This window comes from Daphnia pulex, chromosome 1 (assembly GCF_021134715.1).
Source record: "Daphnia pulex isolate KAP4 chromosome 1, ASM2113471v1".
In the NCBI taxonomy this organism is placed as follows: Eukaryota; Metazoa; Arthropoda; class Branchiopoda; order Diplostraca; family Daphniidae; genus Daphnia; species Daphnia pulex.
Genome location: NC_060017.1, coordinates 5318546 through 5799002, shown reverse-complemented (window position 1 = coordinate 5799002; position 480457 = coordinate 5318546). Strand labels below are relative to the sequence as shown.

General features: G+C 41.7%; 65 protein-coding genes, 16 long non-coding RNA genes and 2 other non-coding genes across 165 annotated transcripts; 43 read left to right on the top strand and 40 right to left on the bottom strand.

Annotated features, from left to right (window-relative positions):
• The first annotated feature begins 529 nt into the window (after positions 1-529).
• LOC124190537 (transforming growth factor beta receptor type 3-like) lies at positions 530-21260 on the top strand. Its single transcript, XM_046583252.1, has 15 exons — positions 530-1420; positions 3852-4126; positions 9764-9894; positions 11608-11787; positions 11875-12191; positions 12286-12737; positions 13132-13278; positions 13577-13824; positions 13897-14076; positions 14147-14312; positions 14417-14580; positions 14714-14812; positions 14938-15076; positions 15155-15340; positions 15565-21260. The coding sequence occupies exons 2-15, from the start codon at positions 3997-3999 to the stop codon at positions 15933-15935; spliced, it is 2910 nt and encodes a 969-aa protein (XP_046439208.1). The 5' UTR covers positions 530-1420; positions 3852-3996; the 3' UTR covers positions 15936-21260.
• A 3493-nt stretch (positions 21261-24753) lies between these two features.
• On the top strand, positions 24754-85378 carry LOC124190454 (nephrin-like). Of its 6 annotated transcripts, XM_046583108.1 has the most exons (15): positions 38106-38546; positions 38610-38755; positions 44568-45092; positions 64007-64142; positions 71689-71900; positions 74971-75084; positions 76882-77085; positions 77840-77994; positions 78202-78349; positions 81600-81730; positions 81811-81970; positions 82041-82343; positions 82521-82847; positions 83596-84192; positions 84269-85378. In XM_046583108.1, exons 3-15 carry the CDS (start codon positions 44966-44968, stop codon positions 84490-84492), a joined length of 2838 nt encoding a protein of 945 aa, XP_046439064.1. In that variant the 5' UTR covers positions 38106-38546; positions 38610-38755; positions 44568-44965; the 3' UTR covers positions 84493-85378. The 6 variants fall into 6 exon arrangements, with proteins under 6 accessions (XP_046439072.1, XP_046439055.1, XP_046439050.1 ...); XM_046583116.1 differs by lacking the exons at positions 38106-38546; positions 38610-38755 and adding an exon at positions 24754-25126 and having other exon boundaries at positions 44573-45092; XM_046583099.1 differs by lacking the exons at positions 38106-38546; positions 38610-38755 and adding an exon at positions 24754-25126.
• Positions 82376-90173, bottom strand: LOC124190528. Of its 3 annotated transcripts, XR_006872993.1 has the most exons (5): positions 89921-90173; positions 84666-84865; positions 84208-84494; positions 83549-84149; positions 82376-83480 (listed from the first exon to the last, which is right to left on the bottom strand). It is a non-coding gene; the product is annotated as an uncharacterized LOC124190528 (long non-coding RNA). The 3 variants fall into 3 exon arrangements; XR_006872992.1 differs by having other exon boundaries at positions 84208-84865; XR_006872990.1 differs by having other exon boundaries at positions 82376-84149; positions 84208-84865.
• A 306-nt stretch (positions 90174-90479) lies between these two features.
• LOC124190417 (membrane-bound transcription factor site-1 protease-like) lies at positions 90480-97699 on the bottom strand. 6 transcript variants are annotated; one of them, XM_046583066.1, is made up of 19 exons: positions 97577-97699; positions 97076-97505; positions 96765-96900; positions 95031-95249; positions 94644-94966; positions 94456-94573; positions 94148-94368; positions 93902-94086; positions 93720-93836; positions 93609-93644; positions 93439-93540; positions 93194-93370; positions 92888-93126; positions 92613-92809; positions 92441-92524; positions 91920-92367; positions 91627-91854; positions 91353-91555; positions 90480-91268 (listed from the first exon to the last, which is right to left on the bottom strand). In XM_046583066.1, exons 4-19 carry the CDS (start codon positions 95182-95184, stop codon positions 90852-90854), a joined length of 3249 nt encoding a protein of 1082 aa, XP_046439022.1. In that variant the 5' UTR covers positions 95185-95249; positions 96765-96900; positions 97076-97505; positions 97577-97699; the 3' UTR covers positions 90480-90851. The 6 variants fall into 6 exon arrangements, with proteins under 6 accessions (XP_046439022.1, XP_046439016.1, XP_046439030.1 ...); XM_046583060.1 differs by having other exon boundaries at positions 97076-97660; XM_046583074.1 differs by lacking the exon at positions 96765-96900 and having other exon boundaries at positions 97076-97660.
• A 133-nt stretch (positions 97700-97832) lies between these two features.
• On the bottom strand, positions 97833-100364 carry LOC124190509 (acyl-coenzyme A diphosphatase NUDT19-like). 3 transcript variants are annotated; one of them, XM_046583224.1, is made up of 5 exons: positions 100217-100364; positions 99525-100157; positions 99245-99455; positions 98556-98784; positions 97833-98312 (listed from the first exon to the last, which is right to left on the bottom strand). In XM_046583224.1, exons 1-4 carry the CDS (start codon positions 100250-100252, stop codon positions 98573-98575), a joined length of 1092 nt encoding a protein of 363 aa, XP_046439180.1. In that variant the 5' UTR covers positions 100253-100364; the 3' UTR covers positions 97833-98312; positions 98556-98572. The 3 variants fall into 3 exon arrangements, with proteins under 3 accessions (XP_046439180.1, XP_046439172.1, XP_046439163.1); XM_046583216.1 differs by having other exon boundaries at positions 97833-98003; XM_046583207.1 differs by having other exon boundaries at positions 97833-98784.
• Positions 100365-101058: 694 nt separating this feature from the next.
• On the top strand, positions 101059-104202 carry LOC124190485 (homocysteine-responsive endoplasmic reticulum-resident ubiquitin-like domain member 2 protein). Of its 5 annotated transcripts, none has more exons than XM_046583170.1 (5): positions 101368-101561; positions 101634-101814; positions 102170-102334; positions 102397-102567; positions 102900-104202. In XM_046583170.1, the coding sequence occupies exons 3-5, from the start codon at positions 102206-102208 to the stop codon at positions 103770-103772; spliced, it is 1173 nt and encodes a 390-aa protein (XP_046439126.1). In that variant the 5' UTR covers positions 101368-101561; positions 101634-101814; positions 102170-102205; the 3' UTR covers positions 103773-104202. The 5 variants fall into 5 exon arrangements, with proteins under 5 accessions (XP_046439117.1, XP_046439126.1, XP_046439134.1 ...); XM_046583178.1 differs by having other exon boundaries at positions 101527-101553; XM_046583161.1 differs by having other exon boundaries at positions 101059-101814.
• A 55-nt stretch (positions 104203-104257) lies between these two features.
• Positions 104258-108800, bottom strand: LOC124190402 (ATP-dependent RNA helicase DHX30-like). The gene is made up of 16 exons (XM_046583040.1): positions 108650-108800; positions 108413-108584; positions 108161-108351; positions 107878-108100; positions 107729-107816; positions 107025-107666; positions 106729-106959; positions 106371-106673; positions 106145-106291; positions 106033-106082; positions 105765-105969; positions 105244-105700; positions 104957-105176; positions 104777-104892; positions 104556-104703; positions 104258-104490 (listed from the first exon to the last, which is right to left on the bottom strand). The coding sequence occupies exons 1-16, from the start codon at positions 108798-108800 to the stop codon at positions 104316-104318; spliced, it is 3519 nt and encodes a 1172-aa protein (XP_046438996.1). The 3' UTR covers positions 104258-104315.
• A 71-nt stretch (positions 108801-108871) lies between these two features.
• LOC124190479 lies at positions 108872-110869 on the top strand. The gene is made up of 5 exons (XM_046583148.1): positions 108872-109035; positions 109218-109428; positions 109523-109613; positions 109689-110044; positions 110107-110869. The coding sequence occupies exons 1-5, from the start codon at positions 108872-108874 to the stop codon at positions 110725-110727; spliced, it is 1443 nt and encodes a 480-aa protein (XP_046439104.1). The 3' UTR covers positions 110728-110869.
• Positions 110870-111177: 308 nt separating this feature from the next.
• On the top strand, positions 111178-112220 carry LOC124190390 (geminin-like). Its single transcript, XM_046583035.1, has 4 exons — positions 111178-111357; positions 111431-111686; positions 111751-111947; positions 112011-112220. Exons 1-4 carry the CDS (start codon positions 111262-111264, stop codon positions 112077-112079), a joined length of 618 nt encoding a protein of 205 aa, XP_046438991.1. The 5' UTR covers positions 111178-111261; the 3' UTR covers positions 112080-112220.
• A 2238-nt stretch (positions 112221-114458) lies between these two features.
• On the top strand, positions 114459-123764 carry LOC124190382. Its single transcript, XM_046583025.1, has 5 exons — positions 114459-114719; positions 115715-116361; positions 120678-122101; positions 122169-122586; positions 122673-123764. Exons 2-5 carry the CDS (start codon positions 116106-116108, stop codon positions 122954-122956), a joined length of 2382 nt encoding a protein of 793 aa, XP_046438981.1. The 5' UTR covers positions 114459-114719; positions 115715-116105; the 3' UTR covers positions 122957-123764.
• Positions 123765-126004: 2240 nt separating this feature from the next.
• LOC124190365 (mitogen-activated protein kinase 15-like) lies at positions 126005-131842 on the top strand. 3 transcript variants are annotated; one of them, XM_046582996.1, is made up of 10 exons: positions 126005-126222; positions 126329-126692; positions 127236-127305; positions 127503-127652; positions 127741-127871; positions 128485-128654; positions 128856-128995; positions 129066-129854; positions 129925-130196; positions 130352-131842. In XM_046582996.1, exons 2-10 carry the CDS (start codon positions 126621-126623, stop codon positions 130619-130621), a joined length of 2064 nt encoding a protein of 687 aa, XP_046438952.1. In that variant the 5' UTR covers positions 126005-126222; positions 126329-126620; the 3' UTR covers positions 130622-131842. The 3 variants fall into 3 exon arrangements, with proteins under 3 accessions (XP_046438952.1, XP_046438961.1, XP_046438971.1); XM_046583005.1 differs by having other exon boundaries at positions 126297-126692; XM_046583015.1 differs by having other exon boundaries at positions 126279-126692.
• Positions 131843-132132: 290 nt separating this feature from the next.
• On the top strand, positions 132133-134986 carry LOC124190361. Its single transcript, XR_006872947.1, has 5 exons — positions 132133-133570; positions 133660-134094; positions 134156-134424; positions 134584-134725; positions 134798-134986. It is a non-coding gene; the product is annotated as an uncharacterized LOC124190361 (long non-coding RNA).
• A 794-nt stretch (positions 134987-135780) lies between these two features.
• LOC124190347 lies at positions 135781-143792 on the bottom strand. 3 transcript variants are annotated; one of them, XR_006872945.1, is made up of 8 exons: positions 143619-143792; positions 143427-143549; positions 138544-138625; positions 137797-138431; positions 137600-137730; positions 136919-137011; positions 136736-136856; positions 135781-136341 (listed from the first exon to the last, which is right to left on the bottom strand). It is a non-coding gene; the product is annotated as an uncharacterized LOC124190347 (long non-coding RNA). The 3 variants fall into 3 exon arrangements; XR_006872943.1 differs by having other exon boundaries at positions 143427-143491; XR_006872942.1 differs by lacking the exons at positions 137600-137730; positions 137797-138431; positions 138544-138625; positions 143427-143549; positions 143619-143792 and adding an exon at positions 137102-137296.
• On the top strand, positions 141796-142618 carry LOC124190318 (keratin-associated protein 19-2-like). The gene is made up of 4 exons (XM_046582946.1): positions 141796-141945; positions 142073-142157; positions 142229-142311; positions 142380-142618. The coding sequence occupies exons 1-4, from the start codon at positions 141931-141933 to the stop codon at positions 142506-142508; spliced, it is 312 nt and encodes a 103-aa protein (XP_046438902.1). The 5' UTR covers positions 141796-141930; the 3' UTR covers positions 142509-142618.
• Positions 143793-144003: 211 nt separating the features above from the next.
• Positions 144004-144802, top strand: LOC124190329 (cystatin-B-like). Its single transcript, XM_046582957.1, has 3 exons — positions 144004-144251; positions 144352-144531; positions 144612-144802. The coding sequence occupies exons 2-3, from the start codon at positions 144355-144357 to the stop codon at positions 144729-144731; spliced, it is 297 nt and encodes a 98-aa protein (XP_046438913.1). The 5' UTR covers positions 144004-144251; positions 144352-144354; the 3' UTR covers positions 144732-144802.
• A 1-nt stretch (position 144803) lies between these two features.
• LOC124190305 lies at positions 144804-145606 on the bottom strand. 2 transcript variants are annotated; one of them, XM_046582936.1, is made up of 4 exons: positions 145418-145606; positions 145290-145360; positions 145122-145230; positions 144804-145049 (listed from the first exon to the last, which is right to left on the bottom strand). In XM_046582936.1, exons 1-4 carry the CDS (start codon positions 145511-145513, stop codon positions 144942-144944), a joined length of 384 nt encoding a protein of 127 aa, XP_046438892.1. In that variant the 5' UTR covers positions 145514-145606; the 3' UTR covers positions 144804-144941. The 2 variants fall into 2 exon arrangements, with proteins under 2 accessions (XP_046438892.1, XP_046438888.1); XM_046582932.1 differs by having other exon boundaries at positions 144804-145053; positions 145418-145598.
• Positions 145607-147146: 1540 nt separating this feature from the next.
• LOC124190300 lies at positions 147147-147943 on the top strand. Its single transcript, XR_006872939.1, has 2 exons — positions 147147-147396; positions 147466-147943. It is a non-coding gene; the product is annotated as an uncharacterized LOC124190300 (long non-coding RNA).
• A 1014-nt stretch (positions 147944-148957) lies between these two features.
• Positions 148958-149756, top strand: LOC124190287 (keratin-associated protein 19-2-like). Its single transcript, XM_046582916.1, has 4 exons — positions 148958-149082; positions 149171-149255; positions 149327-149403; positions 149469-149756. The coding sequence occupies exons 1-4, from the start codon at positions 149068-149070 to the stop codon at positions 149580-149582; spliced, it is 291 nt and encodes a 96-aa protein (XP_046438872.1). The 5' UTR covers positions 148958-149067; the 3' UTR covers positions 149583-149756.
• Positions 149171-152296, bottom strand: LOC124190296. The gene is made up of 2 exons (XR_006872938.1): positions 150124-152296; positions 149171-150059 (listed from the first exon to the last, which is right to left on the bottom strand). It is a non-coding gene; the product is annotated as an uncharacterized LOC124190296 (long non-coding RNA).
• Positions 152297-153560: 1264 nt separating this feature from the next.
• On the top strand, positions 153561-164228 carry LOC124190267 (spectrin alpha chain-like). Of its 4 annotated transcripts, XM_046582884.1 has the most exons (32): positions 153561-153709; positions 154095-154626; positions 154687-154875; positions 154943-155302; positions 155371-155538; positions 155607-155806; positions 155868-156052; positions 156116-156786; positions 156863-157456; positions 157528-157659; positions 157731-157991; positions 158062-158490; positions 158559-158840; positions 158932-158973; positions 159237-159385; positions 159464-159675; positions 159742-159920; positions 159986-160120; positions 160185-160487; positions 160556-160639; positions 160706-161047; positions 161145-161459; positions 161529-161733; positions 161805-162145; positions 162219-162481; positions 162582-162605; positions 162837-162891; positions 162953-163062; positions 163123-163263; positions 163325-163452; positions 163536-163702; positions 163770-164228. In XM_046582884.1, the coding sequence occupies exons 2-32, from the start codon at positions 154111-154113 to the stop codon at positions 163896-163898; spliced, it is 7311 nt and encodes a 2436-aa protein (XP_046438840.1). In that variant the 5' UTR covers positions 153561-153709; positions 154095-154110; the 3' UTR covers positions 163899-164228. The 4 variants fall into 4 exon arrangements, with proteins under 4 accessions (XP_046438840.1, XP_046438856.1, XP_046438851.1 ...); XM_046582900.1 differs by lacking the exon at positions 158932-158973; XM_046582895.1 differs by lacking the exon at positions 162582-162605.
• A 5268-nt stretch (positions 164229-169496) lies between these two features.
• LOC124190249 lies at positions 169497-173330 on the bottom strand. Of its 8 annotated transcripts, none has more exons than XR_006872927.1 (14): positions 173084-173330; positions 172848-172903; positions 172632-172675; positions 172391-172452; positions 172186-172219; positions 171924-172001; positions 171726-171837; positions 171467-171516; positions 171248-171299; positions 170698-170757; positions 170428-170514; positions 170094-170269; positions 169871-169930; positions 169497-169665 (listed from the first exon to the last, which is right to left on the bottom strand). It is a non-coding gene; the product is annotated as an uncharacterized LOC124190249 (long non-coding RNA). The 8 variants fall into 8 exon arrangements; XR_006872933.1 differs by having other exon boundaries at positions 170094-170371; positions 170698-170942; positions 173093-173330; XR_006872929.1 differs by having other exon boundaries at positions 170094-170371; positions 170698-170942; positions 171467-171837; positions 173093-173330.
• An 863-nt stretch (positions 173331-174193) lies between these two features.
• Positions 174194-176960, top strand: LOC124190152 (cell division cycle protein 16 homolog). The gene is made up of 10 exons (XM_046582721.1): positions 174194-174378; positions 174474-174626; positions 174681-174851; positions 174911-175070; positions 175128-175362; positions 175425-175504; positions 175569-175815; positions 175878-176410; positions 176467-176655; positions 176721-176960. The coding sequence occupies exons 1-10, from the start codon at positions 174319-174321 to the stop codon at positions 176915-176917; spliced, it is 2025 nt and encodes a 674-aa protein (XP_046438677.1). The 5' UTR covers positions 174194-174318; the 3' UTR covers positions 176918-176960.
• Positions 176961-176987: 27 nt separating this feature from the next.
• On the bottom strand, positions 176988-180667 carry LOC124190166 (C-terminal-binding protein-like). 11 transcript variants are annotated; one of them, XM_046582787.1, is made up of 10 exons: positions 180475-180638; positions 180156-180352; positions 179850-180033; positions 179334-179464; positions 178903-179254; positions 178704-178828; positions 178403-178634; positions 178169-178323; positions 177895-178108; positions 176988-177818 (listed from the first exon to the last, which is right to left on the bottom strand). In XM_046582787.1, exons 3-10 carry the CDS (start codon positions 179917-179919, stop codon positions 177670-177672), a joined length of 1428 nt encoding a protein of 475 aa, XP_046438743.1. In that variant the 5' UTR covers positions 179920-180033; positions 180156-180352; positions 180475-180638; the 3' UTR covers positions 176988-177669. The 11 variants fall into 11 exon arrangements, with proteins under 11 accessions (XP_046438743.1, XP_046438693.1, XP_046438714.1 ...); XM_046582737.1 differs by having other exon boundaries at positions 176988-177824; positions 178169-178326; positions 180475-180634; XM_046582758.1 differs by having other exon boundaries at positions 176988-177824; positions 180475-180634.
• Positions 180668-182391: 1724 nt separating this feature from the next.
• On the top strand, positions 182392-184149 carry LOC124190228 (E3 ubiquitin-protein transferase MAEA-like). The gene is made up of 7 exons (XM_046582810.1): positions 182392-182550; positions 182641-182826; positions 182912-183101; positions 183157-183483; positions 183546-183696; positions 183751-183943; positions 184004-184149. The coding sequence occupies exons 1-7, from the start codon at positions 182512-182514 to the stop codon at positions 184103-184105; spliced, it is 1188 nt and encodes a 395-aa protein (XP_046438766.1). The 5' UTR covers positions 182392-182511; the 3' UTR covers positions 184106-184149.
• On the bottom strand, positions 184150-187831 carry LOC124190143 (protein TRC8 homolog). Its single transcript, XM_046582707.1, has 8 exons — positions 186854-187831; positions 186365-186795; positions 185953-186249; positions 185650-185879; positions 185331-185582; positions 184618-184900; positions 184487-184551; positions 184150-184427 (listed from the first exon to the last, which is right to left on the bottom strand). The coding sequence occupies exons 1-8, from the start codon at positions 187209-187211 to the stop codon at positions 184301-184303; spliced, it is 2043 nt and encodes a 680-aa protein (XP_046438663.1). The 5' UTR covers positions 187212-187831; the 3' UTR covers positions 184150-184300.
• Positions 187832-187995: 164 nt separating this feature from the next.
• Positions 187996-190921, bottom strand: LOC124190236 (myosin regulatory light chain 2-like). 2 transcript variants are annotated; one of them, XM_046582823.1, is made up of 7 exons: positions 190677-190921; positions 190411-190542; positions 190151-190308; positions 189893-190081; positions 189348-189699; positions 188895-188990; positions 187996-188822 (listed from the first exon to the last, which is right to left on the bottom strand). In XM_046582823.1, the coding sequence occupies exons 5-7, from the start codon at positions 189348-189350 to the stop codon at positions 188292-188294; spliced, it is 630 nt and encodes a 209-aa protein (XP_046438779.1). In that variant the 5' UTR covers positions 189351-189699; positions 189893-190081; positions 190151-190308; positions 190411-190542; positions 190677-190921; the 3' UTR covers positions 187996-188291. The 2 variants fall into 2 exon arrangements, with proteins under 2 accessions (XP_046438779.1, XP_046438789.1); XM_046582833.1 differs by lacking the exons at positions 189893-190081; positions 190151-190308; positions 190411-190542; positions 190677-190921 and having other exon boundaries at positions 189348-189846.
• Positions 190701-191401, top strand: LOC124190243. The gene is made up of 2 exons (XR_006872925.1): positions 190701-190801; positions 190895-191401. It is a non-coding gene; the product is annotated as an uncharacterized LOC124190243 (long non-coding RNA).
• LOC124190158 (signal recognition particle subunit SRP68-like) lies at positions 191340-193682 on the bottom strand. The gene is made up of 6 exons (XM_046582734.1): positions 193494-193682; positions 193288-193420; positions 193169-193223; positions 192241-193110; positions 191749-192177; positions 191340-191680 (listed from the first exon to the last, which is right to left on the bottom strand). Exons 1-6 carry the CDS (start codon positions 193570-193572, stop codon positions 191441-191443), a joined length of 1806 nt encoding a protein of 601 aa, XP_046438690.1. The 5' UTR covers positions 193573-193682; the 3' UTR covers positions 191340-191440.
• A 720-nt stretch (positions 193683-194402) lies between these two features.
• On the top strand, positions 194403-197437 carry LOC124190040 (endoplasmic reticulum chaperone BiP). 2 transcript variants are annotated; one of them, XM_046582571.1, is made up of 7 exons: positions 194403-194608; positions 194855-195026; positions 195087-195318; positions 195378-195594; positions 195655-195992; positions 196059-196584; positions 196649-197437. In XM_046582571.1, exons 2-7 carry the CDS (start codon positions 194896-194898, stop codon positions 197182-197184), a joined length of 1980 nt encoding a protein of 659 aa, XP_046438527.1. In that variant the 5' UTR covers positions 194403-194608; positions 194855-194895; the 3' UTR covers positions 197185-197437. The 2 variants fall into 2 exon arrangements, with proteins under 2 accessions (XP_046438527.1, XP_046438519.1); XM_046582563.1 differs by having other exon boundaries at positions 194403-194676.
• A 276-nt stretch (positions 197438-197713) lies between these two features.
• Positions 197714-202424, top strand: LOC124190031 (protein TRC8 homolog). The gene is made up of 8 exons (XM_046582551.1): positions 197714-198754; positions 198815-199254; positions 199321-199614; positions 199688-199917; positions 199980-200231; positions 200297-200588; positions 200657-200715; positions 200776-202424. Exons 1-8 carry the CDS (start codon positions 198385-198387, stop codon positions 200879-200881), a joined length of 2043 nt encoding a protein of 680 aa, XP_046438507.1. The 5' UTR covers positions 197714-198384; the 3' UTR covers positions 200882-202424.
• Positions 201262-204015, bottom strand: LOC124190076 (tubulin alpha-1 chain). Its single transcript, XM_046582624.1, has 6 exons — positions 203382-204015; positions 202955-203015; positions 202784-202888; positions 201836-202722; positions 201494-201761; positions 201262-201429 (listed from the first exon to the last, which is right to left on the bottom strand). Exons 1-6 carry the CDS (start codon positions 203382-203384, stop codon positions 201401-201403), a joined length of 1353 nt encoding a protein of 450 aa, XP_046438580.1. The 5' UTR covers positions 203385-204015; the 3' UTR covers positions 201262-201400.
• A 183-nt stretch (positions 204016-204198) lies between these two features.
• On the top strand, positions 204199-206399 carry LOC124190094 (tRNA N(3)-methylcytidine methyltransferase METTL6-like). Of its 3 annotated transcripts, XM_046582657.1 has the most exons (8): positions 204240-204336; positions 204459-204912; positions 205089-205316; positions 205378-205535; positions 205706-205754; positions 205915-205939; positions 206116-206151; positions 206330-206399. In XM_046582657.1, exons 1-4 carry the CDS (start codon positions 204324-204326, stop codon positions 205532-205534), a joined length of 852 nt encoding a protein of 283 aa, XP_046438613.1. In that variant the 5' UTR covers positions 204240-204323; the 3' UTR covers position 205535; positions 205706-205754; positions 205915-205939; positions 206116-206151; positions 206330-206399. The 3 variants fall into 3 exon arrangements, with proteins under 3 accessions (XP_046438626.1, XP_046438613.1, XP_046438622.1); XM_046582670.1 differs by having other exon boundaries at positions 204199-204336; positions 204451-204912; positions 205915-206151; XM_046582666.1 differs by having other exon boundaries at positions 205915-206399.
• On the bottom strand, positions 206394-211467 carry LOC124190012 (roquin-1-like). 4 transcript variants are annotated; one of them, XM_046582533.1, is made up of 4 exons: positions 211334-211467; positions 209841-210277; positions 209086-209779; positions 206394-209025 (listed from the first exon to the last, which is right to left on the bottom strand). In XM_046582533.1, the coding sequence occupies exons 2-4, from the start codon at positions 209955-209957 to the stop codon at positions 207170-207172; spliced, it is 2667 nt and encodes an 888-aa protein (XP_046438489.1). In that variant the 5' UTR covers positions 209958-210277; positions 211334-211467; the 3' UTR covers positions 206394-207169. The 4 variants fall into 4 exon arrangements, with proteins under 4 accessions (XP_046438489.1, XP_046438484.1, XP_046438485.1 ...); XM_046582528.1 differs by lacking the exon at positions 211334-211467 and adding an exon at positions 210845-210991; XM_046582529.1 differs by lacking the exon at positions 211334-211467 and adding an exon at positions 210554-210912.
• A 335-nt stretch (positions 211468-211802) lies between these two features.
• Positions 211803-219134, top strand: LOC124190067 (protein FAM102A-like). Of its 2 annotated transcripts, XM_046582605.1 has the most exons (8): positions 211803-212630; positions 215594-215714; positions 215784-215974; positions 216189-216343; positions 216420-216750; positions 216931-217356; positions 217622-217929; positions 218035-219134. In XM_046582605.1, the coding sequence occupies exons 1-8, from the start codon at positions 212485-212487 to the stop codon at positions 218121-218123; spliced, it is 1767 nt and encodes a 588-aa protein (XP_046438561.1). In that variant the 5' UTR covers positions 211803-212484; the 3' UTR covers positions 218124-219134. The 2 variants fall into 2 exon arrangements, with proteins under 2 accessions (XP_046438561.1, XP_046438571.1); XM_046582615.1 differs by lacking the exon at positions 216931-217356.
• A 934-nt stretch (positions 219135-220068) lies between these two features.
• LOC124190082 (adenosine receptor A2b-like) lies at positions 220069-224146 on the top strand. The gene is made up of 3 exons (XM_046582635.1): positions 220069-221948; positions 222314-222427; positions 223175-224146. The coding sequence occupies exons 1-3, from the start codon at positions 221235-221237 to the stop codon at positions 223505-223507; spliced, it is 1161 nt and encodes a 386-aa protein (XP_046438591.1). The 5' UTR covers positions 220069-221234; the 3' UTR covers positions 223508-224146.
• Positions 224147-224378: 232 nt separating this feature from the next.
• On the top strand, positions 224379-225900 carry LOC124190090 (cyclin-C-like). The gene is made up of 7 exons (XM_046582642.1): positions 224379-224538; positions 224597-224703; positions 224772-224978; positions 225039-225162; positions 225232-225356; positions 225431-225629; positions 225734-225900. Exons 1-7 carry the CDS (start codon positions 224507-224509, stop codon positions 225804-225806), a joined length of 867 nt encoding a protein of 288 aa, XP_046438598.1. The 5' UTR covers positions 224379-224506; the 3' UTR covers positions 225807-225900.
• On the bottom strand, positions 225858-227226 carry LOC124190119 (folate receptor alpha-like). The gene is made up of 4 exons (XM_046582691.1): positions 226931-227226; positions 226677-226865; positions 226170-226385; positions 225858-226113 (listed from the first exon to the last, which is right to left on the bottom strand). The coding sequence occupies exons 1-4, from the start codon at positions 227117-227119 to the stop codon at positions 225922-225924; spliced, it is 786 nt and encodes a 261-aa protein (XP_046438647.1). The 5' UTR covers positions 227120-227226; the 3' UTR covers positions 225858-225921.
• Positions 227227-227620: 394 nt separating this feature from the next.
• LOC124190057 (E3 ubiquitin-protein ligase KCMF1-like) lies at positions 227621-232064 on the top strand. Of its 2 annotated transcripts, none has more exons than XM_046582591.1 (12): positions 227621-228152; positions 228309-228476; positions 228535-228674; positions 228740-228827; positions 228895-229027; positions 229098-229321; positions 229387-229485; positions 229566-229633; positions 229717-229886; positions 229953-230170; positions 230236-230454; positions 230557-232064. In XM_046582591.1, exons 1-12 carry the CDS (start codon positions 228137-228139, stop codon positions 230835-230837), a joined length of 1824 nt encoding a protein of 607 aa, XP_046438547.1. In that variant the 5' UTR covers positions 227621-228136; the 3' UTR covers positions 230838-232064. The 2 variants fall into 2 exon arrangements, with proteins under 2 accessions (XP_046438547.1, XP_046438538.1); XM_046582582.1 differs by having other exon boundaries at positions 227792-228152; positions 230527-232064.
• A 78-nt stretch (positions 232065-232142) lies between these two features.
• On the bottom strand, positions 232143-233351 carry LOC124190111 (bridging integrator 3-like). The gene is made up of 3 exons (XM_046582683.1): positions 233224-233351; positions 233059-233166; positions 232143-233002 (listed from the first exon to the last, which is right to left on the bottom strand). Exons 1-3 carry the CDS (start codon positions 233229-233231, stop codon positions 232306-232308), a joined length of 813 nt encoding a protein of 270 aa, XP_046438639.1. The 5' UTR covers positions 233232-233351; the 3' UTR covers positions 232143-232305.
• A 299-nt stretch (positions 233352-233650) lies between these two features.
• Positions 233651-236262, top strand: LOC124190129. Of its 3 annotated transcripts, XR_006872854.1 has the most exons (6): positions 233651-233859; positions 233983-234232; positions 234323-234573; positions 235009-235097; positions 235164-235284; positions 235712-236262. It is a non-coding gene; the product is annotated as an uncharacterized LOC124190129 (long non-coding RNA). The 3 variants fall into 3 exon arrangements; XR_006872855.1 differs by lacking the exons at positions 233651-233859; positions 233983-234232; positions 234323-234573; positions 235712-236262 and adding exons at positions 234625-234924; positions 235351-235472; XR_006872852.1 differs by lacking the exons at positions 233651-233859; positions 233983-234232; positions 234323-234573 and adding an exon at positions 234632-234924.
• Positions 236263-237087: 825 nt separating this feature from the next.
• Positions 237088-238356, bottom strand: LOC124189998. The gene is made up of 4 exons (XR_006872760.1): positions 238230-238356; positions 238013-238130; positions 237866-237942; positions 237088-237255 (listed from the first exon to the last, which is right to left on the bottom strand). It is a non-coding gene; the product is annotated as an uncharacterized LOC124189998 (long non-coding RNA).
• A 220-nt stretch (positions 238357-238576) lies between these two features.
• On the bottom strand, positions 238577-239416 carry LOC124190006. Its single transcript, XR_006872763.1, has 2 exons — positions 239020-239416; positions 238577-238910 (listed from the first exon to the last, which is right to left on the bottom strand). It is a non-coding gene; the product is annotated as an uncharacterized LOC124190006 (long non-coding RNA).
• A 20-nt stretch (positions 239417-239436) lies between these two features.
• Positions 239437-242339, top strand: LOC124189966 (RNA polymerase II degradation factor 1-like). Of its 3 annotated transcripts, XM_046582493.1 has the most exons (9): positions 239437-239570; positions 239652-239833; positions 239912-240184; positions 240257-240689; positions 240755-240847; positions 240936-241178; positions 241238-241508; positions 241584-241635; positions 241701-242339. In XM_046582493.1, exons 2-9 carry the CDS (start codon positions 239741-239743, stop codon positions 241905-241907), a joined length of 1665 nt encoding a protein of 554 aa, XP_046438449.1. In that variant the 5' UTR covers positions 239437-239570; positions 239652-239740; the 3' UTR covers positions 241908-242339. The 3 variants fall into 3 exon arrangements, with proteins under 3 accessions (XP_046438449.1, XP_046438445.1, XP_046438436.1); XM_046582489.1 differs by having other exon boundaries at positions 239912-240689; XM_046582480.1 differs by having other exon boundaries at positions 239912-240689; positions 241238-241635.
• A 25-nt stretch (positions 242340-242364) lies between these two features.
• Positions 242365-247462, bottom strand: LOC124189987 (iroquois-class homeodomain protein IRX-5-like). 2 transcript variants are annotated; one of them, XM_046582508.1, is made up of 5 exons: positions 247185-247462; positions 245014-245339; positions 244535-244949; positions 244330-244466; positions 242365-244253 (listed from the first exon to the last, which is right to left on the bottom strand). In XM_046582508.1, the coding sequence occupies exons 1-5, from the start codon at positions 247198-247200 to the stop codon at positions 243885-243887; spliced, it is 1263 nt and encodes a 420-aa protein (XP_046438464.1). In that variant the 5' UTR covers positions 247201-247462; the 3' UTR covers positions 242365-243884. The 2 variants fall into 2 exon arrangements, with proteins under 2 accessions (XP_046438464.1, XP_046438456.1); XM_046582500.1 differs by lacking the exon at positions 247185-247462 and adding an exon at positions 245824-246119.
• Positions 247463-247595: 133 nt separating this feature from the next.
• On the bottom strand, positions 247596-255454 carry LOC124189934 (solute carrier family 2, facilitated glucose transporter member 10-like). Of its 5 annotated transcripts, none has more exons than XR_006872725.1 (4): positions 253390-255451; positions 252602-253305; positions 251724-252504; positions 247596-251563 (listed from the first exon to the last, which is right to left on the bottom strand). XR_006872725.1 is itself a non-coding variant. In XM_046582462.1 (4 exons), exons 2-4 carry the CDS (start codon positions 253721-253723, stop codon positions 251797-251799), a joined length of 1746 nt encoding a protein of 581 aa, XP_046438418.1. In that variant the 5' UTR covers positions 253724-253726; positions 253832-255451; the 3' UTR covers positions 247596-251796. The 5 variants fall into 5 exon arrangements, 3 of the variants coding, with proteins under 3 accessions (XP_046438418.1, XP_046438426.1, XP_046438405.1); XM_046582462.1 differs by having other exon boundaries at positions 247596-252504; positions 253390-253726; positions 253832-255451; XR_006872726.1 differs by having other exon boundaries at positions 249198-250273; positions 250347-252504.
• Positions 255455-265446: 9992 nt separating this feature from the next.
• Positions 265447-278583, bottom strand: LOC124189958. Its single transcript, XR_006872734.1, has 4 exons — positions 278431-278583; positions 278020-278236; positions 265853-265954; positions 265447-265654 (listed from the first exon to the last, which is right to left on the bottom strand). It is a non-coding gene; the product is annotated as an uncharacterized LOC124189958 (long non-coding RNA).
• Positions 267659-271450, top strand: LOC124189923. Its single transcript, XM_046582442.1, has one exon. The coding sequence runs from the start codon at positions 268251-268253 to the stop codon at positions 270789-270791; it is 2541 nt and encodes an 846-aa protein (XP_046438398.1). The 5' UTR covers positions 267659-268250; the 3' UTR covers positions 270792-271450.
• Positions 278584-297649: 19066 nt separating the features above from the next.
• Positions 297650-299092, bottom strand: LOC124189914 (ras-related protein Rab-2). Its single transcript, XM_046582429.1, has 5 exons — positions 298922-299092; positions 298771-298842; positions 298643-298710; positions 298406-298581; positions 297650-298343 (listed from the first exon to the last, which is right to left on the bottom strand). The coding sequence occupies exons 1-5, from the start codon at positions 298965-298967 to the stop codon at positions 298067-298069; spliced, it is 639 nt and encodes a 212-aa protein (XP_046438385.1). The 5' UTR covers positions 298968-299092; the 3' UTR covers positions 297650-298066.
• Positions 299093-300200: 1108 nt separating this feature from the next.
• LOC124189905 (RING finger protein B-like) lies at positions 300201-303385 on the bottom strand. Its single transcript, XM_046582419.1, has 8 exons — positions 303283-303385; positions 303060-303209; positions 302896-302959; positions 302662-302810; positions 302435-302588; positions 302191-302358; positions 301979-302128; positions 300201-301901 (listed from the first exon to the last, which is right to left on the bottom strand). The coding sequence occupies exons 2-8, from the start codon at positions 303156-303158 to the stop codon at positions 300883-300885; spliced, it is 1803 nt and encodes a 600-aa protein (XP_046438375.1). The 5' UTR covers positions 303159-303209; positions 303283-303385; the 3' UTR covers positions 300201-300882.
• Positions 303386-305382: 1997 nt separating this feature from the next.
• On the top strand, positions 305383-308595 carry LOC124189899 (actin-related protein 3). The gene is made up of 7 exons (XM_046582407.1): positions 305383-305589; positions 305698-305884; positions 306073-306387; positions 306459-306776; positions 306858-307076; positions 307202-307285; positions 307375-308595. Exons 1-7 carry the CDS (start codon positions 305546-305548, stop codon positions 307468-307470), a joined length of 1263 nt encoding a protein of 420 aa, XP_046438363.1. The 5' UTR covers positions 305383-305545; the 3' UTR covers positions 307471-308595.
• Positions 308596-311310: 2715 nt separating this feature from the next.
• On the top strand, positions 311311-326589 carry LOC124189889 (Krueppel-like factor luna). Its single transcript, XM_046582396.1, has 4 exons — positions 311311-312285; positions 317019-317302; positions 317457-318172; positions 324666-326589. Exons 1-4 carry the CDS (start codon positions 312184-312186, stop codon positions 324839-324841), a joined length of 1278 nt encoding a protein of 425 aa, XP_046438352.1. The 5' UTR covers positions 311311-312183; the 3' UTR covers positions 324842-326589.
• A 1183-nt stretch (positions 326590-327772) lies between these two features.
• Positions 327773-329311, top strand: LOC124189885. Its single transcript, XR_006872706.1, has 3 exons — positions 327773-328554; positions 328725-328820; positions 329036-329311. It is a non-coding gene; the product is annotated as an uncharacterized LOC124189885 (long non-coding RNA).
• Positions 329312-339236: 9925 nt separating this feature from the next.
• Positions 339237-340742, bottom strand: LOC124189871 (protein psiA-like). 2 transcript variants are annotated; one of them, XM_046582369.1, is made up of 7 exons: positions 340585-340742; positions 340264-340418; positions 340044-340113; positions 339921-339965; positions 339802-339854; positions 339662-339731; positions 339237-339567 (listed from the first exon to the last, which is right to left on the bottom strand). In XM_046582369.1, exons 1-7 carry the CDS (start codon positions 340634-340636, stop codon positions 339383-339385), a joined length of 630 nt encoding a protein of 209 aa, XP_046438325.1. In that variant the 5' UTR covers positions 340637-340742; the 3' UTR covers positions 339237-339382. The 2 variants fall into 2 exon arrangements, with proteins under 2 accessions (XP_046438325.1, XP_046438317.1); XM_046582361.1 differs by having other exon boundaries at positions 339237-339588; positions 339659-339731; positions 340585-340741.
• Positions 340743-342447: 1705 nt separating this feature from the next.
• LOC124189864 (protein obstructor-E-like) lies at positions 342448-344121 on the bottom strand. Its single transcript, XM_046582347.1, has 8 exons — positions 343971-344121; positions 343671-343855; positions 343527-343602; positions 343309-343433; positions 343142-343211; positions 342987-343081; positions 342661-342906; positions 342448-342590 (listed from the first exon to the last, which is right to left on the bottom strand). Exons 1-8 carry the CDS (start codon positions 344119-344121, stop codon positions 342513-342515), a joined length of 1026 nt encoding a protein of 341 aa, XP_046438303.1. The 3' UTR covers positions 342448-342512.
• A 1430-nt stretch (positions 344122-345551) lies between these two features.
• On the top strand, positions 345552-346800 carry LOC124189881. The gene is made up of 4 exons (XR_006872704.1): positions 345552-345685; positions 345785-345902; positions 345982-346069; positions 346631-346800. It is a non-coding gene; the product is annotated as an uncharacterized LOC124189881 (long non-coding RNA).
• Positions 346801-348127: 1327 nt separating this feature from the next.
• LOC124189844 lies at positions 348128-355089 on the bottom strand. Of its 7 annotated transcripts, XR_006872686.1 has the most exons (12): positions 354206-355088; positions 353858-354111; positions 353655-353776; positions 353182-353577; positions 352771-352855; positions 352257-352342; positions 350307-350529; positions 350126-350213; positions 349835-350019; positions 348745-348842; positions 348558-348678; positions 348128-348188 (listed from the first exon to the last, which is right to left on the bottom strand). It is a non-coding gene; the product is annotated as an uncharacterized LOC124189844 (long non-coding RNA). The 7 variants fall into 7 exon arrangements; XR_006872683.1 differs by having other exon boundaries at positions 352712-353577; positions 354206-355089; XR_006872679.1 differs by having other exon boundaries at positions 350274-350529; positions 352771-353577; positions 354206-355089.
• Positions 355090-360046: 4957 nt separating this feature from the next.
• Positions 360047-371501, top strand: LOC124189816. 4 transcript variants are annotated; one of them, XM_046582306.1, is made up of 8 exons: positions 360047-360338; positions 362283-362637; positions 362759-362942; positions 363049-363108; positions 364420-364805; positions 366863-367131; positions 369697-369732; positions 370070-371501. In XM_046582306.1, exons 2-8 carry the CDS (start codon positions 362553-362555, stop codon positions 370532-370534), a joined length of 1485 nt encoding a protein of 494 aa, XP_046438262.1. In that variant the 5' UTR covers positions 360047-360338; positions 362283-362552; the 3' UTR covers positions 370535-371501. The 4 variants fall into 4 exon arrangements, with proteins under 4 accessions (XP_046438262.1, XP_046438255.1, XP_046438248.1 ...); XM_046582299.1 differs by having other exon boundaries at positions 360055-360338; positions 362375-362637; positions 362732-362942; XM_046582292.1 differs by having other exon boundaries at positions 360055-360338; positions 362732-362942.
• A 738-nt stretch (positions 371502-372239) lies between these two features.
• LOC124189798 (D-3-phosphoglycerate dehydrogenase-like) lies at positions 372240-374832 on the top strand. Its single transcript, XM_046582271.1, has 9 exons — positions 372240-372345; positions 372452-372634; positions 372711-372862; positions 372994-373059; positions 373143-373296; positions 373358-373490; positions 373552-374022; positions 374094-374327; positions 374410-374832. The coding sequence occupies exons 2-9, from the start codon at positions 372500-372502 to the stop codon at positions 374694-374696; spliced, it is 1632 nt and encodes a 543-aa protein (XP_046438227.1). The 5' UTR covers positions 372240-372345; positions 372452-372499; the 3' UTR covers positions 374697-374832.
• A 557-nt stretch (positions 374833-375389) lies between these two features.
• LOC124189807 (calcyphosin-like protein) lies at positions 375390-377150 on the bottom strand. Its single transcript, XM_046582283.1, has 5 exons — positions 376821-377150; positions 376531-376708; positions 376343-376455; positions 376180-376273; positions 375390-376108 (listed from the first exon to the last, which is right to left on the bottom strand). Exons 1-5 carry the CDS (start codon positions 376955-376957, stop codon positions 376007-376009), a joined length of 624 nt encoding a protein of 207 aa, XP_046438239.1. The 5' UTR covers positions 376958-377150; the 3' UTR covers positions 375390-376006.
• Positions 377151-377802: 652 nt separating this feature from the next.
• Positions 377803-377876, bottom strand: Trnav-uac. Its single transcript has one exon. It is a non-coding gene; the product is annotated as a tRNA-Val (tRNA).
• Positions 377877-378245: 369 nt separating this feature from the next.
• On the bottom strand, positions 378246-378319 carry Trnav-uac. The gene has a single exon. It is a non-coding gene; the product is annotated as a tRNA-Val (tRNA).
• Positions 378320-378596: 277 nt separating this feature from the next.
• Positions 378597-383196, bottom strand: LOC124189781 (RB1-inducible coiled-coil protein 1-like). 2 transcript variants are annotated; one of them, XM_046582262.1, is made up of 14 exons: positions 382747-383196; positions 382447-382684; positions 382330-382380; positions 381842-382265; positions 381478-381778; positions 381165-381409; positions 380889-381098; positions 380226-380828; positions 379887-380143; positions 379686-379815; positions 379343-379614; positions 379181-379283; positions 378882-379118; positions 378597-378819 (listed from the first exon to the last, which is right to left on the bottom strand). In XM_046582262.1, the coding sequence occupies exons 1-14, from the start codon at positions 383021-383023 to the stop codon at positions 378742-378744; spliced, it is 3426 nt and encodes a 1141-aa protein (XP_046438218.1). In that variant the 5' UTR covers positions 383024-383196; the 3' UTR covers positions 378597-378741. The 2 variants fall into 2 exon arrangements, with proteins under 2 accessions (XP_046438218.1, XP_046438210.1); XM_046582254.1 differs by having other exon boundaries at positions 380889-381409; positions 382747-383166.
• Positions 383197-383902: 706 nt separating this feature from the next.
• On the bottom strand, positions 383903-386336 carry LOC124189760. 3 transcript variants are annotated; one of them, XM_046582239.1, is made up of 2 exons: positions 385922-386336; positions 383903-384310 (listed from the first exon to the last, which is right to left on the bottom strand). In XM_046582239.1, the coding sequence occupies exons 1-2, from the start codon at positions 386239-386241 to the stop codon at positions 384004-384006; spliced, it is 627 nt and encodes a 208-aa protein (XP_046438195.1). In that variant the 5' UTR covers positions 386242-386336; the 3' UTR covers positions 383903-384003. The 3 variants fall into 3 exon arrangements, with proteins under 3 accessions (XP_046438195.1, XP_046438201.1, XP_046438189.1); XM_046582245.1 differs by lacking the exon at positions 385922-386336 and adding an exon at positions 384383-384781; XM_046582233.1 differs by lacking the exon at positions 383903-384310 and adding an exon at positions 385449-385864 and having other exon boundaries at positions 385922-386334.
• Positions 386337-386805: 469 nt separating this feature from the next.
• On the bottom strand, positions 386806-387662 carry LOC124189754. The gene is made up of 2 exons (XM_046582221.1): positions 387284-387662; positions 386806-387214 (listed from the first exon to the last, which is right to left on the bottom strand). Exons 1-2 carry the CDS (start codon positions 387571-387573, stop codon positions 386911-386913), a joined length of 594 nt encoding a protein of 197 aa, XP_046438177.1. The 5' UTR covers positions 387574-387662; the 3' UTR covers positions 386806-386910.
• Positions 387663-388548: 886 nt separating this feature from the next.
• LOC124189749 lies at positions 388549-389816 on the top strand. Its single transcript, XR_006872646.1, has 3 exons — positions 388549-388646; positions 388816-388913; positions 389131-389816. It is a non-coding gene; the product is annotated as an uncharacterized LOC124189749 (long non-coding RNA).
• On the bottom strand, positions 389664-390830 carry LOC124189733. Its single transcript, XM_046582191.1, has 2 exons — positions 390273-390830; positions 389664-390197 (listed from the first exon to the last, which is right to left on the bottom strand). Exons 1-2 carry the CDS (start codon positions 390749-390751, stop codon positions 389828-389830), a joined length of 849 nt encoding a protein of 282 aa, XP_046438147.1. The 5' UTR covers positions 390752-390830; the 3' UTR covers positions 389664-389827.
• A 1282-nt stretch (positions 390831-392112) lies between these two features.
• On the bottom strand, positions 392113-393192 carry LOC124189742. The gene is made up of 3 exons (XM_046582202.1): positions 392777-393192; positions 392639-392698; positions 392113-392573 (listed from the first exon to the last, which is right to left on the bottom strand). Exons 1-3 carry the CDS (start codon positions 393097-393099, stop codon positions 392267-392269), a joined length of 690 nt encoding a protein of 229 aa, XP_046438158.1. The 5' UTR covers positions 393100-393192; the 3' UTR covers positions 392113-392266.
• A 1117-nt stretch (positions 393193-394309) lies between these two features.
• LOC124189709 lies at positions 394310-395361 on the bottom strand. The gene is made up of 3 exons (XM_046582155.1): positions 394944-395361; positions 394807-394866; positions 394310-394732 (listed from the first exon to the last, which is right to left on the bottom strand). Exons 1-3 carry the CDS (start codon positions 395357-395359, stop codon positions 394426-394428), a joined length of 783 nt encoding a protein of 260 aa, XP_046438111.1. The 5' UTR covers positions 395360-395361; the 3' UTR covers positions 394310-394425.
• A 437-nt stretch (positions 395362-395798) lies between these two features.
• LOC124189725 lies at positions 395799-398587 on the top strand. The gene is made up of 2 exons (XM_046582179.1): positions 395799-398017; positions 398104-398587. The coding sequence occupies exons 1-2, from the start codon at positions 397701-397703 to the stop codon at positions 398396-398398; spliced, it is 612 nt and encodes a 203-aa protein (XP_046438135.1). The 5' UTR covers positions 395799-397700; the 3' UTR covers positions 398399-398587.
• Positions 398588-399221: 634 nt separating this feature from the next.
• LOC124189717 lies at positions 399222-400188 on the top strand. The gene is made up of 2 exons (XM_046582167.1): positions 399222-399628; positions 399709-400188. The coding sequence occupies exons 1-2, from the start codon at positions 399309-399311 to the stop codon at positions 399998-400000; spliced, it is 612 nt and encodes a 203-aa protein (XP_046438123.1). The 5' UTR covers positions 399222-399308; the 3' UTR covers positions 400001-400188.
• Positions 400189-400687: 499 nt separating this feature from the next.
• Positions 400688-401648, top strand: LOC124200663. The gene is made up of 2 exons (XM_046596936.1): positions 400688-401027; positions 401138-401648. Exons 1-2 carry the CDS (start codon positions 400741-400743, stop codon positions 401445-401447), a joined length of 597 nt encoding a protein of 198 aa, XP_046452892.1. The 5' UTR covers positions 400688-400740; the 3' UTR covers positions 401448-401648.
• Positions 401649-402190: 542 nt separating this feature from the next.
• Positions 402191-403119, top strand: LOC124207905. Its single transcript, XM_046605582.1, has 2 exons — positions 402191-402572; positions 402654-403119. The coding sequence occupies exons 1-2, from the start codon at positions 402277-402279 to the stop codon at positions 402949-402951; spliced, it is 594 nt and encodes a 197-aa protein (XP_046461538.1). The 5' UTR covers positions 402191-402276; the 3' UTR covers positions 402952-403119.
• A 496-nt stretch (positions 403120-403615) lies between these two features.
• Positions 403616-404493, top strand: LOC124207815. The gene is made up of 2 exons (XM_046605475.1): positions 403616-403978; positions 404053-404493. Exons 1-2 carry the CDS (start codon positions 403686-403688, stop codon positions 404330-404332), a joined length of 573 nt encoding a protein of 190 aa, XP_046461431.1. The 5' UTR covers positions 403616-403685; the 3' UTR covers positions 404333-404493.
• A 1189-nt stretch (positions 404494-405682) lies between these two features.
• On the top strand, positions 405683-407718 carry LOC124208935. Its single transcript, XM_046606834.1, has 4 exons — positions 405683-405867; positions 406494-406567; positions 406647-407172; positions 407243-407718. Exons 3-4 carry the CDS (start codon positions 406859-406861, stop codon positions 407538-407540), a joined length of 612 nt encoding a protein of 203 aa, XP_046462790.1. The 5' UTR covers positions 405683-405867; positions 406494-406567; positions 406647-406858; the 3' UTR covers positions 407541-407718.
• A 645-nt stretch (positions 407719-408363) lies between these two features.
• On the top strand, positions 408364-409431 carry LOC124210470. The gene is made up of 2 exons (XM_046608555.1): positions 408364-408789; positions 408854-409431. Exons 1-2 carry the CDS (start codon positions 408461-408463, stop codon positions 409086-409088), a joined length of 564 nt encoding a protein of 187 aa, XP_046464511.1. The 5' UTR covers positions 408364-408460; the 3' UTR covers positions 409089-409431.
• Positions 409432-409744: 313 nt separating this feature from the next.
• On the top strand, positions 409745-413717 carry LOC124210475. Of its 7 annotated transcripts, XR_006881208.1 has the most exons (9): positions 409745-409940; positions 410007-410101; positions 410787-410932; positions 411030-411109; positions 411442-411552; positions 411912-412104; positions 412531-412619; positions 412686-412806; positions 413176-413717. It is a non-coding gene; the product is annotated as an uncharacterized LOC124210475 (long non-coding RNA). The 7 variants fall into 7 exon arrangements; XR_006881214.1 differs by lacking the exon at positions 411912-412104 and having other exon boundaries at positions 409747-409940; positions 411442-411544; XR_006881211.1 differs by lacking the exon at positions 411912-412104 and having other exon boundaries at positions 409747-409940; positions 411442-411558.
• A 2944-nt stretch (positions 413718-416661) lies between these two features.
• Positions 416662-440729, bottom strand: LOC124189366 (junctophilin-2-like). Of its 3 annotated transcripts, XM_046582035.1 has the most exons (12): positions 438675-439405; positions 437254-438585; positions 433756-434033; positions 431985-432196; positions 425914-426269; positions 425632-425802; positions 424854-425012; positions 422560-422851; positions 420627-421828; positions 420335-420517; positions 418857-419048; positions 416662-418610 (listed from the first exon to the last, which is right to left on the bottom strand). In XM_046582035.1, the coding sequence occupies exons 3-12, from the start codon at positions 434007-434009 to the stop codon at positions 418524-418526; spliced, it is 3108 nt and encodes a 1035-aa protein (XP_046437991.1). In that variant the 5' UTR covers positions 434010-434033; positions 437254-438585; positions 438675-439405; the 3' UTR covers positions 416662-418523. The 3 variants fall into 3 exon arrangements, with proteins under 3 accessions (XP_046437991.1, XP_046437994.1, XP_046437992.1); XM_046582038.1 differs by lacking the exons at positions 437254-438585; positions 438675-439405 and adding an exon at positions 440598-440729; XM_046582036.1 differs by lacking the exon at positions 437254-438585 and having other exon boundaries at positions 438675-439408.
• On the bottom strand, positions 440435-444820 carry LOC124189350 (mediator of DNA damage checkpoint protein 1-like). The gene is made up of 6 exons (XM_046582034.1): positions 443719-444820; positions 441571-443645; positions 441442-441505; positions 441215-441367; positions 440968-441123; positions 440435-440904 (listed from the first exon to the last, which is right to left on the bottom strand). The coding sequence occupies exons 1-6, from the start codon at positions 444818-444820 to the stop codon at positions 440699-440701; spliced, it is 3756 nt and encodes a 1251-aa protein (XP_046437990.1). The 3' UTR covers positions 440435-440698.
• A 257-nt stretch (positions 444821-445077) lies between these two features.
• On the top strand, positions 445078-446449 carry LOC124189434. Its single transcript, XM_046582042.1, has 4 exons — positions 445078-445219; positions 445296-445495; positions 445574-445943; positions 446014-446449. Exons 1-4 carry the CDS (start codon positions 445118-445120, stop codon positions 446374-446376), a joined length of 1035 nt encoding a protein of 344 aa, XP_046437998.1. The 5' UTR covers positions 445078-445117; the 3' UTR covers positions 446377-446449.
• Positions 446436-448746, bottom strand: LOC124189418. The gene is made up of 8 exons (XM_046582040.1): positions 448507-448746; positions 447890-448249; positions 447667-447827; positions 447368-447594; positions 447188-447299; positions 447066-447128; positions 446870-447003; positions 446436-446796 (listed from the first exon to the last, which is right to left on the bottom strand). The coding sequence occupies exons 1-8, from the start codon at positions 448631-448633 to the stop codon at positions 446694-446696; spliced, it is 1287 nt and encodes a 428-aa protein (XP_046437996.1). The 5' UTR covers positions 448634-448746; the 3' UTR covers positions 446436-446693.
• Positions 448747-448803: 57 nt separating this feature from the next.
• On the top strand, positions 448804-449573 carry LOC124189450 (respirasome Complex Assembly Factor 1-like). The gene is made up of 4 exons (XM_046582043.1): positions 448804-448977; positions 449089-449192; positions 449261-449390; positions 449468-449573. The coding sequence occupies exons 1-4, from the start codon at positions 448897-448899 to the stop codon at positions 449504-449506; spliced, it is 354 nt and encodes a 117-aa protein (XP_046437999.1). The 5' UTR covers positions 448804-448896; the 3' UTR covers positions 449507-449573.
• LOC124189334 lies at positions 449468-455881 on the bottom strand. Its single transcript, XM_046582033.1, has 11 exons — positions 455333-455881; positions 455139-455247; positions 454896-455078; positions 454559-454755; positions 454232-454480; positions 454040-454171; positions 453655-453975; positions 453297-453588; positions 451737-453235; positions 451379-451660; positions 449468-451310 (listed from the first exon to the last, which is right to left on the bottom strand). The coding sequence occupies exons 1-11, from the start codon at positions 455597-455599 to the stop codon at positions 449706-449708; spliced, it is 5136 nt and encodes a 1711-aa protein (XP_046437989.1). The 5' UTR covers positions 455600-455881; the 3' UTR covers positions 449468-449705.
• A 195-nt stretch (positions 455882-456076) lies between these two features.
• On the bottom strand, positions 456077-458153 carry LOC124189402. The gene is made up of 5 exons (XM_046582039.1): positions 457900-458153; positions 457661-457833; positions 457409-457599; positions 456969-457348; positions 456077-456904 (listed from the first exon to the last, which is right to left on the bottom strand). The coding sequence occupies exons 1-5, from the start codon at positions 458024-458026 to the stop codon at positions 456243-456245; spliced, it is 1533 nt and encodes a 510-aa protein (XP_046437995.1). The 5' UTR covers positions 458027-458153; the 3' UTR covers positions 456077-456242.
• Positions 458154-480457: the final 22304 nt, after the last annotated feature.

Sequence of the window (480457 nt, the reverse complement as noted above, 5' to 3'; positions counted from 1 at the left end):
TCCAACTATTTCCGGTCCACATGGCCCCCCTCCTCTTCTTACGTATCTTTTTACAAGAAGAGAGAGAAAATGTAAAATTGTATTTCTCAGTCATCTCTCAAAAACGATCGCCTGGAGGCTCAAGAGAGAGAGAAAAAAAAGATGGCCGTTCCATCTTCTCGTCGTAGGCACCTCATTCCTATCTCATGTTTTAATGGCTTTTGGGGGACGACTCCACCTCCCCTCCTTCTCAAAAGTGAGGAGGAAGATTCCCAGTTGATCATACACACGTAACACTGGGGCATTGAAAAGGAGTCGTACTGATTCGTAAAAGGAGAAAGAAAAAAAACAAAAAATTCCCGAAACGAAATGGTTAGACGAGGCTTCGTTTTCTGATAGCTGCATTCCGGGACCGATGGAGCTGGCACAACTGGTGATGAATACAAGGAGAAAGAGGGGAGAGATGGAAACGACGCCGATTGGTCGAGGGGACGACGCTTTTCTTCATTCCTACCACAAGGTGGCGGGTCGATCGTTGGCTTCTTTTTGCGTTTCCACCTCCATAACAGAAAAGAGTACATCGCCCATTTAGTTGGTTGCTACGTTTCGAGTCTCTTCCAAGGGCTTTTTTTTACGTGTGTATGTGTGTGTGTGTCTTTTGAGTTTCGATCGTTCGAAAGACATTCACACGCAGATTCGCCATTCTCGTGCATTTTCTCTCAAGTGTTTTGATGATTGTGCAACCTGGTAACGCAGAAACCAGCCTAGCATCCAGCAGTCACCAACATTTTTTGGCTTTCTCTTTTTGTTCCATCGAAATATTCAAAAAAAACCTAAAAGGGCCATACAACAGCCGTACAGTTCTCAGTGATTAGACAATTATTAACCATCTACCTAACGAACTCGTGTAAAACTCGTGTGTGTTGTATTTGGTGTCGAGTGTGACGTCAGAATTTTGTTTCCAGTGCAGGAAAGTTCTCTTTGACGATCGACAACAGTGTTTTTCGAAGTGAGAAAAAAGAACCCATCACTTTGTTTATTGTGGCACTTGTGAAGCTTCTTGGCCGTGTGTAATTCTTTTTGTTTCGCATTCGAAAAAGAAGTAAAAACAGCCGAGTGAGGCAGCAAAACCTTGACGTCGTGTTTTGTTGTTTGGCATCCGCGCGCGCGCGCCATTTTCCTTTTTGACAACAACAACGCAGTGAGAGAGAGAACATCCCTCCCCGACAACAACAACAACCCCTCCGTACAACAACCCACCCTTTATACAGCAGTGTGTGTGTGTTTTACCATTTGATTTATCCCCCAGTCCGAAATGGGTGCTTTATGGCCTCACGGTAGAGCCGCCATTGTCCACTCGTTTGGATTCCAACGCGCCATAGGATACAGAATTAGATAATTTCAAGCCATCGACTGGAAGGAAAAAGAAACAACACACAAGGTACATATAGAGTGTGTGTCCATTTTGTTGTTTCCCCTTTTTTTTTTCCTTCTGTGTGTGTGTGTGTGAACCTGACGAGAAAATTGAATCGTTTTCTCTCGATGCAATTTCCTGCCTTGAAATTGGCCCGATGGACAATGTGTGTGGTCTTTTTATTTCGGTTTGGTCGTATAGTACAAGACCTCGATGATGAATGGGTTCTCCTTTCTTTTACACACACACACACAAATGAAGATATGCCTTTATCACATTCTTCCTTGTGCTCTGAACGAGGAATTTTTTTCAAACCGCAATGACGTACGGCGTTTGTTGAATCGAGACACTATTGCGTTGTTCTCCCGAGCATTGTGGCCAGAATAGCTCGTTAACTGTGTGCACTGGAACTCGATTCAATCATTTCCCAATCTAAGAGTCGTTGCCAGTCGATTGAAATCCCCAAATGCAATGGCGGGAAAGAAAGGGGGGAGTGATGGGCGTCGGGATAATCTCGTGATACAAGTCCTTCGTGTGTGTGTGTGTGTCTACGTTAGAGGACAGTGAATTATTTCATTGATAACTAGAACAGCGAGTCTGCTGCATGTGTGAAACTTTTTTAAGTATGTTTGGCATTTTGTTTTTTCCAAAGGGGAATTTTAGGAGGTTGTGACGTCAGAACGTTGGCCATCCGCGGTCACGTGATCGACAAGAGTTCGAATGTCGGTCATGGAATGCATCGCAGATGAGTTGTTAGGTGGGGACCCAGCAAGGAGGTTCAATCTAAAAAAGAGGGGAGCTAATAACTAATAATAACTATAAATTGGATTAAATGTTTCAGGGGGGAAAATAGGAAGCAACATCCGTTGGCCTACCTAATTGATTGACTTGCTTGTAATTTGAATTCCTTCCATTTTTCCCCCTATCTTAATATTAATTTAGAAAAAAGAGTGGACGACTTCATTTTTTTGCGTGAAAATCACATATCAACAAACTGGAAAGGCTGTTTATATATACACCTCCTCTGGTGGTGGGAATGTAGCTAGAACTTCACCTCTTTTTTTTTCGTGCGGTCCGAAAACGGCAATCCAGTCCGCCGGCCATCTGTTAGTTAATCTTTTTATTTATTTATTATTATTTTTTTTTTGTTTTTAATTCTTTTTTATTTGAATTTTGTTTTTTATTTTCTCGAAATTTTTTTTTTGTCCGTGTTTAATTTTCACACACACACACCGGCGTGTCTCATCAAAGAGTGTAGTAGTAGTTAATAACGGTGTGCGCAGAAAAAAAATAGAAACTCGGGTTTTTTAAATCAACTGAAATTGCCAACGTCTTGATGAAAAATGAATCGTTAAAAAAATGAAGGTTTTGACACTGACTCGTCAAAAATGTGCATTTCAGCTCCCAATAAACAAGAAATAAAGGAAAGGATTTCCGGTCCCGCGTCTAAATATGTTTAAAGAGCATTTTTCGTGAATGTAACGGTGGGAATTTCGGTGGGCGAAGCGTTTAGTTTCTCGGGAGCGAATCAATCGCTCTGGCTTGGGAATTCGCATATACGTACACCTGTAAATTTGGACAGGAACACAAGTCCACCGAGATGGTTCCAAAATAGGGGGGAACCAGTCGGAGATTTCGCTGCGATAGAAATCAATCGATCGAGCCAAAGTAACCCGACTAGTTTTTGTTTTTTATAAAGCTCTTCATTGATTATTTGGTGGTTGCTAAGACTTTTAGCCGTGTGTCATTTATTCATGAACCACCGCACAGGTTGATGTGTGTTGCGTCATTGGGTGTGGGTGGGAGGAGAGAGAGAGAGAGAGAGTTGTGCCCGAACTAATCGTTGCCCGATTCCTTGGCTGGGTTTTCATTCAGGTAGGCGGTAGCAGGGGGGCTCCTCCCCGAAAGCCAGTCCACCAAGAGTGTTTTATGTTTCCTTTTGACGTGGGAAATTGTTTCACATTAGAAAATCTACCAGCTCAAGAAAAGTGTATCCGAAACAACCTACCCTTTTTTAAATGGAGACTAATGAGTCTTCTTCTCCTAGCTACGAGTAAACAGGTGGATGTTCAAGAGAGATAGGACCCGACTAATAGAAGCAGATACACAGCCGTAATGGTCGGCCGAGTACTTGGATGAAGAGGGGGGAGAATCTTCTTGAAAGAAGAGAATTACGCAGAGAGAGAGAGGAGAGAGTCTTGTCTGTTAACCAACACGATAGGTTGTTTGTTGTTGTTGTTTTTTTGAGGGGGGGGGATAACAGTCGAGGCCAACAACATTTCCCGTCGTCGTCATTTGATGGATGCCAGCCGAGTTCTCACCTGGAATTTTTTCGTGTGTTGCATGCGTGGCGTCACAGCTGCCTTTTTGCTGTTTAAATTGGATTCTCAATTTCTTTTTTTTTTTCTTTCAAAAATTTTTAATTTCTCCTTTTTTTTTTTTCTCTCGTTTACAACAGGTTTTTTTTTCTCGTTTTGTTTGCGCGGTTGAAGATTCCAGTAGGGGAGAAGAAGGAGGCAAACAAAACGTAAAGGAACGAAAAGGAGTTACAGGAACGAAGAAGAAGAAGAAGAAAATTCAAAACATCCAAAAAGAAGAAGAAGATGAAAATAGTGATGGCCGCACGGATATTCCGCTGCTGCTGCCTTTTGGCGTTGGTAACCGCCATGATGATAAGTTGCTGGACGACATCCATGGCAACGGCCAGTCCCGCCGCCCGCAACGAAGCCTTTGGTAAAAAGTTTTCTTTTTTCTTCTTCTTTTTCAACTCTTAAAAGTCGTAAACGAGTCCATTTTCAAGAGTGTTTTACGGCCACTTTTCCCCGTCTTCTTCTCCTTTTCATTCCACCCCTTTTATTTGGCCGTGAGTCGTCTTCGTCCCAAATCTGCCATGTTTTAAAACATTACGCAGCCCAAAGAGAGTGGCCGGTCTTATCTGCATAAATACCCGACTCTGATGGACGAATATGCGTCGTGCACTTAGCGACGGTGTGTGTGTGTTTTTCCTTTTTTTTTGTTGTTTGCACAGGCCATGGTAACAACTACACACTTCTCTTTGGCCTAGGTTATGTGTTGTTGTTAACACATTTCCACCCACACGTAGATTCTTCTTCTTGTCGTGTCTATTTGACTAGAAGAAGAAGAAAAGGTTTGGCAAACATTTGCCATCCTCGAGTTTGAGGCTGCAGGAGAAGCAGCTAAAGGGTTTCCATTCCCAGGTGTTTGTTAGTTGGTTAGTTACCTGGGCAGAGGGAAAAAAGGTGGTGTGTGTTTGTCCATCTGAGTGAATCGCTTGTTGTTTCAAGCTTTTTTTCTGTTGAAACAAAAGCTGGCGGTAAAAAAACAAAACCACGGGAAGGAAAAACGAGACCTGATGGTGTGTGTGTGTGTGGTCGCTTGTCCAATTGTCATCATTCTTTTTATTTTTGCGATATTTTTTTAATTTTTCGGCAAACAGAAGAAGAGATTTGTTGTTTCACCGACGGGGTATACGCACACACACAACGGCCAACGGATATTCTATACCTTTTTCTGTAATGGGATAGGATTGAGTGCCGCCCCCGTGACCCATTACATGACGTCAGAACTGTGATCTTTATGTGCGTACCGTTTCGTCGTCGTCTTGTATTTTTCTTCTTTTTTTTAAAGATTTTTTGAAAGGAAAAATCAACAACGATTCACTCCGATGTACATACACACAGAGAAACATGGCGAAACGTTTTGACTTGCAGCCCGAAAAGTATTTTGCTTTGTAATATAACGTGTGTGGGTAAAAGGGACGGGTATGTCGATTCCGTGTGTTGTTGTTATTGTTAATGGCCTGGATACTCGACGTTCTCGTGCTCGCATCGATTCATCATGAAGTAGGCGGAGTGCGACGGAGAGTCTAAAAATAAAGTTAAAAAACAAAAAAAATGGGAAAGCCAAGTTAAAAGGGACGCCTTTATTTATAATTGACACGTCGAGTGAGTTCAGTTGTACGTTGACGTACGAGGAAATGCGACTCCTTCCTACATAAATCCCTCGGGGGAGACTTTTCGCGCCCTTCACTTCCAAGAGAGAAATGCGATAGGCAAATGACGATCGAAAAAATTAATAAGCTTTTCATGAATTATATCCAGTTGCCTACTCCCGAAGAAAAACTTCCGGGTCTCTTCCGTGGTGACATCCGTCCCGGTGTTACTTTTTTTGGGAGTGAAACATTTTTGTGTCATCAAATTGGTTAGGGGGTTGGAATGTGATTTGTATGTAATGCGACGTTGGGGAAAAAAATAGGAAGAAATGTGTGTAACCCACATATCTTTCGATGCAAAGTTTTGTGAAAGGTTTCGTCAGTTTGCGCTGTTGTTTTTGTTTGCTGCTACATCCGCATGGAAGCCAAATAAGGAAGAGTGAAGCACCGAAAAGTCGTCTCCCTTTCTGCCTGTGTGTCTCTCTCCTGGATAGAAAAAAAAGAGTCAACAGAAAACAGAAAAATAGCTCAGCGTTCTTCTGGCGAATTGCTAACATTTTTTCCATTTGTTTCCAAACTCTATTTAGGAGGGGAGGGATATTGTTATTATTTCAAATGGAAAATAAGGAGTTACAAACAAATGCCACGGGCGTTTCTATCCGCCTCTTCTTTCTGTCTCTTTGAAGAAGAAAATGACAAGAAAAACAAATTCCAAAGATGCGCTTGCGCCACTTGGGTTATTATATGACGACTGTAGTCACCGACTGCTGCTGCTGCTGCTCGTGTTTGATATGGTCATCAACCAAAAAAATAGCAACAGCAGGAGAGAAGGAATGCGCCTGAAAAGAAACATTCTTGTCCGTTCCACTTTTTTACTCCAGTTGTTTGCCACACTGCGCAGAGAAAGAAAACAACAACAACGAAGGAATAAATGTTGTTGTTGCATTTCGACGCTAGCGGGCGCATTTGAGTTTCTCTCTCTCCTCATTCACGCCCGAACGAATTACGTGGCGTGCTTTTGACGGCCAGGAATATTTTGCTCCTCTCGGTCCCGCGCTAGCTCTTTGCGAACGTACCAAATATCAACGGAAGAAAGGAATTAACAACAAACCCAAAAACTTAAAAAAAAAAACGAGTCGATTGGTTGGAGTCGAGCTGGTTGCGGTGCGTTTTATTTCATGCCGGACCCGGTGACTCATATCAAATGATGGAATGAACCTAAGAGAAAAGACGACAGCCAAAGCGATAAGAAAAGAAGAAGAAGTGGGGGGGGGGGGAACTGAATGAATACCAAAGAAGGTGGCAATCGCTAGCCTTTTTGTTGTTGTAAACATAACTGGAAAAAAAGAAAAATGTGACAAGTTTTTTATTTTTATTTTTTTTTAAATTATTAAAAGAAAAGAGAGTTGAACGAGTCCGTTTTAAAAGGAGAAAAGAAACATTCCTCTTGTGTTTTTTAGATACGTCGGGATTTTTGTTTTCTGGTTGTGGGACCGGTTCATTTACACAGGTGATTACCTATTTTGAAAAATGCGTATTTGGCAGGCGACCCCAAAAACCAACACTTTTGAAAATTTTTTTAATACGTTCCTTTTTGCAGCCGGCCAAAAAGGTGGCTAGAGTCGATTTTTGCGTCGTATTTTTTGGGGGGGTTTTGCTGGCTGTGTGTGTGATGAACTACGGGCTTGCGGATTGGGCCACGCCTCTTCGGTGAAGCGGATCGATCGGCCCGCTCGACCGTAAAAAAAAAGAAAAATACAAGTGCGGAATCTGCCTAGCGGTCGGTTGGCCGTCTAACCTCGTTCCACCCACTCTGCCCGCCCGTAACATAACAACATTCATAAGGTGGATGACCAGTTGACCACCACGCACGTATAACCACCGCCGGATCAACAGCCCCCAAGTTTGTTCTCCACCTCCTTCGCCAACCGTCAGTTGTTGTTGTTGAAACAGTCAAAAATGGGAAATGAAGCCCAAAATGACAAGTGCGTAGCGGGAAAGTCGCGACCTTGCTGTGACGCAAAAACTAGCCGATGGAAGAAGAAGGACTGGATGAGGAATCGTGAAGGAGGTGGGGGAATAGGCGGAGCTTGGAAAGTATTGAAACATGTGTGAACGTGCCGATAGCGATGGCCACGTCCGCATTTACAACTCTGAGACGGGAGAAAGCTCCAACATCAAAAGCCTCAAGTTTTGCCTTTTTTCTTTTTTTCTTTTCCTCATCTTGTGTGCACCAATCATCGGAGAAGTGCCATTCACTGGAAACTCTCCAATGTCCCTCGACTCTCTTTTTTCCCTCTCCCAAGAAAAGGAAGAGGGGGGGGGGAACTCGTAGGAGGGGGGTTTTCGCTCGAATAGCTGGCGCCCGGAAGTGATGGAAGAAACAAGGCCCTCACCACCACCGCCGCCGCCGCCGCTATTGCCGATAGATGTGTAATAGTAGACGCATCCGGTCGCCACTACACACACACACACACACCAATTTTTCACTTATCTCTTTTCTCTCTAGCTCTACTCTCGTCTGTCATTGCCCCGTTGAATGTGCCGGACGAAGGAGGAAAGTAATCGATCCGTCTCATTTATTTGTAAACGGATGAGCCAACCAAATATTTTGGTTTCCTTGAATGCGCGTGTAATCTTTTTTCTCTCTCTCTCTTTGACTTTCGGTGACTTTCGATTCAAATGAGAAAATCTAAATTTAAAATAGAAAAAAAGGGAATCTAGAGGAGAAATAATCTGAATCCAAAGGGTAAATGCAGATGTTGTTGTTGTTGTTGTTCGGTTATTCACGCCCGAAGGGCACCCGCACCACGGGTCCCGTTAGCCAACCAACTTACACATACAGAGCTTTTCGTTGTATGACGCAATGTTTCAATTTGTATCTGACAAGAAACTTACCGAGCGGTCGGTTAGTTTTATTTGACGCAAAAAATAATCTCATCAATCCAAGTGGTCAAAACTCGCAAACGACTAACCCGACCAACACCGGAAAAAAAAGTCAAATTCCAACCGAAATAAAAAAGAGAGGGGAGCTGTTAATCAATTGTAATTTGGTTCGTGACTTAACAGTCGTTTCTCTCCAATCCCACCACCTCGGGAGAGAAATTGAAAATAGAAAGAAGAAGAGGAAAACCGGTTCGATTGAGAATGTTTGGTATTTCGTGATTGTTTTTTCTTTTTCTTTACTTATTCCGAGGAATCGCTAATGACGTAATAACAATTCCACACATTTTTTTCCTCTTTTTTCCAATTTTCCTGTCGAATTGAAGAGACTTAAAACTGGAATCGCCTAGATTCATTTCATATTATTCAAATTTTGTTTTCCCAGGCAAATGCCAAATGGGGAGGAAAACCCAAATAACTTGGCCCCGGACTTGGCTTCAATTTTGAAGGGGCCAACCCTTCGGAAAATGTCACCTATTTTTCCCCCCTCCTTTGCGAGTTTTTATTCGGGACCGCAGAGAATGAAGAAGCCAGATAATGAGGAGAAGGCGGAGACGCTTGATTTATTTGCATTTCCTTTCCCTTTTTTCTCTTTTTCCTGGGGAGTTCAATGTTTATGCATACGCATCATTACGGTTATTTACTCGGGAGCAGGAAGAACTAGTCGGATAAAATGTACCAGGAGCAAACACCAGGAACGGAAAGAAATGAAGAAATAGGAAGCTGTCAGATATTTACGCATTTCTTCTTTTTTCTCTACACTATTCGCCCATTGGTCTGAAATGAATACCATGATTACATCATGTGTGTGTGTGTGTATTTTTCGACGATATTTTTCTTATTTTTCTTTTTTCTCCCGGTCGGAGCTCGCTCTCGCCACCGCACACCGGGTCCCACCTATGATTATGGTTATTACCGTTGCGCAGTACACACACACATACACACTCGGTCGTCATTAAACGTGGAAGGAGATGATTCCAACCAAAACCAAACCGTCTTTTTTTTTTCTTTCTCTTCCGCCCATGGACTTTTTTCTCCATCGGTTCTCACATGGCGCTCGCTTGGCTCCCTCCTCTCCCAACCGAGTTGCCTACGTGTGTTTACCCTGTTTGGAGTTGTTGTTGTTGTTTTTCTTGCTTCTTTTTTATTGGCCGCGACAACCCAAAAGAAGAAGAAGAATAAGAAAAAAACTGACTACCAGTTTGAAATTCATTTTCCACTACATTTACCCCGTCCCGGGCATAAACACCGAAATTATGGACGAGCCAGCGCGCCACTCACTTCTCACGCTCTTTTCTTTCTTTTTTCTTTCCTTCTTCTCTTCATTGAATTCAATTGAATTTGTTTATGTTACATTCAATTGCACCGAGTTGAGAAGATGGAGGCCGTTGGTCGACGGGGGCTATTGGCAAACAGTGGCACAGAGTTGTAACTAACGCAATCTTGTTTGTTTTTGTTTGTTTCGTTACACACAGGAGCCGGACCGGATCTTTGCGTCGTGCAGACGCCTCTGGTGACCCGTCATTTTCAGGCCTGGCGCCAGGCCGAGGAGGCCGTACCGACCCGAGGCTGTTCAAACCGGTCCGGTGTAGTTGCCACTCACGAGGTAAAGAAAAATTCATTCTCAGAAAATCACCAGCAAAAATCCCTTTTTTATTTTCTTTTTTTCTCTCTCCTCTCTTTGATTGACGTTGGTTGTTTATCATTTTCTTCATGATGTGTCTTTTTTTTTTTTTTGTTATTATTATTTTCCGTGTGGTCTTGTTGGATTTTTCTGAGAAATTGGGTTTTGATAGAAGCGGCGGTTCTCGGTAGAAAAAAAAAAAACCTTAAGAGATAAGGAGTCCGAGCAGATCTGGTTTTTGTTATACCCCCCGACATTTTCTAGTCTTTTCTTTCTCTTTGCTCGACATTCATTCCGAATGCGCGCCATGCCTGGACACGAGACGACGACATGTCTTGTTGTTTCTCTGGCTGTGTGCTGCTTGTTTGATTGCTTCATTCCTGATGGTCTTTCTCTCTCTCTCTCTCTGCCGACGAGCTGCTGTGCAAGCCGTATGGCGTCAGCTGTTTGAATTCTGGGAGGTCGCGCCACTTTCGGTCGTTTGAAAATTTTTGGGTTTTTTTTTTCCTCCCTCTTTCCGCGAACGTGTGCCAGCTTCCCGTTAACAGATTAACACGGCCTCGTCTTTTCTTCTTCTTCTTTTCTACAGTTGAAATTTATTTCAACTTTCCACGAGAAAAGAGGATTGCCCAACTCTGAAACGAACCATCTGGAAAAACAAAAAGGGATTGGCTCTCTCTCTCTCGCTTTTGTCATATTGATTATATGTGTATCACCCTAGTAGTGCTAGTATATAGTATAGTGTGTTGGGTTGTATAACCTAAACAATGTTTTCTTTCTCTTTTATATATTTTTCTTCACGCTGAAGGGGTGTGGGTGGGGTTGACACGAAGTCTTAAGACACAGGAGAAGAAGATAGAGCTGAGGGTGTTGAAGAAGCACCATGGAAACCTTGCCCCGTTGCCGATAATTATGACTTGGGCGTTGAGGAGGGAGACAAATCTCGTTCTCTGGGAATGTCGCCGCGCGATGTGTGTGTGTGTGTGTGCGTCTTTGCGTTTGTTTGAGGAAGCCAAATGAGGTTGCCATGACTTTTTGTTTCTCTCCGGGAGGAAATAATGAGATTGGCGAGTAGTATTTGTAGTAGTTCTAAGACGTAGAATCGTAGTAAGAGGACTTGGAGTAGTAGTAGTAGTAGTAGTACGTAGTATTCCTAGTAGTAGTGCGTAGTAGTAATATATACGGACTCTCGTCACCTTTTACTGTAATGATGTGGTTTGGGAAAGACGCCATAATCGCCGAGTAGAACTAGGGAAGAAAAAAAAAAGAGAGAGAGAGAAGAAGGGGGGCATCAATGTAATTAGATTTTTTTTTCCCTTTTTCCAGGCCATGGTTGTAATACTAGCGGTCGTAGTAGTAGTAGAAGAGTAATAATAGTCGTATATAAGTAGTAGTAATAGCAAATGGTAGTAATTCCTTCCGTTATAGTGAATTATGGAAGCCAAAACTCTAAACGCCATCTAGTTTCTAGTAGCGGCACTTTGCGTGATTGAAAGTTTGCTTTGGCGTACCGCCCTACCACTCCCCCAACTACACGTAGTAAGATCGGAAGTTAACTTGTAACGACCAACAACTTTTCGACCCCGAGTTAATTGGCTTCTCGAATCAATCAGTAATGTGTCGCAATTGGGTCAGCGTCTAATCGAATCGATGATTCAATAATCAATGCTTGTTTCGATTTGATTTGGTTTGAAGGTCCATCTCATCCGCCTGACGAATGCCGCCAGTTCGGTGATGCTGGAAGTGGACGGGTCGGACAAGCCGGCCAACACGCGCTTAGCTCTCATTCTCGATGCTGCTGACGCAAATGTCAAATGGACTGTCCGGCTATTGGGAAGCGGATTGGACCCGAGTTCGCAACAACACGCGATTATTGTAAGTATTCTTTTCATTTTTTAATTTGGTTCCCGGCTTGACTGTCGATAATAGTTAACCGATTTCTTTTGCTTTAATATATTTAAGGTGACTGGCAATTCCGTGCTGGATCTGTCGGATTTGAAGGCCGGCGTCATCAACCGTCCCAAGGAGGGCCGGAATGCGTTGCTGCGCTTCGTCGAGCGCCGATTCAAAACTCTTCACACGTTCAGTCAAGTGGACGCCGGCGGTGCCCAGCTTCGACTTCGTCTGACTCTGTCCGGCGCCGCCAACGGAACCAGCGCTTCTCCTCCGCCTTGCGACTACGATACGGCCAACCCGAGTCCCGTCCTCCAGGCCAGGAGAATGGAGCCGCAACCGGTCGAAGGCTGTTTTCACACGGAGCAGGCCGGCATCTATCCAAAGTACGGCGACTCGTCGAAGAAGAAGATTTTTATGTTTTAACTAAAACTTGCTGATTTTACAATTTCGTTTTGTTTTTACCCCCCGTCGGAACAGGGACGTTCACGTGATAGATTTGGATAACGGCCAGGCCGAAGACTCTAAGAATAAGAAGAATAACAACAACAACATCAACGGGAGCAGCAGCGTCCACATTCACTTAGCGGCCGGTGGATGGGCGGACGAGGAGATGAGTCAGCCGCGTGATGTGGCCCTGGTTCTCAAATCGTCCCAACCTGTCGTGTGGATCGTCTCTTCCGCCCCCGTCCTGACGGGCTCGCTCCTGATCCTGGCAGAGCACCAGGTGGAGATTGGCGGACTTTCGGCCCGGCAACAGGCCGACGTGCGCAGCAACTGGAATCTACCGTCAGAGTTCGCTCTTTTGATCTTGACGGTGACGGCCGATCTCAATCCGCCCGTCTCCTATGTCAAAGCGCCGCCGGCCACCAACAGCATCGAGATAGTCATCGGCAAGAAGCAGCAGCAGCAACTCCGCCTTCTATCGTCGAGTAAGAGAGAATGTGGGGTCCATTTGAGAGTTGTCGCTCGTCTCATCCGTCCTCTTCTTCTTCCTCCTTCGTCTATCGTCTCCCTCCCACCACCACCCCTATCCGCTCAATTCACTGGAAAACAGCTGTGTCTCGTCCATCACGGCGGCTGACAAGTCGGAGCTAATTAGAACGTCTTCATTCTTTTTTTTTGGGTCTTGCGTGAGCGCTGGGGGCGCACACAGTCATGGGAGGGAGGGGAGAGAATGTTTCCGAGTGACTCACAAACTTAATGAATTTTTTTGTTTGTCCTATAATTATTAATTGTATTTTTTCTTTTTTCTTTGGGTATCCGCCCTCGTCGTTTTCCTTTTTGCTCTCCCCCCCTCCATCTCGGTCGACGTGCTTATTGAAGATGCGGGCAAACCACCGCCACAACAACAAGTCGAGAGCCTCAGCGGAGCTGCCAGCCACAGTTCACCTTCTATGGAGTTGGGCGTCCGCAGTTTGGAGCGCAGTGGCGGAGGCGGTGGCTACGGCCAGCAGCACACGCCCAATCGAGGTATGATGATGAGCAATTCACGGCCGGCAGTGAGTGAGATAAATGGCCATTGGACACGAGCACATTAACATCCCCCCCCCCTCCCAAATTTCATTTTGTTGTTGGTGTAATGTCAAAAATGCTTCAATCCTTTGATGTCGTTATCTTGTGTCTAGTTTTTTGTTGTTGTTGTCGGGAGGGCGGATGGGCGTTTATAAACTTACACAAGTGCCAAGTGCTTTCCATTATGCTAATGAACCCTGTGTGAATTGCGTGAGGGTTTTCATTTTATCTTTTTTCTCTTTTAATAAAATAAAAGGAACCGGATCGCAACGGAGTGTGGCCTGGACTCTGCAGCAGTCGGTACGCGTTCAATGCGGATCGAATTATTTGACGGCCGCTCTGCCCAGGAACATGGCCGAAGCGTTGGGCGTCATCGGACTCTTTCTCAACGACCGCGGCTGTGCCGGCAAACGCAATGCCACTCACTGGACGGTCAGGACCCACGTCACCTCCTGTGGCAGCACGTCGCGCATCGACGGAAAACTGACCACCTACTCGAATGCGGTACATTTGAAGAAACTTTTAAATTTCCATTTTGCCCACTCGATTATCATCGTTGACGCTCTTGTATCGCAGGTTCATATCCAGTTGGGAGCCGCCCAGGCCCCACAGAACGACGACGAAGACTTTGAGGGCTCGGGACTGGACGGCTATCCGTCGAGTGTTGCCCGACAGGTGGCCATCCCCATCCAGTGCCACTCTGAGCCCAATTTCCCGATTGGTTTTGGCGACAAGTTGGATGACGACAACGTCATGGTATGTGGGAATTTGTTTGGAAGGCAGTTTCGACATTCATTGGAATTTTATGGTTTTTATTTTTTGACAGGACACCGATGTCGATTTGCCAGTGGGTCAGACGGAGCTTTACCATATGGAGATCCATCGCAACAAGGAGTGGACTATTCCGGTTGTCACCGGCGCCATGAATGAGGCCAGCAAGGCCGAAGTGGTTTTTGACGAAACCCTGCACGTCCGCACTTGGATCGACGGAGGTAAAATAACTGGAACAACATTTTCTCTCTCTTTTTCATTTTTTAAATATTTTCCCATTGAAATAAGTTTGACTAATCGATTGATTGCATGCGCCTCTCTCCAGTGTCTTACATCCAGATCGTGACGGAAAAGTGCTGGGTGTCGAACAGCTCGGACAGCGAGAGACCACCGCGATTGATTCTCATCCGCAACACTTGTCCCGCCGACCTGTCCGTCCAAATGCGGCAGGTCGATCGCGCCGACTCGGACGGAGGTTTCAGTTTCCACGTAAGCCGCTTATAAAAGACGGAAGACAAGCTTATTTTTGTTTATTTAAATCTGTGCGTGCCGGTTGCGCAATGTCCTGTACAACATCAAAACACATTCCTATCATCTACTCTCTACTCTCTGCCCTACTCAGGTTTCCAAGGACTACGCCGATTTGGGCCAACTCTACATTCACTGCAAATTGGGTCTGTGCTCGAACCAGCCCAGCAAAGTTCAAGGCAACTTGAAAATGGTAATTGAACTCTTCCTTTTTTAATCTCTCTTGTGGCCCGCCTCACTCGCCTGACATTGCAGTTGTGCAACGGAAATCCTTAATCAGCTCGTTTCATCGTTTCTCTTCTCTCCCATCTTTTATAGTGCATAGATCCCTCTCAATACTGCAGCGGCCGGCACGTACTCAAGCCTTTCCTTGACGAATCGGTTTCGACGGCGCAGCAAATTCTGGTTCGAGGACCTCTGCGGATGGTGGCCAAGGCCACTTTTTCCCTACAGAACAGTACGGCATTTGTTTCTCTTTTTCTTGAAGAAGAAGAAGAAGAAAAGATGATAAATAATCGAGAAATTGTTTGAACAGAAATCAACACGGCTGGAGAGACGACGACATCACCCGGTTCCCTCCTGACTGGCAACGGGCAGCCCGGCAGCCAGCAAGTCATTCTCGTTGGTGTTTCCACCGAGGTAACGGTGGGAATCGCCCTGGCCTCGTTTGTCATCGGAGTCGCACTGACTGCCATTCTCTGGTGCATCCACATGAGGACAGGTACGATACAGACGACGACTAAGAATAAACTATTCCAGCTCAAACAATAGCCTTAAATAATAAATAACGTGATAAGTCATAATACAGGAGCAACTGAGAAAATTGGAAAGTCAATACGAGTCATCGTCTATTTTTGTTGCTTTTTCTCTTCTTTTCTTTTTGTCCAGCGTGATGAAGCGAAGCTTCAAATTGCCATTTACTTATTGCTTTTTCTTGAACAACAGATCCGTATAGGCGAGTCATGAACCGGAAGACTCGGTCGAGCCGAAGTAACAACCGTTGCCAGGCGATTGGAGTCAAGTGTTCGCCCATGATTCGCCCGCGCTCCGGCGTTGACCACCACCGGACGTCGATGCAGCAGGTTTCGGGAGCCGTCCAACAGCAGCAGCAGCAGTTGGTTGCGACGTCGGCGGCGGCCCAGCCGCCCGATCAGACGGCCATGCAGACGGGGGACAAGGAGCCTCAGCACCAGTTCACTTACGACTATGACGTTTCGTCGTCCCAGTCCAACAGCAGCGGCAGTCAGTGCAGTCGCGAGGATTCGTCGCCGACGCCCAACTCGCAGACGCCCATGAACGTGACGTCGGTCCGTTGAGTTCGTCGTTGACTGTCCCGGGACATTTGGATTCATCCGCATCCCAGCACCAGCGTTTGCGGAGGACGAGGAAATCTTTTTTGGTTTGCAGTTAGGAGAAAAGATTTCCCTTTCTCACCGGGTTCAACTCTGCCACACACACATACACACACACCGTTCTCAGGGCCTGTTTCCTCCATCCTTTTTATGCAGCCGTTTCTCTCTCTGTCTCTCTCTCGAAATACCTCTCCTACCGCTCCTCCGATCCCTATGAACTCGCTAGTTTACAAAGGTACATATTATTATTATATAATCATTCATTCATTATATCTGAAATATTTCGTGACGTTTGCTCGGCTCTTTGCGTGCGCGCCCTCCGATCCCGTCTACCTCCGATTGCACTCCATCGTCGACTGGTGTCAAACAAACTGAAATTTCACACACACACCTTCCTCCACATCCACCACCACCACCTTCTCTCTTAAGCTATAGATACTCCTCTCGCTCAGCACCTCATCCGTTAATTATTTACCATTTTCCCTGATTATTCATTAATGCCGTTACATTTGATTGAGAGGATCTTAAGTCTGTAGTTACTAAATGATCACCGCAGCTCGTAACTACCTCTCTGCCCCCCCACTACGGTCAAGCGCATCAAAACTCGTGACCTTCCCATCATTCCGGTCAGACGTTTTATTTATTTAAAATATTTTTTTCCGCCCCTCCCAACATGCTCGACCGATTTTGGCCTATCAAACAAACAACCTCGCAAACAACAAAAAAGAAGATTATTAATAACAAACGAAAAGCGACAGACAAAATATTTGAAATCAAATCCTCATGCTGGACTCTTTCATCTCAGGAAGAACAGGAATCCCTTCATAATTTACAAAATTGTCGGTGTTCAAGCTCTTAAATTAGACCCAGCTCTCCTCTCCATGTTCCCCCATCACCACCCATTTTTTTTCTACATTCAACCCCTTTATTCATTACGGGTGAAATCATCAACTCATAGAATAGGACCCACACCATCAAATGGAAACGACGATCTTTAAAAAAACAAAATTATTTTCATGCCGTTTAAATTGTTGATCTCTCCTCACAGAGTGGCAGATCGATCAAATCTAGGTTAAAACTTTTTCTCTTTTCTTCTTCTCAATCAAGTTCCTGTTTTCTCTGTCGCCTTTTTTGGCTTTTTTTCCCCTCATCATCGTCGCGTTGAATGAGCGAATCCCTTTTTTTTGTGAGAAATCATTTCGAAGATGTTGTAGTTGGCGACAAGCGGCGCTTTTGGGTTTTGTGCCTCTTGTAGAGAAAATTCGTCGTGTGGCTTTGACATTTTTGTTTATTTTTTTTTCTCCTGCGCGTGTGCGGATGCCATTTTTTGATTTCGTATTTTTAAGAGAGACGGGTTTGAATCAGTACAAAAAAAACAGACATGCAAACAAAATATTCGATGACAAGCGCGTACAAAAATATTTTGCAAAGATGAAGAAGAAGAAAAAATGTGAGAAACATTTGTTTTTTGTTACGTCTTGTTTGTCGGGTTCTGTTGTTTGTTGTTTGTCGTTGAGTACCTGTACAGTTTATATTCGTCGAGTTTGCTTGTGTGAAATCGCTGGGAGGTGAACGAGTTTGATTGCGATGGATGAATGACGATTGCTGGTTTGTTTGTTCTTTTCCTTTTTTTTTCCACCCATCTTTCGATTTGCCTCGCTTAATTCGTCGACGATGCCATTCGCTCGTGTAAACAGGGTAGAAAGACTCTACAAATTTCGTTGCGTGTGTGTCTCTGCGTGTGTGTTTGGATTGGGATTCTCATTCGGGGTCCGCCTGGCGGAAATCCCCCGCCGATGGAATGAATCAACAAGGAACGACTTTATTCTATTGTATTCCGGCCCCAGCTGTAAATCATATTCGCTTCTCTCCATCCTCTTTTTTCTTTTTCTTTGAATTCTATTCAGGATCGAAGGCAACAACAAAAACAAACTTTTGGAAGAGTGGCGTCATTCACGTAAAATGAATGACAATCTCTAGAGAAATGCGACCGTTTTTTTTTGTCTTTTTCTCTTTGTCCGTGAACGTATTTATCCGTTAAATATTCTGATTAATTATCGTTCGTTTCTTTCAATTTCTTTTCCCCGCTGGGAGGGAGAATAATACCGCCCCTCGTTTTCGATGACCAGAAAAATCAAACATTGCGCTACGAATCATTTTGACATAAAACTAAAAGTACAACACAAGGATGCATATATTATATATAGATTTATGTCTTTTTAGAGATGAATGGCAGACACAAATTTTTTGGTAAAACTATTGTAAATTTTTTTTCTTAAAAAAAGAAGAAAATGAAGAAAATTTCTTTTATTCTTTTTTTGGAAAAAGATTTACTGCCGTCCAGGCCTCTGTCCAGCTCAATTGGAAACGTTCTCGGGCCTATTTTATACATGAAGAATATATACATATACACATCCTGCTACTTCTAGAAAGTACCTTATAAAAAAGAAAACTACTTTTTTTTCTCTCTCTCTTCTCTTTTTTCTCTGTCACACAATCTCCCTCTCAGCTTCGCTTGCCCATCGACTCCATTCATATAATATATACTACTATATACTGTAAGTAAAGTACATAGACACATCCATCAATAGATTAGAATTCTTGTGTGTATACTGTCACAAGAAGAAGAATAAGGAGAACCGTCGCCGTTCTTCCTCCTGAATGTTCCTTGCTCCGTAGCTCTTTTTTTCTCTCGGATGACCGCCGTTTCGTCTGTTTTTTCTCATTTTTCAACCCCCGTGGCCGAGTGAGCCACTCCCTTTTCCATCCGCCACGTACTACTGCTCCCCAACGTTATGGCAACTTTTTTTTTTTTTTTTTAATATTTAGTTATTTAGTTTTTCTTTTATCTTTTCTGGGGACCCTTCCAATTTTGACAAATAGATTTTTTTTTCCCTTTTTTTCTGGGCTTTCCCTCACTGGCAAGTCCCGAAGGAAAAGACAGAAAAGTTGCACGGAGGATACGAACGACGTCAAATGTCTCCTCCACCGACGCTTCGCTCTCGACGTCGATGATGATGGCCCTAGAGAATTTTTCACCAGCCCGTGCCAGACACACATTCACTCTCTCTCTGTGGGTGTGTGGGGGTCTAAAAAAAAGGAAAACTATTCAATCCCGTCTCTGTCTCTCAACTTTTTTCTTTTTTTTTTCTCCCCGTTATCTCTCCCTGCCCATGCAGCCCGAGACTCTTCAATATTTTTTTCTTCTTCTTCTTTCCCCTATTGTCTATTTCATCAAAATAAATTCTTCCCAATTGGATGGAGAAGCGGACAAGGGCCTCTCCCATGAGTTTTCGCGTTTCTTTCTTTTTTTATTATTATTATTATTACCGTTGTGGGTTGATTGAAATATGGGAATGAAACTGTGTCTACCTCAATAACGTCGCATTGATCATATTTGTTTAAAAAATTTCAAAAAGACAAAAAAAAAAAAAAGTACCCATTTTTTTTCCTTCTTCATTAGCTTAAACTGTGGGTTAAGTTCGAGACATAACAAAAGAGGAGGACAAATAAAAGTTCACTCGAAGATTTCGCAAAGTCTTTAAAGGGAACTGTTTTTTCTTTGATTTATTTCTCGGATCTTTTAGTGGTTGGCAAAGTTTCTTTTTTCTACCGTCTTCTCCTTTTTCTCACGTTGATTTCTTCAATGTAAACTCTTTTCTCTCTTTATCTTTTCTCGTGAAATAAGAACGAAAAACAAACAAAACAAAACAAATCTAACCCATATGCTTAAAGTACCTCAACGTTCGTTTGGTCTTATATATTCCCTCTCGGCATGAAATAATAATACCGCGTAGTACAATAAGATTGTTTCTTTCTTTCTTTTTGTTTTTTTGTTTTCGCGTTTCAGTCGATCGTTTATATATTTTCGCATCGTCTTACATGAGAGATAAAGATAAGAAGATTTATTGCACCGTCGTAAAATATCGTCGCGTATCGGAGTAGAAATAGAAGCGATTAGTTTAGATGATTAGGAATTTCGCGGAGCGTCCGATTACAGAACCCTCATCTGTTTAACCTGTTTTTTCGTTTATATATCTCGGTCGATTGTCTTTTTTTTTTAAAATTCGCCTCGGAGCGGAAATCCATCTCATTTATCGTTTCCTCTTCTTAAATGGCGTAAAAAGAAAAAGAAAAACAACAGAAATCCGCATCGCCGTATATTAAAAAAGCGTCTATATATGAAATATTATTATTATTACACAACACAGAAACCAATCTACCTTACCTACCCTCCTCTCTCATCCTATTTTTCTATACTAATTGATTGCAACGCATCACATACGGGTCCTTTTTCGAAAACAAAAATAGTAACAGCAATCAAGACGTGAAACTTTTTTTCTTTTCTATTATTATTATTTTTGGTCCAGTCTCTGGATGAACGTATTACAAACAAAATATTTATCACATCCCTTCTCCCGCAAATGAAGTTTGCATTTTTTTTAGAACGTATAGAGCTCCTTAATCACTTATCTGTTTGGGGAAACGAAATTTTTTTTTTACTTCAAAAATTTACAATCCGAGTTCAGCATCACCCCGCCAAAACAATTTGAAAAATCTCTCTCTACTCTCCGCCACCCTTCGAGTCCACAACTCTCTCCTTCCATTGAGCGCGCGCGCATCTCCCACACACACATTTCACACGTACTACGCAAAACAAATGAAAAAGCAAGCAAAGGAAATTCATTTTCGATCCCCACACCCCCCGCCCCCCAACGTGTCGAGTTTCTTTCAAAAATCTTCTAACCGTATGTCATAGTAATAAAATAATAAGTGTTTGTGTGCGTCTCTGTGTGGTCCTCAAATTGTGTCGTTTCTTTTCCATCCCCATTCTCCCCCGATAAAACAAACAAATCCTATCGAGAAACAAAAACAAAAAAAAACTGAAAAACCACACCCACTTGGAAAGTTAAAAAGAAAAAAAAAAAGAAAATTTTGTATTGATGTCATGCCTCTCTTTTTCTCCGGAACCTGAAATTCGAAATGGATTAAAAAAAAAAAACAAAAATTCAAATATTTTTTGCTTAGATATCGTAGAGCCTATGCTCCACCAATCCCAATACATGTATATTATCTCTGGCATCAGTCATCAACCGCAAAAAAAATCTCTTTCAAGAAAACAAAAAGAAAATCATTACTACAAATTCGCAAACGAAATTTAAAAAAAAAAAAACATAAAATAATTAAAGAGATGATGACGATGATTTCGATCTTTATACATTTTTGCAGTCGGTGAGGCCTATATACATGCAGTACAAATAAAAATACACTATATCTTCGTATTCGGAATCACGTTCCTATTTATTGATTTGACTTATCGCGAGCTGAGATATCATCAGCGATCTAACATCCCCGTTTGGTTTAGCTGATTCCAGGAAGAAGCTGTTAAGATTGCTCTCGACTCGAAATGATTTTTATATTTTTCAAAAATCTCCTTTTCAGCAGTTAAAGATGTCATGCAAGATCCGCGGAATGGGAAAACGTCAAAATGTCAAGTGCCATTAATCAATCCTCGTACAAATTCAAAACGCTATAAGAAGGTAAAAATGGGGAACAAAAGATTTCGACTATTTTTAGACGGTGGAGGACGAGAGATAAGAATGGGTGGTTAGCCTCGATGAGCCGAAAATGACATCATCATCTTTTCACGAGAAAAGAATAATTTAAAAAGAAAAAAATGTATTATTTGGCGTCGCAAGGACTTGTTCAATGGGTTTGACGTTCCCTCGTTAAATCGTAAATTATTCAGTCTCGCTCCAATTCCCTTAAGTGGTCTTGCAAACTGCCGAGAACCGCCTGCAGACACACGTCCTACAACCGACTACACAGAAGCAGCAGCAGCAGCAGCAGTAGTCGAAAGACGCCCCAAAAAGTTCAGTTTGGTTGTCGTGATGAATTCTTGACGATATACTCCACTGTCGGCGATGTGTTGGCTGCGATTCCAGGAGCTTCCGCAACTCGCAGGTTTTCCACCCAAAAACCACCAAAGTCAAGTCTGCGGTCTTTTGCGTAATATACCTGAAAAATAAAATTCAGTTGCCATCGATTCTTTTTATTAGGGGGAACAAAAATTCGCATGAAACCTTTTTTTGTGATGTTGAAAAATGATATGATAAGCAGATTTGCATTTTTCTTTTTTGACAGTAGAAAAATCGACTGATTGGACGGTGGCAGAAAGATTTGAAACTGATTCCTTTTTTCTTCTTTTTTGTCCTCTTTCCTGCACGTTCCAGTTGCGCGTGTAGAAAATGTGTCTTTTTATTGCACTTGATTGCCTATTTTCGGCTGATTGGCTATTGGGTGGGGGGACCCTGACTGGCGTCATCCGCCCTTTAGTGACGTGGGGGGGGCCTTGCGTATATATTGAGGAACCTTATCAAGTCTTGTGATCCTAGGCGGACTTCCCTTTTTTTTTTTTCCTTGTGTTCCTCCCGTGCACGTAAATCCCTCTCTGTCCCTTTTTTCTTTTTTTATTTCCACTTGATCGAGCGAAAGGGAAACAAAAAAGTAGACGAAAATAAAAGAAGAAAAGGACATAAACACAGGAGGGCCCCAGAAAAGATGTTCGCTGGATGTTCGCTGGCCTCTTTCGCACTTCTTTCTTTTTTCTTCCCTTTCGTGTGTGATGGCCCAAACTACCCGAACGTGCAGGTCCCGCGCTCCTCCTGCCTCGTTATGGTCCTTATGGCCGGGGGAAAACTCTTCCAAGTGTGGAGCGCCAGTCGAGCGCCACACGCAACTATAGACGGCGCTTATATATGGAACGAAAATGATGCGCTGCTGCTAGTATCTGCTGGATGGCTGTCTGAAATGCTGGATCATCGCGGATTATATGTCCCGCCCATTTATATTTGAACTGTAGGATATCCTTTGCGGCTCGGCTAAATGAAGGACGGACGGAAGAAGAAAAAAGTTGCGCTGGATGGATTTTTTGGTCGAGAGAAAAAAGAAATAAATAACGCGACGTGGTTATAAGATTTGGCGAACGTTGAACGAATAAACCCCCGGAAGAGAAAACACTCGAAATTTCAACCGTGAATGCGACTAAATATCGTTGGGCGAAATTATTTCCCAGAAAGACAAGAAGACTCAAACGAGACGGGTTGTCGGCTTCCGCGATCCATTCCGATTAAATCTTGCCCGGTTTAATTCGTGTGGGTTTAATCACCAAACGGGCATGCGCACTAACATTAATACACCTGAACTATTCAGTCGAAAAGCCTATTCTTTTTAGTTTATCTTTTTTGTTTTCTATTACGATCTTGATTGTGCGTGTGTAACGCGCGCCAGAGTATAGAAATGATTGCATCAGACACGGTTGCCAAACGCTCCCAAGATAGTTGACATGCAAATATCTATCTTTCTCATCCTCTTGTTTCCGTGCTTTTTCGCCCACATCAGTCACGTTGATTTTTGTTTGAATATCTTATACCCTTAGTGAAAATAATCTTCTGCCATTCTTCGATTTCCTTCCGACTACTTATATTTCTGCCGAGCTCTGTTAATTGGCCGATTTCGTTTGAATGCCGTCACGGACCTTGTGAACTTTTCAACCAGCATTTTACAGACGCAACCCCAAAGTTTTCCTTAGCCGCCAATTATTTGAAAGACCCAAGCAAACTGACAATAGACTCCGATAAGTAGGTATATATCCAACCGAAATTAGCATACTATTGTGGCGTCGCGAGACTACATTTGCATTGCTCACAACGACGCAATTGGGAAATTTCTAAAAATACTCGAGCAAAAAAAAAGGAGAGGATGAAAGGCTAATAATAAACGAAAGTTGCAGTTGAGAGAGTGTACTTAAAAAAATACTGAATTTTGTATTATTGTACTGTCGACGGGAGGAAAGAGCATGTCTCGAATGCAAGTCGCATTGCTTTCAAAGGATTTGCGAGACTTTAGCAACGAACAAATTGTAAATTTAATAATATGCATCAACGGGCTGTACCATACTGCAAACCCGTACGGCTGGCCGGAATTTAATTATTGACGAAATTTGTTTATAATTCTTAGAGATGTACGCAAAATCCAGCCAGATCAAGTCTAGTGCGTGCACGTAATAAGAAAAGCAAAAAAAAAGATTTCCAGACGGTCTACTAAGTGCAGCCTAAATAAGTATATAGAGGGACTGTATCTGATTGGTGGAAGAAGAAGTGATATATATATTTATGTAATAGTTACGGTATGCCGCCAGAGCCTTGCAGACAACACTACACACGTTAGAGTGCCGCCCAATTGAAGTGTCAGAAAATCGGAAATAAATTCGGCGACTTTTCTTTTTTCCCGAAGCAGCCGATAACATTATACGTCTGCTTGGCCTATATCTAATCCGGATGCAAAACTCTATCAATGTGCGCTGGCGTTATTCTCCGCCGGTGACCTTTTTATATATATAACGTTTTGCTGATTTGAATTTCATGATATCGGAGACTTGATCCCGCCACCTCACGGCAAAAAAAAGGGAGGAGATGAATGAACGAAAGAAAGAATAGAAGAAGCTTTATACATCTGTTGGGAACAATCGTGAGTCAAGATGATGATTCTCTTTTTCCCATTTTTCATCTTTTCTGGCTGTTGAAATCCATTTGAAAGTAACCCGAGCTGTACAGTACACGTGAGGATAAGTTTAAAGACATCAAAAGTCAGTGGTATCGAATTATTTTAAAATTTATTTTCATGCATTTCTTTCGTGCAGGGGGTTGATAGATATTTAAATAAAGGGGGGAGGGCCACGTGGCTTTTGGGTGGTGTGGGGGTGATTACTATTTTCTGACCCTTCCCCCGGTTATTTTTCATTTAGTCGACCCATCCTCCTCTATCCCATCATTCAATTTGCATCGATGGTGATGGTGGTCAGTTGAAATTGTCTCGCAGTGGAGTGTGGAGGTCCTTTTCTCTGTGGTCTAAACATTTGATATTTTGTGAATTTTTAACCAACGCCAACTGTGTGACTTTGATCGTGTGCACAGACCGTACATTCCGTGTTATTAAAAAGGCGTTTACTGAAACAACTGAATTCTACGCTGGCTGCTGTGGCTGTTCCTGACAATGGACCGCCTGCTGAAAACGTGCTGGTCATCCGCCATTACCCGCCATCATCCGTCATCATCCGTTTGCAGATTTCTGGGCCTGTATCGATTCGATTTTCGGTAAGTCGTGAATCGTTTAATTATTCAGTGGAACTGCGATCGATATTGGCAAATTTTTTTCGTGCCAAACCCTCCAAAATGGAAATGTTTGTTTGTTTTCGCTGTGTCGATGTCCTTCGATAAAGATTTAACTTTTTCCCACCCAAAAACCCACGTTTCCCATGATCGCCATGGCCCTAGTAACAAGGTAATTTAACGAAAAATCGGTACCCCAGAATCAGGCATTTTCCGTCCCCCCCAGTGCTCACAAATGCTCGATTTATTATTTTTTTTATTTTCCAACTTTGACCGGCTGTTTATTGAAATGATTTTACATTTGTTACTCCGTCATCTGTGGATGGTAACAAGATGGTCGTCCAAGAGTTCCACCGAGTTGAATGTTGCTATGCGTTGGTCAAATGCTTGAATTCTCCATGCCAACATAATGTTTCACTAGGGCAAACGAGAAGAGAGAATAATCAACTGTGAAATCAGGTCCTCCGTTCCATATAGTCGCAGGTTTTCTTTTTTGTTGTTGTTTGTTTTCGATCTTAACCCCACTTGAATTGATGGAGGACGTGTTGAATATGTTGGTTCGCTTGCAGCCTATGGATGGGATGTAATCTTTCATTTTCTCTCCCCCGCGTTACTGAAGGAGTTGCTCTTTTCTTTCTGGCACTGATAATGATGAATGTTTTCTTTAGATATATCCTTGTCGTTGATCCTTCTAAACTATACATAGAGACCACGTTCGGGAGTGAAATCGATAGTTCTTGGAAAGCTGTAGGGGGTGGAATAAAAGGAAAACGGTTGTATTGACGTGTGTGCTCTTATGGTCTCCAGGTGGATTGATATCGTAGATGTACCAACAATCGAAATCAGCAATAATTAAAAAAAAAGACATTCTGGGAAGTTTTTACAGCTGGGAGCTCGGAAATTGTTGGTATGTGTAATTCGGTGGATATATTGATGTCGATCACGAACGCTTTGGATTTGTTTTGTTTCGTAGCCAAAGGTAACAACAAATGAAAAAGTTTATTTTGTTTCTTGTTGCTGTGTCGAGTCTATTCACCTCTCGGACGCTGTCTTTATGAAACCTATACGGTGCATATTGATCGCTTCCATCCTTGCAATACCAGGAAAGGTTACACAATAGAGTCCCTTTTTTTCATTATTTTCTCCCAAGTTTTCCTAGGTTGACTGAATTCGGGCTAATAATGCACGTCAAATGTTCAAAATTTACTAAAGAAATCGCTTTTGCTTTGTAACTGTAATCTGGGAGCGAAATTGTTTCACTTTTCTTGATCGGACTTTCGCAGGGCAACAGTTTCGTCGTTCATAAAAACAAAACACGGTTCGACGGGACTGTTTGGCATACTCCGGTAATTTCCACGTTATTTTGGACGTGTTTTGCTTCGTTTTCTTTGACGTAATCATCTTCCTCTAGTGTCATGGGTAAGTTGGCGCTTGTTTGTTGCGCTGCGCTTTTTTTCTGTCGTTCATTTGTTGTAAACGACTTGCATAAACTTTGGAGGATCGAGTCGCTTGTTGTATCTTGGCTGGGGAAATTCACGATTATTCGAAGGGCGCAGTTGCTTGATAATTCCTTGGTTTTATCATAGATAACTCGATTACTGCTACTGCCGTCTCCCATTCATGGGCGACATTTCCCTAATTCGTTGCCGAGCGTCGCCTGTGTTGGCCACACTGGGCATAGTTGCTTGGCCCTATTTATATTCATGCTTAAATAAAAAAGGAAGAAAATTTAGACTGCACACACCCAAGTATAGATGATTCCATGCTACGCCATCTTCGTATAAATAAAACACCCACTCTCTTTGCCTGGTCGATTTTCCGACAGGAATCCATTGCGGACATTTGCGCCACCCATCCATGCGTCGTTGCTTTTGAATTCTCAAAATGTTGGCCAATAAATAACCGCGATGTCTAACTCCATTTTCAGTGGATAGACCAGGAGTGCAATGCGTATTACATACCAAGGTGTAGGTGTTTGCTGCTGACGTTTTTTTATTTTATGTTATTTTGCGTTTGTCGCCAAAGCGCTCTGTCTGTTACAGCGTGAGAAAAATCTATGGTTTAGCTATGTGCACTAGACTTGTGTATAAACCCGGGGTAGCGCTGCTGCTGCTGCTCTATTTCGTCGACAGATACTAACGTCCATGCATTTTATATCTACCTCCGAAACTCTAGAAGAATATATTCTCAGGGACGCTCAGCTGGATGCAGAGTAGAAGGGAAAAGGGCGTGCACCTCAGATCAATACCATTGAAAGTGGCTGAATTCAAAATATCTCTAGTTCAGTTCTTTGCTCTAGTCGTCGTGAAAGCATTGGGTGGGGGAAAGAAAACAAGTAGAAGAAGAAGAGTAGAGATCAGTGGAGAAGAAAAAAAAAACGGAAGAAGCTTGCTTCTATGGAAAGTGGGCGTCGTATTATTCAACTGCTGGCCCACCTGGATCTTTCTTTGAATGTAAAATAGCTCTGCACAGAAATTTTTGGGTGACAGACAGCAGGAACTCCAGTGGAAGAATATCGCTCTCTACCCCGCTGGTTTCTAGATTATTATATTTGCTATTATATGTTTATGTATGTTAGGTACTGACAACTTTTTCTTCTCGAGTCTCCGTTTTTCCCTCTGCTTTATCCATCACAAACCAAGGCAAGTCTTCACCTCTTTGTTAGCACTGTCGCTGCAGCCGTGATTGAATCTTCGTCTTCCTGGAATATTCGTTTGTATACTGCCTGATGTGTGTGTGTGTGTGTTGTGCCCGCGTCACGTGCCGTATTTTGATGTACTTGCTTCTAGGTTCTGGTGGATAGTCTGCCACGCAGCTGTCGTTAGCATCGCCTGGCTAAATTCCGCATCCGAGTTTTTTTTTTATGTGTCGTAGACTCGATAACATCCATTCGTGCGATTCACGGGAAAGAAAAAAACATTGTGTTGTGGCAGGGAAAATGAGGAGCGAAACACACACAAATTCCTTTTGATTTTTTGTTCTTTTATCAGAATTGTTTTAGTTTTGTGTCGTGATGCACGAAACTAGACCAACTCTGTGCGCTCCGGGCCGTGTGCACCCTCTTGGCTCGGCCTCTTTTTCTTTGGGGGCTAACATGTTAACAGGTTGTTTCCCCTTTTTTTATCGCTTATTATAAAAATGGGCGTGTGTCGTGTATTCATTTTTTTTTATTATTATTATCTTTTGCCACCCACGTATGATTAAAATTTTCGTTCATCGTCAAAGACTAGAACATTGCTGATGGTTGTCGCACACCTTTCTTTTCACGGGTGTTATTCCGATTTTGCAGCTGGAGAGGTAGACAAGGTGAATCGATACACTACTGCGCTGTTTCCATCATTCTATTCAGATGGAGAATGGGAGAGTGCTTTCCTTTGAACTGAAAGGGAAAAAAAAAAAACATTTGTTGCCTTTGTCTCCCCATCGCAGAGTTGTCTCGTGTAGTAACATTTGGCTTTCAGACTTCTATTTTGAACGCTGCAGATTCCGTGAAAGCCTTTCGATTTCTGTCAGATAGAAATGGAGTGGAGTGCTATTGCTAGCGTGCCTGTACATGTGATGTTGGGACCTGTCATTTCCCGATAAGACAGAAGGAAAAAACCTGAAAAAAAATTTCTTATTTTTCTTATTTCTCTTTTTCCTTCATTCGCATACAACTCTTCATTTGATCCGAGTGGTTATTCTTTTTATCTTATTTTTTCGCACAACGGCAACTGAGTGATTATGTGGTAGTTGTCGATTTTTGTGAAATATTCCTTGCCGGCGAGGTCCATCACTCAGTTGATGGCGTCAGGGACAATTCAATTATTAAAAGAAAAGAGGTGATTTTTTTTTCTTACCCCTTTTCTTTTATTAAGCGCCGGCTCTTCTTCCGGCCATCGTCGCTATTGTTTGTCACACTGTGTACATATATGTACAAGAGTAATCGGTGCGCGTTGTGTGTTTGTCGTTTCTCACTGTGTCAACAAAACCACGCCATCTATATCTATCCTTTAACCTTTAAAATAATTCGATATCTTCTGCTGCCCGCCGCCCACCGTCCGCGTTGATGTTGACTTTATTACGGAATTGTCCAGACGCTTTGATCTTGCGGTTCACCCGCTGGCCAGTCCCTTCATTTTCACTTGTGATCTGGGCGGCGGCATCCGTTTGCTCACGTTGGTCAACACTCGTGACGTCTTTCGCAATTGACGCTTGGAGCCATCGGCTGCAAACTAAAAGATGGACGGGTGCTAAACCCTACAAAGAAAAAGAAACCTGTTTGATCGATGGCAAATGAGATTTTTCTTTTTTTTTTCTTCTTCCGTCAGATGTGTGCAATTGTAGTAGTACGACTATGATGTAGATAACTTGTACAGCTGAAAATTGGAGAAACTAAAGTGGGAAGAAAAAGGACAGGGAGGCCCAGCTGGGTTGTAATTGCAAGACGTGAGTCACGATTTTAGGTCGACAGTCTGTTGTATCTTCTCCTTTCCGTCTGCCGTCACGTAGATATAGGCGCACAAGTGGAGACGGACAGTGAGTTTCTGGTGGCATATTTATGTTGAGTCTAGTCAGAGTTATTTGGACGTCAAAAGACGACGCAAGAGTTATTCTTTTCTTGTCCGATCCGTGCGTCTCTCGGCAGGAGCTGAGGATAAATGAACTGAGCGTGTAATATGGGCGGTGGCTCAGTAACCCGAGGAAAGGCAATTATTATATAACCGCTGCGCCCTACACACAGACAGTGTCCTATACTTCTAACGTCTATAAAATTGCCAATAGAGTGGTTGTGCGCCACTGTATGGAGACGGACGGGAGTCACGCTGTTCTCCCTTTATTTTCTTGTCCTTGCCCTAATTCGACGTAGGCGGGCAGACCGTACATGTACGCGCAGAGAGAGTTCTTTACTCTCTACTCGAACTGAATTGACAAAATAGAGAAGGGGTTGATAGCCACGGTAGAAGGCTACGACTGCTACTATTCTCTTTTCTCTATACACACTGGATCGCTGTCTGAGGGTTGACTCTCTCTCTTACCCGCTGGGACGACGACGACGACGTGCTGGAGACGTGCAAAGGCCACAGTGGCACACAGAATCTCACCGTCTTTTTTTCTTTTTTTTTTATTATTTCGACATAATATTTGTTGGCGTCAGCCAGCATGCTGCCCTTCTTTAGGGATTTCACGTTTTTTTCCTTCCTTCCCAGAACGATGGGGGAGAATCATATGAGACGTGAATATCGCGCGATTGTGACAATCGAAAACCAATTTTTCCTCCCCTCTGTCGTTCATCTAAGGATCCCAACTCGTACGCGGTTACAAGTTTACTTCTCTTTTCACCGCGTGCGAGCTACCACCAATCACATCTGCTAACAGTGTCAAAATGCATGGAGTCATTGTAGTATTCTTGCAAAAAAACGGAATGGAAGATGTCGGTCTTGGTCTCCCCCCACCTCGTGTGGATGACGGTAATGCGACAATGTCGTTGATGGGGAGAAAAGAAAAAAAGAAAGCTTTATTATAGCCTAGGCACATCCAACAACCTATTGGACTCCCACACCTTTTTCTCCTGGTCTTTTGATGATGTTTCTTTTGATGTCTTTGACTCTTTTGTTCTGCTGCGCTTTAGTTCTCTTTGATGGGCCCCCTAGTATTTTCTTTGCTATAGACAAACGGACGTATCGGTCACGAAGACGTGATGTGACTCGGTCATTGACACACCGTGTTTTTTTTTCTTCTTCTTCCTTGTGTCGCCGGCCGAAAGTGACGGGTGGCTTGAAAAAAATCCGGACACGGCTGGACTTTTTTATTTTTTGTTCTTTACCCGGGAAGGAATCTGCGATCGACAGCCGAGCCACGACCAGAGAACGTGCCGCCGCCTCGAGTTTATGATAGGTTTTGGCCAATTGTAGAAAAGAAAAGACTAGGCGGCACGAGCGAAGGAAGGAAGGAAGGAAGGAATGTAGGGATATACACACAAAGAAATGGAAAAGAAGGAACTAGAGGAAATCCCATCAAGTTGGAGGGGGGCGCACGACCCGTAGAAACGGTTCAATAGAGACGAATGAGACGTCAAATTCAGGGCGGCCCAGGAAGAATGAAACCACAAGATGTGGGAGGGATTGCAAAGAAGAATATAAATGACGGCAGGCGAAATCCACGATAAGGCATCGGACTGTAGACTAGTGCCTACGAAAAATCGACAATCGGTTGCCCAACAGTTTGTCCGTGTTTGGAAAAATTGTTCTCCTTTTACTTTTTTTCTAAGACAAAATCCGCTGCTCAGATTTTTTTCCACCCTTCATGGCGAAAAGGATTTTTGTTGGAAGTAAAGAAAATAAAAATAAATTTCAAGGGTAATATCGCTCTGAAAAAGAAGAGAAAAAAAAATAAAGTGGAGAAGCATTGGTGCGTTGCTTTCATCGTCGTGACTGGTCCATCCATCTTTTTCGTATTTCCCCCCCCCCAAAACTTTTCTTTAGTCTGAGTTGAGTTAGTTCATCCTCGTCTACTCGAGCGAACTTCTTCTTCTTCTTCGGGGATCTCTCAACTTGCTTCTTTTTTTTTAGAGAGAGTGCTCTCGTTGGTGTTAGTGCAGGGAATAGAAGGGGGGGGGGGTCAGGAGGCGGGAAAAATGCTGGATCGGCGACAATTTGGCAACGACGCTGGTGCATAACTCAATCCTTTTGCTCCTCGCGCTCCTGCGATCAAAAGACGATGCGTCGAGCTCTTCGCTTTTATTTTTTTATTTTTTTGTGCCGCTACTGCTGCTGCTACTACTGGAAGCCGTAAGAGTATAAATCTCTATCACCCCCCTATAGGTCTATGGGGAAAAACTTGTCTGTCGGAATCGTGGCCAGCAGTTTGCATTAGGGATATTCTTCTTATACACACACACACCATCCCCATTAATTTATATTCGCTCGGCCGCTTTCAGTTTTTCTTTTTGTAATTTTGACGTTTGCTAGCCCGCAGAACCCTCTGGCATTTATATTCGCAAAAGCATTACAGTTTTTTTTTCTATTTTTTTCCTCATATCCTCCCCGAACTTGAAATGATTGGCGTGTTCATCATTCCAACTTTTTACGCTTTGATACAGACTTTTTGACGTGCGGAGCGCCAGGCACCGCACGTCAATCGATCTCAGTCACGACGGTGTGTTTATAAGCTCGACGCTGTCCTCTAGTACAGAGCCAAGATCTTGTTTGTTTATTTTTAGTTTTTAAGTGAAATTGGATTTTTTTTCTTCTTCTTCCCTCTGCTTAAATAACCCTTCTCTCTCTCTTTGCCCAGGAGTGATGGCCAAGTTGTGAAGAAATGACGGCCTATCACATTCTGGGCATTAGCAAGTTCAATGTCTCTTTGTTCAGGGCCTGCTGCTGCTTGTAGTATGTGTATGTGTGTACACAAGCAGAGGATGTATAGTACTGGGGTGGTGCTTGTGTGTCTTAATCTATAATCATTAAACAAAAAAAGAGGGAAGAAGAGGAGGAAGAAGAAGCGATGGTTGCTGCCTTTTTTGTTGTTGTTTTTTGTGTAATCTAGACTCGGGCGAAATAACGATCGTGAGACTCTAAGGCCCCCCCCCCCCATATTATTACATGGTAAAGGGGCTTCAGCTATATAGCCGCTAGCAAACTGTATGAGGGCTCAATGACTTGCAGTCAAGCCAGTGGAAGTTGCTGGCCGGGGAGAGAGCCGAGCGGGAGCGGGGGGGTTAAAGCTTGATTTCTCGGTAGATGCTGGCGATTCACCACTCAAGTCTCCGAGGCTGAGCCAATGGCGCTGTATTAGAGACGTTCATGTGTCATTCTGCCTAATTAACTTGAAACGGGCTTATTTCTTCTTTGGCTGCGGCCTATCTCTACTCTCTTCTCTCTACCCTATATAGCCAAATTACACGCGAGAGCGTTGCTTATTTATTGATCTGTTTTTGGGGGTGGTGGTGGTGGTGTTTGTTTTTTCTTTTCTCTTTTTTCTTTTCTGGCCTTTCGTTTCTCTAATTTCACCAATGTTCAATTGGGAAACATTCCAAGAAATGCGACAAGGAAAGGCCTCCGGAGCAAGGAATATCTGAGCATATAGAAAATGCTTAAGAAACGACGAGGAACGTTTCAATCTCATTAGTGCCTTCAAACGAAACTTTCCTCCTCCTCCTGTGTCTTGGAGCTATCTCGTCTTTATTCTCGCCAGTTTCCCTCCAGGCCCAGTTCCACCCCAAGCGTCGTAGACGTCGTCGTCCTAGTCCTAGTCCTACGCTTGCTCAATGATCATTCTTCTTTCCTTGCTTCCTATTGTCTTTTATTGTATTACGTGCGTATGTCTAGTCGGTACGTAAACGCGTGCATAGTTGTGCGCTCGAAATGATGAAACAGATCGACATTCCTTTTTGCCGGAAAGCTACTGTGACAGATATGTGTGCACATGAGGGAGATTGTCGATACTGAGAAAGAACGACAAAGCTCACAGGAACAAGATGCTTCTCAGTCACCTGATTGCTGCCAAGTTGTCTGCACTTCGTATTCAGGGAAAAATAAGTGTTGAAAACACAAGTGCGTGATTCACGTTTCGTCCGGATTTATTGTTGACTTTCGTTTTTTCATCGATCTGAATTTTCCTTTTTCTTTTTATATTCCGTGGGTGTTTGCGTAGTTTAGCAAACTTTTTTTTTGGTCTCTTCTGTCTACGATTACTCGGGAATGGCGGGGGGTTCGCGAGTAGTATTGCACGTCCCACAGCGCCGTCTGCTGTACATCAACAATTTCCAACATCCTCGACGCTCCTAAACAGAGACAAGCCCCACAAGTGTGTGTATAGGATAGGAGATGAGAAATAAATATAAAAGAAAAGGCTTAGAAGTGTAATTTTTTTTGCGTAGTTCGTGGGGTTCAATGTGCTCTTCTGCCCAACACTTTTTTTTTTGGTTCTTAGTAGATGTGCGCACTCTACTTAATTTATGATTATTAGTTTTTGTTGCCATGCTGTGTGTTTTTGTTTGTTTGTTTCCCTCCGTCCGTCCAGCAGTGCCTACCTTCCTGCATTCATTTGGGCTGCTGACAGTTTGAATGAGAAGTGATGGTCTTTGTTTGTTTTTTTCTGTTCATTTTCTATGGCATGCAAGAGTCTTCAATCCTTTTTGGCTTTTGTTTTGATCAACCCCTTTTGGTGCCTATAGAAGAGTAGTACGTGGCACTACATTCAGTAAGTGGACACACTGCAATAAGTTGCTCTACACTCTGTTCGCGTGCGTTCGCTCACTTTTAGCCCTCCTCCCCTCCTCCGTTGGCCTGATATAAGGTAGGAGGGATTGGGGCGGAGCTTTATCTCTTTGCACGCTTGTCTTACACGCGCGCTCTCCTGGATAACGTAGACAAATGGGTTTTCATTAATGCCATTTTCGTGAAAAAAAGGGAAGAGGAATTGGGGCGTCCAGCGGTGGGCGAAATACTCGGCGTTCGTCGGGAGACTGAAGAGAGTTTGGACACGGGTCAGCGCGAGTATACGCATATAGCTGCTGTACGGCGTTGTGTAGAGGATCACCCCGGTGATCCCTTTGGCTGTATAAGTCGTCGCTCTTGATTGTCGGCAAAGTGGCGTCGGCAGCGGTGTCGGTCTAATCGGTCAGATTGATGTCGGCAGCCGGAGGCTTTCCCCGCTCTCTCCGGATGGTTCCGGCGTCGTCTCAATTTCTCTTTCGCTTGTGTGATGTATCAATGAGGGTCTAATTTGTCGGACTTGTTTGCGACGCCCTCCTCACCCATCCTGCCCGCTCGCACCCATGAGTATTAGCTTTTATTCCATTGGGCTTCGTTCCTTCATTCCTCGAAATGAACTTGCGTTTAATTGTATAGATTCCCTCGGCTTTTCCGGGTTTAAATAAATGTTGATGGCGGAACGCTGCCAGTCCCAGTAGCTTGTTCCGGATTTTATACCCGCCGACCTTGCCGGAAAACAATAAGAAGCAACTTGAAGCGAAAAGTTATGCTGATTGTTGACTAGTTAATTGATTTTTCCTGGAATACGTGATTTTTTGGTTTTGATTCCGAGTATCATGCTCCTAATGTGTGAACAGAAGAAGGTTTTTTTTTAAATTTCTTTCTTTTTTTTTAATTTTAATTTTTTTATGTAGATTTTTTATTCATTATTTGCGCCAGTGCTGCGCGCATTTGCACTTATGGTCTATGAATTTTTTAAATGAAAGGAAAATTGGGTAACATGCGTCAATAAGTTTGGCTATCACGTCCCACCCCTCGGCTGTCAAATAAAGAATTAATGAAGCCTCTTCTATTTCGCTACGTTTTTGATTTCACGTTTTTAGTCTTTTCCTTACTTGTCATCCGGCATGCGTATTTCTAAATCTCGCATCATTCTAAATGTCGACTTTCCATAAGACCAAAGTCTGGGGGGAAACGATCGAGATTTTTCTTCATTTTCTTTTCCCCAGGCGAATCATCGTCAATTCCATGTGAGCGTAATCTTTTCTGTCTCTTGCCTCCTTTTTTGAATTGTTTCCCGCTTTGACATCAGCAAGGCCGGTTCCCATCCCTGATATACCCACTGCCGAAAGTATCTAATGATTTATTCTGCCGGCTGCTATGCACACGCACGAGAGAGAAAATGTCCGCGGACGTGAGCTCCAATTACTTATTGAGAAGAGTTGTAGAATGATTGAATTCACTTTTTCATGGTTCCCCTTTTATTGCTAGAAGGATCGGTCTCTCTTTCTCGCTGGCTGGCTCTCAATATCTCGACAGACATCATCATATTCAGTTAGCTTCTGCTCTAACTGAAGAGTAGTCCCCTGCAGCGAGTGCAGAGAAATAACCAGCACTTGACAGAGTGTGTAGACCCATCAGGAGGTTGGAATCACTGATTATTCTTGTCTGATGGTAGAATCAAATTCCTCGTCCCAATTATTTACACTAAAAAAATCGACAATTTCTTCTTTCTCTTAATCGTTTGACTTCAAAGCCGAGAGACTAGTCAAGACTACTGAAGCATTTTGTTAGTTAGTGGAAGGTGTGCTTATATAGGAAAATAGTTTATCCTAATGTGCATATTGCTACGAATGGCTCGGTTTTCTTGGAATTATTTGTCGGGTTAGATTCTGGAATGAAGAACTAAATATGGAAACGAAGATTGTGCTGATGCTCTGGAGAAAATGTCAACTATTTCATTGCGAGATAGCGGATACAAGTTTTTCGAGTGTTACAAGTTTGTCATTAGTCTGTTCGGGCTGCCCGTTCCCCTTTCATACATGCCCGTGCGTTTGTAACAAAGAGCTAAGAAGATTGTGAGACTTGTGTGTAGTAGAAGTCGTAGAAAGGATCCTTTGGCGGTGGCTTGTGTTGGTAACCAATTAAGAGTTGGCGACTCAGGTAAAGCCGGGGACGGGTCGCTAGGAAAGTGCTGAGAAAAAGGGGAGTTGGGCTTGCAGCTTCTGCATTCGACGTCGTCTTTGAAGTCGGTTGACGCGCCAGTGCACGACGCCATCCAACTCTCTTTGGCTGTTCCGCATAGAATATACAACCCCGCGGCCGCCAACTTTGGGAATCCATTTCTCCCGTGTCCCTTACATTGCCGTTGATGAATTTCCCGTGTTTTCATCTTTCCCTCGCAGAAAGAAAGCAAAAACTCTTTTCATCTTTTCCAAAAGTTGATGAATTTCCTCTTTTTTCTCCAAAGATCTATACATCTTTATTTCAAACCATTGCATTTATGTTATTGTTTTGGTTGACTTTCAAGAATTGCTTGATTAATTTCATGTATCTCAGACGTTGGCGAGGTAGATTCAACAAGTTGATCAGTTTATAATCTTCTAGGATATTTTCCCAGCTGTAGGCAGATAGGCGGAAGATTTGAAAATGCAAGTCGTTTAAGTTAGAAGTCAGTTTCTCTGATGCATTTCCTCTCTCGTTTTGTTGTTGTTGTTTTTCTCTTATGTTGTTTTATCTTACGTGCGTATCTTTCCCTCCCATCTCTATATCTCTTTTCTTCTCTTTATATTATCTGGCTTCCTCTTATTTCATTTTTTTTTCTCTCTCTCCCCCTTGGCCTACCCACACGGTCGACTTCTTTCTTATTTTTACTTTCTTGGCTGTTTATTTTATTTTATTTTTATTTTTTCCTTAAAAAAATAAATAATAATAATATATATTTTTGTGTATGTGGGGGTATATATATTCTCTTTTTGGCTATGGCCTTCAAGTAGCCAGCGCTGGCCACGTCCCGAGCATCCGCTATCGATTGGCGACTGTATCATGGCATCTTCTCCAGTCTCTCTCTCTTGCTCTCTCATTCAGTTCTGCTCTCACTTTCATTCTCGCTTTCCGCATTAAGCTCCATTCTGCGTCTTCTCTCTCTCTCTATCTTGCGACTATCTCTCTTCTAGTCTCGTCCCCTTTAGCGGAGAATTCGGCGCGAATGAGATCAATCGCGTTTTCGGCCAGTGCATTGACGCCAAATTCAGTTCCGAACTGCTCGATGGTCAGAAGATTCTGTCAACTGTGAATCGATCAAATGTACGTACGCACCGGTAGTCTCTTGTGCTGCTACCCGTCCAAAGGGAGAAGAAGAGATGCTCCCAACGACTTTTGAACGCACTCGGAATAAATGGACACACGATTGTTTACGGTCCCCCGTCGTATTCCACATGCTCGAATTTGAATCACGGCACAATATCGTCAACTGTGTCGCCCGGTCTTATTTGATCATTGAAATGTACCTATAGACGTTTTTATACCGAGGTAATTATTTTGAAATGATTGGATTTCTTTCTGGCCGTCCATCTCTGTGGCCTGGGTCTGCCGTACTCCCGGGGTTGGGTCGAAACTGCGCATGCGGAGTTGCTGGCGATGAACATGGGGTGTCGGTTCCGGAGGACGCGGTGAACAACCCGACGATGACGAACTGGCCATGCCCAGAAGAAGTTGCCGACACCCACCCCCTTTTCGGTCGCATACACAGTGGCGTGTGCGTCGTCGTCGGTTCGGTTGTGAACTCTTTTCTCTCTCCTCTCTCCCTCGCACAGCCGCCGCGTAGAGACGGGAAAGCGCCGGTCGACGGGCGACGAAGAAGCGAACGTCGGAAGTGCACGGGACCGATCCAGCGGCACAGCAGTTGCCTCGGTGAAGTCGGGCCGTTCAGACGCTCGTCCATTACAGCGAAACTTGAGATATCTTTTTCTTTTTTTTTGATTATTTTCCTTGGCTTACTCGTTTACCTGACTTGTTTGATCAAGAAAAACAAAAGAGCTGGGGAGTCGAGTGACGCAGAAAAGAGTTTGCCTCTCTCTCTCTTTCTCTCTCTCCTTCTTCAATGCCAATCGCAAACAGTTGGGAAATACGCGTGAAAAGAACTCTGCCCGCGCTCGCTCACGCAGTGCCGAGATGTGCAAGTGACAGTTTGATTTTCGTCAGTGGTGGTGGGTAGCAGCAGTGGGTGCTGGTCTTTTTTTTTTTTATTTCTTATTATTTACTTCATCCAGCGCGTGCCACGGTGATTTTATACACGGGAACCGGGGGAGAAAAGTCAGTTCTCTCGCCTCTGTGGTTCAGACAGTCCGTCGTGGAAAGCCGCGGTGCTTTTGATTAAAAAGGAGAACATGATCCGCCGATGGTGTTTTTGATTCAGGTATTGACTCTCTTCGCCTTTCCCTTTTTTACTTCCTCACCGACTTTCCAATCATTGCTACCGTTAGCTTATTCCGTTCGGTTGCTTTTTTGCTTTAACCTATCTTTAGCAGTCGATCCTGCTATTTTATTTTTTCCCTTTTTTTTCTTCCTGTTATTTATGTTATTCGGGTTTGTTTCGTAACGCAGTTCTACACAGTATAGACACAAGGCGGGGTAGTAGGGAGAAAGAAAAAAGAGGCTATTTCCAGTGTGTCCCCGAGTCAGTTTTCTGCCAGACTGACCGGCGGCAATAACGGTTCGTTAGTCCAGGCCGAGACTTTTCCTTCCGCGTCATCCTTTTATTATATAGTCTTGTATGTGTGTGTGTGTGTGTGTGTTATCTCTCGTTTCCTCTCGGCCTTTGTGCTCGTTACACTGATGTTGCAGCACGAGGCGCAACTCGGAGCATCCAGCAAAGGTTTCGTTGGGCGCTCGAGTGCCCCCATCCATCGTCGAAATGAAAAGCCGGACCGAGACGGACGGACGGGACGGGACGAGATGGAAGACGAGTGAAATGCGCCTCGTCAATTCAGCGTTGCATGCGTATCGATCGGCAAATCTTCTTCTCTTACCTTTTGACGACACAAAAAGAGACGAACGACGAGGAGAGAAAGTGTGAGTGATTCGAGCAGAAACGACCACGACGACAGAATCGAACGGACCCGATTGAAAAGCTACGCGCATCACAGTCTAATCGTAATGATGCCAGACTATGTGTGGGGGGCTCCGTTGAAAAGAGAGAGGGGCACTGAGGACGAAAAGTACGGCTATAGAATTCTGCGCGTGTTTTTTTTTTTTTGCTTTTGTCGTTCACACTTTTTTTTGGCGATAGAATAATTGACGAGTCAAGGAAGAAAACGGGATTGAAATATTTAAAACTCCCGGCAAAAGTCAGGACGCACACACCCCCCATTTCCTTTCAAGCTTGTATCGTGTCTAATGCACGAAAGTGTTTTCTATCTTATTATTGAACATTTAAAAAACACGCAAAGGGAGGAGAGAGAGAGAGAGATTTGCCTTAACATTTTCACCCCTTTTTTTCTGGTGAAAATTCGACGGTTTTCATGCCCAGCGGAGCTTCTTGCGGGTCGTATCCTGTGGGAGAACCTGTGACAGGCCCTTATTCTCCCGCTGAAGGCGACGTAAGCACGCCACTCTGTGCCCGTTCGCTCGCCCATAACATTTTCCGAGGGATTCCATTTTCATTCCTGCCCGATGGACTTTTTCTCCCGAAATGTCTCGGACTTTTTATATTTTTTTTTTCTCCCTCCACTTTGTGCCCGTCGAGTTGCAGACCAGGCCATTGTAATTTCACGAGTGATGTCTAGCATATGTAATTAGATGATATTTGCTTGGCCCGCGCCTTGCGATGCCATTTAAATGTAGAAGTACTCTAATGACGCTTTATCGTGTGTGCAGACCAATACGGTCGTAATAACTCGCTATTGAATTATTTATTATGAAAACCGTCTGATTGCAAATGGGTTGCCGTAGTCAGTGCGAGCAGCAGTCATGTAATATGAATCAGCAGCCGAGAGATGGAGAAACGGAGATTGCACTCGCGCTGGCCCATATATGTGGGCTCTCACTACGTCGTCATCTCGTCGTTTCGCGTGGGATCCTTTACTTTGCCGCTGCTGCTCCTTGAAGGAGCCTAATTGGGCGACACTTGCAACCAGCGCGCCAACGTAATTCGAGTGTGTGTGTGCGTGTGGCGACGTGCGTGCGTTCGTGCATTCTGTCTGGCGATCGACGAAGGGAAATCAAAAGACAAAAGGAGGAAAAAATTGAACCAACCAGACTCCGTCCCTCCTTGGTCTGATTTAGGAGCGGCTCTGTGAAGAACAGTAGCAAAAGAAAAAAAAAAGAAAATATTTTTCTCTTCGCTCCCCATGAAAGTGATCAACTATTCAAGTGGAAACGCATTCAGCATTAGCTCACACAAGGCCCCGGGTCGCCAACAGCAGCCAAGTTGTGCTTCGCCCAATAGGATTACGTAGTCGTCGAGATGATTGGCGCAACGACGTCTATTCCGACTTGTCCTTTGACGTGGATCAAATAGCCAATCGTTTTCTTTAGATCGAGGAAAAGGCAACGTTTTACACTCTGCGCCCATCGCGTCAAAGGACTCTCCGTTTGATAGTTAGTCGATTGTTAACTCAATCAACGATCTGTGAATCTCCATTTCTATGGCGCCTTCCGACTTGAACAGTTTCCACCATCTATTGGCGGGAGGAGAGTCGGCATTCAGAAAAATAGAAAACTATAAAGACCTTCTATTATTTATTCTCTTAAATGTTTTTCGATTGGCCGTAGAGGCCACCATCGCCAATGCTCCGTGTGTGGGCACACACACACACACACACACACACACACACTCTCCACTTATTTCCCAGTGGATATCAGATTTGTCCCTCCTAATACATTTTCTTATCTAGACTCGACATTCTAGCGTAGTACACGTCTGCATAGACTCGCTGGCGAGTGTTCCATTCGGTCATACAATTCGTTTCTCATTCCCCCAGTGACGTATTTGCACTTAAAGCCATTGGCATTGCCATGGTGATGAGTCGAGAAATCAAGTTTCTATTTGTTTGACTTATATTTTCGATATTGACTTTCCCGAGGAGGTGGGCACAACTTTCCGCCTTTGCCCGACTCTCGGCTTTGCGACATCTCTCAACTTGTGTAATTCATCACGCTGCTATGGCGTACTCTAAGATCTCGATGACGATGTCGTCTAGCTACTTCATCTTTTTTTTTTGGTTGTATCACAGAAAATTGCGTGCAATCAGATATGTAGGGAGTGGCTGGAGAACAAGAGGTTGGTACCTAGTGCTTCAACTGCGCTTCCTTTGTCTACTTTTTGTTTTCTTTTTTCTATTTGGAAGACGGGAGGTGCCCAGCTCAATATGAAATCGTTTACGCATTCTTGACTTCTCCTACTCGATGTTATTAAATATTGCTGGAGATGACAATATTTTGCATTCAATATGAAAAGTATCTTGCGTATCCATCTGATATTTATTACGTGGGTCGGCTGGTACAGTGTCTTGATAGACAATCGAATTTGTCTCGTAATCAATGGCAACGCTATAAAGGCTATCTTTAGATCTTGATGCTCTGCTTGAAATACATTTTCGGCGCTAGTTCGACTATAATGGCTGACGCGGGAAGATGGACTGTGTTGGACGAGGGGAAGATTACATGAATCAATCAAAAGGAATAATAAGGTCATGGAGGAGCAAGGGCCAATGGGTGCTAATTACAAATACTCTTCTATTGTGGGGTGGTGCCAGATGCCGAACTCGGAGGGGAAGTGCGATCTCGTATAGAGATGGCCATCCGCCAGACTGTAAAACTGATGGGATGTCGTACACACACACACACACACACACACAAAAATCTGTTTGCCTAGATTTTTTGAGCGCTAAAAATCTTGAAAGACTTAATATTTAACGTCGTAGACGATTGTAAACGAATTAACATTTAATCGAAACTATAGCCATGGTGACTCATTTCATCCTTGCACAAACTTATTTTGAGCGCTTCTGTAACCCATCTATTAGCGGGGTTTTGATCTTTTGGGAAAAGGATTTTTCCTAGCTGATGTTTATAATTTCCTTTTTGAATCCATGAGAAAACCATTGAACAAGTAAATTGTCTAAAGATCGCGGTTTTATGTTTCTACAAATGGGCTCTTTTGCCCATCCTTTTTTTTAACGTTCCCCTTGACATTTTGATCTTCCATTACTAAATGGAAACAGAAAACTTTAATTGGATGCCCGATTGATGGAAATTGGGCGCACTCGACTGCAGAAAACTCTCGGTTGAATCTCCCTTTTTTCGAAATGTAAATCATTTTCAAAAGTTGGGATTCGTTTATGAGTTACACTGTATACTTCCGTCGAGATAACACACACAAAAAGTTGATTAAGCACCGGCAGGAGGGGCGGTAAAAAAAAAAAAGAAAGAAAAGTTGAGTAGCAAAGAGATAGAAACCAAAAAGGGCAACTCGAAAGAGATTGTTTGACGTCGTTGATCGATGTCTGAAATAGTGATTCACCAGCAGCAGAAAATCCCCTATTTTTTTGGCACGAGAGATGAAAATAGGGCGAAAGACAGTGCCGTGTCTCATCCATCACGGCCGGCGACTTGATGACCGTCGTTGCCATCACCGCCAACAGAAAGACGCCGGCGAAAAAAAAAAGGCGGAAGAAGCCAATACAGGAAAAATACTGTGTGCGTGGTCTGTTCTGCTTTGACTGTTATTGCGCGGATTCGGGCAACAATGACCGCACAAGCTGCAACACTATTTCCACCAACTTTCTCTTTCATGTCTTCTTTTTCTCTTGACGCTGTATCAAAGCGGAACAAGAAGCGATGGAACTGCCCCGAGAAGCACACACATAGAAGAAAAAGAAGAACAGTCTGTGTGTGTTGTCTTATGTATAAGCCAGGGCCTGCTGAGCGCCATTTCAGACTTCTGTGTAGAAGATAGCAGCAGCCTATATAGTGTGGTATCATAGTCTAGTAGTTGCTTCCAACTTTCAGGCAGGATCGATGCCACGATGAGCACGGGGGAAAGTGCGGCTGCTGCTGGACCGCTAGCAAGTTCTTCCACAAGGAAAACCAGCGTTCTGCCGCATCTCCGCAGTTTCGCTGGCTACAAAAAAAGGCCCAGTTTACACAGACAGAGTACAGAAACTGTGTGTATACGCTGGTAGACAATATGCGCGCGTGTGCACTCGTGTGCGAGGACTGTACGCTCATGATATTAGGCCAATGTAAAATAACTAAATAGAAAAATAGATTATTAGACTATGTCTATGTTTACGCGCATCCTCTATTTTTATTAAGAGTGAATAACAGCAGGTTTCGTCAGAGTTTGCCGTTGGCCCTGCTGGCCGTTTGTGTGTTGTTGCTCTCTGCTTTTTTCAACATTCAGGCAGGCTGTGCACGTTCCGTCTGTTGCGAAGCTCACTGACTCGATTTCCAACAGCCGTTTGGACTTTTTTCTTTTTTTTACCCCCCGTCGTCTCGACGTCTCGTCCCTTGTTTCATCTTTTCTCTTTCGTGACGTTCGGTCGTTCCTTCAAGTCTTAGGACGCCCACATCATCATAACGATATACAGCTTAGACGAACAGTATACACAGTACATAATGCGCTGGACGTGTCCATCGACTTCTCCGCCTTTTTTTTCCAGCAACTGGAGCAGTCGGGATTTCACTCTTAATTCTCCGTATTAGCTCTGAATAAATATTTTTTTTTTTCCCTTTTCTTTTCGGGGGAGGGGCGTTCTCGTGGGCTGTGCAAAGTGCATAAATGTATACCGAGACGCAGCAGCTATGGGTAATCTATTATTCGTGTCACGGTCGGACCAGCCGGCCAGCAGCACGACAACACAGTTTGACTCTTTACACTCGCGTGCCTTGCTGATGTTGAACACGCTTCTCTCTCTCTCGTATATCCACTGGCACCTTATTATTATATTGTTGTTGCCAAGTGCAAAAGCTCAAAGTCTCTGCACAAAACTGGTTTTGCGCTGGACCAACAAGGAATAAGAGGGAGGGAAGGTTCTCTCTTATCTTTTGGCCTGGAAAGAGGTCCTCTTGTTGACTCTTCAGTCTCCCCGAGTGTGTTTGACCATCTTTTGTTGTAACACGCTTCATCACATCTTTTGTTTGTTTGTTTTCTTAACTGTGGATGACTGCTGTTGTAACGTTTGTCATTACATGTTTGATTTGCTTTTGTCTCTCTTTGTGTCCAGAACAGACGGCGGCGGAGATGATGATGATGATGACGATGATGATGATGATGAAACTTTGCAACGCCAGCAGTTGCGACCGTCACGGGTTGATGTCGGATTAGTGGGTCCGCCTTCATCATCGACCAGCATCCGGCACCTCAAGAGACCCCTCGGTCGTACTTTTCCGGGCAGCCAACACGACGATAACTCAACTAGCGGAGTTTTTGACTTGGCAGTGCGACGTCAGCTGAGGCAAACAAAACGATATAGATATTGCCGCCGCTCTTGTGTGTGCGACTCGTGCGGGATCCCGTTGTGCACACAATCGCAGAGACAACAATCAAAGGGCTGCGGCTGCTCACGTCGCCAGCCCCCCTCCTTTTCCCCTCTTCCACGAATATCTGGCTGTATAGATAATAATGACCTGTTCGCACAACAAGCTCCTATTGATGGAGCTGCTCTTTTTCTCCGTGTTGTGGCCCATCCTGCTGGTAATGCTGTTCGCCAGCCGCCCGTCTGCAGCTCAAGGACTGGCCAGCAAATCAAGTGAGTACTATACGTCTTCTTTCTCCTTCATCTCATTCATCTTTCTTCTATTTATATTCTTTCTCTGCGTCTGCCATCTTTTCTTTTTCCCTCGATGTTTTTGTTGTTGTTGTTGTTGTTATTGCCGTCGGAGGGAAACCGGACGCTTCGTCATTCGCTAGACACAGCAGCTCTCGGCTCGCACATCCAACCGTTCCGTCTTTTGCGCTGATTAATGGTCGCACATCTCTTAAGGAAGCCACGAGTCGCGTCTTTTGTTTGCATTCTTGCTGTATTAGCGGGTCGATAGTATCAAGCAGCGTGATCGGAAAGAAGTGGGGGGGTTGGCAAAGGCGTCAACCGAACAACGACAGGTCGATAGAGAGAGAGAGAGTGGTGGCGAGGTTATTGATTTGTTTTTGTATTCCCGCAGACCCAACTGTTAACCTCTTATGCGGTTGGCTCATGTTTCTCCTTGTGTTTCGATCGGGTGGTGTGCACTATATAAAAAGAAGAAAAGAAAAAAGAAAAAGAAAAAAGGCATCCGGATGGAAGCGAGGAAAAACATGTTTACTATTACCACCGACGCTGCTGCGTGCCGAATCGGCTCGGCTTTCTTTCCCTTAACGTACTACACAGATGCTTTTAGACTTTGGCTCAAATGTGAGGCCCTGATCTATACTTGATGCCGAGGGAGACATTTCTATCTGCCGAGCGAGCGACGGTGACATTGTCGCTGGCCGATAAAACTGCCGCAAACTCTGGAGGTAATCCGAAACTCTGCCATTAGTCTCTGATGCTGTTTTGACTGGGTAACGAGCCCAAAAGTTGTGTGGGCTGGCCAGTTAACGCGGGGAACGACACGTTTTATCTATTTACTCTGCCAATTGAGAATCAATTACAAGGGACGCATCAAACTCGAAAGTTACAAAGAGCAAAGACAGCCCCAAGCGGGCGGGAGCGGGGGGTCACCGTAGTTGTCCCTCTACGGTGCATTATTACGATTGCGCGTGTATGGATCAACCGAAACGAGTTTTGATTCTCTGCACGTCGTTGACGAGAGCGGCACTGTTATAACACGACGAGTTATTATCCCTTCATTACAAACTTTGATATCAGTAACTCTATTGAAAATCAAAGTTATAGCCGCATTTCCTTTTTTCCTGCGCACCGTTTGTACAAGCCTACAGTGAATTATTGTGTAACTCCCCCTACGTTATATTGAACCCCTTGAATTCATTACCAGCCACAATTCGGTCTCCCGTTTTTGGGTTACGTGACACTGTCACTTGTGGCGGGCCAAAAGTGTGAAGAGTTGTCTTCCGGTGGCGATATAGTAGCACAGATAGAATTTATACAGGCGTTGGATGAAAAAGAGTGGATTAGGCACGTTTCGTACTCTGCAATCGAGAAGGACGGAGGGTTCGATGTGAATGAAAAATTGAATAGTTTTAACTGGCTTGCTCTATTACCAATGTGACGTCATTTGGCTTCGCACTCGCGCTTTCAGAGGATTTGAGCCTTGATCTCACCAGCTCTAGGTCTGTGGCGGGGGGGGGGGAGGAGTACAATTGAAAGACGCAATCAATGAGAATTTTGAGTGAACCTCGGAAGGATTATTTTTTTGAAGCGATGAAAAAATGAAAACAATATGGCAAATCCCGGCTAGGGGGGGTGGGTGCATCGAAATATATTGAATATACCGAAATCAGATTATATACGGAACTTGAGCTTATTTCCAATTCGTCCTGCTCCTTTTGCACTTTGATGTTTGATCCCATACTTAACAATTTTTTGAATTTGACACAAATGTTGGGCTCGTAGTTGCTTGGTAGGAAAAAGTAAATAGCCTTAAATCCTCCAGGGTGGTTCTTGTCTGTCCGCCTATAATGGAAGTTATTCAACTTCCACAAATAACGCAATAGTATAGGGGTTTGTAATCTATAGGGTCGACTCGAGATGCAGTCAATCGTGCACTGTACACGATTCTTATTTTCAACCGATTGTGTGTGTTGTGCACGATAACACGACGAAAATGTGGGGGAAATGAAAGGCTAATGATGTTACGTAACAATTTCATCGGAAATCAGTTGCGTCTTTCACCTTTTCAGCTTAAAACGAAATTTTGAGTCGCTGCTTTTCATTCTTTCCTCCGTTTCCGAAGTTTACTTCGGACGTCCAACTATACTCGTCTATTGCACGCTTATCGGAAGCCTTGACATTTGCTATCCCTTGTTGTGTTGCGAATAAAACTAGCTGCTCATTATTTACTTTATAATTGCCGCCTTTGCTATGCCAGATGTTGCGCTTGCACGCAGCCCGAGTCTCACTCTACTTTTGTCGATTTTTGTTCAGTTCCAAGCTTAAAGATTATAACTTGTGTGGTCTAAACAACAGCAGGGAGATGCTACTGGGGGGTGGGGGGATGTAGATTTAATTTGAGTAAACAAGGGCCTTGTGTGCTGGAATGGAATATAGGAAGAAAAGCTTTCAGAATTTGAGTACAGTTTGGCAGCAGACGAAGGCAACGTAATGGCGTGTTGGAGGTTGCCATCAAGTCCTCAATTCTCATTAAGCCTCAGCTGTCACTCTCCCTTTCGTTGTCATTCTTTCCTTTCTACGGTCATCCCGGGCAGTGGCCGCATTCTCTTGTTATCCATCTCTTGATTTGGCGACGCACACACAAGGAAAGAGCAACTGGCACGGCCTCCTGACCTTTTAGATTAAAAGTCTTTTTCAGTTTCTGGCTTTATAGTAGTTGTTGTTTTCTCACTTTGATCCTTCTCCGCCTTTATCTATCGACTGCACTTTGAAGATTTAAACTTGGTCTTCGCGGCCGTCGCCATTGATTTTCGTTTGATTCTGCGAATCGAAGAGGAGACATCCATTCAAATCCATCAGTTGGTTTTTGCCGCCTTATTCTATTGGAACGAAAGTGCATATACATTTCAAAATGACTTTCTCCTCCATCTCTTATATGCCCCCGACAAAAATTGAATTTTCAAGTACTCGCCAAGCCATAACCAGGATCGTTTCTAGTTTTTCCTGGTGCATGCTTTTTTTGTTATCATGCGAATTGCGGTCAAAGGAAGTGGATTAGGGAACCCGGTGTGCCCCATTCTCCATCTTCCATCTGGGCTGGCACATCCGCACGTAGTCCCTGGTGCCATATATACGTCTCGAAGGAACGATTTATTCCCGCAGACCTGACATGGAACCGCGAGCAAAAGGCACCACACCTCCCGCCATCAGAGGCCTCAATACACACACACACACACTCTACTCGACCACATTATAGTTAGACATATATACACACACACAAATGCCAGACGTCTAAAACGACACAATATCGAGCGCCTTTGCGCTACCGCGACACTATGTCTACAGCAAAGAGTCAGAGAGAAGTACAGGGTAAAGAAAAACTAACTAGGTTACTTTTGGTCGCTATACGAGAGCCACTTTTTCGCTTGCTTGTCACTTGTGTGTATGGGTTGTGTATTTGCGGGAGTCAGAATCAATTGTATAGGAGGGGGGGGGGGTAAAAATTTTATTAAAAGCATTTTTTTTTTTTTTGTTAACGTCAGGATAGTCTTATCACCTTTAAAATACAACCTGCTATATAAGGAACCTTGCGAACATGAATCGAGGCTATCCAAGCGAAATAACGACGCCTGTTCATTCTGTTTGGCCGTATACGCTGTCGCCTGGAGCTTTTGGTAACGCTGATACACAGCCGCCTTGTCATGTTCAGTATTACCAGGCTACATGCGTATAGTGGTATATGCTAGACTGTATTATACTATATGTATATAAATAAATATATAGTCTAGTGTGTGCTGCACACGAGGCCAACAGTCTAATAACACGCAGTCGACTAGAAGGAATAAAAACTATTTAATGTCAGGCAGGCTTTGACTGCGAGTGAACTTTTGTGATTCTTGTATATTGTAGTTGGGAGGGAATATAAAATTGGATTATCCTTCTCTCTTTTTCTTTAACCTAAATTTGATAAAACGGCAAAAGTTGTTATTAAATTAAGGCAAAGGATTACAGAAGGAGTTAAAAAGCCAAGAGCTTTCAGGTCCGCCAGCAGCAGAAGCAGTAGAAGATGAGTGTTGTTGGTGTTGAAACTTGAACTTTTACTTTGAAACGTGAAATGTCAAACTCTTCCATTCTCTCATTTTCTATGCATTTTGCGTTGAGGGGCAGGCAGTGGGGTTGAGCCGGATTTTACGTTGTGCAAATTTACGGAGTGCCATAGTTGAGAGTGGGAAACGGTGCAAGTTGAGTTTCATATAAATAGATGAAAAGATGAAGCAGAGAGAGAGACAGAGAAAGGGGGGGCAGATGTATACTATACCCGTACTGGAAGGGATGAATATTGTCGTAGCACATTATATGTACAAGAGTTTGAGAATGGCCTGCTGGCATTTCTTTGTTTGACGACCGTCCCAAGAGGTCTAGAAAGACTAGAAATGGTTAGCTTTCTATTAGGTCATTAAGAGTTGGAAGTTGGCTTTGATGGGTCTAGTACATCGTCGTCTCTTGTTTTGAGGTTCCAGACTTCTCTGATGGCGCGTCTTTGTCGATTTGAAAAGAGTGCTCGCGAAAGTCTAATTAGTGCGCGCTAATTTGCAGACTCTCGAAATGTTGGCCTTAGTCTATACTCGTGCCCTCATTATCAAGGCTGTAGAGTCCAACCCAATTTTTTTTTCTCGTTTTTTTTCTTCATTTAAACAAAGCGTTTCAATTCTAGAAACTGAAGAAAGGCAATTGAAAAGCCAGGCTTTTGTATTAATTTTTAGCCCTTACCAACCGTACCACAATTGCCTATTGTTTGCTATGCTTTTAGCGGGGGGTAACGTGGCTGAGCTCGTTAATATTTGACTCGTAGAAGGCAACAAGAGTGGGGGGGATACGATTTTACTAGTCATAAAATCAAGGGTTGACCGTAGTTTTGGAATGTGGGCTGTTGATTGCCGTTCGTGTCAAAGCGATCCCCCGACGCCAGTTATTGTATATCTACTGACGACTGGCGGGAATGGAATGACGTGGTCAAGTAGTAAACGCGCCGTTCGAAGGCTGACCGTCAATGAATCGCATTGAGTGCGTTCTTATGTCTTTCCGAGGGGGGGATGGAGCAGATCTTATTACCAATATACTGTCGGCCTGGAATGTTTGAGTAGAGCCATGGTAAAAAAAAAAAAACGAAAGAGATGTGATTGTTCTCTCTCCCGGTCTCCCTCCCTATACCCAGCACTCACCCCATGTGTTTATGTAAGACCTATGCAATCGCCAACGTAAACAAACCTAATTTAAACCAGCCGCCAAGGATTGTGTGCCCTTTTAAGCCTTCCATTCCAAACATCTCTCCCAGTTGCGTATAGTGTTTTCCGGAAGATACTTGGCGTCAATTTGAGGCTTCTTCTTTGGGATCTACCAATATGGGACCTCAGACTTACAAAATTACTAAGCTGTATTAACCAGTCACTCTCTATATTGTCCCTCTGGACGAGACGTCCAGTAAATTGTACGCACAGGGTCTTCAATAGGGAAATTCGAATCACGCCACAGAGAAGACGGACAGGGGGGAGGGGGTGGAGGCGAGTCGTGTTGTGCATGCAAAGTTCTTGCGCCAGCCTTAACCAAACTTCATTGAATGCAACACAATAGATAAGATAAATGTGCCGTAGAGATTCAAGGAAGACGGCCGGCAGTAAGCCCGTGCACACGCAACTGCAACGCCGCCTATCCTTGGTAAAGGTCAGCATTCAAATGGTTATTTATTCCTCGACGAACTTACAAAGTTGTAAGTTATTTTCCCTTTACACATTTTCCCCGTCCCGGAAGATTTCAAAAAGTTTCAATGATCGTTGGCGGTATAGTGTTTGTTTTATGTTGGGAGGTTTTATGAAATTACTACTTGTGTTGCGCGTCTCTTCGAGATTGAATTAGACAACACGCTTTGCTTGTATATGCTCTGTCGAAAGCTAATTAAAATTGTTGGAAAGCCTTCCGCTGTTTACGAGGCTGTTGGATATTTTTCTTTTTTTTTTCGGGCTGCTCTTGCGCTAGTGGTGGCTGTGCCTTTACGACGGAGCAGCAGCAGCAGCAGCAGCGATTCGTAATTCGTTGCTATCGTTTTCCTTTGCTTTATGATCTACACAGGCCACGATAAGACAGGCGAAAAGCTATAGGAGAATAACGAGTTTCTCTGCGACTGAAAGTCGTTATTCTTTTCTTTTCGCTCTGCTATATATGAAACGAAAAAGACCTTGCTTTTTGGTGTTTTCTTTTTACGTTTCTTATCGCCTTTTTTCCTGTCTGGATTTTTAACACTGTTTTGTTGGAGGAGCAGTTTTTGTTTTTGTTTTAACTACAGTAAAAGGTTTATTACTCTTGCGCGACGTTACTGATACAACGCCGAGTTTATCCTCTTTCCTTGCATACTAAAAAGCAAGAAATTGTATTCTGACAAAAATGGATCATCTCTCGAATCCGTTTGTAACGAGTTAGTTTCGAGTTGTCGTTTTTCCTCCCTTGTTCTTTGATTATCAACACTAATTACTTATCAAATTCCCGGACATTATTTTGGTGCAAAATCATGGTTGCATAGATTACTCGTCGATTATTAGGGTATGAATGAATTACTTTTTTATTAAACGCCAAGGGGAAAAAACTTGAAAGGAAAAACCCCGAATAAAAAAATGAAAAGTAATTCCGTAGCTAGTATACCTATTATACTCAGCAAGAAAAAAAGAGCTGAAGAGAACAAAAATGAGGGCTTGTTTAGACTTTTTTTGCCGGAGCAGCACCAACGAGCTGGAAAACATCCACTCTCGTGATCCGCCGTTGCTTGAAATGTCCAACCTTGACTCGTCGAGTCGTCGCAAAAGAGAAACGATTGGAAAACAAATCAAAAATAAAAGATTCGATTGCATAGAAAAATTTTTTTGGCGGAGACTGTGACAGACTGGAGTGATTTTGCATTGCAATGGCGGAACGTCTTTTTAGATGTAGCGACGTAGAAAAGATTGGCATTAACATTTCCTCTTTGATTCTTTTGCCGTCTTTTTTTCCCCCTCTTTTTTAATGCCCAGTGATACTTTGGTTGAATCCGACAGAATTTACGATGCTGGCGAATGTTTATGAATATTGGATGTCTCCATACATTGCGAGCCATTTTCCTAATTATATTCGGCTGATTGGATGTTGTGATTAAGCAACTGGTTTTTCTTTCTGCCTTTCGCTGGAAGTCGGCTCGACGGGGAAAGCCATGTAAAGTTTGCTGAAATTCAATTGCAGGAAAAAGTCACAGATTTTGATTTTTTATTTTTATTTATTTATTTATTTTTTTTTGGTTTACGATTCTCCCTACCTATCTCTCATCTGCTTTTTTGACATTATGCATTTCAGTTTCATTTGAATAATGTCAAATTTACTCGACGCAGCAAACTGTGCATTGGGGTTCGACTTCCAAGGATGAGATGGAGTGTTCCGTCGTGATGCTCACGCTCGGTTGATATTACGTTCCTGGCAGGATATAGTTTGCAAGGTCAATTTCTTGTGTCAACACGAAAGGGAAAGGCAAGACTCTATCATTTCTATCAACCTCTCCTATTTCGTCTGTTTCTTCTTCCTCTTCTGTATACTATATCCGTGGCTGTGAAGTGGGTAGGACGGGACAGGGCAGCCAGGAATTGATCCTAATCTCGCAGTTGGGGCCCAGCTCTTGTATATAGCGTGCGAAGCCAAACAGATAGGCTACACAGACACTTATACTTCTCGAGCCAGTGGCTCTCTTTCCCAAGAGGAGACGAGCTAGAGGCAAACTTGTTCTGTTATTTCGACATCCCACCAATACTATTCTTCGGTTTCTTTGACGTCATCCTTTATCTATAGCTGCGATAAGGGCGGGATGTAACAGGGTGGGGTCGGTACGGTCCTGGGTCCACGCAGCCGTTCCGCTCGATCTTGAAATTCTGCTCCTATTTATTCTTCATGGATTTTGGCGGAGCAAATCAGATTAGCGAAAAGATCTTTACTGGGTCGCTCGCCTCTTAATCGTTTTCAAGCAACACAGCGACCACCGCTGCCGTCGATTGTTATTTTTCTTTATATACTACCATACTCACTGTAGAGGCGTATAGGAATAACTTGTAGGCCTATGATTGACGTTCGATACGAAACGGCCAGAAGCAATCTCATTCCCAGAAGAATTACCAAACACCACCAATAAAAATAAGGATGAAAAATACGTCGGGAAATGTAATGTAGGACATCCGGGCCAGGGGGGGGGGGAGATGGTGTACTACGTATACCTATACACAATTTGGTCTCTTTCTCTCAAGGCGCGCTGCTGTTAGAATATGGCATACTGCTGCTGCTTCTAGGATGGCTGATATATTTTCGTAATCTTTCCTTTTCCGTTTTTTTTTGCCCTTTCTCTCGCGGCCTATAATCAACTTAGCGTTGATCAATCACCTGTCCGGCACGGGACTTTACCATTAAGCTCGAGAAGAAGATGTCTTGGAGCGACGGCCAATTAAGGAAGTGGCTGCCGCTGTTGGCTGATTCGGTTGCACACGGGAGATCGAGTTAGGGTCTGTTAACATATACTCTGGGTGTTTGATGTTATGTAACTACTTACACACTTAGATGCAGCAGCTCGCCCGTAAGTTATATATCTCCCAATCCGTCGAATGTGCGCTCCCCGTTTATGTCCCAACTTGAAAATGGTCATTTGCAGCTCGCTCTAGGTGAACATTTTTCCCAATTGTGGGTTTCAAACATCGAAGAGTAAGTGACCTAATAACCCCCCATCACCTCGTTCCACCGAGCCTCCGCGCTCCTGCATTGCGGGGGGGAAATTTCGCTAGCAACTGGATCGTTCACTATAAACGATGGGAAAATGTCGGCTGTTGGCACACTTGTCTTTCTATTACCTCGGCAACTTAAGTCTAAAGAGCTAAAAGCTATCGTAACTCGCTTTTTTTTTCTTCCTCTTCCCTCGCCTGCGCTCTTTTGCCTCAACCGTTTATGTATGGATCCATTACTGTACATTGTAACATTTTGTCTGGTAGAGAACTCGACACATTTCCATCTCTTTTGTTCGTTTAACAATTTGCTCCGACTAAGCATTAAGCAAAAGGGTGGAAAAAATTGTCTTCCATTTTCCCGGTGTAACCTTTGATGGTTGGTGTAACACTATTCGTCGAAAAGTGCTGAAATAGGAGAACGGCGGTGGCAATTCGCTTCGGTTGCCATGGAAATGGCAGGAGGAAAAAAAAAGTTGATAATTGAAGCAAATGTCTATAAGGAACGACGACAAATGGAAATGAATGAATGATTCTTTTATCCGGCACGACCTGAAACGGTTTCTTTCACTTGACTATTTCATATTCTTCCCACTCTGCCTAGTGTATTTTTGGGGAAGAAGAAGAAAAAAAAAAACAATATTTTTACGTCGTAAGAAGCCGGGCGACCAAAAGACGGAAATCCCCGAGGGATAGAACGCCGAAGAAATAACGACGAGAGTGAGAAAAGTGCGCAATAAAAAAGTTAACGTTTTGATGCATAAGTTCCGCGAATCGATTTGGAAAATTCACGGTTATGACGGAGCCAAGGCCTTGAAGAAGATGATACTTTACCCAGGGCGACATTTATTACTGATCTAATGGATGTTCAATTTTCAGTCGAATACTTTGAAAAGACTCAACATAGCAGCAGCACTCTTGTTTTCCCTAATGACGCGGATTGAAATAATTCAGAATCCTTATTTATTGAACTTGCATTATTTTGAAGTGTATGGAATTTTGAGAAAAGCACTTTGGTTTGCGAAGGAGTCTGAGCGAGTAGTAGCGCACCAGTGTGAGAAATCGTCCACCTTGCTCATAATTTCTGTATTATTACCGGGCGGCATGAGAGACGAGAACAAGGCGACGACAGGCAACGGAAGATGGCGGCGGCACAAAACCCGTTCGTATTACACGCCAGCATCACTCATTTTGAAATGCAAATGTTATACGCTCGTCCGAAAGAGCCTTGCAGCCCGTAGTTTTGTGGAAGCGTCGGGCGGGTGGGCGGCCTCAAACGTGAGTGACGGGAGCAGTTTTCACATTCTCTTCACTGGGGGGAAACGACGGCGAGCGTCCAGTGCCCGTGCGTGTTGCTTGTGCAGCTCGTGCAAATTTTCGGGGCTGTTGGCAGTTGATGTTTCTTTCTCCGAGGGTCATAGAAAAGAGCATGAATAAAATATGTGTGCACATCAACGGAACGGGGGCGAGAGACTGCTGGGAGAGAGGGAGAGGATGATGATGGGTAAATAGGAAATCCACTGCAACGACCAGATCTCATGCATGACAAGAACTGATATGATAGAGACGACGACCTTTGAATCGAGCGTCAGGGGGAAAAAAAAGAAACTTGGTCGAATTGCCGTCGCTCTTTCAACTTAACTTGAAACTTATTGAATTTGATTATCGTGATGCTGTACAAAAGAAAGCAATCCGTGTGAAAGCGTTTGCAATTGATTGGATGTTGTCGTAACTGAGCTATTTTTCTATACACGGTCGTCAGACGGTGAACGCTTTTTATTGACGGGGGGAAAAAAAGTAGAGCATATATATCTATCTACGTATAAATAACTTTTTTTTTTTTGCCCCCGTCGTTCTTTTACCCCGTTTCTTTTTCTTTTGTGTTGGGTGTGTCGAGTCTGTGCGTCTGTTTCTCTATCTGTCTCTTTCTCCGTCCAGTCCTCGCGGTCCACGGATTACCCACAGCGCCATGCTCCGTTTAATCTCCGGGAAGCGAAGAGCCGAGCACTGTCTCTCCATCCTCTCTCTCTCTCTCTCTCTTTCGCTCTTGTTGGCTCTCTGCGGATTGGTCCATGGGAACTGGACAATAAAAGGATCAAGTGACCCGTTAGATGCTTTAACTCGAGTGCCGTTATACGGGCTTTGAATGATTAAATGGAAACACACACACACACACCACTATCAACTTTTTCGAAGCAAATACGTAGAGAGTTGGAGAAAAGATGCAGCTCCTTTTTTTTTTCTTTTCTTATATAATACTGGTATGTGGTATTAATGATTGATTGTAAATCTTTATTGTCCGTACGTGATCGGCTATTTTTTTTTCTTTTTTTATAATGGAAAAGCCTCTTTTTTTCCCACCCCCGATATGGCTAATGTTTCTGGTGTTATTTATCAACTCCCGCGGGAGATAGGGAGAGAAGTGTGTGTGTGTGGTCGGTGGGTCAGGACCGGGAGGAAAACTGTGGGTATCTCATATGCAGTGCACGGATTGGGGCGATCGGATCATTAATCAAACACAAGAGAGGAACTCTGAAAGGTCGATATCTATTTTTTTTTTCTCGTTGGAGACGGTGGTCCCTCCAGCCGAAAACGACTCGTATTGCCCGTCCAATAAATTGATGCTCTTAGCCCGCATCTAGGCGCTGATCATTTGGGCGTGCTTGAATCGCTCTCGGAAATTTCTGATGAGGGTAGATCTATTGTTTCCCGAATAACTAGCGCAAATAATATAGAGTCGTTGAGGCAGAGTCTCGTTTCTAAGAGCCCAACAGCTTTTGTCAATTTTGCTTTGCCACGGTTACATTCTTCTTCTTCTTTTCTTATTACCTCGTCGTCGTCGTCGGCTTGCTATTGATTTTTCATCAGACGACACCACGGCGTCATCTAGTGTGTGTGTACTGCTTTTTTCCGGTCTCGAGCCGTTATGGTGATGATGATGATGATGATACGAACGATTATTTTCCTCTCTTATTAATTTTATTCTTTATTTGTTCCGCTTGCTGGACGAAAAAAAAGGCTAGTTGCAGCTGACTCGGCGTCTGTCCGAGCGACCTCGTCATTATTCAACAAGTCGTTGAATTATGACACAGAATGCGTAAGACTGGCATTATACAGCTAGTCTCCAAGGCTACGGTTATTTCATCGCCGTCCTTTTTTTTTGTTTTTTGTTCTTTGCTTTGTCGACACATTAAGCTATCCTAAGTGTAACTGGCGACTTTTATGATTTGAAAAAGATGTATATCACGCCATGTCGTTGGGAGTGTAAAAGAGACTATAGTACGTTGGTGGTCTTTATCTGAAAGTATGCATGTTTAATGTTTGATGCGGCCTATCGTTCTCTTCTTGAAAAAAAAAAAATATCTATTCACGGGTACGCGTCCCGTAAATCACGTCTCGGGGAGGGGGTGGGGAATAACGCTAAAGAAATTGCGTGATTGACTCTCTTGGCCGTTATTCTTGTGGAAGCGGGCATCTCAATCTTTTCTAAGGCAAAATTCTGACTGCGCGATGTCTCGTTACGATGATTTGTCGCCTCTGTTTAATTCAACGTTCCCGCTCTGCTGTTCACACGCTCCGGACGAAAACTGATGTTCACTTTTGAGCCAAACTTGGTGCTCGGTGGAAAAATGTTTAAAGCATTCCGGAGCTCTCTTCCAGTCAGAGTCTAACGTGGCGGCAAATTCCCGAAATTCAAAATGCATAAAACTGAAATGGGAATGCAGATGCGTTTGGGCCTTTGTCGTTTGTGTGCTGGTCAGTGAGTTTCGCCATATTCCGGCTGCTCTTAACTTTTGATCATAAAACTTAGCTCTCGACTTCAACTTCACTCGACTATTCCTTCGTTTGCGTTGGCGGCAAGTAAATTTCGTTTGATTTGATTAACTTTACGGTTGTTAAATTTGAATTTTATGATTTATTTGAGGGTTTGGGAATCTGTTTGCACGCGAAGGATTCACATCGAATTTCCGCTTCATTTTTTTCTGGATAGAGTTTGTAACATAAAAGTCAGTCGATCGAATCTCCTCGAGCCCAAATCATTCCTTTAGCTTAGGCATTTGTTTTCCTTGGAAGATCTAAACTGAATGTGAACGTGTTACTGTTCCTCCATACACTTTGAATCTATTTGTTACGTTAACGCGTCCGGCCCTTGTTTGTCTCCATCGCTTGAGTGGACAAGAGCTGGCAGTTAGGCTCATTCCTATGTGGGCATAGTCTAGACGGCCTCCTCTCGTCAAGGCAGTCAGCACATAGCCTACCAGGGGAATGGAATTTTCCGGAATGCAATAAAACCGTTGTCGATATCTCGATCTCTCGTGCCATTCCATCAGAGAAACATCATTCGATAGCTGCATTCTTTGTTTCTGTTGGAACCACCTTCTTTGCTGCTGTGTATAAAGGGCGTGGAATCCCCGGCAAATCTTTTTCACGCTAGATTAGCTCAGAGACTCTGGTCGATCTGCCCGCTGACTAGAAACCAATTTGATTGTGCTACGCGGACACGTCTAAAAGGCGAAAGAGAGAAAGGTTCAATCAAACTCAATGATTCTATTTGTTGCAGTCCGAGTTTGTAGTTGCTAAGCCTTTTTAAGTAACCAGATGGCCCTTCCCGTATAGCACAACATCCGCATTTCACATTCTCTCTCTCTCTCTGTGCTCCGCCGTGAGCTGTGTTTTATTGATCGCTGGTTGCTGGACTGCGATGGTGTGTCATGGAGACATACAAAATATTTTACACTAGTTCAAGAATGAATCACGATATAATTTAGTCCTGACGTGTAGGATAGGCTCTGAGTAAACAGAGCCGATACTCGAAAACTGGGCCTTCTCAAATACGGTGATCTTGGATGTGTGTATAGCGCACAGGCTCTTGCATCAGTCAGAGATTCAGAGATTAAGGGAAGAACATGACAGATGAGAAGGATTTGTCATATTCTGATACGAAAGCGACCCAGTAGCCCGAGAATTTTAATGACATCCTATTTGGACCTTGAATAGTGGGAATGTGAGATTTGATATGCTGTCTTCTCAGGTGGCCCTTTGTAATCTCAAGACGCTTTTGGAGATTGAGAATGTGGGATCGTGCATGTAATGCCAACTGACCGGTCGACTGTGCAAACCTGAATGTTATGTTGAGCGAGAGAGATAAAAATTCCCCCTGCTTTTCTATTGTTGAATCTTAATAGCGATCGTTACAGCATTTGATCTTTGAAAAGTGTTACCGTCGACATAGCCAGTCCACAGCAAAGAAAAAATGTATTCTACCGATTTCCCTCTGTCGTTTCTCCTCTGATTCCTTTTGATTCTATTTTGAGTACGTAAATAACAGGAGCGATACGGATTTTTTCAAACGAATGAATGAATGGTACCGGTAGAGTGTGATGTATTTTCTTTCTTTAACAGCGAGAGATAGAACTGAATCGTGGCTGCAAATGAGAAAGGAATATTGGCGATAGGGCTTCAGTCGTTCTGAAAATGGCGGAGGAAATGAAATTGTTGATTGGCTGGCCTAAGTGGAACCATCTAGCACGATAAGGGTCACATCCGTTGTGTCATCATCGTCATCAATCACTTTGGTATTTTTCCACTGCCCCATGTACACATTCGACCCCCTGCCTGCCATTTTCTCCATAGCTGGCGTGCTTTTATCGGAAAATAAGTGGTTAGCTTTTATCACTATATGCTAGCTGCCATAGGGGTTGTACTTGTTTCTGATTTTTTAAGTGAAAGCTTTAACATATACGAAAGATATGTGCTTTTGCCTTTGTGGTTCATTGATTAGTGCAACAATGCACCACATCCACAAGTTATATATTCTACAGCTAGTCCAGCATATTACATGAACGAGAATCTTCGACTGAAACAGAATGAGGCGATCGTTGCATTTTTACGATTGATTTGATCGCCAAAGAATTGTAAAATTGCGGATCTTATTTTTCTTTAAACGACACGAGCGGAAAATTTCTTAGAAGACGAGCTCACCAGCAGGTCTGGTCTGAATATGCTCATCTAATCATTGGTCTGTCTGAATATGCAAAGCATTAAATATAAGACCATTGGAGGAGAAATATAAACGAACATTACGGTCGAGTTCTTTTTCTTGTACGTTTTGAGCTCACAAGCGTCACTAACACGGGAGGTTTTATTCCTCTCATACCCCGCCCCATCCACGTCTTCAACACCAAAAGACGAAAAAAAATCGTGATTAATGAAGACTCGGTGTGTGTACCAGTGTACCACTTGTGATGGCGCTCATGTTGAATCGATTCTTGGCGGATTTGTCTTCTTTTCTTGTTGCGAATTAATTTCAAGAGAGTAGCCAAATTTATTTAACACTGAGAAGAAAAAGCGAGGCTACGGTACAAACTCTGAATCTTCTTTGGTCACATCGTAATTGGTGTAATTAAGAGCTTTATCATTATATTATATTCGTCTGTGGAGAATGTTCTTCCTTCAAACGGGCGAAGTAGTGTAACGATGACTTGATTGCTACTCTACTTTTTCTCTTACTTATTTTCCTTTTCCTATTGCACTTGGCTCGAGTCGATGAAGATAATGACGGGCCCTTAGAACTACGATGAAGATAATGCTCGAAAGATGGGTGTGAGTCAACCCAGCAAAGCTCTAGCGTCCAGTGTGCTGTAAATTTTAATTGACCGTGCTTTATGCTAATTTCTAGAACACTAACAAATTAGTGGACCTTGCAATTTGTCTCAGTTTGTTGTAGCAGAGCTATTTCGAGGCACCAAGAAGGTGCAAGTACTAACAGGAAACGCATAACTCAAGTCTGCAGGGGAACGTGCGAGAATGTCTATCTATTAACAGTATAGAGCAATGAACCGGATTAACGATTCAAAGGAGGCATAATGAGGCATTCTAGCAGCAAAGTGGCTCCTGCACAGTCGATACAATGTTAACGCCGGCCAAAGACGTGAGCGAAAACGCGTTCGTGTTTGATTAGTCGACCCCTCATCATCTTTCGTTTTCAAGTTGCGAAGTAAAGCACTCTACACATCCGAAAGATTGCAAACTTCCTAATCTCTCCTACTTTATTCTTAAACCAAATTCTTATTGCGAGTATGGGTATCACTTGTTCATTTGCCTTTTTTTTTTGTTGTTGTTGTTGTTTTTTTTTGTTTGTTTTTTTTTTTTTTTTTAATTTGCGCTACATTTCTGGAAAGTCTGAGTGTTATTGTCTGTTTTATTAATCCCGTCTCGCCCTGACAGAGAGATGGAAGAGTTTCGTAATTAATTTCCAACCGCGTCTCAACTAAGAGCACTCATTGAGAAGATTTGATGCGCGGTACACGGTACAGTTTTCGCTTAATTCATCGCACGAGAAAAGCTCTTAAGAGCACAAACTTTGCTTCTAAAAAGATAATACAAGAAAAAATATAGGAGTTCGATAAGTGAGTGATCACTGAGGGAGCTACGCGAGAACAAACGGTCTCTTTCGTTTAAACTAAGTCGTTGAGAGATTCTCTGACGTCTGAGATTCAAAAGTTGCCTTGAAACAATTACATTGAATGCACCATCAACACAGTTAGCTTATAACATGCGACACTATTCTCTACGCTTGCATAATCTGCTCTCCCACACACCTTTTTAAGTTCGATTTATCCCGTAATGTCCTTGTATTGTAAATGGGATTGAAAGGGTTTGCTGTCGCGGCTCATGACAGGACGTCAAAATTGAGTTGATAACGCTAAAATAGCTCCACAAGCCAATCTATTTTCCTTGGACCATATCGGTATTTTCCTCTTTGCGCTGCCTGTATGGAATTCTATTGGGCTGAACAGGTTGCCACTTAAAAGTAGTGCTATTGTTGCTGTTAGGTAAACGGGAGGTAAGACGGGCTTTCAACAAAATGTGCCAAATTGAAATGGGATTCAAAATACTGCTGTTAGAGAGAATTGAGTAATCCTCTGTCGCAATCGTCTTGTTTGTTTTTTGTTTTAGTCGCCGGTTAAAAATAGAGGAAATAACAAACGGGAAAGTTTTGTCGTTTGTGTGTGTGAAGTAACATAAGGAAAATAGAAAGGGTAATGCGTGGTGCATTTCCTGGGTGAATGCGACAAACTTTTGTTTTCTTTTTCTCAAACAAGTTATTTTATTTTTGGTGACAGCAACTATATACGGCTAACTAAATTTAGGAAAGGCGTGTTTTCCACTCTCCCTTCTGTCCAATATGTATAGCTTGGATCCGTGGGGACGGACAACTTTTCACTTTTTGGGAATCTGTCAATAATGAAACACAATTTCTACCTGGTGAAAATAATTTGAAGTTTCTCATTACGAGTGTTTTCAGTCCGATTCACGATGCATTTTTCTTCAAAATCAAATATGATTTAATGTGTTTCCGTACCTAGGCTGATCTATTAACTAACAACAAAACGCTTCATTTCGAACACCAGTCTCGCTTTTACCAACGAATAGAAGTGTCGTGTTAAAAACTGACTTGTGTTAAGATGAGTTTGATTGTTTATCGAGGATGTATGCAAACTATGTAGGTTATTAAGTAACTATAGAATGCGTATATTATAGATGAATGCAATATCGCAATGGCAAATTTTTACGGTCCGAATTAAATTAGTTCGATTTAGAACGGCCATTATCTATTCCCCAAGATCTATTTGGAGAATACGTTGGTCTCTCTCGCTGTTTGTTTTGCACTAGACTGGATGTACGTAAGCTTAGTAAAAAATGAGTCTCTTCCTAATTTTAAAACTTTCTAATCAAAAGTTGCTGACAGTTATTTAATTTCGCTGCAATTAAATATCGGACAATACTTGTATTGTTCAAGCGTGGAAATTAAAAACATAGAAGTGTGTAGCATCTCTGTCAATAAGTCAAAATAAGGCAATAATGGGCAGTAAGTCAATAAAAGACGCAATCCACAATCAGCGTTCATTGTCCCAAGACGCTATCATTGAATAGAAAAGGAAGTCTTGTTCGAGAGCCACGTTTCTGATTTTCTTTCTGCATTCCCGCAGCCCGCCGAGTTGACTGACCGATCGATAAAGACAGTCGGATGGCTTCCATCAGCTTATAGGCTCTAGGATCGCTTGCACTTTTTGACTTTTGGCCCAGTCTCTGCGTTGTCTATCGCTAGGCCGCAGTGCAGCGCGATGAGAGAGTTACTCTCTGCAATCTTATTTGCAGTTTTCCAACGTTTTGTGCTGTGCGTCTTTCTCTTTCTCATCGTACGGATTAATCCAAAGATGCCGAAGGTTTGCGATATTAGGTTTCTAATAGGCAACGCGTCCAGCCTAAAGGAGGATGAGACGGCTTCAACTTTTCTGGATGATGTGCTTCCAAATAATATACGACAGTCTACACTTTTGATGTATGTTAATAAAAGCGCCGCCGCCGCTCCTCGAGGAATCGTAGAACAGTAGAATGCAAAGGCTCCCTTTTTCAACATGGGAAGAGTAAATTGGACCATCATTTCCAAAGAGTGAGTGTGGGATGGATGTCGGATGCTTCCATCCTTTTTTGCGAGTTGGCAATAGTGGTAAGGCAAGTACAACCGAGTCAGTCTAGTTTTGAGTTTCTCGCATGCCGCTTTGACATGTTGTGCATGCAGATTCGATTAAAGAGAAGGGACGACAAGGGTGCCCTCTGACAGAGGAGCGTGAAAGCCTGGCGTCAGCCCTTTTGTGTCGTGTGGCAGCTGTCACTATCGCAGACAGAGAAATAGGAGAAGAGAAAGAAGAAGAAGAAAATGGTGAAAAAGGGAAAAATTTCTTCGTCTTGGGCGAAGGATCAGAGCCAGCAGAGAAAACATTCTTTGTAAAGAAGCGATAATTGTTGGCTTGTTTTTCTTTGGCATAATCCTCGCCACTTTCCCATCTTGAATGCCCGTTTTTTTTTTCTTCGTTTGTTTGATTTTGTTGCGAAAAAAAAAGGAGTGAGCCACTCTTACGTCCCTCATTCTCCGAACGATCCTGTTTACCCTCTCTGACTCCTAAGAGGGAGATGAGGAGGACATTGCGGATGTCGGCCGCTAATGTGACACTCATTGAACGATTGCTGGACAGGCGTGCGCCTGAGTGGAATATTGAGCGAAACACTACATTATTCAATTGACTCTACATTCTTCTTTCTTTCTTTTTGCAGATGTTCCTCTGCGGAATCTGGTCGTGCTAGCCAACAGTACGGCAGAGCTGCCCTGTGACACGGCTCCTCCTGACCGGCACGACGAGGTCATCTTGGTTCTCTGGTTCCGAGAAAATGTCGGGACACCCATTTTCAGGTTGGTCCATCAATTAATCACGTTCTAGTTTGTATTCGAGTGCCACTTGAAGCACTGGACATGCTAGTGCTGTATGTTGCTATGAGCTGGCTCGAAGATAGTGTTTCAAAGTGAACTGTTGGTTTGGCGAGTAGTGACTGACATGTCAAATTCACTTGTGATCAAGAGTGATCTACTGAGCGACTCGGATGTTTGCTGTTTGTCGATAAGTCCCGACAAATTTGACTGCTCTGCGTGTTACACAGTGCAAGAAGTTCCCCCGCATTTTTCTCCGTTAATTGTCACTCGACCGCACGTTACCGTCTCCTAGTAACCGTCCTACTTGCGTTCTCACCATTCGTGGCCCTTAAACATTTCAAGTGCAGCCAGTCCTGTTGCAATTACGTTTCAGATCCTGGAAGCCACGAGTAGTTTTTCATTTGAATAATTTACTTTATTTTTATTTTTTTAATTTCAAATTTGGCGGGGGTTTGAGTCACCAACTTCGCATTGTCAACCCTTATTTCCAACTGGCAATTAAGGCTTGACTTTGTTTTGACTGTTTTTTTGTTTTTTGTTTTTTATTATTTTTATTTATTTATTTATATTTTTTTTTTGCGCTCGGTTCACTCTTGGAATCAAATATATAGCGACATAAAAGGCCTGTCGTTGCTTTGACGTTTTTTTTTTGTGACTAGCGTAAAACTCTTGACGGGAAACTGTTAAGGCCGAGTCTGACAACAGAAATGTCTTGAAGTCAAACGTAGGAAACTACTATAGGAAACATTTGGACTGGCGCATACTGACGCAGACGACGCGCACTGAAATGATTCAATGTATTAAGTAAAAAAAAAAAAAGACAATATGATCAGCGGAGAGAAATGAATGCAAAAGAGGAAAAATAAAACGAAAAAAACAAGCAAACAATAAATGTAGCCATGTAGGTCATCGTGGACATTTCCTTAGACGCCCACTTGGAAATCAATTTCAGAGAAGGACGCAATTTAGTAAATACATCTGCTGGCGCTATGTTATGGTTCTTGTATCGACAACATAAAAATCATGACAACATGATTCGACGTCTACCCAAAAATTGAAGAGGTCCATTACCCTCAATGTTCTCGGCCTTGGCCGGATGTATAGGCTGGCGGAAGTGAGCCGGGGTTGTGGTGTATAGTCTATATTCCGCTTCTTTTGAACATGTTTCTGCACAGTTCATTGCTCCTCTTGCACATACACTCTTTTGTGTCTATATACGCATGACTGAGGGCGGTTTTGAGATTCCGTTTTCATTGTGTAAAGACTCCGAGATGGATCGTCAAACGAGAGAAAAGTACATAATGGAACGAGTACATGAGTGAAAGCTTTCGGTTGACAGTCTCGATTTCCTTTTATCATATTCTTCTTACTCCAGTCTACTTTGCCTTATTCTTATCCTAAAAAGTTCTCATTTTTATACTGTCTGCTATGACGCCAGTAAAAGACTAAGAAAATGAGTTAGGACATTTCATTTCACGCTGCAATGTTTGGTTGTTTCATCCCCCTCTTTTTCTTTTTCTAAGACTGTTCATTTCGTCTTTTGTCTTATTCATCGGCTCGATTTCTCTTCCGTTTTCACCAAGGCCCAGAAATGTCCAACCAGTTTAACTTGCCCAGATTTGGATGGATCATTAATGTTGCTTTCGTCAGGCTCCTTCTCTTATTCTTTGTTTCCCCGTTGTCTCTCGTGGGAATTTGTTCTTGTGGTAAATGGCGAGACTTGACTCGGTCGGCCATTGAGATATTACGCACTCAATCTCACTTTTTGCCGCGGCCCTTTTTTTTTTTTCCAAGGCGCCCTTTATAGGTCTTCTGCGTTCATCCCATTTCTTCGCCATTGTCAACGTCGACGAAAGATCAAGTCCCACGGTCGTTTAGGGTGGAAAGAAGGAGAGAAGCTGAGAATATCATTGGACGTGTAACAGGCTTTTGATTATACTCGAACCCGTGGGGCTTTGTGAGCCGGTCTGAAAGAGTGTCTGCTGCAGTTTGCACTCTTGAGGGAAGAAAAAAGAAAAGCGCGTTCGTGATAGCACAGGAAATGTTAATAGCCTAAACGGTCGTCTACGCAGTTCAATTATCGAGGGTGACAATCTCTTCTGCTATCAGGAATCTGATACTAGCTAATGACGGTGTCAGTCACAGGGACGGATAGAATTGTCCAATTGTGCTTCCCTGATGTGTCTGGAAGGTCTTTGCGCTTTTGGGGAGAGGGAAATCCTTGCTCAACTCTTCTACGTCCTGTACGTCACCGATTACATCTTGTTGATGACGCGGTACGTTCATCTCGAGGGACTTCGTCCTTTGCCAAGTTACAAATTACAATCATCTTTTTGTGGAGCTGTTTCGAAGGGCTTGTTGTTTTCTTCCGGCTTTGACATGGAACTCCTATTATTAGAGACGGCTTGCCTTGAACTCTTATTCAAGATTTGGTGTCCATCTCCTCCAAAATTCCCGGAAAATGTGAACTATGAAACGATTAAATTGAGGTCCCAGCAATCATTTCCTTTTCCTATGGTTGTATACTTGATCTTTTCAATATTTCTTCAAAGCCCCTCTGAATGATTGAGACCAACAGGAAGGATTTCCAAAACGATTCAGCATTTATTTAAAACCTTTGCATATTCTCCGTATATTTTTTTAAATTTCTTTTTTGAAATAAAAAAGAAATGCGTAAGTGCATGCTCAAGCCCACGTCCTCCACCATAAGCATCGAGTTCAATCGAATTGAAAAAATAAAACTAGTCCAGCCTTTCTGCTTTTCGTTACCGAGTTATCCCTGAAGAACGTCGTCGTAGATGCTAATGGTGTGCAAGGTAGAGACCTACTTCGTAGCAGACGCAAGTCTTACTAGCAATCAATAAATCAGAGGCTGTAGGTAGGAGGAAAGAAAATAAGGGAGTCCAGCATTAGCGAGGAAAAGTGCAGTTCGATGTCGGCGTATTATCGCTGAGCTGTAGGAAGGCGTAGGAGTAATTCAACTCTGTTTATTGATTTGTAACCAAATCGACAATGTACAAAATACGTTCAAAGGAAAAGATTTCATTTGCTTGGCCTAAAAATAACCAATCAACCTAGCGGGAATAAGTTGTTGAGGGTATATTTAGGTCGCTATTTGTCACAAACTGTAAAACCCACGAATAATATATTGATTTAATCTTGATTAAGCTTCTGCAATCACATTGGAATCAACACTTAGTCTTGTGTCGTTTTGGTCTTATGAACAAAGAAATAGTCTCTATTAATGAATCAAGTATTACTAGTCCGATTAACGAGATTAATTAATGGGCGAAATATTACGTTGCATTCGACTCTGTGTTTGCTTTTTTCTTCTAATTGTTTTCTTACACATTTGCTGCCTTTTCGTTTTTATTGTTTCTTTTCTTCCCTCGGCCGTCATCTTTTTCTCATGTCAGACATTTTTTCCGTCTTGCCCGCGTCCAAAAAGAACCCCCAAGTATTTCCAGAACATAGCAATCTCCTTTTTTCCCCCCTTTTGGTTCGTTATTTACTTCCCATTTTTTTTCTCTCAATTCCCAAGATGCGTTTTCTTGCTGTGTTGGCTTTCCCCTTGTCAATTCTCGCTCTACTCGATTAAGAAACCCTTGATCGTTTGGTGATGACGATCGAAGGAGAGAAGAAAAAAGAAAGACGGAAAGTGAATTACGTAACCGACAGTTCATGTAGGTTCATTACTCTCGAAGGATGCTGATCGTGGTTACCCGGCCCATAATAAGAACTATTTGTTCACCTCAATCGATAAAAGGAATTGTCGTTCAACACCCGCGCCATCTCGAAGTTCGCTGTATAGTCTAGACAGGCCTTTACGTGTGGAAAAGATTCAATTTAAACGGATTGTCATGACGATGAGTTTATATTATACACATACGGGCTTTTATAATGATGTCGCGATAAGGTATGGCAGAATGTTCCGCTCCGGATGATAATAAAAGTATTGGCTGGAGACGAGATGAGAAAGTCGCAACAGCGCCTTCATATCGATTCAAATGTTACACGAATTGACGCGGCTTGGCGAAATTCAAACTTGCTGGTGTCTATACACCATCAACTCCCCATGATTCTTTTTTTTCTTTTGGCGAGGATGAAAAGTGCAGGCGGCGAGTTGAATCGTCTCGACCCCCAAGTAAAAATATCAACTTTAATCAGCGTCAAAGTTTGAGTGGTGCCGTTTCCTTAATTGGGAGGTTCTAACCCTCATAGAGAAGAAGAAAGGAAACATATCTTTGAGTTGGTAGAGAAACAACTCTTAAAAGAACTCTTCAGTCTCTTCTTTTTTGTCACCCATCACGCATGTAGTGACCAGAGAGCTGCTCCACTGCACTCGTATTTAACATTGTTAGCCAAGCCAATTAATGAAGAGTAGCAGAAAAGAGTGGAGGGCTACCAGGAATATTATACACTACTAGTTTTGCTAGAGAACCTTATGCTGGTTGTTGTTGTTGTTGCAACTGCACTCGACGACAAATTGGCAAAAGTGACGCATGGGTCAAGCTTGTGCGCAATTGATTGTCTGACCTTTCTCGCTTGGATGATTTTCATCTTCTTGTCTGAAAATCGCTCGTACCCTAGCTAGCTTCCACTCATTCCGGCGTATATTTGTTTAGCGCTGATTGTTTTTATGCGACTAAATAGATTTGAAGGGAAGTCAGAGTCTGCAAGTTGGAAATGCATAAGACGCTTAATTCATTCAGTGTGTTTGACGCCAAACAATGAAAATTGCGACAATTGGGTCACAGCGTTACAGACTGGTCAGAAAAAGAAATTCGGCAGGAAATAGGGGGAATTTTTCGTACAATGTACTGAGAGGGATGGTGCTTCTATTTTCCGTTCCCTCTTGATTTTGATGTCGTAAGTTGGCAATGGGGGATTGAATCCCCCTTGATCTTTTTTTTCTTTTTTGTACCGTAGCTCTTTTTGCTCCCCTACATACTCGTGATTATTTTGAAAGTACGGTATATAGATCCCTTTGTGCGAGGATCGATTTTTATCGAGGATTTCATGTCAAAGAGTCATCGGGTTAAGTTTGTTTCATATAGCTATTCGGCGGATACAACAAAATCCCGGATAAAGGCGATGGACTTTCGCTTCATCAATGGGAAAAAAGAGGAAACGTTTTGATTGATGTTCTCGTTGGTTTTCATCTTCTCTCTCGGACGACGACCGGTATAATCCTTAGATATATAGGTAACAATTCCGCGGAGTGAGCGCTCGGTGCGGCTGTTGTCTGCAACAACCTGCTCGAGTTTCCGCTCCCCTGTGGTGGTGTAGATGCAGGGAAACAGTTTGATCGATCGACGAGGAAAAAAGCCCCGTCTCTGTTTCGCGCAGTTCCGCCAGCCCAGTTTCTCGCACCGTTGTGAATCCCGGCTGTGTTATTTGCATTTATTTACTTCAGTATCTGTGACAACAGAATTATGTCAAAATCGGATTTTCTTTGCCAAGCGATTCTTTGAATTGCTTAGAAAAAAACATCTGTTTGGATTTACTCCGTCCACCTGGAAGAGCAAATCGGAATCTATGCAAGACGTGGGTGGTAAAGGATCCTACAAAAGACACTTTGATATGATTTTGTGCAGCATCAGGATCGCGGTTCGGATGTTTTGACTCTATATGGGGGCTATAAATAGGCTACTGGGGTAATCCACATTGTATGTCGCTGGAGTTGCACCGAGTTGCAGCAACAAAGACGACGTCCAATCCGCAGTTTCCCATTAGATAACATTTCTTCTTCTTTTCTTTCTTTTTTTTTTTTTGACGAGACCCGGACTTGTCTGTATATCAGTTGACACATCGGGAGCGGTTCCCTCACTAGATACATCTTTTTATCTATCTTCTTTTTGGTCTCTTGATTCTATTTATACATATGTCTTCTCTGATCTCTTTGCGTCTTTTCCATGTTGCCTCTTTTCTTTATCTCTCTCTGTCTTTCCGACCGTCAAGTAACGACGACGAATTTTTCTTCTTTTTCTTGTTTCTTTTTTTTTTTTTTTTTTTTTTTGCTACGGAAAAGAGTGGCTTCTCTCTTTCAAGCTCCGTTTAGCTCTGGCAGAAATGAAAGCGACCAAAGAGACAAAAGCAGATAGAAACTAAAGAAGAGAATAAAGATTTCCCGTTCCTTCCTTTCGGGCTACGACTCCTACAATCGACAATTGCCGTCTGCTGACTCGATTGTGTCACGTCCGCAAGCAAAGCTCTATTACATTGCCATCAGTATTGACTTGAATCTTTGATCGACTTGTGCTCTAGAGATAAAAGTTTAATTTCTTTGATAATAAGAGGTAGTAGCTGTAGCACTGAGCGTAGTTTGATGGACTAGACAATGATGTTGATGGGAATTTCCTGTGGTTGAGGGTCTGGCTTAGCCCTTTGCGGTCATCTGACGACCATTTCTCTGGGCCTCTTTTCTTTTTTTTTTTTATATCTCTTATACCTTATTATTACCTTCGGAAGGAAAGATTACATAACGAAGGAGAGTCATAATAGTTAAGAAAACGACCAAAACTAAAGACGACTTACAGAGCTGATTAGAAGCCGGAATCAATTTTCAATATATATGGGCGACGAATCATCTTAATCACCGGACGCTTATTCTGAGTAGCAGATACTCGCACCGCTCAAGAAGAATCTCTTTTAAATGTTTAATTCTTCTCCTAGAGGGTGTAGGGTACATAGTCTAAGTTGCCTTTCTTACGTATCAATTAGTAAGAAAAGTTGAAGACGAAATCAGTTTGAACTTAACGTACCGTACGCAGACAGCCGGACAAATTAATAGATTTCAATGGAAAGTGTACTCTGCAACCTGGTCATATTGTATTTATGAGCACTTCACGATATGCCCTGATTTCTGAAACATTGGATTGCTCTTGGAAAATCAATTTATAAAGTTGTTTCGCCTGTCTAGTCCTTAGTGAACCTTCGTTAGCCGTAATTCGTCTGTGTGGGGAAATTCCCGCGAACACCCGACAATCCGCATTGCCGTGCGAAAATACTCAAATAGATTCGCTCGTCAATTTTTCATTTGCCCCGCCATTCTCTTGGTTCTTTTTGCCGTGCCTGTGATATGGCTCCATGATTTTGAGGCGAAAGCTCAGCTGAATTGTTAAGGCAAACGATTGTGACAGGAGTGATACACACTAAGCCGTCGGTATTGAAATGGGCATGCGACTTTAACGGCATAAAGGCTTTTCAAAGCCGGGCTCTGAGTGTGTCTCCTTGTCCCCCTAAAGAATAAAAGTCAATTCAACTTGAAATAAATAAAATCAAGTCAGGCATTTTTTCCCCCTTCCCTTTGGCGTTTCCGAGAATGGTTTCTACAATCTGGCGGAGAGCAATCCCTCTTTGAAGCTAGCAGGCGCAGCCAGTCCAGCTTTGTTGTTCACATCTCATGCTATATTATATACGAGATTGTCTCCTGATGGAAGTTGACATTCTTTTCGCTAACTTTATTTGTATTTTTCTTCTTCTTCTTCCCGTATACGTGTGACATATGATGTTACGCGTACTGCAGTGCGGATGCTCGAGAAGTTGCGTTATCACAAGCTGGTGTCTGGTTCGACGAGGACATCCTGAAGAAAAGGGCCACCTTCCGGGGACGCGTGAGCGAGCCGTCCATCCTGGCCATCGGCAACATCAGTTTAACCGACCAGTCCGTCTACCGGTGTCGAGTCGACTTTCGCGAAGCCAAATCACGCAACTCCCGCATCAATCTGACAGTCATTGGTGAGTCCATTCTAATTTCTGTTTAACTTTTGGGAGCGGGAAATACTACAGTCAAATCATCGTCGATGAAACAAAAAAGGGGAAATCCTATTGTATCCTTGGATTCCGATTTGAGCCATTATGCCCGATTCTGCGGGGAGGGCTGTTGTTGTTGTTGTCGTTGATGTATGTGTGTGTACTGGAGTTGAGGGGGTTCAAACGAGCCGCCCGCCGAATTTGGCGGCCAGTAAATCACGTCCGGGTGCCATGTATAGAGAACTGGTATAGAGAGTAGCCTCCGACATTCATTCTTTGTCTTGTCCATATATCTCTCGGCTATAACTGGAGCTGACTTGATGCTGATAAACTCGCGTCGCGTCATTAAACCATCCGGCGGATGGGATGCCATACATTTAAATGTTGTTTTAGTCTCTCAACTTGACATTAGTGCGCGCGTATTGATGTGTGCCGTAGTCGGGCGACGGGAGAGGATATGGGCGGAAACCTTTTGAGTGGCGACTCGCCGAGTTTGGTGCTGATTGGAGTATCTCGTTAGTTTGATTTCTTTTCCTGGTTCCAAGCAGTCTGAACCGTCGACGGCATTATCGTAAATTGGGCACTTGTGCGTTCACCATGCCACAGACGGAAAGGATTCGTCCATCCCCCGGCTGCTGCTGCTGCTGCTGCGTCACCCGCGCCATCCCTTTTTCCCTTCGCTTGGCTTCTCGTTCATCACCCAGTTGCGTCGGCAGTCGTCGGCTCTATTGCAATAGATGTCGAGATCCGGCCGGGGTCTTTGCATTAGCCACTAGGTTATATGTTCAGGAGGAACGAACGGCTCTATGGGGAAGCGCGGATGTATATATATTTGGGCGTAGGTCAGAAACTAAAAGAAAAAGAAAACAAAAAAATATAAGTCGTTTGAAACAGATGCATCGGGAGGCGACGGGTCTATATCATTTCCAACTAACAACCAAATCCCATTTCGTTCCACAATCGGTTGTTGCCGACAGCTTGATCTTCTTTTCTCATGAACTGCATACATCCGGCGGAGGGTGGGAGGGGGTGCCGGCCATTTTATACATTGAGGCCAAGGGGTGGAATCCGGAACGAAATTGACGATGAATGAACGGTCACGTGAACCTATTTCTTCTCATTTGCTTTCAGAGCTCGGAGCGAAAGGGAGAATTTGTACATGTACCGATATATCGTTCGCCCTTAGTTTATCCAGCGCGCGCTCCTAGAAAGCGCTCCAAAGGATTATGACGTCTCGCTCCTCTCGGACTGCGGAAACGTCGAGATTCACAGCCAGCGCCGAAATCCATTCAAATCCCCCTGATGGCTGAATCAATGCCTTTCTCATTTTCTGTCTGCTTATGTAAGGGCTGGCTGTGCCAGCCTCTACCAACAGAGGATAGTCTATATCCTATTTAGCGCGTCCCTTGCTTGTATACAATCCGGATATTACCGCTGGGCTCGGCTGGAGAGTTTTGCACCGTAACAGAAAGCAGGGCAGGAAGAAAAAAAAACGTGAAACAAAAAAGGTCATTAAACATATACGGATTGGCTTGGCTGTTTCATCGCTCAACTTCCACGGCTTCCAGACTGAACCTTTGACGTCTAGCAGATCCGTCGGTTTTCGCCGGATCGTCTGTCTAGCGTATACGTATACATACGTATATAAGCTACATATATAGTGCATAAAACCCCTTTTCTGATAATGCGGGGCTTTTAGTAACATGTGCCGGACTCGTGATGGAAATGTAAGCGCTTCACCGAGTTGGCGAGTCGGCGTCCCAGTGTATCGGGTATACTTTAGAGACCATATAGCGGGTTTAATCACGTCCATTCTCTGCAACATAATATCTCGCCCACTCTCGAGCTCACTCGTTTATTTTCGTTTGTTGCAACACTCTGTAAACATTCGTGCCGTATGGAGGGAGGGGGAATGTCATCACCGCATTTAAGAGGAGGGAAAAAATTCGTTGACGTTAGAAGAAAAAAAAAACCTATTCAAAAAATAAAAGAGAAAGGAAGAAGAAGAAATAAGATGGAATTCCGTCGGGAATAATAGGAACTGACGTAGGAATAGAAATGAAGTGGGATTCTGGCTGTCTGTCTGATTTAGATTTTATTGATGCGCTTCCATCAGTCCGAATGGATGGCGGGTCTGTGTCGTCGACAGAAGCACTAGCATCAATTTGATTAGCAAGCGTCACAAGCGGGGGCCTAATTCGTTAGAGGAGGCCAAGGGGAAGGAAGGAAAAAAAAACTGATTGAAATTGGGTTTCTGCCGTCTCTTCAGTTTTGTCATTGGTTCGTTTTTGTTCGGAAGGAAGAAGGAAAAAAATCGCCGGGTCCCGTAACGACGCCATTGAAAGAAATGTAGTTTGTCCGTCCCTTTGAGGACAAAATATATCTCGCACACAGACGCACACAAAAAAATAACATCCATTGATAAAACATGCGTCAGCAGTTTGGACATTTTAGAATGTAAATAAATGTTAATACGTTACATTGGAATCTCATTGCAGAGCTGTGTGTTCCGCGTGCCCCCCCCCCCCCCCCCCCCCCCCCCCCACTTACGAAGCAAAACGAAATACGATGTTTGAAAGGTTGAGCCTTTTTGGGCGTGAACACTTTTGATTGCAAAGATGGTTGCCATGTAGTGGTTGCCATGTAGTGGCTGATCTTGTAAATGTTTGGCACCCACTAGTCTTGTAAGTTTTTCCGGCGTTGTGTAACGCACAACCTCACCAGCAAATTTTCAGCCGTGGTGATGAACTAGTCTCGTGTTCTTTTACGCTCCCCGCGGACGTTGGCGTCCAGCAGCTAACAAGTTTTCAAAAACATGAAAGCTCTTTCATGCTAGCTGATGTAGCTTTTTCTCTTTTTTTTTTCCGAAGCTCTGGCTATTAAGGAAGTGGGCATTCAGCTCCAATAGCGCAAGATAATGAACATCAATACGATTCGAACCGATTCGAACTTTGTGTTGAAGGGCATTTTTACGGGAACGTGCCCAGCACCGAATCGTATTCCATTATTGCAATTAATCATCATTTTTTGTTCCCCTTTCTTTTTTTTATTTCAGAACCGCCCAAATCGTTGACTGTCACTGCAGAGTTTGGGCAGCAACGCGTCTCTACAGTGGTGGGGCCCTTCCGGATCGGCGACCGCCCCAAGTTCACTTGCACCGTCGAAGGAGGTGAGAATAAAAGAACTCGGTCGCTTTTTTCCTCTTTTTTTTTTCTATCATCATCGTGTTCCTTCCACCCATTTCCAGTATTGATGACAATCTTGATTGCTCGCGCGTAATCATCAGAGGTATCATCAAAATCAAGCGGTATAGCATTCGTCTAATCATCTTAGATGTATCGGAGCGAGGAGAATTGAATAAAGCATTTCTGAATGGACCGGTGGATATTATGTGAGTGGTCCATCAAAGGGATCTCTCAAGAGGCGAAGGGGTTCCTTCCTACGCCCGCCTAGAGCCGAAAAGAAGGAGTGAAGTGAAGCGGGTTTTCGTCACGTCTTTCAATGAACACACAGGCCGCTGAATTTCAATCAAGAACTTTGAACTGCCGCCTAGCTCCCAGTTCCCACCTCCCGTTATTCGCCTTGATGAGGTTCTTAAGTGATGAAAAAGAAAGCAGTAGGGCAGATAAAATTTCCTAATTTCGAAACAAGAAAATGAAAAATAAAAAAAATCGCTGGAGGAAAGAGAATGAAAAAGAAGAAGAATTGGGAAAATGTTATCAACATGCCACCAAGTGTGTATATGGTCGCCTAGGGGAAGCGAGAGAGAAAAAAAAAAAAGAACTGCAGACTGCAACTGCCAGCGAAAGTCTGCATATATAGCCCCTGCTGCATCAGGACTTTGAGCTCGACCGAGTGGCAAATTTAAATCTCGAACACGTAGAACGAAGAACAACGGCTGCTGCCCCTGCTGCGATTGGAGTTTTCTTTTTTTCTTTGCCAAATTTATGTAATAAATACGAATGCAGAGTATATACTATACTAGTCTACACAGGGTATAAACAAGTTTCAAGTTCTTCCAGCTGTGACATGCATTCAAAAAGAACGAACATGTATTACGCTAAAACTGGGGGAAAAAAAAGTAAGGCAACGCCCACTCTGGAAGACGATCGTTATCGTACTTTTGCGTGTTCAATCTAAAAACTTTATCTGAAATTCCAGAATTAGCTTAGATGTTACTTAATTGCTGAAATCATCGAACATTATTGATCGATCTCAACGCAATTTGGGATGTCGAAAAAAATCGATTTGACAGATCTTCAGGTCTATCGAATGATCAAGGAATGAGTCCAATATGTGTGCACTGTGTAAATTTACAGAGGCTAACGTGTTATGTGCGTACTCTATTTTGTGATTCTCTTCACATCCGAACGGTTGGCCGGTGCGCTTGGTTAGTTTTCCTCATTCGTCTTTCATCTTCTGTAAATACTTGTTTTCCCCTATTGCTTTTTGGATGAATGCTCATATTTCATTTACTTATTTGTTGACGAAGTGAGCGGAGAATGTACCCGTGAGAAGTTGGCATCAATTTGGTTTGGCGCCCGATCAAGGCCTTTCCACTCATCCACGCCAGGGTTTTTTTCATCCATCAATCAATTAGTGGATACAGTTTGGATCAAATAAGCTTAGAGAGAGATTGGCGTGCAGCGCACCGAAAAATATCGGGTCTTCTTCCGTGCTGCGGATGCGTAAATTCATCAATTCCGTGATGTGTCCTTCTCACCTCGACTGTTTTGATTGGCTGTTAGCATTGGGGAAAAAGGACTGCTGACACTTCCACGAACAATTTCCTAATGAATTCATTGGAAAGGAATCGATTGAACTTTCAAGTTCCATTTATGCAACTGTAGTTCTGTTGTTATGTAACCGAATTCCTACCGCTCAATTTTTGTAATAGATGTCGCACGATTTGATTCATTTCTTTTAAAATAATCGGTGGATTCATTTTCTTTTTTCTCTCCTTCAGGCTTGCCCATTCCAGTCATTACTTGGCGCCGCAATCGCGTCACGGTGACTGGCCAGATGGAAACTAGTGAACCGGACAAAATTCGCAGCACTCTTCTTCTTCCCCCGCTTAAGCGCTCTGATTGGCCCATGACGTTGAGCTGCTCGGCGTCCAATTCGGAGCGGGGCCGGCCGCTAGAACAATCCTTTGACGTCGATATGGAACGTAAGTCTCTCTCTGAACCTCTTACACCAAAATGAATAAGGGCGACTGCACCCGGGCATTCCTGAAACAATCTCTTAGGGGAGAAAAAGAATGACGCATTCATTGCCCTTCCTTGGGTTCCTGTTAGATTATTACGTCGAAGTCCAGTCTCCGTGCGTTTGTGGCGGGCAGAGCCTTACGGTTCTGTTGGCCGGCTAGGAACGAAACGGTGGCCATTGCCAGGGATGGGTTAAGGTTGATGGGTGATGTGTGAACGCAACCGCGCCAATCGAATCACGCGGACGAGATGACCCAGCCATCGACTGGGCAAACAAGTGAAGACGGCAACAATATTAATCGAAAACTCGCCAGCGTCGCTCGCCGTCGTTCTCTTTTTTGTTTTCAGACGAGACACGGACGATTCGGTTTTACTGGCAACATTCGCCGTGGTTGACTCAGTTTGCACTCGGCCGAGCGGATAATGCTCTCCCCCTTCTCTTGTAGTCTGTCGGCAATGTTTTCTTAGTATTCCAGGCAATGCCAATGCTTTTTCCTGGTGCCTTTCGGGACTTTTCTGTCGCTCCTCTTCGTAGAGCGCACTATAAGATAAATACAGCCCGATCATTTGTCCTACAATAGCTTTAGCCGTCATTCATCTTGATTTCAAACCTCGGTCGTGACGTTGGTAGATGCGAAAGTGTATATATTCACGTAGGAATCGATTTTTGTTGGCTAATTATTACTGACGTCATTCGTTCTTATTGAAATTGAACAGTTCCACCGCTGTCGGTGTCTATAGTGGTCGGAGAGCGGAATCCAGCAGTGGGGAAACCATTTTCCTTGCCATGTCACGTCTCCGGTTCCCGACCCATCCCCAAAATTACGTGGTGGAGAAACGACGTGCTATTGGATCCTTCTGCTCACAACCAGGTAACCATCAGGACGTCTGCTCCATCTTCATCGTTCGCCTCCTTTTGACAGTAAATGACACGGCAATTTGTCCCGAACGAAGACGAATCGATCGACTCTTGTCTGCGGGATTTTGTTGCTAAAATACAAAAAGAAATAGCCCGACGCTTTTCGCAGTTTGACTTGACTGCCTATTCTTTTTGTTATTCCTCGGTTATTACTTGGCAGACCCTATCGATCAACGGGAGCGTGGCCGTTAGCGTATTGGACCTTTCACTGGACAAGACAGAGATGAACAGCCGGATCACATGCCGTGCCGTCAACCCTTACTTGGATTCTACCGTCATGGAGGACACCTGGAACGTCAATTTAAGCTGTAAGTCAATTTGCCCTTTTTTTTCTGTTTGATTGTTGTTTGTTTGTTTTGTATTTTCGTTCGTCGCTATAGTCGCTAGAAGGTAATCCAATCCCTGATTCTTTTATTTTGGCTCCTGCCACCCATGCTCTTTCTCCATTGAGCTTGTATTGGCAGCACTTTTATTTCTATTATATAGCGCTCGGCTACTAGCGGTTGTTGTATTGTTGTGCCGCCGGGCAGCCGGATTTACTTCATTTGTCATGGGAGGGAACAAGATGTTCCCGTGTTTCCACTCTTGTTTTCCCCTACTCAACTTGTCTGATGTAACGATGTCAGGTACCAGAACATCTCTCAGAATTGTTTTGTCTCCCAAAAACGATGTGTATGCTATTGTCACGGAAATGCGTGCGCCGCCGACATTGTGTAGGACAGCGTCTCGAGTAGATTTTATGTTTCTGGGGTGGAAAAAAAAAAAACATCTCGACGATTCGCTCAAAAGAGGCTCTCGAACGGATCTCGACGATTTTTAAAAAGAAACTTCTTGTCGGGCGCGTTTCTATTTAAGAGAATTGTTTTCATGTTTTATTTTGAGATTTTTTTATTATTAATTTTTCCCCTCTCCGCGTCTGTAACGGGCGAGATGAAAGAAAAAGGAGAGAGAGAGAGAGCTGGGCGAAGCGGCGCATTCAAATAACATCCAACACGCGTAGCAACACAATGGGGGCGGGTGACGTAGAGTGGTCGCGGCGCGTATCCTCGACGGAACACGCACAAAAGAAAAAGGAGAAAACGACGACGAAATAACGACACGTCTGATTTTCGCATAAGACGCGTCTCCTCTCGCCTAAATAAATGCGATGGAGAATTTTATATTCTTTCTCCGCACGTGAATACATCAAATTGAATCGCTCTGGGTTTTTTTTTAAAGCGACTACAGACTATGTACTACTGCCGTGTTCAGTCTAAAGTTCCGGTTGCCTAGTCCCTGTTCTTTCTTCTTTGTCGTTTCTCTCAGCTTTTTCCACCCTTCCACCCTTTTCCCTCATATATTCGCTGATCGTCCCGTTCCTTTTGAATGCACCGGAAGAGAAAGAAAAAGAAAAAAGGAAAAAGTTGAGAAGAAAGAATGAACACGGAACCCCAGGAACTTTGATTGAAATACTTTGGCTCTTGTGCAAGATGTCGAGCTTCATCGATCATTTCCAATCTCGGCTTGAAGCTATATATCCCGAGCTATAGAGTCACCTCCCACACACACACACATCGTTTCTATCTATTTCGTGCATTTATCTCATAATAATATCCATTCACTAGCAGCAGACGGGCTGCAGACAGCGAGCAAAAGTTTTCGAATTATTGCGATTCACGGGGGAAAATTTTCAATCTTGGGCGACCCTCTGACACTGGGCTCGGAACTTTATGAAGTACGTGGAAACGAAAGCAAGCTAGGGATAAAAAATAAGGAAAAGAAGAATGATGTCGACAACACGGCACAGCAACCAAGCAACTCACTTTCAAATGATTACATTTCCACGAATTATTTCCTAGAAATAGCTTCAAGAGTCTATAGAACGAGGCACGTTAATGACGAGCCTCGACGAGTATTTGCCAGGCCTCTCCTTTTTGTAATAGTGCAGCCGCCTCTTTCAGAAAGTTCAGTCATCATCATCATCATTTGATAACTTTGTCTCACTAATACCTGCAATCCATTTCAACATGAGACGTAACATTTTCCGTATTAATATTTTTCGACAATCGACAGAGAATTCAAACCGTCTCGAATTCCATTCGCTCTCTCTTTCGCTCATTAACTTCCCGGAGAAGAGAAATTCGGTTTCACTGTTCATCTTTGGGTACCTCCTTGGAATTGATCCAGGAATCCATCCCTGTGAACTTTGGTACAAGTTTACACCGATAGATTTCCTATTCCATTATTAAATATACAGCCGACATACATTTTATAGGTGCTCTTATTTTCTCTCTGCGGTTTCCAAGTTTCAAATCTAACGATTTCTCTTCTCTGAAGGAGAAGAATACAACGGACAAAGTCAACCCCCAAAAAGTCATGAATAACCGATTGAATACTGACAGCTAGTTTTCGTTTCGTCATTCGGCAACTTTTTCCTTATACATTCCACCGAAAAAAGAAAAAAAAAATCTGATTAAGTTTTTATGATCGTTATTATTATACCTCCAAACCGCAGGACCATCGATCCATATCTACCTACTTACATATGTATTACCATTGTTCCTATTGTTGGAGCATACGCCTCAGTCGCATCTCTCGTTTAATCCATCCAGTTCCTGGCTTCTTCAACTCTTTGTCAAAGTCTACTGCCGGCTCTTCGTCGAGAGTGTACGACAATGTTCTAGACCGAGCATCGAGAGATACTCAAATTTTGGCGCAAGTCGAGAAAGGAAAAAGGCAAATTCGTGCTCGTCTTTATGTTTTATACAGCAGTCGGGTAGATAAGGTGAACATATGTATGTATATGCAATATTACTAGATCGTATACGTTATATAGCCATCAGCTTGTAGGGCACTACGGGCGAATTCCGGTCGTAGGAGGAAAAAGAGGAAGGAAATGTGGAGAATGGCATGGCGTCGAGGGGGGGGGCGGTGCAGCAAGGGCAATTTTAGGAGCTCGGGACATTCCCCCAGGATCCGAGCCTGTGTCATCTTCGTTTTCCCTTTGAAGTTCTTTTCCCTCCTTCTTCTTTTTTTTTTCTTATTTAAATTCTCGTTATTCTTTTTTGTGTCGGGTTTATCGTTGCTACGTTGTTGCGTGCCCGACGTTTATATCTCCTGCCTGCCACGTCGTACAAAAGGCACCGAGTCGATGGAAAAGGGCGGAAGAAAAAAGTAGCGACGGGGTTCGCTTTGAAAAGCTCAACGCGGACTATGGGAATTGTTTCGAGCTGGGAAAAGAAGTTGATAGTCGTCGCGATGCTGACGAGAGAAAGTCGGCCAACTTTGGGCTTGGAAGGCGCAGTCAGAAACTTGAGCGGCGGAGCTGCTGCTGTATTTGTGTTATAAAGAAGAACAAAGTCAATCTACGAGCAAAGATCATTGATTTTCCTCCACGTTATTTTGTTGTTATTTTCCATCGGCTACTTTCCTTTTTGGTTGTTGTTGGTTGACTTGTGTGTGTGTAGTTTTGTTGTTGTGATTTTTGGTCCCTTTTTTTTGGCGGCTGCATTGCAGCTGATACATAGAACGGGGGACTGATCCGCAGGATGTGTGTGTCTGTGTGTGATTCGATTACAGATCCACCCAACGTGAGCCTAGCCATGGGACGATCATTGAATGCCGAGGGAATCAAAGCCGGTGATGACGTCTACTTCGACTGTCACGTAGATGCCCGCCCGCCTGCCAACCGCATCGAATGGAGGAGAGATGTACATTCAAAAGACTTTCTCTCTCTCTCTCTCCTTATACCTCGTTTCCTCATTTCTCTCGTTTTTCTTTTGACTCGCAGGGCATCAAACTAGTCCACAACACATCGGCCAATGTCATCATTACCAATCAAAGTCTCGTCTTGCAGAATGTCGGCCGCTCCATGGCTGGAAACATTTCGTGTCACGCATCCAACGTCGAGGGCCAGGCGGAGAGTCAGAGCATTTTCCTCGACGTCAAGTGTAAGTTTTTTTCGACTTTAAAAGAAAAATACATATGAGATGTTAACGACGACGTTTAATTAACGAGCAGATGCGCCTGTGTGCAAGCCGGGATTGACGCGCTACTTCGGCGTGTCTCGGGCCGAGAACGTTGAAATCGTCTGCCAAGTGGAAGCCAATCCGAGCACGGAACTCGGCTACAAATGGTTCTTCAACAATTCGGCAGAAACCATCGAAGTCCCCCGCAGTCGCTACAACAACAGCAGCCCATCAGGGGCCAGTATACTCACCTACAAACCGCTGGCTTCGCTCGACTACGGCACGCTCCTCTGCTTCGCCACGAACGCGGCCGGCAGTCAAAACGAGCCGTGCGTCTTCCACATTCTGACGGCAGGTGAGTGACAGCAAGAAACAACGTCATATACATATATGTAAAAGCAGTGTAATACGGTACAGTGTAATTCTACAAGGTAATATCCAAACTTGTCCGCATTGAACATCATTTACCCAAATGTACACACACAACGTGTAATGAATTTTCGCCTGGTTGAATTTCCTTGTTACTCATCAGGTCCACCCGAGCCGGTCTTCAACTGCACCGTTTCCAACCACTCCAGCGATGCGTTCCTGATCGCCTGCCAGCCGGGTTTTCACGGTGGACTGCCGCAGAATTTCTCGCTCCACTTCTTCGAGGAGAGCAACTCGTCAGGTCGACTCGTCATCCACCAGATTTTCGCCGAACCCATCTTCCTCCTGTCAAGTCTCAAGACGAACATGCGCTACAAGGCTTCCATTGCTTCCATCAACGCCAAAGGCAAGAGCGACGATGTCATTGTCGAAATATCTACCCAGAAAGAGCCGGAGAGACAGCTGGAGGTCAAACCAGGCAAGTCGACAGGTCCGATTACTTTTTCTTACTTTTTTCTCCCGTCCCTTATTCCCACAAAAAAATGTTTTTATTCTTTTCTATTGATCTATTGAGGCCCTACTATATTGATGGAATTTCTGATGTAATAAGTCAAGAGAATCTACACACAGCCGCTCCTTTATACGTAACAGCAGTAGCAGAAGTGCTAGAATATTGATGTTGGTTTGTTGCTTTTGCTTACAAACGAAAACGAAATTGACTGTCGCAGCCAGTGCATCTCTCTCGCAGCTAGAAATATGGATATGTTGGGGAGCAACGGCTGTATACATAATATCAGGTCCCTTGTTTACTCATTTTCGATCCCGCGGGAGTCTGCGGCGGTTCTATTCACTCGAGAGTATACACACACACACACACAAGCCCACACAGCGCATATCCTGTCTTACTTTTCTTCCTCTTTTGACTTTATTTCCTTTTTTTCCTGCCACCGACACCGCCACATCGCCTTTTCACCCCTCATACGGTTAGATTATTTATCTTTCAAGAGCGTTTCCTCTTTTCTAACGTCAATCCTTTTGTTGTCAGTCTAACACTAGTTAACGTAACTAAGAAGCGACGGATTGCGATAAGATCTTGTGGCATCTGCAGCAACAAATTCCTTGACTGATGTGTGAAAACAGAAAATCAATTTTATACCAAAGAAATTAAATTTGATGTTAAATTTTTCTGACCTTGTGTTACTCGTATTTTTTGTCTGTCCGCTTTCTCTTTTTTGCAGAACCACGCCCAAGTAATTCAATCCTGACTCCAACGCTGGGGATCCTCAGTGGGGTGGTATTGTTGCTGTGCATCGCTGGCATCGTCGTTGTCGTCTTCCTGCGACGTCAGTGCATCCGAGAAGCCCAGGCGGCGGCCAACAATGACGGGATTGGCAATGCATCCAACGGCGGACTAATCCGCACTTCCGAGTCGACCCTCAACCAAACAAATGGAACAGCGGGCGGTGCTTCGACCATCTCGAAGGCGGCGAGAGGCGGAGGTGTGAATCCCCGATCGCAATCGCTCAAACCCCTGATGGATAGCGTAGACTGCAATCTAGACGCCGGCGGAGGTGGTCCCATGTTCGTGTCCAGGATTGAGCCCGACCACTGGAAGAACCAAATGTTTTGTCACACCGGATTGACGCAACTCGGCTGGCCAGTTGGCGAACCTCCACCGTCTGCTCACTCGCCATCGCTGCCTCCTCCCCCGCCTCCGCCGAACATGATGATGACGCATCAGCAGTCGATTGAAGCCGGACTCATCACACCTCCGTACACGACAGATAGTTCTCTAGATTTACGTAGTCCTGATATTATTCCTCCTCCAATTATCGGTAAGATGCAATTACCTTTTCACGTCGAAACCAATTAACGAAAGGATCGTGTTTTTTGTTTCTTAATTCTTCACAGGGTCGTGCGATTTTGGACCGGCCACCCTACCACGGTCGTACAAAGGCTTCGGCATGGGATCCTCTTCGACACTTGCTGGAACGGCAGCAGCGACGGAAACGAAAAAACCGCACGTCACGTGGAGCGACACGATGCCCAAAGCCTTTCGCCAATCGCACGATTTCCTTCGAAGGGAGACGTCAAGTAGTTCAGCCGCGGCCAACAAGCGTGAAAGTGTCGTGTGAAACTGAAAAGGAAGAAAAGATATGACACTTATTCACACAAAAAATTTTTAAAAAAGTTTTTTTTTTCATCTCTCTCGTTCTGTGTCCCATTTCATTTCGACTTCTCGTGAACACTCGAGTTTGATAACATCCAACCGTCTTCTTACCCCCCCCCCCCCCACTCAACATCTCACCTCTCAGCGTCTTCACGTCATTCCCTGCTATACTACAAAGTCCGAGTTTGACATTTGGCTCCAGTCGATCCCCTCAATACGAAATGTCGACCCCCCGAGGAAAATGATGACGTCAGGTGGTGGCCAATGTATCGACAAACTTCTCAGTGGACGTATCGCATTGCTCTCGAGAGGGGTGTGTACACGAAACATACATCTGGCTAAAATAAAATAAATACAACAAAAAATTGAAAGTTGTCAAACATTCTGATCTCTTTATATGATTTCTCTTGTAACTATTTCAATATAACGTATGTAACAACATTAAAAAAATAAGTATACATATAGCATATATCACAAGAACAACAAAAGTGTTTTGCACCAAAGTCGAGTCCACATAAGCCCACATGTTTGTTTTTTCCCTTCTAAGTGACAATGAATGTGAAAAGCCAGTGGATCTCGTCAAATAACAAAAAGATGAGCGCCGTACGGACGAAGAAAAAAGAAATTCCAAAAAGAACCTTTCCATAATTTCATTTTTATTATTGAATATCGTCGTGTCAAGTGAATGTGACCACTGTGTTATTCCGATGGTAAAATAACAGTATATATATTATATCGATTTTTTACTTTCAATCCTCTTTGTTCATTATTGTTTTCTTTTTCCTTGTGTAATACGGACTGTACGACGATTGTGCGAGCTTGTACATAAATACATCATGTTCAATCCTCAACTTGTTAAATGCAATCATATCTATCGTTAACCCCCCCAAAGTTACTTTTAATCAAGTATCAAAAGTTAATCAAAATTCAGGATCTACAAACTCTTTCGTGGTATGGAGAAGAAAATATATATCCTTCGCACGCGGATGGATAATGTTTCAAGTTCTCGAGCTGCGTTTTATTTCGGGGAAAACGAGGTACGGTACAGTGGTAACCACAAAAGTTTTTACGCGTCCAACAAAAACCGGAAACTGTCTATCTTATGCCGCTGGAATAATTCGTTTGCGTCAAAAAACTGATAGGCGTACCAGGAAGCGTCGCTGCCAACTTGGATCGAGCAAAAAGATTATACGACGTAATGTGTCCTTCAGCTATTCTTGTTTTCTCTCTCTTTTTTTTACGAGTATGCGGCAATCGAGGAAGATGCTGGATCCGCGAGAGGGGGGACAAAGTACAAAGTTCTAAATGCACTGCAAAGGATTTCCAGCGAGACGCAAAAAAAGAAAAAAATAAGGCCAGTTGATTCTTCATACAGAAAAAAGTGGCTCACATGCATCCGGTTGCTGACTCGTTTTTTTAAATTGAACGGCTATAGAGTGTACACAACACGTAATAGAAATCGATAGTGTTTTATGCTATGGACGGGAATCGCTCTGCATCTCTCGTATAACTAGCAAAAGTGGACCGGAAGTTGTGCCATGAGAGGAACTGGAACTTTTTTCCTTGTTGGTATAGACACACAACACAAAAGACGAGAGGACTACACAGTGAGGGAGCAAAAGAGGCGGTCATTTCCGGATGATCTGTATCCTCCCAAGACTGACCGAAATGAGGAACGAAGGGAAGCGCAGACACGAGGATCAGCAAAAAAAGGGGGGAAACAAAAATATTGGTAGGACCCAAAAAAGAAAAAGAATAAAGTTGGTTGAATATTCCGCATTTTTATGACCTTTAGTGCTGCTGTTGCTATATATAGTAGTCAGTTGTGTGTGTGTGTGTGGCGGTGGTATACTTCCGACCCCAAAAAGAAATACACAAGAGTTTTCTTATCGATCCGCCATTCCAGCAGCGCGACGGACGAATGTTCTGTGTGTACGCGGCGCTGATCGGTCGATACGACGAACCCCAACGGGTCTCGAGCCAAAAAAATAAAAGAACAACTTTACTTTGCGAAAATTCAAAAAGCACTCCATCATGCGAATTACAAGTATTCGTGATATCAAATGTGTACCTACTGCTCAAACATGACGAAAAAACAAATCTTGTTATCTTAGCGCAGAATGTTTCATTAAGGTAATATGCGCTGCCTATTATACTGTACAACGTACATCCAGCAACAGCGGAAATCTCAGTGTTTGGAAGATATTGAATAAACTATATATACAGGCCCAACACTACTGTGATACACGAACGCAGGAGAAGCCTTAAAAATCCTAGAAGACTCCCAAGCAATCTAAATTTTTAATAATCCGAACGTCGAATAAGATAAGAATAGCGAAGGATAAACACACGGGGAAGCGACACACAAGAAAGGGGATCTATAAGGAAAACAGTAGATGTCAACGGTTCAAACCGATTATGCAAGAACATTCCCTATAGCTATAAGCCGCTTTCTCCAATAAAACCCCCCCGGAAACTCTATGAAGTTACATAAAGTATAGCCAAACAGTAAAATGCGGAAATAAGTTTTTAAAAAACAAAAAAAAAACATAAAAGAATAAAAAGGTTCCAATGCTTTGCCGGACAACAAAAAAAAATAAGATATATGGCTCATCTAGCGGCACAATACGTCCCTCTTGAGATTCCCGAACTAGAGAACTTAATGTTGCGAAAAAAAAAAAAAAGAAATAGGCATTTGGCGGAACAGCATCTGCAGTCGCACGAGACCAGCTCGGAGCTATATGTACAGAATAGCTGTGCTGTAGGAGACAAGACGTGGAGTACGTGCTATAGGATCTCTTTCCCGGAATGCTCGACTGACCCACTGTATGTATGATAGTCTGAAATATATTTAGTGGTGCAGCAGAATTGATTGAAAAGCCTAGAAATGTGCTGCAATGAGCTCCTTAAGTCTCTTTTTTCCACCCTATTACTCGGCTTTCAAATTACACGCCAGGACCGCAGTGATCAGAATACCAACCAGAAAATGATGGTAGCTAATCGTCAGTTAGTCAAGCACGACAGTCTTAAAAACCTTATCCCCTCAGTTCCACTTCTCCTCCCTCCCCCCTTTTTTCCTTAAGGATCCAGAAGACCAAAACTGTAGCGAAAGCAGCTTTGCAATGAAATACAACAAGTATAATAATAACCAACCGGCAGTTGGCTATATAGTTTCGTGAAATTGAATCAAGCGCTCAAATATAAACTACTTTAATCTGAAGTTGTCGTTTTGATTAAGATTTATACACCAGGCAATCAACTCCAATGCACAGTCATAGACATATGCCAGTGAAACTTGTGTAAGAACGCCTTTCGGCCTCTCCCTGTGTCTATTCTCTAGTCAGCCTAATACAACAAAAAAGTGGGAACAAAGGAGACTGGACAAAAGAAACACAATGAAGTCGACAATGAAAGTCGGTCTAAATGCGCAAGGTTTCCGGCACATATCGTGTGCACAGTTGTAGTAGATCCCAGGGATTTGCATTCTCCACCCCACTGCCAAACAATTGCAACCAACTACCAAATTGGCAAGTTTTGAGGGAGGGAGGGGGGTGTACGAAATTGCACAGGGAGTTGCTTTCGGCTCCCCCTTTTAGCTTTTAGCCGTTGGATTTCAAAATTGGGAGCTACAAGCAAGCTAGCTTCACCCTGTCCCTCTTTTTTATTCCGGTCTTTGCATCCGCAAGTAGAATGGCGTGCAGAGGCGGCTCGCATTCAAAATGAGTAGCGCTAGACTAGAGAGTACTGAGCCCTATGTCAACTGACATAGGCAGATATGTAAAATCCATCCTCTTGCCAAGAAAACATAATAGTTCACTGCATGGTATAAAAACCTCGAGCTTTCATATAAAAGCAATTCGGATGGCAACTTGCAGGCCAGCCGCCTGTGGCCCATATGACTCCTCATCGCTTTTCCTTTACGTACAACTGACGACCGTTCCTTTACCTTGTCCTTTCCTATAAATATTCCAGATAATGAGAACTACAGAGACGAAAGTCCTAGCTGCTGTCTTTGACATTCATGTGGTTTTGATCTGTCGATGATTCTTCGAAATCATCTTTTATTACGCCAACTGACCTTTCCCCCTCAAAGTTTACTGGAGTCCACGAGCGCAGACTTAACATTTCCCCTTCGAGTTCATGGCAAAATATCTGAAATCAAAATAATCAACGTTTCTTATCGTTTCGCATTCTTGATTTTCACGTCGAGAGTCCCGCAACGCTGCCTGCGACTAAAAAGGTGTCAAAGTGCAGTTAACATTATTATTATTGTGTGACTGGTAGCAGATAGAAAGGAGCGACCATAACAGGCTTTTAATGCTATAGTGCAAGACGTGGGTGATAGAATTTCGGCCGGCGTATCGGAAGTCGCTGGTAACGCGAGAGTCGAGAGCACTTGTCGCGAATAACATATACGTGACATGACAGTCCACGCGGGTTTCGTCGCCTATCTCTCCAAGCGGGGAACTAAATTGATTACTTGATAGAAAGCTGCAAAGTGTGACGAGAAGAAGGCAGAGTGCAATTCAATGCGCTTTTACAACTTGTACTCTTAGTAGTACGTCTATCTGTTTCGGGCCAGTTCACGACTCTGATATATTCTTCGCCGCATTCTACAGTTTCTTCCCAAACAGCAGTCTAACTTTGTAAGCCGCAAAGTTAGGCGATGAATAAGGGCTGGAATATTTACCACGAACTGGGGGGGTTCATTCCGCTGTAGGCCTAGGCACTATACATATGTAGCTTTGTTTCCTCACGGAAATGTATAGCTGTCATGTTCACTCTCTTATCAATTCCTCGCCCTTCCACAACCCATTATGTGATGGAGGGACACACAGCTGGGAGAAACGCAGCTCGATCCCGTCCATCATCCTTCCAAACCTTAATTGAATTTCGGAGAGAGTAGTAGGCTACGCGCGGGCTCGCCAGAATTCTTATTAGCTGTCCAATGATTTCGTCGCCCGCCAGACGCACGCGACAGGTTCTTTTTAATCTTTTCTCACACAGTCAACATCGCGCTTAGATTAGAGGCAATAACCAGTATTCGTCTGTGAAAAAAGAAAAATCCCATTCCCGCTTCATCAATGAAAAAGCCCCAAGTCACATTCGGCCTGCTGATTCAGTCGACGACAAAAAGAAAAAAAGTATGCATTTTCAAAATCAGCACGCCACAACACGGATATTTGGTTGAGTATTACGATACCACTTTGCATTATCCATTATCACATTCTATATATTACAATATCACGTTACCAGGGCTGTAATTCTATAGAAATAATCACACGAAAGTACTCGTACTTTTTAAAAAATTATGAATGTTAAAGTAATGCAGTAACGTGATAATGGTAATATGACTATGCATAGCACAATAATAATTTAAAAATTTGACTTACATTAAAAGTGGGGGCCCGATAGATTCTAGAAGACCCGATCCAGTTTGTCGAGGCAATGGGATGAGACCAGGTGAGAGTCGTGAGACGTAACGAGGAGACACTTGTATAACAGCTTCAGTCAAAACTTTGTTAGTAAACTAGTTAATCAGAAGAAATAACTGATTATTAGGAGAAACCAACACAAAATTTGTCACTATTTCATTAGACGGCAGCTGCCCAACTTCTTCACTAGACGACCACGCCGAAACTAATTTTGTTTTTCTTTTTATTTTGTCTGCATTTTTGGAGGGAAGGACGTTGTCAATTTTTGTTTAATATGAAGATGAAAGAAAGGGTTATGAAATGAGAAAAATGTCATCACAAAAAATGATCAAATGTGCAAGTATTCCTCACCCAACCTCTTATTTATAAAATTAATTTAGCCCTACGAGAGTATAGTTAAGTTACGATGGGGAGAAAAGGGTATAATATTAAAAATGGAATATATGATAGATACTCTCCCCTAAACTAGGCTTTTACCGAATAGTTTATTCATTCAAACAAAAAGAAAGAATCAGAATGGGATTTGTCCGTGATTTATTATGCAATCTCACTACTTTTGCCGCAAGCAGAAAATTCTCCTCGCCATTTCGGAATTGAACATTCATAAAGGGATGTAAGAAAATAGTACGTACATACACATTTGGTGAAAAATGTGAAGGCTAGTCGGAATCATACAGTATATAAGGGCAGAACGCATTCATTTTATCTCATACCAAAAAAGTAACAAGTAAAACGTGTTGAACCAGAAAACAAAGTAGCTAAATCTATAAGTCAACTCTCTCATTGCAGTATTCAGATTTTTATATCATTCGTCGTTGAATAAGCTCAACAGTCACTTCCTTCTCCAAAAATGGATAAGAATAAAAACACACAAAAAAACCAAATCATTCTAAACACTTGGCGCTTTGATGGTGGGTGAAAGATTAGGTGAGGGAACCCCAACACGCTTAATGAGCCGAGGAGATTTTCTCGTACGGCGTGGTCGGTTCCGATTGCGATAAAATTGGTAAAAGAGAACGAGCGCTGCCAAAGTCATGATGGTCAAAGCAAATTTGGTGGAGACAGACCAATCGCTCTGCAAGCGATAGCCACTTGGCAGGTCGTCTGCCATCTGATCAACATCTAAGGATGATAACGCCTGGAAAGGATTATGAAGTAACCGATCCTGGACAGGTAGAATGGGCAAAGAAGAATCAATGCTGACTGAGAGTAGCTTTTGTGATTGGTAGAGATTAGTAGGGGCTGATTTATTTAATGGACTTGGAACCGAAAACACTGGCTGAGGACATGACGGAAGAGGACGAGCCTTTAACAGAAAGCAAATGCCATCAATTAGAAAGATTTCCCACGTGTGTTACGTAATCTCTTTTTTTAAATGAAAGTAACTTACTTGCGGCTGCGCAGAATCCAACTGACCGGATGACTCCAGTACTTTGGAATATCTGTGAAGCTGATTTCCTTCCATTCGTTTGGGAGGACTTCCACCATTTGACAATTCTAAATCTGAACCGTCTGGATTTTCCTGAAACGCCAAAGGTACTTCACCGCCTGTAACTGCATAGTCCAACACAGCATCCAGCATCCAGAAGCAATCTTTTTGTTTTTTACAACCAAATTTTATTAGTTGTGAATAATAAAGGTTATCGATGCGATCTTAGGGGTACCTTTTTGCATATGGCTGTTGTCAGCGCAATTCGAATCCCCATAAACAACAATCCTTCCAGGAGACCTAGGAGTGGGCCGCAAGGTTGCCTCCTCTTCTTGACTTATGGAGTTATGGATCAGAGATTCATGCGACGTCGCAAATTCATTGGAAGCTTGAGTCTGGTAAAATCCCATGACGGCTACGAGCTCTGTGCCACCAGTCAGTTCCCCTTCTAGAACCTCTTGTCCTATAAGTATACAAGTTTTTGTTAAAAGAACGAATCATCAAAGACGTAAACAATATTCAACCAACCTTGATCTTTTAATGAACGCCACACTTTGACTCCATCCGCCGGAAATTTTGACAGCGTCGTACCAGAAGCGAAATACATGTTATGACCCCCCAGCATGAATTCACCCTCCCAGATTCGGTCCCCGAGGACTATTCCCCAATAAGTCAAAAGATCATTCAACGCCGGGATGTTGGCACCTCCAGTGTCGGGCATCCACCACTGTCTCGTGTTCTCGTCGTAGAATTTTACTTTCTTCATCACAGTGGTGTTGTACCAATCGGCCATGATGATAAGAGACAGACCAAGTTCTTCAACATCGTTCCTCAGTTTTAATGTTTCTTCGGGGAAAAATTCTTCTTCCGGATCAACAATTAACAATGCGCCGTAATTTCGCGCATCAAAACATGTAAAGGGCCAACCCAAAACTTCTATGTAATAGCCGCTGGATCTCAAATGTTGGTACATGTCCTGATAAAATAATAAAAGCAAAAGTTTTAGTAGCTTAAGAGAAACTTTTTTTTTTCTTGCAATGAAAATATACTTTGAAATTGGTGTGAATGTGGTCCCCATTCCAATCGAGCGGGTCGTTCTTCATGCGCAGATTATCACGGGGAAAGTAGCCGGGCTTGGAATGGAATAAATGTTTTATTATTAGCTTTAAGGCTAGGGCGGCAACGTCAATATAATCTCTAGATGTTATTTTCTCGGTTTACCGGGTAACGAAGGTTGTGAAATTGATCCCATAGAATCCGCTTGGCTCTTGGCGGTGTCGCCACCACTCTAACTTTGATTGGCAAGTTCACTGTTGAACGCCTAGGCTCATCTTCGCCTTCGCCTGGAGGTGATTCGACGGTAAAAGTGACGTGACCCTGAGCGAGTCCTTCCCACTGAGCAGCTTCGCTAGACACACCTAATGGGCAAATAGAAGATTATTGACAGAAAATAAGTATTATGCAAAAAAAGAAGCGAGCTTTGCGTCATATCATACTTATGGAAACAGCCAAAAATCCCGACCAAGGCCAGAGCAAATCGGAAAAAGTCAGTGCGAGGTGAAGATATTCGCCATATTGAGGTGTGTACGGGTGCCATGTAGGTTTGTCGACAATCCGACCGGTTACGCCCATACCATTTAGGATCGTGACATTAACTATAATAGGCATCCCGCCGTGATAGGCTGGTTGAGTACAATAGGGCCACATATATTGGCATTCCGTTAGATCAATATAACTGGATCGTATTGAACCCAAACATTAATTTGTGATCCTTAGGATTTTTCAAAATCAAATGATAATACCTTGGACTGAGGGAAACGTGAGGACGATAATTAGAAAGTAAGTGATAAGCTCGAACAAGGTCCAGTTTGCCATGTCCTTGTTCAAACATATTAACACCCGGTAGGCGCCGGGCTGAAGCCATCAAGGATTGCTTGACACTTGCGGGATTGACTACTCCTCCCGACTGAATTACTCCACTGGAAAGTTCATCACAGTACATTACGGTCAAAACGATTTTTAAAATGTTAAAAACTAGTGAACATACCTGGCAAGAAGCGTGATAGCTCCTGCTACAACAGGAGAAGCGACACTTGTTCCAGACAAAGAGCGACATCCTCCCTGAATGGAGGAACCACGGACAGCAGAGCTTACATACAACAGAAAACAAAAAGGTTATTTGAGATATTATGTTACAAAAATGTTGAAAATTCTTACCCATAGGTTACGATGTCAGGCTTTACTCTCCCATACCTAAAAAAAGTAGATAATGGATTAAACAATTACTTAATGTACAGAAAAACATGTGTTCTATTATGTGATACATACCCTCCAGGTAGTTCCCATGTAGTCATTCCCCTAGAGGAAAAACGGGCAATCTGATCCTCAAAGTTAATTCCACCGACTCCGATCACATCCATTTGATCGGCTGGATTATTAAGGGTTCTAACATAAAGGTGAGTATACATTTAATACGAAATCGTATAAAAATCAAACGTTATCATCCTTACCCGTAGAGGGGCCCATCGTTGCCAATGGCTGACACCATGATAACATTATTTGCAGTTAATTCCCAAACTTTATCTATGAACGGCTGATCCATGAAATCTGGCCCACCAATGCTTAGATTCAAAACGTCTATTTTCTTCAAGATAGCATAATTAAAGGCATCCAAAAACCACGATGTGTATGAAACCTGCATATTTGTAATTTAGTACAGTTACCATCATTTTTTCGAATCTACTATTCAATCGTACCTGATTGTTCGTAAACACACGAAATATATGCAGTTCCGAATCGGGTGCGAAACCTAGGCACTGCTTGCTAGACGCAATAAGACCGGCCACAAAGGTACCATGTCCTAAGCCGTCTTCAAATGTTTTCTCATTAGTCCAATTGCTTCGCTCTCGAATTTTCCGAAAATGTGGATGACTTTTGGCTAATCCGGTGTCGAAAACAGCTACTTTCACACCGGCACCTTAGGGAAACAAACCATAAATTAATTAGTCGTCGAAGGAAAGGACTTTTATAGTACATATGTGTTTCTTTTTAGTAAAAAGCCTACCAGTAAAGCCCATGTTCCAAAGAGCATCAGCTTGTAGAACAGAAGTAATTTGTCTTGGAATGGCTCGCAGGAGACGACGACTTGAATAGCGACCAGTGGAATGCCAAAAAGTGTTTCCCTATTTGTAAAAAAAATATGACATGCTACAGAAAACTAGACTTTAGAATCAGTTGGACTAATTGAAATACCAAAGATAAGCTGGAACGTCCCGTAAATCGGCGAAATTCTTTGAATTCATCAGAGTTAGATTCATTTATATACTTCAAAGTCCTGAACACCTGACGCTGTGGAGTAACTCGTTTGATAAGAGGATGATTCCTCAGTGCAGACAGTCCATCATCTTCAATCTGTTGTGGAATTCTTAGCAAATCAAAATCACTGGGGTAGTCTGCTGCTAGGTTTTGCCGATCAACAATCTTCCAACCAGATGAGCTGAAAGGATTCAACGCAGCTGCAATAAAGTTTGCACGAGCTGCAGAACTGTGGTATCCATTGAATGCCACAATATATTCTAAGATTTACAAGATGAATGTTAACAAACATAGATAATTTGGTTTTATTTAAATATAACACACCATTGTTGATGACCTTGGAAGAGAATTCGAAGTGCACTTGTTGTGATGATTCAACAATTCCATCACAATCCTCTTTGCTGACGGGCAAAGTTTCGTTAACACAATCAGAATTCACGAAAGTAATGATGGCGATACACAGCATGAACACGCTCATGTAGAGATTTCTCGGTTGTCGTTGCCTTGAATCCTTCCATTGGTAAACGTTCCTACATTTCACCACTTGCAAACCAAATCCCATTTTTACTAAACACAAGTCAAACTCGATTCAAATTTCTTTCTAAGTGAACTCCATATTTTGTATGTGAAAAGACTTCTTTACATAAATTAAACTGTCAAACAGAACAGCAAGTGTCTAATCAATTGTTTAGAGTACAGTAGCAGACGACGCATGTCCAACCATCTTTTTCACGCGCTCACTTTCGAAAAATCGAAACCATTTTCCCTTTTCTGGGGTATTAAGGAAAAACTTATTGTGATTCATAAACAATTCATAAACAAACACCAAAGAAAAAATTAACTTACGTATTATTACGTCCATGAAAAGACTAAAGAAAACTGGCGATTCTTAAAGTATTTAAACGTTATGTGGTTTAATTCGAAGGATTTTATACGCTGGGATGGAATTGGTGTTCTGGAATCTCCTTTACGTGCATGTGTTAAACTGCAAATGGATGTAATTGCATGAGTACGAAGTTTCTATATGGAAATTAAAATTACAGGTTTCCAAGGAGACTATTTGAATACCCACCGGTTTTTTTCTTTCGATAGCGTTAAATGTGTCGTTCATACTTTGCGAGGTACTTTGCAACCCGAATTAATTCCAATGAAATAAATTAGCATCCTTGTGGCTTTTATTTGTGTCGAAATGAAATACCCTTTTACATTTTGCTGATAAATATAGACCGAAGAGTTCGTAAAAAAGAAAGCGATTCTATAAACCAAGAGAGAGAGAGAGTTTGAAATTCAATTTTACTAACGGATATAGAACGTCAAACACTTTCGAGGTCATGAAACCGCGGTGGTTACTATGCAATAATGCGAGGTAACTAACCTCTTGAATATGAGAAGTCCCCTTGTGTCCCGAGTATCAAGTTTATAGGATATGTTAGCGAATTAAGTAATTATAGACGCACATTTTAAAAAAAATCTCCCTAGTTAAAAAAAAAAACTACTATTTTCGTCAATTTATTGATTCTGTTATGTTTGTAACAACAAACAGAAAAACTTCAAACAAATAGCGCAAAACTAGTTTAACGATAAAAGTTATTTGTAAATTTTTAAAGGGGAAAAAAATAGCCTCATATGCTAATATACCGGTTCCATAGTTACCCTTTCGACTACGTGAGAAATGTACATTGTGATACAGGGATGACCCTTTTTTGTTGTATGTTCCCACTTTCTCCGACGCCAAACAATTCTCGGTTCTACTATTCTTCATTTTTTCCACAACCCATTTTAGATTTTCCTAGCCGATTTGCGCAAATGGAATGCTTGAGAATAGGAGAAACTAGAATCGATGTATGCCTGCCATTTGCTCTGATAACACGACAAACAAAAAAAAAAGACATCGTCCGTACTCTCTACAAAAATATGTCGATTTCTTGAAATTCAGAAACTCTTTTCAAAATGAGTTCAAGCGCCTAAAACTGTGAATTATTTGACTTGGTAACAAATAACTTCACATCCGTGTTCTCGTTGGCAATTTTCTGATTGATAGCCGTAGTTGGTATTTACCTCGCTAGACAAGTCCACATAGTTAACGTACTGGAAATGTACAAAAATCAATCCCAATTGGCGAAATGGGTAATCCATTGCAATGCACAAGCCCTGGCCCAATTTTCATGCGCGTTGGCTTTTCAAGGGATTTCTTCTTTTGGTCCGCCCACAAGGTCGCACGCCATAATAGAGTGATACCACAGTAAATGTTTTGATCAATGACCATGCTCAGAATAAGGAAATGACTTCAAGTTAAGTTTGGTGTGAGTCTCAAACAAAAATGAGGAAATACAAGTTTAAAATAACTGCAATGTTATACGTAACCGTACCTTATAAGGGCAGAAGTGTGGCATTTGAAAAATCAGGTTTTTCTTGCATTGCAAGTTGCTGGAGTGGTACTAAGGTTGAGAGATGACGGGAAAATTCCAATATAAAGAGAACAAGTCTTGTCGAAAAATCAGGAAATAATGCCACGTATCTAGATAATCAGGTTAGTCTGAAAGCGAAGGAAATGTACATTTTAGATAAACAGCTAAAAGGATGGCCGAAATATTGAAAGAAAAACATAGCAGAGCTTGAAGGCAGACTTTGAAGAAAGAAACTGGACAAGAAATTGGCTATAAATATTCAGAGAAAAATATAACAAAATATGTAGCCCTTTTTTTGCAGACTAAATGGTTCGAATATGCTTGAGTTTTTGTGCTCGCCTTGTTGTTGTGTGGATATCGAAAGATAGCAGAGCTCTCTGCATGATGTGAGCTTCTGGGACATTTCCATAAAATCATGTAGAAAGCTATGATATATTTAGAAACGTTACAACATATACGTACCACATTTGTACAGGACCCGCATTGACCATTTTTTGGCAGACCTTTGCAGTTTGCGCAATAGTTATGGGGAACCTCAGACTTACGACCATGTGCAATTTCATATACTTATCAAAGTTGGGCTGTATCTCATCTGTATGGAAGAATGACAATTAAATACCAATGAAGTAATGAATTATTTTAAGTGTCTTAAGTGAAGGGAAAAAGCTAACTACGAAAAGCTGAAATAAATTACGTCAGTTAGTATAAACCAAAGTGCTTTTCAGCTTTAGTTTCTTTTGTATTTTTCGTAAAAATAAAGCGTTATTTTAATAACGAGGGAAAACCCCGTAATCCGTAGGCTATTATCCTCTATCTAGGTAGAATCTTGTTTATGTGCTGCACGAGGATGTAGGATATAGTGTCGATGACCTCTTAGCTGTCACTTGAGCTAAAGGAGAAAAATAGATCAGAGAAAATATCGCATATCAGATCCTTTCACGTTACTAAGACACCTCATAACCAAGTTCTTTTTTTCGCGATAAAATATAGCTCCTTCTATTGTAAAAACATAAGAAACAAAAAGGAGAGAAACAAAAAAGGAATCACCAAGGGGCCATTGACATTTTTGAACCAAAGTGGAAAGTTAGATGACATCAAGTTGGATATCGCTATGCATCTAGTCATGCAGAGGGACGTTATCACAAAAGCATACAATTTTCACCGTACGTACACACCAAAAAGATGTGATCACGACCTCCTGCAGGGCAAATGAGGATGGGTGAAAGTTTTCTCGAATATGTCACACTGCCTTATTCATTTCTAGCTGCACAGTATACAGAAACGAAGCAAATGTGTACATCATTTATCAAGAAAAACGAGCATTTAACGATAACAAATGCAGTTTTGGCACTTTTTCCTTCTTCGAAGAAGATTTCAAGTGAATATTGACAGTTTATACGCAGAGCTGAGGATTTTTTTAACGACTGTTTTTATGTATTACCTTTTTTGATGAGTCATTTACATATTCGATTGAAGAGTGCTGTCATTTATTTCCTCGGGTAAATCTCTGGGCTGCTTATGACCGCGTGGATCGACGATGTTACAACCAATGCGGAAGAGTTTTGGACTGAAAAAACTAATCCTGTTCTTTGACGTGGCTTCGGAGCTGGAATCATCTTCCTCGATATCTGCACTAGGGGTATCTTCGGTTTCAGGGTAAAGCGAATCACCTAAAAAGGAGGGTTAAAATTATCACAAAGGTCTGTCGCAAACCGAGAGAAAGTCGAATGGAAAAGTAAAAAAAAAAAAACTCAAAGGCAAACAAAATTGCTTCATCAAACATAGTACAATTTGGAAAGTTTGAGCATTGTCTACACATGGTTAGCACTTTCACTTTCGTCAGCACTTTATCGTAAAAACGAGGTCAAGTCCACTGTTTAACAGGCCTCGGAGGTTTTCAAGTCTCTTTAGAAGGGATAGTCTCGCGTACAATACCGCAACGTTCCCATACTTGCATAACACAAGTCGGTCTAGGACCGACCACTTTCAACGGAAAAAATATTCCCTGTCTGGAATGTTCTTTTGTACACACACATTTGTATGCCTAGGTTCAAACAAAGGCATATTCCCTCACGCAATAATCATATTCAAGAGGGACACGTAACGAAACAGAGAAAAGAGTTTTCCTACCCGGAAGTATTGTCATAATGTGCCCATTCTTGGTTTTGCAGCGGATGGGAAGCCAACGCTCGATACCGTCCAGCTGCCTTTTCTTGGAAAATATTTTCAAGTCTTCGGCGCTATTGATTTGCGCTAATCTGCTGAGTTCATACAGTTGAGGCGGAGCCAACCAAATGTGGCCTTGCACGTGCTTCCAAACCGCGCTACACGGATCAGCCCACTATGAAACAACAATGTACACACTGAATTTGTTTTCTTTGAAAAAAAAAAAAAAGGTTATTAAACGCACCAAAAGTTCGATGATCTCGCATCCGTCGATTCGCACGTCAGGTAAATCGTCGACAACACAAATATAAAATATGGTGTCGTATCTTTTTGGCCCCATGTTAACAGGGGTAAGCCAGTTGGACCATTCATACAATGACCAAAGGTCGGGAAGCAAAAAATACTTTTTACACAAGAGAAGAAACTCTTCTGGGTTATGATGAACACGTTTTTGCCATTCGATTAAATCGTCAATTTTAAGGACGTTGTTGGACTGTTTATGACTTTGAATGGGTTTACAGAACAAAACACCTGTTTCCTCGAATGTTTCTCTGATGGCACTGATACGGTAACCTACTTCAGGAATGCAATCTGGGTGTGGAGCATTGCCATACAGCGGGACTTTGTCATGCTTAGAAACAACAAATTCAGATGTCAACTTTTCTCGATTAAAGCCATTTTCATTGAAATGCTCTAGCCAAGATGGTGAGAAGTCTGCAACCTCGATGGCTCCTCCAGGAAACACAAAGGCATTTGCAAAGAATTTGCTTTGAGAACTACGCTTCAATAACATACAACTGTAATCAGGCAGCTGTTTTTGTTGTTCATTGGCTTTAATGTGCGTTGCCTGACTTAGGCGATTTCGAGCTAATACGATCTATTTAAAATATTGTCATTATCACATTGTTCTTTTTTTTAATTACCGAAAGATTATACCAAAGTGGACGCATTTTTCCATGAGACCGGCCCCATGATTACTATAGAAGTAAATGAATGAATACAATGGATTATTGACTTACAGCATTCCCGGTATCAAAACATTTTTAAGTGAGCTATTTTCGTCTGCTACCAAATGAAAAGATAAACAGAATGTAACCTTGAAAACACATAATATTGTGCCTGGCAGTGTCTGCTTAAACTTTCTCCGAATAACAGCGCCTCTATCGGATAGCGAAGAAACTACATAAATGGAACAAAAAAAAGTTTCACACCAAATTCGTACAAAAACAGCGCTATGATGAATGTATAACAAGATAGAAAATGACACGGCTCTTTCGGCAATATTAACTTCTCTGTCTACTTCTACCCTTTCAAATTCTATTATCACAAAACATTGCAAAACATAATTGACTGTCGTTGCGTTGTATTCAATAAGGGAAAACGTTGACTGCATGTTTTTATCCATTTTTGTTAAATCAGCTATACAATAAAATTTCTACAGAAAAAAAATAATAATACGGAAACGGGAAATCATGTTTAGTGGAGCTGCAATCGCAAGTTCAACAAAACCGGTCTTGATAGCTACTGGTTTGATTACGTTGGCCAATCCCGTCATGACGAATAAGTTCAACCAATCACGCTGCGACGAGTATAACGGATTACTTATTTTTTTTTTACTGCGATGACGTAAACACCGAATGCGACAATTCCGTGTTTACTAACAGATGGTTGCAGTGTATTGACTGCATACTGAATATTTATTGAATATTAAATTTCGCTAAAAAAAGAAAACTGTTTGATTTGTAAAGGTAGGATTGGCGGATCATCATGACTAGGCACTTTTTCTTTTTCGGGCGGGAGAATGATTTTAGAAATCTAGCGTTACATTTAAATTAAATTAAATACATCAGACGATTTTGTAGTTACACATATGCAGGATAATAGAATAAAACAATAGCAAATACGTCGAAGCATTTCTACAATAAATGTCTGAACAATTTAAAAAGTAGTTTAAAACAGCACAATCAAAAAATTTTTTAAGGGTAATCAATCAACTACAAAAAAGTGGAGATCACATCTTTATATAACCTCGTTCAAGAAGCATCCTTCATTAAGTGTGTCACGTCCTGTCGGTGTGTGTGTGTGTGGGGGGGGGAAACCCAGCATGCAAAACCTCGCAAAACATCATGGCAATCAAGAGATTATTCCTTCTGATTGATTACGCACTTCTTTACTTTAAACCAAAAGAATGTTTTGAGGCGGAGTTAAAGCCACATATATCCATGAATCTTTCACGACAGCAGCAAAGCATATCCCAAAGCAGGAGCTTCAAGGTTTCAACGTTTGTATATATCGTGTCATGGCCTCATGGAAGATGACTTTCGTTTTTGTATTTCTGTATGCTTTCTTGCAGATAGCTCTACAGTCTACCCCAACAGGCTCGCCTGGGGATTTGTATTTTTTGTTGTTGTACACTGTACTACACCCTCGCAGCTGTGGTCTGCTGCTAAGCAGAGACGGGCAGTAAGCAGCCAGAGCTCAGTTGCGTCATTCGATTTCGAGCGACAAGAAGTGTTTTTATTCTGTTCAAAAAAGTAAGCTTGTAAATAAAGAAATCATCTTTGTCTTTTATCGTTCTCGACTAGAGTTTTACATATCAAATTCGAGTTTTCATGGACGACGCAATTTTTTTTTCCACATTTTTACGTTTTTCATTTGCAAAGTTGGGAGGCGTCATCAGTTCAAGTGGCCTTATTTGTTTAAGTTATCTAGTTTTCCAATTTTCCTAGATTCACACATTGGAATCTGGTTTCAACTTGAAACCAGTTCCATGTTTTATTGAGTGCAGATGCACTTGTAAGAAGTTTTGACCCCCATCTATCTAATACATGAAGCTTTGCCTATCCAGCATTTTAATAACCTTAGGATACTTTTTTTGTTGCTTTTTAGGTTCAGCAGTTACAAGGACTGTATTTGCCAGCAATTATGCCACCAGTCACTCTGGTCATAAAAACTCCTAGCCTAAAGCTATCAGATGTGGTGTACAGCGGTGAATCAACGAGTAGTGTCAATCAGCTGAAGATCTATCTGCAAAACCAATATCCATCAAAGCCAGTAAGAAAATTAGCTACGAAAAACTAGTTTCAGCTGCCATGTCATATGTTTATCTTTTTTAGAAACCAGAAGAGCAAAGGTTGATTTATCAAGGTAAACTTTTGCGAGACAATGAGATCTTTCAGGACTTCCTGAGAGATCTTGACCATGAACAGACACATACACTACATTTAGTGTACACATTAAAACGAACTCCATCAGCTGAAAACCGTGAACAAGTTGACACAACAAATGTAAGTGTATTTTTTTTCTCATTAATAATATCTGAATTTATAAAAGTACAGTTTTGCATCCAACACCTCATATTCATTCTTTTAAAACTAGCTTTGTGCAAGACACTTGGTGGGGTGTGGTTATATCAAATTAGAACAATTGGTCCTTGGTCTTACTAAAATTTGTCCGGTGGGCATACTAAACGCAGGCGATTTTTTAAAGTATAACTATGAATGCTAATATCGGGGTTTATAATATTTCTTGAAATCCTGTTACTTATTTGTGTTGTTTCTTATTTGGTCATGTACTGTTACAAATTATTAAAATATTATTATTTTTTTATTATTTGAAGGCTGGCATTTCTAATGTCGTTGAAGACGGATTAAGACATCGTAATACAGCTAGTGTTGCAGCGCCCTCAACGACCCCAGCAGGGATGCAACAGCCACAACAAGAATGGGATTTAACTAACGGACAATTCCCTGTATGGGCCAATCAAGTTCCAGGAGCTGACCCAGTCACACAGCAACTTCTATGGTGGCAACAAACGTACGCTCAACAATATTGGGCGCAGTACATGCATCACATCAGCAATGGCCAACAATATTTGAGTCCTACCGCTCCTGCTGTTTCTACGCCGGTCGTTTCCCCACCTCCTCCTCCCGCAGCCCCTGCTGAAATCAACCGACCACAGCAAGAGCAGGCACAGAGACGTCCACCACTGCCCCAAGTTGGCGGTGTTGCCCAAGAGGATGATGACGATGGTGCCAGACAAGCTCGTGATTGGCTTGATTGGGTTTATATCACTTCGCGGATGGCTATACTGCTTGGAGTTATGTATTACTACTCATCATTGCCTCGCTTCATGTTAGTTACCCTTATCGTCGCGGGTATTTATTTCTACCAAAAAGCTCTCCATCAAAGACGAAACGCTGTCGACCGCAATAGAGAAATCATCGCCAATGCTGCTGCTGCTGCTGCTGAGGTGGCGGCTAATAGAGAAGTCATTGAGAACGCTGAGCAAGTGGCTGGTCTTGATGGAGCTGAAGCAATACCAAACAATCCTTTGGGTGCTGAAGTTGATCCCCGACCGACTAATACGGCGACGGACAGAGTTCAACCAGCACCTGCCACTCTCAGCGGCTTCAACGTGGCCCTAAACCTGTTGGTCGGTTTTTTCACATCGCTGATACCAGAAGTTCCTGCTCCAGAAGCTCTTAATTAATTAGTATAACTAACCGTTACTACCGCACCTTGAAAAAGGAGGATGTTAAGTACTAAAAACGCAATTCAGTGTGAAGAGTTGAAAAGTAACTATTAAAGTCTTTTGAGGTTGTTATTGGCATTAGATAAGGAGCTTAGCATTTGCCTGTATGGGATGTAAATCTATGGAAAATGGCAGTAAGGTGTTCTTGCATATTTCAAGACTCTTCACGCGTCCTTTTCTTTCCCATCGACACTGATAGGTTACGCAGACCACAATTTTTGATTGTAAACAGAAAAGCCCTTATTTCCTTCATTTGATATGTTTGTTTGGTGTGTCTTTCCTGCCGATTGGCATATATTAGCAATTCAACGCTTTAACCCTTTTGAGTTACTGATGTACATAATTTGTTTAGGACCATGTACGTGAATAAACGTTAAGTCAAGACCGACTTATAGCACTAGCGTTATTCACTTTGATTAACACATTCTTCAATTAAAACCAAATTTATAACAAATCATTAATTTATTATTAATTGTTCACTATAGAATTAATTTTATCTAATTACTCAAAGTCGTCCTTTGGTGACAACAAACGTGAAAGCAATTCAATCTGTCGCCCATGAAATTTTCCTACAGTTGCAGCAACATCATTCGTTTGTCGTGATCCAGCAGTCCGCAGTAGAAAATCACAGGTTTCACCCAAAGAGTATCGAAGGCCCATTAAAAGCTCTGATTCCCTGTGATTAAATTTGAATGCAAAAATGAGGTTATGCAGCATAAAAGAATTTCGAAAAGAACCAACCTTGACAAACAAGCAAACTTCATGTTTCTGCTACCGTCAACAACGATATTTACAGAATCATTTGGTGAGTTTAAATTGTCGTTTGCAATCGACTTTCCAGCAGTCAGCAACGTAGCTATGTTCGATATCTGGGTTGTATCTCGTACGACTAAATTTAATCAAGAATAATAATCATTATATTAATTAACTAGGGCAAGGAAAAATAGATTGCATAACATTACCAAAAGCTCTACGTTCCGTTGAAAAAATGCCATTGAAATAGAAGACAAAATCGGAATTAATTCTCTTAACGTCAGCGTTGACTGAATCTGGCACAATATGAACCGGTCCATGCTTCCTGGAAATGTGAAAAAACATTTTTTTAGCATTCTGAATGCCGTTGAATATAAAAGAAAACATACTCGCTCAAAATGACGGTTTCATTGGATCTGATCATTCCTTTTATCATTCTTCCTCTACGTACTCTGAGAATTCGATCACCGAATCCCATAAGGAGAGCCGCTTTGACCATTTCTTCATTGTCCGCGTACATGTTCACCGGGTGACGAGTAGAATCGGCGTCCTGCCTATCACTTAGTAAATTCGCATCCTTTAAATGGTCTACTAACAAACTCCTAACACCTGTAACCATAGGTAAGCATTTGGTGATTTTGTTCGTTTAATTTTAGTTTAACTAGTTTAGTAATACCTCTGAGAAAATAAAGTGATTTGGGATTGGCTCGAAATTGATCGCAGAATTCATCAACTTCATATCGACCACGTTGATTACGAAACTGTTTCACTAAATTGGCCAAAGCCAGGTGGTCGCTTGTTGAATGAAACCGATTCTTGGCTTGCCGAATAACTTGTCGTTGTTTTTCGACAGTAGATTCCACAGACCAGCCCTCACGAGCTGAACTAAGGCCAGCCACGATTGATGCGACTGGATCGAGACAGCGGAAAAGAGTTGCAAAGACTAGTGATTTGGCCAAACGAGGATGCGTGGAAAACTGGGCGATACGTCGTCCCAGTGGTGTAAGGTGTTCGTATTCGTCCAACGCACCGATCGACTGCAATTCTTGAATTGCGTCGTAGATCGAACGATGTGTAGGAGGTTCCAATGTCCGGCTTAAGAAATCAACTGATTTCAGATTTTCATCATACGCCTTAATTAACGGAAATGGTTATTTTCACGGTTTCCAGGACAGTGCAGAAATGTTCTATTTTTACCTTAATGTCCATGACTACCTTCTCGAGCGGAATTCGGAGAATTTCTGCCTGTGGGAAAGGCTCCATTTCTTCAAACTTCTCTTGTGAGTACAGATGGAATGATTCTCCTGGTTGAACACGTCCAGCGCGACCCGCTCTCTGCTGAACATTGGCTTTGGATACCCACTGATTCTCCATAACAGCTGTACCACGCTGAGAATTGTATCTAAACAAAAAGATGCCGAACGTTTTAAACTGAATCTACAAAAACAAATTTTCCATGACACACCTTAGCTCTTTATGAACCCCTGGATCTATCACGTAGACACAATCCGGAATCTGGAGGAAGAATATGTGAGTAAAGCCAATATGAGAAGCACCATACAAAAATATAAATTTACCGTTAAACTAGTTTCAGCTATATTAGTGGCCAGCACAATTTTTCTGACACCTTCAGGGGGGCGATCAAATATCCGTTCCTGTTCAGTTTGTGAAAGTCTTGAGTGGACCGGTAAAATCCAGTGAGTTTCCTCGCTTGGATAAAACTCCTACATTAGCATAAAAAATCAATCTTCGCTCTTTCGACATAAAATAACATTAAAGAAACCGTACGGTACTAATTAATACCTTTAATTTAGAGTGCAGGTTTTTAATGTCAGCCCAACCCGGTAGGAAAACCAAAATCGAGCCTTGAGAAGGTTTGTTAAGGTCGATGTGGCGAACCAGTTTGACTAGTAAATCTTGGTCGACCATGGGTTTCAGGGTTACGGCATTATTTATTCTACTTCCAAAACTTTGGGTCAACTGTCTGATTTCAGATAAAAAGCGTTTTTGTACAGGGAAAGCCCTTCCGCTGACGTGAGTAAGTGGCGCTGAATCAAAGTAGCGCGACAGCAAGTCCGCATTTAGCGACGCGCTCATCAGTATTACCTAATGTAAGATACTTTTAGTTAATTATTGAAAATAGGCACAACAGTTTTCTTACCTTTAACAACGGATTTGTTCGCAAAAGATCTTTGATGATGACTAACGTGAAATCGGTCAAACAGTCTCGTTCATGTACTTCATCGATAATTAAATGGGATATGCCTAACATATTCGGACAAGCTTGAAGTCTTCGGAGAAGAATGCCAGTCGAACAGAAGAGTATGCGACCCTGTTGCTGACTAGGAAGCACTGAGTTTAATCGCACTTGGTAACCGACGCTATCACCAACCTAGGATGGAAATAGAACTTCAAATAACGATTAATGGAACAGGTGGGTCTATATATGCAACCTACTTTTTCTCCGCGATGACCTGCGACAGTTTGCGCTAACGAAAGAGCGGCCAAGCGACGTGGCTGTGTTACGATTATATTGCAGTCAGTGCCACGATGCTTGAGTGCATACGAATCCAGCAAATACTGGGGCATCTGTGTACTTTTTCCACATCCAGTATCTCCGCTAAGCACAACGACGCGATTTTTTTCAATTAAATCTAGAATTTCATCACGCTTTTCCGCAATTGGAAGATGAGGAATAACTGGACCGGATTTTTCTACTAGTCTCATTTGTGCACTACGGTACAACTCATCACATCGTTTTTTAATTTCTGTTGGACTTAATACCGGAAGTCTTCGTCCTGTAAGTGGATCTACTGGGACTTCCTGGTTATCATCACATTTCCATTCGTTAGTTGATGAAATGGGTAAATTGCCTAGAGATTCTTCTAGTTCGAGTTCTTCTTCTACTTCCTCTATTCCTTCTTCATCTTCTCGAATCAAGTTCCTGGCGGCAATTTCCCGTTCAAAGACTGCTCGATTTTCGTCCAGCAGAGGTTTTAAAATTTTGAAATCGTTCAACACTTCCTCTAGCTCTTCTACTAATACTGGAGATAATTTAACTGAAGCTGGATTGCTTGTATTTTTTTTCAATTCTTGGAGCTAGGAAAAAATAAATAAGTGGAATTAATTCGAATAATCGGAAAATAAGTTATATCACGTACCTCTTCCTTGGAATATAAATTCGGATAACCATCTTTGTGTAAGTGATTGTTTGTCGTCAACCAATTTAAAGCAGAAAGTATAGCACGTCTATAAGAAAATTACTGGTCAATTTTTAACTTTTAATTATTTAAAGAACAAAAGTAATCACTTTTCAGCTTCGGCACGAGTAGTTCCCTCTCCCGAAAACTCCTTTGCCTCGGGCCATTTCAAGTTATAGCTTGCTTGCCATTTCGAGTTTGTTTTCCTTTTTAAATGTTTAAATGTCGGGCGAGCGATAAAATTGGCGTCTTTCATGTGATTTGAAATTTTCATGAAGCAATTAAGCAAAGTTGATTTGTAGTTAGGAAATGTGGCCTCAATAGCTGCAAACTCTACAGAAAGGTTTGAATTATTAAGAAAATGAGATTGATTTTTGAACAAATATTGTATACCTTCTTTGTTTTCAGTAACAGAAGGTTGGGTTGGTTCATCACTATTGGGAGGCACAAAAGTCTTGTGAGTGTTGAGCTCACACACTAGCTTTCCTGTAGCTGAAATAATATTAGAATCTTGCAAAGCAGTCAATGCTTGTTTAGCAACTAATTCTTCTAACTCTCTCTTGTTTTTCCCTATTGCTTCAAAACTGTTTTTGAAAAAAAAATTATAAACTGTCATGTTTGGCTAAGTACTGTTGTTATTCATACCTTTGTTTTTCAGGCCATTTAAGAGTCAAAATGGTTTTAAACGCTCTGCCTTCTCCATGGATAGGAATGGTTGTGTAAACTGGCTTAAGAAAGGGTAGTTTTAGCTTTTGGGAAATTGATTGAAATGTTTCGTTGACAACACTTCGCGCAGGTTTCGGGTGTAAATTCCGCCCTATAAATAATAACACAAAATGTACGGGCATGCTAGAATAAGATAAAAATAAAAACTGCCGGTACCCTTCGTTTCATGATGGTGGATTGTTTCTCCCAGTCTCGGTGCATGACATAAACGAACTCGCAAACAATTGTAATAAGACACGATTAGACACCGAGAAATCACATTTTTCTGATTCCAATTGAGTACATCGGCGGCACAAAAGCGAAACATCGTAATTTAATCTTTATAAAACTAGGAAAGCAATTTAATTTCCTTGTTTTATTCACGTGTATGATAGAAGCATGATGCAAAGAACGTCGTCTGCCACAGATAAAGGGGTGGAGCTTGTGTTTCGTCAGCTGTTCGTTAATTCAGAGTCCTTGTTATGCTGTCAAAACCTTCGAAATATTACTGTATGGTCGTTTATAGTGTGGTGCACCAAATTTAATTTAGTGACAAGTAAGAAGTAATGATAATTATTAATTATCTAGATGCTGTCAGTCATTTGATATAAGTCTACCAGGTGTTCACGATCTTTGCTAGTAACATAAGAATAACGTTAATTTGAAACTTTGAAGTTATTCAAACTGTGTTTTGTTAGAGAATTTTTAAAGCATGAATTAATCTCATGAAATTTGATATTTTTAGAAAGATGTCGACCAAGAGCCTGGATTTAAGCTTGCCACTTAGCAACAGACAGCAATTCAGCAATAACGATGAGTTGTCTTCCCTCCAATTAACAAAGGAACACCTTAAAACAAAGCTTGATTTCAGTAAAATTCAATGCTATGAAGAACTTGGGGCAAAATTAATTGAAGATAGACTATTGTTAACAGCACTTGAGCTCTATGCTGAACTGGTATCCACACATTTCTTTAAAACATATATAGTGCAACATGTTAAATCATTCTTTCCTATTTGACTGCAATATTTTTTTTGTTTTCTTCCATCAGGGTGAGGCAGGTCATGAAATCTTATGCCTAAAGCAATTTTTCTCCAATCCAGGAAATTTTGAAAAATCTGCTAAAGCCTCTGGAATGCTTGGTATGTAATTTTAGTCAATTTAGTGCTTTTTATCATCATAATGGTTCAAGTTACATCATTTACTCAAAATTGTAGTAAGATCCATGAGTCAAACCACTCTGGATTCCTTGGACTTTGCTCCAATTTCGGAGGATGGTGATAGAGCTGGAGGAGACCGTGTAGCTGTTTTAGAATTTGAGCTGCGTAAAGCCAAGGAAACTATCACCGCTTTACGAGAAAACCTAACTCAACAAGTTGAACTTGAGAATGCTAGCACCCGAAGCGAAACAGAGAGCACAAGCAGTCAAAATAATCTCGTCACACACCACAGTACACCAGAACCCATGAAAGCGTACGAACAACGAGCCATTAATTTTCTAGTTCACGAATATTTACTTACTCATGGCTACCGGCTAACTTCAATTACATTTGCAGATGAAAATACTGATCAGGTAATGTTCCTTTATCTGATAAACGTTATAATAATAATTCATACATTTTTTTTTTTCATAAGGATTTTGAGCATTGGGACGACGTTGGATTGAATATGGAACGTCCAGCAGACTTATTAACAATGTATCGCCATCGTTTTCGACCGGCCTGCCCGGCTCAAATAGCCCAAACTGAAGATGTAGAGACGCAAACAGAAGACACGTCAAATGATTCATCTGACCTAACCATGCAGTTAGGCGGAAGCCCCGAAGAAAGCGGTAATAACAGCTATGACGTATCGTCACTCCCATCAAGTACAAAATCTGAGGTCAAAGTTGTTTCCGTCCCGACCCATGATATTCGCGATTCAATGATAACCAAAACTTCGTCCTTTAACACTTTTCACCCTAATCTTGAAAAACCTTCTACTGTTTCGGTAGCTACTTTGCCGACGCCTGTAATGGCAACGCGTTTTGATCCTCATTATATCCCTCCGGCTTTTCCCCAACAAGTCCAACTACAAAACTCGGCTCGAGCATTGAAAGAGGAATTGCAACAAGGTGTCGAAGATGTCTGTCAAAAATTTAATAGTTTTTTCAATAAGCCTCCTTCTTTACCTGGCAGTTCTATAAGCAAGCCCATGGGATTCACCCACGTTAAAACACCTGATCGTACATCGTTTTCTCTCTTTAACACTAAATAGCTTTAATCTCACTCCACTGTAATTTTTGTAAGAAAATGGCTCAATATGAAATTGTTTTTATGTCGCCAAATTTAAGCTGTCGCGTTGTACGAATACGAGAATGTTTTGATTTTGTAAAAATAAATGCGATCAAAGATTTTGATTCAGTTTTTGAGTTAATTTTTATTACGTTTACCTTCATCATTCATTATTCAAATTAATTAACGATTAATGTCAGTAAATGTAGAATTTACAAATTTCAAACACATTTGAAAAACATTAAGCAGCAAAAGTAGATCTTGTGCTTTTGAATTTTGCCGGTTTCACCGCTTACACTTATAGGTATGTTACATTTTTCTTTTGAAATTTTCATTTTCAATTTTTTTTTAATTAAAGATGATATTGATTATTGATATTCGACAACCCTGTGCCGCTGTGCGTGCTACATCAATAACTGAGATCTGGCAATCACTTTTTACGCGCCATTATTCCTTGTAAAGTACGCTGTCATATTTCCAAATTCCGTAATTAAGAGTCTAGTTCAATTCAAGATAAATGTCCAAGCATCAATCCTCGTTGGCTTTTAAAGAGAACAGTTTACCAAAAGGGATTCCACCTTCGACACTTGAAGATTCAGCCGACATGGACGAGGTAATTCTGCAATTCTTAACATCAGTTTTCGTCGAGAATGCATGTTCTGACAAGTGTCTGCCCGTTTCAATAGGTTTTTGCTGCACAACGAGTTACATTGCAAACCTTGCAGCCATCAGCTAAAACTAAGGGACTAGTAGGTTCTCATGGTCAAATTATTCATCATGGAAAGGATCTTAAATCAAAACAGAAAACACCGTCAATTCAAGGAAAGATCCAGGTGTTTGAAGACAAGACCAGTAATACAGGACCCAAGAAGAATATGGTGGAGGATCGAGGTGTTCAGACAGATCCAATTGAACTGGAAGAATCCAAATCTAAAACTGCTGGTATTTACATTTTAGTTCAAATCAATTCCATTTTTGTTGTATTAATGCTTCTTTTGCTAAGCAGAAAATGACATTGATGTTGAATACTACAGTACAATGGCTGAAAGAAGAAGAGTCGCTTTATCTGAAGCTTTGGAGGAAAATGAACATCTGCATTTAGAAGTTGACAGTCTTAAAACAGAAATAAATGCTCTCAAAGCTGAGAATAGTGTCCTCAAACCTTTGGCTGAAGAGGCTGAATATCTGGCTGGTGTGATTAAGGTAAGCATTTGCACAAGTTTTTGAATCAAACATCAATTCAATTGTTCCTATTTTTACTTTTAGGGGCTTTTGGGCTCGGAAGAAGAAGAAGAAACCACTGAAGGTGCCACTGCCAGTACAAGTGATAGTTGACGCTAATCGACCTGAACACAACTTGTCATTTTCTAAATTTGTCACAGTATCTCACCTTAACTTTTTAATTAATTAAGCTCCTCGTGCCAACTGTAATCGGACTTGTAAAAAGAACGTTTTCAATACAAAATTTCGAATTTCCTAAATATGGGGAGCTGTCATTTTCAGAATCGGGCGTGATTTGTCTAAATTGTGGGCTGGTCTGAATCGGATTCGACCGTTTCCTCTTTGCGTGATGGGAGGTGTTGAATCGGTCAGCCAACCGGACATCCGTTTTTACGCGAAGCCACTCGTGAATAATGACGGGTAGTTTCATGTTCGACTGAAAATTTTCGAACGGTCCGATGACCATACACGTTAATCTGATGCGTGAACTTCGAAATGAAGAGAAAAGAAGCCCCCAAACGAGTTTTATTTCCTATTTGGAAAGTCACCAATCAACTAAACTAAGATCCGTGTGGTGCTATGCATATCAAACTGCGTTGATGTAATATTCTCATAGATCTGGTCTCGGTCAACTCTGGTCATTTGACCATTTGAGATATTGTAACGTGATTTCAAACTTTACGAACAGGATTATTGAATCTTTTGATGTAAAAATTCCGTTATTATACCGTAAGATAGTCAAAGGAGGGCCCTTTTTTGTTCTTTCTCGGAAATACTGTCGCTCGGCAAGTACTAAAGCTGGATGTGTCTAGCTCAAGACTGACAGCACGAGCGTGAACCCGCGTTTCTCTTTTTTCCTCTAGAAATTTGTTGTGTACGCACAGTTGCGGTCGTCCGGAGACACACGCCATTGAAGCCTAACGTTTCCTCCCCGTCAACTGGAGTGCAATGCATTATAATATCAGCAGCGCAGTCTGTAATTGTACTTCTTCTTCTTTGAAATATATACACTTCTAATATATCCGTCACGCGATATACCGCTACTGCTGCTAATGCCTGTCTGATGTTGCGTAAAACCCTTGAAGATGACGACAAGAAATGCACACCGACGAGTTTCCTTTCGGGAATAAAACAAGAATAACATCAGCGCCAATAAGAAAATGTCACGGTTTACTTGCCGCTGACAACAAACAAAATAGCGAAACACTATCGCACACAGCAGTTTGACCCCCGTCTAGATTTGAAAGGAGAGATCGTAGAGTGCGAATATTATATTCGTCCGTCTCATCTCTTTGTTTTCCCGCGTGAAAAATGAAATAACAACCATTGACAAAAGAGTTCTGATAATGAGACACTAGACCTACTTTTTAGTTACTACGTGCCTATAATATTGTTTCCATCTAACTCGAGTTCCATTTCTCTGTGACTCAGTTGATTGAATTGTTTGTAAATGAGCAAGCTGAAGAAGATTTTGGTGAAGTGATAAAACTACCTAAAGAAAAAGGATGGAAGGAGGGGAGATGGATAATTAGTATTAGAAACGCAGGTGAGTTGCAAGAGAAGAAGCCCGCAGGCAGCGAATCTCGTCGCTCTCTTGTTTTTCCTTCTTCAACAAACAGGGCGAAGATAAAATAAAAAAGAAAAATATATAAACAATAAAATTAAATGAAAGAACTCCTTTTCGGTGTTGTATTTCTCTCACAGCCGAGTTTTTTTTTTGCATCCAGCAGCGAGAAGAGTCGAGTTGTTTGTCATCAAAAGTCCCCCACTGGTTTTCTGAGCGACCCATCGTCTTCCCTTAAAAACAACTAGAAAACCAGTTAACCGTTACCGAAAACATCTCTTCACAGTTTCTCCCCGTTGTTGTTGTTGTCACTAAAATTTCACAGAGCACACGACGTTCGTCCGATTTGGCAGCCATAATTAATTTCCATTTTCATCCTTTCTATTTTCTCGGCCAGTTTATATTTTCCAGAAATGAGTGATTAACCTTTGCTGACCCCCTGATCGCATTGCGTGAACATTCAGTGAACGTTGAGATACATAAAAGGAAGAAAAAAAAACCGTTGGTAGGCGGAGGGGAGGCCATTACATATTAATACGTCGCACGATCTGGCACGAGTTTGCCATTTTGAGGTCAGAATTCAGAAAGGATCGAATCGTCTTGTTGGAATCGCCTGCGGGTAAGCCTTTTCAGCGATGCATCATCGCTAACTTTTTCTTCCAAGTTAAGACTTTTTGGTCAAAAATAATAAACCATTTGATTTGACGACGATTGGAGAGATGAAGGGAGGGTCTTATTAACAAGAAAAGAGGCTAGACAAGTTGAAAAAGAAAGAAAATGTGCATCCAACAAAAGAGTCTAGAAAAGGGCTGCTGCTTAGTAGGCCGAAAAGAAATGACGAGTTGCCATTTCTCACCGCCAGGATGGCGCCACCATTTTTGTTTTTATTTTTTCAGGTTGTGGTGGTGGCTCAAGTTTTTCAATATTATTATATCCTCCTCTCTCTCTTCTACTTCTTCTTTTCGGTACAGACAGACACAGGTATACCAGGGAGTCCTCGTGGTCGAAACCGTGCAGTCTGCTCTTGTATGTCGTGCAGTTAGGTCTTTCTGCTTTCACCGGTTCTTAAAAAACAAAAAACCTTTTTTTAAAAGAAGAAGAAGTTGGGTTTTATTTTAATCCCCTCTTTTATTTTTAACCCTCATCTGATTATATTCGTGACGCGTTCCATCGTCAAGGAAAAAATCCAGGTAAGCTGCTGCAGCTTTGTGTGTGTGTTTTTAGTTATCTTCTTTTTATTAGTATTTTGGAAAATCCTCCCCCCCAAAAGAGTCTTGGCTCCTGGTTTAACGACAAAAGGTCGAATAAGAATGAAATTTATGTTTGATTGCTGTTGTCGTGACGACTCTGAACGTATAAGACTTTTATAGAGTATTATATGAGTTGTTGTCTGTCGTGGCGGGGGTGAATAATAATTTCCAGGTTACAATAACGTGCTGCCCAATATGTAGGCAACCTACGTGACTAGACCCAAAGATTCAATTGACGTTTCGTCTCTGTCGTAGCAAACTTCATTTAATATACTGTCGACTTGTGTGAGAGTAACTTGGTGATGTTTTATGAGCCTTTCCCTGTGTGTGAAGCCAAGCAACGAGTACGCCCGTAATAATCGACCGAGCGTGTCGTCCCATTATTGAATGCACACAGCAGCACATACATGCTGGTGAAACGGGAAAAGCGATTTAGTTTTCATCTGCTTTTCTAATATTTAATTGCGGTGTGTGTGAGAGAAAGAAAACGTGTGACTTGGACTCTGACGACGAGTTGACTCTCTCTCTTAATGATGTTAACGCAGAATGGCGTGCCAAAAATTGCCAAATTGAACGTTTTTCAGCCGTGAGGGAGGATCATCACGTGTTTATTTGCAGCCGACGTTTGACGTGACGTTTCAGGATCCTTGATTAAACACAACGCGAAAGTTGTGTGTGTGTGTCTCCGACACTTTTCTCTTGTAGCATTGAACTCTGCGTGTTTGTTTGTCTTTCTCACTCGGGTGGACCAAAACGGCCTGTGTGTGTGTGCACTGCCTTGACACACGTAAGACAAACCCCTGTGCTTTCCATTTGTTTTCTTCTTTTAAAAAATAAAGGTTTTGTTTTTGTCTTAATTCTCTCTGACAGTTGCCAGATTGTATTGAGATTTACTTTTTCCTTGTTTGTAATGCAATTTTGTCTGATTTTTACAGAATAGCTGGTCGGCCCTTTCAGAAATGGATGGATGATGTGATTAAATCCATCGAGATGGCTCCGGATCTTGAGAGAAAATAACCAAAAGGATCAAGAAAGAAGAAAAAGGATCCTCCCAAGAGTCAACCGACGACACCACTATGGCTGAGCTGCTGCTGGTGGAATCAAGCGACCACCAATCCCGATCGGGACCAGTTGAGAGAACTTTATCAGACGGACTCGAGTCCACCGGTTCCCAATAGATTCCACACACACACAGAGCCTTGTCTATCAGTCGAAAACAATTGCCGTCTGCAAATAAGCCAGAAAGAAAGTGGACGAAAAACTATCGAGTCCCCGTGAAAAAACGAACGAACGCAAAGAAGACGTCACCCATAAAAGGCAAAGAGAATGACCTTACCAAAAAGAGATGGAGAACAAGAAGAGTTGAATAAAGGAGGAAAAAGTCAAGTCATTTATTGCAACAAAACAACGTACACAAGACAACACACCCCCGTGATGATGATGTCGACGACGCATGCGTCCTCGGCCGATCCCGCAGCTGTCCCGACGACTCCTCTGGCACGACCACTGCGGACGCTCAATAATATCAACTCGGCTCCTCACGTGATCCAGCTGCATCCCAACAACTCTCCCAAACTCTCGGGTAAAGAACAAATAGAATCATTTATTTTTTCCATTTCAACTTAGCCTATTCTACCCCATCTACTTTAAGTTTGTTTCCCTTTTGCTTATCTTTGAAGGTGTTGATTTATTTGCGCAAGTGAATCTTTTTTTAAAACAAACAAAAATATCTTGGCTCAGTTTGCCTGACGTCATAGCTAGAGGAGTCAATTACAAGTTTTGTTTTATTATAAAGAAAAGGGAAAAAAAAGATGACGGGAGGAGGGAAGAAAATTGGATTCGGGACTAGTTTTGGGGGGGTAGAAGATTTTGGGCTTCGCTGACGTTGAGTAGGTTTTGCGTTGGTGTTGGCTGTTGTGCGGCTGCAGAGTATCGCCTTTGATATATCTTCGCCCAAGATAACCAACTCTCTGTTGTACAGAGTTGAACTTGTGTGTTATTTTTTGGTCCCCAGCAATCTCTTTTGGCTTGCCACTGTTAACCTTTCGCCCGATAGTGTCAACGCCCGTTGGAAAATCCTTCCAGTGTGTGTGTGCGGATGGAAGCCCTACAGATGTAAACATGGATATGTTGTGCTGCTGCTGCTATTTTTTCCAATCTACCGCTCTGCCAAAAAGATTATCAATCGACAAGAGTTGTGTGTGTTGTGTGTTTTTCTATCTCTCGTTGTATTATACTGAGGCTCTTGTCAAACATCTGTAGCAGCGGAGATGCCGCAGAAGGACTGGGCTGGCACGGCTCTTATTGATTGATTCCAACCCGTTGTAGCAGCGCTCTCTTACCATCCGTCTGAAAGACTCACGATTTGGCGGGACTAGTAGATGTATCTACCGTGTCTAGTGTATAGTCGTAAGTCTTTTGAGACGTGCGCGCATGAACCGGCCGGATATATATACACACACACGCTGATCGATGAAGACGGGTCCGGGAGTATCGGTCGGGGAGGAACAAGTCCACAAGCTGAAAAAAGTGAGATAACCTTAAACCTTTTTTAGCAAGCAGACAGAGTCGGGAGAGTTGAGCCAGCCAGGGTAGCTACGTATATAGTATAAGCCGCTTTGTTCTCTTCAATTTCTTCCCTTTCTCTTTCTTTCTTTCTCTCCCCCCTTGTCTCTCTCTCACAATTGAATTTTTTAGCCACGCAAAAAAAGTAAAAAGGACGTGACTGCCTTTCATTCAAAAAATGCGCATTTACCCCAATCGGCGAAAATTGCCGACTGCACGCCGTCACGTCGCCCGTTGAACGTGTAGAGCCTCCAGCAGAGGAAACTAGTTGTTATTGATTTGCCATGATTTGCCTTTTGTTTCTTTTTAAAACTAGACACATCTTGTTGAAAATAAAGGAACACGACGAGAGTTAGATCATAGGTCTGATGATGAAATGTGTGTGTTGGGCCTCTCTCTCTCTCACACCCTAATGATGATGGCTTTTTTTTCTTTTCTTCGTGTAATATTATACAAGTCAACGAGAGACTATGCCATTATTCTTCCCACTTGATTATTCCTTGAAAAATCTCCCCTGGATTTTCTTGGGTTTCGTTCGTTCGTCCTCATTATGACGGGCGCAGCGCACAGAGAAAGTCACCCAGCAACCTGATTAGACTTGTGTGCACCGAAAGAAGAAAAAAAAACTGATTTCCAGGTCGTCTCTCTCCCGAGACTGATGTCGATCTTTTTTCGCATTTCGGTTGCCATTTCGACCGCGACTACTATTTTCCCGATCACGAAAGGCTCTATCTTTTTTCTTTTCATTCCAATGTAATCTTTAACCCTTTTTTCTCTGTCTCTATTTCGGCGCAAAGGATTCTAATCGATAATTAACATCCGGTCGTGAAATTTTTATTGGCGTTGTTGCCGGAACCGCAATGCCAGCTGACGTCCGCCTACACATCCTCTCCACCACCACCACCACCACTACGGTGTGGCCTCTAACCGCCGCAACAACCACCAAAAAATCAAACTAGAAAAAGGAGAGAGAAAGAAAAGAACAAAATAAAAATAGAACACAGAGTGTGTGTGTGTGTGTGTTGGGGGAGTGGTATCGGGAGAAAAAAGGAGTCGGTGCACTATTGCGTCCCTGCATTCATCACGCTTGTTTGCCAGTAGGTTCCGCGTCGTATGCGCAGTCCCGCCGGGCAGCCAGCTACAAAAAAACCGTCGGGTGGTCGCATGGCCCAACCACATCACGGGGGATCCTTTAAAGAAATAAAATGAAATTTAAAAAAACTCGCATTTCTTTCCCGTTTCTGAACGAAGAAAAATGTTTTTCCGAAAAAATATGCGTTTGAAAGACGTGACACGGACACCTTTTTATTATCTTTCTCCCAAAATGGAGGAATCGTTCACCATTTTATGTGTACATCCCCCCCCCCCCCCTCATAGTCAAGAGGGGGAACTTTTTCGTTTTGTTTCAGAAACTTTTGAAACTTTTTTGTGTTTGGTGGACCCGTCGACTTGATGGATGCGAGGATCTCTCAAACATATACTATTCGATATAGAATAGTCCCGCGAGAGCGACCCTCTCCCGACCGACCAACATTTCTTTCTTGTTTCCCCGTTTGAATCGATTGCTGGTGTGTGGTGGTGGGGGTAGAAAATAGAAATATGCGCCAGAAGAAGAAGCTCACACATAGACGCTATGTATATTAGTTATTTATTTATTTTTTTCTCTTTCCCAAACCACAGAAGAAACTTCACGCTACATTATTCACGCTTCACTTGTTTTTGGGAAGGTTTTTCTTTTTTTTAATTTAGGTATTTTCTTCTTTGGTTCGCCTCATTTTTTCTTTTCTCTCGTGGGTTTTCTAGTGGTAGGCGGACGTGTGTACGGGGGTAGGTAGATCGATTGACCCTTTTCTCGTTATCTCTTTCTTTTCCTTATTTTTCATCCATCCACCGCACACACGGAAGAAAAGCAACACCCCTACGTCTTCCATCAACCGCCTATCGCCCCAGCGATATCGTTCCAGCCGATACCAGTCTAGAGAAATAACCCCAGACGACTTGTCTTTTCTTTTAAAATTGAATTGTCATTTTTTAAAATTTCTTTCACAAGTGATAAGCTTTTATTATTATTTTTTAAAAGAGGATTTTGAAAAAGAAGAAGAACAAAGTTTAGAGGATGCGATTAGCGTCAAATTTGTACACACACGATGTTGAAAGGCTTCAGAACGGAAGCTCTTTCACATCATCCCGTCTACTACCGTTTCTTGTTTTCTCTCTGCCAGTTTGTGAATTTCCCGTTAGCGCACGTTCCATTGACGATTTGTGTGCGCAGTTGGTTTTAAAAAAAGATATATTTTTTCGGAGCTAAGAAAATAGGAAAAAAAGAAGTAGATCGGGCCATAACAAATAGAGGCATTCATTTGGCGCAGGGGCGCATAACTTATCGTGTGGCCTTTGCATGTCGTAACATAAATTTTCGTGATCATTACAGGTGAGCGCTGCCTTCTAACCGGGAAACAGGAAAGGGGAAAAATACAAAAAGAGAGCGCCGGAATATGTTGAGCAGCAGCAGTGCCGGTGTGGTTGAGGTGGAAAAAGTCAGGAGAAGAAGTTAAGAAAAGAAGAAGAAAGAAAATGAGACAATGGCACCTATTAGTTTCACGTCGGCGGCCCGTAGAAATGAAACCGAGGGAAATAAGAAATATGATTTGGTGTTTTGTTCAAATGACGAAACGAGTTTTTTCTTATCAGAATTTTGCGGGTTTCTCGAGGGGAGGTGAAACACCTCGGCTGTGTTCACCCACTTGGACTATTTTCAAGTCCGGAAGGAAGCGGAAAAGAAATGGATGGAAAGGAGAAGGACGATGGAGAGTGTGAGTTTTGATGTATTTAGTGCTCGTTCTCTTGTCAGCGTGGGACACACCTGTCAAAACGGAAGCGGGGCATCGACACACCGTTCGTTCGTTCGTCCGCTTCTCAGCTGACATTGAGGTTTCTGGGCGGAGTAGAGATGATTCCACACAAGGGGGAGGTTTGTGCTACTCCGCTGCCATCGGGGAGGTTTCTGAAGCTGGCCAAAATAAAAACAAAACACAAAAAGTGCCGGAATTTTTTGGTTTATTTTTCCCCGGGTAAAGATTTAGCCTCTTTTGGTTGTTGTTGCTATTGTTGTGGGGCTGCTGTTGTTATGGTAAAAAAAACTCGGTGAGACTTTTTTTCCGCCCTGGATTGAACGCGGTTTCCGATTTCTCTCCGCTGGCTGTCGGCTAACGTTTCTTGGCGACGATCCAAAATGGTGCCACCTATCGGCTATTTCTACAACTAACATTTAAATTCAATTAATAATAAATAATAATAAAATAATGTTTGCATTTCTTTTGGTCACGCATGCAGGAAAACGGAAAACGGCCGTGGAATTGCTGGAAGAGTCGAAAGCCTTTTACGTCAAAACGGAGCGGATACTGGATCGAAAACAGGAGCTGCCGCACTACAGTCCGGGCGACCGGCTGCTATTGCTGCAGCACCACCCCAACCGCTCACCCATGCTGAGCTTGCCGTCGGCCCGCATCCGTGAGCATCATCACGTGTTTCCGGCCGTGACGGCGGCCATGACGACACTTCTTCCGCACCATCAGTTCCACCTCCAGCAGCAACAGCAGGAAAACACCACCACGGCCGCCAACAGCGAGCCCATCGGGGCCTATGGAAATGGAAGCGGCTCCGGCGGCACCCGAACGCGCGAGGGCTACTACACGACGCCGCCGGTCGAGAAGCGACGCCTGTCCATCCGCAAAGACAATCCGCTGCCATTGAACGTGACAGCCGTCAAACGCTTTCTCAGCCGGCCCGGATCGACGGAGGAGAACCTCCAAGTCCGCAAGCTGGTGCCTTCGAAAAGCACTTGCCGCCTGATTGGCTTTTTCGAATCGTCGGCCGGCCCCAAAACGGGGACATTGACGTCGTCTTCCAGCGGAGGAGGAGGCGGAAGCAGCGGAGGCCTCAGCCCCAACGGAGGAGCCAGCAACAAGAAAATGAGGACGCGCATCACTTTCTCCGAAGTGTTGCCGTGCATTTGTCAGAGCAATCAGCCGCCCGAGTTGCCGCACCGCATGAACAAAAACAATCCATCACCTCCTCCGCCCATTCCGCCCAAAAGTCCGGCGCTCAACGCCAAACTTCGGCTGCTAAGTCAAGAGCAAAGTCTTCACCAAATCACGCCGGCCGCCGCCGGCGGACGCGTCAACTCTTTTTCGGTCGCTTCCGGATCGAAACCGCCGCCGCGCCAGCCGCTCCACCAACCGCACCAGCCGCCATCGTCGACTCTGCCGCCGCAATCCGCCGTTGTCGCCGTTATGAAGTCGCAGGCGGCCACTTTTCGGCGCATTCAGAGCGAGGAAGCGCCGACCAGTCTGATGATCCTGCCCGTCTCGGAAGCGGTTCAAACGCAGCGCAATTTGCTCCTCCGCAATCCCATCCTGCACAAATCGCTTCCGGATTTGAACTCGCCCAAGAACGCCAAGCGCGGACGAGGCGGAGGAGTGCGCGGTGGCAAAATCCGCTCGGCTTCCACCGACCTGGAAAGTTGCAGCGATGGCGAATCCGGCGGAAGCAGCCGGATGAGTCGCAGCAGCAGCGTTCACTTGGATTCAGGATCTAATAGCTCGGATGAGTCTTCCAATGAGAGCGAAACTCCGTTCAGTCGGCCAGACGCTGGCGGCCGAGGAAGTGTCGGGGCCAGCCGGAGCGAACGGGCCACCACCTCCGACTACGCCAGTCGTTCGCCCAGTTTCAAATACGAAACTACCAGTCTTGTCCAGGTATCATTTCTTTTATTTTAATATTTTGGTAGGTCCTGTATAATTAACTCTTCCTGGTTTATTACAGACTAGTCAAACCTGGACTCTGCCTCCGCCCTGGCAGGACGATAGCGGAGTGGATCCATCGGCGGCCGAAAGCTCCACCGTCGAACTGCCGGCCCCCGATCAAGTGAGGCGCAAAGCGATTCTGCGCTCCAAATCGGATGTCGGCCCATCTCGTTTCGCCCCTGACCTGCTTCCGGCCGTTCCGCCGGAATTCACCGGCGACGTTCCGCTGGACCTGGACCAATTTTTCGACACCATCGGCCAGCACGGGAAATTGTCGACTGTGGAAGTGAAGATCGACAATTCCGGCCGATCGTCGCCCGTCTATTTCTCGAGCGTCAGTTCGGTCGACTCTTATTGCAAGCGACGCCATGTGGACAATTTGTACGAGAGTAGCGACTCGGAAGACATGGCCGCCACTCTCCAGCGACGCTTGTTAGGTAACTTTTTTTTTTAAACCCGTTGATGGCTTCCACCGTTGTACCTTTTTACCATCTGACCCTTTCTCTTCTTATTGTGTGTTTAGGGAGTCAACCGGGAATGGGCGAGCCGTCGATCGTGGAACGCAACGCTCGAATCATCAAATGGCTCATCAAGTGTCGCAACGTACCGGTCGTCAGCCAGGCCTCGTTTCCTTCTTCCGGTTCGACCGGTCAGCTGTCCAAATTGGCTGGTGCTGTGGCTGCTGCCGCTCATCCTCCGCTGTTATCCATGCTGCCGCCACCTCGCAGCAGTAGCGCTCACATGCCCGGCAAGCCGGCCGCCGTCGCACCACAACCAGCCTATTACGGACAGAGCACACGATTGTAGTCGACTAGCTGCTCCTGCTCTTGTTGTTGTTGTTCTACCAGGTGGTGGCAATGGTGGCGGTGGTCATTTGTTTCTTATTTTTTTCAAGGTTTTTCACGTTGACATTCGAAAACAAAGAAAAAGGAGCGACGGGCGACTCCGGTTGGATCGAAAGTGTCGCGCTATTTCCCTTTTATCCACCCCCGCAACGTTGTCTCCTTCTCTCTCGTAATCGATCTGTACATTTCCCCCCCGTTCGGTGTTTTTGTCTCTTTTTTCTGTCGGTGGAAACTAGTCGTTGACATGGCAACTCCAGCCCCCCCCCCCCTAAAGTGCATCACACACACAACACACACATCCCTTTACTACTACCCCCCGAAGTCTGGTGTCCTTCAACGTGTAATGACCCTTCCAAAAAGTCTCCATCTCTTGGCCCAATTCCCATTTTCCATCTACTTTGTAAAATACTGTGTGTTGTGTTGTGTGTGTTTGCGTTTCAGTCATCCAGTCAAAGACTATGCAAATTATGGCAAATGTCGTCTCTCTCCTTACCCCAAAATTGGACCCCCAGTTCTTGTTTTTACCTTTTTATTATTTTTCCAAAACTCTTGACATGTGAAAAACATTATACATTATAATCTCGATTATCTCTATATATATATGCTGTTGTGTGTGTGTGTGTATGCATGTATGTGCTGTTGTACATAAAAATACTTCAATAACGAAAAAATCGAGCTTTCTGACTATACTACCCCCAAACCAAAAAAGTCGAAACTTTTATAAAATTGTGTGGGCCTTACAAACATAATAATTGCTCTCTTTCTTTTAAAAATTTTCAACCCTGTTGTTTTCGGTTTCTTTTCAAAATCTTTTTTAAAAAAAAGTCGGTGATAATCTTCTCTCATACGTGTGTCTCTCCGGAATATAGCTCGGCGGGCGATTCAAATTGGGCCTCATCATTTTCATATTAAAAGAGAACACGCGGTTATTTTTTTATGACCAATGATGATGATGATGATGATGATTACATTATATCGGGGCTTTTTCTTATTTCACGACTGATGCCCGCGGCGATCATTTAAATGAGCGCTGTAATAATGTGCCGGGCTGCCGCTGAGACGACGACTATTACCCAGCACCCGAGCGTATAGCGTTGACAAAGAGAATCACGACGAAAAACATTAGGGGCATGTGAAACATAGCAAGGAGCTCTATATCTAAGCACAACATTGCCGGAATTTATATACTGCACTAAAAATCTGATATATCCATTGTTTTTATTCCAGCAGGGACCCCCTCGCTTGTCATCCCGGCAACAAACAACCAATACCTATCCGGCCAGCAGCAGCAGACACGCCAAAAGTATACAAAGAATTATTATTATTATATTTCTATTCGGGGGAGTCGCGAGCCGGTCGTCATGGTGATCTAATTTGACACGGGAACATACACACACACAAACATCAGGCGGCGGGATATATAGAAGGAAAGAAACATTGATTCGAGAATATATACCCGTGAGCGGATGGCCGGCCTTGGTTTTATCTTTCCACTGGGGTAGTGTGTATACACATAATATTACTACGTACTGTGTAGATGGATGGATGGATGGATGCAACTCTTGCGCTAGGATGATGATGGACAAATTTCATGATATACCAACTCCGTGAATTGTGTACCTCATTCTTCTCTGGCTGCAACTTTTTTGTTTTGTTGACGTTTCTGCGCATCGTTGGCCCGTCATGTAATACACCACAGGGCCGTCTCTTCTCGTTTGGCTGGGCGGCCACATCGGCCCGAAAAAACCAGGAGACCCTTATTACCTAACGTTGGTCCAAAACACGACGACTATAGCGCGGAAGAAAAAATTTGCTGCACGGAAAAACTAGACACGGCCGGAAGTTATTTTCCCCCCAAATCGCTCCAGCCAAACTTCCGCATATAATCCGCGCATCGATTGAAACTTTCCCCCCGTATGTGTGTACAACTTTTCACAAATACTATTGCAACCGTATTTCCAATTGGGAGGATCTGATTATATGTCAGAGCTATAGAAGATATGGATTTAACATTTTGATTGCTGCTTGACATTCAACCCGATGGATCATCAAATTGGTACGAGTCCCGAAACGGTCGTGTCGCTTTTATAGGCCATGTCGAACGAGGATATCAAAGCCGATTATCCAATCCATACACAATAACAGCCGCCACACGAGAGATCAAATTGCACTGTCCCCCGACCCGTTTTAATACGAAAATTTCGCATTCATTCATATTCCCCCAACAGGAAAAAAGTTTTCGGCACGACTCTACTAATCATAAGGCGACACGTGAAACTGTCGTATATTCATTTCAAAATGGAAAATGGCCATGAAATGTTTTCCACCCAAAAAAAGAAACGATTGCCCGTCGTGCGATAGCGGTTTGACACGCAGATCAGTCCCGCGCTGTCCCGATCCTTACCAAAATAAAACCCGCCGAGTGTCAAGTGACATCCTTCATACGTACCAACCAACCAACCAACCAAAAGTGTCGAAGTAAATGTAAAAATGCCACGTACAAAATGTTACAGTCTTTTTTCGACAGGAGAAAAACATTTCCCAGATGGACCCTGTTATTATTACATTCAGCCTTTTTGGGATCACATCTCTTCACGATTGGCTTTTTGATTGATCACCTGTATAGCCGTCCATCGGGATTCCTTCCATTTTCAACCCCCCCAAAAACTTTGTCAGCTCCTTTGTTGTTTTGGAAAAGAAAAAAGAAACTTTAGAGATTCCTCTGTAAAAATGCTAATAACACACAGAGGAAAGGTAGGAAAAAATAAGAATGCTGTGCAGAGAGAGAGAGGGGAGCCTCAGGTGTATACGTGTGTGTCTGTTTCTTATTTGCCCTGGGGAAAATCTACCTGGATAAAAAAATTCCCCCCTTTTGCTTGCCCCTCCTTCATCATCCCACCACTCTCTCTTTTTTTTTTTTTACCTTTTTCCATGCCAACCCCCCACTCCAACGTTCCGCGCACACTCCAAAGAGGTGGTGGGTGGTTGGGAGAAATAATATACACAGAGCCCAAGAACAAGTCTCCTTCAGTCTGGCATTCCTCCTAGTCGAAAACGGAGGCTTTTTTATTTTCTTCTTGCTCCTTGTTTTATTTTTGTGTGTGTGATTTTTTGAGTTCTTCCACGTTTTCGACTTTTGGTTTGTTAGACTCGTTCAGCAGCTAAAAGTGCTCTTATGGAATAGTTGACACCAGCCCATTCAAGACAGGATGTGACATTTGTCTGCAGGTAAAAATCTATTCACAACTGTCAAAATAGACACTCTGGAAAACTATAAGTTTTAGAGCCCTATATCTAATCAGGGTCTTTTTCGGTCGACGTGGGCTGACCTCAGGTACGCCAGAAGAAGAAGAAGAAGGTTAAAAGGAGAGAAAAGTTTCATATTTTTTTGGCGTTTGGGAAAGAAAGAAATATTCTACACTCCGCCTAGCCTTTTTGAAGCTGACCTCGTGGCGCCATCAGCTTCTCTTCTCCACCGTTAACCCACGGAAGAACCTTTGGTGTTTGTGTGTGCTGTGTGATGGCTTCCTCCGGTTGACACAGATTTCCTCCATTGGAAGAAGAAAAAGGTCGAAGAAACAAAAGAGCAGTTCAACCTCCCCCATAAGAAAAATCAGCTTTTGGCAATGGCTGACATTTGCGAAGTGGACACTCACATCAGCAAACGCTACGATGTCAAGAAGCGGCTCGGCAAAGGCGTAAGACCCCCACAAACAAAATTCAATACGACTTTTTCTTGTTTTTTTATTGGTTTTTGTTGCTATTGTTTACCGTGAGTCTATCCTGTCTATCCATTTGTCATGGCCTCCCATTATTCTTTTTATTTCACCCCCAATTCTTCTTATTTGTTTGTTTGTCAAGTGACAACAAAAGGGAAAAACTCGAATCTTTTTGATATACATTCCCAAAAGAAATAACAAAAAAAAGGGAAGAAATATATAAACGTGGTGTGCTGTTCGTGTTTGCTAGCTCTACACACTCTTATAATCTTATATAATGCTGACGGACGCTCGGCGGGGCACGGAGAGCGTCACGCCAAACACGCATCTCTTCATCTTTTTTAGACTGACCATCGTCTTCCAGTTTTTATATTTTTCCCCTTTTTTCTTTCTTTCTGCTGTCTGGCAACACAACCAAAAAGTTTTTAAACTTTTTTGTTTTTCCTTTTATTTTTCTAATCGAGGAAACACGTGTCGTTCATATCTATTTGTTGACTTGTTTTGTTTTATTTTTTAAAACAGGCGTACGGGATCGTCTGGAAGGCAATGGACAAGAAGACGGGCAGCATCGTGGCCGTCAAGAAAATATTTGGTAATTATTGTTGGAAAAAAGTTGCGGTCTTTTCTGTTTCATGTCACAGACGGGAGCGATCGGATTGTAACGTGAGTGTTTTGTTGTTGTCGACATTGTTGTTGTTGTCGGCGAGTGGGGACTTCGTGACTGATTGACCATTCCGGCTTAATGTTGGATTTGATTCGAATGGCCTTTTTCTCTCTGTGTGGGTGCAGACGCTTTCCGGAATCAAACCGACGCCCAGCGAACCTTCCGTGAAATCATGTTCCTGCAACATTTTGGCGATCACCCCAACATAATCCGATTGCTCGACGTCCATCGGGCCGATAACGACAAAGACATTTACCTCGTTTTCGAATACATGGGTAAGTAAGATTGAACGTCATTATATTATCACGCCAACATATTATAGTTAACCGACGTCTTGATTTTGGCATTGGCACACGGAAACAGATACGGACCTTCACAACGTCATCAAACGGGGCAACATTTTGAAAGAAGTGCACAAACAATACATTTTGTATCAGCTGTTCCGGGCGACCAAGTACCTGCATTCCGGCAACGTGATTCACCGTGATCAAAAGGTTATTTGAAATTTAATTTTGATTCAATTTACATTGATCGCGTTGCTTTGTGATCTTCCAAGTGAATACGGCAATTCGACCGTTGCCTAGCGCAACATCATTAGTATTCAAAATAAAATAAAAAACGTGCAGGTGTTTCTATACCAAACAGCACAAAGCCACGATGGTGGTGGGTTGGCTCCATGTACAACACACACTCACCTTGGCAACGCGCTATCAAAAAAAGCCCCCCAACCAACGTCACATTCGATTTTCTTCTTCTTTCGCCAAATTGAATGGAACGTGGCCATATGTCACGTTGGCAGCTGTTTAAAGTGTGTTGTACATATACGACCCAACCTATAGTACATCGTAGATTACGTCCTTATTTAAATTGCGCTCTTCTTTTCATTTGCAATTCTTTACTTGGGGAAAATTTACGACTCGTATAAAACATATTCATTGGAATAGTATGCGTCATCATTAGCCAAAGCACGAGGTTAATAAATTTGAAAAAAAAAGTTTCCCAAATAAAGGAATGCTAATATTTGTTCAATGTCCTATTTTACACGCCACTACTACTAGTCTTCTTAATAGTTTTTTCTTTCTTTCTTTGGTTCTTTGCCACAAACAGCCTTCGAATATCCTGTTGGACGCCGACTGCCGATGTAAGATAGCCGATTTTGGTCTGGCCAGATCTTTGGTGCAGGACGTCTCCGAGGACGGCCAGACTGACAACGTGATGACCGACTATGTGGCAACCAGATGGTATCGGGCGCCGGAGATCCTGCTGGCATCCAAACGGTAAGTTAAAATAACGACGTCCATCTCCTTCTTTTTCTTGTCCAGGCAATTCTTTTATATACTGAAACCCCTAAAATGGCAAGTATACGTCAGGCCATTTTATGTTATGTGTGTATCTTGTAGAAAAATATAGAAAAACTCGAACCAAAAATGGAGAGACGATATGATCATGGTGGCGTGTGTTATTTGTTCTTTGTGCAGGTACACGAAAGGTGTAGACATGTGGAGTTTGGGTTGCATTTTAGGAGAGATTTTACTTGGCCAGCCACTTTTCCCTGGCACCTCGACGCTCAATCAGCTGGAAAAGATTATGGCCTCGATCCCTCCACCTTCTAGAGAAGGTTCGAACTTTTGATTGATTTATTAACATCATCATTTTTTTAATTTTGATGTTTTTATTTATGTTTAAAGATATACAATCGCTCAGTTCCGGCTATGCGTCGACTTTGCTGGAGAAATCCATGATGGTCCCCAAACAGCCACTGCGGACCCTTTTGGCTTCGGCGCCGGTCGACGCGGTTGACCTGCTGGAGAAATTGCTCGTCCTCAATCCTCACAAGCGGCTGACGGCCGAGCAAGCGCTGGAACATCCTTACGTCAAAGCCTTCCACAAGCCGGAAAGGGAACCGGCGCTGGATCACGACGTTGTGCCGACGCTGAGCGACGCCATTCAGTTGACGGTGGACGAGTACCGGACGAAACTCTACGAAGTCATTGCCCACCAGAAACGGGCGGAAATGCGCGAGCTGTCGCCTTTCAAATTCATCCGCGATCCCAATGAATCGTCGCCCAAGGGTTCGCCCAAAGAGACGCTGAGCAAAACGATGCCGAAAACCAAATCCAGCGTCGACATTTCGTCGACGGAATCGCGCGCCCATCATCATCATCACTCCAAGTCGAGGCACAGCAGCGTCGTCAGCATTTCAGCGCCGGCCGATCCTTCCGGCAGTTCGTCACGTAACAACAACCGATCGACGACGGTAGTTGACATCCCCCGCCCACCGGATCGGAAACTGGTCAGTCGCCATTCAGACGGAGAAGTCATCCGGAGTAAAGAGAAATCGTCGTCGAATAAAATGGCCACCACGGCCAACAAATTGTCGTCGGCGGCCGCCACCGCTCTCCCGCGATCCTATTCTGGTCATTGCTTAGTCAAGTACCACATGTCCAATTCGTCGACCGATTCGGAGCCCAGCAAAAGTAAATTGACCATATCTTTTTAAACCTAATTAAATTCACTAAAAGAATAACAAATTGAATTGTTTTGTAGGTTCTCCGTTGAAGTCGAGCTGTTCCGCCACTCACTTCCTTTCGGCCAGCATGGAACAGAATTGCAATGTCAGTAGTAATACTTCAAATTGCCGGGCGACGACGGCGGCAGCGTCGACCAGCACCAGTGTCCACCCACCGGTTCGTTCAGCCGCGCCGAGCGTGGCGGCCACGACGACCGCCTCGAGATTCGCCAGCCGCTATGGGAAAAATCTCTTCAGCCGGAGTCTAGATAATCCCGTCATTACGCGCACCGTGACCGCTATCCCACGGGTAATAATAATCATAATAATAATAACAAGCCGGCACCGTTATATTTATATATCCAGCATTATTATATAATTACGGCGTCTATATGACCAGCCGTATTGTTTGACAAATCATAAAGTTGTTTAGACGGAAATGATTTATGATATGATTCAATCCAGGCAACTTCGGCTGAGAAGGCGCTGGGCAGCGCCACGACGGGCGTAGGTGGAGGTGGACGCGACAATAAAATCCCACGTCCAGCCCCGACGTTTGGCAAGAGGCAATTCACTTCGTTAAACAACGTGTCGAACTTGGCCACCGCTGCCGGAGTAGTTGGTGGGGGCGGATCCGGCATAGTTGGCGGAATAACAGGAACCAGCAAGTTCGTTTCCTCGCACGGCACCATCACGGCATCTGCTTTGCAAGAATTGCGTCAGAGTATCAAATGACGACGACGACGACGAAAATCAATGGATTTAGACACTAGACGACGACGACTGTCTTTTTAATTTAATTTCCGTAATTCGAAATGGGTGATATTTAATAGCATATTGATTTAGCGGTCTCTTATATATTTCCCAGCTGCGACTCTTTTTAGGTCATCGAACGTGGGAAACCAAATCTCCTCTGACGGGGCTGAACTAACTGATACAACTCCTCGATCCACTTGCCATACGAAAGAAAAGAAATAACAAAAATTTGATACGAGACTCTAGTCTATACATTCGATCCCCCCATAACCCCCCCCCCCCCCCACCCAGCACTTTTTGTTTTCAAAAAATAATATCTTATTTTGGTGTATGACCAGGTATCTCAGGTTCATATAATATTTGTCAAATGAGCAAAGCAGGGAGATGCGACGAGTCCTCCATATCCAGCGGCCTCGTCTTTTTCTTTTAAAATTTCCTCCCTCCTTTCGTTTTTATTAATTTGGTCCGACAGCTCTGCAATCCTCGAGGCCGGCTCCTTAATAATTCTTGTCAAGACTAGACGACGCGCAAATTGTGTTTGTAGATATAGTATAAGCGATATATGATTTAGTCGTAAACTAGGTAGCAATTGCTCACGCCACATACACACACCACAACTTTCCGTGTTTGGTCGATGATTTGACAGTCGTCCAATCGACTGATGTATTTGGATTTTAAGAAAAAAAGTAGAAAAAGAAACAACAATAATTTCACAGTATTTTTTTCTGTGAGTTTGTTCCTCATGTTCCACCCTCCCGTAACTCTTTTTTTTCCTCCCCCCCTCTTTCATTGTCGGGCGCGGAAGTAATGCATTTTCATTCCAGGAAAACCATCCGCATGCGGAATTACCACGCCCATCCAGATGTACATATATAATATAGGTTGAGATATGGACGAGCGCTCATTTCACCCCCCTCCCGACTATCCCACTGTTCCTCCTGTGTTGTTTATTCTCTCTCTCTTTATATTTGAGGAAAACGAGAAAAGGCAATTCAATCACTGACTGGACTCGAAAGTTTTTTGGGTCGATAACCTAAACATGCATATAATAACTTTGTAGTTTCATCGGATACACATGTGCTATAGACTGCTGCTGTTTCGTATATACACAGGCCACCGCCGGCGATGACGATGTATTTTTCCAATCAAGTAACATTGACGAGTCGAGCCATAATATAATAATAATAAATTGAAAGACAACACAAAAAACAGCGCTCTATTGTCGATTTTATTTTTGTTTTTATGATGACGTTCTTGCATTTTTCGCAGTTTTTTCCCTTCATTTTCATCGTTTTTTCTTTTTATGGCGACTGCATGTACCCGTCGCTGTCGTCCGTCCATTCAGTCGAGCTGCTTCTATACTGGAACTGGATTATCGATTACACGGACGCCCAATGAATAAGCGCAAGACACGGAAGTTTTGGGTACATTTTTTGACTTCATTGATCAATTTACGTTTAAAGAAAATCATCCTCGACTCATCTACAGCTTTGTTGGTTTTTTTGGTATTTCGTTTAAAATTAGCTATTAAAAACAACAGGTTCCTGTAATAGGAAAAGGTTTTCGAAAGTTGTTGTGTGAAGCCAACTTTCCTGAAAAACTTGAACGTTGCATTTATGTTTTTTAAAAAACCGGTTTTCTCTTCTTGAGATTTGTTTTTTCTTAATTAAAACTACCACCTGAAACTTGGCATGGGGGTAACCTGCATTACCCTTAATACAGTGTCCAAAAGCAAGTTTTCCTGGATTGGACATTTTTTCTGTCGTGGTTATCGATACGGGTTATTAATTATTACACACAAAGTAATAGTCAATTTTGATGCTAATCAGATATGTCGTAGTAACGTCCAGTGCTAAAATAAAGATAAAATGCTATACATATGCGATACATTTGGGCGTTTTGTAAAAGTGCCAATTTGTTCAAAGGGGTAGGGCGTGTTCGTGATTCGTGCTACCGTGATCTGGAAACGTGATTCAGAGACATCTAGCGAGAAAAAAAACTCACTTTAGTAGCGAAGAACGTTTTGTCACACATTTAGGATTTAGATATTGTCAGCAACCTGCGTTAGCAAGACCTAATGGACTGTTTTTAGTCTTTATCTGTGCACAAAGTAAGAACTCAGAAACAGAAAGACAAAAATCATTCGCGTAATTTACTGAATTTCGTAAAAGGGCAACAACGCTTTCCAGTTGTCACGAAAGTTCGTCTGCATTCTGCAGTATGAAAAACAAGTGGAAATATTTTTACCAAAGTGAGTTTACAGGTGTCCTTTTTTAACGTGGTTAAAAACTTGAAACAAAGCCACGATACGTATAGGATTTATTCCGTGACAAAGTAGTCATATCAAGAATGTTTGAAACAGCCCATATGCCCAGATCACATTGATGCGAGAAGGCATGGAGTGCTTCACCTGCATCAGATTTTTTCAATCGACTTGCTAAACCAAAATGAGTGCTGCAAGAAAATTTTGTTCTGTGTGTTTTTATAAGGCTGAAATCACTCCAACACTTTGCTACAATGCAACAGCCTCAAGTCTAAACTTTTCTAGTACAGTGTGGCCGTTGAAGTTACCTCTTCTCGTGAAGTATTCCAGCGATGTAGAACAAGTACCTAATGAAGTGAACACAAAGATTCAGTGACAGCAACATTTACCTATGTGAACTGCCAGACACAAAGTTTGCCTTAACTAAAGGAATTCTACATGGGAATTGGCATGGATTACAGTTCCATATCGGGCAACAAAATATCAGTGTTGAAGGAAAGCATAAGAACGTCAGAAACGAAGTGCGGAATCGACGAAAGGCCATCCAGTTTTTGCTTTTACGTCTTCAAGGATCAACGGAGGAAAAAGTTGAGATTGATATTTTTAATCTTCATTCAACATCTTCTACAGCCAATCTCTTACAACGTGAAAAACAAGATTATTGAGTAAGACTTTAGCAACTCGTGATTGTGTTTTTAAATACAAATAACTTCTTCCTCGATATTTTAACGAAATTCCTTGATTCTCTTTTCAGACTCTGGAATCTTTAGGTCACAACCGACATCGGCGCGAATGCAGGTTTTCAAAACGCACCTTTGCCAAAAAAAACTGACATCCTGGAAGAAATTGGCTTTGGTGATGAAACTCTTGCCAAGGAGGAAAGTAATACGTGACAATACTCGAGCCCCCATCAAATGAACTGTTGCTACAGTTTTGGCCAAGACGGAATTTGAAAAGCCCCTTCACCACAAGCTGTACTATCTGAGGCAGGTGTCTCCCACGATATAGTTGGCAAACGAGTATAAGGTGTATAAAATTTAACTGCCTTCCTTTCCAGGCAAAGCATTTGAATTAAGAACATATCCTGCGCAACGATTGAAATCTTTGTGAAACGTCCTCTTTCTGCGAGACAACAACCGGAAAGCTAATCCCCCTACGAGAGTCCCACTTCTTGCTCTGGTATCCTCAGGTATTTTCACAATCAATAAACTTTATCATTCATTATTTTCTTGTTTCTTTGCTGTACGCAGGTGAGGTTACGTCACGTCTAGATGGCTGTAATGGTATTACATAATTAGATCCTCGACAAATTTTTCAGCCGTTCCGTCCAGTCGTTCGTGGATGAAAGGGAATCTGTTGGTTTTCCTAGATGGTTAAAATTATGGCCGAGTGTCTTCTTTAGAGACAATTTCCGCCATTTTTTTTTTAGACATTGAATGAAAATGTATCGTGTTTGTCCAACAAAGGATCATCTCTTGACATGGAAAGAAGAGAACAATTGATGCAAGATCGTGATTTGGTAATTTCAAAAAATTTCTGTCTCCGTAATTTTCTTTGCCTGGTCTCATAATAAGTCTGCAGTCATGCTTTCACTGTAGTGACCCTGCTGTTAGGGCTCTAATTGAATTCGAGCGAATTCTCATTGTCTAACAAAATGTACATTCATTATATATTTCAGGTTATCTATTCGCTGTTAATTATTACTCCAGAGATTGAAGCTCTCATCAGTTCCAAAGGACCATAACGCTGCCACTCCAGAGGTTGCACTAAAGTGGCCATCACAACTAGTTCTAATTTAAGACCAAGATATTTGATTTGAGGTAATGCTTGCTGTTGCTACAATCTCATTTGGAAATTATTGTCTTCTATATAAATCTCCATTCTACTTGCAGGTTTTCGTCGCCGATCCAAAGACCCGTTGGTGAAACTGAGGAGAGAATGCTGAAATTCAAGTCTGATCAAAAAATTATGTAGATGTAGATAAATGACAAGTGCATATCTGGGCTCCCTTCTTTTCTGTGGCCCCGTTTCCCTAACTAACCACTAACCAACGCCCGCCGGTGGTCACTCACCCGCTGTGAAACCAGGAGGAGGGGAGGGCTCTGGTCGAACGGGGACTTGGAAGGCGCATGATCCGACGAAAACTTTTAGAGGGTCATGAGTCTAACCCGGAAGCCTAGTAGTGACTAATCGCTCCCCAGTAAAACTTGCCTCGCACTCTTCTCTCCTCTTCCATTTCCAGGTAATCTCCCTGGATCTACGCCGACACTGCATGTGCGAGTTTTAGCAAGCAATCCGTCACCCAATTTGACAAAAAGTGATAGTTTGTTTTCACGGAAATTGCGTCAGACGGTTAAAACATTTCTAGTTCAACAATCTCACGTAGAAAATTGGCATCTAGTCTACTGGTGCAAATTGCGATTCTTTAAGCTTTGATTAATTTATGCGATGTGTTAAAAGCTATTGTGAGTAGCCAATAAATTGAACTAATTCGCTTTTTCAGAATAATTTGAAGAAAGATCACAAGCAAATTAAAAAACAACAGTGATCTAAAACCAAAATATTCAGAAAAAGTTAGATCAATTTTTTAGCTACCCACAATTGCTTTTAACACATCACCTAAATTAATCAAAGCTTAAAGAATCGCAATTTGCACCAGTAGACTAGATGCTAATTTCTACATGAGATTTTTGAACTAGAAATTGTTTAACCGTCTGACGCAATTTCCGTGAAAACAAACTACCACTTTTTGTCAAATTGGGTGGCGGATTGCTTTCTAAAAAGCCTCGCACAAAAAAAATTGTCTTGAACCGGACGCTCTGTTTAATGAATTGTTTATTTTGCAAGTGTTCCGGAATAAATATAGTTTCACAAATTTTTATACAATACATTTTATTTATTTGCTATTAATATGATAATAGATATACAATTATTGTGTGAATTTGTTGTTGGGGATTGTGGGGTTTTAGGAATGGATGTGAGTGGATGTGGGATTTGGTGTTGGTGCTTATGGGGTTTGAGGAATGGATGTGTAAGTGGAAGTAGGGAAGGTATAGGTTGACAGGAAGGTATAGGTTAACAACAGTTTCTATCACCAAGTACTGCATATTCATTAAAAATATACCTCACTTCTTTTAGTAAATCATAATCAAATACCCCACTCCAACTTCCTCCTCATTCCCCCATCCTGGACATGTTTATTATTTGTTTGACATAAACCTCCCCGTAATACTTTTTTTTTCCTTCTCAATATATAAAGATAAACTGCAAAGGCACAAATAGCAATTATAAACAAAATTGGATGTCACTTCTGTAGCACAAAACCAGCACCTTGGATGCACAAGGAACAGCAACTTGATGCAGATATCTTTCACCACCATAGGCTGCAACAACACACCACATTGGACAGCAACACCACTGCTCCGTAAACATGAACCTATAACCAAAGTAAAAATTATCTTCAGCATCATTGGAAATCCTGTATGAAACTAAAAATAATATGCTACATTATATCACTTCAAATATTAAACCCAAATATTAAACATTATATTATACCTAACATTGAAACTCAAATTTACATGAAACTAGATGACTAATTTAAGATTTAAATGTTTGAAGAATACTTTACAGTGAAACAAATAAACAAAACCTTTTTCAGTAACTGCCTTTCTTGCTTACAACAAACTCCCCTTTAAAAAATCCACAACAGAACACATGACTGAAGGAAATAGCTGTTGACTTGTCGAAATCCCAAAATGTTAAAACTAACCAGTGGATGCAAAGTTTGATCACATTTTAATTGTAAAATCTAAATTGGATAAGATTGTCACCTTCAAATAGTGTATGTGTTCATGATGTTCACAGCAAAGGTAAATGAGAACTCCACGAAACCTGCACAATTAGATGCAAGTCCTAGACTGGTTGGTGGAAGCTCCTTATATTATAAGATGCCTGCAATCAATCATTACAAATGTCATGATCAAAATTTCAATCAGTTTAATCAATGATTTTACCATTCAGAACTTTCCACATCCACATGTAAAATGTTACTCAGCTTCTGGATGTGGTGGACAGCATGTTTCCAAGTCTTAAGCATCAAAATTCATCTACAGATAAAAAATTACATTTAACACTTTCAGGCAGCTTTCAGGGCACTTTCCAAGTTTCACTGCACGACAATTTAATCGAACCAATACCAAGAATAATAGCGAGATCACCAACCGCCAACCCGAACTAACTAAAACCCATCACAAATTCTAAGAAATGCCTAGCAAGTAGCAATCCAGTTAATTAAGCTCACATCACAACCCCAAACAAAGGAACATGGCGTCTCTTCCATCAGAACTCTAACGAAAAACCAAGAAGAAGGTAGGGGCTAAACGGTAAACAGCTAGACTACGCCCAACAACTCCAAACCTGGCCACGAGATGTCCTCTCAGTATCTCAGCCATAATCATTAAACACAAATTTGTTGATTTTACTTAAGCCAATTTGATGGGTGGAATGATTGACCAGATTCGTCAACACTTTAATCAGGCTCTAAGCATAGCGACTTATTTTTGGCAGAAACGGAAACGGAACGGCATTTCACTTCCATTTCATAATCGTTCAACGTCTCCCAGAAGTGAGCCGCTTCCGCGTTGCTACTCTCGTTAACAATTTTCGCTCAATTTTAGATTACAAGTAATTCGTACCCTGCGTGTCGGCGCACATGAAACAGCAATCACGAGTTGAATTCGTCCTGCACTGTTTGTGCAGCAGCAGCACCACCTAAGACTGCAACAACATGCCACATTTGACAGCAACATCACCGCTAAACGTGAACCTATAACAAAAATAAAATTAATCTCATTGGAAATGTTGTATGAAAAAACAATTTTATTATACCTACATTATATCAATTCAAATAATAAACCAAAATATTCTACTGCAACATTATCTGTGACGATTGTTAAACTAGAATTTACATTAAATTAGATGACACGTTTAAGATTTAAATAAAATTCATTTGAACTTTATAGAATACTCATCTTCGCTCAACATTCAACTTCCAGAGGTGAGCCGCTTCCGGGTTGCTCCTTCGCCTGAGTTTAGATTTCAAGTAATTCGTATCCCGCGTGTCACGGAACATGAAATAGCGGTTAGGGGATGAACTCTTCATGCACTGTTTGTTGGCAATAACAAATTGCTGAATAGACAAATTTTATTTAGTCTGGAACTGAAAAAAGGTTTCAATGTCTGCATCGGTGGTTCAATTTAGCAAACTAAACTACCCATGATTGTGTGCACTTCTAATTAAATACTTTACAATAGCCTAAAAGATAGACTTTAAAGAGGCAGAAAAACCTTGATTAAGTAGTGCTGAAATGGAAAGTTAGGTTAAATTATGCCACGTCTGGTCTTGATGTCATCCTGAAGAAGAAGCAGTGCGCACTGCGCAACAACTCAACATTGTCACTTGACTCTCACTGGTCATATTGATGCATGAAGATTGATTGATTGATGGCCAAACTGCTTTCTAATTGCCTTTTGATAATCATTCATTCAGACTTCAGAGGATTAGTAGATCTGAGATTATGATCAGATCTTCAAAAAAGATAGCTAATATAGATATAGATAATTAAACAATAATGATTACTGTAAAATAGTGTGACCTCTTGGATTGAATTAGACTGAAGTATGCTGCATCATTTCTTGTCGAGTTGGCCAGGTTCAACATCCTGTTTTAAAATATTTGCATACATGGTGATGTGGACATATGATGCATTCTACAGTTATTAGAGATTCAAGTTAATGGTTTCAGTAATGAGCCATCGGCTTCTTCGTTAACATCCAACACAAAAACCCTTGCTATTTTCTAAAAAAATTCGTTGATGCACTTTGTGCAACATAATCTACAGATTTACCAGAACAGAATCTTAAAACAATAAAACTGCTGTTTTTCTGTGTCCTCTCTACTTAACATAGCCTAAATAATAAATATCTCATAAAACAGTCACAAGAACATTAAAGTAATCTCCTATTTCTGTTCTTCTTTAGTTCTTTCCTTACGAAACCAAAAGCACTCGCCGCCACCAAAAGTAAGCCGCCATGCGACTCGCAGCAGACGACAAACAATCAAGCATGATTCCAATAAGTAGTACGAAATGTCTCTACTAGGTGCCTGATGAATGATGATAGCGGCTTTTTCAAAAATGGTTATTAAGTTGACCAATAAAAATATCAACTGAGTAGAGTTGACGCGGAGATGAATAGAATATGAATTGATTAGGTTGAGAAGAGCCCACACCCGTAAAACGAAGATGCTTTCTTTCTTTGTTTGCAAACAAAACGAACAAATGAATTGAAATTTACGTAGGTCCTATCGGAAGTTTAGAGAAATAATCAGAAATCGGTTTTGTATGGACTTATTTTATCACATAGGAAAGAAATGTTTTAAGTCGTAATGGCACGGTATTCGTGCTCCATTGACTATCATTGCTCGTTGGCATTGAAGGGGAGGGAAAGTAACAAAGTATGATTTATTGAGGGGCTGTGTGACCATCTTTCTTATGTATAAAATGCTTCAAAACTTAATAACTCGATCATACATTTTAAAAAAGGGGCAGACTTGAGATGACGCCCTCAGCTGTATTTTTATCTAAACAAGAAAATACGAGACGAAGATGGAAATAAACGAATTTCATTATTACGACAGCGTCATTTTCGAATTTTTCTTTAAAAGTTTCTCTTCTTAAAAGAAGAAGGCCATCATATTACGGCCTTACTCCACTTTGAAAAAAAAAAAAAATCGTCCAAGAGCCTTTGCTTGCAATCATACGGCCGAGAAAGGTACACATCGATTTAGTAGCAGCGGGAGCGAATGTAACGCTTATAAATTTTGACGCATCCAAAGAAACGTTCGCGAAAGTATTCTCGACATGACATGCAAGTACTCTTGTGAAATCGCATGGGCCATTGTATTCAACGAGTATAAAAAGCCATCCTTACTTTGTTGGATAAGTCAGTTTCCTACTACCCTCCAAAATAACGAAACCGGCACGCAGCTCTTCTTTCATTTTTTGAAATGTTCAAATTCGCGGTATGTATTTTTTAAAGTGTCGTTCAATAATAATATAAGCTTTTAAAATTAAATATTCATTTAACTTAGATGATTGCTTTGATGACCATCATTTTCATGGTAACCTTTGGTTTTGCGCATCCATCGTCGTACGGATACGATGCCCCGAAGGCAACTAAAGGTATATTCAAGTAAAAATAAATAGTAATGGAATCAGTGAAATAATTTTTTTTTCCAATACACTGGTATGTCAGGTTATGGAAATGGCCCGGAATATGGTTCTCAACCCGCTCCTATTTATGGTAAAAGAACTTTGGTTATGCACTATTTAAGTATTTGACATCATTTTAATTGTTGGAAAAATTATTAAAACATAGGCTCTGGCTACGACAAATCAATCTACGGTGTTTACGAAGGCCACCCGGTATACTTACTGAAAAATTTCGTATTATCCTTATTTTATTTATTTTTAAATTACATTTTATAGGGACTTTATCAGTCTGAAAAGAAAGCTTACTAAGACTTTGTGATGCCGGCCACTTCTCGAGCTTGTTTGGATTTTTTTAAATATTCTAGAAGACAGTCCTGATGTGTATAACGTATATCTGCTTTTATTTTTATATGGAACCTCTGTGTAGGTAAAAAAAAAACTAGAACTATATAAATCATGGAATAAACACTTCAATTTCGATTTGGTACTTAAATTGTACTACCCCCATTATTAAGAAGCAAAAGAGAAAACTGTTCTTGATAAAGAATCTTCGCGATCGGCTGCTTCTGCAGATGGCGAATTTTACTTTCAAGACATCAAAGAACGCGTATCATCTTTAGTAGTCCATATAGATTTATTTTATTACCATTATCATTTTTTTTTTACAAAAATTGTTTGTGTGGGTGGACAATCATCGGTCTTCGTAATAGGCTAATAGCTTTTGCTTCGTGTAGGACTTTTGATCAACGACTTGTGTTATAAAGAAGACAATAAACGAGCTGTGACGCTGAAAATAATGGAGAGAAAAGTTAACTCGTATTTTTCTTTCGTTCCGGATTTCTCGCAACACACGATAAGCCAGAATGCAATAATAAAAAAAAAACGCCCGGAGAAGAGTATAAATACAAAAACACAATAAGCCAGCTGAACACTTTCATTTCATTCGTCGCAGCACGAATTTCTACAGCGCAGCGTCTCCGTATGGTTATATACGATGACGAATTTTCTTGCGCAAGTGAGAGACAAGTAGAACAGGTGCGAGAGAGAGCTGTCATCACTATAGGAAATAACGAATGTGTAGCAAACACATATATTAGCATCTACCATGGAAAGTTCTCGCCACTGGCTTCGACTATAGATTACTGTTAAAGCCAATAATAAATCATGATAGCCTGGCTGTTATATGTTGATGCTATATTGCTTTAACGTATTCAGGCTTCCAGCAGAGCGAATGTTTTGGCAGTTTCACGAAGTCGTAAATACGTAGTATTTAGTTTTTTAAATATTCTAAAACGGTGAGACTTATACTAATCGGCCTATGAAATAATTGTATTAAACATTTTGTCTGGGGCCTATCATAAAAAAATCTTTTTCGCTTAGACCGATGGCGCGGTGCATTTGATGCAATTCGGTGTTTATAGCCCATGCAGTGTCGGTAACTAAACTGTATAGACCATTACTATGGAGAAATCGACTGAAATAGTCTGCACGGGAAAGGTAGCGGAACAATAAACGCCTCCCTCTTAAAAATAGCAACACGAGAAAACCATTAAAAAAAAGCATTTCAATAGTATGGAACTGTGAATTGCTGTAACAATGTCCATATGCGCAATCTTCTTTTTAAAAAAAGGGAAAGTTGTGAGATTTTGGTGGCAAATATAAAAACAACGCCCATCTGAGGAAGTTCGACTAGTTTCTTTCGACGGTGCCAGCAAGTCACTTGTTTCGCTGTCCATCTGTTCGTTATTTTAAAAATGAAAAACGTCACTGTAAGAACTTAAAAGCAACAATTAGGCATCTATTCCTAGACAGGGTCAAATTAGGAATAATCGACTATTGTGCTACAATATTTACTTAGCACTTGTATGAATTATTTATTCATTTTTTTAATTACAGGTAATTTGTTTTCTACTTATCGGAGTTATGGCAGTGATGATAAGTGCTCGGCCATCAGTGTACGGTTATGGGGCTGACTACGGAGGTGACTGACAGTGTTATTGGCATGTATGATTAATCGAATTTCAATAACAAATTTTTTTCGTGAGTTATTAGGTTATGGATTTGTCGATTATCAACCTCCTCATTATGGTTCCGGCTATGATAAATATGTCTTTGGCAATTATGAGGGACACGCGGTAAATGTTTACTGAGATAAATATCTATGGTGCAATTATTTTTTACAATTTTCATTGGAAATATACAGGGACATTACGACTACAGCAGGATCTTGAACAACTACCAACATGGAAGCGACTCGAAAAGGGACTATCTCCAAACGCCTTACGGCTATGGTCAACCTTACGGCTATGGTCAACCTTACGGAATATATTAATCTCACTTAAAATATAGACATTATAAAATTATCTGTATGAACTGCTCGCCATATTGTGATCTATAGATTCAGTTGTATATGAATATCAGATGAATATATCGTTAACATAGTTTCATGACACAATAAAATCTAAATTTTCTACAAAGCCCTGGCTAACTAAAAGTCGTTTTTCAATTATTCATTAGCAATACCTAGTGATGAATAGAAACTTTTACAAATCAAACTTGTTTCTTGAGTGCAGTTTTCTTTGTGGGACATGTGATAGGCCCACAGAATTCTCATTTAACGAAACATGTTCCATGTGTTCCTGTTCTGTTCACTTGACGGATCTGAACGTAAGGGAGAAATAGCACGACCGCAGTGGCGTCGCACAGTTGATTTCTGAAAAATAGTTTTCCTTGTTTTCTTTTATTTCTTAATTTTACATAAACTATAAAAGCACTTAAACTATGAATCGGGAAAAGTTTTAAAAACCCATAATTGTCGTCATAGCCTGGAGTAAAGAAATTTTTTTTTATGAGAACAAATCTGAAAGTTACTCATTAAAATATGTGGAAGATAATTGAGTCCGTCAGACCGTAACACAATTTTCTTTTACTGCTTCGCTAAGCTTTTCGCAAGACTTTTCGCAAATCTATTGAGGTTTTGCCAATTTCTCTGTCTCAAAAATGATATAATTCGTGTTCCGTGTTTCACGTTTCGCTTTCGCTTTCGCGTTTTTAGATTTGACGTTTCGTTTTCATATTTTAAGCTCCCTCGTGAAAATGAGATAAATGTAAAGGAGTTTACTTATACTGAGTCATTAAAGTTTAACTACTCAAGTGAAAGAGGAGAGTGAAGATTTCAAAGTAGTGGCGGTAGTGGAGTGATGTGCTCATTGTGATGTACCAATTCTCAAGATAAATTTCTCATACATACTTGATACTTCATCATGTAGGCCACATAGGTATATGTAACGTCGATTCTTTACGCTAATCAGCTACCTACAATGAAAATGAAAGTGAGCCGTGAGCCAATTTTGGGTTGAGTTGTGTTTGAATTCTGCTTTGGAAGTTTTAATAAATAGTGGAGTTAGAACTGCTTGAACTGCATTTTCCACATAATATTTACCTAAAATATAGTTTGACATCCAAGTCCGTTATTCCAATAGACCAATATTCTCGCTGTTAGAGTGATAGAAGGAGTAGAAATAAAAAATAGTAAATAATTAATCGTAGCTGTCAAAAGACAACAGCAGTCGATGCAACTTCTTCCGTCTACACAACTCCATCTTGCGTGAAAAACCAACAACGAAGAATTTACAAAAATAAAAGATTTTCCCGCATTTTTTTAATTTAATATAATTTTAGAAAAAAAAATAATAAAAAAAAAACAGTATTGGGTATTGCGTTGTAAAAAGATTAGGAGTTTCTTGAAATATTAACCTATTAATCTTATGAAGAAAAAAAGGGGGAGGCTTTGTTATGGAAACCACAAACCAGGACGTTAGTGTGACAACAACAAACAAAAGAACGGGCGTTGACTCATCAGCTGACGTGACGTCCATGCAGCAGTTTACCAACGAAATTTACCAAGTCGAATCGTTGATCAACGTCGAACACTTGTGGTGAATCATCATCTACAATTCTACAGCCTTACGTTACACACAAGTGCGCATTCTATTTCTAGTTCTAGTCTTGCTGTCTCAGTCTTCACTCTCCAGCAGATTCAGGCTACACTTTTTAACCTTACAGCTCAATATTGGTATTTTAAAATGTTCTATTTGATTTCTTTTACTGCACATAATCCATTCGACTATTAAAAAGCAAATTTTCTTAATTGTGATTTCTTCTTGCACCTCTAGAGAATGTCCAAAATGACAGGAGGAATCTCTGATAACGATGAGCCTGCTACTGCTGAAGTACAAACTTTGGTTGAACAAGTCAAAGACCAAATTACAGGAAAAATGAATGGAACTTTTGAAGTATTTGAAGCCATTACTTTTAAGTCTCAAGTAGTAGCTGGACGCAACTATTTTGTCAAGGTCAAGAACTGTTTAATATTCCTTTATTTTTCCTAAGTTTCTCATACACACTTTTAATTAAATTACCTATTGCATTGCAGATTCATGTTGGCAATGATAAATGCATCCATGCACGCATATACAAAAATCTGCAACGTGAAGTATCTGTTCATTCCATTCAAGAAGACAAGACTAGAGAAGATCCCATCACATATTTTTAACTTATATATTTCCATTCAATATTTTAATGGCACTTTTTATCATAAAAAATTAATAAACACATAAGACTTTACTTTGCTTTATGGAAATTTGAACATTTATTAGGTTAAAGTAGAAATACAATTAAGGAGATTACATGGTAATAAGGTTATCGTCTTTTGAAATTGGGAATGATGATGACAAATTTCCTTCAAATTCAGCTGTTGAAGCCTTTAAAGGGTTTGTGTTGTTATCGGTAGGTACTGTTGAACTTTTCTGGTTATTGCTTGGTTTGTTTCGTTTCTTCCTGATATGTTTGGGTCTGGATTTAACATTATTTTCTGCCTAGTTGTATTAATAAACCATGCAGAGTATTATGAAATGAGACAATATGAAGTTAATAACTGTAATACCTTTTCACTTATAAAGTCAGTAGCTTCAGCATAATTACTGGCTGCAGCAGCAGCAGCAGCAGCTGTGTGGTAATCAACTCCATGGTATTCGAGACGATCTTTCAGCTTTCTAAATGTTTGCACAGTAATCAAATATTTGAGAGGATTATGTAGTATGGGAAACTGTACTTGCACTGATTTTCAGATTTATAAATGAGTAGTTTCAAGTTGATCAGCCGAGATGAAAGGGCATCGTTGTCCTATAATTATAAGGAATTAAAATATAGTTGTACGATAATTAATCAAAGCAAACTTGCCTTTGAAATCTCCTCACATCTTCCTTTAAGAATTTTTTGCAACTGTTGATAGTCTTTTTTGGGTGGACTGTGATTTGACAGCGATTCAGTATTCATTTCTCGCTTTTGTTTACCTACGAAATGGGAACCACCAGTCTACTGCAGCCGGTCCCTGCAACAATCCTTAGGACGGGTGTTACTAATCAGAGGAAAAGGCGAGCAGAATGCTTCTTCTCCGGAATTAATTATTGAAATTTGGAAACAACACTAGAGTGTTAACAAAAACTATAGTTTCTAAATTGAAATATAATAAAGCAATGTACTAATTATTTTGTGATATTTTATAAATAACGCTTGATTGGATTGGGCATTGGGGGTAGACGCACCTGACGCAGGCAATGGAGAGTGACGCTGGAACCAGCTGGAACGGTTGAATCCCTGTAAATGAATGTAAATCCTCGGGAGTAGCGGGTGATCACACCTGATCGCACTTTGAAAATATTAGACTCGCTTAGTGATTCGTGACATTGGTATTGAACCGTTTTTTCTCATTTAACTTTCTTCTACGTATACCAAGCAAAATTTCACAACCTGTGAGTAGAAATACTACTATATTTTAAAAGTTTTACTTGACATGCAGTCATGCACTGTGTTTTGTTTATGACTATATTTAGAGTATTGACCAGAGTAGTATGAAATATTCCCTCACTGAAAAATACTACAATTTGTATACCTCTAAATAGGACAAGGTGACACTTTCAAATAATTTTGATCGTCTGTTTTTCACTCTCGCATCAGCGACTCTGATTTTTTTCTTAACTTCTTCACAGTCCACTGGTTTACACTCATAAATATAAAATTTACTATCCCTGGAGGCTAAATTACATCGGTTAAAAAAATGAAAGTGAGCGATTTTCTTCTTTTTGAAATATATTTCTTTTTCCACCAACGATTTTGCCAAATGGTTGTTTGTTTTCCTCTGGCTAGTTTTCCAATCCAAAGTAATCACATTGCATGGTCTAGCTACCACAGAGGGCTCTTAGATTCTCATGTTTCAGCCGCGGTTCAGCTATACAGATTACTTTAAACTAGTATTGTAGAATTCTGTGTTTTGTAACAGTTTGTGTTGAATTGCTGACCGCTGAATTGGGAGGCTATGGGAAATTTACGTTATCAAAAACATCAAAACATGTTGCGGATTGCTGATTCATGCTGATTGGTGCTAGATTGATTTAACCAAGTCCAGGTTGTTTATAAAATGTAATAATTAGCGATGATAAGACGCAAGGTCGCGAATATTGATGAATGACATCATCAGCTGTTATATAGCCCTATAAAATTGTTTGCTCTGCATAAGCCTATACATTTCTAGTTCATTGGTAACGTTCACAACATTCCGTTAAATGTTTTTCTTGGTTTGGGAAAGTACACTACATTTACTGTTTTGTCCGGACTAACCAATTAATTGTAGTAGCCTATAAACATACATTATGTAATACTTTTTGTATTAAACAAAAATCGCAAAAATTGAACGACATGTGGTAACTGTACCGTGTAGCTTTATGTGGTTTAAAAGCATTTTTAATTAATTTTCGTGGTAGTTCTTTCGAGACGGACACACAGCAGATGCAAATGGAGTCGACAGTTTGGCTGTTTTTTTTACGGAAATGCCGACTAAACATATAGCGTCGATGATTATATGTTATAACACAGAGAGCGGTTATGCCTCCCGTTTGCATAAAGTGTTCCGTTAACCTGAATAGGGTACTGTCCACTTACAAGGCGTACGGTTCACTTCTTTCAACAATCTAGATTGAGGATGAGTTATACAAGTTGCCACGTCTCACCTAAAGACCTCTTTAAGAATAAGTAAGTGGAACATCATTGGAACCAGCTTCATAGGTAGCGGCCTTATATAGCTGTATAACACGGCCAGTCTCATTCATTCGCGCATCTTTAAACTCACAACAGCTTCTAAGATGAACATCCGTCAGATTTACGTAAATATAATTCTACTATAAATTCACAGCATTTCGATATTTATACTGAGATTTTCTTACTTTGTCTAGTTTTTTGTCTCCGTTGCGTTGATCTTCCTAATGGTGTATTCGACAACGCCGGTAAATAGTCAACAAGAGGCTTACGTCGATAAGTGGGAGCCCTTCGACATCCAAAATAGTCCACATGTTGATCGTTTTGAATCAAACTACAACAAATTTGGTGTGTCTCCAGAATCTCAAGTTGGTACCATTCACGAATTTATTGCCCAGAGCCCAGCAGCCCGCAAAATGGTCAAGTCGCACAAGCGATTTTACCGTGTTTGATGGCTCATCATCAGTTTTATCTTGAAAGGAGCGTCGTGTTATATGCTATATTTTTTTTATTGTTAATACTCCACTGCTATTATAACTTGCTATGTTATTTCTGAGTATAAAAACGAAATTGTTGAAAGCGTTTTTGCTGTGTCTGACGGTTTCTGATAGTTATTTTTATTATGACAAATGTATCAACATTTTTTGGCTCAAGAAATAGAAACTTAGGAATTAATTTCGTTGCTTTCTTTTGATATTTTTGTCAACTGACAAGTGAGAAAGGGTGAAATTTACCAGACTTTCTCTTCGTCTTGTTGCGTATGAACATCTCCGATCAACGCACCCGATTTCAAGAGGCACCGCGGCTGAACAAGATTTTTTTATACCGTATTTCCATGCAGAAGAAAATTGTGAAGGCTAAAACAAGTTGGTTCATCTAGGATATGTTAAGGCTAATTTAAGGTTACACCCGATGAACTTTTTTCGTATTCGGTTGGCAATTTTGTTGTTTCAACTGATTTTGATATAAATAGTGAGTAGGCCTACACAGTATTTTACGTGGACAAAATAATTTTTCAAGAAATTTTTCGATCCTCGTCGTCCTCGACCCTTTATACATAGGCCTAATTGTTTAAATTACATAAAATAAAAGTATATTACTACAAGAAAGGTTGAGAATTTTATTTCACAGCAGCATGTGTTCCATGGTCGTATTTCTATGGTACAATTGTGTCGCATTGTTAGGTTGGTCAATCAAGCGTGTGGAAATCGAAACCGATTTTTGGGGTGAAGGATATTGGCTGTTCTATTTCGAGGAGTGCGATTGCTTCACAACAACACGCAATCTATGTAAGTTGAGCTTATCGGTTTGTCTCATCAGTCTGTTTGTGTCTTTGCGAGTGTCTTTGATGATGATTTCCTTATTAAACGAGAACTTTCATAACACCCGAAAGGGAAAATGTGTATATACAACAGCTGGTGTAATCCTTTAATAACACACGTATCTGTTATTACCCATTACCCATAACACATATACCCTCGAGCTATAAGCCATTAGAGAAAAACGATTCGTGAGAGTCATAGTCCGAAAAGAGCTGGTAGAGGACCGTAAAGATCTACCTACAATTGTCTAATACGTAACACTGGACCAACGAAAAAGAAAAACTCAACATGTAAGTTGCAATGCCTATAGACCACGGGCGCGTGAATAAGACAGTTTCTTCCGAAAAGGAAAGTTGGGCTTTAATAAGATTCTCAGCGGATATAAAAAGGAGCTCACTTGTTGCTCTTGGTACGCACTTTCCTCCAGCATCGTGAACCAGACACAACTCAGTTTTTCTTCCTTTTTCATCGTCAAGAATGAGCAAATTTATTGTAGGTCTTTAATAGAATAGATTCCATTTCAGTTTTACTCACATGCTGGATTATACGCCTAACTGCTGGATGTTATTTTTGTGTACAGGCAATCAGCTTATTCCTTGGAGTCGTGATTGCGCTGTGTTCGGCTTACCCATCGTCTTATGGGGGTTACGGAAACAGCTACGGGGGTAAGAGTTTATATAAATTCAATTTAAAACATTATTATTTATAAATTATGTTGATATTGCCTATGGTATAGGTTTTGAGCCAGCATATGCACCGCATTTTGGATCTGGTTACGACACATACATTTACGGTTCATACTTTGGACATCCGGTAATGCGCATATTTTTCTATGCTACAATATTTGATTATTTATATTATTTCTGAGTTATATACAGGGACCTTATGACACTTATGGCAAGTCTTACAACAATTATAATGAGGGAAATAATTATAACAAAGGATATCACCAAACGCCGTACGCCTACCCCAAATCTTACGGTTCATACTGAATTAATTCATCTCAATTCATCAGAAAAACACAGCACGAATGTGTCCTAAATTCCTACAAATATAACACATGTCATAATGATCTTTATTTTCAACAGTTTTTATTTTCATTATATGCATGTTAAAGTAATCTGTGAGACGCGAATAAATACATAATTTTTTTGTAAAAGCATAAATACACAAATATTTCTTTTCTTTACAATAATTGTAATCACACAGAGCATTGACATAGTAGGCTATATGAAAATCACGACACCTGACCGTCCCGATTTTTCTGACTGGTAGTCATTGGGTGGACAGCGCTATAGATATTCCAAGTAGGCCTAGACACTCGTTGACAGAGCCTGATGTGTGGGTGGTTAAACATATGTTTCTTCAAAAACTTGCGTTAGAGAGTAAAATTCATTTACTGGGACTGCTGGATGTTGTGTGAGTTGATCAAGTATTAGAGAAACTCCGGGCCCTTCTAATCACGCGTCCTGAAATAGAAATACCAGTCAAATTATTCGAGTATTTAGTGCGCCAGACAAACTATAGGCCTACTCTCATTTTCTCCGAGTAATCAGCGCGACATCCTTTTCCGGTACATGAGGCTGCTCCTGTCCCACCGCCTGTATAGATAACGGGCCACCAAGAAGTCCCACCACTGACAGCCAAATCCTTGCACTGTTATATATTCTCTCCGTTTGTTATATATTGTAAGGATCCATCGACCGGATCACGCTACCACGTTTCCCAATCAACGCCACCACTCAACCTTTTAGTCAGAATTTATTTTTTCTTTATGTATTCTATACAATGAAGTCGACACCTTTTACTAGCGAGCATAAAAAACCCCCTTTTATCTTCCTTCGACGCGTATCCAAAAGTTTCCGAAGGCCTTTTTCCACCCTTCGAGAAAATAAACCAACCAACGAATTGGTAATTACGCAAGAGTTTGGGGACCAGCAGTTAGGAGCCACGGCGGCGCAAGAAGGAGAATGAATTAAAATAGATACAGCCTCACCTCAAGATACAGGGGCGATCCCCAAAATTAAACCGACCCTTTCGCCTGATAGGCTGGCAGACGGACGGACCTTTACAATATAAAGTTGTTATTTTTGTTGTTGCGTGTGGAACAGGTGATGTCCGCCATCTGCCGGCCTCTCAATTTTTCTATCGCTTTTCCCTGCGCAGCCCCAATCTGTGCGCTTTCAAAAAGAACTGCTTTTAGCGGCAAAAAGCTGCTAATAATCCTCTTAACGAGGAATCCTTCGATGTGCAAGACCTTCCGTTTGCATACGGATTTCAATTGAACCCTTCTTATGCCGTTCAACCCCCACCTTTCCCCCTGCTTTGCTCTTACTCTCCGTTTAACGTTTGATGCTGGAATTCAAGGATTGTGTGTCAATGTTCATAATCTAGAACCAGCAGATAAACTAATTTTTGATTTCTTCTTTGTAACAAAGAAAGGAATTCAAATGGCATTTTTATAACAAATTCTGAAATTTGGATTTGATCATTTGTAGACTGAAAATCAAGTGCTTTCTTTGCCACCTCAGTGACAAAGAAAGGAATTCAAATGGCACTTGTAAATTAACCTTGATTTGTTTTTTATCTGAAAATTGATGAGCAGCATGAATCCTTGCAAGGATTGTGTGTCAGTGTTGATCATTTGGAGGCAGAAAATCAAAGAGTTTCTATGGCATCACTTCGATCAGTGACAAAAAAAGGAATTCAAATGGCACTTGAAAATTTACCTTGATTTGTTAATAAAAATTGTAAATGGATGCTTGACTGTATCCCATACGAGTTAATACACTTGTATATAGTTATTCCTCGATTGACCTTTTCCCGTTTGTGATTTACGCCCATCCCGCCCACCCCCAATTATCTTAATTTTCCTTTGCTTTCGAGCAAAATGCTGGAATTCAAGGGCTGTGTGTCAGTGTTGATAATTTAGATCAAGACAACTACCTACTTTGTGACTGACACCTTTGTTACAAAGAAAGGAATTCAAATGGTTCTTGAAAACTAACCCTTAACTTAATTTTTCTGTTCTTTCAAGCCGCGAATGCTGGAATTCAAGGACTGTGTGTCAGTGTTGATAACGTGAGGAAAGGAAATTTGAATTAACTTTTCACCAAACTTTGAAAAGTTTTAGTCTACTAGTCGTCTCGCTAGTCTTGGACTAGTGATGTCTCTGTGTCATTTGATTACTATAATGTAACCCTCCCTTTCGTTGGGCCGATTGCCCATCGATTCAGACAGAAAAAGGTCGAATGTTCACCTATTTGCCAAACTATGGCGCTTAATATGTCCAGATTACTTCTTATAGGACTAGTTATGTCTCTGTGCCATTTTTTCATTACCGAATCGGGTTTGATCGTACGGGAAGTTGAAAGACTTTTTCCATATCCTTTTAAAATTTGAACTATAGCTGATGGATTTGAATTTAAAAAAAGAACATGATTTAAAATTACAACGATACTTCCTCTCTCAGTGAAAAAAAAAAGTATCGTGGTAATCCTGTTGTTCTAATGCGGTAGCCCAGACGCTATGTATAACGTAGCTTAAAACTTGGATAAAAACCACATCAGTAAAATCATTCGAAACGAGTAATTTCATCTTATTCATACACAAATAGATAGAAATTACTTGTCGTGGCCCTTTTCTGTTGTTCATCGAGTAGTCTACTTTATCTGGCTACTCGATGAACTACAGAATGTAGACTGGCAATGTGTGTGTGCATCGCAAGTCATTTATAGGGAAAAGCAAGGTCATACAAATGAAAAAGATGTATGGTTAAGGTCAAAGGAAAGACCGCAAGATTTCGATATTAAGGTCCTCTTTGCGCCTCCTACCAGAAGTTAGGCTGGGAACCAGAAGACAAGAACTAACTATTCGTCCTCCGAGGTTTAGTTTGACGAATGCATAGACAGAAGGTCAGAAAATGGTCATTGACCTTGCATTTTCAATGGGAATATTTAGATCTTGGGATCCAGCTTGTTCCCTAAAGAGCACAGATCAAAATATCGTCACTGTGACGATACTTAAGTTTTTGCAGTAAGAACTAATATGGAAAAGTATACTTGTGGAAAAATTTGTAATTTGTAAAAGTTATTCAAAAAGGCAGTTGCTTGTTAGTTGTTATTAAACTTTCTTTTTGAATAAAATTACCTCAACTTTATCAAAATATTTAGCCTAGTGCTTGAATGATGTTCCCTTATGCTGGCGGAGACGTTAACTAATAACTATATGGTATGGCGGGTATAGGCGAATGGCCGGAAGAGACGTTAATGTGGAAGTGTCTTTAAGTAGGAAGTCGGGATAAGATGGGACCCGGCATCGACCGGCATATAGAGGGTGTAATAATCGCCATTCCAGCGATGCAGTCATGAAGCCATATTATATTTTAATTCTATATAGTCGTGTTTGCGTCGTTGTGATTATCCGCTAGTATCACTAGCACTGTGTACTTTTCTTCGATTTTTGTTTTACATGGAGTCGGGAAATTTCTCCGGCTAAAATAATCCTAGTGGATTTTATATTTAATTTTCGAAGTATCGTGTGAACTGTCCAACTCTTTAAAATTAATTTTCATATGGAGTAATAATTAAACATATTTAAAACAATTTATTTGACTTTTTGTCTTGTTAAAGCCGACATCCAAAGTTTGAGAGTCGCCATGAGAGTGATGTCAAAAACAAGACGGACGAGCATAAAATCTGTACTAAAATAAGCACAATCATGGTTTATTTTTAGCTGTTGACGCATTCCACCACATCAGACAAGTATGCACCAATAGAGTGCGCTTTTGAGAAAATGAAATACATTTTTAAAATTATAATCATAAATACTTGTGAACTCTACTGTTTGATAATAAGTATGGAAAAATCATTGTTTTATTTCAATCACCCAACATTTTAAACATATTTTGCGATAAGGATATGAAGTAATCAACGCAAGTCATCTCTGCGCAAGTCAGCTCTCTCCCCCCCTCATTTCTGTAGCCTTCGGCCATTTTGTTGTAGGTGTGGTTACAAGCAGTTGTCTGCAGTTGAAGTTGTGAACGAACGCTTCTAACAGTGTTATTCTTGACCGGGGAACGCCAAAAAAGTGTATTAGGAATACTAAACTTTAACTGAAGGTGAGTTTGAAGTAATAAGTAAGAAGTTGTGTATCATCTGAATTGAATCCCGAAGTTGTAGAACTCTATTTTCACTAAAAACAGCTGCATTTACATGCCCACAGTAACAACAATTACTCGGGCTGGCGTTTTGTTTGATCGTTCCCTGCCCCACCCATACCACAACCGGATATGTTATTTTAAAAGATGTTCGTTAATTTAAATTCTCAAGGCTCAAGGAATTTCATATGAACAATTTGAATTGATAAAAGTACTGCTTTTTTTTCCTTTTGATTTAAACTTATCTTATCTGAATAGCTGTGGAGATAACCAAAGTGTCTTGTGCTAGTTCTTATCACTTTCACATATGACAGTGCTACAATGTAATTATTATTTTTTATTTCAGAAAGTCTACCAGCAACATGGAGCAGACCATAGCTCCGAAAGAAGTGAGGATTCTTGAGACAGCTGAAGATATCCAAGAGAGACGAGATCAAGTCTTGTCTCGCTACTCTCAATTTAAATCAGATGCTAGAGCCAAGCGTGACAAGTTGGAAGACTCTCGTCGTTTCCAATACTTCAAGCGAGATGCTGATGAATTGGAATCTTGGATTTTTGAGAAGCTTCAAGCTGCCTCAGATGAAAGTTACAGGGATCCTACCAATCTTCAAGCCAAAATTCAGAAACATCAAGCATTTGAGGCTGAGGTTGCTGCACACAGCAATGCTATTGTCAGTCTTGACAATATTGGACTTGAAATGATAAATGAAGGCCATTTTTCAGCGGACGTAATTCAAAAACGTTTGGAAGAGCTTCATCGTTTATGGGAATTGCTTCTATCCCGTCTGGCTGACAAGGGCATGAAATTGCAACAAGCTCTCGTCCTGGTGCAGTTTTTGCGTCAGTGTGATGAAGTTATGTTCTGGATTAATGACAAGGTTCGCTCATTACTCTAGTTTTCGTTAAGAATTTAGATTTGATAAATGTTTCTTTTTTAGGAGGCTTTTGTTTCATCTGATGAGTTTGGGTCAGATTTAGAGCACGTTGAAGTATTGCAACGTAAATTTGACGAATTCCAGAAAGATATGGCAGCGCAAGAATTTAGAGTTACCGAGGTCTTGGAACTTGCTGATCGTTTGGTCAAAGACGGCCATCCCGAAGTTGATACTATTAACCGTCGCAAGGAGGTATTTAAAATCACTTACTTGTTTAATGAATTCAAATTAATCGAATCTTTATTCTGTTTATTTACAGGAACTTAAAGAATCGTGGCAGCGATTGAGACTTTTGGCATTGAATCGTCAAGAAAAACTTTTTGGCGCTCACGAAATCCAGCGTTTTAATCGTGATGCTGATGAAACAGTTGCCTGGATCACCGAAAAAGATGTCGTATTGTCATCGGACGATTTCGGTCGCGATTTAGCTAGTGTTCAGACACTGCAGCGGAAGCATGAGGGTGTTGAGCGTGATCTAGCAGCTTTGGAAGATAAAGTGATGACTTTAGGCCAAGAAGCTGCTCGTTTATGCGGCATTCATCCCGATCATGCAGATCAAATCAAAGCCAAGCATCAAGAGATTGAAAACAATTGGGAGAGGTTAACTGGTAAAGCTAAGGTAATCTAAACATGCGCCAAATTGCTTCAATATGACTACTATATTGAGTTTGATCCTTTTATAAATAGGAACGCAAACGTCGTTTGGATGATTCTTACTTCCTGCACCGCTTCTTGTCAGACTTCCGTGACTTAGTCTCATGGATTCATGACATGAAAGCCATTATCGCTGCTGATGAATTAGCTAAAGATGTTGCAGGCGCTGAGGCCTTGCTGGAACGTCATCAAGAACATAGGGTATGGTTTATTTTGTTCGTCAGTAAAGTTGCATAGCCATCAAGTTTATTTTACAATTGTTTGAGTAGGGCGAAATTGATGCAAGGGAAGATAGCTTCCGAGCTACAGCTGACGCTGGCCAGGTCTTAGTAGAAAAAGAACATTGGGCTGCGTCGGAAGTCAACGAAAAGCTGATTACCTTGTCCAACGAGAAACAAAATTTGTTGACTTTATGGGAAGAGCGACGGATTTTGTACGAACAGTGCATGGATCTTCAACTTTTTTATCGGTAAGCTCTACCAAAAGATACCTTTTTTATGCTTCTATTCCAATTTCCCTTTAATTTAAAGCGATACGGAGCAAGCTGATACTTGGATGGCTAAACAAGAGGCTTTCCTGTCGAACGAAGATTTGGGTGATTCTCTAGATTCTGTCGAAGCGCTAATCAAGAAACACGAAGACTTTGAGAAATCATTGGCGGCGCAAGAAGAGAAAATTAAAGCTTTGGACGAATTTGCTTCAAAACTGATCGAAGGTATTTTCAAGATTTGAATAATTTATAACATCAGCATGGTTGCTTATAATTTTCCATTAACAGGCCAACATTATGCTGCTGAGGACGTTGCCCAGCGTCGTGCGCTTTTATTAGATCGCCGCGGAGCTTTGCTTGAAAAGTCCAGCCAACGTCGCGTATTGCTAGAGGATTCTTTCCGTTTGCAGCAATTTGAAAGAGATTGTGATGAAACCAAAGGCTGGATTAACGAGAAACTGAAATTTGCCACTGATGACAGCTACCTAGACCCTACTAACTTGAACGGCAAAGTCCAGAAACACCAGACTTTTGAGCAAGAATTGACTGCAAACAAGAGTCGCATTGAAGAACTTGATGCTGTGGGTCGAGAATTGATTGAAGGCAATCATTGGGCAACTGATAGGATTCATGCTCGTCTGGAAGAAATTGTTCGTTTGTGGGAAACCCTTCTAGCTGCCACCGAACGCAAGGGAACTAGACTGGCCCAGGCCTCCCAACAGCAGCAATTCAACCGAGGTGTTGAAGATTTGGAGATCTGGCTAAGTGAAGTAGAAGGCCAGCTTTTGAGCGAGGATTATGGGAAAGACTTGACTAGCGTTCAGAACTTGCAAAAGAAGCATGCGCTATTGGAAGCAGATGTGGCTTCTCATCAGGATCGTATTGATGCCATTAAATCGGCTGCCCAACAATTTATCGACTCTGGACACTTTGATGTTGACAGTATTCTCACCAAACAGGTAAATTGTCTATACATTTACACAAATTGCTTATCTTTTACATAATTTATTCTCTTTTCGTAATTTATTTGTATAGGCTGGTGTAACTGAGCGCTATGATGCCTTGCAAAATCCGATGGGCTTGCGGAAACAGCGGCTTTTAGATTCTCTTCGCGTTCAACAACTCTTCCGCGATGTGGAAGACGAAGAAGCTTGGATTCGCGAAAAGGAGCCAATTGCAGCATCAACCAATCGCGGTCGCGACCTTATTGGTGTTCAAAATCTGATCAAGAAACACCAAGCTGTCTTAGCTGAAATGCATAATCATGAGCCCCATGTCTTGGCTGTTTGTCAAGCTGGTTTCCAAATGGCTGATGATGGTCATTTTGCTGCCGATGAGGTACGTAAGCGCATCCAAGCGCTTGCTGATCATTGGGCTCATTTGAAAGAGAAAGCGTTCCAACGGAAGCAAGATTTGGAAGATTCGCTCCAAGCTCACCAATACTTTGCGGATGCGAACGAAGCCGAATCCTGGATTAAAGAAAAAGAGCCGCTGTCGGGAAGTATCGATTATGGCAAAGATGAAGATTCGTCTGAAGCTCTTCTGAAGAAACACGAAGCATTAATGTCTGATCTTGAAGCATTTGGATCGACAATTGTAGCCCTTAGAGATCAGGCACAAAGTTGTCCGGTAAGAATGGTGCTTTTTATTTAGGTTTAGCGTGTATACTAACTGTTTATTTTCTCTCTAACCAAATTTAGCAAGAAGCTCCCGTGTCTGATGTGTCTGGCAAGGAATGTGTTGTTGCGCTGTACGATTACACCGAAAAGTCACCCCGTGAAGTCTCCATGCGCAAAGGAGATGTTCTCACACTATTGAATTCCAACAACAAGGTAATATTTCTTCGTGTCATTTTTAACTATTCGTCATTAACTCATAACATTTTAAATATTTGTTTTTACAGGATTGGTGGAAAGTCGAAGTAAACGATCGCCAAGGATTTGTTCCGGCTGCCTATGTGAAGAAAATTGAGCCAGGATTGTCGGCCTCACAACAGGCTTTGGCGGAACAGAGTTCGATTGCTGCACGTCAAGTCCAAATTGATAGCCAGTATCAATCGTTGATGGCTTTGGCTCGCGAACGCCAACGTAAATTGTCGGAAACTTGCAAAGCGTACGTTTTGGTTCGCGAAGCAGCTGAACTTGCGCAGTGGATTAAGAATAAGGTATGTTGTGCTTAAAATTAATTGTGCCAAAAGATTGCGAACTGGAATCATAACCTTTGCGAATAAATAGGAACAATACGCTCACATCGAAGATGTTGGCGAGGATTTGGAACAAGTAGAAGTAATGCAAAAGAAATTCGACGATTTCAACGCCGATTTGAAAGCCAACGAAGTACGCTTGGCAGAGATGAACGAAATCGCCATGCAGTTGATGAGTCTCGGTCAAACGGAAGCCGCCCTCAAGATTCAGACTCAAATGGAAGACTTAAATCGAAAGTGGGCATCGATTCAGCAACTTACGGCTGAACGAGCTCAACAGCTAGGATCGGCTCATGAAGTTCAGCGCTTCCATCGTGATGTTGATGAAACCAAAGATTGGATTCATGAGAAAGACGAAGCCCTCAATAACGATGATCTGGGCAAAGATCTTCGCAGTGTTCAAGCTCTTCAACGTAAACACGAAGGACTAGAGCGAGACCTTGCCGCTCTCGGCGATAAAGTAAAAATAAACACACTTTGCGACATGTGTGTTCCTTATATTCTAACCGTGCTTTCAAAATTTTTCAGATTCGCCAATTGGATGAAGCTGCCGCTCGCCTGGTGCAGGGACACCCCGATTCGGCTGATACCATCCATTCAAAACAAGAAGAAATTCATGATGAATGGACCCAGTTGACTGCCAAAGCAAACGCACGAAAGGAGAAACTGCTGGACTCGTACGATCTGCAGCGTTTCTTGAGCGATTATCGCGACTTGACTGCTTGGATACAATCGATGATGGGGCTGGTTGCGTCAGACGAATTGGCATCAGATGTTACGGGAGCTGAAGCACTTCTGGAACGCCATCAGGTTTGTGATCTCTTTGCATTTCTTGAATTAAGTCGCGTTCAGTTTTGTTTTAAAAATAAGCAAGGTTTACTGATTAAATTGGGATTTTTAGAATTATCGGAACGAAATCGATGCCCACTACGGTATTCCGCAGGTCAGAGCGGCATGTTGCGTTTAGGGTCAAAAGAATTGTTACACCCTTCTAACACTTCGTTTTGTTTGTCTGTTCCTTTTTTTACGTGTGAATTGATGCACGACATTGTCGTTGTGATTAACAAACATTTCAGGGCCAACGGAAAATCAGAGTCTATACCACAATTAACCCAGCTCGTAATTAGATAACAAGCATGGATTTTTCCATGGGTTGCTTTAGTCGTATGCTATCAAAATTTAACTTTTCATTGGTAAATTTTGCAGGAGCACCGTACCGAAATTGATGCTAGGGCTGGTACCTTTCAAGCCTTCGAGTTGTTCGGGCAGCATCTTTTGCAGTCTAACCATTATGCTTCCCCAGAAGTCCAGGAAAAATTGGAGAATATGAATGTTGCACGCCAAGAACTTGAGAAGTAATTTCAACCTTTTTAAAATTTTTAATGAAGAAGAGTGCAATGTTCTAATGGTGTAATTGGAATTTAATGATGAAGAGCTTGGATCGCTCGTCGTATGGAGCTGGATCAGTGCTTGGAACTGCAACTGTTCTATCGCGATTGCGAACAAGCTGAAAACTGGATGTCAGCCCGTGAAGCTTTCCTTGCTGCTGAGGAATTGGATAGTCAAGGAGACAACGTGGAAGCTCTTATCAAGAAACATGAAGATTTCGATAAAGCTATCAACGCTCAAGAGGAAAAAATTGCCGGTAAATTTTTAAATGTGAGATTTCGAATTTTCAGTTCCTGATTCTCCGTGTGTAACGCATTTACAGCTCTTGCTACATTTGCCGATCAATTGGTTGCTGCTGAACACTACGCTAGTAATGCCATTGATGGCAAAAAGGTCCAAGTCTTGGACCGATGGAGTAACTTGAAGGAAGCCTTGATTGAGAAACGCTCCAAGCTTGGGGAATCGCAAACACTGCAACAGTTCTCTCGTGATGCTGACGAGGTAGACATAAAATTAAGATATTCTTTAAGTTATTTGTAATACATGCAATTGAATACGTTATTTAGGTTGAAAACTGGATGGCAGAAAAACTGCAATTAGCCACGGAAGAAAGCTACCGTGATCCTGCTAATATCCAATCGAAGCACCAAAAACATCAAGCTTTTGAAGCCGAGTTAGCTGCTAATGCTGATCGAATTCAGGTAAATTTCACTAAATAAAAAGCTTATGTCGGATTTGTATTGACATTTGCCCTTTTCTTCGTAGGCTGTTCTTGCCATGGGCCAAAATCTGATTGACAAGCATCAGTGTGCTGGATCCGAAGAAGCCGTTCAAAGCCGTTTGGTTTCCATCGCCGATCAATGGGAATTCCTAACGCACAAAACAGCCGAGAAATCGATGAAACTTAAAGAAGCTAACAAACAACGCACTTACATCGCTGCTGTTAAAGATCTTGATTTCTGGTTAGGAGAAGTTGAGTCTCTGCTGACTTCCGAAGATGCTGGCAAAGATTTGGCTTCAGTACAGAACCTAATGAAGAAGCATCAACTTGTTGATGCTGACATCTTGGTATTTCATGTTCAATATTCTTCAGTTGCTATTTCGAATACTAATTTTCATTTACTATTTTTTACTAGGCCCATGAAGATCGCATTAAAGATATGAACGATCAAGCCGATTCCTTGATCGAAAGCGGACAGTTTGACGCTGCAGCCATTCAAGTAAATTTGTGTTGTACGCTCATCAGGTGTGAATTGTGCTAATGTTTTTATTGTTTTGTTAACTAGGAGAAACGCCAATCCATCAACGAACGATATGAACGTATTAAGAATTTGGCCGCTCATCGTCAAGCACGATTGAACGAGGCGATGACTCTACATCAGTTCTTCCGTGACATTGCGGACGAAGAGTCTTGGATCAAAGAAAAGAAATTATTGGTCGCATCCGACGATTATGGCCGCGATTTAACTGGGGTTCAAAATTTGAAGAAGAAGCACAAACGTCTGGAATCTGAACTGGCTTCTCACGAGCCAGCAATTCAAGCTGTTCAAGATGCTGGTCAGCAGTTGATGAACGTCTCTAATCTGGGAGTGCCAGAGATCGAGCAGCGTCTTCGAATGCTTAATCAGGTTGGTACCTTAGGCCACGCACCACGTACCTATAAATCTATTAAATGAGTGTGTTTAAAAAAAAAATGGATTCGAAAATAATAATTTATACTTGCAGGCATGGGACGAACTAAAATTGATGGCAGCTACCCGTGGCACAAAACTGGAGGAATCGTTGACATATCAACAGTTTTTGGCTAAAGTTGAGGAAGAGGAGGCTTGGATTAGCGAAAAGCAGCAGTTGCTCTCCGTCGAAGACTTTGGTGACAACATGGCCGCTGTCCAAGGTTTACTGAAGAAGCACGACGCTTTCGAGACTGACCTTGCCGTCCATCGTGATCGATGCAACGAAATATGTGACGCTGGTAATAGTCTTATCCGGGATGGAAATCATCATTCTACTTCAGTCGGCCAACGCTGTCAACAATTGCAGGTACGTTTTTATTAACTTATAGGCTAACTAGTCACCCAACTAATTGTTTCCTATATTTTATTGTAAAAGGACAAGCTAGATACTCTCGGATCCATTGCTAAGCGCAGAAAGGGTCGTTTGCTAGACAACGCGGCATATTTGCAGTTCATGTGGAAGGCCGACGTAGTCGAATCTTGGATTGCTGACAAAGAAAATCACGTACGATCAGAGGATTTCGGACGCGATCTTTCTTCAGTTCAAACTCTTTTGACAAAACAAGAAACCTTCGATGCAGGTAAAGTCACTCTTTAGCTAGTTTTTAGTTTAACAAGATAATAACATTTGTTGTTTTTGCGTTGAAAAAAGGTTTGCACGCTTTTGAGCAAGAAGGCATTCAAAACATCACAACTCTAAAAGATCAATTAGTGAGCGCCGGTCATGATCAGACAGCAACAATTTTGAATCGTCACGGGGATGTCATATCCCGCTGGAATTCACTTTTAGGAGCATCCAACTCGCGCAAACAACGTTTGCTCCGCATGCAGGATCAATTCAGACAGATTGAAGAGCTTTATCTTACCTTTGCGAAGAAGGCATCAGCTTTTAACTCGTGGTTTGAAAATGCTGAAGAAGATCTTACTGATCCAGTTCGCTGCAATTCTATTGAAGAGATTCGTGCTCTTCGAGAGGCTCACGCCCAATTTCAGGTTAAAATTATTGGTTTCAATGATATTTTATACATTTGTGTAACCGTTATTTCTTTCGATGTATTATATACAGGCTTCTTTGTCGTCAGCCCAAGTTGACTTCGAATCGTTGGCGGCCTTGGATGCTGAGATTAAGAGCTTCAAAGTCGGTCCAAACCCGTATACATGGTTTACTATGGAAGCCCTTGAAGATACTTGGCGCAACTTGCAAAAGATCATATCTGAACGTGACTCTGAACTCCTGAAGGAGGCCCAACGCCAAGAAGATAACGATCGCCTTCGTAAAGAATTTGCACGCCACGCGAATGCTTTCCATCAATGGTTAACTGAAACGAGGTACGCTATTTCTGTTCATTTGGTAATCGATCCTTTATGGTGCTTCTCAATACGACGAATTATTTCAAGTTATTAAATTCTCCTTTAATGGCTGGTTTAGGCTGAGGCTTCTGGGCTGGGACGGGTGAATTTTTATGACATTTTTGCATCTGATTGAATCTTCTAAAACACTTTTATTAGAATAACAATATTGGTTGAATCAAATTAACGATAACTAGACCTTATTCAAACCTCTAACCAAAACTAATTATCAGTGTATATTGATTGGCACGAGAATTTAACAGCCCGTGTATTTTGAAAAGCATGTCTTAGTTCCCACAAAGAAAGAATAATAAAAAACAACATTTTTCAATAGGGCATCCATGATGGAAGGTTCTGGAACCTTGGAACAACAGCTTGAAGCAACAAAGGTACATACATTAAAAATAATATTAAGTGTTTGTAGTACTAACTCGATTGATTGCCGTGCAGCGTAAAGCCTCCGAAGTCCGAGCCCGTCGCCAAGATCTTAAGAAAATTGAAGACCTTGGAGCTATCTTGGAAGAACATCTAATTCTTGATAATCGTTATACTGAACACAGGTACTTAAAGTGTTTGAATTTTTCGCTTGTTTTTTTTTTCTAAATGTTTTCCATTTTCAGTACTGTTGGATTGGCTCAGCAATGGGATCAGCTCGACCAACTGGGAATGCGCATGCAACACAACTTAGAGCAGCAAATCCAAGCCCGCAATCAGTCGGGTGTTAGCGAAGACGCGCTTAAGGAATTCTCTATGATGTTCAAGTAAGTGGCTCACAATAGTGAAGAAGATGAAATATAAATTTTTATTTTGTTATGTTCTTAGGCATTTTGACAAGGAGAAGACCGGCCGTCTCAATCACCAAGAATTCAAGTCTTGCCTTCGTGCGCTTGGATACGACCTTCCCATGGTAGAGGAAGGGCAGGTCGATCCAGAATTCGAGACCATTGTTGGTAAGTGAACTTTTGTTTACAAAACAATTATCTTAAATGCATGGTTCGTATCAAATATTAAAAAATAATTTCTTATCATCCAGACATCGTCGATCCTAATCGTGACGGATATGTATCCCTCCAAGAATACATGGCATTCATGATTAGCAAAGAAACTGAAAACGTTCAAAGCTCAGAGGAGATTGAAAACGCTTTCCGTGCCATCACCAACGGCGAAAGACCCTACGTCACTAAGGAAGAATTATATGCTGTAAGTTTATCTGGTGCTTTTTTTTATATTATTGGAAAGATAAATCTAACTTTAAAAACTTTTTTAGAACCTCACGAAAGAGATGGCCGATTATTGTGTTTCGCGTATGAATCCCTACGTCGATTCCAAGTCCGGGAAACCGGTGCTGGGCGCGTTAGACTATATGGACTTTACCCGAACCTTATTCCAAAATTAACGCATTTTCTCATAATTTTAAACTGTAGTGTAAGCTTAGCTTCCAAGTAGACTTGCTTTGCATTTATCCCAATCTTCGTTTGCCCCTATTTAACTATCGTGTCTGGCAGCTGTCTTCAAAAATGGTAACCTTATTATAACTTCACCAACTGTGTTTAGATAACGTTGGTGTTGCTTGATCGAGATTTTCCTTGAAACAATTGAAAGTTAGCTTTTAATTTCTTCATCTCTTTATTATTATTTTTTCTGTCTTAATAGAGTACCAGTAACTACATGCCCTTCATTAGTCATTAACTCTTGGTCTAATCAAATATACTTTAGACAAAAGAAATTATTGTTTCCTGTTACAGGGTCATTTTCTTCAATAAAGATCATAATTTGGCATCAACATTCACATTGTTGTTAGGAGAGCATTAAAAGGTTTTAGGGTAGGTTATATCAGTAAGGTTTTAAAACTATTTATTGATGTTTTCCAGTCTTGTCTTTCAGTTTAAATAAATAGATTGTCTAACAATCAATTCAATTTACTGGTAAAGTGGTAATCCAGCTTATAATTCCCGTTTGAACTGATCATCTGATCACGCATACTAGAATTCTCAGTGTGGTTTATACATGATTTTGTTTCTTTTAAGTTGTAACTTATAACTTGTAAGTTTCCTAATATTTAGGTCACGATTTTTCAAATCTGAGTAAAACTGAGCGCTGCTACCATGAAGTATAATGGAGTCATGCTGCCATCTAGCGGACGTTGCTGTAATGGCAGTTGTGTTTTTTCGATATGGCAATGTCGCAAATCCAAGATGGCACCAGTCATTCATCGCAAGGAAGAAGTCCACGAGTTGCTAGGCATTTCTTAGAATTTGTGATGGGTTTTAGTTAGTTTGGGTTGGCGGTTGGTGATCTCGCTATTATTCTTGGTATGGATTCGATTAAATTGTCGCGCAGTGAAAGTGCCCTGAAAGCTGCCTGTGTTAAATGTAATTTTTTATCTATAGATGAATTTTGATGCTTAATGACTTGGAAACATGCTGTCCACCACATCCAGAAGCTGAGTAACATTTTACATGTGGAAAGATCTGAATGGTAAAATCATTGATTAAACTGACTGAAATTTTGATCATGACATTTGTAATGATTGATTGCAGGCATCTTATAATATAAGGAGCTTTCGCCAACCAGTCTAGGACTTGCATCTAATTATGCAGGTTTCGTGGAGTTCTCATTTACCTTTGCTGCAAACATCATGAAAACTTACACTATTTGAAGGTGACAATCTTATCCAGTTTAGATTTTACAATTTAAATGTGATCAAACTTTGCATCCATTGGTTAGTTTTAACATTTTGGGATTTCGTGAAGTCAACAGCTATTTCCTTCAGTCATGTGTTCTGTTATGGATTTTTTAAAGGGGAGTTTGTTGTAAGCAAGAAAGGCAGATACTGAAAGAGGTTTTGTTTATTGGTTCCACTGAAGAGTATTCTTTAAAGTTTAAATGAATTTGTATTTAAATCTTAAATGAGTTGTCTAGTTTCATGTAAATTTGAGTTTCAACAATAGGTATAAGTTAATATTGCCATATAATATTTGGGTTGAATATTTGAGTGATATAATGTAGCATATTATTTTTAGTTTCATACAGGATTTCCAATGATGATGAAGATTAATTTTATTTTGGTTATAGGTTCATGTTTACGGAGCAGTGGTGTTGCTGTCCAATGTGGTGTGTTGTTGCAGCCTATGGTGGTGAAAGATATCTGCATCAAGTTGCTGTTCCTTGTGCATCCAAGGTGCTGGTTTTGTGCTACAGAAGTTGCATTCAGTATTGTGTATAATTGCTATTCATGTCTATGCAGTCTACCTTTTACATATTGAGAAGAAACAAAAAAAAGTAATATGGGAGGATTATGTCAAACAAATAATAAACATGTCCAGGATGGGGGAATGAGGAGGAAGTTGGGTTGGGATATTTGGTTATGATTTACTAAAAGAAGTGAGGTATATTTTTAATGAATATGCAGTACTTGGTGATAAAATCAGTGTTAACCCATATAACCTTTTCCAATCCCACTTACACATCCATTCCTCAAACTCCATAAACCCCAACATCAAATCCCACATCCACTCACATCCATTCCTCAAATTCCACAATCTCCAACATCCAATTGTTGTATACCTATATGCATATATATATTTTAATAAATAAAATGCATTGTATATAACATGTGTGTAACTATATTTATTCTCGAACACTTGCAAAATAAAAAATTCATTAAACAGAGCGTCCGGTTCAAGAAAATTTTTTTTCGTGCGAGGCTTTTTAGCAAGCAATCCGCCACCCAATTTGACAAAAAGTGGTAGATTGTTTTCACGGAAATTGCGTCAGACGGTTAAAAAATTTCTAGTTAAAAAATCTCGTGTAGAAATTAGCATCTAGTCTACTGGTGCAAATTGCGATTCTTTAAGCTTGATTAATTTAGGTGATGTGTTAAAAGCGATTGTGGGTAGCTAAAAAATTGAACTAATCCACTTTTCTGAATATTTTGGTTTTAGATCACTGTTGTTTTTAAATTTTCTTGTGATCTTTCTTCAAATTATTCTGAAAAAGCGAATTAGTTCAATTTATTGGCTACTCACAATAGCTTTTAACACATCACATAAATTAATCAAGCTTAAAGAATCACAATTTGCACCAGTAGACTAGATGCTAATTTCTACGTGAGATTGTTGAATTAGAAATTTTTTAACCGTCTGACGCAATTTCCGTGAAAACAAACTATCACTTTTTGTCAAATTGGGTGGCGGATTGCTCGCCAAAACTCACACATGCAGTGTCGGCGTAGATCCAGGGAGATTACCTGGAAATGGAAGAGGAGAGAAGAGTGCGAGGCAAGTTTTACTGGGGAGCGATTAGTCACTACTAGGCTTCCGGGTTAGACTCATGACCCTCTAAAAGTTTTCGTCGGATCATGCGCCTTCCAAGTCCCCGTTCGACCAGAGCCCTCCCCTCCTCCTGGTTTCACAGCGGGTGAGTGACCACCGGCGGGCGTTGGTTAGTGGTTAGTTAGGGAAACGGGGCCACAGAAAAGCAGGGAGCCCAGATATGCACTTGTTTTATCTGACTAAACAATTTATCAGTCTTGAAATCGAATTACAGCATCACCAATGGATGAAGTCCATGATAAGTAGTGAAGGAGTTACCCTGTAGGCAGAATGAACATTTATTAATTTGACAATAATTTTCAACAATATTTGAGCGACAGAAAGCAATACCTCAAATCAAGCTTAAAGAAGCAAAAAGGGGGATTCAAGGGAAGCAGCCAACAGGTTACCAAACAAGGTAGCCTACCTTGCTGACTGACGTCAGTCCAAGAACGTTGAAGGACGTCGTGCAAATTTAGATACCTATAGTTTAAAACCTGTAAATAAAAAACAAGAAAATTAAGTCACCTTGTTTATAATTAGTTTTCAACAATGTGCTTGACATCGATGATCTAAAAGAATAATTGAACAGTAATCAGTACACAGTTGAAAGAGTCTTTTTAAACATTTTTAGATAGATGTGAGGGGCTGAGGGCTACTTTAACTAAAGTTCTACTTTTAGAAAAGATTTTCTTTTAGAAAAGTTCTACTTTTAGATCGATAATTTGAATACATATTATTAGACTGCAACAAAGAAAGTTCAGTGACATGACAAATAAACTAACACAAAACCACCAATCAGTTATCCAAGGTTCTCTAGAAGATTGAATGAAAGATTGGTCTATTCTAGGGATAAAACGATCTAGCATGTCCAATAGAATCAGCCAATATTTTGGATAAATCCTAATATAAAAAAAAAGAACAATATAGTTCCAGCAAAATTTGTACTAAAGCTAGTGTTGGTTCTGTCACCACTCACCACCTCTGTCATTTGGATGACATATTCAGTAGGATGATACCAGGATTTTTCACACAATAGTTGACAGTAGGCTGCATCTCGCTCCTTTCACATTTTCTCATGGAAAAAATTAATGAGAAATATTTAAGTTATTAAACACATTAACAGAAAAGAACACATATCAAACAAATTGAACACAAAATCTATCCAATTTACATACGAATTCATTTGTAATTTTCGAAGAAAAGAGCTGTTGCTTAACTTTAGACAAAGCTCATATCTGACAACATAATATTCTTTCACGCCATCTATTCGACACGTCCAAAACTCACTATCTAAAGAACCGGCCTTATAGATAGTCACAGAAGTAATCAAAATGACTATTTTAGTTTGTTTAAACTGGCAAGGAGTCTTTAGAATTGTGCAGAGAACAAAGCTCACTTGCTAGTTTTATGCAAATTTTTCGGAAGTATACCGGAAGTAAGTGATAGCGCCTCAAACATTGAGCTTCCGACCAAATAAACCAAATAATATTCGTGATCTACGTGAAATTTGGGACGATGAAGTGTATTTTAAACGAAATCGAGAATTTGGTCAAAATCCAGAATTTTCCTGAACAGGGATAATTCTCGAAACCGGAAGTACGCGTACGTACAAAAAACATTAACTTTACAACAAATTTTGACGAGGATCACGAATATGTGGTTATTTTATGAGTCAGATGAATATTTACTGAACTACTGACAGAAATGAGAAAATCGGAAGTAGAAAAAACATCTCCATTATTAAAAATCTAAAATATAATAAGTGAGCTTTGCTCTTGCTCAAACACAAACTAACTGCTATCACACAAAATTTCTTTGAAGTAGCAGAGAGAAATTTCTTCAGAGATGTGCAAAGTAAACGTAACTTAACTGATTCTGACAGGTAAAAAATGATCAATGCAGTCTAGCGACAGAAAGGAGAAACGTTTATAAAAAGTATATATGAAAACAATTGTTCGCTGAAGTTCGGTGACACTCAGTTGAAAAAACTAACAAACAAAGTTAACAAATAACTTTGATACTCACGTGACATTCTCCCTGCCAAATTTCAAGCCACCACGCAGCATCACAACAGACGAAATCCCCAAGATGATAACTTCTACAGCAATGAGGAGAAGGCGTGATATTCGTTCATCCATGTGCCTTGCCATCTGTAAGTAACCCGGGCAACATCGCTTGGACAGTGGATTTCTAAAAGGAAAAACACCCAGTTCGTAAGGTAAACCTCCCAGTTATTCAGAATGTGTTTCTATTCATTGTGGCATAATACAACAAGCACAAGCAACAACAAATGTCATGTCAATCACAAATGATATGATTATGAAAAATCATTTCCACACTAAAACCTGTTACCTGTCTCACAACAACAGCATATTCCTAGCCTAGCTCAATCATTTTCACTCTAAGAACTGCATGGGCATCTAATTAAATTTGTAAGGTAGAATGAAGTATTCTCCATTTTCTTTTACATTTATTTTCATTTGTCTTGACTCTTGAACTCCTTTTGTATTAGCCAAGGGAGGTGTCATTTCCATTTGCCTAAAGGTATTGAAGAGCGACCAATACGAACGGTCAGTACTGACATTCACAATCGACTTTGCCACAGACCAAATGTTTTTGAACAGTCATAGTACAATTTAGTACATAACAGAGATAGTTTATAAAAATCACACACATCCTTTAGAAATTCCCTGAAATTTGTATTTGAGAAACAAAGTTATGATACAAAAAATTAACTGTGTAACAAATTAAGTGAATTTCCAATTTAATTCAACAATGAAAGGATATCCAAGAATGAGCTAGAAACCGACTCAGACAACGTTCCACGAAAGAATAGCAGCCTCCGAACTGAAAGCAAGAATTCGAATACAACAATTAGCTTATTATTATAATATATTGCTGATTCAACCCTTAGATATCCCACCAAAGCAATTGGGTAGAAGACCTTACACGGAATAGCATTTACTGTTCCCACCGTATACCAAAGAATAGCCAGTTTGGGACTTAATCAATCGGCTTAATTAGTGGGGTATGCCAACAAACTTATACCAACCTGAATACATGTCGCGCTGTAAGGTAATGCTAGATGAAGCTGCGAAGTATTGACCTGAAACTAAACAAATTTTTGAACCATTACCTAAGCCTCACTCCATAACTATTAGTTTATTCAAAAATTCAGCTGTAAAGATATCTTCAATGATGAACTCAGAAGAGATGTCAGAAAGTTTTACAATCCATCATGTTAATTTCCAAATGCACAAAGTTCTGATAATTACCTGTACGTTGACTTCCCACTATAACACGGCATCTAAGGACGACAGATTAAGGATTGAGCGAATTTCAGAAGACGAATACTTGAATTACTGTGACGGCCTGTTTCTCGCCTGTTAAAGGAAGACTATATCGTTTGCAATTGTACAGTAACAGTTCAGTCCTTAATATGCGCGGCCGCCTAAAATAAAACTCGTTAAAACGAGTTACACGAAATGTCTCGTATTTTGACAAGTGTAGTTTTCTCAGTCTCAATAAATCAGTTTGTACCACCATTGTATCTCTGGAAATATGATATCGTCATGGGTAAATCGACGAATAAATTTTAACTATCCATACCAGAATATTTGCAGCAGCAACATCCTAGGCTGTTGGTCCAGCAGCTCCTGTGGGTTGAAGTCCACCAGGCTATTACCCAAAAACAACCTAATACCCAAATAGAAACAGTTAATATTGTGCAGAAGATGGCTACTAGTATTTCCAATATATAAAAATCAGTAGTCACCAAAATAGTTTAATATCATTAATGATCATTGGCCTGGACACAGAAATCTTATGTCATCACTTTAAATCAACACAGAACCCTGCTTTAATGAGTATATAACATACCTCCACATCATACAGAAGGCACCCACAGGAAACCCCAAAGCAACCTCTTCTTCTTGGCACCTAAATAAATGAAGGTTTCAAAACACATGGATTAATAGGAATCAAGACTTCATTCAATACAAAAAAAATAGCTTTCCTCAGAGTCATGCATGTCTAATATTTTGATTGACTTCAGAAACCTTTGTGCCTTTGTTGTAAATTTCCTAAAATCCTCCAGTCTCATCTCACAATTCTAGGATAACCGTCTAGATAACAAATATTCACTGGTTAAGACTAATAGGGAATTCTGTGAGATACAAGACGAGAGCATTTCAAGCATTTCAACTTAATTTTGATGCTAACTCAATACTTCCTCAGTTCGTCCATGCACGAAACGATCAAAACAATAAATCAGAAATAACAATTATTGTGAAATTCAGAACCCAATGCACAAATGCTAAGCTTCCATCACACTATTCTCTAAACTGACAATACTTAGCAATACTAAAATAAAAATACACGTTTGGCAACAGGACGAAACGCAAAAACCAGCAAGCCCTGTAAACATTACCTGAGAAGATCCGCCTTGACAAAGCTAGCTGCAAACCGCACCACATCGCAACCTTTCGAAAAAAATTTACCACGTTAAAAAGTATCATATAAAAGAAATGATGAAACTTAATACAATGTTCCATCAGCAAAAATAAGTTGTCATCCAAATACATTCAGACCCGAAAGATGAAAAATCATATGGGACGTTAAGTGGAAAAACTAGGAAATTAACAGTTACCTGCCACTCACTAATACTTCGGCGGCACGGCATCACACGGTACAGAAAGACTGAAATAGAAAGTTAACAATAAACTTAAATGTCCATCTACGCCCAGTGTCGTCTCCGTTTAAGGCACAACCTGAAGATCAATGCAATCTCAGTTGCTTCCTACGTGACCATAATTTCCCCGTTCGTAATTTAGGCACCTTCCTCCCCATCGATTGAGGAGGAGGCGTGGCGATCGGAATAGTAATTTATTGACAAGACTTGTAATTACCTCAAAAATTTCTGCATTGTAGAATCGAGAGCTGCACACCATCACCCGAGACAATAAAATACAAAGTTAGATCAAATGATCCTTAGAAATCCGAAGTAATGAGCTCAATAGCCTGCTTGAGATCAAAACCGTGTGGTTTATCAGGCATATGCTTAAGAACATTACAGCCCAATTAATTTTCCTTAGCCAACTCAGTACCTGAAAGACATACGACAGCCACCACTCGGTCACATAAGCCTCCACAGAATGAAATCCAGAAAATCAAGCTGCAAGCACCTGAAGTAAAAAAAGATAATTTAATTAACTCCTACCCAAGTCCAACTATGCAGTAAAGTCGTTCTTTCAGTGAGGGCAAGAGATTTCATGATTTTGTTGCAGAGCCATCGCGTATAACGGATGCATCGTACTTAGCTATCATCAATTAAAGAAAATATGATTTACAAAAAGATTCCACTATTACCTGTCATCCAACATCCCACCAACAAAAGACAATCCTGCAAAAATAAAACAAGACCACATTAAAACCTTAAAAAACTCAACCAGAGGGAAAATAGACGATAAAAATTGTCATTGAGAAAAAACCAATCAACACTGTCCTTCAGACTGGGGCGGTATAAGAAAATAATCATTCGCTGCAAACCACCACAACGAGACACTAAATTTACCTGTGGGACACGTCGCTGACTAGGAAACGAAAAACGGTCGACCCCGCCTCCCATCGGAAGCCCTGTAACCAGAACATCAGTTTAGAAAAAAAAAAACCAAGAGCATGACTGCTTTAAACCTACAACATTCTCAGAATTTTACAGTTACCATTGTTAAGATGTCACCAACATTTTGTATGACAGGGATAACAAATCATCACATAGTACAAGAAAACGAGTTAGAATTGAAAATAATACACACCTCTACATTTTCCTTTCACAGCATGAGACAGGTAGATGCACTACCTGTGAGAACAGACATGTATAAGAACTGGGGTGGACAACACAATATTTTTAAATTTAAATGCACTTCAGAGAATGTAGGTAAGGATGAATTAAGTGATACATCATTCCACCTCAGATTGGGTAAGTTGTTTCATCACTCATTTATTTCTTTACATAATGAGAATAAAGTTACCTGAGCAAATCTCCAGAGATTGTTTCACGAAGTTACAACTCCTACAGCTGAATTACCTAAATAAAAATGCATAGATCAGCTCAGTGAAGAAAAAAGATGGAAAGTGAGAACAGTATTTAAAAAATCAGATGAGTTTAGTTTGGAATCAATAAATTGACCTTGTCATATTCATACGAACGAGACTCGAAAGAACATCATCTAACATCAGGACTGCAACAAGCCAGGAAATTACTTACCACGTTTACCACGTTTACCACGTTCGGAAGCATGGCGATGATATAATACGAAACGATGTGAATCACATTGAAATCAAGCATACTATAAATAACTACACTACAGAAAACTTGGACACCCTTCAGTTAACTCAACAAAATAACAGAATGTAACACTAATCTCAAAAACGATTTTAAGTAACTTTCCTTGCAGAACTAACAGACCTTGACTGTCTCTGTCTCATTGCCAATGTTCAAGTGAAGTCAAATGTGCCTGTCACTCACGTCTTCGAGTATGACGGATTCCCTCTACCGGTGAGTTTCCCAACATATAAAATCATTTATCATTAATCATATGAATAAACTAATATGTTTTATTTTTAGGCTTTAGCTTCAATAAAATATTTTTCAAATTATTAAACGACAGTAGAATGAAATATAAATTTTAATTTGTCATTACATGTTGCTCAGCTCGAGTGGGAACGAAATGGCAACGCGAACAACCGCGCGAGAAAAATAAAAACCTAAATAAGAAATAGGGGAATCAAGTTATTTTTGCTTTTCATTGAATCTCTTGAGAGTAATCTGGAAAACGCAAGTAAAGTAGCTTCAAAGGGGAATAAAAAAAGGCAATAACTTATGCAACTATTTACAAGTGCAATACAAACACAAGTTTTGAAAAGAACTGTTGAATAACTCTCTTGTCTTAACTGGCGTTACAACTTACAAGCCTGAGACAAGTTGAACAGAACCAAAATAATAAACAACAACACCTTCTGATACCAGATTTTTATACTGACTCCTTAAGTGAATTTTTACATTTATTACAACAGTGTCAATAAATCAATCGGTGACATAAGTTTCAGCTTTTGAAAATTATACTTTAATCTTGTCTGTTAAATTTTCGAGGCCATGAGAATTACACAAGTCTATTTTTTTGTATGTAATGTAACCGAATGTCGCTCACTTTGTTATTCTCTCCAAGTCTAACGTGTTTGTCGCCAATAAAAAGAGAATTGGAGATGAATTCGTTGTAAATAATTGCTTTACCATTTGTCATGGGTGACAAATAAATAAATAACAAGTCAAATTTCAAATAGATATAATTTACGGCATGCATTATGTCCGTTACTCACATAAATTTGGCAACGTTGTTGATTCAAATATCATGTGCAGCCGATTGAATGAAGTTGTTTAAGTCCAATTTTTGTTATTGCTTTTTTCTTAAATAGTTATCGAAATTTGTGTCATTTTGAAGAATGAAGATCGAAGAAATGCTTGAGAAATTCCGGTCACAAACGGCTACCTCTATTGATGCTGTACGTACTTACAGTATTCTTATCACTGTTTGTCCCAAAATTCTGACAAGTAGATATCTTTTTCTGTCTCACTTTCTTTTCCCCATGTCATGCAGCTAAGATTCCAGACAGCTCTGTACTGGGCTGAAAAAGCAGCCACTGCATCTGATGGAGCATTCCAGGATGTTTATATGCTGGGGAAATGCATGTATTTTTGCAAGCAATATCATCGGGCTGCCCAACTCATTACACAAGCACATTTGCATGAAGTATTTTATTTTTCACCATCACTACACATAACATTTATACAAAATTTATGTTAGAAACATCTTATCTGCAAACATCTTGCTGCTCAATCTTTGTATGAAGCACAAATGTATTCTGAAGCTCTGCAGTTACTGAAAAATGACCACATATGGAATGACACAGCTGTGCTAACACAAAAGAATCAAGAGATGGATTCCACTTTCCCTTCAGCAACTCAGCAGCAAAGTGTTGGTTTCTGACACAGTTTTTCTTTGTTTATTCATTTCCTGACTATACAATTATTTAGGTTCATAGTTCAATGTATCTACTTCGAGGAAAGGTCCATGAAGCAATGGACAACCGAATTCCAGCCATTGAAGACTACAAAATGGCACTGAAACTTGATGTTTACTGCAATGAAGCCTTCGAGATGTTGGTTCGTCACGAAATGCTCACTCCAGAAGAAGGTGTCGAACTTTTTTTTTAGTTTAAAGGCTCTAACCAATTTTTTCCTATTTCAATAGAAAATGATTTGCTAGAACATCTTCCCTTTGATGAACAATGCACTAGCTACGATGATGAAGCGACATTGTTGAGAGCTCTTTACACTGATCAAGTCAGAAAATACTGCAAACCCGAAGAAAGGGCTCCATCAAGCGAGTTGGCTCCTTTGCGCAAAAATCTGTCGATTCGGGTCAATCACGCTCAGAGGATGCTCAATGGATGTGATTATCGTGGATGTTACAACATGCTCCAAGAGTAAGTCGAATTATTATTCCATATTAATGTTGTTAGTTTTTAATATACAGAGTTTGACGCAGGATTATGAAAGCAGATCAAAATCACCAAGCGTGTCTACCTATCTACGTCACCTGTCTAGTGGCACTGAAAAATTCACAAAGTATTATTCATTCAAGAACATTCCCACAGATGCAGCCATAAATGCTCTCTTGATTTGTTTATAGGTTTGTTCACATTGTCACACCGGTTAGTCGATTCTGAGCCCGATAATGCCACGTCGTGGTTCGCTGTGGGTTGCTACTACTACGTCATTGGTCGGTACGAAGAATCTCGTAAATACCTTCATAAAGCAACAACACTGGATCGGAATCTCGGAGCTGCATGGCTGATGCGTGGACACGCTTTTGCTGCCGAAAACGAACACGATCAAGCAATGGCTGCCTATTTCAAAGCTTCACAGTTGATGCGCGGGTAATTTCCTCTTCTGTTCATTATACTTGGTCGAAAGTATGCTAATTCTTATTTATTTTTAGTTCCCATCTTCCGATGTTGTATGTCGGCCTAGAGCACGGATTGATGAGCAACGTACGGTTAGCCAATAGTTTCTTTAATCAAGCCAATTCGTTAGCACCAGACGACCCTTTTGTTCTCCACGAACTGGGTGCTGTGGCCTATCAGAACAATGACTATCAATTGGCGGAAAAGTGTTTTTTACAAGCGGTTGATATGGTGTCTCGCCTTCGCCATACAACATCTAATAACGATTGTAACGACTTCCCCATGGACGACACTTGGGAGCCCTTGTTGAACAATCTAGGCCATGTCTCTCGCAAGTTGAAGAAATACGAACAAGCCATTGATTTCCACCAAAAAGCATTACTCGTTAGTCCTATGCGAGCAAGCACATTCGCAGCTCTGGGCTACGTTTATGCTTTGACACTCAAGTACGATCAGGCGATTGAATATTTCCAGAAAGCCCTAGCCCTTAAAAGAGATGATACCTTTTCCACAACGATGCTGAATTCCGTGCTGGATGCATATCTCAACGAAGCACCAGCTTTTCTCGGTAAGACCGATAATCAATCTTTTCGATTGTATTTTTAAACCTGTTGAATTCAATAGGAGCTCCGAAAGATATCCCACCGCCCATCACCAACTTGGCTGACACATCAAACAGTCATTTAATGGTCACTCCTGGTGTTAGCAAGCGACACATGGCTTCGGCATCCGCCATGGAAGTGAGCAACATGTCGATGCCAGACATTAGTGAAGAGGATGTGATTCAGATGGATACCCCTGGTTATTATTTAGGTACAATTTTCACATTTGTAATCGTTTTGTTTTAATTTTCTCATATTAATTTATGTTTGAAATAGATGCTAGGGCAGATGACTCAGCAATGAGTGGAATTGGTCCGTTACGAACACCTTCAGATGCCTTGGTCACTCCAGTGGCAACTAGTGGTACCACTGGTTACGGATTTCGACCTGGTGAGCTTGGAAATCGTGGACATAATCGGCAAGCCACAGAAACTATTGAAGAAGATACGCCAGACATTATCCAAAGGCGTTAAATTAATTACAATTATTACGAAATAATAAATAAAATAAACACGATGATAATGGCAATATTTTCATCTAAAGTAAGAGGTAATCCATGTACAAATGGTTCATGTATTTTTTCGTTTCTTTGTAATCCGTGTAAATCCTGATTGAGGAGTATAATAGCCAGACGGACGCGCAGTACCCATATTTTTAACCTAGGACATCCGCGTGGTCACATCAACACGGGAGGGAGGGGATGGGAGAAAGAAAGGATGGCAAAAAAGAAAACATGATGCGAACGGGGTTGGGAAACGTGTTAAATTGTACACAGTTAAAGATACGATGTTGTCTGTGTTTGGAGGACGATCAGCAAAAGGACTTGAAGGAAAAAAATTAACACAGTGGTCGATACACTTAAAATGGCCGTGATGTGGTGACCATCGTCACTTTTATCGAGAGGCTACATGATGGAGTGCGGCGAGGAAAAAAACAAACAAACAGTTGCACTAAGTATCCCAATGGAAGAAATTCTGTCAATGGCGTAGACGAAAGGTGGCGGGAGATTCGTCATCGTCTATTTAACACAAGTGGCTGATGTGTTGCCCCCCGGAACGACGATGACCAATTCTCCACTGACACACATTGTTTTAAACTTTTTCTGTTTTTGGATTAATGACGGCCACGATATAGTAATTCACAGGCTCTCCTCAGAGTCTCTTTTTAAATTTTGTACTTGGCGTCCATTGAGTAAAAGTGGAGGGATCAAGGGAACAAGGGACCTTCACGAAGGCGGAGATTTGATCCGATCCGGATGCTGAAGAGCCGTGGCTGAATTGGCTGATGACGCTGAATCCATGCGGTGAGTGGATGCGTCGTGAGCCACACTTGGCCCCCTCTCTCGATCACGATCGTTTAAGCCACCAGGCCCACCTACATCTTGTCAAAAACAAGTGATATTAGTGGGATTGATTTAATTTGTAATCAGAAAAATGGCATCAAACTATACCCGGAGCGCCAACTAAACTGCTCATGGGTCCACCAGGACCAAGCAGACCAACCGGAGCGGAACTATGGGCCGGTTGAACAGGTACGCCTGGAAGAGCACCATAATAACCACCATTCAATCCAGCCGGAAGAGAAGGAAGACCTCCGGGTCCGCTCCCAGGAGCACCCGAAGATTCATAGGCAGATGATGCGGGTCCTGATCCGAGGAAATATTCCTAAAAAGAAAAATATGAAAACAATGCCAAATTGTGAAAGGAGAGCAAGGCCGGAAATACCTTGTTGACGCAGTTACGCAAAGAATCGGGGATGCGACCAACGATAGCCCGGCGGATTTCCCCTGCTGCCATTTCCCGGAGTTCGGTCGAGGCCACGTCCGAGTAGAAAGCGGCGTGTGGAGTGCAAATCAAATTGGGAACTTCTTTCAAAGGACCTTCAACAAGAGTCGAAAACAAAAAAACAGTTCACGAAACGTTGCCAAAAGAGATACTCGTTTGATTAATTGATACTACCTTGGAACACGTTGTAGGGTTCATTTTCGTGAACATCGAGAGCGGCCGCTCGAATGCGTCCGTCTTTAAGAGCCTGAGCTAAAGCCGATTCGTCAACGAGGCCACCTCGAGCCGTGTTGACTAAAAAGGCGCCTGGTCTCATCTGTTTGATGGTGTATTCATTGATCAAATGGTGGTTGTGCTCATTCAGGGTGCAGTGGAGAGACACACAATCTGATTGGAAAAGCAAATCCTATGGGATAAAAACAAACATTTCAAAATCATTTCAATCAATGACTTTTGAGAAAAACCAATTGTATACCTGTAGGGTGTAGACCCGGGTCAGTCCCAAAGAGCGTTCGATACCGTCAGGAAGATAAGGGTCATAAAAGATGACGTTGAAACCAAAGGCTTTAGCCCGCAAGGCTACAGCTGATCCGATCCGACCTGGAACAAAGAAAAAAGAATTTTAAAAATGGGCGAATTTAAAAAAGAAAAAAAGGCTCCAAAATTTGTTTTACCTAATCCGACGATGCCGAGTGTATCGCCTCTGATTCTGGCGCATCCTTGAGCAGCTTCGCGCACCTGTTCGGGTCCAGTAAATTTCTTGCCTTCACGAACCATATTAGCTAGCCAGTAGGTACGTCGATAGAGATTCAGGATCAAACATAGCGTCGAATCGGCCACTTCTTCCACACCATAACCGGGCACGTTACAAACAGCAATTCCCAATTCGCCGGCAGCTTTAACATCAATATTATCAACACCACTGCCAATACGAACAATTATTCGTAGCGCCTTGAACTTCTCCAGATCTTCTTTGGTCAACGTGATGGTGTGCCACATAAGAGCTCCAACAGCTTCATTCAAAACCTGTTTGCGCATTATTCAATCGAACAGGTCGTCACGTCTGCTGTAATCATTTAAAAAACCTGTTGACGTATGTATATACCTTTTCATGGATTTCGGAAGTACTTTGGGCGTCACAAAAGGCCACTGTAGCAACATCTTTGAGTATTGGCATCTCGATGGAACAATCCCGGCCATCCAGTAGCGCCACCAACGGCCGGCTATGAAGGGGTCCTATGGTCGAAGATAATAATAGATTACAATATTGATACATGCTATGACAAAAAAGATAAATGACACACACATAACATTCATTGAGGAATTAAAACATCACCACCACCACCCTATCTTCCTTTGCCACCCACCCCCCTTAGAAAACTGTCGGTTGAATGCATCACTATGGCTGCCGGTACAACCTGTTTCATGATAACGGATTTCACGTCTCGCCTTTCACGACAGACACCAAAGTTCCTGTGCATCTCATTTATCCTTTTTTATTTTATTTCCAAGATTCTGGATGACAGACTATACGGTGATGGTGTTGTGCAGACCGGAAAAGCGTGACAAAAGGTTTTTTTCTTTTTTGAAATAAAAAGTTTTAAAGATTTTTGTTTTTTACCGTTAAGTGGTCCTGTCCTGACGGCACCATCCAGCCGCTGCCGTTTGGGCATCAGCTTGCGCTTGTCCATGTCGACAGGAGCAGCAGCAGCAGCACCTACCCCGAAAGACGAGCCGGCCAGACGCAGCGAAATTTTTCAAAATTTGTTTATTCGTCTAAAAGTTCAAATCCCGCCTCGACGAACCTGTCAATGTCAAGAAAATAAATTCAATCAACCTGTTTTATGCCATGTCCAAACTAGTCAAACTTTCACTGGTTGCTAATAAAAACCCTCTAAATAAATGTATAAATTCAAGAATCAATTACACTTGAATGTCTTTAATGGCTGAAACACCACGCGGAAGAAGAACAAGACGCACACAACGTTTTATAGATGAGTGAGACACACAACACACTGTACACAGAGAGAGATAATCGTAGAATGGCTGTCGGCGTGGAGTTCTCTCGCTACAACACTGCAAAGCACTGAGCGCGTACTCAAGGCATTGAGCAGAGGGTTTGGTCTCTCTGTGCCGGCGGGATAGGGGAAACAAAAAGGAGGGAGTTTTATTCGAGGCGGTTTTCTTTTTGTTTGGCAAACGGGCGCCAAGACACACTAGCGAAATGGCTACTTTTATTTTCTTACCTGACTCTCGTGTTGGGCTGGAAGATGTGGATGAAAAATCCTTGGCAAACTTTACAAAGAGCAATATTCAAGCTTACACAACGCGCCACAGTCTTCTATGACCGACTCAAATCGACAGACCGCCACCTCAGAAAAAAGTGGGAGGGTGGGAGGCAGACGCTCTCTGAGTGAAAAAGAGTCAAAAGAAAAATATATAGTGAATCCCCAATAGGAAAAATGTGTTTGTTCACACACTCGGCAGAGTGCGCGCAAAGAGTTTTTGAGGAGGTGGGGGGTGAAAAGAAGGAGGAGGAGGTTGGCTAAAGGCAGGACACGTGTGCTGTGATCACAAAAGAAAAGCCTTGGGCTATATCGAATGCGCACGAAACACGGGAAAATTTTGGAGCGGGTAAATATTTTTGCTGGATTTTGTTGTCCGAAGCTAAATTTAAAAATCTCTACCGTGTAATCTAGCGTTTTCTGGAATAGTTTTATTTTTTTTTTCTCAAAAAAGTTTGGATTTCTAACATAAAGTTTCTTGGTCGTATCACACAATGTACAGCGAATTATTATTTAATAAAGAGAAAAAAAATCTAAAGGAAAAAAATGAGAAAAAGGTATTATAGAAGAAATATCTGATAAGAATAAGGAATGAAAAAGTGAATAGTATATGAATTTGGCTGTCCGTCGCCACCATCATCGTTTCTATTCTTCAGCTTCTGTCAGACGCGCCGGGGTAGGGGAAAACTATTGTAGAAGTTTTATTTTTTCCTGGCGAATATCCAAGGACAACCGGGACTGGACTGATGCGACGACCGCTATACGGCACACGTAAATTGGTCACAGACACTAAATCGCCAAATCTTTGTTTCCTAGAAAACTCCCTGTTGCCTACCTTTAATTAACAAGTATTTTAGCATATCGGATAGCTTGAATGTTGTAGAATTTTAATTAGTCATTCCATTCTCAGTAATGTTTAAGGTTAATGCTCTAGACGTACTTTTGTTACTTAGCATGACCAAAATGCCGTCCAAGTGCTAAGCATACGGTATGAAAATGGTCGATTTTCAACTAGCGACATCTAGGAAGAGAAACAAAAATACATAAAGACCACAGTCTGCTATGCTATATACTAGGCGTATCCGAGACCGGTCCTCTTCGTCTCTTTGTAAAGTCCGGTTGTCCTTGGATATTCGCCAGGAAACGAAATAATAAAGGGGAAAACTTTTTCTTGATAGTTTACTATTCCTTTCTCCTTCTCGGCGCGTCTGACAAGAGAATAGAGATGATGACGGCGCCGATGGACAATCAATTTATTTCTTATTAACCGTCTTATCATCCTTGTTATTTATCGCACGAAAAATATACTTCTTTGATAAGACCAATCTGAATTCTTTTGTTCTTCTTCATTGCGGTTGCATCCAACTGTAATGGAATTCCAACCGATGAGATCAACAGAGATAAAAGCATCGAGTATAACAAAGTTTGCAGATGGACAAGTATAGGACCAACACAGAGTAAAGCAAAGTTTGTGAAACTTTCGTTTCAATCACTTGTGCTTTGCATTATTCAGTAACAATGATACAATTTGATACGGATCTACAAAGTGGTGTAAATTAACCGTAAGCTTTGGAAATGGTGGTCGCGGTTAGATTTTTTTAAACCAGACACCCTCCGGCGCACAACGGACGCTTTCGTTGAGATCATAACCGGCTTCCCAACTTTTCGAGAGAAAACGCTAGGGTACGGGACGTGTCTACATTCAGAACTTTAAGTTCGAGACGGACAACGAAATCAACCGTGAATATTTCCACCCAGTCCAAATATCTCTGCTGTACGGTTCGGCTTCGTATACTATGACGTAAGAAAACAAATATTTATTACCGCTAGATGACACGGTTTGGTGTTACTTTGCTCACCAGTAGATGGCGTTATTTATCGACTATTTACTTTTCTCTTTCTTCTCATCCAACCCTCTCCCCCCAAAGTTCTTGTAATCTTCTTCAACTTTCATCACATTAGGCAGTATTTTGAAGAGCTTGCCATTTTCCTTTAGTCATGGCTGATTTAAAGTCGTTGGAACATCCAACGCTCAAGGTGATGAATCTTTCAGTTTTTCAAAATATTTATTTCATTAACAAGGATCGGTTGTCTTACGTTGGGTTCTCTTTTGTTCACCACCCGCAGGTCCCATACGAAGTCTTGAATAAAAAATTCCGTGCAGGGCAGAAAACTGTTGACAGGGAAGTGTCACATGTACAAAATTCAATCACTGAGTTGGAAAAAAGCTTGTTTCGAACACCTGTCCAAGTAGACCAAATATGCAGTCTGCTTGGAGCTACTGTTGACAAACTACAGACAATGAAACGAAAGGTTCCAACTTGGCATCCCTTTACACCAATATTTAAATAATTAATAATTATTTAATAATTTTACTCACATGGAATGTGTGATGTAGGTTGAAGAAGCCATCAGTGATGAGCTGGATGCTGCTCAGAACTGCAAAAGAAGGGTGGAACACCTCAAATTGGGAGCTGTTGGTATTATTCCAACTACTGATTCTTCCATCACATACTCACTCTGGAAAAAAACTCGAGTAGAAAGGTACCTTGTTGAACATCTACTGAGAGCTGGTCATTACAACACTGGTAAATATCCTTAGGATACCAACATCTTCCTTATAATCAGTTTCTTTTTGAACAGCTCAGAAAATGGTTGAGCAGAATCCAGAATTGGCAGAGCTTACTAACTTGGACATTTTCTTGGTTGCACGAAATGTTGAATTGACCCTGGCCCAGCAACAGACTCAAGCTGCTTTGGCCTGGATTCACGATCACAAAAGCAAACTGAGGAAAATTAAATCTACCCTGGAATTTCATCTCCGACAACAAGAATTTGTCGAACTCATCAGGTCTGATCGCCGAATGGACGCTGTACGGCACGCCCGGAAGTACTTGACCAACATGGACGATGTGCCCTGGGAGGAACTTCAACACGCTCTCGCCCTCCTTGCGTTCCCTTCTGACACTCGTGAGTTCTAGAAAAATGTAACCGGATATATTTAAGGATACTAATTCGTGTACGCATTTCAGAGGTATCACCATACAAGGAGTTGCTCGATACGTCAAGGTGGAATGCTTTGACTGAAGAATTCCGTCAAGACTATTTCCGCCTCTACCAGTTGGCTCCATTGTCTGTGTTGGCTGTTGCGTTGCAAGCTGGACTCTCCGCAATGAAAACTCCGTAAGTTTTAACGCCATTTCCAATTTTTCACTTTAATCGATTGAATTTTTACAGGCAATGTTATCGCCCAATGGATCAGAGGAATGCTGAATGTCCCGTGTGCCAAGAACCATTGAACAAGTTGGCTGAACGATTACCTCACGCTCATTGCTCACAATCAAGATTGATCTGCCGCCTTTCGGGCTTACCTCTCAACGAACATAACTTACCTATGATGCTACCCAACGGCCGTGTGTACGGAGAGCAGGTATTTATTTCAGGTTTCGTGCACCAGTCCAACCCTATTATGTTTGTTTTAAATCGACAGGCCTTGCGGACTATGGCATCGAGCAACAATGGAATGGTCACATGTCCTCGCACCAAGGAAGTCTTCGCTGTCAAAGATGCAGAGAAAGTCTATGTTATGTAGCTTGTTTTTGGCCCTACCTTCCAATACAAAATTCTTGAGCATTATTTTCGTGCACGGACAGTTTTTATTGATGATGCGAGGACTTTGAAAGACGGGTTTTTAATACGCGTTCTTGACGATCATTCTAAACTAGTTTTCAGCAATTCAATCAACTATTCGGCAAATTATAGACTGCATACACATTAGGTGGTTCATTCAATCCAAGTGTAAGTGCTCCTGAAGTTGATCTTCGTAGCGTGGACCGGCGGCTTCGTCGACAGAAGAATTCAGTTGCGACCAAAGAGTCTGGTGGCACATGGGACAACGATCTTGCACATACAACCTGTGAATTAAAAAACCATTACGAAATCGTGTCAGTGATAATTTCATACCGAGAATTACCATTTGCGGAGGCAGACGGCGTGAAAGTAATGTCGGCACGGAGTAACAACTACTTTGACCGTCACCTAATAAAATAATTGAATGTGTTATAGGCCATTGTCAATCTTATTTGGCGGCGAAATTTGACTTACATTATTAGGGCCACTTGGCTTTAGGTCATGAAAGCAAATTGCGCAAACGTCATCCAGTTTGTCCAATTCGTTAACTGTCTCGAGGGTGGCGATTTTATGAACGGCTGTCCGACGCCGAGTGAAAATCTTCCAACCGACTCGTGCTTCACACCACAAATTGAAATAAGCGTGCAAACCCACCAGCACGGCACGAATGGCTCCACCATTTTCGTAAATCAAAATGAAGGCAGAATTGCAGAGTAGAAATAAACCGACGAGGAACTCTAATACTCGACCGGCAAATCTGAAATCAACAAAACGATTTGGGTTAGTTACCACGCTTCTTTTGTATAAATAAAGCAAAACCAGAAGCTAAAAACAATTTCTCTGTCGGTTAAAAAATAGCTTTAGTCACGACTCAAATCCCTTATATCACTGCGCAAAACGTATGGAAGTAAATCGAGTTCGCACCAATTATTGGTAAATTCATCTAAACGACTATTAAATTCAACATTTTCAATTCACAGCATGACAGTCGATTTACGACTTATTCCTTATCCCTACTCAGCAGTAGTCACGATTTAAGAGGCAATAAAATTTTCAAGTGGTAATATGGTAAAACCATATTTCTGAAAAGTTTTTTATGGCATCCCTAACAGCAATTCAGTAAGTGACAAATCGACCAATTGTAGTAGACATTTATGGTCGAAGACAATGTAGCAAAATATTTTTACCTGACGCAGTAGACGTGGTCATCTAATTTATCCCAGAATTCACTGAGCTTTGCGTCGATCAGGAAAAGTCCATAGAGGGCTAGAGAAGCGAAAACTTTGCAGATGACTTCTAGACTAAAACCACTCACAGCTAATAACCAAGTGCTGATTGAGTGAGTCGTCCAGAGAAAGTATAGACCGCAAAAGGCGACGATAGTAAGAATACTGCTGACAGCGAGTGCTCGCGCGTGACGAGTCATATCGGGATTAGCACTGTAAATGAAAGTTAAATATCAGTAATTTAAAAAAAATATGTAAAAGTTGGTAAATGGATAGAAACCTGGCCGCAAGAGACATCAAAACGGGGTCGACAGCGTTATGTACAAAATGGAGGAAGCAAGCCAATAGGAGAACAATATTACGTCCTAAACGGACGAGCCGAGCCGCTGGTTGCAATGTGCTCAATCCATTTTGAAAGGCCAAAATGATGAAAAGTACTGCCGAAACGGGACCGACGTGAGAAACCTCATCGTGTGGTATCATTAAAAAGAGCTGACACATGACGTAAAACTGGAGAAAGGAAAACACAGACATTATTATTAGATATTTAATATAATTTACGGGTGTTTTATATGGATCGTACCTTTCCGGCGAACCACGAGAAAATGGACGACATCCCTAGGATGGCGGGTAAAGTTTCGCATCCGCGGATAAGCATGACTTTAAATAATGTTTTTAAATTATCGCCATCAGCCCAGTCACCAAACTCCGTAGAAGCCAAGTATATGTACAGATGCATTCCAAAGCGGATCATCCAAAAAGTACGGAAAATAAGTGGGATGTTTAAGCGAAGCCATTCTGCTTCGGCGAAAGCCATGAATCCCTCCGTTCGAATAAAAGAAACGACATAAGAAATCCGCTCCTTTACTTCTTTATAGACCTAAATAATGTTTACGATAGGGTCAATATCCATAAATGATGATGATGAAATAAATAAATAAATAAATAATTTTTCGTTTAAGTGAGCATCATAAAATATAGAAAGTATTAAGTACCAGAGAAAAGTTGATCCAAACCACAAGTGCAATGTGGAGTGAGAGTAGTATAAAACACCATAGAGGGAAAGAGTTTCTCTCCATAGGAATCATCACAGTCAAACTAGGTACAAGGAAACATAACGCCAGCAATCCTTGCAGAACAGGAATAGAAGGACCAAAGTTGACCACAAGATAGCCCGACGCCAATACTGACTGAGTACCGATGTTCAAAATAATAAAAAATAGACCAGGTATCGCTCGGAAAACGACTTCCAATTCGAGCCTCCATAACGATCTCAAAGGTACAATAGTAGCTGTTGCTAAACTGATGGAGGCTTGCTGGTTAAAATGATAGCTGGCAGTCACCAGCAACAAGGAGAAAAGAAATTCGTAGATTTTCACAAGATGTTTCGTCCATAATGTCAATGTAAACAACGCGGCACATGTTGCTGGAATAGAATTAAGATTGAATTAACTGAATTTGTAGAAGTGAATGAATGAATTTACCTGAAAGTAACAGGGCTAGCTGTAGGATGGAGCCCAATAACCCTTGGCAAACAGCAATGTCGATGTTGAACAATGACAATGAAGAGCCATCAAACTCAATGACCTTAATGAGACTTTGGCTTAGATTACCAAACACTCCTATATCGTAATTTGCTACTGAATGGAGAGGCCTGGATAATGTGTGGTTAGAATCCCCCACTACATCATCGAAATCTGCCTCTTTGTGCAATGGGAGTAGCGAACATGGATACAATCCAAGATCAGCTAAACTAGATTGGAATACTTCATCTAGAATAAACAGGGATGGAACCCTCAGAAGAATGTCAATGAAATTAATAATAATCTGTTTGGTATCCATTAGAAACTACCCTTTGAAATCACAGTTTGTCATCTGGTGGACCCTATTTCCACATGTTTACACATACCACAATAACGTTTATCACTGATGTGGCAAGTAAGTGATAAGCCCAACCAGTACAACACCAAAATCTCTGATTATTGACCAAAGTTTAGACAAATGTGGAGATACAATTCTTCAATGGAATTGTAGTAAACTAAAGCAATGTCGTGATCTGTTGCACAAAGATGTTCTTGGGCACCAGCAATATCGTTCATACACTGAAGTTCAATTCAACACTAAACAGCAGCAAATATGTACCTTCCACAAACTCTACATCACTTTCTTTTTTTCGATCAAGGCCGAAAATGCAACAACGGATGACATAGTAACGCTGAGAACGACTGTGCATTAACGTCTGAAGGCCGACTTGTATTTTCACTCAACGTCCTCGATTACTGTTGTTTTCCAGCCTATGGTCTTTAGTATACTTTCACCGAGCATATTACACACAGCTCAGTAAGCTCATTCCCATGAATTTTTTGCGGAAAAAGTGAACCTACAACAAAACATGCAGACTCACGATGACGTAAACGGTAATCTGCGATTTTTGTTGACATTGAGATTGTGATTAGCCTACCCTCCTGGCCTCTCGAGGCGAAAAACCAAAATGAAATGACCCGCGAAACTTTTGAATGTAACCATATCGCTCCAGAAAAAGTAGCTTTATAGTTTAGTAGGATTTTTAGAGTTGAAATAAATAAAGAGACAATTAAGACGGATGATATATTCACAATACCTCCAATTCCGGTCTAAGAGTAGTTGTATTTGGAAGTCATCACTATTTTAAACTGGTGTTGATAGGAACCAGACTCAAACAACTCCCATAGCACAAAATGAAGGAAAAAATCATAGCAGGAAGGATTTTCTTGAAACAGTTTATTTTTTAGGTTGTTGTTGTTGTTGTTGTTATTCTGCTGATGATCTTGCAGATTGCATGTGAATTTCTTTTTGTTTTGTTTTTTTAATGATAGAGAAAAGACAGAAGAAGAAAAAGGAGAGAAAACAACGACTTTTTTGAGGTGGTGGGGAAAAAAGAATTTAAGCAGCCTCGCCTTCGGTTTCCTCAGCTGGAGAGGAGGTCAACATCTGGATGAGTGCATTGCAATCGATGCGGTTGGCGTTGTCAATGGTCATCTCAGCGTAGGCATCATCGACTTCTTTGGCGGAGAACTTCTCACCCCAGGTCATGAGGGCGTGTCGCAAGTTCTCACCATCGATGTGACCGGTGCCATCATCGAAAGATTTGAAGGCAGCGATAACAACTTCATCTTCATCGGCACCTCCAGATTGCCTTTCGGCGAACATCATCAACAAGGCGGTGAAGTTGATGGGTCCTGGAGCATCCTTGAGCATCTCGTCCAATTCCTTCTCGGACGCGATGCGGCCCAGCTCGTCGTAAGTGGCGCGCAAATCATTTTTGCCCAAGATTCCGTCCTTGTCGCGGTCCATCAACTGGAAGCCTTCCTTGAACTCGGCAACCTGCTTCTGGCTGAACATCGAAAAGACATTACTGCCAGAGCGAGCGGCCTGCTTCTTGGAGCCACCAGTCGAACCAGACTTGGTAGAACTCTAAAATAATTCAATCAATTATTATTATTGGGATATTAAAAAAAATGAAACTATTAGGTAATAATGAATTACAGCTGCGGGAGCCGGAGCGGGAGCGGCGGCGGGAGCGGCATCAGCGGCGGGTTCCTCTTCCTTCTTCTTCTTCTTCTTCTTCTTCTCTACATCACCCTGTCGAATTTGGAAAAATTTGGAGGGTTAAAAAGCTATTCACATCTTCCAGAAAACAAGGCAGCTGTTTAAGAAAGATTTCTATTCCGAGCTACTATAGAAGTTGTACACTAGTCAAATTGTAGTGCCCGTCGTGAGGCACCCTCGATTCTATTTTCGGAACCGGAACTGTGTATAGAGTTGTTGGACTGTATACGAGGTGCCGATCACGATGGGTACTCGAGAGAAACACAATTTGTTTGGCTTTTAAAAGACGAAATGGAAAATTTTCACAAACACTGATTTTGTTTTCGATTCAAGTCCGAACAAATTTAAAGATCACAGGTGCTAAGAATTTTGATGCAGAATGGGCCTCACCATGATGAAAGATTTAGTTCAAAAGGAGAGAAGGTCGAGTATGTTCCAGTAGCTCCTTGAGAGAGAACTGGGCAATGAACATCTCGGCGTCCGTCCTTTATATACCCTGGCTAACTATAGGCTAACCCGTCGCCGACGCCCGGCTCGGGTTCCTACATGCCAATCCCCGTATACACGCTTACAGTAGCCCGGCACAATCCATAGCGTGCGCGGAAGCAAAAGCCCGTGTAAACTTAGAAACAGCAGTCTCAGCTCGCGTCCATTGCAGCCAATAGCCAATCCGAAACGTTTCCCAGCTCCATATATAGCTGCCAACGCACATTGATGAGATGGACCCTACGCGTCAATCTTTCTAAAAACAATATGTTTTCTTTCATTTTAACCAACTATTTAAATATTTGCTCAACATTTACTTGTTTTAATTTTTTTTTAATTAGAATTTTGACGTCAATGTCCTGGATTCGACATCTTCATGTCTACCGACGTATGCGATATAGGCTAGATTAACACTAATTCTATAAATAGTATTTTACTTCGAGAGTTACCAGCGGATGAATAAGGAAGCCACTTTAAGTCCTTGTGGATTTCTAAATTCATTTGGGGTTATTAAACGGAAATCGGTTTAAGAGAGGTGCACTTGTCGACTATTAAAGAACAATTTGCCAAATAAGCCTATAGAAATTGAACGGTGGAATTCGGAGAAATTCTTTTTCTCTAGAAGATACGATTTCCATCTAAAAATAAAAATATAGAGGTTATGTTATTGCCGAGGTCAAGATTTCCTCAATTAAAGAACGATTTACCCCTTAAAATGGACAAAAAGTTCATACACTTGCAAGGGCGTAGGTAAAATTGTCCCATAGGAATTCATTTGACTTTGAGAATTCCTGCTAAAATGACGCTTTAAAACAACCTGCTATCCAAAATAATTGCAAAGGTAGCATATCAAAGCGTCCATGTCCTTAAAAAGAAAAAGTAACCAGAATTGCAACTAGTTGTTCTCCTCTATTAAAACCTTTAAAACATTTAGTCTTATTTTCAATAATTGTTTTTTTTATTTTACCCTGACGTCGGGGAGCTCGCATTTAAAAATAGTTTCCGTTGTTAGGTATCAGTCGGAAAAGGAAATCAGGTCACGTAGAGCTAGAAAAGTTCCGTCTACTTTGGCATCGGTTTGGCCGTTTTTCTAGTCCGTCTAAAACATGCAGAGGGTGGAATTTTTGTTTTAAGCAAATAACGTTGTCACAACGTCGAAAGACCTTTATAGTCTTCAAAAAGACCAGTTTGCCCTGAAGCAAATTTTTGCCCAAAAAGGAAATGTATAAATACCGTGGGTAGAAAGACAAAAATGGTAGGAAAAAGAATTTGTTGGCTCAGTTCAGTCTGGAAACTGGTAATTGGAGTAGCTCATGCTATAGACACAAAACTGCCACACACACACAACATGAAATTTAGTAAGAACAGTACACACACAAGTTTTAACCTTGCTCTTGAGTTTTTGTTTTATATAATGTATAATAACGTTCTGTTGTTTGTGCACTAAACAGTTATGAATCTCACGACTAAATTTCATCAAATACGACATGTAATGTCGTCTGCATTACCTTCCTCTGAGCTGATATTTTCGCTCATGATGGCTTCGATATTGACACAACCTTCACCACAAGTCCTTTTCATGATCTGTTTGATATACTGTTGTTTGCAGTACCTCGTCATTATCGTGGTTCTCGGTGTTTCCGTCACTAGAATTCATTTGCAATTGTACGCTCCAACTCATAATTGTTCCGATTTAAACGGCGTTAATCCGCCCATGTTCCTACCTCTTCTCTCTCGACATGTTGACCAATTCATGGAACGCGACAGACCCATGCATCTCCATTTCCGGCATTGATGCAAATTTTAAAATATCGCTACTATTTTGACTCGCCCTGTGATCTCTCAACCAGTTTTATCCATCGCTACCACATCTATAACGAAATCGATCTGATGAAGTTAAGGTTGAAATGAAATTGTATTTTTTTTCCACCAATACACCAATAGTAATTGAGAACCTATAAATGTTCCCTTTATTTCTCGTTGACCTGGTGGATATCTCATTTCTTTCCGCCCCAACCCCACAAGCCTTTGACGAATCCAGTAATTCCGGCTCCTGTACTCTTCTTATTTTCCATATTCTCCGCCAATGATGGGAAACTAATATGGTTAAGAGCAAGATCGAAAAACAGCGGCTTGCAAGGCACGGGTGCCATAGTCGGTGGCAACTTGATGACATTAGGGGTTGCGGTTGTTAAGCTTAAATCTTCCACAAACTCGTCCAGGCGAAGTGATAAACTCTGCAAGTAACAACACAAGGATTTGTAGAAATTATTGCAGACAGGGCATGAGCATATCAGGTGCATACCTTTTTAGAGCGCACGGTAAGTCCACTCATGGCAGCATTGATATCCTCTACTCCGAGGATATTCTGGGCGTGGGCTGCGCATTTGCCTGAGTTTACGAGACTGCGCAGATGAACTAAATCTTGGCCCACACGGCTGTACTTGGTAAATTCAGAGTCGCCGAGCTTTTTCCCTTCTGTCTGGTTGATGTAAGTTTCAGCTCGCTGGTACAAAGCCAAAGCTTCAGCCCACTGACGGTTGCCCTGGCATGTCAACGCCATGTAATAGCAACGGAAGGCTTTGAAAATTTTCACAAACAACTCCAGGTCGTTTTGAAATTTCTTGTCGTTCTCTATTCCTTGCAGGCTTTGCAACTCGCCAGACAATTGAACCATTGCTTCATAAAGTTTCACACCCTCTTGCGGTTTGGCAACTTTTTTCGATTCACCGCTCTACATAGAAAAATAAATAAACGAATGAAATTCTAATTCAAATTGAGATTTAAATTGAAATACCTGGTAAGCGGCGAAATTTTTCTTGAATACTTCAACCATCACTAAATTTCGATCAATAGTCAGCGTTGCTCGCAAAAATGTCAAATAACTCAGCAGGTATTGCTGCGAGCCCAATTGAGGTGTTTGAACATCAACCTTGGTTTTCGCGACCGCTGCCAAATCCTCTTTTAAAGACTGAATAGCTTCTTTACAATCGAGCAAAATAGTTTCGTATCCCGACAATTTTGCTTCAAAGTCATTGGCTTTTCCCATGCTAGAATCAAGAGCTTGGAATGCCAATAAGAATACACGAATTTTCTCCAAACGAACGGGAACTGTACGGCCTCGCCACGTTACTTCCAGAAGGCTAGCCGCTTGCTTTTCACGAGTCTGAGCGATCAAGACATCCAATTCCGATTTTCCACCCTTGCTGCGCATATTCAAAAGATCTTGCTGGGCGCTGGAATCGCCAATATTGTAAGCGCAATAACGCAAATTAGGATTAAGCTCTTCCACGCGTTGTTTGTACAAGATTTGTTCGTCCTCATTAAGGGCGGATGCCAGTTTTTCATAAATGGTTTGGGATAGCACAAGTTTTTCACTGGCCTGCTTCCATTCTTGAAGTTCGAAGAAAAGAGTCCCTTGCATCCAAGCTGAATAGGCTTGAGCTTCCAGTTTAGTTCTTGCATCACATAGAGGACTCTGGCAAATGTATTCCAAATGAATTGTGTGGCTTACAGCCTTACGTAGTCTGGCAACCAAATGAAACTTTTTCCGAGGTTCAGTATTGGATTCTTGTTTCAGCTGCATTGCATATCCCCAAGCCCTTTCAGCTTGAATTAAGGGAAGATAAACAAACTTTTCATCCTTTAAATTGTCCAAAGTGACTTCCTGCGAAAATCTTAAATTGTTTAAAGAATCAAATCAACATTGAGATATGAACTTTTACCCTCTTCTTGAATCCTTTTTTATCTCCTTGAGGAAAATGCAGGACTTTTCTCAACCTGAGCAAAGAAACTGTGTTAGAAAGTGCAATACAACTCGCACTTCAAAATCAAGTCTATTTACCTGTGCAAACGGCTAGAACAGTATGTTCGATATCTTTGATAATCTCCGTGTCGAAGGCCATGTTGTTGTTGCGCCTCTTTGATTAATTTCAACAGTGGTATAGTATAAATACTTTCTGGTCCTTTGCTTGAATCTGTGTCAACAAAATTGGAATAGAGTCACAGCTGTTGGAACAGATAACATTTCAATAAAATGAATCACTGTACCGTTTTTAGTATTCGATGGTTGTTGTGTCGGTTGTATATTGGCATTGTTTTCAGAATCATTTGACTTGGTTTCCGTCATGATGAAATATATATTTTTATATCTAATTAATATGTTTTACTGAGAAAGTCTGACATGTGCAGAAGTGCCAACACACACAATCGATCACTACAATCGATTCAAAAAGCTACTCGATATATTTTTTTCGCTCGATATGTAATTCTTTGATTTTTATGTAACCGGAAGTCAAAGATAGTTCTGGAATCTAATAATAAGTTACGAACCTGCTGATCCCATGAAATATTTTATTTTAATTGAATGTTTCATTAATTTTTATTTTCACTTTCATTAAAATCAATATTTGGCATATTTGATTTTTAACAATGACCAGTACAAAAAAACTTTTTAAAAATTCGTATAAACTAAAAAAAATGTTTAAATTGTCCTGCAATTTCAGTTATACTCTATTTAGATGTAGTCGATTTAATGCACACTTTAAAACCTAGCTATCATATGATTCATGCAGAAGAACACTTTTCCTTTTTGAAACAAGTGCCATTTTCATTTTATTTTACACACGTTTGTTTTCTGTGGAAAATGAATTCAATCTGAATATTACCATGACCGTTTTTCTTTTGCAGTTTATTTGCTTATACCAGAAAGAACAATTTTTCCCCTACAATAAAACAGAAATAACGGTGATTTCCTCCTCTTTAGAATATTAGTCGTTCGATGGTTGCGAGAGCCTCCAATGACATGGCTCCACGTCACAACGAACGTCACAAGTCACAACATCCTGCTGTAATAGCAAAATCGATGTCATCAATTGAAATATCTGGCAATGAAAACAATCGTATGAATATTGAAATTAGATTATTTCGTCAGTTAAATGCCAATGAAATGATTAGCTGCGTGGCAGTGTTAGATTTGAGAAAAAGGATTTTTTCTCTCTGTTACTCTTATTTTTCCTATTGGTCCAACACATGTTTTTTCTCTGTCGTGGACCAATCAGAGAAGGCCAACACATTCGAATAGAGCAGTGGCTCCTCTGGTGGACTTCTACATATAATCTGCTCGAGAACAATTTCACGTCATTACAACGTCAACCTCAACACCGGTAAAAAGTTATAAGATAGTCCTGCGAATTCTTCCTCGTCCAATATTCGTATTTGTCTTATTGTTTGAGTAAGTCTATTTCAATATGTAATCTTTCGATTTATTGATGCTTGTGTAGTTTTTTTGTGAAGTAGAAGTTGGTTTTTTCATAAATATTGTCTCACCGGCTTTTATGTCGTGTCACGGCAGTTCATTCACCTGGCCACGTTTGATAAAAGTGCTGACGTAGTATTCTTTTTGATTTCAGAGTTTAATTTCTTCTACACCACCTCTTGTAACAAACTGAAAATGAGATTTGGAGTGCAGTTTCTACTGCTCAGCTTAGCTCTTGTAGCTTTGTCTGTAGCCAAGGATGAAAAAGAGAAGAACAAGGATATTGGTACTGTAATTGGTATTGATTTGGGAACCACATACTCCTGGTAAATTACATGAACTATCTTTATATTCTTCAAAATGCTAAAGTATTATGTTTCTTGTAGTGTGGGTGTATTCAAAAATGGTCGTGTTGAAATCATCCCCAATGATCAAGGAAACCGTATCACACCCTCTTATGTTGCCTTCACTGCTGATAATGAACGTCTTATTGGTGATGCTGCTAAGAACCAGCTTACTACCAACCCTGAAAACACAGTCTTTGATGCCAAGCGTCTTATTGGTCGTGACTGGACTGATCACACTGTCCAGCACGATATCAAGCTCTTCCCATTCAAGGTATGTTTGAATTAGCTGCTCAATTTCATGATTGTGGTACTAAAGTTGTTTTAAAACAGGTGATTGAGAAGAATGCCAAGCCATACATCCAAGTTGAGACCTCCCAGGGCACCAAGGTGTTTGCTCCAGAGGAAATTTCTGCCATGGTTTTGGGTAAAATGAAGGAGGTTGCCGAAGCTTACCTTGGCAAGAAAGTCACCCACGCTGTCGTCACTGTCCCTGCTTATTTCAACGATGCTCAGCGTCAAGCCACTAAAGATGCTGGAGTCATTGCTGGTAAGGAAATTTTAAGAGACTATGTACCCACGGTATCATAACATTATTCTGCTTTTTTAGGACTTAACGTTATGCGTATCATCAACGAACCCACTGCTGCTGCTATTGCTTATGGTCTTGACAAAAAGGATGGAGAGAAGAACATCTTGGTTTTCGACTTGGGTGGCGGCACCTTCGATGTTTCCTTGTTGACCATCGATAACGGAGTCTTCGAAGTAATTGCAACCAACGGTGATACCCATTTGGGAGGTGAAGATTTCGATCAGCGTGTCATGGAACATTTCATCAAGCTGTACAAGAAGAAGAAGGGCAAGGACATCCGCAAGGATAACCGCGCTGTCCAGAAACTCCGTCGTGAAGTCGAAAAGGCTAAGCGTGCTCTCTCTTCGGCCCATCAAGTATGTTGAGTTACTTTTAGCAATCTTTAAAACCGGTTATTTATTTTTTTATTGTCTCCTTAACAGGTTAGGATTGAAATCGAAAGCTTTTTCGAGGGTGATGACTTCTCTGAGACCTTGACCCGTGCCAAGTTCGAGGAATTGAACATGGATCTCTTCCGCTCGACCATGAAGCCAGTCCAGAAAGTCATTGAAGATGCCGATATGAAGAAAACCGACATTGATGAGATCGTTTTGGTCGGAGGATCCACCCGTATCCCTAAGGTTCAGCAGTTGGTCAAGGAATTCTTTAACGGCAAGGAACCCAGTCGAGGTATCAACCCTGATGAAGCCGTCGCTTACGGAGCTGCTGTCCAAGCTGGAGTTTTGAGCGGAGAGCAAGATACTGGCGAGATCGTCCTTCTCGATGTCAACCCTTTGACTATGGGCATTGAAACCGTCGGTGGAGTCATGACCAAGTTGATCTCACGTAACACTGTCATCCCAACCAAGAAATCTCAAATTTTCTCCACCGCTGCTGACAACCAGCACACCGTCACCATCCAGGTCTTCGAAGGAGAGCGCCCAATGACCAAGGACAACCATCTTCTTGGTAAATACATTTGTGTTGACTTGGTTACGAATATGAAAATGACAACTTTGATTTATCTTTGCAGGAAAATTCGACTTGAACAACATCCCCCCTGCTCCTCGTGGAGTTCCCCAGATTGAAGTTACCTTCGAAATCGACGCCAACGGTATCCTTCAAGTGTCTGCTGAAGATAAGGGCACCGGAAACAAGGAAAAGATTACCATCACCAACGACCAGAACCGTTTGACTCCTGAAGATATCGAGCGTATGATTCGAGATGCCGAGAAGTTCGCCGATGAAGATTTGAAGCTGAAGGAGCGTGTCGAAGCCCGTAACGAACTCGAATCCTACGTCTATTCTTTGAAGAACCAACTTGGAGACAAGGAAAAGCTCGGAGGCAAGTTGTCGGACGCTGAGAAGGAGAAGATTGAAGGCATCATCGATGAAAAGATCAAGTGGTTAGAAAACAACGCTGAGGCTGATGCCGAAGACTTCAAGAGGCAAAAGAAGGATGCTGAAGATGTTGTGCAGCCCATTATTGCTAAACTTTACCAAGGAGCAGGCGGTTCACAGTCTTCCAAAGATGAGGAGGCTGATGATTCCACTAAAGATGAGTTATAAGCTAATAACTAATTTACACAAAATTGCTACAAAAACACTTTCTTGAGAGCTCGAATCATTTTCCAATGTGTGCGGAGGTCGATGCGTCCTACTTCGTAATTCTCGAGTCTGTTTATAGGATAAAAAATTAACTTATCCCTTGGTCCCTGATTTTATTTTATTATTTTTCATTTTGCGTGAATGAGATGAAACATTTTCTGTCTGTTTTTGTGAAGTTTATCTGGAGGGGTAATACATGAGTGAATGATCTTTACAAATCTGTTTGTGGCTTTTTTAATTGGGATTTTCATTCAAACTAAGATTTATGTCTTGCTTATGTTTCTTCGTTTATAATCATCAACTACGGTACTATTGTTAACTAACTTCAACCTTCTTATACATTTTAAAAATCCTGTGCACCTAGTCGACACGGTTACATGGAAAAATGGCGGGTAATTTTGACACTTCTTTTACGTGCGTGCATTTTCATTTTTAAACAACTGGGGGTTTGAGATAGAGATAGGAATATGATCTATTATATTACGTGACCTATTTATTTGTGCTATCCCTTGACCACATCGACCAGTTTCCTTCAAAGTAGGATGTGGTTAATGATAAATATTTCAATTGGGTTTTGATTTTCAACCGAATTTTCGTTTCAATCGGAACTTCTCAGTGGTCTTTCAAACTCTAAGGACTCAGAAGTTAGTTTCTAATTTAGCCAAAGTCTGACCGTTTTCTATACTTTGAAACACGATCTTTTGTTCGATATCGATCGGTTCTTGATTCGTTTTCAAATAATAAACCGAACTGACCAAGAAAATTTTCGTATGAAAGTCTCTCGGAATTTTTCTCTCAAGCGAACCAGAATCGTCAATGGCTGGAAAGTACCTGAGGCTAAAGGTGGAGTTTGTAGAACCGGTTTATACCGCGCATTCCGGTTTCTAGATATGTATCACCCTATCGTGTTCTGTGTATAGCTCCAAAGTAAAGAATAAAAAACAAACTTAACAAACAACCTCAAAAATGCACTGCTTCAATTTCCCAGCAGCTACCAAGGAGAAATGGTGGATATACATTAGAACTACTTGGTAGTGTTGTTTCATTGTTGTTGCTATGCGGTCGGGATTTCGGATGATGGCATCCAAGCGCATTAATTCGGAAAATCTGGATCCATCAGTAAACGTTCAGTGAAAGTGTTTAAAGAAGAAATCATTCGACATGGACACCAGACAAGTCCTTGCTAGTTATATGGACATACTTATTAGGATTCCTGCTTTATTTTTGCTAGATGAAGTCTTCCAGTCTAGAATTGCTTACCTTGGAATATATCCATGTACATTGCTTCCGTTGCACAAGGAATCTGATTTCGATGATGTGACGGGAGAGTCATATCATACTTTGTTGTACGAAGCGCATCATTCTTTAGTTGACATGTATAATTCTTCCATGTTCCCAAAGTTGAATCAAAATGCTATTAATGTGATAGAATTTAACGTTTCAACGACGCTCTCCAATTTCCTTGATGTTGGCCTTGAAGGATGTAATGGATCTTGCGGACTTCTCCTGCAGATAATTACCTTATTCACAGGTAGAATATACCATTACTTTTGTATGCCATGAGTTTTAATCATAAACTTTTACTTTTCAGCTTCGTGTGTTTCTATGTTTGCTTTGACATTATGGACGCAACATCTTATCAAATTATATTCATTTTTGCTATCTATCTCAATGGTGGTTCTGAGCCGAAATCTCAATCTAAAAGTTTTCAACCATTTGTCATCGGCTTCTTCCACCGCATCTTTTGGAGCAATTTTGAATCTTGACGGAACTGCTTTCGATGCATTAACAGCCTTGACGGTGTTGACAGATGTTGTTGGTAACCTTGCGCTCCAAATATTTTTGGCAATCGCATATCTTTTTTTTTGTCAGTATCCGCCAATCAATAACAGTTGGCTGCAGGGAACATTGGGGCTTTGTTTTTTATTACCCAGTTTTACCACTTTATTACCAATGGACACTGTCATACAAAGGTGCTATTATCTCCTCGTAGCCCATTATATCAGTGTTGGTTTGATGAATTATAATTTAGTACGTAGGCTAATTTTATAATTTAGCAATCACAGAGTCTGTTACTAATTTTTTATTAATTATTAGGTGTGCAAAGTGGTGAATGGACAAATTGCGCATATCATTTGGGGTATCAGAAATGATGGAATTTTGGCTTTCTTCGAATCAGAATGGCTTCGTTTGAATATTCCGCTAATATTCCGCAGTTTTTGGCTAATGCGTTGCGGAATCCACATCTACATCTATTTGGCCTCATCCGAATTGGCATGGACTGATGTCGAAAGTCTTAAAACACTACTGAAAATTGTGATGGTTCGCGGATGTGAAACTTTGCCGGCACTATTGGGCATGGCTTCAGTTTTCTCATGTATTTGTGCCAAGGTAATTAGATTACCTGTAAATTTTAACGCAACCAGATTTTTACTTTTACATTTGTGTATATGTTATACTGTAGGTCTATATAAAGAGCCAAGAGTTTATGCAAATACCTGGTGAGAGATCGACTCATATCGGACCACTTGCAGCCACCTTATTCGTAATTTTTTCATTTCAATACGGATTAAGCACATTAAAACCAGCTTCCCGCATTGTTCGCCTCATGCGGATTTTAGTACTCATAACTACATGTTTTTTACATTTTACCTACACTTCAGTCGATACAGTCTTGATGTCTCTTGCCGCCAGGTAGAGTAGAAAGATCATTTTAATCGGATATCAATTTTACATTTTACGGCTTCCTTATACAGTGCCAACCTGGATTTTAAACGACACGCAAGAGCGCTATTGGTTAGCGGATCGTTAACCTTAGCGTTATTAAGTGGTCTTTATGTGCTGTGGACCACACATTCAATAAGTACCTGGTTATTAGCCGTCAGCGGATTTAGCGTTGAGGCTCTATGCAAAATCGCCATATCTTTGGCTCTCTACATTGTCTTCTTAGTAGACGCAAGGCATCAGGAATTATGGGACAAATTGGATGATCACGTTTACCGCATCAAGTATTTCGTGAACGTTTAGTCGTCTTGGTGATGGATATAACTCTTGAATTGAATTCTTCCCCTAGGTTCGTTGGGCGTGTCATCGAATATGTAATTGGATTAGTCATGATGATCAATTCGGGAATCGCGCTGATTTTGGAAAGTGGCGGTACTTGTCGTGCAATCCTGTTTGGACTGCACGGGTACTTTAACCTTTCCTTTTTCTGGGATGAAGCGCTAAGGGGATGGGAGATTTACCAGAAACGGAGAATAGCTGTTTGTAAAATTGCTACCCTCCAATCAGTTGAAGAACACATGGAAATTGATGATGTTTGTGCTATTTGTTTTAATCACCTGAAAAACAATCGAGGAAACAAAGTAAGTAGGCCTACTAGCTACAAACGCCTTTTCATTTGACGAATTCTTATCACAATTTACCTTATTAGGTATTAATCAAAGTCACCCCGTGCAGGCATTACTATCACGCCGTTTGTCTCCGCAAATGGTAAACATTTATTAGTTGTTGGGCTCTTAATTTGTATTCATTTTAATATTTTTTTTCTAGGCTGTATGTTCAAGATCGTTGCCCTATGTGTCATCAAACTTTGTGGCCAGAATTGAGTCCCTCGCACGACGACTCGGATCCTTCAGAAAATTCGAGTATCGATTGATATTAGGAAAATTCTTAAATCAAATTCGCGGTTTTTTATAGTTCGATTTGTTTGATTCTTTCAAAATGCGCAATAAAACTAATTCGACAACTCTGCGCTTCATCATTCCCATCAATTTCGGCTGTACTGCTGTTGTTGATTTGAAACAGAGTTAACAAAATAACTGGTTGAAAACTTCACGATAAGCATTTCTTTGTTAACTTGCCAAGAATACAACCGCTCCATCAGTACCCTTCAGACAGCAACCTTGTAACAGAGCCTTGTAAGGCTTGCCCACGGTTTGAGTTTCATTTCCAAGTGTCAGGTGTTGACGGATGTAAGGGGTGTTTCTACATAACTTGTGATATTATCTGACTGTTAAAACTGGTAACAAAAGCAGCTAGATTTTCAAATGCCTGTATTGAAAAGCTTGGGCAAATAATGGAGTAGAGGCTATTAGCAGTGAAGTAAAATTCGCACAACAAATCGTATAAGAAGCATGCAAATTTCAGAATGCAGAAAGATCAGGATCCAGATTCTTTAATATTCGTCATTGCCCTCGCCTTCGCCTAAATAAAAATTGCATAAGTTAATAACAAATAATGGGATGTTACATTTCTAATAAAAAATTACCTTCAACAGAGTCCATGCCGACCTCTTCGTAGTCCTTCTCGAGGGCAGCAAGATCCTCACGGGCCTCGGAGAACTCGCCTTCCTCCATACCCTCACCGACGTACCAGTGGACGAAAGCACGCTTGGCGTACATCAAGTCGAATTTATGATCGAGACGAGCCCAGGCTTCGGCAATGGCAGTCGTGTTGGACAACATGCACACGGCACGTGAAACCTTGGCCAAATCACCACCTGGAACGACAGTTGGTGGCTGGTAGTTGATACCAACCTTGAAGATAAGAAAATAATAAATAGGTTAATAACTACAATCATTATTAAATTGTTTACAGAATATAATAATACCTTGAAACCAGTGGGACACCAGTCAACGAATTGGATGGTACGCTTAGTCTTGATGGTTGCAATGGCAGCATTGACATCCTTGGGAACGACATCACCACGGTACAACATGCAGCAGGCCATGTACTTGCCATGACGAGGATCGCATTTGACCATCTGGTTGGCCGGTTCGAAGCAAGCGTTGGTGATCTCGGCCACGGTCAATTGCTCGTGGTAAGCCTTTTCAGCCGAGATAACGGGAGCGTAAGTGACCAAAGGGAAGTGGATACGAGGATAGGGGACCAAGTTGGTCTGGAATTCAGTCAAATCGACGTTCAAAGCGCCATCGAAGCGAAGGGAAGCCGTAATGGATGAGACGATTTGGCCGATCAAGCGGTTCAAGTTGGTGTAGGTGGGGCGTTCAATATCTAAGTTGCGGCGGCAGATGTCATAAATAGCCTCGTTATCAACCATGAAAGCGCAGTCGGAATGTTCAAGGGTGGTATGGGTGGTCAAAATGGAGTTGTATGGTTCGACAACAGCGGTAGAAACTTGGGGAGCGGGGTAGATGGCGAATTCAAGCTTGGATTTTTTGCCGTAGTCAACAGAAAGACGTTCCATCAAAAGTGAGGTGAAACCGGATCCAGTGCCACCACCAAACGAATGGAAGATGAGGAATCCCTGAAGACCAGTACATTGGTCAGAGAGTTTGCGAATGCGATCCAGCACAAGGTCAACAATTTCCTTTCCAATGGTGTAGTGGCCACGGGCATAGTTGTTGGCAGCATCTTCCTTGCCAGTGATGAGTTGCTCAGGGTGGAACAGTTGCCTGTAAGTACCAGTGCGAACCTCATCAACTACAGTTGGTTCCAAGTCAACAAAGACAGCACGAGGAACATGTTTGCCAGAGCCTAGATTTAAAATCAAGTTATTGTAACATCCTTTGAGTTTTTCATAAACACAGAACAGTACCAGTTTCAGAGAAGAAGGTGTTGAAAGAATCATCTCCACCTCCGACCGACTTGTCACTGGGCATCTGACCATCAGGCTGGATTCCATGCTCCAAGCAGTACAATTCTAAATTAAGAAAAGGATCAATAATGTATTCAATTCACTTTGTTTTAATCATATAAATAAACTTACCCCAGCAGGCATTGCCAATCTGGACTCCGGCTTGTCCAACGTGGATTGAGATACATTCGCGCTAAAACAAGAAACAAATTTGAATTTCTCGTCAGTTTTTTCAACCAATCGTAATGAGGTTTATGATCCCTATATGGTTAACATGCCGGAGGCAACGGATATGAAATGGGTGGTGCACACATCACGTCACATTATGAGATCACCATTTCAACAATCGACACACCTGCTCCTACTTGAACTAAAGTCTTTTACTTTTCAGAAGCAAATTTAAAAAACTATTAAAAATGTCATAGTTCAAATGGCAATACTGTTGAATTAAAACTAACATTTGAAAACCGGCTGGTTGACAGTAAATTCAAATGCTCAGTGAAAGTTTATATTACAGTTTCTAATAAAAGTAAGAAATCTGATGTTCAAATTAACTTACCATCTTGGTTAATTAAGTTGGAATGAAATTGGAACGAAAGGAAATTTAGAAAATCTTCGCGCAGAAAGGCCTAACAAGGATGCCGTTCCGTGGTGAAGTGACAAGGTTCTCGAAATTAACGTAAAAGGAAAATTCTTTTGGTAAAATGCGGCACTTGGAATGTTCGGATTGGTCAGATGCGGCAAGTAAAACTCTTGCTGATTGGTTGTTTCTCGTTCGTGGTTTAATATTTTTTGTTGCGCATGAAGCGTAGCGCGAACGAGCGTTGTTTTCTAGAAAAAGTAGAATGACCCTTCTCAGCTTTACCATTTTCTAACGGAAGCGGTCATCGTTGAATAAAGTAAACCATTGTTCGATGCAATTTAGATTTGTTATTATTTAAGTTTAAACCCTTTAGCAGTTTCGTTACATTTTGTACATCATTCAGAAATTAACTGCAAGAACGTAGGGCAAAGCCTGTATCCTGATTTCATTGATAAAATTTTGATTAAATTAAATTTCATCTTTCTAAATCTAAATTAAGTGTTTAAGAAATGGCTTAGCTTCAGTTGGATGTTGGATCAATACATTGATGCTGTGTTTGGCAATTGGCCCTTGACCAAAGATTCTATCTCTACTTTCTCTGGAGTCAAATACAAGAAAACTAATAACAAGTGTAACTTTCAATTAATTTTGTCTGCCGCTTCCGCTACAAAAAACGAAAGTAAATTTTTTTTCCAACAAGAACTGCCTAAAGGAAGAGATATTTTGAATCATGAAAAATTACTCTCCTGTGCGCGAACCATAGGAACAAAAAGAATCATATTGGCAACGCTGACCCCCCCCCCAGAGTGCCAGAGGCCTTAGTTGAACGACTTTCTGTTTCTCTATAAAAGCCCTGAAAGCCGAAGCAAGAGTACTGAATTTGAATTCGTCTTTTAATGCGAGTAGACTTTGTTCATCATGGAGAAATCTGGTAAGTTTTGTTTAAACGCCTTTAAACGCTTTGTATAATTGTGTGAAAGCGGAATATTATTTGTAAATGTATGTATTTGGATGTTTATGATTTTCATGGATATGTTTTGCTTAGATGTGCAGTCGTGTCTAGTGGGGATGAAGATCCCACGTGTCGTTCCGTCATGGAGGGCATTGCCTCGAACACACATCGAGTCTTGACAGAAGAAGAAGAGAACAGATTGAAGAAACAAGATGAGACTGTTGTATCCGAATTCAAGAGATCGAAGCTAGAAGCCGAAGCTCAAAAGAATTGGGACCTATTTTACAAGAGGAATGATACGAGGTTTTTCCGGGATCGTCATTGGACTACTCGAGAGTTTGAGCTGTTGGTCGGAATCGATGGTGATACCAAGAAAACTCTTCTAGAAATCGGGTGTGGAGTCGGAAATTTCCTGTTTCCGTTATTGGAAGAAAATGCTAACCTCTACATTTACGGCTGCGACTTTTCCCCGAGGGCGGTTGAGTTCGTCAAGGGTGATCTCAGATTTAATGAAGAGAGGATGAAAGTTTTTGTCTGTGACATTACAAAAGACAGGTGAGAATTATTCAAATTGTATTATTTTTTGATTAAATGTGATGACACAACTTTGTCCTAATGACAGTGCAGGAAATTGGCATTTAGTCTTTCGCCCCTATCTGATACTTTGCTTTAATAAGAAAGACTTTTCCATAAATTTTTCCACATTAACCTTTTTCTTTTGGCAATTCTAGATTGGAGGATAATATTCCGGAGTTGGTTGATGTGGTGAGCCTCATCTTCGTTCTTTCAGCCATTCACCCAGACAAATTCCAACAAGCTCTGCACTCAGCTTCTGCTATTCTTAAGCCTGGTGGGGTCTTGGTATTTCGAGACTATGGTCTTTATGATATGGCCCAACTTCGCTTTGGAAGGGGAAACAAGATTGGGGACAATTTTTATGTTAGGCAGGATGGTACAAGGTAAATTTCATTGTCTTACTATTTTATGTATACATTATTCTAAAATATTTTATTTCTGTAGGTCGTATTTCTTTTCTGTTGAGCGCCTAACAAACTTAGTGGCCGACGCCGGATTTGACGTTTCCAGTTGCCATTATGTGAACAGGAGAACGGTAAACAAAAAGGAAGGCGTGGACGAACCGCGGGTCTTTGTTCAAGGGAAATTCATCAAGAGATGATGTAAGCATGCATGTTTAATCATTGTAAAAAAATTTTCATGATGATCCAAAATTATTCCTGACATTTATTGTGGAGGAAGCATGTATTAGCTCTAACTGACCAATTTTGTCATAGTGAGCTCAAGTATGGTGGTTGTGTTTCTTGTAGTAAACCAGTTTCATTTCTTGCAGGTTAGTGAATTGACAGCTGCCTTTGCCTGGATTTGCTCCATCATTGAAGGTGGGTTGATTTGATGAATTCCTATTTTATAATTTTAAATGATGATAATCTAGCATAGGTCATCTGAATCTAAGGAAGATATTGCGATCTGATTTACTATTTAGAAAATTATGTTTCTTTGGTTGTTGTTGATTTTACAGTAGTCTTTTTATTTCTGCAGGTGTGGCCAGAAGTTCGTCGTGGAGGTGATTATTTTACTCTTGGTCGTGTGCCAGAAACGTGCAATTTTATGATGATTATTATAATCATCTGAAACAAAGGAAGATATAAATAATTTGCCGATCTGAGGCATATTAATTGTTTTTCCAATTGTTAGTTGCATGACATGGTATTTAATTTCGTCGTATCCTTTCATTTTTAGGAGCTGTTGTCTGCGGCAATCAAACTGCCTCTGAAGGTATTGGCTTTAGTTTATTTTAAGTAACTTTGTTTTGTAAATGATGGAACCTATATTTGCTACTCTTGACTGTTTGAATGACGACAGCCTTGACCACCAATCACTTTCTGAGGCTGTTAAATATTGATAACACATTTTGTGTTTTTTCAAAGTTACTTATAGATTTTCTTGTTTGCAGGTGGAATCCTTATATTGCCGATTGTTGTGTCTAAAATTTGTAAGAAATAATAAATAAAATGAAATGACGATTTGATTTGTGTATTTTCATTATTCGAAAATTATTTATCAAGCACGTCTTGTTACACACGCAAAAGACGATAAACCACAGATGCATTTGAAAGAAAAGAATTAAAGATTGCGATATACACCCACGATGCGTTCAATCGCGTTAAGGTGAAAAAGGGGAATTAACATTCCGGAATCTTTAAGGCTACAGTAATTTCCATACTCGTTTCTTTTTTCTTGTTAACTAGTGAAATCCTGACACGAATTAAGAAAATCGAATAAAAGTATAGAGCCATAGGGGAGCAAAATACAATAGCCGAAAGGTGGATGAAAAATAACTAAATTGGTTTTTCTTGTAACGAATATGTGAATCGGTTAGGTCAGACAATTGTGAGGAGAGCGACGTCCGAGTGTGGGTTCTCGCGAATAAAGGAGAAAAAAAGAAAGTGTCTATATAACTCTGCCACAGTCCGCCAATGCCGTCGTAACGATTCGCATTAATATAATGCAGAGAAATATTGACCGTAACACACATGTGAAGAGAGAAGACTCATGTAAGGATTTGTATAGTTTTCAAGACGTAATTACGCGGGGGGAGGGGGGGTGATAACACAATTATGACATTTGGGTGAAAGTGTACGAATTGTCAAAAATGATCCTACAGGGATCAGGTCTGTGAAATTAGGAAAGAAGTTTGGAAAAAAAAAATGAGGAAACGTAGCACTTCGTTGAAAAAACAACCACTCAAATGTTTTGTTTGTGAACTGCACAAAACGTCAATTTTTCTTCTTCATTATTCTTGTTCCTCCAAATCATGCTGGAGACGAAGTTCCAGCTCCCTCATACCGTTTGCGATTCCTGTATCCTCGTCGTCACCCGTTGTGGTAACGGTCCCTACCAAGGGATCGTTGAAACCGTTGAAGAATTTCACATCCCAGTCGATGGGGGCCTTCCCGTGGACCGGAGTGGCCACATTGCGGCGTTTGCGTTGCGTCAATCGAAGCTGACGCTCCTTCTCGCGGATGTTTTCTTCGATCAAATGGAGCTCACGCGATAAACGCTGGCGACCTTCCGTCATACAACCTATAGAAGCTTCACGGGTAGCCATTTTCAGTTCGTCAATTTGCTGCTTGATTAATTCCAGCTCGTATTTCATCCGTTCCGACTCCACGTAGAAATCGCGAACCGGTTCAGCAGCTGGCGGTGCGGAGTCACCGTTAGGTTCTTGCCCACCATCAGCGTCGTCTTCATCTTGGCCTTCGGTCCAGTCATCCAAGTCGCGTCCAGTGGAACTTAACGGCGTTCGCTTCATCGGGGTCGAAATGAGCGAATGGCCAAATGCAGAAGTCGCCTGGATGGGATTGGATTGCCGAGGGATGATCCTCGAAAGACGTGATATAGGGCCGTACTTGCTGCAAAGGGGTGCGCCAAACGGGATGAAATCATCGTCAAACAACCCATCCGCCCGGCCATAACCTGAAGTAGTTCCAGCTGCAGCAGCAGCGGCTGCTGCTGCCGCCGCCCGTCCATTCCAGATGGAATAATTTTGACTACTGCTGCTGTTGGTGGCAGTGCCAATTTTCTCAAGTTGATCTAAAATTTCTTGCTTTCGACTCTGCAAAACGCCCAAACTTTGACTGGCCAGAGAGGGAATCAAGCGAGCAGTTTCGATGGGCCGACTTGGATAGTCAGCCATTGGTGCCTGCATTCCGTACTCGGGTTGAGGCGGAATCGAAGGCGCTCCGTAGAGATGCGGTCCAGCACCGTAGGTTGGTGGCGGCGGAGTCGGATAGGCACTAGCTCCATAATGTCCGCGCGAACGAAATGGGACGTGTGCGGCAGTGTAAGGCGGGCCGGCGTAGTTGGGACGACCACGGCTCATCATGGGGGCTGTGCCGTCCGCAGGTGCTGGATTGTAGTAAAAGCTGGTTGGGTCCGTTTCGGTGATCATGGCGATTCCGCCGGCGTCTACACCCACCACCAAATTTTCTTGAGACCCTAAACTTCCTCCTTCGCCAGTTCCGTTTCTCAGTTTGCCGGAATTCTTTCGGTGACGGGATCGATACCGGTCCAGCTCTTCTTCCGAGTGGGCGAAAGTGCAATTGGATCCACGGGGGCAGCCACCACGAAGAAGATCGCGACACAAACTGGTTTTGTACTTGATGCCATGCGATCCGTGGGCGGCTTGCTCAGACTGTCGGCCGTTGGATCGGCCGCCTCCGCCGTGTGAAGAGACGAAATCAATCAAACCTCGAACAGTCATCCGGGCCGCTTCCAGAGCCCCGTCGCATTCTGCCCAGCTGGGAAGAGTGGCATCGGGACAAGGATCGAGAGCGGCAAGAAGCTCCAGACTAGGTCGTAAATTGGACAGGTTGTGCGGATCACCTGTACGCTGCAGGGCGATGACCAGTTCCTGCACTGATTGGCCAAATGACTGGGGGGTCTGTAATTTGTCTATGATGCTTTGCATGTGCGATTTGTGGGCCGAATCGCCGTACAGTAACGACGACCATTGATCGGGGGCGATCCTTAGTCCGGCTTCGGTGGCGATCTGCACAATCTGGGCGTCGTGTTCTCGTCGAAGAGAATCGTAAGTCCTAAATTCATCTTTCAATTGCATCAATGACGAATCGCCCTCTCTTTTAGACACTGGATGAGAAAACAAATTAACTATTGTTTGATTAATAAATTAGGATGAGTTATAAGTACCTTTGAAACAGGAGGCACGGTAAAGTAGCTGGACAACGTGACCAATGCTAGTCTTGGATGCTTGTGGGAAATGAGGTTCAAGTCGCTGGACGACGAACATGACAAGAACTTTACGTGACAAAGCCGATCCATCTTCCAAGGCGAGGAGAACAAGCCTCAAGACTTCTTCTTGCATGGCCGGGCCAAGAAACTGGCAGCCTCTAGCCCGAACGGCAGCCCAAAGATTAGCTGAAAGTTGTTGCGGATTCTGATGTTGCAATATGAGTTCGGTGACGGTGCGTTCGCCCAAGGATCGAGCTGCACGAACAGCTCTGGCCCGTCCTTCTGATTCGGCCAGTTGGCAAGTAATCAAAGTCACCAATTTGCGTTGCATCGGTCGTGATAGGAGTGGCACGCCTCCACTAATCTTCAAGAACAGGGCCAGCTCCTCGACGCAGCGACGACTGGAGCGATACAACTGCCATTGGTCCTTGTCCAAAGATGAGAGGAGCGTCGTCGACGACTGCACTTCTTCCTCCATTGATTGGTCTTGATCGTCATGATGATTTTCTTCGTTATGGTCGCCATTGTGGTGGATACCAGATGGCGAGATGAGTTGTAAAAGGGCTGTGTTGACTGGCAAGTCTTCAGCTTCGATGCTGACACTGCTTTGGTCAAATGGACATTGTCGGCGGTGCAGCTTCGAAAGACATGTCTATAAAGGAGAATTTAAAACAAATTAGTTTGAATTGAGGATGAGGAGATGACTAATATACCTTGCAGAGTGTATGTCCACATGCGAGGCTGATGGGTTGACGCTGGACACGGTCGAATTCGTGACGGCAGATGGGACAAGAAAGGAATTCAGTCCACTGAGGAGCTTGAATTGGCATTCTTTAATGTTTGTCCGCGCACTGCCTTTAAGTTGGTTTCTGTGTTAACTTGATTTCCGGTAATTTCAAACGTGATTTGCTTTTGTTTTTCGTCTCTTGGTTGGTGTGTTGTTTCGGTAGGAGGACACAGGAAAAAGGTAAAAAAGGAATCAACAAATTTCAAAAAAATCAAGAAAGGTTAAGGGCTAATTTTTTGGTAGAGAAAAATAGGGAATAAAAGGGTGAATATATTGCAGCAACTCCTGTGCTGGGGCGGAGAGGGTTTAAGCAGTAGCTGGGCCTCCCGCCCGGTCCCAACTCACATGCTTCCCATAATGCCCCTAGAAATACGAAAATAAAACAAAGAATTAGTCGACTAATAATAAACCCCAAAACGATGAATAACGGCAGGAGTGGGGAAACACACGGGCTGAGTCCGGTCAATTGCTTGTTGCAGTCGACCTAACCAGATCGGACCGGTTCTTCTTTTTATAAAAAGACGGTTCATGGACTATCCCGTGCAAAAGAAGCCTCGGGAGTCCCTCAATTGCACAACGACACCGCGTCACATTTAACCAACACGAATCACACTTTTGGGGGAGACAATTAATAATTACCAATAGTGTTGGTAGAAAAACAGAGCAAAAACTGACAAAATATTACGGGATGAAAAAGATAGGAGAAATGCTGAAAGCCCGTCGACAAAAAGAACAAAAATGTCTTTGTTGCCTTGGGCCTGAGCCACATATACAGCAGCACACACGACGTACGACACAGTGGGCACTTTTTGTTTTACAAATTTCACATGGAAAATAAGAGAATTTCACCGCAAATTTCACGTCAATCGACAGAGGAAAAGTTTAGCTATCGAATAAGATGTTTCTAGAGTTTAAGAAATGAAGATTTACCAGTGAAAAGGTCAAAAAAGTCCCGGGTCTAGGATATACGTTGCCTTCGATTCCATCGCGACTCGGCCATACTTTCCCCTCCCACTGGCTCTCTTCCCCGTTTCCCCATCCCATCCTTAGCAACGCCCTTCACCAATAGTGAATCGGCTAGCAGACGAAGTCGGTGGAAAAGAACAAAAAAGTCGGTTTACCCATTTGATTTGATTATTTTCCTGGTTTCTAATTTTTATTATTACGACGCATTATTATATTCTAGTATATTGTACAACACAGAACCTAATCGGTTAGAAAATCGTTCATGTTTGCTTACTGATAAGAGTTTGTAACGATGCAATAACAAAATGGCGACGAAATTGTTGACATAAACTTTTATTTTTTTTTAGAAAAGAGGTAATTACTAATTTAATTTCACTGTATCACTGTTTCTTTTAAATTTCTAATGACTATGCAAAGATTCTCTATTATGAAATTAGAAACATATGTTTTTACCTCTTGCGTCCATTGAAGAGGTCGAGTTGCCATGCCCCTATTGTTTTTTTTGTTTATCAAGGGCAATCAACTGATTAACATCGTTCATTCTTATCGTGCGTTGTGGACGCGGGAGGGCTTGCTGATGTCCCGAGAGAGAAAGGTGCAGCAGCCACGTTGTTTCGCAATAATTCGGCAATCTTTCACGAATGTTCTAGCTGCGCTCGTTTGGCTGTGCCAACTCTCAAGGCTCCCAGCACTCTTTCTTTCATAATGAAATTGTTTAAGGCCGTATTGCGTCAATGCCGTGTGTGTGTTTCTCCTGACTGATTGAACCCTGCAGCGCGTTCTAGGTGGTTGCATGTACTTGAAATCGCGTTAAGAAAAAACCGAAAAGGCTAGGCTTAATAATGCGTAACCGAAAGCCTTCAGAAAAAACCGCAGCGTGGTTTCAAAACCTACCGCTAGAGGTCAGCCGAGATAGCATTGTTGTCTGGCCGTAAAGAAACAGTTGGAAGCTCCCTGCCTGCCTGCCACCAGTATAATACAGAAAGGACCAAAAGTTTGGCTGGCACAAACAGTCGTGTGTAACAGGACGGGCAGTGACGAAGGTTTGGTCGTTCGATCGTTATAAAGCCAGAAAGAAAGAAATAGGAAAACAAAAAGGAAACTTAAACTCGCGATTACGTGTCTACAGTGTGTGATGTTGTTGATCCCTGCCTTTTGCATTTAACATTGCACGCCATAGTGACCGATTGAGTTGGCGTCCTTTTTTCTCTTCATTTCACAACCTAACCAAACGTTGTTAATAAGTTGCTTTTTTCGTTGTTGGCTGTCCGTTTGCAGCTGTCGTCATTTTCCCACCCACGACACGAAGCCAGAAATTTTTCTCAACATCCCACGTCTTTTTTTGGCTGTGAGAAAAAGATGGCCAAAATCGTTTTATCCTTGTGAAGAAGACACTGTAAGAAACTTACAAAAACAGAGAAAAACAAAATGGAATCAGGCCTTTGGGGTTTTGCTAGCAACCTTTGTCGTCTGCTCTCGGAGGCTGCTGTGAGATGCCGTCAAACTAGTTGATTACTTTAAACTTTAAAAGTTAGGCCAACTGTGTGTGTGTTGAAACAATTTGAATAATTAAAAAGAAGAAAAACAACTTTTGGGAACATATCATGGCGTTTATGCTGAAGAAGAAACGCTACAAATTTCAAGTGGAATTGTTTCTAGAAGAGTTAAATGCCGTCACCTTCCCGAGTGCCGTTCTCTTCGCCAAGTTGCGGCTGCTGGACGGCGGCAATTTCTGCGAAATTTCTTCCAGGTAAGTGACGAAATATTCAAATTTTTTGACAATCCAACCTCACACCCAAACAAAAAAAAAGAGAAATCAAAATTTGAGGTTATTAACGGAAACGGGAAACGCCGATCACGCCAGTCAGATTTCCTTTCAATAAAATTCGACCTCTTGTGTACTGTACGCACTGGCCAAGAATTAAATTTCCCTGCCAGAGACTATCTGAAACAACCTTTCGTCACTACACGGCCATCTTTTTTTTTTCTCTTTCTTTCCTCCGTGCAATCATTCCTTTTTGGCACGCATCTGGCCTGTCGTGCATGTTTGAAAATAACCAAATGTTTCTCTCTCTCTCTTTTCCTCTGCGTATCATAATCGTCGTTGTTATTCGATAGTCTGTAGAGATACCCGAGTCTCGTGAAAGCGTCCAGGTTTTTCCCAACCTGGAATAATCGATGATGTTAACAAGATTTGCTCAAAAACGGTACAACGAATTTTGTTTTGTCTAGCCAAAATGGCAAGAATGCGCACAACCTTTTTTACAGTGTTTTTCTGCCCATCCTGGGTGATGGCCTTGTCTTATTCTCTTGAACGCTCAATTACAAAAAAAGATGATGGCTCTTACCTCGTAGACAAATTCGTAAGAGGCGAAGAAGTTGCCAGTCGTAGGAGGTTCAAACGGCCGTGACCGGGTGAAATCAGCTTATTCCCCTTGTGCTCAAAACATGAAAAAAAAAAGCTCTTGTGGAAATTTTTATTCACTCTTTTAAGCGTGTAAAACCAGCAAGGACGTCTAGAAGGTGGAGGGACATGTACACCACCCAGTAATAAATTTTAAAAAATAAAGAACTTTCACGTGATATTATCCACGGCTCCTTTTTGAATTGAATAGTTGTGGCTTTTCTAGTCACGTTCTACCAATTTTTTTGTGTTTCGGTAGGCTGTGGGGGGAGTGCATTCTAATCCAAATATTATGTATGTGTATTTTTTCCCTGGCTATTATTTCGACCAGCCTCATTTCCATCATTGCCACCCAAGTCTTCCGGTTCCCTCTGAATTCTTTGTTGACTCTTTTCAATTTTTTCCTGGTTTCTATCAACGACACAAACTGGGATGTGTGAAGAGAAAGTCCCCGATAGAAAAAAAGAGAGATTGAAAAATAATTTCAATAGAACCGGTGGGACTCCTATTTTGTATTTTCTAGTCCGATTTGATATAGGAGACACACAAGAGTCGTGTCCTACCTACTCTGATACAAGTGTCAAAAGTAGAGAGTGTGTGTAGATTAGGTGGAACAGGCGAATACCGGATTGAAGAATATGGGGGAACCGGTCCCGAACCGGAACGAAAACGAAACGTGATCTGGATTCACTCCTTTTTCCCCAGTAGTTTAGTATGTAGAGTGAGTAGGTCCAGTCGTCGCCCCAATAACAGGATTCCTTCTATTCTTTTTATTTTTGGTCGAATTTCATTTCTTCACGTACATGACATTTCGCCCACGGAGAGTTGGAAAAAAACGGAATCTAATCATCTTTGGATCAAGGACGGACTCGTGTACTACCGACTGACTGGCGAAATTTTTAGGGTCTCTTTTTACGAGTCGCCTACTCTCTTTTGTCCGTTTTATTTCATTTCCTTTGAACTGGCCGAATTCCGTCCGATCCGCATGGTGAAACAAAAAGAAGAAGAATATTATCTTCTCTTGCCCAATGTTCAGATCGTATCAACGTCAAGGGGCTAGGAGGGGAAAGTTGTACTAGTTGGCTCTCACTTTTGATAAAAACCCATTGAAAGTTTTTAGTTAGGTCATATAATCAAGTGAATTAAATAATTTGCGATTGTTTTTTAAAGAAATTAATGATGTAACATTGAAAAGAGAAAAGAATGTTTCATAAGAATCAAAGCTTTAAAGTGACATTATGCAAGTCCACGGTTGTAAACAAATCAAAAGGGAAGGCGACACGAATTGAAGGCGCCAAACTTCTTTTCTCAAGAGTCTTATTCTCAAGTCTCCTTCTTCTCTCTTTGGCCCGTTTTTTCTATTTATTTGATTTCCTTTTGGACTGGCCGAATTCCGTCCGATCCGCATCGTGAAACACACACACAAAAAAGAAAGAATCTTATCTCTTGCCCAATGTTTAGACCGTATCAACGTCAGGGATGTGTGCGCGGCCTTTAAGTTCATCCAAGGATATACACAAAAGCCTCTAATCATCTATTTTTACTTTCTTTTTTCCGTTGGATTTCTTCTTCTTTCACCATGTTGTTGTTGTTGTTATTGTCGGGCTGCCGAGAGAGAGAGAGAGGCCATTGATGGAAGCGAAAAAACAAGGTCGGGCATTACAGGACAGACACTGGGCGCGCTTGTCGGGTGCGGCCGACCGTGTGATTGCACTGAAAATCCATCCCGGGGCTTGTGCGTGTGTGGGGATTCTCCTCGCGGCCGTCAATACTTTTCCCTTCATTTTTATTTCTGAAATTCCTGTCGGCTCGCGGTTTTCATTTTGCTTTTAATCTAAAAAATTACTCTAGTAGATCCACACACACACGCAGAAAAAAAACCTTAGTAATGACGTCATTTGGCGGCGGTTTCAAAGGGAACTCGTTAACGAACGGGCAGAGGGCGGGAATTCATTTGCCGCTGAGGGGAAAGAATCCCTTCGAATGACATCAAAAGTCGTCTTTTTTTTTTTTAGTGTGTGTCTTTCATCAGCGCGTCCGCATTTGGAACAGAAAGCGAAAGGGAAATTGAGAAATGCGCCGTAAAAATAGAAAAAAAGAAAATGAAATGGCGGCCCTGCGGTGGTGTACTGTACTGGTGGTGCTACTGCCCATTGTTACGTCGTGTATCGATCCGGGACTTTTGTTTATGATGAAATTGTTTAGAACCAACTTTTTGGCTGCCGACTAGCATAAACAGAAAAGTTACTGCAAACTACTCACTAACCCCATCGTTTGACTTTTTGGTATTTTTTCCCCCCATCCGACAGAGAGGAAGTCCAGCAGCACACTGTTCGCTGGGCGGCGAAATTCCCGTTTGTCTGCAAAATGTCGGCCAACGCATCGACAGGCGTCCTGGAGCCTTGCCTTTTACGGATATCCGTCCGCAAGGTAAATATAACCCAATCAAAACAAGCCACAGCACAAACTTTAATTCAGATTTGTTGTGTGGGTTAACAGGAAGTTAAAGGAGGTCGGTCGTACCAGAAACTGGGATTTGCCGACTTGAATTTGGCCGAGTTTGCCGGCTCTGGTTCCACATTGCGCCGCTGTTTGTTGGAGGGCTACAACACGCGGCACCGCCAGGATAATTCCATCCTCAAAGTCACCATTCTCATGACGCTCTTATCAGGCGATCCTTGCTTCAAAGTGTTAGTTTTTCTTCTTTTTCTCACGCTCTCAAGTTTTTTAAAAAAATTAATTCTTTCCTTGTTCGTTTAGTTCCCATGCAAAAATAACCGGCCCGTGTTTTATTTTCTTAATTTAAACCATCTGCCTGTATGGTTATTGGCCCCATTTTCTTTCACACAGACACATTTGTTTAATTCCATTCGTTTTGGTCGGTTTGTTTGTTTTCTGTTACAGGCCAACACCGCGACAGGTGTCCATTCCGGTGGATTCGCCCGTCAACAACTCGACCATGGTGCCATCTGGCGATTTCGTTTCGGATGGTTTCGGACTAGTCGGCTCCTCCATCAGTGGTGGGCCTTCGTCTAACAAATCCAGATTAGTTTCTTCAAGTAATAGGCTCTATCTGTCGTACATTTTTAAAAATTTTCTTGTTAAACTCATTTGTTTTTTTTACTCGTTGAACAGATGTTGGTGGTGGACCAGAAACGCCAGAGCCGGATGAGATCTCTGGCGGTGGCAGTAGCACACATGACGTCTATTCGGATGTCATGGGCGGTCTGATGAGTCTGCAACACGTCCAACAGCAGCAGCCGCAACCGCATCGAGACTCTGAATCGTTTGTTGTCGGCTCTTCGTTGCCGACCTCGGCCGTCTTGGCCGAGTTGCTTCCAGGACACTCTAGGAATTCTTCCGGTACCAGTCATTCTGGCAGCGGGTCTGCCTCCGGTTACGGTTCGTTGGCCAGTCAATCCCAGCACAGTCGGCAATCCAGCTCCGGAGAGCTGGGACATTTCAGGTTAGTTTTGTGCTTCCCTTTTTGTCAATCCTCTTTTGTTTTGTTTTTTGGAGTACCTCCGCCTTTTCCGTCCATTTTGTGTTGTTGTCTTGGGGGATAGTTTTTCTTATTTTTGTTTTGTTTGCTGGGCTGTTTTTTCTTTGGTCCATTTGTCGATCGTTGTTGGTTGGGCGACTGTAGATTTCCGTCGTGGCCAGTCTGGTCTCCGCGCTTCTCCAAGCTGCGTTTGTCTAAGCGCGGCGGCCTTGGCCAGCAGCCTCTGCCCGTTGTGGCACCGGCCGACGGGCCCGCTTCCAACACTTCTTCCTCATCTTCCGGCATCGGCGGCAGCGGTGGAGTTGGCAATATTGGCAGTGACGGGCCGGAAGCGAGGCTCCAGTCGTTCAACACTGGCAATCATACGAGTCCACTGGTGCGACCGCACATTAGTTGGAGGCCCATCAGTCCGTTGGCCGTTGGGCGGCCGCAGCCGCTCGGTCTAACGGCGTTAAAACCTCCTCCATCACCTTCTGCTGACGTTCCGCTCCGCTCGCTCATTCCGCCATCAGCCACCGTTGCCGCCGCCGCCATTCCACCCCCGCATGAAAGTAGTTTGGGACATTCCAGGTATTCTTGACGTCATCCACCATCCATTCCACCCTCATTTGTGTTGTCTGAGGACATTTTTTGGTTAATTATGATTATTATTATTTGATGTGATCCATCCACGTTCAATGACCGCAACCAGAGGCGGGGGGTCATCACTCTGCACGGCATTTTTATGTGTCACGCAATTTTCGTTTTGTGTCGTGCCAATTTTTGGCGGGCCCGAAAAATATTTTTTTTTTGTTTTTCCGGAATTGACATTTGGTTTTCTGCGACACACCGACAGGAATCCGAGCAACGGGTCGGGATTCAGCGACACGGGTTCGATGGAACGTCCCAAAATAGCCGGCAGTGGAGTTGCTGCTGGAACGGGTGTCGGGCTGGCCACGGGAACAGTGTCATCTATCGGCTCTTCTTCGTCCTCTTCGGCCAGCGCCACCAACACGTCGACTTGCTCCTCGTCGGGCACGGCGGACAAGCGCAAAAAGTTGGAGGAGAGAATCGAAAGCAAAGAGTCGAGGATCGACGCCAGGCAAGTGATTGATGACCTCATCAAATCGGCCAACCTGGAAAACGACGTCAACGCCGGTGAAGGTAAAACAACAAAACATTGATACTTTCCTTGCGTGCCGCAAATTGCGATTCCAGATTGGATTTACATTTTTTTTACTCAATTTGATTGATGCCTTTTTTTTTCAGTGTCGGGCTTACAGCTGAAAGACATCACCAAAAACGCACAATCCAACCAGTGGGATCACGGCAAAGGCAAAGTCTACGGCGGTTGGTGATTGATTTTATCCATCCAGCCAGCCAGCAACAGCGCAAACATGTGAAATGAATCCGCGTTAAATAACAAAAACAAACTGGTCATATCCACAAAATGGGGAACGGTTGTTGTAAAACAAACAAAAAAAGAATAATTTCAATTCTTTTTTTTCAAAAATCACTTCCCGATGTTGAATGATTGCCTTGTTAGTTTCAAACAAACACACTAAAACAAAAACAATAGTTGATTTGAGGAATTATTTTGGGTACACATTTTCTTTCTTTACACAATTTTTCCTTTTAGTTTCGATTATTTTTTGCAATTTCGCGCCGCCGTTGTCGTTTGTCGTTTCGTGACAATTTCAATGATTAAACATAATCGAAAAAATATAAGAAACAAAATGTCTACAAAAAAAAACGAAAAAAAAACTGCGCTCGGATGGTTAAAAACATCCTTAACTAATTTCTCCTACACGTGTGTTCCGTCTCGCCTTCCGTTGTTGTTCACGCCGATATTTTTGTATAAATTGTGCCCACATTTTTATTTTTTTTTTGTCGCCCCCCAAACATTTCTTTTTCCTTTTTTTTTTTTAGAAATTTTTCTTTTCACGCCGTTACGTGTCATTTATTTGCCGGCCAACGCCCTTTTTCAATGTCGTTGATCACGGGCGTCAGAGCCTCACAGCTTCGATATGTTTTGAAAAATAACAGCGCAAAATAAACTAAAGAAAGAAAAGAAAAGTTATGTGTAGGAAAGAAAGGGTCGTCAATATGTCGCCATTTGGAATCATTTCTCTTATCTCTCCGGTCGTTTCGCTCCGCATGCGTGCACAACCATCCGAACCGACGGGCTAAAGAAAAAAAAACGACAACAACAAAGTCCCAGCTACTTGTTTTTCTACTTTTGTTTCTTTTTTTCCTCCCGTTGTTTGTCATCAATTGTTATATATTTAATTATATATATATGCCGTGTACTACTGCTGTACTGTACGTCTCTCGCCTATCAAAAAATAAAACAAAAACAGACACACAAATGGGTTGTGACCTCGTTTCCACTTTTATTTTTAATAGTTGCTGGCTACTATTTATTGTCGGGGATCAATAAACGGTGGTCCACTCGTTCAATCAAGTCGAGAAAGAGAAACACTTGAAGTGCGTCTCGTGTGTGTGTGTAAAAGAAGAAGGCGAGATTGAATTGACACACATGTTTGCTACTGCTGCTGTACTACCCCTTTTGCTTTGGGAACATCAATCAAGTTGCACTTATCTTGACGCTATTAACGCGGGATAGAGCTGCCAGCTTGCATTTAACTGCGCTAGACGGATATTACATCGATCCTTTTCTTTTTATTTTTTGACTGGGCCAATATGAAATCATAAGTCCTTTTTTATCGATTATGTGATATCCCATGATATTCAGCGATCCCCCAACTGTTACGTATATTTTTATTATGAATCGATTTCTAGCCATCACCATGGCGACAGCGCGGTTTTTTAGTTTGAGACTTTTGGTCAGATAAGAGAAGAGGCAGCAAAAGTGTCTATACTCCGTGCGTGTTGGCAGCCGTTCTCGGTAGGTCGGTCTATCCGGGGGGCCGTTTGGGTTCAAATAGAGCGCGACTCGTTTCAATCGACTGCCATTGCCTTTTATGTAACTACTTTTTAGACTCTCCTATTTCGCGCGATCCGCCGTTTCTCCTGTCGAGTCCCCATACAATCGACCATTTCTCTTCTTCTTCTTCTCTCAAGTGCTGCCTGCGGCTTCTGCTCAAAAAAAGAAGAAGAAGTTAATTCGCTTAAACTTCACACCAATTAATGTCAGTCGCAGTCGGAGAGTCTGGGTTTGGAAAAACAAAACAAAATAGTCGGAGCGGATGACGGAAGCCGGGCCGCGCGCGCCATTACGTTGTTGTTCTAGTCATTGTCGACTTGTCTTGTTTTTCGCTTCTTCCTCGTTTGTCTATTTCACCTTGAAATGTTTGGAAATGCATTTGGGAATTAGTCGGAAAAGAAGCTTTTTCTCTCTTTGCATTTCAAACCTTGCTGGTCCCATATTGGGTGAGGCTCTCGATCCGTCTCTCTCTTGACCAGCAGACTCTCTGGACTGAGGATTTCGAACCAAAAAATCTCCATAACGCCACAAGCCAAAAGTTCGTCGAGTATACAGGACGTGATGTGTTTCTTCTTGTTTTGCCCGGAAAAGTAATAGAAATATATATACACACAAGGTGCACGTCGGATGAAAAACAAAAGAAAAATTCCATTAATTTCATTCGAGTTTTTTGCGCTCGTCGCTCACCCGTTGCACCGCCTACTTGTTCGATGCCCAACATCATCCGAAGATCAGCTGGACTCTTTTTTTGGCCACATTATACGACGACGGGGGCAGGTCAGTAGTATCTTACGAGTACGTCAACCCAACCGACACCAACATCTGCCACCCCCCTATTCCGGCGCCCCGCTCCGAGGATTTGATTCACACATATCCGGCGCCCGCGTCATCCTCAGATTGGTGTTGCGGATCACACGTTAATCAGCCAACGTCCGTTCAATCTATTTATTCCCCCGCGGAAAATAAAACAGACATTGGAGAAGCCAATCCGGTGTATAGGCCTATATCTCTTATATTCTCCCATATCCAGGATATGGGGTCCATGTTGTGTGCTGTGCGTGAGTGTGTGCTGGCCGGGGAAAAGAGGCGTGACGACCTGGTCAGCAGCAGCTAGCGGGAGCAAGCGCAACAGAGAGCTGACCATGGAAACTGCAATTCAGTATTGGAAGAAAGGCTGAAAGTGGCTGCTGCTGCTGCTTCACTGGGCAAATCTATACGCCAGCAAATGCCTTTGAGTTGTGATCTAAAGAGGAGGTAAAAGATACAAGAACTAACCGAGAGAGCCGAGCCGGGAGAGAGATGGACGAAGGCCATGCTGAGGAGACATCGACCAAAGCCGCCAAGGATTGGACTGGCCAGCAGTGAGCAGTCGTCTCATGTCCAGCATCCTCGCTGCACCGTCTTTTTCAGTTTCCCGTGTATCTGTGTGGCGTCATTTCCGTTTGGCTGAACGAAAAGAATTGCCTGATGGTGTGACATGTGCGTGAAAAATGTGAAATGACAGCCGTCAACATCGGAAATCATGTCGAGCGACAACAGTAGTGTCGGGAACGAGAGCCAAACGACGGCCAACAGAGAGTCGGCCTGTCAATTGATGGGCGAGCATTTCGACATTACGACGGGCGTCATCGTGTCGTGCAACTTGCTCATCTCGCTGCTGGCCACCTTCGGCAATCTGCTGGTGATCGTGGCCGTCGTTCGCTATTCGATCCTGCGGACGCCGACCAATCACTTTGTGGTGGCGCTGGCCCTGTCCGACCTGATGGTCGGCCTCGTCATCCCCTTTTACGTGTCCTTTTACTTTGACCTGCCCGACTACGCCTGCAATCCCACCATTTGCCAGGTCAAGAACTTTGTGGCCATGTGGACGACGTTGTGCTCGTTCATGTTGCTCATCGGTGTGGCCCTGGATCGCTACGTCTCCATCGTCCATCCGCTGGCCTATCCGCGGCTGGTCAGCCGTCGAGTCTCCCGTTCCATCGTCGCCTTCGTCTGCCTCTACGTCACGGGATTTGTGGCCCTGCCGTACCTCTGGACGGGGGCCCTCAAGGATTTGACGGTCATGACCGAGTGCGATCTGGTCTACGTTTCGGCCGCCAATTACGCCATTCTCTTCTGCGCCCATTTGGCGTTCTCGCTCATCGTCACCACATTCCTCTACGGCCACATTTTCAGAGAGGCTTGGCGCCAGAACCGGCACCACTTGCATCAAGAAGCCAAAACGGCCCTCATGATGGTATTTATATCACATTATTTAAGATCTCAAACTTGTGCGTCATAAAAATACGGCGGCTGACAGAAAAAAAAACCCGTGATGGCCCATTTTTCTTATATTTTTTAAAAGGCCCGCGCTTATTATCTGAGCTATGATGACTCTATTTCATATATTTCCAAACAAGCCATAGCAGATCGTTTGGTCGTTTTTTACGACTATTGTTGATCAACTCCCTTGTATAAAGATTAACACGAGTGCTGTGTCCGTAAAGTTATATGGGCTGTACATATATGAAAACTAATCGCGCAGTCAAGTGCGCACAGTGACTCTCGTTTTTGTTCTTTTTCTTGGAATTCGATTGGACGACGACGCTGTTACACGCCCAGGTGTTGATCTTTGGAGTCAACATCGTGAGCACTCTTCCCTATCTGATAGTCGTTGGCATCCGATACCGACACAACGAACAAATCGACCAGACGGCACTCAGCCGAGCCAAAAAGGTAAACTATGACCATTTGAATTAGCCAGAAAAACCGCTCAAATAAATATGGGACGATAATGCACGCCAATTTTCTAGTGAAACTCTCTCAGATATTTTTAGATAGACGGTTGGAACTTTTCCCTTTTTCGCTTTCGTTGTTGTTGAATGCAAACAACAGATTACATAGTTCACTGGCCCGCTTCATAATACGTCCATCACTTATTCAGTCGCTCCCATTTTCCCTTTTTTTTATCTGTGACAGTTTCGGGAAATTTAAGGCGAAAAGATAATAACTTGCAGCTCCTTCAGTTTTTATCGTCCCGGTTCGTTCGTTCGTTTTTTAAAAGAAACGATCAATTCTATTTTTTTGTTTGAGGGTCGAAAATTTTGAAAAAATGTTTGACATTTCCGCATAAAACGGGAAACGCGGTTGAGTTTCATCAACCACTTTTAAATTTTAATAGCAGTCAAGGAATTTAAAAAATATATTTTTTATTTGATTTGTTTTGGGGTTTTTTCTCAAATTACGACATTTCGTTCAAATTCGCTCTCAGTTTTGAATTTGTTACGTTTAGATGGGTGCGTGGCAAAATTTAAAATCCCCTGTAAACAACATGTATAACAATAGGGAAAAAACCGTGATAATTTTACAACCGGCTCAACCCGGATCTAAACATGCTAAACAGTTTAATTTTCTTTATCCGAGCTGTTGTTGTGTAACCGACACGCAACTCTTTTCCTCAATGTTGCCGTTTGTTTTCGGCAGGTTGTCATGATTTTGTATTTCGGGAAATCAGCCCTGAATCCATTTATTTACGGATGGAAGAACCGCGATTTCCGACTGGCTTTCGCCCGTTTGCTCCGCTACGTCCCCTGCTCCAAGTGGGCGATGGAGCGCTCGCTCAGCTCGGTGGAAATGGCCACCGGAATCGGATCGAGAGCTGGATCCATCCAGCCGCACGATCGACAGCGACTCAGTAAAATCTATCAGCTGGAGCTGCCACCTATCGAGTGGCAAATCAACTCCACCGACCTCTCCAACGACGACTACCTACAACGAACGATCCCGCCGGATCAGCAACAAGTCACGGACTTGTAAAAATTCACGACGGCACGTTTTGAAATAGTTTTTGTTTTTTCACGTTACGCCGGACGCATGCCAAGAATCGTTCAAGTCAATTCTCACGGGGGCTACACTCTTTATTCATGCAGGATGCCTCTGCTTCTTGGCCTGTCCATCGTTGCTGTTGACTGATGCGGGAGATATGTCACATGATTTTTTCCCCCCATCGGTTGTGTTGATGATATTAAAATATTTTCATGTCTTGTGTATAGGCTCCATTGAATGTTGATTGTATTTTTCGTTCGTGCCGATGCCACGGGATTCAAACTCTCTCTGACTGTCCATATCGTCATATAGCCCACACATATTTTGTATCATCTCTGTTTTCTTACTCAATGGTCCATTCCGCATTTTGTATTTTCTTATTTTTTTGCAACGCATTTCTTTTCGGCCTGATGTACTCATGATTCTCGTTGTTGTAAAACGGACAAGTGGTCAAATTCCTTCGTGTTTAGTAGCCAAATTTACATACTCAATTATTCATGGATCGTTTGTAACTTTGTAAAATGTAACAAACATTGTGTTATGAACGTTTCGTTAGGCGACAATAATATGTAAACAAATACGCTGTGTAATGAGTCTCAAAAATATTAAATCATGTTTATTTACGTCGAACCAAAGTAACTCATTGCGTCATCATCCTAATCACTCAAAAACAGTCATACAGTAAGTCATAAGTTTACAATTAATTAATTAAAACCAAATGGAATGCAATGTTTTGTTTTGTTGAACGCTAATAAAACTTTAAAAAAAACAGAACAAAATCACGAATACGATCGTTCACAAATCACTAAATCAGTAAATCACGATGTTTTCTTTTCTTTCGTTTATTGGCGTGCTCGGGTGCGAAAAGGCTTCCATGTTAGAAAATCCGGGCACGGCGACATTTTAATAAGCGCCGCCTTACGTCGTCTAACCTAACAGTGTCGAGCATCGTTTACACACAGTAAACAAGTTAAACCTCGGCCGCAGAGTATGGCTGGGAATTTCTGGCAAAGCTCGCATTGGTTAGTTTTTATTTGTCTAACGTTTTGATTCACATTTAATTACTCACTTTATTATTAGTCAGCAGTGGCTACTAGACCCTTCTGATTTGGTTCGAGAACGCCAAGGGGATTTCGCCATCGTCACGGAGGAAGACTATCAAAAACTCTTCATCTTCTTTAGTAACTGTAAGTTTATATTAACTATGGAATCATCTCCTAAATGTTGAATAATAAAAGTGTCTTTCTCATGTTAGTCATCCAGGTTCTTGGTGAGCATTTGAAACTCAAACAACAAGTCATAGCGACTGCCACAGTTTACTTCAAGCGGTTTTATGCCAGGAATTCCTTGAAATGCATTGATCCACTGCTACTTGCCCCCACATGCATTCTGTTGGCTTCAAAAGTCGAAGAGTTTGGTGTAATTTCGAACAACAGATTAATCACAACATGTCAATCAGTTGGTATGTGATCTTTTCATAAGACAAAATTTGTTATTGTGATTCAATCAACTTCTTAAACAGTCAAGTCAAAGTTCAACTATGCCTATCCTCAAGAGTTTCCCTACAGAGCACAACACATCCTTGAGTGTGAATTTTATTTATTGGAAAACATGGATTGCTGTCTAGTTGTTTACCAACCTTACAGGTGATCAACTGTTTCTGAGAAAATTTAAAGCATAATGTAATAATGTTTTCATTTGAAATTTCCACACAGACCACTTGTCCAATTTGTTCAAGACATTGGGCAAGAAGATCTTCTTGGATTGTCATGGAAAATAGTCAATGATAGCCTAAGAACTGATATATCTCTTCTGTACCCCCCTTACCAAATTGCATTGGGTTAGCTTGAATTATTTTTGTCTTTTATCATGTGAACTCTACTTCATTTATTTCTTTCTTTTCTTCTGTATTAGCTGCCATGCAAATGGCTTGTGTTGTGCTTCAGAAAGACGGGAAAAATTGGTTTGCGGAAATTGCCGTCGATACGGATAAAATTCAAGAAATAACGCGTCAAATTCTGGCTCTGTACGATCTCTACAAGACCTACGACGAGAAAAAAGAAATTCAGGGTTTGTTGGCCAAAATGCCTAAACCCAAAACGCAGCCAAGTCGGTAGGATATTCAATTTCCTATTTAGATCCCAATTCTTTCTTATTTGATCACATTGCAAAGAATAAAATTTTAAAATTGTTTAATACACTGTGATAACTATGTAGGCCTCCCTCGTCAGCACAATCACAGGATGGAATACAGGGCACAAATGACCAGTCCATGGGTGTGACAAATTGATTATCATTATCATTCTCATTTTATAAACTGAAAAACACAAAAAAAACTGTGTTATGATCAACTATTTAATACATGCTTTCTTTTACAATGAAAATGAGAACGCAATTTCTCTATTCTAGTAGTTTAGAAACAACATCAAGGCGGGGAGTACGTATGTAAGCGGCTTCGTTGAAAACGTTTCCGCGCTGTTACTTTGTTGGATTTTCCATCGTGCAATATTTTCGTTAGGATTGCCTTGATCACCGTCAAACCAAATACGCATGCAGGGCTCTGAATTATTGGTATACTTCCATGAATGATCCCAAACCTTTTAGAAAATAAAAATGTAATCAAAATTCTAGGGAGAATGTTAATACTGTTTACCCTTTCACAAAAATTAGATGAGTTTTGAAAGATATCGGAAAAGGTGCGACATTCGGATTCAGGTCGGCAGTGATTGGTCCCATTAATCCATTTGAAGTTTAATGTCCAATTGTCTGTACATGTGTAATCATCCTTGCAAGCATTGAACCAATCATCACAATCAGTGGCGCAAAGAGGCACGTCCAAGAATCTTTCTCTGCGCATTTTCATGTTTACCTAGATAAAAAAGAAAATATACAATTATTTTCTACAAGTTTAAAACATTCAAAACAAATGCTGCTGGTTATATAAAACTAGCATCTAGGCCTCTAGGTGGATCTGTGTTTCTAAAATTACAAAGCTTACAGACAACAATGTCTTATTTATTATGTAACAGCTGAGAAAATTAATTCTGCCTATTGTTTTCAGAGTGAATCTTTAGGAAAAATGAACTGACTATATTCCTATAGCTTGCATAAGCATGTTAAAGAGAGAACACATTTTTTCCATGAGTTTCATGGAACCCACCGTTTGCATCCATGGTCCAACATTAGGTGAGCATTCATAAAAGCATAAATCCTGAACAAAATGTTCTAGACATTTGCTCGACATTTTTCTGTTGGGACAGTGGTTGTAGTTGAAGCCATACATTTTCCCTCCATGAGCATGAACTGTCGTGTTTCCTGTGCAACAAGAATTGTTTTTCCATGGTAGGCACTGAAAAGAACCGAAAAAGTGGCGATCGATAAAATATTATTCAAGATATGTAAGACAAATATTACCTGTTTGTGCAAAGAATCTTCTGGGCCAGGTTCTCGTTTGTGATTGTTACCATCGATGCAAGAATTCACTAACTGTCTCTTATCCTTCACACTGATTTGACCAGAGATCGAATGAAATAGTCCAAGAAATAGAAGAACGAAAATGACATAATGTCTCGTTTCACATGCATTTTGGTGGTGGGAAAGCATGGCCTCAATGTAAGTTTAAAAAGCCAAAACGTCTTCTGCTAGCCGCGTGAATAAAGGTCCTATTCTCAGTCGTGTCCTTCTCGTAAATGAACGATTTTTGGACGAGGCCACGAAACTTAAGGCAATGCTTAGAGGAAGAGTTTGGGGAACTCAGCTGAAATCAATGCGCACTGGCTCGGATGTACGCATGTTAATTGAGATAATAATTAAATCGCCCATATTAAAATAACCGTATCAGCAACGCCTCAGTTTTCTATATAGCACATCACATTTCGCCTTGTAGGATGTGGTTTCGTATTTTTCGTACTTTGTGTAAAGGCAGGAAGTCTTTCATTAATTAACTTTCCGATCAATAAGTTTTGTTTCATAAAATGACGTTTTGATCTCCGTACTTAACGACGGAAAACAAGTTCGCTTTTTGCATTTGCTAATTTATTATTCTGAATTCTGATTTCTGAATACATGTGCCTGTATTCAACGCCAGAAAAAATGTTTATTCCATCAAAGTGATATGGGGACACAGAACGAAAACGAGCTATTTATATATCTTAGTAAGCATTTAAAACACATTTAAGCCTTTACCATTACCCTTTGCAACCATTACCATTCCACAAATTTGAAAAGTGTGAATTAACTTCAGTCTTCTAAATACTCGCTAGATGACTGCTCAATCGTTTTTTCGACGTCACAATATGGCCGTATTAGAGAATCTTTTCTAGAGAATGTTTTTCCATTCATCAGAAGAGAAGACATTTTCTGATTTACGGTTTGTTTGCGTGATTACCCAATGCAGATCTGCCTATCTGCTTGGTACTCATTAATTAGTCCTCCAGTTGAAATCCCGACCGCCAAACTATCTCCCGACCTATAAATATTGATTTTCGGAAAATTCTATATTCGACCCCGACCCTCTACTAGTGTAGAATTTGGGAGTGCGTTTCTCTTGTGAAATCAATCAAAAGACTCGGTTGCTTTCCCCGGAGAATTTCTATTGAAAAACTTCGCTGCAAAAAAGAAATGTCTAGGCATGAAGGTAAGTCATATTATTTTGTTGTACCTATAAACCTTTGTCTTCTATAGATTTCACAAAGATCAAAAGTTTACTTTTGTGATGATGGCCCCTATGCTAAACTCCCATTTTTACTCCAAAGTTCTATTAATTAACTAATATTTTTCTCTTTTTCTTCAGGTGTCAGCTGTGATTCTTGCATTAAAGGAAATTTTAGGGGTTTGCGATTCAAATGTTTGATATGCTATGACTATGATTTGTGTGCAACTTGTTATGAGGCAGGAGCCACCAACACTCGCCACACTGCAGATCACCCCATGCAGTGTATACTCACCAGATCAGACTATGGTATGAAAGTGAGTTTTATGCAACAGTTATTTTCACTTAATTTTGAATGTTTTTACAGATACTTTTTATGGAGGAGAATCAATCAGCTCAGATACACCCCAGTCTTTTTCATGCCCATATTGTGGGAAGCTTGGATATACCGAGACAGGATTGTATGATCATGTGACATCAGACCACACAGAAACTCCTTATGAAGTGGTAAGTCTGTTTCTAAAGATTGTTCAGTGATCCGGCAGTATGTGGTAACCTCAATTGTGTTTCAGGTATGCCCCATATGTGCGTCTTTACCGGGTGGAGAGCCAAACCAGGTTACTGAAGATTTCGCGGCCCATCTAACCATGGAACATCGTGGTAAAGTTTTAATTGAAATTGCAATCAATCTACTTTCGTTACCGTTTTTGTTTCAACCATTTCAAAGGTGGAATTATCGGTCACAATGGTGTCTTACGAGAAGAAGAACCAGGAGGAATTGGTCGAGGTGTGCGTCGCATTCCTCATCCAGCTCGAGGATCTTCTGGTCCGAGAACAAGAAGACCTAATATGCACTTTACGTAATTAAATTTTCTATCGAATTGAATTCAGCAAAGTTACATTATATAATTACAACCTAATTAATTTTAGTTCTACTGGTTCCGTCCTGACGTCGTCCGGAAGTACGCCTGGATCTAACTCTAGTTCGTCGCGAGAGCGTGATCGGGAACGTGAAAGGGAGGCCATGGATCCGATTGCTGAACTCCTTTCTCAATTGAGTGGTGTTCGTCGAGGTCTCGGGGCTTCCGGACTTGGGAGTGTTCTCGGTTTAGGCGCGCTGGGATCATTAGGTGGAGCTTTGGGATCGCTAGGAGGTATGAATTATGATATTGCTTTGTGTTTTTTACATATTGTTTCACGTTTATAATATTTATTGCAGCCAACCTAAGTGGCCAATCGCCTGGTTCCAATAATTCGAGTTTACCTACACCTTCTGGAAGAGGGAGACTATTAGGATTAGTTGGAAGAGATAATGCAGGTAACTGCTACTACCTCTACACTTTTTACTTTAAGTCATGTCGTCAAATTACAAATTTTACATTTTGTATAATTTTTTAGGAGCGTTTAGTGAATTAGTCAATAATGGAGCCAGTGGACAATCCCAACCGCAATTAGAGCGGCACCAGGTTCGCATTTTTCATTTCATATGTATTTTCGGCATCCAACAAACAAATGATTGATTTAATTATGTCGGGTTATTGTTTAACAGGCGTTGAGGTTGCCCCGGCGACAGACACAAGTCATATCCGCACCGTCAACGTTTTCATCAACGAATGTTACTACTGGTGTGACCCCCAACGGCTCCAGTTCCATGATACCTACCACCGCTTCAGTCGGTAGCCCCGATTCTACAAACAATTCTCAATTACTCTTATCAAGGTTTGTCGAGCACTGTAACATTTAAATTGTTTCAATGTGAGTCATATCTGTTCTTTTTCTTTTTAGGTTGGGAAATGTGCTAAAAGACGATAGAAAAGAGTCAAACAGTAAGAGCTGTCAAGATCGAAGCCTTTTCATACAAGATCTGATCCTCTCAACTCTAGCTGCTGGGTTTGAGTTGGACATTGACAGAGATTTGACTACTCCGTTGTCTAGTGTTGAACTATCTCGAGATATTTTGACTACCGATCGACCCGAAAAGAATGATGTTGCAGTTTCAAGGGGTGAGGCGATCTAAAAGTTAGAATAACGTCAACATTCCCCTTTACAGTCAACACTATTTTATTAGGAAACAATCTTGGCGAGGCGAGTGTAGCGTCAACCGGAAGCGCTTCACAGAACACCAGCGGAAACCTCGTTGCCGACAGTACGAGTGTAGCGTCTTCAAATACGGCTGCGTCCGCTCTCCCAGATGGACCACCAACCAGAGGACCCGCTTCTTCGATTATAAGCGGCTCTCCATTGTCGACCAGACCCAAGCAAACGGTTCACCACACCGAACCGAAAGGTAATGGAACTGGCTTTCCTTTTAAATTGAGTCATAGCAAAGTTGTTTACTGCTTTTTACCCCCTGAATCAGCTTCTGGTAACTCATCGTCATCTGTAACAGGGCGGCGAGTAACTCATCACCAGGCGCCAACATCAAGTATGCGCATCCCCAGTGCCTCTTCCTCTTCAAACTCGTTATCGTCGTCTTCGCGACCGCCTGTTCACAGCTCGAGTGGTGGGATCGGAAGTGGGTCTGTCAACTCAATGGTCCGATCTAGAAGTCATGGCACCAACGGAGCTAGTGGGGCCTCTGGATCTAGCACTGGAGCGCCCGGTGGATTGTTAAGAAAGCCTGTCAGGCCTCAGACCAGTCATCCTCCCCCTCCCCCTTCCTCCCACTAATGAAATTCTTCTTGATATTTGCATTATTTTCGTTTGAAAATCGAGGGCGAGAGTGAAAGGGATGACCAAATTATTTCTATTCCTCGTCCAAGAAGTTATCCGCCGCCCTATTTGGTTAGAAACATCTCCCCCGCCTCCCGTCCGCTACCCTTCGCACTCAACATTGCAGTGCCTGACTGGAACAAACACAAACTGACGCGATACTTCTACTGTGCGAATAAAGAGAAAAATGGAGACTAAATTAAGCAAATAATTGAGGTTAAAGAAATGATAATTGTTTGAATCTTTTAAAACTACCGAGAAAAACTGTTAGGGCCATTCATTATTGAGTGTGATGGCTGCCAAATGTAAGAAAATGCCCTATCCCCCCCTTCCAGTAAACCTATGAAGGATTGGATTGCAGCAGCCGTGTAGCATATATATATTCACAAACAAGAAAAAACAGCTTTCTATTTTTTTCATTGATAAGGATTTTTTCTTGTTTTTACGTTACTAATTTTACTGAGCTGAGTGTTGATTTGCTTTGTAGGTAACGCGCTCTCAGTTTATATCTGGCTGTTTTTTTCTTTTTTTTTTCTTTTTTTTTTGCAACTCTCGCTCCCACTTCTCTTATGCATATATATTATATTATAGGGAATTTTCCGGGCCTTAATTTCTTCTTTCACAACCAGCTGCTGGCTAGTCGAAGTGTAGAGAGATTGAAGGAGGCGAGAGACAGAGGAAGGTTCTTTGAATGGATATATTGGAAAATAAAATGTTTATTAATCACAGATACACACGCAAACACGTGCCCAACTTAGCCGTCAGACGCTGTTCTTTTCACCTGGAATTGTTTTTAAATATTATTTTCAGGATGACACGTCGGACTGCCATCGATTCAAATCGACAATTGAGTTCTGTATGAGTTTTTTAATCCGCCTCTTTTAATTGTATATCCAGCAGATCAATGGCGTGAAATAATGTGCGAGTAACCTTGTTTCCCAACGCCACTAAAAAGGAATTTCTGTATTGATCATTTCCCCAACTTTCACATTAAGCCTTCTACTGAGTTGTTCCCTGACGACCGCCTCCCTTATTTTTTTTTCTCTTCCCTTCTTTTTTTATAGTGGAAATAATTTGTTTTTCCTTGAATCGATTGAATTTGCAATCCGTGGCGCGCATCAATGTAATTTACTTATATAGTGGTCATATGATGGATTGCCTATATCAATAAATTCATTCATCTAACGCATTTACTTAAGAATTTGTTGATGGAGGCATGGAGCAATAGGAAACGAAATATATATAAGATGTAATTAGAAAATATTCGACGAAAAATGTACTCTGTATTTATAAAAGTATTTATAACAGTTTTTAAGACACTTGAGTGCACACCAATACTAAATATTATTATAGGAAAGAAATGTGACGGGTATAGGATGCTGGATGGACTGTTACAACAAATTTTTGGTAATGCATAGCTTTAATTTTACTTATCAGCAACAATGGAAAGAGCACGTATAGCTTGCATATCTTGACTAAATTGTGCTATTAACTCTGAAGCAGCTGGTTCGCTTTTTGTCGCTTTCGGAGAAGTTCTTTTAGGACTAGTGCCGCTGTGAAGGACTAATGAATTGAATAGTTTCGTGCATTCACCATAGTAATTAGTTTCGGCTCGAATTAATGCTAACAGGGATGGTTCAATGTAATCTGCTCGCAGATCCAACATTGTGTTCATGTCATTCAATAGTTGTTTGTTTGTAGTTTTAAAATCTCCTTCCATAACAGATAAGGAACGTTTAAGCTGCTCTGTCCTTGCAATGTTTGTTCCTGTTCTCTCCTTTTCCTTGAGTTTTTCTAACTGTTTTCTTACAGGAAGGAGATCAGTAATCATTTGATCTCTTTTTTTAATAGCTGTTTGTGCACTTCCAAATTCATTAGCAAGTTTCTTTAAGGGGTCATTCACAGTAACTTGTACAATATCAGAAAATTGTTTGGCAGATTCCCCCATTTGTTTGGAAACTGAGTGGTATTCTTCTGCTAAGACTCTGAAATGTTCCTCTTCATACACTTGGTTACATGATGACAGATCTGAAGTGAGCTTCTGTTCACAACGGGCTAAAGTGGAAAATGACTCTTTCAGGTTCTTGCACTCTTTTTGGACTGTTCGATTGATTTCTTCAAGCCTGTACATGAAAAAAAAATGTATTTTAATACTTGAAATCAACTTAAAAATAAATACTTTTGAAGCCGGAGAAATGCATAATCAATATCTGCTTCTTCGGCAATTGTGCATAGTCCACATGAAGGTGATGGCCTAGCATGAAGCTGACTTCTTTTCATTAGACCCCTACAAAAAATACTTTAAAAATTTGCATTTAATAATAATAAGTTGCAAATAATATACCAATTCATGATTCCAAACCGCACGATCCCACCTGAGTTGTCTTATCTCATGGGACATAAACCAAGACAAAATATATTGCACAACAGAAACAGAACCAACCCAACCGAAAACAACAAGTTGTTGCACTCTGCCATCTATGGGACAGAATTGTAAGATTTTTAATTTTTACAATAAGCAATTAACATCCAGCGTTGCATTTTTCACTCAGCTACCTCCGATAGAAAGGTAGGCTGTGTCCACTTTCCAGGCTGTTTCTGTTTGTAATTTTTGTTACATTATAAACTTAAATATTATAACGTTCAGTAACTCACTAATGGCCGTAAATCCGTAATAACTAATAAGACAGTAATAACAGCACTGCAACAGCGCTTCCCACTTTCCCAGTTCTTTCGGAAGTTCGTCTGCATCACCATTCACCAAACCAGTTGCAAAGTGACCACCTAACAGTGTAGGTGATGACTGAAGGTGTCGCAAAGCTTTAATCACGAATAATTTAATTGTTTGATTGTAGTGAGAATTTGGCAAATGAGTCCGTTAACGAAAAAGTTTGCTTTTTACCTCTCGAATGCTGTGTTACCCACGGATGTCCCGTTACCCTCTAATGTGTTGTCTTCTAGAGCCAATCTCTTACAGCTGGTATGAACAAGGCTATTGAGAAAGACTTTAGCATCTCGAGATTGAGTGTTTTAGTAAAAATAACTTTTTCTGGATATTTTAACGAAATGTCTTAATTTTCTTTTCGGACTCTGGAATTTTTAGGTCACGACCGACGGGCGACGGAATGGACCGATCGGCGCGAATGCAGGTTCATTGCAAAACGCATCTTTGCCAAAAGAACTGACATCCGGGAAGAAATTGGCTTTGGCGATGAAATGCATGCGTTGGGGAAAGAAATACATGATACTACTACCAGTCCCCTATCAAATGAAATATTGCTGCAGTTTGGACTTTTGGTCAAGACAGAATTTGAAAAAACTCTTTATCAAGAGCTATCTACTATCTGAGGCAGGTGACTCCCATGATATAGTTAACAAACAAACCTAAGATGCATAACACTCAACTGTTTTTTTTTTTTTCTTTTTTTAATACATATACTAAGTTACCAACAAACAGTGCACAGTGCAGGAAGAATTCATCACGTGAACGCTATTTCGTGTGCCCTGACACCCAGGATGCTTGTAATCTAAAATTGAGTGAAGATGGTGGACGAGAGTAGCAACGCAGAAGCTGCTCACCTCTGGAAGACGTTGAGCGAAGATGAAGTGGAAGTGAAATGCAGTCAGTTTCATTTCCTCCGCTGCCAAATCAATCTCTCTGCTCAGAGCCTGATTGAAGTGATTGACGAATTTGGTAAATTGGTCCACCCATCAAATTGTGAAGTTCCCCTGATGGATTTAGTCGTAATAATTTTTGAAAAATTGTATTGTTGTTGGCTGAGACACTGAAGATGACATCTAGTGGCCAGGTTTGTCTTCAGTTGTTGGGCGTAGGCTAGCCTTTTAAGCCCTTACCCTTTTCTTGGTTTTTTGTCAGCTGAAGCTTTTGAGAGAAAGAGTCGCCATTTTTATTTGTTAGGGGTTTTGATGTTAGCTTAATTAGCTTGATTGCTATTTGTAATTTGTTAGGCATTTCTTAGAATTTGTGATGGGTTTTAGTTGGTTCGGGTTGGCGGTTGGTGATCTTGCTATTTATTTATTCTTGGTATTGATTCGATTCAATTCTATTCACGTGCAGTGAAAGTGCCTGAAAGTGAAAGTGTTAATAAATGTAATTTTTTATCTGTAGATGAATTTTGATGCTTTAAGACTTGGAGACCATATTTTCCACCACTTCGAGAAGCTGAGTAACATTCTACTTGTACAATGTTAAGAATGGTAAAATTATCAATTAAACTGATTGAAATATATTTGGATAATAACATTTGTAATGTTTGATTGCAGGCACCTTTTAATAAAAGGAACTTCAGCCATCCAATCTAGGACTTCCATCCAATCGTGCAGGCTGCATGGAAGTCGCATTTACCTTTGCTGTGAACATCATGAACACATACACTATTTGAAGGTGACAATCTTATCCAGTTTAGATTTTACAGTTAAAATGTGACTAAGCTTTGCATCCATTGGTTAGTTTTAACATTTTGGGATTTTGTCAAGTCAACAGCTATTTCCTTCAGGGTTGTGTTCTGTTATGGATTTTTTAAAGGGGAGTTTGTTGTATGCAAGAAAGGCAGATTCCGAAAGAAGTTTTGTTTATTTGTTCCACTGTAGAGTATCCTTTAAAGTTTAAATTAATTTGTATTTAAATCTCAAATGAGTCATCTAGTCTCATGTAAATTTATTAATTTCGCTTTCAATAATAGGTAAAAGATAATGTTGCCATATAGTATTTGGGATGAATATTTGAAGTGATCATATAATGTAGCATATTTTTTTAAAATTTCATACAGCATTTCCAAAGATGCTGAAGATTAATTTTACTTTGGTTATAGGTTCATGTTAACATAGCAGTGGTGTTGCTGTCCAATGTGGCGTGTTGTTGCAGCCTATGGTGGTGAAAGATATCTGCATCAAGTTGCTGTTCCTGTCCAATGTGGTGTGTTGTTGCAGCCTATGGCGGTGAAAGATATCTGCATCCAGCATTGTGTTTAATTGCTATTTGTGTCTATGCAGTTTACCTTTTATATATTGAGAAGGAACAAAAAAAAAGTAATACGGGGAGGTTCATGTCAAACAAATAAAAACATGTCCGCGATTGGGGAATGAGGAGGGAGTTGGGTTGGGATATTTGATTATCATTTACTAAAAGAAGTGAGGTGTGTTTTTAATGAATACGCAATACTTAGTGATAAAATCTGTTGTTAACCTATATAACCTTCCTCACTTACACATCCATTCCTCAAACCCCATAAACACCAACATCAAATCCCACATCCACTTACATCCATTCCTCAAACCCCACAATCTCCAACATCAAACCACACAATTGTTGTATATCTATAACCATCTATATATAAATAAATTAAATGTCATTGTATATAAATATTGCGTCAACTATTTTTATTCTAAATACAAACAAAATAAACAATTCATTAAACAGAGCGTCCGGTTCAAGACAGTTTTTTTTGTGCGAGGCTTTTTAGCAAGCAATCCGCCACCCAATTTGACAAAAAGTGGTAGTTTGTTTTCAAGGAAATTGCGTCAGACGGTTAAAAAATTTCTAGTTCAATAATCTCATGTAGAAATTTGCATCTAGTCTACTGGTGCAAATTGTGATTCTTTAAGCTTGATTAATTTAGGTGATGTGTTAAAAGCAATTGTGGGTAGCTAAAACATTGATCTAACTTTTTCTGAATATTTTGGTTTTAGATCACTTTGTTGTTTTTAGATTTTCTTGTGATCTATCTTCAAAATATTCTGAAAAAGCGAATTAGTTCAATTTTTAAGCTACCCACAATTGCTTTTAAAACATGACATAAATTGATAAAGCTTAAAGAATCGCAAAGTGCACCAGTAGACTAGATGCAAATTTCTACATGAGATTGTTGAACTAGAAATTTTTAAACCGTCTGACGCAATTTCCATGAAAACAAACTATCACTTTTTGTCAAATTGGGTGGCGGATTGCTTGCCAAAACTCACACATGCAGTGTCGGCGTAGATCCAGGGAGATTACCTGGAAATGGAAGAGGAGAGAAGAGTGCGAGGCAAGTTTTACTGGGGAGCGATTAGTCACTACTAGGCTTCCGGGTTAGACTCATGACCCTCTAAAAGTTTTCGTCGGATCATGCGCCTTCCAAGTCCCCGTTCGACCAGAGCCCTCCCCTCCTCCTGGTTTCACAGCGGGTGAGTGACCACCGGCGGGCGTTGGTTAGTGGTTAGTTAGGGAAACGGGGCCACAGAAAAGAAGGGAGCCCAGATATGCACTTGTCATTTATCTACATCTACATAATTTTCTTGAATTTCAGCGTTTTCTCGTCAGTTTCACCATCCCAATGGGTCAGTCTGCGCTGTGGAATGGCGGCGACAGATTCACCTAAAAAGAGATTTAAGTAGGATTTGATCAATAACAAGAACAATCATAATCAATAACAAGCATGATGCTTTTATGAGGCGTAGAGAAACAAGTCAACAAAAACAATGGAGAGCACTTCAAAATATTGAATCAAATCAGCAAATCACGAATATGCACTTATTGTTGTCTTATGCCATATCCTATAGTTCAGGAAAAATCACGATTTTGGCCGAATTTCATATTTGGCTGTTAGTTCTTTTGGGCGTCTAATAAGTACTAAATGAAGTACTAACTCCTTTTAAATCCGAAAGTAGACAAGCAAATTACCAAAGTCTAACAATGCAATAAGCTTTGTGGCTTACGGTCAGTACACAAAATTATCTAAAAATTAACTGACGATAAATGTCTATAGAATTGCGTATAGTAAAAGTAACTGAAACAGTGAAACTACTGTTTTTTTCTGACTGATGAAAAACGATCTAAGCCATCGTCTAGCCTAGTAAACAAGAGATGTTTAAAATTTTAAACAGCAAAATGAAAAGGATCTCTGCTCTAGCTAAATTGAGACTTATACTAAAATAAGAAACAATCATAACAAACAAAAACGGGTAATAATACACCTAATACTCACACAATACTGCTACATTATCACAGCCACAGTTCTTTCTTTTAAGGTGTTATTCTCTGGACAGAAGATTTTCCAAAATTCTGATCATGATCAAAAGAAGAAGTAAAAGGAATTAGTATAAACTTTACAGTACAACTTAGTAAAACTTACACCATGAATATGAAGAGAATTTCAGTTGGATATTTTGCGTTTGTTCCTATCTTAATTCTCTTTGTTTGCAATTGAAGAACAGCCTGGATAATGCTATTTTCCATTCACATGGATTTCACTGTTTCAAAAAATCAGACATAAAAAGAATTGATAAGTGTGAGATTGCAAGTTGAGGAAATAAAAAAATACAAATGGTTAAATCAACTAAGCAGAATACCTATAATGTTGGATACACACTTAATCTGCTTTACCACATTACGCTACTTCACAAAAATTTTGAAATGTTTAATAGTTCACTTTAAGTACTGCATCGAAACTGAAAGACAGCTAACCGTGCACTAACCATGGCAGCCATTGTTGTTATAAAACTGCAGTGGCACCTGGTGGGGGATTTCAGGACTCCTTTGAGCGATATGAAAAGGGTGTAAACTGTAAAGCTTCAGTTTCGTTGAAAATATAATAGTTTACGGATTTAGCAATCTGAAATGTTTTTTTAACTCAAGTTCATTTAAGCTCTTCTTCTCTCGGCAATAAACTTGCTCAGTTGAAATGAAGCCTGATCGATTCGTTTTCCAAATATATTGAATTAATCCCAGGTTATATTATTACACGATTACTTCAATGACATAACGCATATGAAAAAGGAAAACAATCCGCCAAATTCAATCTGGTCCTTTTTTGGTGGGCGAATTTTATGGATGAATCCATCAATTGCAACATCAAACAGCTAAAAACATCACTTGGTTGTTATGAGTCATATGACAAAAAAAAATTATAAAATTAAGACAGGTACAAACAAATTAAATGAAATGCAAAACACTAAGACAATATTTAGACACGGTGAACAAAATATCAAACAACTGTTCAAATGTGTGTTTGCTGTAAACATTGAAGGAATCTGAAGATAAAAATAAAACCTTACTTCAATGTAATAAAAAATAAACAGAACATTCTCTATTTTAATCATGAAAATACATAATTTTAAGAAGGAAACAATAACATATTACCACTTTCCAATCTGGAACACTTTTATGCTATTAACTTGCCATGGCCTCCAAAACCCAGCTGTCAGTGGACAAGCAAAAAATCTAAATCCTGTTAACAAATGTTTCATCGTCAATTCTAGGAGACCGACCACACACAACACAGATGCCTAAAACAAGAAGAATACACACGTGCTCCTCTACTGCCAACACTGCAATGAAGTGAAGCGAGTGTTGGCTTAGCGGCGCGGACTGATATGGAACAGGAACAGAACACAAAGACACAAATGACAAATCAGTATCACACAAAGTTGCAAAATTCAAAAACTCCCCCCTCCCTCCACATCCCCCACCAACAGGCAACACTACTTGGGCTCAATTCTCAATAGCTCAATCCCTGAACACACTCTATACACTCCACAGCCACCACAGGCTCTGATTGGCGCATGTTATCCCAGTTACCCAACAAACCCAGAGCGATATCCTGGCACAGCAGGTTTTGCTTGACGGAGAACACTCTCCATCTCCACGGTGTTTTTGTTTTCGTACGTGGGTACTACGCAATAACCTAAAAGGTAAAGAACAAGGAAGATAATCGTCACGACGTTATTAATACGTTGTGACTCAGTTATCTTACATATCTATCTCTTGTTTAGATAATTTTTTTCCAAACAAAGAAATCCATTAACCTGGTTTGATTTGACTTTTGTGTGGCCATTGCAAATTTCACATATTAAAAGCACCAATGGATTCCACAAAGAACGAAGAGGTAACATTAGAACAATACGAGATGGCGGATGATAGCATTCCCTCATGGGCTATTACATTATTCACAAAGGTAAGTTTGATTTTTCAAATAATCTATTATTATATATAACAGAGAAATCTTAGATTACAACACTTATGTATTTTATAGATGAAAACAGAAATATGTGCAGAAGTTCACGCTAAAGTTGCTTACAGTATGAGGATCATGCTTGATCAATTCCATGAAGATTTGAAATCTTCTCTACGGTCCTTTCATGAGCCAATTACAGCTGATGAGTGTAGTTGCAAAGAGCTAAATAAATGCAGTGAAAAACTAGCTGCTCTTTGTGGATCTCAAAATTTAAAAGCGAAAGAAGAGAAAAAAAAGAGGATGAAAAGAATTCAGCAAGAAATCAAGAAAAGCAACAAATTGCAGAAAAACGTAAGCGAGTCAGACACTGACAATGAGAAAAATATGCTGGAGACTACACCAAATAATCTTATATCTGCTCAGAACTATGAAACACCAAAGGTTGCACCACCCATACCACCCAGAAAATCAAGTCCTTCAAAAAGTTTGGTTCAAACAGCAGATTTTTCTGATACCACAGATGTTGCTAATTCAGCTGAAACTACCGATCCTACTTTGTGTAACAAAGAACTACTTGTTCATTTAACGAAATTGTTAAATTTGGACAGGCAGGAACTATTAGATGGACCAGCAGAAACTTCCAATATTGAAGAACAATCACCAGAATTCCAGTTGTGCAGTTCAGAAAAAGATGACAATTCACAAATGGCCAGTGCTGAAAATTCGCTTGAGCAGAAACTTCAAAATCAAGAAAGTCCTGTCTCCCAAACCAGCGAAGTATTCAGTCCTTCAGATAGCGAGTTCGAAGTCATTTCAATGCCCCCGAACGTCAATCCTGTCTCTGAATATGCTCGATGTAATTAATTTGATATTGCTTCCAATATTTTCTAAAAATTAAGCTTATTTTTCTGATTTATGCAGTGCCAAGAGACATGTCTCCTTTAATATCAGATTACGATGACAGCAGTAGCAGCAGCGATGACTTTGAAACCGAAACCAAGGTCGAGTTTAAAGGTAATTTCATTTTCAATGTTGTTTTGAGCTGTGCTATTTAGAGAAAATAGTTGATTAATTAGTTGATTAATTCTACTTTTTTTTTCAGATTGCAAACAAATGTCAGTTGATAATACCACCATTTCCCAAACAAGTGGCACTCTCTATCCGGCATTGGAGCTTAAAAAAATGTCGCTCTCAATGTCCACAATGACATCATCGACTAACTCGACTGTTTTGGACGGTTACATGTCGTCGTGTTCTACCGAAGGCGCTGTAGCATTGGAACCTGTAGTTGAACCTATCTTAGAGATCGAACGAGAACGAGCTCCGTATTGCGTACCATCAGAAGGTTGGTGCAATCTTGACAATTATTTCACGAATCAAGTCTCTTAATTTGTTGGTTTGTAGAGGTCGAAAAAATCAATCGCCAAGAAATAGTACACAGCCAGCCGTTGCCTTCAGAGTTTCTGCGCGATCGCAAGCCATATAGTCACAGTCCGATGGTTGAGTCGGAACAACAGCCACAGAAACAGCAAGAACAGCAGCAGCAGCCACAACAGCCGCAACAGATTCCAAAAGTTTCTCGTCCACCCAGGCATTACCAGCGAGATTCAAATTATCGTGTAGATAATATTCCCGAGTCTCTTTGGGATGAGACCCTTACCGTAGCTGCTCAGACGTATTTGATCTTTATTATTTCTACTATTTTGTACGCATTTGACATTTCTCAATACTTACTTTTTTCTTTTTCCAGATATAATGCAGCAAAAACTGCCATTGGAAACTTGGCCGACACTTTCGTTCCTGTATGATTATTTTTCATAAATTAAAGTGTGATATGCTAAAGAAAATTAATGTCAATGTTTTTCAGGGAGTTGCTTCACAAGCTGCCGCGGTCAGCCCGCAGCCCAGAAGCAGTCCAGTCCGAACACAACCGGCCTATCGCATAGAAATGGCTTCCAAAGAACAGAAACTTTTCGAAATGGGTTTCTTGGATCATGGCCTCAATGCTACGCTCTTGATACGCCACAATGGCGACATGGACCGTGTTATCGCCGAATTAATCGAACCTATTTAGTTTACGCTTGCTTACAATCTCTTGAAAACTTTGTACTTTGTCTTACAATTTATGTTTTCCTTTCTTCCTTTTCCATTTGATTCGTGAAGGGTGGTAAAAAGGGGGGGGGGAGATGCCAACTTGGGTAATAGAGGGAATCAAGAAGAACGAGTTTTATTCTAATTCTTATCTTGCTTACTATGTTTTTCTACGTACTATATAATACCTTTTCAAATCAAATTATCCGGCAGGGAGTGAAGGGGGTGATTCGTAGTGGCCTAAAAATCGGTTTGTAAAAGTTGACGTGATTGCCAGGATATTTTGTACCTTCGTACATCACATTAGCACATAATTTTTACCTTACTATTTTGGCTTAGATTATAATCCATCCATCCTTGGTTTGTGTAATCCGGAAAACTGTGATTCTAAAAATAAAACCGTTATTTCGAAGAGCTAGTAAAAAGACGAAACAGTTCCATTGTGTTTCTTTCCGCGTACTAAAAATATATTGACAGATTTTCTCTGGATGCGTCAGTTCCAGGACTATGTTTCTCTTTTTTAAATCTGAGTTGATGCATTTTTTTGCTGAGAGGAGGGCTGGCGGGCAACACACACACGCACACAAAAGGTTATATATAACACGCACTAAACTCAGAATTAATTTTGTTTTTATCCGAGGAGAGGGAGGAGGGGGGGGGCTGGAGTTTGGCGTAACTGCCATACAAACAGCGAGACAGAGAAAAGGCAACATATCAACGGGAGACGATAGTAGAGGATCGTTTAAGAAGAAGCTGAGAGAGAGAGAGAGATACATGAATACACCAAATAATTTTTTCTCTAGGTGATTAAGGCACACAAGGTAAATTCAACAAATAATAATAATAATGAAAAAAAAAAGTGCGCGCAAAAATTTGGCTTTTTTTTTCGGATTCGCTCTCTTCATCCGCTCTACCGGTTTCTCCGAGCCTACACGTATACAAAAGCTCTCTCTCGCTTAGTTTTCTTGAATTTCTTTCTTTCTTTTTTTTTCGATTTGAGTTGAGCAAAAGTGTCGCCACAAATCTAATTCCCATCACCCCCCTCATCCACATTCGTACCAACGCACAAGACATAGGATTTAATTATAACTCCAACGAAATGATAGATTATGTGTCTCGAAAGACAACAAAATGATGGGCCAGCTCGGTGTGTGGTTTTCTCTCTATGAATTTTCTACAGGGACGAAAAAAAAAATCTTGTGTAACACAAAAAGAATGGCACTAAATTATGTTTTAAACCACGAATTATTTCTAAGTAACTGCGCATATTTTGTAGAAAGAACGCTCGGACGATATTATCCATTTTTCTTCGACTGTCAACCAGCCAAAAGAATTAACGACCTGAAAGTAACTCTATATACCATTACGCAATTTACTACAACTCAATCTGAGAACCTCAGACGCAAAAAAATTCTGTGTTTTAGGTGGGGAAAACTTGGATACTGGAACTCGGGACAGAAAAAAAAAATCAAGGACACGGACCGATTGCAGGAGTGGGGAAACACATTTAGGGAGATGGCCTCTCTCGCGACCAGAGGACTTGCTCGAGACTGCGCCTCAAGAGCCGTGCGTGCGATTTGTGCTATTTAAAATAAACTTGTCGACTGAATTCTAAATGCAAAAAGAGATGAAGAAGTAACACGGGGAAATGGTGATTTAAAACATAAAAAAACGAATTTGGACTACTTTTTTTTTAATCCGACGCGAACCGCTCGGTTGGGAAAAATTCAAAATGGCCTTACATGTGCGTCTCTTTTCCTTATTTCTCTGTCGGCGTGTGTGTTATTTCTTTTTCTCTTAATCGAGTTGTACTTATCGGTTGTAGGATGTCGCGACAAATGTCATGGAGACTCGGAACCGGAGAATAGAGCGTTACTTGACTTTTCCATCTGATTTGTTTTCTTCTGATTTTGTACTACTACTGTTGAATGCTGCTCCTAGAATTTCCTTTCTTTTGTTTCTACTTCCACGGCCTACCTCGCTCTCGCTCCATGCGGCTAATGGCCGTATCGACCAGCAAGTAAAGACATTCAAACTTGTCTCTCTCGTCGGGAGGCGTTGGCGGTGGAGTGACGTGGTTGCTGCTGTGAGGAGCGAATTTCAGGTTGCGCGGGTAACAGCGTTGGCAAGGTCCGTAGGTCGGCTCGACATGGACAGGCGTCCAGGTGTCTCGAGAACTTGAAGTGGACGAATCGGCGCAACTTTCGGTTCGAGTGCAAAACTGTTTCTCGTCATCCTCTTCTTCCATCGTCTCTTCGCCGTCATCTCGTTTCTTATTCGACTGTTGCTGCTCTTCACGGAACCAGCGCGATATTTCGCAGAGAGATTCCTGTGACCAACGAAAAACAAATTAGCGGAATGCCTCAAGCCAAACGGAATATTGAAAATATAGGTGTGTGTCCTACCATTTGAGTTTGAGCTTTTCTGACTACGTAGTTTTCACGGTGTTCCACTTCTTCGTCACCGCAACCACAAGGACAAACAACGGCTGGCGAAGAACAAGGTGTAGGTGACGTTGGATGTATGGTCTGCCCCGATCGTCCTGTTAACAACAACAACAGCATTTTGTAACGATGAAAACAGACAGGCAATTTAAATGTCGGTATTTACGTTTGGCACTGGCTGTGTGGGACGGGTGGTGATGATGATGATGTGTTTCCAGCTCGGCGTTCTCTACCTCTAATTCGACTCCGAATCCACTGGACGGGTGATCTTCAAAGTAGTCGTGGTCGCCACAGCTCTGTGACTCGGGTGACCAATCGCCACCTGCTCCGCCGCCGCTACTACTCTGACCGACTGAAGCCACGCCGTCGCTGCCGTGCTGCTCCCTGCTGTGAGATTCCACTTCCTGTTCGTTTTCATTCTCCTGCTCCGACCAACTCGACGAGGTCGGCGGTCGCTTAGTTGGACTTCCACCTTGTTTTTTCCCTCGCCGAGAAATGGTGTAGCGCTGAGGGTCGTTGCCTTCACGACGGATCAATTCAGGCAAGACTCGTCTCCGAGCGTTAATGAACCAATTACAGACCTGCAATGTGACAAAAATAAAAAATCAGTTGAATGGCAGACACACATGCGTGAAAGAGACTTACTTGGAGCACGGTGAGTCCGGCTTCTTTGGCAAGAATAGCTTTTTCATTATCGCTGGGATAGGCATTGTAGCGATGATCGTAGAGCCATTTCTTGAGCAACCGGACAGACTCTTTAGGAAGATTGCCTCGTCGCCGCTTATCAGCAGCTGCCTGTTGCCTGGAACGGTGATGATGGATACTGCCCCGTGAACCAGAGCCGCTGGCTCCCGCTGGCCCAGCTTCGGAAGTCTCTTCGCCCCCAGACATGACAGAATCCATTGCGCCGTAATCTTCGCCGTCCGACGATGAATGTTCCACATCTTCCGTCGAACGGCGTCTCTCTCGATCTAAATTGGATGACAGAAAACAAAAAAAGATTCATGAAATTGCAGATAGGACAGAGCAGCTCTCGAGATGATCAAGTCATAATAACAATAACAAGCGCAAGGGAGATAAAAACAAAGATATCCATCTCGCTCGCGTGCACACCTCGTGACGTTACACGCCATCTGTGATTTGATAAATGAAACCCGGTCGGGGATTGAAGTGGAACCTGTCAAAGTTTTACTGTCTACCTCTGAACCAGAGCTCGGCTATTTTCAGTCACGAGACCCCCCATCATGGCCCAAAAGCCCAAGCAACTGAAAATGGAAAAGAGCAGAGCGCGCACAAGTAGAGAGAAATTGAGACTGGGAGACGGGGGGAAAAAAAACGGTAATCAAAACAAGACTTTGTTGGGTTTAATATTTCCCAGGAGCGGAATTTCGTGAGTAAGACAAATATTGGAAAGCGCGCGAGCGCTGGTGTTCCCAGTGCCCCGACTCAAGTCACCGTTATGATTTTCATCCAGCCAACAGCGCCACCTCTTGTTTGACATTTCAGTGCGGAGGGGAAACGTCAGATTGGATGACGATCGCTCAAATTACACTGTCTGTTTGAAGGCAAAACAACACACACACACACACACACAAAGCTGCTGGCCTGCTTCTTCTACTTGAAAGAAAAAAGACGAGCAGTTGCAATATGGAGACGCACGAGAGCGCTTTGGTCGAGGCTCACTGACCGAAATGACGTCACTGACGTTCGGGATCGTCTTCCACACACATCGCTTTTACAACGGCAGCAACTCTCTGCAAGCCCGGGTGCATGTACCACCATCACCACCATCTTTCGACCTGGACTCGAGCCCAATTCGAGCTCAGAGTAGCACAACCCAAAAATAATTCGGCCATTTTCTTACCCACCTCTCATTTTCTTCTCTCTCTCTCTCTCTCCCCTTTTGACTTCCAAAACGTCAACCTGTCTTCCACTTCTCCAGATCCCACCAATCCCCCATAGCGGTCTCGGTTATGGGAATCGTGACTGGGCTTAAGAAAATCTTCTCAATTTCAAACAGAGTCTGAGAGCGAAATCGAGTAGACTAGTGAAGATGCGCCTCGGGCATTGGAGCAACAACAAAAGCCGTGCAAATCACCAAAGCAAAGAGAAATTTTTTCGAAAGCGAAACACCAACCAACCAGCAGCTATCGTGTACGAAGAAAAAGTTCTTTTTTAAATTTTTTTTACTAGTGGTAGGCAATGACCCACATCACAAGTTGTCTGTTACGTCACGACGAATGTGCTTTTCTCTCTCTCTCTCTCTGCCCGCAAACAAAGCAACGCGCCAAGGTCGATCTGTCACTAGAAACTTTTTGGTTTTTTGACAGTTGCAAATGACTGGAATCCTTACAAGCACACACACAACGTCGTCGAAATTGCCCCAATGAAAACAAACGTTGGGCTATCGCGCCCCTTTTAAAAGAGAAAAATAAAAAATAAAAAAAGGTTTTGACATCGAAAACGTACTACTACAATCTCTCATGGGAGAGAGTTAATGAAACGAGTTCCTGGATATTTGATGGAGGGGGGCCCAACTTGTTTGCAATTCGAAGGCCACGTGTTGTGGCTAAATAGAAACTGGATTTGCCCACCACGAAAGGAAAGAAACACACATTTCAACGAGTATTCAATAAAAAGTGACAGATAACTGCTTGATCGAAAGTAGGTCGGAAACATGTCGAAATCGACTGAGCCTAAATTGTCACCACGTGGGCGCCATTGCAAAGAGGCTCACATGCAGTTTTTCGACACTGAAAAAACGAGGGAACACACACACACTCACTCGGTGGGAGATGGAAAAAGAAGAGACTTACCGTTGAGCCTGAGCATTCTTGACGTCTGTTTAGACCAATCAGTTAGTAATAATCCTTTTCGCGTTGATTTTCCCCTACCAGTGTTAAAAAACGACGTGCTTTGTGAAGAATAAGACAATATCAACGACACAACGTCATTGGAAAGTGAACAAACGACGGTGACGAGACATTGGAGGCACTTTCAGTCACGTTGGCCATGCGTTTCAAACTGACAAGTCTACACACTCTTCCCTCTAGGGCCCTTCTCCACTCTGCTTTGGCTACCATGAGCATCGGCCATTCCTAAAAGCAGCAAGGCCCGCCCCTAGTGGCGCACAACGCTTTGGCGCCCTGTCAAAAGCTCAAACGCCATCTAGCGGCAGTCATTTCCGCTATGCAAATGAACCTTACCGTTATTATCAAGAATATCAAGTGACCGCGCAACCAACACCGCACACTCACTATCGATCAATCAATGTTGTTGAATCATACAAACACTATTCTCCACGTCAGACGTTGTTCCAGAAAAATTCCCAATAACTATTTTTAGACGGCCAATGTCAAGTTGTTATAGGTGGCGCTGGTTGACTCTCATTAAACGACAGGCCCTTTTTCTTGCCCATTTTCTTTTGTGCAAGCCAAGAGTCGATAAAGAAAGGAGAGAAATAAGATTAACCGTTCGTTTTCCTATCCCAAGTGTCACACACACAACAGGATAGCCCCGAATATGAAAAGAAAAACGAGAGAGAGAGAGAATGGTTCTCTGTTCAAAGTCGACCCGTGGTGATTTTTCCCTTCACATTTGCCTAACCAGTTTTCTTCTTTTTTTTTCCCAATTTCTTCTAGTGGTGCCAAAATAAGAGAGGCCTGAAAAATCTATGTTTATCCGCGAGGCCTACTTTCGATTCCGTTAGTTGCCGTGGTTCGCCCATAACCGATTTCCAGCGCCTTCCTACTTATTACTCCCTGGTAGAAGAACGTGAGTTGGATGATGACGTTGCGTTGTTTACGGCTGTCAAACCGTGACAAGTCCTATATAGCTACTACTACTACACACACTACTTTCTTTCGAGTAGTTGGTAGTTGCTTATCACCTTGGAAACGAGAGAGGAGCGTCGTCATGAAGAAAGAAAAAAGAACTGATCGATTGAAAAAGGAAATCTTGAAGAGACAGAAAAAAAAAGGCGAACGGGAATTGCGCTACTTGTGTGTGTGTGTGTACGGGCTAGAGAGAGAGAAATGAGGTTACTGCGAACGAACAGCATGGGAGCCTTTTTAAATCGCTAGTAGAGTTCTATAGCTACGTCTGTGACGTTGCACATCTTATAGACCGCTATGTTGGAGACTCTTAAAGGCCTCCTTGCCAGATAGGAATTGACCTAGACACGGTGAACGCAATTTCTCCCTGTCGCCGTATAGCCTCTTGTTGCTCGGGTCTGTCCCACTCACGGGCGCGCGCGCGCTCACGCCGAGCGATTCCATTTAAGGCTACGACCAAACCAAAATATCCTTGTGGACAAACTACACAAACAAAAGAGCCCCCCAAACAAAAAAAGAAAAAAAATAAAGTTGTTGAGCGCTGAAAAAGCTGCGATGCGCGTGTATATATTTAATGCACTCACGGTCGACGGGCATGTGTGCTGGCTTTGATTCCATACGCCCAGTTTATTATAATTATGTGATTGTCCGGCAGCGGTTCTGCGCGGATTGCGCAACAACCTTGTTTCCGCCACCACCACCACCACCGCTCACGTTTGATATGATCATCTGTCAGCGCGAATTTGGCGGAGGGGTTCGTCATTTTTACTGACGACTTTTACCTGGAACTGGTGGGCGATGCGAGAAGAGAAAAAATGTATTCAATTCAATAGCGTCACACAGCCAGCGCAAATGTCCATCTCTCACATGTTTCTCCGTCTATTGAACCGTAAAGTTTTGATAATGAGGCGCGGCTGACGCACATCGGCGTGAGCGCAGGCGCACCGCACCGCGGACGACACGACTACGGATATTTCGAATAGTTGGGTGAAGTCTCTGCCCTCCCCTCACGCCTCCCTTTCGAATTTGGCATATGTATATGAGAGCTGGTTATATACATTGATTTCGATACCCCCAGTCCCGATGGGAGGCATCACGTGAAAGTTTAGCGCATACTCTACCGACTGTAGGATCTTTTGGTTTGCCCAGTAGGAACATAACGGAACGTCGAGGACTTTTTGAAGGAAACCTATTAATAGCTTCGTGAGCGCCGGTAGTCGTCGTTTCTTCTTTCGCTTGTTATAATATACTCTTCTTTTTCAAACGAGTATATATACGACGACGACGACGGCGGGAGGGAAGGATTTTTCTGGCTCCTAAAAAAAGAAAAGAAAAAAAAAGGAACGGGAGCGAAATACCCGCGTGCAAAGCATATCTGCAGCCAAGCCGACCAGCAGCTTCTTCTTCTTCTTTCGTGTGTGTTTTCCATCCGTCCTTTTTTCGTTGATACATTTTACAACAGTTCTCTCTCTCTCTCTCTTTTGGCATCAGCGCTTATAGGAGAGAGAGAACAACTTTCGCTGCGTGACTTGTGGAATGAAAAGGAGGAGACCCTGGACGGAAATATTCTCTTCTGCTGCTCAGGGATGTCAAAGGCGTCACGTGCTCTATGCGACTCACGCGCTTTCCTCTCTCTCTCTCTCTCCCTTGTAAATTTTACCGTTTCTTTCTTTCTCTTTCTTTTCGGGAAAAAAAAAACAAACACACAGGACTTTGGATCCTGTGGCTTCTTGACTCTTCCCAAAAAATTTTTTTCCGTCCGGCGAAAATGACGGGAGAGATAATAATGTACAAGACACGCGATTCGTCTGTCTCACGAACACCACAGTCAAAAAATAAAAAAATAAAAGGGGAACCGAACGCACAAAAATATTCGGGACAGAGTTTGAATTCAAAATAAAAAAAATTGGATAACAAGATGATTAGACGCTGCTATTACCAAAGAGATCGCCCTCCTCCCCTCAACCCGAGTCTCTTTTGCTGTATACGCACGACACGAATGTCAACAACGGTCTCCTACATAGTAGCGAATTCAGAGTGCGTTGGGATAATTTCTCTCGGTCAGCCGCGCCCTGGTTAGAAAAAGAAAAAAAAAAGATGAAGGGGACTTTTGGGGACTATTAACTTGTGGGTAACGACTCTGACCTTTTTGCGCTGTTCTCATCGTCGCGAGACTGGAATGACAAGGAGAACTTGAAAGTCTGTTTACTATCGGGCCAAAAGGTAAAAAGAAGAAGAAAACAAAAGAGGAACGTAACGTGACTTTGAATGGATGCCCAACAACAAGAAGAAAGAAGAAAAGAGAGTCGAGAGGGGGGGTTATAACGTTCGCCGAGCATAAATCACGCTCTCTCTACGTCTCTACTTATTTCTAGTTCTCTCCCGTCGTGGCGAACGTGAGCCAAAGGGCGTCGGGAAGTATAATTAAGTAACCGGCGATCAAGGACGGGCCCCGCAGGATAGGTGGAGCCTATATACTACTACACCTACACTCTGTGGGCATAAGCTAAACCCATCGTTCGTTATCGCAGAGCTTAGGAAAGTCCCAGGATAGCAAAATGTCCAACAGGAAAAACCCTGGGATGGACCTACATTCCTCCCACTTTTTTTGTTATTTTTTTCGACTTGTGATGATTTCAGTTCGCGGCTTCCGTCAACTTGCAAACACACACGCACACATCAAAAACCACGTAAGGTTATCCATCCTATACCTGATAATGCGCTACGTCGGTGCAGCGAGTCGTCGTTTTTCAAAGGGACACCGGGAGAATCAACGTCATGGAACGCTAAACCGAAAAAAAAACGATCGCGGAAAAAATACAAACGAAACAAAACGCAGTTCCGGAACGTCGGTGACACCTAATATTCCAATTGGAGGATTAGATATTTTTGTTGACGGATGTGTGAATCAAACTTCTTGGGTTTCCAACTTTCCGAGCCAAATTTCAATGCTACATGGTATATACTAATGCTCCTTTCACCAAACGTTTCCAGTCCATGTGAATGGGGGATCGAAGGACACGTTCCAGTATAAAACAAAGCATTTCTTTTCTTTTCTTTTTTTTTGCGGTACAGTGATCGCAATCACCTCGAGTCCTCGACCTATTACAAAATGTGACGTCACATTCACAGGGTAGACAGAATTGCCACTAGATAGCAGCACACAACATGGCGAAATCGGAAAATAAAAATACAAAAATTTAAAAAAAGAAATTTGGTAAAAAAAAAAAAAGAAAAGAAATAGAAAAGACATTGGTGGCTATTTGTGAACGAGAGGCACGAAACCACGCACACGAAATAGTTGGCTTGCCCCCCTGTACGAAATTCCACAGCTCTACGGCATTTAAGCGGCGGAAATGAATCTTGGCGAAGAATAATGTGCAAGAGAATGAAAGAAAAGAAGTAAAAAAAAAGTAGTTGGAACGAAAAAATTATCTTGAAACAGATCTTGGATACGGTCCCGTGGAGTGAGCAAAAGTTTCCACGATGAAGCGCCATCTTTTAAAAAATTACGTCATTTACCTCATTTGATTTGTTATTGGATGGGAAAACCCAAAATCACAGTTAGCGAGCGATGTGGGGAATGGGCCAATTTTCATGAGATGAGAGTCTCCATAACGACTTCTTGACTATTATTGGCCAGCTGGGAGTAATTGCCGCCGAGTTTCAGCAGCCAGGCGGAGTTATTGAAGCAGGGAAATTGCCGTGCGTGCTGGACCATGCGGCCGGTGAAGGTGGTCGTCTGCAGTTCCTTGGTGATTCGATGAAGCGTCTTGTTTCTCGTCTCGGGAACGGCCAGGAAAATGAACACGATCGACAAGAATGTGAGAACGGCGTAGCCGACAAACACGCCGCCCAGTGACAGGAGCTGGACGGTGCGGAGGAAAGTGGCCGAAATGACTAGATTGACGGCCCAGTTGACTGAAGTCGAAACGGCCATGGCTCGACCCTTGATGGCGGCCGGGAATATCTCGCTCAACAGGAGCCAAGTGACGGGTCCGAAGCTGAACGAGTAGGCCGCCACGTAGGCCATTAAAGCAGCTAAGGCCATGTAGCGCAGTGCCGGATTGACGTGGGACGATGAACCGCAATCGTCGGTCAGTGGGGATGTGACGTTTGACGAATAATTCGAAGGCTGGCCGTCCGTGCAGGTGGGTCTCATCGTGTCGCTACCTTGCTGCTGGACAAAGGCGAAGACACTGAGACAAATCAAGCTGGCCGCCATGATGAGTGCGCCCAGTAGCAAGGTTTTCCTCCTGCCCATGCGATCGACCAACAATAATGAAACCACCGTGGCCGCCAACTGAGAAAAGAATGAAATCCAATCAATAAATAAATACACCTGGTCCCGAATCAAACGTAATTAAATGGTGACATGGAATTCCGAAAAATATGAAAACCTTGACGATTCCAAGGCCGACGGTTGGGAACGTAGCACTGACCGGATCACGACCGCAAAAACCAACTTGTTGGAAAATGGTTGAAGCGTAGTTGAGAACGTTCGGCTGGCCGGTCAATTGCTGTCCCATTACCAATCCAAAGGCGATTATCATGGAAGCGCGCAAGCCATCGGCGCTGGAACACAAGGACCAGCAACTCTGCGAACGACCGGCCTCCAGCGATAAACGGATGTGGGTCAGCTCTTGCCGGACTTGGTCGGGATTCTTCAATTGACGCAAATTCTTAACGGCAGCCTCGGCCTCTTGATCGCGATGCTTCAACACCAAAAAATGCGGACTGTTGGGCAATTGTATCATGCCAAATAATTGGCCGGCCGCTGGCACGGCGCTCAGGCCAAACATGAACCTCCAGCCATCCGGCCGGTTGATGAATACCAGGCCGACTATGTACGCCACTAGGAATCCGACGGTGATGGCAAGTTCATTCAGCGAAACCAGCATACCTCGGTTGTGCGGAGTGGATATTTCTGATATGTAGATGCACTCACTGACTGCTGACAAGGCCACAGCGAAGCCCACAATAAATCTTCCCACCAACAGCCAGCCATAGCTGGGAGAAAGTGCAAGTAAAATTGCACCTGCTATAAATACTACAGCGTTTAGGATGATGGACATTCTGCTGCCAATTTTATCAATGAAGGAACCTGGACAACGAGGAACAAGAGAGAGAAAAATGGAATTAATTGCAATCGCAGAGGGTCAAACGAAGAATACTATGAAGAATATACCTCCAACCAGTGATGCAAATAGGGCTCCGACCAACATGAGGCTGACCACCATTTCCTGCTGAAAGCAAGTCAGCGAGAACCCTGCTTTGATTTGAGGCAGGGCAGTTGAAATGATTCCAATGTCGTAGCCAAACAGCAGGCCACCCAAGGCTGCCATAGAGGCCGAACAGAATAGAAATACATTCGAATTCGGCGTGGAGTTTGCCGGCCCATTGTGCGAGAACCGTTGCTGTTGATTGTCGGTCGTTTGTTCGTCGTCGTCGTTCAACAGGCTTTCTTGTCCTCCAGCTGTCAACATCAAAACAGTGCTGGCGTCTTCTTCATTGTCACACATGGTCTAGTTTCGAAAGCAAACAGCCCCCAAGAAAAAGAAAGAAAGAAAAACAAAATAATAAGAAAGTCGACCACGTAAATACTAGGGAGGTCTCGTTTTTATAGATACGCCAATTATGTGTGGCCGTAATCCAGCCGTTGAAGAAAGCCATAAATCGGCATCCGTGATTTCCAAGCAGAAGAAAAAACAAGAGACTCGCGTGTTGTCGTGCAAGTCTGCCACTATCACCGCTAGATGCGGCTAGATGTCCTTGAAAATAAATACTGAACCAAAATAGATTCATTATTACAATCTTTACGATGGGCTGTTGGAAAAAAATCAGAAAAAAAAAGAACGAAGCCTCGTGTGCGCCTCACGAAGGTTTCGGCGCCGCTATGGGAAAGCGAAAAATTATCGGAATGCGTAATTGAGCGGGCGATCGAGAGTGGCTGGCGCTCAGGCGATGGCTCTATTGCGTGCCAACGACCTTCGCCCATTCCAAAAGAACTATTTTCGAAAAAGAGAGACACAGAAAAACAACAGTGATCCTAGAATAGAAAAAAAAACAACAAAAAACCCGGGAGGGCCTCCCCACCTGATTGCGCAAAAGTATTCACGAACGCGTTACATGTAAAGCGTAGTGCGGGAGCGGTTGATCGACAATATTCTTGTCTCGCCATTTGCCCTCTCTACTCCACAACCTTTCCACCTGAACTTTAGACACGATGACGTAGATTTGTTTCCCTTTTTACCTGGAAAGAAATGAAAACCAAGTCGCATTTCACATTTGCGGGCGCCTGATTCCTGCCAATTTCACCTGCAACTCCCGAAGATATCGTGTTATTTGAATGACGAGCATCACTTTCCCGAACGCGATTTCTTCAATTGGGCGGTTTACAAGTCGTGATTTTCTCCCGGCCCAGACTCTCGCGTGCAATATTGCTCATGAATTTTCTCCGGCGCCATTTTCAAATGAATTGAGAAATCCAGTCCGGTTCTTTTTTGGCTATTCGGCCCTCTAACCGCTAAACACATGTGTGTCTAGGTAATAACGGATTAGCGGTTGTTGTTTTCCATTCGTTCTAATATCTCTGCGGGCGCGAAAGTTGGCAACTGCCCGCAACTCTTTTCCCCCACCAACACCACCACCTGTGATCTCTCTCTGCTGTTTTTCTTTAACACTCGTCATCGTCCCGCTATTATAAATCGACCCATCAAACTTGTGAATTTCAGCTTGTCTTTCTGTCTGTTGTTTTTCCTTATTCTTTATAATGCCCACCTCCCCGCCTCGGTTCTGTCACGAAAAACAATAACGGGCTAATCAATTGCAATCGTGGCCAACGGGGAAATCGCTAAACGGAACCCGATCGCATGGATATCGGTCGTGATTCAACGGACAATCAAATCGTTGATTGCGATTTAAAGACCCAGAGGAGAAAGTTGGACACAGAATGAAAAGAAGAAAAGAAAAAAAACAGCCGCCGCCGATATCTAAACAAATTAAGAACGCGTCCATCAATCAATTCGAATTCGGACGACAGATGAATGTACACAACTTTTAGAAAATAAATTTTCTCCTGTCGGATATTATTCCATTTTTTCGCACGCCGGGATGAGAGAATTCAGAGGAGATGGAGTCAACCAAGCGGCGAGGAGCCATCAGGAGCCGGGAGTCAAAAAATAATTCAAAATGAAAATTTGAACAATTTTCGAATCTTCTTTCCGACCGAGTGAAAGCGTTGATGATGATGAGAAAAAGAAAACGAAAAAATAAGGGGGGGGGGGGGGGAAACGGGAGGGTTGTCGGCACTTAAATGGCTCGTTCAAACGTGAATAATCGAGGACAATCAGAGCCCCTGAAAGCGTCGCCAGTCGGGCGGTTCCGTCCTCCGCAGCACCCGGTATCGTACTGCACGCAGAGAATATACTGGAACTGCGTGATTTACTGTAAATGACGCTCGTAAACGGAGCTGCCGAACGACGGGATGGCGGACAAGGATAAGTGGAATGAGCTCATTCAAGACCGGCAGTGCTGCTGCTGCTGCTCACTGGTAGGTGGTAGTAAATTCACGGCGAATCAGGCGCGACAAACTTTCATTTTTCTTTGACAAAATTTGTTGAGCTACTGAGGAAGAACTCTAAAGACAGTAATATGCACACTAAAGTCTCGTTATTAAGAAAAAAGTAAATTATTCAATTCAAAAGAAAAAGGTTCGCAATAATCCAGCGGAGTAATATAATCATTCCTGGAGTGAGACTCTTCTTCTTCTTTTCACTTTTTCTTTCGAGAGTGAAAAGGTGAAGTCGAGTTGAGCATACACATCATTTCAAAGAATTTAACGATCATCCTTGTGCGCAGGTGTGTATAGTTGACGGGGCTTCAGTCAAGGCGAAAACCTCCTAAGTGAATTAGCTCGTGATGACGACGCTTCAATGACACCCGTCGAGGTGTGTGGGAAAGTGACGGGGGGAGAAAAGGAAAAAATGAAAACAAGAAAAATTAGACAAGACTTGATAACCAATGGAAATCCAAATGAGAGTCTGTGAGCAGAGCCATAACGAGAAATCAAATTGAAAAAAAGAAAAAAAAAAATGTTTGGTTATTATCAGCTATTTTTTGTTCGTTCGTTTCGTTGGTTCCTTAATAATAATAAATAAGAGCCGTGCTGTGTGGTGCCAGCAGACGACCTCTAGCTCCTGGCTGATGACTCGTTTCGGTACCTCCAGGTGTTATTGTCGCACGTCCTGGGGCGATTGCTGCCTCGTCCTGTTGTTTGTTAACTATTGCGGGAAAAGAGAAGGGGGGGCCGCATGCGGCCGAGGAGCGTGTGGAATGAAACAGAAAAAAAAAACAGGGGGAAAAGATATTATATAGGAGCGCCACCCATCAAGAGCTATATAATAATAATACCTCTTGCCCTGTGGAGTTGCTATATTTACGCTATCTAGCTGCTATATATACTGGCGCTGCAGCAGTCGCACCAGTTCCTTTTTTTGTTGTTGGTGTCTTGTGTGAGTGCAGAAGGCTCCGACGATTTTCCTTCCGTTCCGACAATATTTTACAGCTGCTCTTGCGTGTTGTCCGCTCCCTTATTTTTTTTCCATCTTCAATCGAAAGATAAGAAAAAATAAAAATAAAGATATAGTCAACCGTCTATCGGATATAACTCAATTATTCACTTTCAATTGACGTGAAAGAGAAATTCAATTACACGAAAAAAATGTTATCCTTTTTCTTGTTCTTTGTCATTTTGTTCTTGGCTTTGATTTTCGTCAATGGCGACGACATGGGAGGGAAACGGGAGTGCTGATGGCCGGCAATGGTGAATAACAACAAGTTCGGACAATCGAAAAGTGAGAGTGGATCATCCATTGTGTTGGGGCCGGCTCTCTAGGAACACAAAGTCAATAGCGACAGAGCCATCGTCGGAAATAAGGGTCGTTTCTCTTGTGTGTGTGTTGTTGTTATACACACACACACATCCCTTCCTCGCCCCCTCCGACAGTGTGTGTGTGTGTACCGCATCCGCAGACGTCTCTCTCGCCGGATATAAGCACACACACATACTCTTGGCTGTATAGCAGCAGCAGCAACTCGTTATTAGTTGATACACGCCCAGCTCGTCCCTTTCGTGTCCAACTGGACCTTGGTGAGCCCAGCAGCAGCAGCAGCAGCAGCTCTTTCTGTGTGTCAGGAACCTAAAGTACAAACAGACGTATCACCTGGCCGCCGCTCCCATCACCCGTGAAAATAAAAAAAAGGAAAATTTAAGGATTGGAATAACAGAAAATAACGGAGTTAAAGAAACAAGGTAAGCTCACAAATTCGATTTGAAAAAAACACATTTTTCACTGTGTCCTCCAATGGATTTCTTGGGCTTACACACCTTCCACCTGACTGCATTTGAACGTTAACCGGATTAACTACCGCGCTGAATAATCTTTTCATCCAGCCTATCTAGCTTGCTTCCCCAGTTGAATAGCTAACATCTCAAATAGCGACACCAAAAAGAAAACAGGACGTTGAAATAACAACAATCGATCCGCACACAGTATTTTTTAAGAAAAGCGGAAACTATCCGGCGGATGAAAGAACGTCAACATTGCGGAACAAAGGGCCATCTAAACTCCTCTTGCATTTCGTTCTTGAATCTCAATTTCTTTAAAAAACAACCAACAAAAAGGGAAAACACCAAAAAATAATTCAATGTTAAAAAATCGAGTTAAAATCAGACAGCCTAAATCTCAGACAAATACAACTCGTACATATATAGACAAACATAACATTGGCTTCGATCACCTGTGCTCAGTCGTCGACGACGACATTTCGGGTGTCCAGCAAAGCGTGAGCCGAGCTTTTTTGACCGGCGTGAGAAGAGGAGCGGAAAACCAAAAAGACAAAAAGAAAAAAACAAAAACAAAAAAGTGTTTTATAGAGTTTTCGTGAGCCTGCGACAAACGCACTGCTTTTTTTTCTTTCAAAAAATATTTTGTTTTGTTTCAAGCAGCAGGGAACGAACTGCCGTCTAGCAGAGATAGAAATAAATAATGATTATTACCTACGTGTTTGGACGTATACGATCGTCCCCAGGGGACGCGTCCGATAACTTTTGTTTGTCATTTTATTTCGTTTTTTTTTTCTTTTCGAAATTTAGTTTTAAAAATAAAAAAAACCAAAAGAAAGAATAAAACAGATGGGACGGGATTTTTTCTCGGGCATTGGATGAGACAGGAATTTCGGTAATTGCCTTTTTGGCTTCTTTTTCCGCCGCGTGCGTGCGAGCGAGTGTCATTTTTCTATCGCCGGACGCAAATGGCTTTGTGACGACGTGGACAAATCCACCAATGATGAAATTCAGGAGCTGTCGCACGATGCGCGCAACTTCTCATTTGGAAATGGACGATATCGCATAATGTATCATCACTCATACGAATGAATAAATAAGACATTTAGATAGCGACTACGTATAAACCAGTATATTAAGTTTGGCGCATTTTAAAAAATTGGTAAATGAATTTTGATTTGAATTTGCGCGCTGCAAGTTTTTGAAGGGCAACCGATATAAAACTTTGGGAACCCAATCTGCCAAGGACTATTTTAGAAATGTGATAAAAAACTAAAACCTGTCGCAGTGTCGTCGTCGCCGTAGTAAAAAATAATAACTTAAGTATTTCCTTTTCGTCACCGGTCTACACAGATTTTCTCATGAATAAATATGTTGATGATGAAAGGGGACGAACGACCTGGCGATGGAAAACCCCAGAGGAAACAACCAAAAAACAAGATCGGGATTGATTCGATAGAAATATGTATATTAGACAGTATTCAGATTATGAATACATTATAAATCGTGTCCTCTGGAGTACGTAACAATAAAAGCACTGCCGGCTCTTGACGCAAAAGATCCATCAAACTATACCAAGCTCAACAATAACCAAAGAGGAGGAAGCTAAGTTATCCAAGGCACCCGGCGAAAGAGATGCCAACAAAGATTCGCGTGGTATTTTAGTGCAAGTACACCACGTCGCCAAGTGGATTGCCTTGAATGGCTAATCAAATCACTTGACCTCTGCGTCCGTATTTAGAGTTCGTGCAAGTCGCACCAAAAAAAAAAAGTGGATCCAGCAACTCCGTCATTCGCGTGTGTGTGTGGTTGTCTCTGCATGGATTTGCATGGATACACACGTAAACGAACCAAATCTATGTGTTCGTCCTTAACATTCTTTTAGACTGAAAAAGCTCGAAAAAAGAATTCTCGAGAATAACTTTTGATTTGAATAATAAATGCGAGCTATAAGCGCAGCCGAGGTATGGCTGGAAGAAAGAAAGAGATAGTGGATGGCCTCGTCCATGGTCACCTGTCCTACCCACCTGGAAACCGTGAACCGTATATACACGCCGTTCGTCTCAAGAGTCAAATAACCGAGGCCGCTTTCACGTTTCACGTCTTTTAGTTTTCATTCATATCAATCTATTCCCCCACCCCTCTCTTCAATTATTATCGAGTCGAGAAAAAAAATGATATTGTTCGTAACTTTTTTTTTTATTTCGGAACGGAAGCGGAGGAGGAATAATAAAAACAAAAATAAGTTGTAGGGAGAGAGAGAGAGAGTTTGGACGGACAATAGAGAAAAGAAAGAGAGAGTGTTTGTTTTATTTCAGTGTTCTAGACTATATACACTACTCACAGTTGTGCTTGTTCCGGTGATACACTGAAAGTTGACTCGTCCATTATTCACGAAAATTGTCAACAGAAAGGGAAAACTGCTGGCCGTTCCCAATTGAAAGACCAACGGAAACTCTGGAATAGAATTCAGAGTTGATGGGAATTTCTAGTACATCCAAATTGCCCTTTTCCCATATCTTCCCCGGGTGTAAACACAAAAGGCACTCTAAAAAAGAAGAAGAAGTACTATTATAATAGCCTCCAAAAAAAGTTGGAGTGCATTTGATATTTTCTCAGAAGATTTTTCATGCTCAACAATTTCTCGATCCGTTTATTTCGTCCGGGAAATAAGAAAACGGGTGGGAGAGAGAGAGGGAGACACGCGCGCGCGTGATGTGGCGCCATCGAGCCGGTTTAACAGTTCATTGTCAAGTCGAAACGCACAAGGGCCAAGCCAGCAAATGGGGCTCAAAAAGAATCGAGTCAGCGAGGAAAGAAAGAAAAAGAAATACACATTTCTTCTTATATCTATCCCAAAAGCAAATCTGTAATAATTCGGCGGTAATAACACAATTACATCGGAAACCCTAAAACACATCAGCAGACTTTCCTTAACTGACTCTAAGAACAAAATCTAACCAGAAAGAAAGAGAATATTTTGGTTTTTTTTACGACGATTTAAAGACATTATTATTTTGTCGGTGTTCCATCTTCTTTTGGATGACGGAAGCACCTGCGCTGATGTGCGGAAGAGGGGGCCATACTCTAAAGAAGAAGAGAAAGTTGTTACGCTCCTAATAGCGAGCTGCCTCCCGCGTGATTTCAGAGTTCCATTTTGGTCCATTCCAGTTTCAACCCCGACATAGTTTATAACACATGCTCCAGAAGAGCACCGCACATACATAGTTTAGGACTTTCATTCCATTTGATTTGAGAACCTACACGTGAAGTGCATCTAGACGTTAAAAAAAGACGTAGACACGCCTCTTTCAGAGCTGTCGTTCATTGGCATGACAAGAGAGAAGAGAGTTCAACTTCGTGCAACCCATCGCTGCACTCCCGACCGAACCTCGTATATACCTGCTCGTACCTATTGCTCCCCCCCTCTTCTTCTTCTTCTTTACATTCCAGCAGCTGATGTAAAATATGAATAGAAATTAGCGAACGAAGAAGGAAAAACAACTCTTAAAATTCAAAATGGCACTACCGCTTCTAGTAGAATAGACTCTACTATAACATAACATGGAAATGAATATCATTTCAAAGTCGGCATTCAAAAAGTCTCGGACCGACACGGGTGCTGCTAGACGATGCGCCCCAAGGAATGAATAAACAATTTCGAGTTGGTTGTTTCTTCTGGGCTACTTTTATTGCTATTTTCCATCTGTCCGAGATATTTTGGGCTGTGAGCCGGTTGTCATTCTCCAGCAAGACGGCCAGAAAATTCAGTCTCCGCAACACACAGAACAATCATTTTTTTGTTTTTGGTTTTTTTCCTGCTGGACGTTGGGGGGAAAATGTCTGGAAAACTTTTTCATTCAGTTCAGTTTTCTTTCATTGACTTTCAATGTTCATTTTTTTGTTTTGTTTTGTTTTGTAAGAAATCGAGTGAAAGTCAAGGCCGGTTGCGCTTTAATTACCCCCAAAAGTTCGAGTATCGTTAACAGGCCGCATCCAATCATCGCACCCATTCCACTCACTAAAGGATTGCGGATAAGCCAAATGGGCAGCCATCCGTGAAATGTTTTTTTGGGCCATTCTCTTCTCTTCTTATTCGACAGAGTTCTCCATGATTATTCGGTCGCTGTTGTTGGTCAAATCGTGCATAATTGCTGGCCGGCCGATGCATCAGCACACAGAATCCGGCTGCTGCCCTAAACTGTGAATGGGAATGTCTCACTGCGGGATCTAATTACCTGAAAAAAGGAGCTCCTCTAGCCGGAATGAAAAGAAAAGCCGAGAACAAGAAATCATATCAACGCGATAGCCAACAAGAAAAGACGAGTCGTATACTATAGCGAATAAGCCCAGCTCAAAAGACCGTCCATGACGCAACGGCTGTGCTGATGGATCCAGGATATAATCTCGTCATCCACTTTTCCTTTTTCGTTTTGGGGGAACTTTTTCCCGTCGTGCTACAACTCAAGGAAAAGGGGAAAACCGGATCGAAAGACAGAAAAGTGCAGTCCTGATTTAATGGGGAAAAAAGCGACGCATGAATTAATTCCTCTGCAGCATTTTGATTTATCCTGATGCATGGAAACGATAAAGGCACACATCTACAGAAATAAAACCATTTCCCAACGTATGTTTAGATGTATGTATGTATTGTGCTGGCGGTCGTTGAACGCGTCCTGTTTCTATACCGTGTAACCCTGAAATTGTTGAACGATAAACTCGTCATCATTGCACGATCCCGATGGTCGTTTTGAATCATCTTTATTTTTTCTTCTCGAAATTCTTTGAGGAGAGGGGGGACTTTTGGCTATTTGGAGGATCTGACGTCACCAATTGCAATATCACCTGGCACTGGTTGCCACTTTGTAGATTTCGTGAGATTTTTTTTGGTCGCCCGATTTTTTGGTGGCGCAATAGGAATGTCACCGCCTTTCTCCTGAGTTCCGGCAGAGCTTGGCGGTCGTGAACCCTGGCGCGGTTTGATTTTCCTTCGTCCGATTTTTTAAAAAAATATTTAGACACAAAAATCGAAATCTAGATAGTGTGGCCGGGGATTCTTTCTCTTTCTGTGTACGTCAGCTGGCCATATTGATAGAAAAAGGCGTGGCACCCCCAGCTATACTGTCCGCCTTATTTGATTTTTTTTCCCGCGTGTTCAAGGGGTTACCGGTTATCGCCAGTGGCTCACGCACACACAGCGCATACCTCCGATCGGCTATCGTGATTGACAAAAAAAGAAACGAATTACAATTAAGGACATTGGCGAATTTGAAATAGAAAAGCTAAAAAATGTATGCAGCACATTCTCCTTCCGGCTTTATTCTTCTGTTATTTCTCCCGATACGGAATTGAAGGCGTGAGAGATAGGCGTGAAGGGGGGTCAAATCTCGTTCTCCTTATATAAACGCAATTTTTTTTTCTTCTTCTCTGATTGTATCCTCTTTAACTGCTCGGAATAATTTATTTGGTTAGTCGCTTCACGTTGTGACCTACTCCACAGCTGAGAGCTGGTCGTGCCCGTGCCGCCTGTGCTATTCCCGTCTCTGCGATTTCCCGATTCCGTAGAGACGCAGCAGACGTTCTTTTGGACCCGGGTCGAAGTGGGTCATTGGTTCAGGACCGTAGTCGGAAACATGCAACGCGCATTTCCCTAGCCGCTGAAACGAAAACGATGTAACCGACATCGGGGGGAACCAAATGAAATAAAAAAAAAAGTTGGGAAATATAATTAAAAGAAAACCGACGAGAAAAACTTGTTGTCCTATGGGATCCGTGGGGCAATTTCGGAGCAGTGGCGCAACGTGTACATCCGGCCGCCGATCGAACGGACAACAAACAAAAAAAAAATCCCCCAGTTCTTTTTTTCCTACATCCAAATTCGAACGTGATAAACCCGAAAGGCAACAGGAATTTAACGTAAAAAAAAAACGAGGCTATAGAACAATGACAAAACACAAAAGATATGGCGGACAGCAAACGAGGGGGTTATATCCGCATCCGGAATTCACCAGCCCAGCATTATAATTGCAGTAGAGTAGGAGCCAAAGAGAGAGAGAGAGAAAAAAAATTATTTCCAAACAAAGTCCCGTTGTTGGTAAACGCGAAAGAAAACAAAAAACAAAAACAAAAATATCAAAATCCGCCGGTCGGTTTTTTTTTCCCCGACATGTTTATGGCCATTGTTCCGGTGATGGAAGTGCGTCGTTATAATTTTACCGGTGACCGCAGTTTGATATGAGCCCACACTGCTGACGAGCCGGAAAGAACGACACTATGACATACACGTAATATAACGACGACTCGCGATAGTCCATCATCTTATCCGAAATGTTTGCGCTGTGATTCGTTGTGGCGGGATATTTTTGGGCGCGCTCTTCAAAAAATAACAAAATAAAATAACAAAACCTGTTCCAAGGTTTTCCATCTTTTTTTTGGGACTGATTCGCCGAAAGGAGATTTTTTTAATTCGTTGCGCATCTGCCGACGAGATGAGGGTACGGCGTAAATAACACACACAGACGCTCTACTCTTGCGTACGTACATCCATCTCTCTCTCCTTCTTCTATTATATTCCATGCGGAATGGAATATCTTGGCCATTACAAGACGACCCTGCGCACCTGTGTCGGGGCCTCAGCAGCGCGTGCTGTGTCTTGTGTGTGTCTATTCATGCCGGCCAGCACAAATGGATGGAAAAAAAAAGCGAAATAGGTGCGTGTGCCGACACACAAGGAGGGGCCCCCGTCTTGTGATTATTGCTCGCCCGCAGTACACACACACACACACCATACAACTCCTGTGTGTGTCTCTGTCCGTCTCTAATGACGGCCGAAACTATATAGTGGCCCATAAGCTATACTTATATTCGCCAGGGATGATGATGACCATCTTCTTCTTCTCGTTCGGGGGGTAGCAAACCCAAAAAGAGAACGAATAGACACACACACAAGGATCGATTTTGATTTTTCTGTTACCACCCTTAGAAGACGATGATGACCGCACGTAACCTTGTACCGGTTTCTCACGATACACTGGGCGTTTTTTATTTTTTTTTAAGAAATTTTTTTTTTCAAATTTGATTTTTTCTCCCACCCAGATAGGCTGCACAATTTTGGTCATTAAATGCGGTGGGAATAAAAAACCTTGAAAGAAGAACAGCAAAAAGGTGAAAAATGGGTTGGAAAAAGAAATTCCTCGGCATTGATAAGGCGCTATACCAAGTGTTGTGACAGATTTAGATGAAAGAAAACACTTGGAAAATGTGATTGCTCGGCATTTTGGCGAAAAATCGCTACTGTTTGCTAGCGTGTAGGGAAAAAAACAAAACTGGATTTGTCGGTTGGACCAGTTTTTTTTTCTTTCCCGCCACGTCACGTCCGAAAATTTTTCTTTAAGGCCAAAAAAAAAAAAAAAATAGTCAAATATCTTTCACGTCAAATAAAAAAGGTAACAAAGAAGCAACGCAACAACAGGCGAGTAAAGTAGGAAATGGTAGCAGCAGTGCCAGTGAGTAATATCATCTCGCTCCCGATTGCGGTCACGCTTCTTTCCCGACACAATACAACCCAACGTTCTACATCTACGACGCTCGACATTTGCATGTTGTGGCCCTAAGCGGAATTATTACACGCGGGAGTTACTATACACCCCGCAGGAGAGATAAGAAGAAACGGTCACACTTTTTTTATCGTTTCTTTTTTTTCTGTTGTTGTTGTGTGCCTGTTGTTACATCACGTGCATTTTTTCCCCCCCACGTCGCCTAATTTTCCCGCAAGTTTTAGTTTTTTATATAATGGGATGGGACACCAGCCATTCTTCTTCCTTGTTTACGATTTGTAATCAACGCCACCAAATAGTTTTCAAAAAAGGAAGAATAGTGAAACAGTTTTCCTACCTTTAAGCCCGGGACATACGGCCAGGCATCCACAAGTGCTCCATCCATCCGCAGAAAAGTTGAATCCCCCAGGCGGGATAGGAGAAGGGTTGGTCCTCGTGAATTCACCCACACTCGATATGGGTGTACACGATGACATTTCAAGAAAATGCGAAGAAGAGATCCGTAACTCGACCGACATCCTGGGTAGGTTCTCCAACGGGATGCTGTTTATCTAAATGCAAAATCAAAACTGGGTTACGAAAAATTTTGACAGAAACAACAACAAGTTTGGAAATTTTTAAATTGGCACAGTGGGTAAACCATGATTATTCATGAACAAGAGAATTGAAGGTTTCCATGTAATACACTTGTGCATCATTAAAATACCTATCAGGTCACAGGTTAATAAAAAGTATCGAAAATCAATTACCCAGCAAGTGGTGATGGTGAGATTGTTGCTGTTGACACGTCAATACCAGCACAAGAAAAATTGGCACATCTTTTTGTCACGATGGCTGGCTCAGCCTCAAATCTGAAAAAAAAAAAGAAGAAAAGGTTACATAGTGCAAACAACCTGCCATGCATCGACAGGGTGGTTTTATGATTAATGCCAGTCAAGCACTAACACTTCACATATTTGGAATGGTTTCACTTCTATTTAAGCCTCATTCAATTTCAACTCTTGGTATTTACCTGCTCTAAAAAGCATGGACTGTGTATGAAGCGATTGTATAAAGAAATTCGACCAGAGTTAACACGACGACCACAATTTTGTAGTTTTATTTGTTATGCTCTTTTCCGTGCAGCCACGTGTGTACGTTTCCAAAAAAGTAATCGTTTCGATTTCTTAGTAATCTTAAACTTCGTCTCTAATTGTCTCTTTGTCGAAACTTTTGAAATCGAAAAAGCAGACGACACTCTTCGAATTTGCCATTTTTTAAAAAAGATATCGATCGAAATTAAAAATCGACCACCACCCTCAACCCCCTAAAACCAAACCGCTCAAAAACAAAACCCAAACAAACAAAAATTGCTTTACGAATCGGGATTATTTGAATTTGAATATCTAATAGTTGGTTTTATCAAATAATACCGAGCCACACCCTATCACAGTGACAAGAAAAAAGCCAAAATTGGCACGAAACCCGCAGAAAATGAAGTTTAGACCGCCACAATGAGAGACCCTCCAGGACCCGGTTGGAAGCCGAGAGGGAATAATAATAATGGGATCGTATAGACCAGCCATTCTTCTTCCTTGTTTATTTTTAATAATAAACTCTGTTCAGCGTCGTTTTTATGCTCGTGTCCTTTTTTCTTTTTCCGTCGTGTTCCAGCACACACACACAGGTCCCGATTGTTCCACGCGGAAATAATGGCGTCCCTCCTTATTAGTCGACGCAAATTTGTTAGAGGCAATCCAGACGGCCGATATTTATTCATGTGGATGTGAGCCACCGCTGATACTATTTCCTAATGATGTCGGCGATCCATTTCGCCGCTTTTTTTGGATCTTTTGGCCAACGTAATTATTTTCCTCGGCCATCATCAACAGCAGCAGCAGCAGCCGACGCTTTATAATAATAGCCGGTCATTTGCCTCGACGCCATTCAGTGCAGAAAACGGAACAATTTGGCCTCTGCTTCTTCTTCTTCTTCTTTTTAAAATACGCAACTCGTTTCATAAATAATCCGCCGGCGTACGAATGAAAACCTTGCGATCGTCTCACATGATATTGGCTTACATATTTCGATACCTCCGATCGACTGGAAACGTCCTCCAGGGTTCCGTCCGGCTCTCAACGGATCGTTGGGGGTTTGGTTGCGGCCGTGATGGCCAATATCCAAACCGCCAGTTAAGGGGGGAAAACAAAAAATCGACTTGAGCGCTAGACAAGGTCGGGATCTATTCGTACTTGAGAGTTGAACGACAGCGTCTTTCTCTACACAAGCGTAACCAGTGGTGGTGGTGGTGGTGATGATGAGGACCTTCTTTTTCTTTTTCATTTCGGCGGTCTGGCCAGGAAAAATACGAAATCACAAAAAATAAAAAAAATAAAAATAAAAGGAATGGCGGGAGATAGGAGGGCCGCCCTCAAGGGGCGGATGACCGTGATGAAGGTGCTCGGGCTTCAATCCCGCCCGAAGCGAAATCTACCTGTCTCTCTCCCCCCCATACCACTTCTCTCCCTCTGCCGTTGGTATGAAGAAGAAGAAAAAAAATAAGGCGATTGCAGTGCTGTGCAGTGCAGCAGTAGTATATAGCTGGCCTCGGTCGCGGTTAGTCCGTTAGTTGGCTGGCGGCCGTCCTCTCAGATAGTTCTCTCTCTACCAACCTGCTGCTGCTGCTCTTTTCCTTTTTCCTCCCCCCCTTTTTCTCTCTCTCTATCTCTCTCTCTTTCCTTCTTCTCTTCCTGTACACACACAACTCACCTGTCTGTTTTCAACCCAAAAGTTTTTAAAATTTCGACGTGAGTTTGTGCAAGTGAAACGTGCAAAAATGTTTCTTTCGTGAATGAGTTGAACGGTGCCAAAAGAGGATTCGTGAAAAATTTAAGACAAACATTTTGGGGGAGATTTTCACTAGAAGATGATGATGATGATGATTGAAAGACGAGTGTTTGGTGAGTGATCGATTATACCACCCTAGCCTCTCTCTCTCTCTTACTCCCGACAGGGTAATCCGCATGGTGACGAGTCGTTGAACTCGTGAGATCGTGCGGCCGGCCCCCAGAAAAAGAAGAAAAAAAGAAAAAAAACGACGTGCGGTGTGGTGGTCGTGGATTTTTTGTTTTTTTTTTTCGTGAGAGAAGAAAAAAGAGACAAGAAAAAATGGCCGGATCGGATGGAGCCATCCTGTTGACGACGGCCAGGTGGAGTGGCAGCAGCGGCGGACAGAGTTCTGGCTCTTGCGGGCAGCAGACGGACGAGTCGCCGCACGTTTACCTGCACGACGTCGTCAAGTCGGGCGAATTGCCGCAACTGGTCCGCATCGTCAAGGGCTCCTACCTGGGCCTGGGCGCACCCTCTTTGCCCAATCCGTCTCTGTCGTCGACGGCCCTGGTGGCCTCGGCCGGCGCCAGTCTCCGGCTGGCCGTCCAGTGCCTCAAATTCAAAGACAACCACAAGACGGTCAACGTCGGACCCAAATTGGCCATACCCGAAACCTTCGACGGCTACTTTGAAATTCTCAACGAGGACGGGCGGGCCGTCAGGGGCATCGAGTCGGTGACCGAGCTGGCCCGCAAGTTCCCCGACTCCTGCCTCGTCCGTCAGAACCTCAAAGTCTTTTACCAGCAGTCGACAGAGGCCAACACGCACAAGTCGACCGACGGCCAGCACGTCAACATCACCGAGCGCTCGCGGACTCTAACGGCCGGCGAGCTGCTCGTGTTGGTGGGCGAAGTGACGGGCAGCGGCGGCAGTTTGTCGTCGTCTCCTTCCTCCTCCATCTCGTCCGGCCAGCGCTTCCTGCACTGCCTGGACTCGAGGGGCGACCACGTCTACCTGCCGCTGGACATGCGGGCAAAGTTCAGCGTCGTGGCCAAGGAGGACAACCAGCAAGGCATCAGCGGCGTCCACCGGATCCGGGCGCTGCTCAACAAGCGGCTGCCGCTGACCGTGCGGATGGTGTCGGGCAGCCCTCCGGCCGGCCTGAAAATCGGCCAGCAATTCTGCTACGAGATGAGGCTGCTGGCCAGTTTCCGCGAGGAGATGATCGTGGCCATGCCGCTGGGCGTCAACCAAGGCAAGACGTCGCCAGACGGCCCGGGCGTTGTCATCATCCCGCCGTCCGTTTCGCTCAAGCTCCAGCTGCCCGTCAACCGGCAGAGCCTCAAGGCCTCCAAAGAGTTCGCCCGGATGACGGAGCGCTGCCTCCACCAGTACGGACTTCTGTCGGATCGCATCCAAGTCTACGACGCCCATTTCAGCAAGAACCTGCGCTTCGACGGCCAGCACTGGCGGGTGCCCGTTCCGCTTCTCTTGGCCCCGCTCCGGCGGAGCACGTCCGACCTCATCCAGTCCATCACCGGTCACGGCGGAAGCGGCAGCCACAAAAACAAGAATTCCGGACTGCTGGATAACTCGATGAGCAACGGCCTGCATCACTCGCTGACGGCGGAGCTGCCGGAAGGGGAGGAAGGCCTGGATGCGGATGAGGAGGAGCTTCCGGCCGAGTACGACGAGATCGACCAGATCTACGACTACATCCGCGGCTTCGCTCCGCTGCCCAAGAATTTGAAGACGACGACGTCGACGTCGACGTACGACATTTTCAACGAATCCAACCGCCTGGCCAGCGGCCGGAAGGCGGAGCAGCGCCGCAACCTCTACAACAAAGTCGTCAGCCATAAAAACGGATCCAACAACAACCCGAGTCATCACAACAACCTACAACAACAACAACAGCCAACAAAGGCCATCAATCAACAAGTCAAGCCGGTCCCACCTCCGCTGGAGACGATTCCCACCCACCGGAACCGGATCAACAGCTACAGTAAAGAGGTCGCCAGCTGCCCGGCAGTGGGTGAGAAAGAGACGGACAACAACCTCAACTCGTCATCGGCAGCGGCAGCGACGACGGTGACCATCACGGTCAACTCGTCGCCGGAACCGGTGGCCAAGCCGCGGATGTACCGGCAACGCAGCGCCCTGGCCAGCGGCGGGGTGGCTCCTTCGGTGTCGGCCGGCCAGAGACTGTACAGCAAGAATCCGGCCGTCGTGATCCAGCACCGTTCGCCGGGCATGTTGAGTCCGGCCGAGAGCAAACAGTCGCTGACTCCGTCGCCGCTCTTCAACATCCGATACAAGTCCATGACCAACCTCCTGCTGGCCAACTCGGCCGCCGACTCGGACACGCTGGGATCCAGCCAGAGTGGCGGTCGTTGTTCGGGCGGATCGGCGGGATCGGCGGCCGTCCGCTCACCCCACCACCACCACCACATTCCGGCCGGCAGTCAGCAGCGGCTGCACCATTCCCAGCAACACCACCAACAACATCATTACATGCGACAAGTTTCGGCCCCGCCCGTCTCTCAACACCGGCTGTTCCAGCTGCATCGACCCCGTTCCCTCACTGACCTACTGTGGGGCCGGGCCAGCAGCAGCGACCAGCGCAACAACAACAACAACAACCGCTCGCACGGCAGCAGCAACAACGTCAAATCGCCGCTAAAGATCAACTTGCACCCGACGGTGGTGGCCGACGTGATTCCCTCCAATTCCAGCCGAACGTCCGGACTCAAACGGGAAATTCCGGGCCGGCGCCGTCACTCCGGATCCAACCACCACCTGCTCAATACAGCCACCGGAAATGGATCCAGCAGCAGCCACACAACAACCAAGAAGCACACCATCTTCTACCACCTGTAACAACAACAACAACAACAACACAACCACCTTCTGTAACAACAACATTTTCTTGCCTGTGACCTTGTTTCTGCTCGCTAATGTCCCTCTCCGTTTGCTTCCATTTCCAGATTTTTTTTGTTGTTTCCGGGTTCCATTTTGAAATTTTCTTTTTCTTAGCCCCCCCAAAAAAACCTTTAACGTTAATAATATAACGAATGCCACTAGAATTTAAAAAAATAAATAAAATAAATTTACTACACAACATTTGGCGGTCGTGAATCGCCCGGAAGGTCGTGAAAAATTTGGTTTCATGTGGATTCTTGTCCTGATGTTGTTTCTTTTTCTTCTTCTGAATTTCGTGTCATGAGAGTCAACTTTTTTGTAGATTAAAAAAAAATGAAAAAGAAAAAAAGGGAAAGGATCACAACCAGACGATAGACATTTTGTACTTAATTTAAAAGAATTAAAAAAGAGAAAAACGCGAACGTGTGTGTAATAAATAATCTCGTTGTGACTGTGTACCCACTTCCGCCCCTTATTTTTCCAGAGATTTTTTTTTTGTTCTTTTCGTTTGTTTGTTTGTTTCCCTGTTTATTAATTCGCCTGTTCCACCCTTGGGTTCTGTTTTGTAATTTTTCTTTTTGCAATTCGAAGATAAAATAAATTCCGATTTCGATGTATTCAGACTTAAAAGATGGCATTTTTTTCACAACTGGGTCGTCGCACCCACACGGAAGAAAAAGGGCTATTTTCTTTGGCAGTTTTCTTTCTTATCTTATCGCTCGGAAAACTGGGATGTACACGAAAAGATTAGAGGAACATTTTATTTTCCTTCTCAAAAAGAGATGGAAACTTTTTTTGAAGTGGAAGACGAGGGGAGTTGAAACTGCGCATTTCTACGGTACGGAAAGAAAGAAAAAGATCTCCAGTTGACACTTGGACATCCATCGTCGTGTCCCTTCTTCTCTTCCACAAAGTTTGTATAGCGGCCGGGCCCAGGTGACGTTCAACAAGGAAAAAAAGGAGACTGTCAACCATCCAGGCAGCACTAAAAAGAAAGAATTCTGAACAACACAAAGGGGAAAATGTGAATAGAACCTATGCCACTATATAACCATCAAGTCGCCCGGCACAGCTGTTTTGTGGCTTCCACCGCCCAGCAGCTTATAGATGTATGCCCCAGTCTCTTCACCTTTTGAATGATATTCGATCGTTTGCCAGCCATTCACAGCAGCCACTGATCCGTAGAAAATATCCTAGCTCTCTCTCCCCCTCCCCTCTGTGCTTATTATTGTCATTTCTTTAGACCTCGATTTTCTTTTTGAGACTAATATGTGCTGCTGGCCCTGGATGCACAAGTTGAAGAGATAAGACTCGTCGTCGTATTATCTTTTGTTGTTTGCACAGTACCGTAACCCGAGCAAATGCTCCTTTGTGTACCTCCGTGATGTGTGCGGGGTCAGTCGAGAGCCCAGCATCCCATCCAGCAGGTTTCATTCCACCACCACCACCATTTTCTCCAGTTTATTTTCTCTTTTTTTTTCGTGTAGTTATTTTGACTGCAATGTAAATGAAGAGGATGAGCCAGGAGGGAGAAGAAGTGGAAAAGCGGAGTAGGTCACCTCAATTCCAGCACAGTCCGTCCTTTTATATAGGCGTTTGCCCGCGTGCAAGACCATCTTAAGACGGAGCTCCACATCTACAACCAAACAACCAAACAAACAACCTCAAAGGTCGGAATCTCGTTTCCACAAAGGAGAAGAAGAACAAGCAGCAGCAGAGATGATGTAGTATCCGAGTGGATAACAAGATAAACAAGCAAGTCGAGTCCGTCGTCTTCGTCGTCTAAAAATATTTAAAAAACGTCAAGCGACCCGGCCACTGCGTATATATACACCTGCAGTGTTTGCGCATTCATTATCAGCTGCTGTGTGCATCCAAGTCATTATCTTCATCTCTTTAAGTGTGTGTCTATATGGGAGAATGATGACGGTGAGAACGAACGAACGAAAAAAAAAACAAAAAAAAGATTGAAGGTCTGCTGGGGGCGAAGAGAAATCGAGGGTGTAACTGGTGATGGCCCATCACGAGCACCAGGCCTAAAGGGGGTAAGTTTAATTCCCCTGTAGGTTATATGCCTCCCGGTGAATCTAATACACATCAAGTGTATTATATATAGTAGTAGTGGGTATATGAGGAAACGGGGGTGATGTAATTTTCTAGAAAAATCCAAGGCCTCACAGCAGCAGCAGCAGAAGCAGCTGCCACTGCATGACGTGCCCAGAAGACATTCGGTGCCGCATCTTTCTTCTTCTTCTTTTTCCAGAGATAATTTCCTTGCGCTCATAATGTTCTTTTCATGGCTACCTATTCTCCCGCTTCTGCCAGCACAAGGTACATACGTACAGGTGATTTGAAGCTGCGACCACCACTGTATACACCCGACAAGAAAAAACACCTGACGCACAGTGCCATCATCATCCTTCTACCTCGAGAGCCCCAAGACTTTTTCTTCTTCTTTTAAATACTTGCCTACGTATATAATAGACTCTAACGTCCTTCAACTGGCTTACAACAATAATAACAAGAACCCGGATGACGATGATACGAGAAAGAGACGATATGGGCGATCGTCTTAATGAAAAGAAAAAGGTGCAACAACAAAAGGCCAAAAAATGGCCACAAAATAAAAGCGCTGGCCCGTTGGATTATTTATTTCGTCTCATCATTTTGTCTTTGTACCGCCACCACCACCGACTGTATGTGCATTACACAATCCAAGTGAGAGGAGGGATAAGACAAAAAGAAAACGAGCAGCAAGAAATGAGAAAGAGAAACAATAAGTCAATGCCAAAAAAGAGATTCGTGAGTGAATGCCTGAATTATAAATCAGCAGACGCGTCGGCCGCGACTCACACTCGTACCTCATCTGTGCCGATGCGTCGGCATGACGTCAGCTGAGCTGGCACACAGCACACAGCACATTCTCTTTTCGCTTTCAAAAAAACAACTTTGGCGAGTCTCCTTATTCTTTTTTTGCCATCAGTTTTGTTAGACGATGGCCAAACTCACAAATCACGCAGTTGGTTTTTTTTTTTCTTTAGGGGGAAGAAGATGGTCGGAGTCTTTTTCTGTCACGGCCGGGGCGGCCGCCGCCTTGTCACGCAACAGGCAGAAAATGAGGCAGGTACAGTACTCGCCTTTTCGTCTTACAAATAGTTTTTAAATAAAAAATGTCGGGACGAAGGTATTCGTTCAGCTGGCCAAGGATCTCTGTATGGCACATTTTGGCTTGCATATTGCGTTCCTCTTTGAAATGGCGTGTGGGCGTCGCTGGATTGCATCCAGCGCCGAGCAAAACACACACACAAGGTCGTTCGCTTCTTCTTCTTCTGTTTTTTTTGTTGTTGTTTTCTGGTTTTGATGAGCGCCCAGGTAAATCCCACGTCGACCGTGGGAGCAATCGAGCGGCTTCTTCTATTCAGTCGCCGAGGGAAGGAACGAACGAACCAACGAACGACGCACTACGGTAAATGTACACAGCAGACAAAGAGAAAGGAAGGAAGAAGAAGAAGAAGAAAAACGATGAATAGGAGGAGAAGGAAATCTCAGCGGGGGCAGATGAGCGCGCACCGCCGCGTTCCATTTCCTTATATTTTTTTCGTTTTTTCTCTCCCGAAATTTCTTCGTTATCCAACCGAACTCTCTGCGTAATCGCCCCACACACACGGGCGGACCAACAGGACGCCCAATACCAGAGAGAGAGCCTAGTTATTATCGAATGATTACATTATAGTCGAAAGAAGAAAAAATCTTTTCTCCCAAATAAGACGAGAAAACACGAAAAAAGAATCTTCCTCCTCCTGTTGCGGAGGACGAGGCTATCTGGTCACGAGGGTAATGAAACACACAGAGCCATCTCTCCTATGGGACTCCTTGTATGGCCAGCAGTCCACCCAATAATGGCTTTTAATGAACAAGAGAAAAAAAGAAGAATACAAGTTGGCCCTTTTTTCCTGTTGTGTGTCCACCCGGGACTGGCACAGGCGTTGCCCATCAAGAGAAAAAAGGACACTCTAGAATAAAAGAAAAGAGACACACACACACATGGAGAAGACCCCGTCAGCATCGACTGACCGACCCACACAAAAATGGGAGAACTAGGACCGACCAGGTTCTTCTTCCTGCAACAAGCGCGGTCCCGACCTGATGGCCTGCGTGACTCGACGTCTTTGGCGCATTTCTCAGACGAGAAGACACTTGAAAAGTATCGAATGAATGGATAGAATGAGTCGTACATGTCGTAAGAAAATGCCTAGAATATGTTAAGTACACATTTTTCATTAGTTGGCAGACAGAAAATAATGTCTGACGCCATTTGGAAAAGATTCTTCCTCCTCATTTTCGTGATTCCCAATCGCAGAGGTTGCCCAGGTCTATAGGAGAGAGAGAGACCACACGGGTTCGATTCTATTGGCCGGTCGAATCGAACTGGAATGGAAAAAGAAATGTGTCTGAATCACGCGCCTGGGCGAAAGAATGAGGATAAACAACAACGCCATTTACTATATAGGAGACAACAACAATTTCCCAAAAAGCAATAGATAGAACCGGTGGTGCTGCCGAGATTTTTTCGATGGCGGTGGTCGCCGCCATTCAGGAATCCACCATCACCTCAAAGACAAAATCTTCCTACTAGTTGGTTCGAGTCTAGATTTGATATAATTTCCAGTTTAAGACTCAAGAATAAGATCGTGTTGTTGTTGTCGGGTATGTCTTTTTTCTTTCTTTCTTTCCTATGATGATGACGTCAAAGATCTCGGTCACAGACCCATTCGATCGTGAGAGCAGCTCCTTTTAGGTGGCGGCCCCCTTTTTCTTTCCCCTCCGTATACGCCGGGATATAACAACGCCTAACGGTACACACACACACACATAAGAAGAAGCGGAGCCGTGTGTGTGTGTCTGCGACCGCGTAGCAAATGAGCGATGTGGAAAAATACAAGAAAAAAAAAAAGTTCATCCGTTCCTTTTTGGAGTTTAACAGACACACAAGGAGGGTGGAGGAAGGAAAAAAGTCTGAGAAGACTCACGCCGGCATACGGAGTTGTTCTTCTTCCGTTTATTGAAAAATAAAAAGAGACGACGCCGACGACGCCGAAGGGAAAGAAAAAAAAAACGCCGTCCCCCCCCCCCCCCCAAATGGATTCAGACAGAATATGAGGTGCTGGTTGCGAGCAACGGTACAAATGTGCCCTCTGTTTCTAATATATGTACAGAGTGTCTCTCTACCTGTTTTTTTTTCCCAAAAAGGTAGAAAATAAGACTATGAAAAACATCTTGTGCTCTTGTTGTCTATACTCTTTATGGAGATCTATCAATCCGTTTGTTTCACGAATAATTGCTTGTCGGTTATTTTATTGGTCGTCCAAATGAACCGTTTCCCCCCCATGGAACGCACACGCCTGATGGGCTTACCTCCAAAGAGGTTCTGACTGTTTTTGACTGTTGCTACACCAACTCTTAAACGAAGAAATTGAAATATTTCAAGGGGGGTGTTCTCTCCTTTCTTTTTATATGCGGAGAAAAGAGCCTCCAGACGTTCTCCTCTGCGGAGCAATTGACGCCAAACAAAAACCAACAACAACAACAACAACAACAACAGCCAAAGAATTAACCGAAAAAGGTAAGAATAAGAAATGGGCCGAGACCGTTAAACCAAACTACCCCGCAGACATGTTTAATTAGCCATTGCGTGATGATGTCAATGCCGAGCATGTACACACAGTTTTTCCAGCTCCTACTGCTATATAGGAAACTGTATTATGCGCTCGTATAAATAGTCCCAGCACCTGATAGTTGTGCGTGTAAATTTTTCTGTCAAGAGGACAGCACACACAGCGCCGAGAGAAATTAAGAGTCGGTTATAAGCCAAACGCATTTTTCTTATCACGTTCTTCTTCTTCTTCTTCCGGGTGTTTTTCTTTTCTTTCTTCTTCTAACTTTACACGACACGCACAAAGTGTAAAAAAAGAAAAAAATAGTAAAAAAGAGAAAAGAAAAAATCGTGCGCCAACTATTTTTGTTTGAACGTGTTTAGCCGGAGATATTGAATGATTTTCACTCGGCGCAATGGGGACGACATTCTCCGACAGAGACACGCATGGCCTGCACCAAAAGAGACCCCCATCGTATACATACGTAGTAGGATGGAGATAAATAAAAGCAAACAAACAAATTCAGTCGAGAGATGATAGCATCAGCTTTGGAGAGATGTGTGTGTGTGACAGCTCGGCAGCGCTCACGACGATGGGTGCCGGGCCCGTTTGCACACGAACCCAAACGAACGGGGTTGTGTTCCTGTTTGTTTCTTCTTCTTCCTATCTTCCCCCCTTTTGTGTCTGGCTCTGCTGTAGATGCCAGCAAGTTGTTGCTGTTCCTCCGGTTGTTGCCGCAGAGGTCGAAAGTGGAACACACGAGGGTCTTCAACCTCAATCCCTCCTTTTAGCGTCTCTGGCTGCATAAGGAGAAGAAGAAGAAGAGGCCGTGTGGCAGTTCTGGCACGGCGCGTCGTTGCCGTAATAGAGTCGAAACTATTAAAAAAAGGGGATTAAAGCCAGTCGTTGAGTCTCTTCTTCTTCTTCTTCTTTCTTTCCCTTTTCATCTTTTTACGACCCAAAGAAATTACACAAAAGAAAGAAAACGACGACAAATTCACCTTCGACCGTACGTGCATTTCTATATACAGTCTGACATAAAAGTAGATCCAGCCAGCCTGCCTGCCTGCCTGTGTGTGTGTGTATAAAGTCACTTGATGAGCGCCGATTATCATTTGTAATTTGGTTGTTGTTGTTGTTGTTGTTTCTTATAAAAAGTTGGATGAGAGTTTTCGAACATTTCTTCAAAGGAAAACGTTAAATATTTACGAGGAGGTGCCGGTGTGGCGGCAGGTCCCTCTTGGTCATACCATTTCCTAGTTGCACTTTTGCCGAAAGTGGTTAAAAGTTTTCGAATTCGATTGTTTATACAAAGCACAGACAAAGTTGTGGGGTAAAAAAACAGGCCTGATCTCCAGTCGTTCAACAAACGAGGTGAACCCAAACTGAGTCAACAAAAATGGCAGGAGAAAACAGTTCCAGTCAATCGCATAGCTCAGGAATAATCGTACTCCGTGCTATGTCACGATTTAAAAAAAAAACAAAGCAACCAGAGAGTCAAAAAAGGAAGAATAGAGAAACAGTTTTCCTACCTTTAAGCCCGGGAAATACGGCCAGGCATCCACAAGTGCTCCATACATCCGCAGAAAAGTTGAATCCACCATGTGGGGTAGGAGAAGGTGGTCCTCGTGAATTCACCCACACTCGATATGGGTGTACACGATGACATTTCAAGAACGGGGAAGAAGAGATCCGTAACTCGACCGACATCCTGGGTAGATACTCCAACTCAAACGGGATGCTGTTTATCTAAATGCAAAATCAAAAATGGGTTACGAAAAAATTTTGAAAGAAACAACAAGTTTGGAAAACTTTAAATTGGCACAGTGGGTAAACCATGATTGTTCACGAACAAGAGAATTGAAGGTTTCCATGTAATTCACTTGTGCATCATTAAAATACCTATCAGGTCACAGGTTAATCAAAGTATCGAAAATCATTACCCAGCAAGTGGTGATGGTGAGATGGTTGCTGTTGACAGGTCAATACCAGCACAAGCGAAAACTTGCATGCTTTTTTGTTGAGATGGCTGGCTCCAGGCCTCAAATCTGCACAAAGGAGAAGGTTTCAAGGTTATAGCTAGTGCAAACAAACTTCCATGAATCAACAAGGGACATGTATTATGCTAGTCAGGAATTAATATTTAACACACATGGAACAGGTCTAACTCTTAATTCTATTTCATCCCCCAATATCATTCCTTTTGCTTTCTTTAGTTAGATTTACCTGCCAAACAGCATGGAGTGGAGAGCATGGAGAGTCGCGACACCAGGGTTCACACGACAATCACATTCTTATCATTTTATTTGTTGCACTATTTTCGTGCAGCCACGTTTAAAAAAAAAGTTGATCTGTTTTCTTTGTAATAATCTTATTCTAAAACATAAACTTGGTCTCTTTTGTCTCTGTGTTGAAACTTTTGAAACGAGACGTAAGCAGACGACACTAATATTCTAATTAGCCATAGTGCTTAAATAAGATATCGATAGAAACAATTAATAATCGACCCCTCCCTATATCCGACAAGATCCATTATATCTAAATCCAGTTCTTTTTTTAAAATAAAAATACATTCGACAGATCGCATTTTGAATATTAAATTTTTCGCCACGACGCAGTTGAGCAGACGATAGAAGAAAAACAAGGGCGATGGACCGTGTTTGTTGTATAATAAGAAAAACGATTACACACGATCACAATGTCGCCGTTCCTCTAGACTTGCTCTGCATTCTTATTATTTACCATTGTCGCCCTCACTATACAGAAAGGTGTCGCCCTTTTTTTATTATTAAACTTTCGTCATTCCGGGTGTGGATTAAAAAGGGAAGATACGCCAACACTTTTGTGTGTTTGAAATTGAGTTGATGGGAGCTGCTGGAAAATGTCTGCTGGCGCATCGGGTAGATGACCGGCTGTTCTTCCTGTTCTTCCAGTGCATCCGGTATGTCTATATACGAGGGTCTCGAAAGGAGATGAAAGGTTTCTTTGGGCCGGTTAAAGAAGAAAAATCTGGGAGGAAAAAGAAATAAGGCGACGAATGGCAGGTTGAATGGTTTTCTTAGGAGGAGTGTAATTGACCTTCTCTTGGTTCGCTTTTACAACTCATCGGCGCGTCAAGTTCCCGTTTTCTTTTTTTTTTCTCTCTGCTGTGCTGCTGCCGCGTGACAATAATCCCGGCGAAGGACCTCTAATATAATGCCGTATAGAACGCCCAGCCTATCTGCGAGTCAAGTCGGTTCTTCTTCTTCTTCTTCTTCCCAGTCTGGTTTTTCTCACTCTTGACTGGAGCTTATCACCGGCGTTTGCTCCGACTGGGTTGAACCCAACCGAGCGGAAACATGGCCTCCAGCTTCAATCAACCTTCATATTTATCTTCTTTTTTCTCTTTTCCAAATTCTGCCAGTTAATTACTGAATGCCATTTCCAATTTATTTCAAAATGGTCAATTCTAGTTTTCTTTTTGTGAGGGGCAACGGTAGACATTGGAGTCGATCTGTTATACAGAAATATAACCTGTTCGTGCCTCCTAGTTTCCGCGGTTGTTGGTTGCCGAAATGACCATCTGACGGGAGTAACTCGACCGGGACCCTTTGCGAAAAAGAAAAGAAAATAAAAAATTTTGTTTCTTTCAAAAGAGAAAAAAAAACTGGCCACCACCACGGTGATCTCCATCACCGCAGACAGCCGAATGGCATCCGCATATATTCGATTATTATTCCGCTCTCTTGCTCTGCATCACATCTCCATAAAAAGCCGACCAACTGTTAATATAATATTATACGCGCTGGGAAAAATATCAAAAAAATAAAATGAGATTGCGGCCGGTTTTTCATTCCGAATTGAACATCAGCATCCCAAAAGAGGGTTTTCGGCTTTTGCTGCTGCTATACAACCGTGATATGGCTACATACTACTACTAGCTACATGTTGGATCTACCAATTGTAACAAAGTGCCAATTCACGGCTGACAGGCTAAAGTCCTGTTACCTTTAGAAGCATCCATAACAGTAGCGTTAGGTTTTTTCCTTCTATCCATTTTTTCGCGTGGGTTTGTCCGAGCTGCTGGTCCTTTTTGCCCAGCAGCGAGAAGAAGAAGAAGAAATGCACAATTTATCTTTTTTTATTTTTCTCGATATTATATGCAGCGACTGGCGAATTGTATTTTTGTCACGGACGCCTCTCTGTTGCAACGACGATGATCGTTGGCTTTTATTATTTTGAGGCCAAACTGGAAATGCCCGGCAACGTGGCTGGATACTTGCACGCTAAATGGAGGGGAACGAAAGAATAACGTAACACTACTATATAATAAAAAAACAAAACAACAAATAGATATCTACAAGAATAAAGAGAGAGATAATAAGTGTCCATTGATTATTGCTGGTCACCCGCTACGGGTCCCGTTGGGCGGCCCATTGTCCCGCGCGTCCTATCGGGACAAAAAAAAAATAGGAGACAAGGCGGGACTGCATAAACGGGTTGTCATCGATCAACAGCCTCTATATGTAAAATAAAGATTGCCATCTTCCTTATTATTCTAATAGCTTTTTCGCCGTATTTCCATCACTGAATTCCTCTTTTATCTCAATGGGATAAAATACAAAGTACAGTAATATTATTATCACGTTGAACGATTTCAACAACAAAACAACAAAAAAAGTGAAACAATAGGCAAAACGACTGATGGAAAGAAAATAAAAAAAAGAGATAAGACGGAATAGAATAACACACCCCCGGTGGTATATAACACTAGATTTGCCATTTAAAAAGACGGCCTCAGAAAACCTCAAGCTGTGACACCGTACACTTTTCGTCTGACAGTTTCTAACCGGAATGTATCATTGAAATTCCCGGAAAATAAGAAAAAAGAAAATTTTGATTCCTTCCTTAATTGAAATGGCCGGACAATGGACACAACAGCTGAGAGAGATGGACCAAAAGGCCAATTCGATAAGAATGGAACTGCTGGACACTGATGGGTTCAATTCTATCCTCTCATCTCCATTGTTTCCTATTTCGTTGTTTTATGATTTTTGTGTTTTTCTTCTTCACCAATTTTTCGAACGTTGTTGTTTGAATGGCCGTTTCATCGTGGCCCATAACAGTACATTCACGTCGTTCCTCACAAGAGGATGGACTCCCAACATCTCCCGAAATGGGAGAAAGAGTCGGCCAGGTAAATGGCCGCGGACAGTTATATCGACTGACGTCCAAACACAACAACGGACAAACAAGACGCTCGGAAAAGAAGAGCAAATTGAAAATGATAAAAGGCGATGACACATAAAAAGGGGGAAAAAAAAGGAGGAAACGAGGAGAAAATCATCTAACGGTAATAAACAATCGGCCGCGTGTAATCGCCAATGAAAAAGACATGAAATAAATAAAAAAAAATTCCAAATCGGAAAAAATGAAGGACTTGTCTCTCTCTCTCCTTGTATAGATTGACTATTTCAGCCTATCAATAAATATAAATATTACCTATAGACTTTATTGATTTACAAGCTTTTTCTTTTCTGTTGTTGAAAAAAGAAATGTGTTGGACCGTGCCGAATCGATTTGACCGGCCCCTCGACGTTATAATAAACAGTCTACAATAACTGAGCTACACATAAATGGATGTGTACGCAGCAGTTCTATTTTTAATCAGTTTTTCTTTTTCTTTCACACAACACAGCAGCCTCCGTGAGATTGCTTCACCTTATTTCTTGTTTGTATTTTGTTGATTATGAAGAAGGCCCAGCAGCTTGTCCGGGACACCCGCGGTAGATTCCCAACAACCCCTTGCGTACACCAATCATAACCTGTAACACCGTAGAGCGCGGTCTAATTACTCTTGTAACGGGGCATAGAATGAAGTAAATTATTAGAATTTCCTTTTTTCTTTTGGTGGAATAAACCCGGAGAATATATATAATACATCTTCTTCAATGTACCAACTACATATAGAGATGGATGATCTTTGAATTCTAGGGGGGGAAAAGAAGAAGAAGTTGAATCAGGTGTCGTGATCCTTGTTTCCCAAGCTGCCGGAACGCGCTGCTGCAACCATCTCCTCCACACAGAGTTGAGCAGCATCAGGCCGTCTCGCGAGCAGCGTTGCTCATGTTCACGTGAGATTTATAGGCACGGCATCTAATATACAGCGGCCGAGCGTCTATATGTTATACAATGGCATCAATTAGACGTGATGGATGGTCAGAGCTCACGCCGTTTTGGGACCGAGGTACACGCTCGAGTCAGACAGAGATCTACGGCGCTGCTGCACAGCACACGCATCGCTTGTTTGATATTTCAAAGAGGCTGCGTGCGGCTGCTCCCGCTCGGCCGCCACCTGTTCCCCTCGTAGATACACAAGTACACGCATCTAGGGTCTTTTCTTATCTCTCCACTTTTTAGATAAATAAATATGTTCTTTAGACCCTTTTTTTTATGAATATTCAGAGCCTGTAGGCTGAATGATAATAACCGTGTTTGAATCTGATATTTTTGTGACTTTGGAGAAAAAATAAAAAATAAAAATAAAAATGAAAGAAAGAAACGAACGGGGTTTTTCTTCTTTTTTTCTGAACTCTGGCGTGCGGTTTTTATCGCCCAAAGTCCACTCAGCATCATCATCAGTATATATATGTATTCGTCCGTTCGGGAAAAAGAAAAAGTCCAGTTATGGAACGATGTGATGACCAACAACGGTTCACTTTTTCTCTCTTTCTCTCTATCTCTGAATCCATTTCGCCGAAATCGATTTAGCACCAAGAAATATGACGGCAGCAGCAGCAGTCAGCAGTCAGCAGTCAGCAGCTCGTTTGATTCGCTAGAATTACGCGGTCGTTCGGTTAGATTCGCGGAACGTGTTGAAGAGCATATCGTTCACGCGCCGGGCAGAAAATCTAAGCGCCTCCAGGAAAAAGAATGAAACATTGGCATGGAAATGACACGGTTTAATCGAAACCGACTGCGCAGCACATACCTATTAGCCTCTAGCCTATTCTATTTCGAAAAATGTACAGTTGCTGCGTTTACTGGAAGAAGAAGAAAAAAGCCATCGGCTTCCGGATGGATTCAAATAGAATAAATGAACCCAAAAGTAAAAAAAAAAAATCTGTACAAATGAAAGAAGAAACGTCTAATTAAAAATTAAAAGGAATCGAAATAATATATAGAGACACTATACTACTACATATTGTCTAATCACCAGTGCGCATTTGATTCCCATGATTCGAAACAAAAAAAAATGTTGAAAGAAATTTTTTTTTTGTTTTTTTTTTTCGGGAAGAGAAAAGAAGAAGAAGAATGTCTATAAAGAGGTCAGACAGGTCGGATGATTGCGGCGCGGTCCTATATAGACGCGACCTCTTCTTTAGTGCTGGCAACTCCACACGCTGTTGCTGCTGGGTCGTCTCTTGTGAACTTTCGTTTGATGTGAATCACGTATAGTCGCGATATGAGCAGCCGCCGATCTTTATCTTCTTTTTCTTTTCTTTCTCATTTCCATCTAGACGCAAACACGACGTGGAGTCTCCAACCGAACAAACGCGTTCAAAAGAGAAGAAAGCGAAAGTGGGAAAAATGATAATTCGCTCGCCAATTTTAGATTTTTTTCTTTTTTAAAAATTCAGTACCGTGAGATCGATATCGTCAGCCCGTGGTTTTTCAATTTTTTCGATCCCGCGTGATCAAATTGCATTTTATTCGGGCTTGGTTTTGGCTATAGATTTTTTTTTTTTTTTTTTTTTGGTTTCACAGATCTTAGCCACAATAGCCCAAGGTCTAATACACCCCGTGTACCCTCTCAGCAGACGGTTGTGCTCAGCGACGGACGCGTTCAAATCACCGTGGCCATTTCACGGTTGACGCCAAATCTTCAATTCCGCTTATAAAATTCACGACTCTTTTTCTTATTTTCTTTTGGTGCTGTGGATCAGCTGAAAGGCGTAAAACAAAAGAGGAAATGGTCAAGTAACCGAAGCAAAACGGGGGGACAGAAGACAATGACATTGGGCTGATGGGCCAAAACAAAATGAAAAAAGGGATGAAATTCCAGCACCATCACGCGCGGGATTCTCGGTTTCTTTCGTCGAATTGTTTCGGGCTGTTGACAAGACTGGCCAACCTCTCCATTACCAGCACATCATCCCAGCCAGGCTTGCGTGTGTACATGTGCGCATCTGATTGGATTCTCCGTAATTTGCAGGGCCTTTTTTATATATTCACGGTCCTCCTCGCATTTCATTTCTTTCGCGTTTGGGTCGCAGCCGCCGCAGCCGCTCAGATCGGATTAGCGGCCGTTCGATATCGTCGATAAACTCCGTGAACCGGCCGGGACACGCAATACACAAGCGCGGACTCGTATATCAAATAATAATCATATCCATACGAAAAAAAAAACAAATCAAATGTCTTTAAGAAATTTATACATTTCTTTGGAACATTTTAATTGCCTTTCGGGTTTACAGGAAATTTTGTTTTATTATTTCCCAACTTTATTTTTTTACACGCCGTAGCCAATGGGACCTATAGGGTCGAATACACGGCATATATTTACATGGCCTCTACGGTCATTTGTTTCCCGTAGTGACTACAGCACATAAAAATAAGCCCAGCAGAGAGAGGGGGGAAAAAACAACCAAAGTCCAAAGTCTTTTTTTGTTTCTCCCCCCCCCCCCCACAAGAAAAAGCTGCTGGCCGAGACTGTTGAGATTCCCAGATAAGGACATGTATAATACAAAACCCAAGCTGTATAGCAGGGCACAAGGCCGCTCTCTCTCTATAGGGTGGCGTTGTTAATATACACACAGAGAGCCGGATAACACGCTGGGCAATATTTCCTCGGCATCTATGATAGTGGAATGCCGAGAGATCTATCCCCCTTCAACTTTCAGACACATTTAGAAAAGTGTAAGAGACGTCGGTGAAAACAACCGCCTACACTTTTGCCTTTGACTTTCTTTTAAAAAAGAAAAGTAAAAGGGAGAGAATTTTGTTTAGAAATTGATTTTTTTTTAGCAGACACGAAGGCCGTGTCGAAGGGAGATCCGCTAGCTGTGTTGGCTTGTTATCGTCGTCTCATCTCACACGTTTAGCGCCTATTTCACGATTTGTTTTGTTATTTGTTTGTTGGCTCATTTTTTTTCATTTTAAATAGGAAACTATTGAAAAGATTCATCATAAGCTTTCCGAGAAATCGACGAGCTGCTCCATGTCGTTTCCTCGTGAGATGGAGGAGGAAGCGCCAGCAGCAGATCTATTATATTATCTTGTGCATATTGTGTTGGATTTCTCTGGACATTCTCCGCAGCATTTCCCCCCAACGTGACAACTGGCTATTTTTGTGTGTGTCGATTCTACGCGGTCCGTCCGGCATTCGTCTCGCTCAGCAACGAGCCCTCCTTATAAACAGTCCAGCACGCTCCGGCGTTAATGTTATTAAGCTAGACCCACGATTCTAGGAAACTAAACAACAACTTGTGGCTATAGTTATAATCATTCTCCACCATCCCTTTTTATTTCTTCTGCCGTGTGTGTCCCGTTTCGGATGTATAGAAGAAGAAAAAAAAGTCATTTCATTCAATCATTTCATTCGCAGGTAGAGCAGCGGCTGGGCAAAATGGGAGCGGTGATGCTATTCATAAGGAGATATCCTCTTATATAATATCCTCCCACGTCTAAGATCTCTTGTATAAGAGAATTTGTTATAGACTACATATACACAAGGCTGGTGGAGAAAGACGGAGCAGCAGAGCTGGGCAGAGTTGCTATCTGAGTATCATGATGATCCACACACGAGAGAAAACCATCGACAGCCCCATTGGGCGCACGGCCCTTTTTTGCGCCGTTCTATGGGGGGGAATTCTCTTCTTTTTATGGTTCTAAAAGCTCCATCAATTATGCAGTTGGATGCGCTTATCTTCGAGATGAGAGAGAGAGGGGAAAGAAGAAGGAGAAGGAGAAGAAAAAACGGATTAACATAACACAGTTGAATTTTTCGGGGTTCCACCTTCCCAAGGAGAAATATATAAATAAAGAGCTATAAGCCAAGCCAGCGCATAGCTCTCTCCATTTGAGTTTTTCAAATGTATTTTTCAAGCTCTCTTACTTATAGTGGATGTACGTGTGTGGTGGGTTGTGTCTCATGCTGGGTAATACCTCGGATGGATGTGTGTTGTCTCCTGTCCTCTATCATTGCGCATATTATTCTTTTCTCTACACCTTTTGTTAACATTACCTTTTTTTCTGCAGTCTTTAAAATAATTTAATCAAAGGAAAAGGAAAGAAATGATTAAATTCGCTGGCAAGTTTCCTTTTTTTTTTCCTTTTTCTTGGGGGTTCCATTTTGATCCAATGTGTCTATAACGAAAATATAATCTAACGTGACTCTTGGGTATATAGGGACGACGCGAGTGCTGGCCATTAAAATCTATAAAAGCGCTTGGAATGAGAAACACAAGAAAATGTTTTTTTTTTTACTTTTTAACTTTTCGTTTTATTTTTGTGTGTGTCTCGGATTTTCATCGCGGTTATAACATTTTTTTGTCTTCCGCAGCCATCGTCTCTCTCTCCGCTATCTTATAGCATATTTTCTTCTTCTTCTTCTTCTTCCTTCTTTCTTTCTTTTTTTCTCCCCGTTTTGTTGTGTTGTATACGCACGCCCGTTCACGAGGCAAAGACCTTTCGGCGGTCGGGGTCACGGTCATAGCGGGGCCCCACAGACTCTCTTTTTTTCTTTCCTTCTTCTTCTTCTTCTTATTTTTCTTTTTAGTTTCTCTCTCTCTCCCCTTCACCATTTTTCCAGGTGTAATTTACCCATTGGGGAAAGAGAGAGAGACCGGAGACCCCAGCCAAAGAAGAATAAGCCAAAAAGGAGAGACTAGAAAAATACACATTTACGGTATATCTATCAAATGTTTTTTTGGGGGAAATAAGAAAAAGAACAGCGGACCCAGGCGACGACTGGTAGAACTCACGGCTATAACAAGAAGGAAATCTATAGACGGACCCAGCGCACCAGTTGTAAAAATAAAAAGAAGTTTACATGTTGGTGCATGAATTTTAATACACAGGCCCAGCACAAAACCAAACCCAAAAGCCCATCACATTTCTCTGGCGCGCTGAAGGTTATATTGACCCTCATTTATGTATAACGCGTGTAAACTTTCACTAGTTTTTCGTCTCTCTCTCTTTCCTGTGTATTGCTCATACCACGTCATATTGCCGGCCAGATATTACCGAGGGTACGTGTCCAGGGGTTGATTCCAAATGCAAAGGCCGTCGAGATAGCTAGGCACCGAGCTCACGTCGGGAGTAGAGATGAAATAGGGTAATAGGGGAGAAAAGGAAAAACAAAAGAAGAAGAAGTTGATGATTCATTACCTGGAAAAGGGCGTTGACTTTGGCTCTGCAGCTTCGAAATAACGTGTACACTCCATTTCTCTATCGCTCAGACATATATGTAGCATCCAATCATCGTCGTCTTCGGGTAGGCAATTGATGAAGGATGAAATAACGCGAGCATCGGAAGAATTATTTATGACGTGATGTTTGAGACGTGTAGTATTACAGCGAGACACGTAACATTCAGATATTTTCCGGCCGTCTTTGTTTTGGAGAAAAAATATTTTAATGATGTCGTAAAATATACCAAAAGGCATTTCGGAGTTGTTGTTGTTGTTGTTGTTGTACTACCTGCGCGCATCGGTTGCGCGCGGCGTCGTCCACTTATTATTGGCACGCCATGTCGAAAGGAAAAAATAATAAAATATTTTTTAAAAACTTATTGTGTGTCTGTACTGTGCGAAATCTCTCGTCCGGGCGAGAAGAAGATGACTCAACTTTATACTCACGCTGATGGCGGTCGGCCCGGCCACCACCAGGGTCTAAATATTCTTTGATATTCCACCAAACCGGGTCCTTAATCACAATAATAGGTGAACCGCGCTTTTCGAAATAAATAACAAGCGGAAAAATGTGCGCGAGAAACAATTCAAATCAACTCGACTTAAATAACTAAATAAATAAAACAAACTAGACGCAAGACATAGAGACGACAGCAAAGTCAGGAAGGAATTGAATTAATGAGCTTTATTCATGGAACGACGACATTTAATTGGATCGCTAAAAGGGAACTTGTTGAACTGTAAAACAGCAATATAAGACATTGTCTGATGGCGTATCGTAGTAAACATGCGCAACTATAAAAGTTGTTCCAATGGAAAAGGGCTAATTATTCCGGGGAGGAAATATAATACAACAGCAACAACAACTACCGTAAACAGGAGAGAATGTGTAGCAACTGTTTCTCTGTTGAGTGTTGTTGCGTAAATGGGGAGAGGATATGACTGCCAGAAAAAACAGAAATAGAGTAGACGCCGATAGTATAACCTACGGGTGGCGGTGTATATAATACTATCCGTCGTCACGTTTAATTTTTGAGAGTTAAGTTCATTTCTTGTTTTCGTGAGAGAGGGGGGAGAATAAACCGTTGCAGGGGAATCAAGTCAAACGGAAACTAGAACTGACAGAGTCAATAATCTTCACGAGTATAAATTCATTTTAGGGAGATTTCTTATTCCCTCCGACTCTACGATTATTTAAAAAATTCTATTCTCCGAATGGATAAGAGGTATAATCAATTGCTCAAATATGTCGAAGAAATGGGAAAAACCCTCTAAAGAAATTTGATCTTTTTCTTCTTTATTTTAAATCAAAAGAAATCTTTTTAAAATATGAAAACACATATAGCAGCTGGACGTGAAACTGCCGGTCAGATTTTGGCCTGGAACGAGCAGATGGCGTCTCGCCACACGTTTTCTAAAATAAAAAAAAAAAAATTCAAAAATTCCCAATTAAAAATTCAGAGAATTAAAGAAGAAATACCCAATTTGAAATAGAATGGGCGACACTGTCGTGAGTTTCCCAACAAATCTCGGCGCTGAATCTGCTGTACAGCACACTCCTTTTAAATAATTATCCCACCACCAACCATTGCGCTATAGAAAACTATTTTAATAAAGGACAAACAGCTGACGATGACTCTGCTGCTCTGCTATATCGACAAAGAATACAATATGAATCAAACCAGCTATTGCCGATCGTCCACACGACTTTTTCCCGAAAATCTTTATTATTCAAAAAAGAAAACGTGTAATAATAAATACGCGCCAGGTTCGGCTTCGATAGGTTACACAAGAGATAAGCAGCGAATAATATGTCGAAAAGAAACACGCAATGTGTGGCGATTCAAAATGCAGGAAATGAGACGTTGCGCTCCACTGCTGCGCTTCTCTCTTTCATTATTCGATCAGAATTTAGTTTTTTTCTTCTTTGAAAATTTGGTCGTCCATTTGAAATGTTTGGCTGGTTTCTCCCTTTTTTTCAAAAGAGTTGGTAGTAGTGGCTCCCGCTCGTATATATAGAAGAAGCTCTAGCGCCCAACAGGGAGACCCAGCAAAGGTAAAAAGATAATAACAAGGGGGATTATATATTGATACCGTCATGAATATTTATACCTATGAACACAGTCGTCGTCGTCTCTCTCTATAAGCTCTTTTAGGGTTTCTAGTGGTGGTGCTCTAGGGCTCGTTACCTTGTCCCACGTCCGAGTTGTTATCCCTTCCGATCTATAGGGGGATAGTCTCTAAGGCAATATACAGCAGAGGAGGGGGTTGAAGACTGGCCGTCCATATAAAACACTAGAAAGAGAAAAGAAGAACAAAACCCTATTACTGTACTACCTGCTGGCAACCTTTTTATCACATGGGAGAAAAAAACAATGTTTTCCTCAACCACCAAATTTGGTGCTCCAAGGTGAAAAGATTATTTGGTTTTTTTTGTTCCTAAAAATATTGAATTCCTCCCTAGCTGCATTTTGTTCTTCTTCTTCTCCACCCGAGAGACTGAAAAATGTTTTTTCGTCCGTCATTATCTTATCCGTCATCTCTCATAATGCCCGGCTTTTCTCTTCTTCCAGTCGCGACGAAATGAATTTGTATAACAGCGGCGGCCGGTTGTTTAACCCTTTGACAGACAACACAGCAGCGCCCAGCATATAGTAGTCGTCTGGCCAGCACCACGCCAGTGAAATCACGACGGCGGGCGACAAGGAATGACAAGGAAGCGACCGAGTGGAGACGAACCGGGCGGCGGCCAACTCCCATAGGGCCGCGTCCTTCTGTTATAATATACACTCAGCGCTCCTTTCACTCGATCCGCGCGACTGATGAGCAGCAGGTTTTTACTTTACTGACGTCTCGGGATATTCTTCAATGTTCTGCTTGAAATGCTTTCAAGGTTTTGTTCAATCACGGACCAAGTGCTGTCCAACAGCGTAAGAGACTCGGCAGATGAGGAAGGACACGAAGAAAATGAAATAGAAAAACAGATTTGTGTGGCAGTTCGATTTAATATGAACAGAAGAGTAAACCGGTTTCGGCAACACAGCCCCAGTGTCCGCTTAGCGTTTAATCTTCTATCTCTCTTTGATTTAAAAAAAAAAACGTCAGTTCATTGTGCTAAAAAAAAAGAAGCTGGAAGTTATTACCAGAAACACAATACCGTAATATAGCCAATAATATACGTAGTACTATTCGGGATAAGAAAAATAGAAAACAGCTGTTGCAGGTTAATTGGAGCCTGCTGGAAACGTATATATAGTTATATACAAGAAGAAACGGCTCTGCTGGCCACTTGGCGTGATTGAAAGTGATAAGGACTCGGGGGATTCATTTGAATAGGGTGTTGATCTGCTCTCTTCTGGCGCTCATGTCGAATAGAACGAAACGATCATTGGGAATTTCGGGCATGAGGCCAGCGCCAAGACTTCCTAAAAAGGATAGTCCCAGCAGCAGTGGCACACGATGATTATTCCGACTTCCTACATACACACACACACGTAACGGATTGAATGGCGTGTGTTTGTGTGTGCAGATGGGCGCTCAATAAATTCCACAGCGCAAAGGCAACGACGAGACGCCAACTGGAACGACAACACAACCAGTTTTATTTTTCGCCATTGTTTTGTTTTGTTTTTTTCCTTCCGCTTAGATCCGGCTGAGCTCTTGAATGGCCCATAAAATAAAACAAGTGGCCAAAAACATTCAGCTGGGCGCAAAAAAAGAAAAGGAAAAAAAAAATTACACGACAAGAAGAAAGCAAAACAATGGCAACCGCCGACCGGAGAAGCTCTAGACTTAATTGCTATTACACACGGTCGCATATCTATAATAATGTAATACACGCGTGATTGATCCTGCGAAGGGAAACGGACCATCAATTTTTTTGCCGGTCTGAAAAATTTCATTGGAAAATGATGTGAAACAGCGCGCGGATGAGGTCAGTATGGGGAAATCAATTAAGCCGAACCTGTTTTCATTAACTGGCATTTCCGGGACAACGCGCTCGACTGTTTCAACACAAATATATCTCCCTTATTCCACATTTTTACTAATACTTTCCCAAAAGAAGAATAAATGTTGCGGTTAAATAATTATTTTTTGTTTCCCCCCTTTTTTTTCTAGATGGGCGTCACGCGCAGTTCTCTATCAACTTTCTTCTTAGCTTCTTCTTTCACTAGAAAAAACGCCACTCATCGACTTGTTCGTCGCTTCCTATTGTATTGTGCCGAGAGTTGCGCTTTATTGTTTGATTGTTGTTGCATTTTCGGGAGAAACGGTACGCCTCCGTGAATTTCCTTTCTCTATCCCGCCGTTGATGATTTTATTCGCTAGTTTCTCACTGATTTTTGGCGTTCCGCGTGATTTCCATAAACCAAATCTTTTTTTAAAATTTGGTGGGGAATTTGTCTCATTTTTCACGGAAGTCTTGGCCGCCCAGTTTGGATCCATGCGACTCTGCCCAGCGTGTAACAACACACATGTCCTTGACATTTCAATAGATTCTTATTCCCGCAATGTTCACATCCGCCCGTGTGAAGAAAACTGAGTGGGGGGAAATCAAATCGCAGAAATAACTTTGGTGATTTTCTGTGCTGCCCCCGCTGTCAATTCCTCCCACACCTTTTTCCCAGACAAATGAACAATCTACTCAACTTTTTTTCGGTTTGTTAAACATTAACCTGGAGATGCAATCAAAATGATAAATACGGTACTACTGCTGGATGTATATACCTTCAACTAGTCAAGGAGAACCTGTTGCTTGAGTCTCTCGTTTCCCCGTTATACATTTGCGGCTGATTGCACAGCGCAATTTGCAGCTCCAACAAATCATTAACAACACAAGAGCTGAGCGCTTTGCTGAGCCGCCGATATATCGCATTACATAACCGGTATTAAAAAGCTACCAGCAGGAACCAAAGTCTACACACATATAAGAGCCGGAACGAATTCAAAAAAAGAAGGAAAAAGAAATAAAAGAAAGAAGGAAACAACAACCAAAGGAGAAAACAACCAAAAATTAATGAATTACACCCAATCAAAAAACGTTAGCGTGTAATCAAGACCCTGGTGACGTACTACACCGCGCGTAGACTTATACCAGATGGTATACACAATCTAAGGTTCATGATCCCCGTCCAGGAAACCCAACCAACGCAACAACAGGAACCAGCGACGACAAAACAGAAAAAAAATGTTTCCACGGAAATTCTCTTTTCTCTTTTTGACTATGAGGGTTCGAAAGATCATTGGCTTTTTATCTTTTCATTCTGTGACCATCGGGGTCAACCCCAGAGTATGTAGAGAAAAAACTCCCTTTTTGTTTGTATAGTACAGAGAAATAGGGAGTTTATGCATTTCCCTTTTAAAGACAGGACCGGAATTCAGGACAAACCCGGAGAGTAAAAATGGACACACAGAGAGAAGGAAAAAAATAAAATAAAATAAAAGGGTTGGCCTGTATATAATATCATAAACAAGACCAGCTGACAGGCCCCGAAAATGGTTATTGTATAGCCCAGGCAACCCAAAAAAAAAGTAAAGAGAAGAACAACTGTTGTACGGGCTTGGTGTGTAACTTAGCAGTCACGGGAAAAAGCGGGAAATTCAAATTTCTTATTTTAGAAATGATGCTTACCCTTTTTTTTCTGTCGTGTATACCTATAGGAAGAAGATGGAAATGAATTTTCTTCAACATTTAATTTCCCCTTAGAAAAATAAGGGTCACCCAGTGTAGTGTGGTCAATTCGGGTCAAGCCTCTTTGACTGGACTTTTCCGAAACCAATTTTCTCTTCGGGTCCGTTTAAACAACCCAAAAAAACCCTCTTGTTTTTTGGAGTTACTGTTGTTTCTTGCCCGGCAGACATTACCTACTCCGACGAGGGTAAAAGAGAAAAAAAAACAAAAGAAAAACTGAAATGAGAAAATGATGGTCAGAATGAAAAGAAAAACGCATTCGGTAGTCTGTACACAGCGTATATTACCGTCCGGCGGAATTGCCGTTGTATGTTACATCTCCTCTGAACTTGTGAAGACACGCGATCATTCATCGACACGGTGATGTGTGTGTGTACAGCAGCAGCAGCAAAGGACGGACGGGCTTTATTCTTTTCTATTTCACGACCGACTTGTATGCGCGTCCAGCTGGAGGACATTTGCAATCAGGTGTGTGTGTGTCCAGCGAGGACGTACTAGCGCATATAAAGACAATCACGCTCGTTGGCTGGCCCACCTCATCATCATCATTATCTCTCGTGACCGCTTATATTTTCCACCTCATCCTCGCCCATCTTTCTCCTTATCGCCTCGGAGCGCGCCAGGCCGGCCGGCTGGGATGGATGCGCATAGCGGAACATTTTCAGATTTCTTTTTCTCAAGGCGCACGAAAGACGATCATCCGCACCGCGGTCAGCGGATCGACAGGCTCCCCCCCTTCAAAAAAATCAAATCAAATTTCCCTCCCAACAAGAAATTGGGAATTAAATTTAAAAACTAAAATAATCGGCGTGATTACTACCCTGTTGTCTATCTGTTTGCGCGCTGATGATTTTTGCGTGATTTTTGATGGTTACTTTTTTTTCTAATTTGATTTTCTGTCTTGTGATGAACGGCTGGATGGTCATCGCGTGAATGGCCGCCGTAAAAAAACAAAAAAGCAAAGTGACGAGATGCTTACGAGGCAAAATGAAGGGGGTTGAACGATTGTTCTCGTCTCGACGGAACTGGCCGAACGGTATTTAGATATATGAACGCCCATGAAAAAGAAAAAAGATTGGAAGTGCACATGACACACACAAGGTAATACACAACAATCATTCTCGCCGGACTGGAACGGGATTTTTCTTTCCATTTTGCGCCGCGTATAATTTATGATTTAGGAAGAATCTCTTGTACTACACACACGAGTACGTTCATCTACTACTATACTGCCCATCCGCCATAAGACACCTCCCTTTCAATCCCTCGAGAGAGAGAAAAGTATCAAGAAAACCCAGGAATTCCGCAATGGATTCTGTCGGATTTACAGTTTACCCACATGTCCCGTAATCTCATCAAGAAACCATAAAATATACAAGGAGGAGAGCACTGACTGCTCTATGCTGCTAGGGGGGAGGGGTGGAGAGTGGTCTTGGAACATAAGAAAAACGCAACATTCGGATCAACGTCATAACGTCGGCCCTTATTATCACAAGCGGGTACGACGGGAAAAGTTGATGACGTTTCCAGTCTCGAGTCCGACGACAGATGCATCTGCTGGCCAGCCCATCAAACAAAAAAAAACAACTGGAAAACGGTACATTTTGTCTTCAATATATACCTGTATGTATACTGGATACGTCTTACACGTAACCCAGCGCCAGTTCTCACAGATGCAACACTTGGTTGACTTGTTGTTGTTTGAAAGACCAGTTTATTCCCCCCTACAAAAGAATGATGATTCTCTTTTCTTTTTTGTTGTGTGTGTGTATGTCCTTATTCAAGTTGCATTCTCACTTGCTTAGATTCAAGTGACGATTCAAGCGCCTTTCAACTCTGTCCAGCTCGGAAAAAATGTAAATGAGCCAAATGGGAATTTACATTATTCATGATGATGATACACAGAGAGCACCAACCAACCGAAAGTATAATGCACAAGAGCTGGTTTTGACTTACGCGCTCTACATTCAAATTTTTAGACATTTATTTTATTTTATTTTTTTTTCCAGTTTCCTTTTTTTTTCTTTACTTAATTTTAACACCGTGACTGAAATGAGCTGCAAGTGTAGAATGGCTGCAGACACGCGTGGCTCACATTTTCCTCATTCAGCATCAGTAGACTGACTCCCCCTTTCTTATTATTAAATTCCTTTTTGTTTTTTTTTTGTTCTGTTGTTGTTGTTGTTATTCGTATTTTAATGAAAGGAGACGAGACACACATACAACGAGGTTAGCATCCGACACGTACACGCTCGGGGCCGCCCCATCAAAAAATGCCTCGTGAAAATCATGTCACAGTCGGTCAAAAGAACTTTTTTTTTGCTTTTCTTTCCTTTTCGCTCATTTCTATGTCGTCGTTTTTTTCTGGGGAGAAGAGAATAAAGAGTGCAGAAAAAGAGAAAAGATGATGTCGAAAGAGCCTGGCATGTATCATCATATATGCATAGCGCCCATCCATCCAGAAATGGCGACCGCTGCCAGGCATCGGCAAACATGACCGAAACTAACCAACCGCTTTCAACTGACACTGAATGAATTCGAGTTGGGAGAAAACTGCGGCCCATGTATATACATGTAGAGATAGATATACGACTGTGTGTCTGTAGTTGTATAGGAGCTTGTTGACCCACTTTCCGAGTTCCTCCCCTCTTGCGCCTATGTGGTGGTGTCATTCCGGAGAGGAAACGGTGGAAAAAGAAAAGAATTTTTTTTTTATCGGCAGACGCAGCCGACCGATTCGCTTTTGCGTCACACTCAAATGTGCTCAGTTGCGCTCATTTCTTTTGTCTAAACGAGAGAAAAAAAAAAAAAGAAATGTAGAGAACACGGAAATAAATAAATAAAAAAAGAGCGCACTCTGATCCTAAACACATGCGATGTGTTTCGACCAAGGGTTGGCGCGTAGGAGGGGGGAGTTGGTACCCACATCCGGGTCCGATTATGACATCTGCTCGCTCCCGTGCCAGGCACCTCGAATAAGAGAAGAAGAAGAAGAAAAAAACGGTGCTGCATCATTCCCAATGGAGAGAGAGAGAAAAGTTGAAGACATAGACAACAATAACACGAATGAACTTCAAGGTCTATGCAGTCAAGAGAGGAGAGGTCTAGCTGCAACACCCACGTTTAATCACGATCATCATCGAATCATGAAGGACTAAATAGCCCAGTCGAGTACTACGGAGAGACAAGCTCGTGGCCTTGCAATCGTGTAATTCGAATCCATTTTTGCTTTAGATTGAGAGAGGACGACAGTTACATCGAAACCGAATAGACAAGGAGAGAGAGAGAGGAGTTAAGGTGGGGAGGACAGCACACACGCAAGACTGGGAGCAACACAAAAAGGGGGAAAAGTAAGGAGGGCATTGATAAAAATCGAGAAGAGACACGCACACATATTCGCACCTGGATATTAAATCGAATAAGGTATATAGAGGCGAAAAAAAATATATAAGAAATGGCTACTGCCATTCTGCTGGAATGAATCAACTGCGAATTCAACGTTGTTGTTTTTTCTTCTTCTCTCTCCTGTTTGGATTTACTCCCCTCTAAGACATAATGAATAAAGAAAATCTTGTAAAGAAAAGAAAGGAGATATCATCGAGATGATGAGACACGACTAGCATGAATTTCAATCAGACAAAAAAAAAATAAAAAATAAGATGGGAGAGGGCTATCCGAGAACCACCTACATACGCTCCTCAATCTCTTCTCGACATCGAAAACAGGAAAGAACACAGCACACATCATTTATGGAAAAATAGAGGAGAGAAGAATTTTAATGAAGACCCACGCGCCATGCATGGAAGACCCGAAAAGTATCAACTCGTTTTCAAAGGAGAGCAAATGCCAACAACAATGGGGGGGAAATGATGATAGCATCGCTACCTCCTCCGATGGAATGACTTGCCATGGGATCATTCCACTTTTTTTGTGTATGCCTCTTGCTGCCTTGATGAGGACAAAAAGGTTTTTTTTTTCTTTCTTACACCCGCCATGATTTCGCGCGACAGCGATACAAATCGCTTCAGCTATTTTTTAAAAACTTCTTTTGTGTTTCCCTGATTTGGTTTTTTTAAAAGGTTTAGGGATCTTGAAATTTCTTTTCTTTTACACGGGTTCCTGAGTTTACGATTGACATGTTAAAGTAATCCATCATGGCACGGGTTTTTCAGCACACCGAAAACAAGTGAGGGACGAAAGAAAGAAGTGGGAATTTTCAAGAGCTAAACCTACTAATTAAACGTGCACTATACCAAAAGATTTTGTTATCTCTAAATTATCTTCAAGGCAAACGAAATATCAAAATAAAAGAAAATCAGTTTTACCGAAACAAAACAGAAGCAAAGTTAAACAAAAAGGGTTATAAAGTGGGGGGGGGGGGGCGAAATTGAGGAACACAAGAGAAAAAGAGGGGCGGGCTGTAAATAAATATAACGCCGAGAGTTTGTTTTGTTAAGTCAGAGGAGATGTCGGTAGTAGCCTTTCTTGTTGTTTTTAGCAGCAGGCTCCTCCTTGGCTGGCACTGGCACCTCCTGATGGAGTGTTGGCATTGCTAGGCAAATGTTGAGGCCCCAGTTTAATTCCATTGGCTTCATTGTTAATATCAAATACTCCCTCTTGAATCTTTTCGTAAATCTCTCTGGCTGTATTGATGAAAGCCTCCTCAACGTTGGCTGCAGTTTTAGCTGAGGTTTCCATGAATACTAGACCATGTTCTCTAGCGAAAGCTTCACCTTCCTCTTTCTTCACTTCTCGTCTGGACTCCAAATCACTGCACAGATTTTTGAGTTAAATTTTACAATTTCTGATCAATAAACATGTTACAAGAATTACCTTTTGTTTCCGATAAGCATGATCACCATATTGGAGTTTGAGTGTTGACGAGCATCTTCCAGCCAAGTAGTTAAATGGTTGAAAGTGTCCCTCCTTGTAATATCATACACAAGCAGTGCACCAGCTGCCCCACGGTAATAAGACCTTGTAATTGAGCGGAAAGCTTCTTGCCCAGCCTGAAAAATTTATTGAAATAAGAAGTGAGTGGGTTAGAATATTTCTTTTCTTTGTCTTTACTGTGTCCCAGATCTGCAGCTTGATCTGCTTTCCATCAATGGTGATCATCCGTGCTCCAAATTCAACACCTGCAAGTGAAAATGGATATTAGAAGGAAATAAGAGGTTGTGATGATGGAAATTGCTTGCCAATCGTCAAATCGTGAACGGGTTGAAATCGTTTGTCCGTGAACTGCAGCAAAAGACAAGATTTCCCAACACCTGTTAACAAATCATCAAATGCATAGTTAGAATCCATCCAAAGATTGAATACATGTTGGAAGTTGTTAAATTATTTTACCAGTGTCTCCAATGATGATGTACTTGAAAAGGTAAGCGTAAGACATTGTTTTTTTGATAGAGGTTCAGAAAAACACAGCAAATAATGATCAGGCAAACTGCGTGATTTTTTGGTGGAACATCTGTGCCACGGTGATAATCAATGTGTGGTTGCACTAAAGCTCGAAATTCAACCGCATCGTCAAGTGCGCCCCCTACGCAACATTCACTTTCTGAATCTGACGCAACAAAAGAGAGGCCAAAGTCATGGAAACATAATCGCTCGGTTCTACACCATAGAATTCCCTATCTCCGTTATTAAGGAGTTATTCGTGGTCCTTTTGGAAATAAAACATCAGATCCTTTGAGAGTGTGTAATGAACACAATCAAGAAATCCTGTTTCAGGTTTTCATCTGGGAATCGCACGGTTTTTTGCGATAAGGGCAAAATTACCGGGAAATTAAAAATCGTACAAATTATTTGACCGTCCAGTATTAAAGTTGTGTATTAAAGTTATCGCTATCACATAGATCGTTGTCCACCATTCGATATCGGAAGCCACTGATCCAGTCAATCTGCTGGACAGCGTTCCGGCAATCGGTAAAGGATTATTTTTTACTAGTAGCGCTAAAAGACTAGATACAAAACTACACGAGACTGTTAAATTAGAAATCGTTTTAAACGTCTGACGTAATTTCCGCAAAATTAAACCTGATTAAACCATCGCTTTTTCTTGTGATTTTTGATTTAACTAGGATAAAGCGGAATTTCGTCTATAACGAAGACACCGTGTACCATCTAGTGTATATAATTTTAACCATCTAGAGAAAGCCAACAGATTCCTTTTCATCCACGAATCGACTGTACACGGAACGACTGGATGGTTTCAGGACAGTTCAACGGATAACAGCTCAACGTCATCCGCCCGACTAATTAAGTATCGTTTCAGACATTGTTTATCCACAGTTGGATTGGGTTTAGTTCCCTGAACTCAGGGAACCAAACAGCTGGAAACCAAACTAATTGAAAGAAATTAATTAATCTGCTATGTAATGTTTCTATCCCCCTCCCCATTTTCGTGTAAGCTAATGTAAATCACTTTCTGTCGAATTACTAGATGCTTTCCGCTTCATAGTTAGATGGCTTTCCGCTACGCCGCAATTTTTTAGCATAACTATTTTTTCAACTAGTGTGTTAGATGTTAATACTATTAAACATCTTCCAATTGGAAATAATAAAAATCGTGAACGCCGTTTTCATGTCGACTTCTTTAGAGGTATCAGATTCTTTGACGAATAGATTAACTCACTAAATAAGTAGTCTATTAAGAAAATAGTTTAGGACATTCGAGAAATCATGTACACGAGACCAGTTGGGAAATTGCCAAATTGGACCCATAAATGGCAGACATATGGATTTACTATTACATTACCAGATACTTTTTGGAAAATAATTAGCGCTACATTGAACTGAAGAATTTCAATTACATAATATCATATTACATTTTGAAACACACAAATTTTCTCCGATTTCTTGATTAACTTCTCTTCTGGGTACAAGTACGTCATATTTATGATAATGCAATCATAAAAGAAGCAATCAAACATTCAGTGTCCTTATCGTGATCATTAAATTACGGGTCAAATAGTAATCGATGAATCATTTTTCGAATTTATGAGTATGGATATCAGATCTGTGTGTCATATTCTACATCATCAATAAAGGCCATCTTTTACACTTGGACTGAATGAAATATCAAAATGGGACTACCGACGAGAGAATCCTGGAGAAATGGATGCGAACCTACTTGATCAGTATATGCAGTATAAGAATATATGCCTCGTTACATTCTAAGCCATACTATTACACAAGAACGTTTTGCTACATGAACAAGGTTCTAAATAAATATAGAAAACTATAAATATTCAATGGGTTCTGTCATAAATAAATAAAATAGATAGTCTGACTTGATTGAGTGGGAATTACATCCGGAACATCCAAATTGAGAGAGGTCTATCAAAAACAGTTAATTGAACTGGTTCCCTCCCACCTAACATAAGAATGGACCAGCATTCTTCATTGTGAGCTAAGGAATTGAGACCGCCCCGTTTCACTTCCGAACAAGAGCCATCAGAAGAATTCGGAGATGCTACACTTGGGGCTCGTTTGTCGTTCACTATGTGTTGGAGGCGATGTAGCTGAGTCAGCACATCATTTCGCAAACGAATGCTGCGGGAATTTTTCGTGAGTAAGGAAGGATTCAACGCCTGGGCGAAATTGCGGTGCTCTCCCAGTACATCATCTCCGTCCTCCACGCAGGCGGAAAATTCGGTGTAAACCGGATTTGAAATTCCAACGAAAGCGTTATTGAATGGCTCGTCAATTTCGCTGGCGTAGTCTGAGGTTGTGAAATCTAGGGTTTCGTCTCTTTGAACGCGGATCATTTCTTTGTTGGGATCAAAAGGATTAAAACGGACGGTCGTCAAAGAGCGAGGGATTTTGGGAAATTCTCTGAAATTCTGGACACTTTCGCTGCGCACTTGGCCCGGGCGGCGAGATGCGCACATATTGGTGTTGTCCAGTCTAACGAGATTTTGCGCTCTGTCCTCCAGCTCCGACATGAAACTATCAGTGCTGACATTGCTTAGTAAGGAATATGTACTGCTCTTGGTTAGCCAAGCTGTGGGGTGAGCGAACTCCATCGTCTCATCTTCTACTTTCCTTTTGACTAACTGGTAACCATGGTTGCGGCTGAAAAGAGGACGTGACTTATTTGCAATAGACGTAGTAATGGTTGAGCACTCGGTAGGCGAGTTGTCCTCCTCTTGTATTTTGGGGCTTTCCGTATTACTGGGCGTCGTCACACAAGACCGCTCCCGTTCGCAATAGATTGGATCATCATTGGAGGCGAAGAAAGATCCATCAAGGGCGATAGTCGTCAGCTGAGTTCGTGCAGTCGGCCTTGGGTGCTTTGTTTCGAGACGCTCCCAGGTTTCGGTCCCTAAAGGTGGTGAAAAATTTAATTATGGCAATGGCGAAACCTGTACCACCTATGGCTTCGTGTGTTAATTGAATTACCGAAGTGAAATCGCCAGACTTCGTCGGATAAGTTGCCTTGCTTTTCACCACCAACCACAAGCATATGAGAGCGTACCCTCACTGCCGAGTGACCGTGTAGTGGACCTGGGCCTAACGGCTTACATTTGACGCAAGTCCATTGCATGGTGACTGTTATATAAAGTTTGATGTGAAAATGAACTGCTAAAGTAACTGTAATAAATACGCAATACCTAGGTCTAATCTCCAGAAATCTGATCTCTCCGCCAAATCCGTCATTCCTCCATAGACCCACATTTCTTGGTCAAACACAACCGCAGTATGACTGTGTCTAGGTGGTGGAACAACATCGGAGGATTTTTTCGCTTTACCACCATGGATCATTTTCCACGAATGAGACTCTATTATACAAATAGTTTGGAAACAATGTCGATATTGAAAGGGGAAAGAAATGTTGAACAAGAAATTGTTCCTTACTAAAAGAGAATTCCCATAGTTCTCCGAGCGATCCTCTCATGTCTTGATATCCTCCATAAACGTACATGCGATCCTCGTAGACAACCGCCGTGTGACCTTTCCTTGAAATCGGAGCACAGTTCTTTTTAGATTGCCATTTGCTCCAAGTATTATCCTGAAATGGTAAAATAAATAAGAGTCTTATAAAGTGTTCCCATGCTATATTGAAATCATAAACTGAGCTATACCGAAATGGTGTACGTCCACAGTGGGCATTCGTCAGCTGGCGCAAATATCCCGCCAAATACGTAGACGCAGTCGTTCCAGTAGACCATCGAATGCTCTTGAACATTCAAAGGCGTCCCTTTGCTACCCAGCGACGTCCATATACCGGTATCTGTCGACGACATTCCATCAAAACATTCAAATTTATGGTAATCGCGGGAGAGAAAATGTTATTTGAGCAGAGACAATGCTCTTACCGAGATCCATCACCCAGAAATCTTTGAGGGGGATATTGGAAGAGCGTCCGCCGAGTAAATAAACCTGATCGAAAATACAAGTGAGAAAAAAGGAAAATAAATAAAAAAAGATTTGACGGGGGAATCGATGAAACTTGGTCAAGAAATGTCTCTTTTATATATACCACTCGTCTCTGGGGATCAACACAGCTTGCGTGTTTGAAGCGTGTCCGAGGTACGGGACCCGTTTCGTTTTTCGTCGAATGCACTACCGGGCTCCACATTTTTGTTATCCTCCTTTTTTTCGAAAAGCTGCTCGTTATAGCTATTTGAAACTAGAAATAGAACGATATGACTGACTATAGCATTTTACAGTTTAACATTCAGTTGTCAATCATCCCAACATACCTGACAGAATCGCTGATGATTAAGAGACAGACGCGAGCGACGTTCAAGCGGTTGAAGCTTGTTATGAAAACTGAAGAAGCAGCTTTCTGGTTGTCTCCTTTCCTGTGTGCTACTATTGAAAGCGTCGTGGGACTATGATGCGCGCGCAGAGGCTTTTCCCCCCTTCCAACACGGCCCCTAGCCCCACGGCTCGTCGTCCCCGATTCCCTCCATCATCCATTTTTGGTTTTTCTTTCTCCGTGTGCTGCTTCCAGGAGTTACGTTGGCTTGGACTAACGTGAGCACGCGCGCCAAAGTCTCAGCTAAGTATTGATCGGATTGATGAGACTAGACGTTGCATATTCAAACGTCAAGTGATGACTATCTCATGCTCGGACCGGAATAGGATCTTGCTATTCGATTACGAGCAATTCAATCAGACCCGAAATTTACTTACTGAGAATTTTCTGAAAGGGCCTCCGGCCATGGAAGAAGCTACGCATATAGTTATGCAAGTGAATGTTGTGATGTTTTTCAATAATCAACTCTATTTATAAAGAGATTTATATAGTATACAGGTATCAGTGTAGTACGTAAAAATAGAGCACCGACGACGAGTCCATAAAAGTGCTAAAAGTCTGTAAAGAAAAATTGGCGATCGTTACATTTGATCCTACAGGAAGCAAACCGTTTTCAATATACCCGTGTTCTTATAAGCTACTATTTTTGTAGCGCGTTGCCCAGCGATATTTATTACGTGATATTGACGGGCCCTGAATGAGGATTTCTATTTCCTGTCGTTGGCAGAAGAGAACGTTATTAGCTCTCTTTGGTGTAGCTAAGCTGAGTGAACTAAAACTCGATCCCAGTCGAGTATAAAGTTGACTTTTAAAAGAAAAATCGTCACGTCGTTGCTGTGTGGTTCCTTCCGCCGCTTTTGCTTCATGGAGTTTTTAAAAAGAAACTACTTGAGAGAGATATATGCGGTGTAGGGCGAATGGACAAAGGGAAAGTTTCAAGTATTCTTGTACAACTTCATTAGAATCGGGAAATGTCAGTATAGCTTATGGGATTAAATATGCCAACTTGCTGAAATTTGTCGTCACTTTGGCTGGTAATTTTAACGTACTTAACAGTTTGCAAGATTATGTCACCCCCCAAAAAAGCAATTGCTGTGTGTGAGTAATATGCTGATAGAGCGATAGATACGAAAGTGAGGGCTAAAATTCAAAAGCCATTAGGATGCGGTGTGACGCAGAGTCAACATTTTCCTTTAAGATAAAGAAATGAGAATATTAGCGATATAAGTTTTTCTTTTTAGTGTCAATATTCTCATAGAACATGACTGTCTCAAATTTAGTTGGAATGCCGTGTCATGCAGGAAAAGATGAGAATGTTCATTGTACAAACACAATGGCCGTACTGAAATGAAATGCTCCCCTGTAGATTTACCGTCTCGGTTTAAATAGCCTGTGGCGAGTTTTGCGCGTGTATAGAATGGTGAGTTTGACTTGCAGACCGAATCAGAATCCCCAGTTACTCGTTTACTGAACCGTTGGTTGCCACGAAAGCCCCATCCAATAAAATCTAATTGGTTTCAAGGGCAGGAAGCAAAAGATGGTAGGAAAGAAAATGAAAAGGAAACAACCCTTTTTTTTTTTAAATTGAAAATTCAAACTTGATTGCTAGACCAAAGATGAAAGAGCAGGGGTATCTGGTATCTTCGACTCGTGAGGATAGGGTCCGGATTTCCGGATAAATTTTTTTCTGTTTCTCATCAAGACCATAAATTTTTTTTATTGTTCCTTAAAATATCTTTTTTTTATGACGAAAACTTCTTTTTACGTCACATATGGTTGCCTTCTGATTTCACAAAAGTTCAATCAGATTCATTCAAATCACGCTAGATGTCTTCAAAATCTGGCGCAATTCAATTTTACCAATCGTTATGGGATGTTTTACTTCTTTAACGTCCACCGTTTATTAACCATTGGAATAACTGAACTATGGCCTTATCTCCGCATATGATAAATAAGATAACCTTACCATGTTTGTCTCATTAAAAAAAAAGAAAAAAAATCCTTATCAGATTGTCAGAGGAAGTTCTGTTGCCACCTGGTGGCCGTAGTCTGAAACTGCCAGGGGTGGGGATTGAACACTCATCGCTCTAGACGCTGCCGGTGTTTCGAATTAAGCTAATTTCGTTTACAATTTCTGTGTCTAATCACAATAAGGATTAAATCAGAGAAATAGTGTTAAAGGTTTTAAACAATAATTGTGTGAAATGACCGGAAGATTACCGGCTTGTGTGATTGACATCGGAACAGGGTAAGGATATGCTTTGGTCTGGTCTGTCTGACAGACTGCAATCTCATCTCAGTGTGCCTATTCTGGAAAGGTTGTTAACACTTCTAATAAATTTTTGTTTTTTTTTAGTTATTCCAAGCTTGGTTATGCTGGCAATAAAGAGCCTCAATACATTATACCTTCAGCCATTGCCATTAAAGAAACAGCAAAGGTTGGTGACCAAGCTTCGAGAAGGTTAGGAAAGGGAATCGAAGATCTTGACTTCTTTATTGGTGACGAAGCCCTCGAAGCAGGAAATGGGGGATATTCAGTCAAAGTATGACTTTTTTTCATTCATAACTTAAATTATCTTATTTTTAAGTAAGTTTTAATGCAAATGACAGTTTGTTTACATGATTGGTAACAAACACCTTACTTATGAGATTTGTCAATTCAGCTATTTTTCAAGTGGAAATAGTTATTATTGAAAACAGATCATTCATTTTGGTTTAATTACCATTGCAGTATCCTGTACGTCATGGGATTGTTGAAGATTGGGACCTTATGGAGCGGTTCTTAGAACAGAGCATATTCAAATATCTGCGAGCAGAACCAGAAGACCACCATTTCTTGCTAACAGAACCCCCTTTAAACACCCCGGAAAACAGGGAGTACACAGCAGAGATCATGTTTGAATCTTTCAACGTTCCCGGTCTGTACATAGCTGTTCAAGCAGTCCTTGCTCTGGCTGCCTCTTGGACCTCAAGGCAGTTGGGTGAAAGAACCTTGACTGGTATTGTGATTGATAGTGGTGATGGTGTTACCCATGTGATCCCAGTGGTAACTGATATTATTATAAATAATTTGCTTTTCATTTGGGCGCTTTCTAATTGTTGTCTTGATTTTTGTAGGCTGAAGGATATGTTATTGGAAGTTGCATAAAGCACATCCCAATTGCAGGTCGCAACATAACCTATTTCATTCAATCCCTTCTCCGTGAAAGAGAAATTGGCATTCCACCTGAGCAATCGCTCGAGACAGCCAAGGCTGTTAAAGAGCGCTACTGTTACATTTGTCCTGATATTGCAAAAGAATTTGCCAAGTACGATGCTGAGCCCAATAAATGGATGCAGAAATTCGAAGGCCTCAATTCCATCACCAAGCAGCCGTTTGGCGTTGATGTTGGCTATGAGCGTTTCTTAGGACCCGAGATTTTCTTTCACCCAGAGGTAGATTTTATTCATTTTCGTCTGCATTTTGCATTGGCTATTGTAGACCGAATCATGTTTTCATTCATTTTGATATTGCAGTTTGCCAACCCCGATTTCACGACCCCTATATCAGAAGTTGTTGACACAGTCATTCAAAACTGCCCTATTGATGTGAGGAGGCCATTGTACAAGAACATCGTATTGTCGGGTGGATCGACCATGTTTAAGGATTTTGGTCGGCGGTTGCAACGAGATATCAAGCGTGTTAGCGACGCTCGGCTCAAAATCAGTGAACAGCTGAGTGGAGGCAAACTGACGGTGAGTTTCCACTTGTATTTAAGAGTTGTGGTCGAATGGGTTGGCTGAACGGGATACGCGACGGTTCCCACATCCAGGAACTGGCGTAATAGTTGTAATTGAATATTTTTGTTCTTGGTTTACAGCCGAAACCTATTGACGTTCAAGTGGTATCGCACCACATGCAACGCTATGCGGTATGGTTCGGTGGAAGTCTACTTGCTTCAACGGTATGTGATAGCGATAAATTACGTAAGAAAGGAAATTAACTGACTTATCTTTTTTTTTTTTTTTTTGGCTTTCTCTCCCCGGTTTGCAGCCTGAATTTTATCAAGTGTGTCACACTAAAGCTGCGTATGAGGAGTACGGGCCGAGCATTTGTAGGCACAATCCAGTGTTTGGTACTATGACATAATTACCTGTAGAACAAAAACAAAAATCAAGGTACAGCGCGCAAAAAGGAAGCGCCATAAGGCATCGATCAGATCGAGGTTTCCTCTGTAATAATTCAACAATGTGTAAGGAGGGCCGTATCAAATGTAATTATCATTTTCACAGAGAGGAAAGTGAACAAGTTCTTTTCCGTTTATTTTTCTCCGTTTATCCTTCCTCATTTGACCCTCAATTTTTTTTTCCTACTAGCATTTGTTTTTGAATCCAGTCCGCTGTTTTTCCTGACACCATGCCTACCCCGTTTCCTCCCTCTCCCAAGTTGACTTGTCTCCCCCCCCCCCCTTTTACTCGAGAGAAATGATGGTGCTTGTTTGTTTTCCTCTTCCTTCTGGTCTTACTTTTCCTTTTTTTTTTTCCTTTTTCTACATACTTTCCAATTTTAAGTTCATGGGTGATTTAGGGTGAGCAACTTGAGTTGATTGGTAGAACCGGATTTGTTCAAGTGCCTGTTGTTTGTTGGCTTTTCTACCATTTTCCGTCTCTACTAAAAAAGAAAAGAAAGATGTTTTTCTTTCTTTGCGCCGTCGTGGTGTCTATTTGCCGAAATAATCAACTGGGTTCATTATCATCCTTAATTTTATTAAGTGATTCAGCATATACCGAATAATTGGATGACAGTCATTCCTTGTCTATTTGTCGTCGAGGCCAAGTGTGTGGTTGGGTGGAAGCGTTCGCTGTTGCAAATGAAGAAATCAATTCGATGCAAATGCAATCAAGTCGTTGAGAGCTAAATAGTAGTCTTCAATAGCCCCTTAAAGGTGATATTGGGGCGTAATGCAAAGTAACCTGTCCGATATGAATGACCCTAACGTATTTGATGTTCATACACGAAACCCTGCTATCCCTGATCACTCTATAACCACTTAATAACACACTACAGTCGTTATTTGTTGCATCAAAGACGCAATCAAACAGCTTTCCGTTCGCTCATCCGCAATCAGTCCGCCGTTCACCACCCCTTTTCTTCCAGTTCTATCGCTCCCTCCCCCTCTCTCATTATTTGAAATTGTTACATGAAGAAGAAAAAAAAAATTGAATTCTTGTCACTGGCATGTCATGGATTTAGATAATACATTACCCGAATACATTCTGTTTGGCTATATGTATATATATTTCGGTTGCGTGAATGTCTCTATAGACCACATATCGATGCACACATACTTCCTCCGCCATTATTATGTAAAAATCTTTTTTTAGTTTTATCGAGAAACGAAAATGTTGAGCATCGCGTGTGAGTCGTTGGGATTTGACGTCATAGAAGCTCGGCAGCTTTGTATGCTGATGGCATTGATTGCCGAAGGTGGTTTTTCTACACATGTGAAATTGTCTTTCGTGGAATGTTTTGGCTAAAGGGACGAGTTTTTCGACGGTTGGAATTCCAAACCAGATGACGTGATACCAGATCGTTATCTTTCCCTTTTCCCCCCTTATACTGCCTCCTCCAAAGGACAATTTGTTATTCGAAAAATACCAAATAACTGCCGAATGCCGATCCATTGCTGGTGTTAAGCAGTTTTGCATTCATAATGAGCTCGGAAAAGAAACGTTTCTTTTTTTTTTTTTTAAATCGAATGAGAGAATAATAAACTGTCGATTTCCTGTTTTTCCTGTTTAGTTGATAGGGAGACCGGCAGTCATTATACTGTACCGGGCAGGATTTCCGATGAAAACAAACTTTTTTTTTAAAACATTTATTTTTACCTACTATGCTGGAATGGAAACTTCCTCCCACGAATGTGTTTCTTTTCCCCTTTTGCCGAACCTTCCGATCCGTGATCTCATCCTGCGCTGGCTGCTGGCGACTAGAATTTCATCCACCCACAACAAACAAACATTGAGAAAGAGCGAGGCATATGCGCTAGAGGTTTTCTGTATATACTTTCCTTCTCGGTTACGTGTTTTAATTAACCATTTAAGGTATTTGCATTTCCCGGGGACGTTATAAACTGTTGGCGGGGGTTCAATGATGCAAAGGTTCAATGGATGGGGAAATTGACGCATGAATCACCCCTTATTTGCATGTCTACTGCGCTGTCGTCATTGTGCGGGGGAAATCACAACTGAATAATAAATAATCTGAAAATTGGAAAACACTTTGGAAACATGATTATTGGCCATTTTCATCCACCGCAAATAAATAAAAGAATACTTTTTCTTCTTCTATTTGAAATTTGACGAGTGTGTGCGTCTGTAATGTGTAAACCTGGTTATAAAAAGAAGAGAGAGAGAGAGGAAAAAAGTTAACAAGCCAGCGCTGTTGGATATTATAGGCGGCGCATTTCAAATTTTCAATGCGTCTAAGCACACAGCCACTTTGGTTCCCCTATAAATCCTCCTTACCACTTGAGAGTTTTTCTTTCTCTTTTTTTGTTAACGTCCTTCTGTATAAATATTGATGTCGGTATATACAGTCGATGAACATATAAAATGTGTATAAAGTCTAAGGATATAAGACTGTAAAGATCTGTGCGAACGCCTAGTATGTGTCCTTATGCATGGTGAGAACTTTTAGCTCGAGGTCTCAGTCTCGACGGCAATATTCCAGCAGAGTTCTCACAGCGATCGATTATCACGGAACACTTGGCTGCTTATAAGCACAGCAGACAGAGGGAAAGGAAACTCTCGAGTAAACCTCGTTTTATTTCTGTTTTTATTTCTATTTTTTCAGGGCCTTTTTCCCTTTTTATTTATTTATTTTGTTTTATTTAAAATTTTTTGTTTCACTCCCGTTTCGTCCGGCGCTGTAAAATAATAAAGAATCAATAAGACATTACTCCTAATTTATATATCCTTTTGGGGGTTGGTGTGTGTATTTTCTTATATGTGGAAGACGAAACGGCCAACACATTTTTTTTTTAAACTTTCGGGACTTAACTGTATAAATATAAACACGTCCGAGCCGATAAGGCAAACACAAGTCGCATTCCAAAGGCTCTTTTTTCCTGTTGGCAGTCGGCATTATCACATTAGGAGCTTATAATAAGCTGCTAGGCCGAAAAACAAATTTTCTTTTCCAAAATGGGATGATGGGGGCGAGCAACAGTGCGGTGGCTATTGACGAGTGAAATGGGGCGATGAGTTCATTCATTCTTTCTTTTTTCTCTTAGACTCACTTTGGCACGCTCGACTGATGATGACATCGATGACACACTGCGAATTTATCGATCGCTAGATGACTCCACTATCGTTCTATCCCGAAATCTGGCCCAGGCTTTCTTATTATGATGATCATTTCCTATCGCTCCGGTGCAGCAGTACCTAACAAAAGTTGCGTTTCCGAGAGTCCTGTTTCAAAAAAGAATTCACAGACATTATTTTGTTTTTTCTTTCGGGATTTTTAGTTCACGGTATAGAGACGATTTTGCTTCTCCATCCGAAAAGGAACAAACATTTCGTTGGTTTAAATGTTTGCATTCTTCGCTAGCATGCTCAGATTCGGCCGGTTCTATTCCGTTCGTTTGGAAATGGAATTCGAAATGGCCCGTAGTAGTAGTAGACGAAAGAAAAAAGACACAAAACCCAACAACACACGACGTAGAAAATGTTTCCACTTGGAAAAAGAAAGAAGAGAAACGAAGGGTGAATGGAAAGAAGAGACGAATACCGGATAAAAACATAGGAAAATACAAAAAAAAAAAACCTTTCCCTTCCGAAACGAGAGAGAGAAATATATCCCCGCGCGGTGGATGACCCAGTAGTGGTGGCGCCACCAACCAGAGTATACTCGAGTCAGCGCCATTTTCAGACTAGCGGCCAAACGTGCATTCGTTCTCAAATTCTCTCCCTCGGCTCCCCCCAGAAACAATTTTTCAGTTCGGCGCGAACGTCAGTCGCGAGTGGATGTACTAACCAACCAGCCGGTGGATATATCGAAACTTTTTGAAAAAATAGAAAAAGAAAAGCCTTTTGTTACTCTCTCAACTTACCTACACCACGGTGTGTGTGTGTGTGTATACACACTCGAGAGAAACGTGTGTGTGTGCGTGTGTGAGTGTTGAGACAACGACCGAGTTTGTTTATTCGTCAAAGAGTAAAAAAAAGAAAAATTCCGTGCTGGGTCTGAAAAACGTTTCGACAGTCTTAGAAATATATATATATATTTAGGAGAGAGAAAAAAAGAAGTTTTGTTTTTGTGTGTGTGTGTGTATACCTTTATTAGTGAGTCGCCATCTTGAAGAATTCCTGTTCTTTTCCCGCCACATTCTTATCCGAACGGTGTAGACAGTGACGGTTGGGTGAGAGGTGCTGCGGGCAACAGTTTGAAACAACAAAGCGAAATCAAAAGAAAAGAAGAACTTGGCCATTCTTCTGTGCGTCGTCTGCTTTTAGATCGTTCGACAAAGTCATTGAACGAAAAGGAAAGTAGGCAGTGTGTGTGTGTTGTGCTGTGTGTGTGTGTGTGCAAAAAAGTAAAAGGAGAATCCAATAAAAAATATAAGTTGTTTACGTGAGAGAGCGGAACATGCGCGCAACGTGATTCCGGTCGATGATGTCATCGCTGGCATGATTCACTCGTCTCTTGCAAGCTGTTTCTTTTTATCCCAACACTCGAGCGTCACGCTGCTTTTGAAATTGTGAAAGAAATTCATCATCGTTCTCTCTCTCGGTGTGTCTGTGTGTGTGTGTGAAACAAACAAATATTTAACCCGACATTTAGACCCACAAGTTCTTCAAAATGGATATCTTACCGAGTGGAAACATTTTTCGGGAGTTGCAAGTCGTCCACGATACTGGATACCTTTCGGCACAGACGTCACTCGAAGATCACTGGGAACAGGTGAATTACCTTTTTCTTTTCTTTTTCGTATCTTCTGTGTCAAATTTTGTTGATGGGATTTATTTGGGTTGGTTGTGTTGGGTTGTGTGTGTGACCCGCCATGAATTACAACTCCCTCATTACAACGGGAGTGTTGGTCGTGTGGACCTTCTCACGCTTCACGTGGGGGCGCCCTATTGTGTCTGTTGTTGTGGGGTGGAGTTAAAATAAAATTCCGATTTTGTTTTTATACGTCGGAGGGAAATTCAATTTGAAAGAATATTTTTTTGATGGCGGGAAGGAAATGGAGGAAACCGCGGAATTAGTTCTCATGTACTCCGACCAAAAGTAACAAAAACAAAAATGGGGGAAGAATATCGATCGTCAGTTGATAATTGTCTTATCATTCCGCCATATCCGATACGCTCGATGGGATTTCTCAATTCTTTTGAGATAGATTAAGGGCAATTTCTTCACCGGAAAAGATTGCAGAGGGCATTCTTGGTATATACGTATATAATTCTATGACATTCCAGAAAACAGGTTCGGGTTGATAATTTAAAAAGTAAAATGAAAAGGCAACCAGAAGGACGTACTACACGATTGAAATCAATGTGTGGGTCTCTGTCTGTGTTTTTTGCCACCCAGACAGCTGCGTGCGATTCGAAAAGGCGAATAACAAGTGTTGACGTGATTTTCTTATATATTTTCCCAAGCTAAGCTATCGGAAATCGACAAATCCTTTTCCAGTCTAAGCCGGTTCCGACGTTGCATTCTTTATTAGGTGGGGTCGGCGTTCGACGTAACAAACAAACGGCTTTACAATTCACGCACCAAACGGAAGCCATTAAAAACTCGGCAACATGTAACGAGCTTAAGGTGGAATCAGACGGTTACGATCAAACATTTAAGAAAGAAAAAAACAAGGCCAAAATGGAAGGTTTTCTCCCGCCAGTTTCTCTCTTTTTTCTTCCCTTCTGTCTACTTGAATGGTTCGAAGATAACGAATCATTCTCAACTGGTTAGTCAACTTTGGTTGACACGCCATCAAAATGGCCGTCTGTCGGAGAACGTACACGTACGTAGGTGTGTAGAGGAACGCATCCAGCGGAAGACGGGGTAGGGTCAACGGGAATGGGGTCACTGTCTCACGAATGTTGGCGTGTACACACATGAATGTCTGACTGTAGCTTTAGCCGCCATGTCTGCCATGACAGATCCGGCCAACTTTTTATTTCTCTTAGCTCTTTTGCTAGTGTGGTGTGGTTTCTTTTTTCTTTTTGCACGTACACACACAACAACAGAGTCGGGAACATTCCCAAGTGATGGCTGTGTGCGTGGAAAGGCAACCGAAATGTCTGGAATCTTCACCTTGGAAAGAAATGACCGAAAAAGACAGGTGTGCAGCAAAACTTCACAGTGGGCCAACTCACGTGTAGCAGAATAACCGACTGACCGCTCGCATCAGCGACTTCTTTTTTCCCCAACCGCAAGAGAACCGAAAAAAAAAAAAATGCGCCCAAGTCTTTTTTTTTTCACCTTTTCAAAAACAACAAAATTATTTGGAAAAATAATAGTTGGAGAAGAAGAAAAAAAAATTCTGCGGTCAGGTGTATATATTCATATCAGAATGTGACGCTACATTGGAGTGGGGAGGAAAAGTGTTTTTTTTTTCTTTTCTTTATTTATTTTCAAACAAAAACATCACCCCCCTCTCACGGTTGGACAGACAGGTAGTTGTAGTAATACGTATACGCACAATTCCAAGTTTTACAATCCCTCATTCTGTGTGTGGCGGGGGGTTTACTATTTTTGAACAAAACATTTTTCTTTTTCCCCCCCCCCCCCCCAAATGGATGGGAAATCTTGCCGAGGAGACGAGAGTCACGCGTTTGGGTAGGGGCCTAGTTTTACAATGAAGAGTGCGGAAACGATCCTCTTCTAACTAGACAATTGAATTGTTGTTGTTGTTGTTGCTATTTCCTGAAGGTTCCCTCATCATACCCTTAATCTCCCGACAACCGGTTTATACTGGTTTTACAGATGGCGCTCTAGTCGGATTCTTTTTTTTCACCTGAGACCCTGCGGCGATGAATCTCGTTTCCCCTACACCTTACAACGCTCGTGTGTGTAAAATTTCCAAGGGGAAAAAAATAAAGAAAATGTTGAAGCCGCAGGGAATGAGATAAAAAAAAACCTAAAAGTTAAACCTGGAATGTTTTTCTTTCATAGGTAAAAAGGAGAAAAAGATTGTGGGAGGTAGGTGGGAGCGCCACGGGTGGTGCTATGAGATAAGAGCCTTATAGTAGTGTGCCCACCTTTCCTTTGAGAGAAACCCCCCCTGAAAAAATGGGTTTGGGCCTCCTCCACCCTTCTTCTTGACTGTTGTGTGTGCCAGGGACAGCAGGTTTCTTCTTTTTACTTTTTTCCTCATCAAAAAACCGACTGGAGAGGTATAAAGAAGAAGAGGATCGTCATTAGCACTCGAGACGGGCCAATCGATTAGCCAGAATGGATGTGTTTTTGAAAAGTGTAATTTAGATTTATTTAAATGATTTAGAGAGAATTAATTTCTTGGCAGATTTCCCGAAATTCCGGTTTGGGAATTTTGTTGGAAAGGAAAGACGAAACCCAAAAAAGAAAAAAAGGAAAATTTTTCCAACAAATGTGCAATTGGAGATGGTTGAAAGAGTTTCGAATGTTGCCCTTCAATGGCGTTTAATGAATTTCTTTCGTGAGTTCTCGCAACCTAAAAAACACATTCCCCTCTCTCTCTCTCAACGAGTCAATTTTTTTGGTGTTTGGCCAACCTCCTCCTGCCCATTAGGACCAATGTCAACTCCCGACAAGCTGCTAACGAGCTCGTCCCGAAGCCCGTTCCTCTTTAATCTTTTGTCGGGATCCAATCAAAAACCGCAAATTCGTGATTTGCTGCTCTTTTCTTTTTTTTTTTAAATACCTTTTTTTATTTATTTATTTTACAGTATTTTCTTTTTCTTTTGTGCTGTTATTATTATATATCAACGTGGTGGACGTGATTTTCTTTTGTTGTTATAGTTCTGGTTTTTCGACCCTCCAAGTTCCGTAGTTGTCCCGCTGGGTTGGTACCGGTCCGTTACTTTCATTAGTGTATATGTGTAGTGTATATATACACATACCGGCTATTTAATGTCCCGTAGCGGGACACGAACAACTAAAAAAATGAAACAATTCAAATCAGAAAAACTAAAATAAAATAACATTGATACCAGCTGGCGATCCTGATAGGCTCCAAATAGTCACCGAGGATTTTGGGTGAATAAAAACGGCCGAGCGTAACCAACTGGCCGTGTGTGTGTGTGTGTGTGTGTGTCTAGACTCTTCATATACAGCTCGACAGACTTCCGGTCCGCCTGCCGCATTTCCCGTCTGTTATTCTTCTTCGTTCTCGCAACATTGATTCTTTTCCATCTCTCTTGTAGTATTATTCTCTCCCTGCTTGGTCGTGTGTGTTGTTCTCCTAACCGAATCTCTTGCTTTCGACTCTGTGCAAAGATTTTTCACGCTCATTCGATTAAAAGATGATGACGTCACGGCTGATGTCAGAGCTTATTGCATTTTCTTTTCTTCTTTTTTAAATTTCTTTTTGGATATTATTGGGCGGATTAAGTTATTATTCCCAAAGAAGGGTGACGCCCTTTTGGGGTTAGGTCGAGGGTGCGGTCATAGTTCACGTGTACAGCAATAAAAAAAAAATATTAATAAATTAATATTTGCCGGCTGGATATAAATGACAACCTGTCTCCTTTGTGTGTGTGCGTGAAAATAAAAAAGAGAGAAATGCACAAGAGCTCTTTTGAATGTTTGATTGGCAGTGTATTGTGCATTAAAGCCCGGATTAGAAACGGGCCCGGCCCGCTAGCTCTCTCGCGCTCTCTTAAGAGATTGAATAACATCGAGTCGGATCGATGTGCACAGGGCGGAGGGTTATATAGCGAAAGGAGTGGTAAGGGGGGGGTTGCGTGCGCAAAGATCAATACTACTAAAAGCCCGGAAGGGGAAAGAGGAAGAGGGAAAAAATAAAAATAAAGTTTTGACGGGGGGAAAAAAAAAGGAAAAACTTTTTCGACTAGTATAACTGTGCACTGCATGTATGGTCCTAGTAGAGTACGTATGACGTTAATGCTCAGTGCAGGAAGGGGAAGAGCGGATTGATTGAATCAGTACGGTGCTGCCCGTCTCTCCCTCAAGTTTTGAGACTATTTACAAGATTACCAAGTAGTTGTACTATAACTAAACTCAAAGGTAAAAGCCTCCATGTTAATCATTTGGTGCACAGCTCCCTGTGTCTACTGGGCCCTTAATGAAGCGTGTCGTCCTGGAAAGAGTCGACAGTGGACGCTTATCAAGTGGTCAAAAATCCCAATATTGATTCATGCGGTCCGGATCGGCTTCCGCCTTGGTGTGTTTCGTTCTACTCGCGTGATTGGAGCGGAATTATTCCCCCCTCCACCTTTCACGAAGGGCTGGAGTGAGTGAAGGGATGCCCGGTTAATGCTCTCCACACCCAATTGTTGGTGAGTGCCGTTGGGCGCCGATGGCCAAGTGGCGACCGGCCATCGATCGATTGGCAGTCACATCCGGTGTCGTATATATAGATTCCGTTTGAAAGGGGAGAGATTTGATTTGATTTTTTCGTTCCTTTTTTTGAAATGGGAAAAAAAAGGAGGGAAATGCTGATTTTCTTTTTCTTTTCTTTTTTCGTTTGACTGCAGACGTGCTACGAGATGGAACGGTATTTGAAAGATGAGCCGCAACAGCAGCAGCCGTCATCTTCGCCGCTTTGCTCCTCGTCAGCAGCGGCGGCCCTACGCCGGGCCGAATCTTTTGACATGTTGTCGTCTTCCATCCAACCGGCCAGCTATTTGGCTCCTGACTCGGTCAACTCACCCATGTGGCCCTGGTCTTTCAAACAGGAGCCAGTCGATCCCGACACGGATCCCGATGACGGATGCCAACTCCTACGAGCTCACAAGCACCACCACCAAATCGCCCTTCGGTATGGATTCCATTTCTTTTCTTTATTTCTTTTTTGGGGGATCTGGAGTCTATTATAAATGTGAGATGGAGCGGATGGATGGCTCATCATTCGATCCGTTGGATTGTGTGTGACATTTGAATATTCAATTTTTATTTCTTATTCCCTTCGGCAGGTTGGGACTCAAATTGCGGGCGGGCGAAACGTACGCCGACGAGTCGACGGAAGCGGATGAGAGCGATCGCGAGCTGGAAGAAGAAGAGGAGGAAGAAGAAGAAGAAGAAGAAATGGAGAGGAAAGGCGGAAGAGCGCTGGATGCGGTGAGTTTGAGTTCGGCCAGTTCGCGATCCAGTCGCGGCTCGTGGGACAGTCTGGGCGACCTGGACCCGACGCTGCGGATCCATCCGTACAGCAGCAGTTGCAGCAGTTCGCACACTAGTTCCAACAACAACAGTCACCACCACCACCGCCCCAACCACCGAGGACCTGTCAGAATCTATCACCATCACCACAAGACGCCACGAGGAGGAGGTCAACTTCTCACCCCGCCTTCCAGTCCTGAATCCATCCGCGCCTCAATGGTCTCGGCACTCAAGTCGGCGACAGCGGCCAACCGCAACGCCAATGGCAAAGTCTCGGTCAACAACAACGTCACTGCTGCCAACAACGTCGCTGACAACGTCGCCGCCGCCGCCGAACTCAGCGGTACGCAGACGAGCCGGAACGCAGCGGCGGCGGCTGTCAGAACGTTGACGGCCCTGGGCCTGACTCCCGCCACCTCACGGGGCGGAGTCGCCGAGCGTCGCCGCATCCACAAGTGCCAATTTCCCGGATGCAAGAAGGTCTACACCAAGAGCTCTCATCTCAAGGCTCACCAGAGGACCCACACAGGTATTTAATCCATCAACAACAACAACAACAACATACAAGTCGGGCCGGAGGTGATTGACGTGTCACACACAACACGTTTCGAGTCTTTCCTTCTTTGTTGTTGGTCGACTTGAGAGACCCCAACAAACATCAAACAGTCGGCACATCTTATTGATCTGTTTGCTGACAGTCACCGAGAGATTGTCGGGTGTCAGTTCCGGCTGGTAAAGGAGGAGGAGGAGGATCAACTTCTTTTTCTTTCTGCTCTGCTCTCAGTCTGGTTGCAGTTACGATGCGCTCTATCGATCCGGCGGAATGTTTTCGCGTGCGCAGGAAACCTCTGTCTCTCAGGAGGAGTAGGAGAACTTAGAAGGAAAGGGATGGGAGGGTTAGAAGGAAGAAAAAATAACCGGGTCCATCCATCCATCCACCATCCAGCCGGTGTGGGGCTGTTGGGAGAGTTTGAGGGCTGTGTTGTTGTTGACTGACTTTGCAAGTCCGTGACAGGAGACACGTGCTGTTGCACGCGTCAATGAACGGTCCCCCCCCCCTTCTCATCCCTTTTGTTCCATCGTATGGATATGCTCACAGAAAAAAAAAGGAGATGGCCGTGTATTACTCCGCAGGGCTAGAAAGAGGGGGGAAGGTTTGTGTTGTCAAGATTGTGTACGCCATGTGTGCCCACGTGTCCGCGTTTCTTTTTCTTATTTGATTTTGATGTGGCGAAAGAGGCCACCACCAAAAGTGCGTACACGTCGTCCTATACATTTGTAGAAAGAAACAAAAAAGTACAACAGCCGGAAGGGACCACCCCCCTCAAGTTTCTTTTGCTTCCCCTCTCCGGAAGCTTTAGTCGATCAAAAACAGGGTAGGGAAAAAGAGTAGGTTAGGTTAGGTTAGGTATAGGCGCTGGATGAAAACGAAACATCTTGAAGAGTAGCGAGAGAGTCGGGTGGTACACACACGCAACTTGATTTATAAATACCATTCCGCCCATGGCAAAGCCTCCTCCTCTTCCATCTGGTAGGGAGGAGGAGGTTTTTTTTGTTTTATTTTTCCGCAACTATTTTTAGTCTAGTCGATGTCTGGTCCACTGGTTTACACACCCGCAGTACGTACTATATAGTATAGGCTATCGAAATAGCCTCACACGGTACAGACCTTGAAGTGAGGTAATAGCGAGAGTGTGCCGAATAGCACAGCATCCGTTTTTTGTTTCGCTCCTTCCATCACCGGCAATTTATTTGGCACGACCTGGGTGTCTGAAAAAGAGAAAAGAAAAATAACATGATGACACGACGTGTAGTCTCTCGAACAAAAGAAGTTGGAGATCAATAACGCCGGAGCGACTCTCGCTAAAAAGAATAAAAGAGAGAACGTTCCACATCGTTAAACTTGATCGTGATGCCATTTTTCTAGCTGAGAGGAAGTCGGAATTGACTTGGAAATTTGGCTGAGGACAAAAAAAAAACAACAAATCATTTTTTTTTTCTTTTGTTTATTTTGGAATGAATTCTAATGGAAATAAAGATTTATTTGGAATGGAAATGTCGATCAGTTGTAATCCAATAGGAAAAAAAAAAAGGATCGATGCCGAGTCGCTAGCTCCCCTCCTTGCAGTCGGTAACTCGATCTTTCCATCTCACTCAACTTGCTACTCTCTCTAGACTGCGCACTTAACAGTTTTACGAACCGACCGGGGCGAGTTTGAACCCTCCCCTTCTCTGTCTTGTATGAAGCCGGCCATCATTTGAAACCCGTTTTATATTCCCCCCCCCCTCTCTTCTTTTGCAATGATATAAATGGGAAATGGATTCCGTCGTGATCAATGAATAAAAAATGGGACCCTGCGACAACGACAAATGATCCCCCCCCCCCATTCAAAATGTAGCATACAACCCAGACTAGGCTTCATATATAAAAGAATTTTTTCGTACAGAGTGGTTTTATTTTAAAACAAAAATAGGAAAAGGACATCTGTCCTCCCTGAACGTTTTGTGCGTTCCAATTCGTGACAGAGCCGATAATAGATGATGCGATCTTAATACATTTTACGACCATATACAACAACTACTACAAGGTTTTTCCTTCTTCTTCTTCTGTTATAAGGGGGTCTTGGTCTGGGCTTTGGCGGAATTGGATGAGACTTTTGGTGGTCTTAATGCTCTCCGTGTTATTGACAAGCACGTGACTAGAATGACTCACTCCCTTTCTCCCCACCCAGACTGTCTGGCTTTTTTTTTTCTTTTTTATTCGTTGCGCAATAGACGTGTGTGTATGATTTTTAATTGCTGCTAGCGGGGCGAGGAAAGCTTTCAGATTATAACTCGTAGGCAACACAAGTATACACTGGGGAGGATAAATGACATTCATGGACATTTCTTTCTTCCACTGCACAAACGCCATTGTTATACACTGTATACATGTACGCCGGAGCGTCCAGTATTATTTATTTATACCGCCCTTCCTGGATGTCGTTTCGAATTGTTCTCCCCGCGAAAAAAAAGAAAAGAGACAAACAGAGGAGATGTGTTTTATCACATGAGTCGGCCATTTCCGTTTTGGGTAGAAAAAATACAAAAACCCCGTAAAAGAAAATAGAATAAAAACACATCTTGATAAAAGATAATCGGCTGGAAGTTGAAGTCGTTTGACTCCTCTTTGGTTAAAGAAAGGGGAAAAAAAAGTTAGTACCGCCATTAGTAGCCGGGCCATTAAGTTACTTACTTACAACTATATAACAATACAACCCTCCTCATTTTACCTCAAACAATAATAAAAAGAAACTTTCAAAAGTTGTCCTTTTTTTTTTCTTTTTATTATTTTTTAAAAGAAAAAAAGGGAACTTTAGTGCGCCATCATCAAGTCTTTAACGAAGACTCAAGAAAATAAGACGAAGAGAGAATCAACCCTTTTTTCTTCATTAGCTTAAGAGTTGTCGGTCCGTCCCCCTTTTTGAATAATGTTGGCTCGAAAATCCCGAAAATGCCGCGTGTAATTTGAGTGTTGGGTGGCGGTGGTGGTGGTGTATGGATGGAGGGTTAAAGGGTCGTCGTCTAGTCTCCCAAAAACGTATAGAGCGCGTGCGAGATGCTTCAGCCGGGGAGATTGCCGTCATTATTTATAGACTGCAATATACAGAGAAGAGGGGGGGGGAGCCCAGCTCTACTACACCGAAAAAGTTTCTCTTTTGATATTGTAACGAACAAACCCCCCCTCCATCGCATCATAAAAGTCTTGAACGAAGAGAGGGGGGTGTCGATTTATCAAACACCCCCCACCACCCAGCTCTTTTCATTTCCCGATTTTTCTCCCTTTTTTGCACGCACCGAAATTCTTCATCTTTTTTTTTATGAGTTGGGTGTGGACATTTTTTTAGAGAGGGGTGGCCATGTCATTGGCGATGTGTGAGGTGACGGGAGTGAATCAATACGTACTCAGACAGTCCAAACAGTCGTCGGGTTCAATTTTGTTAAACCTCCCTGGACCCGGTCGACGTAAGTTTTGTATTTCACAGGGACTACTACTCACCCTAACTGGGCACGACATACTTCCACCCTCCTCAGTAACAGACGTGTGCGTATGGTGAAGCTATCGATTTCGTGTCCTCGTACATATAGTATATACCTTGAAGGGCGTATGACATTTTCTGTTGTATTTGTGGGTCCTTCTTTGTCTATTTAATGCCCAGATAAGATCGCACATCTATTCTTGCCTTCGATTTTTTTATTTTCGTCCGTCTTTTTGTTTTTCCTTCTTCTTGGTACCCTGACGGGGGTACGAGCAGCCGGGCAGCGTCACCTCCCGTGAAATGAAATATCGAACAAGGGATCAGAAAGTACGACCGTGGGGGGGTTCGGTTTGGATTACATCGGAAGAAAAACACATGGCTCTACACACACACATGTAGCTAGAAAAAGTTGTTCTTTATATAATATAATAAAAAAGAGTCCGGCCACTGGGTTCTTCTCTCCCCAATTTTTGTGATTCATGAATTTCCCGAGTTGTTTTGGGTGGAAGAGGGGGGAAGGAATGAGGCTCGTGCCCTTCGGCCAGATCCATTTTCCACATATTTCGTCATCTTATCACATGTGGTCGATCTATTGGCGGCCGAGAGAGAGAACCACGACGCACCAGCTGGAAATTCTTGTTGCATTTGTCATGGCTCGTTTTGCTTTTTTCCCTTTTTTTGATTGGCCGTCGGCGATCGATATGGTCCGTCTCCCCCCCATTTTATCAGCGCAGTCGGTTGGTTGGTTGGTGGGGGGGAATAGCTCGGCATGTCGGGACTAATAGCCCGGCTGATTAGTTCTTCTCTTGTTAACATTTGTAGCTCTCTCTCCTCTTCTTCTCGAAGTAATAAAATGTCCGTTCTGTCGCCGCTCTATCGCCGCCGTCGTTTGCTCTTTTCCGTCCTTCATTCTTTTATTATTTTCCCTATCGATTGGCCCGCGTTTGAAAAGGCGACGAAACAATCGACGACTGTACCCTATACCGAGGACCAGGAGAAAAGAAGAAGAAGAGAGTGGAACGCGCTATAACGTAACCCATAACGACTGTGCGAATTAGCCGGCGTCCGGGACTCCACAAAAAGAAAGAAAAAGTCTAAAAAGAGGAAAAAAGAGTTGCCAGCGTCGACGAAAGTGGAGACGAAGGACGAAACGGGGGAGCCGAGTGGCACAGCACACACACAGTAGCTGGTAGTCTGATAGTAGGCACTTGGCAAAGATCAAAGTGGAAGTAGATTGCCCGTATCCCGAATGAAAAGAAAAAACAGAGAGAAAAAGAAAGAAGAAAAATACACCAGCAGCTCAGTTATAGACGTCGTCTGTGCGGTGGGTCCGGTCCCTTTTTTTCCCTTCTTCCCCCCGCCATCCGAGCGACCCAGACGGATCGATTCCCCCCACCCTCTCTCTGCGCCAGAGTCGACGCGCCGCTTGATGATAGACCCCGGGATTCATTCGCCAGAGAGAGAAACTGACTCACCCATTCCTGACTCTATATCGTTGCGTGGGGCTGGTGGAGAGTACCTCAGACTTCTTGGCTCTCTTGACGTTATGATCCGATTTCGGGAGAGTTGCTTCACATCCAAACAAAAGGAGGGGGATAACAAAAAAAACGAAAAACAACGAGATTTTCTTTTTGATAAATAAAATAAGAGCCCCTGCAAGGGATAACAGACGTGAAGAATGAAACCAACTTTGCTATATAGATCAGCAGTGGCAAGAAGAGCATCCAGGGGAGATAGTCTCTATAGTAATCGATATATACTCACCGGCCGGTATATAACTTACTAAACTTTTCCAAAGTCCTACTATTTGGCCTCGCTCAATTTCGATGTTTCGGCAATACCCTGCACGTTGCGGACGGACGAGAATCGATGAGGGTGAGACATGTCCTCTCATCCGCCCGTCAGTCCCTTCTTCTTCTTTTTCCCCCCGACAATGAACTGCTAAAAGGAATGCACGGTTTTGGCAAGATGCCGCATCACGTACCACGTATAGTGTAATAATCAGTCGGCGGGTGTTTCTTTCGTCTTTTTTCCAACACCTTTCACGCCGGGCCAGGGCGCCCCGGTTCACTTCAATTTTTCTCCTTTCAAAAAGAAAACCTTGCGCTTCTTCTTTTTCTTTTCAAATCTTCTTAAGAGAACATATTTCGGTGTGTTGGGGGAAAAATATATAAGAATGGAAATGCTGCGCCGGTTAGTACGTGCATAAAAAGAGCCCCGGAGAATCGAAAAGAGAAAGAGAGAAGAAGTGTTCAACGTGTGTGCGGTATAGACGTAGAGAAGAAAAACTCATTCCACACACATCACGCTTAGTTATTTATAGCCGTGGCGTCGCCTCCTCTCTCTCTCTCAGCTGCTCTTTTTTTGGGTGAGTTTCCCCCATTTTCCAGCTGAAAATGCCGTAAAAATAAGAATGGAAGAGAGCGACAGAAAAACGGAGAAGAAGAAAAAGTGCACGATTTCATATTCATCACGGTAGCTCGAAAAAATTTGAAGAATAAGAATAGTATACATACATCTGGCGTGCTCCTTTTTTCTTTATTATTTTGACTGGTTTTTTCTTTCTTCCTGGCTAGACACGAGAAATCCATCGGATTGGTCGAGAATTAAAAAATCATTTTTCTTGTTTAGAATGGAGCTGGAAAATAAAATAAAAATAAGAAACAAAAAACCTGTTTTGGAATTAAAAAGAAAATTCCTAGTGTTTTGTGTAGCTCGCCGTCTTGTTTCGTTCAGGACTCGGTCGTGGCGCGCGTTCTATAAATAATTCAAAAAAACATTGAATTTCATTTCCGGTGGGTTTTACCAGAGGTCGGATATACGATTTTCTTCCCCCCCCCCCCTTGACAACCGAATGCGTCGTCACGTTACAAGCTCGGCAACGATTTTTTTTGTTTTTTGTTTTACCCTAAGGTGTCGCTCACGATGACGAACGAACATGATGGAACAACATTTGAATTCTAAATATTTATCCATTTTTTTGTTTCATTTTTTCCCAAACAGGAGAAAAGCCGTACCAGTGCTCATGGGAGGGATGTCAGTGGCGATTCGCCCGCTCAGACGAGCTGACCCGCCATTACCGCAAACACACGGGCGCCAAACCGTTCAAGTGCGTTCATTGCGAACGCAGTTTCTCCCGCTCCGACCACTTGGCCCTCCACCTCAAACGTCACCAATAAGAAATCGACAACAACAAAATGGATGCATGAAGTTGGTATATAAAACACGCGTGTCGTTTCTCTCGTTTTGTTAGCCATTTTTATTTGGGAATTATTATTTCTATTAGAATTATCCCCGCGAACCTTTTTTTTTTTAAATTCTGAAATTGTAATTTTCATTCACGCGTCTGCGGTCGCCGCACATCGAACAAAAAGTATAAATTAACAACCAAAATTGGGCAAAACGGAGCAATTTTTTCTGTGTGGCAATTGATTTGTTATTTTTTAAAAACACAAAAAAAAAAAAAAATCAATAATAAATAATAATGATAATAATTATGTTTTCTCGTCTTCCCCCCCTCCACACACACAATGTTTGAAATGAGCTTGTATTTGCTGAATCCCTTTTTTTTCACCCCATCTCCCCAATGTTGGAGCTTTGACGTTGTTGCGCAATGACGACATTTGTTATCAAAAGGTTCGTCAAATTCGTCGTTGTATCCCCCCCAAGCTTTGACTGTTGGTTTTTTTTTTCTCTCTCTCCTCCACACACACAAAAATCCAACCCAAATTTTTTTCTGGTTTGACACAAGTTCAATCTCTTCTAGTTATTCATCTTTTTTGAAAGAATCCTTCATGGCCGAGAGTGTGAAGATGTCGAACGAAAAAGCAATTTTTTGATTGACGAACGACCATGCCAACAAAAGAACTGGGCCGACTTCTGAAAATCTATTGAATTCCAGTTTCTTCTTCTTCTCCCCATTCACTACTTCCTTCCTTTCAATTTCTCTCTTCTTACTACAGGATAACAACCAGAAAGTAAAATAAAATAAAAATAAAATAAAAAATACAAAAATATTCAGCTTTATTGAAAATCCGGTTTAGGGCGAAAGAAAAAAAAGCTTGTAAACCTTCTTTATTTAAAAAGAAAAAATCCGTTTGTATTCAAATTTTGTTTAGTATTTTTTGGCGACGCCATTCTTCTTTTGCTCTTGTGGATTGTGACAATTTTTATACGAAAAAAAAAGAAATTAAATACAAAGTAAAAAAAAAAATGGGGAGAAGAGATTAAAAAAAAGTAAAAAGAAACAAAAGTAAATATATATTATATATATAAAATTTTTGTGGTGGACCGCGCGATATGATATATGTTATGTACACACACACATTTTTGAGCTGATGCTTTTTCTGCTGGCTGATGAGAGAAAAATATTTGTTTCCTCCTTTGATCCCCTCCCACGTTAACTTGCATTTTCTTCCACCCCCCACTTTTTTATTTTTCCTTCAGATCCAACACCCCCGAAAAACACAAATTGACTTCCAGCACAAAATAATAATAATTAAAAAAAAAAACAACAGCTCCCTCCTCCCCACTAATAAAGTTAGTAGTAATATACCACCTTCTGAATTCTGTTCATTAATGAAATCATGGGGGAAGAAAATATTTGCGAGCGACGATTGTGTTCACTTTCGTTTGATTTCGAGTTTGTTTTCTTTGATTTTTCGTCTTGTGTCGATCCTTGTTGTTTTTGTTTCGCCCGCCTTTAATTTGATCAAATGAAATATTTCGTGGCTTCATTTGTTTCTATTTTATAAAACCCCTTTTTTCCTTTTCGTTTTATTTTTCGTATACCGTTGACCATATTCTTATCCTCTCTCTCTCTCTCTGTGTTGCAAAGTCGTGATCCTCTCGATCTTCACACCAAGAAATATGTGCATGCAATTAATTTCCTCCTCCGAACAAAATCAATTAAAAATAAAATCCCCTCCAAAAAATAAAAAAAATAAATAAAACAGACGAGAGAGAAACGAATCAGCAAAAAGAAAACGCGACAAAAATGCTATTAAATGAAAAATGTTCCAAATGAAGACAACAACAAAAAAATAAGATGATACAAAAAATATATCTTACAAAAATTCGAAATTTCGTTCATCACTTTATTTAATATTTCTTTTTACAAAAAGTTTCTTTTATTTTATTTTAAAAATTTTTAAAGACGGATGGACCGTGATGGCATTTCCAAAGTGGCTGAAACGTTCATTTGGTATTCACGCCGAGCACTAGACGAGAAGAAAAGGGGCGACAGAAGGAGCGAACGCAACGCGGAATGAGTTGAAACGTTGTTTGCCGAAACCACCCGGAGTTCGTTCGTTCGTTCGTTCTTTTTTGTTTCTTCTTGGTAAAAAAAAAAAAAACTCCTGCGCCGTAAATGGGCGGACGCTGGAATGGATGTTGTCTCGTTTCGTCCTTCACCTCGTCCCGTCGTGATGTCGTAAAAAGAAAATTTTTTCCCCAGTCGAGTGCGCATTTCTTCTTCTCGCGTCTCTGTTGATGATGTCAACATCTCTCAAGTGATGACGCGCGTGTGTGCGAGAGCCGATTGGAATCCAAGGCCCTCGTCGTTTCACGCCAATGAATGGCCCGCGTTTTGTTTTCCCGTTTATGATGAACTGCGGATGTTTGACCCCCTTGGCTCATACCAAAATAATAATAATAAAAAAAAGGGGGGAATGTGCTCTTCTCGGTACCTCATTCCCGTCCTTCACCGTTCACTAATGAGGACCCTGCTCGACGTTATGAACGGCTCATCACGTGAAAAAGAAAAAGAACCCTACCAGTTTTGTCTTGTATTGGAATAACATAAACCCCCTTCCAAAAAGTCTTGAGGGAGGGTGAAGCCTGAGGAGAATCAAAGATGGAGGTGGTCCGACTACCTTTTTGTTTGATAGAAACCGGTTTGTTTTCTAAAACAAAAAAAAAAATAAAACTATCCTTGGTTCATACAAAGAATATTGTTTACCCCCTCTGTGTGTGTGAGGGCTTCATCATTTATACTCGTTTTCGTTCAGAAACTTATACGATATACATCATTTCCTTTTACTATTATTATTATTATTCCAAGTTTTTTTTTTTTTCTATCATTTTTTCTATCATTTTATTTATTTTTTTTTTGGTGGGGCGCCGGGCAGCTCCTCCCGGACTCTGGCTCCTGTCCAAACTAATGCGCCGCATACGTTTTTTTGGTTGGGTTGCAGTTGGAATATGGAGAGAAGACAGAGACGCTGAGCTCCGCCCCATCACTTTCATCCATATGTGCGTGTTATTATATATTATGCATTCATTTTTTTTTCTCCTTTCTCCCCCCTTATGCCCCTCGAGGACACTGAGTTTTTTCTTGTGCGTCTATAGCGACATTCGAGACGTTTTAAGTATCATCGTTATTATTATTATTCGGTAATAAAGGCCGCGCGGCGAAAATTCTGTCGTGTCGGCTCAAAAGTCCACATTCCAATCAGCGGGATACCAGTCTATAATTTTCTCTTGGAAGCCAAGAGGAATAATTTTTAGAGACTAGAATCATCCCGATCAGTTCAGCGGATGTCGTGGGTCACAAAACCGCTTTTGATTGTTTTTGAGCGGGAAGGATTTTTAAAAAAGGAAGAGTCGATTTTTAATTGTTTAATCGATTTCTTAAAGATTGCTAATGGGCATAGTAGAACAACAGTCAAAAGTTGTCGTCTGCTTTGTTGAAAAGTTTCAAACAAGCATGGAACAAGAGACAAAGTTGAAAAGATTACAAAGAAAACGGAACCATCATACTTTTTGGCAAACGTACACACGTTGCTGCACGAAACAAAGCACAACAAATAAAACTACAAAAATGTGGTCGTCGTGTCTCGTGTGAAACTGGTGTCGCGACTCTCCATGCTCTCCACGCCATGCCGTTTGGCAGGTAAATCAAACTAAGAATACAAATGTAATGCTTATGGGGGCTTAAATTGAAGAGAAACCTGTTCCACATTTGTGAAATGCTGTGAGTTCCTGACTAGCATTCATCATGTAAGCCCCCCTGCCGATGCATGGCAGGTTGTTTGCACTATGTAACCCTTTTCTTTTGTGCAGATTTGAGGCCTGCCATCGTTACAAAAAATATATGCCAGTTTTCACTTCTGCTGGTATTTACCTGTCAACAGCAACAACCTCACCATCATCGCTTGGGTAGTGATTTTCGTTGCTTTTATTAACCTGTGATGTCTGCTAGATATTTTAATGATGTAATATGACTTGCATAAATGCAGTGTATTACATGGAAACCTTGACTTCTCCTGCTTGTAAATAATTAGGGTTTGCCCACTGTCTCATTTCAACTTTTCCTTCCTTATTAGTAGTTTCTGTTAATATTTTTCGTAACCCATTTTTGATTTTGCATTTAGATAAACAGCATCCCGTTTGAGTTGGAGTATCTACCCAGGATGTCGGTCGAGTTACGGATCTCTTCTTCCCCGTTCTTGAAATGTCCACGTGTACACCCATGTGAGTGTGGGGGTATTCACGAGACTTTTCCTATATCCCGCCTGGTGGATTCAACTTTTCTGAGGATGGATGGAGCAACTGCAGATGCCTGGCTGTGGATTTCCCGGGCTTTAAGGTAGGAAAATTGTTTCTCTATTCTTCCTTTTTTGACTCTCTGGTTGCTTTGTTTTTAAATCGTGACATAGTACGGAGTACGATTATTCCTGAGCTATGCGATTGACTCTGACTGGAACTGTTTTCTCTTGCCATTTTTGTTGACTCAGTTAGGGTTCATTAAATAACTCGTTTGTTGAACGTCTGGAGATCAGGCCTGTTTTTGTACCCCACAACTTTATCTGTGGGTTAATGAATCAAATTCGAACATGTTTGAACTTTTAAACACTTCCAGGAAAGTGCAATTAAAAATTGTATGATCAAGAGGGACCAGCCGCCACACCGGTACCTCCTCGTTGTTATTTCATTCATACACACATCTACCCTCTTAAAATCCCCAGCAATGCCCATGCAATTTTTGTTTTTCCTTTTTTTTCCCTTTAATAGGAAGAATTGATTCGATTTTTATGGGCGGACAAAACTTTCGATTAAGAATTTTCGAATTCTTTGGCCTTTTGTTAATTGAACGTAAAAAAACTTGGCGGCGGCGGCGGCGAGGGCAGAACCCCAGCGATTCTTTAACAAGAAGAATGTGGCCTTAAATTTTCAAGGAACAAACGGTGCCTTGGTTGTTTTTAATAATATCGAGTCCATTATTCCAATCAGCGAAGAAAATGGGGTCGAACCGGATCTGTTGAAATGTCGGGTCCAACTAAAAAAAAAGGCGAAAGGGTTAATCACGTCGGATTTATTCCCAGTCAGAGGGGGAGGGGAGGGCGAAATATTTAAGACCAGGCTCACGCCGCAGCCTGCCGAGACTTGATATGAACGACGACGACGAGGAGGAAATCGGTACCGACTCACGTTGTGAGGGAGGGAATGTATTAAAAGGGCCGCAGGGTGGTGGTGGTGGTGGTGGTGGCCGTAAAATGCGGAAATGTAATATCGACGTCGCGTCGTGATATCAAATATGCATTCCTTAACAGTCGCCTTGGCCGTTGGGACTTGGGCTGCTGGATGTGTAAATCAAACACTCATCAATTCCGCTGGAAGGTCGAAGCAATAACCGGGGGAAGGGGGGGGGGACTATATAAGCCACAAGCGCAGTTATCCCAAAATGGGAAGGAGGGAGGAATTCAAATTTCTAGTGATGTGGGGTAGTAAAACATAAGAAGAAGATGAAGGAAAATGGAAACCTGACGAATAGCTGATTATTCATGCCCATTCATCGACTTTTGCCCTCGTCTCGCATTACGTCCAAACGTGCGTGAATTGTTCGTCTGTTGTTGTTGTTTTTGTTGTTGCAAGTGTCACTTTGAGTCTTTTGGTTTGCAGTTGCTTGAACGTTTTCCAGACTGGCAATCCAATCGTCTCTCTTTTGTTTTTTTGTTGTAAATTCAAATTTAAAAATTCAAATTTCCCTATTCCATTCCGGTTTTTTCCTCTCTCTCTCTCCATTTTCGAAAGAATTTTTCACGCACACTCGGGTCGTCACTTGTTTCTATTCCATTGACGACCATTTTTGGTCCACTCAATAGAAAGCCGAAACGAATTTTCTCATTTTCTCAAACCCCAACCAAAAAATCTATCCGGAATGTTTGTCTATTTTGTTTTTTCTTTTTTAAAGCTGCAAAGACGAAAAAGCCAATCTCTCATTCCACTTTGATCGCCGCCATCTTTCTTCTGACCGTCTCGCTCGCCAGTCTCTCGCCCGCTGCTGGGAAAAAGAAGAAAGAAAATGTATAAACACGTCCACTCAAAAAAGAGACGGGCAAAAGAAGTTGAGGGGGGGTTATACTACGCGGACGATGTGTCCACTTTTTCTCTTTAAGTGCTTATGTGTCGTCTATATGGCTACAGCTCGCCTATAAGCGCATACATAGAGAGTATAGTCTAGAGAGAGAAATATAGTGTAGTAAAGTATAACTGTGTGCAAGTGGCAACGTATAAGGAAGCCATTGACTATATACGCCGCTGCTGCTGCTGCTGCCGCCACCGCGGACGTGATTGAAATTCCTAGCCGGAGATTCGTGAGGAGGCTGCCTGAACATGCTGTCTCTCTCTCTCTCTCTTTCTGTCTTGTCTTTTTACTATTGTATAAAAAAACAGGATGTGGGTCACGTGATGGAAGGGAGACCCTTTTGGGCTTCGGCAGAGAGAACCTTGGGAAACGAGAGGGAAAGTTGTGAGATGGATTCGTGTGTATAACCCAAGTAGCTGCTGCTGCAGTATTATTATTATTTCTTCTTTTCTTTTTCAGTTGTATAGGAATATTGTTATTACGTGCAACACACTCTTGTTCCCGCTGCGGTCTAGACTGCCACCACCCGTTATCTTTTCGCAGAGCATAGGACAGCAGCAGCAAAATAGCATTTGGCCAAAAACTGTGTAGAGAGAGAGAGAAAGACTACTGGATAGTATTATAGACCGAAACTATCAGCCGTACGAATCGAATATATTTGTCGGCAACCATTTGACATGTTGCCGACGAGGATAATAACAGCACAGCTGGGGGGTTTCCGATAAAAAAACGAGTTAAACATTTTCGATCGTTGTGTCCTACAACATTTCGCAATGGCCTCAAAACGGAGAGACATTTTGTGTGTGCCCTCATCATTGTTAAAGCGAATAATGGACAGCCGGCCCGTTTACTTGATAATGAGTCCAGCCAAAAAGACCTTTTTTTATTTTTCAAAATCAGCTGCTGGCTCAGTGAGAGCGAGCAGAAAGACTGGGCGAGTGATTGAATCGGCAGCGTGTTAGACACGACTGGTTTAGTGCTGGCCATTGTCAATCTCAATAACTGTCACGCCGGACGGGGGGAAACATATTGTTTGGACCTGTGCGCATTGGCGGCAAACACAAACCGCCAAGAAGATTTGGGTCAAGTCGCTTCTTCTTCTTCTTTTGGTGCCGAGATTTATCTCTGAAAACATTTCGCTTCTACTTTTACTCAGTCATGTCGCAACAATATAAAGAAAGCGCATTTTTATTTTTATTTTTTCTTCTCTTTTAGGTTAAAAAAACATCTTGTGTGTGTACATCTATGAGCAAATTACGATTTGATTCGTGAGCCAGATGCTCGGCCACGTTTTTCTCCGTAGAAAAAATAAAAATTCATTGTTTTTAAATTTTATTTTTTGACCCAGCAATCAATAAGCTCGTCTCTCTCTCTCTGCGTCCCGTCTGTTGTATTTCATCTGAGAAGATAATGGAATAATAACAAAATCAAATTTTCCAATTGGGAAGAAGAGAAGAACAAAAAAAGTTGGAAGGGTCGTCGTCGTCGAGCTGCTGACAAAAGGCAATGAATTTTAGATTTATGCAATAGGCTGTTTGGTTGCCGAGGCAACGACGAAGAAGAAGAAGAAAAGCTAAAACATTTCTTCTTTTTTCTTCCGCGAGATGTTTGTGTGTGTATGCGACTCAGCAGGATGTTCTCTCTTTATTATTCCGTTGCTTCCACCCGTTTTGTTCTATTCCGCCCGTTGATGGCAGACGCCGCCGCCGCCTGTGTGTGTGCCCGATTTATATAAGAACCTACACGCTATTTTTGCTGTCTCTTGTGATGTTCTTATTGTCTTGTTACACTCGCAATAAGTCCGTCCTCTGTCTCTTTTCCCGTGGCAGAGACCGACAGATTGTGTCGTACGACGGTTGTGTGTATTTGTCGCAAGTAACACACGACGACGACGACGAGTTTTGAGAGTAGACGAACGATAAGTATCGCTGCGGGAAGGAAGTGGGGTCTCCTCCCTACGCCAAACAATCGCCGCAACAAGGCGAAATATGTGTAGCCTCTGCTCGTCGTGTGTAATAGACTTGAATAATATATACGGGATATCGCTGCCGGGAGGAAACGCGGGAGCAACAACAACAACAACAACAAAAAATGGGGGAAAAAAAAAGAGTTGAGCTTGGCATTTTACCCAATTTTCTTTCTTTCCCGGCGTGTCCCGCCGACTGTGTCATCGTTTCGTGTTGGGGGGAAATAATAAACTCGACGCTTATAGTAAAAGAAGAAAAAAAAAGAAAAGTTACGCAACAAAAAATAAACCTTAAACTTCCGGTTGACGCGGGTGGGGGTGGGGTGGGTGAGATTTCTTGGGAAATTCACGCCACCCTGTTTTTTTGTACTATCTGATTTGATGATAACTATTCAACCGCGCCCTTTTATCTCTTTCGTGTCGAGTCGCCATTTACACCCGCAAACGTCGTCAAGGAATTTCATCATTACACACTGACACGGTCCCGAATCAAATCCCGACAGCGGTTTTTTGGTTTCTTTTTATATTATTACGCAACCGGTTTACATTTGTGGCGACAAATAAATGACGGAGAAGAAAAGAAAAAACAAAGTCTGTCGTGCCGTTCAAAAATTAAGTGAGTGTCAACCGCGGTGTTATTTCAAATCTCTCATTTTTGCATAGAAATCGGCGTGTGAGGGACATAAATAAAAACGGGAACTCGGACAGGACGGACAGATGACCTTTTAAACGGGTGGGAAGGGGCCTCTGGTGGTGGTGGGGCACACGGTGGGGCCTTTCTGCTAAATAATATACAAAACAACACGAGAGAGAGAGAGGGAATGACGGATAGCATGTGCGTGTGAAATGTCCCTCGGTTGCGACCCCACCCCTCTTGTGGGTGACGTGTCCCTTCTTCTTTCTGTGCTAACTCTGAATATAGTTGTAGAAAGAGAGGGGGGGAAACGGGGCTGGCTGGCTGGCTGGCTGCTGTGGGACACACACATGAGGTGGCGGGGTTGTGTACATTAAACAATCCTCACTGCTGGATGTGTCTACACTCCTCCCCAGCCAAACTTTTACGGCCGGTACAGCAGCAGCAGCGGATATAGGCAGCAGCGCCGGACCATATGGGCGACGGCCGTGTGTATATGCGCGTGTGCGCGCACTCTCTCTCTCTGCCAACCGTTTTATTTTTGGGTTCGACATACAAAACACACAGCAGACATGGAGGGCCAGCCTGTCGTCTGGGACTGGGGCTGGCCCCCCTTTTATTTTATTTTCCCCTGTGTGTTCATTCCCGAGTTGCGCCGGAGCTCATGTATAGAGAGAAGTTATTCCCTTTGGTACACACACACATACACACGAAACCCTCAGCTTCTATTCCCCCGGATGAGGAGTTAGGCGCAGTTTCGAGAAGAGGAGGGGGGGGGGATATGTTGTGTGGGGTGGAAGTGGAAGGGGGGACCCAACTTCCGCAACATCTGCAATGTTTTAATTTGAAACTTTGGGCTTATTTTTTCTTCTTTTTCTTCCCTTTTCATTTCTGCGAGTTGTTGTTTTTAACCGAAAGACGCCGAACGTGTGTCCGCAGCTTTTTTTCTTACTAAAATAAAAATTGCCCGAATGGCTGATGTGTTTGTTGTGGCGTTGCAACATTTTGGCTCGATATTCTGTTTAGACCCAGAAGGAGACAAGAAAAAACACGCCGAACATTTTTATTTTATTTTATCGGGTGGTGGAAAAAAAAGCCCCGGTGTTTGTCCAAACGGAACGAACGGCGCGCGGTCACCAGAACTTTCCGACCCGACGACGAGATAAGAGCAACTCGAACAGGTGAAAACGGGAAAAATGCCGGATAAAATAAATAAAAAAAAGAAAGGTAGACAACAACAACAAGGGTGCTCAGAAGTGTCCAACAAACAAAAGTAAAATAGGATAAGAAATAGAAAATCGAATTGTATTCGTCTATGCGACTACGATCGAGCGGTTTCGAAAGCAAAATGCTCCTCTATATCCTTCAAATGATATTATTAGCTACTACTCTTGTTGTATGCCTTACATAGAGCGTCTATTTTTTCCCTTCCAATTTTCGTTCTTTTCTTTTCCCACCAATTATTTCCCGAAAGAAGAAGAAGAAAAAACCGACTCACACCGGTCGTTTGGGTTTTGAGAAGCTTCCGCAAACTGCGGTGTGAGCTCATCCGGTCACCGAGGCAAAAGACGTGTCTTGTATATATGTCTATTCTATAGTGTAGTGTAGTGTAGTGTACAGCTATTATCGACGTGTCTATATCTCTCTCTCAAAAAAGGAGAAGGAAAAAGATAAAAAATAATAATCAGAAGAAGAAATGCGATGATGGATGTCATGTTCGGAAAGAGTCGGGAGGGAAATGGAGGGGATTGATCGTTCAAAAAAAAAGAGACATTCTTCGAGACATACACTCTTAATACGTGTATATTTTCTTCCGTCTTCTTCTTGTAACATTTGGTGGCCCAGAATCACGCAACATTTCCTCGGGGGTATTACACGTTTTTTCTTTTTTTTTTCTTTTGCCTTTGACCGCAAATTCCCGCTGCTACTGTCTGTACCTCTCCAGGGCAATCCTCCTCTCTTCCCCCTGTTAAAACCGCCCTCGTGTACCGCCGTCGTGTATAAATATCGTCTCGGTGGTTATTTTGTCTGCTGCCATCCAATTTTCGGTTTCCTTCTATTTCTTCCCCCCTTATTTTTACCATCCCGTAGTGCTGCGTAGAAATGTCGGACGCATTATAGACCGGGAGAATACGTGAATAGCCGACGACGACGACGACTTCATGATGTGCCACTGCTGGCCCCTTTTATTTTCAAAAAGAGAAAGGAAATTCAGTAGAGACAGCGACGAATCAGCGAAAGTTATTTCCATGTAATGGTGAACGACGTCTGTCGTTAAAAACAAACCGAACCCCCGAAAAAATGTTGAAACGAAAATAATGGCGTTCGTCTTTTATTGAATGAGCAAATTGCTCGTTGACGCTTCATCATGTTGACAAATGCCTTTTTTCTTTCTTTTTTTTTTAGCTGATGCGGGTTTTTTTCGAAAATAAATACGACGCGGGACAAATGGATCGGGTCAATTTTTGACTAGATCGTCTATTGGCATTCTCGGTGCGCGCTGCCGGGAGGGGGGAAACACAAAAATCGTGAAATGAAGCGCACACGTCATAGGGGTCTGCATTAGACAGTATATAGGCGATCCAACAACACACAGAGTCGACAATTAAATGTTTATTAAACGCCGCAAGGGCCCGAGTCCGCCCGCAGCACTCACCACCCACCGCCTATATATTGTAGTCCCCCTCAGTCCACGTCTAATGTTGGCCATCATTCCCGATGATTGAATCATCAATTATTGTGTGGATGCGGCCGGAAAAGACTCATTGACCGAGAAAAGAATCAGGAAAGCGGCCATCTCTCTTTCTTCTTCTTCTTCTTCTTCTGATTATTATATCCCCCCTTCTTCTTTCCTTGTTCTTGTGTGTGTGTGTTAGTAGTTGACTGAGTGACTGACTAACTCGAAGAGAATATAAATCTTCGTCCGCTTCCCTCATCAATAGGAGAGAGAGGGAAGGGGGAAAAAAGCGAAAATGACGAATGGATTATTTCGAGACGTTACAAGAAGAAGAAGAAGATGAAATATTGATGGTAAATAAAATGACGCTGCTGCTTTTTTTTTGGCATTCGTGCAAAAGATTTTTTGGCCGTGACTCGACTAGAACACAGAATGTATATAATAAAATATATACAAGCACGATAAATGCTCTAATGATGTAACCCCCCAGTGGGGTGTCCATGTATATCGTTACATCGCCTTTTTCTTCTTCTTCTTCATTTGTTCAATTTCGTTTTTCCGACTTTTTTCTTTTCTTTTTCTTTTTTTTTGTGGGGTTGTTGATGTATCGACTCTCTCCCGCGGGACTAACCAGCCAAAGAGGAGAGAAGGAAGGACACAGATGAGCAGAAAAAGTCAGTGGGACTCACGACGGTGGAACGACGAGCGGTCGTCGGGGATTTATGACCTGAGCGTCCCTGAAAGCGATTAGATTATCGGTGTAGTACTGTACTCTACTCGAATGTGTGTTCCGTTCAATTCCCGCGTGATGTCTCTACGTGCGTGAGGCAGGCCACTATAAGGCACCGCTTTTTTATTTATTTTGTTTTTATCTAGGGGGGAAAAATAAAGGTGGGCGAAGGTATCTATCTAATACTCTCTCTCTCTTTTGCGTCTCTGTAGTAACATGTTAGGAGCCGTAGATCACACGGTTGGTCAATTGTTTTCGTGCACCTGCGAGCGCAGCTATCAGCGTGAAAAAAACAACAAAAAGGGAAAACGAAGAAAAGATTTTTGGAACTTTTTTATTGGTTTTTTATTGATGTGACGAACGAATAGCGAGAGTCGGATTGTTTGCTTCTTTTCCTATGTATTCTTTTGGGTTGGCTATAGGCGTCGTCTAAAATAGTCAACGGTTGTCTATAAAGGACACAGCGGCCCAAAAGGAACGTGCGAGCGCGCGCCCATATCTCAGCAGCAGCGAAAGGGTCAAATGCTGCCCATCCAAAGTTAATTGGAAATGCTCGTCATGGCCCCAACAGGCCTCGGCCATGGTTGTTCCAAGAGGCCCAACCCTTTTGTTGAAAGATCTTTTTGACGCTCGCACATTTACTGACGATGGGAAAAAGATTTGAACATTTTCTCGAAGAGAAAAAAAAAACCGAAAAGAAGAAGTTTCGTTCCCCCCCTTTTCCTCCATACGACTTCCTTTGAAGGCGCACAAGATGGATAGGACTGAGCAGAGAGAGAGAAAGTCCAAAGTCATCCGAGAATATTGTGTACAGCTTTTGGTGGAATAGCAGAGAGAGAGAGAGAGTCTCCCGCTGCACAGCAAAGTTATTCAACCCCCAGGGGCGACGAAGAAGAAGAAGAAGCTGAAACAACATCCGCTGGGTCCTGTGTGCTGTTCAAGCCCAAACGCACGGGCCCCTTCTTCGTCTTGTGTATATGTTAGATATTTCCCAAATAGCCAGATGGGATGGAAATCGGCTGCTAATTGAAGGGGTGACGTCGCCCGGCCGATGGGGATTCGCCAGAGAGTTTGTTGCGTCAACAATGGCACGTTGCCGGCCATTCGGGATCGCCACCCACGGCCGATCGTCCGCAATTGGCCGAGATGACGCACAGGAGTTGATGCCACTCGGCTATTACATCACCTGCCAGGTATGTGTGAAGGCGAAACGGTGGTGGACGACGACGACGATTGTTGCGCTTATTCTATTGCCATGCAGCAGCGCGTCGACTACCCACACACTCGAACGCCGCCCGACAACCAAAACCCGTGAGGCAATTTCTCTTGAAAAGTACAAGAAGAAGAAGTTGTCATTCCGCCAACGGATCACGTCACCCTCGGCCGTGTCGAAATATATCGACCAATGAATCACATCCGAAATGATTTCATTCTTTTATTTTGTTCTAAGTAAATAAGGATAAAAGATTTGGACAACAAATACTGGGCGATGATTTGGGATTTCTATTATTGTACGGTTGTTGTGTGTGTGTGAATATCTAATCTCTTCTCCGTCGAAAGTCTCGACGGAAGTTCAAAGAGATGCGATGAGGGTGAAGTCTCGAGTGACTCGTCACTTGCCCAAATGAATGACTTTTAAATTAGAACACATTGTGTCGGAGTAATTAGTAAAGCATATCCAGCAGCTCGACGTGACTTGTGGCTACACACAGCTGCAGGAATGAATATTCAAATAATTGGTGTTGAATCGTTAATTTTTCGGTCGGAGGGGGACGAAGGAGTGTTTAAACACGTTCAATTGCATAGCGTCGCGCCATCTAACGTTGCGGTATCCAAAAGTTTGAGGAAAAAAAAATCGGCCGACCGATTCCAATTTGACATCAAACATATTGCCGTTTTCCTCGGTTTTCCTTTTTTCGTGCCGTTGCGCTCACATCCGGGAAACGACATAGTTGACATTTTTGGGGTGTTTGGTTTTCTTGTCTAACCAATTGGAAACATTTGATTGCGGGATGTATTTCAGCCTTGCCGCTTGCCGCACGCACCACTCATTTGTCGTTACTAATGACTTAATACGCCATCCAACGCGATGCGTGACTTACTTTTGATTTGATAAAAGAAAAGTTTCTTTTTTTTTATAATGGCTCTTCCTCTTGACGACATTTTTCATCTGAATTAAGACAAAGTCCGTTGTGACCAATTGCACCAAGGAACATCATTTATTGAATCAAAGTGTGTATTTTAAAGTGAATTTGGAACCATTTGTTTGTGTGTTGAGAGAGCGCGTTAAACTGCGCTATTCTTTTAACACATGTGCCCATCTAGCGGCAAAGAATCTCATCATATTTAAAACTGTGTCGTAGCGTCGGTTGGATAATCGGTCGGAGCATCCGTCGGTGCATCGGTAGGAGCCTCGGTAGGAGCCTCGGTAGGAGCATCCGTAGGAGCATCCGTCGGGAAATCAGTCGGAGCATCGGTAGGAGCATCGGTAGGGGCATCGGTCGGAGCATCGGTCGGAGCATCCGTTGGTGCATCGGTCGGAGCATCCGTTGCTGGATCACAATTTCTACATTTCAATCAACTACCCTAATTTAATCATACAATTTAACCGTGAATACGTACGTGTGCAAGATGCGGCTTCTATCGTTTCGCATCTGAAGGTGATTGGATCAAAGACATAGTTCGGAGGGCAATACTTGAAATTTAAATCAAAGATGAAATGACTAGTTTTATTATTTGAGGGTTTTAAAATTATAGTCAAGTACCTCTATGTAAGACTGGCCAGCACTGCAAATGAAGTAAATATTGGCACAGGCATCTGAAATAATGAAGAATCAGCATACAAGAAACTACACGCAAGTGCGAAAACCTTAATTTGACTTGCCTGGATACGGGAACAAACCGTCGGCAGGGCAGTTGAATTTCTGATCTGAATTTTCGTTATAATTTGGACCATTAGATCACGACTAAATGCTATATCAAATGGGGAATTGAAATTGAAACTTACTACACGAAGCTTCGTCAGAAGGTGTGCAGACAAAAGTGACTGGATCAAATACGCTGCCTTCCGGACATACCTGAATTGTTAGGGATAGAAATCAAATTCGTTACAGAATACAGTCGAAAATTGCTCTAAAAACAAGATTTGCTTAACACTATCTCGTAAGTAGTTAATGACAAAATCAAGCATAGTTTTCTGGCAAGCACTCTGTTGGATGATTTCAAACCTGAGGGTAAGCAACGCCGCCGGAGCAAAGGTAATAGACACCAGTGCACTCCTCCGGTGATGGATAGGTACCGTCATCTGGGCAGGTAAATTCTTTGGGTTGCTCGTGCGCAATTTTGATTCCTCTTTCCTGCGCCACAGCAGCACATTGCCCGGCTGGAAGAAGGCAAACAGAATAATTAATCGAGATTATCATTGGGAAATGTGTAAGATTTAATTGCTACAAGCCGACAAAAAGAAATCAGTTGCTAAATGCGGGATACTGCAAGAATTAAACGAGCCATTGGAGAGCCAATAAGAAAGTTTTCGAAAAGAAATTTACCTTGAAAGAGGCCGACTACCAACACAAGAGCGACTAGCAACTGTTTAGCCATCTGTTACCGATGATCGTTACGGCGTTACAATAAACAAAACTAACCAACTGTCAACGTAAGAAACACTACGAAAATTTCTAATCACTGATAAGCATCAGCTTCTTCTACGCGATAGACATGCATCCATAAAAAAAATGTATATCACCGATCGATATCTACGGTGATTTCTATTTGACATTTTGAGAGGTTGCGTTACAGGTTAGTATATGATACCATATACATGTTCAGTCATTGCACTTTGATCAAACTATTAGGCAAGAGAGCAACTATTCTCAATAAGGATTTGACCGTCAGTTTTATTTTGAGTTTCCTTGTTTCTCTTTTTCGCCTTGAAAGTTTTAACGGTGATGCCCTGATTCTGCTGAAGAGCCTTAGAAGCACCTGGTGTATCGGACAAGGATCTCCCGGGAGCCCAAACCGAAACTTGGGTGTTAACCGTCACACCCTTTGACAAGCGCAAGGCTAGACGTAGTATATACTACAAATTTGATTGTGACCATCGATCGTCCTCTCGAAACTTGTTAAAAACTTTTATGAAACGGAGAGAGGGCGACAGTGTGATAGAAAGAGAGAGGTGGAGAGCGCATAATATCAGGGGCACCGAGTGAAAACAGAGCCTAGAGCTTCTCCTTTTGTGTGATGTAAATCTGTAGCTTTTAATGACTAAATAACAGCAGTAAATATAATAGCTCTGCCCAGAGGACGCTAGGGTCTTCTTTTTGAGAGTTCAAAGACACCTAATATAACGACAGAAAGGGAAGAATATTATATATATTATCTCCGAGCCTTTTGGTTAATGGGCGCGCCACCCAGTAGACTACGCACTTCTCTCTTATTTCTCATCAAGTGCCTACGTCTAAGTTTGTTGGTTTGGGAGTTAGCAACAAGCTGACCATTTTTAAAGAAATAAAGCGAGATAAGAAATTATTAGACAAGTCGTGTTTCTATGCGAGCAAGTAATTTGTGTGACCATATGAGGCTTTATTATCGCCAAGCACTCTACTGGGATTGGGAAATCTTTTTGAAAAAATCTGATTTGACAAGCTGTCCTCAAAACGCCAAGGCCTTATGATTGTGTACTCTGGATCGCCTTACGTATATAGGCTATGCGTTACATCATTTTGTGTTTAGTATATCGTGATAGCACAGCGTATGTCTATCCTTTCCGTTTACAATCTCTGTAGCCTGAACGAGATTTTGAAATAGTAAACCTGTTGACTGATCACGCAACGTGAGTAACGTGATGCATCCCTTCTTGCCGTGCACAGTGTGAAATTGATGAGAGTTGAGATAATTAGTCGTCTAACTCGATGCCGAGAATCGACTCCTGTTTCCATGACACGTTAAATAATCATCAAATACTCATTTGTATACAGTCCATTACTTTCAAGAACTATATGTATTTCCAGGAAAATGTATATGGGGCTTTTGCAGCCTTGGAAACCGCATCGACTACATTTTAGACTGTATATACCAACGTACTTATTGTCTTTATATTACGTTGCCGTGAACCACTTCACGCTTAAATCTCCTCCAAGCTCGGGTATCTCTTGAAATGGTTGTGAGCATAGAGCCACAGTTCCCGGGTTTGTCGTGTTTTTAGTCTTTCCAGCCATCGGGCGCGATGCGATGCGCTCTTAGCACTTTCTGCTACTTGGCAACATTCTTTGATAAATAGAGTCATTAAATGAAAGTCACGAGCAAGGAAGATTAGTCGGGACGAGAGCCAAGCACGTATACAAAGCTGTGAATTTTCTCAGACTACAAGATGAGCAGCACCTTTGCCAAACTCAGTCATATAAAATGGCACATTCTTTACAATTGTTTATTTTGTTTCCAGGCGACTTTGAAATGAGTAGACCTTTTGACTCGATAACTATTGACATGAAGGAACGTTGTCGAGATAGTCGCAGACTAGTGTTTCCGGGTTGAAGTACAAGCCAGTCGGGCAAGTCTGCAAAAAAATGAAATCAATCATTGAAAGAATAATTGATGGAAATTATATGTCAGATGGGGAGTCTTACTTTGATGTATGGTTTTCCACCAGTGCATTGGTAAAATGTTTTACAATCGTCGGGATTGGGGTACAGTCCGTTATCACTGGGACAAACGAATTCAACGGGTGGACTGAATGTCGTAGTTGTAACACGCTGAGTTGTGTAAGGCCACGTTACAGTTGTGCTGGTTGTGGTCGTATAAAAGCAAGCCACTGATTCTGGTGCAGCGCAGACGAGTCTATCGGGGTCGAATATGGCATTTCCAGGACAAAACTAGTGAAGTTTTAAAGAAAATAAAAATCATATATGGAATGGTCTTACATTTTTTTTGGGAAAATCATACAGTTACTTACGCTTTCGTATGCTACGCCTTCGAGACAAGTATAATAGCGATTAGAGCACTCGTCGGGAACATCGTAGAAACCGTCTTGAGTCACACATACGAAGCCTACATGTATATGGAAATTGTTAGTGAAATTTTTATGGTATTTATGCGAATAAATCTGACCACAATCGGCTGCATCAGCAGGTACACAAATTCTCTTGTTGGGATCAAACACTCCGCCAGCAGGGCAGATCTAAATGTCAGGATTGAAAAGGAACATAATCACGTCTCTGTAATTAATTTGTTTTCATTGCCGATAGCTCATGCATTTGAATATCGTATCGCCTTACGGTAATGTAAGCTTCTCCTGCGAAACAATTGAGGTATTCCGAGCAGCAAGCTTCAGGGCTAAGTGGAAAGAATCCATCCTCTGTGCATGGCCCTGGATTTGTTGTTATTGTTGTTGTAGTCGTCGCTAATACAAAAGTATTCACACAATCAAACTAACTTTACAATCAAGTCGAAAATAACGAAAGTTCAGTTAAAAAGAGCATGCAAAATTGAATACTTTGGGTGCACTCGGCTTGATCTGGAGACACGCATGTGTTTTGGCTTGGGTCGAAAATGCCTTCTCCTGGACACGTCTAAAATAACGTCAGACGTAGTTACTATGAATTGTAAATTTCACGCATTGGATTAATCTCATCATTACGTAAATATAGGCAATCCCTCCTACGCAGTTGTAGAAAGTCGTCGAACAAGCAGTGGGACTGAGAGGGAAAAATCCATTGCCCGGACAAGTGAAATTAGGATCCGTAGGATTATCAGCAGAGATAGGATTGATATTTGTTTGATCAAATTGATTAGATAAAGCCGAAACTACTCCAAGTAAGATAACTGTGGTAAAATAAAAAATTAGGAAAACACATAATTGTAGCCTACATTTAAAATTATTTTTAAACGTGAAATAATTTACAAGTGGAACACAATTGAGTTATAAAATGCACGCTACCGTTTAAAAATAAAATCGTTTGGATTTTCTTTTGATTTTCCATTGTTAAGGTAGGTAAGTTTAGTATTAGAAATCCAAGTTGGTTGACAGACTCACTTCGAGTAACGTCTGATACTGATTTCGTTATCGAGCAGACAGCGAAAGACGACATGATTTCCGTGTGTCCTATACATTGCTATCCGATATGATATTACTACAGATATTGCAGCAGTGGTGCAGTTTATACTAGGGTACTTCTGCTTACGATACATATAATCAAAATGATCTGCAGACTGCATCAGAGTATGGCGATGAAGAATTATATTTTATAGAGTTCTATTGGTGTTAAGCGGTGTTTAGGCTGCTTGTTACATAAAGAGTAGCATTTATTAGCATTTAGCATTAGTCTTTAACTCTGAATGACACAGATAAATACCGTGGTCTTTATCTTTATCTATGGGCCTCTAGAACGGTCGCCTGTGGTTCTGCCGGGTTTATGGAGACTGGAGAGACTCTCCATTCCTAATTCGTTTTTTAACAATATTGGTGCCCTGGAAACACCTTCGATTGGCCAATAACTAACTAACAACTGAGGCATTTCAGCTTGGGGAGAGGCAGTTAAGAAGACGGCGGTGTAAAATAACGGTTCGGTTTATTTTTTTGCTACATCTTTATCATTGTTTGAAATTAATTTTTCGCAGTTAAGTCGTACTGAATCTCCAGGATATTGAAGCCCTCGTCTCGTCAAATTCAATTTTTTGCTGCTAATCTTATTTAGTGGAAAACTTAGTGGAAACGATACGTGATCTCAGGAGTGAATCAATTGACAACTGCTAGATAAAAAAACTTTTTGTGCCAAACAAATAACGCTGTATATGTTATTATTGCGGATGAGAAAGCAACAGGCTCCCCCTGTGCGGTAAAATATAATTGGTAGGTCGATTTCGGACTGGGCCGAAATGGTACGGGAGGGTAGGGTCCCAAATGACATACATCCTAATATATGAGTCTTGTTGTGTTTGTCTAATTTAATTGATTTTATTTTTTCAAAAACACAATGATAATGAAAACATAAAAAGGACTGGGTCTAAATATTATTTTCTTAGCATTTTGTATTTCATTTAATTTGTTTGTATACCTGTCTTTATTTAATAATTTTGTTTTATGTCAAAGGTCTCATAACAGCCATGTGATATTTCTAGCTGTTTGATGTTGCAAACCAGCAATTAGTGGGATCATACTTTAAATTCGCCCACAAAAAAGGAACCCTAATGGATTTGGTGGATTGTTTCCTTTTTCATATGTGTTATGTGTTATGTCATGAAGTAATCGTGTAATATAATATAACCTGGGATTAATTCAATACATTTGGAAAACGAATCGATCAGGCTTCATTTTGACTGAACAAGTTTATTGCCGAGAGAAGAAGAGCTTTAATGAACTTAAGTTAAAAAAAACATTTCAGGTTGCTAAATCGTAAACTATTATATTATTTTCAACGAAACCGACGCTTTACACCCCTTTCATATTGCTCAAGGGAAAGTCCTGAAATCCCCCACCAGGTGCCACTGCAGTTTAATAACAACAATGACTGCTATGGTTAGTGCACGGTTAGCTGTCTTTCACGTTTCGATTGGTTTCGATGCAGTACTTAAAGTGAACTATTAAACATTTCAAAAAGTTTGTTAAGTAGCATAATGTGGTAAAGCAGATTAAGTGTGAAACCAACATTATAGGTATTCTGCTTAGTTGATTTAACCATTTGTATTTTTTTATTTCCTTGACTTGCAATCTCACACTTATCAATTCTTTTTATGTCTGATTTTTTGAAACAGTGAGATCCTTGTGAATGGAAAATAGCATGATCAAGGCTGTTCTTCAATTGCAAAGAAAGAGAATTATGATTGAAACAAATGCAAAATATCCAACTGGAATTCTCTTCGTATTTGTGGTGTAAGTTTTACTGTAAGTTGTAGGCCCTACCGTAAAGTTTATACTAATTCTTTTTACTTCTTCTTTTGATCATGATCAGAATTTTGGAAAATATTCTTTCCAGAGAATAACACCTTAAAAGAAAGAACTGTGGTTGTGATAATGTAGCAGTATTGCATGAGTATTAGGTTTATTATTTTTCTTTGTTTGTTAAGACTGTTTCTTATTTTAGTATAAGTCTCGATTTAGCTAGAGCAGGGATCCTTTTCATTTTGCTGTTCAAAATTTTAAACATCTCTTGTTTACAATAAGGCTAGACGATAACTTAGATCGTTTTTCATCAGTCAGAAAAAAACAGTAGTTTCACTGTTTCAGTTCCTTTTACTTTACGCAATTCTAAAGACATTTATCGGTAGTTAACGTTAAATAATTTTGTATGATAACTGACCGTGCCACAAAGCTCACTTGTTAGACTTTGGTAATTTGCTTCTCTACTTTTTGATTTTAAAGGAATCAGTACTTCATTTAGTACTCATTAGACGCCCAAGAAAACTAACAGCCGAATATCGGAAATTCGGCAAAAAACGTGATTTTTCCTGAACTATAGGATATGGCATAAGACAACAATTAGTGCATATTCTTGATTTGCTGATTTGATTCAATATTTTTGAAGTGCACTCCATTGTTTTTTGTTGACTTGTTTCTCTACGCCTCGTTATTGATAAAATCTTACTTAAATCTCTTTTCAGGTGAATCCGTCTACACCTTTCCATAGACTGACCCATTGGATGGTGAAACTGACGAGAGAATGCTGTAATTCAAGACTGTTAAATTGTTTAGTTGTTAGATAAATTACAAGTTCATATCTGGGCTCCCTTCTTTTCTGTGGCCCCGTTTCCCTAACTAACCACTAACCAACGCCCGCCGGTGGTCACTCACCCGCTGTGAAACCAGGAGGAGGGGAGGGCTCTGGTCGAACGGGGACTTGGAAGGCGCATGATCCGACGAAAACTTTTAGAGGGTCATGAGTCTAACCCGGAAGCCTAGTAGTGACTAATCGCTCCCCAGTAAAACTTGCCTCGCACTCTTCTCTCCTCTTCCATTTCCAGGTAATCTCCCTGGATCTACGCCGACACTGCATGTGCGAGTTTTAGGAAGCAATCCGCCACCCAATTTGACAAAAAGTGGTAGTTTGTTTTCATGGAAATTGCGTCAGACGGTTTAAAAATTTCTAGTTCAACAATCTCATGTAGAAATTTGCATCTAGTCTACTGGTGCACTTTGCGATTCTTTAAGCTTTCTCAATTTATGTCATGTGTTAAAAGCAATTGTGGGTAGCTTAAAAATTGAACTAATTCGCTGTATCAGAATATTTTGAAGATAGATCACAAGAAAATCTAAAAAACAACAAAGTGATCTAAAACCAAAATATTCAGAAAAAGTTAGATCAATGTTTTAGCTACCCACAATTGCTTTTAACACATCACCTAAATTAATCAAGCTTAAAGAATCACAATTTGCACCAGTAGACTAGATGCAAATTTCTACATGAGATTATTGAACTAGAAATTTTTTAACCGTCTGACGCAATTTCCTTGAAAACAAACTACCACTTTTTGTCAAATTGGGTGGCGGATTGCTTGCTAAAAAGCCTCGCACAAAAAAAACTGTCTTGAACCGGACGCTCTGTTTAATGAATTGTTTATTTTGTTCGTGTTCCAGAATAAATATAGTTGACACAATATTTATATACAATGACATTTAATTTATTTATATATATAGATGGTTATAGATATACAACAATTGTGTGGTTTGATGTTGGAGATTGTGGGGTTTGAGGAATGGATGTAAGTGGATGTGGGATTTGATGTTGGTGTTTATGGGGTTTGAGGAATGGATGTGTAAGTGAGGAAGGTTATATAGGTTAACAACAGATTTTATCACTAAGTATTGCGTATTCATTAAAAACACACCTCACTTCTTTTAGTAAATGATAATCAAATATCCCATCCCAACTCCCTCCTCATTCCCCAATCGCGGACATGTTTTTATTTGTTTGACATGAACCTCCCCGTATTACTTTTTTTTTGTTCCTTCTCAATATATAAAAGGTAAACTGCATAGAGCATAGACACAAATAGCAATTAAACACAATGCTGGATGCAGATATCTTTCACCGCCATAGGCTGCAACAACACACCACATTGGACTGGAACAGCAACTTGATGCAGATATCTTTCACCCCTGTCATAGGCTGCAACAACACGCCACATTGGACAGCAACACCACTGCTATGTAAACATGAACCTATAACCAAAGTAAAATTAATCTTCAGCATCATTGGATATGCTTTATGAAATTAAAAAAAAATATGCTACATTATATTACTTCAAATATTCAACCCAAATATTATATGGCAATATTAACTGATACCTATCGTTGAAACTCAAATTTACATGAAACTAAATGACTCATTTAAGATTTAAATACAAAATTAATTTAAACTTTAAAGAATACTCTACTGTGGAACAAATAAACAAAACTTCTTTCAGTATCTGCCTTTCTTGCTTAAGGAAATAGCTGTTGACTTAACACCCAAAATGTTAAAAACTAACCAATGAATGCAAAGCTTAATCACATTTTAATTGTAAAATCTAAACTGGATAAGATTGTCACCTTCAAAAAGTGTATGTGTTCATGATGTTCACAGCAAAGGTAAATGCCACTTCCATACAGCCTTCATGATTGGATTGAAGACCTAGATTGGATGGCTTCAGTTCCTTTTATTAAGAGGCCCCTGCAATCAAACATTACAAATGTTATTATCCAAATGTATTTCAATCAGTTTAAATGTTAATGTTACCATTGTACACACATAATGTTAGCCGAATGTTACTCAGCTTCTCGACGTGGTGGACACTGGACAGCATGGTTTCAAAGTCTTTCAGCATCAAAATTCATCTACAAATAAAAAATGAAATTAAACACTTTCAGGCCACTTTAACTGCACATGCAATAGAATTTTATCGAATAAATTATACCAAGAATAATAGCAAGCTCACGAACCGCCAAACCGAACCAACTAAAACCCATCACAAATTCTAAAAAATGCCTTAACAACTAAGAACTAACAAGTAACAATCAAGCTAATTAAGCTAACATCAAAACCCCAAACAAATAAAAATGGCGACTCTTTCTCTAGAAACCCAGAACTCAGAAACTTATTAACAAAGAACCAAGAAGGTAGGGGCTAAAGGGCTAGCCTACGCCCAACAACTGAAGACAAACCTGGCCACCAGATGTCATCTTCAGTGTCTCAGCCAACAACAATAACAATTTTTCAAAAATTATTACGACTAAATCCAGGGGAACTTCACAATTTGATGGGTGGACCAATTTACCAAATTCGTCAATCACTTCAATCAGGCTCTGAGAAGGGCTACTGATTTGGAAGTGGAGGACACGGAACCAACTGCAATTTACTTTGATTTCATCTTCGCTCAACGCCTTCTAGAGGTGAGCAGCTTCTGGGTTGCTACTCTCGTCCACCATCTTCTTCGGTCACTTTTAGATTTCAAGCAATTCGTATCCTGGGTGTCAGGGCACACGAAATAGCGATAACGGGATGAATTCTTCCTGCACTGTTTTTTGACATAACAGAATTGACGTTGACGAAGAATTCATCGATGTTTTTTTTTTCAGTTTTGCAAACAAAAATAATTGTGTATAGTAATAAGTAAACTGTAAAAGTTACTGAAACAGTGAAACTAATGTTTTTTGAACGCTGAAAACAATCTAAGCAATCGTAAAGCCATCTAGCGTTGTAAACAAGAAATGTTTAAAATTCAAAACAGTAAAATGAAAAGGATCCCTGCTCTAGCTAATCGAGACTTACTAAAATTACTAAAATTAGAAACAAAAATAATAACAAGCAGAAAAAAAAAGACACTCACGCAATATTGTTACGCAAGATTGTTGAAGATCGCAGCCGCAGTTCTTTCTTTTAAGGCGTCATTCCCTGGACAGAATATTTTCCATAGTTCAGTGACAAGTGAACTTACACATGAAACCACCGATCAGTTATCCAAGGTTCTATAGGAGATGGAATGAGAGATTGGTCCGTGCTGGGGTTGGTGATCTGGCAAGTCCAATACAAACAGCAGATAATTGTGATGCATTTCAATAAAAGATGAGAAGAATATATTTTTCAGCAATACTGTAATAAAGCTAGTGTCGTTTGTTACCTACTTATCATTTTGATGACACATTCAGTAGAATACAATGATTTTGAACAAAATAGTTGACGGTAGGTTCCAGCTTTCACGTTTCTTCCTGTAAGTTCATGAGAAACATTAAGGTTATCCAACATATACACAGAATAGAACACATTACCGACAAGTTACAGACGAAATCACTCGAATTTACCTATGAATTCATTGATAATTTTCGAATAATGGATAGCTTAAATGTTGACATCAAATCGCCAGAAGCCCATAACTGACACAATCAACACGCCATCTGTTTAACACGTCTCAAAACTCAGTATTTGAAAGACTGGTCTTAAGATAATATTGTTAGCTACCTGGCGTTGATTGATTTTTTTTTCATACAAAATCAAAAATCAAAATAGCAAATGACCTACAAAAATCTGGAAAAAAAAAATAGCATTAGTCCAATTCAGAAAAAATTTTGATCAGCTTATGTAACATGTTCTCAAATATGATGGGAGTAAGCGCCCAAGCGGTTTAATGACTAGAAAATAGTTCGAATGGTTTGGAATTTGGATTGAGATGCACCTGGCGCCGTATAAGCACCTTCACTAAAGTCTGAAGTTGCGTCCTTGCAATCGACAGTTTGATTACAGTACCCACCAAACTATTAGGTACACCCCCCTTTTTTCAGTGCATTCTTATGGCACTACGTGTTTTTAAAAAATGCAATAACTCTTGAACCGCTTGGGCTAGATTTTTTTCCTTTTGGCCCTGAGTAGATCTAATGATGATCTACATTTTTTATACACACGAAGTTGTCGTAGGATTAACCCCCACGGCGCTACGGTATCGTTCACTTTATTAGGTACACCCCGTTTTCCCCCATATACGCCGTGTTAAATACGGCGTTTTAAAAAATTTACAAAAAATACTAAAAATCAAGCTAAAATCTTTTTCTTTGTGCCGAAAGATGCACAATTCTTCACTCTATACTAATCCAAAGAATGATTTACATTTAAACCAACTAAAAGAACCCTTCCCTATACCCCAAAGTTTACCCCCCTCAACATTTTTACGGCAAAATCATAACTGGCGCTGTTGCCACCAGAGGCAGTGCAAGCTGTAGTCATTTCCTTGGGGTTTAGGCAAGATATTCTTCCATTAACAAAGAGAATTTTCCCATTTAGTGTAATTGATTCTTTCAATTTCTTCCCGCCGAGGAGGTGAGGTAACATATCAGATTCTACCCTAAATTACATTCTGTGAAAGTTGGCGTCTGGTAGCAACAGCCCGTAGCTTGCAGTGCCTCTGGTGGCGACAGCGCCAGTTATGATTTTGCCGTAAAAATGTTGAAGTGGAAAACTTTGAGGTATAGGGAAGGGTTCTCTGAGTTGATTTTATTGTAAATAATTCTTTAGATTCGTATAGAGTGAATAATTGTGCATCTTTTGGCACAAAGAAAAAGATTATAGCTTTATTTTTAGTATTTTTTGTAAATTTTTTAAAACGCCGTATTTAACACGGCGTATATGGGGGAAAACGGGGTGTACCTAATAAAGTGAACGATACCGTAGCGCCGTGGGGGTTAATCCTACGACAACTTCGTGTGTATAAAAAATGTAGATCATCATTAGATCTACTCAGGGCCAAAAGGAAAAAAATCTAGCCCAAGCGGTTCAAGAGTTATTGCATTTTTTAAAAACACGTAGTGCCATAAGAATGCACTGAAAAAAGGGGGGTGTACCTAATAGTTTGGTGGGTACTGTACATTTACTTGAATCACATGACTGGTGAGTATTTAAAGATACCTGATAATCAAGCGGAGCCTGAACAACGTGGAGTGACTTTGGTTTACAATTGCAGAGATTTTTTAATAACATTATAATAAAAGCGAACAAAAGGAAGAGATTCCAATGAGGAACTAACTTCCCGCCGTGGTCTACGGACTCTCTACGGACAAATTGGGGGCATGGGAATGCGGAATGGTCACTGGGGCAAGTTCAAGCCCTATACAGAGGAAAATAATCAAAACATATTGTGCTTCGTAAAACGAGAAAAAAGCACTTTACTCCGCATTTCGTAACGCATTATACATCAGCGCAGGTAGGAGGGGCGTTAAAATTCGATGATAGAAGTAAGCACAAAAGGTGTGTGCAGCACTAACCTGACTATTTCATGTCCGTTTCACAAAGTTTGTTGGTGCACTTTTTAGTGATAATGTCCAATTATTTCCCCATCAGAACAAAGGATCTAAAAAATCAATCAATAATAAAGTAACGAGATTAATGTTTTGTTCTGTTACTAATTTCAGTTTAGAAAATGTTCGTTGATATTAGGTCAGACGTTATGAGATGAGTATGAGGTAATGTTTTAAATAAAAGGGCAGCTGGAAACTACTTCTACTTGAATAGTCTTATTCTAAATATCTCTCCATTTAAATGAGCTGAACATCTACAAGTCAGTCTCATTTAAGCATAACTACGAATTTCGACGAGTTTCGAGCATGTCATCGTGAAGAACCCAAAATTTCCTTGAATTCGAATACCAATCACGCGATCAAGAGAGAAAGTGAATGATAGAAGGCAAATAACAAATGGTTTTAAATTATAACGAACAAACCTTATCGTATTGATGGTAGAGCGAAAGTTACACGGAAATGTAAGTAAACGTTGACTCACCTAGCCTGATCATTCCCATTGCAGATGGCAACGTCAGTGTTGTAAGTTGCATTTAGTGCATTATTTGAACCTCAAGCCAATCTACCTTAAATACATAAAATAAAATAGTTTAGTACAGTCGACACAGAATTAGGTAAGAAACGAAGGCTGTGGAAGAACTGAACTAACGCCAAAGACTCAAATCGTCGTCACTTTGCTGTAAAACAGTAACATATTTCATTACCTACCGTCAGTTATAGTATTTTTACTCAGGCAGTGCGACTTCAGAGCCCGTTAGAATAAAACCAAGGTCTCTTGTATACTTCGCTAAAAGATTTCTCGTCAGGGAAAATACAAAACAGGAAGACCATGACCACGTACCTTTCGGCAAGTTTTTGTTTGCTGATGTTAATAAAAATGTTTCTCTATTACCTGGTACTTTGCGCGTTTGGTAGAAGAGTAGAGAAAACAACTGGGTTGATGCCAGCAACCAGGATCGAGAGGAAACAGCGACCCGGGTCGGATTGAGAGTGCAGCATGGCGGTAAGGTTGCCCAAACTCGCCGCAACCCGTTGTAGAGAACTTGTGCGGTGCGGTGTCTTTCCTTTGACTTGCTCGTTCACTGGTTGGCATGCGTCTTGTGCCGCACTTCCATGCCCAACTTGAATATGATGTCAGTTGGTAAAGGAGCTTCACACCTCTTTTTTCCTTGATAGTGATTCCAACAGAACTATGAATCGGAAGTTAACTAATTGGGCGCCATTTGGACATGTGGAATAAGTTCCGTTAGATGTTGGTGTGCGGTAACAGATGGATCTTCTGGCTCTACTTTGGGTTGAGATTCAACATGTTAAATCAAATCGTTAGGCCAACCCACTTCAACGTCATACTCTTTCACAACTTACATGTTTCCTTCTTTGTTTTGATTGCATGGAGTCGTCATCTTCTTCTTTCTCAACTTTGATGATCGTTTGAAATTCCTCACTAGCAACTTGTTCGTCTAGTTTCAGATAACGATTGTTGTTGCCTAAATATAAGAATATAACCAATTATTAGCCTTTTCAAATGGGAAAAAAAACAAAAAAAAAAACAGCATAATTTAATGCACCTTATGCTCGTTTGGCAACAATGAGTATCGTCGCCTACCTCAGTATAGCTCGTCATAAAGGGGCTTTTAAAATTCCGTATTGGCCACAAGTCCCACAACTATATGAACAGTACATTTGATGGAGGCATAGGTGGTGTCACGCATTACTTCCTCCATGGCGAGAGTCTCATCACCAAAGTATTTTCTTCCCGGATGTCAGTTGTTACGACAAGGATGTGTTTTGCAATTAACCAGCATTTGCGATGATTGTGTGGCTTATAGATTCCATGAGTAAAAAAAAAATCGTTAAACCATCCAGAAAATGTTATTTTTAAATAAACAAAGAATCACAAGTTATTAAAGACTTACTCAATAATCTTGTTGTTCGTGTTGTTGAGACTGGCAGTACAAGATGTTGAATGAAAGGATTTAAAAAAAAGTTATCAATCTCAACTATTTTTTGCGTTGGACCTTAAACAGTTTTAAACACGCAAGCAAACACTGGGTTGTCGTTCGTCGATTCCGCACTTTTTTACACCAAGGTTGGCGTTCGGCTCACTGGCTTCAAGATTGATATTTGGTTGCACGATGTGGGCATGTAATCCATGCCAATCCCTATGTAGACTCAAGATTGGCATTCTTCTTATTTTAGGACAACATTGTGTCTGGCAGTTCACGTAAGTTGGTGTAACTGTCACTGAATGTTTGAGTTCACTTTATTCATTCATTCTAGATCACTGGATTCTTCACACGCAGAGATAACTTCAACGTACTTGAAAGCTTAGACTTATTTCTGTTGCATTGGAGCTAAGTGGTGGATGATATAACACACAGAGAACATTCTTGTAGCACTCATTTTTTTAGAGGAGATGAGGAGAGAAAAATCCTATTAAGTTGAACATTCCATGCGTCACTTCTTGCACCAATGTGATCTGAGCACATGGGCTGTTTGAAATTTCCTTGTTTGACTGCTCTGTTTCAACCACGTTAGTCGGTAACAGAAAAAAAAAGAAAACTTTTGCTTGAACGGAATCATTTGCCAAATACTCACTAAGTCACTCCAATCACTACAATAAACAATATGAAATAACATTATGGGCTTATGGCTATATGATATGTGCAGAATGTGCTGATGGCAGCCTCGCGGCCCTGCTAAACTAAATATGTGCTGTGAGCCTATGACGACTTTAGTCTTTAGCACAGTTTTTGCTTGCACTGCACTGTGCAGACTGCAGACGAACTGTGAGAACTTTAAAGCAGCGTTGCCCTTTTACCAGCTCGACTGTAAAACTTGCTCTTTTGCTCGTTACTCCAGAGCGGTTACTCTCTTATTTTATAATTTTTTTTTTTTTTTGAATTAAAATCACAAACAGCCCTTCTGTTACCATGCTAATTCAGGTAACTGACAATTTCTGTGTGTGAAAGTGCTTTGGATGAACATAAAATACAATAGATGGCAGTTGTTTGACTCGATTGAATTTTTGTGTCAGTCACATTTGTGTTTCCATACAAGGATCCTTTTTCTTTTTTAATTTAAGATCAGAGGAGAAACAATGTATCTGAGTTGAATAATGATCGCGAACTTCAACAATCGATCACGTCATTTGAATTTGAATAATCGATGAACAGCATTCCTTCTAGCGAGGAATATTGACAAGGAATATCGTAAGAGAATTCATCATTTTTTCGAGCTCAATCACTTGGCGTCACAAAATTAGGACGTAAACTTTTGTGGCATAGCCAACGCTGCATTATACTGGACGGGAACGACTGTTGGAACGAGTCCATCGCCACCAACTGAATTGCAAGTGGGAGGGTCTACATTACTGATGCCTGGCAATCAATTCGGCAACAGGGAGGGAAAAAAAAATTCCGCCCTAGAAGATACGACCTGCACGCTATCGCATCGACCTATAATTTATTGATATGATGACGGTCATTACATCAAACTGGATGTTTGTCGACATCTAAAGTTCAATCGATTGATCGGTCTACCCTTTTTGAATAATTTCTGGCCTTCAGCTGCGGTTTCGGTCCCCGTTCGCAAATAATATGTTGTTGTTTGCACAAAGTCGCCGCTAAGAGATTTCTCCTTCAGTCGATGCGTGGTCCATTGATGTAATAAATGTACATGCAGTCGGCGGTATAGTGTGGCGGTGTGGCCCTTACAGCTCAGAGTCAAATCATTGTCGTAGCATGTTCAACCTTTTTCTGCTATACCAGCCAGGGCTCGAAGTATGTAGATGAGTATGAAATGACGCATTCCCGATATGCAATTCAAGTTCCGTGTCACTCACTCATCACTTACCTCACTCTTACTCTTTTTCCCAGGAGAAAGTTTGAGATAAAGTCTCTGCCGTAATCGCATCATTTGTTTACACCCACTTGTTACGTAACAAGTCTATTGCGATCCATATTATATTCCAGTCTTGTTAATACAGTACTATATAAGTGCAAAAAGGACAATGTCGTGATGTTTTCGATCCGCTCGTCCCACCCATATTATGCCGATCACCTTCTCGCCCAACATTGTACCGGTATACAATTCCGTACAATTCCGCGACTGATGTGGCTTCTTGCAACCGGAGAAGAACAACGGCAATTCAGGATTCATTCACATAGAAAAAATAATACCTTGTATTATGTGTATCAAGTTTGCTATTTCCACTTTCTAGAGAGAGGTACGAAATAGACCATTTCATTGGATTCTTCTGTTAGGCTGTATATAGGCCTGTAAAATAAACCTGTCACATTGCGTGATGTTTGACAAGACTGTAATGAAACAAAATGAGGATGAAAGCTATTTGCACTTGGATAGGCCATTACAGTTGGATGGGTTTGCAATCATGCAACGAAGCTCAGCAGCAGCCAAAGAAATAGGCTAGTCTATAAATCCCGTCTTTTGATTCCTCGATCCTCTTCCTGATTCTGATTCCGACTCGCGTTTCTACTTTATGGACTCGCTGATTGCGTCGAATTATTTGCTTTTCTGTAACAGGATGAAAGGGAAGTGAATGAGAACACGTATAGAGAGAGAGAGATCAAAAATGTTTTATGCACTCTCGATGGGCGCTACCAAAGTTACGAATCTCTAGTAAATTAGGCAAAGCTACTAAATTGTTGCTCTATACCCTTATTTGATAACTACCTTACAGCAAATCCTATATGGCAGCGCATCAGTTTGTTGCTCGTGAATGTTAAATAAAAAGTGCATCGATCTGGATTCCGAAGACCATGAAAACGGCAAGGTTCTTTTATGACTATGAAAGCGTTTCGTCGAAGCGGAATAAGCCATCTAAATGCGTTACGCTCTATTATTCACTTCCAGTTGCAACACACACTTGTGTGGGCTTGGTTGGCACATCAGGGCAGGAGCTTCAGATCCGTAACATTGTACCTACATAGCATCGAATACGATACCAAGTCTACGGCGATACAAATGTTCAATCACCATAAGAATTTGTATTGGGCGAAATATTTGTACCGTAAAAGCTAGATTACCTCACCGAGACCGTCATTTTGGAGCTGCTGGCTCTATTTAGTGTATACCTGGGTAAATGGAATTTACTCCCGGTTAACCAGTCCAATTCCCCGAATCGAGTTATATTAGAGAGAGTGCTTTGTTATATCAGAGTAACTTCAGTTCCCTTACTTGAATATTGAAATCAATTTGTATACCTTTGACGTCAGCTATACGAAGCCGTGTGCTGCCAGATCCCGCATCAAAATTAATTTTTCATTAACTTAATAACGATCATCATATACTTTGATGCGGTATAATTATTCTACCCTATCAGTTTGTCTGGATCGTCCTATAAAATTAATGGAAACTGAAGACATTATCACCCGCATAACTTATCGAATGGCCCGTTCGATCGAACTTTTAACTGTCAATGTGTGGGTGTGGTTTTTTACGTGGTCGGCGAGTTATTTCAAAAGCTGTCTCGCCTATATGTACAATACTGTACTCGAAGGCTATATATCCACTACAATAAAGGTCAGTAGCCATGGCAACAGCAGTGAGACTCTATTACACGAAATGGGTGAAACACCTGCGTTCGGGGTCGACGTGGAGGACTTATAATACGGTTACTTATTATTATATAGCCGCGACTGGTATATAGTATAGCATATCCTCATATCCAGCTGAGTGCAAAAATGGTAAGACATCTCTTGATTCATTTGCTTATCTTGGATCTGATACGACGCGCTGCTGACGGGACTATATGCTGCGCCGCCCTGTACCGCGCCTTGAAATATAATACAGCGCTGATGCAAGCTGCAGTATATATGAGCGTGTATATCCCGGTCCGTATATATAGTACATGTAATATATTATAGCTTTTCGCACTAAAACTTCTTCCGGCTGTCACCTTGTCCATTAGACAGTATATTATACGATGTTACATAATGTCTACGATGCAGCAGAGAAGTGCTCCTTCCGTTCTCTTGGAAACACATCCACACCAGGACGTTTGTGCCATCTTACCTATGATAAAACTCAAGGTTCCATATACGGTCTCTCTCATGGCGGCTGCCTAGGTCTGTAAATGGCACAGTTCGTTCTACCCATTTTCTTTTCGTCGAAAAAAAGAAAAAGAAAGAGGGAAACTATCAGTTTTTATTGGTGCGCACCGTGGGCGCTGCTATAAATTTACTACAAGGACAACTTGATTACTTTTTTTTTTCTTCTTCTGAACTGTGATGCGGTGGAAAACAAAGAGAATAACTAGACGAACATCACCGAACCGCGCAATGTTTGAAATGGCTTGTCAAAATACAAGAAACATTCGTCACAGAGCTTTTTCAGCTTTAAAAAACCCGGCCCCAGAAAGGTCAACAAACGTACAAAAACCGTATAGTATACGCGCTGGTCATCTCATCTGAAATTCTGTATACGTCAAACTATAGAGCGGTATCATATACGTACGTATACGTGTGCACGTCCACATATCCCGCCAGATTGAGCGAAAGCAGCAGACATTAAAAATCAACAATTCATCGTCCCCTTCATCCTGATATGTACAGCTATAGTCGCCCAGCATTCGACTGAGGTTTCCTTCGTCTATCCACAGATTTGTTTGGGGGATATTGTTGTTTCTGGAGCGGGAGCTATGACAACGCCAACATCTGCCCCCCTCCGGTCGGAAGCCTGCTGCTGGATAAATCTATACACCGTCTGCCTTTATATATCTTCCTCTCCTTAATCAATGACACACGAGACGGTGACTGGAAATCTCTTCTTATCTGCCCCCCCCCCCAGGTGTTTTTTTTTCCGAAGTCCAATCCTAATGGTAACGCAACTGTAGGTCATCTATAGGAGACAACATCGGATTGGGTTATACCCTGATGCGCAACTTTTTGTCGTCGGCCGAAGGGGAAAATGATGGGCAAAGCGCTTACATCAGCTGATGCAACGAGAGAGAATAATATGGTCTGTATGTATGTATAGGCCTATAGGAGCAGCACCACAGGACACGTGTCCATTCACATGGAAATTTCTATTTAACTTAATGATGATGCACCCATTTCGATGATTGTTCACCATTTACCAACTACGACTTGTATCGATCGCTGAACAAAAAAAAATGAATAATGACGTGGTAGATCCAGTTTAATGGCGTATACCGTTCTGACGCAGGTGACTACCGAGTCTAGGGGTTATTACGCAACATACGGTCTATAGGCAATGTGGTCAATATTCCGCCAATGGTATTATTGACATTGTCTTATGATATGTTCTACAATCCTATACATAAATAAATCACGAAAAGACATTCGTTCTGAAATATTAAAACCGAAAGGAAACAGCGGTCGAATGAATTGAATGTCTTTCAGATATAACCGAACTGTTGGACGACAAACTTGACGGCTATATAGACCTCGTTACAGCTTCAGTGATCAATTGCAGGTCTATATATATATACACACACAGAGAGAGAAGAGTCTTCCGCAGGCCTAAAGTGCGCGGTGCATTAAGGACAGACAAGAAAAAAAAAGCGGAAGAGTAATCCCCTGCTGATCTTCAAATGCGACGCACTCGCCTTGTGAACGAGTTTTTTTTTTCCCGATGTACAATCTATCGGTCTCGGGCATTATATGGAATCGAGACGAGGGACAGAATAAGAGAGAGGTGGAGCTAAATGGGCGGAGTCGTCGATCGGGGACTGCCAGCATAGTATATACCCGGGCGGTGTGTGCCATCGACATGTAGTGCAGTGGTGGTTCAGAGAGTGAACAGTAGACCCTGGCACAGCCAAGTTATGACCGTGGATTACACGCTGTTTATTTTTTTTTGACTCTTTGAAAGTTGGCAGGCCAGCAGCAGCAAAAGTCCGTTCGATTGATTAGTTGACTCTCTCTCTCTCTATTCCCCGCAATAGCTGCAATTGACACGACGGGTGGGTTTTCTGTACAACTGTACAACTACCAAGTTTCTCATCCGCTGGTTTGTTTTCCTCGTCATCTCTCCAATCATCGAGCGCTTACACGACACATCACCGTAAGTCCAACCTATTAAACTATACTATAGGCTACCTCTATTCTGTGATGCTGTGTGTGTTCTTTTAATATTCACTTATTACTTCCGCTTATGAGGAACTCTTGATGAAGAGAAATGGTCGATTCCGTCATCAGCGATAAAGCATGCACGACCGCAGGGACGTTGTTATTCTATTTTCGTCAAAACCCAATGCAGTCACAGCAGCCGTTAATTTGCAAAGCATGTGTGTGTGTGTGTGTGTGTATAACACATCTATACGCGTTAATGCCATGATAAGAAAAACCGGAGAGAGTTTTTATATCTGGTACGTGCCGATATAAGCTTGGCCCCTGTGTATAGCCGCAATACTTACGCAGAAGCATTTCCTTCTTCTCTAGGCCCCTAGAGCAGCAGTCATCCAGTCACGTTCGCTTTTTATTCGCCTTGTGGTGTATAACGCAGGAGCCCGGGGTACGTTTGCCACCTTTCTCGGCACTCACTTGATCAACCTAAAATAGAAAAAAAGCAAAAGCAAAAGGAAGAAAAATACATATGGGCGCCATCAGCAGCCGCATCAAAGTGATGATGCGCGTTCTCCCCTATAGAAAACACGGAATAAAAGGAGCGCATATACACGCTATGAAAGGCTGGGAGGAAACTACCAGACTAGCAATCAATAGGAGACCGCTAGATACTATACCTAATACGCATAATATGGTACACGTCGCAACTAATTGCTTTGATAATCTTGAAATGTCAGAGTATAGTACATCTTTTGACGATGCATTTCCGTACCCCTGCTATGCGCCTTTTTTAATTATATTTTTTGTCTAAAATACCGTCGACAGGGCGGGAGTTTGAATTTATTTGCTGTCAAAATCTGATAATCTAATTGAAAGTCTTGGGGGGTTCGACTGATGGTTTTCATCTATTTTGAATACATATAGAGTTCTACGTCGCATGTCGCTTGATTTTTTTCCGATTCGCGCTCATCACGTGTAAGGTTTCTTCCGCCTTGAGAGTTTTGATGATGGGCACAGCACAGCTGCTGCGCTTCGTCTGCATGTTAAACAGGCAGCGTGTACTTTATCCCGCAAGGGTCCAACGTACCTATATGCGGCACGTCCATCTGTGTATGCTTCAACGAGTCTGCATATTTTCCACCCTTGCAAGCAAAGTGATGAATTGTACACGACGTCCTTCCGCTCTCCTTGCGAAATTCGTGTCACTTACACTCAACACACGGGCCGACTGACAAATGCCCCCGCGACTTTGACTGGCTATAACGTCGCCGCCCGCCGTTATAGGGCATTGGAGATATAGAGATTTGGCGCCATTTCCAATTAATTTCTCAATTTATCAACGTCGCCGGGCGGCACTTTGAATGGTGCCACATCGGTCTCCATTTCACGCAACGGTCCAAAGGCGCCGCACGTCGAGGTTTGTCACAGTCGTTGGCAAGCTAGATTAACCGTGAGGGGAAATGTATTATATACTTACGTGTGTGTCTACCGTTTCACGTTATATGTTCGTCCTTTTTTTTTGTTGTTCGATGTGTTCTGCTTCTATGGTGGGGTTTCCCCACGTCGAATTACCTTTGTTTTCATTTAATCTAATATGAGCGGGACGGCTATGTGTCAAATGGGGTCTGAAAACGCATAGCGGGGAATCGAATCAAATCAAAACATTTTATATAGAGAGATGCTCGGTTATTCCCGCGTTAAAAGTTATAGATTCCCGGCACGTGTGCGCGCCCATCTAAAGTTTCGTACATATCGGATATCGATCAAGAAAGAAAAGAAAAAGAGACGTCAAGTCACTATGCTGAAGCGAAAATGTGTGTGTAACTGCCGCCCATCGTGTCGCATGTATAATAATAATGCACAGTCGTTGCAATTCACACAGTAAAGATTTTCCATACATATACAACTGCCATTACGATATTCGACATCTGTTGTTTCGCAGTGCAAACAACCCGACCCGGGGGCGGACTACATATTATAGATTACCTCCAAAAAATACTCCATACACGCGCACAATCGATCGCCTAATACTAGATAAGGAAACCACCATCGACGTCAACCTGCTGTGCTCTCCCATTGCTGCGGATGGTCGCTGCTGCTGTCGTCGCTTCACAATGAGCTGATTGCCAGTGAGACGACAGAAGACCCGACGCCTTACCACGTCGCTTTTCCTGTCTCCCCCTCATCAATCCAACCACAGCATCATCAAATCATGCCGCCACCGGTCTCCTGTGCAAGAAGTGCCGTCGCCGTCGCTCTCGGATTCTGGATAACAGCGCACCACCTGCTCCTTGTTGGTATATAATAATAAAGGCATCATAATATGATGGTTTATCATATATCAACTCTGGCCGCCAACGTGCACTGATGGCCCCCCAATATTTTTTACAGTGTCATGTTCTTGTTATGTTCCATCAGTCGGATCGCACCGGGTGACTCCGTTCAACGTCACCGTCCGGGAGCTGAGCGAATCGTCCGCCTTAGTCACCTGGTCGCTCTTTGCCGACCAAGAGGACGACCAGATGGATTCGACGAATCAAACGACAGAGAACCCGATGATGCCGTTCCGGCTTGAGATCACCTATCGGCCTTATCGCCAAAGGTTACTATTTATTTTTCTGGGCGCTATAATTCAAATCATTCCCGCGAATCGATGGTTTACAGTGTATAAATGACATGTCTCGCGTGCGTTCTATTTTGGTTTGTAGGAAGAGGATGATCATCGCCGTGCCGTCAGACGTGACGTCATACATTCTGAGCGACTTAAGGTAAAAAATAACAAACCAAACTGTTGTAGGTCAAGGAACAATTCCAGTCTACTGCGTCAGCAGTTGTCGTGTTTGAACGTATAGAGTCGTGACGCTATGGTTGCAAAATATGTTGTACCATTGTATAGATATGGATTATCTGTCGGGAAGCCAAGTTTGAATGGCCCATGTTTTATGGGTATGAAATTGAAACACAAAAAAGTACATTTTACTATTACGTATGTATATGCTCAATGAATGGGAACGGGGCGGCGGTCGACAACACACATCGACAAACAAAGAAATTGTGTTAGAATTATAATTGCATCATACCCGCTGCCGTCTACTATTGTAATTCTTGGAGCAGACACGAGAGTTTCCTTCGAGGGAAAACACTTCTCCAATTTGGCCAAGTTTCGCAAGTGTCGTGTGTCGCGTATAATCTCCATTGGCTCGGCACCATCCTCCTTTATGCACCCGAACAGCTCGGTGTGTGTTCTTGGAAGCGCGACGAGCGACGCAATTATGTGTTATACAAATTTTACAAAGGTGAATACGTGATGAAAAGTCGTTATACGCTCTGCTATAGTTCTTCAAATGCTCATTTCGGATTCGTTGAAACCAAAGTTTCACCTCTTTTACTATTACACAGCTAATGTGTAGAGCAGTGAACGGTGCAGCCGACATTACCGTTTTTGTTTGTTGATCTTTCTGCCAGCGCGTAAACATCTATATGCTCTCCGTGTGCAGCATAGTAGGCTCTATAGTAGCATATATAAGGCTATAGCCAAGATTAAAGTGGGGGAAAAGTTCAAACAACCAACAATAAGTGTAGGACGATTCCGGCACAGACAGCGCAGAGAATGGAAAGTTGCATATTGTCACGAGAGAGTTGCTGCGCTGATGTGCAGAGTTGAGCCGGCGTTATACCATCAAATGTCAGAGTTGAATAGATTTTTTTTTGTTCCCTCCCTTTGTTTTTTCAATGCCGATCGTTATATTCTTTCTCGTCAGCTAATTGAAACACGCACATTGGCGCATGTCAACAAGGTTTGTCTTTCGTTCGTCAAAAGTGTGTTCAATTATCTTCCAACTCAAGAAAATAAGTCCACAGTTATACACAAGTCGCAGATTACTCTAGCGTGAAATCCTTTTCAACCTCGCACCTATTGTACACTTTGTCTGTGTGACAAACGAGTGGAAACGTTTGCCAAAGGTCATTACGTCATAATGTGAGGAACTTGTGTAATAATAATGATTTCAAATGCCTTTATTAATTATGAACTAACCTGTCTCAATCCAATTTTTTTGGGGACGCCTCAAATTGGAAAGGCCTGGCAGCGATTACATGATCAGAGTGACGAGTGTGACGAAAGGCCATCGCGTCAGGAGTCAGCCCGTCCGTTTTTCCTTGTCGCAAGTTGTTTCGGCCGGCCCGTCGCCCGACTCCAGCAGAGACGACGCCTACCTGTCTCCACCATCATATCCTCCTTACGGTGGGACCGTGGGCGACCCCAGTACGTACCCGATGATGCCTACTTTCATCGCACCTCCGCCGCGCTCACCTTCTTCCGGCCCGTATCGTAACAACCGCCTCACCGGCAATTACACGTCCGTCGTCGGGTTGGCTGATTACCGATTCCCGCCGACAGCCAACAGCGCCGGGGTGGTGTACGTCCGCGGAGAAGAAGTCGGCATCGTCATCCTAGTCCTCATCGGTAAGTCACATGTTACCCCGTCTGTCTGCTGTCCGTCCGTCTTGTTTAGCGCAATTAATATTCAAACGACATATAGTGCTGCTACATGCTGCTGCGCCTTGGTACAAATAATTAATCTCATTTATTATTCGAATAAAAAGTATGGCCCAAATGAATGCGAAGAAAAGAAAAGTTTATATTGGGGGCCGACAAAACCACTGTCTTAATTAGTGAATGACAATTAGCCCGAAACCCGTCCAATAATGCTGCTGATAAAAAATGTCGACCTCTTATTTTTGACATCTCATTATGTCGACAAGAACATTTCGCATGATTTATCACCTTGGCAGCTCGTCACTCGTCGGTGTCACGCACCACGTCCACACGACACGACATCAAAGAGTCCAGGTAGAAAATAGGACGTCGTGCTGCTGCTGGCTCGTCTTATCGCGTATTGTCTTATTTTTTTCCGAAAACGGATTGAGCGATACGGAATACCATCCATCCATCCACGCCAGGAAATATATAATAATAATAATAATACAAGGAGGCAACCGCACCTCATATTCAATTAAGCCCGAGTGGCCATGTCGATTTTCTCTATAAGTTTCCTCCCTCAATTTTTGTCTATTTCATTTTTCGTTTATCATTTTCTTTGGTTCTCTATTGTCTTATAAGCTCCGCATGATTTCCCTACCCACAGCGCGATCGATAGGGGAATAATTGTATCCCAACTGTGTGTGTGTGCAGTAGGCGCTATATCCAATCCTATATATATATATTCCGGCTCCCTTTTCCACTCCGTATTAAATATACGTTGATAGCGTTATAGTGTGTGTGTCGTTGCTTGCTCTCAAGTTTGCCGAGCGTCAACGGTAGGACGAGACTTTATATGTGTATAGTGAAATTTCAAACGTCATCGTAGACAACGTCTTGCCTTTTTGTTGTAGCCTCGTGTCTGTGTGTGTGTGTGTGAGTGCTTTCCGCAATCTCAAATATTGTGTGTCGCGACCTACACACACGAAAAGGTTACTTTGCTATATATGCTGCCGGAAGAGCTAGGAGATCGAGAGCGACGGCGGGCGCGGCAGAGGAAGGTAATCAAGTTGTCTAATATAGAGCAACTGCGACCGACCTTTGACGCAGTTTCTAAAAGTGGTCATTTGATCTCCAGCAGCCCGCTCTCCGCTGCTATTTACTTTTCTCTATATAAGTGCAGCAGCGCATCACTGCCGCCCAAAAAGAGATTCCCCGCGTTTTGATTTGATATTTGTTTTTTTATTTTTTTGTTTTGTATGGCGTCCCATCTGGACGGAGTAAGAGATGGTCAGATTTTTCTTTAGATTGGTTCTCTATATAATAGGTCGGAGGCTGGCGATATTCGACGCTGTATAGTGTTCCGCGGCCATCTAAGCTATATCTATTGTGCATCGACAAAAGTCCTAGCTCGTATATATAGCAGCAGCGATGGCCGGCCCATCTTTGTTTCTAGAGAATTATAGGGATCATAGCTGAAATGAGGAACAGATAGATGGAAATATAGATATATCCGTTCAGCTAAATAGATCCTCTCAACTCGAGAGAATCTTTCGGGTTCTGGATCCATCTCTCTTCAACTGTGCAAGGTTTATTAACTACTTGTAATGATGAGCTAGCAGCATCAGCTCTATAGAATCTCCCGTATAATGACGTAACCACTCACGGTAGTAGGGGAAAAAGAAAACAATTTATTTCTATTATCTTCTACCAGTTTTCAACAACAAGAAAATCTAGAGAAAAGAGGAAACCGTCTGCTGGTTGCACTCTATATCGATCGTTTCTTTTTCATTCTTTGGCTTCAATAGCATGTCAATCTCGGTCTTTGGTATTTCCGGCTTTTCTCTCCCGGTACGATTTCCATTCGCTCTTCTTTCCTTTGACGTGACATTGTCCGACTGGAACACAAGAGCGGCAGTGAAATTCGAATGGATTTCTAGATCTCTACCTACTATACCCTGTCGTCTTATGTATTTATTTCTTTTCTTTTTTTGTGTGCACGGCTTTTTATTGGCTGATTTCCGTTGGGAATTTCATTGCAGTTTGGGTGGCTGCCGTTGCGCTATTTTTCCATCGCTGGGGCAAGATACGGATGCTGCTGCCCTATCAGCCCGTGTTCAAGGAAGAGGAGCCGGTCATTGTCGGCTGTTCGCCGTCGCCGACTCCGCTGCAGCTCTCGCAGCCGTCGCAACTTTTACCGTCGTCGAGCCTGTCGCAATCTCAGCCGCCCGTTCCGCCGTCGGCCGTTCACGTCAGCGCCAACAAGTTCGTCTCACTCGATCCGGCCGCCATCCGCCGCAATCAGTTCATGGTGAGTTGATCAAACGCTCCATACATCTTGATGCATAAGCCCTTGGACTTTTGTGTGCGCGCATATATAGCCCCGAGGAATCAATCCGCAGTTGAAATGGGTCGTCGCCTACAGTCGCATTACGTACAGCGCAATTGCTCGTACATATATATTTCACGGGAGTTCAATATTGAACTGGCAATCGAATTAAATGTGTATAACGAATGGTGGAGAACAAGGGAGATGATCCAGTTCTTCTCCCGCGACCTATTTGACATTTTTCAGAACATTGCTATGATTAATTAGCAGCGCTTACTCCTCCGGCACGATCCATCCACTCTGCAATTGAGAGATCTCCAGGAAGGATCGCCAAGTGGGAAGAAAGAAAAAAGTTGAGAAAAGAATAAAGACGCCAAACTCCATTTCATGGTTCCGATCAGATTATCTTCAACGTAGGAGAACAAAGACGATCCTCCTCCTTCATTCTCCCCCCTTGTTTCTCTCTTCCTCTTTTCCTTTTAGAAGCTATTAGACACAGTATAACATCGGGATAACATTCAGACGTTGATTGATCGATCAATGAAAGGCGAGTTTTCTGTATCCGAACGAGGGTCAGCTGTGAGCAAAGCTTCGCCCTTCATTGGAACTGGCCCATCTCTTCCCAGTTGCCCAGAACGAGCCCTTTGATATTATTTGATTCCCCCTTCGAAAGTTTTCGTTGCGCCACAGTCTCTCTATTAAGACTTTTGGAAGTACGTCGTGTGCTGTGGGCCCCTTTGGCGCAACTTCCGCAGCCTGATAGACTCGTCGTTGCCTCACAGTCAATGGGAAAACCAAGTCACAGCAACTTAAAGTCCATACGTTGCGAGAACATCGGGGGAAAACAAGGAGCGAAGCGACGACGTTGAAAATCTACCAGCAGCTACTTCACTCTGAAACGAACGAACTCTTGTCAGCATTTGAATGGGAATTTTTTACGGGTTGTTGATGGCAAAACTAGCGCGACTTTTCTATCCTTTCTGACCAAGTCTCTCTCTTCTCCTTTTGCCTTTATTCCGCTAACTTCCTGTCACTTCCTGGCTGGGTTTTTCTTACCACTCTGTGGCTCTGTAGATGCCAAGTCAATTGAGTGGAATTCCCCAACGATACATATACGATGAGAGCGGGTATACTACCAGTTCCTAGATGTGTGTCCCGCGTTCCGTTATGCTTCGGGACTATAAAATAGCTGCGTGTCGGAACTCGGATGGGAGGGAGGGTGAATTTCGAGATAGAGAGACTGTAAATAGGAGTGTATACATGTTTGTGCGTGAGAGCGCTTGTATGCGGATGTGACCGGGTCGAGTCCGATTTCTCGGAAGTCGCTACTCACGCCCCTTCTTTTCAATATATCCACCCGAGTCGGGTGGAAATCAACGAACGGAGAGAGAGAGAGAGAGAGAGAGAGAGAAATAGAAATGTAAGGGATGTCGAGGAAATGTGGATCGAGCTCTAAGCAGTTGATAAGAGGGGAGGGCACAAGAGCGAAGAACGATATGTGAATGTCATCTTGATTTATCGACTAATACCATATATACCAGAATTCAGGATCGAGATCCTATATAGAGTATAGCCTGCAACTTGATGAAGACCGACGCTATATCATCGAATCGCTTTCATTTATGTCCACTTTTATATGCGAGGAAGGAGGGGCTATCGCTCATCCCGAACGCCACATTTTAGCAATAATTGATTTCGTGCGCTCAGCTCCAGTGAACTTGAACTTGAGCGATCTGTCTTGGTAGATTGTTTCGATATATCCAGCTGTGTAACATTACAAACAAGTCTCGAAGGTTCAATCCCACCCACACACTATTTCATGGGTGAAGAAAAAGAGTTTGGCCATGTTCAATGTCCTAGAACGTAGATACGGTTGTTTATTGGCTATTGTGTGTAGAAAAGAAAAGCCGGGAAATTCAAAAACCCACTCAAAATGAATGCGATGCGCATAGCGAGCGCACAAGTACTCAAACGAAATGGATTAAGCTAGAGAGAGAGAGAATCGAATGGAAAATGTATTCCATAGCATTGGTAATCATTGCTTCTAGCCGTGATATTATATTCAAACGCTCCAGTGAGCGGCTGAGTGTCTCTACAAGAGCTAGGAAGACGTTTACACTCGATTCTGCATCGTGATGATCGACCTTTTCCCATACATATACCAGGAATCAGAGCCTTGCCAGCCTTTATATGCACTGGGCATAAAGGCATAGCACGCTAGTAGGCATCCTTATATATATATATTTTCTATTGCTTCTCGGCGAATTGTTCACGCTACATGGGGCTCAATCTCAAATAACATCTCCCTCGTCGTATCTCTAACATTGAATGCAGTAGACTAGAACTCTAATCGTTCCTCGATATATTCATTTTAGTGCTTGTGATATTTGCGCGGGTTTTTTTGCTATGTGTGTTTGTGTGTGTGTACTGTGCTGTGCTGAGCCTTTAGACGGGCGCCGTTATTAATGTGTCAAATGTGTAACCAATATTTTGGTTGTGAACTTCTTGGCGATACACGTTGAATCATTGTGTTTTCATTGGTTCCAGCTCCATTCCAGATTGGCCAGAATGCAAGCTTACACGGTAATCAACGATGTTTTTCTTCTTATGGAAATTGAGCACCGTTACAATATGTATATACATTCAATATGCACATTTACTACAGCGCATACTACACCGTCTTATTAGAGCCGTATTTGTGTGTGGCATACATATTAGGCACTCTTCCCATTTCCCATTCACGCTTTTCATTTTTCCAATATCTGCAAATTTATACCCCCCATCAAATTATAGTACACCAAGCACTTTGTAGATTTGTCTGGAATGATATTCATGGCCTTCTTTTACAAATGAGAATTTCTTCAATTTCCTAAAATTTTGATTCTTTGATTGTTGGATGTGTCGACGCTGTACGATTCAGGAGCGACGCAACTGGCCGACATCGATGAGTAGGCTGGACCAGAATTGCATCATCGTCGGGAGGAGTCCGTTGCCCGCCGTCCGGCAGAAGGGATACGCCAACCGACGAGCCAACACGATCGCGGCCGACACTTGCGACTGTTGCGAGCGTCCCATCGGCTACTGTCGGAAGCTGAACGACCCCAATCATCTCCGCCACCATCACAAGCGCGGGATTCACCATCCGAAATTCGCCAGCGGTTCCGGCTGCAGTTGCGAGGAGCCGCTCAGCGAGCCGCGCAAGGCGCACAGCGCCGAGGTCATCACGCTCACCGTCACTTCTTGTGAAAGTCCGACCAACAGCGTGAGATCCAACAGCACGCCAGAGTTGCCCGAACGCCTGAATTCGCCCTTCTCCATCAAGCCGCAACGGCCGACGAATTTCGTCCAGCAGCAGGATTCAATAACCGCAGAGTGTTCCCTCTAGTTTATATAGACGCGAAAGGAGAGAAAGCGATTTATTTCAAAAAGGAAAAAATAAAAAAAATAAAAAGTTTTTTGAGTTTTTCTTTCGTTCAAAACTCGCGCCCGTTTGACTCTTAAAAAACTTTCCTCTATCTGATGTAGAGGGCGGAAGGATGAAGAACTGTTATTTTTTTTTTGAAACCGCCTATAGGACAGTCAAGTCATCAACTTTGGTCCAACTGTAACTGTATAATGTATAGAGAAAATTTGTATGACCTGAATTCCTTTGAATCATTTTTTCCATCGAGTCTTTTGGCTCGATCCATGACCCTTCATCCATGACCTTTTTTCTTTTCATTTTCTATACTGCTGGGTGGGTTGCTGACCCAAATATTTTATCCTCCCCTACAATCTAATCTTATTCTTTCTCGTTTATTTTGAAATGTTTACCCAGGCCTCCAAGCTGTTTTCTTATATTGAATTGTTCGTTTTTGTTAAAATTTAATATTGATCTACGCCACTCCGCATTCATATTGAGCCACTTTGTTTTTTTCAATGGCGTCGTGACACTGCTGCAGTTTCCAGCGCTCCTCAGCCTAGTAGGATGGTCCTGTTCTCACATTTATAATTCAAAACTACAAAAAACTATCGTGTATCGTCAGCCTATAATCGATTCACATATTATGCGCATCTTTTCCACCATTATATGTATCATCCTATCATAAGATGCTATACTATAATGTCATCTCACGAGATTATCATTTTGTTTCGACAAATTTTCCCATTAAAACCATCATCAACTCTCAACGCAGAAATGACTCAATTCACACCGAGTATCATCAGCTTCGTTATTTTTATTAGTTTATTCTTTTTTTCTTTCTTTTATTATTATTATTATAAGCGTTGTTAAAAAAAGGGTATGTATCTCAAACTTGTGATGAATTTGAAGATCAATGGAATACAAGCGGCGAATACTATTATCACAATAACGAATCGCGATCCAGGACTTTATTGTGCATTGTACGAATAGATGGGATTCGTCGAGAATTCTTTTGATTCGACCTTTTGTGAATGGACGAAGACGGCAGAATGGTCGGATTGATTTCGGATTAATACGCGTTTTCTTTCGAAATCTCTCTGCGTCTTATTATAAATGAGTTTTGGGCCTGGAAAAAACTTCTCTTCTGTTTCTGTTTATCTTATACATATTCCGATTTCCGGAAAAAGAGATAAGATTGGCCAGGTCGTCCGTCTTTTCTGGGACTCGCGGTCCAGTCAATCTATTGAATGTGTACACCGAAAACTACCCACAGGAAAGTTGCCTCTATCCCGCCCCCCTTGGACCCTGGAGGGCAAAGTTTCATCAGCCGCACCAACTTTCCAACCTCCGTGCAACATTCACACACTGTGACCTTAATTAATGTTGGTTTTTTTTCGGTGATGTTGCTTTTATTTCAATCAACGTTTGGGCTACAGGAAACGGTTCCTTGGGGACGCGTAAAAGTCCTGCAATAAAAATGGCACGAAACTTTTATCCATCAGTTGGGCGCAATGTCTTCGTCCTGATCGCATTGTCGTCACCTAAAAGGTCGCGAAATGATTTCCAACGTTTCTCCTTTCGAACAGAAGAAAACACTTCGACGGAATTACTCCGGAGCCACTACATATAAGTCAAAGTGGCGTTACTTCGTTGGGTGGCGCGAGTGTGGACGTTTTGTTTGACAACAAAAACTATGGTCGAAAGAGGGTATGGGTTGGTATTTTCGAAAAGTATAAAAGCAACCACTGGCACACTGGAGAGGTTCTCAGTTTTCAAGAAGACCACTTTTCGAGGTTAGCTTAGCTTCTCTCCAGTGTGCAACATCCGTTAGTACTTTTAAAAGCCTTTCGTCTTATTAAAACTAACGTCTTATTTTTGTTTGTTTTTTTTTCGACGTAGTTTATTTCAATTTTACTTGACTTAAACAGTCAACATCTGGGCAGCAACATGACGCTGGATATTCAGCAAGTTTTAATTAGCGATCCAGTCGATCCGATTTGTTCGCAGATTCTCCAAAACCATGGCATAAGCGTCACCTATGCTCGACAGTGGACTAAAGAGCGTCTGCTACAGGAAATTCAGGTACCGATCCCTTTTAAAATATGATCTGCAATCCTTTCAATTTTGAAACGAATTTTTACCTTATATGTGATTACAGAATTACGAAGTATTGATTGTACGCTCCGAGACCAAAGTGACGGACGAAGTCCTTGCTGCCGCCACCAAATTGCGTTTGGTGGGTCGAGCTGGAACGGGACTGGACAATGTCGACATTTCAGCCGCTACGCGTCGGGGCGTCCTCGTCATGAAGTAAGTGCACAAATAATTCAATTTAAAATCAACAGTAGAATGGACTGAGATTGTTGTTGGCAAGAGTGAGCAGGCCGTTTCCGCGTCAGTCTATGACGAGGGTTTCTTGTTTTTTCTTTCAAATTATTCAGCACACCCGGGGGAAATACGATGAGCGCAGCCGAGCATACGTGTGCCATGATCGCAGCTCTTAGTCGGTAAGAGAGAATTAAATATATATTGTACACTGATGTCCAGGGATTTAAAAATGCAGATGATGTAATGTACTGTTTGATGACAGGCACATACCGCAGGCTTGTGCCGCCCTTAAGAATGGAGTTTGGGACCGGAAAACTTACATGGGCAATGAGCTGCATGGGAAAACTTTGGCGATCCTCGGGCTGGGACGAATTGGCCGTGAAGTCGCCATCAGAATGCAAGCATTCGGCATGAAGGTAAATATTTAAAACGATTCTTCGCACCGGAAACTTGAATGATTAATCACTTGTTATTTAGACTATCGGCTACGATCCTGTAATTAGCAAAGAATCAGCTGCTGAATTTAAAGTCGACAAAATGGAATTGGAGGAAATCTGGCCGCTGGCCGACTACATCTCCGTTCACACGCCTTACATGCCTCAAACGCACCGTAAGAGACATCCGTTCACCAATTCCAAGTTCAATTCTAATCATTCTTTAAATAAGCGCAGATCTCATCAATGCCGAAGCGCTGAAGCGTTGCAAGTCTACGGTGCGCATTATCAACATTGCCCGCGGAGGGATCGTCGACGAGGCCGCCCTGCTCGACGCTCTGATCTCCGATCGTTGCAAAGGTGCTGCCCTGGATGTCTTTGTCCAGGAGCCACCGAAAGAGGGGACGACCACCTGGCAATTGATCCAGCATCCGCGCGTTGTCTGCACACCGCATCTGGGCGCTTCAACTGTCGAAGCTCAGGAGCGAGTGGCTCGGGAAATCGCCGAACAACTTATCGACCTGGCAGAGGGTCGTCAAGCTGTTGGCATTGCCAATGCGCCAAACCTGGCCCGTTCAATGGTCGAACGTAATAAACCCTGGATGCAACTAGCTCAAGCGCTGGGCTATTTGGCCAACTCCCTGGCCGAGGGGAGTTTACATCGTCGCCCAGCTGAAGCCGAAACGAACGTGGAATTGATCTGCTGCGGTACTAAATTTTGAATCAGCTTTTCCGATTGAAATGGCATCAGGCTATTTTTACCTTTTCAAACATATCAGGCGAAGGGACTGAAGATGTCAACCTACTAGCCAGCTCTGCCCTCGTCGGTCATTTGAACGGCATGAAAGCCAACGGAATCAACATCATTAATGCAGCGATCCTGGCCCGTGACGCCGGATTGGTTACTAGCGCTAGGCATATCAGTTCGCCCAAGGATTTGTCGTTACGGGAAGACCTGGACAAACTTCTTCAGTTGACTGTTACTCGCGATTCGTACAGTATTCATCTGATCGGTATACATGACCTTTTCTTCTATTCCGCTGTGATTTCTGGACATTGAGACGTCAAAAATGTTCCGATTTAAAAATTTTAAAGGTAGCGTCCAGGGAGGCAATCCCGTCTTGTATGCAATCAACGATTGCTGGTTCCCGTTTGGTGCGACGCTCTCCGGTAACGTGTTGCTTTTCAACGGAAAACAGCCGGACACCACTTTGACTGCGCTGGTCGGCGCGCTGGCAACTTCGTCGGTCGGCGTCTCGGCTTTGATGTGCACACGCCCCGGAACTTCTTGCTGGTTGGCCCTGCGTACGGGGGAAACGTTCCAGAATCCGCAACAATTCAACGGACCCGACGCAACTTTTATCGCTCAATTAGTTTTTTAGTTATCTACACAGTTGTCCATCCCACGCGAGGATCAAGTTTGAAATGTCATAGTGCTAACGCTTTTTACTTTTCTTATATGTTGTATTCCGGAGTTGCCTATATAAGATAAGACTCAAATATACTGCATCGTTTCTATATCGCATGTTGACAACTTTGAATGGAGTGGCAATCAGGAAAGTTGGGGAAACAAGTCGACTATCGGGAAGATCGAATACAAGTTTCGCTCTGCCTGGCGACCTATTTAGCCGCCACTTATTACAGCAATTGAAAGTTGGATCGCTTCATCCAGCACGCTGCTCTTCTCCTGCCTTCCAGAAAAGCTGGAATCTTATTATAGATATTGGATAGTTTTATCAACTCGGGGATTAATATCGTTGATACTCTGGGAATTACACTCTATATATACTTCTAATTTGCTGGTATTAATAATTAAAGTTGCGTGCATAACTGGAAAAGGGCGCTCACGTGAACATCACGCATCGACAAGCAGCAGGCTTTGGAACATGGCTGATGGCCAAAGAAAATGAGAAAAGAGAAACCGGATAAAGCAGAAATATCCGAACACAACCAGATATGTCTAGTTTGTGAACCAATCCAAGGCGGTTTGGAAGGAAAACAACAGATTTCACGTTATACCCTTGAGCTATGGTTGAAGAGAGCACTATCTCAAGAATCTACTTGTTAGCCTACAATGAAACAGAACTCGAAAACATTGTATGGGCATGACGCAGGTAAACTGCTGGAAAGAAATACATAGCTCTAGGGGTGTTTATGGCAGGTCACAACGTCCTCTCCCAATTTTGGAATGGATGCGGGTCGAATGGAACACGGTATAGCTATATTCTTTTAACTTTAAAAGCTGTTCAGAAAGGGATGCAAATAAAATTAACTTCAACACCATTTTTGTAATCATGATGTTGCGACTTGCGAGTGAAGTAAATGTGGAATAAATAATTGGATTGACTATCAACAATTTAAAAAAATTGTTACACCATAGCAGTATGTCTCTCATAGTGCTATAAAATTAAATGGAACGATGTGTATTATTGCCACCATTTTCCCCCTAGGTTTTTAACGACCTCTAATAACGTGGAATTCACGGTTCACTACCCAAATATAATAACAATATGCACCACACCATGTCCATTCGTATACATGGAGGTGCATGTATGCAGTCAATACCTGTCAACTGATGGCAGAGACGGTGAGCAACTAGTGGGCTTTTATCGAAGTCTTGCTTAAAGGACATGTTAACTAAAATAGACATTCGCATTACTGATGCTCGAGTGGGCTAGCAGTTGCCGTTGGCTCAGAGCTTCCAAGCCTGACGCATCATCAAATCGAAGTAGACGTCTGAATCGATGGAAGCACTCACACCTGCATAATACTCTTCGAATTCTTGTAGCGTTACCTTTTTTAAAAAATCGATACTAGTCAAATGATTCGTTAAAAAATGTACTAATTACATAATAGATCACTTACTTTTCCGTCACCGTGAGGAGAGTCAAATGTTCGCAAATATTCTTGGAAGATCTGCTCCTCCGTCTTTTCTCCATTGATAAATTTGGGATGACTTCTGCGTAACATGAATCCATCCCCCGTAATTTCACGGGACGGCTTTAAATTGGCTTTAGATTTTATTTACCTGACGTTATAAACGCCTTTTAAATCTTCCGGAGTAATGACACCATCTCCGGTTTTATCCATCTTTTGAAACGCCGCTAGAATAAGCGAAATCCTTGATTTTGACATGGGAGGCTAAATTGCATAACCAATCAAATATTAGTATCATACTTCTAAGATGCTTTGATAGTAAGTTGAATCCAATCATACTCTTAAAGCAATCAAGAGTTCGTCGTACTCAATAGAGCCGCTGCTGTTTTTGTCCATTGAATGAAACAATTGCTGGGCTTCTGTTGCAGTTAAAGAAGCGCCGAAATCCGACAAACCTTTAACAAATTCTTCGTAGCTGATTTTACGATCACCATCATCATCCCATATGCGAAATGTCCTGTCAAAATCATTTCGAACATACCAGTAATACATATACAGTGTCCAAATTTAGTGGGAAACATGTAACTTGAAACATTAAATGGACCATCAGTTAAATGAAAACAACTTACCGTCCAAAATCTCTTATTCCAGCCACGCCTCTCTGTAAACACTGCAGCCTCAGCCTTTCCAATGGATCAGTTGTCAAACTGAGTTCTTTCCCAGCGTTGAGAACCATTTCGCGTTCATTACGAGCCGTGGAAGTCATAACGTGCGCGATTATTTATACTCGTCAAACAGAAGCGCGAAAAATAGCAATTTGGTGCAAGAAACTGGAAATGTGTTACTTGATGTCAACGAACCACTGAGAACTGACGTGAATGTAAAGGAAATATTTTTCCTGTTGTCAAGCCTAGGCCTTATTAAGTAAGCTCTACGTGTTTCCATCAAAGACACGTAAACGCAATAGAAACTGAGGCTTATCATTATGAAGACCCAGCACTTGCTAATCAGAGCAGATAACGGTGCCTCTATGTTGTCGTGGTAACGAGTTTGTTTTGATAGTTTTCTCAAATTTTTCTTTAGCCTATACACAGGCCTAACGCAAATGCTAGTCACGTCAGTTTACACAGGGCTTCAATGCTTTCTGTAAACAACAAAAGGGGAAGTGTTTTTGAACCATATTGGCTTTAACAAAAGCGAGTTAAATTTTACTGCTATTTCAATAGTCAGCACTTTATTTCTTAGAATAGAGCTTTCAGCACTTAGAAATTACCTACTAAATTTTAATCGTAATACGAGAAAATGCAATATTTCTTTCAGATTATGCGACGAATCACCACGTAATTGGATCTGTCCGCCCGTCGAAATTATCATCATCAAGAACATTTGCATCTTTACAGGTTTGAACGCCACATTGCCCTCATCTACTTCCATGTGAATTATCACGTCCATCACGCTATCGAATGAGCTACTGAGAACATACAAAATTTGAAACGGTTTCCCAATTATTTCAAAAAGTTTGAAATATAATAAAAGATGGGTAAATAGCAAATGCATTCGAAATTGTCAATAAACAAAATAATAAATTCTAATAGAATGTAGAAAAAAAAATGCTTCCGCTCAGGTTTGAACTGAGGACCTTCTGCGTGTAAAGCAGACGTGATAACCAACTACACTACGGAAGCGTATGTGAAAGTAAGAATAAGAGCTATAGTTGCTTAGGGTTTGGATGGGTCTGTACGAAACTACATTCTCTGATTCAATCCTCAAATCCTGGATCCAGTGGAAGAAAACCTTTTGAACTTTCGATAAGAAGTATGTATTTATGATTTATGTAAATTTTTTTAGATTCTGTGTCAATCAATGCCGACGACCGACTGGTTTTTTTACTTACCACAATATAGATTTTTTCTCTTTTAGAAGTTCGATTACAAATTAAATCAGATTACAAGTCTTCAGTTTTCAGACAGACATAGAATATTTAGTATTCCACAATAAATAAATAATTAAAACATATTTCATCCAATAAAGTAATAGAATTTTTTTAAAACGAATGCTCCCGCCCAGGTTCGAACTGAGGACCTTCTGCGTGTAAAGCAGACGTGATAACCAACTACACTACGGAAGCTTGCATTTACAAGCCTCTAGAATATAGAAAATTCCTTTTCTTTAAGGTGGCAAAAAACCCATTTCATTTTATCCGGCAAACTTCATGTACAAAGTTTACAGAAACTTCTTTTTCATATACAGACAATAAATAACGTAAGGTTGTATGGTATGTTTAAATATTTCATTAGACTAATATATTCATATATCTGAAAATAGTAGCCGAAATCATCTCAGCATCTAGAAGGCGAGACGCGATGATTTTGCAAGTATATGCAAGTGTGGCGGCAAAGTTGGCATTGGGTTTACTGTAAATGTGTATTATTAATTGTGTTTTCAATTTAATGCCCAACCTAAAAAGAAACACAAACACGCACAAAATATTTCGTTGACTTTGTAATTGTTTTTGAAAAACTTGATTGTCGAAGTCCAACCAGTCCAGACTTAAGAGGTACTATTTATTCGGTCCACTTTCACACGATAAAAGTTTGTTCCTTTTGGAAGATTGTAACGATTTTCTTCCTATAGTATAAGAAAGATATTTGTAGTTTATTCAAACTTTTAGTAAACTCACGAAGGAATACCTTCCGGACCAGGCAGAACTCCCTTTGAATAACACGAGCCAAAAACGGCTCCATCGTCACGTTCTGTAATCCGAGCGAGGATATTGAATCGGCATGCAGAAAATGGAGATACGGTCCTTTATTGTACAAAATATGGGTTGAATATCGTTCATCCCATTGTACAACTACTGCATCTCCCACTTCGCAACCGTAAACATTAGCCGAACCTTGTCTGACAAGCGACCTAGTCATTTTACTCTAAATAGGAGAAAACTACAACGTTAATTTGCGCCCTGCATTAAAATAAAAATGCAGAATACCATTGGTTTCTTTTTTAAAGAAGATTTTGGAGGAAGTAATGGGCTCGGTGGCGATTTATCATCCGACTGCAAAACTGCCACACTAGCTGCCATGTTCACCGAACTAAACAAAAGAACCATTTTCAATCGTCAGTACACATGTAATCGAGGAATATACTGTACCTAATCTGGGATATGGATGTGGTAAATGGAAGAGGAGGTTTGCTTGAGAGATTAACACTTTCTTGGCGAAGTTGATCGACTTTTGAACCAACGCTCTGCATCATCTGATTCGATTCTTTTAACGCTTCAGAAAGCGTTGCTTCCCATTTAGTAGGCTTGGTGTTGCTCGTCTTGTAGTGGGTTGTATAGCTTTCGACAAGCGTAGATAACTTGTCCTTCTCTTGCTTCAACTTCTCTACTAAGGGTAGCAACAGTTCGTCCGATTGACTCTCCTTCAATGATATTAAAATGGAAAGAAAGGTTACAAGCTTAACTTTGGCACAAAACGTTTGCATTTCATTACCGATACTCGCTTGGTTCTCACTAGATTGCACGGGCTGGCAGGTGGGGTTGTCCGCATTTCAAATTTGTCCAAAGAATCGGATCTTGATCTACAATCCGTCGACGGGGACTGGCTTGCCATCATGCGAAATCTACAATAATTTCCATATTACGTATTAAAGCATATAAAAGATTCCAGGAAAACAATCATCTCTCTACTAACCGTGATCTAAGTCCTTCAATCTCTAAGCGATGTTTACGTTGCAATTCCTCCTGAAGTTGAAGTTTTTGTGTTTCATTTTCTTTAAGCAAGTGTTCATACTTTAATTTCCAATCGTTAGTGTCTGGAAGCGTCATTTGCGTTTGAAGTTCCAGAAGGCCACTTAATTCCGAATCTTTTTCCAACTTTAACTGTTCGAGTTCTACTTCGTGACCAAGCATCAGCTCCTGTTTCCATGTCCTTAATGCATCTGGATTCTCCTACGTATCCAATTAAAATATGTTGTGTTAATAACATATTTACTTATGTCACATAATAATTATAACGACAATCAATACTTACTTGTTCGGAAACGGCTTGCCATTCGCTGACAATTGCTTTACACTTTTCTTCGGTATTTTTCACCGTTTCTTTTAAGGCGTTAATTTCCTGCTTGTATTTCATTTTTTGTTGGCGCAACTGTTCAATTCTCTGTTTCTCCAGCTCTTCTTCCCGCTGCCGTAGACAAAATTGAGCGCTACTGACAAGCTCTTTCTTTTCTTCCTGCCATCGGCTGCATTGTTTCTTCCAATCTTCAAGTTCAACTCGAACAGACTTTAATTCGTCTTCCAATTTAACTTTTTCTTCATCCAATTTTTTGTTTTGACTCTTGACTTCCTCCAATATGACTTCCGAAGTTTTTTCTGTAGCGGCAAACATCTCTCTAATATGTTGAATTAATTCGAATCGCAAACGAGCTAATTGTTCGTTGGCTACTTGACTCCATTCAATCGTTAATTTTCGAATGGAGTTCAACTCTGTTCGAAAAACTGGGAGTGCAGTTTGACCAGCTTCTAAAGCGCACTGCAAGTGGGATTGAAGTGCCAGCAATCGACAACGCTGGCCTTTGACAGTCTCCTCCAATTGCTGTTGAAGTTCTAGTCCAGCATCATCTCGACAGCGAATCTATGAGCCAAGTGAAATTAGTCAACGGAATATTGAAAATTAAATGTTGTTTTAGTTTACAATGGAATCGGAAGCATCGTCGATGTGATAATCAGAATGGAAGTCGGATTGGGAACGCTTAACCTTGGATCGACTTGGTCGAACCGGAGGCGAAAGTAATGCGGCTGAAAGACTCGGAAGTACGCTAGTTTCAACTTGGAGTTCTATTGGAGTTAACTTCTGTGCTGATGAATACAGACGTTCTAGAATAGGTGGATCTCGCAGCACGTCCTGATGATCACAAGAAATAGATTTACGTTCATAAAAAAAAAACGAGCACAAAATTATAATAATTGCCTTGATATTGTTGGGTAATTTCAATTTGTCCCATAATGTAGGCAGTGCGTTTTTCAAGCGTTCCAAATCATCAATCGAAACCGATGGTATATTAACATCAAATGGTGAAGGAGGTGACGTAGCAAAAGATGGAGTAAACTGTTCGAGAATACCAGGAAACAATTGGGTCAGAAAGTGCCCTTCGCAAGATTCAATAAAGCTCTTGCGCAACGACGCTTCATCTTGATGCACCGTCGCAGAATAACCTGCGATTGTAATAAAGAAGACTGAATACACAATCTTTGCTAGAAAAAGACTGACAATAGAATTTTACCAGAAAGAGTCGCAGCCCATTCAATAAATTTGGCGGCAAAGTGTTTTCGTCTAACGATTTCGACCATGGAACGAAGATAAATACTTGGCGCTTGATGCAGTTGCCGAAGTAAATCAAAGTGACGGCGGAGTCGACGTAAATTTTCATTTTGCAGATTCAATCGTTCGTGAACTTCATTCAGTTGGCGTTGAACAAACATCATCCAGCGAAGACGGGCGTGTAGATTTTTGCCCAACTCTTCCTTAGCTCGGCTACAACGACTTCGGATATCGCGAAGTCTGTCATCATTCTTCAACATAACCTATAATTTTAATAGGTTAGTAAAATATGTAAGAACGCGAAACTACGATTCCTCCAATCGAACCTTAATCTGATGACGATGTGATGTACACAATTCAGGTAGAATAGAAGCGTCATTGAAATTTCGGGCTCTCTGTTGGTTCTGAAGAAGCGCTTGAGCTATATCACACTGCTCCTGGACTTGTTTTCTAGCTTCAACCAACAACTGCTCGAGACCGAAAAGTCGCTCCTCCAGTCCTCTGATTTCTTTCATCTCTGGCCGTTCAGCAGAAGAAAGAGCGGACTTTATGTTCCTTTCCAGAGCTTGCAACAATTGGTGATCCATTTGTTCAAGGGCTTTCGTGCAAGAATCAGCAACTACATTGAGGTTTGTGTCTTCATCATCAGTTGAATGAACCCAGTCAAGGAGTGGCATTTCCTCAGCCTTATTGAGCAAACATGACAAAACTGGAATATTGGCCAAAGCATTGAGGTCATCCCAGAAATGACTAATAAAGAAGCAGAAAAGTTATTAATAGGATAACATATTGGATAAATATGTGCTGAGTAAACCTAAGAATATCCAGGTACTCTTCACGACTACTAAGGTAATGTTGGTATGTCCTAAAAGAGAATATATTTATAAATACATCAGAGGATAAGGAAAAAAAAGAACCCTGTATTTCATACTGTTCAAAAAGCTGGGTCCTTCCTTTGAAATCAGTCATAACATCTTCAAGATTGGCAACAACAGCAGACCATCCTTGCTGCTGCATATGTTGATCATGGACTAGTTGCTCACATACTCGTGTGATTTCTCTTCCAGTTTCATAAAATTGCTGGGCTAACTGAACACGGGCTACCACAGTTTGATATGTAGTTTCCTTGTCATTCAGACAAACTTCTGCCTTATGCCGTAAGTCGTGAGCTACAGATTTAAACAAAATAAATTAGAACTCTTTGTTGGAAAGGAAATATGCTGTAATTTACCGGAGCCAAAATCTATACTAGGTGAAGGTGGGACAGCACTTTCAATAGTTGACTTGCAGAAGAGAAATATAGGATTTGTATCAGTGCCTGCAGAATAACTGCATACACGATGTGATGGATCTAAGCCTTGTCCTCCGCTGATGAGAAGAATTTGTTTATCTGGAGCAATTTTGGAGGCTTTGTAAACGACTTCTTTGAGATTAGCTACCGTATCCAAAGCCAAATTCATATCAAACGTCAGAGTAGTTCCAGTGTCAACTAGGAATACGTATAGCATTTTTAAAAAGTAGTGATGCACGATATAAAATGATTAGAATGTTAATTTTTCGTAAGAATACGACGACGAATACGATAACATACGAATATACTATTAACGTCGTGTAGAAAAGTGGAAACAAAGGTTTGTTGTTGCAGAAACTATCAGCTGATTGCCACCGTGGCGCCATCTTCAAAAGTTAGTTAAAAAAGCCAAATTACGTCCTTTTTTTAAAGCACAATCAAAGTATTTCTACAACTATTCTACAAATTCTACAATAAATTGAACCTAGCCAACAACATTTCACTAAAAATCTCTATATATTAATTTGCCTTAGAAGCTTTGGATGGACTGCGTTACGTACTGAGACTGGAATTGGACAGCTACATACATACGCGAATAAGCGAATAAGGAAATAATAAATGTAAAACGCATTTTGATATTTTCCAGCAAAGACTAATATTTTTCGAACAGTTACCGATCTGTAAAATGTTTCTAATGAAAAATAGAAGCGATAGAAGCGATAATTCTTGTATCTTTCCACTCAAATGTAGCTGGTAGCTGGTATCCCTATTTTTATAGCACCCTAATATTTCGAACGACTCATAGCCTCGGCATAATTTTGCTGCTGGGTCAATCTGTTGAAGGTTCATCAACCCAAAGTTCGTTCGTAGTGGCACAAGTTCATAGTGCTAAAACTACTATGTTGCCATGAAACATACATTTGAATTTTAAGCTTCTTCGTGGAAGTAAATGTAACTGCACGAAACTTTAAAATACGATTGCACCATTGGAGTATTTTTAGGAAGCATCAATTGGCGAAAATTTAAAAGAATACTTATTTCGTAAAGATATTCATTGTCTTATTATTCTGTGGCATTCAAATTCAATGATAACAACTGATGCTTTAGAGTGTATTAAATTATGAATACAGTAACATGTTCCAAATGGCTCATAGGGTGTAACAGAGAAAAATTAAGTGTTTAAATACTTTGGTAAATTTAAGCATTTGGACACTGAGCGATTGTGCCAGCGGCTGAGCAAGCTGGAGTCGAGGTGGAAGTAAAAATGGCGAAGGCAGTTGCGGTCTTGGTCACCGTCAAAGCAGATTGAATTTGAGTGAAGAAAAGGCGCTCGTCAGCGACAGGTTGGCCGTGTGTGCCATAGTAGGGCACAGCAACGGGGCGGTAGTTAAATGTGCCACTTCGGAAAGTGGATTGCGGTTGGTAGGCCAACTGGGGTGACACAACAAACAACTGAGGATCGGCAGCGCGAGCATCACGGCTGGATACTGGGGTGGGCTCAACTCTGCAGCAATGTATGACAAACAAAATAATAAATGAAGAGAAAATTGGTTGATAGAAGAGATAAGTTTTATACCCTTCGACGGCTGTGGGAACAATGGGAAATTGCTCTTCCTCTTCTCCGGCAAACATAAGTTCGCGACGTCTGCGGCGGCCACCACAAGCAGCAGTGGACTTGGTGCAAGTCACGGTGGAAGTCGATGTCGTCGTCGTGGTAGTCGTCGGGAGGAAAAGTCGTGGATCATCTGGAATCGCCACTTCTCGTTGTACGCTATCTCCGTAGTAAGGAGCCTGATAAGGACTGCGGTAGACAACATACTGGGGCTGTTCCTGAGCGGATACATAAGCCAACATAACAACGAGGACGGACAGTGCAAGACGCATTTTGATTTTACGAAATGTGCTAAGCTGGACTGGGTCTGAATAAGTTTTCGAACAGACAGCGACCTGTAGAACACTGTTGAAATGCCAACCCTAGACGTCCATTTTTATACAGTTTGGGGCTCCGCTTAAAAAAAGGGCGTGATTTCTATATATAGGCGTAACTACAACTTTGTTGGAAGAGAGCGCATATGTATGGTAATTTAACTATCCTCTCTTCCTCTCTAGATTTTTCTACGTTCGAAAGAAAGATACTCTTTTTAAAACAAGATAATATGTATAGGAATAAAAACAGATGTTGCTAAGAATATCCACGCTTATGTCGCATAGCTTGGAAATGGAATTGTCGTTGTTGTTATTTATATGTGTGTGAATGAATGTGTAAGTACACGAAGTAATACAGTCGGTTAAAGTATATTTATTTCAATTCAAGATGAGGCGCTTCAGTGGATATAGCTTGTTGTTGGAAGCTGGCGAATAGGTAATCTGTTATATAACAAAAAATACACCAATGGCGTTTTTCGTTTCCTTTCAGCGAGTGCACTAACCTCAGCATATCTCCTTATAAAGCCTTACCTTATTTTGTTAGAAAAGGTCATGCGCAAAATTAAGGAAAGGAAAACATTGACCGTTTTAAAGCTCACGAAAGTTCGCCCGATTTGAAAATATTTATAATTTATAAAATAAATATGCATCTTGATATCCGTACAGTATTCCTTGCTGTACGACGAACTTTTTATGATGGAGACAGAGACACGAGAGATGCTGAAAGATGTGTATTAAATTAGGAAACAAATAACTTGTTCCGCTCTATCGCGTTCATAATGAAAGCAAATAACAATAAAACGAACTGCACCAAATTTAAGCATTTGGACATTGGGCAATCGTGCCGGCGACAGAGCAAGTTGGATTTAAGGTGGAAGTTGTGATGGCAAAGGCAGTCGAGGTCACGGTGACTGTAATAGCGGATTGGAGGCTATTTAGTAAAAAGCGTTGATCATCAATGACTGCTGGTTGCTGGTTTCGAGGGGCGTAGAAAGGCAGCGCAACGGGGCGATATTGGTAAGAATCGCTGTAGAATCCAGACTGAGGCTGGTAGGCGAACTGGGGTGAAACCAGGATCAACTGAGGATCGGCAGCGCGAGCCTCTCGGCTGGATACTTGGGTGGGTTCAACTCTGCAACAATGAAACAAATGTAAAAATGGCCACAGTAAATTACGATTGAGCTCTTACCCTTCAACTTCTGATGGGGCAATGAAAGGGAATTGCTGCTCTTCTTCTCCGTCAAACAAAATTCCGCGTCGTCTGCGGCCAGCCGCACAAGCAGTTCCGATGGAAGATGTGCAGGTAACGGTGGAGGTCAACGTTGTTGTTGTGGTAGTCGTCGGGCGGAAAAGTCGTGGGTCATCAGGGCTAATGATGGCTGGTTCTGCGTTGTCTCCATAAAATGGAGCTTGGTAAGGACTGCCATAAGGGACGTACTGAGGCTGCTGCTGTTCTTGAGCGGCGACGTAAGCCAACAAAGCAACAAGGACGGATAGTGCAAGACGCATTTTAAATTTCTATAATGTAGTATAAGCTCGGCAGGAACTGAAAGAGAAGTCTTGAACCGGTGGTGAGCTGCAAGACACTGTCGAAATGAAACCCTAGACAGCCATTTTTATACGGGTTTGGTGTGCCGGTATGGCCATGAGCGCATGGAAGGGAATCCTTTTTGGTTTTAAAGTGCTCGAATGGAATAACAAATTCGGCATGAAGAAAATATATATATCTGGTAATTTTTTTATTCTACCTTATCATTTCAATAATAAAATCAGGCCGAATAATAGTAGAATGATCATTTATTTGAATAACATTCAAGTTGACTGGCAACATCATTTTCGTACGTTTAATCTGTTTATCTGTTAAACTATATTTCAACAAATATTTCGGCTAATCTGTTGACTATCAGCAATCAAATTTTGAAATGGAATCAACGAACTGCAGACCCAAGTGCAGACCTTGCTATATCAAATAAGATTAAAGTAAAATAAATTTGCCGCTTAATTGTATGTATTGCTTCCGATGGGATAACAATTATTTTTTTTTAATCAAATGGAGAACAAGTATAAGCCGTATTATTCTATGATGTGTGTATATTTAACTAATAAACAAGTAACATGTTTCTGCGTAGATGCATTACTTTGGTCGTCAAACATATTTAAATAATGTTTAAAAATAAATTAAGCATTTGGACATTGGGGGATTGTGCCGGCGGCTGAGCAAGCTGGAGTCGAGGTGGAAGTAAAGATGGCGAAGGCAGTTGCCGTCTTGGTCACCGTCAAAGCGGATTGAATCTGAGTAAAGAAAAGGCGCTGAGCAGGTTGGTACTGTGAGCCGTAGAAAGGCACAACAACAGGGCGGTAGTTGTAAGAGCCGCTGTGGAATCCAGACTGGGGCTGGTAGGCGAACTGAGGTGGCACAACATACACCTGCTGAGGATCGGCAGCGCGAGCATCTCGGCTGGATAATTGAGTGGGTTCAACTCTGCAGAAATGTATAACCAAAAATGAATTTAAATAGGAAAAATGTTTGATATAGAAAATATGATTTTACCCTTCGACGGCTGTGGGAACAATGGGGAATTGCTCTTCCTCTTCTCCGGCAAACAAAAGTTCGCGACGTCTGCGGCCACCACAAGCAGCTGCGGCTGACTTGGTGCAAGTCACGGTAGAAGTCGACGTCGTCGTGGTGGTAGTCGTCGGCAAGAAAAGTCGTTGCTCATCTGGGTTGATTACGGCATCTCCGTAGTAAGGATTGCGGTAGACAATGTACTGGGGCTGCTGATGATCCTGAGCGGCGACATAAGCCAACAAAGCAGCAAGGACGGACAGTGCAAGACGCATTTTGAATTGAAGCAAAAGTAAGCTCGACTTAAGATGAGTTTTAAACGTGCAGCGACGAATAAGACACTGTTGAAAAGTGAGCTCTACACAGCCATTTTTATACGGTTCTGGGGCACAAAGCTGTGTGTGAGGTGCAATTATGAAATGCAACATAAAGTAATAGGCGGAAAGAAAAAAGGGGTTCGTTTCGGTCGTCCTCTTCCTCCATAATTTTGGCTGTCAAAAAGCCGTCCGAAAAAAGGGCAATATTCTTTCTATTGGAAATAAGGACGAGAAAAAAGGCTAGGCGTTCTTTTAGTCTTTTACCTATTACCTTATATGGTTGAAAAGGGTTAGAAAGAAAAAAATTATTTTTTTTTCTTTGTGGCTGCATGTTGTGAGGCTATAAATTTTTAGTGGATACGGCTGAAGCCCGAGGATGTTGACCTGAACGAACGAATAGGATAGAGCGCCAGTTTCGTGTGGAAACCCTTACAAGTTAAAGTTACATGGTAAAACACTATTTTGAAGGTCAACCTTTGGGAGAAAGCGGAACTGGATTGTCTATTCCGAGTCGAGACTTTCACTGAAAGGGTTTTCACGTATCGTTTTTATCCCGATTCCCGACACAATAAGACCCTATACTGAGATCTGAGACAAAGACTAATAGCCTTGGGCCTGTCCGTTTATAGAAAAAAAGTCAAAATGAGCTAAATGTGTTACAATTTTAGTTCGTTGCTGATCAAATTTTGATGCTTTCTGTTTCAAGTAAATTCACTTTACGGGAAATGGTCGATTCGAGGGGGAAGGGTTTTACCTGGGAATCAATGAATTATATACAGAAATGGTATTTATTCAACTAAAACTTATTTTTTTTTATATTTTATTTACTTATTTAATTATTTTTTATTTCTATCGATATCGTATTAATCATTTTTAAAATCGTAACCATGATAGGCATGATTAAAAGAAAATTGGACAAGTGTCGTCTGCTTTGGTCAAGTTTAAAATTTCGAAGTTGTACAATGTTCAATATTTATTTTGTTATAGATTTATTTGTTTTTATAACCGTCATACTCCATGCTGTTTAGCGGGTAAATAAAACTAATTATACAAATACAATTACTGAGGGAGCTAATAGAAGAGTTAAACCTGTTTCAAATGTGTGAAATGTTAGTTCTTGACTAGCACATGCAATGCAAGCCCCCTGTCAATGCATGCCAGTTTGTTTGTACTATGTAACCTTTTTTTTCATTTTTGCAGATTTGAGGCTAGAGCCACCATTCTAACCACAAGATATGCAAGTTTCACTTGTGCAGGTGTTAACCTGTACCAGCAACAATCTCAGGATCATCGCTTGGGTAACGATTTCCTTCACTTCCATTAACCTGTTACATGCTAGATGTTTTAATGCTGCATCAATTTTATTACCTGCATCAATGCAGAGAATTACATGTAAACCTTTAATTATCCCATTTATTAACACTTAGGATTTACCCAGTGTCTCATTTTCAACTTTTCCTGACTTGTTGTTTCTGTCTTGAATATTTTTCGTAACCTATTTTTTGTTTCATTTAGATACACAACATCCCATTGCTTTGAAAAACTACTGATGTAAATCGAGTTACAGATCTCTCTTTTTCCCCTTGTCTTTAAATGTCCTCGTGTACGCCCATGTGAATGTGGGTGTATTCACGAGGACACCCTTTTACCCTATCCCGTCTGCTGGTGTCATTTAACTCTTCAGCGGATGGATGGAGCGACTGGAGATGCCTGGCTGTATTTCCCAGGCATAAAGGTAGGACCAAATTGATTCTTCCTTTTTGACTATTTGGGGGCGTTGATAAGAAATCGTTGCGTAGTCACGAAGTACGTTTAATCCCGAGCTAGGTGGTTGACTGCCACTGTTTTCCCTCTCCGTTTTGTTTTTTCCTCAGTCAAGTTTCACTAAAAATCTCATTTGTCGAACGACTGTAGATCAGGCTTGTTTTGTTTTTTACCTCACAAATTTTTCTGTGAGTAAACCTTCACTTTTTTGGAAATATTTGAACTTTTAAACCCTTGTATCAAAGTGCAACAAGACAATTTTTTGACCTGCCGCCACACCGGCATTTTTAAATATGTGTAATGTTTATTTTAAATGGAGAGGAGAGTTTCACAAAAAATTCTTATGGCTGGCTGAACAGTTGGAAGTCATTCTCTCGGACCAGTCTGCTACTCTATTTCAAATAAATAATTTCCTGCAGGTTAAACCAGGTCTCAATTTAAAAAACAATTAATTATTTGGACATTGAGGAATGGGCCCGGCCACCGAACAAGTAGGTGTCAAGGTAGACGTTTTGATTCCAAAGACTGTTATCGTGCTCCGGCCGGTGAATAGACTTCCTAGTAAAGCAAAAAACGACGATTGGCGCAGCTGGGCAATATTAGGTGATGGCTGATACGTTCTGAAAAAAGGCAGAGGAACGGGATTGTACGGGCCGGTGTGAAAAGCGGACTCGATGTCATGGGGCTGATTTTCGAAATAGTCGTCGTAGAAATCCGGAGACAACAAGGACAACAATTCCGATTCGATATCACGGCCCTTTCGGTTTGGCACTTTCTTGTTGGGAACTTTTTGGGTCGGCACTTTTGTAGTCTCAACTCTTCGATATAATTAAAAAAAAAAAATCAAATTAGAAAATGAATACGTAATCAAATTTTTAAAAACAAATTTTTACTTTTGGACGACGGTCGGAGTGACGGCGGCGAATTGCTGTACAGCGTCATCCTCTTCTTCTACCTCGACGTCAGCGACTGCTGTTGTATTTTTCTGGCTCCCACTTGTTGCTGCCATAAGATCAGCCGTGCTGGTTTTTTTGACAACAGCCGGACAAGGGACATCGGTTGACTTGGTGCAGGTAATCGTGGAATATGTCGTCAGTCGGCTCGTTATCGTTTGCCGCAGTGGCGGTAGGGATGGCATCGACAGCGTTGGGAATGAGAACGTCGGTCGAACAGTGGTCGTGACTGTCACCGTCGTTTGTCTCGCAGGCAAGGCCAACGAAAACATCATTTGCCGTAAATTTTCTGCATCGTCGGCTCTATAATACGACGGGCTATTGTAGTAATACGGATATTGCTCGCCGACGTAAGGGTTGAACGCCTGAGAAGCTGCACAAGCCAAAAAGACGAGGAGCAAGGGAAGTTGCAAACGCATTTTTTGAAATGGGATGTTTAAATTTCGCTTGAGAAGATGTGAACTGTTTAGCGCTTATCGGAGACGACTGAGCATCTTTGAGTTTGGGGTTGGTTTTATGCACTTCATCTGGCAATCCGATGATACCAACACAAACGAGTTTTCAGCTTATTATTCATCAGCATATTTTTTTACTGAAATCTTAACTCCATGAAGTGAATGGCCGTTATCTTTTTTAATTTGGCTCGAGCTACGTCAACCCTAAAGGTATCTCATTTCCTCTTTCGAGTTTTGATCTGGAGGGCGATCAAACTTGTTTTCGTCTGCGAGTTCATCGCCTTCATCTTTCCTCTGCCCTTAATCGGGAGACAAATACCAAAGCAAATTAAGATGAACGATCAAATAGCTTCATGTACTCAATTTCCCACAACCCACCGAAATCTATTATTCTTCAAGCGTTGTAAATTAGCTTCCCAGAAGGGCACACCAATAGTTTTTTTGTAATGAAATCGTCGACTGTTCTTTTATTGGCCAACCTGAAAAAATTGAACGTGATACCAATAACAAACGACCCTGCGCGGTGACCTAATATAGGAATATAGAATGCCAGATTTATCGTGTAAGGTGTCTGCCGAGGAAAGAAAAACAACTGGCGTGCTCCTACCACGTTCTGCTTGGCCAGGTTTATTCTTAGCAGGTGACCCATGTAGTAAATATTCAAATTGGACTGTCTAACATGGATCGATCGACTGTAGCTTCTCTCATTTTTATCAAAGAATATATGCCGCACACCAAAAATACATCTGTCATTTGTTGTCGAATCCTCTTGTTGGAACGGGTCAAATTTGAAAAAAAAAAAAAAAATGAGATCACACCAGATCACACCAGCGCGAAGGCGATAGCGGGAAAATAACTATATAGGAAATAAAGTTAACGGAATGTGCAAAAGCCTTCCGGGTTTTTGTTGCGTGTCTTCTGTTTCATCGAGAAGGAGTTAAACGATTTGACCCTTTTTGCCTTCGAGCATTTCTCCAACATGGAAACAAGTGTGGTCGGTTTTTTATGTTTCTGTTACAGAAATTATGCGCATAAAAATTGTGCCTTTTTCGAGTTGATTTCTTTTCTCAAACCAGCCTAATGTTATATCATAGTATATCGTTAGCATTCTTTTGATATTACGACTTCGCAGAAATAATCAGGATATGATAGAGCCGTGTTTTCCCATGGGAACTCGAATCGTTCTGCATTTCAATATTAAATCAAACCTCTATTTATGGGAATTCTCGAAACTGATCAGTTTGAATGAATCTGCACATTTTTTCCTTTTCATTCTTTGCTTTTCAACACTCGTCCTACTTTGTGTGAAAAACAAAAACAAAATGTAAAATTGACTTAATATATTTGGAAATGATTCACTCGCAACCGCTATCCAACCATTTCAGAATAATTTGGAGTCCGAATACATTAATATAACCAGTTGAAGTAAATAGTGGCGTAATATGGGTTATGTTGTTAACATGAAATTGGTTAAGAGTGCTAAGGATTTATCGGGCATTGCACAATTGGACCTGCCCTGGAGCACCGTGGCACTTTAGTGATGGTGGCCATTTTCAAGACAGTCGACACCGTTGTCGTTACAGTTAATATCCCGGAGAAAAGTTGGCGTTGAACAGCAGCTGGTACCGGGTATGAACCGTAAAAAGGCATCACCACAGGGTTGTAAGGGCCGCTGTTGAAAGCGGATTCGATGCCGTACGGATAATTTTTGTATGCCGGAGAATTCACAAAATATTGTGGCTCAGCTGCACGGACTACTCGGCCTGGTACTTGCGTAGCCTCAACACTATCAAATAAATGAATTAATCCGATGATGATCAAATTAAAGAAAACTGACAAAAGAATTCTTACCCTTGAACGACAGAAGGAGAAATAGGAAATTGTTCATCTTCATCATATTCTTCTTCAAATCTGCGAAAATAGAACGAACAAATGAAACGTTAGTTTAAAAAAGACACAAGTCTAGTATAAGGGAAATTGAAAAATTACGTTTCTTTAGCAGCAGAGTTAGCGGGCGGTGATCTTTGTTTGAACGGCCTTTGATAGAGGCGACAATTTCTTGCCACCGACTTGGTGCAAGTCATAGTCGATATTATTGTGTCTGTTACACGCACAGTCGGTCTTGGGAAACCCACAGTTATGACGTCGCTTATCGACCACATAAGCTGTCGGGGGTATATAGCCTCTGCGTTCAGCTCATAGGATGGAGCGTACTGATATGGATGGTAACCGTACACTCCAGCCGGATTTCTCGAAGAGGCCACGGCTACACAAGTCACAAAAACCAACAGTGCAGAAAGTGCAAAACGCATTTTTTGAACTATAAAATAAAAAGCTCAGCTGTATTTGGACTGTGGGCCTTTTTATTGGAGACTGTTGAGCCATCAGCATTACGCATTCGCTTTTATACAGACATAGTCCTTTCTTTTATAAACGAGTTCTCTTTTTTTCTTACTCCTAAGTCCTAACTTCCCTCAGAATTACCTGTTTTCTAGTAATTTTACATTGCTTCGACATATCTCGATTGAGATTCCACCTTTCGTAAACTGGATTCACTGACTCGCTATATTAAAATCCGTGACTTTCATTGCTAGTTCGGAAGTTCAATGTTTTCTTGTATGCTCCAATGAAAGGTAGAATCATGCACGTGAACCCCAGCATGATCCGAAAATTGGACTGCTTTCAATCTTTTTGACTTTATAACAAATACGTGAATAACATGCCGTCACGAAGCCGATGGAAATCTCGACATTCGCAATTCTTCTTCCTCCAGTAGCGACAGAAAATTGATAGACGAGATGCTATGTATAGATGAAACGAAGGAATAGTTGGGATTTGCGACAACAGTCTAATTAATCCTACATATCTCAGAGCAACAACCGACATTGGACCGACGTGCAAAGGTTCACAGTAACAGCCAAGAATGAAAATATTCTGTTGCGAAAATTGAATTACATTATAATAGAAGGCTTAAGAGTTGAATCAAGAAAAATAAGAGAGTTGCTCGGGTTTATACGGTATACTAATTATTTAAAAAAATTGCTTTCGACACATTTTTTTAGATGATAGACATTCAATTGACATTCAATTGAATTGAATAACTAAATATCTCCAACATAATAAAACTTGGGAAGGCATTTGAAAATGATACCGTAATATTTTTTTCTAAATTCTCCGCCGCATTAATTCAAGGTTTGCGCAACAAATCGTGCATTGAGAATTAATTAAGCGGAAATAACATTTTCCTGTGATGAAATAAACAAGTTTTTTTTTTAATCAAAAGACATAAGTCTAAAAAGTTTTCATTTCTGTTTGATGACAGAGGTTATAGAGGACGACCACATATATTTTTTTTTAAATATCAGGCATATTAAACTACCGAATTTTTAATAATAACTTGTAGTGGTAAGAGATACATAATTCTTTGCATTTGGCAGTAAAAAACCAACTGAGAAAATTTCTAATTTATTTTTGACGCAGATTTAAAAAAAAAAAAAAAAAATTAAAAGAAATTGAATGGTAGATTTTAAAAAGTTTATATCATCAGTTGCAATCAAAGTACCAAATACATATATTAATAATTGCTATTAAATCGATAAAGTAAAATTTTTTCCGCTTATTTCAATTTGCGGGTCGCGTTATTGGCCATTTGGACATTGGGGAAGTTTTCCAGCCGCAGAGCAGGACGGGACCAAAGTGGAAGTCTTGACAGTAAAGGAAGTCCCCATCTTCGTTATAGTGAAGAGGTTTGTTATGAATCCAAACTGACGTTGTTGAGCAGGCACGTAATATCGTCTGTTGAACGGCACAACAACAGGAAGATTGTACGGATCGCTGTGGAAAGCAGGCTCGATCTCATGGGCTCGATAGTCGAATTTTGGAGGAATCAACCACTGCGGGTCAGCAGCTCGAGCCTCTCGGGCTGGTAGTTGCGTAGCCTCAACTCTGAAAGAACACGACAGAAAATTTGTGAATTATCGCAATAGTTTTAGTTTAAAATCAAATTGTAAAAAACTTACTCTTGAACGGTAGACGGAGCAATAGGAAACTGTTCAGTGGTATCGTCTACTTCTTCATATCTATTCAAAATGAGCCCAAAATTTTATTTAATGTTAGAACTGTTACATTTTTACGCAATTAGACTGTAAAAAATAACCTGTCACTAGTAGAAGCGACTGCCGGTCGCCCGGGTCTTGCGGGTTCTTCGAGTATTTCTGACGGCATCTCTGATGCTTGACGAGCGGCGCACTTGTTGGTGACTGACAATGAGCAAGTGACTGTCGTCGTCACAATCCTAATCATCGTTACCGACGGCCTGGGAAGAGCCGCCGTGAACCCACCTCCCATTCCTAGCGCTAAAGTGCGCAGTGCATCGATACGTACACGATTCGGAGAATAGTACGGATGAAAGTAATACGGATGATAGAAGCCATACGGTGCATGATGATCTTCGAACGAATTGGCTGCTGCGACGTAAGCCAGGCAAAAACCAAGCACAGATAATAGTGCTGCTAGACGCATTTCCAAGCTGAATGAGTGATCTATTACAGAGCACTGATGAGCCAACGGCATTAGATGACCGTTTTTATACGTGGCGATGTACGTCTGTTAAATGGTAAACGAGTTTTCATTTCCCTCGTTTACTTAGGTGCATACGTACACGTTTTAATTTCATTGTGGTATTTTTATTTGAGAAGAAATGTCGTGATACACATTTTCTTTGATAACCTGACAACAGGATTTTGATCCTCTTTTATTTTTATTTTTCAATTAGTCACATTATAAGAGCATTGCAAGTCGACTGGTTTGCACTTCCGAAAGTTCAACGCCTTCGCTTGTCCTTAAACTTCAGACACGAAAGAATTTGTCTTCTCCATTCCAAATATTTGAGATTGAACGCAAATGAAAACTGCACCAGCCGTTGTGCAACTCAATAAACAACATGGAAGCGGCACGCACAAGCATCTTCTCTGTTGTCAGAAAGTTAAAAAAAAAAAAAAAAACAAAGAAATAAAATAGAAAATAAAATAAACCTCAAGTTGAACTTTGGTGATGGCAATAATATATACAGCGGCTCTCGTGTATATCCGTACGCTTTTATCCCCTGTTATAACCGAAGATGCTTTGACACAGACATATAATTCAGTCTCGAGGAAGCGCTTTCTATTCTTGGCCTTGTACATAGTTTATTACTTTGCCTTGGCCTTCGAGTCCTTAACGACGCTCGCGCCGATGAAGCTCTGGTGAATAGCATTTATCGCCCATCCCTGAAACCATATAGGGACTATAACCGAGCCATTTATCGCCAGCAGTCCCAATATACGGTGAAACCACTTAAACTGATAGAATATAGTAAAATAACTGCGCGCCAGAATTTCGTGACTTTGATTCTCTGGCTGATAGACCCAACAAAGACGGAACAAATTTATGACGAAATTAACCTGTTGAAATGTTCTCAAATACAACATCGTCATAGAGGACAAAGAAAAAGGCGATGGCGTTATTTCACCTTTATTCGCTTTAGCCTAAATTCGGCAAAGTTCAAATGACTGTACAGCTATATTTCGGCCGCCATTTCGAGCAATTAACTTTTAATCAAACGAACATTTCTGCTGCTGCTAGGCTACGGCGTGTGTATAATAGAAACTCTTGTGACTCTCCCAGTTCCGACCTGCCTAATGAATTCAATTCATATGCTATGCAATCTTATGGTGCTGGGACTCTACCGATGGGGGTCGACGAACGGTTAGCGGCTCACGCATCGCGCGGATAGCGACAAAGACCTCGTCGACCTTCACCGTCTCGGCGTTCACCTCCAGACCGTGAGTTGCTCAAAGACTCGAAGAGTTTTCTTTCACGCTGTTTTTCTTTTTCTTTCTTTTTTTTCTTGGTACAAAGAGCGATAAAGAAGTGAACGACCCCCTATCTCCTCTATCCGACACGGGAGACTTTTCGAGTCTTTTCCAAGGCCTTGAAAGAGTTGGATATAAGGAAATGGATAGACAATTTCGGCCGTTCCCGTGTGTGTAGGAATATAAAAACCCATAACGATTTTCGAGAGCGTGAAAGAGTAATAAAAAAATGTTGCTATGCGTTTGTAGGTCAAAGCACTCGTTGCTGCCTTCGCCTCTCTGTTGTTGCCTGGCGCTTAGCCTAGCTCGTATATTGAGTCAATTTTTTAAAGTGAAAGTTCCTGTATAGTATTAGTAAGTGCGCTAATGATGGTGACTGCTGGGAGGATGGCTGCTGGGCAAGTTCTTTGTTTGCATTATAGGACAACGTCGCCAAGAAACCCACGGCATTGACATTGGGTACGAATTCATCCGGGTACGCCGGCAGCACGGTCATTCGTTCATTCTATTCACTTTACCTACTTATTATTGGATATTGGCTGTATACGCTGATGGGAACATTTTTGATCGTCACGAGGGTTTTGAATTATTCGCGGGAATTCCCGGCTGAGACTATCCAGTATCGGAAGTGACCTGACAATCACGATCCTCCCTGCGGAGAAGTATTATTCGTTCTCATCATCAGAAAACTATCACTTGGCAGCAAAGTCTCTTCGAGCTGCTATTATTGTCTCATTGGACACGTATACGCGGTTCTGTATAAAGGACCATTGCAACACTGATGGGGTTTTAAGTTTACCCTTCAGCGCAACAGTAGCTATTTTAGTACATCAAAGCGAACTTTAACAACGGGTAAAATACTGGGGTGTGAATTCTCATCACGATTAAATATGCAATCCGTCACGAGAACAATTTTTTTCAATTTCATCTTCCGACTATAAAATGCCTTCAGTTCGCAGAGATGTGAATTCAGTCACTCTGAATCAGTGGATATCGAGAAGAAGCTGCGCAAGTCTCTGAATTTCTATCAACGAAAATTGACTTAACCAGCAGCAGGAAAAATGCGTTGCTTTGTTACCTTGTTGTGCGTCTCCGTTGTAGTGGTTCACTGTATTAACGCCCAATACTATTATCCGTACTACCGCGATGATGTCATCAATCCTTATCTCAACTACCCTGACGATGGCGGGCATGAAAACCGAATTTTCTTCAACCAAATTTTCAACGCAATCACATCTATTTTTACAACGACAACAACTACAACGTCCACCTCGACAACCACTTGCACGGTTTCGACGAATTTAAAATGCCCCCGTAAAAGGTTTCTGCTGGTTGGCGATCTAGAAGCCGATAATATTGAACCTTCCGCCGTAAACAAGTGAGTACTTAGGCTTTTATTTTTTCCACACCTATTTGTGGAAAGCCATTGAATAAAATTTTGAAAATGATTGGCTGATTTGTCAGGGTTGAGATCACGCCACTTGCCGAAATGGAAACTTTGGTCAGGAATGAACGCAAAGCTGATCCGCAATATCCATTTTGGCGTGTCGACCCGGTCTATCCGGGTTATCCGTTGTACGATATTCAATCGACTTTTGGCCAACCCGCTTATCCTGTGAATCCGTACATGAGGCCACCGGTCGTCGCCGCCGATCCTCGTTTCTTCATTGTCAACGTCGTAACTCGGACCTCCACCAGCACGTCCACTTTCAGGTCAACTCCGGCTTGTTCTTCGGCCAGCAACTTCAATCAGTGTTAAAAGGCAGCAACTTTGTCCCATCTAAAACATCCGAAACTTTCCCCCACTATTTAAACAGTTAAATTTTAATGTAGTTAAGGTGTGGCAGCAAAAATGAGAACCGATAACAATATTGATAAAATGTGATTGAAAGAATAAAATGTATTGATCCCTGGAGCAAACGGAGATAAAATCTTTTACCGAGCAACAATTTGCGCTGTTAGATCAAAGAGCTCACACGCTGGGTCACACTACGCCCTCCTGTGAATTTTCTCAGTTAAAGAAAAGTAGTAAACAACAATCGTTCGTATATGTGTATGTGTGGTTAAAATGCTTCTGGGCAAATCTAATTGGTACAGAACGTATCCTTTTTACTCCGGAACGAATACTCTCTTCAAAAGCGCCAATCAACTGGTCGTTCACCGCTTGGTGATATCCGTACCGTAATAATTGATTCCTTTTTAAACTTACAGAATTGACTAAATCTTATTTCAAGAATTATATTTAAATTGACTAATCTTATTAAAATCTTTATAAAATAATAATTGTCAGTTTTTTAACACTTCCTCGAAATTCGTGTTTTTTCCTTCATAAGCATGAGTTTCAACTTTCAAAGGTGCTGAATGCCCTCCTTAACACCGGCGGATAATAATTCATGTCACATGAATCGTAAAAATGCCTGCAGCAAAATTACGAAACTTCACAGAATTTGCTACGTAATAACTGCAATGCTGTAAATAGGCTAAATAGAGATGACGTCCAACCGCATCATGTTGCAGTGCTGAGGTTGTGTACCATGATGATGTCATCTATGCAATACCGTCCTATATAAACATCATAGAATCATTCGAAATTTCGCAGTCGCTACTGGAATTTTCAGCAAGCAGCATTCTCTCAATATTCGACGAAAATTCTATTTTCTGAAGCTGAAATGAAATTCCTTGTTTCCTTATTGTCAGTTACTGCTTTTTTCTTAGTTCAAGGAAATGCCCAATACCAGCCATACTACGATGATGCGTATCCGTATCCAATTTATCCGCCAGCTGACATTCAGCCTCCCTTAAACTACGTGGACGAAAACCGTTTCTTATTCCAACTGGCAACTAACCTTTTCACAACGACGACTACAACTACAACTACTACTACCACTACTTGCACGGTATCAACTAATGTGGCTTGCGTTGGTGGTCGTCGTAGAAGATTTCTTGGCGTCAATGATGACGACCTCATTGAGCCTTCTCCAGTAAACAAGTCAGTATAGTCAAGCGAAGTTTTCCTTCCAATACGTGCCCAACCGATTTTTAAATTATTATTTTTTTTTTTTTCAATAGAGTCGAGGTTACTCAGATTGCAGAGATGGAGCCTTCAGCCAGGATGGAACGTAAAGCTGATCCTCAATTCCCATTTTTTCGTGGAGGTTATGAACATCCTTTGTACGAAATCCAGTCCACATTCCGCCAACAACCTTTCCCCGTGCATTACAATCCGTATGTTCGCCGACCAGTGATTAATGCGGATCCACGATTCTTGATTCGCGTCACCTCAACATCGACATCCACTTCTACTGTTACTTCAAGATCGACACCAATTTGTTCTTCAGGAAGCAGCTTTAGCCAGTGTTAAAACTGACTATTCATTTTTAGCTTTTAGCTAATTAATAGATTATTTTTTAGCTACTAATCCTTATTTCCATTATTTATTGGAGAAGAAAATTAAGGCGATAATCGTAATAATAAACTTAATTATTTGTTTAAAAGGAAAGGATTGTTATGAGATTGCATGGAAATACACCACCTGATAATTATTCAGTATACTTTTGCTGGAAACAATTCGTTGCTCATTTTTTTTTTTCGTAATTTTTACATTTGTCCCTCTAGTAAAGTTGTGTATTAGCCGCACTTTCGAAGGGGTGCGAAGGAGTAGTCCTAGCTAGGTAATTTTTCGTAATATTCCTTAATGCCTATGGACTTACAAGCAAACAATGACACCGCAGCTAAAGCGCCACTGGGAATTTTCTACCGATTATATCCCAGTAAATACGTCGGACGATCAATGAACTGTATAAAATCTAAGTTTAATTGCTTCAACAATTGCAGAAGAATACAGTATTGCAAGAGTTCCGTCATCAGAGTATAGCCTTTAGCGTAAAAGTTTTTAATCGCCGACTTAAACTATAAAGTACGAAAAACAAATACAGGATGTGAATTAACCAACCGAATAAGCATTGAAAACGTATACCACGCCTGCTTTTCTTCAAGTAATCAGCTGTACCGGTATATAAACTTCACAAATTTCAAGTAAATTCACCAGTCTTTACTGCACATTTCAGCAAACCAGACTGCAATTTTTAGAGATTAGACAAAATGAAATTCTTCGTTCTGTTTTTGTCTGTTTCTTTTGCTGCAGTTGAAGCCCAATATCAGCCATACTATGAAGACAGTTTGTATCAATATGCAAACTATCCGATTTCTGATGGCCGGACCCCAAACTTAGGTTTTGACCATCGTCTTTATTTACGTACGTCAACTACTACAGCCACAACCACCACGACCACTACTTGCACGGTTTCGACTGGCGTTGCTTGTGTTGGTGGTCGCCGCAGAAGATTTTTGGAAGAAGATGATTCCATCGAACCTTCTCCAGTTGACAAGTAAGTGGGTATGGTATATATTGCTTAAGTTCACAATGAGCTTTTATTACGGATTACTGATTCGTTTGTACGCAAATTTTTGAAATCTCTTGTTGATTCGAAATCATCAGGGTTGAAATTACGCCGCTTGTCGAAATGGAGTCGGCTCCCAAGATAACGCGTAAAGCGGAACCGCAATATGCATTTTGGCGTGGAGGTTTCGAACATCCTCCATCTCCGTACGAAATCCGGTCAACATTCGGCCAAAGTTTGAATTACCCTACGAATTATAATCCTTACTTACGCCAACCGATTATTGTCGCCGATACTCGCTTTCTGCTTAATTATTATGCCTTCACGACAACAACGACTTCTACGGCGACTACCACTTTCAGATCAACACCAATCTGTTCAGCAACAAGTGGATTCCAGCCGTGTTAATCGATAAAGTGCGGCTGGATGACGGTCATGTTGAACGTGAAAATATTTTTCTCTGAACGTGTATTTCCTTTATATTATTGGCAATGTTACATTTGAGGAGATAAAGTGATGGTATTAATAATATTAACTTTTTCATGAGGAGGAAATGGATAACGGTTTGCTGTTCTTTGAGATTGTTTGGAAATACACGTACCAAAATAATCAATCTCTTTTTTAAAAAGAAAACGTTTCGAATTATTTATCTAGAAAATACGAATTTGTTATTATGCTCTCCGCTCTTTCCTTCAACCCAATTCGCTCGGAGTACTACGTTGCTTTTAGTGTGGTACAGACGGGAATAAATCCACGGACACCTAACATAACGTGAAAACATGCATATTTGACTTGGTACGTTTACAGTAGAAGCATAGTTTCAAGGGCATTGCAAAACTTCCCTGCTGATTTTTCCTGTGGTAATGACATCGTATATAGGACAAAGAGAACAGCAGTTGTTTAACCAAATAAGAAATAGAAGACTCCAGAAACTGCACACGCATTAAACGAATTCTAACCTTAGTTTTCCCCATGGCGTAATAATTAAGCCTTACTCTCGTTAGCACTTCATGACAATATACAATGCCAGGGAACGGATTGGCGACGGGATGTGGAAGGGCCAATTGTAGCCTAAGGATCCAATTTAACCGCATATAAAATTTTGCCATTATTTTTTTCAGCAGGCTGCAGTATATAAACCCCTTCGTATCATTGCAAAATTCACAGTCGCTCCTTTGGATTTCGGCAAAACAGAGTCCCTTGGCAAGCGATCGTTATCTTTTGAAGAAAAATCAAAATGAATTTTTCCGTTTTTCTTTTTTCCATTTGCGTTGTGATTTTTTACGCAAATGCCCAGTATCAGCCATACTACGACGACAGTGCGTACAACTATCCAATCATCCCATTTGCTGATGGACGTTCCCCGAATTTAGGTTACGACAATCGTCTTTTTTTACGTACGACAACTACGACAAGTACAACTACTACTACCACTACTTGCACGGTATCAACTAACGTGGCTTGCGTTGGTGGTCGCCGCAGAAGATTCTTGGAAGACGATGAAGAAGCAATCAAACCATCTCCAGTAAACGAGTAAGTAACTAATGAGATACCCAATTAAATGCTTAAAAAATTGAAGTTGTTAAAATTTCGAATGATTTCTTATTTCAACAGAGTGGAGGTTACGCAGATGGCTGAAATTGATTCTATAAGGAACGAACGTAAAGCTGATCCTCAATTCGCATTATGGCGCGGAGGTGTTGGTCCTTCGTACGAGCTCCGATCCACATTTGGCCAGCAAACGCCTTTCCCCGTATACTACAATCCATACATGCGCCAACCCGTGGTTATAGCTGACACACGCTTTTTGCTGAATTATTACGCCTTCACAACCACTTCAACTTCTACAACGACAGTAACTTCCAGATCAACTCCGATCTGTTCTCAAGGAAGTGGGTTCAACCAATGCTAAATGGATCTGATCCACATTTTTATTATTTACTTGAAACTTACTGCATAAGGCACATCCTAACCGACACATAATCAGCACTTACCCAGTAAAAATTAATAATTGAAATTGTTCTGTACTCAGAGACTGCAGAATGGTAGTAAATACACAAACCAATGTTGTTAAACTGCACACATGCTCGTGTGAAATTCATTGATATAATCTCTGGCGAGATACCGTGAGAAAATTAATACTCATATTCTTTCCTCTGTCGTTTCTATTATTATTATTATTATTATTATTATACATATCACCTTCTTGCATTTCGGTCGTTAGGTCCGAATTTTTTTCAAACTTTGATTCTCCTTCTTCTGTGAGAGGTGCGATAATCAGCTTACTTTCAAGGACATTGGAGTTCTGCGTTTTTCAGCACAAAGCACATCCGCAATTGCCCAACACTCTTGACTGCTGACAAGAACTCGAAATATTTTATTAACGTCTTTTAGCTTAAGAAACCAAGTTCTGTGTTATGTAAACTCAATATCTGAGTACAAAGTACACGTGAATAAGCGGCCAAACAAAGATGACAGTTAATTTCTAGTGATTTTCGGTCTAAGTGATTTTGCATTATCACGTCGATCATCTATGTAAATAAAGTTCATAGGTATATATAGGCCTTGCATCTCAGCTAAATCTCCAGTAATTGTTGGAGACGAGATTCTGAATATTATAGCTGAGAACATAATCTGTACGAAATTATGCATTTTTTCGTTTTCCTATTGTCCGTTTCCGCTTTAATAGTTCAGGGAAATGCCCAATATCTGCGGTACTACAGCGACGGCTTGTATCAACATCCAAGCTACTATCCTGACACTGACATTATTCCGTCTCCAAACTTGATTCCTGGTGGCCGTCTTTTCTGGAATCTTTATGCAAGGACATCAACATCCACCACTACTTGCACGGTTTACACTGCTGTGATTTGCGCTGGCCGCCGCAAACGATTTCTTACAAGCGATGACGACTCCATCGAACCTAGTCCAGTCAACAAGTCAGTTCAGGATTTCAATTATTGGAGTTTTTCTCTAAATTAAATTAATTTGGATTGATTTGCTGTTTAAACAGGATCGAGGTCACACAGCTTGCCGAGATGGAACCCTCCATCAGGAAGGATCGCAAAGCTGATCCGCAATTGCCATACTGGCGCGACTCTCCTGATTACGGAGTGCCCGAGTCCACGTTCGACCATCGTTTCTATCTTTCTGCCAATTATAATCCATACCTTAGTCAGCCAGTGATTATTGCTGATCCACGGTTATTCTTCCGACCTATCACCTCAACGTTTACCACCACCGTCAGATCGACACCTGTTTGTTCTCAGCCAAGTGGATTCAACCAATGTTAGATCACATAGCAATTGGCATTGCAAATGAATTATAATATTTACCGTAGTAACGAAACTTAAAGGCGATAGCCGATACTTATCTTAGTAAATTCAGTTGAAAAAGCGCTGGATCTAAATTTTGTACTTTGCGCTCGCATGAAAATACATATAAATTAAGTGAATTTATTTTTATGTGATTATCTCATAATTTTTTAGTCAATTCATCTCCTCGCCTTCGTCCACGTCCGTTTTCTTATTTTATCCTCAAGATTTCTTTAGTGAAGGAGGAGGAAAAAAACGAAATGGACTAAACAAATGGAAACAGTAAATTTTTTTCCTATAATTGTACATAATTCCAACTGTGTACGAAACAATTATTAGAGGTTATGTATAGGGTACAATAGCGTCTCCGAAATCCGAAAAACTTAAACCGTTAAGTCGTTAACGATTTGTAAACTTTAAACTCGAATGCCCAACCCTAGATGGCGAAAAAGTCTGCGAAAAGCAATGCGCGCCGTCTAGCGGCAGTCATGGATAACTGTGAAGATTTGGGCCATGCCGGCCATCTTTCTTTTCTGTTGAAAACAAAAATGGCGACTACGTTGGGTTTTTCTGAGTGTCGTCGGATGGGTGTCGTCAAAACGTCAAAGTTCGTGCCGTACGAAAACATTGACGAAAACAGCAGTGCAAGCCGTGGTGTGTGACTTGAGTCCCACCTAGAATACCACTTCTTTTCAACATACAAGAGAATAATTACACATTACAGTGACACAAAATAAAATAGTTATCCCGTTGGGTTGTGTGTGTTTTCGTAAAGTTGATAGCAGTTTCGACCACGAAGGATGAAGGTTTTGCGATCGTGCCACCTGCTCGTGGTAACGCCCAAAGCCCAATCAGATCAGAGCCAACTTCAGCACAGGCCCTAGCCCAACTTGCTGCAGTGTGTGTGTGTGACAGTGACAGAACAGTATTCAAGACTTGTTGGAAAAAAAATGGAACTGTCGATGGACAGTAAACCAGTTAAATTGTTCTGCTGGCATCAACACTACATTGCTGGTTCATTTACTAGCGCCTGTAAAACTTCAGCTTAGCTCAGTGAGCAAGTCCTTATCCGGTCTGTTGGAAGTCTCGCATCCGCTGGGTCATCAGCTACCGCAGTCGGAAAGGGCGATGCACCAGCCGTTGTTTTAATTAGCCAATTTTTGCCGGAAGCCGTACCATGACCCACAATTCTATATCGGCTGTGAGATTGATTTCATAGTCGATGTGTTGGCGTTATGAATCGGAATCCAAGTCGATCTACGAGTGTGTGCCTCATCAAACGTGAGCCTTCAACTACGACAACAAACGAGATCGATTAAGACTCACGAATCACGATTACGAAGAAATACGTGCAAGCTTGAAGCTTCTACGGCAGTTGCAGTGCCATGAGACCCCGGGTGTTCCCCGAGTCTGCCGATGTAAAGCAAGTCGCCGACTGTTATCAGAACATCAAGATTCCACATTGGCGACATCATCAAGATTTCACATTTTATCTAATACGATAATTGTATAAGGTAATTGTTTATTTTTAAAATTTACTGTACTGCATAGAGACACCTAGTGAGTGCTGGCGCGAATTGCTATGATTATAAACAGAGTAATAGATGTAACATTATTGGCTCCTAACTAGTATGGGACTGTGACTATGCTCTTTGTACTAGATCATTTCTAAAGAAGTTACAATATGTTAATGCTAACTGAATTGTGATTAACTATATGTTATCAGGTAATCTGATTTGTTAGGTCAACCTTTTTTGTGGAAATTTTATTTTAAAAAGTGTAGTGGAAAATTGGGTTTTATTTGTCCCATCTCTTACTACTAATTTTATATTAAAAAATTCACGCGTTGTTCGTTATATGGTTATCGAATTTTTACGGTTAGGTTCGATTCTGGTTATTCGGTAAGACTGGTGTTATTTCACAGAGCCATAGGGAAACAACAATTGACTGCAAAATAAAATAATGCCTATAGAAACACTGCTGGAAAGCATTTAAAGTCTATATAACAGTTTTTCAGTCAATAGGGTCCATCACGATGCTTATTTTTGTCCTTGGGCGTAAATATTCGTATTTTTTTTTAAATTGTTTTGTCAGTACCTATATGATGCTTTTCCTAAAATTTAAAATTCTCTGGATCCAGTACCAGTTACAGAGAGACGATGAGAATTAAGCTGTATAGAACGGACTTCTAATGTTTAATCGACCGCATAATAAGTTAATAGCAGCAATATAGTGATTCAACAACGTAAAAAACACTAATTTCTGAATTTAATTTTGCCAATGGCGCTTTCAGTCCTAATGAGAAAATAGCGGACACAGGAAGTGAATTCTTGAACCAAGAAAATACGAGTTAAAGTAAACCGCAAATAGGTTTTTACTTGTATCATCTGCAGTATATAAACATCCCCGATTCCGTAGCAAAATCTACAGTCGCTATACCAACGTTCGGCAAACCAGTTTGAGTTCATAATAGTAAAGAAAACAAAAGAATTTGTGTATATTAAGATGCGTTTTGTTGTATCTTTATTAACTTTTTGCATTGTTATTGTCAAAGGAAAGGCTCAATATCAGCCTTACTATGATGACAGTTTTTATCAATATCCAAGCTATCCAGTAGCAGAAGGTCGAACCCCAAACCCTGGTTACGAGAATCGCTTTTTACCGGGCTTTTTATATGGATATACATCGACGACAGTTTCAACAACAACAACGACTACTACCTGTACGGTTTACACTAATGTTGCCTGCCTTGCATCCGGTCGCCGTCGAAGGTTTCTAGAAGACGATGATGACATCGTCGATCCTTCTCCTGTAATCAAGTACAAAACAAGTCGAAAAAGTTTCCGATTATTTAAGCACCTAAATGGACTCAATATTTGCTTGCACCAGGGTTGAAACTACTGAACTTGCGGAGATGGATGTCAACAGGAAGGAACGCATACCAAATCCTCAAGAGGCATTCGAGCGTGAATCTGATTATCCGTATTACGAGCTACGCTCAACAATCGGCCAACGCCTTTCTCCTAACAGTTACAATCCTTACATTCGTCGTCCAGTAATTGCAGCCGATCCAAGATTTTTAATCTATACTATTGGTTTCATCACGACAACAACTACATATACCTACACTGTAACTTCCAGGTCGACACCAGTTTGTTCGTCGGGCAGCGGTTTCAATCAGTGTTAAAATGCGCATTCTAACACTGTTTTCTGACTTAAAAGATGTGTGATTTTGTTTCCATTACTTACTTATGACGAAAGTGTTAAGGCGATAGCACGTATAAGAATTCTCAAGAGTTAAAAAATCGAATGGATAATTTTTTGTGCTCAGAGATTGCATGGAAATATACACAGCACTTATAATATTTTAAAACAATCAATAATAAGGTCAATTAAGGCGAAGACTGAAGATTTTGATTACCTCACAGCTATTTTGAAGAGGTTCAATACGGTATAAATCTACTTGATGAGACAAGAAATAAAAATAATGCATGTTGGTTTCAGTTGTTATGTTGGAGAAATTTATGTTTAATTTCAGCGTACGTAGGCTGTGCAGTTGTAGGCTTCATCAAACGCAAATGATACGAATGCAAATATTTTGCAGTCATATTAATTGCGTTAACTAATTTCGTTACAACAGCTAATCTTGAAACACGTACATATTTTATTTATTTTTTATTTAACCAAAACCGTGCCCTAATACATTTAAACGATTAAAAAAAAAAGTGTTTACATGTGTGTAGTAAAGTTTCAAGGGCGAAGGAATTAATTTCCTGCTGATTGTTCCTCAGGCTATGTCGCTAAGTAATCGGTCGCACAGTTAGTTCTATTATAAGTTTTTACAGCAATGCAAGCTTCTTTTAGCCTTCGGCTTAAGACACGATTTTTTTATAATTTCATTTCAAATGAGAAAATTGCGTATATAAAATACAGGATGTGAAACTAACCAAAAAGGAGTTGGAATCGTTCATAAATTGGTCTTTTGTCCACGTCATGAACAGTATATAAACTTCTGCGATTGCAGAGCAAACTTGGCAGTCTCAGCTGAAGATTTCAGTGAGCCACTGTCTGAATTCCGACAAAAGTACCTATAGTTTTAAAAACAAGATGCGTTTCTTCATTTTCTTGTTTTCTGTTTACGTTGTGATAGTTCAAGGAAAGGCTCAATATCAGCCTTACTTTGACGACAGTTTTTATCCAAACCCAACCGATCAATACCCAAACTACTATCCAATCTCTGATAGCCGGACCCCAAATTTAGCTTATAATGGCAAACGCTTTTTATTCGGTTCTTTACTTACAACAACAACTACGACGACAACCACAACAACAACCACGACATGCACTGTATCGACCGCTGCAACCTGCAATACTGGTCGAAAAAGAAGGGCTCTTGAAGAGGACGACGAAAATATTGAACCATCTCCTGTAAACGAGTAAGGAGTAAAAAAGTAAACATTAATTCGACATATTTGCTAGATTCAGTTTTTTGTTTTACAGAGTTGAAGCAACAAGTGTTCCCGAGATAATCAGGAAAGAACGTAAACCTGATCCTCAGCTTGCATACTGGCGTCCTGATTTTCCATTATACGAACTTCGATCCACAATCGGTCAACGTTCTTCCTCTAATAACAACTACAATCCATACTTTCGTCGGCCGATGATTGTAGGCGATCCAAAATATTTCCTGTATTATGGTTACACGACAACAACTACTTCTACAGTAACTAACTAACTACTACGTCTCGGTCAACTCCGATTTGCTCTCAAGCAAGTAGTTTTAACACTTGTTAAGCGCTTTTCAAATCTGTGGACAAGCGAGAAGTTTCTATTATTCGCATATTAACCGATGTCCATGAACTAAGGCACCGAAGTTTAAGGCGATAACTAATTAATAATTAATTAATTTTAAAGGAATGAATAACATGTTCTTGAGATTCCTTGGAAATAAACAGACCAATATGTTATCAATTTCCCTTTCAATTCCCGATCCTTATCTTAGTAAATACAGTTGAAAAAGCAATTGATATAGTTGTAGTGCTTTGCGCTCGCATGGAAATATAAATCAGGTGAATTTATCGATGTGATTATTTCATAAATTTGTATGATTCACATCTTCTCTTCTTCTCCTCGCCCGTTTTCTTATTTTATCCTCTTTCTTTATGAGGGAGGAAGAAAAAAAACGAAATGGACTAAACCGACAGAAACTAATGATTTTTGTCTGATCTTAATTTGAACTACATGTACGAAAAATATGTCAACTGTTTTATTTTATTGAAGGTTATGGATAGGTTACAATAGCGTGTCCAAAAAACCGTTAATCGTTAATGGTTTGGTAAACTTTAGACTCGAATACCCCACCCTAGATGGCGTAAACGTCTAGCTATGAATCCGTGCTGCTCCATCTCGCGGCAGGCCAGACATGAATAACTGTTGTCTCCTTCTTTACTATCGTTGAAAAAATATGGCGGTTGGTGACCACGTTATGATTTGGATTTTGGATTGTCAACGGTACTTTCCGTGTGTGTTAACCTACAGTAACAAGACCCACGGATAACAAAAGACGTTTACATCAAAAGTTCGTAAGGTAAGGTTAAAATTGTTCAATAACAAGGTGGAGAAGAGTTTTTAAGTAATATTTTTGTTGTGTAAGGAAAAGAAAGAAAGCTTTTGAATAAATTTACGAAAAGGACGAAAAGAGCTTGCGAAATGTGAACGTACGGTATGAATGCAGGATATCAGCCAGAGGTAAATGGGGTTGCTTGAATAGTAGACTTCACATCTTGAGTTCTTTATTAGCATTTTTCCATTATGCATCGTTACTATTTCAACGTAAAGTTCAAGTGGATTGTCATTCAAAATAGTTAGATGGACAATATCCAATTATAACCCAGTTTACAACTCAGGAACCATTTTAGTGTCCTAGAAAAAATCTTAGAAATGTAATATTATATTGATATTTTCGTATTATATTGGTCCCACATATTTCATTTTTTTTCTGTTTTTCATTTGAGTGAAATTATAAACATACACTACTTCGAGCTTACTACTTACAAAAGCCACATTTTTGCAAATTAGTTTTTTCCTCTTTTGTCTGTCAACATTTGGCAGGGGAATGGGGAAACTGCCAAAATGTGTAGTTATGATATTCTAAGTGAATATCAGTACTCTTTTGTAATAGCCAGGAAGTCACTTGTTATTGTGTTTACAATCTGATTATTTTCTCATAATATTTATTGTTTCTTTTTCTTACTGTAAAACAGCGCTTAATTTATGGCCTTAGAAAGTAGAAACTCAGAAATCATCAATCACTGTCATATTCTAACGTCTTTTAGAAATGTCTGTTTTAGGCACCATCCAATGAAAAAGTAACAGTTCAGGCCCAGGGCCTGAATGTCGATTAAATTTGTGCCTGAATGTCTTTTTTTTCTAGGTCATTCAGGCCCACTTTAAATTAAACAAGCATTATTAAGCATGTTCTATGAGGACCTTGGAGAGTATGAAAAGTGATACCAGTTATCTTTGATAGCTGCATATTTATCTCCTCAAGATGCCGATGAATGGCTACGATTAGCCGAGGTAAAATATTTTAGATTAAAACAACAGCATTTTTAATGAAAAATAAAATTCGTCCGCACGCAGATATATTCTACTTCAATATTTCTGTCTATTTCAGGTTTGTTTGAGTAAAAAAGATGAGCTGCAGGTGCAAATGCTTTGCCAAAGCTTTTCAAAGCATTTAATAGCAGTAGGCCTGTAATTAAAATTTCTAAATGAATTTAAAAAAAATCCAATTTAATTTTGCTCAGTTAAAGTGAGTTTTAAATTGAACTTAAAGAAAAGAAGAATGCAGGTCATCTATCATCTGTATCCTACATTTACAATATTCTGCTTAGTTGATTTAATACTTTGTATTTTTAAAAATTCCTCAACTTCTAACTTCTAAGAGACTGTTCTTCTATTAGCAGTTGTAAATGAAGTGAATTTAGACTGAGACAAATTCAAAATATTCAACTAAAATTTCCTGCATAGATATGGTGTATGTTTTATTGTAAAGTTTGTACTAATTCCTTTTATTTCTCCTTTAGGTCATGATCAGAACTATGGAAAATATTCTGTCCACCAGGGAATGACGCCTTAGGAGAAAGAACTGCGGTTGCGATCTTCAACAATATTGCGTAACAATATTGCGTCTTTGCGTGAGTGTAATTTTTTTTTTAATTTTTCCGCTTGTTATTATTTTTGTTTCTAATTTTAGTAATTTTAGCAAGTCTCGATTAGCTAGAGCAGGGATCCTTTTCATTTTACTGTTTTAAATTTAAAAAATGTCTTGTTTACAACGCTAGATGACTTTACGATTGCTTAGATTGTTTTCATCGTTCAAAAAACATTAGTTTCACTGTTTCAGTAACTTTTACTATACACAATTATTTTTTGTTTGCAAAACTGAATGAAAAATGATCGATGAATTCTTCGTCAACGTCAATTTTGTTATGCCATAAAACAGTGCAGGAAGAATTCATCCAGTTAACGCTATTTCGTGTGCTCTGACACTCAGGATACGAATCACTTGTAATCTAAAATTGAGCGAAGATGGTCGACGAGAGTAGCAACCTGCAACCCAGAAGCTGCTCAACTCTAGAAGGCGTTGAGCGAAGATGAAATCAAAGTAAATTGCAGTTGGTTCCGTGTCCTCCACTACCAAATCAGTCGCTCTGCTCAGAGCCTGATTGAAGTGATTGACGAATTTGGTAAATTGGTCCATTCATCAAATTGTGAAGTTCCCCTGATGGATTAAGTCGTAATAATTTTTTTAAAATTGTTATTGTTGTTGGCTTGAAGATGACATCTGGTGGCCAGGTTTGTCTTCAGTTGTTGGGCGTAGGCTAGCCTTTTAAGCCCTTACCCTTTTCTTGTTTTTTTGTCAGCTGAAGCTTTTGAGAGAAAGAGTCGCCATTTTTATTTGTTAGGGGTTTTGATGTTAGCTTAATTAGCTTGATTGCTATTTGTAATTTGTTAGGCATTTTTTAGAATTTGTGATGGGTTTTAGTTGGTTCGGGTTGGCGGTTGGTGATCTTGCTATTTATTTATTCTTGGTATTGATTCGATTAAATTCTATTCACGTGCAGTGAAAGTGCCTGAAAGTGAAAGTGTTAAATGTAATTTTTTATCTGTAGATGAATTTTGATGCTTTAAGACTTGGAGACCATATTTTCCACCACTTCGAGAAGCTGAGTAACATTCTACTTGTACAATGTTAAGAATGGTAAAATTATCAATTAAACTGATTGAAATATATTTGGATAATAACATTTGTAATGTTTGATTGCAGGCACCTTTTGATAAAAGGAACTTCAACCATCCAATCTAGGACTTCCATCCAATCGTGCAGGCTGCAAGGAAGTCGCATTTACCTTTGCTGTGAACATCATGAACACATACACTTTTTGAAGGTGACAATCTTATCCAGTTTAGATTTTACAATTAAAATGTGATTAAGCTTTGCATTCATTGGTTAGTTTTTAACATTTTGGGTGTTAAGTCAACAGCTATTTCCTTAAGCAAGAAAGGCAGATACTGAAAGAAGTTTTGTTTATTTGTTCCACAGTAGAGTATTCTTTAAAGTTTAAATTAATTTTGTATTTAAATCTTAAATGAGTAATTTAGTTTCATGTAAATTTGAGTTTCAACGATAGGTATCAGTTAATATTGCCATATAATATTTGGGTTGAATATTTGAAGTAATATAATGTAGCATATTTTTTTTTAATTTCATAAAGCATTTCCAATGATGCTGAAGATTAATTTTACTTTGGTTATAGGTTCATGTTTACATAGCAGTGGTGTTGCTGTCCAATGTGGCGTGTTGTTGCAGCCTATGACAGGGGTGAAAGATATCTGCATCAAGTTGCTGTTCCTTGTGCATCCAAGGTGCTGGTTTTGTGCTACAGAAGTTGCATTCAGTATTGTGTTTAATTGCTATTTGTGTCTATGCAGTTTACCTTTTATATTTTGAGAAGGAACAAAAAAAAAGTAATACGGGGAGGTTTATGTCAAACAAATAATAAACATGTCCGCGATTGGGGAATGAGGAGGAAGTTGGGGTGGGATATTTGATTATCATTTACTAAAAGAAGTGAGGTGTGTTTTTAATGAATACGCAATACTTAGTGATAAAATCTGTTGTTAACCTATCTAACCTTCCTCACTTACACATCCATTCCTCAAACCCCATAAACACCAACATCAAATCCCACATCCACTTACATCCATTCCTCAAACCCCACAATCTCCAACATCAAACCACACAATTGTTGTATATCTATAACCATCTATATATATAAATAAATGAAATGTCATTGTATATAAATATTGTGTCAACTATATTTATTCTGGAACACAAACAAAATAAACAATTCATTAAACAGAGCGTCCGGTTCAAGACAGTTTTTTTTGTGCGAGGCTTTTTAGCAAGCAATCCGCCACCCAATTTGACAAAAAGTGGTAGTTTGTTTTCAAGGAAATTGCGTCAGACGGTTAAAAAATTTCTAGTTCAATAATCTCATGTAGAAATTTGCATCTAGTCTACTGGTGCAAATTGTGATTCTTTAAGCTTGATTAATTTAGGTGATGTGTTAAAAGCAATTGTGGGTAGCTAAAACATTGATCTAACTTTTTCTGAATATTTTGGTTTTAGATCACTTTGTTGTTTTTAGATTTTCTTGTGATCTATCTTCAAATTATTCTGAAAAAGCGAATTAGTTCAATTTTTAAGCTACCCACAATTGCTTTTAACACATGACATAAATTGATAAAGCTTAAAGAATCGCAAAGTGCACCAGTAGACTAGATGCAAATTTCTACATGAGATTGTTGAACTAGAAATTTTTTAACCGTCTGACGCAATTTCCATGAAAACAAACTATCACTTTTTGTCAAATTGGGTGGCGGATTGCTTGCCAAAACTCACACATGCAGTGTCGGCGTAGATCCAGGGAGATTACCTGGAAATGGAAGAGGAGAGAAGAGTGCGAGGCAAGTTTTACTGGGGAGCGATTAGTCACTACTAGGCTTCCGGGTTAGACTCATGACCCTCTAAAAGTTTTCGTCGGATCATGCGCCTTCCAAGTCCCCGTTCGACCAGAGCCCTCCCCTCCTCCTGGTTTCACAGCGGGTGAGTGACCACCGGCGGGCGTTGGTTAGTGGTTAGTTAGGGAAACGGGGCCACAGAAAAGAAGGGAGCCCAGATATGCACTTTTAATTTATCTACATCAACATCTTGAATTTCAGCGTTTTCTCCTCAGTTTCACCATCCCAATGGGCCAGTCTATGGAATGGCGACGACAGATTCACCTAAAAGGAGATTTAAGTAGGATTTGATCAATAACAAGAACAATCATAATCAATAACAAGCATGATGCTATTATTAGGCGTAGAGAAACAAGTCAACAAAAAACAATGGAGAGCACTTCAAAAATATTGAATCAAATCAGCAAATCAAGAATATGCACTAATTGTTGTCTTATGCCATATCCTGTAGTTCAGGAAAAATTCAGGAAATTAATTCAGGATAAATGCAGGAAAAAGCCGAATGTGAACATTCGGCTGTTAGTTCTTTTGGGCGTCTAATAAGTACTAAATGAAGTACTAAGTACTAACTCCTTTAAAATCCGAAAGTAGACAAGCAAATTACCAAAGTCTAACAAGGGAGCTTTGTGGCTTACTGTCAGTTATCACACAAAATTATCTAACGTTAACAGCCGATAAATGTCTTTAGAATTGCGTAAAGTAAAGTAACTGAAACAGTGACACTACTGTTTTTTTCTGACTGATGAAAAACGATCTAAGCCATCGTCTAGCCTTGTAAACAAGAGATGTTTAAAATTTTAAACAGCAAAATGAAAAGGATCCCTGCTCTAGCTAAATAAGACTTATAATAAAATAAGAAAAAATCATACCAAACAAAAATGGGTAATAATAAACCTAATACTCACGCAATGCTGCTACATTATCACAACCACAGTTCTTTCTTTTAAGGTGTTATTCTCTGGAAAGAATATTTTCCAAAATTCTGATCATGATCAAAAGAAGAAGTAAAAAGAATTAGTATAAACTTTACGGTAGGGCCTACAACTTACAGTAAAACTTACACAACAAATACGAAGAGAATTCCAGTTGGATATTTTGCATTTGTTTCAATCATAATTCTCTTTCTTTGCAATTGAAGAACAACCTGGATCATGCTGTTTTCCATTCACAAGGATATCACTGTTTCAATAAATCAGACATCAAAAGAATTGATAAGTGTGAGATTGCAAGTCAAGGAAATAAAAAAATACAAATTGTTAAATCAATAACTAAGCAGAATACCTATAATGTTGGTTTCACACTTAATCTGCTTTACCACATTTTGCTCCTTAACAAACTTTTTGAAATGTTTAATAGTTCACTTTATACTGCATCGAAACGTGAAAGACAGCAACTAACCGTGCACTGTTATTGTTGACTTACACCATGAATACAAAGGGAATTCCAGTTGGATATTTTGCATTTGTTTCAATCATAATTCTCTTTCTTGCAATAAAAGAATAGCCTGTCGATCATGATGTTTTCCATTCACAAGGATCTCACTGTTTAAAAAAAATCAGACATCTAAAGAATTGATAAGTGTGAGATTGCAACTCAAGGAAATAAAGAAATACAAATTGTTAAATCAACTAAGCTAAATACCTGTAATGTTGGTTTCACACTTAATCTGCTTTACCACATTTTGCTACTTAACAAACTTTTTGAAATGTTTAATAGTTCACTTTAAGTACTGCATCGCAACCAATCGAAACGTGAAAGACAGCTAACCGTGCACTAACCATGGCAGCCATTGTTGTTATTAAACTGCAGTGGCACCTGGTGGGGGATTTCAGGACTTTCCCTTGAGCGATATGAATGGGGTGTAAGCGTGCTTAACGAATAATATTTTAAGTGTATTAAAAAAAATTTGTGTTAGAATCTCGAATAAAGAAAAAGCCTTACCAGATACGAGATCGACATGACAAGTCTAGTATAGAATGTACCACCTATGAAAAAAATCACGCCACTTCAGCACTTCAGCATACCTTCCAACCTTTATTGATGCTCCAGTTCCGGTGGCGGTAGACCGTCTTTTTATAGACTTTTTATGCAGAAAGAAGAACCAAGAGACAGGGGAAAATATTTTAACTAAGTAAAAGCGATGGATATAAATTTTGTGCTTCGAATGCGCTTGTATAGAAATACATAACTCAAGTAAATTTAACTATGTGTGAAAGTTATTATTATCTCACAAATTTGTATTCACATCTTCTCCTCTTCGTCCTCGCCCGTTTTCTTATTTTATCCTCTTTCTTTTTCTTCATCTCTAACAAATTGAGTTATAGGTATTAAAATGAACGGATGTGGATCTGGAGCTAGAATAATTGGGTAACAAAAGAGAGGGATCCAGTCACAGAATAGAATGAATTGTGTGAACGACCGAGACAGAAAAAAACAGAAAAAAGGCTGGTTTGAAAAAAAGGAGAGTAATGATCATCAATTAAGTGACAACACAAACGCTGGGGCCAGGTTACTGGTAACACGCTCATTTTGACAGCAAAAGAAAAAGAGAAATCAAGAGAACAAAAAACTTTTAACAAGTAAAAAAGAAAAGGAAACAAACAAGTCAAGTTCTGATGATTTCAAACTGGAAAGAAGGTCAAAGATTAAACTGTTTATGCAAAAGTTCCAATGAATCCAAACAGAGACTGTAACAGAAGAGGATTCAGAGACTAGGGCGGGTATACTTTTTGTTTTGTTTTTCTCAAATTTCATATGATACAATTTAAAAGCCAATTGTTGGATTTCGTATACAAAATTACAAATGATCGATATAATATAAGTTCCGGTTGTTGATGTCACCGAGTCCGTGAAAAATAAAGAAAAGGGAAACGAGAAAGGGGGGAGGAGGGTGGACATGAAATTTAAAACAAATCAAAAAGGATTATATCAGAAGAAGACAAAAACCTCAAACTAAAACCGAAGAGAAGACCAAAGGGAAGGGTCTCAGCGTGATTACAAAATAATTTTCATACAATGAAATTGTGGGCTTTTATGCTGGGCTTTATTCATGTCATATTAAACAAAGTGTGAAAAGGAATCGACCGTTACTGCGGCCGTAGCTCATCTACTCTTTGCTGACACATAACGTGTGTGGGTTTTTTTTTCTCAAAAAATACTTTAAACGCGTAGTTTCATTCGATCACTCGATGACCGAAATTGACTTCATTAATAAAGAAGGAAGAGCAAATGGACTAGACAGACAGAAATTATGTACGTGAAGATTGAAAAAAAGGCACTAACCCTTGGACTTGTGTGGCGCGACTTCAAAATTCACCAATACTTTGAAAATTTCTTTTTACAAAAGAAATGATTTTTTTTTTCTAAAAATGTGGCGTTCAAAAAATTCATAACAAACGCCATCTGATGGTCGGGAAATGCAACTGCATTTGGCGACGAGAGGATTATTTTTGTTTTCCTTCAAAATATTAAAATAATAACAAAATTCAGGCAAACAACATGACTATAAAGAATGAAGTAAACAAAATGTCACAATTTGTGTTGTCGTTTCATTAGCATCAAGTACACTGTATGTGGGGAAAGTGCCACCTTTTAAAATCTTTTCTCGTCCTCTCGGCTCTTTCTTGCAATAAAAATCCAATAATCCTATCAATCCTTTTCGTCGTCAAGTCTCCCAATTTAAAAAGACCAGTGACTAATCGTTGCCCTGTTGGGTAAACATGAATTAATTTTATTTCGTTCTAGAGCGCGAAAAGTTCTCTTGGTATGTGGAGAAGCTTTTAGATTAGAAACTCCCACAGTTTCAATTTTTACAGCTTTATGGACATGTCAGTGATCAAAGGGCTAAAAACAGAGAGGAAAAAGGAGTGGGGAATTGAAAACAGCATCATATCTAATCAAGGCAATCAAGTTCACTCAAACGTTTTCAAAGAATCACTTGTAGGTTTTCTCTCGTCCTCATTCGCATAAAACCAATTTTTCTTTGCCATGTCAAACTTGGATTGGTTTGAGCAGCAGCTATTCCAATTGATAAAAAAACATGTCACCTATTTTTTATTTTTATTCTTTTTTTTCATTGTTGCTATGTAAGTAGCTTGAAGAAGAGGTATGCTAGTGAAAGATTGATGATCAAGATGAAAATCGTCAACTGTTGACGAGCCAACCAAGCCTGTAAATAAAAATAACCGGATTTAACAGCCGACTCGCTTTGTTGGGTTTTTTGGTTTAGCTCTAATTTCTTGTTGACATATTTGAACGATGTGCACACAATATTCTATGGGTGAGTGTGTACAGGTCTCCAAAGCGGATGCGAATCCTTTCCGCCCAGGAGGGTGGGAGGTTCTATTATTTGACTGGGAAAACTCGAGTGGACAAAAATGGCAGGGTGAGTTACACATTGAGATATTGATCTAACCTTGACTTGCGGGCTACAGAAATAGAGCAAAGGATTTGCTCTGTAGCGTTCTGCTTCTTCAACTTGGCGTCGGACTTCCTCTCGTCTCTGCGAGCTGAGAACGGAGGCCTCTTCGCGGCTCAGGATCGCGGCCGGAGCGTCGGCAGCACCCGGCAGACTTTTCTTCCTTTTCGGCACCGGAGCCGGAGCCACCTGTGCAAAAAAACAAATAGCATTCCATTGGGTTTTATTACAGTCATTGTCGTGTACAATACATTGTGGCGAGAGTATATCTCTCTCTCGTGTGTGTTTCGACTTGCGTGAAAAAAGTGAGCAACATGCAACAACAACAACCGTTGTATAAATATACCATCGCTTTCGGCGGGTCGGGCAGGACACTGCACGAAGCCCGCCGTGCCAAATATTCCATGTAATCCACAGAGGGCTCTTCATCGTATTCGCCTTCCTCGCCCCACGACCAATTCATGATTAGGTCTAAGCACTATAGCTGTTTCGTTGCGGTTGATTTCAATAGTTTTTGAAAGATCCCCTTTTTTACTTTTCCCCTTGTCGAGTTCTTTTACTTGGAATGAATCAGCTGATTTGAGATAAGGGGGGCGGCAGATACACGTGTACAGATCGCGCACTCGCACGGACGCACAAACACACACACACACACGGCATGCACACACACACACGCAAGAGGTCGCCAACTGGGCTACGCCTCTCTCTCTCTCTCTCCTCTTTGACTCGGCTCTGTACCTCCAAAGATATTGGAGCGGAGCGAGCAGGCGAGTGTCGCGATTCGGACTAGAACCTCCTATCGGACAGTTAGTTTCGATTCTTATGCACATCGTTTTCTTTCCTTTCTCTGTCTCCTACTTTCATTCTGTCCTCCCTTTTTGACTGTATCCCTCCCTCCTCGGTGTGTAGTAGCGTCTCATCTCTACCAAATGGAGCTGCACCGGCTGGAGAGCTATTTCCATCGGGAGAGATTGGCATGAAGCCGCATGCGGGATCCCCAAACCTATGTGGGACGCTAGGAGACGAAGGCGCTCTACTACAACACCCTGGTTTGCCCATTACCGAGTCTTTGCTATCATTCTCCAGGGCCGGAGTCCTGAGGAGAATGGGGGGGACAGATGGAAAGGGTAGATTCTAAAAATAATCCGCCCGCAACAGTCAAGTGAGAGTGAACGAAAGAGAGCATAAGAATGTCTTATATGTCGAGTGGCCGAGATTCGCGATCGGTACCCTGCCGGACTGGGCGGCAAAACAAAACATGTGCCGCATTCTTGGCTTGACTTCTCCTCGGCAATCTGTTGGCTGGAGATTCGACGACACTATACTCAATATTACTACAGCATTAAAGTTATTACGTGAGCATCGCGCGTCGGGCGGGTTGGCGGCCGCATTTAACCGCGTTTCGTTTCACTGGAACGCGCAAGTGCTGTACATTCTCTCATGCTGTGAATGTTTGACGTCAATGACGTGATTACCATTTCTTTTTTGCGGGCGGGCGAGATGTAGAGCGACTCGGTCCGTTTTATCGTCCCCCCACCATCGTGGGGAATTTCCTGGCCGAGTCTCTGACGGAGCAGCATCTCTTCGATGATGTTGCCCGGCTGTCCGTTGCCTCCAAAGCCTGGTATACTTCCGTTACCTGGACTTGTTGACGTTTCCTGAATTTCAAAAAAATAAATAAATAAATAGACAAAACCAATGAGTAAAGGGGGTAGGTGCAATAGTGGCCTGGAAAGAATGAATGAAGTGATAATAAATAATTCAGACTCTGATCGGTGTGGCCAATCGACGCTGGAGGCTTCCGCTGCTTGGCTGATTGTTGTTGCTTCCGTCGATGCTATCCTGATGAAACCGACTGCTGAGAGCCGAAGGCGTGGGGCTACTACTGAGGAGTGGAGGCCGCTGTCGGGAGCTGGACCGGAAGACCATCTGACTGGGCGTCGGAGCCGGACTAGGACCGCGGCTGCCCATCAGGGATGATTCCTGGCGCGTCAAGGCGATCGAACTCTGCCTGGACGACCGACTGAAACGGTCCATGGACGGATCGCGGCTGCGGTCACGGCTGGGCGGCCGTTTGTAGTGATCAAAGTGGTCGTTCATGGCTTGCTGGAAGTTGTACGACGGATTGTTGGACTCCTGGACGTATCCGCCGCCGACGAAACTGCTGCCGGACAGGGCTGGTCCTCGTCGCAGAGAAGAGCGCCCGCGCTCAAGCTGCCCGTGCCCCACTAAACCTGGTTCTCCTCTCATCTCGTCGCCGCTGCTCGAGTACATGCCACCGTCGTAGTTGCTGGCCTGATTGTAATTGGAACTGCTGTACTGTGGCTGTTGTTGCTGCTGCTGCTGTTGTTGTTGTTGCGGATGCTGTTGTTGCGATTGGACAGACAAATTGGGTCTGAGGCCATACTGATCCTGGGTGGTACTATTCTTCCGGGCCAGGAGACTGTTGATGTTGTTATTGTTAATATTGTTGTTGTAACTACTCGGGCCGCCGAATCCGCTTGGGATTACACCAGCTGGGGAGCGACTGCTGTTGGACGTGGCGTAGCTGTCCATGGCTCCGATAGACGGAGCCGTCCATTTTGCCAGCTGATCTGGGTCCAATTTGGGTTGGTAATTACTAGGACTGCGGACGCCGCCGATAGCCACGCTGGGTCGACGAGTCAATTCGGACATTCCGGCGCCACTTTCTCCGCCCATGGGTGGCATCAAACTCGAACCCCCGTAATCTTCGATTCGGGAGCTGGCGGCCGACTGCTGGGCACCGTGAGCCGGCCCAGTGGCGGCTCCACCGTCGCCCAGGTATCCGTAACCATCGCCGTGTTGGACGTTGTTGGGCGTCAAGTAATTCTGGCCAGCTTTCGGCTGTAACGAAGAAGATCCAGTCGGACCGGCAGCAGCGGAAGTGGAGATCTGATGTGGAGCCAGGCGCGATAAGGCCGCCAACGGTGGCCGCATCGTCTCCGCACCTATCGGGAAAAGAAAAAAAAAATGTTTTTTAAATCGATCAAATAATAATTTTGAAAAAGTTCGAAGTCGAACGGAATCAATATGGAACTGAATGAAAAAGTTTTACTCTTCGAACCGAATTTTTTAATCTTCATTGAACCCTTCTACTCTATGTATGCTCTACCGGTACTGGATGCAATCCGTTCGCAAGTAGAGCATCTAGCATCCAGCAAAGTCATCACAGCTGTTTGCAGTTGCTGAGTGATCAATATTGGACTGGCCATGATCGATAACGTGAGCCGAACAAGATTGCGCCGCTCTCTCATCAACGTGGAAAATAGAAAGTCCGCCCGTCTTTCGCTTTCAAACGTGGGCGGAATGAAATATTACGCACGCAAAAGCTGCTTTCTCAATCGATATTATTCTTGTTCTCTTCAGTTGTTCCGTCTACTAACGTCTGCTTAGTCAGAACATTCCCGGAAACATGGGAGGAGGCGGGCGCGGGATCAAGACATGGGCCATGTCAAAAGATTCACCTGTCAAGAGTGCAGCCTTTTCGCTTCTTTCCTCCCCCCAGAGACATCGTTAAGTTGAGGATTTGACACACAAATGCACTTTTATAGCCTACATATGTGATCGATTTTCTAAGATCCTGATGTTATATATAAAAAAAAGGAGCCGGCAAACCGTCGGCAAAGGCACTAACAAAAAGAAAATGTGAATGACGAGCTGAGATTTGTCTTTTCTTTACTTGGTTGGAAGTCGGGCGCCAGTTGTTTGGCAATGATGACAGCGAAATCGGCGTCTTCACGGGCGTGGACGGCGGCCACGTCGGCCAGCTCGGCTTTGCCACGCGCCGTTGACGTCCGCGAGATGGCGATATCGGCTTTCTGGAGAGCGATCTTGGAGGCCCGCTGGGCCGCACTGACGGCCGCTTCGATCCTCTCGCGGAACTTGGCCGACCGGATTAAGAACAGGTGTTTCTTCTTCTGCGACGTGATGAGCACGTTGTTCTTGTACTTGCCCTCCTCCTTCGTTCCGTCCTGCAATCCAACAACAATTAATTCGGCTGTCAGTCATGTAATGGGCCGCCATCATTCAGCATGTACACACACAACCATGCATTTTCAATCAAAATCAATCGTCGTATTTCTTTAGAAATTAAATCTCAATTTTCCAGTGCCTTGAATACGTCTCTCTCTCTCTTCTGTGCGGTTGACAATTTCCATTACGGGTTTCTTCTTTCCTGCTCCTCCCCCCCCCCCTTTGCTACGCCACGTTACTCGACCAAGTATCGCTGTCAATCCCCTCCCTTTCCGCGTAATCAATCCCGATGACTAGGGCGTGGCAACAGAACCTATACGAGCTACATACCTTTAGGATGACCCGGGGAAAAAAAAAGAAAGAATGAGCTGGATTTGGAGTATATAGCAGAGGCCTATCGAAAAGAACGAAAAAGGAGAATGGACAATAGATTGTTGTCACGCAACAACACAAACTCCTGTCACTGTCTTTTCTCCTTGGTTTCTGTGACATTGCCTTCTCACGTTGAATGTCGACACGGACCATTTGTCTGCACCAGCAGGAGAGTCTCGGGGTCTCTTTCTCGTCTTTCCCATTGGTTAGACGTCGGCTCAACTTCAAGGATAGCCATACAATCAATCAAGATTTACCCATCTTATATTCCACGTGGCTTTCCACTTCCCGGCCGGCACTACTTACCAGGATTTCCTCCCCCCAAAAAACAATCTCGATCGCACTTTTCAAAATAAATCTTTAGTGTATCCGTGAAAGGAAAACAATGTCAGGATATCCGGTTGCAAACAACTTGGTCATTAAGCGGCAGTGAACTTGTTCATCGAAAATGATACTCGTACACAGACGAACGAAACTTTGAAAGGGAGTATTTACTTTCTACAATCCCGACACGATTTAATATTCTTCTTCTGGCGTCACCGAGACTGGAGAAAGATTGCAAGAGACGTGTTGAATGTTATTTCGGTGACATGATCTCATCATCCCACACGGCGTATTTCCACATTTTTACTTCCTACGCGAATTCTTTCATTTTTTTCACTTCCGGCTGGAGCTGGATAAAATTGTTGCGGGGGTTTGGTATAGAGATGCACCTTTTTTATTATTTTGGTTTAGCGATCCTGAATTTAGATTTCAAAGAAATGTCTCGTACTATTTCCCTTTCGGCGAGCGGAGTTGCACATTTTCTGAACTGATAAAGTTATGGCATTGATAACGAAAGAAAGGAGACTATGGCGAGCACAGTAGTCGTCAAACATCTTTAGAAAAAGAGTCACCAGTTGATTTTTAGACACAAGTTGCCATTGACAACTATTTGTGCCAACTAAGCGCTAATACGCTATTCTACTTGAATGGGGGGAGCGGAAGAAGAGAAAGTAAAAAGGGACAAATGAAATAATAAAAGGAGATAAAAGAGCGCCGACGGAATAAAAGGGTCCTCCTACCCGGCTGTGAAAAATCAATAACTGTGAAAAATAGTGTAGCAAAGAGAAAGGGAACTTTCCGATGCCGTGCGAGAACTACTTTAATGCGATCCGAGATCCTTAATTCAGTAGGCAAACTGCTGCTGCTGGATGGGAGTAGAGAAAAGTGACTCGACTATGCTATCTGCTCTTCCCAGTAGCTACACACGTATAAAGATTGAAAGCGACTGACTGCCAAAAAAAGCCATAAAGTTGCCCGTGTCGAATGGAGAATTAGAGCTCCGCTGCTGAGCTGATGCACTGCAGCTCGGGGAATACTTTTTGGCCGGGTGACCTTATACAAAAAAGGAGTCGAGAAAAACTCAAGAAGAAGAAAGAAAACTCAATGTCTAAATATTTAGAGAATGATGTAGTAGCTGCTAGCCTGTGCATTCTGCATAAAGAATATTATGCTGTTTGCCGAAAACTGGCGAGGGAGGGGGGCTGCTGCTGCTGCTGCCTTATTCAACGACGATTCGGTTAGCGCACTGTTTTGTTTCTAGAGTCGACAGAATATAAATTATATCAAAAGCGGGGCTGCACATACCTTGAGTGTAGTGACGCCGTAGCCGTATTTCTTGTTGTTGAACCACTCGCCCTCGTACTTGAGTCCGTCGGATCGTTCGCTGATGCCAAATCCGGCCCTTTTGTCATTCTTCCACTCGCCCATGTACGTCTCCGTCACGCTGGCATCCAGCGGCTCGTCCTGTGGGATGCCGAGCCATCGTCGTGGTCCACCACACACGCCAACAACAACAAAAAACGGGCCGGGGTTCAGGAGCCGCACCAATCAGCGAAGAACATGAAAGCGAATCAACAGAATGTTGCGAGATAAGGAATTGTCAACGAGGAGGAGATCCGAGCCCGTCTATCTCTGCCCGTCTTTCCACCGCGCTCTCTTCATATCTGTCCATCATCATGTCATGTTTCATTTCACAAAACTAAGTCGACAAAATAAGAAAAAAAAAAGACCAACGATTCAACCGCACAAGAGATTGAAAAAAAAATGCGACATTTCATCATCTGCAATTCAAAAGTTGAAGTAAATAAACTTTTCTCCCGTTTGGAAGTTGAACAAAATCAGCGATCCACACATCGTTGGATTCGTTAGTTCGACCATTTGGGTAAAAGAAGTTTTGAGAGCGCCAGATTTGAATTGCTGATGAGCTGCGCTGGCGCGGGGAGGAATAAATCCTCGAATAAATCGGTGGTCAGTCTTGTGTTATTATTGGCGATTCATATTGAAATGTTGAATCATTTTGAATGAACGGATTATTGAGGGAAAGCGAAAAGTCGTCGTAAAAGAAAGTCTCGTCGTACGGTACCTCGGCGATGAAAGAGGCGTTAGAGTCGGTATGATGAGAGCCGGCCGTCATGCCCGACTGCGACGACTCGGTGGACATCCAAGAAGCCGAGCTGCCCGTCGAGCGGATCGACGCCGAAGTTCCTCTCTTCTCCAGCTCGCCCGTACTGTGCTGCTTCTTCAAGCGGAGACCCTGAGTCACAAGGGCGAAAAAGCATTGCATCCGCGACGTGAGTCATTGTGGACACATTCCTGGAACAACACATTGGCGGGAACCATTTATATATATATTGGCATTACTCACCTGGAACAAAGTCTTTTTGATGGTGGAGGATCGTTCGGAGAAGGAGCGCCGCCTGGCTGGCGGTTCGTCACTTCGCGACTTTAAGACGAAACCCCCTCGTCCGTCATCGAGCCGCTTGTCGCGGTCGGCCGCCGGATCGGCACCGGCTCCGCCGCCAGCAGCGGATGACGAAGCGGCGGCGCCGTGATGGTGTCCGTGGTGGTGATGATGGCCGGACACAACGTCGGCGCTCCGCAGCGACGTCATGGACGAGCGGACGCTCTTCGGCCGGAATCGGGAGGCCATGCCGAACGGCGCACTCGTCCGCACTCCGTAGCCGTGACGTAGTCCACGTAGCCATTGACCCTGATAAGTGCCTGTTAAAATAAGAAACCAAATGAATGAAACATCAGGGAGGAAAAGAAAATAAAGTTGGTAATGCCATCGACCTGGAAGCGGAGCAAACATTTTGACATTTTTAAACAAAAGACGATCGATAATGCTGCTGTAGTATATACTATACATAGCTACTACCCACGGTAAGTGCTCTATAGATTTACATGGATGGCACTGGTGTGTCTGTGTGTATGTCTATACGATCTTCTTGCTTCTAAGACACATAACTCTCGCCCAGTGCTTCTTTCCCTTTCAGGTCTTGGCTGTTCGCCCACTTGGCCTCCGTTCATTCATTTCCGGTGGGGAATTTGTTTTTTTTTTCTTCTTCTCTCTTCCCCACTCGAATCTTTCCGCCTTTTTTTTATTTTTTACAAGCTTCTCTATTGATTTAATTCTTCTTCTTTTTTTTCTTTTACTCAATCCAATTTCTTTCCTTTTTTATTTTTCACCTCTCGTTCTACAGGGTCAAACTTTTGTCATTATGATTCGATATGGTCGTCTACTTTCTAGCCATTCATCGACTGCGAAGCTTTTTCCTTAATAGGTTTTGATGGGAATCAAACAGGAGAACCGGTCGTGTTCCGCTAGTTCTTTTTCCCCTTCGACTCTAGTGCGTATACACTGTTTGTCTGTTCACCTCGCTCATTCATCACCAATCAATAAAGAACTGGGGAACCCGGAGCGGAGAGCGAGATATGACGTTGCACTTTGTCAGGTTCGTGCTACGTATTAAGAAGCAGTCAGAATTAGATAAAAGATCGGGAATATTATTTCGCCCCCCCCCCTTTTTTTATTTGCCAACGATCGATGACTGACCTCCCACACATGAAAAATGAAAGAATGGCGATAAGAGATAGAGAGAAAGCCAACAAGACCGAATAATCGACACCCGTCGAAAGACAGCACTCTCTGGTCATTTAATGTTCTTGGCGAGATCGGCATTCCGTCTATCTTGCCATTTGTTTCTTTGTCGTCCGTCATCTTCTTTTAGCTTCCACTTCTGATTACATGAGCGCTTTCCTTCCCAACGCTTCATTTTTTTTCCACCCCCCGTTGCGCTGTCGGAAGCGACTCCGACGTGACGTGAAATTGATGATGGAAAGCGACACCTGGGGCTTTTCTGCGTGTCATCTGGTCGAAAAAACAAACAAAAAAAGACAAGACTTTGCGCCGCATCAATTCGCTTGATTGAATTGTCGCGCTACATGCATCCTATTTGATTGTGACATGTAATAATAACTTTGTTAATGCAATAATAACCTAAAAGTTGTTATTTGCTTCCCCTTTTTCGGGCTTTTGCGGCTAACCAACCATTCCTGGCATACAGGGAATTGCCGACGAAAACAAAAAGCTACGGTACACGAAGGCGGAATCAATCAAGTTTGCGTCGGTCGGAATCAAGCTGCCACAATGTATACACCGTAGAGAGAGAGGGGAGGGCCTATACGCTTTTATTTTGTAGAGAAAGACTAAGGGGGACAAGGGAAGGCCTGTTCAATTGAAATAGAAACAAGAGAAGAATATCGACAAGGACGCGAGAACCAACAACAAAGGACAATCAGCCATCCCTTTCTACTTTGCTCAAACCTGCCAATTAGAATCATTTGGCTGGGAGTGAGTTGTTGTTTATTCGCGCAATTCACAGAAATGGCTAAAAGTTGAAATGGAAAAATAAGCGGACTGCAAAAAGCGGGAGTGCGCGCTTAAACAGTTACTTATTAATGGATCCAGCCTTTCGGCTTCCCTGTAAATGAGACTCACAAATTGGCGCTAAGAATTCCTTATTCATTCAACATCCGCGAAATCTTCTTGAACTTTAATTTCATTTACTTGCAAATCGATTCGCCCAGGAATGTTTTTGGAGCGCAGGGAGATCAAGGAAGAGGAAAAGCATCTGGCGATAGAGAGATGGTCGGTTATTAAACTAATTGGTCCTTTGTGCCATTTTTGGCTGAAAAAAATAAAACAGGAACGACAATTTCGGAAGTCTGCAAACTCGTCCATTCCGGCAGACCTCTCTATCTCAAGTGTCTACACGGTATTATCGATTTAGTGACGTCAAAAGTTGTTGAGGCTGTCGCTCGTTTCGAGGCCAGGGCGACGGCGAAGGCCAAGATACGAAAACCAGAAAGAGAGACGTATCTAGAGAGAGACGGAGAGATAGGAAGACAACATCAACAGCAGGAGCATCGTTCTCTTTTCTTTAATGGGAGCCAAAGTAGCAACAGAATAAAAGGGTCCAGCTGAGGACATGCCTTGTCTTGATACTTCAAAAGTTCCCCTTTAGCTCTGCTGTGCACTAACACACACACACACCATACAATCTTCGCAGAATAGTTGTGTGTGTGTGTGGATGGATGCTGCTGCACTGCAAGTAAAATAAAAAGTCAAAGGAGGAAAGGGCGCGGCTCTGAATTGGAACATTATCACCATATCCTCCACCCGCTTGTTTCCAACTGCTGTTTCGTTCATTTCTTTTTTTCCTTCCTTGTTTATCCACTTTGGCTTTGATTCTTTCCTCCCTTTTTTCCCTGGTTCCTTCTCCCAGTCAGTCCATCATTCCCCCCTTTGGACAAAAGGGACTCGGAAAGACGATTGGGAGGAAACCGGAGCCAAGAAGTCAAACGGATCGGTTGACTGCTTGATCGTCCATTGAGAAAAGAAGAGTGTGTGTTGCCTCCGATCGCATCAACAACAACAGCAAAAACCAAAAGATAAAAGCCAAAAAAAAAAAGGAAGAGGAAGAAAAAATTTATTTGGCTTTTAGCCTTTTTTTCCTTCTGTTGTTGTTTCCTTCTTTCTTTTGGGCCTTTTAGTTTTTTTTTATTCCTAGAAAAAAAAAACCAGCGTGATGCACTTCGACAGCAGGAAGTTGGCGAAAACGGATTGAACCGCATACGCATCCGCAGTGCGGATGATGAGTTAAGAAGAAAGGAAAAGGACTTTTTTCCAAAAAAGTCTCGAGAGGACGTTGAAATTCGGGCATAAACTTGATGAAACCAACCAAATAAAAATACTGCAATAACAGGAGATGAAGAAAGAAAAAACAAACAGGAACAAGATAAAAGAGAAACTTGTTATTCAACTTGTCATTGCATGACTCTCTTTTCAACTTCTTTCGCTACTATTTGCTCTTCCGTCTTTTTACTTCGGTGAGTACACAAGTCGGGGTCCCCCATCCCCCATCCAAATCCCCGCAAATACTTTTAAAGTCAACCGAATTGTTGCCGATGGAATAAATAAAAAAATAGACCCATAATGTAGATATACCCCCCCGAAAATGGTTAATTTAACTGTCAAGGATTCTTGGAAGTCCAAGGAATCCTTTTTTTGTTTACGCTTCATGCTTGCGTTATTGGTCACTTTTTCTTCCGGTTCTCGGATTGCATCTCAACCAGTAAGTACAACAAAAGCGGCGGAATGATCCGCGATATAACATGACCGCACATCAACTGTCAAGTATTGTACACAAGGGGGGTAGGGGGAGGAAGAGATAGAGAGATCCTGATACTACACACACATCTATATGTATTGCCTGCTGGTGGTGGCTCTGGTGCATTGCGTAATTGAATTGATGATAGAAACCGGATCGTTCCGGCCAGCTGCTGCCGCCGACAGACCGCGAGTCCCTCTATGTGTGTATGTTGACTGTTGACATACGATTCAGTCGCCCTTATAAACCCCCTCTTTTGATGTATGTGTGTTGCCTATGTGTATACTACTTTCGGGCTTGAGAAGCTGCAAAGAAAGAGACTTGTAACCATCCAGCTATGGCATCCGCCCGGGTTGTATACACACTGTGTCCTCTCTTAGGCCCTCTTAGATGATGTACCATCAACATGTTTCGCTGTCTATCTCTCTGTCTAACCCGTTGTATAGTTCAGCTGCAGTCGCAGCGCGAGAGAGACAGAGAGAGAGAAGGATCTTTTCATTGCGAGTAACTCTTTTGTTTGGTTTTCTTTCGCCATTCTACGGCCCACGCGCGCTCACATTCCTGTCGCTACTGCACGTACTCTCTGATATATAAATGTAGCTAGCTGCGCTCTTCTTCATCATCAATTTTCAATCCCGGCAGCCCGGCAGCCCAGTGAACACATCGTGAAAACTCATTCGTCCACAATGAACTAAGATGAAGGAATGATGAACATGTTATTGTTGCCTTTCTTTCGTTATCTCGTTTCACTTTACCAACTTGCAAAACTAAAAGTTGGACGTGGGGCTCTTGACAACTCACGATTAGTTTAAAATATTCGACTTTTGCCGGTCCCCGATCCCCATAATCCATAAACGACGCAGCAGAAGCCCATTCGTAGTCAATGAAAAACGATTGGTTACGCCCAAATACATCTGACCCCCTGGCCCCACCTGTTATTTATTCGTGGAACAATTCCGCCCCAAAGGCTTTCGGGAAAAAAAAGTAATAACAATAAAAGATCCGTTTGCGGAGCAGCAGACTGTAAAGACTCTACAATATTGAATACGAGATTAGAAGAACTTTCCAATCCAATGAATGGATTCGGCAGGGATCGATGGGAATAATTCCAGTCCATAGCGACGCACTCTGATGGCTGGAAGTCGATCGATCAAAGCAGAAACAAATGGCGCATTATCAGTGGACCAAGTCAAGTTTAGATAGACTTGTTTAAGGCTTGACATGGCCGTCTCATTTAGCTCGGAGATATACTCAACGCGCTCGTTGCGCCAAAAATTCTTTGCCCAACAAAAAGAGAGAAGGATCGAGAGTGGGGGAGAAAAAGAAACGAAACGAAGGCGAACGATTTGAAATGGGTGGGGGAATTTGTTTCGTCGGAGCGGGAATGTCAAGAATCTTATCCAGCGTCAAATCACGAGGAGTTGAGTCTACGCACAAGAAAGGGAGAGAAATGATGATGAGAAGGTGATGGCGGTCGGAGAAAGAGGTCAGACTCTTGAATTCCTAAACGGAGCCACACGCAGACGAGGAAAGAGAAGAAGCCCAGAGCTTTGAGCAACTTGTGCCAATCGAAAATGGTTCGCCTTGAACGCCAAAAGAAATCCCGCACGGTACAAAAAATACAAAAAATAAAATGAAAACTTTGACTAAAGAGAAAAATGATATGAAATCCATGACGGGTGGAAAAAGAAGAATAAAACACCAAGCGTAAACTATTCTATATGCTATATAGTCACAACTACTACTTAACTCAGCCAAAAAATCTCTGGTATGAAACGGAGAGAAAGTCAAGAGAATGAAGAAACTCTGGTAAATGGCGAGGAGAAAAGGACAAGTTGAAGACGAAGAAGAAGAAGAAGAAGAGGGGATTTATTTATACCCAGGGCCGGGGACGTACGGGACGGAGACGAGTAGTAACGGAGCAGCCATGATGCCGCGCGCACACCAGTCCCGTACTACTACAACATACAACAACTAGCGCTTTTCAGCAGATCGGGGCTGAGGGCGTTTGTTCTTTTTCGTCGTTTTTTGTTTTTGTTTCGAAATTGCGAAATAATGATTTCCTTATTGGACGATGGAGTAGAGTCATGCCAATGCATGGCATTGTACTAACTAGCTGGCTTGCTAGCTTGGCCAGCTGTTCAATCAAGGCCGTCTTTTATTATCAAAAGTCAGCATTTTTTGGCATGGACCTGAGCCCTGCGGGCCTGTCGTACGTGTAAAAGTCGTCAATGTGGAAAAAAGTGTGTCGACGGGTACATACCTCCGTCGGCGTAAGTCTCGGAGCCGTAGCCGTCCTGCAATCCGTTGGCCCAAGTGCCATCGTACTTGGCCGTCGAAGTCAGCGATTGGCGGACACCGTAACGGCCTTTGAATCCTTGCGTCCACTCGCCACGGTAAATCCAGCGGCCGCGCGACTCGACGCCCAGGCCGTGCCGTTTTCCATTCTGCCAGTGCCCCTCGTACGTGCTACCTCTTTAATCACAAATATAGAAAACACATTTTAAAAAAATAACAATAATAACACACGATTGGCATATGGATAACTGAATCAAAGTATAAACTGTTTTTCTTAGTCGGCAACACCCGGAAATCGACCAAGTGGAGTAAACAAGAATATCCTGGAAGGGCGCGTTAAGTAAATGGGGAGGAGGAATCCACTCGAGATAAGGAAGCCGGCCAGCACACAAGACCATAAGAAGGGACTGCTGCTGTTTTTGTTTTTGTTCCCTGGTTGTTCTTTGTAATTGGTGAATTGTACAATGAACTGGAAACTATTTTTGAATCCAGCGCGCCCGCCCTACTTACAATACAAATAGCGGAGCTAAAACAATGTTCACTAGCCAACAGGAAGTGCTGGATTCGGGGAATAACAAAACAACCACACACAACACACGACAACCGGCGATAAATCAAACGTCAACGAAAGGCCCAAATGAAAGGGAAATAAAAGGGGAGAAAACAGAAAAGGAGGGAAGTTATTATCCAAAAGACGTCGGGAATCGAACACCTCCTCTTACGGCCATCGGCGTCTAGCTGAATAGGCACGTTCGACGATTGTTGGGCGGGTCTCATTGAGACAGCCAGCAAGTGTCTCTATCGAGCGACATGCAAGGGGAAAATGAAGGGTGTATATACATTTCACGTGTCTCAAAGGGAACAACAAAAGGCGATCGATGATAACAGAGATAAACAAACAAAATAAAAGAGTCTCCCTTTTAATGGACGGAAGAAAACCCAATAGATGATAAAACAGCCAATTATTGAAAGGTATGTGTCTGCGTTCGTTTGCCATATGCTTAGCTGCTCTGCTCTTTCTTTCTTTCTCCGTCTACTAGACGTACTAACTATATGGTCCCCTGGCACCCAAACTCTCTCTCTCGCCCAACATCGGCCATCCACTCGGCGTTTTCTTCTCTACCGAGACTTAGAGAGAGAGCATCTAAATTTAGTCCGGCCAGGCCCAGCAGCAGCACCCTTTTCCTTGTTCTTTCTTTACAGTTTTCGATTCGCCTCGACTCTTTTGTGTTGGTTCTTTTGTTCGTCCCTTTTCGTGATAGTCCAATAAAATGAGGAAGAAGGGAACTCTTACGATATTGATCATCTTCATAGAAACGCGCCCCCCAATTAGGAGAGCCGACACTGTTCCACTAGTTCCCTGCGGCCCTTTGAGACTCTGTTGCTGCTCCTGCCTCACGAAATACGGCATCACTGATGCAGTTTGTCTATTTGTTTGGGGAATGCAGCGGATGTACTGTAGAAAACTCGTAGGAAAAGTACAGTATTTTCCTTATCTGCGTGAAGCGCAAGAAATTCGTCGAGAAGGGAGTTCACTCAAGGTTTCACGGATGACTGAGCCCTGCGCAAGATTTTGATCTTGAGGGGGGAAAAAAGGATCGGGGCTCCGACATTGATACTGGGGCGGAGAAGGCAACAGGTGTGTTTATAAAATGATTGCTTGTTATAATTCACTTGTGTAACCCGGTCGATGAAAAACGTTCTAAAAGATGAAAGGAAGGATATTTTTTTTTTACCCTGGCCAGGTGTAAACACCGGAAACTTCAAAACCGTAGTTCCAGGAACCGGAATATTCTCCCTGGCCTTTGAGACCGGTGCAGACGCCATGTCCGTGTGCTTTTCCGTCCTCCCAACCGCCGCAGTACATTCCTCCGTCATCGAAATCGAACCGGCCACCTTGGACCGGTTTCTGCGGACTGCTGCTCATGCTTCCGCCGATTCCGCTCACTCCACTGCCACTGGCCACACCCGTCGTCACGTTCGGCTGCATTTTGGCCTATTGGCACCACCACCCCTATATCAAATATATAAAACTTTTCATCATTTTTGAAACGACATTCATGTGTAAAAGCACAATTAAAATTCCACTAAAAATATTAAATTTACGCTCTTTCGATTCCGGAATTCCGGAATGGAAAAATTTTGCGATCTTCTCTCAATTGCAATGCGAATGGGGACCAAATGGAGAAAAGAAAAGCCAACGGTCAAAAGGCAAATAAAACAAAAAAAAAAAGGACATCAAGTGAGGCAACAACAAAATAAAGAGCAGAGATAAAAAAGAAAAAGAGAGATGGTTTGATATAGTGAAGAAAAAGGAATAAAATAAGAAAACGGAGAAGGAGGAGAATCTGGAATCCATCCAGTCATAAAGTTAACAACACGAATGATGAATGATGAATGACGCTCTCGGCTTTTGCTCTTTTTCCTCCTTCGCAACCTCCCAAATCCAACCCACTATCAAACTCCCCACAACAAGAAGGAAGACGAGAGGGAGGAGTAGGTCGGGATCGCTTGCCAAATTCCGCATCTTCTTCAACTTCCTTTTTTTCTTTTGGAGAGGGGGATTTTTGCTTGTTTTTTTGGCTCCAAGACTTTTGTATGTGTGATGTTCATTCCATCTTGTTTGATATTATTTGGTTTCTTTTGTTCGTTCTGTTTTATGCGTTGGTAAGGAGAGATTTTCGGGACTTGAGAAGCGCTTGCGTGGATGTCGTCTGAACACGTCCTGGGCGTTATTCAAAAGTAGCAGGAAGGAGAAAATGGTCTATCATCGATTAAAGGATCTCGTTTCATCGCCGAAAGAAGAACAACAAAAGGCGTTCAAGCTTTGGAAATCTGACGCAAAAGAAAACAAATGAATCAAACAGTTTTGACAAGCAACCCCCTCTCAAAATACATTCGGTTTACCGAGCTATCACTCGGCAGTTAGTTCGATAGACGGGAAAAAGGGTTCAGCAAGGAATTAATAATCGTATTAGCGACTTTTCGGGGAACGTTTGAGGGATCAATGAGAGTTGGGATTGCCTCGACCCAGAGTGCGAACGAACTGATTGCTACTCGTTGCGGATGAAAAAGAAAAGAAACTTCTTAAAACCGAATCTATTTAGAAAAGATCAACCATTTGGAAAAACTGCCATTCCATCCATTTAAAGTCAAAATGTTCTGCAGAATTCTAGCGGTGCTATTCTAGTCCTATATGAAAGCAATATGAAGAGAATTGTGCCTGTGGAATTAACAAAATACCCAACGGACACCTCGCTAATCTAGGGTAATCTCTTTGCAGGCTTCTTTTCCTAGAAACAAGACAGGATATGAAAGAAGCACTTTTCTTTGATCAGCTGTGTGGACTCTCTGACGTCTCCATCCTCCCCTACCGTCTGAGATACGGTCAGTTTTAACAAGGATATACAGTACACGTATCCTACGTAATACAGAAAACGCATTTGGTTTTTTCCAGTGCACCCACCGCATGACGCTTCATCCATTCTATTGGATTTGGCAGTTATACCTACATCAATATTTTAACTATTCCGCTTTGATTTTTTCCACTTGCTGACGACTAAAATAAACCGGCGCAACTTGTTTCTGGCGGACACTCTGTCCGTCACTTTGATGGCAAAACTTTGATAGAAAAATGGCCAGACGATCGGCAATTAGTCTTGAAATTGGCGAAGGGATTGCGTGTGGGGAAATCGGGATTGAAGGAGTACAGAATGGAGATTGGCAAGGAATCGATAATCTTCAACAAGATTTCGACAAGCGAAGTGCATGTTCAACGCAAAGAAACGAGAAAAGCAGTTCAGCAAATAAAGTGAATAATAGAACACGCATCTGATCTGAGCAGTTCCGGCAATTTGTGCCTAGCGACCTGGCGCGTTTGCAGACGTTAATGATTTGAAAAGAATGAATAACGTGTCACCATGACTGGACAACCACAATTCAAGCGCATTCCGACAATGACGTCATCAGTCTTGAAGCCAAAAAAAAAAAAAAAAAAAAAAAAAAAAAATATCGCGTTAATAAACGTTGGGTCAGTCGGTGGCGGTGATGGCCAGTTTCAACCTGTTCCCGTAACGATATTTAATCTACAATTCATAATCTTTGGTTTCCCGCTATTCCAACTGTTTTGACGTTCCATTCACGTGTCGCCACTACACATTTGGATTGTGTGAAATGCCAACTTCAACTTTAACTTCGCCGTGTGGAAAATTGTTAAACGATCAATTCACCTTGGATCCATTTCGTTATCTGATCTTCTTTCAATCTGCAACGAGAACGGATTGATAGATTTCGAATTTCTTTTTTAAATAAGAGAAAAAAAAAAGGTTTTCCAAAGATTTCTCCTCTTCCATCCAAGCAAACATAAAAACAGGCCCACAAAGAATTCCATTTTGGCGTTGACCCACGAGCTAGGCGAATGCATCGCCGAGAAATCCAAACTGTACGGCAGTGCATTCTATAATGAGATACGATCGAGAAGCGAATTTCATCAAACGGATCAGCAGGTCCGGATGCCCGGAGCGAGGAGACCAGTCACTCAGCGACGGAAGAAGAATGGAAATCGAGTGAGTGACGGACGGACAGACAAACAATCAAATCATTTGCCTGCGACTCCTTCTTGTATTAAGGAGAAGAAACGGAAAGAAAATTCTGAAGAGAAACCACCACCACCACCACCACCTTATTCCCCGTTCGCCTCCGGCCTGGCACGTTACCGCTCAACACACAAGGGCCACGTCGAGGACGGGCGGGCGCCGGCTAGATTTTAAAAATAACACGCGGGATAGAGAGAGAGACCTCCTACACTCTACTTACACACTCTCTTAGCTTCTTGCTCCAACTCCAGTGAGAGCCAATGCAAAAAAACGCATAAAAACAAAAAGGATATTTCAACCAACTTGGCATTCTTCGACACGATCTCGAATTCACGACCCTCCCAACCAAACTTTTCCAACCCCTTTTTTTCCCCCGTTTTGATGATGCTCAAACACGCACTGACCACCCTCATCGCACATTACCGAATGACGAAGGAACTGCTAGGGTCGCTTGAGATTCGCAAATAAATTTAATTACTAGCACGAACCAAAAAAGTCGGAATGATGGAGGGTCTAATTGAAAATTAAAAAAAAAGGGGGTCGATCTAATTCGCCGGATAACAAATCAAATTGAGAAAAATAGATAATCCAAGGCTGGTGTGAGGGTTTTCTGTGCGTGTGTGTGTGTTTGTTTGTTACCTGAACGTGGATGAGAGTAACGGAGCTTCACTTTCCCTCGTTTTCTTCGGCGAACGCTCCGAGACGGAGAGAGAAACGATGCAAAAACTATGGGGGGTTGTTGCTTGCAGTTGGCCAGAGAGCGCAAGAAGAAGAGAAGAGGCTTCTATTCCGCTTTTTCTCTTCTCTCTTGAATTTGATAAAAATTGTCCTTCACTCCCTCAGTCCTTTTTTTTTGTGTTTCTTCCTTCTTCTTCTTCTTCTTCTCCTGTCGGAGTTCTGTGTGTGTTTTCGTTGGAAAGGGAAGGGCGGGATAGTGGGTGGGGCAAGTGTGGGTTACGTTCCGAAAGGGAGAAAGAGTGGTGGTATGGGGGCTGTGTGTGGCTGGGCGAGAGAGTTAAATTTACACTCCGGCGGGCCCCCAGTCGCCGTTCTATTTCCAGCAGAAGCAGAGCAGCAGGAGCAAATCTGAGGGCGAGCTGGAGTCGCTGTGTTTCCTCTCGGTTGTCTCGTTTTCAAATGCCGAAACAGCAGAAAAGAATAAGCAGGGAGAAAGAGAGAGAGAGAGAGAGCAACTAGCTTAGCTAAAGCCAACCAGCCAGCTCTTCAGCAGCTGAACGCGAAGATTGAACCAAGTTGGCCTTTTTGGCGCACTACTCCGCCGGCAATCCGAAGTTGGAGTAGTAGTCGTCGTCGTCGTCCTAGTCGCAGTTGTTATATACTGATGCACCACCACCAACAACACCTTCTGCTCCTCCTCCTCCTCTTCTTCTTCTACACTTCCTCCCGATGACGACGATATCGACGACTGTCTCCGCTCAAGTTGCGAGTCCAGTCCAGTCCGGTAGCGGCTGAAGTGGCACTAGCGCACACACCAAGTGCAGACGACTGGCGACGATCCGCAGTCGTCGTCGTCGTCCAACACCCACCCAACAACAACGGGTGGATCTTTAAACAAGATCCTGCCGTGTCACACTTTTCCTCCGCACTTTGCGTCCGATCCGAACCATACACCAACAAAACTTTTGTCCTTGTTCTCTTTCTCCTTCCAATATATCGTCCGTTTGATCTCGATGCCCAAAAAGGGGATTGAGATGATTTGTTGGAGAAATATTTACGGATTTTATTTCGGCCGCCAGCGGTAATGAAGAAGAATCAAGGGACGGCCAGGAAAATAGATTTCCTTCTCCCTGAAAACAATTCCAACGACTCCGACTCCGGTGACAAAAGCGTATGACCCCATCCGCGCCAAAGAAAAAGAGCCAAAAAGGAGGTGGTGGGCAAAAAAGCAAAATTCCAATGGCCGAAAGAGAACGGTGAAGTGGGGGCGACGATGGGAGGAAAACTGCTTGACTATACAACCAACACAAAACAAATAAATAGGCAATAAAGAATAAGTTGAATAATCAAAGCAAAACAAAACAAAAAAACAAGAAACGCACACAAATCTTATCCTTTCCACCAGTCACCGGATTTTCCCCTCACACCACTTATGCCACACAATTCAATGCAAATTTTGATCGCTGAATCTTCTCTTTCCTCCCGTTTTCAATTTCGATTCAAAACAAGATGAATTCAAACTGAATTGGCTGAATTTTTTTGAGAGATTGTCCCTCCCCGAAATGAAGAAACTTTGAACACAGAAATTTCTGAAATTAAATTCCACACTTCCAGTGCACGGCGTTCGAAGGTTGTCCGTCCTTCTTTCTTTTTTCTTCTCTCTCGTTTACAAGAAAGAAAAATAGAAAAGGGGGATGAGACAAAAAACAAAAAAAAAGAGAAAACCAACGGCCTTTTTTTCCTTCTTTTTGTTTGTTTGTTTGACGGACGGGCGGAGTAAGAAAAAAAAAAACGACGTTGTCGGATGTCGAAGGAAGTAGATGTGGGCAAGGCCGCGGCCGGCGACCGACTGAACGTACACCTCGTCTTTCGGTCGGAGAATTTCTCGCGCGAAGAAAAAGAATAGGAAAATCCCAAACAGAAAAAAAAGAAGAAGAAGAGAAGGAACGCGTAAGGAAATCGACAGCAGCGCCGCTGTTGGAACGTCAACGCACACGGCGCATGAGTGGTGTCTGTGTGCGACTATAGGATACGACAGTAGGTGACGGTCCCAACCATCCTGCGTGAATCCAATCAAGCACGCAGCACCTAACTAACTTTTGGGTCTAAATAAAAAAAAGAAAAGGAAGAAAAAAACGGTTTAGACGAATAAGAAGCGGGACTGGGAATTTTTAGAAGCCCTGTGCACAAAGCCTCCTCATTTGCTTTTACTTTTTACGTTAATAGAATTGACAGTGTGGTCATGAGCGCCAATCGAGTTCGTTCCGGACAAAAGTGGTGGCTATAAAAAAAGTTGTCACAACAAACAGAACGAGAATAACAAGGGGAATACGTCAGTATTAAATAAGAAAAGAGGAGCGTCGACAAATATCAATAACGACTTGAGCATGTTCAATGAGGTGACCGGCCTTTGCGTGCCGGGAATAGGGTATCCACCTAGCTTAAACCACACTACTACTCTCTAAAAGCTGCCTTTGGTGCTGGGTCGAAGTGGCTAGTCTCTCTGTAGGCGGTTCCGAGTCTACGTACGTACGTCGTGTACCCATCACAGCACGAAAAAGGGGAGATCACGGTTTCCATGGAAACTTGACGACCCTCCCTTGGAAATGATCCACTACAACACAACAGGGCCGTCCTATCCTAACTCCCACGCCACTATTCCCTATGCCGGTGGGGTGGATGGGTGAGCCGCGGTATGAACGTCGTTGGTTATAAAACATTTGGTAAGCGTGAGGCAGCATATTATAGCACACAGCAGCATGCTAAGGGTACCGTCACACAGCCACCGGCCACCCGCTCTGCCAAACCAATCCACCACCCCCAATCCATTTCCACCTTCCGCTTTCTGACGCAAAGCCGCTCGGTGGGTCTTCGTGTCACGTTCGACCATCTTTCGTTGTCTCTATTCGATAGAATCCCGTTAACAAAGGATTGACGCGAAACTCGCTTCGTTTTGTGTCTCTATACAGTACACATGTTCCCCGCTCTCTCTCTCTCTGTTGTATGTGCTTTGTGGGTATTTGGGAACGCAAAGTTCGGGTTGGCATCGCCTATAGTCCGAGGCGATTAGTTTTCCAACAGACACGTCGTCTGTTACGAAGGCTTCTTCCCTTGTCTTACCCTCTACATAATAAGAACATCATTATCATAAGTATAAGCCTTTAATCAAAGTATTGTTGTACCTTTCTTCTTCTCCTTCTCGTTAAGACACGACAGAATTATTAACGAACACATTGGGAGTGTAGTACAAGGCTCAATAAAAAAAGAGAACCAAAAATATTAAGAATAGAAGGACTATATAATACCATTATCAACTGGAAAGAAAAATCCGGGAAGGGGAAGCGGGAGAAAGTGTCGATATTATGGGAAAACGTTTCGAGTTGGCGTTTGATACGATTTGGGCCATCTAGACGTCCAACTTGAATTTGTCCGGCTCGAAGACTTGCTGCAGGACGCCACTGAGGATAGCCTCTTTGTCGACCAGTGTAGCGCATCGCTTCTTCCATTTGGGCCACAGTTGCTTGTCTGATTCGCAGCTGATGACGATCTTGTTGTCGTCTACCGAATTGTCGCTCTCTTCGAAATAAATTCCGCCGCAAGACTCGACAATTTCTAGGAGCCCAAACTTTTAAGTGAGTGGACGTGTCATGGTGTGAGATTAGCACAGTGTGGTACCTTGCATTTCAACCGGCTTTGGCAACACAGACGGAGTGGCGTGGAAAATCCAGCCGGACAAAAGGGGGGTCTCTTTGGCGACTTCGAGACTTGCGGAAAGTTTGAAATCAAACTTTTCTTCGCCCGCTTTGTCGATGAGCAAGTGAAGCCATGGATCTAAATTATCACACAAAAGAGAGAAAGAAGTTATAATAACGTCATCAACACGAGATGACGCTATGAACATTTCCGACATTAAACTTATTACCAACAAACTTTCGACTGGTACGGCACGTGGTTAACCATTCCACACCAACTATAGGAGTGCCCAGACCGACACAGCAAAGGAACTTGAGGGTACGGCGAACGCGGTCTGTAACCAAGACGGAGCAATCTTTAAATGTCGTGACAACACGACCCCCTATAAAGAGTAACAAATCAGAAAAAAGTAAGTAAACCGGATACAACGACATAAATATTAAAGGCGGATTTTACCCAGACTTTCAACAATTTTGCCGTGTTCGCCGTCGTCATTGATGACAGTGAAGAGAACTCGAACCTATGCGAAACCATTTCCGATATTATTTTAATAAAACCAAGGGAAACAGTTTATTGTTTTATTACCTGGCCCGCCAATGCTCGTTTCCGCCTGCGCGTTGCCTCTGTGATTGAAGGTGAACTGGATCCGACGGAGGATGTCACGGACAAGTCGTCCCTATTGTTGTTGACGCTACGTCTACTTCGACGCTGCGCTGCAACTGTTGTCTTATTCAAGGCACTTTCAAGAAGTGAACCGTCTGCCAATTCTTTCTTGACTTGGTTTCGTTGTTTCCTTTTGGCCAACAGTGGGGACGTCGGGGGTTCAACAACACTGACACTTGCCGCATCATTTTCTTTTCGTCCAACGCGAGTCTTTCGGCTGGTCCGTAAGTTTGCAGCTCGGTTTTCTTCACTCGATTCAGCTGCATCAGATAAGAGCACCGACGTAGATGCCTTTGGGATAACTGGTTTCATGGTTTCACTGGGCTCCTTCGGAATCGAAGCCTCGATTTTAGGTGGTCGACCAGGACGTCGTTTAACTGCTGCTGTAACAACTGGTTCAGAAACATCTTCATCGGATGATTTGACTTCCACTTTTAATCCTTTAGCTTGCCGGCCCGGTCTTCGTGTAATCGCTGTAACAACTGGTTCAGAAGCATCTTCATCGGATGATTTGACTTCCACTTTTAATCCTTTAGCTTGCCGGCCTGGTTTTCGTGTATTTGCTGTAACAACTGGTTCAGAAACATTGTCCTCAGATGACTTTACTCCGACTTTTATTCCCTTGGCTTGCCGGCCCGGCCGTCGTTTAATCGCTGTTACAGGTTCAGAAGCATCCGATTCATTGGAAGACTGTATTTCGATTTTGTTTGCTGCTTTGGGAGGTCTGCCTGGTCGTCTCTTAATCGCAACAGGTTCCTGATTTGGCTCGGAAATATCAAAAGTTCTTCTGGTATTGGGGACAGGCCTGCGAGAAGACCGCCTAGGAGTCGGTAATTTGGAAGTACTAGGGCCAGCTATTGCCGTGGTCTCTACTGGTGCTGCAGGCGGTGGTAATTGAGCTGAAACCTTTTCTGCGGCGTTTCCTTCTTCCACGGATTCCATTTGATCGTTGTCAATGACTTGCCGAATTTGCTCCAAATGAGTGGTTGGAACTTCCACTTCAATGGCTTCGAAGCCAACAAAAGGAGGCTCGGTAGATGATGCGGATGCTGCTAGTGTGGGCAGTGGCGAATAATGCGAAGCAAAAGTGAGTTCAAAATCACTTTCAACGGAGGCGGCGTCATCGATTGGCATCGCTTCATCCCCTTTAGTTGACTCTAGGTCCATATCCTGCGGGGTAGATGTTCTATGATCGATGGATAAATTTTTCTCAGGCAACAATTGCCGGCAAGCATGGCCAGATCGTCGAACAATTTTCCTTTTTTTCCGTGGGGTTTCATCGCTTACTAATGGTGATTCAAAGTCATCAACCACAAAAGGCGTTTCGGCCACAATGGGCATCTCCTCGGAGACCCTTCCAGACGTCGTATGGGGAACGAATGGAGTTTCGGCGACAAAGGCTGGCGATCCTTGATCACGGAATACAGGGGGAGAAAGGACTTGCGTCTCATCGTCTGCCTGTTCGTTATGAGAATCGTAGAAATCAAAGACGGGCGATTCTGGTATCGTTGCTCGGTCCATTTCAGTGGTAGGATCACGTCTTGAATTGCTTGGATTTAAACCGTCATTTTTATCTTTTTCAGATTCGACGGTTGAATTTTGAACAGTGTCCAGCTCGGGACAAGGTGAAGAAACATCGAAGAGATCCGGGGATAAAGGACACGAGTCAGCAGTTTCAGAATCCCAGTTGTCAACTTTTTTCAAAGCACCCCAAACATCTCCCCCTCGGAGCGGACGTTTATCCTCCGTACTCTGCGTAGAAGGGATTTCTACCGTGGAATTCAGATGGTGAACAGGAGAGGAAGGTAAAGTTTCGCAATCTGATAGCTCATCGTTTTCAGCGTCCGTGATGACTGTAGCAGCGGAGGAAGGGCCTCGTTCGAAAGAATGTATCAAGTCAGGAATTACCTGAGTTTGATCACTGTCATCTTCTTCAATTTCCATATCACTTGAAGCACTTGTTCTCCTGACTGGAGATGGTACATCTTGAATAGATTCTGCAAAATAAATTTAAAAAAAAAAATTTGGGTTATGTATATGTGAATCTGTGGGATGTTTATCTTTTCTTACCTGTCAATGAAGTCTCTTTAGGAGCAGAATTTGGTTTGGTTTTAGACCTAACTGGTAAAGGTTGAGTGGGGCCATCATATATGGGAGTTGTACTTCTTGTAGATTCTGTCAACTCGGTATTATGCTTAACTGGCAGGGGTTGAGTGGGACCATCATACATGGGAGTTTCGCTTCTTGTACATTCCGTCAACTTTGTATTATGCCTAACTGGCAGGGGTTGAGTGGGACCATCATACATGGGAGTTTCGCTTCTTGTACATTCCGTCAACTTTGTATTATGCCTAACTGGCAGGGGTTGAGTGGGACCATCATACATGGGAGTTTCGCTTGTTGTACATTCCGTCAACTTTGTATTATGCCTAACTGGCAGGGGTTGAGTGGGGCCATCATACATGGGAGTTTCACTTCTGGTATATTCTCCTTCTGGACTACCTCTCCTGCCAATTGGAGAAGGTACTTCTGGATAATAATTTGGAGATATAGGAAGAGTATCAAAATCAGATATGTCTATGCTTTGTCCAGCTTTTGAAGCATAAGCAACGTCTTCTTGTGAAGAATTTGGTGTGATGTGACTTTTGATTAATAGTCGTTGTGTTGGACCTTCATATAGGGGAATCTCAGGACTTAGGCAATTTGGCTGAGTTGTGCTACTAAAAGTGTTCACTTGATGCACCAGAGGAAGAAGCTGAGTTCTGTCGTCATCCGTAAGTGAACTTGCAGAACTGGCTGGTCTTGAATTTAGTTTTTGGAAATCAATTTCATCATCCATAATTATAAAAGGAGATTCTGGTATTGTTTCACAATCTGAATCAACAATCTGTTTTGTTTCTGATGAAGTAGATTGCCCCACAGTTATTGAAGAATTAGATCTTAATCCTGAATCCTTTAATTTTAATGGCTGTGTTGGGCCACCATAAAGCACAGTTTCGATTTCAGAGTTGCATCTATTATCTTTTAGTGACTTTCCTTTATTCCCTTCCACGTTTTCGAGTTCTCCAATGGCTTGAGTTTCTTTTTCATATATACTATCTGAGCAGTCAGATGCGTCGTACTCATATGGGACAGTAGACATAGAACTTAAATCATCTTCTGAATCACACATTTTTTTTTTTTTTTGTACTTCACAACTTTCAATACCAATTTTTTGCACTTATTATTTCGATAAAATATTGAACTTCACTTCCCGCGCGCGCTGAACAAATCCATGCTCTTCTCGCATCGTTTCAAAACAAGCAGACGAACTAGAAACACAAAGCCTCCATTGCGGCATCGCCTCCATTATGCTCTATCGATAAAATATAGACAAGGGCTACGTTTTGGTCTTTTGGATCCTCTGAATCGTTAATGTCGCCTCATTTTACTAATTCAATTGATTGAATGTTTTGTAGGAGATTAATAAATGGCCGAGACCACTGAGAAACGGTTCAATTGCAAGTACCCGGACTGCCTGTACAGCGAAGGTTCGCGATCGTATTTTCAGAAATATCGGTATTTAAAACAGGTAACAAACATCTATAGTAAAACCTTGCTTTAAAGCTTCTCTTTCACATTTTCACAAAATATATTTTCTATTGCAGCATTATGATAAAGTACATAATAAGAAAATATATGAATGCCAAAAATGCTTCAAAAAATTCAGCACAACCACTCTTCAGAAAAGCCATATGAGTTATTGTGGCAGGGAATTCAAATGCTCTTGTGGTGTTGTGTACAAGAGTAATGAAGCACTTTTGACTCATGCAAAGAGGAAAAGTCATCCCTTAGGTCCTACACCAAGGTAATAAATATAGCAGCTGAAATTGACTTGCATGTTTCACTTCAACCTAATAAATATATATATTTTTGATAATGATAGAGCAATAGGAACAAATTCTACAAATAATGGAAATCAGATTCAGTCCCTCACCACTGCACCTTCAGTATCAATCAATTTTTCTGCTGGGTCACAAGTGATTATTTTGCATTCAAACAGCCAAATTTCAAAGGATTTCTTCAAATCTCAAAGCTTGTCTGAAAAAGGAACACAGGCTTGTTCAATGCATTTAATGGATGCAGCTGTTTTCAGCAGGTTATCAGCTGCTGTTGCTTTAAGTGAACTAGCTTTAACTGCTCCTGCAAGTCAACTGTTTGAAAAAAGGGAAGTTTCAACTCAAACAGACAACAACATATATGATGTGTGGTTGAATTCATCAGTTCAGGAGGAAACAAACAGTATGGAATCAAAGGTAAAAAGCTCATCTCATTTTTGTTATCACTTTAAATTTAAAATAATGGTTATATCATTCTCGGTATTAGATTCAAGACTTTGGTACGCAAACCGAGGAAGTTGATTTTAACGTGGTCTTGAATCCTGAATCGCCACAGAACCCTTGCAGCCCATGGTTAGGTCTTATAGGTGCCGAAACTCAAACAGTTGATGAAGACGCAGTTTTGCGACCTTTCAATCTATGCAATATACAAACCCAAACCCCGTGGAATGAAATGAGTGACGATGACACAACTGAGTTGGCACATACGGAAACGCAAACTCTCTTGTCCTCATTTTTCATCGACGATAGTAACGTTCCTGAATGCCACGGTGAGCGAAGAATAGGCTCGTTCTTCGTGAAACAAAACTCTGAAGATGCCGGAACCGACCCAATGGAAATCTTTGATTGAAAAATGAATCAAAACTTATGATATGTAAATACCTAATCAAGTTTCTGTCTCGAATAAAGTGGAATGGAAGATATATATATTTTCGCGCGTGTGCGTGTGCCAAGATTTATCTGTCATGTAGTAGGGAGATTAATAAAGTAGAAAATAACACAAATCATATTAGGCGATAGGCAGATACGAAACAAACAATTGCTCGTTAAATCCTGCGGGCGGAATATCCTTGGTATAAAAGAGGAGCAAAAATAATACCAAATGTAGGAGACAACCGATTATGCGAGATCAATTTCGTATAATAATGGCTTTACAGTGATCGTCTACTACTTGTCTCGGTCACTTTTTGTTCGTACTTCTTCAATACGCTCCATACTCTGTAACGCCGCTGCTACAACGCGTAGATGATCTACACCAGCCAAAAGATCTCTACGAGTCGCAAGGGATTTGTTGTGTTAGGTAACTAATGTTTATGGTTGATCAGGATTACACTGTATATTACCTGATTGATCTTTCAGCACTATTGGCAGCTGTATGCAACTCTTGTGCTGTGTGATTCAGGCTTCGCGATTGACTCGGACTAGTTTCCTCATTGTACTGTAGGCGAATGGCTTCTTGTAAGCTCTTTACTTCATCCTTTTTTATCAATCCAATTCATTTAAAAACTTTAATTTAGAATATAGAAATAAGTTACTTACCTGAAGTCGTCGATTTTCTTTTTTCAGCTGAGCGACTTGACTTTCTGATTGCGCGGCACGTTGCTATATAAGGATATAAATAAATTATCAATGGCTCACGATAAAATAAATATAACGAATACCGTGGCGATTTTCAAATTTGATTCTATCTGTTCCATGGATCGCTCCAAAGATGAAGTCTCTTCCGACTCCCTTCTGCGATGTTCTTCTAAAAGACTTTCAAGCCGCTCAATTCTATCACAAAACAGGGACGTTCTTCTCTTAGTAATGAAATGTACAATAAGATTACTAATTACGCCTACCGAGCTAAAGCCATCCGTTCATTAGCTGTACTCATCTCTAGTTGCTGTCGCAATCGTGCGTTTTCCTCCATTACAGAACTGTGAGGAGCGAGCTGGATTCCAGGGGAAGTTTCGTGTGAAGCTATCGTTTCTTGGTTTATTCGACCGGATTGCATAGGGCCGTCGGAGAGAAAATCAGGTAGTTGTGTTAGGCTGTTTACGTTCTCGTTATTGTTGATTTCATGCGCCTAGTAGAAGAAGCAATCAAATTATAATTATTCAAAATTTCTACAATGAAAAGCACTCATAGTAAGATCTACCTGTGCAGCATCAGGAAGGACTGGTTCTTCGTGCGGTTGTAGATCATTGAGAATCAAAGAAGAATTCAAATTTGCTAAATCCAGTGTACCCAAATGTTCAACATCATCTTCTACGTGTGACGAAGCAAAATTTGCTATATCCAACGGTATTGGCATAGCTCCTGTGAAATAAACAACTGTGAGCTATCTTTGAGCAATGGAAGGTGAGAGGAAAAAGTTATACCAGCTGCATGTATGGGGCTGTGACTTCTTGGAAGATCTAATGGACTGTCGGATGAAGTTGGATTGCTTCCAAAACTCTGATCTGGAACATGGTATCCATTCAAGTAGTTGGTTGAATTCAAATCATGTTCTACTCCAAGATAATCTTGAACAAAGTCAGGAAGTCCACAGGGACTTTTTACATCACTTTCCAATCCATGTCTGGAATTTCTTGCTTTGGTCTTTGGTCTTGCCCCTCCACATCGATTGGCTTCAAACTCTTCTTCTGACATTCTGTGTTGATCTGGTTGGGGGCTTGGGCCAGTATTCTGAGTACGTCTCAAAAAATGCCTAAAGGAGAATGGGTTATCCTCCCTTGCACCTGTAAATTAATCAACAAGAGATGGATTTTATTTCCCATAAATTAATTTCATGTAAACAAGAGCTTAATTAGTTGAATATGGAATAACGGCAATCACCACCACAAATATTTTGAAAATGTATACAAAATCTGAGAATATTCTATTCCTTCAATTGCAATTTTGGTACTAATTTCTGTTGAAATAAAGAGGGAACATGTAATAATGTTCTTAAAGTTCTCTCGTACATCACGTAGATTGCAAATGGTGTTGTGTTTACCTGTGGACGAACTGACCGGCGGGTTTGCAAATCCACCAATCGCTCCTTCATTCTGTTCATTGTTGGGATCGCGATTATCACTGGATTCAGTACTTTCACTCGTCTCTTTTACATCACCAGCATCCATGTTTTTTTCAATTAATTTGTTTCTTTTCTTCTTCTTTCTTTCTACCCCGCTGTTGTCGAAGTAGTAGAACTAATAACAAATAAGCACCATCTATGGGGATTCATTATCAACAACTGAAAAATGCGCTTATAAATGGCTTCATGAAATGCAGTCTGCTACATTTCCATTTGATTAGTCTGCTTCTCTGCTTCCTTCTCAATTGACAGTGTGTTGTGTTGTGTACCATCTTCCCAGCCGTTTTTATTCATTTAGCCAAATTTAAAATGCAAACCAAAAAAGATAAACCTTCACTTCCATCAGTGTGGAATCGAATGTTATCAAAAAATTCCGAGTGGCCCGATAAGGTATAGTAATATAAGTAATCACGTTTAATCAAGATTTAAAAGAATGCACGAGTAATCCTACCAGAAGAACCGGTAGCTAATTGAATTTCTTATTCTCCTTTGTTAAATTAGGATGAATTCCTTGATGTTATCTATTGGGCTCGACAAATCATAGCTGTAATATTAGGTCTTATTTGGGGGGTGTTTTCTTTACAAGGCTTTATTGGTCTCGCACTGTGAGTATTTTCACTTCAACAAATCATGCTTGTGTGCATCCATTAATGATTTATGATTGAATTTTTAGATTTGCATTAGCAAATGCCGGTATTTTGTATGTTTACTTCACTTCCTTCCAGTCCATTGATGAAGAGGAGTATGGTGGTGTCTGGGAATTGACAAAAGAAGGATTTATGACCTCTTTTGCAGGTTTTCTTGTAAGTACACAAAATTTGTAGGACTTCAGTGTGAACAATGTGAAGCCATATCAAATATTTTTTTTCTTTTATTAAAGGTGACTTGGACAATAATTTACTCAGGCCTTCATCATTAAAATAATCAATCTAACAAGTTTTTCAAAAGTGAAATAAACTTGTCCTTGCTATTGGCATAACAAGTAACCAGTAAATCTATTTTTTTTTCTTTTATTACAATACCATGTAATTTTCTACAAAAGCTAAAAAAGCAAGATAATCTAGATGAGAATAACAAGAATAGATGTGTTACATAATGAAGACAGATATAATCATGTTTTAGTATCTGGACATAGGTTTCAGTACATAGTCTGAGGATCGACTATTCGGAGGGGTTTTACCACTATTAATTATTTTTGAATCACTGCACATTCGGGCGAATTCAAACCACAGTTTACGAGCGTTCCTCTCCCGCAAAACAAAGAAAGCAAAAATAGCAAATCCTTGCAGTGAATTAAAAATGCAAAATAGATATGCGAAAACGAGTCGAGCATCGCCAATCGATACAAATCCAAATATCCAAGTCAGACCTAGCAAGAAAAATATACAAATAGCCATGCGAAACTGATACCAAGATCTTGTCTTGACAGACTGAGATGTCCTGAGGTCTATCCGCATTTGTATGCAAAATACGCTTTTGAGAACACCAATAAAAATGAAGATGTTGAACATCAGCATAATGGAAATGGGTATCAAAACTGTGAAATAAAAGGCCTCAAGTTCCAACCAACAGAATTCCTCGCCTATAACATACAGGTTTGGATCGTAGATGAAAATTCCAAGAACGGGTAATACAGGAAGTCCCCATGCCAGCGGACTAGCCCTTCTCATGAAGCAGGATTTGTAATTTTGCGCTCCAACAACCAAAACGTATTGGAGATACTGATAGATCCCTTCCACTACCATCCATGCAAAAGAAGCTAAAAGGAAATAGTGCATCGACGCTGCTGTTGCCTTACACACTCTGTGATCAAACGTCACTAAACCAGCGCAGAGGAAGCAACCGGTCACACAGAAGAGAGCCAACGAGAAATTAAAAAGAATTTTGTTTCCTAAAGATTTCCTCCATTTTCTAAATAGGAAAAATGTTAATATAACTAGGGAAAGACCGATCATTGAAGCGACGCATCCTACAACAGAAATAAGACTGAGGGCGATTCGGTGATCTTTATCAATCGTCTTGTCTTTATCAAAGTAAGGGAAAAGTAAGGCTAGCGGAGTTAGATGATTGCATTCGCAAATATACAGATCCTGATTCCTACCCGTATACTGGCAACCAAATGGAGACCAACCACCGGAGGATGACTTGTCCCAGAAGACGCAGACTGGGATGACCGACTGGTTATGCTGAGATCGTGAACGGAAGAAAATTCGGACGTTTTCAGTCAGGTTGGAAATAATTAAATTACCTACTTGTGCTACGATAATTGCGCTGTCTACTACATAAGTGGATTCTTCATTCGTAAAAATGGAAGTGAAAGGCCGTGCATCAAAGAGATCGCCATTAGCGAAGACGCTGAAGGAAAGTCGTAAACTAGTGTCTGATCTTCTGAGACCTTGGCGTTTACGGATTTCTTCCACTGGTAGAATGATGGCAATATCTCTATTAACCAGCTCCTCCTCTAAATTAGTTTTTGAATCGTTTTGAAGAATTCGAGACCCGTTTTGGACTTCCAAACTGTTTTTGGCTACGTTAGCCCCGTATCCTACGACATGTAACGGATTCAGGATGGATTCTGTCGACATCATTGGATGTTGGAACACCACGCTGTCCTGACCATTTGGTATGATAACGTGTCCCATAACTTGCTCTAGGCTTTCCACCAAAGAGTTCGACACTCCTGATAAAAATTGTGCTTGCCCAAGTTGACTTGACGCCAACATCTGTACAAAAGAAATTTAATAGTTTTTAATAATTTTGGTAATTTGATATCACAAGTCTGATAGCTAACCGTTGTTAAAGTTTTCGAAACATCATTAAATTGTCGCACTGTAGGTTCCGGAATCCGCTGAACGCTTGCGTGGAGTAGTCGAGCGGCCTGGCCAATTTCAATCCCAAAAGGTCCGTTATGGGGTGATCCTGTCCAATTAGTCTCCGCGATTTCACTCAGTCTACCTAAAGCGCTCGATGGGTTGGTATTATTTTCTGTAACGTCATCCGTTAATTTTCTCAGTTGCGTAAGTAAATTTGTCGCTGGTCTGCAACTGCCATTATTAGATTTCAAAAATTCTTCCTGTAAAGTAATGATTAGCAATCTTTAAAAGCGTCCAACTACACTGCCTTATAAGCTTATAACAAAATTATTTTACGTTAAAAGGTTCCCAAATGGCTCCAGTGTTGGGATTTCCGATACATCTTCGTAAAATTGGGTAGCCGGTTACAGTTTCGCATGGATTAGAAGATTCTGACGCAATTCCAATCGGGACTTCATTCCAAGTTACATTGAGCAACTCCGTGGTTCCTTTGGACAGAACTGTGAAAGTTTCTTGTTCGCAAACTTCTGCACTCCTGATGTGTGTCAGCTGATAGAACAATTGATTCTCTTCTTGTAAGAGGAACTCATTCTTCATTATTTCTGGCCAATTCTGTTGATTATTCGATCTGCTAGTAATCATTGCGCGTACTAGAATACTCTTCGTTTGGTTGTAGCTCCACCATCGATGGCCGGTAACTTGTACGGTGACTCCATTGATTCCAAGTCTCTCTAATCGTTTGCTGAGGTCCGTCAGGGGGTCAGGTCGAAAATTGATGGAGTTGTTTGGATTATCGACTTGCAATTCGTGACCGTCTAATACGTCGAACATCATCACGTATACGAAAGAATTGTCCGGTCGTAGCACGATAACGGGCTCGGAGCGAACGAATCGACGTGGCCAACCCACCCAACTCTCGCAATGAAGAACTTTGGCCACACTGAAATTGGGCCGAAGTGAAAAACCATCTGGGAAGAGATTGATCGTTTGAATCATTTCTCCATCTAGGTAACAATTGACTTGAATTCCAACTTCTGTCGCCGGTGGGACACCAAAAATCCACGGTCTCCAACCGAGAGAAAAGAGTTCCGTCAAGTTGGCGAAGAAGTTTGGCATTAGATTAAGATAGTTATGTGTGTCCTGCATCAATTGTACTTGCACAAATTCGTCAGGAGTATGACTTACTCTGATATTTTGAATCACAGATAAATCGATCACAGCTTGGCAAAGGACATGATGACGAAATTCAGAACTGGGCAGCAAATCCCAGGTATCATTCGAAATAATGCCAAAGCGACCGTCTGTCCAGTTAGCTGATGGATGCCAGTTAAAGTGTTGAAATGCGCAATTTTTCTCAGAGTTAAGCCAACAGAACTTTCCGTCGGATTCGGACCAGAATAACCCAATCCATGCCGATTTGAGTTGCGAAGTACCGGTATGGTATACACTGGAACGGACAGCATTCCATTGATGGATTTTCCCCGCATTTTCGAACGTTGCCATGGACACATTTGCTGCCATTTCAATGTGTTGGTAACGACAGTTTAGACCCGCCTGCTCCCAGTTCATAGGTAACACACTTTGAAGTAGCGAGAAGCACGTAAGTTGCCCTCCTTGGATTATGTAACCGAACCAAGGTGGTGAGCACAAGTTGTTGGATGCCACTGTTTCAGCACCACGTCTAGGCCGATAAACGCAGACCGCTGGTATCGCTCTAGTGGAACAAAGTACCACTTCACTGTTGGAATTCTTCGTCAATAACACACATTCATCCTCATCCGTTGTAAGATTTGTGAAGCGTTCGACCGTGCTCGGCAAGCTGATTCCTTCTGGACCTGGAAAAATGAATAATATCTGTTAGCCATTCAAGTATATAGACCAAAAAGAAGAAAATACCATAGTTGACTGAAGAATAGTATAGTAATGGGCCGTAAATAGACGAGCGACGAACTGGCAACCACATGTCTTGCGGCGTTCCTTCGTTGTGTTGGTATTGGGCAATGACGGAATGGTGAGTTGTGTAATCGACGGACAACATGTCATGAGTAGGCCAATCGTTCATGCAAGCGGACATCGTTTCATGCCAAGATCCGTTTTCGGTTACTTTGAAACATACTTGCGTAGTCTCCAGCCATTGGTAGCCATGTCGACAACGAGTTTCGGGTTGTGTGACTACCCTTTTGCATTTCTTTTGAAACCATTTGGAAAATTAATTCAAGAATCGATTATCATAACAATGCGCAAAATTATCTACCTCAAGATTTAACGGCGTTAACGAAGCACCTTCTGAAAAGTCTGGTAGGCACTGCCGGTCTGTCAGCGATTCGACTTTGTTATTATCCTGGATGCAAAACAACTTCTCACTGATCGGATTTAAATTCGGAGTGACCCAAGAAGGCGGCCAAAAATTTTGAAAAATCTCTGAAGAATGTGGAATGGTGATCGTCTCGTTATGTTTCGGGCAATAAGTCGTCCACTTGACGCTTATTTTTTCCGCTCCCGAAAGAGAACGTAGTTGCTGGTTGTTGTTGACTTTGTCACTGATGACGTCCATTATGTGAAAGAAGGTACCATCCTAAGATAAATAAGTTAAAGGTAAGTTTGTGTTACGGAGGCAGTTATGACATTTTTCTTTTTACCGGATATTGCCTGACAATGTCAACATACAGCGAATGCCGGTATTCTATTTCGTTCGGGCTGATGGGTAGAGAATACAAGGGGTCCCAAGACGTCTCGAAATCACTCAACTTTAAGTGATCCTCGAGAACATTCTGCGAATGGAAATATTCAGAATCAATGAAAGAATTTTTCTTGTTGTTTCAGTAACCTACCTCGTGAATGAAATCCCGCACTTTTCCCATAATTGCATCAATGCTCATGGCATTTTTGGCTGATTTGAGTATGGAAATTGAAACAACTGCGTTCAACACCTTGCGATACGTAACAATGATTGCATTGGAAGGCGTTGCTAGCACCTCGCCAAATGCTTTGACCTGGCATTGGTAAGTGCCTTGCTTCTGATAAAGGGCGTCTTCCGATACAGTTTTACTTTTGTCATGAACCGTGGCAGGAATCAAAGCCTGCAAATGTTAAATGTAGAATTTGCAAGAATGACGATTCAATTCTACTATTAATAACTATAATATTTAATGACAAACCGAATCGCTATTCCCCATGAAAACGCCATCTTTTATCCATGAATATTCCAATTTCCGGGACCCATGATAGGTGACTTTACATTTGAGCATCAAATTTGTTTCATTTCGTTCGATTTCCAAGTTGTTTGTCACGATTCTTTGCTCATAGACTTTCGGGTCGATCACCAGTCTGACTTGCAGATCCCCGTGAGGGAGAACTTAAACAAAATAAAGCCAATTATTTACATAAAGCTAAAGGTTAAAAATAACAGAAAATAACATTATTTTCATAAAGGTTAAAAATTTTTGCTTAAAATGTGGTGCTGCAATAACGGAACTATGTGGTGAAGTCACTCACCGAGATTGTTCAGCTGGCTTTTCCTGTTGATACTGATGGCGCAGATGATCGCAAAAGAAGAGTTGCAGTCTACCGATTCATAGAGCATCCGGTGGTTAACAACGACGCAATCCCTTTTTTCGGACCACTGGCGTGGTAAAGGATGTCCTGGAACCCATTCGGATGCTGCGATAGGTACGAATGCTGAACACAAAAAGTCAAATGTTAAACTGATGAAGAAAGGAGATTTTCATCGAAACTTACCCGGCTGATCATGAAGCAACTGGAAACGGTGATTAATGCGATGTAAACTGGACCACACTCTTCCACTGGAAATGCTGATATTCATTTTTGACATCCATTCTTCGATGTACTAAGTAAAAAATCAAGGAAGAAATGGTTAAAATACTTGGAAATTGCGTAGGACATTACTCGATAAAAGAATCGCATCAACTTACGGCTGAGTGTTGAGAAAAAATAAGCGAGCCTCCGCTTCGGGTACAATCTCCATAGGCTGTAGTCCAATTGGATGGGGCCAATCGGGTCCAATGGCAAAAAAGTTGCCCATTTTCGCAGTGAAACTTTTCACCGTGAACTCGAAATAAAACGGCTGTCAAGACGACGACCAGTCCGTAAAGGCACATCTTGAGAAACTGATGAATGTACCCGGAGCTTTGGCTTTTGGCGGCGTCCCCAGAGCCTAATGGTGGTTTCCTGATAAACATGGTTGAGAAACACAAAGACGTCACATCCTTATGAGAGCCGTCACGTCATCCTCATAGTAAAGGCCTGCAGTATGTCAATATTGTTTAGAAATAGTAACGTGAGAGAGATTGCGTGAGAATTCCTCGAGCAAGTCCAGAAAAAAATCAATTGATTATTGGCAAATGGACAGTTTTCACACTTATGGAAAATAAACTCTTTTTAATAACTAGTTACTGACTGCTACTGAATAAAATTAACTTAAAAATCTTAGATTGAGTTGTTTTCGGAAGCCATCCGTCCACGAGGTGCATTGTTACAAAATGTTACATATACACTCAGTTCTTCGACCAAAATAAAAACAAATTTATGTCAGTGGCATCTAGCGGAAAGAAAAGAGTAACTATTTTCGTCTTCTCTGTTTTGCCTTTTCAAGCTATGCCGAAACCGGAAACCGAGGCATGATTATCGGATTAGACACATATTGAATTCCTCGACTATTTAACCTTGACTCGTGTATACCAGATAAAGAATTGTATGACAAAAACATCATTATTTTTCCTTGTAGGTGAGCATTTTGTGAAAGCATATAGTATATAAACATAAGGAAATAAATATTTAGACAGGAAAAAGGACGAAACGTAAAAAATATTGGATCGCATTGTCTTACTGCATCACATCTTCATCATCTTCATCATTATATAAAAACTTGATATTCCAGTGCTTCTCTTTTACCATCATCTTCAACCGATCAAAGTTCACATTTCCACAGCCTTCTACATAAATGTAGCACAAAGGATTCGTTTCGTTCAGGAAGAAATCGATACCTTTCTGGCTCACATTAGAACAATCGAGAAACTTTAATATGGTCAAATACTTGAATTTGTTTTTAGTGAAAGCTTCCTCAATGATTTGGTCATCAAGAGTGAAACACTTTCTTATGCAAACATATGTAAGAGCAGGGGAAGACAAAAGCAATAGCAATAATTCGCGTGAAATAGCGAAAAAGATATCGTTAGACAGGTAGATTTCTTCCAGCTTCCTTAATGGAATTACTTCCTTTGGGGAACAATAAGAAGAGTAGACGCCATCTACCACCGGTCCAGGAGTTTCCCGATAATTACTTTTTAAAACAAGTGTCAAATCGCGAATATTCGGGCAGCACTCGATGATGACATAAGCTTCTTCACTCGTTACTTCCACGGATAAAGCTAATGTTTCAAGTGTAAGACCACGAGCTTGTAGAAGAGGAAGTACTCCGCCACGAAAACAGATTGACGATTCATCCGAAATTGTGAGACTTTTTATTAGTTTAAGTTCTCGAAAATCTGAAATAAAATTGCATTTAATTTCCATACACATTCGAAAACCATCATTTCAGATTTTTCTTACCTAACAACTCCTCATTAGTAAATTCTTCGCCGTAACCAATACGGAAAAGATCGACGAGCGTCGGGCACATGTCAACCATCAATGAAACGCTACCTTTTTCATAGGGGACTTTGTCGTGCACAAACATAGACAATTTGGTCAAAGAAAATTTTTTTGATTCTCTCTTTTCATTACGAATACTACGAAAAACGTTGAGGATATCAGAATCATTGTCGCAATCTAATTCTTCCAGCTCTGGCAAATGTTCGATAGCAAATCTAATTCCGATAAGAGTCACTGCCGTTTGTCTAACTGATAATTTTTGAAGGGAACTTTGACCGTTGCAGAAAACTTGCATTACGGAATCGGTAACACCAGGGCAGCGTTGGACTAGCAACTCGCTAGGGGAAAAAATATGAAATATGTGTACAATCAATTAACTTCTTAAAAGGGGACCCTACCTTATTTTTGGTTTACAAGTTGATCCAAGATTTAGCATGCAGCTTGCACCATATATAGTGAAAGACAAATCAAGAATCTGCAGGTGTTCGAAAAGCTGCAACATGGAAGAAAAAGTCTCTTCCATTTTTGAATTTCTTTTTTCATTTAAATAATATTGACAGCCTTCATTAATCTTCAGTGTAGTTAGTTGCTGTGATTGCAAAGAGTTATACATAAATTTACTTCTATAATATTGCTGAATTAATTATTACCGAACATCTGACCGATGCCAAACCACAAATGCGAAGATTTCTTTCGGGTGAAAAATCTGGTAATAAATATGAATCTAATAAATCCAGAACTTTCGTGTGTGGGTTTAAAAGTAAATCAAACATGTCCTCTGTTAGACAGTGGTTTTCAGTCATGTACTCCAGACAATGATAAGCTGTGAGCAGTCCAAATAGCATAATAAAATAACAGTAATAACAATAACCAACTATTTCATACTCACGCAGATGATAAAAATGACAAGAAACGAGCTCTGAACTACGCGATGCCGTCCACTTCTCCATGTTGTCAACGATATTGTCCATACACAATCCCGCAAGAGATTTTCCGTACCATTTCGGCTGAGGCATGATGGAGAAAACAGTTAACAAAATACAGTGAAAAACCTCAAAATGCCCCTAAAAGGCTAAAACGTCAACGGAAAAAACCTTGAGAAAAATATTTTCTTTCTCTTTCCCCACTCCCAGCCTTTCCCCTAATAACTGGGCGCGAAAATAGGTTGCCAGATTTTAAAATTTGTGTGAGACGATATGGAACCAAAATATAAAATATATTGTAAATTTGTCCACAACAAAATGCAAATTGCAAATAAAATTCGCAACAAAATAATTGAAAAAAAATAAGCATCAACCCTTTGTTCGTGTCCATTTTTAAAATGTAAATGTTACCTCCCGGATCCCGCGTGTTTTCACGCTTCAGTTTTTACGTGAACAACCAAACCCAAACGAACCGGGAAGAAATTGTCTGTCAATTTGTGTGGCCATTGAATTAGTGATTAGAAAATTAACAAATTCTCCCTATCCATTTACATTTTTTTTGTGGAGAGAAAGATCTCGTTAAGGTGAATGAATGAATTTTAACGAAGCAGAGACAAGAACAAGTCAAACCTAGAGTCTATAGCGAAAATTAAGAGGAAATGTTTTATAGAATAAAGGTTTGGGTTGAAATTATGATTAGTTTATTATGATTAGCAAATAGCAATTATGATAATACGCACGTTACTGACATTGGAACAGATTTAAAAAATCAAAAACCTAGATTTTACCGCCAAGTGCCGACGCTAGGCAGTAACAAAAAAGTAAAAAGAACGACCATCAGATGTCGCAACTGCCTGCTTTTCATTGAACAAAAAAAAATGATCCTATTTTACTAGTTCAGGTTTATAAGTTGGAAGGTTTTTCTGTATGCTATTTCCAGACATTATTCCGGCTAACGATTTGTCAATTTTGTTCAAGATTGTAACTACAACTGAATTTTGAACGCACTTCTATCCATTGCTGAGCCAGAAAGAAAGCAATAATCCTATGGAGGTACATAATAAATCACGGAAAACCTCTGAAAAATAACATCCATATATTTACGGAGGCGTCCCCCCTCCTGTATTTACCTAATCCAATTGCCGCTCTGCTGCCTGCCGGTTGCGCTGTCTATTTCTTTCCCTTTGACACGATTTCCTCCTCTGTTTTGATCGCCGCCTGTCGACCGGAATCTACAAAGCGATGAGCCGAGTTCGCGTATAGTTCAGCCACCGGCAGCAGTGATGTCGCTTGTGAGCTCTTTGATCCGCTCAATTAATCCAATCCCTCCTCACCGTCACCCGACACCCAACACAACACTCTCCTTCCTTCCAACTTTTTTTCTGATTCACGCCTCGCTCATATGAAAGTCTGAGCTATAAAGCACCGGTCTCTCTGTTGTATACACTTGTTTGCATCAACTCGACAAATCTGATCCACTATATAGCACTCACTGTATCCGCTATTGTTTCGCAGCCGTTACGATAAAATTCCGGGGGCCTATGGATGTTGAGGCCGCGCTGCACCAGCAGGAGAACTAGGCCCAGCTCTCTCTAAATTATTATTGATATTTTTTTGTAAGAAATGAACATATAAAAAGAGGACACTGGCCTACATAGAATCTCTCTCTCTCTCTGTATACTACCTTACATCATAGAGAGAAAAAGGGAGTGGGGGTTCTATCTGCCCTGCAAAAATCATGTGTCCATTCAAGAGCTTTTTCCGCTCTTATTGTCGCTGGCTCCAGTCCGTGCCGTGGCTGGCTGTGTGTTTTGTGTCTATAAAAGCAGCAACGTATAGGATATAGCCGGCATCTTCTAACTTTGTTAGGCCATTATATACTGGGCTATACACACACACAGGAGCAAGCAGTGGAGCAAGTCAAGCAAATAGACAGCCAACGTCGTCGACCGGGGAGTACATATACTATATAGAAAGAGAGCAAAGTGGATTTCGATCAACACGCCATAGGTATATATATATATATATATACTGAATAGATTTATAGAAATAGACAAACACGAGCGCAGGGACTCTCTCTCTTTTATTCGCCCTTTTTTCTCTCCGTGTAGACACACACACACACACATGTTCTGTTTGCATCATGAGCTGCTGCTTTGCTCTACATGGACTCGTCGGTTATGCTGAACACGAGAGCCCCCCCAAAAGATCTATACTCTATAAAGGTGCTGTGCTATACTAGCACACTGTGAGGGATAGACGAGAGCGAGCGCGCTGAAATCAAGTCTTTCATGCTCGGTAGGTCCTCGTGATTTGATTATGTCCTGGCTGCTCCTCGCTGCTAACACACACACACACAGGAACCTTGGTGTGTAGAGTCGTGTCCTTCATGACTTTTCTCCCATCCATCGCCCTTCTTTTCTCTCTCTCCCCCCTCCTCCTCACACAGCAGTCCCGCTCGCCATCAATCAATACAAGTTGCTCCGGCTTCTCCCTATTTTTTCCAAATGTTTAGTACATTATATATGTTGTATTTATTATTTCTTTTAGATCTATATGACCAGAGGGAAATCAAAACTTGGCGCTTGCTATATATGTAGCACACGCCCCCCTTTTCTATTCAGATGATCCTCTTTATTCCCGATCCCTATTCATTTCCAACATGATGTTTCCCGTCAATATGTCAGAAAACCTCCATTAATCCATCGTGCATATGTAGTCGTCAGTATAGAGACACTTGACTTTTTTCTTTCTCGTTTTCAGCTGGTGGCAATAAGAGAGAGTGTGGCGCGATTGATCCCAGGCGATGAAATGAAAGAGGGAGAACAATATAATCGACTTGTCGTTCCTATTACATTGTACTTATACGTATACACTCGCCGAAAATGTATGTACACACCCAATAGTCACACCCAGCAGCAACTGAACATTATACATATAAGAATCTCTTGTTCTCCGCCCATCATATGCTGGTGGAACTTATAGAAAATAAATGTCCGTGCTTGGTTTCTCTCGTGAGGACTTTTATATACTCGACTCCCTTTTCAGTCCGGATGAAAAATCTATGATTGATCAGCAAAGAGACAAAGGATTAGATATTCTTCTTCTTCGAGCAGCAGCAACTTCTTGGCGTCGGGAAAATCTCATCGACACTTTCGAAAAAGCTGAAAAGAAAGAACCTACCACACATTGTCACGAGAGTGGATCACAGACTTTCTTTCCATTATAAACGCAGCACGCGTATTATACTGGCAGCAGCAGAGAAGCGCTGCTGTGCTGGTGCCGCTCATTGTTTCCAACGTGTGGTGCAGCAGCCACTTGAAGGGAAAATATAAAAATGGGCGAAAATTCATCAATGAACTGTAAATCTTGCTCCTATTTATGCATCACACACACATGTGTGTGTGTGTCTATTATTAGGGCTCGCTGATTGGTCCGAAACGGCCAGAGGTACCCTGTCAACTCGACACCTTTATGGGCCATGAAGCCGTGCCCACTTTAAAGACTATTTTATGTCCTTATTGTTTAGCATTTTTTTTCTTTTTTCCCCCTTCTGGAATCTCTCTCGATCTTTTTTTTCTTTTCAATTACACACAAAGTTGTGTGCCAAGCTCCTTATTTTTGTTTCTTTTCTTTTCTGATAGCCATAATAAGAACGTAATAACACGACCGATGCTGCTGGACCTTCTGCTGCTGCTGCTGCTGATGGGTGGCCTCGGCGATAAATAATCGCGGACCGCTGGGGCTAACCCCCAAGTGTGACACTAACTGGTGCAATCTCGCATAGTTGCTGAGAGAATTCAGAGCACAGAGCTGCTGGTCGTCTCGTGGATGTGCAATCAAATTCCTAGTTGATTCATTTGACTATACATATACTCTAAACTACATATGCCGGACTTATATACATTATGCAATTACATTTTTTGTTAAATTTCTCAAATGCAATTTTGCTCCGATGATGTAAAAAAATGTAACGGGGAAAGTTCTGATCAATATTTCATGTCATTTCTTTTCGGTAAAATTTGGCTGTGATAATGACGTCAGAAAAGGTGAAAAGGTGATGCGAAAAAAAAACATTGTTGATGCGGTTCGTCATTGTTCCAATTCCAAACTCTTCTTCGCTATTATCCGATTTGAGTTTGTCACGAATCGCGTTCGACTCACACGAGCAGAGGCCCGCGGCCGAAAAATTTTCACGCCGGGGACAGCAGCAGCAGTTTTCCACAGACCGTCTTTGCGGGCCCAACACATCAGCAATTCAAGTCAAACGTGTGTATGTGTATTATATATATAAATTTGTGAGCTAAGCAGACCATATCTTATCTTTTTTTATTATTTGATTTGCGGAATTTCGGTATTTTTTTTTTGTTTTTGTGGAACACCACAGCACATTTCCAATTTTTGTCTTCTTCTTCTGACTTGTATAAAAGTCACTATACTACTACTTCTACTATTTCTTTCCTTTCCAAAAAAAATAAAAATATATATTTTATGATAAGAAATACACAGCGGTTGCGGTCGGTGCTCTCACGGAGAAAGAAGAAGAAGAAGAAGAAGAAGAAAAGTTTGTGTTGTGGAATAGAAGACGCCCAGCCGAGCTGTCGCATCGCGCATGTAAGACGAAGAAAACGGCTATGCGGTATATAGCCTACTCGCTCTCTTATATAAGGATACATAAGAAATGGAACTGCATTTCAGATAGATATATATATATAAATATCCTCCTCCATGTAGAGCCGTTTCTTTACTTATTTTTTCTTTTCCTTTCCTGGGAGTTGAAAGAAGAAGTAGGAGAAGAAGAAGAAGAAGAAGCGGGACGTGTTGGACTTTACCAGGGGACCCCCAGCAGGTTGGCCGAGCAACTCCAGCGGGGGACAAATATCTACTGCGGACGCGACACCTGGCCAACATATAACCATCGCACTGCTGCTCTCCTACAATACCCCAAAAAACATATCTACTGTATTATAAATACACACACACACGCACCTATATAATGCTATTATTATTATTATTATTATTATATTCTACGGCCGTATAAGCGAGAGACGGGCACAAACCCCCCCTTTAACTCGTTTACTATTTTTTATCTTCTTTTAAATGCAAAATAAAATACAAAAAAAATATTTTCTCTTTTAACTTTTGTTACTTTTGATGGCGGAAGAAGAAAAATAAACCCTCCCCCCCAAAAAGGTGTACATAGAGTCAAAAGTTGCGTCACGCAGTTATTCTTCTCCTCCATATGGACATTCGCGTTATTTACATTAGTCGTCGGCGTGTGCGCTATTATTCAAAAACGAAAGATAACCGAGAGCCTATAATATTACGTAAAAGAAAAAAAAAGAGTTCAAGTGAAACGAAAAATATGGATATGGCGATCCAAAAACGGGCAGACTAAATAATATCGGAATAAATGTTGTAATATACAAAGTGCGTTCGTCGGAGATGTTGTTTATAATGCCGGTAACGTACATAAGGGCCTGGACGGCTTCGGTGTAGTATATTATACAGCAGTGCAGTATACAGACTGTATAAGAAAGCTTTTGCTGGAACATTGACAAATGACATGATATTTCTTCTCCTTTCCCGGAGAGAGAGAGACTGAGGAGGTACGCCGAAGAGCAGGCGATAGAAACTATCCCAAAAAGAGCCGCCCACACTTTGTCACTTTGGAGTTGGGATGCGATTTTTCAAGCGATAGGGGAGAAGAAGAAGAAGAAGAAGAAGAAGACGCCAGGAGACATTTGAATCGAAAGCAATCTGTTGGCAATTATGTTCACATTCGAGGCCGCGCCACCCGACCAAACCGATCGTGTACGAGCGGAGAGAGAAAGAAAAAAGAAAGAAAGCAAAAAGGGAACTTATTTTCTCGCTTCTTCTTCTTCCCAGCAGTCGACAATGTGTGATGTCATCTCATTAGACTTGGAAATAACAATGCAGACTACACATACCTATACCCAAATGCTCAAATCGTTCATTTCTTTTCTATTCACCATCGTCCGTCCTATACGAAGTTGATTCTACTAAAATTCGGAACGCTTGGAATTGTTCACAAGGTCGTGAAAAAGGGCGTTGCCTTGAAAAAGAAGGAAGTCCACAAGAGTCCAGTAGAATAGTACATCGAATGAATTTGGAAGGTGTTCAAAATATAATCAACAGCAGATAACCGAAAATGCGTTGGAAGATGTTTGACGTTAAGAGTCGACGATTTTTCCCACCTGATTCACTAATGAAAGGCTCTCGTTCGGCCATCACGCCACTACCGTGTGCTGCTGGAAAAGGCGGTCAGGATTTATATCTGTTATAACGTTGTATATACTATAGGTACTACCTTATATACAATTCTTTCTCTTCTCGGTAGATATTCTTATTCTTTTTCTTTTACAGTTATCGGCCGTTTGATCGTTTCACCTCCACCGAGACTATATAAAAGCCAGTTAGCTTTTTTAGCTTTTTTAAGCTTTTCTCTCTCCGCACGGCCATTGTTTGATGGTAGAGAACAGTGGCTCTCTTAATAACTATAAACCCCGCTGTTATATCATGCAAAATCGATTCTTTTTTTCCGTTTTCAAATCGAGTCTTTGTCTTTTATTCGGCCCGGCTATATCCTCTCGTTTGTTATTGGGGCCCATCAGCATATTACGGTTCGATCGCGGCAAATGCACGGCAGCTTCGTCAAGCAGCTGCCGATCGCCGGCGTCTAATATAATATACACTATTATCACCAAAAAAGCTGAAAAGAGAATCTAAAAACAATAGAAAAGAAAAAATGGAAGCCCTGCTGGGGATACCTGGACACTAAACGATGGTGTATAAGCAGCCAGCTTCCCATTCGATGAGCGGGAGCGGGAAAAGATGTGATGAAAATATACAGCTTTTTAAAAGGATGCTGGGCTCTCTCCTTAATGTTACAGTAATGAGATGAAGGGAAATTCAGCCGAAACGAAAAAAAAAATGGAAGATTAAAAGCTCATTCCTTTTTGGTGTTTTTTCTTCCTGTTGGTATCGGCTATTTTCTCAAGGCTCGGACGCCCGGGTCTATCTAATAGCCTCTAATATTATAGACTAGGAATACACACACACACACAAGAGAGCAGTAGACTATATATTTAATACAGGTGGAAGAGAGAAAAAAAAGATAATCGAAAATGGGAGAGTTGGAAAAACGGCCGGGTTCTTATAGTTGAAACTTTTGGGTAGAGGCCAGCGGGGAACCGCGCTCAAGGAGGCTATACAGCTCACAGCTCCTACCGTTGAAACAATGACAGTGTCTCAGTCAGGAGCAACAGGGCTGGATATGGAAAAGGAATATTAGACATTAAAATATATAAAGCCTTTTAGTTTCCTTTTTTTCGGGGCTCGGTTGTACACCTTGGGCTGGCGCAGTCGGGGTCGGACCCACACTCTCTTCGGGGTGCCCCCCACACATAGACAACACACGGTGCTCTCTCTCTCTCTCTTTCATGTACATCAGTGATGTGTGTTGCTGGAGCTGTTGCATTCGGCACCTCATTTCTCTCATCGCTGGTGGGCCTCTGTTTTTATTCCCATTCTCTTTTTTTTACTTTTTTTTAGGTCTTCGTCTTACATGGCGTCTCCTGTCTCGTATAGTCCCCTCAAATTATGATAATAATTGTATCGATAAATTATAGCAGCGCCTCCTGAAAAGCCAAAACTATAAAGAAACACTTTTTTCCACCCTTTTTCTTTATTCCTTTTTTTTGGCTTATATTCGTCCGGCCAATCTTTTGGTGTCGTTAAAAATAATAAAAATTCAGCCCCCTCCTAAAATAGTCTGAGAGAGATGAGATCAACCCTTTTCCACACAGATGCGCCCTGCTGATTGTCTAGTTTAAGTAAAAAACAGTTGATACATGAACAGAAATAGAGATCTATTATCGAATGCAAAAGTGTTATCTGTCATCTGTTGAGGTTTTTCCTAATTTTTTCTTTCGAGTAAGGAGCCGATTGACGAAGATCACCGAGGAGCAATATGGGCGTGTCTATCGAAAATACCCGGGGCAAACACACAGCACACAAACCCGTAGACTACGGGAAATTCTATCGCCAAAGTGTCAATGGTGGGCGGTTGTTTGCGCGGGGCCTCATTTGGTGCGCTGAATGAACTAGTTCATCTCTCGACAGATGCGCGCACACATACACGAAAAACCTTGTGATTTCTTTTTTTAATGCGATCAAACGATGGCAGCCGAGTCTCTATTATATGTACCAATATTCCAACGGGTTGTGTGTGTCTCACCCCCCTTGCTGGCAGCTGTATTTTAGACGATGTGTGTAGTGTAAGCGGTAACAAGCTTTGAGTCAGCTTGTACGGCAAACAGATACAAAAGGATATAGACGAGCCCCCCTCGCGACCAAATAACCGCGACAAACATGCGTCGATGGTAGGAGGATGGCAACCCCTTCATCTTCGTTAACACTGGAGCTGGAGCTGGTGGCGAAGGGGAACGCCTAAGTCTGTTAGTACGACTCGTGTTATTATTTAAGGAGGAGCACAAATTGGCAGCCATTGGCCTTTTCATGTGGCATCATCAAAGTGTACAAAGTTTGGAGGCGTCGGGGAGTTCCCTCATACGTACGTACATGGAAATCTAGTCCAAGTAACCCGAGACATCATATAACTCACAATAACTATCGATCTGAATCACACAAAAATAGATCGAAATTCGACGCGATGAAAAGAAGTTATAAACCAGCAAATGATGATAGGGTTCGAATTATTTAGAAAGCCCATCGTATACATTTTATTTTTTTACTAAACAAAATATTATAGAGTAATTATAGGGGGGTTTAATGATGGCCGACCGTGTGTCAAAAGCGGAAGTGTGAGCTCCGCGATATTACGCGCCCATTAACATTTCATGTCTATCCAGTGTATAGTACATTTATTTACACAGTGCTATAGCGAGCGGATAAACCGCGGGTGTGCACTACTTTTTTTTTTCGAAAGAAGAAAACATTTTTATTTCCCACCGGTTGGTGGTTGGTCAGTTCGGGTACGAAGGGGGCAGGGCAGGGCTGCATCGATGGGCGCTAACCACCTGTGAGTTTGACTCTACATAGCAAAAAAACATTTGATAGTATTTAAAAAAAATACAAAAATAAATGTGAAAGCTCCAGAAAACCTCCAGTCTCGTTACGTACATCGTGAGAGACTAGAGCGGAGGCAATCGCATCCATCTTGCCAGTGACACTCGAGCATCATCATAGATCCCACCACCACCACCTACTGCGTCTCTCCCGTCCCATACAGAGCTGCTCCTTATATTCTTTTATGTGTGCATATATACACGACACGTCCATTCTTGTGTGCGCGTATAAGAGAAGAGTCAAAAGGCAGCAGCAGTCGCCATGTAGAAGAAAAGAAAAGGAGAGAATAGAACGTCGACGTCATCGTCACATATCGCGTCATAATACAAGCGGCGCTAAATGAACTCGATCCCACCACCAAGCCCCTCTCTCGCCCGTTTTTCTTCCCATTGAACGTCACTTTTGGATTCTATATACCACCACTGCATATCTAACTATGTGTGTGTGTGTATACATGTACATAGTTACACAGCACAGACTGTCTAACAATCTAATTCGCCGGGTTATTTCTTTTTTTATTCGCTCCTCCTTCTCTTGCAGCCAGGATGGATGGACTATACACATAATATGAGATCCGGATATAATAGGCTGTGGCAAGGCGTGTTTACACCCTTCACACGCTCATAACAGCTCATCGCTCACAGCGGTGACTCTCTTCGTCTAAGCAGACAAAAGTTTCTGTTTCCTTCTTGACTCTTTTAATAGCTCAAATCCTCCCCTGGCATTTTCTTTTTTAACGTGTCAAATAAAAAAGAGGTGGAAAAACAACCGGGAAATGTATATTATGTAATGTGCTGGCGGTCGTGTGGTTACACGCTCGTATTTAGCTACTGTGTACCTTTTTAAATTGTTAGTTTTTTTAACATTTTTTTATCACGCTTCCAGCGTTGTTAAGTGTAATGTTGAGACCGTCGTTAAACAAAGCCAAAAGTAGAACAGCGCAATCGAATTAAAAATGATTATTACGTGCCTACATGTACTATAGAATTATCGCTAGAATAGTAATTTAGCATTTCACGCGTGAATATCGGAATAACTTTGACTATAAGTTTGTAGGATTCAATTGATTCCCGATTAGTGGAGCGTGATAGGCTATCTGTGATATAGCAACGCGATCCGTATTACATCCAGAGTCGTAAATAATCCTGCCGACAAGCTGTTATTGCTCCTGACTGTGTGTCTCTGCTGCTGCTGTGTGTTTCCAAATGTCGTCATCGTACGGTGCGCCGAGAAAAAGATCACACGCTTTGGCGTTCTATATAGTAGTACATACCCTTTTATTTGTCTTTTTCTTTCCGATCTCTTGTTATTGTATTTGATGATGTTTTATTGCCAGTTTGTTTTCGTTTCGTTTGTTTTACCTTCTGCCGCTGGGCTGCCAATGAAATTGATGATAACAAACGGGCCAATAAGTCAATGGACCATCCCCTCCTCAGCACAGTCGTGTGCGTTTCTTCAGCTGCGGGAGCCCGGCCCGATGACGGTCACGCTTGGCGTCTGTCGTGTAGATCTCCGCGTTGGAAAATAGGTATAACTGATCCATTTCGGTAATTCCTGATTCGATTTCTCATTCGGTAGCCAATCAGAAGAAAGAAAAAGAAAAAACAATAAAACCCGAAAGTTTAGCTATCCATTCAATCGTCATTTTATTCTCTCTAGTATTAGCTGTGTTATACACGAGACATTTATTGGCCGGTTGGCTGTGGCTCACTTCATCCGTGCTGTTGAGAGTCGAGAACGTTGTCTTCTCCCGAGTTATTTATAATACCGAATTGCTGCTGGATTCGCTCCGGCAATTCCGGCATTTGGGTTTTTTTTATTTTTCGCACTCCGGCCAGAAAAGGCATCGGAGCGTTTTTGATTTCGTTATACTATCAAATCTCCTCCCCAACACCCCTCATGAATGTTACATGTGATCAAGCCTGCACTTAAACACACATTCAAAAGTACACACACAGACGCAATATTATTCAGTCAAATGTGGTACACACTGTTTTGGCCGGAGGGTTTGGCGCTGTATAATTCAATTAAAGAGCGGCAAAAGACATTGATTTAAACCAGTCAAATAATCTGCACGCCTTTTTATTATTAGACATGCCCGCGTCCGACGTCAATGGTTGCGCAGCATTTATTTCGATCTCTCCTCGTCATCTTCTACCGCAAAATCCAAATAATCAAATCAAATCCAAAAAAGATGCGCGGAAACGGAACGCGCAGCCGAGAGATGCGGGAGTCGGGATAGTGTACTGCACCCACATACAGGAACCAAGATGGCGAGGCTTTCAACACAATAGAGCCTTGATGAAGTAGAGACGAGACGACCAGGGCTCAGCAAAGCTCTGCTGCTCTTCTTCCTTCCTTCCGTCCTTCATTCTATTTTTATTTTCACGGAGATAATCACGCGGGCGCCGAGGAGTTTCTTGTGTGCTGTGTATTTCTTATTTATATATTTCCATCACTCTCTGCTTTTTGATTCTTTTGCCCGTCTCGTTCAATACACACACGCGTGTGTGCGAGGAGAGGAAGAGAGAGATTTGTCTAGCTGTGGAATCAAATATAGAATTTGAATCTCCCGCCGAGTCCAAATGCGACACACAACATCCTTCCTTCTTCTTCATTTCGAAATGATGCCGAGCTTACGTGCGTCTCCGGGGCGAATGTGTACAAGGGCAATTACGTATAAAACCCCCTACCAGAAAATAACATGTAGATAGTGATATACCCTTGAATATGTGCTGCGCTCTGTGTGTCTCTAAGCAACGCCCTTTTGATATTTTTCAACAAAAGAATCAAGGGAAAAAAGGAAAAGAAAAGGCAGCGTGAGATCGACGGTGTGTAGTGTGTATCTCTCCTTGTGTTCTGCAAGTTATGAGATTCTAGAAAAATATAAGAGAAGAAGAAAAAAAGTCGAGCTGAAAAATGGAGATACCCCCGACCTGCAAGAGTCTCACCGCAACAGTTTCCATTTCCTGAATCTATTTTTTGGTTCTTTTCTTTTCTTTGCTGCTGCTGTTTCATAAGCCATTAACTTTTCTCTCTCTCTGGTGTATATATCTATCCGTACATGGAGCCTTTTTTCTTGTTCTTTTGACTTGGTGGCAGACCAGCAGAGTCGAGTCTATATAGCTATACAAGACGAGTGCAGTAGTGCAGTACACACCTTGTGTGTGTGTGTGTGGACTCTGTGATTTCCGGTCGTTTGACTTTCAAAAGGGAATACACACAACACACAAGAAGAAGAAGAAGAAGAAACCCCCGACTGAGCCCGGCCGCAGTTTGTTGGTTCCATCCTCTGATGTTTTCACGACCGATAAGACGCAACCAGACCAGACGTCTCTTCTATTCTAAAAACTTAAACTCATTTGAAACAAAAAGAAAAAAAGGGGGAGCAGACAGCCAGACAGCCAATCGAAAAAGGTGTGTGTACAAGAATCGTATGTAAGCATCAAGGCCCTTACGGTACATGCGTAAGATTGGCCTTGCTCAACTTGGGAGGGCTCATATAATGGCCGACCGTTTTTTCTTTTTTTCCGACGATATAGAGTCCGTTTCGCTCCATCATCCTCCTCCCAGTTTATCAAAATAAACACACGACTAGACCCCCTTTTTTCAGCATACAAACGGGCCGTCTCGGGATATGTGTATAAGAATGGCAAAGAAAAGAATATGTATAAAACTCTGAGAAATAGTCGTGGAAGATATTATTGAGTGGCAGCCACCAGCGTGGATACATTCCAAGCCCACAGCAGCGACCTCCTCCGTTGGCTGCCGAGCCACTCGCTGGTTGGTTCATCCATGTACACGTTAGAAAAAAAAAATAGGATAGACTATCCAGTCATAGTCGACACTTTTTTTCTGGTGACCGTCAAATGTATTATTGATATGAAATAACAATTTTTCGTGTGAAAGAGAAGCACCAAGCAAAGTCAAGTCAAGAAGAAGGCTGCATAAGACATTTTTTGGGGGGTAGAATATATGAATGAAAGTTGTGGTATCAGCACCACCACCATCTTTTCTTTTATTTTTCTTTCTTCCGGCGGAGGCAGCGCGGCCACAGTCCCATAGTCATGATCCGCAACGGGCAAGACTATTATCATGACTCTCTATATGTTTATATAGGAACGCGGCTATATAGCGGAGAAGTGAAATTCCTTTTGATTTGAGATCTTTTATATATTCAGTTCATATATATTCCGATCTATGGGGGAAAAGAATAAAAGAAAAGAAAAAAAACATTGACACGTATATATATACCCCCACAATATGTGTGTACAGAGGGCGCGATATCGTGTGGTCGGCCGGGCTGTCATGACACACTGGGCCGGCCCGGCAGATGAAAAAGATGAGCAGCCAATTGTTGTCGCTGGGTTCTATTCAGTTCAGATATGACCGCAACGGTGTGCGGCCATAAGGTTCTCTTCAAGTCTATATACCCACTTTCCATTATTATTACTATATTATTGCGTCACACGGATGATGATGATTTTTTCATTTTTCTCTTCAAAAATTCCAGTGCGGAATGTCCTGGAATTTCGGTTGTTATTTTGGAAAATTCTCCCATCGCCAGATATGATTCTATGTATAGCACAACGTCACTATATAAAAATGACCGACGATCGAGCCCTCTACGTACGCCTTTTCATGACAAAAAAAAATTTACCTTGATCGATGATGTGTGTCGACTTACACACACACACACAAGTTGAAGCGACTGATGACAAGACAAAATTCGCCTTTTTTTTATTCTTATATCAAACCCACAATTGAATGGATGGACCTCACACATCCATCTCAATTCTCGAATTTAGTTGAAACATTGATTGTGACATTGCGCGTTCATTTCTTTAGAATATTGAAATTCCAGTTAAACTGTGTGGTACTGCTGCTGCTGGGGGCTTTTTTTATCATATCCGAGCGATTTATTCGAGTGCAGATATACGGCCACGGTTGTCAGAGTACGAGTCGCTCCACTCGATTCGAGAGCTGTCAACCGATATAATAATAGAAAATGAATTCCCATATAAGTAGCTTTGATTATAAATACGAATAAAAAAGGAAGCAAATAGCTCCATGAGCGATTAGGCCAATGAGGCCTATTCAGTGCATCTAGAAATAAAAAGTCAAATAACAGATCAGTCTATTTTATGAATAGTTTCTGTTTGTGTGGATATAGAAGAGCTCAGCCATCCATACAGCACATAGAGTATATATCTATAAGTGGTTATATCGTCTAGATGTTCTACTTACATCCACACAATATCTGAAAGAGGAAAAAGAAAAAATTCTGACTGCCAATTAGCATACATTCATGCTGGCACGTCTGAGCCTATACTATATCCATCCAACAGTCTCCGGCTACTTCCAAAAAAAGAGAAGTGGCAATAGAGAAAGAGAAGAATAAGAAAAGGGACTTGTTAAACTTGATTGTTAAAACGGTTATTATAGGACGACGGAACTGTTTTTTTTTTTTCCGTTTTCTATCCAGCGCATCCTGTCCATATCTCCCCTATTCTCATGATAATTCCATGACAGGTACGGCTCAAAATGTTTTGACGTTTTTTCCTGGTATACACACAAGTGACAATCCCTCCCCTCGTTATTTGGGATTATGTCACACCATCGTGGACCCAGATGGCCAAATAAAAGGGAGTCCCATCGCTGACTGGACAAAATATAACAGCAGCCGGGCCAGAAGAAGAAGCAGAATCAGCAGCAGGTGAAACACATTATAAATAGTATTCCATAGTACATTATTAGTAGGATATGTGTTTGGCATTCTATACTAAACGGTCCATTTAGTAAATAAATAGACTACATGTATAACTGTGAATGATATTTATACGTACAGTGCACTTGTCAAGGATGTAACAGCGTCAGTCAAGTAGATAATACGTCGGTGGGCGCGCGCGTGGGGGGGGGGGGGGGGAGTTGTCAAGTTGATCGACCACCTTATATAATACGAGCACCATTTCCACCCTAAAAAGCGAAGAATTCTAATGATACAAGAGTCTCAGACTCTACTATATCGGACGGACAGTCTGTTTGGGTTGGTTTGATGAGGCCGTTTGTGTGTGTGTGTGTCTGATCCGCTATCCGGACCGGTAAACATCTTTCCCGTAACGCTCTAACACCTTCCTAAAACTCGAATATTTCCCCTCTGAATAAACAGCTAGGCCAAAACGGAATATAGTACAACAATAATTAACTTGCGCGCGCGTATTAACTGATATATAATAAAAGACGATAGTTGATGTCTGGCGGGTGTAAAAATAAAACATCGGCCCACCGACCCCATCCGTTTCCGTCATTAAAAAAAGAAAAAAAAACAACCGGGGCCTTTTTAGGGGACGGCACAGGTCGCCGTGTGTTTTTTTGATGGTCAACAATGAGGTTTGTTTGTAATGCAATATGTGTAGTGGTGTATGTTGTTTTCCTTTCTTCCTTTTTTCTTTTTGACGGCTTTATTTAGAAGCGGACGAGAGCGCAGTCATTGCCCGGCCGCTTACACACAAAGGTAATTGCGCCATCCCAGCAGCAGTTCCGCACTTTTTGACGCACATCCATCCCAACCAACAACAAAAATACAACACAGAAATTCTCATTGGATTCAACAATGTAACACACTCGTGTGCTATACACTATACGCCAAGACTCTTCTGTTGTGTCTATTTATTTACGAGGCTCCCAACTTCCTGCCAATGCGGTAAAGAAAAAAGGGATATCAAAGAAAAGACGAGAGAAAAGAGGAAAGATAGTGTACTACACCTTTGTACATGTGTATCTACCTGCTGCCAGAAAACACCTTTTGGCCAATCTTTCCACACAGCACACAAAAGGTGGGAAAAATGATAAGAAGAACAAGAATAGTGAAACAAGTCTAGATTTCGGCAGTTTCTTATTTCTTTTCTTGTGTGTGATGACTTGATTTCTAAAGAAAAGGTTGAACCCGCCGTGATTTGCGAACCGTGCGGAATATACTATAGGACGGACAGTTCAACTGGGACAGCCCCCCCCCCCCCTCGGCGGGAAAAAATACAAATACAAATTTAAAAAGCAGAGAAAGAAAAAGGCGAATTTCACACATTTTCCCATGTAGTACGTAGTCGGTCGGGCTCAGCACATTTGACTCGAGCATCGGAGAGGAAAAAAAAGAATCGGAGCTGTCAAGTGGATTTGTTCTCACGGCTCCCCCCTCTCATTTTCCATTCGATTTTCCACATGTCTCGCGTCGCTCTTTAGCCTTTTGCATGTGTAAGTATATGTACTGCGGTTTTTTTCTTTTTGATTGTCACGGCCTCCTCTCTATCGATGCGGTTCGATTCATCTCTTCAAAATCTCTAATCCAATGATGACGACAAATGACGTCACACACACAATAGGTCCCTGTCGTCGCCCCCCCATCCGCCCCCATCTACGCTGGACCCAGTCGGTAGGGGAATATCAAAAAAGGACGACGAGTGTATAATGGACTCATCTAGGCCTTTTATATCATCATCATCTATCCACATACACAGGCCGAGTACATATAGGGCCCCCCTCTAAATAAAAAGATGGGGCGTAGGGTCGCTCACGTGCCAGGCGCAAGGCCTACACCGGATGGAAATGTTCCGTTGGTCTTTCCTTCTCTCTAATATTCCTTGGAAACAGTTGCAGAAGAATCCTTTAGAAATGAAAACGGCCCGCCGATGATGATGGGTGGGGAGTATAGAGGCACATGTACACAGTTGCACAGGCCAGCAGCAGCATCGCGGATGAGAGAGAGACCGATGATTACCGATTTTTTCCGCACGGTGAACTTGGGTCGGTCGGAAAGCGACGCAGTTCTTAACATTCGACGTCGCCCTGGTCGTCGTTCGTCGTCCCGTTGATTTTATTTTATTTTTTCGATTCCCCTATAGCTCCCAACAAGGAGAAGATATTACTAAGAGCCGAAACTCTGGTTCGTTCGTTCCCACACAGCAGCAGACGCTAATACAGTGCCGGAGAATAGAATAAGAGAGAGTCTCTTTTATTTTGGTAACCGTTTATTGAATCACACGGTATATTTATAGGGGAAGAAAATGACGTATTGAATCTATCCGCTTCTTTTCGCTTGTATGTAAAGCAGCAGCGTCATTCCCCCCCTTTTTTTAAATAAAAAGAAGGAATGAAATGAAGGCGGGAAATTTAAAAAACGATCTCGAAGAATAAATCGGTGAGGTCGGTGATTTTGTTTCTTATTCATGTTTGTCTCTTTTGATTGCGTGTCAAACCCGTTGCTCTTTTCCCCCTTTCATCCTCGTCCACTTGGTGCGCATAATCTCACGATGATTGTGATTATGATTGTCCTCTATTATATAAGAAACTACTTTTTCGATTCTTCCTACCGAGATCCCGCCCTATCCGTGAATTCACGTTCACGATCGAAAACATGTCGATTCCTTTTATTTTTCAAAACCCAAAACGATCTAGTAATACTGAAAACCAAACTGCGTGATGCTGCTGCATTGTGTACGTGCGCGGTGAAGCCTCTGGAAACAAGCAGGGCCCCATGAAGAGCTACACAATCATATAATAATGGCCCATGGTAGTAGTAGTAGACAGCACATAAACACAAAAGGGGGCTGGATCTTTTTTCCTTTTTCTTTCTTTTTTGGAGATGAAAGAAAAGATTATTCAATATGTACAGAGACGACGACGAGAGAGAGGTGGGCGGTTCCCACACACACACACACACACACCGACGGGAAGGGAAAAAAGGACGTAACTGCTGCCGCGCAGTGGCCGGCGACTTGCGCAGTCGAGAGGCAATAACGCGATCACGTTCGGCTCCTGGGAGAAGCCAAGGCCCAATCGAGTTAGAGCAGCTCTGGGTGTGTGTGTATAAGGCACACACACACACAAAGGGACATGGCTGACGTGCTTCGACTGTCTATTTCAAAAGACAAACATCGACAGTAGAGCACAGCCCAGCCCAGAGCCCAGCAGACAGACAGACGAAATAGTTGAAAAAAGGGGAAATATTTGCCCAAGCGTCTGCCAAAGTCTCTTTTCTTCTTATTTGAAAGATTGGAGCGTTAAAGAGAAGACGAGGAGGAGCTATAGGATAGACCCCCGGTATACGTTTGACGACTGTATAGAAAAGGCGAATGAAAATAATAAAAAGAGCCAACCGAGTGAATATAAGAAAAGAAGGAAAAGTTGGGATCAATTCTTTTTTTATTCTCCGTGCGAAAAAGAAAAAGAAATGGCTACACAATCGATTTAGATTCTTATATTGTTCTATTCTTCTTCTTCTTTTTCTTCTCACACAAGACTTTCTTATTTTTTTTTCAAAGGAGGGATAGCCGAGAGTGTGTGTAGAACAAGTGTCAACTCTCTTATCACACACACTAGCGGATATAGAATTCATTTCTAGCCAAACATGTCGGCGCGCGCGGGCGGATGGGAAAAATGGCCAGCCAAAAAACAGCGGAAATCCAGCAAGCGGATAAACCTTTATATTCCTATTTCCAAGTTCCAAAAGTCAATAGAGAGTCAAGTCAAAAGAGCTCTGCTGGCCTCTGTGAGATGGAAGAATGGGGGGGAAAAGAAACTTTCACGGTCAACACACAGACGACAAGAGTCGCACGCCGTTTAACAGCCCGGAATGGAGATGGAAGGGGCTGTGCTGGAAGGAAAGGGCGACGATCCGCAAAAAGTTTTGTCGGGGGGGTTCGCCCGTCGTGTTTTTTTTTTTGTTGTATAAAGGGGGAGAGAGAACCTGTAACAGCAGCAGCCAGCCTTTATTTCTTTCTTTTATTCAGTAGACATGAAATAATGGGAATAAATCACGACGCATATTTTCTACATCATCTACAAACAAGAAGATTCGGCTTTTTCTCTCTCTCAGCTGTGTCTCGTCCGTTATGCGGCGCATACCTCGGCCGCATTCCTCCTCGTCCATTTTCTTCTTCTTCTCCCGCCCGTCAGTTTTATATTTTAGCGCGATCAAAGAAAGAGAGGATCCGAGTGTGCTGCTGTACCGGTATTTATGTTGGGATATTCATTTCCCATATGTACAGCAGCACGGCCCGAGTCGAGTCATCCGCAGTGAAGAAGACGACGCCAGGATTCATGGGCCATCATCATCATAAATATCTCGGCCTCTTCTTCTTCTTCTTCTTCTTCTTCTTCTTTCTCGACTTGTATATTTCGGCTGTTATTGGCCACAAGTGGAAGATGATGAAAAGTCTCTTCTTCTTTTCTCCTTTTTTTTTTGTCCTTGGTAGATTTCATTGGCGTGTTAAATAAGTGCCGGGCGATTCAAAAAGTCCATTGAAACACTATTTCCCCCTATCCCCCCAATACTTTTAGACGTGTAGGCCTATTGTATACACGAGGCTACGTATGTAAGTGTCTTCAAGGCCCTCTAAATTCATTACAAGTGTAAACCACTTCAGATTTCTAAGCCTATCACTCTTGTGTGACTAGTTATGCCACCACCTATACATACAGCCCAGGTAAAAAAGTACTGCCTTGCACTGTAATAAAATGATAGTTTATTTAAGTAAACTATCATTTTATTGTAGTGGACCTAGTAAAGTAGAAGTATCACTAAGTGGGCGTATTTTTTTTTTTGTTTCAATGTCAATATTACTAAAGACACACTGCTATATCACTGGTAGCGTATAGTACTTATCCTATATATATATAGTATTTGTCCCAAAATCCTTCAGTATTACTTGAGTTTTTCATATTATTACTTAAGTACATTCTAAGTACTTTTTCACCTGGGAGGAGAATCCATCAGCCTGGGCAGCAATTTACCCGGCCGGGCGGACGGCAGGTTCCACACCGTAAAAAGGACATCTTTTGTCTAAACTCCTGGTCATACAAAAAGGAAAACAAAACTCTATAGGTATTAGTTATATTTAACGGGATATAATAGTGTGTATCCAACTCTATGAAAGGCGCTCAAATCAAGAATGAAATTTCTCGAGAGAAAATGTGTGGGATCCACGAAAAACTGTCCGTTATGTGGCTTCAATAGAAACTACTGGAAATGGGTGAGAGCGAGAAAAAAGAAAAAGCGACACAAACAAACAAACACACAACAGCAGTTCCAGCACAGCGAAAGGTGAATGAATTATGGCACCGAGTGGTTGGCGTAGAAAGAGTTGCGCTGGACAAGTTAGATCTAAACACCGAAAAGCCTTTTGATTTTATAACGACCGAGGCGAGTAATACAAAATAAGAGACGTTGGTCTAATAATGTGCACAAACTCTTCTCCAACCTCACCTCGGAGAGAGAACAAAATAGAAAAATGTCGGTCGATTTGATTTCAACCGAGGAAATAGACACCCAGCCGGACCTGACAAATGTTACCGCACCGTGTAGGATAGGCCAATGTTGGTCTCTCATCACGGATTCACCGGCACACGTGAAAGAAGAAGAAACTAGAAAGGTCTTTCGCTGGGTGTAATAATCAGAAATGAAAAAGAGACCGTGAAAATGAGAGACGCGCTGGGCGCCAAAAAATGATAAATAGACACGACGGTGCACTAGGCACTAGCTGTGTCGCTGCCTCTTTTGCGCGTGTCTCGGATATTTTTCTTTTTAAATACAAATGCCTTTTTTCATTGACGGATGCGTAACCGAAAGATGAAAAAAAAAATAAAAAAGAGCCGGACCCTATAGTTACAACATGAATTTTCCGTTGCGCTGGTCGCCGAGCGCGGCACATGTTTTAACTATTTAAAAAACCACACGAGCCCCCCTTTTTTTTCTTTCTTTTTTACAAGTTGAAAAAATATTTTTCAAAAGTCAAAGAATTTCCCTTTGCACACATTCCACCTGTCTAATTTTTCATCTTCTTCTTTTTTCCTTTTCTTCTCTCAGCAGCAGCGCTTTCTTGTTGAAATGGAAAATAAATAACCGGCGCGATGGAAGTTGACCGATATGCTGCAATTTTCAAAACGGCCGAGATAGCGAACACGCCGTCGTCCCGCGTTCAAATGGGGTGGAAATAGAATCTCGGCGGATTTCCAGGAAAAATTCATTCCCAACCGAGATGGTGTGTATAGGATTGTCTGCGCAAAATAGTAGACACCAGCATTGATTGTGTTGCGTGCCTCATCGATGAAAGACGCTGTGAAAATGCACAGCATCACGGCGGTAAATTGCCGGTTAGCTGCTGCGATGGGATTGTCCGGTTGTGACGATGATGGCCAGGCTGGATATGAGAAAAGGGGCGTCAACCGCACCACCCCTACCTATGAAATGTCTACACACGATTGTATAAATGGGGCCGAGAGACCTATATGCATGTTGTATACAACACGCGTGCGACCGTCTGCCCTTTTTTTTCAATTCATTGAGAAACAAACGGAAAAAAAAATGTCCGTTTTTGTGTGTCTTGTCTTGCGGGGGGGGGGGAGAAGAGAGTGGGAGGAGTCGGAGCGTTCAATTTCTTCGAAATACGTTCCAGCCAACTTGTGTTACAATACACACATAACACACAGAAACTCTCCCGTCTTTTTTTTCCTTTGTTGAAATACATAAATGGATCGTTTGTTTGTTGTGCGAGGAAAAACATCAGAGCGCGCCCCTCCATGACTCGATGGCGTTAGACGTTCTTAGAGCTTCTCTTTTTCTTTTTTTTGAAATAGAATTTTGGACTCTTTTTTTTCTCCCAACTGATCTAATTATGCAGACGGCTTCTGGTATATAGCTTCTTCCCTCTTTTGGTTAAAAAAAAATAAAGTTTAGACTCCAAGGAGAGATAGGGGGGAAAAAAAGAAGATCGCTTATCTTTGGAGATTCACGACTTTTTTTTATTTTTTCTTCTCCGGGATTGTATATTGCGCCCCTTTTATCTTCCATTGAGGCTGGCCTCCTCCCATTCTACCCCATTTTGGGACTAGCAACATTTTGTTAACAGATTGAATCTCACGGTCGATATCCAGCCGCAACAACAACAACATGGAAACTAACAACAAAAAACGAACCCGAAAATTGAAAGAAAGAAAAAATATGGAATGTCCAGTTACGTGTGTCTATAGCAATATTTCTCCTGGGCCAGAGAGAAGAAGAAGAATCTTTTGATGCAGCTGTACACACAGCAGACATACCTTTCTCTACTATACGTAACTACATGTAATATCGAAAGAGAGAGTGTGCGTTTGGCCGTGGGGGGACATACAGCGGCCCGGACTGTGCTGCTGGCCGTTTCCCAACTGATCCGTGAAATTTCTTTGACACCGAGAATGGGAAAAAAGAAAATGCTTGAAATATGTGTTACGCATTTCTCTTATTTCCAGGAGAAGGAGAAGAAAAAGTCACCCCCAAAGATGTTGGGTTGTGAATTTTTCGACCCCACCAACACTCGTCCCCCCCCCCACCCCTTTTGACGGAAGGAAAGAAAAGAAAATATGATAATAATAATAATAATC

Coding starts and splice junctions, on each gene's coding strand:
- LOC124190305 (XM_046582932.1), bottom strand. CDS start 145,513: ATGAATACTGAATCGCTGTCAAATCACAGTCCACCCAAAAAAGACTAT. Junction 145,361..145,417: donor GATGTGAGGAGATTTCAAAG/GCAAGTTTGCTT, acceptor TTATAATTATAG/GACAACGATGCCCTTTCATC. Junction 145,231..145,289: donor AAATCTGAAAATCAGTGCAA/GTACAGTTTCCC, acceptor GCAAACATTTAG/AAAGCTGAAAGATCGTCTCG.
- LOC124190119 (XM_046582691.1), bottom strand. CDS start 227,119: ATGCTTTCCCACCACCAAAATGCATGTGAAACGAGACATTATGTCATT. Junction 226,386..226,676: donor TTGGACCATGGATGCAAACG/GTGGGTTCCATG, acceptor TTTTTTATCTAG/GTAAACATGAAAATGCGCAG. Junction 226,114..226,169: donor CATCTAATTTTTGTGAAAGG/GTAAACAGTATT, acceptor ATTTTCTAAAAG/GTTTGGGATCATTCATGGAA.
- LOC124189871 (XM_046582361.1), bottom strand. CDS start 340,636: ATGGCTAAACAGTTGCTAGTCGCTCTTGTGTTGGTAGTCGGCCTCTTT. Junction 340,114..340,263: donor GCGGCGTTGCTTACCCTCAG/GTTTGAAATCAT, acceptor CTAACAATTCAG/GTATGTCCGGAAGGCAGCGT. Junction 339,589..339,658: donor AGAAGCCGCATCTTGCACAC/GTACGTATTCAC, acceptor ATTGTGATCCAG/CAACGGATGCTCCGACCGAT.
- LOC124189742 (XM_046582202.1), bottom strand. CDS start 393,099: ATGCGTTTTGCACTTTCTGCACTGTTGGTTTTTGTGACTTGTGTAGCC. Junction 392,699..392,776: donor AACTCTGCTGCTAAAGAAAC/GTAATTTTTCAA, acceptor CTATTTTCGCAG/ATTTGAAGAAGAATATGATG. Junction 392,574..392,638: donor TCTCCTTCTGTCGTTCAAGG/GTAAGAATTCTT, acceptor TTTATTTGATAG/TGTTGAGGCTACGCAAGTAC.
- LOC124189402 (XM_046582039.1), bottom strand. CDS start 458,026: ATGCCTCAGCCGAAATGGTACGGAAAATCTCTTGCGGGATTGTGTATG. Junction 457,600..457,660: donor TGGCATCGGTCAGATGTTCG/GTAATAATTAAT, acceptor TTGCAATCACAG/CAACTAACTACACTGAAGAT. Junction 456,905..456,968: donor TACTAATGAGGAGTTGTTAG/GTAAGAAAAATC, acceptor ATTTTATTTCAG/ATTTTCGAGAACTTAAACTA.
- LOC124190166 (XM_046582737.1), bottom strand. CDS start 179,919: ATGGACAAGCGCAAGCTGATGCCCAAACGGCAGCGGCTGGATGGTGCC. Junction 178,829..178,902: donor ACTCGGCATCGTCGGATTAG/GTAAAACAAATT, acceptor TCTTTGTTCCAG/GTCGGATCGGATCAGCTGTA. Junction 178,635..178,703: donor CCCGGGTCTACACCCTACAG/GTATACAATTGG, acceptor TTTATCCCATAG/GATTTGCTTTTCCAATCAGA.
- LOC124207905 (XM_046605582.1), top strand. CDS start 402,277: ATGAATTTTTCCGTTTTTCTTTTTTCCATTTGCGTTGTGATTTTTTAC. Junction 402,573..402,653: donor AAACCATCTCCAGTAAACGA/GTAAGTAACTAA, acceptor TTATTTCAACAG/AGTGGAGGTTACGCAGATGG.
- LOC124208935 (XM_046606834.1), top strand. CDS start 406,859: ATGCGTTTTGTTGTATCTTTATTAACTTTTTGCATTGTTATTGTCAAA. Junction 407,173..407,242: donor GATCCTTCTCCTGTAATCAA/GTACAAAACAAG, acceptor TGCTTGCACCAG/GGTTGAAACTACTGAACTTG.
- LOC124189754 (XM_046582221.1), bottom strand. CDS start 387,573: ATGCGTCTTGCACTGTCCGTCCTTGCTGCTTTGTTGGCTTATGTCGCC. Junction 387,215..387,283: donor GTTCCCACAGCCGTCGAAGG/GTAAAATCATAT, acceptor ACATTTCTGCAG/AGTTGAACCCACTCAATTAT.
- LOC124189923 (XM_046582442.1), top strand. CDS start 268,251: ATGGCCGGATCGGATGGAGCCATCCTGTTGACGACGGCCAGGTGGAGT.
- LOC124200663 (XM_046596936.1), top strand. CDS start 400,741: ATGAAATTCTTCGTTCTGTTTTTGTCTGTTTCTTTTGCTGCAGTTGAA. Junction 401,028..401,137: donor GAACCTTCTCCAGTTGACAA/GTAAGTGGGTAT, acceptor CGAAATCATCAG/GGTTGAAATTACGCCGCTTG.
- LOC124190012 (XM_046582533.1), bottom strand. CDS start 209,957: ATGCCAATTCAAGCTCCTCAGTGGACTGAATTCCTTTCTTGTCCCATC. Junction 209,780..209,840: donor GTGGACATACACTCTGCAAG/GTATATTAGTCA, acceptor TCTCCTTTATAG/ACATGTCTTTCGAAGCTGCA. Junction 209,026..209,085: donor CCGTGCCTCCTGTTTCAAAG/GTACTTATAACT, acceptor TTTCTCATCCAG/TGTCTAAAAGAGAGGGCGAT.
- LOC124189366 (XM_046582038.1), bottom strand. CDS start 434,009: ATGCAGCCGAACGTGACGACGGGTGTGGCCAGTGGCAGTGGAGTGAGC. Junction 426,270..431,984: donor CGAGACTTACGCCGACGGAG/GTATGTACCCGT, acceptor TTATTTTAACAG/GCACTTATCAGGGTCAATGG. Junction 419,049..420,334: donor CCGCCCGCAAAAAAGAAATG/GTAATCACGTCA, acceptor TTTTTTGCACAG/GTGGCTCCGGCTCCGGTGCC.
- LOC124190417 (XM_046583045.1), bottom strand. CDS start 95,268: ATGGGATTTGGTTTGCAAGTGGTGAAATGTAGGAACGTTTACCAATGG. Junction 94,574..94,643: donor GACGTTCCAGCTTATCTTTG/GTATTTCAATTA, acceptor TTTTACAAATAG/GGAAACACTTTTTGGCATTC. Junction 93,645..93,719: donor ACATGGGAACTACCTGGAGG/GTATGTATCACA, acceptor TACTTTTTTTAG/GTATGGGAGAGTAAAGCCTG.
- LOC124190365 (XM_046582996.1), top strand. CDS start 126,621: ATGGCTGACATTTGCGAAGTGGACACTCACATCAGCAAACGCTACGAT. Junction 127,653..127,740: donor CCTCGTTTTCGAATACATGG/GTAAGTAAGATT, acceptor ACACGGAAACAG/ATACGGACCTTCACAACGTC. Junction 128,996..129,065: donor CCCTCCACCTTCTAGAGAAG/GTTCGAACTTTT, acceptor TTATGTTTAAAG/ATATACAATCGCTCAGTTCC.
- LOC124190082 (XM_046582635.1), top strand. CDS start 221,235: ATGTCGAGCGACAACAGTAGTGTCGGGAACGAGAGCCAAACGACGGCC. Junction 221,949..222,313: donor CCAAAACGGCCCTCATGATG/GTATTTATATCA, acceptor TTACACGCCCAG/GTGTTGATCTTTGGAGTCAA. Junction 222,428..223,174: donor CACTCAGCCGAGCCAAAAAG/GTAAACTATGAC, acceptor TGTTTTCGGCAG/GTTGTCATGATTTTGTATTT.
- LOC124189418 (XM_046582040.1), bottom strand. CDS start 448,633: ATGGATGCTGGTGATGTAAAAGAGACGAGTGAAAGTACTGAATCCAGT. Junction 447,828..447,889: donor CAGCCCCATACATGCAGCTG/GTATAACTTTTT, acceptor TTTATTTCACAG/GAGCTATGCCAATACCGTTG. Junction 447,595..447,666: donor TCCTTCCTGATGCTGCACAG/GTAGATCTTACT, acceptor TTCTTCTACTAG/GCGCATGAAATCAACAATAA.
- LOC124190031 (XM_046582551.1), top strand. CDS start 198,385: ATGGACACCAGACAAGTCCTTGCTAGTTATATGGACATACTTATTAGG. Junction 199,615..199,687: donor TCTCATGTATTTGTGCCAAG/GTAATTAGATTA, acceptor GTTATACTGTAG/GTCTATATAAAGAGCCAAGA. Junction 199,918..199,979: donor TTGATGTCTCTTGCCGCCAG/GTAGAGTAGAAA, acceptor TTCCTTATACAG/TGCCAACCTGGATTTTAAAC.
- LOC124190390 (XM_046583035.1), top strand. CDS start 111,262: ATGTCCAAGCATCAATCCTCGTTGGCTTTTAAAGAGAACAGTTTACCA. Junction 111,358..111,430: donor ATTCAGCCGACATGGACGAG/GTAATTCTGCAA, acceptor CCGTTTCAATAG/GTTTTTGCTGCACAACGAGT. Junction 111,948..112,010: donor ATCTGGCTGGTGTGATTAAG/GTAAGCATTTGC, acceptor TTTTACTTTTAG/GGGCTTTTGGGCTCGGAAGA.
- LOC124189798 (XM_046582271.1), top strand. CDS start 372,500: ATGACGCTGGATATTCAGCAAGTTTTAATTAGCGATCCAGTCGATCCG. Junction 372,635..372,710: donor GTCTGCTACAGGAAATTCAG/GTACCGATCCCT, acceptor ATGTGATTACAG/AATTACGAAGTATTGATTGT. Junction 372,863..372,993: donor CGGGGCGTCCTCGTCATGAA/GTAAGTGCACAA, acceptor CAAATTATTCAG/CACACCCGGGGGAAATACGA.
- LOC124190228 (XM_046582810.1), top strand. CDS start 182,512: ATGGCTGATTTAAAGTCGTTGGAACATCCAACGCTCAAG. Junction 183,102..183,156: donor AGCTGGTCATTACAACACTG/GTAAATATCCTT, acceptor CTTTTTGAACAG/CTCAGAAAATGGTTGAGCAG. Junction 183,944..184,003: donor GCCGTGTGTACGGAGAGCAG/GTATTTATTTCA, acceptor TTAAATCGACAG/GCCTTGCGGACTATGGCATC.
- LOC124190287 (XM_046582916.1), top strand. Junction 149,256..149,326: donor TTACGGAAACAGCTACGGGG/GTAAGAGTTTAT, acceptor CCTATGGTATAG/GTTTTGAGCCAGCATATGCA. Junction 149,404..149,468: donor GTTCATACTTTGGACATCCG/GTAATGCGCATA, acceptor AGTTATATACAG/GGACCTTATGACACTTATGG.
- LOC124190402 (XM_046583040.1), bottom strand. CDS start 108,800: ATGTTTCGCTTTTGTGCCGCCGATGTACTCAATTGGAATCAGAAAAAT. Junction 106,674..106,728: donor GAACAAATCCGTTGTTAAAG/GTAAGAAAACTG, acceptor ATCTTACATTAG/GTAATACTGATGAGCGCGTC. Junction 104,491..104,555: donor AAGTTTGCTTGTTTGTCAAG/GTTGGTTCTTTT, acceptor ATTTAATCACAG/GGAATCAGAGCTTTTAATGG.
- LOC124190158 (XM_046582734.1), bottom strand. CDS start 193,572: ATGACGGAAACCAAGTCAAATGATTCTGAAAACAATGCCAATATACAA. Junction 192,178..192,240: donor AAAATTTCGCCGCTTACCAG/GTATTTCAATTT, acceptor TTTTCTATGTAG/AGCGGTGAATCGAAAAAAGT. Junction 191,681..191,748: donor TTACCGTGCGCTCTAAAAAG/GTATGCACCTGA, acceptor TGTTACTTGCAG/AGTTTATCACTTCGCCTGGA.
- LOC124189434 (XM_046582042.1), top strand. CDS start 445,118: ATGGCCGAGACCACTGAGAAACGGTTCAATTGCAAGTACCCGGACTGC. Junction 445,220..445,295: donor AATATCGGTATTTAAAACAG/GTAACAAACATC, acceptor TTTCTATTGCAG/CATTATGATAAAGTACATAA. Junction 445,944..446,013: donor CAAACAGTATGGAATCAAAG/GTAAAAAGCTCA, acceptor TCTCGGTATTAG/ATTCAAGACTTTGGTACGCA.
- LOC124189899 (XM_046582407.1), top strand. CDS start 305,546: ATGACCGGAAGATTACCGGCTTGTGTGATTGACATCGGAACAGG. Junction 306,777..306,857: donor AGATTTTCTTTCACCCAGAG/GTAGATTTTATT, acceptor TTGATATTGCAG/TTTGCCAACCCCGATTTCAC. Junction 307,286..307,374: donor GAAGTCTACTTGCTTCAACG/GTATGTGATAGC, acceptor CCCGGTTTGCAG/CCTGAATTTTATCAAGTGTG.
- LOC124190382 (XM_046583025.1), top strand. CDS start 116,106: ATGACCTTACCAAAAAGAGATGGAGAACAAGAAGAGTTGAATAAAGGA. Junction 116,362..120,677: donor CAACTCTCCCAAACTCTCGG/GTAAAGAACAAA, acceptor TCACGCATGCAG/GAAAACGGAAAACGGCCGTG. Junction 122,587..122,672: donor TCTCCAGCGACGCTTGTTAG/GTAACTTTTTTT, acceptor TTGTGTGTTTAG/GGAGTCAACCGGGAATGGGC.
- LOC124189760 (XM_046582233.1), bottom strand. CDS start 386,241: ATGCGTCTTGCACTATCCGTCCTTGTTGCTTTGTTGGCTTACGTCGCC. Junction 385,865..385,921: donor GCCCCATCAGAAGTTGAAGG/GTAAGAGCTCAA, acceptor TCATTGTTGCAG/AGTTGAACCCACCCAAGTAT.
- LOC124190152 (XM_046582721.1), top strand. CDS start 174,319: ATGAAGATCGAAGAAATGCTTGAGAAATTCCGGTCACAAACGGCTACC. Junction 176,411..176,466: donor CGAAGCACCAGCTTTTCTCG/GTAAGACCGATA, acceptor TGAATTCAATAG/GAGCTCCGAAAGATATCCCA. Junction 176,656..176,720: donor TACCCCTGGTTATTATTTAG/GTACAATTTTCA, acceptor TGTTTGAAATAG/ATGCTAGGGCAGATGACTCA.
- LOC124189987 (XM_046582500.1), bottom strand. CDS start 245,869: ATGTCAAACAAGAGGTGGCGCTGTTGGCTGGATGAAAATCATAACG. Junction 244,950..245,013: donor CCGGACTCACCGTGCTCCAA/GTAAGTCTCTTT, acceptor GTCACATTGCAG/GTCTGTAATTGGTTCATTAA. Junction 244,254..244,329: donor GAAAAGCTCAAACTCAAATG/GTAGGACACACA, acceptor CGTTGGTCACAG/GAATCTCTCTGCGAAATATC.
- LOC124190040 (XM_046582571.1), top strand. CDS start 194,896: ATGAGATTTGGAGTGCAGTTTCTACTGCTCAGCTTAGCTCTTGTAGCT. Junction 195,319..195,377: donor TCAAGCTCTTCCCATTCAAG/GTATGTTTGAAT, acceptor GTTTTAAAACAG/GTGATTGAGAAGAATGCCAA. Junction 196,585..196,648: donor CAAGGACAACCATCTTCTTG/GTAAATACATTT, acceptor TTATCTTTGCAG/GAAAATTCGACTTGAACAAC.
- LOC124189807 (XM_046582283.1), bottom strand. CDS start 376,957: ATGACTTCCACGGCTCGTAATGAACGCGAAATGGTTCTCAACGCTGGG. Junction 376,709..376,820: donor GGAATAAGAGATTTTGGACG/GTAAGTTGTTTT, acceptor TGATTTTGACAG/GACATTTCGCATATGGGATG. Junction 376,109..376,179: donor CTCCTCACGGTGACGGAAAA/GTAAGTGATCTA, acceptor TTTTTAAAAAAG/GTAACGCTACAAGAATTCGA.
- LOC124207815 (XM_046605475.1), top strand. CDS start 403,686: ATGCATTTTTTCGTTTTCCTATTGTCCGTTTCCGCTTTAATAGTTCAG. Junction 403,979..404,052: donor GAACCTAGTCCAGTCAACAA/GTCAGTTCAGGA, acceptor CTGTTTAAACAG/GATCGAGGTCACACAGCTTG.
- LOC124189717 (XM_046582167.1), top strand. CDS start 399,309: ATGAAATTCCTTGTTTCCTTATTGTCAGTTACTGCTTTTTTCTTAGTT. Junction 399,629..399,708: donor GAGCCTTCTCCAGTAAACAA/GTCAGTATAGTC, acceptor TTTTTTCAATAG/AGTCGAGGTTACTCAGATTG.
- LOC124189966 (XM_046582480.1), top strand. CDS start 239,741: ATGGATTCCACAAAGAACGAAGAGGTAACATTAGAACAATACGAGATG. Junction 240,848..240,935: donor AACCAAGGTCGAGTTTAAAG/GTAATTTCATTT, acceptor TTTTTTTTTCAG/ATTGCAAACAAATGTCAGTT. Junction 241,179..241,237: donor GTATTGCGTACCATCAGAAG/GTTGGTGCAATC, acceptor GTTGGTTTGTAG/AGGTCGAAAAAATCAATCGC.
- LOC124189334 (XM_046582033.1), bottom strand. CDS start 455,599: ATGTTTATCAGGAAACCACCATTAGGCTCTGGGGACGCCGCCAAAAGC. Junction 454,756..454,895: donor AAGCCAGCTGAACAATCTCG/GTGAGTGACTTC, acceptor ATTTTGTTTAAG/TTCTCCCTCACGGGGATCTG. Junction 451,661..451,736: donor CCATTTGGGAACCTTTTAAC/GTAAAATAATTT, acceptor ATTACTTTACAG/GAAGAATTTTTGAAATCTAA.
- LOC124190509 (XM_046583207.1), bottom strand. CDS start 100,252: ATGGGGCCGGTCTCATGGAAAAATGCGTCCACTTTG. Junction 100,158..100,216: donor GGAAAAATGCGTCCACTTTG/GTATAATCTTTC, acceptor TATTTTAAATAG/ATCGTATTAGCTCGAAATCG. Junction 98,785..99,244: donor CATTATGACAATACTTCCGG/GTAGGAAAACTC, acceptor CCTCCTTTTTAG/GTGATTCGCTTTACCCTGAA.
- LOC124190454 (XM_046583116.1), top strand. CDS start 44,966: ATGACCTGTTCGCACAACAAGCTCCTATTGATGGAGCTGCTCTTTTTC. Junction 71,901..74,970: donor CATCAATCTGACAGTCATTG/GTGAGTCCATTC, acceptor TTTTTATTTCAG/AACCGCCCAAATCGTTGACT. Junction 82,344..82,520: donor CTTCCACATTCTGACGGCAG/GTGAGTGACAGC, acceptor GTTACTCATCAG/GTCCACCCGAGCCGGTCTTC.
- LOC124190479 (XM_046583148.1), top strand. CDS start 108,872: ATGATGCAAAGAACGTCGTCTGCCACAGATAAAGGGGTGGAGCTTGTG. Junction 109,036..109,217: donor AATTTAGTGACAAGTAAGAA/GTAATGATAATT, acceptor TGATATTTTTAG/AAAGATGTCGACCAAGAGCC. Junction 110,045..110,106: donor CAGATGAAAATACTGATCAG/GTAATGTTCCTT, acceptor TTTTTTCATAAG/GATTTTGAGCATTGGGACGA.
- LOC124190111 (XM_046582683.1), bottom strand. Junction 233,003..233,058: donor GCATTTCTCCGGCTTCAAAA/GTATTTATTTTT, acceptor TTTCATGTACAG/GCTTGAAGAAATCAATCGAA.
- LOC124189733 (XM_046582191.1), bottom strand. CDS start 390,751: ATGCGTTTGCAACTTCCCTTGCTCCTCGTCTTTTTGGCTTGTGCAGCT. Junction 390,198..390,272: donor ACTCCGACCGTCGTCCAAAA/GTAAAAATTTGT, acceptor ATTATATCGAAG/AGTTGAGACTACAAAAGTGC.
- LOC124190267 (XM_046582884.1), top strand. CDS start 154,111: ATGGAGCAGACCATAGCTCCGAAAGAAGTGAGGATTCTTGAGACAGCT. Junction 154,627..154,686: donor TGTTCTGGATTAATGACAAG/GTTCGCTCATTA, acceptor TTTCTTTTTTAG/GAGGCTTTTGTTTCATCTGA. Junction 163,703..163,769: donor CTAAGGAAGAATTATATGCT/GTAAGTTTATCT, acceptor AAACTTTTTTAG/AACCTCACGAAAGAGATGGC.
- LOC124189864 (XM_046582347.1), bottom strand. CDS start 344,121: ATGTCGTCTTTCGCTGTCTGCTCGATAACGAAATCAGTATCAGACGTT. Junction 343,856..343,970: donor AACGATTTTATTTTTAAACG/GTAGCGTGCATT, acceptor ATTTTACCACAG/TTATCTTACTTGGAGTAGTT. Junction 343,082..343,141: donor TGCTGATGCAGCCGATTGTG/GTCAGATTTATT, acceptor ATATACATGTAG/GCTTCGTATGTGTGACTCAA.
- LOC124189725 (XM_046582179.1), top strand. CDS start 397,701: ATGCGTTGCTTTGTTACCTTGTTGTGCGTCTCCGTTGTAGTGGTTCAC. Junction 398,018..398,103: donor GAACCTTCCGCCGTAAACAA/GTGAGTACTTAG, acceptor CTGATTTGTCAG/GGTTGAGATCACGCCACTTG.
- LOC124190329 (XM_046582957.1), top strand. CDS start 144,355: ATGTCCAAAATGACAGGAGGAATCTCTGATAACGATGAGCCTGCTACT. Junction 144,532..144,611: donor GACGCAACTATTTTGTCAAG/GTCAAGAACTGT, acceptor ATTGCATTGCAG/ATTCATGTTGGCAATGATAA.
- LOC124190067 (XM_046582605.1), top strand. CDS start 212,485: ATGGCGTTTATGCTGAAGAAGAAACGCTACAAATTTCAAGTGGAATTG. Junction 215,975..216,188: donor GGCGATCCTTGCTTCAAAGT/GTTAGTTTTTCT, acceptor TTTCTGTTACAG/GCCAACACCGCGACAGGTGT. Junction 216,344..216,419: donor ATCCAGATTAGTTTCTTCAA/GTAATAGGCTCT, acceptor CTCGTTGAACAG/ATGTTGGTGGTGGACCAGAA.
- LOC124190537 (XM_046583252.1), top strand. CDS start 3,997: ATGAAAATAGTGATGGCCGCACGGATATTCCGCTGCTGCTGCCTTTTG. Junction 13,279..13,576: donor GCAGCACACGCCCAATCGAG/GTATGATGATGA, acceptor ATAAAATAAAAG/GAACCGGATCGCAACGGAGT. Junction 15,341..15,564: donor GTGCATCCACATGAGGACAG/GTACGATACAGA, acceptor CTTGAACAACAG/ATCCGTATAGGCGAGTCATG.
- LOC124210470 (XM_046608555.1), top strand. CDS start 408,461: ATGCGTTTCTTCATTTTCTTGTTTTCTGTTTACGTTGTGATAGTTCAA. Junction 408,790..408,853: donor GAACCATCTCCTGTAAACGA/GTAAGGAGTAAA, acceptor TTTGTTTTACAG/AGTTGAAGCAACAAGTGTTC.
- LOC124190090 (XM_046582642.1), top strand. CDS start 224,507: ATGGCTGGGAATTTCTGGCAAAGCTCGCATTG. Junction 224,539..224,596: donor TTCTGGCAAAGCTCGCATTG/GTTAGTTTTTAT, acceptor CTTTATTATTAG/TCAGCAGTGGCTACTAGACC. Junction 225,163..225,231: donor GTTGTTTACCAACCTTACAG/GTGATCAACTGT, acceptor ATTTCCACACAG/ACCACTTGTCCAATTTGTTC.
- LOC124189889 (XM_046582396.1), top strand. CDS start 312,184: ATGGATATCTTACCGAGTGGAAACATTTTTCGGGAGTTGCAAGTCGTC. Junction 312,286..317,018: donor TCGAAGATCACTGGGAACAG/GTGAATTACCTT, acceptor GTTTGACTGCAG/ACGTGCTACGAGATGGAACG. Junction 317,303..317,456: donor CACCACCAAATCGCCCTTCG/GTATGGATTCCA, acceptor TCCCTTCGGCAG/GTTGGGACTCAAATTGCGGG.
- LOC124189914 (XM_046582429.1), bottom strand. CDS start 298,967: ATGTCTTACGCTTACCTTTTCAAGTACATCATCATTGGAGACACTG. Junction 298,843..298,921: donor CATCATCATTGGAGACACTG/GTAAAATAATTT, acceptor ATTTGTTAACAG/GTGTTGGGAAATCTTGTCTT. Junction 298,344..298,405: donor ATGCTTATCGGAAACAAAAG/GTAATTCTTGTA, acceptor AAATCTGTGCAG/TGATTTGGAGTCCAGACGAG.
- LOC124190076 (XM_046582624.1), bottom strand. Junction 202,889..202,954: donor GATTGGCAATGCCTGCTGGG/GTAAGTTTATTT, acceptor TTCTTAATTTAG/AATTGTACTGCTTGGAGCAT. Junction 201,430..201,493: donor CGGCATGGACTCTGTTGAAG/GTAATTTTTTAT, acceptor ATTTTTATTTAG/GCGAAGGCGAGGGCAATGAC.
- LOC124189709 (XM_046582155.1), bottom strand. CDS start 395,359: ATGCCGTTGGCTCATCAGTGCTCTGTAATAGATCACTCATTCAGCTTG. Junction 394,867..394,943: donor GTCGCTTCTACTAGTGACAG/GTTATTTTTTAC, acceptor CATTTTGAATAG/ATATGAAGAAGTAGACGATA. Junction 394,733..394,806: donor GCTCCGTCTACCGTTCAAGA/GTAAGTTTTTTA, acceptor GTGTTCTTTCAG/AGTTGAGGCTACGCAACTAC.
- LOC124189350 (XM_046582034.1), bottom strand. CDS start 444,820: ATGTGTGATTCAGAAGATGATTTAAGTTCTATGTCTACTGTCCCATAT. Junction 443,646..443,718: donor TAAAGAGACTTCATTGACAG/GTAAGAAAAGAT, acceptor TTTATTTTGCAG/AATCTATTCAAGATGTACCA. Junction 441,368..441,441: donor CAAAATTGTTGAAAGTCTGG/GTAAAATCCGCC, acceptor TACTCTTTATAG/GGGGTCGTGTTGTCACGACA.
- LOC124190236 (XM_046582823.1), bottom strand. Junction 188,823..188,894: donor CCGCTCCGGCTCCCGCAGCT/GTAATTCATTAT, acceptor GAATTATTTTAG/AGTTCTACCAAGTCTGGTTC.
- LOC124190143 (XM_046582707.1), bottom strand. CDS start 187,211: ATGGATACCAAACAGATTATTATTAATTTCATTGACATTCTTCTGAGG. Junction 186,250..186,364: donor TTTGGATCAACTTTTCTCTG/GTACTTAATACT, acceptor AACATTATTTAG/GTCTATAAAGAAGTAAAGGA. Junction 184,552..184,617: donor AGCCAAGTGGCCCTAATAAT/GTAAGTCAAATT, acceptor TTATTTTATTAG/GTGACGGTCAAAGTAGTTGT.
- LOC124190057 (XM_046582582.1), top strand. Junction 228,477..228,534: donor ACTCACCAGATCAGACTATG/GTATGAAAGTGA, acceptor ATGTTTTTACAG/ATACTTTTTATGGAGGAGAA. Junction 228,828..228,894: donor TCTAACCATGGAACATCGTG/GTAAAGTTTTAA, acceptor ACCATTTCAAAG/GTGGAATTATCGGTCACAAT.
- LOC124189450 (XM_046582043.1), top strand. CDS start 448,897: ATGCAAACCAAAAAAGATAAACCTTCACTTCCATCAGTGTGGAATCGA. Junction 449,193..449,260: donor GGCTTTATTGGTCTCGCACT/GTGAGTATTTTC, acceptor TTGAATTTTTAG/ATTTGCATTAGCAAATGCCG. Junction 449,391..449,467: donor CCTCTTTTGCAGGTTTTCTT/GTAAGTACACAA, acceptor CTTTTATTAAAG/GTGACTTGGACAATAATTTA.
- LOC124189816 (XM_046582299.1), top strand. CDS start 362,553: ATGCCGCCACCGGTCTCCTGTGCAAGAAGTGCCGTCGCCGTCGCTCTC. Junction 362,638..362,731: donor GCACCACCTGCTCCTTGTTG/GTATATAATAAT, acceptor TATTTTTTACAG/TGTCATGTTCTTGTTATGTT. Junction 362,943..363,048: donor TATCGGCCTTATCGCCAAAG/GTTACTATTTAT, acceptor TTTGGTTTGTAG/GAAGAGGATGATCATCGCCG.
- LOC124190485 (XM_046583161.1), top strand. CDS start 102,206: ATGCCACCAGTCACTCTGGTCATAAAAACTCCTAGCCTAAAGCTATCA. Junction 102,335..102,396: donor ACCAATATCCATCAAAGCCA/GTAAGAAAATTA, acceptor TATCTTTTTTAG/AAACCAGAAGAGCAAAGGTT. Junction 102,568..102,899: donor AACAAGTTGACACAACAAAT/GTAAGTGTATTT, acceptor TATTATTTGAAG/GCTGGCATTTCTAATGTCGT.
- LOC124190094 (XM_046582657.1), top strand. Junction 204,913..205,088: donor TGTGACATTACAAAAGACAG/GTGAGAATTATT, acceptor TGGCAATTCTAG/ATTGGAGGATAATATTCCGG. Junction 205,317..205,377: donor GTTAGGCAGGATGGTACAAG/GTAAATTTCATT, acceptor TTATTTCTGTAG/GTCGTATTTCTTTTCTGTTG.
- LOC124190318 (XM_046582946.1), top strand. Junction 142,158..142,228: donor TTATGGGGCTGACTACGGAG/GTGACTGACAGT, acceptor GTGAGTTATTAG/GTTATGGATTTGTCGATTAT. Junction 142,312..142,379: donor GCAATTATGAGGGACACGCG/GTAAATGTTTAC, acceptor GGAAATATACAG/GGACATTACGACTACAGCAG.
- LOC124189781 (XM_046582254.1), bottom strand. CDS start 383,023: ATGCTATACGTATTCCTAGTTGACACTGGAACTACTCTGACGTTTGAT. Junction 382,266..382,329: donor GAGTACCTGGATATTCTTAG/GTTTACTCAGCA, acceptor CTTCTTTATTAG/TCATTTCTGGGATGACCTCA. Junction 379,119..379,180: donor CTTTAAAAAAGAAACCAATG/GTATTCTGCATT, acceptor TCTCCTATTTAG/AGTAAAATGACTAGGTCGCT.
- LOC124189934 (XM_046582449.1), bottom strand. CDS start 253,723: ATGTGTGACAATGAAGAAGACGCCAGCACTGTTTTGATGTTGACAGCT. Junction 253,306..253,389: donor ATTTGCATCACTGGTTGGAG/GTATATTCTTCA, acceptor CTCGTTGTCCAG/GTTCCTTCATTGATAAAATT. Junction 252,505..252,601: donor TCGGCCTTGGAATCGTCAAG/GTTTTCATATTT, acceptor TTCTTTTCTCAG/TTGGCGGCCACGGTGGTTTC.
- LOC124189905 (XM_046582419.1), bottom strand. CDS start 303,158: ATGTGGAGCCCGGTAGTGCATTCGACGAAAAACGAAACGGGTCCCGTA. Junction 302,811..302,895: donor TTTCTGGGTGATGGATCTCG/GTAAGAGCATTG, acceptor TGTCGTCGACAG/ATACCGGTATATGGACGTCG. Junction 302,129..302,190: donor TTTCTGGAGATTAGACCTAG/GTATTGCGTATT, acceptor TTTATATAACAG/TCACCATGCAATGGACTTGC.